Source organism: Leptidea sinapis, chromosome 28 (assembly GCF_905404315.1).
Source record: "Leptidea sinapis chromosome 28, ilLepSina1.1, whole genome shotgun sequence".
Taxonomy (NCBI): domain Eukaryota; kingdom Metazoa; phylum Arthropoda; class Insecta; order Lepidoptera; family Pieridae; genus Leptidea; species Leptidea sinapis.
The window spans coordinates 4992366-5569081 of NC_066292.1; the positions used below are offsets into that span (position 1 = coordinate 4992366).

Genomic DNA, 576716 nt, shown 5'->3' on the forward strand with positions numbered 1-576716 from the left:
TTTAGTTCTCAGTTATAATTACGTGGATATATAACAAGTTCCAAACATAAACGAAATATGATTCTTTATCTAAATAAAATTGTAATTTAGCTCTCCGACTACACAGAAGCAGGCTCATATTTCTTCTGAATGCGCCAAACGTCAGTGCTTTGTACACATAAGCCTATCTAGAAGGCAATTTTGTGCTCGGAACATAATCTGTTCTCTGCAACTATGACGTATTTAATCTTCAATGCAGTATAAAAGCGTCGTTGTATATATTTTATAAAATAACTAGCTGACTTCCACGATTTCATCTATACTGCTACTTTGTAAGATTTTTTCATCAGATATTTGCATGGAGGTCCATAATCCGTACACGCCTCTGCCTTTAATAGCAACAATAGGCCGACTTCGGACAACATTTGTAATATCTCACTAGTCACTACTAATTAATTATATAGTAATACTAGCTGATCCGACAGACGTTGTTCTGTAGATAATAAAAAAAATACTGTTTTATAGGAAATTTCCAATAATATTTCAGAACAACAAGAATTATTTCGTAACGTTGCTCCTTGTTGTTAAGTGAAATTGTTTCACAGCAGAACTGTCAAACCGTGCGTCACTAAATTTCCTCATAGAAAATATGTCAATACAAAACAAATATTGGAAATAAAAATAATTATGTGTCCCAAATCTAAATAAAAAGTATCCTATCTCTCAAGTTGGACTAAACTGCACTCCATGAAGTAGTCCCCATTAAAATCCGTTCATTAGTTTAGGAGTCCATCGCGGACAAACAACGTGTCACGTAATTTATATATATTAAGATAATGATGTGAAAACACACACGAAGGTTTTCAAATAGTGTGTGTTGCCAGTGATGACTTATGCAGTACGCAAACGTGGTCATTAACAATGGGCCTGATGAGAAAGCTCATGGTCGCTCAGAGGGCAATGGAGAGGGCTATGCTCGGAGTTTCCCTGCGAGATCGAATCAGAAATGAGGAGATCCGTATGAGAACCAAAATCATCGACATAGCCCAAATTATTGCAAAACTGAAGTAGCAGTGGGTAGGGCACATTGTTCGACGGACAGATGGCCATTGGGGCAGTAAAGTCCTCGAATGCTTACGACGTACCCGAAGACGCAGTGTTGGTAGGCCACCCACAAGATGGACCGACGATTGGTCAAGATCGCTGGAATACTTTGGATGAGGACATTTCTATTTCCAGCGCAGGACCGATCGTTGTGGAGAGCGTCGGAGCAGGCCTTTGTCGAGCAGTGGCAGTCTTCCGGCTGATGATGATGATGTTGTGTACTCACGATACATATTTTAATAATTTGAAGCCGATATTTCGATCGAATCGCATGAATCGTGGTCACGGCGAGGAACTTTTTACACATTCACACTTTCGGTCTTACCCGAGCGATGATAAAAGTTTAAATTCATTTATTAATTACAATAAAAGAATAAAGAGTTTATCAGCTTGTTGTTACAGAAATGAACCAAATTTTGGGGATTGAGGATTGAATTTTAAACATCAGTTAAACATTTCAATATGTGAAATTATAATATACTGAGTTAGCTGCCATATCTATCTATGATATCCCTATCTATCTACGATGCAGTGCCGCTCAGGATTCTTGAAAAACCTCAAAAATTCTGAGCGGCATTACAATTGCGCTCGTCACGTTGAGACATAAGATGTTAAGTCTCATTTGCCCAGTAATATCACTAGCTACGACTCCCTTCAGACCGAAACAGAATAATGTTTACACATTACTGTTTCGCGGCAGAAATCTAGCCGACATCCTGTGCAAAGGAGCCTCCCACGGGTAAAATAAATTAAATATTGATAGCTAGAAATAATGCACGATTTTTATTAATTATACTTATATTTGCAATTTTTTTATAACGTACAATGAAACATGTTTAAATCTAGAAAAAAATCCTATTAAAATTATCAGTATAAGGTCTCCTATTAAAAAGTCTTAAAGCGACAAAAATATTTAATGTTTTTCTAAGAACCATTAATGCAGTATTTGTAAACTCATATATTTTATTGAACATCAAAAAGAATATACTTGGTAATAAATTTGAAAATATAAGATAAGTGTTTTCTTTCATTAACTAGACTATGACCAGATTGACCTACTTGTGCCAAGCTGTAACGAAATAGAAACGTCAGGATACGGACTAGTAAAAAAATAAGGACTCCGTGTCAAATTACATAACAGTGTAGTAGCAAAACAAGCCGATTAACGTGTAAATACATAGCCCCACGCACACATTCACACTACTACAGGCCGATAGGCGGCCATTATGAGAATTATTGTCATCGACTGTGACAAATCAGTTTGCGTCTCAATAAAATATTTTGAAAATGCCGTCGTGCGTTGTGAAAATGTGTATAAACGATACTATATAAGTATTTATGGCCATATATGATTATTTTAAGGGAGAAAAAATTGTGTAACTAATATCCCGCATAACCGCACTAGCGTAACGGTGCTTCACTTGGTAACATCACGGCGCGGCGTCCTTAGATTTTTCCAAAATTGTGTTAGCTAAAATTAAGTTACAATTATTAATTACACGCATTTAAATTTTTAACACAATTTTGTTGTACACATTCATACCAAAAATTAATCATATTGTATACAATGTTATTAACAACCTTTAAATGTTTGTATAACACAAAAAATATTAAACAAACTCAATACATAAGGAATGTTCAACAATGGTTTTCCGTTCGCCATATTTGGTAACTTGATTGGAGGTCGTGCCTTTGCCATTGGTGACCTAATACGAGACCTAAGAATTTATTAGACGGACTGTAGGGCATTGAGTACGAGCAGAATCAGAGAAGGATAAGGTTAGTCTAGATAGGGAGTATATTAATTGTACTTCCAAATACGGAAAATAGCTTCACAATAACATAAAATTTAGTTTATAAAAGATCAAGATTTTAATTTTTCAGAAAGGGAACACGGACGAGTAAAAAAAGAAGGACTCCGCGCCGTGATATTAGCAAGTGATGCACCGTTGTGCTAGTGTGTGTGCGGTTACGGGGGATACTAGTTACACAATTTTTTCTCCCTTAAATCATCATATATGGGCAATCATATAAGTATTTACTTAAATAGTATCGTTTTTACACTTTTTCACAACATACGACGGCATTTTTAAAATATTTCATTGAGACGCAAACTGATTTGTCACAGACGATGACAATTCTCATAAGGGCCGCCTATCGGCATGTAGTAGTGTAAATGTGTGCGTGGGGCTATGTATTTACACGTTAATCGGCTTGTTTTGGTGCTACACTGTTATGTAAAGTGAAACGGAGTCCATATTTTTTACTAGTCTGTGAAAGAGAAGAGCAAACTAGTAAACATACGGGTCTCCACATGGTAAGAGTCCTTGCGACACGGGAGGAACAAGTGGGTTGCCGATCTCTTGCCAAAACTTGAATAAACATAGGTACTTAGATTAAGGATTGGTCTCCGCTGCGATCGCTGTGGCTAGCTAAGAACAATAGCTTTTTCTATTACGGCTACTATTAGATGCTTGTGTGCGTGGCATCTTGGCACTCAATGGCATCTTTCAAATTTTGTAACATACGGTTCATGTTATTTTACATTGAAATTAACTAAAAGTTTGGCAGAACATGACATTGTGACACGTCAACGTGACATATGTACGAGACCACATTGAGACTGGCTCGAGTGTACCTACAGGCTTAGTATTAGTTTCCACACTTTACGACTATGCCTGCGCTATCTAGGTGGAGTTGGACCAATCATTAATCTAAGCATAGTTACTTATGAATTTTAAAAATGGAAGACATGTTGGTACGAGTACGTGGCGGGCGAGGATTGAACTGAAGGCTCCGAGTCAAAGGTTCTACTAATGCCCGATTGACATTTATAACATCACTAGTATACCGTAGTTTTGAGATTCTAATAGACATACCAACCAGTTAACTACACATCGCCTAATCTATGTAGTTCTCATGTTGTGGTCGTTTGGGATCCGTTTAAATTTATTTATTCCCTCCTGTTAACTATCACGTGAAAAACAGTAGATAATCAGCGGAATCGAACTCGATAATCACTGCTCTATCGACACAAATTAAATATGTAAATTATTATATTCAAAATTAAAATATGTTTGGAAATTTCATTAAGTTGAAGCTGGTGTAAGCTCTTTAAATAAAAAAATCTGTGACACAAATGTTAAAAATGTTTGCTTTCGTCCAAGGTACAATTATGGCTCGCGTGTGTTTTTTATTATATAATTCTTTTAGTATCAACTATAAATTTTTATTATTTATTTTTATAGCTAATTTATAGTAGGCTTTTAATTTTTTGACTCTCGTTCCCGATTTTATTTTATTAAATTGAAGGGTATCTGTTATTCATTCACTAAGACCTCATCTCCAACGATATTAAACGCTTAATGAACGAATTTGGTTTGGGGAATGCTTTAGCATGGATAAAGAGTTAAATATACAATAGATCCGAAAAGGGTTGCAAAGTCCGTAGAGACAATTGTCCTCCTAACACAGTAATCCTTAATAAAAAATTATCAGTTGTAACACCGGACGAATAACAAGGGCGTTCACTCAACTCTTATTTTTATGCGCCCGAGGGCTGACGACAAAAGTCCATTCCATATAAAATGTGTGTACGTCTTTTAATCAGCCATAATCGGACTAAATTGATTGTCAAATTCACATAAAAATTTATACCTCGGCCCTGAGAAGCACGGGCGTAAAATACTCAGCGGGTTTCTTTTTTTAATAAAATTTCGTCACAATATAATTTGGTACATAAAATTATTATTCAGTAGCCTCAGGGCGGTCGGTCCATTACCAATCTGTGCTATCATTAAGGAAGTTATTTACGTTATAAAAACCTTTACCACATAAACATTTTTTAACAATTCTTTTAAATTTAGTAACAAATTTGTTTTGTACATTTTCTCGGATCGTGTTGTAAACGCATAATATGTCACTAAGCGCTACAAATTATACGCAGCCGATCATAATTTTCTTAAATCCCAAACGTTTAAAATAAATAATAATTCAATTGCAAAATTATTCTTCTAAATCAATTCAAACTAAAGGTACGGGAAACTAAGCCTACTATACTAATTAGCTAGTTAATCCACCGTACTCTCTATTGAGCTGAAAATATAATTGGCAAATAACAATGTTATCTTAAGGGTGATACGAAGGCCCTTCGTTCTACTACAAAAATATACGTGGAAAAACAATGTACCGCTTAATAGCTTTCATGGTACACTTTCATCTAAATTACTTTGGTATTTATGTGACAACTGGCCCATAACTTCGTCACAATCGTACAAATATGCAGGTGAAATAGTTTTTTGAAGATCCACTAATGTGGTTAAGCGGACAGAAATATATGTGGAAATATATTTATTACGTGTTTTTCACCAGTGGCTCCTTTGCACAGGATGCCGGCTAGATTATGGGTACCACAACGCCGCCTATTTCTGCCGTGAAGCAGTAATGTGTAAGCATTACTGTGTTTCGGTCTGAAGGGCGCCGTAGCTAGTGAAATTACTGGGCAAATATCTCAAGGTGATGAGCGCAATTATAGTGCCGCTCAGAATTAGTGGGTTTTTCAAGAATCCTGAGCGGCACTGCTTTGTAATGGGCAAATTGCCATCAGCTGAACGTCCTGCTCGTCTCGTCCTTTATTGACATAAGAAAATGAATATTTTGATGGAAATTGAGTCTGGCAAGCTCTAATTTATATAAAAACTATGTAATAGAGTAATTTTTTAAAAATATCAAAATAACATCAATAGCTCTCTGCCTTCAATTTGTATTTGCGATTTATCTGGTAAAATCATAATAACTAATTGACCAAGATCCCTGGGGAGAGCTTTTTTTTAACCCTTCCAGATAGCTTAAAAGTTTTATGTATATTTAATCTTTATTTATATTAGAATATCATTGTACCTGTTTGTTTCGTATGCATACTGGGTATTTTTCCTTTAATAAAACCTTATTATTATAGTAATATATTTATTATTTTCCACGTAAGTGCTGTATAAAGCATTATGCATCACTCTCAAGAAATTGTGATTTTCCTATATGGATGTATTGAAGCTCGTGTCTACAAATTGCATCTTCCAAGAAAACGCTAAGATTATCCAAATTGTATGTAATAGTATACATGCGAAACAGATACGCACCTATCCTCTTATTTTTCACTAACGGAAAAATTCACAAATATATGTTAAAGTTGAAGCGCGCATATTGGGGTGTTAACTATCGTCTATTTCAGATCTGAAAACAAAAAAAAGTAATATGTTTTTTTTAATGAAAATAAGGGTCGAGACAAGCAGGACGTTCAGCTGATGGTAATTGATACGCCCTACCCATTACAATGCAGTGCCGCTCAGGATTCTAGAAAAACCCAAAAAATTCTGAGCAACACCATTATTGCGCTCGTCACCTTGAGACATAAGATGTTAAGTCTCATTTGCCCAGTAATTTCGCTAGCTACGGCACCCTTCAGACCGAAACACAGTAATGTTTACACATTACTGCTTCACGGCAGAAATAGGCGCCGTTGTGGAACCCATAAACTAGCTGGCTTTCTGTGCAAAGAAGCCTACCACCGGTAATGTATATAATAATGTGTCGTCATATATCTAATAAGGGTGCGTTCCGAATGTGAGAGTAACGCGAATTAGATAGTAAAAAAAGTTGATTATAATTACTTAACAGTAGATATCAAAACTTTTATACAGTAAAATACAAATAGAAATAGTTTCTTTGTATCTTACTATATATAAATCCAGTGTCCTGATGTTTTTTTCCAGTGAAGTCATAAACGGATTTTAATGGGGATTACTTCATGGAGTTCAGTTTAGTCCAACATGAGAGATAGGATAGTTCTTATTTGAATTTCGGACCCACAATTATTTTTAATTATTGGACATATTTTCTATGAGACTTTATAGGAGCATATTTTACGAAATAATTCTTGATTGACAAATTCATAAAAAACAGTATTTTATTTATTACGTACAGAACAACGTCTGTCGGGTCAGCTAGTAGTAACATAAGATTAACAATGTACACATTCATATCATTCATTTCTGGGATTGAAAGTAATCTGAACGCATACCTTTTACATTGAACATTCTTCGCACACCATGTCAGTTGACATCGTCTTATTAAAAATACAACCGTTACAGTTGACATCGTGTTATTAAAAACTCGACTGTTTGAACGTTTTTTTTTATGATAATAAGGGACGAGACGAGCAGGACGTTCAACTGATGGTAATTTATACGCCCTGCCCATTACAACGCAGTGCCGCTCGGGCTGAAAAATTCTAAGCGTCACTACAATTGCGCTCATCATCTTGAGACCTAAGATGTTAAGTCTCATTTGCCCAGTAATTTCACTAGCTACGGCATCCTTTAGACCGAAACGCAATAAGGATTACACATACTGCTTCACGGCAGAAATAGGCGCCGTTGTGGTACCTATAATCTAGTCGGCATCCTGTGCAAAGGAGCCACTGGTAAATGTACTTAATTTGCTGACACCAGTAACTATAATTAAAACGAGTCGATAATAAGTGCCGCTCTAATTGATCAATTAATGGTAACACGATAGTTCGTTCCAAGAAACAAGTGGCACAAGATACGAATAGTTCCGATCAGTGCGGAATTCGCTTTTTACGCTCTATAAAATTTGCAAAATACGAAAGGAATCTAATTTGATTTGAAATTAATGTGTCTATTTTTATTTTTAAACTCAGCTCGACACGACTATTGTTTTTAATTGACTATTAATCATTTTTAATTGTGAGTTTAGCTTTTTCGTTAATTTTTTTAGCGTTTTTTTTCTTTTTTCGAAATTGTAATCAGGTCCAGTTTGGCGAGATATTAATTTTAAGCTTATTTGTGCATCTAAATTAAAAAAAAGAATCTTCTTCAGAATAGAATATTAATCCTTAATTAGCAGACGCTAAAAGGAATCTTAAACGACTTACAATTAATTGCAATCTAATGGTCTCTTTTACGATGTATAACACAAGAAAGGAATTCTTTCTTTTGGCTTCAAAAGATTTAAAGTCATCAAATAATATAATGTTTCAGTAACTCACCTTGAACTTGAACTGTTGGTAAGATTGGAACTGGCAGAGAGCTCAGGTTTTTTTTTTAATGATAATAAGGGACGAGACGAGCAGGACGTTCAGCTGATGGTAATTGATACGCCATGCCCATTACAATGCAGTGCCGCTCAGGATTCTCCAATAACCCAAAAATTCTGAGCGGCACTACAATTGCGCTCGGTACCTTGAGACATAAGATGTTAAGCCTCATTTGCCCAGTAATTTCACTAGCTACGGCGCCCTTCAGACCGAAACACAGTAATGCTTACACATTACTGCTTCACGGCAGAAATAGGCGCCGTTGTGGTATCCATAATCTAGCCAGAATCCTGTTCAAAGGAGCCTCCCACTGGTAAAATCAGTATAGGTTACTTTAACTGAATGAAGTAGATTTAATAGTTAGATCGCCTCGTGAACAAAATTTTTCACATAATTTGAAATTATTCTGAGTTAACCACTGTGCTGCAGTGCACAGTTCTATTTGGCATTTAAATTTCTTGCTGAAAGGAGAAATAAAATGCATCCGTAATGTTCTGCAATTTTGCACTTTTGAAGTACCTAAATGCAATCCTTTCCAACGGAATCGTAATCAGAAACGAATTTCTTAAAAATATTGTTACTGGACCTTAAGTCACAAAAATCGTCACCTTTTTGCTCTTAATAGTGATTTTCATTATTATAACACTAGAAATAAGGGATTGCTTGTAACTAATTCTAGTAGGCTTCATAAGATACATAATAGCTTTAAGGGTATTTACCCTTATACACTTCTATAACAAAGTCCCAGCCACTGTTCAGGCATTATCTATAAATAAATTTAAATGTTTTATAAAAAAATGGCTCTGTCGTAAATCCTATTACTCCACTGCTAAATATCTAAATGATCGGACAGCCTGGGACTAGATTGTGATCATTTTATAGCGATAGAAATGACTGTACAATATTGTATATTTTTATTGAAAAGAGCGCAAAAAAAGAATGCTGGGAGAGTTTCTTGCGCCGCTTCTTCTCTCTCAGAGCGCCATTTGTTTCCAAAGCGGTAGTAGTATCTAGTAGTTATTAGAAATGACATCGAAAATAATTCTAAAAGAATCCATTTTGAGAAAATAAATGCCTTTTATGCCTTTTATGTCCCAACAGACACTTCAAGATCACCACGGATACTGTTTGTAAGCTGATGTCATGCTGACGTTAACATGGTGAGGTTTTCTCCTTGTTCCATCCTGAAGCGATTATAAACCAAAACCGTATTATTAATTATTTAATAATTTTATTTACCTCTTGTTAGCATTCAGTACAAAAGCCTCCCACCAGTAAAGGTTTTTTTCTTAACATTTTATAATATATATTTGAACCATAAACGATTAAGTGTTTTCTATGGTTACTATTGTTTATAGCAGTTGGCTTGTGTATCCGTAATTACTTGAGAGTTGCGAAATTAAAGAAATCAACGCACGCTTTCTACTACTTCAGTACACTTTTCAAGTTAAAGTTTTTGAATGGAAATTCAATACTATAATAAGAAATTTTATATTTAAACTAGCTGAGCCAGCAAACGTTGTATTGCCGATATTAAAATCGCGATACAAAAGTAACTGTTCATCGTAGATGGGTGAAAATTTTAGTTGTATGTATTCTTTAATGCTGACTCATAATAACATAAATTTGAAAAAAAAAAATTAAATAAATTTAAAAAAAAATCGTGTTTTCCCCTTAACATTTAGGGGGATGATGTTGTCCGATTCTCAGACCTACCCAATATGCACTCAAAATTTCATGAGAATCGGTCAAGCCGTTTCGGATGAGTGCAAAGTTTAACACCATGACACGAGATGTTTTATATTAGATTAAAGAACACTTATTGAGTTTGTTATTAGTAAGTGAAGATTGAAAGAAAAAAATATGAAACATACGGTAATCAATGTATAAAATGCTCTTAACGAAAAGTTCTCTAGAATCTCAGTTCAATATTTAAATAAGAATTTAAAATTCTCAGTTCAAAAAATATAGTGTCATTATTTAACGAAGTGGCGAGGGAAACTCTCCGCACAGACAGACCGAAATAGACGCTCTCGCTCATTTCTATTAATTATAAATAACGATTCAAATGTGATCATATTTTCCTGTGTTAATTGAATTTATTTAGACTCATTCATTCTGATAGAAATGACTCTTTATTGCATTTATAAGTTAAATAGCCAGGGATTGAGTAATAAATTAAACATATACAAAATCCCGGCTTCCAGCTAAATCAAGATGTTTTCAGAAAGAGGTGGTTAAAGGCTACGCATAGCTACTCCAATATGCAACAGCAAGTGATGCGTTTCCGGTAGAGTGCTAAAGCTACCAAAACAAAGTTTGTAATGACGACTCCTCTATGGCAGCTGTACATAACCAATGAAGATACCACCGAAACTCAAAGTAGATTGAACGAAACATATCCTTTTTTTATGAAAATAAGGGACGAGATGAGCAGGACGTTCAGCTGATGTTAATTGATACGCCCAGCCCATTATGCCAGCCATAGTGCCGTTCAGGATTCTTGGAAAACTCGAAAAATTCTGATCGGCACAACAATTGCGCTCGTCACCCTGAGACGTAAGATGTCAAGTCTGGTTTGCCCAGTAATTTCACTAGCTACGGCGCCCTTCAGACCGAAACACAGAAATGCTTTCACATTACTGCTTCACGGCAGAAATAGGCGCCGTTGTTGTACCCATTATCTAGCCGGCATCCTGTGTAAAGGAGCCTTCCACTGGTTAATCTTGTTTCAATTGAAATATTTCAACTTGCTGATGTAGGTGTATGACGTTTCTAACAACATTACATGATTACATGATTTTGAAGTCTGTAGTCTGTGTGGCGTTGGTAGAGTTCGGCAGCAAGAAGCAGATCAAACAGATCTCCGGTACATTCCCCATAATAAATGTGGTAGAAAACACACAATAAAGCTATGCCCAAATGAATACAGCCATCCACAGAGCATGAAAACCCAACTATTTTAGCAGCCCTGCATTCCACACGGTCAATAGAAAATTATAGACTTTTATGGTTTTCTCATGGTTGCCATTGTCAGATCTGGACCAATTGCATGGGACCACACAGGAAGCACCAGCTTTCAAATAAAAAAAAAAGAATTATTATAATCGGTTCACCCAGTTGAAAGTTCCGAGGTAACAAACATAAAAAAACCAGATGAATTGAGAAGCTCCTCCTTTTTTGAAGTCGGTTAAAAATGGGAATCAAGCCTTTCAAATATACTGCTCCATTTTTCAGCTAAGAAAATGTGTCAGTCAAGCAGAAAACACTTTTGTATTAAAGTGTTAGTATTACCGTTCCTTGAACCTGTTACTGTGATTGCATTTTCATGCACTTTAGCTTTGACACCATGTTTCTATAAATTGAAAACATACGTTTAAGTAATTTGGTGTAAAACGCGTCGCTGAAAATTGCTAGTGATGAAATAAAATACAATAGTATGCTCGTAGCACTTAAGGCTGGTTGTACAAGTTTAGTTTTATGGATAGTAAAATTTTAAATCTATATTGTATTTTTTTATTTAAATTATTTTTTTTTATTTAAAATAGGATATAAGATCACTTATTGAAAGTGACCACCCAGAAAGACTACCACCCGTTCCAGAAAGTTTTGAATTTCGTAATACATTTGTTTTGAACATTATCTGGGATTTTGTTATTAAATCATATACATCGCTCCACAAAAGACTTACTAACTCGACTTAGCCGAGTAGTAGGCATTATAAGTTTATGTTTGTTCCTGGTTCACTTATGTGCCTATGTATATACATAACATTATCAAGAATATAATGAGAGGCAACAGTCAAGATGTTTATATTTTGCTCAAAATGATACTTTATTTAACTTGAGACAAGTTGTCGAGTCACATTTATGCATAATAACTTACAAGTTGCTTATATAATATTATTAGGATTATGCAAATTCTTACAATTTCATACGTCTATATTCTTGATATTAATTATTCATTTCTCTTCTTTCTTCACTTTTATCAGCCTTCATCTTTATAATTATTACTTTTGGAATAATTTCTTATATTATAACTAGCTGACCCGACAGACGTTGTTCTGTAAATAGTAAAAAAAATACTGTTTTATAGGAATTTGCCAATAACATTTCAAAACATCAAGAATTATTTCGTAAAAAATGCTTCCTGTTGTTATAATGAAATTGTTTCACAGCGGAACTGTCAAATCATGCGTCACTAAATTCTCTAATAGAAAATATATCCATACAAGACAAATATTGAAACTAAAAATAATTATAGGTCTCAAATCGTAATAAAAACTATCCTATCTTTCAAGTTGTACCAAACTGCACTCCATCAAGTAATCCCCATTAAAATCCGTTCATTACTTTAGGAGTCCATCGCGGACAAACAACGTGTCACGTAATTTATATGTATTAAGATTAGAATCAAATTCCATTCCATCATATTGTATTGTACGTTATATATAAATATATCAAAGAAAGAGTAAAGTAAAATAATGTTATTTTACTTTACTCTTTATAATGTTACTTTTTTAGATATTTAATACGAAACAAGTTCTAATACTTGCTTCTTCCACAACTTATGTTTAATATTCCATAAGTCTAAAAAGTAGCAACTGTATTCAGAATAATGAGCAATGAATTTCAATAAATATTAAATGGAAGTGCTGGAAATAGAGCCCCGGGAAAAGTTTCTACGCGCCATCGTTATACAGAACACAGCTTTGTTCTATTATAACGTAAAAAGCGAAATAATTATTGAATTATAATTGAGCATTGAAATACCAGCGAGATATTACGGCGTGTTGAGTTACTAGTATGAGCGGCTTGAATGAGTCTCCAATGTCAAGGGTACCTTACTCAAAGGTTGGGTCGCCTGCATTATGAATATGTTAATGCATAATGCTAAAAGTGATATAACGGTGTTGCATACTTACCATACTAGCGTAATAGACAAACACTCTACCAGTGGGAGGCTCCTTTGAACAGGATACTGGCTAGATTATGGGTAACACAACGGCAACTTTTTCTGTCGTGAAACAGTAATGTGTAAACATTACTGTGTTTCGATCTGAAGGGCGCCGTAGCTAGTAAAGCACTGGGCAAATTAGACTTAACGGAGAGATAGCGCGATTGTAGTGCCGCTCAGAATGTTTTGGGTTTTTCAAGAATCCTGAGCGGAACTGCATTTTAATGGGCGGGCGTATCAATTACCATCAGCTGAACATCCTGTTCGTCTCGTCCCTGATTGTCATAAAAAAACTCTCCTCATTATCGCGAGACTAAATTTTAATAATATGCGCGTGCGCTAGTTTTACAGATGTGTTAGTCAGTTAGTGAAGTGTGTAGTATTTTGGTTTCGGTCAATCCCTATGACAAAATATATTGATAAAAGGCGTCATATTCACGATATTTTATTATCTAACACATATTTTTTTAATTAATATTATAATCTTTAGAAAAAAGATTGCTTACTGCGTATGTCATATAAAATTTAATTCCAAATATTTTTGGGAATATGTTCTACAAAAGTAAACATCACGAAAGTGGTATTGAAGGTTCAGTATTTTCCTGCGAAATGTTTCTTTATTTGAATCGTTGCTGTATATATAACAACACCATCGAATACAGAACACGACACCATTATACACCAAAATCTGGCACGAGACAGTATTTGGCGAGACAACACGTCCTGAGGATGCCTCGTGTAGAGGCGAAACACGTGTCGAATTGTTTTAAGACAAATATAGGCGGAATTAACACTAAAGAAAACTTAAATCATTTGTATAATTATGGATTTCCGCATAGTAACGCCTAATTTAATAAATTTTCTCATTAATATCCGTCAAAACACAGTATAATTACGATATAAACACTAAATTTTAAACGTGTTCCAATTTGACTGGAGACTAATGGACAGTAAATTGTTTAAAAACGGTTTCACGGTCCATCTATTCCGTCTCTTTCTGACACCTTGGTTTTTGTGTAAGGATAGTTATCTCACTCTCATTTCTACATTATTCGTCTATTTCTCTAGTATACTAAGTTGATGGTTTGTTGTCAGTATTGCTAATAAAGGAGTTCTGACCGACCATTAAATAAATAATGATTGATGAATCTGTAACTGCAATGGTATTGTGTTTGTCAATCGATCAACGTGTTGCGGATTTTTGTATATTCCAAGTGTTAGTAACAATTTTTATTAATAAATTCTGTTGTGGCATTCAAAAATGTATTGGCCGGGAATTATCAGTGTGGATTGCAGGATTCGGACTTCATTAGTAAATATTTACAATACTCAAAAATTTAAATAAAAATCCTATGTAATGAGTGAGTTGTCACGTGGTTATAGTACAACCCAATAACATTATGTCTGGCGTTGATTTCCGCCGCTCTAGTACGGTGTAAAAAAACACCAAAAATATTAAGTTTTTGGAAATTGCATAGATAATGTAACCGCGTTATTAGTCCTATGCCAGTCCGTTGATGAATGACATAAAAACGATCGGTCATATTTAGGACACGTAAAGTGAGGATTGCATGTTTCAGGTTCAGTTTGTGAATTTCCATAAATCAGTGTTAATACAAACGGGATTGGCTGGGCATCATTAAGTTGAAGTGGTGATCACTTTCTATCTAAGTCCATACGTTGTTTAGAAATTACCATTAATTACGTGTAGTTGGACTCCTCCTCTAATGCAAACGATATACTTGGACCTAGGTGACTTACAATATCTTATGTCCTTATCCCATAAAGCCGTAAGATCTATGTCTGTCTCACAACTGAATCCACCGCCACATTATTCTAAGCACGTATAAAAAAAGGTTTCTAGTGCGGTACTTGTGTGGTACCAGTTTGACTATTTCTTTGTAATTGTTAAGTTTTCATTTAATAATTCAAATTCATTATCATTTAAATATTATTTTTGTTTACAAATTGTGTTCTAATTATCGCTTTTTAATTCCAATGTAAAGCTGGCCAGTACTCTTATGTCACTTATCACTTTTAGGCGTATCTATTTCCCAAGTAACAAAGCTATGATATTTCATCTACCTTCACTAGATGGCGCTCTTTCGACGCCATACAAATCGTAGTTAACTTTAATAATAAGAATAATTGTTTACATGTATACCATAAAGAGCTTGTTTTTGAGCCTATCATAAAATGAATCAACTTTCCTTTATGTTTGGTAAGTTTATTTTAGACGAATAAAGCACTGGATACAAAATCCAAGAGCATAATTTGGAATCACGATCGACCAACTCTCGCAGGTTAAGGAGACTACAATAAACAAGTAATAATGCAAGTGCTTCAAGTTCTATGTGAAATAAAGATAACAAGTGAATGAATGAGTGATACATTTATATTTAGTATGAAATTAGTAGTAAGGTTTTAGTTTCTTTATGATAACACTCGTATATCATGGATGTTTGTATTCAGAACTTTTGTACAAAATTTTAAAAATATAAAAATAAGTGTAAACCCGAGTTTCAAACAGAAGATGCATTAAAAAGTAAAAAATAATTATAAAAATATGGAGATTTTGTTTTATAGCGATGTAAAGTCCACTGAAATAAAATACTTCAAGCAATAATTTATGCCTTTAGTTGTACGGACCCCACGTACGAAGTTCAAATAATCTTTGCAGACACACAACATTTTATTTTCTCCATATGTAATACTCTGAAATTACTCGATATATCAATCGAATATGTTTTTCATGTGAAAGTATATGTAACTGTTACGAAAAACAAGATAAAAGTACAATCCCATGTTTCTCTGTGGGGTGTCTCTACAGAAATCAATGACTATTTATGGAAAATGTATTGGTACGAGTATATAATTCTATTACGATGATCGATTTCTATTATGTAGTGTTTCTATGCCAGCACTTTTAATGCCCAACTTATAACAACCAATGATGGATTAAAAGTAAATCTTCCATTGGAGTATTTTATTCTATAATAATATAATAATAATAATTAAGCCTTTTTATTTCCTTAACTAACATAATAATATAAAAAAATAAGAAATACATTTAAATAATATTTTCATAGTTAAGGCCTCCTCCAACAATTTCCAGCTTGTTCTTGTCTTCGCTTTCTGAGTCCAGTTTTCTCCAGTAATATTTTTGATCTCACCAATCCATCGTTCCTTAGGGCGTCCTCTGCCTCTCTTGCCCCGTCGTCCAGACCAATTGGTGACCAGCTTTGTAGATCGTCCATCTGTTGATCTGGCCACATGACAGGCCATTTCAACTTCAGTTTTTCTTTTCATATGCTGACGGGCATCTATCACTTTCGTTTTATTGCGGATGTTTCCTGATCTTTTCTTGTCCTTCAGCTTCATATTCATGATGCTTCTTTCCATTGCATGCTGCATCTTCTGTATTTTATCCCTTGTATATTTATTAAATATCTAAGTTTGTGAACCACAAGCCATGCAGGGGTGCAGACACCCATCCATAACTCTCTTCTTAAATTTCAAGGGAAGTTTTGATTTCATAATTTCTTTTAGACTCCAGAACTTACCCCATGTCATGTTTATTCTTCTGTCAATTTCATCTTTGTTTCTGGATTTGCTTAATGAAATATTTTTCCCTAGATATATATAGTTATCTATGTATTCTAAGATCTTTGAATTCCCAGCTTGAATAAGAGTTTGGATTGTGTAAGTCATTACTTTGGTTTTTGTTGTATTTAATTTTCATCCTATACTGTAGCTTATTTCTCATAGCTCTGATATCATTTCTTCTAATTCTTTAGCTGATCTTGAAAAGAGGACTATGAAGGTTATTATTATTTAAATACTAGCTGATGTCCGCATAAATTAAGGGTTTTTAAAAATTATAAGCAAGTTTGGAATTGAAGATTATCTGATGGCCTATTCCAGTTCCGGTTCCCATTTCACTCCCGTTACCAACATATTATAATATGAATCGTGTTTCGAGGAAGATTGCTGTGGTAAACTAAACCTACAATGGTTATAGTTTAGCTCATCGACGTGACTGTCAGTTTGTTGCAAATCCCGCGGGAACCATTTATTTTCCGGGATAAAATGTAGCCTATGTTTTTTCTCAAGTTCTAGTCTATCGCTGTACCAAATTTCATTAAAATCGGTTTAGTAGCTCCGGCGTAATGGCGTAACAAACAAACATTCACATTTATAACATTTAGTAGGGATAAGATCAGACACCAGGTAGACTAAAGTTGATAGATCTATAGAGAGTACTTAGATTTGCTCAGGCTTTACTTACGTAAAAGTTAATTTGTTCAATGTAAATTGCTCAATGTAAGCTTAGCATAATCTTTGATTTCGTTTTTATAGTCATTTGATAGCTGAAATAATACTGAGTTTAAGCTAAGACAGCCCAATGCAAAAGTCAAGTTCACGTTTTATCACACTGAGCTAAGTTTTACGTAAGTAAAGTCTGAGTTTACAGATCTAAGCCTAAGTGAATTGACTACAGCTGGCTAGAACCCGTATTAAAAATAATCAATACTGATATGTACCTCATCGGCACAAATGGGTATATTAAGGTATTTTGACCGATATATATTTTGTATTATATGATTTAATGATTGATAAATTATTATTATAATTTCACCTACTGAATAATTATTTCGCGAGAATTTCTTTCATGTTACTGAAACCAGATGAAAGTATAAGTGTATGTCGCTCCGTGGGGTGTCTTAAGAGATATCGACGACTATTTATAGAATGTGTTGAATACAATTATCCGTATTATGATGCTGATTAACTTGTTATGATTCTTTTACTTAAGATTCTATTTTACTCTTATTTCTATGTCAGCGGACGTGTATGAGGCATATTGAATGGACGTGTGCTCCATTAGGCTGTTAAGTATAATCATTGTGATGAATAATCAATAATGGGTATTCTTCTGTAACCTTTTATTGCCATATTAACCAAGCCTGTGGAATGACTTTCCAAGATGATTTTTTAAATTTATTTATTAAGGAAACAAACAGATACATCACTATAGTAAAAAATGAAGTAAAGTAAAATATTAAAATTACAATATTGAATATATCCTACAATAGTTTCACTGAGAACACTAAAGAATACAATTATACAGACATGACAACAGAACGATAAGATAAGTAAACAATAGAATATATTTGAGTCGAATACACAATATTATATAAATCAAGACACCGCAGATAGACATAATAGTGGATATAATAATGAATAAAGGTCTTGTACCATTTTTGTTTAAGGTAAGGACAGTAATTGTTGTTTTAACTTATTCGTAACTGATGCAGTAGAGGAGTGCGAAAACAGGTCAACATTAACGTGAGAATCCAAAGAATAAAACATTCTGCGAAGGGGCGTGCGAAACCCAATATTGGTTCTAGGAGTCGGTAGGTTGAAAGTTCAGTGCGTTTACGCAGGCGTAGACCTGACAGGAACATAGAATGGCAAAAGCTCGAGAAATTCGGGACAAGTTACTGCATACACACATGTTTTTCTTAAGGTGACACAGTCTATCAAGTGAGGTCTTTGGCTAAGTGAGAGTAAATTGTATATTTTTAAAAGTTCCAGATTGGACAGGCATATTTCAACTGGGACTGTACAAGCGTTTTATAAAGGTAAAGTATATGTGGCTTTATCTTTGAAAGGTCTAGTGACACGCGTTATGAAACCTAACATTCGGTTAGGTTTAATTTGCCCACATGCTTGTCCAGGTTAGTTTAGGGTAATGAAGGAACCGAAGATCCCTGACAGAGTGCACAGATTTAAGGGCGTGGTCTGCAAGGGTGATGTTGGACGTGATTATACTATAGGTGTTTCTAGTAAAGATGACATGCTGACAGTTCTTGTAATTTAGAACTAATTTGTTTCTTTTGCTAAAGTCGTCTAGCCTATCAAGATCTTCCTGTATCAGTGACACATAAGAAGGTATAAGTATATTTTTATATAACTTTAGATAATCTTCATAGAGTAAGTAATTGCAGTGTAGGAAGCACTTCTTGCATGTGGTTTATAAATAAGGAGAAAAGCAACGGCCCAAGGATTGAGCCCTGGTGGAAGCCGAATGTCACTAATACTTGAGATGAAGTAAACCCATTTATAATCACCGATTGAACACGATTATGTAGGTAAGCTGTAAACGATCGCAAAAGATTTTCTTTAATATCATTAAAAGACAACTTTTGTAAAAGCATTATATGATGAACTTTGTCAAATGCCTTCTGAAAATTTGTGTTGATTATGTCTATCTCATGTTTACTATCCAAACCGCTTAAAACATAATTAGTAAAAACAAGGAGATTAAATTTGCGCGTTGTAATACCAGCCATGCTGCTGGTCTATAATAACATGCTGAGCAGGATGACGAAGTGATACGACATGGGAATCATAAAAAAGCACGTACACCTGTGATTCCTGTTCGGTTCAGCAAGAGAATGTGGGCGGCGCGCGGCGGTGATCACTTAACATCAGACGATCCGCACGCTCGTTTGTGTTCAGCAGTTTCGCTTACTGCTCAAACCTGTGGCCATAGCAGTTATAGTAGACCTTAAGTTATCATTTCAACCAATTAAAAGCGTTGTAATCATATATAAAACAAAAAACATTAATAATTAAAAAACTCTTATAAGAAAGTGATATATTATGATATCTATCTCTATCTCTCAGTATCACTGTATATTATATAACAAAGTCCTCCGCCGCGTCTGTCTGTCCGCGATAAATACAAAAACTACTACACCGATTTTCATGCTGTTTTCACCAATGGATAGTGTAGTTCTCGAGAAAGGTTTTAGTATACAATTTTTAAAGTTTTTGTATACATTAAAAAATTTTGTTGGAGGTGTCGAAAGAAAATAAGACGCCTGGGAGCACTCAACGAAAACGCTGTCGTAACTCTTTGGGATATAAGAAAATAATATATGATGAATCTGTGTATCTTATATAGATCTACAGAAAAGTCTGCGATGTCATATATATATCTCTTAAGAATAAGATACTATATCCACTTTAATACTTTAACGAATTGGAAAATAAAGTGGTATTGTAAGTGCTGAATCACAAATACGATATTAAACCTTATAATTTTTTTACTACTTATTATTATAAGACCATTCAGAAATACATTTTTGTTTCATTTTTAACTTATTAAATATGATCACGCATTTCCGACGACTATATTATCCCCGAAATCTTACATCATTTTATTTTCTATAGACAGAACAGCGTCTATATGGTCAGCTAGTAATATTTAATTGAATAACGTGTTCCGTGCAACATACTGACATGCTTAAACGATTAAACGATGCTATTATAAGAATGACTAAACAAAGACGGCTAGTGATTGTCACAAGTAAATGTAAACAAACGTTACTAACTGTCAAAATACTTCCCAATTAGGACTCATTCAAGTTACACAAGTCCTTTTTCATATAAAATCATTAAATTTTTCCTTTGTTGCATTCTTCTAATTGTATCTACAAGTTCAAATGAGCGCAAAGGTTACTTTTAAAAATAATATGTATTCAATGAGGCGTTTTTGAAGTCTGTGCGAACTTCGCAATCTAGTAATGGCCGACACAAAGCGATGCGTGAATGCCTATATCAATAGAACATGAAAGAGAAACGTACACATTCAGTGTAAAGGAATATTTTCGTGAAATTCTCCTAAATCCTGAACTGAAATATTTTCACTTTATATACTTTTATTAGTTTTATTCATTTCGTTGACATGACATAATTTTGGTGTAACTAATAATAAATTAGTTATTATTATACAATAACAAAAAAACAACCGACTTCAAAAACCGAAGTCGGTTGACTTCAAAAACACTATTCCAAAACAATTTTATGCACTAAAAAGTATGAAAATAATTGCGTATTTTAAATACAATCTAATTCTAGTAACGATTATTGTTATTTTTGAATCGGTGTCCTCCCGCAGCAGGAGCAGCGCGAGAGGCGAGAGAGGGGCTCTCGCCTCCTCACGTCGCGCGTGCGACTCAAGCACATCTCACCTAACAACGTATGTAGTGTGGTAGTTACAAACCTACCTTGGCTGACACCGACTCCAAAAATAACAATGATCGTTACTAGAATTAGATTTATTAATTAGATTGTATAAAAATATTCAATTATTTTTATACAATCTACAACATTTAAACAACTCAAAAAAAGCTCTATTAAAAGAAAAAACGACCAATGCGATGACCTCTGCCACGATAACCAATCTCGCATACCGCTTACGAGCTAGTTCAAATGTTCTTTTCGTTTAACGAAACCTTTCCTAAAAGGACGGACCTTATAACGAAACTGTCAATATCACACATAAATATAGCTTCTTTTTTATCGGTCTGAGTGTAGCGTGTATCCCTGAATATGACATGAAATTACTTTCGATGATGTCTTTACAGAACTAGACACGAAAATTGTCATATATTTACTCAAGAAAATCTCTTCATAACACAAATAATTTTGTACAAAATCAGAAAAGATGGAATTAGCTGTATGTGCGTGTGTTCGTCTGGGGCAGTTCTCTGGTTATGAAGAGTGCAGTGTTATGTAATCGGGCTCATATCGTACGACTGCAATAAATGTGGTGACACCACTTTTGAAAAACATCTGAATGGCTAAGGACTTACTGTAGGAATGGACGTACGGTCGTGATGTTGATTTAGTGATCGAATTAAAGAGAAATTGGATCAGAGGCACATCAATATTGATGATTATCACCTTCTGGCTGCACCTAAAGCCATCATCAACTACAAACAAAACTCTGTTCTGCAACGTTCTGTGTCGCACCTACAATAGAGCTTATTATAATTTAGATATGTTTTACTTTTTCAAAGAGTAGGTAAAAAATACACAACATACACATGCTACCTTATTTTGTTTAGTTTGTATTCTAAGTAGCTTAGTATAGTAATTGGAAATCTGTTTCCATATTATGCTTGTTAAATCATAAATATTACTCTATTGTGTAACGACGTTTTTGTTTGACGCTGTAGATAAAAAAAAATACATATTTGAGAATAGCTCACACACTTTCCTACGCATCACATCTTTATATTCTTGCAATGGTTTAATGAAACTAAATCAGAAAGAGTACTTGTTACAAAATAATTGTTAAAAACAAATGAATCCGAATTTAATTTGCTGCCGACCTACAAAATATAAATATCTCTGCAACCACTGACCACTGACCACTAACCGCAACGCCCGCATCGAGAATTCCCATTTATCTAATCTGACAAAATTTAGTTCATGCATTCGTGGATATGAAAAGGGATAATATGCATTTATTTGTTCTTATCGGAATCAATCTGTTTAATGTATCGAAAACATGCTTAGGTTAAAGGAAAATTTTATAATATATATCTCTAATGTTATTAACAAATACGTTATGTTCTTCGACACAAAATGAGAAACTCAATTTTGCTTAAATGTTTTTCTGTATATGTGTCATCTATACCAGATAACATGACAACAACTGGACCCTATTTCAATGGAACGTGAATTAACTGGCATTTTTTTTATAAATATAAGGTACGAGACGAGCAGGACGTTCAGCGAATTATTGAAAAACCAAAAATTCTGAGCGGCACTACAACTGCGCTCGTCACCTTGAAACGTAAGATGTCAAGTCTCATTTGCTCAGTAATTTCACTAGGAACGGTGCCCTTCGGACCGAAACATAGTAATGCTTTCACATTACTGCTTCACGGCAGAAATAGGCATAGGTATCCTGTGCAAACGAGCCTCCCACTGGTAATGCATACAGCTCATCTATAATATAATAAAATATATGCAGATGCGCTGTCTATCTCATCATAGGCACACTTTATTTATTATATGCTGAGTACGGTTTATTTTTAGCTTCACCTTTATGAATCTATCCATGTATGTAACGGAATCGCTCACCTTAATTTTCATTCATTTTCGACGAGAATTTACTTTTCACATGTATCAAGGACCGTACATATACAATATCTTCATTACTTAGCCTTGTGCCATAATTAAAAGTATCAGGATGATAAAATTTATATTTGTTTGCAAGATGTTATTGTGAAACTTTGCGTGATGAAAAATCAGTGTGACTATTAAGTTGTAAGGTCCATAAGTTACTTACACAAAAGATGGATTAATCATTAACCATTATTACTTGTTAGCATATTTTTTTTCTCTTAAACTAATATTTACTTTGTGAAAATTATTAAAGCATGTGGTAGATACCTGTAATTGTTTGTTACCTTAAGTACATTATATTTAGTCTGTATTATAAGTATATAATGCATCAATGTAAACAAATGTTGGTATTTCTAAATAAATAAATAAAATAATCGACCCATACATGATAGAAAAGCTTGTTTTTTTGTTGCTGTTTTTGTTTCTAATAAAGAAGAATATAAATTATAGTTAAAATAAACTAAAAATACGCTTTAGAGAAAGTAAAAATTAATTTTAAAATATGCGAAATTCGTTACATAGTGATATAGTCATTGGGAATCTATTTAATCATTTTTAACTAGTGAAATTTATTATGCTGTAGAGCGAAATCTAGATAAGTTATAAATTATTTTGTAATTTCTTTAAAGCGTGTGTTTTCTGCTTCAGTGCATAATTATTTTAGAAAAGGAATTAACATTAACATGGTTTGCGTCCATTTTTATTAGATCAACTGTATTTTTTGGTTCTAGAAAAGGTTGCTAAATTAATATAAGAATGAGCCACTATAAATCGTGGACAAGTGTAACCAGCTTATAATAAACTGAGCAGCATATCTCCGTAGATCTACTAGGGACGTGCTTCGAATGAAGATCTGGCCCTGGCTTTAACCATAATATAATTTGATATGCCGTTTGTAACAGCATACTGCGGTACAAAGCTGTTTAAATCCGTCCAAAGTGGCTGGGCGGGGATCATCCTCTTATGTAATAGAATATTTCATTGCACGAAGCGAAAGATTTTTATTTCATGCGCCTCTAAAATCAGCTTAACTGCAATGTTACGTGAGAAAGCTTGGTAGTTTCATTTTATAATCTATTTTTCAGGGTTCCGGACCCGAAGAGAAACTTTGTCTGTCCGTCCATCTATATCAATAAAGGTTTATTATAAACACGGGTATTGGTGATAAACATCAGCTAATAAAACAAAACAATAGTAATCACTAGCAAAATAAAAGAGATCATTAATATAAATAATGAAGAGAAGAGGTACTAAAATCGAACCTTGCGGAATGCCTATTTTTATTATTATCTTTACAGATTACTTTCTTTTCACCTCTACCTATTGAACCCTACAGTTTATGTATGAAATCATTTGATCTTGTGCTGTATTTCGAATTATATATAAATATTAGTATTTTATTGAATATTTTACTTCAAAAGACTTTATTAAATTCATCCGAGCTTGAATTCACTCTGACTTTATGCAACAAGATAGCCATTTACTTCTCATCTCACAGATTCAATATGCACAAAGGACAACCTAGGAAAGATGCTGTAGAACGGTAAAATTAAAATGTCTGCAAGACTGAGAAATAGTTATAGAATACATTTTCTCCACTTTATTCAAAGAGCCTTATCTTAGAAAACCATCTCTTTGAAATATACATTTTAAACGATTTAAACACACCTTTTCGTAAAGGTAAAAAATATTTAGCCCGCTTAAAATCATACAGCGAGTGAAATAAAGCGTCTTAATTTCGTATTGATTATGTAAGTAATTTATAATGGATCTCGTACGTGGTTTTAGCTGACTACTTCTTAAATATTTTTATTTCACTGTGCAGCTAAAACTGCACATCGCAGACGCATAGTGTTTGTATGTCGCATTAGGTTCAAAACTCTCACTCGCACCATAGGTTACAAGTTGATTTATGGGGTAGGAGATACGGAGGTTGAAACACGATCTATAAAAATGTGTGATTATCATATATCTAAAATAATTTGATTTTTTCTGGAAAATTCTAGGATGATCTAGAGATTTCTAGAATTATTTAAAATGTAGCTTTTATTCTAACCAAACGAAAATGATTTAGAAAATATAATTGTAATTATAAATATAAAAAATTGTGAAGTAAGTTGTGATAAATTATGAATATTAACAAAAATAACTATTCCAACAAAAATGACCCAGCGAAGCGGGTATTCACAGCTAGTATTAAATAAAATTACAACTGCAAAAAGAGGTAACTATTAAAATAATGAATAATATACAGAATGTATCTAAGAACATAAAACTTGTACCTTGAAGATCAGAATCTAGTATAATAGAACAATAATAATACTATACTATTTTATTTTAGATTCAATGGATATTTTATCGATTTATCTATTGCTTTGCATCCGTTTTATCTATTACTCCATTGTCTTCTATATATATAAAAATGAATTGCTGTTCGTTAGTCTCGCTAAAACTCGAAAACGGCTGGACCGAATTGGCTAATTTTGGTCTTGAATTATTTGTGGAAGTCCAGGGAAGGTTTAAAAGGTGAATAAATATGAAAGTGTTCGGAATTAATTAAAAACAACAATTTTGTTTTTCCTTTGACGTGTCCCCCGTTGTCCGATATTTGTTTTGTATGGACATATTTTCTATGAGAGAATTTATTGACGCACGGTTTTACAGTTCTGCTGTAAAACAATTTTATTACAACAACAGGGAGCAAATTTTACGAAATAATTCTTGATGTTATGATATATTATAGACAAATTAATAAAAAACATTATTTTATATATTATATACAGAACGTCTCTCGGGTCAACTAGTTATAGATAAAAATTTACTTTTTGATTCTGTGCTTATTCTGGATGTACTCTGACGTACCACTTCTCTCTATTTTTGTAACTTATACTAATACTGTCTGAAACTATATAGTCTTTTATGTTCCTAAAACTTGCAATACATGAACAGCAGGAGTTCGTCCATATTATGCGGGCCAAAGCCGGAGTAGACTGTATGGCATACAATGCTTATTTAAGTACACCAGTGAACAACCCTATTTAAAGGAGTAACAGAGTTTAAAGTAAAAATACCTCTATTAGTTTCTTTTTATGAAAATAAGGGACGAGACGAGCAGGACGTTCAGCTGTTGGTAATTGAGACGCCCTGCCCATTACAATGCAGTGCCACTCAGGATTTTTGAGAAACCCCAAAAATTCTGAGAGGCACAAAAACTGCTCTCTTGATTGTTGAGTCTTATTTGTCCAGTAATTTCACTAGCTACCCCGCCCTTCGAAACACAGTAATGCTTACATATTACTGCTTCACGGCAGAAATAGGCGCCGTTGTGTAACCCATAATCTAGCCTCAGCCTATTAAATCTAAGTTTATCTTGATTTTAAAGAAAGTCACCGTTATTATATTGTCAAGTGAAAGAACTATCAAAGTAAACCTTTGTCAAGTTCATATAAGGGTAGATCAAGGCTCACTTTGTGGACCCATGTTATACTTAAAATATGTCAAAAATATAAACGGACTACGGTCGGAAAATACTTTATGTTGATTATATTATTAACTAGTCCGTTTATTTTTCTCAACAATTTAGGAATTCGTTTCTCATGCACAGAATGAACTTGATTCAATTCTTACACCACTAACAAAGAATATTTCTCAAAATAAACAGAGTAAATACGTAAGTATTGATACCTTACAAACTATAAAAACCAAGACCTGAGTTTGGATAGTGAAATGTCATGAATTATACATATTTTTTTAAATAAAAATAAGGGATGAAACGAGCAGGACGTTCAGCTAGTGGTAATTGATACGCCCTACCCATTACAATGCATTGCCGCTCAGGATTCGTGAAAAATCCAAACATTCTGAGCGGCACTACAATTGCGCTCGCCACCTTGAGACGTAAGATGTTAGATCTCATTTGCCCAATTATTTCACTAGCTGCGGCTCCCTTCAGACCGAAACACAGTAATGTTAAATGTTACACAATGTAACACATTACTGCTTCACGGCATAAATAGGCAGCGTTGTGGTACCTATAGTATAACCGTCTTCCTATGGAAAGGATCCTCCCACTGGTAATTAGAACAAAGCTTTCAATACTAATCGTTATCAATGTCCGACATATTTATGTCTTAAATTATATGAAATGAATACTTCGTACCAATGACTGTAATGTGTGTACATTACAGTCATAATACACTTCTGACAGCAAACAAAATTATTTCGAAGGGTGTACGCCAAGGAATTTTTTATGTCAAGCGTCGGTGCCGCAATAGGTTGATTAAATCTTTCAGATACTCTGCAACAAAAATATGGAATGACTTACCTCCTCCTCTAAAGAAACAAATGAGTATCGAGTCCTTTAAAAAAAATACCGTTTTGCTCTACTAAAAAAGTAACTTGATGCGTAGAAATTGAACCACTTCCACTGGAAATATCTTTCTCTAAAAGATTTTTTCTGTGTACGGACATAAACACACGCTCACACTCACGCACATGCGCAAACACACACATACATACACACACACACCATACACTTGTAAGGGTAATCAGAACACTTTTTTTTTCTAATATTACATTTTTTTTAAAAAGATAGCTTAAGTAGGTAATCGGGGAGCCACAATACATCCACTCCAACTTAACACCTTAGAGAGGAGGGGATGGCTGAAAAACAGCGCTGCATGGAAACATAAATCCATGATTCCATGTCAGGTGAAGCTGAGCCTTTTCCCTTTGCCTTTTGTTTCATCGCGTATCCTAATTGTTCATTTTATATTTGTAATTATTTGTATGGCAATAAAGAATTTATTATTATTATTATTATTATTATTATTATTATTATTATTATTATTATTATTATTATTATTATTATTATTATTATTATTATTATAATAATTATTATTATTATTATTATTATTATTATTATTATTATTATTATTATTATTATTATTATTATTATTATTATTATTATTATTATTATTATTATTATTATTATTATTATTATTATTATTATTATTATTATTATTATTATTATTATTATTATTATTATTATTATTATTATTATTATTATTATTATTATTATTATTATTATTATTATTATTATTATTATTATTATTATTATTATTATTATTATTATTATTATTATTATTATTATTATTATTATTATTATTATTATTATTATTATTATTATTATTATTATTATTATTATTATTATTATTATTATTATTATTATTATTATTATTATTATTATTATTATTATTATTATTATTATTATTATTATTATTATTATTATTATTATTATTATTATTATTATTATTATTATTATTATTATTATTATTATTATTATTATTATTATTATTATTATTATTATTATTATTATTATTATTATTATTATTATTATTATTATTATTATTATTATTATTATTATTATTATTATTATTATTATTATTATTATTATTATTATTATTATTATTATTATTATTATTATTATTATTATTAAAATAAAATAAATAATAAATAAAATAAATTAAATCTATCGAAGTACAACAATAATTGCAGAAATCTGATGAGTGAAATCAAGCGTAAACTTTAGCAAATGACGCCTGAATCCTAATATAGCTAATGATTTAACACTTCCACTACAACATGTAATGAATCGAGAATAACTAATAGGTAAATAATAATATAATATAATATGCCTTTATTCCGATCCTTACTAACATAGAGAACTAACAATACTCAAACATAAAACATTAGAAACAAAATAACTTATTCTAGTATTTGTATTTTTTTTATTTTTTGTGAATCTGTTTGCCAATCGGCAAAGGCCTCCTCCAACCGTTTCCATTCGTGTCTTTCTTGAGCCACTCTGTTCCAAGTTACTCCTGCCACTTCCCTGATATCGTCCTCCCATCTTTTCTGGGGTCTACCTCTTTTCCTTTTCCCTTCCCTGGGATACCATCTTGTCACTTTCTTACTCCATTTGTCATGTCCTCTTACCATGTGCCCAGCCCATCTCCATTTGAGTCTTCTAATTTTGGATTTGACGTCAATGACTTTTGTTTTACTTCTGATGACGCGGTTTTTTAGTCTGTCTGATCTTTTCACGTTCAGAATACTTCTCTCCATAGCATATTGGCAAGTTGCGAGTTTGGTAATCATTTCATGAGTTAAAGTAAGTAAAATAGATAAATACAAAATATTAAAATTCAGCAACAAATATTTGCTACAACAATAAATATTATTCCAAAGTGAAAGTTGTCATCAGCACAAATTCACTGTCTGCGCATGTTTTTCAAAATTGTAATTACGTAATAACGCAACGGCCTAAAATACGATAGCAACTTCACAACCTGCACCCACTAGCAGCCATAAGTAGATAGCTTGTTCGTATGTATAAAATAATAAAACATCCCCAACGAATAAAGCAAGCAAAAATAACCATTATATAGCATTTTACAATTATGATGAATATTCAACATGCTCCGCGTTGCATGAAATTGTCTCATCCATGTTAAATTTTAACAGAACTGTAATATTATGACATAATAAAGTTACGCGTTGAAGGTAAACATATTTGACAACTTATTATAAATAACTAGCTCACTCGACGCTGCAAATAGAAAATGATAAGGATTTATATCGTACTAGCTGACCCGACAGACGTTGTTCTGTAGATAATAAAAAAAAAATACTGTTTTATAGGAATTTGCCAATAATATTTCAAAACATCGAGAATTATTTCTTAAAAAATGCTCCCTGTTGTTACAATGAAATTGTTTCACAGCGGAACTGTCAAACCGTGCGTCACTATATTCTCTCATAGAAAATATGTCCATATAAAACAAATATTGGATATAAAAATAATTATGGGTCCCAAATCGAAATAAAAACTATCCTATCTCTCAAGTTGGACCAAACTGCACTCCATGAAGTAATCTCCATTAAAATCTGTTCATTAGTTTAGGAGTCCATCGAGGACAAATAATGTGTCATGTAATTTATATATATTAAGATTGTGCAAACGGCTTTCACATTAATGCTTTATAATTGCCAATTTAGAAAATATTATAATGGATATAGTATGTTATCTTTAAGAGATAGACATATGCCATCGTACTACTTTTCTGTAAATATGATACACACGTACACTACCACCATACTTTATTTGGTAATATCTCAAAGGGTTTAGACAGCGTTTTCGTTCAAAGCTCTCAGATGGCTTATTTTTTCCGAAATTTCCAACATATTTAGTTAATTATTACAAATATGTATGCAAAAACTTAACAAACCATATACTAAAACCTTCCTCAAGCACCAAGCTATCCATTGGTGAGAACAGCGTGCAGATAGGTGCAGTAGTTTTTGAGTTTATCGCGAACAGGCAGACAGACAAACGCTGCGGAGGACTTTGTTTTATAATATGTAGTGATACTTGAATGCCTATATTTGAAGGATGTGGTTTATGGTTTGCTGCGTGTGGTTCATTAATTGAAACAGATTTATCTTTCATGTTTCATCATTAAAGCTTATACAAACAAAAACGTTTACCTCAAATTAATTTCACTCAACGAGACGAGATTTTCTATCTCTTCGGTACAGACGTCAGAATTGAGTACAGAATTACATATACAATGTCATTGATATTTAACTGGTTTAAATATTCTTTAGATAAATGTAATATGTATTTACACAATAACTTAATAATAAAAAAGTGTGTGTGTACTTATGTTGCACGCAAGAAGTTATACTTCTGTGGCCTAACAAAGCAAAAATCCTTAAAATTATTTATGCTCGTCCGTTAAGTGCGTTACAAAGAACCATATAGTAAAAATCTTGCAACGATGGCTTTGACAATTAATTATTAAATAACGAATACGGCTGTACGGGTTTGAACCTTTTGCCTATCCTGATAATGAACGACGAAACCCAAAAAGTCAGAAAATTTTAGGAACCAACTTCTTCACCCTGTTACATTTGTGTTACAGTGATGCGCGCGCATCTTAAAATTTCACTCTCATAATTTTTTCATAACGTGCCTAAAGAAGTATAACTTCAAAAATAATAAAACTATTTTGGCAAGCACGTACACTTTTCAAAAAGGCATTCAACTCTCCTGTGATTTCTCTGGTCAGGAGAATGTGTGCGGTGGTGATCATTTAAAAGTAGGTGATACGATAGCTCCTTTAGTACTCTTCTAATAAAGGATTGAATTGACGATATTGTAACAAACTACTTACAAGCTAGCGTTCGGCATCTTCCACTCAAGCAATCGTTTTAAAATGCAGACAATTCAACTGCAGTGAGCTTTAAGGCGACACTAAATGCCAGCGACCTTGAGCGATATGCGTTCACGGCTGCCGGCCCGCCATCTATGTTACAAAACCAATATTTTCAAAATTCTTGCGTGGAAAACAGTTTATATGCTTACAGTCCTCGTTATTTACTACTAATCTGTATAAATGAACCGACACAAAAAAGTACAAGCTATAAGAATAACTTTTCTGAGAGAAGTACCAAAAAAATGCGTCAAACTTGTTTAACTTCAAAGAAATGTGGTAGTTCAAAAAGGCTCGGCAGTGTTAACTATAACCAACAGCAAGCATTAGCAACCTACAAATAAGACGCAAGGATATGTATAACAGGATTAAGTAGTGTTCATAGTTCGAAATGCTATACTTTCACCACAAAACTTGTCTAAAAACGCCATGTTTGCGTGTTTTCTGCTTACTCTTCGCCTTAAGTTGAAGGTCTTGCTTGATTCCATTATTTTTGTCATACGCCACATTGAACCAACTAGGTGTGATTCAAATGATGTCGATGTTGTGTTGTCTTGCATTGAACTTGTAGCGATCATTCAAGAGGCTGAAGAGTGAAGCCAATAAGATACTAGATCTTAAGCTTAATATATTCCCACAAACCTTATAAAAATGGTAATGAGTAAAATATAAATTTTTTGACAATATAACAAAATCAAAATAAACAGATACACGATGTTATTTAAAATGTTATAAATTAAATATTTTGTGTTAATTCCGCTAAGAAAGAGAGTCAAGTCAAGTCACTTTTGTTCGAGCGTTTGGCAAGTCAACAGCTCCTGAACATACCTCAATTAAAAAGGCATAAAAGGCATTTATTTTCTCAAAATTGATTCTTTAGAATTTTAGAATTCTTTTTGATGTCATTTCTAATAATTACTAGATACTACTTCCGCTTCGGAAACAAATGGCGCTCTGAGATAGAAGAAGTGGCGCAAGAAACTCTCCCAGCATTCTTTTTTTGCGCTCTTTTCAATAAAAATATACAATATTGTACAGTCATTTCTATCGCTATAAAATAATCACAATCTAGTCCCAGGCTGTCCGATCATTTAGATATTCAGCAGTAGAGACAGAGCCATTTTTTTTATAAAACATTTAAATTTATTTATAGACAATGCCTGAACAAGTGTATACATTTACCCTTAAAGCTATTATGTATCTTATGAAGCCTACTAGAATTAGTTACAAGCAATCCCTTATTCCTAGTGTTATAATAATGAAAATCACTATTAAGAGCAAAAAGGTGACGATTTTTGTGAAAGTATATTAAATTTTCATAAATATCAGTATATTTATGAAAATTGTCAGTACAATGAACAGTCATAATATTTATTTCTTTAAATTTTTCTATGAGAGACTGTTAGTTATTAGAGGTGGAGCACGAGTCGAAGTGATTTTGAGAAATTTAGTGGAAATATTAAGAAGGACCACAACTATGTAACCATAAAACGCACATTCTTAAACGATGTAATGTTATTAGGAAGCTACAATACAGTTAGTATTGTAGCATAATTATAATACTTATAAAGTGTGTAAAGAAGAAATCGTATTAAAACTTTTATAAGCTGCAACATTCTGGTACCAGTAGAAACATTAAGTTTAAACACTTTTAATGCATCTTTCTTGTTCATATTATAGATACAATATTGAAATTACAGAAAAGCTTTTAAGTAACGCCATCGGGAAACTACAGACCGTTCATTCGTGTTTGTGATAATCTGAATAACTTTAAAATTAAATTGGACGAAATTTCATGTCCTAAAAAAAATGGTTGCTTTTAGAGAAATTTAGAGAAAGTCATGGGATATTTTTGATGGTGACTGTACCCGAAGGTTAACCAACGGCACTCTATTAATAGCAATAGGTAAAATAGCCATAGGGCTATATTCTCTTCGTCTCTCCGTCGGTCAATCCGTCAGAATGTCAATTAGCGGGATAAGTGTTGTGAAATCAAATTTCTTTGAGATAAAATGAGATTAAAGGAAAGCGAATCTATTGTTACTTTTATAGACTTGGACACGTGTTCTTGAATTGTGAAGCAAATTGCCTTTTTATTGTCACTATACAGGGATGTCACCATCAGCACATTATCAGTTCCCTTTATGATAATATGGGACAAGACGAGCAGGACGTTCAGCTGATGGTAATTGATGCGCCCTGCCCATTACAATGCAGTGCCGCTCAGGATTCTTGAAAAACCCTAACATTCTGAGCGGCACTACAACTGCGCTCGTCAGCTTGAGACATAAGATGTTAAGTCTCATTTGCCCAGTAATTTCACTATCTACGACGCCCTTCAGACCGAGACACAGAAATGCTTACATAGTACTGATTCACGGCAGAAATAGGCGCCGTTGTGGTACCCTTATATCTATTATATCTAGCCGGCATCCTGTGCAAAGGATATGTTGGATATTTCATCAACCGTCATAGAATGGCATTCACTTGATGGTAAGGGCTCATAATATACGTTGTGACAATTCACAACCTGAGGTCCAAATAATTATAACTTAAAGTTCAGCGCCTCCATTAGGTGCAGATTGCCACATACAGTGTTATCAACTTAAGTAATATAATACATCATTAAATTCCAGTTTTAAATATGTCAGGTTTTGGCAATAAATATATTTTTCACAATATCTACAAAAGCTGAACTTTGTTGACAACAAGAGAAACATCTCTACACGTTTGCACCAATATTTCTGGGAGACGTCCAAATGAAATTATAATTTCTGTCTTAATATGAACGTTTTTCTAACTGCTTTAAGGTAAAGATAGCACTCCATATGGAGCGATATATGGTATTTAAATAACAGATGCTATAACAAAATCTATTAAAATATAATTAGGAATGAAAAAGGAGAAAAAAAAAGTACTGATCGGTTTTAAAGTTTTTAATCATTCCTACTCACACATAATAATATCATCAAAGGCCATATTTTTAGTATGTTAATACTTTATGAAACACACGCTACATACACGTTGCTTTCGGGGCTTCATACAAAAAGGAACTTCTGGAACTTCTATAGTTAAAAATTTGTTGTCCGTTTGTCTATCAAAGCATTTCTTCGAGAAAACTCCAGACGTAATGGAAAATTTTGTAAGAGTGTGAGCCCAAGCTGCCGACAATTACACATTATTGCTGCTTGCTTGTTCCACGAAACAAGACGTTGAACACAAATATATTATGTATGAAACAAATGTAGACAGTTTTTTTAATCAAAATACAAAGTGACGTGATTTGACGAGCAGGATGTGCAGCTGATGGTATTTGATACGCCCTGCCCATTACAATGCAGTGCCGCTCAAGATTATTGAATCTAACCAGCATTCGGTGTAAAGGAGCCTCCCACTGGTGGTTTCGCGAATTTAAAACGGTGAATGGATAGGTTTACCTATATGGTAAAACGAGGAGACCCCGTAAATCGGAATAACGGCCTAAGCGGTACTGAATTCAATATAATATGCAACAGAATATCGCATAATGGGAAATAAATAATAAACTACGTTTGTTTATTGTACGCCTTAAAAGAAACTACTCACAGGGAGTTTTATAGCCTTATAAGTGAAGTTCTTGCTTCAGCAAACTGAGTTATTGAAAAACCTTAATTTGGTGGATTAGGTTAGGTTGTTTTAAAAACTCAGACACTCAGAATCACAAAGGAAAACGACGCGTAGGCAGACCGAAAAGAAGGTGGGCTGATGAAGTAATGGAAATAGCTGGGAACGACTGGCAAATAACGGGTAAAGACAGAGACGCGTGGAAAAAGTTGGAGGAGGTCTTCACCCGAGGAGGGGTTCATATCGAAATAAATAAATGACCCATACAAATAAGTAACACGTACTAACATAGATATTAAGAAAAATATAAACTAACAATAAATAACAACATCTGAAATGTACATATATTAAGGATATGAAATAAAAAAGGCTTTATTATTATTATTATTATGTTTTACAAATCGCATTAATAATGTAGTGGATGGTCGCCTTTATATCGCTCTAAAGTGTTGCCGCATAGACTTGGTGGTTTCTGCATAATGCCTTTTGTCTTCAGTTTAATTGACATTTCGATCTATTGGCAGATTTCAAGGTTAATTTAATTTTCAGTTAAGCTGAAAAAGCCCCTTTGTTAAATCTAATGGTCTTTTTTCGGTTAGCGAAACGATAGTGGAGTGTTAAGTATAAATTTTTGAATACACTTTTACTGGATTTTAATAATAAAATTTAATTTTAATGTTCATCAATTAATGTAGCAATAATTAATTTTGATAAATAAGTAACATTCACATGAAGAACAGAAGGTTTAAATGAATTGTAGTTAAATAAAAGAATATATTGTGTAGTAGAAGTAAAACATTCAAACATTTTGGCTTCAAGATAATGAGATGAATGTAAAATTTCGCATAGAGGATAGTAGTAGGTTTAAGTAATGATCATAGTGATACAACGTTTGATATTTTATTCGTATGTATTACATAAATTTAGTCAAACTCGAACCTTACAATTTCGATAAATGATACAAGAGGATAACTAAAGTATAAAATAAATACTTTGGCCTTAATATGTTCAATATATCTTTGAAATACTGCGTCAATTATAGTTTTTGATCTTAATAATATATTTAACATATTTATTATTCAAACAAAACAAATCTTAAAACTATATTTACAATACTACGACTACATAAAATTAAAACTATCATTACGTGGAAGCTTACCAAGAATACTGGCAGCATTACCGCGTTGCAAGGCTGATCCGTTGACCGAAATAGGTGCCAGCGCTTGGGTTTCCAGTAGCCTTATTGAGTTTTTGATCTTGTTGTTGATACAGTGCGACTGCTGCATATTCATATCAAATAAAGTTTGGCGTCCAAAAACTCGATCAACAAAATCGCAGTATCCGATGCAATATTTACATTAAGCCTATAAACTGCATATGCAGTCCTGGTACATGTTGCTAGGATGACACACGATTTCAACCGCTTTGAAAGACATTACTATCACCGCTATCATTCTTATGATCTCCTGGTGTCTGATTATTAAGGTATACTCGCGTCATACATAAGACAATGTCTTCTTCAACTGTAATGGCATGGTACCAAAGCACTGAATAATGCTTCTTCTCAATCTCTCTTAAGAAAATTTATGAATATCGTCTGTCTCTTTTTACTGTCTCGCTTTTTCGTTTCATCGATTTTCAAATCACAACGATGCTAAAGAAGTTTTCACTTTAAAAATACATATTTCAGAGAGTCTAGTAAACTCAGGTGCCCCACGACAATGTAAATTGTTGTTATAAATTAATAGAAACTAAAAACTAATTAACATTTGAAAAAAAAACTACTTTATTCATGTAGGTCACGGAAATGACACTTATAAATGTCAAAAAAATATTTTTATTATTGAATCTACCACTACTTCGTAAAGGTTTGAGCTAATGAGAAGAAGTAGCAAGAAAATCATTATATATACATACATAAATTTCAACAGATGAAGATTCAAATATATTCGCTTGATGTTTGTACGTTTACGAATAAAATGAAACGAAATCCGACACAAAACATTTCAGTAATGACATGCGAATAATATCACATTGTTCTACTTTTTCGTTGTTTAGAAAAATTGTTTGCCAACAGTATTATTAATGGCGGAAACGGGAACTTACGTTTCGACGAGGGATACCTGAAATTTCAGTCCAATGTATCTTTGAAGCTACTGTTATGAAACGTTAGAATCAGACATCTAAAATGTTGAATAAGCATTGTTTTCCTTGGTTTTGAGGATAACCTCTACCTTTACAGCTTCACCACCCAGGATGTCTTTTATCGAAGTGACCACATCCCTTTGAAGTTGAGATCCCATGAAAATCATTTTGTGCTACACGGTGACTTTTCTTTATATAGAGGGTAGAATACTTGAGAGGGATTTTCATAGTTCTTGAGAAGGAACATACATCTAGGGAGGCAATGACATAAGATGTGGATTTTATCTGCATCTTCTACCGCATATATGAGTATCACAGGCAGTTTAAATAAACTTTATTCAATAAGGCTTAAATTAAGAGCTTTTTTATCGTCACTCCTTGAATTTACCATATGTTCGGAAAAAGTTGAGCTCGTGAGTAGAATATAAAAGAAACTCAACGGCCTCTTTTAAATCAAATAGAGTATTTTATAATGGCATATACATAACAAATTAGTTTAAGGTGCTGCAATACAATATATGAATCGTGTGCAAAGTTAAAAGCGTTTTAAATTAAATATTTTTTGGCAATATTAATCTTGAGCGCCTTTATAAAGCCTAGCTAATTACCATGGAACACAAAAAACAGACACAACTTCAAAATGAACCCAGATCAAAAACTGTCAATCGAAGAACGAACTTTATGTTAGAAGTGATAATTTTTTAGCATCAGAATCTTGAAAACAATATTTTTGGATCGTAAAAAAATATTTTTATCAACGTATTAATATATGTACTTTATAGTTAATAATTTACATGAAAATTAATGTTTTTATCTATAATAATAACAAACTAATTTTATTATTGTATAAAATCTAATCTGTTGGTTTTTCAACATTAATTCAATTATCATCCATAACGTTAATAATTCTCATATTTTAAATTTATATATTGCCTTAATACGTAAGAATCCATCCCTACTTTGTGCTTAAAGTAACTTTAATATGTAACTAACAATAGTGACAAAATTTTCGAGGTAACGGCCACGCAAGTGTTCATTCTCAATCTCAAAAGTGTCTAACCTGCCTTTAGAATTTTACATTTCAATAACAATTATTTATAACACTGACAGAAGATTGCGATATATTAAAAGATACCTTCTTTCTGCAATTTGATAAAATCTTATATAATCTATTTAAATATATCTATCGCTTAATATTTTTCATCTTTTAATTGAATTATTTCGGCATCCAAGCCATATAGATCTATATTCAATAAACCAAATGGTCACTTCCACCTCCGTAGATCCAAGTAATTTGCGACCAATTCCGAATTCCGCATCAATAAATCAGTCAGTGAGAGCGATCCAATCGCTTCCAATTTCCCTCGATTTGCAGGGCTCAATTTCTACAACAGTTGATAACGGGGCTTATATTACAAGGTCAAAAGTTTTGCTCTCACACAAGTTTAAATTAATTATCACGACAAGCAAACCGAGATAATTTGCAGCCTATCAATGGATACAGGCTCGGTTCACCTTTGATTCATAATATAATCTACAATTTTAATTAAAAATACTAACAACAAGACAGTATAATTTTTATTATACTTATAAATTTTATTAAATTTATTATTATTATTTAATTTATTATACTTATAAATTTTATTAACTTTTACTGTGGATTTTTTTTTTATTTTTTTTTATTTATTTTTATATTCTTAACTTGTTTTCTTTTAATTATGCTACTGCATGTCACAAAAAGATGTAAACAAATTATTCTTTCGCCCGAGTAAAAAAAGTAAATTTTAAAGAAGGTAGATTTCTAAAAAGTATTAAGTCATCTATATGATATGATTTTACAAAACATAAATGAAATATTTTGAACACTAGGTGTACATTTATCATGTATACGGGGTGTCCCAAAGTTATGGGACATGAAGAGAAAGTGCCTTAAATATCGAAGATAGGCTATTTTACTGAAAGAAGACTTTATGTTATTTTTAAAAGTTAGTAATTTTGCATTCAAAAATTTTCTAAAAATTACTTGCCTCGTCTGGGAATCGAACCGACTTAAATGTAAAAAAAAAAAAAACACCCCAACTCTTATGATGCCAATCGAAAGAATGGCCAAAAACTAATAACTCTTCTTAAGTAACATAGTATTTTAAAAGAAAGTAGTCAATTAAGTGGGTATTTTTTTGTAAATTAATTAATTAAATGCGTAAAATGTGATCCCTCTTGCCTTACGCAAATCGCCAATGTTTAATGAGTCCGCTACCTATTCATTTTCTTATCATTTTATGGTGAATACTCAATATGATATGGCACAATTCTGTTTGTAACTCGCCCACGTTCTCGTATCGCTTTTTGTATAGAATATCTTTCACGTATCCCCAAAAGAAGAAATCTGATAGTGTAAGGTCCGGGGATCTGGACGGCCATTCGTACCAATCCAAGTAGGAATACATTCATTTTACGTTGTTCCTTTCTTTTAAAATACTATGTTATTTAAGAAGAGTTATTAGTTTTTGGCCATACTTTCGATTGGCATCATAAAAGTAGGGGTGTTTTTTTTACATTTCAGTCGGTGTGATTGCCAGACGAGGCAAGTAATTTTTAGAAAATCTTTGAATGCAGAAGTACTAACTTTTAAAAATAACATAAAGATCTTCGATATTTAAGGTACTTTCCCTTCAGGTCCCATAACATTGGGACATCCTGTATATACTACATTTAACATAATGACAGCGACAGTTTTCCGTCGAGCCACTCAACTTTAACAGTCAAACTGAAATATAGCAACAATAGAAAACTTGGATACGTCAAAACTCCGCAGTCTCCAGGTAAAGAAATGCAGCTTTTGTTTTAACTTAAAGCGATTATCCACTCAACGCTCTAGAAAACTTCGTAAGCGTTATCCAATGCAGTAAATTCACATGAAGGTTTATATATTTGCTGACAGAATTTAAAATGTAGCTAAGACTTTAAGTATATTGCTAAGCCTTGGTATATTACTACTAGGTACATTAGTACTTACTACATAAATGCGGTAGTTATATTCTGTTAATTAAGTGTTAGGTATTCTTGCCTGTCTCTTGAGCAGTGAGAATTTGCATATTTTTGAGTTTATACATCTATATATATACTATAACTAACTGTATTGCCATATAAAAAAAAATCAATAATAAAAATTTTTGGGGTACATAATATAACGGTATAAGATAACGACTTATTCTTAGACCTATCAAATATATCGTATATAAAATTTATCGTACTACAATAATCATTATATTCGATCGCCATCTTGCAACTCTATTGCGTATCTGTGGATGGAATAGAATAATATTAAAATCGCGATACAAAAACAGGTGTTGATTGTAGACGGTTGAAAATTTTAAGGTGTGTGTTTTTTGAATCAAAATAAAATTAAAATAAAAAAAATAAATAAAAAAAAATATATTTAGGGGTGACCCGAATCATTTATGGGTATGAAAAATAGATGTTGGCCGATTCTCATACTTACCCGATATACACACAAATTTTCTAAGAATTTGCTTTAGCGTTTCGGAGGAGTTTGGTAGAAAACACCGCGACACGAGAATTTTATATATTAGACTAGCTAACCCGGCAGACTTCGTACCGCCTCAATCGATAAGAGACCTAAACTTTTGTATAAATATTCCTTTTTAAGTGCTATTACCCGTAAGTTAAGTTTATTTTTTATCTCCTGAGAAGGCAGGATTAATGTTGATTTCAAATTTCAACCATTATCTTTTCAACCAAAGCGTGATTTTTTTGTTTTTTAAACTACTTTTATGAAGTTTGAACTGCCATTGAGACCATTTAAAAAAAAGCGCGTTTCCTTTTTTGTGTAAAAAATAAAGAAAGGTCTGATATTAAAATTATATAGTATACTATAATAATTAATACACAAATAAAATTTGAAAAACAAAATTTTATGAACTATGAGGGATTCGAACCTCGACCTCCGGCGTTCCGTGCCGGTGCTTTAACCAACTGAGCTAACCGTTCGAGTATCGCCTCGTTATAAAATTCTGTTTGGTTTGTTCAACTCTCAGGTTGTGGCTTCATCTACAGGATCTACTTTACAGTTGATAACTTTCTCAACCCCAATATTTGCATATTAGGAAATTGACTTGAGATGTCGCTCTTGTAAATCTAAACAATATGTTATGTTTTTAAAGTGATAACCCTCAGTTCTAGGATTAATACACAAATAAAATTAGAAGAACAAAATTTTATGAACGATGCGGGATTCGAACCCACGACCTCCGGCGTTCCGTGCCGGTGCTCTAACCAACTGAGCTAACCGTTCGAGTACCGCCTCGTTATAAAATTCTGTTTCCTTTGTTCAACTCTCAGGTTGTGGCTTCACCAGGCTGTTCCGTACGAGCACTCTTCCACTGAGCCAACCGTTCGAGTGACGTAAAGTTCATAAATCTTGATAGGTATGTCGTGTTCAACTCTCAGGTGTAGATGGACTACAGTATCTACTTCACAGTTGATAGGACGGTTGGCTCAGTTGGTAAGAGATCTCGGACGAAACCCAAAAGGCGCGGGTTCGAGTCCCGCATCGTCCATAAATCCGATGACGAATGACATAAGATTCTATGTAATTGTAAAGTAGAGAAGCGAGAGAGAGAGAAAGAAAGAATTTTAGAAGCAGCCGTCAATGCATAATCGTTATTTGATTTAAATCAAACGTAATCGGACGGCCGAATTATCCCACTTGCACAGCACTTGTTCGTCAATGACATTAATCGAGGCACCCACCACCTCGCTCACTAATTGAAATGTTCGTGAATGATTGAAATGTTTCCGCGATAATATAAGTATACTAGCTGACCCAGCAAACGTTGTATTGCCGATGTAATGATAAAAGTTGTATGTATTTTTTAATGCTGACTCATAATAAAACAAATTTCAAAAAAATTTCAAAAAAATAAAAAATAAATTGGCGTGAACCACCCGTAATATTTAGGGGGATGAAAAATAGATGTTGTCCGATTCTCAGACCTACCCAATATGCACTCATTCATGAGAATCGGTCAAGTCGTTTCGAAAGAGTTTAACTACAAACACCGCGACATGAGAATTTTATATAAGTTTATAAAGTAAATCGGAGCGTTGATCAACTTTACGATTTTTTTTTATGACATGACGAGACGAGCAGGACGATAAGCTGATGGTAATTGATACGCCCTTTACAATGCAGTGCCCCTCAGGATTCTTAAAAAACCAAAAATTCTGAGGAGCACTACAATTGCGCTCGTCACCTTGAGATAAAAGATGTTAAGTCTAAGCGCTCTTTATATTACTCGTATACAGCGCATATCCCTTGTCTTTGTAGACAGTCTCTTTAATAGTATTTCCCTGTGAACTTTAATGTTCTATTTCATCCCCATGTAGGTCAGTTTTAAAAATGCTCGAACAAATGTTTATAAATTATTATTTCTTATCAAGTGCCTAAATACAAAGTTTCATGGTTATATCTTCGATACTGACAAATTTCCATACAAACTGCCATCCCCTTTTATTCCTCCATTAATTCTTTTGTTTGTGGTTTTCTCAAGCTCTAGTCTATCTCTGTACTAAATTTTATCAAAATCAGTTCAGTCGTTTTGGCGTGAAAGTTGTGATGTTGACTGTATTTATTATAAATAACCGCATATAAAAAGAATAAAATAATATAATTAGGAATTTGAGAAAAACACTAAACATTTCTGAGAAAGACAACCAAACCTAAAATGAAGGCTTTCAATGTCATTTATTTTGTTTGACTGGTAAGTATATTTCTTATTTACAGAAAACCAAATTAGTTAAAATGTCTTTGAGACATTACTATTTTAATCTTTTGGTTTTACAGAGAAATGAAACTGCGTTATACCTAACTTGAAGGTAAGAATGTAAGGTAAGGTAAGGTAAATGAAGGTAAGAATAATAAACATAATATAACATGGATTTTATTAATTATAAATATTAGTTATGCACTCTACTTTATGCAGCCATTGTAGGCGATTTTTCACAGCCTGGGAACCTTGAACAAAATTGATTTCTTTATTTTTATCAATTATATTATATACTAGCTGACCCGACACACGTTGTTCTGTACATAATAAATAAAATACTGTTTTTTTATGAATTGAATTGAATGATCACCCTTTTGTTATAATGAAATTGTTTCACAGCAGGACTGTCAAACCGTGCGTCATATGTCAATCGTGTGTATATATATATATATAAGAGATTTCCACGTATATAGTCACTCATCACGATATCTCTGGAACCATTAGAGCTAAAGACTTGAAATATGGTAGGAATATTTTAATCATCGAGTAGAGGTCAGCTAAGAACGGATTTCCCAAAATTCTATCCGCAAGAGTTTTTTTTTATTATGAACAGAACAACGCCTGTCGGGTCAGCTAGTAGAAAATAAGTCCATACAAAACAAATATTGGAAATAAAAATTGTTATGGGTCCCAAATCGAAATAAAAACTGTCCTATATCTCAAGTTCGACAAAACTGCAGTCCATGAAGTAATACCCATTAAAATCCGTTCAATAGTTTAGGAGTTCACTGGAAACAAACAACAGGACACTGCAGATATATATTTATTATTAAGATTACATTCATCTTAGTTACATAGTGAACACTTTAATTCGCTTGTATAGTTGGTATATTTAATTATCTATACCTCCGCTGTTCGTAGTCAGAATCATGTAGAAAACCATTTCCCGATATTCAGAAACGTTATCAAGTATAAAAAATCATCATTTAGTTACATTACATATTCTAAATTATAATAATAAACTTCAAGGCTCTGAATAACTAAATATAAGTAGGTATCAGTTACATCATATGCAAATATTTTTAACAAGCACGGCATCAAATATATATCATCTCCAGTATTCGCAACTCTCAATAAGCTGTATTTTGATAGAAATCGTCCTATAGTGCATTTTATTGAATGTTACATTTCTGTGAAAATCAAAATGGGAACTTGCACTGTCATATATTCTATATATAATTTTAATATTTTGTAATTATGTTTGTGCATGTTCTTATATTGAAAATATAATTTTATATTCCTGAATGATGTACACACATATCAATAAACACTAATTATTACTAGCTAAGCTAGTAATAATATTAAAATAAAATAAATAATAAATCAAATCAAATCAAAATCAGTTTATTCACGTAGGTCACCGAAATGACACTTATGAATGTCCAAAAAAAACTTATTGAATTTACCGCTACTTCGTAAAGGGTTGAGCTAATGAGATGAAGTAGCAAGAAACTCATTGCCACTGTTTTATATCAAGATTTACATTTAAGTACATCGATTTACAAATCATTTCAAATTACAATATAATATGCAAAATGATGCAACAAACACACTCAAACGTCAAATAGTCAATGTCTTACACGAGTAAGTCAAAAAAGTAAATGTAAATTAATACAAAAGTTATTGAGTACAGTAGTAGCTGCATCATCCACATACACCATAAATAAATAAAGGTATTCTGTGAGCATTTTATAAGCGATTATAAATAAATAAATATGTATATATCCATGCACTTTTAAGAATCTGGAATAAGCAAGGGCATTAACCAAAGTCACCGTCATAGCCCAAATTATTGCGAAACAGAAGTGGCAGTGGGCAGGGCACATAGTTCGACGGACAGATGGCCGATGGAGCAGAAAAGTCCTCGAATGGCGACCACGTACCGGAAGACACAGTGTTGGTAGACCCCTCACAAGATGGACCGACGATCAGGTCAAGATCGCCGGAATAAGTTGGATGAGGGCAGCGCAGGACTGGTCGTCGTGGAAATCTTTGGGGGGAGGCCTCTGTCCAGCAGTGGACGTCTTCCAGCTGATGATGATGAAGGGCGTTCCCTTAGTTTTATAAAGAAATTCCGGCGACGGAACAGACATGTGTTCATAGCCCGAAGCCGTAGCTTGTAAGGTGCGAAATATTATAGCAGAAATGTTGGTGACATTTCTAGTAGATAGTAAATAATAAAAGTTAACTTCAACTGAACTCAATATCATTGTGTGACTAATGACATTATATTATAAATTAAAATGAATAATCCTATGAAATAATAACTATTGTATGATTGGTGTTAATTTAAGTTTGCTTGGGTTGCATATCTTTTTTTAGTATAGTACAGTATATTATAATTGTTACAGAAATTAAAACGTGAACAGACTACGTATTCCACTAAAAGTTTGCATGCCTTATGGGTAAGGATAAGAGCACCTGTTAATTATAAGCCAACAACATCTTATTATTACCTTATCTTGCAAATAAAGATGATTTGATTTGATTTAAGAACGCTACAGTTATTTGTGCATCTAGAAGAAAGTTATTTGTAATACTTGTAATTAACTAGATAATTATACTCTATTTTGGGCGGGAGAGAGTTTTTTATTTTAATTATATTTTTAACATTGGAATATGTATCATTCCAATCCAGATACCGATTGTTTACTGAATGATCAATTGGAAATTGGAATGGTATTTTTTATTTACTTATTATTTGTAATTTATATAACACTGGAACGTTTTCGCCAGGTTAATTAGATTTCATTTACTTATCCTGATTTCTGTAAGTAATTATATTAATTCCACGTGCCGGCACGGCGTTTGAGTGAAATTTCTCTTTTTTAAATAATAAGAAAATGGGAGCGTAATTAAGTAACGAGAAACCTATGCAAATTCAACTTTGTTACATACAAGGTACTGTACCATTTAGCTTAAACTTGTAAATTAGTATAAGATCTGTCACAAAATATTAACCAACAGTGCTCTTATAGTATACTAGCTGACCCGACAGACGTTGTTCTGTTCATAATAAAAAAAATTGCGGATGGAATTTTGTAAAATCCGTTCTTAGCTGACCTTTACTCGGCGAAAGTAATATTCTTACAAATTCAAGTCTGTACGCCTTATGATTCCAGAGATATCGTAATGAGTCAATATATAGGTAGAAATCTCTTTAAAAAATCATAACATTATATAAAAAGGGATAGGTAAAGCAAAAATAGTAAAAATTAATGTTCTGTTCAGTAGCAAAGATATTTTAGGCAACTGAATTTGTAGATGTCCTAGATAACAGCTAATAAAGAGAAATCATTATCAGAAAATACGAGCTCCCGAAATACTTTTTCCGCGTTCGTTAGCGTAATGATAAGTAATACGTTAATACAATGTCCCACAAACAAATTGATCCTTAGTCCTCAAATTCAAATTTTGTTATTCAAAATAGGATATGAAATCACTTATTAAAAGTCAAATACTACCCATTCCAATAGGTATGCCTCAGACCTGACAAGAACAGGCGCAACAAACTCAGCCGGCTACTTAAAATCTGGATGTCTGGCATTGTTCTACAGTGCAACCAAAAAATTGCGTACGCTTTCCTAAAACCCCTGTTACACTCTTGTGATTCATTTTGCTGCAAGAGAATGTGAGTGACGGTGATCGCTTAACGTCAGAAGACTGGTACGATTGTATGTACTTCTCTTCCAAAAAAGAAACTAGATTTAATGATACAATGCACAAATAAAAGCCACAATAGGTATTTATATATAGCCTGGAAAATTTAATTATTTGAGTAGTTTTAATCATTTTGCTTATTCACATCGGGCATCAAGCAAACTGCCTGGTCATTATGAATAATTCCCTACTAATGTCTTGGTCCGTAACATAAACATGAGAGTAAGGTATCGTTCCATTAATGATAAGGTCGGCGTATCACCTTCAGTATAGATTACAGTTTGATACTCCCTTTGCATACATAGTTTTTAATTCTAGCTAGTGCTACAATTTAGTGCGCGTATCTTGCGTTTTTCATTAAAACATAAGAAAAAACAAACATCGCTTCATTGTCTGTCTTTTATAGCACTTATCTGTTTATCACGGAGAGAGTTCCGAAAAACTGTTTGACCTGATTCCTGCCGCTAAATTCCACTAGAATACACCATAAATTAGGATGTTATACCTTTGCACTACAACACACCACAAATTAGGATATCATCTAGATGTATGGCGTTTCTCCATTGTGCGATTTTCAAGGAACTTTTCTCCAAGTACAACCGAGCAGTGGAAAGAGCTTCCTTGTGCGCTGTTTCGCCTTGGGAACCTTCAAAAAAACCACGTACATATTTCTAAAGGACCAGAAATTTTCCTGTGATTCCTCTGGTGTTGTAAGTGAATGTGTGCGGGGTTGATCACTTAACATCAGGTGACCCGCACTCTCCTTTGTACTTCTGTACCATAAAAAATCATTAGATTTACAGTAACCGGTCAAGTGTCCGGTCACATCACGAGAAATAAAACCGAAAAACAAAGTTGGTGAGACGCCTTTTCTCTACTTTTTGCATACATAAGCGTATATTTGATGGATTTGTAGGTTATTCAGGCGTTTAGCTTCGGAACTAAAGCATATTTATAAAAAAAAACACCACAACGTCAAAGTACGAAAAAGGCGCTGGAAGTAATACTCACACTGAAATATTGTATGATGGACGTTTTCCTCTTGATAATCTGCTATGGAAATAATCATACTATTAATTTATATATTTAAATGTGTGCAACAGTGATTGAGTCAATACGAAAGTAAAATATAAATCTGGACAAATTTTTATTGCACATTCTTCTTTTCTTCCTTTGTCCTCATTCAGTTGGGTGAAGTCTGTCGGGCATGGCACAGTATTCACTGGTGAGTCCAATTCTTCAGTATTCTTATCATCCACGGTCTAATGAAGTTCTAGAACGGCATTAATTGCTAGTATTTTAAACTTATTTGTCGTAAGCTAGTACTTGCGTAAAATATTAACAAAATCCATTACCAGTTATGCTATTATCAAACAAGAGGATTAAAGTGATTACTTATTGTGATAAAAAAACACCACAAACTGGCTTATTTACTAGATATACCTTTCATTATTCATTTTGTAAATACTCAGGTGGATTTAACTTAATACTGTTTGCAATCACCCGATTGACAAGATTTATTTAGATTTAACAGTATTATGACATCTGAGCCTGATTGGCACGATGCCAATACAATAAAGATTGCAGTATTCCGGATTCGTTTTCATTGCACCCGATCAATTTATATATTGTGTTGGAACTGAGAAATATAAATCCATCATTAGCATATTCATTTTATTATGTTTCTCTCTCGACACAAACAGATATTGTTTTGAGTGTGTTCAGATCTTTATTATTACTTTTCTGCTTCTGCTTAACTTCATCATTTCCAAACTTATGATGTGCTCAGATTATTGTATCACCTTATGTGAAAATTTGATCTACATTAATAAATTATTGAACCTTCGTTTGTTCTACTGTTTTAAACACTTCTAGATTTCAAGCAATCTCGGTTACAACTTCTTCAGGGGCAATAAACTATTTTCTTCATACTACCGTTTACTTTCAATTTAATTTATTTTCACCATCTACTTTTTGATTTTTAAATGTTATAGCATTCGTACATTTGGCGGTACGAAATCTTCTAAACATTTTCCTCACAGCTTTGTTTCTATTCTCTTTCTTTGTTATTGTTGTAAAAAACTAAAAACCCGACTGTACTTTGCTTAGTAAGTTAACTTTGCAGCAGCTTTTATTTTTTAGTATGAGTTTTAGCCAGTTAAACTGTTACCTCCATCACTCTCTGATTCAAACTTCATACCCAGTGCCACTCTCACAGTAAATACGAATCTAACGACTCCTCTAAAGCTAAAATCCATTGAGCCTTTAAGGCCGCAGAGCGTGCCAAACATTTATACATACATACTCTCCAAAAACATAATCCTCCGTCGCAGTCGCGTAAAAAACAGGAAGTCAAATACGAAATACGGAGAAAAATAGACTAAGTGAGGATGACAAGTTCTGACTGTTGTGTAAATAAAATAATTTTATTCACTTGTCACAATCATAACATTTTATAATGTATGTTCATAGGCACATAAGTGAATTTGCGAGAAACTGTCATAACCATAATGTTAACACCAGGAACAGACATAAGCTTATAATGCCTACTACTCGGCTAAGTCAAGTTAGCAAGTCTTTTGTGGGGTGGTGTATATGCTTTTACAACAGGATCCCAGAAAATGTTCAAAACAAAAGTATTATTATTATTCAAAAGAATAGTTAAAAAACGTTTGTGTGGTAAAAATTACTATAACATAAATGACTTTCTTAATGATACCACAGATTGGGAATGGAGTGACCGCCTTCAGGCTATTAAATAATAGTTTAATTGTACAATGTTACTTTAATTTTAAAACATATTTTTGATGAAAAATAAAGAGCCCGTTGAGTTTGTTGCGCCCATTCTTCTCAGGTCTGAGGCATTCATTTTGGAATGGGTGGTAGTTTTTTTGACTTTCAATAAGTGATGTCACATCCTATTTTGAATAAAAATATTTGAATTTGAATTTGAATTTAATGAAAATAAATATTTTGCAGATGCGAAATTCTATAGACCGTTTTATTTTAGTGACTTTTTTAAAGTATTACTATTAACTATTACTGTCGGCCAATACTGCGGTTCAAAGGTAAAGTCTAAACTAGAGAGGGATATCCTCCTAAAATAATCTAGGTTCCTAAATGAGTGCAGAATCACTTCACGCCCTCACTTTTGCTCAATTAACTAGGACCTAGGTAGTATGAAAACATAATATGGGGTATTTCTTCGTAAATTACGTTTCATATTTCAGAAGTAAATTTGACAATAATAAACTTTAAATTTCTTCACAAGTTCATTAAGCTGAAGATATTCAAATCTTATTTTGGTAAAAGATATTTTACTTTGATAAGTGACTGAATTTAATTGAAATGCAGATGGTCTGAGCAACGAAACACATAAACATATAACTTTGGGCGAAGTTTAGACTTATTCAAAGCGTCTTAAAATAAAAATAAAGGAACACAAAACGAATTCTGAAGCTATAATATTTGAAGTAACCGCTCCAGGGTTGTTGAGAAATTGGAAAATAATTATTCATTGAATTCGTTTATCTCAATTATAACAACAGTTCTTGTGCGTAGTTGCTGTTCACAATTTATGGATACATTTTTTGGCGCGGAATTAATCTATTTTAATAATGTAATTCTTTCTGTAATAAAGTTGCCTTGGTTAGTCTCTATATATTACTAGCAGACCCGGCAGACGTACTGCCTCAATCGATAAATAAAACACCTAAACTTTTGTATAAAATAAACTTAAAACAAACAAAAGGAATAACTTTTATAAAAAAATGATTTTTTATTATTATTTTCGATTAATTACACACGATATTCCTTACCACAAAACAGAGTTTTCCTGAAATACTGGCTATTTATAAGGTTTCAATTTGATATCGACAGACACACACAGTTATGGTACAGTCTTTTAATCAATTTAAAGCTTTGTGATAAACTTTTTGTTTTGTTTTGTTGGTGCGGTTAGGTTCAGTAATTTTATTTTTGGACAAAACTTAATATTTATCAATCTACATAAAAATAATCTGATATATAGTTAACAACTGTTCAACTGAGAAAGTTCATTCATTCATTTTAAACTATTATATTAATTTGATTTCTGAACGACGGAGGACATATCAAAGAAAAATCAAATTTTTTGTTTAATTCCGAGCATTTTCATATTTATTCACCTTTTAAACCTTCTCTGGACTTCCACAAATAATTCACGACCAAAATAGGCCAAATCGGTCCAGCCGTTCTCGAGATTTAGTGAGACTAAAGAACAGCAATTCATTTTTATATATATACTAGCTGACCCGACAGACTTTGTTCTGTAGATAGTAAAAAAAATACTGTTTTATAGGAATTTGCCAATAATATTTCAAAACATCAAGAATTATTTCGTAAAAAATGCTCCCTGTTGTTATAATGAAATTGTTTCACAGCGGAACTGTCAAACCGTGCGTCAGTAAATTCTCTCATAGAAATATTGAAAATAAAAATAATTTTGGGACCCCCAAATCGAATAAAAAACTATCCTATCTCTCAAGTTGGACCATGAAGTCATCCCCATTAAAATCCGTTCATTAGTTTAGGAGTCCATCGAGGACAAACAACGTGTCACATAATTTATATATATATTAAGATATATATAAACTTACCAGTGAAATAACCGTCAAAATGTGGTGAACTGTCACCACTGCCTTTTTTACACAGGATGCCAGCTAGCTTTTTTCTTTTTGTTCTGACAAGCAGTATCGTGCAAAATCTATTTGAATACCTATACCTGGGGTAATGAATCTCAGTCGATCGATTCATTTTACGTTTATTGAAGATTTTATGGACTGTTCTTATAGCATCTTATTAGGCCCAGTAGGGATCTTTAGCAGTGTCTAAGATCTTACTTTAGAACGGCGTACGTTCTTCTTGCGTTGATGCGCAGAGCAATATTAAAAACGTTAAAGTAATAAAATATTATTGTGATCCTTAGATAATAGTAAATACTTGAGATACTAGAAATTTATTCTAGCGTTATATTTGTAGATGATTTTTATGATTTATGAGTAGCATAAATTATCTTGGTAAAAATTATAGAACTTATTTCCATAATTTAAGACCGTTTTGATGCTACCAATTTAGTTTATATATTAAAAGCGGTGTTATATATGTGTGGCGGTCCTCCACAGTACGGTTTTCAAGGAGCTTTCTTCCTCGTACTACAACGCTGTGGAATGCTTCCTTGTGCGGTGTTTCCGGGACGATGCGACATGGGTACCTTCAAAAAAAGCGCGTACACCTTCCTTAAAGGCCGGCAACGCTCCTGTGATTCCTCTGGTGTTACAAGAGAAGGTGATACTTGCGATCACTTAACACCAGGTGATCCATACGCTCGTTTGTCCTCCTATTCCATAAAAAACAAAAGTAATACAAAATTGTGAATATATATTAGAATATTGGATGCACCTATATAGATCATCATTTCTAACGAGTCTCACCTTCAGGTCGTTGGGCACACATTCGCATGACCGCTTTCAAGTTTCCCAATGGATGTTTACATGGTTAACTGCCTATTATGAAATGCTAATATCGCCTTAAAAGGTCAAGTCCTCGGCTTATTAATAACTCCTTATAGGTTTTTATTTGCCCTACATTTTCTAATTACCAACACCTGTGGTGTCCTTTATTTATATGACATGTAGCTTTAATCGGCAGATTTGTCTGCCTTGGTTTTCGAACATGAGAGCATAAAATAACAGTGGATTTAAAGTATCTTAATATATATAAATTACGTGACACGTTGTTTGTCCGCGATGGACTCCTGAACTAATGAATGGACTTAAATGGGGATTACTTTATGGAGTGCAGTTTGGTCCAACTTGAGAGATAGGATAGTTTTTATTTAGATTTGGAATCCATAATTATTTTTATTTTCAATATTTGTTTTACATGGACATTTTTTCTATGATAGAATTTAGTGACGCACGGTTTGACAGTTCCGCTGTGAAACAACTTCATTATAACAACAGGGAGCATTTTTTACGAAATAATTCTTAATATTTGAAATATTATTGGCAAATTCTTATAAAACAGTATTTTTTTATTATCTACAGAACAACGTCTGTCGGCTCAGCTAGTATTGTATATTTTATTATTGAGTTTTTTATTAATAATGTAAATATTGAGATTGTAAGGCTTGTATGTTTTTCTTGCTAGTAAAGTTATTTCTATTCTTCTTATTCTATTCTCTCTAAAGATATAATGATGGACCTAGTATAACTAAATATGTGATTGATATAATAGGCTAATCAAGGGGTTCAAAAATGTAAATTTTTGTTGACTTTTTAATAACTTAAAAATTTAAAATTAACAAACATTATTTAACTTTAATCGCGTGTGATATTGTTAAGTTATGTATAATGAAGGTTTACAAAGCCAAAAAAAATATAATATCATATACTTTTATGCAGTCATTTAAGATAACAGAGATAGGAGAAAGATTAGTTAGTTAAAAATAATATAACTTTTTGAAAAACTTTTTTTTTCTTGTAACGTCAATTTATTATTACAAGAATCTAGATGATACCATTTACTTTTATTTTTAAAATGGAAATACATTAATTTTTATTATTAAGAAACATTTATTTAATGCAGTACACCGTCTTGAGCGGTAGTGCGCCTATAGCGTTACGGAAACTTATTTTCAGCGTTGAATTAAAATTATAAATAATAGAGATATTATAGTTGAATTTTGTTAGTTGGAAATTTTCTCTTCTTTTAGGATCTTTTTTAAAAACTCCTTAAATATTAATAGTTTTTGACTTATTCACGACAAAGTACTGCTGCCCCCCTCTAGAAAATGCAGGAGTGCTCACAAACCGTAAAAAATATAAATTATGTGGTATTACGTAGGTAGCCTAATAAACAAAAACAAAGTTAATTCCATTGCCAGGCGAATTTTATTAGAGATATTATGAACGATTGAATATAAATTCACTATTACCTTAGATATATTATTAGACCTTATTACCTTAGATATACTCTTGGTTAGTCTACGCCCGCCCTTAACAATTATCATTATTATTATTATTATCTTTATTCTATTCTATATTCGGTCATTAATGTACGATAAGGGACTTTTAATCCAGATTTTATGTCATTCATCCAGTCAATCATAAATTTTTAATTTCCAAATCTAAAAAGGCACACTAGGCATTTATTTTCTCAAAATTGTTTCCTTTCTTCTTAACGCTTCGGAAACAAATGGCACTCCAAGAGAGAAGAAGCGGCGCGAGAAACTCTACCAGCCTTTTTTTGCGCTAATTTTAATGAAATATTCTTGGTTAGTCTACGCCCGCCCTTAACAATTATCATTATTATTAATATCTTTATTCTATTCTATATCCGGTCATTAATGTACGATAAGGGACTTCTAATCCAGATTTTATGTCATTCATCCAGTCAATCATAAATTTTTAATTTCCAAATCTAAAAAGGCACACTTGGCATTTATTTTCTCAAAATTGTTTCCTTTCTTCTTAACGCTTCGGAAACAAATGGCACTCCAAGAGAGAAGAAGCGGCGCGAGAAACTCTACCAGCCTTTTTTTGCGCTAATTTTAATGAAATATTCTTGGTTAGTCTACGCCCGCCCTTAACAATTATCATTATTATTAATATCTTTATTCTATTCTATATTCGGTCATTAATGTACGATAAGGGACTTTTAATACAGATTTTATGTCATTCATCCAGTCAATCATTAATTTTTAATTGCCAAATCTAAAAAGGCACACTAGGCATTTGTTTTCTCAAAATTGTTTCCTTTCTTCTAACGCTTCGGAAACAAATGGCACTCCAAGAGAGAAGAAGCGGCGCAAGAAACTCTACCAGCCTTTTTTTTGCGCTCATTTTAATGAAATTATACTCATATTTTAAAATCCTGATCTTTTATTTCACATTTTAACAAATACCGTTATTTTGATTAGTTTAAAAATGGGATCAAAATAACGATCCATTCCTATACAGATCGATAACCGGATAAAAACTGGTGCTGGATAACATTATCAATCTCAGACGTCAATAAATTAAGAATTGCGATTGAATATAGCGAGCGGCCGTAACTCGTTTACGCTTAAACAGCTGTTGAACATTTGGTTCATGGTGAAAATGAAAGTATACAGTAAAAGAAAATAATACAGATGGCTCTCGTCTCGACAGTTGCCTCCTTCACTCATAATTTAAAAAAAAAAACGCTCCATTTGAAACTACCATTATATAAATGACTTAACGATTTACTTATGGACAAATGTTGACTCTAATTACCAGTAATTAGTGTCTGATTCATTATTGTGGTGACACCGGGGTCATTTGTGGTAAATTGTTAGCGTTTCTCATATCATCGAAGGAGAAAACGTTTGTACTGTACAATATAATTAAAGAATTACCCCCTTATTCATAATAGTCTGCTAACTTAAAGCATTGCTAATTCTCACTCTATCTTCTTCTATTGACCTAAGTCAGAATGAGAAAAAACACTACTAAGCGACTGTTTAAAGTTAGCGGACCATTATGAATAAGCGGGTAAGTATTTTGATAACTTAGGATCTTGTTATGAATAAGTAGTTATCAAGGGTTTTGTAAAAAATACGAAGGAATCAAATGTACATTAAACTATTCATATTACCGATACGAGGTGCTGCTTTCGCGGATTTTCCCAAATGTATGCATTATTTAATAATAATTTGCAGATAATCAATTTCACAAGGGGGCATGGAGAAAAAAACCATTATAGAAAACATATTCATGTGAAGGAATGTCTGTTTGTTTGTCAGTTACTCTTTCACTGAGTAGGTAACTCACAAAACGGATGAATAACTGCTAGCAGTTACCTTAACTTTACCAGTGGGAGGCTCCATTGCACAGTACCACAACGGTGCCTATTTCTGCTGTAAGCATTACTGTGTTTCAGCCTGAAGGGCACCGTAGCTAGTGAAATTACTGGGCAGATGAGACTTATCATCTTCTATCTCAACGTGACGAGCAAGTTGTGGTGCTGCTCAGAAATTTTGGGGTTTTTCAAGAATCCTGAGCGTCACTGCATTGTAATGGGCAGGGCGTATCAATTACCACCAGCTAAACGTCCTGCTCATCTCGACCCCTATTTTCATTAAAAAATATCAGCATTTTATCCATGAATTTAGAAGATTTCCCCACGTGATATATTACTCACATAGATAATAAATAATAGAATTAGTTAAACACAATATCATGTTGATATACAATACATAAGCAAGGCACCCCGTGAAATTGCCTCCGGAATTACTGAATTATACACCTAAGGTTATTCCGAGCTTAATACGGAGGTCCTTGAACTTTGTACATTGTAAGGCCGAGGTTTTAATATATAAGGGAAATAACATTGACATTTATAGAGAAATGTTTGTACAATAAAATACCTGCTAAGCACGGTTATACAACATTCGGAATGTGTGATTGGTTTATTTTGATAATAACTTCAACATTAGCAGGAAAATACTGTTATTAATAACTATAATATCCTCCTTTAAAGGTGTTTATATATTGATTTTAAAGTCAAATATTATTTATTCAAGTTTGTAAAACAATTTTGAATCTTTTTTTATACACTACCAACTATATTTTTTTATTTTGTTTCTCCGCATAAATAACATATCGTGGTCGTATAGGTACTCATGTAAACTTTAACTTTGTTAAGATAGATGACTCTGGGACTAGATCATAGTTTGTGAACGGTGAACTGGAGGTCTACTCGCAAAATGGACAACGATATATTCGGAACGATTCGACAATTACCTGAATATATCGCACCTACCCTACTCTAACAAATGTTCGTATTCCATATCGTTTATCGTAACCATAGACTATATAGATTTTTTATATATATTTAGATTTTTTTACGATCTTAGACTGAATGAATTATGCGCAAACTATGTATAATCTGTGTTATGTCGCTGGTAAGTGTCACAAGTCAAAACATAGCTCAGGCGCTTAGGACTATCCCAGACTTTGCACCACCAATTTACATCATTTACACAGAATGTAAATATTCAAAAATTTTGTAATGAATATAATATGACCATTTAAAATTGAATAAATAACACAAAACTTGCGGATAATATGTAAAAAAAAGTAACTCAACCCTTCTCGTCGACTTCCGATTTCTCAGGCGGCCATTTGCATTACTTTCTATGCATAAACGATCAACAAAATGACTTAAATTACTTGGTAGTAAATAAATCCTGTTGAATAGTAAATCACATTTAATTATTTTAATTTATTTTATTAAGTATGTATATTGTATGGCAAATAAATCTGGAGATTATTATAGTAAAAGTGACGTTTGATTGTTTGTCGAATTCGAATATTCGTGTCTGACATTTTCAACTAAGAGTAGGGTTAGGACCGATAATATCAAAAGATGTTTCGTTCGTTCAATCATCGTTTCGACATTGAATACGATGTAACTAAGAGTAGGATTCCACACGACTAATGCCACGATATATCGAATATCGATTTTAGGAGTAGGCCCCCTGGCCTTTTGTCTTACCCGAACTCTATTTTTGTGTTCAGTTATAAAATTATTAACATTAAAAAAACACTGCTAGGCTTTCCAGGCCGAAAGGAATACTGTGATGGATTGCCACTGAAATTTTATCTGTATAATAGAGTGTAATTTAAAAAATATATGAAAATGTTAATAAACTCATAATATTGTATCGATGATAGATAATGTAAAAAATCTACAAAACTACAAACATATAGACAAAAAACACATGTTGATGATGGGCGGCGGCTGTCGAAGGCACAGAACAGAAAAAAGGCTTGGCAGTTAGTCTGCCTTTGATCATGTCTTCGGGCGCTTCAAATCATATCAATATTACTTCATTCATTTAATTCAATGAAAAGATACTTAAGAATGTCAAAAGTTATACTATTTTACCGCTTATTTCAACAACAACTTCCGGAGAGTTTTTGCACGTGTGCTAACAGTTGCTACACACATCAAATCTATCAGATTCAATTAGGTAGCAAATCCCTACCACAAGGCACAACATTCAGACTAGTCTTAACTGTTGTAGCTTGTAGCTTAGAAACTAAGCCTGTAAACACTGATGTTGCCGAAGGCTGTCTGCTTTCCTATACACTATTTCTTCTACAATATTTATGTAAGTTATACAGAAGGCAAAACGCCGTATACTCGTCTCTCGGAAAATTGTCGGCCACTGCAGGAAGAAACTCCTCTCTTGAGTCATTACTTCAAGCCGGACAAATTTCTAGCGCTCTATTAGGTACGGGTCTGTCTATTGAGTTGACTACGCACGCCTACAGTTTGTATGCTTTTTTGTTTATTTAGTGTTTGTCTTCTACAGCATTTGATATGGAAAGTGTCCAAAGAGCTGATGCCTGTGGGCCATTTCTAACATCGCACCACACACCACAATTTTAAATACCAACATGTGGATATGTAGTGTTGCCTGGCAGTACGATTTTCAAGGAACTTTGTACCACGTACTACCAAACTATTGAGTCAAATACTTCCCACGGTATGTTCAGGATGATCCGACACGAGATCTTTCCAAATACGACAAACACTCAAAACCCTGGCAACTTTCCTGTGAAATGGTATTCCGAAAGAATGTGGGGTGCGTACATCAGGTGGAAAGTTTTGTTAGTGGTGGTAGTTTTTGACGTTCAATAAGTGATTTTGAATCCTATTTTGGATAAAAATATTTGAATTTGAGTGAATATAGAATTTCAAATAGAAAGTATTCCACTGAAATTAATTGTTTAATTTCAAACGGTAGTAAATTAATTGGTATAATGTTCTAATAACCTTCACTAAAAACTGTAAGTCATCTGTTAATTGTGTTACTTGATTAAATTTATACTTTCAGTAATTAGTAGTGCTCTGCATTGGCTTCTTTGAGCAATGAGCACGTGTAGTATTGCTCAAACTTGCCAAGCAGCTCCTGCTAAATCTAAGACGTGAGAGTTGTATGTACTCTTTGGTACGATTGATCCGATAATTAATCCAAGTTTTCCTTTGAGGTAACTTAGTTTTGATCTAATAGAGTTGAAACATACCTATCTTGAATTCAAACTAAGTTTCCTACCAGATAGCACCTATCTTACTACTCAGTGAACTTGCTGCATAATGTCTACTTGCAATTAAGTTTTGACAATTAAGATACTTAATAGTTTAAACTTAGAGTAATATTGTGACATATTATAATGAAAATTTGTCAACAGAAGTGATACCTCTACTATAAGCCGTTTTGAAGCGAGAAGTTACGCGACTACCAAAACAATCAGCTAATAATTACTTTAACGAGTGACCCATTATAACGAAGTTCAGCTCATTAAATCATATTGAAAATATAAGTGGATGTGGATTCGTGGATTCTAGCTAGGGCTATTCGCGCCCTTAAGATTGCTTGAACGCTTGGCGCCGCAGTGGTATCGATGAGCTGACTTCCTGTGCAATGGTGTTTATTACCGTGGTAACAGGATTCCCTTACCTTGGAAGTCGTGACTCCCCTCTGGGCCATGGGCTAGGTATTAAATGACATCAGAAATTTTAAGCCTATTTCCTTTGATAAAAATTCAATTTGCACCAAAATTTATGAACGATGCGGGACTCGAACCCGCGCCTCTCGGGTTCTGGCCGAGCGCTCTTTCCAACTCAGCTAACCTTATTCACTTTTTTTCATGAAACAGGAGGTAAACGAGCGAACGGCTTACCTGATGAACACCAGAGGAATTACAGCAGTGTGACCGGCCTTTAAGAAAGGTGTGTTGAAAAGCAAACAGTGGAGGACCGCCACACATCCAAATAAAGGGGATGATATTAAATATTCGGCGTGCCGTGCGAACGGTAATACGGCGGCAGGAATTAGGTCAAACAGCTTGTATTTGGTTCAAATAAACTTGATGTATGCTCAAGTAATAATGTCTTTCCTTTTTTGTAAGATATTTGTTAAGATATTTATATTTTATTACCAGACATAGACTTAAAATATATTAGTACTAGCTGCCCCGACAGACGTTGTTCTGTAGATAATAAAAAAAATCTGTTTTGTAGTAATTTGCCAATAATATTTCAAATTATGGGTCCCAAATCGAAATAAAAACTATCCTATCTCTCAAATTGGACCAAACTGCAATCCATGAAGTAATCCGCATTAAAATCCGTTCATTAGTTTAGGAGTCCATCAGAGACAAACAACGTGTCACGTAATCTATATATATTAAGATATAGAAAACCTGACAGCCTGATATTGCATGACCAATTATATTTTTCAATGTGTGGGTTACCTAGTGGTGCCCTTGAGGAATCGAGCGGAGCTAGGTACAAAATCGGCATAGTTTGAATTCAGAATTAGATGCGTCTTTAATTTATTACCAACATAATACAATTTTATTTACAAAAATAACAAGTTGTCATGTTATATAGTATTGGTAAACAGTTTATAATTTTTCATGCAATATTTATCTAGAGTGAATGATTAAGATGGCTCCAACTGTAAAAGTTAGGGGTACTTTGGTGATTTTTTTTCGCAATGTCTATTAAAGATACAAATGTAAAGAAAAAAAGAATTTTCGTCTCATATTTTGGAGACATATACCAATTTTTTTTAAATAAAACGATTTTATACAAAGATATATAAAATCTTATCGTATCCCTATTTTGGCGATTTCTTGGGATAATATTCAAAATACTGAGGAGCTAATGTGATGCGTGGCTGACTGTTTACGACTTGTCAATCAAAATTGGTTACAGGATCAATAGATTCGCTCTAACATTTTCTATGTTGATGTATTTCCGTTAGAGAAATTCTTCTACCTCGTATATTTTGTTTGTCTATTGTAAGTATATGTTATTATACCGACCTGTATAGCCGAGTGGTTAGCGATCCTACCTACTAAGCCAGAGGTCCCGGGTTCGAATCCAAGCATTTATATGATGAATATGGATGTTTGTTTCCGAGTCATGGATGCCTATATGTATTTATGTATATTTATGTGTATGTTTATATGTATTTATATATGTTTAAGTAAGTATATTGTATTAAATATATCGTTGTCTTGCAACCCATAACACAGGCTATATATGCCTAATTTGGGACAAGATAATTTGTGTAAAAAGTGTGTCAATATTATTATTATTATACAGTCCCATTGGTGCTAACTCCCATTTTTCGATGAGAATCGAGTGGTGATCTGATGGTCACTTGCAATCACAGCAGCCCGCTACTCCAGGTCGTGTTTCTACTCCTTAGTGTGGTGCTACTCCGGTCTAGTCTACCAATTCTTGCTGTTTTCGTTAGACGTTGTTCATATAGGAAGATATATAAAGCAAATACACCACAAAAGGCTTAACAAATATTTGAATATAGTATACGATATTTACCAAAGTGTACACTTGAATGGAAAAATAAATAAATATATGACAGGGAGACAGACAGACTCACTGACACATTGAGATAACAGCTTAATGATAAGTAATGGATTCCTGCAGTGTAAAGGTATTTTTTTATTTAAGCCTATAGAAAAAAATAAATACTTCGGTAGTCATTTCTTTTTAATTCTAATATTTATTTATATGCTTTTATGTACCTGAATAATATTCTGTACAGTATCGAAGTTGTAAATAATATATGTAAAAGAGTCATAAGTGTAATTGTTTTGAATTAAACTGAGTTAATTAGAATTTATAAGTTCACATTTTTATAAAATCATTTACAACGGATCTGAGAGAGTAAACGCGTCAAGGAACTGTCTCAGTATTCTTTTTGGGTGCCCTTTTAAAATTATATTATGATGTACATAAGCAATGGCAATAAATTTCTTGAACTTCTCATTTAAAGCATATATTTGACTTTATTATGTATACCTATGTAGGAGAACCAAAATCACTGACATAGCCCAAATGATTGCGAAACTGAAGTGGTAGTGGGCAGGGCACAAAGTTCGACGGACAGATGGCCGGAGGGGCAGAAAAGTTCTCAAATGGCGACCACGTAACGGAAGATTCTCAGCGGATACTCCACAGAGAGTGCCGCTTGCGTCTCTCTCTCCCCAAGAGAAGGTAGTGTTCGATGAAGGCTTAGAGGGCACCTGCCCAAAGCCAACTGCAGATGGTGTTTAATGGGTAGGCACCTAGGTTTTCACGTGAGTCCCACATAACCAACGCAGACTTAGGCTGCGTTGGTATGCTCATGCATACGTGGGTAGTGGAGGGAGGTGGTGAATGCATGAGCATTCACCACCTCCCTCCCGTCTTTATCCCGGAGGGTAGCCCTTTCCCTTGTTTGGGCGCAAAAATAAAGGAAGACCCTGTGTTGGTACTTGGTAGGCCCCCACACGATGTACCGACATCCAGCAGTGGACGTCTTCCGGCTGATGACGATGATGATGCATACTTAACAAGGATGTTTGGTTTCTTTTTCCTAATAAATGATAAATGACTTCATTTAAGTTATACTGTACGCAGAATGGATCTGTCTAGTAAATAAATAATAATCGGTGATTTAGATCGCATGTTATTAAGTCAACCCTGTGTTTGTTAGTATCTGGTATAAAAAAAACCTCGGAGAGCTATTTTGATAATCTTAAATAAACGTTAATATTGATTGTTTTTATGTGGTTACAAAGAGCATAAAGAAATGAGTATTTGTTAACTTTGCTTTAATAAAATACCCATTTCTGTTCGAATAGACGTGAATCACGTCATTTCTATATCCAGATCAAGAACCGGCTTGAAAATTGCGAGGTTGTTAACTTGGCGCGGACGGTCGGAGATAAAAACTTAATTATCTTATGAAATAATCAACATAACTCAATTATTACTTAAGGGATAATGTATTAAGTTGTTGTTCAATCAAATACATTTAAATATTAAAAGTCAAAGTGAAATAAACTTTATTCAATTAGGCTTTAACTAAGTAGCAGTAACCAGTGGGAGGCTCCTTTGCACAGGAGGCCAGCTAGATTATGGGTACCACAACGGCGCCTATTTCTGCCGTCAAGCAGTAATGTGTATGCATTACTGTGTTTCGTTCTGAAGGGCGCCGTAGCTAAAAAAATTACTGGGCAAATGAAACTTAGCAACTTATGTCTCAAGGTGACGAGCGCAGTTGTAGTGCCGCTCAGAATTTTTGGGTCTTTCAAGAATCCTGAGCGGCAGTGCATTGTAATGGGCAGGGCGTATCAATGACATCAGCTGAACGTCTGGCTCGTCTCGTCCCTTATTTGACAAAAAAGCGCTTTTGAATCGTCACTACAAATATTTCTTTAAAATCACTGAATTTACCCTATGTTCGTACCTTTGCATAACCCCACCGCAATTTATTGTATATATTTTTTAATATTTTAAGCGTAAAACAACGAAATCTAATGTTTAGATGAAACAAATAATTACTTTTTTATATTTATTTATTTATAATTGGACATCCAGTTGTTGTTGCTACAATATAACATACGTATAAACTTGTTACTATTAAATGCACAACATGTTAAGAATGTGCAATAAAAAAGTAACATCCGCATTAGATAAAATGAATACTATTGATATGTACGTGCAAAATAAAATATATACAATTTGGAAAACATGCATTCAAACTTTTTCTCTTAAAAAATTTAAAATCATCTCACTCGAAATCTGGTAATGTCAAGAAGTATATCCGTCTCACAATTTAATAGCGTTGTATGATGAAGGATTGAAGTTTTTATATATAATAAAATAATTTAATCTTTATTTGTAATCATCAAATAATTCCTTTGCAGAAACTAAAACCACATAGTAGGGACGGATACTTACGTTGCGTAGAGACGTCGCTTCATTGTGTGTCTTCTACTGCACACACAGGAGAGTTCCGAAGAGCTGTTTCGCCTGATTCCTGCCGTTGAATTTCACCTTCCCACGACACGACACTAATTAGGATATGATTCCCATCATCTGGATGTGTGGCGGTCCTCCACAGTGCGGTTTTCAAGGAGCTTTCTTCCTACTACAAAGCTGTGGAATGAGCCTTCAAAAAAAACACGTACACCTTCCTTAAAGGCCAGCAACGCTCCTGTGATTTCTCTGGTGTGTAACAGAAGTTGGGCTGCGATGATCACTTAACACCAGGTGACCCGTACGATCAAGTGTCCTCCTTTTCCATAAAAATAAACACATAAATAAAATTACGTTTTTGTACTAAAACTGAAATGTTTATGCTTAAAAATAAATTATTACCATAAACACCTAAAAAAATGGCTACTATTATGAACGGATTATTTGTTATTGAAAACTAAATTATAGAATAAAAAAACGAATATATCTACAAGGCAAATAGGCTTGAGAATGTACATTAATAACTCCTCAAAACGCAGCTTGTTTGATATTTAAGGAAATAATAAAATGTATCCTTTAAACGCCTCATTACAGGACCATCGAACCTTTGCTTATTAGCGCATTAATAACATCAAGCAAACAATAACAGTGACAATTAAAACAAAAATGTAGTCACACACACATGAAAACTAACACACATCTGCACTCGTAATAAATACACGTGATAGATAATTTCTACTTATTTGAGATAACAAACGCCATTAATAACGCTCTCAATCTTGCATTGGACTCTACATAATATGAGCAACGTATTTTTAGATAGGTTTATAATTTGAAAAAAGAATCCAATTCAAAGTTTTGAAATTTAAATTCATATGTATAAAATCTGTTTGAATAATTTAACAATTATAACTCTACATTCAAATAAACATATGTGGAGTTTTTATCTGTAACAATTCTGTTTTTTTTTTTTATAATAAGGTGTGTCATAAGAATGTTGATTCGACAGGTGTAACAGACTCAGTGTAATCTTTTATTATGCTAATGTTAAAGTAAATGAAACAATTATGTCATTGTTATAACTTAATCGGATCGATGACATAATCGCTTCAAACTCTACATTATGTGCACTTAAGTGTAAACGACACTTAGTTAAACTATTAAAGCTAAAGCGATCTATTGATCAAATTACGAAAGAGGATTAAAAAGCATACTCAAGCAAATAATCGTATGAAAGTATTGACAGTTTAAAACTATTGTGTTTCAAATAGATTCCTAAACATTTTCAAGGACATTTCCCTGTAATTAAGTTAGTAAAAACGCGTAAAGTTAATTAATAAAGAACATACCGCTTCAGAAAACGCGCTTTTTGGACGTCGGGCCGGTGTTCCATTCATTCTTGACACACGAAAATTAAATCACTCGGTGCGATGACAACAAACTTTTCACGGACACTTGTAGAGTCCACTGGCAATCCGAAAAACACACTCAATAACACAGAACAAGTTTATCATGTAGGTAAATATACCTTGTTAATATCCGTATTTATAAGGCGTATGTTTCTTTGATATTAATTGTAGGTTATCGGGAGAAACTTTATGTGTACGCGAACGACAAGCCCCCACCGCAGATGGTTAGTGACTGGCTTTATATTCCAAGCAACTTGTATTTGAAACGCGTTTTAGAACTGCGCCATGCTGCATTTTTGTGTAATAGAAGGTTATGTTGCCGGCTAACCCTAAATTATATGCGCCCTTTTTTATTCACTGCTTGTCTATAGTTTTTATCGGAGATCCTGGGTTGATGTGGACATTTGCAAACTGGTAAGTTATACTAATAAAAATAAATAAAAAGCCTTTATTTTTGTTAACAAGTTTTACACAGAGCAGTTTCGTGTGCCTAAAATTAATTTACTTATGACTACTATCTAAATAAGACAAATTCAATATTAACTAGAGTTTAACTAATATACTAACAATTTAAATATCTATTGATTATCGGCAAACGGTAGTTCCGTTACAAATTGTCTTCCGACAAAGGCCTCCTCTAAAGCTCTTCAGTCTTTTCTCATTTTTGCAGTGCGAGTCCATATTGAACCCGATATTTTCTTAACGTCATCCCAAACTGGTAACTTATAGTCAAAGTTACATAAACTGTATTCAATTACGCTTAAACTAAGCGCTTTTGAATAGTCATTATAAATATTTCTTCTAAACTACTGTATGTTCGGAAAAAGTAGAGCTCGTGAGAAGACATACAAGAAACTTAACGGCCATTCTTTTCAATCAAATAGAGTATTTTACAATGGCTGTAATATAGCAAATTAGTTTGTAAGGTCCAAGGCAGCATCCAATATGGAATCGTGTTTAAATAATATCAAATATTTCATAAATAATAAAGAATAAACTGTATAAATATATATTATCGTATGCGTCGTGAACGGAATACTTGTGACATCTTATGGTGGCAGGATGATCCTGTAGCCAGAAAGTGTGCTTCATGATTTTTAAATTAAATGTTATTATATTTTTTATAATTGCTAACAATGGTCGCAAAATATATTAATTTATTTATTAACATTGTGTGTAGATTGATGCATCTACTGTACTCAGTAGCTCTTGTTTTTACGTATTAATTTACATTAAATTAATTTTGTGACTTACTCTTGTAAGGCGTTGAGTGTTTGACGTTTGAGTATTTTTGTTGCATTGCTTTAAATATATTGTAAGTGAAATGATTTATAAAAAGTTGAAGCTATGAATGATGATTTAAAAAAGTGGCAATGAGGTTCTTGCCACTTCTTCTTGTTATTAAAGCTCAAAGGTTGTGGATATAAAAAAAAAATTAACATTTATAAGTGTGATTTCCTAGACCTACATGATACAGTGATTTTGATTTGAATTGGTTACCCTAAAAGATTTGATCTTTAAATTAATGTAAACTGTAAGCATATAATCTTAATAATTATAAATTATACTAGCTGACCCGGCAAACGTTGTTTTGCCATATAAAGTATAATTCACGCGATAGTTTTATAAGTAATAAAATATTGCCTATTTTATAGCCTGTACATCATTTTGTTCAATTGTCAATAGTTTTTGCAGCGCACGCAAAAATAGGTTTTCGATTTTACACCTTGTGTTACAAAATAGCAATTTTATTACGGATCCCTAATTTTGAAAAAAAAACATAGCCTATAGCCTTCCTCGATAAATGGACTACCCAATACTGAAAGAATCATTCAAATCGGACCAGTAGTACCAGAGATTAGCGCGTTCAAACAAACAAACACTGCAGCTTTATAATATTAGTATAGATTAATTATTTGTAATATTAATATTAAGATTATTATTAATATATGAGTATTAAATAATATGTAGATTAAAATTCTTTTTTGTTGTTTGGCTGAGTTCTCGTAAAAGGCTTCATCATACTCGCTTAAATGTCAGTGCTCGTGGCTGCGACATGGGACGGATCGTCCCCTGCCCTAAAATATCGTCGACGGAGGCGATGGCTGGCCTATGCGTCATGCTCGTGAACGGGGGCTACCTTAGAATGGCAGGATGTTCTGCTTCAGATTTAAAAAAGAGATTTTTTGTTTTTTATAATTGCTTTAAATGCTTGCAAAATACCTTTATTTATTTAGGGTGTGTGTGGATGATGCAGCTACTGTACTCAATAACTTTCGTTCTGTGTTAATTAATAAATTAACATTTACTTTTTTGACTTACTCGTGTATAGCATTGACTATTCGACGTTTAAGTATGTTTGTTGGATCACTTTATATATATTCTAATTGAAATGATTTGCTAGAAGATGAAAATGTAAATCTTGATATAAAAGAGTGGCAATTAGTTTCTTGCTACTTTTTCTCATTAGCTCAACCCTTTACGATGTAGCATTCTTGTATTCAAGAAGAATTTTTTTTTTTGACATTCATAAGTGTCATTTCCGTGACCTACATGAATAAGTAATTTTGATTTGTTGTTGATATTTATATTGGATGCATCAACCTTTAGAGATTGAATTCATTGCCCGTGTAAGGATCCTTCGTGAACATGATTCTCGTGACCATGGTAATAATTAGTAATCGCATCCAACAAATACAATGATATATTTACTACAACAGGTCGACCTTGCACCACAAGGAGCACCCGTTCAAGAGTTGACGCATGGACCAGCCATCGTTCCGGTAAGGTATTTACTGATAGAAGTTTAATTTGTGTTAGATATATGTATAATGAAATCTGAACATTCATTAAGTCAAAGTCAAACGGTTGGCTCAGTTGGAAAAAGGGCTCGCATGGAACGCGAGATGTTGCGGGTTCGAGTCCCGCATTGTCATAAAATTTTGTTTTCAGTTTTATTTGTGTAAGTAATCCCAGAAGTGAGGGGACCTTAAAATATTCATTGTTTATTATCAAAGAATATTTTAATCGAGCCCCATTTTTGATTCATATCTTATTGTTTTTTTTAGCTCTTGCGCTCATTTATCCTCCTCTTCCATAAAAATATAGTAAGGGCTAAATGCTTATGTAAGTAATTATTAAGGCTCTGTCCATCCGTCATCTTACTTCGTTGTCAAAATTTTGTAGAGTGTTTATTGCTATAATAAATTAATAAATAAATCAAAAAATAAAAAATCTTTTATTTCCACACCTTATTGGTAATTGTTACCAAATTTTGAAACCTTATCTATTTATAGCTATTTACTAGTAATCTTAACTTATCCATAGCCTAATATGAAATTAATTAAATATAGAGTATCAGTTTTATGTTAGTTGTTAGCTTGGCTTTGGTTAGTAAAGGCTCTCTTTGGGTGAAGGACACCTCCATTTTCGTCCATAGTATACGATATTTGCCAAGCATAGACCAGTCTTTTCATTGTTCCATTATATCATCAGCCTATAATATATATATCATAAGATACATAATAGCTTTAAGGGTAAATGTATACACTTTTATAATAAAGTCCTAGCCACTTCTCAGGCATTATCTATAAATAATTTAAATAAACTAAATGTTTTATTAAAAAATTTCTTTGTCGTAAATCCTACTACTCCACAGCTGAATATCTAAGTGATCTGACACCCTGGGACTAGATTATGATTATTTTATAGCAATAGCAATGACAGTACAATATTGTATATTTAAATTTAAAAGAAAAAAAAAGAATGTTGCGAGAGATTTATGCGCCTCTTGTTCTCTCTCAGAGCGCCATTTGTTTCCCAAGCGGTAGTAGTATCTAGTATATTAGAAATGACACCAAAGAGAATTCTAAAGGAATCAATTTTGAGAAAATAAAGGCCTTTTATGCCTTTTTTTATATTACTTGATCTTCTGACTTTTCTAATGCCTTATAGCTGAAACAAAACTTTTATTTACGAGTATAAATTAAAAATACATTTTGTCTTATCGAAAAGGGTTCCTATCTTTGCCGTATGCTAACTTCGAATTTTTGCAGACATAGAATTTCATTATTATTAATAAAATAAAATATAAAAGCCATAATTTTTGTAGCAAAGCCATAATCGTCAGTACAGCGAAAATTCAGAAATAATTTAGTTTAAATATTCTTAGGTCGTATTATCTAGACATCTGTCTTCTTCTGATAAATTTGCATGATGATATACTGTGATGACTTACGGTACGAAGACGTGGTCGGTAACTATGGGCCTTACGAGAAAATTCATGGTCGCTCAGAAGGCAATGGAGAGGGCTATTCTCGAAGTGTCCCTGCGAGATCGAATCAGAAATGAGGAGATCCGTAGGAGACAAAGTTACTGACATAGCCCAAATGATTGCGAAACTGAAGTACAAGTGGACAGGGTACATAGTTCGACGGACAGATGGCCGTTGGGGCGGTAAAGTCTGCACAAGATGGACTGACGATCTGGTCAAGATCGCCGGAATACGTTGGATGAGGAACGCAGGATCGATCGTCGTGGAGATCTTTGGGGGAGGCTTTTGTCCAGCAGTGGACGTCTTCCGGCTGATGATGATGATGCCATTGTTGTCACAATTTTTTATTGTAGGCGGATCAACAGCCTGCCGGGTCAGATAATAATCATCTACATTCCCTGAATTGAGATCGACATACTTAGCATAATCGATTTCGATTCGATCGATTTAGCATATTTAAAATATGTTGTCAAATATGGAGGCAATGTTAAAACAGTATTTATCGAAGCTCTGACGGCTACAGTTTCGCTCAAGTTGAACTTACCACATGATTCATGTGGTTGTTTACGTTCTATATATAGATGTCGTTGCGCCCGCGCCGCTGACGTCACCGGCTATCTGACAGATAAAGTGTAGCAATTACTGGGTATCGCGAACGTAACTTTATCTCTGCCACTCGTGTTATCACGGCTCCACTTCATTTGCTGAGCTGTATCGAATGTAGAAGTACGCTACTGCATGAGAACTAGTTAATGCTATTAAAAGGCATTAAAGGCATTTATTTTCTCAAAATTGATTCCTTTAGAATTGTTTTTGATGTAATTTCTAATAATCTAGATACTTTTAATTTATGAAAATAAGGGACGGGACGTTCATCTGATGGTAATTGATACGACCTACCCATAACAATGTAGTGCCACTCAGGATTCTTAAAAAACCCAAAAATTCTGAGCGGCACTACAATTGCGCTCGTCTCTTGAGACATAGGATGTCAAGTCTCATTTGCCCAGTAATTTCATTAGCTACGGCGCCCTTCAGACCGAAACACAGTAATGTTTACACATTACTGCTTCACGGCAGAAATAGGCGCCGTTGTGGTACCCATAATCTAGCCGGCTTCCTGTGCAACGGAGCCTCCCACTGGTAAACTACTACAGCTTCGTAAAATGGCACTCTGAGAGAGAAGAAGCGGCGCAAGAAAATCTCACAGCATTCTTTTTTGTGCTCTTTTTAATAAAATATACAATATTGTACTGTTATTGCTATTGCTATAAAATAATAATAATCTAGTCCCAGGCTGTCCGATCACTTAGATATTCAGCTGTGGAGTAGTAGGATATACGAAAGAGCCATTTTCTAATAAAACATTTAAATTTATTTATAGATAATGCCTGAACAGTGGCTAGGACTTTATTATAAAAGTGTATAGATTTACCCTTAAAGCTGTTATGTATCTTATGGAGCCTACTAGAATTGGTTACAAGCAATCCCTTATTTCTAGTGTTATTATAATGAAAATCACTATTAAGAGCAAAAAGGTGACGATTATTGTGGACGTATATTAAATTTTCATAAATGTCCTGACAATGAACAATCGTAATATTTCATAGTTCACTCATTTCAGTCATATTGCAATTATACCTTTCTTCTCTGTACATCATCTATCTATCAAATGGATTGTTTCGAAGTGCTGTTTGATTCGATTCCAACCGCCGAATTCCAGTCCACACATAAACTCATATACTAAGTTATCATGGTGTGTGTGTTTTTTGTCAGAGTTAAGTAATCACCAGCGCATTCTCTTACCGGATTAATCACAGTAGCGTTACCGTCGTTTTAGGATATTGTACGGGCTTTTTTAATGTACATCCAGGGTGTGGTGTACTTGTGGTTCAGAAAAGACGTTCTTTCACAGACAACCAAACTGAAGAAGTACTTAATAGTCTTCCCATCATCATCTTCATATCAACCACCAATACATTAAGCTTCTTTGATAAAGAAGGCATACTATAGTAGATATAGCAGATTATCTAGAATAGAATTATAAAAAAAATATAGCATATACTAGCTGACCCAGCAAACGTTGTATTGCCAATTAAAGTAATAAAAAAAATTTAATAATTAAAATGTTTGGGGTATAAAAAATAGGTGACGACCGATTCCCAGACCTACCAAATATATCGTACATAAAATTCATCGAACTACACTAATGGCAATATTCGATTGCCATCTTGCAACTCTATTGTGTATCTGTGGATGAAATACAATAATATTAAAATCGCGATATAAAAATAGGTGTTTATTGTCGACGGGTGAAAATTAGAAGTTGTATGTATTTTTCAATGCTGAATCATTACAAAATTAAAATTGTCAAAAATAAAAATAAAATATATGATTGCGAAACTGAAGTAGCAGTGGACAGGGCACATAGTTTGACGGATAGATTATTTAGGGGTCGGTCACCCTTATCATTATGAAAAATAGACGTTGGCCAATTCTCAGACCTACTCGATATGCACACATAATATATTAGAGAAGGCTTTAAAGTTGCACCCATAACCGACAAAATATCAGAAACTAGGCTCAGATGGTACGGACACGTAATGCGTAGGCCCGACGATTATGTGGTGAAAAAATGCCTTTCCATGGCTGCAAGAAAGAGGGGTAAGGGAAGACCCCAAACTACCTGGATGACGAATGTCCAAAGGGACATGAAACGCCTTGGCCTCAGTGACGATAAAGCGAAGACAAAGGAAGAAAGAAAAACTCGATATGCACACATAATTTCATACAAATTGGTTCAGCCGTTTCGGAGAAGTTTGGTAACAAACACCGGGACACGAGAATTTTATATATAAGAAGATAATAAATAATGTATGTCTATATACTGGTTCAGCGCAGGCCACCTAAATTGTGCAGGTAGTATTATATAAGTAGGCTTAGCAATTTTGTTATTATATGATTTAAAAATACCTTGGGCGTCTAAATACCTCGGGAATTGATTCTTTCGACCCTCGGTTAACAATTTACTATTCTCCATATCAAAATCTTTTACGAGCTGATGTAACTTCATGACGTTGATATACGAGTAACAACACTTGGTATAAACGTCATGTTAAGCTATTGTTACTCCCTATAGTAAACGATATATATTTCTATTCTATTCACATTGCAGAGTATATCTCAATAAGTAATCCACTATCAGTTGTATTGCCGTCACTGTTTTTATAAATGTATAAAAAAGAGACAAAAATAAATTTGATCATGCATCGTCTCAATAATCCATGATCTACTTTATCGTACGATCCTTCTGCACAACGAAGCCATTTCTTGACTTGTTTCTATATGGGCGCTCTTTTTGCATGTCCCACCTGACAATTTCCGCCTAATACACAATCTACAGATAGAGATAAATTACTACTGTCAGTAATTAGCTGTCAATAATCTGAAGCTGTCCCACGATAAGTTTATTGGGACAGAAAAGTCATCGATTGTTACGATTTATATCTCAAGTAGGCCACTGGAGATAGTCTGAATATTAGGAACGGCCGTAGATCGAGTGGGTCCAACAATTATTATACTCACATGAAAGGAGAAATAAAATTGTAAATAAGAAATTTTAAAAAAATGATTCAGGATTCGACTTGCCAAGCTGAAGAAAAAAGAAGAAAATATTATATTAATATGAAGAGTTCTAGTAAAGTCCACTGAAGTTTTCTTAATCATCATAAACCTTGTCACTCCACCACTTATTCAAAATATATTTTATCCTTTTTACTTCGTGTTATTACAATATGTTATATAGTTTTCAAATACCACAGTGTCTGAAGACGAAGGTTTTCAACCAGTGTGTGTTTCCAGTGATGACTTACGGTAAGCAAAAGTGGACGCTAACTATGGGCCTTATGAGAAAGCTCATGGTCGCTCAGAGTGCAATGGAGAGGGCTATGCTCGGAGTTTCCCTGCGAGATCGAATCAGAAATAAGGAGATCCGACCATAACCAAAGTTACCGACATAGTCCAAATGATTGGAAAACTGAAGTGGCAATGGGCCGGGCACATAGTTAGATGGACAGATAGCCGTTCTGGCAGTAAAATACTCGAATAGCAACCACGTATACACAGTAGACGCAGAGTAGGCCCTCCACAAGATAGACCGACGATCTGGTCAAGATCGCCGGAATACGTTGGATGAGGGCAGCGCAGGACGATCGGTTGTCGCCATTTACATCGTCGATGGGAATCTCTGGGGGAGGCCTTTGTTCAGCAGTGGACGTCTTCCGGCTGATGATGATTATGATTTTTAGTTTGCAACAAAAATACTTCAACAAAAAGATCGCAAGCTCTTAAGCTATTTATTATTATTATAATACTGATGCACACTTTCTGGTGATCCTTGTTAGAATATTAGTTCAAGTTATGAAAATGTTGTATTATATTCGGTCCTAACCGCGTGCCTATTTTTAATTAAGTCAGACCTTTTGAAGGTGATGAAAACTATGTTAAGAAATTCCGTTAAGCTGTGTTCTTTCATGAAGAGAACGATTTTAATAAGATGGCGCACCGGTGTAAGCCTAGCTTTAAATAAATACATCGAGCTTATAAAAATATTTTTAAATCAAACAACCACCTCACTATTAGAAATATTTTTTAATAATTAGCTTCAATTGATTAATTAAGAACTGAAAATTTAATAATCCAAACCAAATACTATTGAATTTTGTTGCAACTTAATCAATGATTTCATGTTTATCTGATAAAATATTTTATCACAATGATATTATTAATAAAATGATACCTTTGTAACATTATAATTTTACAGAACATATTATATTTCTAATCCTTTTCTACTCTTTGTTATTCCATCTCTTTATAACATTTCATTACGATATATATTTTAAATATAAAGTACAATTATATTTTAGTTATTCTTTTTTGATTTTAGTAAACTTTTTCAGCTGAAAAAACATAAGTTATACTTAGGTAAGTTGATTTAGGGCTTCAAAACTACATTTATCAAAAAATAAACACATTTTTCTGACTAAAACATTAACATAAATGTACTCAATATGATAAAAACAAAAATTCCTACAGCCTCAGTTGCTGCTGCTGAGTCATCCAGTTTTGTTTGTTAGGTCTGCAGTGATCGGCAGCTGTTTTACTTTTTACTCTTTTCAGATCTCTGTTTTAAAGAGAGCACTTTCTTACATTATTTTTATAAAAGCCTTTAAGGAGTTACTAGAGTGTATTTCTCGCAAATAAAAAGCTAAAGATAGTTGATAAGTTCAAATATTTAGGTCACATCATTTCGAATGATGTAAGAGATGACATAGAGCGGGAGCGTAGAGCGCTGTCAGTGAGTAGTAATATGCTCGCCCGCAGGTTTGCTCAAAGCACAAATAATGTTAAAGCGTTATTATTCAAAGCATTCTGCCAGTCTTTTTACTCAAGCTGCTTGTGGGTGTCATATTCGCGCGGGGCTTATAGCGTTCTACGTGTCACATATAATAATGCGTTTAGGAGGCTGTTGGGGCTACCATGGCGTTATAGCGCTTCTGGCATGTTTGCTGAGGCATCTGTGGATGGTTTCCGTTCCATAATGCGCAAAAAAGCGGTTTCCATGTTGCAGCGTCTTCGTGTTAGCAGTAATAGCATCCTAAAGATGATTGCTGCCAGAGCTGACTGTTCCTTCCAGAAACACTGGATACAGTTAGCTCTAGGTTTATAAATATATTCCACTAATAACACTAACGTAGTTCATAAGAATTATTGTTACTAATAGATTTACAAATATATATGGAGATCTCTCTGAATTAAATAAATAAATAAAAATTGTGCCCTCGATCCCCTCCTCCTCTTTGTTTTTGGCTTTGTTTTTGGCTCAGTAATATAATTAACAAATGATCGACGAATCAGCCTAGCTATCCAACGCAGAAATGCTCCCATGTTGGCATTATTCCCCGCAATGATAGTTTTAATTTGTAATCATAATATTATAAATATAATTATAAGATTTGTTTTGTTTGAACAATAAGAAAACTAGAATAATTATAGTCAAAATTAGTTTTTAAGTATTAAGTGCAGTAAAGAATTACAGTTATTAAATGTTTTTAAAAAGACGTTAAAACACCAAATTTTGAAGGATTTCTCATAACTTACTTGTTGGACCGCTTCCGGCTATGACTATGAACTAGACCTTAATAAACAAATACCCTCATACCTGTCATTATAACAAATAATAAAATAGTGTAGTTATTTCATTCATTACTGTAAACATTTATTTTATACGTTACCCACCTATTTCATTATTAATGTATCTACCTAATTAGTATTTATTGTATCTTTGTGAATAGGTATTGTGTGTTGTAACTAGTGTGTATTCTTTTTGAGATAATAAATATTCTGAAATCAAAAAGTGCACACAAAATAGTAATCTAGATCATAGAAAGCCTAGCGCAGTGAACATGACTTTCTTAAAGCCGGTCGTAAGCTCAAACTTGTTCCCAGGAGAAAGTTTGCGAGCTTTCTTGGAATATCATTGAAACGTTTTAGTAATATAATATCTATTATTGTTAATGATAAGGTCCAGTTTCGATTCATTTATATTTGAATGAAATATTCGCAGTTTATTTGATACCTGAATTGGCCACTGTAACGTACAGATATTTTGGAGGGTTTACGAGCCAGATGTTTACTGATTTTGAGAAGGATATCACTTTGATCACCTTAACTTTACCGATAAATGATATTTACCTTAATTCGGCCAACTATATAACAAGCAAGAGTCTCACGCACTGATCTGTATAAATACCACTATGCCATATGTTTGACAGCAAATTTTTTGTGCCTGTTTGAAGCTCTACTCGCGAGCGTCCAGAGGGCAAATTTTTTACGCATAATACAAATGTCTGTGAAGGAACGTATAATACTCTGAGGTATTTTTGCATTTTACTTGTGCTATTTATACTTCAAGAATTATCGTAATAAGGTACACATTTTTTTTGTAATCAGTTTCCCACCATCTATCGATGTTTGCTGAGATAGTCATCACTAGTTTTAATACCGCAGACTCTCGCTATGTGCAACAGCGCCAAAATGGCGAATATTTGAAACAGGCACAAAAGCACATTGACAGTCGCCAGTCCAGTGGTATATAGTAGAGGTCAGTGGGCTCACGTCATTATCAGCCTTTAAGTTAGGAGTATGATGTATGCTTGAAGGGCTTTACGCCATATTGGTTCAGGAAAACCGCAGTAGTTGATTGATTCTACAAAGCAGCTATGCGAGGTAAGAAGGTTCTCGCTAATCGCGCGGTTGTAGAATGTACAACGTCAGCATTTGCGGGTGGAATTTCTAATTTTAGCATAATGATCGTTGGTGGGATTCGTCTGCTGATGTCAACCCTAACTACTCCTCTGAACACTTCTTACGCTTACTCTCGGTAGTAAAAGTTGTGGGGAGCAGTAGAATATTTTTAGTAAATTTAAATTCAAATATTTTTATTCAAAATAGGATGTGACGTCACTTATTGAAAGTCAAAAACTACTTATTCCGAAAAAATGCCTCAGAGCTGTAGGTCTATTCTAATTCAACGAATAACGAAGTTTCGATTGAAGTTTCGGATGTTTCCTACTACGATTCCATTCGTTTCGAAGTCTCGTCCCGAACGTCATAGCTTGACATTTCGAATTTCTAAACCTACTCTAATTCATTTACGTTCCGAACGAAAATATAAAGATGACAGTTGTTTGTTCGGAATTTTAACGTAAATTTGACGAAAACATGTTTGATTTTCGTTTGTGTGTATTTTGTTTCAAATTAGCTTGAAATTGTTTCAAGAATGCTATTAATCGAGGCTGCTCTACGTGAAGAAACTGACGCCGCTTATGCAATCAATTTAATATTATTGAAATTCCCGACTTAGAGTTTGTAAGAAATTACAGAATAAAAAAAATTATAGCATACTGTATTTTACATATATGTATCAAGGTTGGTATTACTATTCCCGAGTTCACAGAGCATCAATTGAATGAATGAAGCACAGGGCATGTGAATGAAGCAGGCGGATACCCTCTGCTGCGTCTTCATCTGAAGCTTTACAGGCAGGTCGAAGGGCATGAGCTACATTAGTACAACTGTTAGAAAGGATAAAGGTAGAACGTTATCTTACTTATTCCTTTCTAACAGTAGTGGTATTCCTATCTTTAGTCAAATTTTAAATAAGTTTAATTTCTGCTAGTAATAAAAGAACATGCTAGTAATATTATAACAAAAAACTTACTTACAGCTAACTAAGAGTATTTACTCAGCCATATACATTAATAGGTATAGCTTCATCATCGTATGTGCATGTGTATTTAAAACGATGTGCTTTGAAAAGGATGGTTATATGTACAGGCAATATTTTTAGGGAAAAATACAAATAAGAATATAACTGATATTTATTTGAAACTTTCTGATAGAACGAGTAGGTATCGCGATGCGAGGTGTGTTAAAAAGCACTTTAAAAGATCATTTACATGTTTACATTGCGTTTATAATACAGATATTTTTAGTTGTCATTAGATACTACCCATCGTTGGTATTAAATAGTACTCTTCAAATTAGTCGGATACAAATAACATTCATTTCAATCGTTCACAATTCATTCACGAATATTGTCTATAGTTCCGAAGTACGTTGATGTGTCCGAAAACAAAATAGAGTAGGGTCACTATCGAGCTTCGTTTAAATTTCGTTCGTTTACGAAGTTTCGATTCGGACAAAGAGAGTAGACCCCCTGAGAAGAATGGGAGCAACAAACTCAGCGGGATTTTTTTTCATCAAAAAATATGTTAACAAAGAAATATTGTACAGTTAAACTTATTATTTAATAGGCCGAGGGCGGTCGCTCCATTCCCAATCTGTGGTTCCCAATAGTAGAAGATGTTTTGACGACGGCTTATGCATGTTAACATGAAAGGTTAAAAAATAAAGCACTTGCTATCTCATTTAATATTGTTATTTTAATCTCGTTTCAATCCGTTTTGAATATATGCCCTTAAGCAGATTAAATAGAAATATTAGCTTGCAAACATCCTTTATTAAATACATTATGTACATATTGTTTTAAATATACATAAGTATAAATATTTTTTTGTACATACTTTTGTGAATTCTGTAGTATAAATACAATACGCAGTTATTATATTTTGTATTTTTAGAGATTCACGTTGATTTTATGTCAACAAAGTATTGGGAAGCTCCTACCAGTGGGCGGCTCCTTTGCACAGGATGCCGGCCAGATTATGGGTACCACAACGGCGCCTATTTCTGCCGTGAAGCAGTAATGTGTAAACATATGTGTTTCGGTCTGAAGGGCGTCGTAGCTAGTGAAATAACTGGGCAAATGAGAATTAACATCTTATGTCTCAAGGTGATGAGCGCCACACAGAATTTTTGAGGTTTTCAAGAATCCTGAGCGGCACTGCCTTTAAAAAAAATATATACATTTTTGGTGAATAAAAATAGAAATAGAAAAAAAGAAAAATATTTTTTTTTTTTTTGATATTCATAAGTGTCATTTTCGTGACCTACTTGACTAAACTGACTTTGATTTGATTTGATTTGATTTAAATGGGCAGGGCGTATCAATTACCATCAGCTGAACGTCTTACTCGTCTCGTCCCTTATTTTCGAAAAAAAAAACATTTTTTTCACTTTGACATTAATGTAATGAAAATATGAAATGAAGTTAAATCAAATTTAAAGCAAAGTTACCTACTTGTATAATTTGATTTGCATTTCATTTTATAACTGTAACCGTGTGCTTGTTATACAGCACGTGCATCAAGCAGTTACAGCTTACACGAGTTCCGTTAGCTTGACCGCTGATAACGCAACATAACTTGTGCACAGCTTGCAATTTGAGGGCAAAACTAATTTGCCACAGCGTAACTTCCGTGACTAACAGCTTGCTCACTATAAACTAACCTGTATTTTAACTATGGTTTGTGAGAACGACAGATGTTAAGCTTCAATTAACTGGACGTTTCATTAACGATCATTGCTTGAATGGGTTTGATCGAAAAATTCGAATATCTACTATTTAAGACGGGTTTGTAAATAAAAAGTATTTGAACAATTACATAAAGTGAATATGACATATTCACTTGGCAATTCTGCAAATGGAGTTTACTTTGAGATTTGGTGGCGTTCACAAACACAGATTTTTATGGAAGAGATTAAACGACCATACGGGTAACCTGTTGTTAAGTGATCACCGCCGCCAACTTCTTGCAACTGCTGATGAATCATAGGAGCCTTGCCGGCCTTTTTTTTAAAGGTACCCAAGTCGTACCTTCCTGAAAAATCTCACAATCTCAATCCACAGCTTGGTTGTACGTGGGAGACCGTTCCTTGAATACCGCGCTGTACAGGATCGCCACACATCGATACTTAGGTTTTCGGAACACTCCCCGTGATAAATCCGCCATATTGCGGTAGAAGGCACACCATTAATGGTGTCTTCTACTGCAATATGGCGACGTCTCTACGCAATGTCAAGTAATCACAGAGCACTGGGTTGCCGAAAATTCGAGTTTAGATTTTTGTTATTATGATTGACAAGTCCTAAACAGTCAGCGATACTGACAATTAGTTGGTTAGTATTTTGAATATTAGACCATTAGCTAACACACTCAATAGCACCAGTGGGAGGCTCCTTTGCACAGGATGCCGGCTAGATTATGTGTACCACAACGGCGCCTAATTCTGCCGTGAAGCAGTAATATGAAATATTTACTGTGTTTCTGTCTGAAGGGCGTTGTAGCTAGTGAAATTACTGGGCAAATGAGACTTAACATCTTATGTCTCAAGATGATGAGCGAAATTGTAGTAGTTTTTGGGTTTTTTAGAAATCCTGAGCGGTACTGCCTTGTAATGGGCATGGCGCATCACTTACCATCAGCTGAACGTCCTGCTCGTCTCGTCCCTTATTTTTATGAAAAAAAAAAAACAAATGAAAATTGATCGCGAGTTATTGGGCTGTCCGGTTGTCTGCACTCTAGTACATTCTAAGTCCATGATTTATACAAAATTGTACTGGCATTTTAATTACTATAAAATAATAATATTTTAATTATATTCTACTCCTCGACTGCCCGATCGCTCAGATATTGCGATGTTGAGTAGCTAGTAAGATTTACAAAAATCATTTAAATAAAACATTTAAATTTATTTAGAGATAGCGTATGAGCCATTTTCTTTAACAGCTATTTTGTATTTTATGAAGCCTACTAGAGTACGTTATAAACAGTTTCTATATTTCTAGTGTTGTAACATTGAGAATCACTATTAGAGTAAAGAACTGACCAAAGGCTAAACTTATATAAAATTAATATTGACACACTTTTACACAAATTATCTTGGCTCAAACTAGGCATAGCCTGTACTATGGGTACAAGACAACGATATATTTAATAAAATATACTTATTTAAATATACATAAATACATATAAACATAAAACAGTCTCGGAAACAAACCTCGTCACCGTCACAAACACAAAAGTCACCACCTTTTTGCTCTTAATAGTGATTTTCATTATTATAACACTAGAAATAAGGGATTGCTTGTAACTAATTCTAGTAGGCTCCATAAGATACATAATAGCCTTAAGGGTAAATGTATACACTTCTATAATAAAGTCCCAGCCACTGTTCAGGCATTATCTATAAATAAATTTAAACGTTTTATAAAAAAAAAATGGCTCTGTCGTAAATCCTATTAATCCACTGCTGAATATATAAATGATCGGACAGCCAGGGACTAGATTGTGATTATTTTATAGCGATAGAAATTAGAAATGACTGTACAATATCGTACTTATATTTTTATTGAAAAGAGCGCAAAAAAAGAATGCTGGGAGAGTTTCCTGCGCCGCTTCTTCTCTCTCAGAGCACCATTTGTTTCCGAAGCGGTAGTAGTAGTTATTAGAAATGACATCAAAAAGAATTCTAAAGGAATCAATTTTGAGAAAATAAATGCCTTTTATGCCTTTTAAACATCTATATTCAACATATAAATGATTGCACCTACCGGGATTCGAACGCGGGACCTCTAGCTTAGGACACTGCTGTATGGTCGTCGTAAATTAAAAAATAATACTGTTAGAATTTACGTGTCTGTATTTGATATATCGACTTAGTTATATGGATAACAGTTAGCATCGCGTACATAAATGTCGGTTACATAAAATGCTTTAATTTTTATAATGCGTGTAATTTTCACTCAAATTTACAGAAATTTCTTAGACTTTAACTGCATATAAAGAACCACGTTCAACAAAAGCTAGTTAAAAGTTTCCCTTCTCTTTCACTCGTCTCGCCACACACACTATTTCCATTTCATTCCTGAGCTTTCGCTGTCCTTACTGCATAAAAACATCACTGTCTCGAATCCTATCAAAATAAATTAATTACGTACATCTTTTGATATGACAAATAAATAATAATAAATAAATAAATTTCGTTTATTTCAAAGATTATATATATATTTTTTTTAGTGGTTGAGACTTTCCAATAAGTTGTCTTAAGACACTTGTATTGGGAATATCTCGCAACTTCCTTAGCGGATACATAATATTTGATAAACAATATAGAAATAAACAAAAATGATTAAAAACCAAATTTTACAATAATCATCAGCATCATCAGCCGGAAAACGTTCACTGCTGGACAAAGGCCTCCCCCAAAAATTTCCACGACGATCGGTCCTGCGCTGTCCTCATACAACGTATTCCGGCGATCTTGACCAGATCGTCGGTCCATCTTGTGGGGGGCCTGCCAACACTGCGTCTTCCGGTACGTGGTCGCCATTCGAGGACTTTACTGCCCCAACGGCCATCTGTCCGTCGAACTATGTGCCCTGCCACTTCAGTTTCGCAATCGTTTTGACTATGTCGGTAACTAATTATAACACAATGCAAAAATAATAATAAAAACTTCTATTGTCAATACAAGCGTTGTGATTTAAAAAAAAATATTTTATTTAAATCGCTCTCGCGTTAACAAAGAAAAACAAACACCGATTTGGTCGTTGCTGCCAGGTGTCAACGTTACAATCAGAATTCATGTAATTAGTATGCGAATGCACACGTGATTAACATTGCAAGACGAGTCCGACGCAGGTTTCATCGCTCGGCGCCAGATGACTAAAATATTCTCAGAATGTTACGTGACTCAAAAGTATGAGAATGTCATTTATGCAAATTTTTTGCAATGTATGTTCGGTACATAGATGTTCTGATTAATGAAGCTATTTTATTTGTTTCATTAATAATAATAAAGTACAATTCTCACTCTCTCTCTGCGGTTGTTCCCTTATGAGGATCGTGGTCATCGTCGGATGAGGATGCTTATGCTGTGATACATCTTCCGATCTGCCTCTCCATCGGTACCTCTCAAGTCTCATTGCATCTCTGACAACCGAGCAGAACTTAGTCGAGGGTGGCCTTTACACTCGATCGTTCCATCTGGTAGGGAACAGTCCACGGGCTCGTTTGCCTAAGCTAAAGATCTCTCCACCTCATTATATGATAAAAATACGTGAGAATTATCTGCTAACAGATTGTTGGGAAGCGGTTTCAAACACGAAGGTGTGAAAGAATCCATACATTGGTGCGCTTAGCTATCCCGTCACATACAACTCCAGCACCACATCTCAAATGCTTCTATCCTCTAATCCTTATGTCCATAAACACACAATATTGTTAAAAATTTGACAAAATATTGACAAAAATCTTTATAGACTTTTTTGTCATTGTGACAATGCTCATTATCTTATATATAAAATTCTTATGTCGCGGTGTTTGTAGTTAAACTCCTTCGAAACGGCTTTACCGATTCTCATGAAATTCTGAGTGCATATTGGGCAGGTCTGAGAATCGGACATCTATTTTTCATCCCCCTAAATGTTAAGGGTGGTCCACGCCAAATTTATTTTTAATTTTATGTTATGTTTAAATTTGCTTAATTATGAGTTAGCATTAAAAAATACATACAACTTCAAATCTTCACCCATCTACGATCAACAGTTACTTTTGTATCGCGATTTAAATATCGGCAATACGTTTGCTGGGTCAGCTAATAATAATATAAAAATTTCAAGCTAGGGATAGTATATGCTACATCTATGTAGTCATTTTTAAAGTTATAATTATATGTATTGTTGGGTTCAAGAAAGGATTCAAGATTCTTGAAAACTTGCCATTAAATTGAAATGCAATCGTGCCAGCACACTAATGTTTGGTACTAGCACACTGGCGTAAACCGTAACTAACTGAAGTATTGCATAGTGTAGTGTGGTCATAAAATGTGAAATGCGATGCAGTTGGAATCCAGGCTGAACCCACGTCCCACGCGGCGAGTGATGACGTGGTGACTCGGGGACGGTACAACGAACGACCTCGAACCCCGCACACATTTCACAAATACCATTCCTTATGCGCACACATTACTTTAGCACGATTATAAAGTTGTTGCTGAAAGTTTTAAAAATTGTAAATTAAATATTATATAGTTTTAAAAAATGTAATGAATTAATTAATGAAAAGGCTAAATAAACAAAAACAAACCACACATATTTATACACAAAAAACAATTACAGTGCTTAGAAAAGAAACACTTAATATTATAGAAGATATAAAATATATAATATATCGATATTTTTAATTTCAAAGTGTTCATAACAAGTTGATTTTCAGCAGCCCCTTGGTGACCCATGGAGTAATTTGAAAATAAAAAACTTTTAACCGTTCTATTAATTTTTATAATCTAAAATGATAATTTAATTTTTTGCCGACATGTAAAACATAAATATTATAATAATAGTAATAATATGTTTGTTTTATCACTTTTAAATAAATACGGAGAACATTCGTCAACAAATAACTATAACAATTCCAGTAAAAAAAAAACAAATTAAAAAACATCATAATGTGTTTATCTTAGATTAAGGATTGGTCACCGCTGCGATCCAACTAGATACCGCACAACACACGAACAATAGCTTTTTTATTACGGCAACTATTAGGTGCTTGTGTGCGTGGCATATTGACACTCTTGAATTTGAAAGATGCCATTATCTTTCAAATTTTGTAAAAGGTATAAAAGGCATTTATTTTCTCAAAATTGATTCCTTTACAATAATTTTTGATGTAATTTCTAATATACTAGATACTACTACTGCTTCGGGAACAAATGGCGCTCTGAGAGAGAAGAAGAGGCGCAAGAAACTCTCCCAGGTTTTTTTGTGCGCTCTTTTTAATCAAATATACAATATTGTACTGTCATTGCTATTGCTATAAAATAACCACAATCCAGTCCTAGGCTGTGGAGTAGTAGGATTTACGACAGAGCCATTTTTAATGAAACATTTAAATTTATTTGTAGATAATGCCTGAACAGTGTCTGGGACTTTATTATAAAAGTGTATACATTTACCCTTAAAGCTATTATGTATCTTATGAAGCCTACTAGAATTAGTTAATCAATCTTCCTTGTGCGGTGCTTCCGGGACGATACGACATGGGTACCTTCAAAATAAGCGCGTACACCTTCCTTAAAGGCCGACAACGCTCCTGTGATTCCTCTGGTGTTGCAAGAGAATGTGGGCGGCGGTGACCACTTAACACCAGGTGACCCGTACGCTCGTTTGTCCTCCTATTCCATAAAAAAAAACCCTATTTCTAGTGTTAAGTGAAGCGGAGACCAATCCTTAATCTAAGGTGATGCTGTATTTAAATAATAAAGATTGTACTTCAGTCACAAATCACAATAGACAGATTAGCACGACATACAACAGAAGATATATCAATAGACAACGAAAAACACAAAAAAGCCATTCTCACAAAACATGGCTGTTGTTAGCTTTAGAGTTGGCTATAAAGTATAAATGGAGCTATAGGAACAAAAACTGTCTCGTTTGATTGAAGTGGTTTTTTGTTTGCAGGCATTTCGGCTAGTGGTGCACGCGACTGACAAAAAAAGTACAAAATGTCGAGACGTAGGTAACATTGTTTCTAGAATTGATTGCTCTTTTATAAAAAAAGATGTCTTTTTTGTAATTAACTCATTACTGCAGCACTTTACATATTTTTTTCTTATACAAATGATTTGAGGTTTTTTTAGTGTTAATTCCGCCAATATACGAGACTGTCTAGTGCCAGATTTTGGCGAGACAACACGTCCTGAGGATGCCTCGTGTAGAGGCGAAACACGTGTCGAATTGTTTAAAGACAAATATTGGCGGAATTAACACTAAAGAAACTCAAATCATGGATTTCCCCAAAGTAACGCCTACTTCAATAAATTTTATTTTTTCCTTCTACAATTGTCAATAAATCTATTTGTTACTCATGTGGTAAAACTGTGGAACTTGTATTGTTTCCACGCTGACATGACTGCTTAGGATTATTGGTATATTTTGTTATCAGGAACTCCAATTTAGTAAGCACTAAAAAGGTTAACTTTATATAATTCTTAAATGTTTTTTCATATTTTTTCTAAGTAAAAATAACGTACCAGCTCGAATTGTCGGGGACCTATTGTTCTGTGAAAGGCTACATCAGTTGGCGTTGCGTAGAGACGTCGCTTCATTGTGTGCATTTATCACGGGGAGTGTTCCGGAGAGTTGTTTCACCCTGATTCCTGCCGCCGAATTCCATTTTCCTCTGGTGTTGTAAGAGAATGTGGGCGGCGGTTATCACTTAACACCAGGTGACCCGTACGCCCGTTTGTCCTCCCTTTTCTTAATTTCAAACTATATACGAGGCCACCCTATATTATCTTCGTCTGGTTGCAAAAAATTCACTTCATCCAATATATATTTGATGGATGGCCCGGTATATATATTTTATATAAAGCCCGGTGGTTAATGACCCTGCCAACTGTTACGTTTTCCTTTTAAGGGTAGGAAACCCAAAAAAGTCATGTTGGGAAAATGTGTTGATTAGAATAAATGCTGATTATATTCGCGAAATGTAAAATTGCTGCCAAGCCCAGCCCGTCAAACTAAATAGTAAAAACATATCGAGTTGTTTACTTCAAGCGCTGTGGTAATAAATAAACGATAATACTGTCACCTTATCAGACCTGGGGTTATTATAATTATTCTAATAAGCACTACATAATATGTGTTATATTATAGTAAATTATAAATTGATTGCTTATATAGAATATTGACAGTGTTGTATCCTACCTAGATAATAGTTTTTTGATCTTAATTATTGATGGCATTTTTAGCTACATGACAATTTTTATATTTTAATCACGGACTAGTAAAAAAAGAAGGACTCCGCGCCGTGATAGTAGCAAGTGAAGCACCTTTATGCTAGTGTGTGTGCGGTTTCGGGGTATACCAGTTACACAATTTTTTGTCCCTTAAATAAGCATATATCCACAAATATTTTTACATTATTTTTACACTTTTTCACAACGCACGACGGCATTTTTAAAATATTTTATTGCGACGCGAACTGATCTGTCACAGACGATGGCAAATCTCATAATGACGGCCGATCGGCTTGTATTAGTGTAAGTGTATGCGTGGGCATATGTATTTACTTGCTTGTTTTTGTGCCTCACTGTTATGTAAGGTGTCACGGAGTCCTTATTTTTTTTCTTGTCCGTGATTTTAAAAACAAAAATTAATTTACGAATAATGTGTATATGATAATACCCTATTTGAGAACATTCTATTCTGAATGTACTAAGCGCCATCTCTTAACGACTAGAAGAATTATGACGCGTCCAGCCGTGTAGCATATAAGTGCCGACTTATGTAGATAGTAAGTCTAGGGTCAATGTTTTTCAGTTGACTTATTGCGCTAACATTGAAGTGGCAATGGGCTGGCCACATTTCACGCTACACAGACAGAATATGGACAATAGAGACCACCAAATGGAAAGGACCACCAGGTAAAAGAAGTTCTGGTAGACCAAAGCTTCGATGGGCAGATGACATCGTGCAGGTGGTGGGGAGAAACAGGATCGATCAGGGCAAGGATAGGGAAAAATGAAAAAGTTGGAGGAGGCCTATACCCAAAATGGGGTCCGTAACCAAGAAAAAAATAACTAATTTGGTCACTTTAAATAAAACTAACATTAAATTTTAACAACTTTCAACTACTAACATTTGTTTGTAAAATAAGGGTTATGGAATAAATGGCTTATTATTATTATTCTTATGTATTGCTGCAATAAAAGAGGTTAGTAACCTGCATTGAAATAAAAATCGAGTGTGCTTTAGATAACATGACTGAAGTTAAAAAAAATATTAATTTATAAAGCTTTTCAAGACTGAAATTAAATTACTAAATAATGGAAATGTGTGCTGGGTGACCCGTCCCAGTTATAGTAGAAGTGAAACTTCAACGGACAAAGTTTAAAAACAAATATTTCGAAGAAATAAATTTTACTAAAAAGTATTTCCAAAAATAATAATTCAATAAAGTTTTGTGCGAAAACATATTTCTAATAGTCAGATTTAAAAAAAAAGTTACAAAAATTCAACTTCCCTTCGCTTCGCCTCGTAAAGAAGTTTTACTTCAAAATGTAACTAATCGTATAATATATCACATATCACACAAATAAACACAAAACGATTAAAGAAAGTATATTTAACAATAATCTCTAAGTATCAAATAACCACAAATAATAAACAACTGCAAGTGAAAGTATAAATGATTACTCTGACCGCTACTAGATGACGCTGAAAACATATAAAAATCTCTTTTTTTCTTAATTGGGTTAGTATAAATATAGGTAAAGGAAATTAAAAGTTTTATTCATATTTATACTATGTAATGCAATTAATGGGAGATATAATTTTTTTACTTACAGTGCAAACAAATTTTAGTTATGCTACTCAGTGATAGATGTCGCCGATGGTCATAGAAATACACTAACGGTTCTATGATGACCTAATTATGTATATTTGTATAATTATTATTAGTGTGTTTTTTTCAGACATTATTAATCCCCAGAGTATACTTAAAGATACAGAAAGATTTAATAAGATGCGAGAAGAATTAAGACATTCAATATAGACCGAAGGATTGCTATACTTAAGTTTTAAGTGGCAATGGGTATGGGTTTCTTAGACCGTATTGCCAAAGGGGCTGTAAAGGTTTGGAGTAGCAATGAGTAATATAAGGCGCAGGGTTGACAGGTGCCATATTTGGTGGACCTGGTAAAGGTAGCAGAAATAGGTAAGCTGGATGCGTACGGTGTATGACCGGTAGATAGTGCAAAGTGACAGTATCAGAATGTCTAAAAGTGGACATTTTTCAATTGAAAAGATATACTCGTAGATACCGCTAATAATGAACTTGTCAACCAATTTTTTTTTATTTAAGAGGGGGCAAACGGGCAGGAGGCTCACAGGATGGGAGTGGTGAGGCAACCGTCCATGGATATCCACAACAAAAGGTGTGTCAAGAGATGAGTCATGATTATATTACACTTTTTTTATGAAACTAAGGGACGAGTTGAGCAGCACGTTCAGCTGATGGTAATGGATACGCCCTGCGCATTACAATGCAATGCCGCTCAGAATTCTTGCAAAACCCAAAAATTCTGAGCAGCCCTACAATTGCGCTCGTCACCTTGAGACGTAAGATGTTTAGTCTCATTTGCCCAGTAATTTCACCAGCTACGTCACCCTTCAGACCGAAACAGTAATTACTGCTTCACGGCAGAAATAGGCGCCGTTGTGGTACCCATAATCTAGCTGGCATCCTGTGCAAAGAAGCCTCCCACTGGTTTTTACGGTTTACCGCAATACAAGTAGGTAATAGAACAGTGCCGTAACAACGCGGTCTACATTAAAAAAGATAAATGACGCGGACGCCGCGGCGCAGCTAATTTGACTCGGACAGCGACCAGTCTCGGTGGTGTACTACGTGGCACTCAATAGTTTTGTCTTCCCAAGATTGCTTAGCGACCGTTTTAGTCGTGTAACGGTGCTCTAGTATGAAACTACTGTTCTTTTACTGTATTGTGCTCTTACTGCATAAAAGCAAAACTCGTATTTGCTCACTCAGACCCTTCGTAGTGCCTGCTGCTCGGTTTCCGGAATTCCTGGAATAGAAATGTCATTAATGTATATAATATTAAACTCATGCATTTTTTATATATATTTTTGTACTTGTGTAGCTAGTGCGAATGTACGTTAATGCGTGTATCCGCATCACTACGTGATATATATTTACTGTTCAGATTTATAAATTTATTAATTATGAGCTTTGTTTGTTGGATATAGGACACGATAAATATTTAAATATTATATTTATTTTTTCACACATTACTGCCAAAATAGCCTGCACGGAAAAAAATATAGGAAGTTCATAATATCAGTGTTAGGAAAATACGTCCTAACGTTTGCTGAGAACTTTTCTTTTTGCGAATCGCGCTGCTGCCTCGTTTGTAATCATTCTAGTTATTAAATAATCTATATTTTTAATAATCTATAAATTTCGAACGCTGGGAATTAGAATTTCTAAATGTGATTGTTCCACGAAATGTTTGGATACTATAATATGTGTACTACAGTACAGAAAATCAGCCCCGGCCCCGGCTCGGCGGAACAAATTTGACCGTGGGGACTGTTACCTCCGCAGGGTTACTTAATAATACAGGATGGTGTTTTAACAGACTTCAAACAATAAAGGAGGACGTTGTCAATTCGTCAGTATGTTTTTTTTATGTTTGTTACCTTAAAACTTACGACTGGGTGAACCGATTTTGATAATTTTTTTTTTAAAGCTGGTGCTTCCCGTGTAGTCCCGTTGTAATTTGGTCCAGATCTCACAATGGCATCCATGAGAAAACCATAAAAGTCTTAAATTTGCTATACGTGGGTATGTTGACGACAAATTTACGAATAACTCAATATCGCGCCAACCGATTTCGATGATCCTTTCTTTATTGGAAAGGATATACTTCAAGGGTAGTTTGATGAGTTTGGTAAGGTTCTGATTATGGAATCCATGACAATGTAAGGAACTCTTCAGTTCTTAGGAGCAAATTAGCGATATTCGGCCGAATCTTTTTTATGCTATTAGGATATTTAAGTCATATACCGTGGCGTAGTTATGGTCATGTAAATGTCGTTGTCGAATATGATGATTGGTAATATCAATGGAACTCCTTAATAACTTACAGTTAGGGTGCCATTTGTGGCAGAATTTCTGTCTGTAATCGAATTGCAAAGCGATTACGTTCATAGTTGCATTGAAAAAGTATATAATATATATCTACACATATTTACAAAATTTGTTAGTTGTTACTTCAAATTCACAAAAAAATAAAAAAAATAAAAAAAAATCAACTGACTTCAAAAACAGTACAAAAGTATAAAAATAATTTTATATTTTTATACAATCTAATTAATTAATCTAATTAATTATTCTTCGGTGTCAGTCAAGATGGGTTTGTAGCTACATAGTTATAGGTGAGATGTGCTTGAGTCGTGAGGAGATGAGAGCGAGAGGCGAGAGGAGAGGGTTGCGGCGGGTCCTCCCGATCTCTACTATTAATTGGTTAAAATGGTTACTCGGACCAGTCCTGTAATGGTTATAGGCAAATGGTTAATGGTAACTTGGACCGGACCGATCAATGGTTACTCGCGTACTGCCTTACTAAAGGCAACACATGATTTTATTACAATTATTATTATCTACTAAGCAATATTTGTAATATAATGCAGATCGATGGATTTACTACGAACAACTTTTACACGGAAGAAAACTCACCTCCTATTCAAACTTTTTGTTAGAAATCTTACTTTTTTATTGATATTCTATCGAGGATAAATCCTGTCATGGTTTCAAATGCATAAGGTCATTAAAGAGACGCTTAAACATATGTATTGGAGTCAACGGAAACCATTTTGAGCAACTTATTACTTAGGTAAAAGTGAAATGTGAAAAGCAGTTTGTAAAATTTTTCTATTTGCTTTCATTTTTAGTAATACATATCTTTGCAAAGATTGATCCTTATCAGCAATAGAGTCTATTGGTCCAATAATACAGGATGTCACTTTTTTGAAAAATCCTGCCGGTATTCCGTCAAAAGTTCAAGAAATTAAACAAATACTAAATATGCAGTTATTGGTTGCTAATAAATCGAAGGCATGACTCCTTTCACAACTTTCCCCTAAGTCTCGTAGTTTCCAACTTGGCCAACATAGCCCTATTCAAAAAACCACTTGTATAGGATACCGTTGTAACGGTTTTAAGGTGTTTACGTAAAAGTTACATTTTTATTTTAGTTAACCCGACGTTTCAAGACCTTTCCAGATTTCGTTTTCAGGGGGACACGCGTTTTAATCCTTTAAAAGTGTTTTATTTAAATGTGTAACACTCGCGTTAATCGAAGTAAATACTAGGATACCGTTCTTAAATGCTTAGCTGCAAACTCACTGCGACCAAAAACTAGGGCGTTTTCTTGAGTTATCTCAAAGCATAATAGTTGAATATAATTACGAAACTTCACTTTAAAGTCATATTTCGACGAAAATGTCTATTATATTTATGCGCATATCGTGAGCGGATATTTAGCAAATATTGTATAAGTGAACTAGTGATACTTATATTTAGAAAACGTACCTAAGTTAAATAAAGGGATGGTTAAGTAACGAAGTGAAAAGTCGTTTTGTGTTTATTTACTTGTCTATTTAAACAAATATACATTGATATGCGCGTATTTACAACGGATCAATATATTCTTGATAATGTTATGTATGTACATGGGCACATAAGTGAATTTGCTAGAAACTGTCATAACCATAATGTTAACACCAGGAACAAACATAAACTATAACTTTAATAAGTAGGAGGCATTATAGCCTCCTACTCGGCTACGTCGAGTTTGTAAGTCTTTTGTGTGGCGTTTTATATGCTCTTACAACAAGATCTTACAGGCTGGGAATGGAGTGACCGCCCTCAGGCTATTAAATAATAAGTTTTATTGTACAATATTAATTTGTAAACATATTTTTCGATGAAAAAGACAGCCCGCGGAGTTTATTGCGCAAGTTCTTCTCAGGTCTGAGGCATATCTTTTGGAATGGGTGGTAGTTTTTCAATAAGTGATTTGATATCCTATTTTGAATAAAAATATTTGAGTTTAAATTTGAATATGATGCTGGACATAAATTTCGATCGTTCGTCATAGGTGAAAGAAGTGTAAGAAAAAAACTAATAACAGGGGTCATGTGATGCTTTGTCGGATTTTAAGATGAAAGTGAATTTCATAGTGCGCAGCCTTTTGTTACTAGAATTGCAAATCATGTATCAGGTAACTCAGAGATTGCGTATTTGAACGAAGCATATAACAATGCTTGGCTAAATATTGCAAATATTCCAGACGATTTAAAGTGTCAAAAAACATGGGACGCACTTCTTTGTAAGCCAGCCTTTGATGATCTCTTGATCACATCTACTGACAGAACAGAGCGTGCTCGTCTTTTGGCCGTGACAAAAAATGAGTCAGGCTTTTGGTTACAAGCCTTGCCTTCTGCGCCGAATTTAACGTTACTTGACCATATGACATTGTCAATATGCATATCACTCCGGCTATAAAACTGAACCACATCGATGTAGATGTGGCGTTCAGGTGCTCTTGGGCGTCACGGGCTATCCTGGCTAAAATCGTCAGACATTTATGAAGTCATCCGCAGGGCATTTGCCGCTTTTAATATACCAGCCATGTTTTAGGGCCAAATGGTTATTACCCGCCTCGATGACATCATCCAAAACTGAAAAGATTTTGGTTTATTGGTAGACTGTACTGAAGGTACAACAAAAAGAGGAGAATCATGCAAGAATCAGAAGAACAAGAAAGAAACAGATAGAGAAGACAAGAGAAACAGAAATCAATAAAAAGAACCTTTATATTCTCTGAGATTCTTAATTCTTATTCCAGTTCTCAAATCAACTAGATTCAACAATAAATTAGAATCAGCTACCATACCAGGTTGCCTTAATATATTTGCCGCATATAACTCTCTCCATTTTTCGCGATCTATCGCCGCTCTTTTCCATTATTAAGATTTCTATGTTTCCTATAATTGGGCGAATCATCCTCTCTATATTTTTACTTGTTTCCCTCTGCGCCTTTTACCATAACATTTTCCTGAGACTACCATTTACCGACTTTCAATATTTTTTTATAACAATAAGGGCGAAACAAGCAGGATGTTCAGCTAATGCTAATTAATACGCCCTTTCTATTAAAATTCAGTGCCGCTCAGGAATCTTGAATATTCTGAGGGGCGCTACAGTTGCGCTCGTCACCATGAGACATGAGATTTAATTATTATGTAATTTTACTAACTACAGCACACTTCAGACCTAAGCACAATAATGCTTACACATTACTGATTCACGGCAGAAAAACTCGCCGTTGTGGTACCCATAATCTAGCCGGCATCCTGTGCGAAAAAGCCTCTCACTGGTGATGTGTATATACGCAAATATAGTAACATGTAGCAATATACCAACACCAACTGACGCTTTGTAATGACAGAGACGCAACCAATAGTCTACTACATTTCCTCCAAGTAAAGTTGACCAATTCGTAGTATCATATAGCTTCAAAACAGTTCCAATTTTGTGGGCGGTAGACAATCTTTGATGACATCATTTTACAAATATATTGAGGCGCCAGTTTTTTTATATGCCCGTATGGTCATTGTATTCTAAAATTAATTCTTAGAAGCAGCCTTGAACTAGAGGTAATCATAAAAGTGATACAATTCTTAATTAAGTGATAAAATTCAAGTCACTAACCTCAAGTTGCCGTTGGCGAACTTGATTGTTTGGGCACTTTGGAATTTGATTTAAAAAAGAACCGCTCAAATGAAATAGAGCGTATGTCTATTTATTAAGTCTCTTTGCAATATCAATGGATTTCATATGGGGAATCATGAGGGAACAAATACAGACGTAGTACCGAAAAGAAACATTTTGTAAAAAAAAAGTTTTTAAAAAACACATTTTATCTCAGAACAAATTAATATTAATAATTTATTTTGTAGAATGAAAAAGTATATAGTTAGGTGCATTCAAAACATATTGAAACTCGATAACAGGTGAAAGCGATAAAAAAACGCGTTCTATTATTTTTAATGTAAGTACACAGCTATTTATTATTTCCATTATTTTTTTTCATTGGTTTGCCCCACAGAATGGGTAAAATACATTTAAACTGTTCTGTGGTTTGCCCAGTGATCGACGCTACATTGTTTTCCCTCAGAAAATGTCGGTGCGCGATTTCCATTTTTATACTGTTTAAATTCATGTTTAGATAGGCTTTATAAAGCAATGATATTTATTCAGCACTTGGGTATTTTTGAGGAGCCTCAATTTATCTTTAGATACCATTATGGAAATGGTGGTCAACTCCTAAATTCTTTTGGAAAACCCAAACAATTGAGGTTTTTAGAGAGGCGCTTTGGATATAGCGAAGGTCTTTAATGGGGGTCCATTGAATCCAGCTGAATAAATATCATTTCTTCATAAAGCCTATCTAAGTATGAACTTAAACAGTATAAAAATGATACAGTACAAACAACCTAAAACTTATTTGAATCAACATTAATTATAATACAATTAACACTGCTAAGGTATATTCGAAAAATGTTAAACTACCTTCAAAAATATTATTCATTTTAAGTGTCCGCAGTTGAAGCGTAACTAACAGGTACCTGGAATTCCATGTACATTCGTATAATCTGAAATTTTGAAAAAGTGGGAATTATTAAATATTCTCTTAATAATTATAGATAGAAACCAAAATTGCGAATCCACGAAATGACTGAATTTAAAAATTGAACTGTGTTATATCTCGTACGATGGTAGGGAACCATTCCCGCTGCACCTTATTTTTTTTTAATATTGACACACTTTTACACAAATTATCTTGCCCCAAACTAGGCACAGCCTGTTCTATGGGTACAAGACAACGATATATTTAATGCAATATACTACTTAAATATACATGCATACATATAAACATCCATGACTCACAATCAAACATCCATGTTCATCATATAAATGATTGCACCAAGCGGCAATTGACGACGTGCTTGCAAAGATCCCCTCCGCTGAAATCGTAGTCTTGGGTGATTTCAACGGGCACAATGCCGAATGGCTTGGATCACGTACCACAGACAACGCAGGGCGATCTGTGCATAATTTTGCATTGGCGTATGGTCTGTCCCAATTGGTTGAGTCGCCAACGCGGCTCCCGGATGTGGATAGCCACATGCCGTCCTTATTGGATCTTCTGCTGACTACATATCAATGATATGTTGGACACCTCCAACGTACATTGCTATGCAGATGACAGCACTGGTGATGCCGTATACACGGGCCATGCAGGTCTCTCTCGGGAAATCGTCGGCCAGTGCCGGGAGAAACTTGTGTCTTCTATCGAGTCCTCTCTCGAGAAGGTCACGGAATGGGGTAAATTGAACCTTGTCCAATTTAACCCCCAGAAGACTCAAGTTTGCGCGTTTACCACTAAAGAAACCCCATTTGTCGTATCACCGCTCTTCGAGAACACTTCTCTTAAAGCCGCGCCTAGTATCGGAATACTGGGTCTCGAAATCTCGAGCGATTGCCAATTCCATGGCCATCTGGAGGGCTAAGCCAAATTGGCTTCGAAGAAGCTGGGCGTTATCAAAAGAGCACGGCAATACTTCAAGCCGGCCCACATTCTAGCGCTCTACAAAGCGCAGGTCCGGCCACATATGGACTATTGCTGTCATCTCTGGTCTGGCGCACCCCAGTATCTGCTCGACCCATTTGACCGCGTGCAATGTAGAGCAGCTCGAATTGTCGGGGACTCAGTGCTTTGTGAACGGCTGGATTGTGATTGAGTGTCTTCTACCGCATTTATCACGGGGAGTGTTCTGAAGAGCTGTTTAACCTGATTCCTGCCGCCGAATTCCACCTTCGCACTGCACGCCACAAGTTAGGATATCATCCCCACCATCTGGATGTGTGGCGGTCCTCCACAGTGCGGTTTTCAAGGAGCTTTCTCCCTCGTGCTACAAAGCTGTGGAATGAGCTTCCTTGTGCGGTGTTTCCAGGACGATACGACATGGGTCCCTTCAAAAAAAGCGCGTACACCTTCCTTAAAGGCCGGCAACGCTCTTGTGATTCCTCTGGTGTTGCAAGAGAATGTGGGAGGCGGTGATCACTTAACACCAGGTGACCCGTACTCTCGTTTGTCCTCCTATTCCATAAAAAAAGGTTAAAAAAATATTAAATTAAATTTGAAACTTTTTGAAAGTGACACGCGGAGATATCAGACAGTCAGATATAAATTATGAGTTAAATCTAAATAATAATCAATTTAATAATAATATAATTTAAAAAAGATATACACTTATAATAATAAAGGTAACAGCTACTGAATAAAATAAAGAAAAAATAAGGTTTATGTCTGTTTTTTTATACCTTTTTTAAACTCTAGTAGACCAAATCACCAACTTCGAAGATTAAGTAGGTACTTATAAAATTTTCATCATCAATTAATTATGAGGAGAAGTTATTTCATGTATATAGAAAGAGATAGTATTTTTATATATTACAAGAGTTGGCTATAAAAACCAAAATCAGCTATGAATCTAAATTTATAATCTAATTTTTAAGTCGGTGACGCAGAAACGCACATCATTTTTAAAGTCGAAATATATTCCGCTAAGAAAAATAGATCTTTAAGCCTTTGATAGAGAGAGTCCACACCACATATATCAAAATATATGCTTGTATAAGTATCGATTTCAAAGTGTCCTCCAACCGTCTTAATCCAAATTCGTCGATGCTCATGCGCTAAAGTTCATCGGCAGTCGGAAATCGCGCACCGACATTTTCTGAGGGAAAACAATGTAGCGTCGATCACCGGGCACACCACAGAACAGTTTAAATGTGTTTTACCTATTCTGCGGGGCAAATGAGGCTTAACGTCTTATGTCTCAAGGTGACGAGCGCAATCGTAGTGCCACTCAGAATTTTTGGGCGGCTCTGCATTGTAATGGGCATGGCGTATCAATTACCATCAGCGTCCTCTCGTCCCTTATTATCATAAAAAAAAAATAAACAATGGAGGTTTTTAGAGAGGCGCTTTGGATATAGGGAAGGTCTTTAATGGACCCCCATTAAAGAACTTCGCTATATCCAAACTTCTTGTCTTATCTCTTGTTTTTTTTTTGATGATCCACCCGCCCATCTGTGAATTAAACAAAAAAAAAAATAAAAAAATTAAATTAAAAACTACCTATAGAGTAAGAACGAACATGAAGGAAGCCATATGAGTGACAGAATACGAGCGTTAATATAAGGAATACAAGCCTTTATTCAAATATACTTTAAATAAATTATTTGATATTATTTCTTTAAATATATCGGCAGTTGCATTTTTTTTCTAATTTGAAAAATGACTCTCCCAACTTTTTAGACCATTTATCGCTGGTTATCGCTTTTATTTCGTCTTCCCATCTATTGTTATATGTTAACGTTTAAGTACTATTCAATTTTAGGGTGCCAAAACATCGTTGAACAGTCTACTGTGCAGAGCCTGCATGGAGGCAGAAGAAACAGCCGCACATCATTCTAGAGTGTAGGTGTGTGGCCACATACCGGGCCAAAAACCTGGGGTCACCAAGGACTCTCCCCGAGGTCATAGGTGACATCAGAGGTTTGATACACTACCTTGAGAAGCTGGGCTGGCAGGATTAGCCGCTCACCTCACCACGCAAAATAGGCGCGCTGTAGTCGTCGAGTTGCGGATAGTAGCCCGTGATAACCTATTTATTACCTATTACATCGTTGAATCGCAAAATTTTGCTTTGTTTTCACGTCCTCCGCGCGTTTCTTTATACTTCATAATAATAATTTCTACATTATCGTTTCGATTTCAGTCGGTTTGGTCTGTCGGAGAAATTACTTGACCTAGGTATCTGAATTCTTAAACGTTTTTGGCTGGAGTCTTGTTTAACAAAAATGTTGATGCTAGGTTGTTTGTTTCCAGAAGATTCATTGTAAGTGCCGTTTTCTCCTTTCGCTTTCCAGTTCATTTAGCAAGCTAATTAATTCGGAAGCCGTAGATGAGACAATCACAAGATCATCTGCTTTTTTCAAGTTGATGTCTTTCCCCGTTTACGTTCAAATCATAAGCTAACCATCATAGATGTCGAAATATTCTCGCTAGCAGCAGTGACAATTATTTTGGAGAAAGTGTGTGACCTTGGCGCACTCCTCTTTTTAAATTTAGATTTCTGCTCCTTCTCTTTCTAGATTCACTTTAGGTGTATTACTGTGTGTTACTGTGCTTGCCAGATCTTTACAACTTTATCTAGTTGCAGTAAGCGTGTTACCACAAAGTACATATTCCTTTTTAATCATTAGTTTAAAAAAAATGATTTTATTGAATTCCAATTTGGAACACGTATATTTGCCGTTAAATATACGTAGGCCTACTTACGTAAATATATTTCAACTGATAATAACAGAGACACAGATTGAAAAAAATGTAGGTACCAAGAATCGAACTTGTAACCTATAACGTTGCCCTATTGTATTTGTGAGACTCTTTTACCACATGATTTTATGATGTGATTATTATCAGTAAGTTGCAAAAAAAAAAGTATAATATAGATAGTATTTAATATTTACAGTACATAATGCGAGCATTCGAAATTTTAATATCATACTTTTTTTTTAATTTGAACGTATCTCCCTAAAAACATTTACCTTGAAAGAAAATTAATGTCGGGTTAAATAATAAAAAGGTAATTTACCAAAAATCTAATACAAAAATACAGTTATTGTAAATACACAAAATTTAGGAGCCCGAAGTTGATGGACAATTATTTAATGGTTGTAAAATAATCTTATATAAAAATTTTGTATATTACAATGAAGAAATCTCGAAGGCTCTTGATTACGTCATCAATGATATAGTAACTGAAAAGCTTATCTGTTACTCACACGTTTATTCATGCTGAACGGTTACACTTTACAGTGAGCTCTGAAGCAGTCTGTACTTAGCTTCCGTAGAGAGAGCACGCGATATTTGCCACACGGCGCGAGTCTGTCTTACGATTAACTTTAAGAAAAGAAACATAAATTACTTTAACCAAAACTAATTAGTGCTGTGTGAAGTGTTTCGTGAAATTATTTCAAGGTAAATATATTTTGCCGGCGTTCTATCACGTGGTGGGTACAGTTAGTAAATCAACATACATAATTCTTGGTTTTATTGTTTTATTATTAAAATGTTTTTAGATTTAGACGAATTATGTGCGTTTTAGATTTTACACGTATCTTATTAGAAAATTATTTATATCGTTAACACATAAATTGCAGTTTATAAATATTTTCTCTATTCTAAAACATTTCTCTTCACCTCAGTGAATATAGATGTAGTTTTCTTCCAGCGACGGTAGTTTTCAATTTTCATCCCGTTATCCCCCTTAATTTTGATTTCTTTTTTTTAATTCAGCCGGTTGTGCGATTATGGGCCATCGTAGGTACCAGCCAGTCTTTATTGAAACAATATTTGCGTTCGATTTCTTTGCCGCGCACTAAGAACATTTTTTACAAAATTCCACCCGCAGAATTTTCTTTTATTATGATCAGAACAATGTCTGATAAAAATCTATTTTTTTTTAATTTAATGAAATCATTAGCTTTAGTAATATGCTTACAGTTTCTGTTTTGTAATTAAAATAATGTTAGCTTTTTTAATGCATGTCAAACGATAGCGATGTCATAACTTAACGTTATCAGTTACAACTAGATTCGCTACGTTCGATAAGAATAAATGCAGTTGTATTTAGTGTACAGTTCATAGTGTGAAATTTATGAGTTTTGGTACTTGATATAATTATTGTTATTGTTAAAGATGTTAAATTTATTACCAATGGGAGGCTCCTTTCACAGGTTGCCACAACGGGGTTCCACAACGGCGCCCATTTCTGCCGAGAAGCAGTAATGTGTAAACATTACTGTGTTTTGGTCTGAAGGGTGCCGTAGCTAGCGAAATTACTGGGGAAATGAGACCTAACATCTTATGTCTCAAGGTGATGTTTGGGTTTTTGCAGAATCCTAAGCGGCACTGCATTGTTGTGGGCACGGCGTAAAAATTTCCATCAGCTGACCGTCCTGCTCGTCTAGTCCCTTATTTTCATTGAAAAAAATGTTAAATTGAATCTTTTCCGCCGTGGCATTTGCGGGTAGCCTTATACTAACGTAAGGCAATCTTTTTGTGACTTTCTTTCCTCTTAGAGCATTTTTGCAACATTATTTAAACAAAACGTGTTTGTATTTGTGGTTCAAATCTTGGAACTGAATTTTGAGGCTAACGAGAATACATTTGGGTCATCTCCTTAGCTAGGTAACCGATGAAAACAGGCCAGGTTTATTACTTTAGTGAGCTTTACAAGCTTACACTTGCGATTTCTATGTCACGCTCAAAATAGAGGTTAACTGTCAACCCAACTTTTTTTGATGTTTCCCAGCTGTCAGAGTCTAGACTTATAAGTGAATTAAGTTCATGTGATGGTTTGTGATCACTGCGGCCCATACTCTTTTATAACACCAGAGAAATCTACCGTACTTATAAAGCTCGAAAAAATGTTCTATGAATTCGAAAACAACCGGCTAGGATCTAATCGGTGACCACCGTGGTGAGAGTCAAAATATAATCTGGGTCGACGTCCTCGATCAGCTCCACATAAAGGAACTCTTCATTGGTCAACAGTTCAGATACGAAATATCGTATGCATATTTAATTATGATAATGCATATAGATGCAATAACTCACCAATCTCCAGGATGTCTAAAATACTAAACGATAGTTGCAAACATTTGGAACTGTTTCGGGACTCTCTCAAAACATTCCGTAGTAAAATTTTATTAAGGCGCTATAGTCCTAAAAAGTAACATTTTAGAAAATCTACTTAAAATACTTCTTCAAATACTACGGTTCCAATTTTTTGATATGTTTATATTCATTTTTTTATCTAAATTATCGCAGTTTCGAAAACACGATAACGAAAAAAAATCTCGATAGATTTATTTTTTGAAAAATAGTCTTTTTTTAATTGAATTGTTTTATATTATCATAAAACTATGATAGCTATAAACACAAAACTTATTTTATTCGATAGTTTATTAGTATTTATAAATTTTCCTTGTGGGTTTTATCAAAACGCTTTGTGAATTGTTTTATATAATTTTTTCATAATTTCATTGATAAATTAAACAATTTGTAATATTAACAAAATATATTTAACTGATTTCAATATAGCGAACTACCTGGTAGTCACAACCTACAACTATTTTATTATGATTATTTTTCGGTAATAAGTTAATACGTTTTTTAAATTATGTATAAGTACTTCATTTTATTATACAATATAAATGTTTGTAAGCTTCATAATAATTGCATGCATTGCCTTAAAAGATAATGCATTTAGAATTATAATAAAATAAAATAAACCAGTGACTTCATTTTTTTCTTATAAATAAATTTTCAATTATCTTAACTAGTAATTTGTCTCTCGACAAAGGCCTCTAAGGACTTCCACTTTATTCGGTCTCTAGCTACTCTCATCGTCCTCCCACCTTCTAATCTGTCTACCTTTTCTTCGTTTCCCGTCTCTTGGATAAAGACAAATACCAATACCTTCTAAAGACAAATTTAGAATTAATTTTAGATTAAATATTGTATTGTTGCCTCAACAATTAACAGCATAACCATTTTGAATTTATCCACATTATATGGGCATCCAATGAAGGGGTTTGCTGAAAAAAAATACGTTTTGAAATAATAATATAATAAAATTTAATAAAAATGCTTATACATTCTACATATTTATAGTCCACTAGCTGACCTAGCAAACGTTGTATTGCCGATATTAAAATCGCGATACAAAAGTAACTGTTGATCTTAGATGGGTGAAAATTTGAAGTTGTATGTATTTTTAATGCTAACTCATAATCAAATTAAAAAAAAAAATGTCAAATAAAATTAAAAAAAAAATATCGTGTGGACCACCCTTAACATTTAGGGGGATGAAAAATAGATGTTGTCCGATTCTCAGACCTACCCAATATGCACTCAAAGTTTCATGAGAATCGGTCAAGCCGTTTCGGAGGAGTTCTAAGTTTAACACCATGGCACGAGAATTTTATATATTAGAAGAAGTATGAGGCATTTGAAGTTAATACATTTTATATCGTATTAGTGTCATATAATTTTTGACAAATTAGAAAAAACGGTATGTACAAAACCATACTCTTTATTGATCACATCGACGTGTTATCTTAATTACTTACAGGACTTTTAAATTTATTTTTACTTATATCATTTAATTAATTCACATTTATATTTTATTTTACAACAGAAAAATTGAGATTATAAGAACAAGAATAACAATCAAATTCATTCCAAGATATTAAATTTGATTCATATCAACTAATTGATTAATTTTAGTTATGTAAAAATTAAATAAATATTATGTTTAAATGTCGTGCAGGAATAAATTTAGTAGCCATAATGCTATTTATGGCTTCTTAATAATTCATAATTTAACGACCTGTATAGTCGAGTGGTTAGCGATCCTACCTACTAAGCTAGAGGTCCCGGGTTCGAATCCCGGTAGGTGCAAGCATTTATATGATGAATATGGATGTTTGTTTCCGAGTCATGGATGTTTGAATATATTTATATGAATTTATGTATGTTTAAGTAAATATATTGTATTAAATATATCATTGTCTTGTAACCCATAACACAGGCTATATATGCTTAACTTGGGGCAAGATAATTTGTGTAAAAAGTGTGTCAATATATATTAATACTTAACTATTAATTAATATATTAATGGTACATTGAATTAAAACAACATAATTTAAGATTTTTGAAACTGGCAGTGTCGTATTTAACACAAGGTTATTGTGGTATTGGGTTTAATTCAATTCGCACTGGAAAACACTTAACAGGAGTCGGAAATACGGGGAATAACATAATCAAATCAAATCAAAATTAGTTTATTCACGTAGGTCACGGAAATCACACTTATGAATGTCAAAAAAAAATTTTTTTTCTTATACATCTACCGCCATTTCGTAAAGGGTTGAGCTAATGAGATGAAGTAGCAAGAAACTCATTGCCACTCTTTTATATCAAGATTTACATTTACATCGATTTACAAATCATTTCAATTACAATATAATATGTAAAATGTAAAATGATGCAACAAAAACACTCAAACGTCAAATAGTCAATGTCTTACACGAGTAAGTCAAAAGAGTAAATGTAAATGAATACAAAAGTTATTGAGTACAGTAGCTGCATCATCCACAAACACCATATACTCTATATAATGTATATCCAATGTATACAGGCTTGTAAATAGGCTTTTACAGCTTGAAATATCATATAAAAACATTTTCAAGTAAAACTCTACTTTTACTAATTCTTATTTGTAAATTCAAATTCAAATTCAAAAACACTTTATTCATATAGGTCACAAAAATGACACTTATGAATGTCAAAAAATATATATAAATATTGTTTCTTATTGAATTTACCGCTACTTCGTAAAGGGTTGAGCTAATGAGAAGAAGTAGCAAGAAACTCATTGCCACTCTTTTAAGTCAAGATTTACATTTTAGTTGTTTTACAAATCATTTCAATTACAATATATGCAAAGTGACGCAGCAAAAATACTCAAAAGTCAAAAACTGAAAGGCTTACATGAGTAAGTCAAAAAAAGAAAAAAAAAGTAAATTAATACTTATAAACACAAGAGTTATTGAGTATAGTAGATGCATCAATCCACACATACCGTGAATAAATAGAGGCATTATGTGAGCATTTCATAAAATAAAATATATAATAACTTTAACTTTAAAGGAAATAATAATAATAAAAAAAACACATCAAGCAGACCTCCCGGTAACAAGATCATCCAGCCCCCACGAGTAGCACCCGTTCACGAGCATGACGCATGGACCAGCCATCGCCTCCCTCGACCATATTTTAGGGAAGGGAACGACCCGCCCCACGTCGCCACCACAAGCAGAGGCATTTAAGCGAGCATGACGATACCTGCCACGAGAAATCTACCGAATAACAAAACAATTCAAGTTCATCTATATATTATGCAATACTTACTAAATGCCTCTACTTACAATTTTGTTTCAAATTACATAACTCATGATAATGATTATTAAAATTGATTAAAAAACAGAAACAATATTAATATTTAAATTATATAACTATAATGACATTTATCAAACTAAGACAGACATGTAACAGCCCAGCAGCTCAGTCCCAAGGGTTCTTTAGATCCAGATATTCAGATATTTTATAGTACCCTTTTGTATACAACTTTTTCTTTAGCACTGATTTATTATATTATGTAAAAGCATTTATTATGTTTGTGAAGATATAATTTGCAGCGCTCTTTTGCAGCCTTAAACTTAACAATTTGAATTTGGTAAGATGATTTTTAAAGCAATGTACAAAAGTAACAACTCGATCTTCGCTGTATCAGCTAAAATATGTAAAAAAAAAAAATGCCTACTAATAAAAGAATGTTGATTTTGTTTGTTTGATCAAGTATGTGTTCTGAGAAGTTAAGTTGAGACTAAGTTATTTGAGAGCCGCCCAACAATAAAACTTGAGGCCGGTCTCGACGATCTTTGATCATATTTTATTTTATATATTATGTTTATATTTTAATAATATTTTTATGTAGGTGATTTGATAAACATATTTGTAAAAATGTATATAACTTATCCAATCAAAATAAATATTCTCCTATGAGTATGTTAAAATATACACTTATGATTAATAATTAAATTATAGGTAATATTTAACATTTACCACTTGGGAAAAGTTGAGCTTTGGTGAGAAGAAGTGGCAAGAAACCTACCTTTTTAACAAACTGCAAATAATATATCTGAAATACTCAAATGTTTCGATATACACTAAAAAACTTAAGATAAATTAAATCTCCAAAGCGGTTTGAGTACAGTAGATGCATCGATTACACGAATTACAAAAGAATAAATTTGTTATCTGTATGATATATAATATCTTTTAACAAATACATATATTATTTTTATCAACTACATAAGTAAAACCCGGATAATATTCACTATGATCGAATTCGAAAATTTTAAGTTTTCGATGTTTCGATGAAGTTTGCCAGTTAGTTAAAGACAAATACTATATTCGATATTCAAGTTCTTATAGGTAATTTTATACATTTTGTTATGTTTTTAAAGTGATAACCCTCACTTCTAGGATTAATAAACAAATAAAGGAAGGTTGGAAGAGCACTCGCACGGAACGCGGGAGGTCGGAGTCGCATCGTTCATAAAATTTTATTTTCAAATTTTATTTCTGTAGGTGTTTTTATTCAAAATTGGATGTTAAATCACATATTGTTCGTCATTTATTTATGAGAAAAACTGGCGAGACTAGCAACACGTTCACCAAATGGTAGCCAAGTACAATGGCGCCCATCACTTGGAGGCATAAGATAAGTCTCATTGGTCCTGTAATTTCATTTGCTAAGGTGCCTTCCTCCATAAATACATTTACGTATTGAAGACCCTGAACGGGGCTCATATGTTGGGCTCGGATATTCCCTATCGACTAAAAACCTCCTCTATGCTGTCAGCCTTAAAGGCTTTAACAGCGACATAGGACGTGGACCGTGAAGGCCGTAAATAACGCAACACCAGTCGCGGGGCGTCTCAAGGAGACTCGAACCTCGGACGGACTGTTGTGTGAAGGAGAGAAGATCGCTTACGGTAATATGATCTGATAGTCCGATGGACTTTTGATAAAAGAAATAACAGACTCGCCGGCGAGTTTGATGAAGTATAGTGTAATGTATGTATGTATGTGTGTGTTTGTATTTGTTTGCGAGGTATGTTTGTGATAATAAAATCATCGGTTATTAGGGTTCCTTAGCTAAATGGCAAAAAACCGAACCCTTAATATTCGTCATATCTGTCTGTCTGGCCGTCCGTATGACACAGCCATTTTTTTCCGAAACTATAAGAACTATAACTGTAGAAACTTAGTGTATTCTGTGAACCGCATTAAGATTTTCACACAAAAATAGAAAAAAAAACCAATAAATATTGGGGGTAAGTAGGGGACTTAAAACTGAAACCCAAATATTTTTTTTTAATCAAATCCATACGTTTAAACTGAATAGTTTGCGCGAAAGACACTTCCAAGGTGATAAATTGTGTGTCCGTCCTGCAACTTCTAAAATAAGAGAATGATAAAACTTTAAATAAATATATGATGTACATTATGATGCAAACTTCCACCGAAAATTGGTTTTATGAGATCTAGTAGGTAGTTTTTTTTAATACGTCATAAATCGTAAACTGCTCATTCAATCAACTCAAATATTTTATGTATTTTTATTAAAGAACTTTTATATTATTTTGCTTGCTGCTACGGAACCATTCATGGGCGAGTCCGACTCGCACTTGGCCGCTTTTACTTATTATTTTATTATTTATTATATTTATATGTCTCGAACATCTGAACAACGGACGCAACAAAGTCACTCTTTAAATAAAATTTCGTAATAAATAAATGTATTATTTAAATAGCCTGGGGGCGGCCGCTCCATTCCCAATGTGTGCTTTAAGATAGGTAATATTATGTTTTAGTTTACTTTTATCACATGAACGTTTTTTTTAAATTCTACATCAATCAAAACTACAGAGTAGACGGTAATGGCATCGATATTACTGGCTTGATTACCAATTTTAACTTACGGCCGTTCCCAATATTCAGTCTATCTCTTACTTGAGATAAAAATCGTAACTATCGTTGACTTTTCTGTCCCAATAAACTTATCGACGGTTACTCACCTTATTCGGACACGCTGTCTGTCAATGAGACGACGTATAGCTTACCAGATATAGAAATTTGTATGGAAATTTCAAATTTACGCGTCCCAATATAATGCGATAAGAATGACTATCGGGTATATTGGGACAGCTTCAGATTATTGACAGATAATTACTGACAGTAGAAGTTAGTAATTTATATCTATCTGTAGATACTATATTGGGAATGGCCGTTAATAAATCATTAATCATTGTCTATTAAACCATTTATCTGACGTTTCTGTACAACTGTATATTAAATTATGATTTGGACATTGATATGTTAGATAAATGTGATATATTGTTCAGACAATAGACTTTTATTAGGACGGTGACATCAGCAAATTTAAGATGGACTTAACTGATTTTATGGACTTAACTGATCATAAAATCGGCAATAAACCCGACCCTTTAATATTAAACTAAAAATAACTAAATATAAAACTAACATCTATGAAGATGTTGGTATATGGAAATAACATTATAAAAAAGAATAAAATAGAAAACATTACTAACAATAAAAAACACACACCTTCAATTTACAATATTAATTAAAATCTTAAAATACTAATTATAATAATCTATACTAATATCTATACTAATATTATAAAGCTGCAGTGTTTGTTTGTTTGTTTGTTTGAACGCGCTAATCTCTGGTACTACTGGTCCGATTTGAATGATTCTTTCAGTGTTGGGTAGTCCATTTATCGAGGAAGGCTATAGGCTATGTTTTTTTTTCAAAATTAGGGATCCGTAATAAAATTGCTATTTTGTAACACAAGGTGTAAAATCGAAAACCTATTTTTGCGTGCGCAAACTATGGACAATAGAACAAAATGATGTACAGGCTATAATATTTATAAAACTATCGCGTGAATTATACTTTACATGGCAAAACAACGTTTGCCGGGTCAGGTAGTTATAATATATAAGGTAACAAAAATTATTAAATGATAAAAAAATAAGAATTACCTACTGTGCGGCGCGTGATTCCCTGCTAAAAGGAGCTGACTCAGTATATTGTTGTGTCAGTGTAGAAGACACCAACACAACACTGGTTTTCAGCATTTGGAGTTGACAGTTGTTGTAATTGTAATTAATTTGTGAATCAAAGGGAATGAATGAATATTACATATATATGTCTTTGTCCAATTTCCTTAATGTATTTAGTTATTGTAATAAATATTATTAGTTATACGTCTGTATTTAACTAAGAAATATGAAAGGAAAGCGGAGACAGATAGAAGGTGGACTTGGCGGCTGAAACACCTGAAAAAGGTTTTGGCTTATCCCTGTTCCAAAGTTGCTGGAGAGGGCACGCAAAATTTAACAGACAGAAGATCTTTAAAGCATACTTAGACTTTGCTCACGTACAACTTAGTTGAGTGCAAGCTTAGCATGACCTTGGATTTCGTTTTTATAGTCATTTGACAGCTGAAATTATGCTAGCTAAGCTTATGCTAAGACAGCCCATTGCGACAGTCAAGTTCGCGGTTTTACGTTAAAGTTACTGAGCAAAGTTTATAAAACTGAGCTCGATATAATTAATATGATTTTATATCATTTTGAGATTTTGACAGACATGAGAATTTAACATAAAATAAAGATTAATAAGAGAGTCTTCGAATCCCTCAGTAAGAATATGGGCTTAAAATTAGGTATAGTTTTCAATAATACTATCGAGTACGTTATTTATTCATCGGTGTATATCAGAATAGAATAAAATATCTCGTGCGAACAATTTCGTGGTGCTTAAGATCATTATAAATTCTAATTCACGTAAAAACCTTGAAATACGTAACACATAACAGAAATGGGTTGAAAAATACTCAAACATTCATAGATAAGATTAGATAACAGTTATTGGCAGATGTATCTAATGTCGTTCAATTCTGTAGAATATATTCGCTGATAGATTGAACCTATCGAGTTTTTTTGCGAGTATCTAACACTCGAATAAGACATGCAATATGTATAATGATTATAGGAACAAACATAAACTTGTTATGACTACTACTCGGTTGGGTCGAGTTAGTAAGTCTTTTGTTGGACGATGTATATGCTTCTACAATATGCTCCCAGAAAATTTACAAAACAAATGTGTTACGAAATTTAAAAGAATTGTTAAAAAACGTTTGTGGGGGAAAGGTTATTATAGTATAAACGATTTTCTTAATGACACCACGGACTGGGAATAAAGCGAACACCCTCAGGCTCTTTAATTATAAATGTTTATTGTACGATATCACATTGTAATCCATATTTTATATAAAAAAAAGCCCGCTGAGTTTCTTGCGCCCATTCTTCTCAGGTCTGAGGCAGTCTCTTTTGAATGGGTGGTAGTTTTTGACGTTCAATAAGTGATTTTAAATCCTATTTTGAATAAAAATATTTGAATTTGAATTGAAATAGGTATTATTGTGACTTTTTTATATATTTTTATTTCAGTATTTCAATTCTAATTAGAATGTCAATGCAGTAGTCAATTTCATAAACCATTCGAAAAATCGGAGTAATTTTCAATAATTCTCGGGGACCCAATGCTCTGTGATCTCTTGGTCTTTCGTAGAGACGTCGCTTCATTGTGTGTCTTCTACCGCATTTATCAATGAGTTTCCTTGTGCGGTGTTTCCAGAACGATACGCCATTGGTACATTTAATAAAAGCGCATACACCTTTCTAAAAGGCCGTCAACGCTCCTGTGATTCCTCTGGTGTTGCAAGAGAATGTGGGCGGAGGTGATCACTTAATATCGAGTGACCCGTTCCCTCGTTTGTCCTCCTATTCTATATATATTAGCAATTTCTGCAAAAAAAATATGATTAAATTGAGACAATTTTAACATCAGACACGAGTATCAGCTTTTAATATTATTTTATACAAACCGGTGTCTTTACAGCGTAAGTCCCAAAACTTATTCAATTAATTATGGAAATATCTAAGGTACCTACGCAAATTTGCCAATGGAAACGGAATACTCGGCATATTTTCTATGTGAAAGTATTTTTTTCGCTTTTATGGAAGATGGAGTTCTCAAGTGGTAATGTGACCATATTCGTAAATCATCAGTTTTGGGAACGGAAACAGAAAAGTTTGAAAATACATAAAGTTTTGTTTACATTTCTATATGATATAATATTTTGTTTAGTTGTAAAATCTCGTACAAATTTCATATGATTAAGGGAGCCTTAACAATGGCTATAATTTCGGTAGAAATAAACATATTTGGATTTATTTGTGCCTATTTGTATTTTAACGATAGAAAGAAAACTGTCTATGATTGGCGTCAAGTGTATTTCATTATTAAGAATGATCTTATAATATCCAATAAAAACCATTCATAATGTATCGCTCATTCTTATTTTTATATATAAGTATCGGATATTCATTTTTTGCTGTGTCGAATATGTCCAAGAATGTACTATCGTTATATGAAATAACAATATTGTTGTTGGATTTGCATAATGATAAGAAGATGTCTAGACGAGGCGTTGGTATTTATATATTATTATCATAATAGCAAAAGTAACTTTGTATTTGGCGTCGACTAGCGTATTTACTCCTTTTTCAACACACTTGCTTGTAAAGTGACCCTTATTGCATCGTTATAAGGGCCATAAACTGAACTATGACACACACGTGCATAAAAATATTACACACTAGTACATAATAGAATTATCTCCACAAAGTTATGTTAGTACATAATTGCAAATTATATGAGAGTTTACAGCGTATTTTCAATTTAACCGGGTTGTGCAGTTTTTTTTTTGTAAGAACAAAAAGGTTTTATGCCGCTTAAAACCCATTGACATTTTTGCAATACATAAATGTCTCCCTAATTAAGACCAAACATTTACTATTATCAAATTATTTATAATTCACAATAATTTGTTATAAATATATATTTATGATAAAATATCACTAAAAATTATAATTTTGAAGTAGTTTGTATGGCCATTTCCTGCTTTTGTTTGAACGATTTATGCAATACATGTTCGTTATTTCCTCTCAAGTGTGTTGAAAAAGTGCGTATGACACTCGTGAGCAACTTGCTCACTAGACACTCGACCAATTTACACCCTCGCCTGCCGTATTCCACAATAGAAATCACAAGAGATTGCCGGCTTTTTGGAAAGATTTTTCTTATAATGAAATTATATATGAGCTCCGTCTAAAACAGAATACGCCACTTACTAAAAACGGTTATAAATCAGTTAACCGGCATGTCAAAATAATTGATTTACGACATTGATTTATTTAATGTCCGCCACGGTGACACTCCAGTTGACACTAAAGCGTCGGCCATCTTGTTTCGTGCGGAAAGTTTTGAAACTCTCTGCCTACACTATTGTTTTATTGTTGTATTAATTCTTGCTTTCTCAATAAAATGAAAATCTAATAGCAAAACTCAAATAAGACCATAAATGCTATAAATATATAAAATAAATTAGTACTTTATTTGCATATGTTATATAAAGCGTTTTATTGAATAACAGAAACCGGTCAAATGAATTCAAATCGCACACGACAAGATATAACACTAGTTACTGTTTCAATATTTTTGTAAAAGAGACATTTTGTTAGGTAAAATTTGCATCTTCTTATTTGATGGGTATTAAATGAAACTGAGCCGTCATGCTCCGTTAAGTAAGGTTCGTTTAGGTAAAGTTAGCTCGAGGCGACTTAGGGGAGACTTTGTTGTTTTAACTTCTGTCGTATGATCTAAGGCAGGCGCATTTTTTTTTTAATTTGTATGGAATTCAACATCTTTATTAAATATAATTTGTTACAATGGAATTCTCATACAAGCTCAATAAAAAAGTAAGTAAAACTAGCGCATAGTGAAGCTGTGAAACAATTGACTATCATCAAAAACTTCAAGTCAGTTCACCATAAGAATACGGTCTACGTAGTGGGTGTTTCATCGCTTACAATAGTGATTAATTTAACTTGGAATAATAATTTAATTAAAATAAATTTTATTAAATACTAATTTTACAAGCGTCTTAAGTATTATATATATTGACGCTAGTGAAATCTTGATTCTGAAAATTTATATCGATATTGTCATTAGTTTTATGTAAACATATTAAAACTATCATATCCCGAACAATGCAATATTATGTTACCTATTTGCAGTTCGTATCACAGCGGCTGCGCATGCGCACACGTCAACCCTCACCCCTCCCCCACACACTCGCCCGCAACTGACAGATGTTCAGTTTTTCTATCTCGTCGTAAATCACACGCCCATTCACATTGATTGTAGGCTTTTGTGAATGGATATCACGTGTCCTGAACCAGGCACGGATCTAAGCAGTCTTAATAGCATCGATGTGATCGCATTTATTTATATTAAATTGAATTCTAAATGTTTGAGGGGTGAATGGAAACTTTAAAAATTTATAAAGACCTTTGCACACTGATATGTAAATACAATAATAGCTATTATAGTCAAGAGTTTAGAATATTGTACAGGTGTCCTAAAGTTATGGGACATGAAGGGAAAGTACCTTAAATATCGAAGATGATGCAGAAGTACTAACTTTTAAAAATAACATAAAGTCTTCTTTCAATAAAATAGCCTATCTTCGATATTTAAGGTACTTTCCCTTCATGTCCCATAACTTTGGGACATCCTGTATATTTCAATGAACGTGGAGTCCGGCATCGGACTCAATCCGAAGTGATTGAGATAGAATAGCGATAATAATATTACACAAATACTAGTTAATAAATACAAAGTTTACTGTAAATAACTAACAATTAATTAACATCCAAATACCGTTCATCCATTCCTCTCACAAACGCAAGCACTCTGTTAAAATCATCTGCCTTCCATCCGCTAATAAATCACAAGCAGGGTTGGCCTCGAGAAGAGCGTTGAGAGCAGAGAGAGACTTCGGTAAAGGTGAGTTGGTGCGAGCCACAGAACGATGTGGCGGACTCGCGAACAATCTATGCCTGCGCCTCTAACAGTAATAATTGTCAGGTACAAAGATTCTACATAGCTCAACATGCAAACTCGGCGCATCTATATCACCTCTGAGAACTCTGCACATAACTGTGAGCTGCTGTCGTTTTCGCCTAATATCTATATTCGCCTATAATATCATAGCATTTTAAATTATAATTAAAGAATTTAGCTTAACTAATAAAAAGTAATATTTAAAATTATGTACGAGTATTTATCAAGACCGTTCAGCAAATTAACAAGATTTTTTAAATTTCCCTAGGGATAGTTATTTATATTGAAAAAGAGATTTTTATTTACAATTTCGCATTATTTGGAACATTTTTTGCTAGTGTAATAAATTTTTTAATCCTGTTACTAATAGCTTACATTAGCCAGCCTAACACAAATAGAAACTTCTCAGTCTGATAGTACCTACATGAAAAAGTTTGCATGCATGTATGTATGATAAAAAATATATATAGACAAATAAATAACAATAAAAAATGTAGATAGCCAACAATTAATAAATTATGAGTTGTGGACCTATAAGATAAAATATAGATTTCATATATTTTGTTTCTGAATCCGTCCCTGCTTAAAATAATATCGTATCGATACAACTTTTCAACACTGTCGTGTTTTAGCTCGTTGTTTCTTATGATGTAATTCGAGAGACATTTCGAATTTGTCAAAAGTTTATTAGTTTCACACGTGTTGCCAGAACAAAGCGTTCAAGTCATATTATGAAGAAAGTTATTAAGAATAGATCATTTTCACAAGATTATTTATATTTTATCCTTTCTCCAATTTCTTAAATTATTAATAAATTGATGATTATATTTAAAAATACATACACACACTCACGCCTTGTTCCCGTCGGGGTAGGCAGAGACAATAGAATGCCATTTTCTTCTATCCTTACTTCCTCTACATTAATTACTCTTTTCATACATGCTCGCCGGTTGAGGGTGCTTCGGACCTCTCCTTTTCTCAAAACATCCCCAATTTGGTCGACGAATGTTCTACGAGGTCTCCCGCGACCGACTTTAAAAATGTAATTATTAAATTCGATTTTGGTTAGGGAGTTAACAGCGGCTCCTTTGCACAGGATGCCGGCTAGATTATGGGTACCACAACGGCACTTATTTCTGCCGTGAAGCAGTAATGTGAAAGCATTACTGTGTTTCGGGCTGAAAGGCGCCGTAGCTAGTGAAATTACTGGGCAAATGAGACTTAACATCTTATGTTTCAAGGTGCGAGCGCAGTTCTAGTGGCCCTCAGAATTGTTGGGTTTTACAAGAATCCTGAGCGGCACTGTATCGCCTGAACGTCCTGCTCGTATCGCCCCCTAATTGTTATAAAAGAGATGAGAAGAGTGGAGTTCAGTCACAAGCATCATTATGCTTAAAAGGAGACTCTAGATATAATTAGAAACGTGGATTGTTGATAATAATAAATATTATTAAAATAATAAAAATTACTAAAATAATAAAAATTATTAAAATAATAAAAAACAAAATCTTCGTAATTTTTCTCAATACAAGAAGCTTTTACGAATCATTAAAAAATGTATTAGAATTTGACTTTGATTTTTTTCTTTGACAATTATTGATGAGCCAGCTGATGAGTACCATTATTGTCTTCTATAATTTAATTTCGAGGAGGACATACGTACATAAGGAATATAATAGATCTTGGATATCATATGTTTTGAATATTTAAAGGGTACGTACGGCTTCAAACAAGCTAGACAGTTTTATGCCCACGAATTGATAAAGAACTACAGTGCCTCACGAGGAAATAAAAGCCAGGATGTTAGCATTGTGGCCGTGCTCAAGTGATCTCGGTCAACTTAACACCGTAAATAGCAACTTGAGACCACTGAGCTAAACAAACTGTGCAGTCACGAGTCTCCATTGTTGTTTGGCAATAAAACTTCAAAGGCTCGTCTGTTTTCTTTTTGGGTCTGGCAACGTCGCCGATCATTTCAAAGCTTTCAAGGACTTCGCTGTGACTTGTGCTCAACATATCCGTCCTAACATGGTGATATCTTAAAACCACACTAAATAAATAAACGTTTTGCCAAACATGAAAGATAACTAGGAAATGATTGATTGTTTAAGATAATTTTAATTCTAACACCAAAAATAATTCTAATAATTGACACACTTTGACACAGTACAATAATAGTATAGAATTTAATGACACCTCCTCTCAATCTTAGTTTTATAATAAAAAATTTAACCTAAAGCCTCCCTAAAGTTTTCTACGATACTGTGTCCCTACCGTTTCTTTTCCAACCTGTTTAGCCATATCATAAATGTGATAAAAATAAATACGAATATCCTCGTAACGGAAAAAGGAGAATGGGAAATTTATGTTGTATCGGTTATTATTTCCCAACGGATTTTGACTATGCCATCGGCTTTCATTTATAACACTGTTCTCCAATCTAGAAGCATACTACTACAGTAATCATTGCTTCGTCCGGATTTTTTTTTTCATGATGATGATGATTATGAGTTCAATCTAAATAATATAATTAATATGATAATAATATCATTTAAAAAAAAGATGTACACTAATAATAATAGAGGTAACAGCTACTGAATAAAATAAAGAAAAAATAAGGTTGATGTCTGTTATATTATACCTTTTTTAAGCTCTAGGAGACCAAATCACTAACTTCAAATATTTAAGAGTAGGTATAAAATTTTCATCATCAATTAATTATGAGGAGAAGTTATTTAATGCATATAGAAAGAGATAGTAAGGTAAGAGATAGTATAGAAAGAGTATATTTATATATTACAAGAGTTAGTTATAAAAACCAAAATTAGCGATGAATCTAAATTTCTAATCTAATTTTTAAGTCAGTGAATTTAACGCAGAAACGCAACTAATTTTTAAAGTTTTTTTTATAGAAAAGGAGGACAATCGAGAGTACGGGTCACCTGGTGTTAAGTGATCACCGCCGTCCGCAGAGCGTTGCCGGCCTTTAAGGAAGGTGTACGCGCTTTTTTTGAAGGTACCCATGTCGTATCGTCCCGGAAACACCGCACAAGGAAGTTCATTCCACAGCGTTGTAGTACGAGGAAGAAAACTCCTTGAAAACCGCACTGTGGAGTACCGCCACACATCCAGATGGTGGGGATGTTATCCTAACTTGTGGCGTGTCGTGCGAAGGTGGAATTACTGGAATTTCGTTAAATTGCGATTTTAACTTCAGCACGCACTCAAAATTTGGAAATGAAATAATTCGTGATGATTTGTTCAGTACTTTAAGAGTGAAAGTAAAGGAAGATTAGTTCGTAGACTTATTTACTAGGTAATAGGTAATATCTATCGTATTCAATGCTACAAGCTTAACGATATATACGTCTAAATAGATTATGACAGCTGTGAAAACGTCGAAAAAAAAATAGACTTTAGAACTAATCTCCATTTTGAGCAATTAACGCACACTAACACAAAGTGTCACATAAATTGTGAGTGTAAGACGTAGCTTGTCACGCACACTAAAGTAATATTCCTGGCCTGTTTTTATCTGTTGTCTAACAGCAAGAGACTCTATCTAGACGTATAAATTATCTAAGGCTATAAGGTTATTGCAACTGACATCCTCAATTGAATGCATGGAATTCATAGTGCGGTTTTCAACTTTCTTCCACTGACCACACAAAGTATGCAATGCACTTTCTTCAGTATTGTTTAAGGTCAATACGATAGGGGAGCTTTAAAAAACCTGTAATATTCTTATTGTTTAATGTTAATAACGCAAAATAAATAAAGCATTTATATATGGAGACTTTTTTGTTATGCAGGAAACATTTAAGTAGCCATCAATAATTTTAATTATTTCATAACTTATCATCAAGCTGTAAGTTTTTCAAATAATTATAAAATAAAAATAAAAATTAACCGATAAAATTAAAGATTTTAATTTTATAAGGAAGAATATTAATTTATAAAAATTGTGATTTATTATTATACATTTAAATGCAATTAAAACCGGAAAAGTCATTAAAAATTTCCCCAGAGGACAGATACATTAAACATAAGAGTAATTTTTGAATACGAGTTAGATAGTGGAAATAACGTAGAAACGTACTCATCAACTGTTTGGAGAGAAAACCAACGGCCAATGAACACACCGTGCGTTTTTGGTTTTTATCGCTTCCATAGAGGAAAGAACAACCAACAGGAAGACCAGGCAGTAACCTAATGTCTTATATACTTTATACGTCTAGATAGAGCCGCTTGTTGTTAGGCAACGCATGAAAACAGGCCAGGCTCATTAGTTTAGTGTGCATTACAAGCTACGTCTTACACTCGCTATGTGACTTTGATTTAGTGTGCGTGCATTGCTGTAAATAGAGATTAACAGTTCGCTGCAATCTTTTTCGACGTGTCACAGCTTTAACAGTCTATCTAGACGTATAAATTATCTATGCGTTGGTAGAAGCTGATTCATATCAGAAGAGTCTACCCTAAGAGTCTATTTCAATACCCACAAAATCAAATGCTCAGCGGGCCTAAATAAGTTTTCAATTAAAAATCTAGAACTCTCAACCTAAACTGTAATGGAACACCATGTATCCAGGAATCCCGCGAATATTCTCAGTATGTTTTTAAGACATGAAAAAAATTTACCAACATGGCTTCTATTCACGGGAAGTCGACATTGAAGACCCATAATGTGAGTATAAGCATGTCGTTAAAGAAGTTATACTTCTTTAGGCGCGTTATGAAAAAATTATGAGAGTGAAATTTTAAGATGCGCGCGCATCACTGTAACACAAAAGTAAAAGGTTGAAGTTGGTTCCTATTATAAAATTTTCTGACGTTTGCATCATTCGTTTTTTTTTTTTTGTTTCTTCGTCCATTATTAGGACAGGCAAAGGCATCAAGCCCATAGAGCCGTATTCATTACTTAATAATTAATTGTCAAAGCCATCTCTGCAAGATTTTTACAAAATTGTTCGTTCTAAAAACGTAGAATAGCACGAGGAATAAATCATTTTAATGATTTTTGCTTTGTTAGGGCAAAGTATAACTTCTTGCGTGCATACATAAGTGCGTATACACACTTTTTAACTCAAAACTATGAGCATATTACGTAACATTATAATTGTGATAGACCATTATTGAATTACTGTTTATTCAGATGTGTTTACTTGATGACTACGTGCTTGGCTCTCTCACGGATTTTAATTACTGCTGATAATTCATTATTATGTCTGCAGTTTTAAATGAAAATTAATCCATACACACATACACATTATCTATATACATACAGACGTGTTTGCTCCTATAAAATTAATAAGGACGACCCTAGTAATTTATAAACAAGAACTGAATAATGTAATTTGTATGAAAATTTATGGACACGAACCCCGGAGATTACGTTTCCAACGGTTTTCTTAGATATCTCATTCTGCCGACGAATTCCACCTTCGCACGACACAAATTAGGATATCATCCCCACTGTGGGCGGCGGTGATCTCTTAACACCAGGTGACCGTACGCTCGTTTGTCCTCCTTCTCCATAAAAAATCACATTAGATAAAAAACTACACCGGGCTCAGAGATAGATTCAGTTCTACTAAATAGACCGTTTGTAAGAATAGGGAGTAATGTTGCTACGGTCAGATTACTTGTGGCATATGGTGTGGGGTCATATTGATAACATTAATATACTACTCGGCTAATTTGCGTTAGTCTTTTGTGGGGCGATTTATATGCTTTTACAAATAGATCCCAGAAAATGTTCAAAACAATTACGATAATCAAAAGAGTTGTTAAAACGTTTGTGTGGTAAAGGTTACTATAACATAAATGACTTTCTTAATGATACCACAGATTGGGAATGGAGCGACCGCCCTCAAGCTATAAAATAATACATTTAATTGTACGGTATTGTATTATATGTATGGCCTCTCTACTCTCTGGCTCCGCGTAGATTTAGAGGACCGCGTCCGCATCTATGCGTGTGTCTACAGGTCCCATAGTGGTAACGCAGAAACGGATCACCTCATGGGCTGCGTTCAAGCGGCATTTGATGACGTGCTTGCTCAGATCCCCTCCGCTGAAATCGTAGTCTTGGGTGATTTCAACGGGCACAATGCCGTATGGCTTGGATCACGTACCACAGACTACGCAGGGCGATCTGTGCATAATTTTGCATTGGCGTATGGTCTGTCCCAATTGGTTGAGTCGCCGACGCGGCTCCCGGATGTGGATAGCCACATGCCGTCCTTATTAGATCTTCTGCTGACTACACATCCCGATGGTTACCAGGTCTCTGTCGACGCCCCTCTCGGAACGTCCGACCATTGCGTGGTCAGGAGTGTAGTGCCTATCCGACGCCAACGTCGCAGACCACCAGCGACCCGCCGCGTTTGGCACTACAGGTCAGCAGATTGGGATAGGATGCGTTCCTTTTTTGCATTGGGGCAGGGTTTGTTTCCCTTCGGATGATCCTAGTGCCTGCGCCGTTGCAGTAGCCGATGTGATACTGCAGGGCATGGATATTTTTATACCAAGCTCTGTAGTACCGATCGGTGGCAGATCACAGCCCTGGTTCGATGCGTCAGTTAAAGCAGCATCTGACTGCAAAAAACAGGCGTATCGAACTTGGGTTGCGGCGCTGGGCTCAAAGGATCCGAACTGCAAAGTTCTGAAGAGAAAATATAACCGTGCCTCCAGATTTTTTAAGCGGCAAATCGCCCGTGCGAAATCGAAGCACGTCGTCAAAATTGGCGAGCAGCTTTCCAGTTACCCGACCGGAACACGCAAGTTCTGGTCGTTGTCGAAAGCTGCTCTTGGTAACTTCAACCAGCCGTCTATGCCGCCGTTGCACATGAGGAATGACACCCTGGCCCATACTGCAAAAGAGAAAGCCGATCTCCTGTGCACTCTTTTTGCCTCCAACTCGACTCTTGACGACAACGGAAAAACACCGCCGACCATCCCGCGGTGTCAGAGCTCCATGCCTGAAGTACAGTTCCGACAGAAAACTGTTAGACGAGCTCTGTTTTCGTTGGACGTCAGGAAGTCGAGCGGGCCGGATGGCATTTCTCCAATCGTGCTTAGAACGTGTGCCCCTGAGTTGACGCCGGTGCTAACGCGTTTATTCCGGCACTCTTATTCAAAAGGCGTAGTCCCTGATTCATGGAAGTCAGCCCTTGTCCATCCGATCCCAAAAATAGGAGACAGTTCGGATCCGGCAAACTACAGGCCTATTGCTATTACTTCCCTACTCTCCAAAATCATGGAGAGCATAATTAACCGCCAGCTCTTGGTATACCTTGAGGGTCACCAGTTGATCAACGACCGGCAGTACGGCTTTCGCCATGGTCGGTCGACTGGCGATCTTCTGGTATACCTAACACATAGATGGGCGGCGGCTATTGAAACCAAGGGGGAAGGCCTGGCAGTTGGTCTGGATATAGCGAAGGCCTTTGATCGTGTATGGCACAAGGCGCTCCTCGCAAAACTTCCATCATTTGGGTTTCCCGAGAGCTTATGCAAGTGGACCTCCAGCTTCCTCACTGGGCGCAGCATACAGGTCGTTATCGACGGTTATTGCTCGAATCCCAAGCCCGTGAACGCTGGAGTGCCCCAAGGCTGTGTAAGTTGAACCTTGTCCAATTTAACCCCCAGAAGACTCAAGTTTGCGCGTTTACCACTAAAAAAACCCCATTTGCCGTATCACCGCTCTTCGAGAACACTTCCCTTAAAGCCTCGCCTAGTATCGGAATATTGGGTCTCGAAATCTCGAGCAATTGCCAATTCCGTGGCCATCTGGAGGGCAAAGCCAAACTGGCTTCAAAGAAACTGGGCGTCATAAATAGAGCACGGCAATACTTCCAGCCGGCCCACATTCTAGCGCTCTACAAAGCGCAGGTCCGGCCTCACATGGAGTATTGCTGTCATCTCTGGTCTGGCGCACCCCAGTATCAGCTCGATCCATTTGACCGCGTGCAACGCAGAGCAGCTCGAATTGTCGGGGACCCAGTACTCTGTGAACGGCTGGATCACTTGGCGTTGCGTAGAGACGTCGCATCATTGTGTGTCTTCTACCGCATTTATCACGGGGAGTGTTCCGAAGAGCTGTTCAACCTGATTCCTGCCGCCGAATTTCACCTTCGCACGACACGCCACAAGTTACGATATCATCCCCACCATCTGGATGTGTGGCGGTCCTCCACAGTGCGGTTTTCAAGGAGCTTTCTTCCTCGTACCACGAAGCTGTGGAATGAGCTTCCTTGTGCGGTGTTTCCGGGACGATACGACATGGGTACCTTCAAGAAAAGCGTGTACACCTTCCTTAAAGGCCGGCAACGCTCTTGTGATTCCTCTGGTGTTGCAGGAGAGTGTGGGCGGCGGTGATCACTTAACACCAGGTGACCCGTACGCTCGTTTGTCCTCCTATTCCATAAAAAAAAAAAAAAAAAATATATATGAAAAAATATAAGCCCGCTGAGTTTGTTGCGCCGTTCTTCTCAGGTCTGAAGCATTTTTTTGGAATGGGTTTGTAGTTTTTGGCTTTCAATTAGTGATGTCACATCTACTTAATTTGAATATTTGAATTAGAATAAGGGCAAATATCACTTTTATATCAAAGCCGCTGCGACTATAGAGGCGTTATTTGAAAACAAATTGAAATGGTAACATTTAAATTAGAATTCGTTGCATTATAAATAAATAGATCGATTAGTTAGTTAAAGTTGATACTTTTTCACGGCGAAAGTCGTGATATGATCGTAAACCTAGTAAGAAAAGGTCAGAAGACAAGACATAAATTAGTGTGCAGCGACTGTTGACTTTGGAAACGGAAATGAGATAACGATAATCTCTTAAGACTTTCTTAATGATACCACAGATTGGGAATGGAGCGACCGCCCTCAAGCTATAAAATAATACATTTAATTGTACGGTATTGTATTATATGTATGGCCTCTCTACTCTCTGGCTCCGCGTAGATTTAGAGGACCGCGTCCGCATCTATGCGTGTGTCTACAGGTCCCATAGTGGTAACGCAGAAACGGATCACCTCATGGGCTGCGTTCAAGCGGCATTTGATGACGTGCTTGCTCAGATCCCCTCCGCTGAAATCGTAGTCTTGGGTGATTTCAACGGGCACAATGCCGTATGGCTTGGATCACGTACCACAGACTACGCAGGGCGATCTGTGCATAATTTTGCATTGGCGTATGGTCTGTCCCAATTGGTTGAGTCGCCGACGCGGCTCCCGGATGTGGATAGCCACATGCCGTCCTTATTAGATCTTCTGCTGACTACACATCCCGATGGTTACCAGGTCTCTGTCGACGCCCCTCTCGGAACGTCCGACCATTGCGTGGTCAGGAGTGTAGTGCCTATCCGACGCCAACGTCGCAGACCACCAGCGACCCGCCGCGTTTGGCACTACAGGTCAGCAGATTGGGATAGGATGCGTTCCTTTTTTGCATTGGGGCAGGGTTTGTTTCCCTTCGGATGATCCTAGTGCCTGCGCCGTTGCAGTAGCCGATGTGATACTGCAGGGCATGGATATTTTTATACCAAGCTCTGTAGTACCGATCGGTGGCAGATCACAGCCCTGGTTCGATGCGTCAGTTAAAGCAGCATCTGACTGCAAAAAACAGGCGTATCGAACTTGGGTTGCGGCGCTGGGCTCAAAGGATCCGAACTGCAAAGTTCTGAAGAGAAAATATAACCGTGCCTCCAGATTTTTTAAGCGGCAAATCGCCCGTGCGAAATCGAAGCACGTCGTCAAAATTGGCGAGCAGCTTTCCAGTTACCCGACCGGAACACGCAAGTTCTGGTCGTTGTCGAAAGCTGCTCTTGGTAACTTCAACCAGCCGTCTATGCCGCCGTTGCACATGAGGAATGACACCCTGGCCCATACTGCAAAAGAGAAAGCCGATCTCCTGTGCACTCTTTTTGCCTCCAACTCGACTCTTGACGACAACGGAAAAACACCGCCGACCATCCCGCGGTGTCAGAGCTCCATGCCTGAAGTACAGTTCCGACAGAAAACTGTTAGACGAGCTCTGTTTTCGTTGGACGTCAGGAAGTCGAGCGGGCCGGATGGCATTTCTCCAATCGTGCTTAGAACGTGTGCCCCTGAGTTGACGCCGGTGCTAACGCGTTTATTCCGGCACTCTTATTCAAAAGGCGTAGTCCCTGATTCATGGAAGTCAGCCCTTGTCCATCCGATCCCAAAAATAGGAGACAGTTCGGATCCGGCAAACTACAGGCCTATTGCTATTACTTCCCTACTCTCCAAAATCATGGAGAGCATAATTAACCGCCAGCTCTTGGTATACCTTGAGGGTCACCAGTTGATCAACGACCGGCAGTACGGCTTTCGCCATGGTCGGTCGACTGGCGATCTTCTGGTATACCTAACACATAGATGGGCGGCGGCTATTGAAACCAAGGGGGAAGGCCTGGCAGTTGGTCTGGATATAGCGAAGGCCTTTGATCGTGTATGGCACAAGGCGCTCCTCGCAAAACTTCCATCATTTGGGTTTCCCGAGAGCTTATGCAAGTGGACCTCCAGCTTCCTCACTGGGCGCAGCATACAGGTCGTTATCGACGGTTATTGCTCGAATCCCAAGCCCGTGAACGCTGGAGTGCCCCAAGGCTGTGTAAGTTGAACCTTGTCCAATTTAACCCCCAGAAGACTCAAGTTTGCGCGTTTACCACTAAAAAAACCCCATTTGCCGTATCACCGCTCTTCGAGAACACTTCCCTTAAAGCCTCGCCTAGTATCGGAATATTGGGTCTCGAAATCTCGAGCAATTGCCAATTCCGTGGCCATCTGGAGGGCAAAGCCAAACTGGCTTCAAAGAAACTGGGCGTCATAAATAGAGCACGGCAATACTTCCAGCCGGCCCACATTCTAGCGCTCTACAAAGCGCAGGTCCGGCCTCACATGGAGTATTGCTGTCATCTCTGGTCTGGCGCACCCCAGTATCAGCTCGATCCATTTGACCGCGTGCAACGCAGAGCAGCTCGAATTGTCGGGGACCCAGTACTCTGTGAACGGCTGGATCACTTGGCGTTGCGTAGAGACGTCGCATCATTGTGTGTCTTCTACCGCATTTATCACGGGGAGTGTTCCGAAGAGCTGTTCAACCTGATTCCTGCCGCCGAATTTCACCTTCGCACGACACGCCACAAGTTACGATATCATCCCCACCATCTGGATGTGTGGCGGTCCTCCACAGTGCGGTTTTCAAGGAGCTTTCTTCCTCGTACCACGAAGCTGTGGAATGAGCTTCCTTGTGCGGTGTTTCCGGGACGATACGACATGGGTACCTTCAAGAAAAGCGTGTACACCTTCCTTAAAGGCCGGCAACGCTCTTGTGATTCCTCTGGTGTTGCAGGAGAGTGTGGGCGGCGGTGATCACTTAACACCAGGTGACCCGTACGCTCGTTTGTCCTCCTATTCCAAAAAAAAAAAAAAAAAAAATATATATGAAAAAATATAAGCCCGCTGAGTTTGTTGCGCCGTTCTTCTCAGGTCTGAAGCATTTTTTTGGAATGGGTTTGTAGTTTTTGGCTTTCAATTAGTGATGTCACATCTACTTAATTTGAATATTTGAATTAGAATAAGGGCAAATATCACTTTTATATCAAAGCCGCTGCGACTATAGAGGCGTTATTTGAAAACAAATTGAAATGGTAACATTTAAATTAGAATTCGTTGCATTATAAATAAATAGATCGATTAGTTAGTTAAAGTTGATACTTTTTCACGGCGAAAGTCGTGATATGATCGTAAACCTAGTAAGAAAAGGTCAGAAGACAAGACATAAATTAGTGTGCAGCGACTGTTGACTTTGGAAACGGAAATGAGATAACGATAATCTCTTAATGCCCACGTTATGTCCAACCTCCTACACGGTTGAGGCAACTAGATGTTTGTATCATAATTAATATCATAGCTAATATAGATATTGCGACAAACGCACACAAACTACGGAAATTATGTGGTTGTCGTGGCTACCTTGGAATTGATCTCAAAATGTGGCCGAACATTTCATGAAATCGTTGTATTTCGTGATAATTTTGATTTATGGTAAAAGATAGACAGTCAAAAAAAAACAATTGTGTGGTTTTATGAAACCACGATGCAAGTGAAACTTCTTTCCACATAATTACTAAAATAAGCACATGTATCGAATTTATATATAATATATTATGTTTTAATCAATAAACAAACAATATAGCGTGGAGCACTGACACAAATGAGTAATAGTCTATACACTACACGGTCAGCTGCTGCGAACTATAGGCGCCGCCCGACCGTCAGGCAACATGCAACACACAGACGAAAACGTTTGAGACGATGTAATAAAAGTTTCACTTTAAAATGTCACATACATATTTTCGAACACATATATTTCACTTTGAAGTAATGTTATCAAACATGTGAAAATTATAAAAGTATTAAAATAAATAAATAAAATCGCTCATATTTTGTTGGTGCATGTCAAACTTTCGCGGAGCTTTCAGGCGTAAAGTGATGTCTTTTTGAAGCTTGATCAAGTTATTGTAGGTTATTTGGTTCATTGGTTTTTTTGAGTCCATGAGTATTTCTGAAAGAGTTGATTGCACAAGAAATTGAATATTTTAGTTTGACAGCTATGATTTTGGCAATGACATTGGTTCGACAAGTGAAACCTACTTTTACCAATTTCGAAGAGGTAGTGATAGTGTTCAATCAGCACGTAGAAAACATGCCTTCAGTTCTTTGGTCCTCCTGTTTTAAAAAATAATTCGAATGCATGAAAAAATGTTCAAAATGTAAAGGAGAGTATTTTGAAAAGCAATAAACCTAATATTTTGGTTAGTTAGTTAGGTTAGTGTTTTTTTAAGTTACTCAAAACTTTTAGTGTGACCTACATATAATTCACATTATAATAATACACACAATTAAATTTAGTAACTATTGTTATCCCTTCGTATGCTGGAGAGAAGTCAGCCAAATATTCAGATCAGACACGAGAACTAGGTATTTATCTGTGACATGTGGTGGTGGTGGATGTAAAATTCGAATGACACCCTCGCACGCGCTTGCGTATGTATTTGCTTCTATGGTACAAAAATTTGCGTGTCTGAATAATATCTGATTTCGAATGGAATTGAAACAGGTCTGAAGAGTAACTCTTCAGTCCGTCACAACTGTTGTGTTATGTTTTATATTTTACGGTGCGTGTGAATATACCGCTATTGTAACTACTAAAGCCATTCATTCATATAATTCAGAAAGCTAATTGTTCGTCTTTGTAACTAATTCCAACCAACAAATTATTTTTCAGCCATCAAAACCTTATTATAACTCTGCAATAATACTAATGTAGTTTTGCTAATTATGTGTACTTCAACTTCATATAAAAAAATCTATCAACTATTATTCGTGTACAGTAATTCACCCTTTCACAATTTAGTAAAAACTGTATATGACTTTTCCCGTGTAGATCTTAGAGACAATATTTAACCATAACCATCATAAACACGGTTTAAAAGGTAAAAACTTCTTTAGACGCACTTAGCACTTTATAAGATTTGAAAGAGACTCTACTAAAACGCTCGTTGGTAACGCTAATTCGGGTAAAATTTATAATGTCGAGGTTCTTGTAACTAAAAATTCAAAAATACGTATACTGCAAGAAAATAAGGGATTGAGAGAATAATGACTCATGTAAGTTTTAATAATTTACTCGATTACACAAACTAATCAATAATTGCGTGTAACACCAGGCCTATAATTAAAATTAAAACTGCAATGAATCCCGCTCCACTGACACGCATATCAAAATAGCACTAAACGAAAACATACGGGCAGCGTCACCTGACCGAAAAATATCCACGCAACCTAATTATAAACGAACGTTTAGCGAATTGTCGGCCTAGTCTCAATAGGCCGATTATTTAGTCCGATAATCTAACTATGACACTTTTTAGTCTCATTACGCTTAAAGCTGTGCTGATTAACGATTTCAATCGATCACCCAATGTCCCATGTGAGTTATTATAGTCTTGTATATAGTGACGAAATTTACCGTTGTATATATTATTGTAGCTATTTCTCATGAAAACACGGACAAAACTACATTTTTTATATTGAAAGCTAGATCGATTTATTGTCCCCGAAATCTCGAATAGACAGTGATCTGACTATACGAACGTCAGTGACCTAACAATAACGACGTCTGAAATTGAGTTTATCTTTTTCTATTACATAACAGTGTTTTAACTAAAAAGTCTTTAAGCACAACATAACCTGAGGTGTACTGGAATAATTAAAGGATCGGAACGCAATTTTTGACAGCTGTCATATATCTGTCATCATATAATCTAAGTCATCCTTATGAATATGGTCTATCCGTTGTACACACCTTAGACAAGCTTGGACTCTTCTTTAAATATAAGGAATGTCTAAAGAATGCTGATCGCTAAACAATAGAAAGACATAGATTTGTAATAGAACTTTTTTTTAACTAGTGTTCAACACGTGTTTATCTTTTGTGTAATAAAACAGTTAATGTGTTGTTAATAAACGCGAAGTTATTCCAAATGTATTTTTTTTATCTTACCTTTGTCACTACACAATAACATAACAGGGACAAGTAATTTTAAGCTTTGAGTAACTTTACACTGTGTTTATTAGTGAGAAAGTCAAAGTCTGGCTGTTGTCAAAAGCCTTTGATCACTTCAGCCAGCTTGCATGATTCCTTCGGTGATGCCAGATCAGAGGACGATTTGTTTTTTGTTTTATGAAAATAACGGACGAGACGAGCAGGACGTTCAGCTGATGATAATTGATACGCCCTACCCAATATAATGCAGTGCCGCTCAGGTTTCTTGAAAAATCATGTCATTTGCCCAGTAATTTCACTAGCTACCATAGCTAGCTACCCATAATCTAGCCGGCTTCCTGTGCAAAGGAGCCTCCCACTGGTGGTGGTGTTGTTCTACATGAAAAAACTACAACTTGTATGTTTATAGCTCTCTCTATTTTATTCTCAGTCAATATAACAATATCTTTGTCGTAAATCCTACTACTCCATAGCTGAATATCATATTATAATAATGATATTATAAAGCATAAGTGATCGGACAGCCTGGGACTACATTATGATTATTTTATAGCACTAACAATGACAGTACAATATTGTATATTTTACTAAAAAGAGTGCAAAGAAAATCTGGAAAAGTTTAAATGCTGGGAAAGTTTCTTGCGTCGCTTCTTTTCTCTCAGAGCGTCATTTGTTTCCGAAGCTGTAGTAGTATCTAATATAATAGAAATGACATCAAAAATAATTCTAAAGGTATCAATTTTGAGAAAATAAATGCCTTTTATGTTTTTTTATTGATACTGTTTGAAAATAATAGCATAGATTAGATAATAGTACTATGTAGGTCCTTATAATGTCTTAAGTAGCAATTTTTGTTCAAAATGAGTCGAGTTAGAAATGACTGAAAGTAGGTAAAACTACTTATCACATTACTTATTTGTGTTCGATGTTCGAAAATATCAAGAACTTTGAAAATTGTTTTCAATAAACAAGATTTATCAAATGTACTAGACTAAATACTGAGATTCAGAGACGCGTCATAATGATACTTCTGGAAAAACAATTTATCTTAAAAGCTGAATAAAATTGCATTCTTTGCGGATTAATGCTAGAAGTAAAGATAAATTGTCGGCGGCGCTTACTAATCTACGCCCGCACACTTGTCGACACACATAAAAACTTTTAATTTACGTACGTAAAGTATTTTGCAGTAGAATAATACACTAAGAAAATTTTAAAACAAAATTTTGTGAACGGTGCGGGACTCGAACCCACGACCTGTCGCGTTCCGTCCGAGTTCTCTTCCAACTGAGCTAACCGTTCGAGTGACGTATCGTCACAAAATCTTGTATGCTTTGCTCAACTTTCAGTTTGTGACTTCATCTACAGGATCTACTTTACAATTGATTACCTGCTCAACTCCAGTATTTACACATTAGGAAATTGGCTTGAGGTGTCGCTTTTGCAAATCTAAACAATTTGTTATGTTTTTAAAGTGATAACCCTCACTACTAAGATTAATACACTAATAAAATTTGAAAACTAAATTTTGTGAACGATGCGGAACTCGACCCCACGACCTCTCGCGTCCCATGCGAGTGCTCTTCCAACTGAGCTAACCGTTCGAGTGACGTACTGTTATACCTTATTACAGTAGGCAGAAACTTGCTGACCTAAACATTTATTTTATTATAAAACCCCGACATTAGCGTCGCGCGGCGAGTTGTATGTAAAATTTCATAACAACAAGTGGAAAGTGAATTCCTTCCAAATATTGTATTATAGACTCAGCGGCACAATTAACCGCCCACCTTGATTTTTTAAGATTTTGGTTAAAAAAAAAATTGTGGCCTTACTTGTGAATGTTATTTTATAACGAATATGTGTAAGTAAAATGAAAGTTAATATTGTTTTTAATTATTAAGTTTATTTATAAAAAAGTCTGTAAAACACTTTGACCGTAAATTAACAAATGTGATGAAATGGCTTAAAAATAATAATCTGCTGAATAAATGAATTCTAATAGTGCGTATTTCCACCTCTAGCCCTCATGACTTCCATCAAACGGTTTGGCATGCTGTCGGTGACATCTTTGATCTTTTGTTGTGGAATGTTCTGCCACTCCTCAATCACGGATTGTTTTAATTCATCTATGGTGGTTGGAGCTGGTATGCCGCTTCGAACACGTCTTTTTAAATTGTCCCATATGTGTTCAATAGGATTTAAATCTGGGCTCCGGGATGGCCATGTTAATTTTCGAATGCCGACGGTCTCCAGGTAACAACTCTAGCAACGTGGGGGCGAGCGTTGTCCTGCATTAATAAAAAATCTTCGCCAATAAATGGAGCAAATGGCATTACATGAGGTTCCAACACTTCTGTTACATACTTCTGAGCATTTATTCCACCTCTTTCGAAGATAACCAAGTCGGTGCGTGCTTCGTAAGTATCATGATAGAGCCACCTTGGTAACCTACTGTTTCCACAACAGTGCATGGTGCAAACCTTTCATTCTTGCGTCTGTATACACGCTGGTGACCGTCAGGACCGTGCAAGCATATTCTTGTCTCGTCAGTAAACATAACATTCTTCCATTGTTCCATATTTCATTCGGCGTGCTCTCGGGAAAAACGAAGTCTTTCTCTCTGGTGGCCTACGAGCAATTGTGGCACTCGAGATTTTCGAAAAGCTCCAAGGGCATTCTCTCCTAGTCTTCTTCTCACTGTTCTTTCACTCACTTGAACATTGCGAACCTCACGAAGTTGGTTTCGTGCCTCAACAGCTGTAGTGAACCGATTTCTTAGAACATTGGTCACAAGAAATCGGTCGTCACGAGCGGAGGTGCATCTTTTTCGGCCCTGTCCTGGTCTTCGCTCATAAGAGCCAGTTTCCCGAAACCGTTTCACTGCATCCCTTAAGGTGGTACGTGCGACACCAAGCTTCCGCGCCACGTAACGCTGACTAAACCCTTCGTCGATAAGAGCGACGGCTCTTGCCACTGAATTAGCATCAAATGGCATGTTTGTGATGCCCAAACACTAGCTTTAAGTTACGAAACCAAAACAAACTCAAATTGTTTACTTTTAATGCCACTGAAGCAATGTAAGCAGTATGGCAACGATAACGATAATGAGACGAAGTTCGATATTTATCCTATTCACAACTTATGCGTTAAAAAAACAAAGTTAAGTGGGTAGTTTGTAATTTTTTCGTCACTACATTTCTTTCACACTTGACTTATTTATGCCCAATAACATACAACTGCGATAACATCAAAATTTGCCACTTTAAAAGGGTGGACGGTTAATTGTGCCGCTGAGTGTACCTTTTGGAAAATAAAAGTGTGGAGGATTTGAACTTGAATTTGTATTAATCCTAGAAGTGAGGGTTATCACTTACAAAACATAACAACTTTTTTAGTAGAATACCTGAATTCACAACTCTCGTATAGAATTTAAAATAACTAATTCTGGTAGTACTTTAGAAGTGGTACTTTTCAATAGTGTACGTGGTAGTCAAATAGTCATAAACTGTTTATAAGATTTAATCGATTAAAGTTTAATGATCTTACTTGCTCGGCAAACATAAGGGCACGTTAACAGATTGCTTTCTTTGAATTATTATGACGTCATCAAAGCTTTGATAGAATACGCGATACAATATTTATTATAAATATAAGTTTATAGGCTTTCTTGAGTGCTTTCCATTCAACTTTGAGATCGAGTAATGCTATTTAAAGTTTAAATATTGAATTGAAGGTTCACATTATATAAATACAGCGGAGTTACCAGGGGGCAACTATAGGCCCCAACTTTTGGCTTGTATGCAAAATTTTAGTTTTATTATTTCAATATCAAGTTGTGGAGAGGTTTTGATATAAATAAGAACCTGCAATTTTCAAATAACTTGTGTTGTATATTTAATTTTAATTTTGCTTTAATCATTTTTTGTTGGCTTAATCGTTATTCTTTTGACGCACCGCTTTTCTTAAATCAGTTACCGGTTTTATATCTTTTAACGGTTTGCATGTGTACAAGTGTACGCTATTGCTATTTTGACTATGGTGTAGAAATAATTGTTACCTGCAGACATCTCTTACCGTCAGTTGCCCCAGCCTTTCTACTTTTTCAAAATATATTTTTGAAACCTCAATATCATTTCTTATTCATATCTATTTTTAACTTTCACACCCTGATTAATTAGATAAAGGTACAATATTTATTACTATAAAAATACATTTCAATATGAATAATATTTACACATACGTTTGTAAATATTTAAATGGAAAAAAGGAATCATCACGCCTCTAAATATATTATCTTAAAATATATTTAAACTTCTATTAAATTACAACTTGTTTTATTTGGTTTTTGAATTATCATTCTGATAATGTATTCATATCCAATATCGACAAGTGGTCTCAAGTCTAGATTTAATCTTCTTAAGTCAGAAATGTCATGTTATGAGTTTGAAGGGCATACAACGGCATTGTTCACGAAAATGGTGCTCTTTATTGCATTGGCAATTAACGATGCAACCCCAAGGTTGGTGAGATCATACGCCGTCCGTGTGCTGTGAAAGTTTCGGTAATGGGTCCATGGTATAGGCGGTAGCGGAGAACCAATGAGTCATATATATATCAAACATCTTGCTTATAGCAATTTTGTAATAATTTATTAATAAGTCGTGGCAGACCACGGATTATCACCCTCAAACAATGGACCACTTGAATTACTTAGAAGTCTAAGTTTAATGCCAAGTGGCATAAAACTTTGTTATTCTTTGTTGTATTTTTTTTTTAATGTAAGCACAAGTATAATTCACTCTTAATTTTTATGGGTGACGTGATTTCGAATGAATGTATTCAAAAGTTACCCTGATGCAGCCTTTGACTCGAAAAAAATATTTAACTTTAGTTTAAGAAGATTCCAATGAAAATACAGAACGCAAAAGAATTATATTTCAATTATACACTCCACTTAACGAATTTGCCCGTTTCATGAAGATTAAATCTAATAGCATTAATGAATTAGAGAAAGCTAGTCATAATATATCAATTGGATATTATTTGCAATGTGAGAGTTGGAAACTATAATATGGTTTTTTATTTTTTCTGTTATAGGTTTATGTAGGTTTTTGCAACTAATAGATTTCTGTTAGCTCCATTGCTGTGTGAGAATGCAATAGGACTTAAGAAATATTGAGAAAATAAATAGCATTACAAACAAATAAATAGCATAGCAAACCATCTCTTACATAAACAGCCGTGAAGTGTGCATTTCAAGTCCATATGCATAAATTTGATTAACACTCAATTTCTTCCCATGGCTAACAGCTAATGCATTAGGATAGGAACTGTCGGATAATTATAGATAATTTTAATCAAAATAATAATAAATAAAGATTTCAGCGATAGATCGACCTATAATCTTATGAAAAACTTACATCTAAACATAAGATTATCAAAGGATGCGGCAAATCAAAATCACTTTTTTTGTTTAGGTCAAAGAAATGACATTTATAAGATCTTTTTCTCACAATTTATTTTAATTACAATTTATGTAAAGTGATGGATGAATCCCGTTATAAATAAAATCCTTCTAATAAAGTCCAAAATGATATACTTTCAATCGTGTGATTTGGGCAATGCTGTTGGGCATGTGATACTAAATATAACTGTTATAATAGTATTATAAGATAAAACAGCGAAAAGCTCAAAACTTAGACCACACAAGTATCTATAGGGCACGTATTGAATAACGTCACCAATATTTATGATATCAAGTGGCAAATACTTCAATGAAATTAGCTTACAGAGGCCACACAATAACAATAAACCAGTTGGGGTTAAAATATATTAATTAAGATAAAACCAAATTATACCTTTGCGCGTAGTTTTACTACTAAACAAACAATTTTAGAATTTTATATTTACTTTGGTAGACTTGCTACTGGATATAACTAAGACTTTACAAGAAAATATTTTTGCTTAGGTGATAAGTTAGATTATGGGTACCACAACGGCGCCTATTATCATATAAACATCTTATGTCTCAAGGTGAAGAGCGCAATTGTAGTACAGCTCAGAAATTTTGGGTTTTTTAAGAATCCTGAGCGCCACTACATTGTTATGGGTAGGGCATCAATTATCATCACCTGAACGCCCTATAAATCATAAAAAAAGTTCATAATATCATCACAAATACATAAAATGTTATATTATGGCTCTTATGAATTGTTTTTGGACAGTTTCATACACTTGCTAGACAGAAAAATCTCGGATTTAATATCATCATTCAGTTTTCTTCTGCACAGTTACAGCAATCAACAGCATATATTAAGAATCACGTCTGTATACATTTAAAGGTTTCTTTTTCTTTTATATGAATTAATAGGAATTCACTGGATGTTTCGTTAACTACGCCCGTAATTCTATACTTATTAAGTTTTTTTTAAGCCTAATTTTGTTTTCTATACCCAAAGGGTAACCAATGGGAACCTTATTACTAAGACTTCGCTGTCCATCCATCCGTCTGTCTGTCAATGGATTGTATCTACCGAAATAGTTGGTATATTGACCGTTTATATGACCAACAAATGAATGACTATGAAAGACCAAGAGATAATAAATTTCTCTTTCAAAAATATCTATAAAGTTACCTATTAGTGCTATATCTTGTACGAGGCCGTTTGTATTTGGCTTTTGTTGTCCGACTCGAACTTGACTGGTTTTCTTTTTTATTTCATTGCCCATTAATTTCCGTTGTATTTAGTCACGTAATTTCGCTGTGCCCTATTCGTGTACTTATCCAACACTCAATGTAATTTTAGGGTCAGTCTACCCTGGCTTGTTTTAAAATTTAATAGATCCAATTCATGTTTGCCTGGTAATTTAACTTAATTATCTGGACAGAGAGGGTCCCAAGTCCAAACGTATAATCATATTTATTTAATTACTGAGGAAATCATGTCGAAATGTATATCATCATATATGAAAAATATATGACAGTGTAAACAGAAATCCAATTATATGTTATAACGTTGAAGAATTATTTAGTGTAAACTCAATCATTTACTTAAATAACAAACGGCTACATGAAAGTATGTATGTATATTTGAAAAATCATTCGATGTGTTTGTTTCTTTAACTGACAGACAACATCTAAGACTATATAAATAAATATACTTACCATATTGCCGGTAGACCAGCAGGTATCCCTTTACCTACCTTGTGTACCTTCATTACCTAGTATAAAATGCGTCATAAAATTAATAATATTTTATAAATTGCCGAAAACAATGTAGAAAATTTCTTGTAGAAAATATTGTAGACTATCTGACCTGGCAAACGTTGTTTTGCCATATAAATTATATATGTAAACCTTCCTTGGGCTTCAACGAATCTTTTACAAAAGATTTCATTGAGATCGGTCGAATAGTTTAGGAGTTATTAGGGAACATACAAACATATATTCTCTTTTATATATATACTAGCTGACCCGACATTGTTCTGTAGATAATAAAAAAACTGTTTTATAGCAATTTGCCAATAATATTTCAAAACATCAAGAATTATTTCGTAAAAAATGCTCCTTGTTGTTATAATGAAATTGTTTCACAGCGGAACAGTCAAACCGTGCGTCACTAAATTCTCACATAGAAAATATTATGTCCATACAAAACAAATATTAAAAACAAAAAATAATTATGGGTCCCAAATCGAAATAAAAACTATCCTATTTCTCAAGTTGGACCAAACTGCACTCCATGAAGTAATCCCCATTAAAATCCGTTCATTAGTTTAGGAGTCCATCGTGGACAAACAACGTGTCACGTAATTTATATGTATAAAGATAGATAATTAAGAAAAGAAAAGTCGTTTTCATTATAATCATTTCATATAATCGCTACTATACCTTCCTGATTTGTCCTTATACCATGTTTACTACACGTTGTTATATTTATTTCAAGTATGTACGGTCTATCTTATCTCGGATTAATGCTATCTTGTCTAGGATTTTGTGATACTACCGATAGAAATTCCAATCATCAAAATATCAATTTTGAGTATTATTGTAGATTTTGCCTCTGGATCTTACACAATGTGTATTAAAAATACTTAATCCTTGTGCCTAATACAGGGTGGTTTTTTAAGAAGGGCGGTGATGGCCAAGTCGGAAACTACGAGTATTAGAGAAAAGTCGTGAAAGGGGCCATTTCTTTCATTTGAAGTAATACATTTCTTTGCCAAGATTGATCATTTTCAGCAACAAAGTCCATTTGTCCAATAATAAAGATGTAATTTTTTTTTTGAAAAATCATTCCGTCAAAAATTCAAGAAATTTAAAAAAAATTAATATGCAGTTATTGTTTTCTTATAAATTGAGGGCATGACTCCTTTGACTACTTTTCTCTGAGACTCGTAGTTTCTGACTTGGCCATCACCGCCTTTCTCAAAAAACCATCCTGTATATATACATATATTTAATCTGCTAAATATCCTTTTTACTGTCTTCAATTAGCTACATGTTAGCTCAAATAAAACTTTAATTAATTTCTAAATCTAAGCTAACTAACATAAACGCAACACCAAGTATTTTGTACTTGTATAATTATACTTTTCATACAATTTATTACGGTCCATATCAGATAGCTTTTTCCACATTTTACTTCTATTGTTATAAGGAATTCGTTGTTAGGAAAGACTTAAAATATAATAAGCTATTTGAAATAATAAAGTAGTTAGAATTCCAATCGTTCAAAAACTATAAATAAGACGTTGTTGAAACCGTAACATTAGTCCAGACTTAAAAATAACACAGACAGCATGACATGCATCTATTTATACTCTGATACGATATTACCCGAAATCTGTATATAATTCAGAATGCTATTCACTTTTAATACCTAATAATTTGATTGACATTGACTCATAGTTTTTTTTATTTAAAGATTTTCAAAAGTTGCACAAAATAGGCATGAATCTACTTCAAACGGTACAACAAGGTACTAAGTAACTTCAGATCATGAGTGAACTGAAAATAATTTCGCTTACATCATTAATATTAATATTTATCAGGGTAAATTTTCATTCGTGTCTTGATGGTTAAGAAAAAAAATTGTAATTAGTAGTGACATGACAAATTTCAAAAAAACTGATCTATCATGCATCGATTGATAATCGCTATTTGTACTCTGGGTGCCGATGTCACTCGCTGAGTTATTTGACACCCTGAGATTCGATTTTTGACCACCGTATTAAATGACATCTTCAAAGAAACATACTACAGCTTTTACTTTCTGTTTCTTTAGGTCCGCGTAGAAATATGATAAATTCGACAAAAAAAACTAAATAATTTACCGTTGTTCCTTCTACGCGGACCAAGCCAAAGGACATAACGATAGTATATTCAACTCAAACCGCTGAATATACTATATTCATGCTAATAACCTACTTTGTATTACAAAATGTATTAAATATGATGGAATATGAATAAAAATGTATGATCATCTTTTAGTTATAATGCCATTCAGAAATTTTCTAGAAATACATTGTTAGCAGAAGTATTTTCAGCACAAGTTAAATTGGTACCAACGCTCGGTTTCTTTAAAAATTGTATTAATGTAATGGCATACATTATTCATTGCAAAGCCAATCATAACGAAGTCTAAATAATTAGGAAATCTACAGTTTATTCTGGTTAAAGTATTTTAATTTAAAATAATAACATTTAGAGTAAACACTTATCTTAAATTAATCTTATACTTTATTAATCACTACTATTTCTAACTAAGATACGAGCTTTCTGAAAATTTTATTATTTAAGATCTCCTAACTCATAAACACATATCTGCTCCGTCTGTTGTACGTTAGTCTACAGTTCGGTCACATCTGAGTTAACAGGAGACGTATTGAACAGTCAACGTTGTGTAGTGCATAACAAATGTGCTACTTGTCTAAATATTGTTTGGTCGGGTACGAGACTTGTTTACAATATTTAAAACAGAAGCAAAGCTAAACAGATTGAATTTCTGTGTGGATGAGAAGGACAAAAGAGCTTTATTCGGATCACCGGAGGGTAGATGAACAGCGCAGCTTGCTCTCCTGCAATACCAGATAAATCATTTTTTTTATATGAGACGCACGGGCAAGAGGCTCACGGGATGGGAAGAGGTGAGGCAACCGCCCATGGACATCCGCAACAACAGGTGTGTCAAGAAATGCGTTGCCGGCTTTTAAGGTGGGAGTATGCTTTTTTCTTGAAGGTCCCTAAGTCGTATCTGTTGGGGAAGACCGCTGCCGGTAGTTGATTCCACAAAGTGGCTGTGCGAGGCAAGAAATTTCGAACAAAACGCGCGGTTGTGGAATACCAGACGTCTACGTGATGCGGATGGTACTTTGCACTGGCATGCGGATGAGGATCTTTGACACACACACAATTTATATGTAACCAGTGGGACGCTCCTTGGCACAGGATGCCGGCTAGATTATGGGTACCACAACGGCGCCTTCTACCGTGAATCCGTAATGTGTAAACATTATCGTATTTCGGTCTGAAGGGCGCCGTAGCTAGTGTAATTACTGGGCAAACGAGATTTAACACTGATGTTTCAAGGTGACGAGCGCAATTGTAGTGCCGCATAGAATTTTTGGGTTCAAGAATCCTGAGTGGCACTGCATTGTAATGGGAATGGCGTATCAATTACCATCAACTGAACGTCCAGTTCCTCTTGTTTATATAATTCTATTATTAAAAACAAAAGCTGACAACAGCTACGGTCGTCTATTCGGTATTTACACCCACGCTTTGTTTTGTTCCCACACATAGCCTTAACTATCAGCAAATTGCGTTGACATGTCAAATATGGCTGGCACACTACAAGGTTTTTATATTATTATGAACTCTTGACACGGAGGCCGAGCTACTGTGTTAAGTGAATATTTGACCGTTTCGCTTACTATCAATAACCGGTTTCTGTCACATTTTAAATAAATATTGATGTTATATATATATTATATTTGTTAAGTTTCTATGGAAGCCTAGTCTTACGTACGTAGAGGCACGGCTCTAAAAGTAAAATAGATAAGAGTCAAGATCATTTTTCTCAGGAACGTGGTGAGGAACTAATAACATCGCGGACTTTTCTGTAGACATATACAAGTTACACAATTCCACCATACATTATTTTATTATATGTTAGACAGTGTTTTCGTTGAAAGCCCCCAGACGTCTTATTTTATTCCGGCATCTCCAACCAATATGATAATAATAAATAATAATGAAAATCGGTGCAGTAGTTTGTTTTATAATATGTAGTTAGTTACCTCTTCTCATACTAAAAAGCAAAAGACCAACTCGTTATACTAATTCCAAACGTTTACCCGCAATTTGTTGAAGTGAAACATCCTCAGAATAGACGTGATTTGAAACTCGATGAAACGAAAAAGCGAGACAAGACAGGCACCGTTGCCAGCTATTATTTAATTCTTAAATAAGATAAGAAAGGAAGGCGGGCCTATATATCAACTATCAACAAATAAGACTCATAGTTCATAAACAGCTCGCAGTTACAAATACCCACAAAGGTCAGCTTAAATAAATATTTGTGCCGTATTATTCAAATTGCAGCGGAATTAATTATTGTACGTGCTAAAAATATAAAGCCTACGCGATTGTATTGACCTGTTAAAATTGACAATTGTGTAATTTTCATTGAATATGTCATTGTTTGTGTTTTAAAGTATGACATAAGATATTTTAATATCATCGGATTAAATATAACTGTAGGAAATCAACCACAAATCAATTTAAGGAAGCTTTGAAAAGCTGATTCAGCGGGGTTTTCACTGTAAGATAATAGATTATTATGTATTTTACGTAATGTAAAGATCGAATCGAATGAATACAACAAAAAACTCTAAACAAAATACTCATTTGGGGAGACCAATAGCTGCTCGAATCAAATTGCTACTAGTTCATTCAACTTTTTCTTAAATTGCGCCAATGACGAAAATTATGGAATGTTCCGAGTGAACTCGTAAGAATAGATCCGTGTTCGAGTCCGAGTGCCCTCGGATCACGATTTTATAGTTTACACTGTGCGAGTTGCGACAGAGTAGTGAATTCTATCAGAGTGTACTCGCATAATGAAAACCCCTCTTAAGCATTGAAGATTACGATGTTATTTAAATATATGAAGGGGCAAATGGGCAGGAGGCCTACGTGATTGAAAAAGGGTGAGGCAACCGTAGGTAATGGACATCCGCAAAACCAGGGATCAAGAGATGCATTGAGAGTATACTTTAGGCTTGAAGGTTCCTATGTTGTATTGGTTCGGGGTAACTGCAGCGGTTATTCATTCCACAAAGTGGTCCTGTAAAGAGTGGAAGTTTCACTTAAAATTTTAAATGATCGCATTAGTTTGACTAGTTGGACTGTTTTCAAATATTTTATGTTGTTAAATAGACAATGACTAAGACCTATTATTTAAATAGTTCATGCTTTGAACCTCGATTAAATATGATATTTTAAAGATTTCATAGAACTATGTAATCAAAGCGTGAGTATTTATTAAGTTTATGTTTATCCTACCTACAACTATGCGTAATTGACCATGACCTATTGTAGGCTGTAATATTTTAAGCCGTATAATAATATATAAATAACATTTAAGCTCTTATGTTTAATGTCTTAATAATTATTACCATGCAGTGTAACACATGTTTATTGAATGAGATTTATCTTGATCCATCATTACGACTAAACATCTAATATATAAAATTCTCGTGTCGCGGTGTTTGTAGTTAAACTCCACGGGTTAACCGATTCTCATGAAATTTTGTGTGCATATTGGGTAGGTCTAAGAATCGAACAACATCTATTTTTCATCCCCTTAAATGTGAAGGGTATGATAGTCCACCCAAATTTTGTTTTTTATTTTTTTTTATCTTTTTTTTAATATATTTAATTATGATTCAATATAAAAATACATACAACTTCAAATTTCATCTACGATCAACACTTACTTTTGTATCGTGATTTTAATATTATTCTAATCCATCCACAGACATGCAATAGAGTTGCAATATGGCAATCGAAATTAATGATTATTGTAGCACGATAAATTTTACGGACGGTATATTTGGTAGATCTGAGAATTGATCGTCTTTTTTTTTACCCTAAAAATTTTAATTATTGAATTCTTTTTTATGACTTTATACGACGTTTGCTGGGTCAGCTAGTAGTCTATAAAAACGGGTAGGGTCGATAATTCCTGTTTTTAATATTTAATACCGATGTGTGTGTTATACACAACAATGTTGGTCAGTGAAAATCGGCATAGTCAGAATTGTATAAAATTGTAAGTGACGCAAGTGGATGCAATAGACAGAACCATTGACTCAACCCACGGAGCCCCCGGTTCGATCCTCATCCACAACGTACCAATATGTTTCGAATTCATATGTACGTTAATTCGACGATTTATAATGTTGGCAATGCTCTAATGATTATGCCACTCCATTATGAATTCTCGTGATTAAAAAAATCGAAGAAATTTTTAATTCCTGCTATGATAAAGAAAACTGGGGCTTTTTCAAAATTTTATAATGGCTAAAACGCTAATACTTCATATTCGTTACTATCTCCAATTCAATCATAAACTTGCCCGAATTATCAATTATCCAGTACCAATATGTGAATATCATGACATCGCTTCAATGTACTTCTTCCACCATAGAAGAGTTATCTGACCTGATTTCTGCTGCGATATGAAGCTGCTCACTATCCACTTTCATAGCATCCTTGCCATCAGGTTATGTGGCATTCCCCGCAGTACGGTTTACGGCAGAAGTGTCTTCCACGTACAACCTACATGGGAAACAAATTACCTCCGCGATATTTCCAGGATCATACAACTCGATCCAAAAAATGACATACAAAACAAATGGTATTCACATGGTCGATGACAATAGCAGAAGATCTCATTCAATCAATTCAGTCAATTCTTGGACCGTTCCTCTTCCTTATAAACATAACTTATCTACCTTATCTCACAGAAAAATTAAACAAAAGGTATTATTGTTTGCAGACACTTCAGTCATATTCAAAGAGAATAGAAACCAAGTTATGTAGCACGAAGTAAGCGATGTTATCCGACATCATTAACTCGATTAGCGCCCGTGATTTATCGCTTATAACCTAATGCCAAATGTCAAAAATCAACATGCGAGTATTTTGTTTAACGGAGTCGTGAATTTGCTATATTTTTTGACATTACTCTTGGAAGGACTGGCTAAAAAGACTTAGAGAATCATTAAAAAGAAAGTTTGAGGATAATCTTTTCAGGTCTGAGTCATAAATTTTCTAGTATTCTTTAATGTTCAATAAATGACTTCATATCCTCCTATTCTGAGTAAAAATATTTGAAATATTTGAGATGAACTTCTCAGCATTCCCACTGGCGAGCATCTCCAAACATTTTCGAGATTAGTGACTCGGGCTTAGGTTTATGGGATATAAATATAGGATGTAAATCAGCACTTATCTTCGCTCATCGTATTCGTCTCCTTGCCTAGCCATTTACGAAACTGTTAGAAGATGCTCGCACTATGAAATAACATACTTGAGATCTCGATAGGAGAATGTTCACTAAGAGGTTGCAAAGAGTAACTTGCTTACAACTACGTGATCATATCTTGCGAATTACGTTATAATACTAGTTTGCTTTTAGTGTATAATTCTTAATATGTATCTTGTTCTCCTATTCTATAATAAAACCTTCCAATAGTTTTAATCAAAACGAAAAATAGGTATACATGTAGGTAATTGCTATATGTATCCGTGATTTTACATAATGTTTATTTTAAACTCCTGATTTCAGATCCACACGACTTTTTGCTTGTTAATTTAACTTTACTATCGAGGCAACTTTCGTAATTTTAAACCGTTAACAATTAGTTCATAGATATCTAAATTATCACGATTATTACATTTAACAGATAAAATCAGTCGTTTTATCTCATACTAACTAGTGGTCTCAGCTGTCACGAAGTCGAGATTTATCGGTAGCAACAGACCATTAATGAAATAAGTCTCAAAACCTAACGGAATTTTATGGATAATATGTCTTATTATACGTTACCTACAAATATTACTTTATAACCCTAGAGTTAAATTATTTCATAAAATTTATTTTTTTACACAAATTATCTTGCCCCAAGTTAAGCATATATAGCCCGTCTTATGGGTTACAAGACAACGATATATTTAATACAATATACTTACTTAAACATACATAAATTCATATAAACATACATAAATACATTTAAACATCCATGACTCGGAAACAAACATCCATATACAGATATTAAACAGAATTATTAAATAAAGGCACAGCACCATATGGCAGCAATTATCGGGAAAGGGAACAACCGAAGCAGAAAAAGAAAAAAAAGATGAAGATATAGATCGTCATGAACTTCACAACAAATATTTTATGTCATTAAAAGCCAGAACAGATGGCAAATTGCCGTTAAACACAGAAGCATAGCTGGATAATCACTATAATGGCAAAAAAGAGGTGACAAATGGATCTGCCATTCACATATCCGACAAGGGGAAGATGCATTGGAATAGATCCAGAGTCCCTAACAAAGAACGCCTCATAGCAGATGACTGTTATTGTTAAGACCGCAATCTGTTGCTATAATTATCTTATGGAATTGCAAACATCTATTCAGTATCCAGTCGCAATTCATTCATATTTAAATTATAGTTATTAAGAAAGCTGCTAACAATGGTCTACTATTGTCATTATTATAATAATAACAGTAATAAAATATTTATGGTATAAACAAAACAATATGTCTTTTTGAGGCCAAGCTTAATATTGTTTATTTTGGATAATTTTTGTTGCATAATTTTTCACACATGAAAATCGATTCCGTAAACACCAAAAGTAATAAAATGAATTCGAATTACTATTACAAATAGTTGGTTTATATTAGTGAAAAACGCTTTTATTAGTCATTGATTGATCTGAACATAAGAGAGACAACAGAAGATTGTATTGAACATAAATATAATAAACTTAAAAATCGATTTAAAATAATTATCACTTTAGTGAGTTGTTTTATAAATCTAGTGCAAAATAAAGAACTGAAAGATATTCTCATAATATCGATTGTCTTATATATAAAATTCTCGTGTCACAATGTTCGTTCCCGGAGGAGTACTCCGAAACGGCTTGACCGATTTTCATGAAATTTTGTGAGCATATTGAGTAGGTCTGAGAATCGGCCAACATCTATTTTTCATACCCCTAAATGTTAAGGGTGGTCCACACGATTATTTTTTTTAATTTTTTCTGACATTTCTTTTAAATTTTTTTGATTATGAGTCAGCATTAAAAAATACATACAACTTCAAATTTTCACCCATCTACGATCAACAGTTACTTTGGTATCGCGATTTTAATAACGGCAATACAACGTTTGCTGGGTCAGCTAGTATTATATAAAAATGTATTGCATTTTAAAGAAAACGTGCCAAAATATGCATAAAAAATAAACCTTATCCAATGCTTCAACGGTTTTCGGAAAAATACCTAATGATCTCGTTAATCTCCAGCACACAAGAAATAGTAGAATATTATAATTTTTAGAAAATAATTTCAGTTATTTCCCAAAAACTTAGGAACAAGGAAAAAACGTTAACCTTGTTCTTCTCGATCAACTATCATAAATTGTTGACGACATTGAAATACTCTATACTGTCTTAATTAAAGAACAAAGCATAGATTTATCGCCATAAAGAAATATGGAGAAGAGAAGGATAGTAAATGACTCAACTTAAGGTAAAGGCATAAAGGCATTTATTTTCTCAAAATTGATTCCTTTAGAATTCTTTTTGATGTCATTTCTTATACTACTAGATACTACTACCGCTTCGGAAACAAATGGCGCTCTGCGAGAGAAGAAGCGGCGCAAGAAACTCTCCCAGCATTCTTTTTTTTGCGCTCTTTTCAATAAAAATATACAATATTGTACAGTCGCTATAAAATAATCACAATCTAGTCCCAGGCTGTCCGATCATTTAGATATTCAGCAGTGGAGTAATAGGATTTACGACAGAGCCGTTTTTTTATAAAACATTTAAATTTATTTATAGATAATGCCTGAACAGTGGCTGGGACTTTATTGTAGAAGTGTATACATTTACCATTAAAGCTATTATGTATCTTATGAAGCCTACTAGAATTAGTTACAAGCAATCCCTTATTTCTAGTGTTATAATAATGAAAATCACTATTAAGAGCAAAACGTACACTTATTAGAGAAAGCAAGGTAATGGTATGATAATCCTTTAAATATTGTGACCGAGACTTATCATAGATCCAGTGCCGGATTAACCACGAAGCAACAGTAGCAATTGCTAAAGGCCCCGCGCGAAAAGGGGCCCCGTATATTTAAGCCTTCTCAATATCTCTGCTTGACTGCAATTTTTTGAGCGAATTCTCTTAAATATAGTATCATAAATTTACTTACGGCCGTTCCCAATATTCAGTCTATCTCTTACTTGAGATAAAAATCGTAACAATCGTTGACTTTTCTGTCCCAATAAACTTATCGACGGTAACTCACCTTATCTGTACACGCTGTCTGTCAGTTATATCAGACGACGTATAGCTTACCAGCGATAGAAGTTTGTATGGAAATTTACGCGTCCCAATTTAAGGCAATAAGAATGACTTATCGTATTTATTAAGACAGCTTCAGATTACTGACAGTAGAAGGTAGTAATTTATCTCTATCTGTAGATAGTAAATTGGGAACGGCCGTTAATGTCACAAAAACGTGAAACTACAGACAATCCACGTTAGATACTTGGTAACCGACAAGTTCCAATACTGATCAAGGGCTCTTTGTAAAATTTGCTAAAGGCCCCGCGCTTGCTCAATCCGGTACTGCATAGATCTGTACACACTTCGATTCAACATGTAGAATAAACTCAAACATCATTGCAAGTTTGACATTATCTATAATATTAAAAAAAGTTAATCATCTAAAGACATAGTAACATCTTCCGTGCTACTAAGTATTTGTCTTAGATAATTTAACATATAAATTATATAAGGACTTTTATCAAGAAAAGTCACCAGAAAATAAGTCCCTTGTAGTTTCTTCTGCTATATTATCTTGCACTTAAGTTTTCAACTCCTACTAAAATAAAATATGACCAACTGCTTACATTAAAACCGAATTGGCCGATCAGATTTCTTAATCAAATCGTCGCAAAATGTCTTTTGTAAAAATACTCCTCAGCAACACGTACCAACCTTTTTATAACAATGAACATTCAATTCATGTTAATTCTGTGTTATTAAGTTTTTGTTAAACCTTTGTACTGAGTGAATACAAAATATTTTTTGTGGTAATTATAGCATACGCGCGCGCCTTATTTTACTGAAAATGGATTAAATATTAAATTGTTTCTTTTATATCTGGAATAAGAGGACGATTGACGAAATAGTAATTCTGTTGCGATGGAGTGTGCCTTATAAAACAAATGAGCGTATGTCCTTAACATAATATTATATATATACACCTAAATATTTCATCAAAACTGAAATTATGCTCATATTATTTCCAAATTTGGTGATCTATATAAGGCATTTACCAGATGCCGGCTAAATTATGGGTACCACAAGGGCGCCTATTCCTGCTGTGAAGCAATAATGAGTGAGCATTACTGTATTTCGATCTGAAGGGCTACGTCTCAACGTGACGAGCGCAATTGTAATGCCCCTCAGAATTTTTGGGGTTTTCAAGAATCCTTAGCGGCACTGCATTGTAATGGGCAGGGCACAACTATCATCAACGGAACGTCCTGCTCGTCTTGTCCCTTATTGTCATAAAAAAAGGCATGATAGGCCATCTTCCCAAAACATAAGGTCAAATTAAAACTAAATGAATTTTAACGACATAATGGGTAAACGTAAGGAAGTAGACATTAATTATTTCTAGACAGTGATATTAGAGCAAAGTTAATATATAAAAAATGTAAACTTTACTTCGTATTTTAAAAATAATAATAATATAATCATGTGTTAGTACATATTACCTCAATTTATATAGAATACAACAGAATTTGAATAGAGTTTAAAATAAATTGAATAATGTATGAACCATGTCCGCGAACTTTAGGATGAACTGTTATGATACTGGGGAAGCATAAATCTGAATGGTTTGTACGACACTCTCTGCCATTAGTTATGCGCATTGGTTATATCCTGGATAATATTTCAAGGTTTCGTCCAAGGTGTCAATCTTTTGTGTGGAAACTTACCTATATGATATTTTGTTTGTAATTTATTTGATGTTTGGAGATTTGCTCTTTTTACTCTATTGTCCTTTTATTGTACGTCATTAAGAAATCTTATTTAGCCACTATTATTAGTCATCCTAATTATGCTTGATTTTGTCATCATATATACACACATGTTATAAGTCACGCCTTCCCTTTTATTGCCACTCTAGTATAATAATCCTTGAAGGCCTCTTAATCTTGGTGCAATTGGCCTTATTTTATACATCCCCAACCGCATCATAGAGAATAAGTAGGCAACTTTCTATTTTACAGCCATTCATATTAACTCCATAAATTTCTGCAGTTGGCCTACTTTTATCCATATTCTAAATAGCTATAAATGTTTAACTCAATTCCTGCTACTTATTTCTGTACGGTGTGGTTTTCGAGAAACCTTCTTCCACGTACAACCGAACTGTGTAATAAACTTTCTTGTACAGTGTCTCCAAGTCGAATCAATATCTGACAGCACTCGTGTTATTAACCTGGTGTTTGCCGCAAGAGAGTATGGGCATAAAAGTAGACAATATTCTCAGAAACATAATCTTAGAACTTATGAAATTACATAATTAGGGCATTCCAATGTACACAACACAATGCATTCACTGCATCATTCCTCGCGATGAATCGCACAATCTGGTATGAAGAGATTTATTAATAAAACACTTCAAGCGAGCAGGAACCTGAGGTAATGGTATATTAATCTTACATTATTGATAACTTTGCGCACACAAATCACCTTTACTTGTGCTATAGTGCTTCCTATAGAGATTCAACCAAACGGCACGTGATAAGGAACCAGGTTATAAAGGCTAAATCCATTTCTCTTCGTTTGGTGTTCTGTGGGGTTAGGTATCTAAGTAGTTTAAGCCTTGGCTAATGATGTCATTATGACAACATTAGTTAATTGCTGATGCTGAATTTTTACTTTCCTACACTTTAATTTATATGTTGGATTCATCATTTCCCTTATAACTTTGCACTTTCAAAGTAGGTACATATCGACAAATAAATGTCTTTAGGTACATTTTCTATAGTGTAACTCATGACTCATCAAGCAATCAATACCAAATAAAGGATAATATGTCATTATTTGAGGTAGCGTCGTGTGCCGGGTTGTCCCCTTCCCATAATTAATGTGCTGCGGTGGTGATGGCTGCTATATGCGTTAATCTGTGAATAGGTCACTCTTGTGATGCCTGGTCGATCTGTAATCGTGAATTAATCGTTGGGTTTTCTATTAAGATACAAATTTTGTCAAATCACGAGAATCATGTTTACACAAACAGAAAACTTTAGTTGATGAAGGTTGATACAGCCAACACGTGATAAATTTATTAGCTAATATATTTATATAGTTTTTATTTTTATCTACAGATTTTATTGTTTTTGTGATATAAATAACGCTTTAAACTTTGAGTTTGATTTCTTACATTTCATGCAGCACTTTTGAAAGTAATGTGTTTATAATTATTAAAATTATACAAATACTTGACGATTTTAAACAATTGGTCTTTAGTACTCTGAATGCTTTTCTCACTGGCTCTATTTTTTCCAAACAAAAATTATACTTAGTATACGTCTACATGAACAGAGATAATTTGAATTTAAAGTTCAACAGAGTTTTGAAACTTTTGCTACACTAACGCCAAGAAACCTACGTGATTTCCTTATCCCTCGAGCTCCTCAACAAAGATCATGCTCAAATAAATATGAGGTTCTTGAAGTCATCATTCTTCTACTATACAGTTTTACCCGAGTTATTTAAAAAACAGAACAGCTAAAATTAAACGTATATTAAAATATATTCATATATGTACGTCGTTCAATGTAGGAATTACTCACATAACCCAGTTAACTTACAAATAGCCTATACAAATTTACACAATGCCGTCATTCCTTACCTCAACTATCAACGTAATCTTGGTAATATTATGTACTCAATGTGCGACGAATAACTATTACTCGTACAGCGAGAGATTTAGTTTAAATTATTTATTTATGTATTATGAAAAATAGAATTACAATATTAACAAATAACAGGCCAAATACCAGAGGTTTGTCCGGTGTGATAGAAAAATACTATTATTGCATCACGGGTGAGTCGCATGGCTTGCCACCGAAACGTATTGAATTTTTGAGTGACCGTTTGTTTAAGGCGAAGAGTAAGCAGAAAACACGCAAACAAGGTGTTTTTAGACAAATTTTGTGGTGAAAATATAGCATTTGGAGCTATAAACACTACTTTATCCTGTTACACATATCCTTAAGTCTTACTTGTAGGTTGCTAATGCTTGCTGTTAGTTAAACTTAACACTCCAGAGCTATTATGAACTACCAGCTTTGTTTGCAGTTCAACAAGTTTATTGTCGGCATGATTCATTTGTTTAGTATACTGCTCTCATAAAAGTTGCTCTTATAGCTTTTACTTTTTTGTGTTGGTACATTTATTAAGATTAGTAATCAATAATGAGGATTGTAAGCAATTAAACTGTTTGAGCCTGTTAAAATTTTAAATTTTCGACGCAAGAATTTTGAAAATATTGGCTTTGTTACATAGGAGCCGTGAACTCATATCGCTCAAGGTCGCCGGCATTTAGTGTCGCCTTAAATATATTAATTAGTATACAATATTCAACCTTATAACGAATCGTTAAGTACTCATATACATTTCACGTTGTATCGCTGGCTAAAATACTAAATTATAAATTTAAAAAGCCATAACATAAAAGGCAAGTTTTACATATCTAAAAAAAACCAAAACAGATACATGGGCACTGATTACATCGTCTGTTATTTTCCAATGTAAACAACGTTTGCCTCCTTTCAAGTTAGTGACCGCTATTATAGTCTATACATTAAAGTTCATTAAAGTTACTTTAAAACAACACTGGATTCTCATCCTGATTCTAGATAGTAAAGATTTTTTTATATGAAATAAGGGACGAGACGAGCAGGACTTTCAGCTGATGGTAATTGATATGCCCTACCCATTACAATGTAGTGCCTCTCAGGATTCTATTCTTGAAAAACCGAAAGTGGCATTACAATTGCGCTTGTCACCTTGAGACATAAGATGTTAAGTCTCATTTGCCCAGTAATTTCACTAGCTACGGCGCCCTTCAGACCGAAACACACAACACTTCACGTACCGTTGTGGTACCCATAATATAGCCTGCTTCCTGTGCAAAGGAGCCTCCCACTGGTAAGATGCTGGAAATCAGCGTCAGAAATCAGGTCAGGCAACTTCACGAAACATAACTCATTAAAATTCGTAAAGCATACCCTGAATCAACGATCGCCTTGTAATATTTTAAATAGAGAACTTTCCTTTTTATGATATCATCCAAAGCCGTGAGTCATCGAAAAGTAAGAGCTTAAAATTGGATGATTCGTTTTATAGGTATCTTTTTGTTTGGGAATGCAACTGGATTAGTAGCTCCCGGGTTACGATAGTTAAGATTCACAACTGAAACTGGAAGGTGACGCCGCGATCGAGTCTTAGAAATTTGTCTTAATTTTTTAGAATTCATATCACAAATATTACTATAATTACTTAACGGTCTTTTCTTAGTTTTCTTTAGCAACATTCAATACCGACTATCGACTGTCGCCAGTTTTATACAGTTTGACTTTGAGATTTCATTTACAATTCCTAACCTTTATAATCTAATCCACACTGCAATTTTCTATTGTGTTCTCCCCTAAATTGAACCGTTAAAGTGTAACAATAAATTATGCCTGATTGTCACATACTTATAATTCCCCCTGTAACTAATTGGACTTAGGGGAGATCACAATAGGCTTGTGGCACAGGGGTACAGTTTTAGCACATTTAGTGAGACTCCAATCACGCTTTTACATCCTAATCCATTGAAATTTAATTGTAACTTTATAGCGAATTGTTTCTTTATAGGGAGGGTGATTTCAACACATTACATTAAAGTTCAAAATTCTATTTAATTGATTATGTTTTAATCATTCCCTTCAACTCTTTGGAAGTTAGCTAGCATTACATAGGACATTACTGTTAAATTAGTAGATTTTACAAGTCTTATAATTTTTTTTTTGTTTTCTATAATATTATTTGTCTGAGTACCTAACTGGAATATGAAAACTATTCTCCACAATTTTTTTATTAAATTATGGTTCTAAGCTTAACCGAACCCTCGATTTAAATGAACTCTAAATGCTAGACTTAAAGATTTCAATGCAAACAGCTGTCAATAATGGTATTTATGATACAATGCGTCATTTAATTGGAAGTGATCACATTGTGAAACGTACAGGAATTCATACCATAGCACTCAATTATGGAGTTGTGGAACTAATCTACAAGAATGCCATTTATTTCAATCTCGCTGTATGAATTGTGTTCCTCGATAGATAGGATGTCAAGATCAAGGCAGAGTGAACAAGATGTTCTGGTAAATAGTGATAATAGTCGACTAGAACATAATGTGTTTGTTTTAGAGACAGCTTGAAAACTCTATAACTATAACTAAATTATCTTCTAAAAACTCATCTCCTTACATCTGGTATTGCCACTGTTTTATTTATTTCTTACTTTTTATGGAAGAGGACGACGTACGAACTCGTCGCATGATGATGTGATCACCGCGGCTCAAACTCCTCTTGTAACACTTCACCAACCTTTACTGTTCTGAAAACGTACGTGGTACGTTTTGGTACGACGCAAGCAGAGATGGAACCGGGGGCACTGTGGTGAGAGTCAACTTTTTTACCTATTGCTCCACTGACACTTTTTACCTGAAATATGGACAATAATAACAACACAATATCTTCGGTGTATGTATATATATATATATATATATACCAGCAAACGTTTTATTGCCATATAGAGTAATAAAAAAAATTCAATATTTAAAATTTTTGGGGTATATAAAAATAGATGACGACCGATTCTCAGACCTACCAAATATATCGTACATAAAATTTATCGTATTACAATAATCATTATATTCGATTGCCATCTTGCAACTCTATTGCGTATCTGTGGATGGAATAGAATAATATTAAAATCGCGATACAAAAATAGGGGTTGATCGTAGAGGGTTGAAAATTTAGGGTTGTATGTATGTTTTAATGTTGTATCATAAAAAAATAAATAATTTATCTAAAAATTTAAGAAAAATTTTAGGGGTGGACTGGACTACCCTTAACATTAAGGCAGATGAAAAATAGATGTTGTTCGATTCTCAGACCTACCCAATATGCACACAAAATTTCATGAGAATCGCTCAAGCCGTTCCGGAGGAGCTTAACTACAAACACCGCGACACGAGAATTTTATATATTAGATAATCACAGACATTGAAATATTGTGGTAGTTTAATCTTATATGGATGGAGTTGATTCAATGCACAAAATAAATCATAATGTGATAAAAATTACAACACGCGATCAAAATCGGGATGAACTCTAAGAATGATATGAGCTTACATGACCAGCTGGATACGATTAGAAGTAGTCAGCGATATAATGGTGATCATGCACTGCCTACCGCCATTGGAAACACTCTTGATGATATGTTTGTCTTAAGGCCGATGTCTACAGTTTTTGGACGTAATCTTTACTATATGGATTTAAAAATTAAGAGTGACATATTGAGATGTAGATTTACAATCGATTGACAGTACCTGGTGTACTTAGAATCTGGACTTTAGATAATCTTAAACTAGAGATAGGGTATTCAAATCGGCCGTTTGTCAGTTAACCCGGGCTATGCCATAATCTCTGAAAACGTTCTTGTTAAACGCGATAAATTTTTATCAACATCGACAATTATCGATGTCTTCAAAATCAGATGTGTTACATTACGACTCAATAAAGAATCGTAAATGAGTACACGGTTGATTAGGTCTCTTTTAGTAAGCTTGTATGATACCCAAATATGGAGCTTTTTGTGTAACTAGCACAAATGGGTCGAAGCTGTTTTGTGGTAAATTCCCAGACCTTCAGCTATTTCGTAACTACTGATGTACCAATTATATTCGAAACGGGGCGACCAGAGCGCGGTGCTTTTATAATATAATACTTCATAACACCAAGAATTATTTCGTAAAATATGCTGCCTGTTGTTATAATGAAATTGTTTCACAGTAAAACTGTAAAAGCGTGCGTCACTAAATTTTCTCATAGAAATTATGTCCATACAAAACAAATATTGAAAAAAAAAATATAATTATGGGTCCCAAATCGAAATAAAAACATCTTATCTCTCAAGTTGGACTAAACTGCACTCTATGAAGTAATCCCCATTAAAATCCGTTCATTCATTTAGGAGTCCATTGCGGACAAACAACGTGTCACGTAATTTATATATTAAGAAGATATGCAAAAAATGTTTTTCCCCAATCTAATATATAGATTCGATTTAATAGGTAGTCAAACGTGTAAAACATCTTCATAGACTTTAAACTCATGCAATTAGTCATAGTGAATGTAGTCTCAAGTATAATACCATTATTGTGTTCCACAGACCATCAATTTATAAAAACAAAATGATTGATCCAATACCATAACTGAAAGTATAATTGATGGCTCATAATAATATCGTTTGTAGGATCAAACACCTCACTCGACTATTAAATACCGTTAAACAATTTGCATAAATATTTCTTACACTATTATCTTTATTATAGGTATCTAAATATTTGCTAATATTTACTGTTAGGTTGCGGCTTCAAACTTTATATTTTGATTTTAGCAATTATTATAAACTCAAACAGGGATTCGACCCCTGTACCGAGCGTTGTATTCCTATTAAGGCGACACTAAATGCCAGCGACCTTGAGCGATATGAGTTCACGGCTGCCGGCCCGAAATCTATGTAACAAAGCCAATATTTTCAAAATTCTTGGGTCTAAAACAGTTTATATGCTTACAATCCTCGTTATTCACTACTAATCTGAATAAATGAACCTACACAAAAAAGTACAAGCTATAAGAATAACTTTTCTGAGAGAAGTACCAAAAAATGCGTCACGCCAAGCCAAAAAACTTGTTTTACTTCAAAGAAACGTGGTAGTTCAAAATGGCTCGCAGTGTTAACTATAAACAACAGCAAGCATTAGTAACCTACAAATAAGACTTAAGGATATGTGTAACAGGATTAAGTAGTGTTCATAGCTCGAAATGCTATGCTTTCACCACAAAACTTGTCTAAAAACACCATGTTTGCGTATTTTCTGCTTACTCTTCGCCTTAAGTTGCAATAGAAAAATGAATGGTAACCCTTGTTTATTTTTTTGTAATTCTGTATTTTCATAAGCCGTGCATCTTATTGATGGAGTCGGCTCCAGTTCAGTACTTTTAAAGAATGAAATAACAATGTGCTATAAATATATCCACACAAAATTAATTGTAACGAAAATGCAAGAGTGTATTTTATATTAGGAGATTGATGTTTATTAATTGAATCTAGCATTTATTATAAGTGAATAGAGTACTTTTTTTATTAAAAATTGCTCGTTCTAATAAGTGTGATTATATAACATTGCAAACCTTATCACCGTTCAAGAATCATTAGAATTTTTTATCACAAGTTCAAATGTCGTTAGAAAAAATAATGTAATGATAATTTTATGCCATAAAAGTGTAATTAAAGCAAATATATTCGACCTCTACCTATTTTATTAGCGTAATTATATTTTCTACACTTATTTTCATCAAGATCAGTCAAGCCATTCATAAGTTACAGATTTGTACAGTATTGTGATTGATTACAACAAGTGTTGTACGATTTTGGACTCCTGGTTAATTGCACCAACTTTTGATGGCCACTTGCCAAGGGACTCTAATTAAACATTTTTTTTTCAGGAGGCTCTGTCAAATTGGAGATAATTTCTAAATATTGAATTCAAAAATCGGCAATTGTATATTTTTATTGTGATTAAAAATTTGTTATTTAAATAACCTTAAGGTTATGGTGACGCGTATGAAATTGGCAGAAATGAAAAACTCTTACCACAATAACCAAAAAATGGTTAAAAAATGCAGGAATCTGTTTTTTTTTTTGTTTAGTGCCCATAATTTTTAAGAAACATGGAATGGATTTATTTCTGATTTATCTGATTATGTTTACTATCTATCATCATGTATCGACTTGACGTTGAATTTTAGGACATCTTGTATATTGATACATAGGCTACCGTTTACTAAATTCTACTTTGAATATTATAAATATCCGACTAGTATATAGACTAGAAGCTCCGTCTCTATATTTGGAAACAAGCGTTTTCAAACAAAGAAACAAAACTCTTTCGGCCTTACAAATAAACTTGCCATAAAGTTATACCTGATATTAATTCAAGAATACTAATTTACAAATAGACATTTTGCCAACGATTGGTTTATTCGGACGTGTAAAGTTTCCCGCGTTTATTTGCACGGCTGCCTGACATTTGGTAAACTTCAGAATATTTTTTTTTATTTATTTAGTGGCACGGAATGCAAGTACAAAGGCCAGAATTATAATTGTATTGACAGTGTTTTCAGCGTTATAGTAACATTTTGCATATTCTTGGATTATTCTCAGGTATTGCCAGTTTATTTATAAGGCCGTTTAGCTTTATAATATTGGATGTATAGCTTCATTCATTAATTATTTTATTTTTTATTGTAGGTAAACACGGCATTCTGTCTGCGTATCATTTGTTACGTAAGTATACAAATTAGCATGGACCTCCTAAACGTATCGTACTCTTGGGCTGATGTCATCGTGTGTGACATGTTTTACCGCGAGATTGTTTGTTTTCAAGGACTATGTTGGACTCAAATATCCTTTAACATTCTGCTTATAAAATATAACGGTGTTATTTAAAAAAAAGAATTAAACATGGCTTAGACACGTGTTTTGTTAGACAGTGACCTAACTATAACAACATCACTGTATATCTTCTATTACAAAACAGTGTTTAGCTTGTGTTTAACTAAAACGCCGTTAAGCACGACATAAACTGAAGTGTACAAGAACAATTATATGAGCGGAATGAAATTGTTGTCAACTGTCATCTATGTGTCATCATAATTAAATCTAAGATAATAAGAATATAATCTATCTGTTGGAAACACCTTAGACAAGCTTCGGTTCGTGTTTAAATATATATAAGCAATGTCTAAAGATTGCTAGAATTGCAATTACAAGAAACAGAAAGACACAGATTTGTAATAGAACTTTTTTTAAACAAGTGTTCAACACATGTCTAACTTTTTTGAAATAATACAGTCAATCTTTAAATGAACTTAGTTCTGGTCTCCGTCTTAGGCATAATAACTCCAGCAAATTAGACGCTGGAAGCTTAAGGTGCATAATAATATGGAGGAGGTAAACAACCAACGCCTGCATATTTAAGAGGTTATGAGTACGCAACGACTGGTTCAGCATCAATTTGTAAAACTCCCGAGTAAGTATTTCATATTGAAATATTTTTAGATCATTTATTGTACGTCAAATCTAGCACGCATTCGAAAAATAAAAAAGTTTAGTTAATCCCAATGTGCATTTCTTAAGCGCTCATATAACACATATTTTTTATAGTAGTTTAAAAAGCACTCATAAATAATCTTATTACTTTACTTCAAATTTTCTGAAAATTTTACGTCAAACATCAATAAAGTAAATGTAAACAAAATGAAATAAATTTGTATAGTATCATAGACAGCATATAGCAGGCATATAAGGCATTTATTTTCTCAAAATTGATTCCTTTAGAATTCTTTTTGATGACATTTCTAATAACTTCGATAATACTACCGCTTCGGAAACAAATGGCGCTCTGAGAGAGAAGAAGAGGCGCAAGAAACTCTCCCAGCATTCTCTAGTCTAGCTCTATTTAGAAATAAAATATAACATTGAACTGCGTAAATTTCGGCATGTCCTAGTCGAAAATAAAAATTTAAACTAAACAAACCCCAAACTATACTGTCATCTACATTCATTAATTATGTGGGCTTCCCAAGAGATTAAAAAGTAGAGTGAGTAAAAAAATCATATTTTCAGAAGTAACCGTGTTTACCCGCCATGCGGCCTCTATAAATCCACGCCTTTTTTTTATGTAAAAATAACAATTAATTGATTTTTAGAGGATAAGTTATAGGTACGATACAAGGCATCAGTACATTGTGATCTCTACTATCTAAGTACAATCATCAACGAATGATAATGATTTACTAAACTTACTTTCACCACCTCCAAATACTGGCGAAATCTAGGAAATTTTAATGTGATTCTCGTATAGCAATCACCACTACGGCTATTTTTTTATAAACCTCTGCCGATTTTAAACGCCGAAATCGTCCGTGGTCGGTCATAAACCTGTGACCGATTATGATCGCTCGTCTCCGCTTGTCAGTAATTTAAGCTATTTATACACTATGACGGGAAATCGGAAAACGTAACAATTTTTAGTCTTAAAGGGTGCTTTAAGTATAGTGCGTATTGGTAACGACTGGTGAGTCGTTACCAATACACAGTATATTAATAATATCTTATATTGAAAAATATTTCTGATTTAGATACACATATTTTATTTTACATATTTCGTAAAACTTACAGCTAGCTTAAAAAATTAAGTTACATACATAGTTATAGAAGGACAATTAAAAGTTTTCGCAAATAGGAATGGATATATGATATAAGAGTTAAGTGGACAATAAAAACGACAATTAAATAAAATGATAAAGAAAAAATAACAAATGACCAAATATTTACAATTAAACTTGATTGAAAAAGTTCTCGGTAATGAGCTGTTTTAACTAATTGGGATGGTGAACAAATCCAGGTCTAATAGCTCAGACAAGTTCTTGAAAGATTGATGCAATCGATGTGTTTGTTAAACAAGGTTGTATCTAACTGCTTCTTGACTTAAAATTGAAATATCATGTATATATTTTATGTATATTTTTTTTTCTATTTGTTTGGTGGTAATTTTGTAACATAGTATTTTAAGATCTTTTATCCTCGAATTCTATAAAAAACTACATGGTAGAATGAATATCACTAATGATATCACAGCATGGGTTAAATTATTGGTTTATTTCCTAAAAGAGTACTATCAAAATACTGCAAATTAGTGTGTATTCCCGCAAAATTGAGTACGTTAAAACCGCACCGTTTTATCCGGCTATGTGGTCGAGCCATCAGCTTGAAATCACACTAACTGCATAACTCAGTATCTTATCTCCCACCATTTGGCACATGTGATCATGTCGCTATAAATCTAATCAGGTGCGGCTTCTTTTATCAAACGGCTATTTTTAAAAAGCGTTTCCCTTTTAACTTAAGCTCTATTATTGCTTGGCAATGGTGCGTTTTATTTCAGTATTACGGAAAAGAAATTCGATAGCTATCTTGATGTGGAAAATTAAAGTAATATAAATGGTTTGATCTTGTTTTAGAAATTAAATCTGTGTAAGCTATTTAGCGCTAATGTGAACGGCGTAAAGAGCTTCAGATATATTGATTTAAGCACACAAACAATTTACAATAAATTATGCTTCAAATTATATACTTTACAATATATATAATAACTAATATCGTCCACAGCATGCTTTTTTTACATAGGTAACAAAATTTTAACATCCGAATTAATCTAATAATCAAAAGATCCGAACAGCCAAGTTCTAAAGAGGAAATATAACCGTGCCTCCAGATTTTTTAAGTTGCAAATCGCCCGTGCGAAATCGAATCACGTCGTCAAAACGGCCAGCAGCTTTCCAGTTACCCGACCGGAACATGCAAGTTATGGTCGTTGTCGAAAGCTGCTCATGGTAACTTCAACCAGCCGTCCATGGCGCTGCATATGAGGAATGACACCCTGGCCCATATGGCAAAAGAGAAAGCCGATCTCCTGTGCATTTTTTTTGCCTCCAACTGGACTCTTGACGACAACGGAAAAACACCGCCGACCATCCCATGCGGTGACAGAGGTCCATGCCTGAAGTACAGTTCAGACAGAAAACAGTTCGGTGAGCTCTGTTTTCGTTGGACGTCAGGAAGTCGAGAGGGCCGGATGGCATTTTTCCAATCGTACTTAGAACGTGTGCCTCTGAGTTGACGCTAGTGCTAACACGTTTATTCCGGCACTCTTATTCAAAAGGCGTAGTCCCTGACTCATGGAAGTCAGCTCTTGTCCATCCGATCCAAAAAAAAGGAGACAGTTCGGATCCAGCAAACTACAGGCCTATTGCTATTACCTCCCTACTCTCCAAAATCATGGAGAGCATAATTAACCGCCAGGTCTTGGGGGTCACCTGTTGATCATCGACCCGCAGTACGGCGTTCGCCATGGTCGGTCGTCAGGCGATCTTCTGGTATACCTAACACATAGATGAGCGGCGGCTGTTGAAACCAAGGGGGAAGGCCTGGCTGTGGCCTGGATATAGCGAAGGCCTTTGATCGTGTATGGCACTAGGCGCTCCTCTCAAAACTTCCATGGTTTTCAAGGAACTTTCTTCATCGTACTACAAAGCTGTGGAATGAGCTTCCTTGTGCCGTGTTTCCGGGACGATACGACACGGGTACCTTCAAAAGCGCGCACACCTTCCTTGAAGGCCGGCAACGCTCTTGTGAATCCTCTGGTGTTGCAAGAGAATGTGGGCGGCGGTGATCTCTTAACACCAGGTGACCCGTACGCTCGTTTGTCCTCCTAATCCATAAAAAATAGCTTAAACATAAAACATAAAAAAATATATAAAACCTAAGATTAAGGATTGGTCATCGCTGCGCTGCAACTAGATACCGCAGGCGTAGTGGCAAAGTGCGGCAACTAATACTACGCTAAGTGGGCGTACTCCAGCCATTCTCGAACAATGTAACGTGCCACATGTTCTGTTACACTTTGCTAATAATTGAAGCGAAATGCCGGGTTCCAAACTAAAACTTTGTAAAAATAATACAACAAGTATTAAGAAAGACACTGGGATCACATATCATCAATAAGTATTTTGTATTTTATTAATTTCAATGTAAAATAACACGAAGCGTGTTACAAAATTTGAAAGATGCCACTGAGTGTCAAGATGCCACGCACACAAGCATCTAATAGTTGCCGTAATAAAAAAGCTATTGCTGTTAGGTACCTATTATAGTGCGGTATCTTGTTGGAACGCAGCGAAATCTAACCCCTAATCTAAGTATAAAACATTTAAAATGATTACAATATGTATTATAAATTCAACTACTCTGGCGTTCAAAAGTAAGTATCACACTTTTAAAATTGGGATAACTTTTTAAGTTCACAAGATATACTTTCGAAATAAAAAGGACTCCAAAGAGAATTTAATTTTGTACATAAAAACTTTATAGTCGGTAACCTTCTTTTAAGAATTGGCTGAAAAAAAACTTCAAAAACAAAACCATTCCTTTTTCAAAGTGGACGTTTCCGAATTACAATTTTACCATTCACATTTTTGTTTCTGTTTAAAATTTTTTTTCAAGATCGATGGGTCTTGTTTTAAAAATTTATGCTAAAAAGCACATAACATTTATTTATCATGCCTCTTTCAGTTGAAGAATGTGCTAGGATAATGGCTTATCTGGAACTAGGCATCAGTATGCGTCGCATTGCAATAATGGTGGGTGTGGCGGTACGAACGGTCCAGAAGGTAAAGCGAAGGTACGAAGGTGACAGTACAGTGAGAAGAAGACTTGCTGAAGCAAATTTGAAACCCCGAAGACCAGCGAGTGGCCCAAAACACGAGAGACAGCATCGAATAGCGAGACTGCGATACGCCCTTGAACACATGCAGTGGGATGAAGAAGAATGGTCAAGAATTTTGTTTGCAGATGAGTCTCGATTCTCCCTTTACACTTCTGATGGAAGGTGAAGTGTTTACAGGCGACCTGGTGAGCGATACCTTCAAGCCTGCATCTCAGAAAGAGTCCAATACGGTGGAGGCAGTGTACATGTATGGGCTGGCATATCTTCAGAAGATCGCACAGAGCTAGTAGCCATAGAAAATGGCGCCCTCACTGGGCAAAGATATGCTCAAGAGATTCTCAATGAGTATGCATGGCCGTATTTAGCAAATATGGGTGATGGATCGATGCTGATGCATGATAATGCCCGGCCACACACGGCTCATATCGTACAAGAGTATATTCAGGAGGTCGGTATCAGCGTGATGGCTTGGCCATCAAGAAGTCCTGATCGCGATTTTGTGATGTTTTAAATAAATAAATAAATAAATCTCAACCCGATTGAACACGCCTGGGATGAGCTTAAGAGGCTAGTCAGAAATCGCAGACCACCACCTACTACCCTCAGGGCACTAAAGCAGGCCCTAGTAGAAGAATGGGAGAATATTCCCCAACATCGGCTCCGAAACCTAGTGTAAATCCATTATATATATTAAATTACAAACCAAGACCTGGAACTCTAAAGAAACGAACGACCCGCCTCACGTCGCCGCCACAAGTAGTGACATTAACCGAGCATGACGATGCCTAAAATAAAATAAATTTTCGTTGAGACTCTAATCAATCAAAAACAGTTTTTGTAACCCTATTATTATATAGAATAATCTCTAATACTCGTTATCTTCAAAACTATTACCAAATATTTGTATTTACCTAAGACCTAGATGACTAGCGGCCGTTTTCAAAAACCTTAGTTTAACTTACTAGAGGTAGACAAATCTATCCTTTTACGCTTACTTACATTTCAATAACCTATCGATATAACTATAATATGACATAACTATATAACATGACATAACTATGGATAGATCAGATCCTGTCATATATGGCCGTTTTCAATAAAGTATCACTAGTTACGGATGTATTGCTATCACCCTTTAATGACAAGATCTTTTCTATCCATAGTTATTTATGTCCATGTCCAATATAGTTAGTTATAGTCCAGTGCTATCAGTCGATAACTTATTGAAATGTAATTTTTTATGGTGCTATTATAAATCCAGAAATCAGTAAACGGTAGTTTGTTTCGTCTAAAAGATGGCAATCAATGTAATTAATTAATTTTATCGCAAGATTAAGTAGACAACAAAAAATATGCCTCATCAACATTTAGTTGATAATATGTGCTTATATCGATAAATTTTCAAGATACCTACCATCCAACACCGATAATTCACTTACAGTAACGTGAACACTGTTTCGACCTAATTATTTTGATCTTTTGATAACACGATATTAAAGAACGATAAGTTGATATTGTAAAGATAATTAATTTTCTCAAGAATTATGTCATGCGGAAAGATTAAGCACAGATATAAAATGCCAAAATTGTTTATGTTTTGTTGTGCGACATATCATTATATCATTATGATTCATAGTATTATATCCTATGGTATATTGTTATAGGACATTGCTGCAGATATTAATACCATATCTGTGCTGTAGAATAGAGCTATTTGCGCTATTTACAACGTAAGTCCTAAATAAACATTAACCCCCTTATTCATAATGGTCCGCTAACTAAAAACAGCTGCTAAGGAGTGTTTTTTCTCATTTCAATACATAGGCTGCACTAAAAGTATCGGGAATGGAATATTTCTACTGTTCCTGTCATATTAAAATATCTTTAATTGAAAACTCCTTGGTTTTAAGAATCGAATACCATTTATTTATTTAAATAACAATTCTCGGTCTTGTCACAAGGTCTTGTCAAACTTGCTTAGTCGTTGAGAAAATTCTAGAGCGATGATTTATTTTGACTTTCGAAGTGGTTTAACACAAAAACAGTGTGTTGACCGGATGATTTCTGCATTTGGTGATGAAGCCCCATCCAATACCACAATTTATCGCTGGTTGCTGAATTTCAACGTGGACGTGTCAAGGTCAGTGATGATCCCCGTCAAGGTCGTCCAAAAACTGCAGTCACTAAAGAAAACGTTGTGCGTAAACTGATTGAGGAAGATCGACTTCCGAATGGAATGGTTGCTTCAATCATTGGTTCCATCGTATCGAAAAATGTGTCAAATTTCGCGGAGAATACTTCGAAAAGCAATAAATTCATTTTTAAATAGTAATGTTGTGTCACTTCCTTGATTCCCGAAATTTTTAGTGCCGCCCTCGTAGAAGAAGACTAAGTTTAAGTAAGCAGACTATTATGAATAAGGGGGTAAGAGAAACTTGTGTATGTGTACTTATGTATGTAGGCAAGAAGTTACTTCTAACAAAGCAAAAATCTTTATTATTTATCAAAAAATATTTATTGCTCCTACTATTCTACGTTTGTAGAAAGAACAACATTGTAACAACCTTGCAAAGATGGCTTTGACAATTAATTATTAAATAACGAATAGGGCTGTATGTGCTTGAACACTTTGCCTGTTCTAATAATGGACGAAGAAACCAAAAAAGAAATACCGAATGTCGCAAACGTCAGAAAATTTTAGGAACTAACTTCAACCTGTTACTTTTGTGTTACAATGATGCGCGCGCATCTTAAAATTTCACTCTCATAATTTTTTCATAACGTGCCTAAAGAAGTATAACTAAATAAATTTTATTCTACAATATTATATTCTAACGATTTTTTATTAAAAGAATAAAGCCCGCTGAATTTCTTGAACCAGTTCTTCTCAGGTCTGAAGGCATTCATTTTTGCATGGGTGGTGGTTTGTGACCTGTAGGTGTTGATTGCAAGACAACACCGACTACACAACACCCTGTACGTTTATTTGTCGTTCTGTCCCATACATAAATGAGTTATTATTTTTGTGCGTACATCAGAAGTTATATTTCTTTGGCAAAGCAATACAAAAGTAACTGCAAAAATTTAAATTACTTGTAAACGTAAGTGTAGACGTTACCTTATCGCCAAAATGTGACCGCAGCGTAAGAAGTTGATTTTATAAATTTAAATACAAACCTCTGTAGTACTCTTGCATGTTGTGGTTACAATAGATATCTGCTGTTACATATAATATATTAAAAGTAACATTGGATAGATCATTATTTAATATCACTTCACACTATACTAGATTGAGATTTATAGACTAACTTCACGGTCGCTATCATGTCGCTGTGCCCGCACAAAAACATACAAAAGCTGCATAATACAAAAATTAAGCGTTCAGACTATTTTCATTAAAATGCAACCTTTTTATTTTGAAAGATCATCAATAATCTTTATATATATAATTCTTGTGTGCGTGTGTATGTCACTGAACTCCTCCTAGACGGCTGGACCGATTCTAATGAAACTTTCTGTGTGTATTCAGGTGGATTCGAGAATGGTTTAGATTCACAATTGAACTACCTCCTAAACGGCTGGACCGATTTTGATGATATTTTTGTGTGTTCCAGTGAATTTGAGATTGGTTTGTGTCTTTAGGTGGATTCGAAAATGGTTAAGATTCACAATTAAAGTACCTCCTAAACGGCTGGACTGATTTTGATGACTTTTTTGTTTGTTTCAGTGAATTTGAGATTGGTTTAGATTCTCAATTCCGCCCATATAATATAATTCTCCTGCTCATGTGTATTTTAGTGAACTGCTCCTAACGGCTGGACCGATTTTTCAAATTTAAAACATGTGTACAGGACAACGCCTGTTGGGTCCACTAGTATTTATATATTTATCGTTATTCTGTCCATAATAAATAAAGTTCTGTTTTTTATGAATTTGTCAATAATATTTCATAACATCAAGAATTATTTCGTAAAATATGCTTCCTGTTGTTTTAATGAAATTGTTTTACAGCAGAACTGTAAAACCGTGCGTCAATAAATTCTCTCATAGAAAATATGTCCATACAAAACAAATACTGGAACTAAAAATAATTATGGGTCCCAAATCGAAATAAAAACTATCCTATCTTTCAAATTGGACTAAACTGCACCCCATGAAGAAATTTGCATTAAAATCCGTTCATTAGCTAAGGGAGTTCACTGGAAACAAACATCAGGATACTTAATTTTTATATATTTAGAAGATAAGAAAGTTAAAACCAGTTAAATGTTTTGAATAGGGATGTAATACGCGTTTGCTAATCACTCTATAACAAAATATAGAAGTTACTAGTAGAGCTACAACTTATTATTCTAACCATTATTTGAAGTTATCGATAATTATTAAGGAATTAAGGAAATGATTATTTTCTGATCTCAAGAACAAAATAATTATAAATCGATCATTTTAATCCGCACTTCAAAGTCAGTCTCAAGTGGACTGTTTTTGACATACAGCTGTCACTCTGACAATAACAGGACTACGTTCGAACGTCGATTGGAAATTTCAAACAGATTACTGTTAATACGCAAATATAAACACGGTTACATAAAATTTTCAGGCCGAAAAACTATCTTTAGCTTCTAGCATAATAATTCTTCCAAGATATTATATCTAAGATATTTTTATTGAATTAAGATATCTAAGATATTTTTATTAGATTAAGATATTCTGAAAATAATTTAACATATCATCAATAGCGCATAATCAATATATATTTTGTAACAAATGAATATGTGTATTTGTCTTCCGGACTGATTTTGATAAAATTTTCAGACCATCTTCAGTACTAATAGATAACAGCTGATTACTAGGTTATCAATCTACAGTCTAGACCTAAGACACAGAGATTACACACCCGGATTTAGCGTACGTGTTGTGAATTTAAATACTATTTTGTGAACGTAACTGTGGTTTGTGAGTCAACCTGCTGAGCGCGTCACTTGAAGGTGATATATGGTGCTAGTAGTTTATACAACTGTCGTACAATGAGCTAATTTAAAACAGAAATGTTGTGATAGAACATGAGTGAAACATGAGTGAGTTTTAATGAAAATGAGGTACGAGACGAGCAGGACGTTCAGCTGATAGTAATTGATGCGCCCTACCCATTCCAATGCAGTACCGCTCAGGATTCTTGAAAAACCCAAAAATTCTGAGTGGCACTACAATTGCGCCCGTCACCTTGAGACATAAGATTTAGTTAAGTCTCATTTGCCCAGTAATTTCACTAGCTACGGCGCCCTTCGGACCGAAACACAATAATGCTTAAACATTACTCCAACAGGTAAGTCATGTTGCTTCGCTGAAGTCTGAAAGTTGCAACTGGGTAACCAGTTTCAAAGTCACTTTAATATATGTCAGTGGTGTTGTTTTCCTAACAACAAGCTCAGCGGTAACTAGGGCTACATGCGATACGTTATCAGCCTGATAAAAGATAACAGTACCTCTCTTACACAATTAACGCGTGTTAGCTAATATATGTAAACAAACTTTCTGTTTCTACTTCCCAATTATTCATATCTAATATATAAAAGTCTCGAGTCATGGTGTTAAACTTTGAACTCCTCCGAAACGGCTTGACCGATTCTCATGAAATTTCGAGTGCATATTGGGTAGGTCTGAGAATCGGACAACATCTTTTTTTCATCCCCCTAAACGTTAAGGGTGGTCCACACGATTTTTTTTTAATTTTTTTGACAATTGTTTTTAAATTTGTTTGATTATGAGTCGGTATTAAAAAATACATACAACTTCAAATTTTCACCCATCTACGATCAACAGTTACTTTTGTATCGCGATTTTTATATCGGCAATAAAACGTTTGCTGGGTCAGCTAGGGGTTATATATTTTTGAGCTATTTATAATTTTTAATTTATAATTTATAAATATCTGAACTTCTGGAATTTCGTTCTATCAAAATAAAGAAAGATACTGCATTGCATGGAATAAATACTATAGATTCGCGAATAAAAGTTATTCCACTTAGTAATAAAAATTTATAGGTTACCTTAAACATTAGGAGTACCTTGGCTGTTAAGAAATGTACAGTTAAATATCTTTACATAGTATAAAATGAAGTCACTTCTACTGTCTGTAGATTAGATCTTTACTATTTTCAGTAATACATAGAGTGATTCAAGACGAAGGTTTATATGTATATACACATTATGCGTGCGAAGCGTGGTCACTAGTAGTATTAGCTATCTTTTATTAATTACTAGCTGACCCAGCAAACGTTGTATTGCCGATATTAAAATCGCGATACGAAAGTAGCTGTTGATCGTAGATGGGTGACAATTTAAGTTGTGTGTATTTTTAATGCTGACTCATAATCAAACAAATTAAAAAAAAATGTCAAGAAAATTAAAAAAAAAATTGGTGTGGACCACCCTTAACATTTAGGGGGATGAAAAATAGATGTTGTCCGATTCTCAGACCTACCCAATATGCACTCAAAATTTCATGAGAATCGGTCAAGCCGTTTCGAAGGAGCACCGTGACATGAGAATTTTATATATTAGATTGATTTTGATAAGATTTATGACGTGTTTCTTCACTTCTACATTCAGTGATTGAGTAAATATTATGTGAATTATTAGAAGAAGCAATCAACGTGGCTTTCGAAACAGAGTTGTCAAAATATCTAGGCTCTATCCCTATTCGAACTGGCAGCAACAAAAAACGTTCAACTAACAGGATATACGATGTCTGTTATTGAAGTGAAACTTTTATTACATCGTCTCAAACTTTTTCGTCTGTGTGTTGTATGTCACGTGACGGTCGGGCGGCGCCTATAGTTCGCAGCAGCTGACCGTGTAGTGTATAGACTATTACTCATTTGTGCCAGTGCTCCACGCTATTTTGTTTGTTTTTGTTGTTTCACTGTTACCCTGGTTTCATAAAACCACACAATACTTTTTTTAATCTACCATACAAACTAATGGATCTGATAAAACAACTTACCCGTACTGTCTCTGCTTCTACCCTAAAATTAATCTGTTTCAACCAATTACAGAAGCTGTAATCACTTTGACATCAATAAATCAGCCAATACGAGTCAACAAATCAGCCAATTAAAATAATGTATACCATCCGTACTGTCTAATAATCTAAACGGGAGAATAACTAATAGTTATCTTGGATTTATTTACATGGTTCACAATAGTAACACAAAAAGCCTTTTTATTTTAAATTTTGGCGGGTATAACACATTTTACAATATTAATTATTGACCTGGTTGGCGCAATATTTAAATCTGGAACATGACTCAATGCAGTCGTTCATGCGTGACCAATGATATTATACGTATTATAATATCATTCTGCGTGAGAGATAAGAAATGAATTTACCTCTTGAGATTCCGTTTTACCTCTCGAAAACTTAATTTACAATTATTGAGAAATTGACGCTAAATCGAAACTAACACAACTCATTTTTAACCGACTTCCAAAAGGAGGAGGTTATCAATACGATCGGTATTTTTTTATATATGCACACCGATTACTCTGCGATTTATGATCCGATTTACGTAGTTATACTTTAGATCGATGCAGAATAGCATTTGAATAGAATGCCATTTGGTCCCATAAAAATTTTATATAGTTTGGACCAGCAGTTTTCGTTTTATGAACATATTTTATAAAAAAAATTGTTTAACTCGATGATATAATTGTTATTTTTTGTACGGCTTTTTTATTAGTTTTCATTCAAGTTGATTACATATTATTATTATTTACTGACACTTCAAAGTAAAAAATATAAATAAAAACTACGTTAAAAAAACCGACTTCAAAAACTGAAAAGTATCAAAGTAAAAAAAGTACAAAGTAAAGTAGTATACATATTGATATATTTGAATTCGGTGCCAAGCTAAACGTAATAAGTAAGTACCTACACTCGCCACGTGAGACTTTGAGCGAGATAGCTTCGTCTAGAACAAAACAACCCAAGCGGACAGACACGCGTGGCCAGACAACTTTAATAATCACAGTAAGTATGCTGTTTATAACATTAAGTTTTATTTTGTTTAGGGCTTGGCACCGTCTTAAAACCTATCAATTGGTAGCACATATAAATAATAGCATTTTATTAATATTAAAGGTAAAGGTGTAATAGATTAAATTTTTTGTTATTTGATACTTTTCAGTTTTTTAAAGTCGGTTTTTTTAAACGGTGCTTTTATTTTTTCTGATTATTATTAGATTATTATAATTGGAAAATGATTATGGTTAATGTTTTAATCGAGATATTCACAATATTTAAATCTGGAACATGACTCAACCCAGGCGTTCTTGTGAGACAGATAAGAAATGAATGATTCCCTCTTACCTATTGAAACCTAATTTACATTTATTGAGAAACACTTGTGTACTCAAAATTAATAGAATTCAGTATCCTGATTATTATTAGATTATACTAGATATTGACACATTTTTTTTTATGAAAATAAGGGACGAGACGAGCAGGACGTTCTGCTGATGGTAATTGATATGCCCTGCCCATTACAATGCAGTGCCGCTAAGGAAGACCCCAAATATTCTGAGCGGCGCTACAACTACGCTCGTCACCTTGAGACATTAGATGTTAAGTCTCATTTGCCCAGTAATTTCACTTCTCGGCGCCCTTCAGAAACACAGTAATACTTACGCATTACTGATTCACGGCAGAAATAGGCGCCGTTGTGGTACCCATAATCAAGCCGGCATTCTGTGCAAAGGAGCCTTCCACTGGTAAAACCCTCCACATATTAGTTGGACAATGATTCTGTTAAATTTTGTGAATATCTCGATGTATTCACAATATCGAGATATTCACAATATTTAATCCTGGAACATGACTCAACTTAGGCACAGAATTAGGAGTTCTTGTGTGACAGATTCTTATCTCAATGAATGATTACACTTATTTTTACCTCATGAACACTTAATTTTCATTTATTGAGAAATTCTTGGTAACTCGATGTATGTTAGATGTTATTAGACATTAGTAGATCACAGTTCAGGTAATAAAATTTCTGATAACTGCTTACATCAAGATATTTAAGTCTAACTGAATAAGATTTACTGTTGATGATTCATTGAAAAAGCAAATCATTGAGATTTGTTCCTGTTTCGTCCCGCAAAGTTTCGCTTCACACAAAAAATTCTTGTTTCGTCCCAGATTTTATTCCTGTTTCGTCCCGAAAATTAGAAAAATGAATAATTTATTATTTTATTCTTGTTTCGCCCCACTTTTTGTTCCTTATTCGCCCCGGGTAGTAATATATGTGTTTTACAACATGTTTTGTACGGACAGCATACAAAATATTTTAAAAATCATATTTTTGACGATAAATATTATTAATTAACTCAACAAGTTAGTATTCAGTACAAGACGTAGTAACACTGAAGCGAGGCAACTGCATCTCATGGAGGGAAATCCATCTTGATAATATATGCAAACCTTTAAAAGACGTGTCCATTCAAATGTCAACAGAACATTGACGGGTTACAGTTAGAGTACGCTACTGACTTGAATTGTAACAGTTTGCAATCCATGGAGTTGTTTGCAATATTATAAAAATACTTTTTTTAAGTATTAAATATTGGGAGGCTCCTTTGCACAGGATGCCGGCTAGATTATGGGTACCACAACGGCGCCTATTTCTGCCGTGAAGCAGTAATGTGTAAATATTATTGTGTATCGGTCTATAGTGCGCCATAGCTAATGAAATTACTGGGCAAATGAGACTTAACATCTTATGTCTCAAGGTGACGACGTAATTGTAGTGTCACTCAGAATTTTTGGGTTTTTCAAGAATCCTGAGCGGCACTTCTTTGTAATGGGCAGGGTGTATCAATTACCATCTGCTGAACGTCCTGCTCGTCTCGTCACTTTTTTTCATAAATAAAAAAAAATTGAGACACTATAGCACTGGAGCTTGCATTTTGAGAAACGAATGAATTCCCAACAAAAGGCGAAAGGCCGTTAAAAATCGATATAACCCCTCAAAATAAAATTTAAGTTGTTTTTCTTCTATATAATAAAATGAAAACTACTTGAAATGATGACGGACGTCATGAAAACCAGCATTACGTTTGGACAAACTTATTTAATTAACATAAAGTCAAATTCTTAGTAAGATAGACATAGCTCGAGGAATACTAATGAAATCAAAAAATCATCGTGAATACAAATGATGTCTTTCGATCTTGTGAAGTTTACTTTATTTTTATTATTTTATAATGAAACATAATTTATAATTAACCGACTTTAAAAAATAGAGGATGCTTTCAATCGTGAAACAAGATATTTTTGCTTTTAATGTCAGTTTATTTAGTCAGTTAATTTATATGGTTTTTTAATAAAATGAAATGACATCAGTGCCGTGCCAGTGCTCAGCCAACTGAGCTAACCGTTCGAGTCATAAAATCTTGTATGCATTGTTCAACTCTCGGTTGTGGCTTCATCTACAGGATCTACTTTACAGTTGATAGCCTGCTCAACCCCAATATTTGCATATTAGGAAATTGACTTGAGATGTCGCTCTTGTAAATCTCAACATTTTGTTATGTTTTTAAAGTGATAACCCTCACTTCTAGGATTAATACACAAATAAAATTTGAAAACAAAATTTTATAAACTCGAACCCACGCGACTTCTGGCGTTCCGTGCCAGTGCTCTGCCAACTGAAATAACCGTTTTGAGAGTTGAACAATGCATACAAGATTTTAGGACGATACGTCACTCCAACGGTTAGAACGAAATTGTTTAGACATCACTCACATCAACAATTAGCCGTATCATCCAGAATTTACAGGCGTTAAACTCAGGACTATAAAACAATAATAATTATTATTTGACAGCAAATTTATTCGTCCACCGCTTTATTGCATGCAATAATTTATTCTCATCTAGATGACCCATTAAATTCAAGGATGTCTTAACTCATAAGCAAGACATCTGTACAAATTGTTTAATATTCATAAAATAACGTACGTCATAGCAAACGAAGTTGAAGGGTGAAGTAATTTTAAATCGTAGATCGTTCATACGTCTAGATAGACTATGACAACTGTGAAAACGTCGAAAAAAATTAAGTTTAAAACTAAACTCTATTTTGAGCAATTCACGCACACTAACACAAAGTATCAATCGTGAGTGTAAGACGTAGTTACGCACACTAAACTAATATTCCTCGCCTGTTTCTATCAGTTGTGTAAATGCAAGTGACTTTATCTAGACGTATAAATTATATAAGTTTTAAATATGACAACTCTATTTTTGGGAACCGTTATTAAATCCGGAAGGCAAAGTTCTGGTTCCTTGGGAAAAATTACTTTGACACAATTTTGTACTAGATTGAGTTTTAAAGTTGGCATTTGAGCTAGAAGTTTGATGTTTACGTCATATGTTTTATATTTGTGCTAGACCAAGGACGTTCTATACATATGGACATATCATTCGCAGTCTGATAACGGAACGGCAAAAGTGTGCTTAAAGACAATATAAGCACACTTTTCTCCTCAGTCGTGTGTCAACTGTGTGTCAATCAACAAGCCTAAATGTCTATAAAAAGTGCTTCTATAACACATTAACGACTCAAAAAAAAAGGTGGTGTGACTTATCGACGGTAAGGTTATTTTATTTATATAACATTGATATGCAAAAAGCGGAAATAATTTAATAAAACGAATATTTTTTCATTAAATATGGTACAATATTATTGACAACTCCGAGACAAGACCCGCTTGTCAGAATGGGACAGATGAAAGGACACAGTCAGAAATGAAAACAATAGAGTCGCTCTTTTTAACCGACTTCAAAAAACGAGGAGGTTCTCAATTCGTTACCTCAGTACTTTCGACTGGGTGAACCGATTTTGATAATTCTTTGAAAATTTTATTTGAAAGTTGGTGCTTCCCGTGTGGTCCCATAGCAATCTGGTCCAGATCTGATACTGGCAACCACGAGAAAACCACCAATCAAAAGTCTTAAATTTGCTATAAGTATGTGCTCAACAAATTTACGTATAACTAAATATCGCGCCTGCCAATATCGATAATTCTTTTTTTATGGGAAATGATATACTTAAAATACAGTTCGATGATAGTTTTATAATTTTTTATAAATAATAAAAGTATTTAAATAGTAATTGACATAGTTGAATATGACGATGATCAATGGAACTCCTTAACGACTTACAGTAAGGGTGCGATCTGTGGCAGATTTCATTGATGCATTGCAAAATTTAGTAGATCTACACAAATTTAGACAAATTATTAGTTAGTGTACTACAGACTCACTAAATATCTAAAAATTAATAAAAAACAACCGACTTCAAAAATACTATTCCAGAGCAATAGATATAATATGCACTAAAAATTATAAAAATAATTACGTATTTTTATACAATCTAATTAATTAATCGAATTCTAGTAAAGATTATTGTTATTTTTGGATTTGGTTGTTTTTTTGTTAAATTTTTTTAAAGGCCTAGTGAACAATGATTAGCGATATTGTATTTTGTGTAATGTGAACGGCTTACAATACGTGAACAATTACATACTAGTGCTATTCACACGTTATAATGGATGTATTGTTACCTAGTGATAATTGATAGGTGTACGGTGGTTTGGTTCCGTACAGAGTAAAACACAAGTTAGGCTCAAATGGTATATTGAAACCTTAACTTATGCTATATGGTAAAATGGTAAAATCCGGCTCGAAGGACCACAATGTACGGTGGTTTGGTTCCGTACAGAGTAAAACACAAGTTAGGCTCAAATGGTATATTGAAACCTTAACTTATGCTATATGGTAAAATGGTAAAATGTTGGTATGGTAATGAGCACGCGAATCGATCGGCGGCTTGTCGCGAACTGGTTACAATATTACTTAGGAAATAACGCGAGGCGACGTAAACGCTGATACGCGAAACGTGATGTACAGTCGACATGCTGTTGACCGTACATGCTGCCACCGCGAGAGAAGAAAGAGTGGTGGTGAAGATGGTACAAAAAAGAAATGGTTATGGTTAGCGAGTGACGTGAGACAAGGTGATAAACAAATTTGCATTATCTAATGGTAACCTTAATGTCTCTAGCCACAGTAATCACTAAAATTATGCCTATGCACTACAGGAGAAGTGGATTGGTCTTTCACTTCATCACTACACTTATCACTATTTTTACTAGCACTAGATTGCCCGTGGTTAACTACACTTACACACTGGTCACTAACACTATACACAAACGCTGCGTTCGTCAGACCCCGCGGCTCAGGGCGCGGCGGGTGCGACGCGGCTGGCCCTGCGCCAGCGGCTGCCGGCGCGGGCGGCGCGCTGGAGTCCTGGCGTCGGCTGCGGCGCGGGCACCACCGCCGCACGGCGTACGCGGCGGCCCCGGCCACCAGCACACCCGCCACCACGTATATCGCGACGTAGTGGTGAACGTCGTGATAAGATATACCACCCTTTAGACCACTCTCTGAATTCATTTGTTTTATTTTTGCGCCTATATCATCTAGCTCCTGATCGTAACCACCCATCACTGATGCTGGCTCCGAAATCAGCGACACGAACGTCTTATTCTGGTTAAAGATGTGGTTGATGGGGTGAATGTCTATAGCTGGTATATCCGTCTGTATGGTTAATGTATTGTTCTGAAGCCTCCGAGCATAAATGGTAATGTCTTGTCCTTTCAGAACACAATCTGGACCCAACCTAATAATGCCGCTATTATTAAGATGATTGGAAAACATTTGCTCTCCACAGATGATACGTACTGGATACGAGTCGCAGCAAAAGAAAAAGTATGTATTGACCTCGCTTAGCTGAGACCACCAATCTAGACATTTGGCAGTTTTGGTTCTGCACTGCTTCGTCTCCTGGTCTTTGGAGCACATGACGTCATCATGACTCATATGAGAAATTGGTTTTTCCAAAGGACAAAGTTGTGTCTCAGTATCTAAATGAAGACAATTATTTAATTCTAAGTGTGATATGGTCATAAATGAGTCTCTTCGTAAGTTGATCGCAATGTAATCCGAAACTGGAACTAGGGTGACCATGGTTTTGCCGTTCCGTCTTGGTACAGGATAAATTTTATATACTTGGTAATGGTCTCTACTCACTAATGGTATTCTAATTTCAAAAATAAAATAGTCATTTAGCATTTTCGCTCTGACCTTGAGTAAATGGTACATTTTGGTTAATTCTGTATGCGTGTTCTCTATTGGTAAACTTAAATCGTTGGACAATCTTCCGGAAATAATATTTAATTCTTCTAGAAGCTGGTCGGGTTTCAAAAGATGTATGTTGAACTTCCCAAAGTACACCTCCGAAACAGTATCTAAAAGAACATCCTGCACATTCTTCAAATTCGACTCCAAGCTGTTAGCTGCCATAGCGCATAATAAAAATTCATTATTGTTTTCCACGTCTTTCAATTGACTCTTGACATCATTGGTAGCGTTCTTTAACTGGTTAAGGTAATGAGTAAATATTTTATATTGTTTGTCAATTGAGCCTTGCATCCTCTTCAATACATTATATTCTGCTTCTATTACGGAAGTCTGGTTTTTCCATAGAGCAGCAAGATGGTTTTGGTTTTCCCTAATTAAATCGATGTCCTGAATATACTGCTTAGCGAATTGGTCATCGAGTACACCGAACAGCGCGTGTGCAACATTACCCACAGCGTTGATAAGGCCGCGCCTGCGCCGCGCGTGCCCGCGTGGGAACTGCTGCGTCGACAGAATGTTATTGTAATGCGATAACTCTGTATAACTGTGCTGTAATTGTATTAAAATAGATTCACAATGGATTCTGACTGACGATTCCTTGCAAATATATTCCATATGATCAATATATTTGGATAACAATTTACTGCCTTGCCAATATGGTTTTAAATCGTAGTATACAACTAGTTTCCATTCGTCCTGAACTAGTCGCATGGTTGATATTTTATCTAAATATAAACTTTGACTGTCGTTGAAGTTTATAGCGTTGTATGCACACGTGGCTGGTGAAAATAAAAAGGTAAACAACATAAGTGCCATGGTAAATAAATTAACAATTCCTCTTCTAGCTCGTCGCTTTGGTTTTGGTAAATCGTCGTTCGACTGGTGTTTCGGCTGGTTATGGTCAGTGGTTTCATGAATTTGGTTACTGTCTTCGTCGTTGGAGTGGTTAATAGGTAAAAGAGATAGTTTGACTACTGGTCGCTTCATAATGCCATTTTTGGTTTTAACAGAGACTACTCGAACTAGCCCATCTTGCCCCGGATGTAGCTGCACGATTCGACCGAGAGCCCATTTACCCGGTGGCAGGTTAGCATCGTGTATAATTACAATGCCGCCAACATTTAAATTTGGTTGTGAACGTCGCCACTTGGACCTAGCGTTCAACTGTGTGAGGTACTCCGCTCTCCATCTCTTCCACACATCTTGGTAAATCTTCTGCACTAACTGCCATCTGGTTCGTAAGTCGTGTTCTGACTCAACAATGGTCAATGTTGGTCCACTGGACAGAAAATGAGAAGGGGTCAAACAATCTAAGTCTTCGACGTCTTCACTCAGCGGGCACAGAGGTCTGGAGTTAAGGCATCCTTCTAGCTGAGCTAGAAGAGTAGAGAACTCCTCGTAGGTGAGTTTTTGTTCTCCTATTACTCGCTTCAGGTGGTATTTCAAGCTCTTCACTGCAGCCTCCCAGAGACCGCCTGCGCTTGGCCAAGATGGTGCGTTGAAGTGCCATTCTATCGACATTTCAGCTATTTCTGCATAAAACTGGGCATTCAATATGGTTTTCAAGTTAACAATCTCCTCTTGCAAAACTCTATTTGCTTTTATAAAGTTCGTCCCGTTGTCACTGTAAATGTGACCGGGCGATCCTCTCCTGGCCGCAAGTCTTCTGAGGGCTGCCAAAAATGCTGAGGCGGTGAGATCAGAGACCAACTCCAAATGTACAGCCTTGGTCGCCATACACACGAAGACGGCGACATATCCTTTGGTACATCTCACTGATCTACCCTTCGCAGACTTGACGTCAACAAAACCAGTAAAATCAACCCCCAAATGGTAAAAGGGGCGGGTCCTGTTGATTCTTGCAGGTGGTAAGTCTCCCATCAACTGGTCGTGTTTCAGGGGGTCGTGCCTTCTACATAGCACACATCTCCGTAGCCTCTTCTTTACAGCATTGTTTCCTCCCAGGATCCAATATTCTTGACGCAGCCAAGCAAGGGTTAACCGGGGACCCCCATGAAAGGTCATCTTATGCGCGTGGTCAATAATCATGTCAGTAAGCAAATGGTTATGTGGTAAAATACACGGATGTTTCATACTATCTTCTATTTTGGCGTTGGTCAATCGCCCCCCAACCCTCAAGAGCCCCTGGTTATCAATAAATGGTTTCAATTTTAATAATTTACTCTTAGGGTTAGGTTGGTTATGGTTTTTAATATATTGTATATCTTCTAAAAATTCTACTTGTTGTATATGCCTTATAATTAAGTTTTTAGCTTTTCTTATTTCTAATATAGTTAAGTAGTTTGTTTTATTAGTATTAAATGACTTAGGTGTAAAACGTAACACCCACGCAAGCACTCTTGAAGCTCGCGTAAAATCGCTGTATCTGCTAATTATACTATCTATAACCTTGTTTTGATATTTAATTGTGTTTACATTTATATTTAATAATGGTTTTTTAAGCTCTTCGCAGGTTGTATATAATTTATTGGTTAATTTGGACTCTTCAAACGATCTTAGCCAGTGGGGACCTATCCACCACATGGAATGGTTAATCAGCTGTTCTGTGGTAATGCCTCTACTTGCGCAGTCAGCTGGGTTGTCCTTTGTTGACACATAATGCCAGCTACTCGATGGTATAATGTCAATGACCTGCTTCACCCTATTCGCGACGAATGGTTTCCATTTACATGGGTCGCCGTTGAGCCAGCCTAACACAGCTGTCGAATCAGACCAACCGTAGATTTTGATGTTGTAATCTGATAGGCATTTACAGGTGATCTTCATGACCTTGGTAAGTAGAACCGCTGCACATAACTCTAATCTAGGTAACGATACATTTTTCTTTACAGGTACGAGACGAGACTTCGAAGCTACTAATACTACAGAAGACTGGTTGCTGGTAATATTGTTGACTCTGCAGTATACAACACAAGCGTAGGCATTTTGTGATGAATCACAAAACCCATGTAATTCAATGGTGTCGTTCTTAGAAGACTGCAACCACCTTGGTATGGTAATATGGCTAATTTTCGTGATGTCAGCCTCTATGGTTTTCCATTTTGTGTTGATGTCAGCTGGTAATTCGTCGTCCCACAGAAGATTTAAGAGCCATACTTCCTGGAAGAGTAGTTTCAACTTGGTGGTAACTGGTGAAAGCCATCCAAGCGGATCAAATATCTTCGATATATTCGAGAGTAAACTTCTTTTGGTGAGTTTACTGACTGGTTCGGAATTCAATTGAAAAGTGAAATAATCTTCGTCGGGATGCCACTTAAGTCCTAATGCCTTGGTTGATTCCTGGTATTTAAAAACATATGCTTGGTCTTCGCATGGTAACTGGTTATCTGGTAGTACATCTGGTTGATTTGACGACCACTTCCTTAGATTGAATCCACCTAACTTAAGGAGATTTATGAGGTCGGAAATCAGCCTCCTTGCAGACTGGAGGTCATGATGTCCATGGAGGAGGTCATCCATGTAGAGCCTGGTAGCCAGAACTTCTGCTGCTTCTGGGTAACGGTGACCTTCATCCTTAGCCAGACGTTTCAATGTCATCATGGCTAGGAATGGTGCGGCCTTGGTGCCGTATGTGACAGTGGTAAGTTGGTATTCTTCTAATGGTTGCTTTTCAGAGTCCCTCCACACGATCTTCTGGAGCGGCTGGTCATCATCATGGACATCTATAAATCTGAACATCTTCTCTATATCGGCTGTGAAGGCTATTTGGTACTGCCTCCACTTTAATATGAGAGTAAACAAATCCTCTTGTAAATTTGGTCCAGAGTACATAAGGTCATTCAACGAAAGTCCAGTCGAAGTTTTCGCTGAGGCATTAAAAACAACTCGCGTGGCAGTCGTCGTGGAATCCGTTCTGATTACACAATGGTGAGGTAAATAGCACTGAAGTATCGGATTACTATTACATTTCTTCATATGGTTTAAATTAATATATTCATGGATAAATTGTTTGTAGTTCTGTTCGATAATTTTATTTTTACAAAATCTGCGTTCTAATTGCCGAAATTGGGCTACGGCTTTGGTTTTAGACTCACCCAATTTTTCGGTAATCTCTGGTTTTAATGGTAACCGTACAACATAACGTCCGTCTGGTTTGCGCGTAGTATGCTGTTGATAATGATGAAGGCAATGGTTATCTTCATCCGTAATATTTACAGAGTTGTCTGAGATATCTTCAATCTCCCAGAACCGCTGTATATCCTGCAAGTCGACCATGACGACGTTGCAATATGTTTGGTTTGGTTTTATGGTACCACTAAGAATCCAACCGAGCTTGGTATTTTGCGCGATTGGTAGTGATGTGCCATTACGAATTAAACCTGGTAAAATAATTAATTCGTAAACTTCAACGCTTAAAATTAAATCTATTGGTCTACTTTTATAAAACTCTGGATCTGCGAGTGGTAACTTTTGTAAATACGGCCAAGCTGGTTTTTCTAATGTTTCGTGTGGTAAATTCCCGACGACATGCTTCATCACATAGGCTTCCGTTTTAAATGTGAAATTATTATGAAGAGATGACACTGAAAGCTGTGCGACTCCCTTACTATTGTTGGCTTTTGCGCCTACTCCGACCACCACACAGTGGCGCTTAATCCTGGGTAGGCCTAAAAGTTGAGCGGCATTCTCTGTAATGAGAGATGACTCCGCGCACGGGTCTATGAGGGCTCGCATGGTATGGTGACAGCCATCCATAGACATAATATTAACTTTAGCTGTTGCTAATAATTTGGGCATGGTTTCTTGTGGGGCATTGGTAACGCATATATTGGATCTTCTAGGAGAATTTTCGATCTCGGTATTTCTAGAAGTAGATGGTGCAAAAGTGACAAGAGCATTATGCAGAAGAGTATTATGCTGCTGGTTACAAAAACGGCAAGTTTTTTCCGAAGAACATTCCTTGTCATAATGGTTAATTAAACAGTTTTTACATAATTTGTTGGATTCAATGACCTTAAGTCGATTCAGCGGTGCGGATTCTAGAAATTGTTTGCATTTAAACAATTCATGGCAACACGTTTTACAGAGTATGCATTTCCGTTGTGGCGCAATATGTACTGGTTTCGTATTGACGTGGTTTATTACAGCTGGTCTTGGTTTAAAATTTCTGTTCATAAAATTATGTAAATGGTTATTGGTATGCTTTTCAGCCCATGGTTTTTGGTATTGGTTTTGGTGTACCTGGGATGAATTTGATTTGTTGAAGTCCTGCTTACGACGAGAGCTTTCTAACGAAGTAAATTTAATTTCTAAAAATTTCAAAAAATCTAACAAAGTAGGCAATTCTTTTGGATTCTTAAGCGACACAATGTAATCATTATGGGTTTCAGTATCTAACTTTTGGCACAAAATATAGACGATCAATGGGTCCCAGTTGGAAATGTCGATGCCCATTGCTTTTATAGAGTTAAGACACTCGTTGGTGGTGTCATGTAACCTTTTGATGACCGCTGCAGATTGATGTTGAATCGTAGGCATGGTTAGTAACAATTGTATGTGAGAATTAAATATTAACCTAGTATTATGGTAACGTTGGTTTAATATGTCCCAGCATACTTCGTAGTTTTCAGAATTGATGCGTAAATGGTGAACTAATTTTTCAGCCTCGCCACGGAGCTTACTTTTCAAGAATTGCATTTTCTGCGCATTTGGTAAAGATTTATTATGGTGAATTGTTTCGGAGAATAAATCTTTAAAACATATCCAATCTTGGTAGTTTCCGCTGAAGGTGGGAATGTCCATTTGTGGGGTTGAACGTTCCCTGTAAGATGACGACCACATCTGTCTGTTCACTGCCTTCTTCATGGTGTTGTATTTCTTCTCCATCTCAGCGAATGCTGTCTCATACTCTTCGTTGTCGAGCAGCCCTTCGCTGTCGATGTCCCAGTGAAGAGAATCGATGACCGACCATCTTGATTGGATAGTTCGTAAAATATCTTCGAACTCCCAGCGGTCGGAGCAGCTTTCAAGGTCGACAGCCTCTATGGTACGGGATAGCGCCTTGAAGTTGCTCTTCTGCTTTCGCAGCATTTCTTCGACCCTACTGGAGTTGCCCTGGTTCGATAGCTTTGGTGCAGGGAAGCTAAAAGAGGGACCCTCCTGAGCGGGAGAGAAAATATCGCGCCTATCTGAGCCCTGCGATAATGGTGTAGCAGGTCTCAGTAATGGTTTGCTGGGATCGCTGGTTACGTAATTAGAAATCATATTCCTAACTTCCTGGTAAAAATCTTTCGTCCGCTGGTAATGGTTTTCCGCGAAGTAGCGATGGTTAGGGTCTTCAAACTCAGCACAAAGCCTAGTATGGTTGGTCTGGAATTCACTCCAGTACGAGTCTAAAGCGTTGAGACGTTTTTCAATATAGGCGGGTGTCTTTCGTTCTGGCCCGTCCTTCTTGAAATTAACACACTGCGTGTTAATCGCGGACATAATCTGGTTTTGGGTGGTTAATAGAGCCTCCATGGTTACGGGTCAAAAGAGAGTGGTAAAGAGTGGTGAGTGATAAAAAGGAAAGATCTTACTTGAAGACTGGTACGTGGTGACCTGGTGTGTCCTCAGCAGTCTCCCCGTTGGTAGTCGCTGGTAGTATCGCCGATCTGGTGAACTGGTTACACTCCACACACAAGCACTTTGGTCAACACTAATTTGGTTCACTACACACGCGACGAATTTTGGTTAAAATGGTTAACTAATGGTACTGGTTAATAGAACGATGGATCACAATGTTTTTGTGTCCTCGAAATGGTTAAAAAAATTCTGGTCACTGGTTAACAAAAGGCCGAAGGACCACAATGTCCTTGGAATGGTTAAAAAAAATTCTGGTCACTGGTTAACAAAAGGCCGAAGGACCACAATGTCCTTGGAATGGTTAAAAAAAAAAATTTGTCACTGGTTAACAAAAGGCCGAAGGACCACAATGTCCTTGGAATGGTTAAAAAAAAAAATTTGTCACTGGTTAACAAAAGGCCGAAGGACCACAATGTCCTTGGAATGGTTAAAAAAAAAAAAAATTTGTCACTGGTTAACAAAAGGCCGAAGGACCACAATGTACGGTGGTTTGGTTCCGTACAGAGTAAAACACAAGTTAGGCTCAAATGGTATATTGAAACCTTAACTTATGCTATATGGTAAAATGGTAAAATCCGGCTCGAAGGACCACAATGTACGGTGGTTTGGTTCCGTACAGAGTAAAACACAAGTTAGGCTCAAATGGTATATTGAAACCTTAACTTATGCTATATGGTAAAATGGTAAAATGTTGGTATGGTAATGAGCACGCGAATCGATCGGCGGCTTGTCGCGAACTGGTTACAATATTACTTAGGAAATAACGCGAGGCGACGTAAACGCTGATACGCGAAACGTGATGTACAGTCGACATGCTGTTGACCGTACAATAGGTACTTATTTACATCGCAAATATGTAAAAGCTGCTATTTTTCAGCTTTTCCGTACACAAGATAATGAAAGAGAATTGGCGCCAGTTGGTAGCAAGAGAGAGATGTGAAGAAATTTACAAACCAAATAAGCATATTTATATTTCACATTTATAATTTGACAAAAGCTGTCATACAAATATATGTTAATGTCCGCTTACACTACATAATATACCAAAAAGATACCCAGGAAAAGATATCTAAGTCGAAAAGACAAATTTAATTTAATTCAAGGAACTAAACATTTAAATAACCAGTTTAACTAATTATTTTATGTAAATAAAAATATTATATTTGAGTATCACTTTCTCTCATTAAAGGTTACCTTAACTTATTAAATCCAAATCCCTTTAGAACATAAAGAAGTATCAAATATAAACACGAACCAATAAATAAACATACAAACGGGAAAAGGGGAAACCCTTTATAGTATGAGTGATTGATTATAAACGTAAAAAACCTCCGACTAAACAGATCTTGATCGGAAAATAGGGACAGACTGACGATCGTAACAGTTAGCAACCCTCTTTTTCGTCTGGGCTTAAAAACTGCTTGCTACTCCACTGATGTCACTGTCCAAATCGGATTCTAAATTCAAAATACGCAGCTGAAACTGAAATAGTGTTTACATTGCTGCCTATTGACCAATAAAGTTTTTAAAACTCGAGTAAACGCAGAAATGTATAGACATAGCAGTTGATGCTTATTATGGTGTCATATGTAGCATGTGCCATATTTCGGCTTTGATTTTGTATGAGGTGCATTGTCTATATGTATAGAACGTCATTGTGCTAGACGCACAAGAATGCACCTGAAATTTAAAGTTAGATATAATGTATAATATTTATTATATTAGCTTATTATTTTATCAGTGGGAGGCTCCTTTGCACAGGATGGCACCGGCTAGATTACCACAACGGCGCCTATTTCTGCCGTGAAGCAGTATTGTGTAAGCATTATTGTGTTTTGGTCTGAAGGCGCCATAGCTAGTGAAATTACTGGGCAAATGAGACTTAACATCTTATGTCTCAAGGTGACGAGCACAGTTGTAGTGCTGCTCAGAATTTTTGGGTATTTCAAGAATCCTGAGCGGCACTGCATTGTAATGAGCAATTACCATCAGCTGAACGTCCTGCTCGTCTCATCTCTTATTGTCATAAAAAAAATCTTAAGCAGTGTTGGTTCAATTAATAAAACAAAACAGCGTCACTTATCCCAAGACACCATTACCACGATATTCATAACTAGTGGTTATTGAGAAATATCTGGAATAGATTACGATCCATAGTTCTGCACGTTGACCATATGCTGATATAAATGGGGTGTATATACCGCGCAATGAATGCACCGTTCAGGATTGCACTTGCAGTGAAAGGGCGACCGATTTATGTTGTAAGTGAAGCAGATTGTTGAGATAATACAACGGAGCTTTTGTTCTGTAGCAGGTTACCCACTTTCTTGTGTTACATATAACGTAACGGGACTGTCACTGTACTTGAGACAAATAATGAATACTATTAGCAAGGATCGAAATTTAAAATAATTATCAAGAGTATAAGGTGGACTCTTCCGTCAAGATTCTGAAGGATTGGCACAGACTTCGTTCTGTAGCGGTTAAAATGATTAGACAATTAACTGACTACTATAGTTATTTTCATAGTATTATGTCATAGTTCGACGGACAGATGGCCGTTGGGGCAGTAAAGTCCTCGAATGGCGACCACGTACCGGAAGACGCAATGTTGGTAGACCCCTCAAAAGATGGACCAACGATCTGGACAAGATCGCCGGAATACGTTGGATGAGGGCAGCTCAGGACCGATCGTCATGGAAATAATGGAAATGGAGACTTGACATCTTATGTCTCAAGGTGTCGAGCGCAGTTGTAGTGCCACTCAGAAGTTTGGGTTTTTCAATAATCTTGAGAGGTACTGCATTGTAATGGGTAGGACATATCAATTATCATCAGCTGAACGTCCTGCTCGTCTCGTCCTTTATTTTTATTATAAAAAATTTTGGGGAAGGCCTTCGTCGATAATGATGTCCTATGTTATATTGCTATGGAGATATGCAGCTGATATTAATACCATATCTGTGCTGCAGAAAACGCCTTTCGCTTTACTTATAACCTAGGTCTTAACGAATCATTAAGTGGAAAATTTAAATAAGAAACTATTTAACTGTTGCCTCTCAATATATTCTTGATAATATTATATATGTACATTGGCACATAAGCGAACATTCTAGAAACTGTGATAATTAAAGTGTACTACTACTCAGCTACGGCGGGTTAGTAAGTCTTTTGTGGAATAAATGTTTATGCTTTTACAACACGATCCCAGAAAATATATTAAAAAATTCAAAATAACTGTGGTATATGTGGTAAGGATTACTAAAACATAAATGTTTTCCACAGATTGGGAAGGGAGCGACCGCTGGCAGACTGTATAAATTTGACTGTAACGAATTTTATAAAAAAAAAGCAGAGGCCGATTTAGTTTCTTACCCCCGTTCTTCTCAGGACAGCGGCAAATTGTCGAATGATTGGTAGTTTTTAAATTTCATAAGTGATTTCATATACTATTTTGAAAAATTTAATTGAATTTATCATTTCAACATACCGAGCTACTAGATTAAGACATTTAAAATATTATTTTCGTGATGGTAGGTGCCAACTACATTACAGCTACAAGTAGTAAAATATTAACTTTAATTTCTTAAAACTTTTCATAAATACATAGGCATCAACCATTTAAGACATTTCCAGTCTTTTCTTTTCTTCTAGGATCGTTCACTTATAAATTTATTTCGACTATAAACTTGTATGATTTTGCAAAATTTAATAAAAATAACTAGGTCATTGGAGATTGTTATTCAAGAACGAGTCATTCATATGGATTAATAGTATATTTACAAGTCGTGGCGAGTAATTAATCGTACCGTTACACCCTCAAATATTTCTTTAATGTCACTTAAAGGTCAATAATACATTAAGTTAAGCAAACTGGTTCAGTGGAAGAGAGATTTTGTAAAATGCTCTGCCAGCTGATGAACAACGTAATAAATAAGATAATATTTAATTATTGCATCCTACTTTCTCTCAACATTGTCGGTCTGTTTATTCCTGTGAGAGTTATATAATTTTACTAGTGGACCCGACAGACGTTGTCCTGTACACACGTCTTAAATTTGAAAAATCGGTCCAGCTGTTAGGAAGAGTTCACTAACATACACATGAGCAAGAGAATTATATTATATGGACGGAATTGAGAATCTAAAACAATCTCAAATTCACTGGAACACACAAAAAATCATCAGAATCGGTCCAGCTGTTTAGGAGATAGTTCAATTGTGAATCTAATCTAATCCATTTTCGAATCCACCTAAAGACACACACCAATCTCAAATTCACTGGAGCACACAAAAAAATCATCAAAATTGGTCCAATCGTTTAGGAGATATTTCAATTGTGAATCTAAACCATTCTCGAATCCACCTGAAGACACACTGAAAGTTTCATTAAAATCGGTCCAGCCATTTAGGAGGAGTTCAGTTACAATAGACGCACAAAATCTAATATATAAAGTTCTCATGTCGCGGTGTTTGTAGATAAACTCCTTCGAAACGGCTTGACCGATTCTCATGAAATTTTGAGTGCATATTGGGTAGGTCTGAGAATCGGACAACATCTATTTTTCATCCCCCTAAATGTTAAGGGTGGTCACGCCAAATTTTTTTTTTAATTTTTTTTAAATTTGTTTGAGTCAGCATTTAAAAAATACATATAACGTCAAAATTTCACCCATCTATCCATCGACAATACAACGTTTGCTGGGACAGCTAGTTATTATATATATTAAGATATATGAGACATTTTCGTGGATTTACCCGCGTATACTAATAATAAGTCAATTGATATATTTAATCTTTAAAGAAAACAACTTTTCTCAATTATGTAAGGTATTTACTATTTATGGTATAATCATAAAAAATAGGCATATATAGTGTCGGGTTCGGTGTATGGTGTTTCTCTAAATTTTTTATACATGAACATAATCTTTGTACATTTAATTTATCTAATGTTTACTTATCAGTCAGCTCACGAGGTAAAGAAAAGGGCCATATTTACGATTTATACTAAATCACTACTTATTCGCTGATGCTGGTCTGTATCTTGTGGGGTGACATGTTTATTTTTTTATGAAAATAAGAAACGAGATGAGCAGGACGTTCTGAAGTTGATGTCAAACTCAAATACTAATACATTTTTTCTATTATTACCACTAATTCGTAAAAGCTTCTTGTATTGAGAAAAATCAGCAAGATTTTGTTTTTTATTTTAATAATTTTTATTATTATCAACATTCCACGTTTTAACTATATTTAGAGTCTCCTTTTAAGCACAATGATGCTTGTGATTGAAGGAAGAAAATTCTCTTCCCATTTTTTTTGTGACAATAAAGGACGAGACGAGCAGGACGTTCAGCTGATGGTAATTGATACGCCCTACCCCATTACACTGCAATGTCGCTCAGGATACTTGAAAAACCCAAAAATTCTTAGCGGCACTCAAATGCGCTCGTCACCTTGAGACATAAGATGTTAAGTCTCACTTTCCCAGTAATTTCACTAGCTACAGCGCACTTCAAACCGAAACAAATTTTTACATGTTAGTGGTACCCATAATCTAGCCGGCTTCCTGCGCAAAGGAGCCTCCCACTGGTAAATTATATTACATATTATTTGCGGCAATGCCACTTCTAATACCTTTTTATTTAGAATTCTATGGGGTGCCGGGTCCATGGTGTCCATGGTGTGTCAGGGCAAGAAACTTCACACTATGCCCGTTATTACAGTATTATAAATTATTGCAGTGCGATTACCGTTTAGAACTTTGAAAACGTTATTGTTGTAAATTCCAATAATTTACAGTTCAAAGAAGTATAAATAAATTTCCACAAATTATTTAATAAAGGTTATTTCAGGAACCGCCATAGATATTAGTAAAAATATCTGGCACGATTTCAACAGTGATAATAAACACAGAAGAAACACATGGAATAGATATTACAACGAATAACATCCGGATAATCAATTAACGCAATATAATCGATTTGCGATCGAGTTACGTCCTCGATTAAAATAATCGAAACTATAGTACTTTTTATCAAAATAATAGCTTTTAGCGGATGGCATACGATTCGCTTGACATGCGATCGGTAAAAACATGTTGTTGCGATAAAAAAATGTTTATATTCCTGAAAGTTAAATCACCGTCTAAAAATTCTGGTATTTTTCCCAATTTCTTAATTATTTATTGTCAGTAGACAGATAGACAGTAGACAGATAGTTCTTGATTAATATTTTTGTAGAATATTATTGACAATACGTATGGAGCCGTAAGCCGTAACACGTTTAAAATTAATTAATTTCAAACTTATTTTTTTACCGTTTTACTAGAAAATAGCGCAATACATATTGATATTAAAATTAAGTTTGTTTAGGCTTTTACTAAACCCTTACTAAAATATTTTTACATTTTTTTTATGGAATAGGAGGACACGAACGTACGGGTCACCTGGTGTTAAGTGATCACCGCCGCCCACATTCTCTTGCAACACCAGAGGAATCACAAGAGCGTTGCCGGCCTTTAAGGAAGGTGTACGCGCTTTTTTTGAAGGTACCCATGTCGTATCGTCCCGGAAACACCGCACAAGGAAGCCACAGCGTTGTAGTACGAGGAAGAAAGCTCTTTAAAGTTGATTATTAGAAGAAAAATAATTAATAAACCTTACAATATTGTGCTTATGTGAATAGCTTTTGGATAGTTTTGCGAACGTTCTATCTCTTTTTAAGTGGTTAATCAATCCAATTTTCACACAGTTTTCTCTAGATCAATATCATCATGTCTAAGCCACTGTGCAAAGAATCGTTGAATTTTGGGACACATTATAAATACTTTATATTATACACAGGTATAGATACCCAACTAATCTAAGTAAATCAAAAAACAAAGGAAGAAAAAGCATGCAGCCTTCTAAAACATATGAAATGACAATCACACAAACGAAAATATAACCTATCCTCGAAGTGTTCCAATTTCAAATGCAGTAATTCGAATTATCTGGTACTGGTGTCTGTCAGATGTATTGGCAATGCAAGCTTAATATAAGAAGTCATGAATTATTACTTAATTCTTTTAAATTGGGCAATATATGTTCAGGGTAGCTGTATAATACGAAAATAATTACCGCAAAATATTTTAACATGACACCGGCTTTCTAAGAAACTGGTACAAACAAGACGGATTTAAATTGGTTCAGATATAAAATTTCAATAACGTAAAGTTTTGGCAGAGCCTAAAGAGAATCGGTGCACAATTTTAAGACTTATTACGTTTCTTTCAAGGTTGTACACAAATATATTTTCGCGAGTGTAATTTATTTTAAAGTATCGGCTCTTTAAATAGTTTTATAGCTGTGCTAATAGTGTTGTTATTTAAATGATTGTGCTCTTGAAATATATCTCCAAAGTACTTGAAAATATAATTTTGTCGGCAAAAATAGGTATAATCTTTGCAATAACATTTAAGATATAGAAAGCCACACCAGGATAAACTGATCAAGAGTGTAGTGCCTATCCGACGCCCATGTGACAGGACACCAGCGACCCGCCGCGATGGAACACACTACAAGTCAGCAGATTGGGATAGGATGCGATATTTTTACGTCATATCCTTGGAGTTTGTTTCCCTTTGGATGGTCCCTGTGCCTATGCCATTGCAGTGTCCGATATGATGCTACAAGGCATGGATATTTTCATACCAAGCTCTGTAGTATCGATCCGTGGCAGAACACAGCCACAGACATGCATCAGTTAAAGTAGCACTGCAAAAAACAGGCGTACTGAACCTGGGTTACGGCTCTGGGTACAAAATATTCAAATTGTAAGGTCTAAAGAGAAAATTCAACCGTGCCTCCACGTCATCAAAATCGGTGGACTGCTTTCAAGTTATACGACTGAAACACGCAAGTCTTGGGCACTGTTGAATGCTGCTCTTGGTATCATCAACCAGCCATCTCTGCCGTCGCTACACATGGGGAATGAAACCCTGGCCAATACATCAAAACAGCCTCAACTATTAACGCCAATGGCTTTGGTTCTCCTACGCATCTACTCATTTCTAATTCGATCTTGCAGGGAAACTCTAAGCATAGCCATCTCTATTGCTCTCTACGCGACCAGGAACTTTCTCGTCAAGCCCATAGTTAGCGGCCACATCATCGTGCTGTAAGTCATCACTAGCAACACATCTCAACTCATTGTTAAAAAAAACATTGTCTTCAGACACTGTTATTTGGAGAGTGAGTGGAGTGAGACTGCGAGAAGATATTACGGAGCTTCCCGGACGCTGCCCATCCAAATTGTGTTCGATGAATGACCTCTTTCGCGATATTGGACCTGCCTAATTGGATTATTTGTCGAATATTAACTTACTAGTCAACAATTTCGAGAGTACAGTTCCCAACTGTTACGGGATTAGATGCAAAATGGACATTAGACATGATCTTCGTAGTGTCCATGTTCACTTGTGAACTACTCCTTGGGAAGCTATATTAAGGCCATCGAGCATATGGCTTATGTCTTCCATGGTCTCAGCCATGATTACGATATTGTCTGCGAATCGAAGGTGAGTTATATATTCCCCGTTGATTTAATGCCCAGCCCGTTCCAGTCCAGAAGCTTAAAAACATCTTCCAATGCTGTAGTGAACAGCTTTTATCGACTACAAGATTAATTAAAATTCCCAGAAATGTTAACAACATTTATGTAAGAAGGACACTTTCTGAATAGACTGTAATGGTGATATAAATGCTTTAAACCACTCACACTTTCGCCGAACACGTAAAGTTTCTACGTATGTGCAATAAATTAGAGTTCCATGAAATATAAACTTCGGCCTTACATTGCGTTAATTACTTTTATTGTACTCTGTTGTGAATTTCGCTAAAAGATCTGTCGGCGGGGCTTAAATGAATTTACGAGCGAGCATCCGGACGAGGTTAGTAGGTTTTATGTTCTAGCTACAAGGTTATGTTCTGTCGCGAAACGCGTTAGATAATATTATAATTGTTTTTCGATGAGCATTTACGTACATGAGGCCATGTATAAATAGTGTTCTTTTTAATATTGACTCACTTTTTACAGAAATTATCTTGCCCCAAGTTAGGCATATATAGCCTGTGTTATGGGATGCAATCCAACGATATATTTAATACAATATACTTACTTAAACATGCATAAATACATATAAACATCCATGACTCGGAAACAAACATCCATATTCATCATATAAATGCTTGCACCTACCGGGATTCAAACCCGGGACCTCTAGCTTAGTAGGTAGGATCGCTAACCACTCGGCTATACAGGTCGTCAAATCAGTTTATTTAGACGACCTTTATAGCCATTAATCCAAGTTTATTTCTAACCTCAGTTTTCCTCATGACAAAAGCCTCTAACAACTTTATACAAATTATTTAAGTTTTCTTTAGTTTATAATCTGGCACGAGACTCAAGAGTCTCGTGCCAGATTTTGGCGAGACAACACGTCCTGAGGATGCCTCGTGTAGAGGCGAAACACGTGTCGAATTGTTTTAGAGACAGATATTGGCGGAATTAACACTAAAGAAAACTTAAATAATTTGTATAATTATGGATTTCCGCAAAGTAACGCCTTATTCAATAAATTTTCTAACAACTTTCATTTGGGCCTCTCCCTTGTTACTCATCGCACGTAACTTCCCGGCCGGCTTTATTTTGTCTACCCACATACAAGATTGTTTCTTCTGCACCTCCTAATTACACCTTCGCATAATACGCCTCAAAAAGTTATCACCCCTACCATCTAGATGTCTGGCGTTCCTCTACTATGAACAACGAAATGATTTTTCTTATGGGGTGTTTCTAGGACGATAAATCAGATAGTAGGAACTTTAATCCAGTTTTCTTCCTTAGTTCGCATAGAGTGTGTTGTTCGGCTTAAAAATTGCAATTCACACGAAAGCTCATAAATATCTTAGTATTTACTGGAATGTCAAGGTCCAAGCTCAGACTGGTTTGTGTCAAATTATTAAAAAAAACACGTGCGCGTGCTGTTTGCTGAGAACTAAATTATTAGAGCTATCGAGCAACAATTTGAAGGTCGCTTATTTGTGTTCTAATTGAAAGAAATGGACGAGTGCTTCCACGTTGCTTTGTGGTGACCAGGTGTTGAGTTTTTACTGGATTAAAGTGTATAACGATGCGTATTAAACATTATCAGAATATTTTTCAGATTAGGCACTTAGGTTACGTAATACGTTATTTATGCTAATACATATTGTTGTCTCTTTTACGCACAGTTATGAAGAATGTGACAACAGACACTTTGGTCCCGGATAACATATTAAGGTGCCTTTTGGAATACTAAACCTAAGATAATTTATACGTCTAGATAGAGTCTCTTGATGTTAGATAACCGATAGAAACAGGCCAGGATATAAGCTTAATGTGCGGGACTAGCTACGTCTTACACTCGCGATTTGTATTTAACACTTTATGTTAGTGTGCGTGAATTACTCAAAATAGAGGTTACATATATACTCACGTTATTTTCGACGTTTTCACAGCTGTTATAGTCTATCTAGACGTATAAATGATCTAAGTGCGTGATTTACATCCAACGAAAGAAAAATGTTTTGACGAGCTCGTTGTTGAAGTGGTAACTACACGTATATGCCTATCGAGTTGGGGGTAACGAGTTCGAAGCTCACTGTGACCTTTCTTTGTCAATATCTGTAACACCAATAGTTAAATGAAAAATACCCATTGGTTGCGAATTATTAATTTAATCATTGACATCATTAATGTCACCTAAGCCCTATTGCTCTTAAGATGATAACTCATAAAAAAATGGTGTGTACTGAAGATCATAAATAGAATCACGCTAATAATAGGAAAGACTGTCTTTGTTGTATATTCTTAAATAATAACATTTTCTATGGATTTTATTATAGTATTTGTGTATAAAATACTGTGTTAAATTTTGCTCTGACTGATCGCGCTGCTTAGTCGACTCAATCTGACTTTACTCGAACCAGAATTAGTTGTTAGTTCAGTCTCCAATACCCGGACAAATTACAAAATAACGTATTCAGCGTCTAAAGAAGGTTTCACTTCAAAAACCCAAATATGTTGAGAAAACTAAACTTATTCTTTTATTTCAACATCCCTATTATTATAAACATCTAACAATATGCCTCTGTACTTTTAATCACAATAAATTGATTTCTAAAATATGATTATTACGTGATTCTATTAAATCTAAACCGAAATATTGAAAATGCCGTTGCTACGCATTGCACGCAACCATTCTTGAGCTGAAACCGTTTAATACGTTCAATTTTGACTACACTGCCCGTAAAAATAACGGTTATGTTATATTAAAATATTTATTTAAAAAAATCTATTAAATCGAGAAATTATGGTAACCCTACTGAATTACTATAGACGTCACTGTGTTGTAGCGGTTGCCGGCGCCAGTACGCTTTATCAATTTACTTCTATTGTAGCATCACGCTCGATTCTTATTTGTGTTTCTTACGTCATTAGTCATTACGCTACGTTCGAAATTATGTCACAACTCACAACGGTTTCGATTTCTGTCTATAGTTCTTACAAATATTTTTTGTAAAGATTTCGATGAAAAGGTCGACCTATTTTCTATCACTAGACATAGTTTAACAAAAGTTACTCTTAGATCTTCTTCTTCTTCTTCGTGATACTCTTGGCAGAGTTATCGTGGTCATATCGAAGTGACATCTTTTGGGGAAGATGTGATTCACCTCACGAGAATTTGCCACTTTTCCCTGCTGGCCGACAGCCTCGTATACTCTTTCAATCGACCGCCCACAGCAGACTTAATTTGGTCGGTCCATCGATGGGCCTTCCTCACCCTCTGCCCTCCACTTTGCCCTGCACGACAAGGCGCTCAATGGACTCACTCTTGCGGCAGGAATGTGTCCGAATAACTTCAGTATGCGACTCTGTACTAACACCGAAAGGCGTTGTTTTATGCCCAGTTCTTGGAGAATGGAGACGTTGGTGCGAAACTCGGTGCACGAAACTCCCAGCTTTCTCCTCTCTAAAGCATCTATTTTCTTTTTCTCGACTTCTCCCAAAGTCCACGTCTCTGCAGCATACAAAAAAATGGGAAAAGCAATTGTTTGGACGAGCCGGATTTTCGTAGCTTTTGTTATGTTTCTGTTCATCCATATTTTCTTCAATCTGTCCATCGCAGTTCTTGCCATCGCCATACGGCGCTTCACTTCATCTACGCAACCACGACTGTTTGAGATTGAAGCACCAAGATATCCATAAGATTGCACGACCACGTAGTTCGCAATCTGCGTAAGGTCGGGTGAGTTATTTTACTTTAACTACGAGTACTACTGATCTCTACTCTTACTACGGATTGCTCTTAGATCACATCAAATTAAATTTAAGCATTTTTTTATTTCAGAAACAGGACTAATAACTATGTACAAACAGAACTTTAACGATTATTGCGTGATCGTTTTCCTATTAATAAACTCTACCTCAAACAATGTTCTAAAATTCCGATTGAATAGAGAAATAATATTTAGTTCATAAACACCTAACATCCACATATAAAGTTACGCCGTTAATAGATTTGTGGTAGGTGGTCTGCTCTGTTGATCGAATAAAATTGTTAATCGATGTATCGATTTTACGATCGCTTCGAGTATGGGTTTACAAACTTAACGAGGAACCGCAAATACCATTACCTCGGAATCGATAATAGGTCTGGCGTGAGAGAGATAGGTCAGTGAATTTCGCCATATTTAAACACGTAATGTAGTAAAGGTAAAATATCGTCTTGTATATTTTTATGTTTTATTGAATAGAGTTCGGAAATGTATGAAAATGATACCTTTTGCAACTTTTTTCTTCATATCATTATCTATATCATCTCTATACATTTCTGGATTACCGTTTAAAATGGAGTACATGTCATGTATGTACATAAAATTGCACTTGAATATACAGAAATAAAGCAATTTTGGGGCAAATAGTGACGTGTAACGAAAGGATTATTGCAGTGACTGACTCCAGGTCAAACACCGCAATAATGCCAGCATGCGAAGCTTACTCATTGAAAAATGATGGTGACTATTTGGTGGTCACTACAGTTTCTTCAGATTCCAGCAATAACAGATGTCTATTGCACTGAACTTCAAATAAGCGATACGACTGACCGGACTTGTAAGACTTAACACGGCTCGAGAAATAATTTTAATTCTATAGGACCTACATTTAGAAACCGTCCAATATCTGCTTCTGCAATACAAAATACCTTGACAGACTTTATTGAGTCCGGATCCCCAGAATTCCACCGCAAAGGCATAAATGATCTTGCCGTGTAAATGTATAGCCAACGTATTTTTTTTATTTACAAAAAAGATTCAATCTTTCGGTACGAAACGAAAACATCACAAATACCAAAAGGAGGCTCCTTTGCACAGGAAGCCTAGATTACAGGTACCACAACGGCATCTATTTCTGCCGCGAAGCAGTAATGTGTAAACATTGCTGTGTTTCGGTCTGAAGGGCGCCGCACCTAGTGAAATTACTGGGCAAATGAGGCTTAACATCTTATGTCTCAAGGTGACAAGCGCAATTGTAGTGCCGCTCAGAATTTTTGGGTTTTTCAAGAATCCGCACTGCAATGGATAGGGATAATGCTAATTGATAAATTACCATCAGCTGAACGCCCTGCTCGTCTCGTCCCTTATTTTCGTAAAAAAAAGATATAATTGCGTATTTCCGACACACTTCTAAGGATTTACATTAAATTCACTAGAATATCAATTTTATATTTAAATGTCCAACATGCCTCATTTTCAACATAAAATCGCGAAGAAAAAGAAAAATTTATTCGGTTAAAAAAAATATTGCGTGCGCATAAATCAGAGTAGTATTAATGAATGCACACCCACACTTTACCATATTAAACTGCAGGCGAAATGCTGAAACGTTTACGTATTGTAATATAAATAAGGTACATTGTTGCATGTCTTTTTAATTTTATAAGAAACTTTACTGTAACAGGGTTATGCAAGAATGCAAATTCAAGGTATTGATTTCATCTGCTCTTTATTTAGTGGGGATCCAATCATGTTACCGGGCTGTGAATATGTGACTTAACGTTGTTAACTTAACTGTGTCTGGTTCAGACGGGTTAAGTTCCTGTTGTAGTATGAATCTTTCATCTTTGGATTAATTGCGTAATTAACAAATTGTTAATGTCTCCTATCCGTTTGTTATCAGCTTTATTGCTTTTGAAGTGGAAACTTCTTTAGGCACGTTAAGCACTGTTGAGATTTAGAAATAATACTGGTGCCAAGCTAAATGAGTATATGTACTAGACGCTAGAATCTAGACTCTAGAGTATTGTCACAAACGGGAAAAAATTTTGTGTGTGACATTAAACCATTAAAATATTTAACATAGACAAATAAGTTTTATTGGAACGAAGTTCCTTACGGCAGGCTTGGAGGTGATAGGGATTTTGCTGCGCGACCGAACTGAAAAAAATGTGATAGTAAAACCGTAAGAAGAAATCCGTGGAAAAAAGTGCGTGGAATAAAACCGTTAAATGAGACGTGCGCAGGCGCGACAGTCACATACACAAGCGAGTTGTGTATATATTATCAATATTATTATATTAATATATGATAACGATTATAGCAATATTAGAACGATTTTTTTTGCAATTTGTGTCGATTCTACATTAGCCGAAGGAACTTCGTTCCCACCTGGTGTCCCACGACACCACATAATTTTTTTTCTAAGTATCTTTCTCTTGGTAAGTAATTAATTTTGAGTAAATAATGATGATTTATTAACCTTCCGTAATCGGCAAGTGCCCCCGCGCCGCGGTATTCCATAGATCGACGCGCGCGCAGCGACCTGTCAATGCGTATTAGTTTACGTGTATTAATAGACAGCTCAAAATTAGGATGATAACAGAAAATTTATAAGAAAGCTATTGAAACAAACTATAAGACCATGCAAAATAAACTATCCTATTAACAAAATGAGGGTCAGAACTTGGTCAGTACGTAGTGTGCCGTACGGCAATTTCGATCTGCAATGTTTGAGTGAGTAGTAACTATGAGATCCACTATGGATAACTTATAGGAGACTTAAAACGTCGTTAATAAACGCCTGTCAAAAATCGTATTCATAATCTCATATTAGTGATAAAACACTCCATATACCCTCCGATATAGTAGATGTGACTTTAAAAGCCAGTTTCTATAAACCAATTTTTGGCCCTCAATAGCAAAAAAAATGGCTGACGGCGATCAGCTGTTTCGTATTTAATATATATTCTATAGAAAAATTTTAATAAGGCTTAGGGCGCACTACAGTTTTTTCGCGAGAGCGGTTAACAGCTATAGACGCGAAACCGCTCGAGACGCACACACCACTATTATAAACCGCGAAATAACCCATGATTTTCACAGTTTGAAGATGGATTTCAAAAGAGCAATGTATTGTTGCTTTAATACTAAGAATCAGAAAAAAGACGTCAGCGTATTTTTGCAAATATTGGGTCCATTCACTAACTAGGTAGGTGTTTATTAGAAGTTTCTTTCAGAAGAAAAATAAAATTTTAAGAGAACGCCCACATAAATTATTCTATTACTATCCGAATGTCAGTAGCCAGCTTTGATAAAATTCTGCATAGAGTGCGACCTTAAATCCATCGCCTTCATGAATACAAAATTGGGATTCTGAACTTTACTATTCTGCGTTTGAAACAGACTCCGATTTGGTTGACGACATAATTTCAATGGCGTGACAACACGACAATTTTTCGTGACGGTCGGTCAATTAATTATTTTTTTTCGTGGCGGGTTTTTTCGCGACAATTTTGCAACATTTCAATGTTTTAAAATAAGTTTCCGGAAAAAACCGCAGGTGCGGCTACTTGTATTCGTTTTCTTTTTCATAAACTCACTAAACGGTTAAAAACCGCTGCGATTTAACCGTAGTGCGGCCTAGGTCTAAGGCGTTAAATCTCGTATTCGTCAAATTTTGTTTATTCCAACTCCACAAGATTCTCAATGATAAACGGTTTGTCGTTTATCGTGAATTTAATTAATTGCTTATTATTACTTATCTACTATAAAAATCCTTAGAAGATCATATTATAATTTTCGTTAGATTAAATTTATCGTCCGTGAATTCAAATAGCATTTATTTAAATGCAAAATTTATCTACGAAATATCGTGTCGGGTTTCTTAACTAATCCCGTATATGGCTCGATGCATCTGACTAGAATATTCACGCTACAAGACAACCGTTACTATAATTCAAAGTTCATTAGGTCTCTTGGTGCATGCTGTTTGCCTAGTACCTGTCTAGTTGGCGCAGGCTTCCCGTTGCTTTAACTTATCGTTGGGACAATGACCGCTTTATTCAGGGATAGCTTTTGAAATGCAATTTATCTGAGTTCTGATACGAACGAACAATTTGTTTCCAAGAAAGTCTTATTCATTTGTATATGGGCTCTCTATATTCTAATTTGCTTGTTACATAGTTTTAGTCTATTTTGAAACGCAAAAACATTGTACCCTTCCCGGAAATACTTTAACCGTTTCAACGATACATTATTCTAGATAGTTCATATATTTCATTATTGTTTTTTGTTTATTTTATGTCAATACTAGCCAAGTTGTGTTTCTAGAACATCTCAAAACCAAGTATTTACTTATGACACCATCAGGGTCGCTTCTACTGTTAATTCAACAAAATATGCAGCCATTTTTTTTATATGTTGATCTTTAGTTAATGTTAAATGTTAATTTCGCTTAGTTTCACAAAATCACTTCGACACGAGTTGCGCCTTCACAGGCCGTATTCTCGCCAAAAGCTGGAACGAGAATGTTTATTTACATAATTAATTCAATTAATTGAACGCCTGATTAACATAATATGGATCTATTTGTTGTTCATCAGTTCTATTTAATTGTGTGTAGAATTTAAATGATTGTCGTGGGCAACGAACTGGTGTCGTTAATTCAAATATTTTCTTATTGATTTTGCTTTATTTCGTGAATTTTAGTTCGAGGCTAATAGAATTTGTAATTGATGGATGTTAACTTAGATACTTAATACGTCTAGATAGACTCTCTTGCTGTTTGACAACCGATAAAAACAGGCCATGTTAGTAACTTTAGTGTGCGTGACAAGCTACGTCTTACACTCGCGATTTGTATGACACTTTGTGTCAGTATGCGTACATTGCTAAAAATAGAGGCTAACTGTAAACTCATTGTAACTCTCTAGACGTATAAATGATGTAAGGATGTTAATTAATCAAATCAAATCATTTTTTAAAGCCAAACAACCAGATGAAGGTCACTTGGTGTTTTGCTGTCCGTCGAAACTCTTTTACTGAGGAACGCATGGTGTTGTCGCTAAAAATTCTATCATCTTATATCCTAGAAGCTTAAAATTGACGCAATCAAAAGGTACGTCAGTCCTAAAATAATACTTTAACAATTTTCACGATATACGATACCTAATTTACTTCCAGCTGATCTAAAATGCTAAGCGCTTGTGTATGATGCCACTTCATTGCATATTGACCAACGTACTAAATAAATATCACCTACTTAATAATCTCCCTATTTTTAGTTGTTTAAAATATTAATGAAAATTGGTCAAGTGCAAGGCCTTGTCGCACACGGAGGGGTCCGGACCATCATACTATTTATTATAACACTATGTAGGTACTTTGATATACCTGTGTAAATGAAACATTTTATAAAATAAGCGTGGCGGTTTTTTTTCTTCAAATTATCATCCTAATTTTGAAGTTTTAAATAAATAAATAAATTAACGGTACCCGTTAGTTACATTTTGGAACGTAAAAACAAAGTATTTATATTTATTTATGGGTACCTTCAAAAACAGTTTTTGGTTATACAAACATAAATGATATGCATATTTTTACGTATGTATCTGGTAATTTTTTCTCTTGACTTAAACATTAAGATTAAGTCAAGTAAGTACTAAGTTAGTATCAATTAGTACCCACATTATAAACTGTAAAAAAAAAACGAATGTCTATTTTCGTACTTTCATTTCGTACGTACGTGCAAGTTTTGAGACTTATTTTCGACATATTTAATACATTTTAATATTCATCTAATATATAAAATTCTCATATCGCGGTGTTTGTAGTTAAACTCCTTCGAAACGGCTTGACTGATTCTAATGAAATTTTGAGTGCATATTGGATAGGTCTGAGAATCGGACAACATCTATTTTTCATCCCCCTAAATGTTAAGGGTGGTCCACGCCAAATGATTTTTTTAATTTTTTTGTTTATTTTTTTATAATTTGTTTGATTATGAGTCAGCATTAAAAAATACATACAACTTCAAATTTTCACCCATCTACGATCAACAGTTACTTTTGTATCGCGATTTTAATATCGGGAATACAACGTTTGCTGGGTCAGCTAGTATTATCTATATATATTGAAAAGACCTTCACAATAAGACTAATATTTCATCCTCTAATTGAATAATAACCTGTCTATTTCTAATCAATAAATTGCACAGGCAAAGAGTATTACATCTATAATTGTTATATTATTCAAACATTCAGCTCGGCAACTGAATCACAAGATAATTTTTTATTCAATAAAAGTTCACACTCTAACAAACTCTACAATGCAAAGTGTTGAGCCATAGACCATGCTAAATTAGTCACGAATCGGCTACAAATTTCTTTTCCAACCAAATGCCAATTGCATTTCCGAATGAAGTTAAACAAACCAAAAAGTCTTATCGCATTTCGCCTGACGTTTAATTAAAGAGAAACGCGCTTGGGGTTCCGTTCTTAATTTAAAATTCAAATATAAATAACGAACCTATTATAATTAAGCACCTCAGTGAGGTCGGAATAAAAAACGAAAGAACTTGCAGATTTTGCCTTGAGGCCGATGAAACGCCTCTTCATCTCCTCTGCAATTGCTGCCCACTAATGCATAAACGTAACACCATCCTTGGCGACTATGCCCCACTCCCAGATGCTTTTGTAATACTCGCGTCAAGAAAATACTGCGGGACATAAACGCGGCAGGGCTTGACGACGAGCTATAAGTATGAGTGGCCAATACAGTAGTTCAATTCTGGACGCGGTGTTACTAGCACCCAATCAAGACTAGCCATATACACACACTCACGCCTTGTTCCCGTCGGGGTAGGCAGAGACAATAGAATGCCATTTGCTTCTATCCTTACAAACCTCACGCGCTTCCTCTACATTCATTTCTCTTTTCATACATGCTCGCCGGTTGCGCGTGCTTCGGACCTCTCCTTTTCTCAAAACGTCGACGAATGTTCTACGAGGTCTCTCGCGACCGACTTGCCCACACACACTTGCCTTATATATATATTTGATACGTCATTCTTTCTTCACTCATTCGCTCCACGTGTCCAAACATTTCAGCATTCCTTTTTCAGTCCTCGTCACCACATCCTCTTTCAAACCACAGCGCGCTAGTATTACCGCATTCGGAATTCTATCAGTCAGTATTACCCCACACATACTTCGCAGTGATCGCATCTCAATATGCTTCTTCTGCCATACCTAACTCTCACTTCCATACATTAACGTGGCGATAATAATAATAACAACTATATAATTATGCGATAAAACAAAAAATCATGCTGTCATTGTGTGGTGTTCGTCATTGGGGTGACTTTTTCTTATTTGCATAGTAGTTTCTTATTTTCTTAGTAACGTACACTTACGATGTGCACTTTACAGCATTTTAATTTGTATGTCGTGATCCGCTGTCCTGACAGAGTTTTTTCTACACATACACTACATAATGCTTGCGATGTCAAGGAGAAAAAAATTAAAGAAAAACGAAAACAATATAAATGTATCGAGGTAATGCTCAGGGACACATAATAATAATATAATATTGACACACTTTTACACAAATTATCTTGCCCCAAACTAGGCATAGCCTGTACTATGTGTACAAGACAATTAATCAAATTTAAATTATAACAATCAAATCATGTCTTCTAGGAATAGTTTTATGAAACCTACAAATTAATTAGCAGCACTGCATTGTGATGGGTAGTGCGTATCAATTCAATCAATCAACTCGTCCCTTATTTTCATTAAAAAAAAAATTAAGTAAACTATGAAAATCATATTCCGGAGAATTTCATTCACAATTCGTAAAATAACTAAATTTAAATATATTTACGAGAGAACCCACTCATGAAATCTCTTGCAACTTTAGGACATTACAAAATGTAAACTGTACGGACAAATGAACCGACGAATTTATCGCTTGTACAATCCAACAAGCACGTGTACTAAGTGTTTGATATGTATCAGAAGCATGCGGGCATATCCGGTTGTTCAGGTTTTAACAAAAATACTATTGAAATTATAAAAAATAACTTAAATTAAAAACTCCGGAAGAATTTTCGCTTGTTTGAAAAGTATCTCCAACCATGAATATATTTACGAGCTTTTATTTGTTTTGTCTTGTTTGTTATGTTGGCGAGACGCCGAAATCCAAACTAATGATTTAGTGATGATTTAATAAATACTTATTGACAACTCTTTACACAAGACATTTTTTGGGGCAAGATAACCCCAAGTTAAGCATATATAGCCTGTGTTATGGGTTACAAGACAATGATATATTTAATACAATATACTTACTTAAACATACATAAATTCATATAAACATACATAAATACATTTAAACATCCACGACTCGGAAACAAACATCCATATTCATCATATAAATGCTTGCACCTACCGGGATTCGAACCCGGGAAAATAATACTTCAATACGTCAGAACGTCAGAATTGCATCCAATTAACGGTCAAACAGAACCTTCCAGCAGTTTTCCTCTACTGATTGACTTAAAATTTTGATTCACAAATGTGATTCACAAACATTATTACTCCTAACGGAAAAAAAATCTTAATAATGTCATTTTAATTACACTATAGCAGACTCCAAAAGACGAGGAACCAGTTAATATGAACCGTTTATATTTCAAATTTTCCAGTAATATTAAATAACTCCTCACAACACCTCAGAAAAATACAAAAAATATTTCAATGTATCACGTTATAAGTATCGCATGGCAACAAACGTCACGAAAGGAAGATTTCTGTGTTATGACGAAAAAGAACATTTATTTGTTAGTAGCCATAGCATTCAATTTCAAATTAAAATATGTTTGATTCAAAAAATGATTTAAAATCACTAATTGAACATTAAAAACCGCCCATTTTAAAATGTATGCCTCACACCTGAGAAGAACGGGTGCAAGAAACTCAGCGTGCTTCTTTATAAAATTTCGTAACAACAGTAAAATTTATAATTTAATAATCTGAGGGCGGTCGCTCCATTCCCAATCTGTGGTATTATTAAGAAAGCCATTTATGTTATAGTTACCGTTACCACACAAACGGTTTTTAAGAATTCTTTTGAATTTCGTATAACATTTGTTTTGTAAATTTTCTAGGATAATATTGTAAAAGCATACATCGCCCAATAAAATACTTACAAACTCGAACCAACCGAGTTGTAAACATAACAAGTTTATGTTTGTGGTGGTGTTAACATTATGCTTATTACAGTGTCTAGCAAATTCGCCTATGACGACAAGCATAACATAAGAAAATATTGACATGCAATAGCTAATTTGTTCATTTCTTTAAGTTTTTCTCCTAATGATGTAACATGAATGGTTTTCAATAGCTCCTACTTTGACTACATAACAACACTTTATATTGTGATTTGAGCAACGACGCTCGAGATCAGCTTCAAAAGGTTTCTGTGCTAAACCGCTCGTCAGAAAATTAGATAAACACGGCGTCGTAAAGCCCTTCTACGAGAGGGACTTGAATCCTTTTGAAACATGTTTCGCCGAAGTATGTTTGAATAGAATCATTATGATTTACAAAGACACCCGCCGTCGCTCGAACAAATCACTCGTAGTCATGAAAGTCAAGAATAACCTGAGGTGCATGAACTCATGAAATCAATACTACTCGTCGATCATCTAAGAATAATTCTACATCTTATGTAATACAACATAACCTCCTGCTATTGATTATAGTCGAAGAGATGATTAACTTATTTTAGGGCATATCTTCAAAATAATACCGTTCATTTCTTCTCGTTACGTAGTGAGTGTACTGACAGGTCTGGTTAGATATATATCATTTTTCTATATATTAATGTTACAAGAAAAAACATGACTAAAATAAATTTCTCGATCTAATAAAACACATTTTTACCGTTTTACTACTAAACAATATTTGAAGTTATGCTTTTGGCACACTTGTACACCTTTACAAGAACATATTATTAAGGATATCTTTATATATATAATTGTTCTGTACGTGTGTTGACACTGAACTCCTCCTAAACGGCTGGACCGATTTGAATGAATTTTTTGTGTGTTTCAGTGAATTTCAGATTGATTATGATTCTAAACCATATATAATTCTCCTGCTCATGTGTATGTTAGTGAACACGTACTAACGGCTTGGCTGATTTTTAGAATTTAAAACGTGTGTACAGGACAATGTTTGTAGGGTCTCCAGTATAATATAAAACTGTGTACTCTTTGGAGCAATAACAAAATGATTTCTCAAAATCGTTCATTATTTATTGCTTCAAATTTCTAAACTAAAATATAGCAAAGCCACTATGGAACAAACAGTATGACTGGTGACAATAACGTAACTCAAGGAAAGTACTCATTACGCGATTCTCTTTAAATATGTAATAAGATTTGGTGCTTAATTTTTGAACAAATTTCCCAATAAATAAAGTTTGGATACAGCACCGCAATCCATCACTGTGTCGTTTATTGAGCGCAAGCACCGACAGGTCCTTATGTTCGGCCTCATGCTTCCGAGCCCTGCAATAAGCGTATATATTATTGGCAAAAATAACATTCTCCAGTATCCTTAGCTAGCGTCTTAACAATCATGCTGTATAACACTTCAAAATAAAAATGGCTACTCGTTTAAATCTTTTTATTGTAACAGAGTCTTTTTTACTAAGGGACATTTATATTACATAAGAGGCTCAAGTTATATAATATTATAATCCTCAAAGTAAACCATTATTAAAGTAGAACAGAATTATATTTTTATTTCTTTGCTATTTGGTGCAAATATTTAATAAATGTATCATGTAAAGGAGTAGCTTATGAGATAGTAGGTAATAATTTTATATATTAAATAATTAATTATATTATCATCATCTCTTGGTCTAAACTCGTTGCAAGGACGAGACAAGAACCGTGATCGTTCAAGTGTTCGCTATCTTGAAAGTTCTTTGAGATGTAATTCAAGTGCATCGTATCTTTGAAATATTTACAGAAAAATGTTCTTTAGTTCATTATACAAATAAAACATATTTTGCTGTAATAATAAAAAGATTTAAATTGCGTACGTTTGTACAGAACTATAAAGGTAATTTCGAAGACCATAAGAGCGAAATTTGTGAAATATCAAGCTTATCTGTGAGCAGGTCTGTTTTTACAGCATTGTGCATCTTGATTGCGTTTTTTTATCCTAAGATGTTGTTTTCGCTCAAAACAGTGTTGTCTACAAATAACACAGGCAAATATCGTTTGAACGAGTCTTTTATTAATATTAATATTACAAGTAGTTGTCAGTCCGTAAATTTAATTCCACAGACAAAGGACAAAATATTTATACTAAAACTAGTGGACCCAACAGACGTACACTCTCGTCTACGAATCTGAACCATCCTCGAATCCCCTTGACTTCACACAAAAAATTTAATCAAAATCGGTCCAGCCGTCAGTTCGTAGGAGGAGTTCAGTGACATACACACGCACACAAGAAATATATATATATATATATATATATATATATATATATATATATATATATATGTATATATATATATATATATAAAGATGTAAATAACATATTGTTAGATGCAATTGAAAAACTATATAAGTGTTTTATCAAATTTCTGTTACATCTGAAACTCGTAAAAACCAATTTTGATACCAACGTGAAACCAACTTCGGTTTTCTTTAGTCTGTCACCCTGACTATTGGCGCATTTCTGAAAAGGATACCTGCAATCCACATAGAAACAGTTAGGGCTATAGAATATGACTGAAGGTACAGTTGGAACTGCTAAATATTCGCATATATTATTAATAAATCAGTATTTAGAACGTAGTATAGTAGTGCATAGTTATACAATCGACATTCCAAACAATTATTACATGAGAAACTGTCTCGAGACCAGTAAAACATTCACCTGATGGATAATGATACGCCCAGTCTATTATTACAAAGGAGTACAGAAATTCTGTGCATCACAATTGCGCTCGTCATCTTGAGACATAAGATGTTCTCTTTAGCCCAGCTATTTTACTAGCTACGGCGTCCTTCAAACAGAATCACACTAATGCTAGCACATTACTACCTCACAGCACCAGCCTCCGCTGTACTGGTCAAAAATATTAAAGGGATTGTACACGTACACGCTGCCGATATTAATACAATATTTGTGCCGATATTAATACAATATTTGTGCCGATATTAATACAATATTTGTGCCGATATTAATACAATATTTGTGCCGATATTAATACAATATTTGTGCCGATATTAATACAATATTTGTGCCGATATTAATACAATATTTGTGCCGATATTAATACAATATTTGTGCCGATATTAATACAATATTTGTGCCGATATTAATACAATATTTGTGCCGATATTAATACAATATTTGTGCCGATATTAATACAATATTTGTGCCGATATTAATACAATATTTGTGCCGATATTAATACAATATTTGTGCCGATATTAATACAATATTTGTGCCGATATTAATACAATATTTGTGCCGATATTAATACAATATTTGTGCCGATATTAATACAATATTTGTGCCGATATTAATACAATATTTGTGCCGATATTAATACAATATTTGTGCCGATATTAATACAATATTTGTGCCGATATTAATACAATATTTGTGCCGATATTAATACAATATTTGTGCCGATATTAATACAATATTTGTGCCGATATTAATACAATATTTGTGCCGATATTAATACAATATTTGTGCCGATATTAATACAATATTTGTGCCGATATTAATACAATATTTGCGCTGCAGAAGAGGGCTATTCGCGCTATTTATAACCTAGGACCTAAAGAATCATTGAGAGCAAAATTCAAAGAAATTAACATTTTGACTGTTGCATCTCAATATATTCTTGATAATGTAATGTATGTTCATAGGCACATAAGTGAATTTGCGAGAAACTGTCATAACCATAATGTTAACACCAGGAACAGACATAAACTTATGATGCCTACTACTCGGCTAAGTCGAGTTAGTAAGTCTTTTCTGGGGCGATGTATATGCATTTACAACAAGATCCCAGAAAACGTTCAAAACAAAAGTATTACGTTATTCAAAAGAATTGTTAAAAAACGTTTGTGTGGTAAAGGTTACTATAACATAAATGACTTTCTTAATGATGCCACAGATTGGGAATGGAGTGACCGCATTCAGGCTATTAAAGAATAAGTTTAATTGTACAATATTACTTTGTAAACATATTTATTCGATGAAAAAAAAATCACGCTGAGTTTGTTGCGACCATTCTTCTCAGCTCTGAGGCATTCATTTTGGAATGGGTGGTAGTTTTTTGACTTTCAATAAGTGATGTCACATCCTAGTTTGAATAAAAATATTTGAATTTGAATATTTCAACAAAACGATTTATTAGTTTATTATCGTTTCACTACATTTACTTCAATATTTTTGTATTTATTATAGTAAATTATATAAAAAATTGTATATGCACATGATTGAATAAATACAACACATAAGAACCTAAATTAAAAATATTTATATCATGCGGTCATAGTACTATGTATAATGTATCGATAATCACAGCTCCAACCGCAAGGATAGTTCAAGTGACCACAACACACCACATCACTAAACAAGTGAACGTGTCCTGTCAACAATATTATATAAGAACTTGTCGTACGTGATAACATACGATGATGACTGTAAAAAGTATCGCCTTTGAGGCATCGAACTTACGTACTTGCACGCCTCGTTGTCTGTGGTTAGCATTCCACGATATAAAACTCTATAGGCTAAGGAGTCTCTATAATATAGAGGCATCCACAAATTGCTTCTACTTGGCCTTTAAAGAAAGTTTTATCTGTTTTGAGGTTACAATATATTAATTTGATTTTCAAGAGAATGATGCGTAACCTTTTCATGGGAGTGTGGGGGAGTGAGCCAGGGGACATCTACCTCCCCTCTTATCCCCCCTCCACCTGCGACACGATACTAAATTCTTACCAAATTATGTATATTTCTAAACAAATAAACCTTTTAAATAAAAAAGAAAACACTTTTTGTCAATTTACGGAAGCAACGCTGGCATTTGGTCAAATCATTAGATTTGTTTCGAGAAATGATAGAATTGTGTTGTTATTTTAATATCCTCTGAGAAATTACCAAATTAACTGTTTTTATCATATCCCTGCGACATATTCATAATATTAGCTGTGACCCGCGATATCAGAAATAGCCACATGGTAATATATGACTTTCTAAATATAATCTTAATATATCTTGGAAATGGAGCGACAGCCCCGAGGCTATTTACTGATTTTTTTTCTATAACAAAATATTTTCTATATAAAAAATGTTCACTTCAAAAAACTTGCTTAATATTATGCCGGTCTCCCAGAGCTACTGGCTTTCTGGTACCTTCATATCCTGATCTGGTCTTCATCCACTCGTATTCCAAGTCTTTCAATTAAAATTGATATATATTTGGTACTCAGCGTGGCCCTTTTCATTATATTCTCAAACATATCGCGGAGAATACGTCTAGACTCTAGATCGACATTTCCCAACTACATAGGTTAAAATAAAAATATCAAAAATCGTATCCTTTATTACATCATCGTACATAATTCAAATTATTATTATTATAATTTATATTTTTTTAATATGAAAATAAGGTATGAGACAAGTAGGACGTTCAGCTGATGGTAATTGATACGCCCTGCCCATAACAATGTGCCGATCAGGATTATTGAAAAACGCAAAAATTCTGAGCGGTACTACAACTGCGCTCGTCACCTTGAGACATAAGTTGTCAAGTCTCATTTGCCCAGTAATTTCACTAGCTACGGCGCCCTTCAGACCGAAACGCAGTAATGCTTACACATTACTGCTTCACGGCAGAAATAGACGCCGTTGTGGTACCCATAATCTAGCCGGCATCCGGTGCAAAAGAGCCTGCCACTGGTATTATTTTAATTTTATTTAATTTAATTAATAAACATTATAGAACACTTTAGCTAAAACACACGAAAACAGCTACTGATTTTATAAAACCTAATTAACACTACTTATAACTATCACCACACTAAGAATAATTATTTATTTATAACTTAAACTACAGACTGTCTTTCTGTCGTGCACACATCTTGCCTTAACCATTTATCTCTCACTCTCTCTAAGGAACTCTCTCGTTTTTCAATCTGTCCTTCATAGCTTCTCACTCCAGGAATCCGGGTGTTTGTTAACTAATCGGTAAAATTCTAAATAAAACATTACTGGCTAAGGTCAGGATTATTTTGCCATTTAAATCTTTTACAGATATACTCATACTATTTCAAAGTACCCACTTGTTGCCATGTTGTCACATGATATATACGACAATTTACAATTTGAAAGTTCTTATAAGTTACAACAATATATACAGCGTGTATTTAGGTTAGCTTAGAAAGTCTCGCTTTAAAGAGAAATCTAGATTTAAGCACATTTATTTCTGTAAGTACAATAAATGTTTCCTTTTTCGCGATAAGCAAAAGAAATTATTATCGCCAGCCTCTTCGATTTCTATTCTAAACAAATATAATATATATTTTGTGTATATTCTACAATGTTTTTTGTGGAATTACCTGCCATCTGGTAGTAAATCTCGTGGTGATAACCTCCATCATATCCTCTATAGATAATTATGGGAGAGGCAATCAAGTTTATTAGACTTCGAGGGAGTTTTACAGAGACTCCATACTTCAAAGACATGCATTTGTTCCAACGATTGTTCCTTGTCTAGTAGTTAGTGGAAAATTATATGTTTCTAGCGGAGATCGAACTTCAAACTGTCGTATATATATGCTTGTAGACTCTCGAAAACAAAAAAAATAATTAAAAGGTATTTTTATAAAAAAGTGTTACGAAACATATACATTGACACACTTTAACACAAATTATCTTGCCCTAAACTAGGGTACTAGGGTAGGGTATGGTAGGATCGGGATAGCCTACAGGCTACAGTACACTATGGGAACAAGATAACGATATATTTCATACAATATTCTTTAACATACTTAAATACATATAAACGTAAAGGACTCGGAAACAAACATCCATATTCATCATATAAATGTTTGCACCAATTGGGATTCGAATTCGGGAATTTGTTACTATTTATTACTATACTGTGATGACTATCGTAAGGATAACAACTTCTGGCAGATGTCAGACTGGTTCTACGCAATGAACGACATACTGCAACTACTTCTACAATGAATACTTAGCGTTCATTGTGTGCTTATTAATTTTATTTTCAACCGACTACAAAAACAGGAAGTTCTTAATTCCACTGTGTATATTTTTTGCATGTTATCCATATCTCGTATCTCCGCGTTTATGGTCTGATTTGAATTTGAACTGGTTCCAGAATTGGTTCCTGATTTGAATTTTTCAAGACATAAGTTCCATTGTAAGAATAATCTGAAGGTGAAATCTTTTAGAAAATGAAGAAACTCATTAATATTTCTGGGCCTAAAGAATCATTGAGAGCAAAATTTTAAGAAATTGACATATTGCTTTTCAATTTATTATTGCTAATGTATGTAGTATGTACATAGGCACATAAGTGAATTTGGTAGAAACTGTCATAACCATAATGCTAACACCAGGAACAGACATAAACTCATGCCTACTACTCGGCTAAGTCGAGTTAGTAAGTCTTTTGCAGGGGGCTGTATATGCATTTACAACAAGATCCCAGAAAATGTTCAAAGCAAATGTATAACGAAATTCAAAAGAATTGTTATTAAACATTTTTATGGTAATAACATAATGACTCTTGATGATACCACAGATTTGGAAGTGAGCGACCGCTAGCAAGTTTAATTGTACGATGTTACTTTGTAACCATATTTTTTATGAAATAAAGAAGCCCCCTGAGTTTGTTGCGCCCGTTCTTCTCAGGTCTAAGGCATACTTTTTGAAATGAGTAGTTTTGAATTTCAATAAGTGATATCATATCCTATTTTAAATAAAAATATTGGATTCTGAATTTGAGTTTGATTCTTTTATTTATATAAAAACTAGCTGACCCAGCAAACGTTGTATTGCCGATATTAAAATCGGGTAACTGTTGATCGTAGATGGTCGTAAGATCGTAGTTTGAAGTTGTGTTAATTTTTTAATGCTGACTCATAATTAAACAAATTTAAAAAAAATGTCAAAAAAATAAAAAATAAAATTTGTGTGGACCACCCTTAAAATTTAGGGGGATGAAAAATAGATGTTGTCCGATTCTCATACCTACCCAATATGCACTCAAAATTTCATGAGAATCGGTCAAGCCGTTTCGGAGAAGTTCGGTCCCGCACACCGTGACACGAGAATTTTATATATTAGATAAAAAATACCATAAAGTTAAAGAGGGCTAGAGTAACAAATAAACATAAACTTATGGTTGGTTTAAAATTGACAAAGCTTTTCAAATATACGTAAAATCGTTAGACCTAGATATGTAGATTTGTATTTTTTTTATGAAATTAAGGGACGAGACGAGCTGGGCCTTCAGCTGATGTCAATTGATACGCCCTGCCCATTACAATGCAGTGCCGCTCAGGATTCTTGAAAAACCCAAAAATTCTGAGCGGCACTACAGTTGCGCTCGTCACCTTGAGACTTAAATGTTAAGCCTCATTCAAATTCAAATGTTTTTATTCAAAAAAGGATGTGACATCACTTATTGAAAGTCAACCATTCCAAAATGAATGCCTCAGACCTGAGAAGAACGGCCGCAACAAACTCAGCGGTCTTTTATTTTTATCGAAAAAATATGTTTCCAAAGTAATATTGTACAATGAAACATTTGCCCAGTAATAAGATGGTAAAAATATATTATAATTGATTTAAATTTTATTTTTGTTTCAGGTTTCCGAAACCATTCTTCAAGTATGACGTCATGACAATAATACATCACCAATAGTGCGTGTCAAACATAACCATTAAGTGCTGAGTGAGATAAAAAGAGAAAATAATGGAAGCCTTAGAAAGGAGAGGGAAGTTGGTAGCTGTTGCAGCAATTGTATTCATCATCTTTTGGTCACAATGTAAGTATATTTTAATATTATTTTCCTCTCACTTATCATCGTAACTTAGATCTTATTTATAACCATATTGGCAACTGAAAAAAAGAAATACTGACGTACGACAAAATATATTTATGTCGCAGGGAAATGATAATAACAGAGTATTGGTAAATTCCCTAAGCGATTTGATCAAATCACGGAATAACACGATTTCATAATTTCTCTAAACCAATCTAGTGATTTGATCAAATGCCAGGGTTGGTTCCGTGAAATGACAATGAATGACGCGACTAGAAGAACTTAGGATGTAGTTAAAAGCGAGCGAAGCGAGCATCAGACTTGTGTCATACCCGGATGCGGATAGGTAAGGTGGAATGTTTTTTTTCTTTCAAATAATATGGGACCCACGAAGCGGGGCTTCTATTTGGCCTTTAGAGAAACTTTTATCTGTTTTGAGGTTAGGTTACAGAATCTCTCACCCCCCCCCCCCTCCATCTGACACGATACTAAATTCTTACCAAATAAACCTTATAAATACCAAAGAAAATACTTTTATCATTTCACGCAACCATCTCTGGCATTTGCTCAAATCACTAGATTTGTTTCGAGAAATGATAAAACCGTGTTGTTACTTTAACATCTTCCGAGATTTGACCAAATCCCTGTTTTTTTTATAACCCTGCGACATTTATACTATCAAGCAAAGTAACAAAAAATATGCATTCTCTTTAATCTTTGAAGTTGGTAATTACAACAAATGCTCGATATATTCCATATTGGCATTATGTAAAAAATAGAAATCAATTTCGTAATTTATGAAACTAACATAAGTTCGCAGCGATATTAAAAAATGGTTGTAGAAAATATATTTTGTTTCTTAATTTTTAGTAACCTTAAGGTATCTACTTGATTGGTTGGGTATTTTAAAAAAAATGTACCCATTGCTTGTACGTACAATATATATATATACTATCGTACACTGATAGTGATAATCTTCATCTATATAATTTACCTTAGAGCGACGGGGAGAACAGGCGGTGAGCATATATAAGAAAAGAAGTACTAGGTTTGTAAATTACATGAAAAGATAAAAAATCTGCAACTTACGTACGTGGTAAGCCTAAATAGGAGTAACACAACACAGCGAACCAGTACGGAGTTCAAAATTATTCAAATCCAATTTTTTTATTCAAATTTTTGTTCTAATGAAAATAAGGGACGGGCGTTCAGCTGATAATTATTGATACGCCCTGCCCATTACAAAGCAGTGCCGCTCAGGATTCTTGAAAACCCAAAACTTCTGAGCGGCACTAAAATTGCGCTCGTCACCTTGAGACATAAGATGTTAAGTCTCATTCGCCCACTAATTTCACTAGCTGCGGCGCCCTTCAGAGCGAAACACAGCATTGTTTACACATTACTGCTCCACGGCAGAAATAGGCGCCGTCGTGGTACCCATAATCTAGCCGGCATCCTGTGCAAGGGAGCCTCCCACTGCTATTAAGTTGAGCTATTTAAATAAAAAATATAATTAAGAAAAAAACATTTAAATCCTAAATGACATTTCAACAGTAACACCGATTCGTAACTTCTTATTAAGCCACCTTGTGTTGAGAGGAATCCACATATTATGTATCCACTAAAAATTGTTCTTTTAAAAATCATATTTATACCATACAAGTAATCATTAATATTACCAATTATTGTAAGTTCTATCAACTAAGATTATATTATTTATATAAAGGGATGGTAAACAATTAAAAACTAATTAATTATTCAAATTAACAATTTGTAAATATTTATGGAAAAAGAGTTTATAATTATGCAATTAACAGGCAGTAATCTATTTTCAACTCAATTTATTATTTTTAAATGAGTCAAATTTCCACAATTCGATTTGGAAGATCATTGTAAAACCTCACTCACACACTCACCTTGACTTTGTGACTTTAGTATTTATTGAGTCGAAAGAATGACATTTAGTATATATAAATACTAAGATTATGGATTGGTCTCCGCTGCGCTCCAACTGGATACCGCAGACGTAGTCGCAAAGCACGGCAACTAATTCTACGCCCAAGTGGGCGTACTCGAACTCAAAGAATATGTGTCGTTGACGTGCCACATGTTCTGTTAAGCTTTGCTAATAAATTAAAACTTAATGTCAGGTTGGGAAGTAAAACTGTAAAAATAATACTACAAGAAATAAGAAAGACACTGGGATCACATATCATCTGTAAAGTATTTTATATTTTATTAATTTTAATAATAATAATAAATATCTATTTATTTTGTCCTCACAAAAATCTTAAAGCTAAAACAGTACAGTAGTGTTACATTTTTTAACACATAGTATTTTGTGAGGAGCTGGTCGCATTTAAATAAATGTCAAAGCTTTTTTAAATAATTTTCCGTCACTACCACACATATTCGCTAATTATTTTTTAGGAGTGTTGCTGTGTTACGAGTACTTTCATTCGTTCCCTACATTTCTTTCTAAATTTACCCTATTTAAATTAAATTAAATTTAAATTTACAAACACAAGAACTCTATAAATCAGGAAGGAAGCTCTTGATAAGAACTGCCGGCATTTCTCGTAGCATATAAAATTTTCTTGTTTTTGTGGCGCCGGTAACCGGTTAGATGATTCAATTATCGAGCGAAGTCAAGGCCATTTTTAAATTAGGTTCGCGCTTGACATTTGCCTACTTAGAACTGGCAACATTATGTCAGCGGTTACTAAGGAATGTCGTCCAGCGGGCTGCGTGCTATAAATAAAGATTTAATGTCTTGTTTTTCTTAGATGAGATAGTTTTATTCTTAGTTTTGCTATGTAGCTGTAGAAGCGTGAGAAGAAAATCGTGTACACAAAATGAGCTATTAAATAGACTTGAAGAACGGGAAAGTCAAAATAAAGCTTTTCTTTTCCACAGGACTACCATTTTTCCATGATATGACGCTTTATAAGCAAAATAACTTGGATTTAGTTGGTAAGCTATACCAACTATAGTCAACTTCAATGTTCTTCTTATTATTCTTATAGCAACTGTTAGAATATACAGACATACTTCAAATTCATCTTTACAATTTATGTTATTTAACATAAAAATAGTCATTTTTAACGTTGGTGTCCACGAGTTGTTTCGAAGGTCTCCATGTCGTATCAATATGGTGAAACCGAGCATGGAAATTCATTTGAAGGTTTGGTTGTACATAGAAAAAAGCACCATAGCCACACTGTAGGATAATATATGGCGATTGGTAGAAATCGGGTCAACAAATTTTCAGAAACTGAACTCGCCGTGATGTTAGCGGTAAAAATCACACACTGCAGCGACGTACCCAACATTGTCTACTACGCCCGCGACGAGCGCTATTGTAGTGCCATTTAGAATTTTTGGAGTTTTCAAGAATCCTGAGAGGCACCGCATTGTAATGGGCAGGGCGTATCAATTACCATCAGATAAATGTCCTGCTCGTCTCATCCCTTATTTAAAAAAAAAACTCAGCAACACCGAGCAACCTTTACTGAGTAATATATACTGCATCCCTTATAATCCAATCAGTTTTCCTTTGCATGTGGTCAAATGGTTTCAACTGAAGGACACCTTTCCAGAGGTGAGTGCATTACTTACTTCGTATGTGGCTGGACCTGCCTCTTGTCGAAGTATTGTTTCCTTCTTGTAATGACGCCTAGATTCCTTATGGTCATATATATAGGCTTTGACTTAATGATCACTGAGGTATTCGCAATTACTCGAAATTTTAAAGCTCATTTTTCTGATACTCTGCATGCTTTAATATCCATAGCCAAATCATATGTGGATGTTTACCCTAAAACATAATAAAACAAAGCTGTGTAAGGAATATTTACTGTCTCAGATAAAGCTACAATTTATATTCAATACAATTGACAGTCCATTAACTCCTGAACGCTTAAGTTTTTGTACCATTTAGCAGATAATAATAGAGTGATAAATTATTGTTTATGGTTTGCTAGTGGCGAATGGCAAGTCCTGTAATCTTTGCTTATTCGCACGTGGGCGAAATTCTACTTTATGGAATCTAGAACATTCACAAATTATTGCAAAATTTACAAAATAGCATGTTTCCAAACATGTCGTTTAAAGTTGTACTCGTAATACGAGTATATTATGATTATTCTATCTTAATGATTTTTTGTCAATGTGTAAATTTGATCGAATGATTAAGGTGTCTACACCTAACTATATAACTATTTTTGTTTTATGAATTTGCAAAAGTATTGGTAAATCAAATTTAGTTCTCTTTTCAATGATTTACTATCGGAGATCATCTTAGATGCGTACTTATAAGAGCTTCTTTTCGGCTTCCGAAGGCTTATTTTAGTAACTTCATGGTTTTGGGTTCTAATGTGAAATACAGTTAATATTACACTCATTTTAATACTTTAAAATATTTTTAACCGACTTCAAAAAAGGATGAGTATCTTAATTCGTCGTTATGTTTTTTTTTTCTATGTTTGTTACCTCAAAACGTTCGACTGGGTAAACCAAATTTGATAATTCTTATTTTATTTGAAAGCTGGTAGCTTTGCTTCCTGGGTAGTCCCATTGTAATTGGTCCAGATCTGATAATGGCATCCATGAGAAAGCCATAAAAGTCTTAAATTTGCTATACATACGTATAGCAAAGTGGATGATAAATTTACGAATAACCCAATATCGCGCCAACCGATTTCGAAAATCTTTTTTATTGGAAAGGATATACTTCATAGATAGTTTGGTGAGAGTTTGGTTCGGTTCTAATTACGGAATCCATTACAAAGTAACGGACTCTTCAATTCTTAGGAGTAAATTAACGATACTCGGACGAATCTTTTTTATGGTATTCGGATATTTAAGTCATCTACCATAACATAGTTATGGTCAAGTTATTGTCGTAGTCGAATATGATGATCAATTCAATCAAAGGACTCCTTAACAATTTACAGTTAGGGTGCGATCTGTGGCAGAATTTCTTACTGTCTGTAATCAAATTGCGAAGCGCTTATGTTCATTGCTGCATTGCTAAATTTAGTATATCTACACATATTAAGCCAAATTATTAGTTAGTGAACTTCAAATTCACTAAAAATCATAAAATAAAAAAAAATAACAAAAAAACAACCGACTTCAAAACCACTATTTCAAAACAATAGATATAATATGCACTAAAAAGTATAAAAATAATAGCAATTCCAAAAATGAAAAAAAATTAAAAAATAATTTTAATAATTTTTTTTATACAATATAATTAATTAATCTAATTCTAGTTACGATTATTGTCATTTTTGTAATTGCTATTATTTTTATACTTTTTAGTGCATATTATATCTATTGTTTTGAAATAGTGGTTTTGAAGTCGGTTGTTTTTAATGATTATAATTAATTAATGTAATGTCAAATCTATATCCACATGTTTTAATAACCCACACTTACGTAAACTTACTCTCTAAGTATTACCACTATTATGTATTCTTTGGTATTAATTACTTCGTTCTTCAACGCTTGAAAATTTAAGTATGTAATGTTGCTAATTCTTCAAATAAAATATTAGACCCATATTATATCGTTATAAAATACTGTTAAAACACTTATTAAGACATATTTCTTATTTCGTCGGTTTAAATTATTTTTTAATAATTTAATATAAAATAAATCTGTACATAAGTTACAGAGCATTAATATTTTTAAACGAATTTGTGCCAAAGAAAGATAAGAGACCGTTGCACGTTATAATATAGAATAATAGTACTTTCACACGACATCATGTCATTATTCTCAACACGAGACCACACGTGTACCTATAGTTTACCTTTTAATATTGTAATATTTTAATCTTTCCTCTTCTCCCTCTCCTTCTTTTCTAGTCCAATATGAAAAAAAAATAGAAAAAGTTATATATATACAAGATTTTCGTTTACTATTTATATTCGTTTGAATGGAACAGCAGCTGAAAACCCTGCTCAGATTTAACTGGGATTGATTGCCTCAGGAGGTCATAAAACACTTTATTGATTCCATGCAGAATTGATGTATGCATGTTTTAAATAACCGACGAGGAAATACGCTGTATTTGATTTTATCCAACTGCTTTTATTTTTCTTATTTGTACTTACTTGTTTTGTACCGAGAGTCAAAAGTAGCATAATCCTGCGTTTTGTTGTAAATAAATATTTCATCATCATCATCATTTCAGCCGGAAAACGCCCAATGCTGGACAAAGGCCTCTAAAAGATCTATTTGACGATCGGTCCTGCCATAGTCCAACCTATTCCGGCGATCTTGACCAGATCGTCGATCCATCTTGTGGGAGGCCTACCAACACTACGTCTTCCTGTACGTGGTCGCTATTTGAGGACTTTACTGCCCTAAAGGCCATCTGTCCATCGAGCTATGTGCCCTGCCCGCCACCACTTCAGTTTCGCAACCATATGGGTGATATCGGATGTCCTAGGGATCTCCTCATTTCTGATTCGATGTCGCAGGAAAGCTCCGAACATAGACCTCTCCATTGCCCTCTGAGCGACAACGAGTTACCGACTACGTCTGCGCTCCTTAAGTCAACACTGGCACCAAACACTTGTTAAAAAGCCTTCTTATTCAGACACTGCGGTATTTTGGACGAGAAGATTTTACGGAGGTTCTCGAACGCTGCCTCATCCGAGTTCGATTTGTGGACTGACGAGTGACTTGGACCTGCCCAACTGGATTATTTGTTGAAGGTAGACGTACTCGTCGTCAACAGTTTCGAGGGTACAGTTCGCAACTATTACGGGAGTAGGTGCAACATGGGCATCAGACATGATCTTCGTTTTTTCCATATTTATTTTGAGATCTACTCCTTGGGAAGATTGAGACCATCGAGCGAAGTCGAAGTCTTCCATGGTCTCTGCAATGATAATGATATCATCTGCGCATCGAATGTGTATTCGCTGTTTATATTGATGCCCAGCCCGTTCAAGTCCAGAAGCTTAAAGACATCTTCTAATGCAGCGGTGAACAGCTTTGGCGATATGACATCGCCTTGTCTAACTCCCCACTGCAGTCGGATAGGCTTCGAGAACTGATCCTGGAGACGGACTGACTTGGTGGCGTTTCCATACACACACTTTAACGCTTCGATATATCGATAATCAATGTGGCACCTCTGAAGAGACTGAAGCACCGCCCAGATCTCTATCGAATCGAAGGCTTTCTCATAGTCCACGCCAACGCACGCCAAGCATAGTTGCTGGTTATACTCCTCCGTTTTCTGTATAACCTGCAGCAGCGTACATATTTGGTCCATGGTGCTAAAGCCTTTTTGGAATGCGGCTTGTTCGGGAGGCTGGAAGTCGTCAAACCTGCGCACAAGACGTTTTGTGATAACCCTCAAAACAGCTTATATATATGGCTCAGAAGTGATATAGGTCTAAAGTTCTTAAACGCATTTTATCGCCCTTTTTGAAGAACCGCACCACTATACTTCTGTGCCATGCTTGCGGCGATTTGCTCTCGAGGATGACGGAATTGAGTAGCTTCTGGAGGATCTTAAGCACAGGAGTACCACCAGTTCTCAGAAGCTCGGCTGTAATTCCATCAGTAGCATCCCCGCGCCTTGTTGTTTTTAAGCTCTTTTAGGGCCGAACTATGCTGGCGTCTGGGATATCTTTCGTATATTGTCTTGATAGTTTGGCTCTTGGTGTCTTCCCTCAAAAGTTCGAGTTTTATTATATACAAATTTTAGAAGAAAGGTAGTTTATACAGTTTATATTATATTATATAATATATACGAGTAGGTAAACACTTCGTCAGCATATGGAAAATAACTTTTCAAAATAAATATTTCAAAATTTTAAGCATTGAAACCTAACTCTTCTTACTATTATATTTCCACAGTTAAATTCTTTTTATAATTATATCATGAGATTAATGACACAGAACAAAAAATATACAAAATAAATTCAAACAATAGTACATTAATAACGGTTATATAGCGTCTAGCCTTATGACGAACAATTATGCTAAAATTAGATAAAATTTTACTAATATTCGCATTGATGATGAAGAAAGAATAGCTAATAAAATAAATAAAGACACATTAATTACGTTCAAGTTATTAAAGATTCCTCCAAAAATATACTAGTTACTAAGCTACTGTGACTCATAATTGGCGACAGTTCTCTTACTGTGGGCGAATATAAAATGAATATTTCAAGATATATAATATATATTTTGATAATGCTATGCAGTGATTATCTTATTAATTTATAATATATTGCAGTAGCAGCCAATTTAATTCTTGCTAAAATTTTATTAGATATATAGTAAACGGGCGATTGGAGAACTGTGATGACTTTGACCTTGCGCTCTTCTGCAGATCATATCACTATGGGTTTGATCAGTATTCTCCTGAGGTGAACTCCAATTCTGCATTTTAATATGAACTAATATATAATTCTACTTTTATACTAGGTTTAAGCTGCAGAATAAATGTTTTTTCTTTCTTTCAACACCCAATGAACCTGTACGCTATCACATCTGCCATGTCCATTTGTCAATGGACTATCAATAATGTAAGTTTGGCCTAAATAAAAATGAAAACTTGCATAGCAGCATCGCCTATATACTACTACCATAATATATAAACATTTCTTAAGCACTTTATTTTCACTTCAATAAACACTTTACAAGGAAATTTTTAGGACGGTTTGATGAATGTGATAGGAGAAAGAGGGCGGTCGACGGTTATCACTTAACACGAGGTGACCCGAACGCTCGTTTGTCGTCCTATGCCATAGAAAAGGACATGGATTAATTATAAACGCATAAATGGATAATCTATTAGTCTTATTGTTTTACTTTCAATTACCAGAGATCATAAAGGGGATTTGCCAGCCCAATGTTAAAAAAAAAACAAAAAGAAAACACTTAAATGAAGTATAAAACATTACCAGTCGGCAAAATTCGTTCAATTAAAGCAAATTCTCCTTGTTTTGTTTACAGGCAAAGGTGTCGATGGACACAAGAACTACACGAGGATGTCTTACGTATGTCCCCCAGACTTCATCAGGCTGGGGCACAGCTGCTACTTCTTCAGTGACAACAAGGCCACGTGGCAGACTGCGCTCTTCGCTTGTAAGGTAAGGCTTATATCATCTTCTTTGTTTCGTTTATCAACTAAGTTTTCCATTTCGGCCAACTTTTGTTTTTGCATTTTTTCATAAAACTAACGTACTCATGTTGCTGGATCTTCCGATTCCGATATAAGTTTCTTCGTCTTTTTGAACCGTTTGCTTGGCAGAATTTAGGCTTATTGGTTCGATATATTTCGTTTAATCAATTTTTTTATTTAATACATCACAAAACCCACAGAACTTGAGTTAGGTTATAATAATACTATTGTAGAAATTACTTCTAATAACGGATTTACAATAATTATGAGAAGACGTAGTATTTGTGTGTGTGTGTGTGAATTACTTTTAATTTATATCTTCCTTTAGATTTTATTAACAGTCCTTATAAAGCAGTATTTACTGTTATTAAAAAGTTCAGTAGTGTTAAATTGTTTATTAAAGTTGCATAGAGTGCGACAGGTTACTGAATTTTCCATATATTCAATTTAACCGCAATAAGATATTTATTCAAATAAATAAATTAAAACCCCACCACCCTTGAGCAATTAAGCTAGCGCTGCCCAAAGGTCCCATAATTTTTGAGTATTTCATTCCATTTAATATAGTTTTTTTTGTAATATTGTGTTCGTACTTTACGACAATTAATATTTAGGAGTTTGTTAGAACTACATTTATTATTTTCGTTAACATTTTGCTTATCTTAATATATATAAATTCCGTGACACGTTGTTTGTCCGCGATTGATTCATAAACTAATGAACGCATTTAAATGGGGATTACTTCATGGAGTGCAGTTTAGTCCAACTTGAGAGATAGGATACTTTTTATTTCGATTTGGGACCAATAATTATATTTTTCCAATATTTGTTTTGTTTGGACATATTTTCTATGAGAGAATTTATTGACGCAAGGTTTGACAGTTCTGCTGTGAAACAATTTCATTATAAACAACAACGAGCATATGTTACAAAATATTTCTTGATATTATGAAAAATTATTGACAAATACATAAAAAACAGTATTTTATTTATTATATACAGTACAACGTCTACGGGTCAGCTAGTTATTTATTAATGTCAGCTGAAAAACATCTCAATTACATGAGATGTTTTCGTCCATTTTCTTTAACTAGAAGAACCTCGCACATTCTTGATTTATTGAAATCCAGGAATACACAGTAGTTGCATTGAAAGCTGGTGATATACCAAGTAGATTTCTTCCTGGGATCAAAATTAATTTATTGCATTTTTTTATGAAAATAATGTACGAGAAGAGAAGGACGTTCAGCTAATGGTAATTGATACGCCTTTCCCATTACAATGCAGTGCCGCTCAGGATTCTTGAAAAACCCAAAAATTCAAAAATTCTGAGTGGCACTACAGTTGCGCTCGTCACCCTAAAACATAAGATGTTTAAGTCTCATTTGCCTAGTAATTTCACTAGCTACGGCGCCCTTCAGACCGAAAAACAGTAATGTTTACACATTCCTGCTTCACAGCAGAAATAGGCGCCGTTGTGGTATCCATAAACTAGCTGGCATCCAGTGCGAAGGAGCCTCCCACTGCATGGCGCACTTTTGATTTTCTTTTGTGAAGTCGGGGCGTTTCACTAGTTCTATTAATTTTTAGAGGCACAAATGCTTTAAATATTTTATTGCAATAGTTTCATGACGCCGTTGAAACATATTTGAAATTAACATACTCACAGCGACGTGCCGAAACACAAAACAACGCATATTGAGAACAAAACACAATAAATAATTTAGCGCAATTACTCAAATATTAGGTGCCAACTTTTACGTAATTTAAGGCAGAGCAATAAGTGGAATACAGTGTTTTGTAATAAATATGTATTTCAATAGAATTCTCTACAGCTGATTCGATTATTTTTTTATTACCAGCGAGTGTATTGACAACTACTATCCTCAGGAGTACGTACTAACTTGCAAGACCCCTAATATTTGGACAGGCTATAAGCACTGTCTATTAGCACCTATTACAATTCAATTATTTACTAAGCTTCGATTCATTTTTTAACTGTACTCGTACCTATAACAATAAACCGCCATTTTAAGTTATCACAAGTTTTTTCTGTGAATCGAAGTTGTTGATAATTTATGTTGGGACCAGCATCGCAGTCAGAATCATTTGAACATTTGATCCAGTTACCCAAAACATTCGTCTAAAATAAACTCTACATTCCCAACCACAGAAGGCAGCTTATGAGCGTGAAGCGACAGATTTGCATTGCATTAGTGAATGGCCAACAAACCAAGTCTATATGTGGCATTGTTATGCAAATAGAAGTACGGTGCTGGGACGAAAATAATTAACGTGTTTCTACTTACAAAAGATAAGTAGATATGTTAAGACGCTGCGCATGTGGAAAACTAGGCGACATTTTTAGATTTAAAGAAATTTATTTTCATAGAGGCAAGAAACAGCCAATTACCTACATGAGACCAAGATTTTAAGAAAAAGAAACATAATAATAATATTGACACACTTTTATATTATAGGAACTTGTCTTTTAATTATGTTTACATTATAAGAATTACGCTTTTAGGAGATTTTAGAATGATATTTGAATATGGTTCAACTTAATCTAACACATGGCTTCTGCTTTCAATTAGTTCCATCATTTGGATAACGACACATGGGTGGGTTTCTGGTCTTTATTATGGAATGTTGTCTTCCTACAAACGAGCTTTAGGGTCATCTGGTGGTTTGTAATCACCGCAGCCCCACTCTTGTAACACCAGAGGGATTACAAGAGCGATGTCGACCTTATAAGGTCGGCAGTTTATAAAAACCGTACGTATGAATTCAAAAACAGAAAATACAATGATACGTTGCGAGCGAGAATCGATCGGGGGTTCCGTGGTGAGAGTCAACGGTTTAACCTATTGCAGCAAAAAGAGTTTTTTTTTATCTATAAGAAGCTATTGAATAGTTCAAATTAAATTTTTTTTTTCACAATAATATATGAAATCACTTATTGAAACTACCAACCATTCCAAATTCTCAGACCTGAGAAGAACGTGCGCAGCAAACTCAGGAGACCTCGAAAACATCGTTACAATTTAACATCGTACAATAAAATTTATTATTTAATACCATGAGGGCGGTCGCTTAATTCAAAATCTGTAGTATTTTACTCTACTTTCAGGTAATATTTATCTTCACACATTCGCGGGTATCTAGATGAAAAGGGAAATAAAAGAACATTCCGAGTTCGATTAGGTAAAAATGAACACATACCAAAGCTTCTAATATAAATCGCGACATTCGGAATTGGTAGCATTTTTTCCCATTTTTCTGAAGGTACCAAAGCTATATCGACTGTAGAAGGTATTTGCAAATTTCCTCGATTATCCGCTGTATGTGAACGCTTCGGATAAAAACTCCGCAAACTTTATTTTCATTGCAATGTAACATTACGTGCGCATATCGATCGTATAGGATACACAAGCCCAATAATCAATTCAATCAATGTAAATGACTTTTGACATAATTAGATGGTCGAGCAACATTGCATGAATGCGAGATCAGTACTTGATATGTGGATATCTTTCTCAGATGTGCCGGCTGTTGTGTAACATATGAACAATGATTTATCATCAAACGTATTATGTGTTGATTTGAGAGATAGATTAAGAAACTGTGACATAACAGAGCGATGAGGAGTAAAATAAGAGGTATTGAATGCTATTTATAAGTAAATGTAAATGGGTGCCACTATGGCGTCTATTTCTGCCGTGAATGTAGCAGTAATGTGTAAACATTACTGTATTTTGGTGTAAAGGGCGTTGTAGCTAGTGAAATAACTTAATTAAATGTCTCAAGGTGACGACCGCAACTATAGTGCCGCTCAGAATTTTTGGGTTTTACAATGCAGTATGTAATGGGCATGGCGTATCAATTACCATCAGCTGAACGTCCGGCTCGTCTCATCCCTTATTTTATAAAAAAAAAAATCATAGCACAAGTTTGTAAGGTAAGTGTTGGGTAAGGTCGACTGAGGTGTACAATCCTGGATCAGGTCGGGGTTGTATAAGAAGGAGCCACGTCAAGAAGACCAAGTAGAAGAGAGCATTTATTAAAGGTTTGCTAGAAGTGGACGAACCCATATGATCATTAAAGCGACGAAGTCCAAGGTATACGCGCTTTTTTTCAAAGTACCCATGTCAAGGTCCCAGCTGTAACCAGGGTGCGACTCGTGTGTCTAATGTTCTTTAGCTTAACCCTAATTAGTACCTATGTTCGGTACCATTGATTTGAGCTGAACCCACATTAATATAAGTATATTATATATATATATATATATAATATAAGTTTATTTTAAATATGTTTTCAATCAGCACCGTTTAACAGACTTATAGCAAGGTAATAGATAACCAAAGATACAAAGCCGTTTTCACACTCATTTTGAACGAATGTTATAAAGTGTTAAATAATAATAAATCAATTTTATAAACACCTTTATTTTGTACTATTGATATATAATTAAAGTGTTATTATTTTCTGTCCAACGCTTTCTGAGTTGTCTCCGAAGAGGTGGATAATCAGCAGTCAAAAGTTCCTTAGGCTATTTTTTCATCAGATCAAAATATTAACTAAATCTACTACTACTAGGTACTGCAGGCGAACACATCATTAGTTTTACTGCTATAAAATACACGTTGTTTGTCCGCGATGGACTCCTAAAATAATGAACGGATTTAAATGGGGATTACTTCATGGAGTGCATGCAGTTTAGTCCAACTTGAGAGATAGGATACTTTTTATTTCGATTTGGGACCCATAATTATTTTTATTTCCAATATTTGTTTTGTATGGCCATATTATTTTCTGTGAGAGAATTTATTGACGCCCGGTTTGACAGTTCTGCTGTGAAACAATTTCATTATGTCAACAGTATACTCCATATTTACGAAATAATTCCTGATGTTATGAAGAATTATTGACAAATCCATAAAGTACAGTATTTTATTTATTATGTGCAGAACAACGTCTGTTGAGTCAACTAGTTATTATATAAAATTGATACATTATCATCTTTTATTGCGAGGATTACTTTATAGGAATCATATATCATTATTACGACCATTTTTATAATGTAGTTATTATTATAAAAATCAATTACTTGTTGGCTTATTTATTTTTATTTTATTTATTAATGCTTTATATCGCTAAGATGAAAAACAAAGAAATATCCGTTCGCTTCCTTATTAATTATTTATGTGTGTTTCAATGAGTGTAATACCTGTTTATAGTTTTATCTTGCTATATCTTAACGAATGGTCAAGTGGAAGTTGTTTTTTTTTCCACATAGAATACTGAGAGTAAACTTAAAGATTTTTTAATATCCTACGACTTAGTGAATTGAATTCAGCGTTTCCTCCAGTCCCATAAAAGTCGTCAATTACCTCATCTTGAGGTTGTGCCGTCGGCGCGTATATTTGTATAATATTCAGAACACACGGTTTGGTGTTCAGCTTCATTGTCAGGATTCTATCCGACCCCGGGTTATAAACGAGGACATACTTATTCATGTGTGGCGGCAATATGATTCCGACCCCGTTCCTACTCGAATCTTCACAGCCCGAGAAGTACATGGCGTTCCCCGCCGTAGTGTTGTAGTGGCCATTACCACGCATGTGAGTTTCAGCAACGCCCAGTATGGAGATGTTAAGTGATTCCATTTCCTTTTCCACGATGGCCAGTTTGCCCGCCATTAGCAGACCTCGGACGTTCCAAGTGCCAATGCGACGATGGGTTCGAATTGAGGTCTTCTCGATATTATATGTTTTGACACCGACAGTAGCATTTCCCTCCTCTGAAGCCTGTCGACTCACCCCAGGGGAAGCTTCGGTCGTCAATTTCACACCATCCAGCCCGGGTACTGGGTGGCGCCGATGGTTAGTCGGGTCGCCAAACATACTCACTTTTTCTGTTTCTGATTCCATAAGGGGGGTTTTCATGGGAAAATAAGCGCGGTGGGCTCTCACATCCTTCCACGTCAGTCTTTTAGCGGGTATTTATAACCACACGGTCACTGGTTACCGCCCCATGGGCTCAATGTCCACACAGGGATGTCGGGTTAGTTACCACCGCCCGATACTCGGTGTGACTGTTTTACAGGATGGGTAGGTCTCCTCCACACCAACCCTCCTCCTTTCTCATTCGGGCTTGGGACCGACAACGGCGGCAATTCAATGACCTATAAGCTCTTTAACGACTAAACGGATTTGTACAGTTCTTTATCGCAGGACCAGTACCCATTTTTAATTATTTAACCTAAATTATTTTTTGTAGTATAGTTGTACCCTTAAGGATATATATATTGCTGTTGCTGAGATAAAAAAAAATGCATATAAATTAAAAATCACACATTTTCGTAATAAAACTATAATATCAGATTCCGATAAATCGAACTCAAGGAAGGCAACTAGTATATTGAAGTGAATTAGAGTAACTGCAGTGATTATTGATTAAAAGAAAATATTAAAAAATCTGTTAAATTTACAACAAATACTTCTTAAATGATAAAATAAAATATACAGCATTTGTTTCGAAGAAGATATATTAGATCTGTGCGGATATTAATCCTAATTAAAGCTTTAATAGCCGTGAGCTGGTCGTGCCATAATATATATATTTTAAAACACATAACTAAATATTCGACCACCGCGGTCGAGCGCTTATAAAGACACAGTGCAGAGATATTAGTCTATCATTATATTAATTTATTTTAATTTTGCTTACTTTGAGCAAATGCATGCGCCCGTTTGTTGAATTGTAATCGTTAAATGAATCGTTTCAACTAGAAAACCCACAATGAAGATTATTGGATTAAAAAAACTGTTGTTCGGCTATCTATTACGGTCATCAGGGTTATAAGTGAGTGAAAGACCAAACAATATATAATTCAACGAAATAAGTACCTTACCTTCTCTTTCCGTTTTAGGCAATCAAAGATCTTATTTACTATGTTAAAATAAACATAAGTAAGATGTCCTGATGCTACAGTATTATTCAATGTCGAAGTCAAAAATAATTTATTCACCTAGTTCCAAAATTCTCACTTATTTCAATCAATGTTCAAAAGTTTCCAATACTTCTGTAAAATTGTGCCTAAATTGAGAAATGAAAAAATTTACTGTCACTCTTTCAAATTATATGTACATATATTTAGGTGCTGATTAACACAAAACAGCTAAACTAAACTAGCTATACCTAAAAAAAATATTCAAGGGACGCAACCAACACACGTTAAAGGCTTTCTTTTATTACTTTGGGAAGTAATAAAAAAAAAGTTCTAATTAGGAGAATACTAAGCATAAACCAGACATTAATTAATATAAGTTAAATTGAAGTGATTCTTTTTAATGTCAAAATAACAACTTATATACTAGAAAACCAATTTTTCTGATAACCTTTTAAATGGACGTACCTATTGTTACAGGACTTTCAATGGCTCTTGCTGTAAGAGGTAACTCAAAGGCTACTTTAAAATAAAAATTAATTAATTAATTAAACCTTATTAAATTTTCTCGAGATCTGATTGGTTATAAATAACAGGAATATTCTGAAAAACTTACGATACAATAATGAGGAGACGGCTATAACAGTATCCATCACTTTACCAGTGGGAGGCTCCTTTGAACAGGATGCAAGTTATGCTAGTTTATGGGTACCATAGAAGTGTCTATTTCTGCCGTGACGCAGTAATGTGTAAGCATTATTGTGTTACCGTCTGATGGGCGTCGTAGCTAGTTAAATTACTGGGCAAACGAGACTTAACATCTTATGTTATGTTTATGTTATGTTTATTATGTTCAAGGTGACGAGCGCAATTTTAGTGCTGCTAAGAATTTTTGGGTTTTTCAAGAATCCTGAGCGGCACTTCATTGTAACGGGCAGGGTGTCTCAATAACCATCAGCTGAACGGCCTGCTCGTCTCGTCCCTTATTGTCATAAAAAAGAATCCATCAGTTACTATAGCAGCATCTGTTGACAAGTATGATTCATAGTATTCTACCCTTCAGCGTACCTTAAGTAAGGAACGACCCGCCACACGTGGCTGCCAAAAACAACGGTTTCGAAATGGATTATATAAGATTTAATAGCCCTACCACTTTGTAAACACAAATTGGTCGCACTTGACAGGAATAGTACTTATTATTTGCGAAAGAGTTTGAAATATCTCATCAAAAATGTTTATAATAATCATATTAAAGTATAGCTAAACATCTTACTGTTACATCTCAACTGTAACAATGACAGACATAATAGACTGTTTACGTTAGACGTTCCTAAGTTGTTATTGCTATTATACACATGGCTGAGAGAAATTCATATCGATCAGTCTGGCAGATACAATGGACCATGTGTTCGCTATTATAGAGATGTAAATTTTGACCTACATTTTATTTAATGCGCTTACAATAAAGATATTATAGGATTTGTATTTCTATTTCTCATCAGATAAATACCAATTGATTTAATTAACGGGAAAATAAGTATCATTCTCGTAATGTGTTATTGTAATACAGAATGTAGAATACATTTCTATTTGATGTACGCCGTAGCTAGTGGAATTGTCATCCTAGCCACTGTTCAGGCATTCTCTATAAATAAATTTAAATGTCTTATTAAAAAATGGCTCTGTCGTAAATCCTACTACTCCACAGCTGAATATCTAAGTGATCGGAGAGCCTGGGACTAGATTATGATTATTTTATAGCAATAGCAATGACAGTTCAATATTGTATATTTTTATTAAAAAGAGCGCAAAAATGAATGCTGGTAGAGCTTCTTGCGCCACTTCTTTTCTCTCAGAGCGCCATTTGTTTCCGAAGCGGTAGTAGTATCTAGTATATTAGAAAAAGTATCAAAAAGAATTCTAAAGGAATCAATTTTGAGAAAATAAATTCCTTTTATGCCTATTATTAAGTGGGCTAATGAGACTTAATATCTTATGTCTCAAAGTGAGCGAGCAATAATTGTGATGCCGACAGAATTTTGGGTTGATAGTAAAAATTTAAGCGGCACTACCTTGTAATGGGTCGAGTGTATCATTTATCAGGTGTCAACATTTTTTATACGCTTTATATTAGCTTCACTTGTATGTTTGTATGTATGTTTGTAACTGATTCCTTTAGACGCAATTTTGACCCACTTTAAACGGCCAGATTTCATTCAAACTTTGTAGATTTATCGAGGACCGGTGATAATATACTAATTTGATAAGCTTATTCCAACATTCAATTTGCAAACTAAGATTTTTGTCAATTTAAATCATTTTTATCTATAGTCGATAAGGCAGGAATTTAGGTTAAAGTACTTAATAGTTTTAAAAATACGCTTTTATAGAAAATTTAACTAAAAAATGAAAAATAAATAATAGTTATAAATACTACAAAGCACGCTTTATATAAAATTCAACTAAACAATAGAAAATAAATTTAAATTGAAAACATTGTATATATTTAATGGTAGAAAAAATCGTGGGGTGTTTCTTATGATATTATTAAAATAATAATTCTTCTACACCCCACACTTTTTTTACACTGTTTTCAATTTAAACTTATTAAAATTTATTTTCTATTTTTTAGTTGAATTTTATACAAAGCGTGCTTTTTAGTTTTTTTAAGCTATTATTAATTTATTTAAGAGGGGGCAAGAGGCTCACTTCTTCGTCTTCTCACTATTTCTCACATAATTATCAATGCATGCCTATATAATTTGATGCCACTTTTAGAGATCAGTTCAGTAATAACCATAATAACACATGACACACTTTTACACAATTATCTTGCCCCAAACTAGGCATAGCCTGTACTATGGGTACAAGACAACGATATATTTAATACAATATACTTACTTAAACATACATAAATACTTATAAACATCCATGACTCGGAAACAAACATTCATATTCATCATATAGATGATTGCACCTACCGGGATTCGAACCCGGAACCTCTAGTTTAGTCAGGGTCACTGACCATTCTGCTATATGGGTCGTCTGTCATTCAGTCAAGCTTTCTCCCTCGTACTACAAAGCTGTGGAATGAGGTTCCTTGTGCGGTGTTTCCGGGACGATACGACATGGGTACCTTCAAAAAAAGCGCGTACACCTTCCTTAAAGGCCGGCAACGCTCTTGTGATTCCTCTGGTGTTGCAAGAGAATGTGGGCGGCGGCGATCACTTAACACCAGGTGACCCGTACGCTCGTTTGTCCTCCTATTCCATAAAAAAAAAAAATTTTTACGAATGTTCAATCAAATCGTAAATATAAAGCAATAGGGGACATAAATTATAATATATTAAAATATTATAAATGTGAAAGTTTGTATGTCTGCATGTATGTTTGAACTTCTTTAACGCAAAAACTACTGAATGGATTTTGATGAAACTTTACAATAATATAGCTTACACACCAGAATAACACATAGGCATTATTATTTTATTTATTATTTATAAAACTATCGCGTGTCGATAATTATACTTTATATGGCAAAACAACGTTTGCCGGGTCAGCTAGTTAGTTATAAGTCTTCAATCAAAAACCAACAACTTAACGGCACATAGCACTGTAATGAACAGTTATTTTTTTACTTCTTCTTAATTTTAAATTCATTAAATATACCATTTTAAATTAAATTAAGTTTAAATATATAACTGCACGAATATACCATTACTTATTTACAGTGTATGCGAATTGATATAACTAGTGCACTCTTCACTATTTTGAGTTTTTTTTTAGATTAATCACTTCTTTTTCTTTCTTTTTCACACTTTTTTGTTAGCTCCACCCTTATGTATGTTTGTTTGTAACCGTCTCATTTAGGTGCGATTTGGACCCACTTTTAACGGCCAGGTTTTGTCCGAACTTCGTAAATTTATCGAGGACCGATGAAAATACATTAATTTGATAAAATTATATCCATTTTTCAATTTCCAAAATAAGATTTTTGTTAATTTATATCATTTTCATCTATCGTCTATAAGGCAGGAATTGATGTTAATTTTAAATTTCAAAATAAATTTTCTCTTTTTTAGTTCGGTTAACTAGAAAAAGAGTGTTTTTTAGGTTTTTTTTACTACTATTCAATAACTTACAGAAGTAAGTCAAAACTTGTTTGTAATTTTACCTACATTGAATATATAATGTAAAATGCTGAATCTGTAAATATAGATTAAAAAGAGTAGCAATCAGTTTATTACCGCTTGTTCTCATTATGAGCAGTAAAACTTTTAACATTATTCATAAGTATCATTATGAACAATTTGTATGAATGATTTTTCTTTCTTTCTTTCAAATTCAAATATTTTTATTCAAAATAGGATGTGACATCACTTATTGAAAGTCAAAAAAAACTACCACTCATTCCAAAATGAATGCCTCAGGCCTGAGAATAATGGGCGCAACAAACTCAGCGGGCTTTTTTTTCATCAAAAATATTTTTTACAATTAAAGTAACATTTACAAAGTAACAAAGTAACTTTGAACAATTAAACTTATTATTTAATAGCCTGAGGGCGGTCGCTCCGTTCCCGAAAGTCATTTATGTTATAGTAACCTTTACCACATAAACACTTTCTTAACAATTCTTTTGAATAACGTGATACTTTTGTTATGAACATTTTCTGGGATCCTGTTGTAAAAGCATATACATCGGCCCACAAAAGACTTGCTAACTCGACTTATCCGAGTAGTAGGCATTATAAGCTTATGTCTGTTCCTGGTGCTAACATTATGGTTATGACAGTTTCTCGCAAATTCACTTATGTGCCTATGAACATACATTACATTATCAAGAATATATTGAGAAGCAACAGTCAAGATGTTAATTTCTTTGAAATTGCTCTCAATTATTCTCTAGGACCTAGTTTATAAATAGCGCGAATAGCCCTCTTCTGCAGCACAAATATTGTATTAATATCGATGTACATGCCAGGCTACAGTCATACCGCATGGAATAAGTAATTGTAACATTTTTATAACCTTTATTTTGATTTCCATGGTGCAGTGTAATTAAAATTCGACATGCGGATCGTTAACCAAATTGCGAATATTAAACCAGACATCTTACCTCTCGCTTGAACCAGTTTAAGATTCCAGGAGTCCATTTATCAGACCCTTGTCGCTTCTAATCTGTTGAATATAGAATATTTAATTGGTTAAAATCTGTTTTTACATAAATCTACTAAATAATCATAAATTCATGAATACATAATGAATTTTGAAATATTTTTGTGTCCATGTTACAGGGAATTACAGTGAAAATATGAAACTAGATTGCCTTAAAATTACTTATGTACAACATTAGGTTTATAAATGATGTTACTTTTCATAGAGTACAAAATACCGAAGGCCGTAGTGTAACGCCTTGTAATGATCACACCGTTCTGCACCACTAATGTTTGATATTATAATAAAGTAATCTATATATATAAAAATGAATTGCTGTTCGTTAGTCTCGCTAAAACTCGAGAACGACTGGACCGATTTGGCTAATTTTGGTCTTGAATTATTTATGGAAGTCCAGGGAAGGTTTAGAAGGTGAATAAATATGAAAGTGTTCAGAATTAAATAAAAACAACAATTTTGTTTTTCGTTTGATGTGTCCCCCGTCGTCCGACATTTGTTTTGTATGGACATATTTTCTATGAGAGAATTTATTGATGCACGGTTTGACAGTTCTGCTGTGAAACAATCTCATTACAACAACAGGGAGCATATTTTACGAAATAATTTTTGATGTTATGATTGACAAATTTATAAAAAACATTATTTTATTTATTATATACAGAACAACGTCTGTAGGGTCAACGAGTAAAATATAAGTTTATTTGACTTCAATAAAATGGAACGATGAAGGAAGAAGAAGGAAGGAAGAAGTATGTATATATGTAAGCGATGATGTAGTGCTATATGAATAAGTTTTGAACCCGCGACCTATCGCGTTACGTGCGAGCGCTCTTCCAACTGAGCCAAACGTTAGAGTCACGTATGGTTGATAAATCTTGTTCAACTCTTAGGTTGTCTTAGTTGTAAGAGCGCTCGCAAGGAACGCGAGAGGCCGCGGGTTCGAGTCCCGCATCGTTCATAAATTTTGTTTTCAAATTTAATTTGTGTAATTAATCCCAGGAGTGAAGTTATCACTTTAAAAAATAACAAATTGTCTTTAAATAAGACAAAAAATCCAGTAATCTGACACAGCTATGAATAAAATATGTATTTATAATAGAAGATACTGCGAACATTAATGGCAAGAGTTACTTAACTGAATTATTTATAATATCACCTTTATTTATGTTATCATACTTCGAATACTATTTAATATTCAGTCAATTAAAGGAAAGATTAAATGCAAAATGTAACGACATCGTGAAGCATTAATTCAACGAACTATTCCGACCTCAATAAAACCCTTTTTACGACCCTGTTCTAATTATTCAGTACACCAACTAGCATACTGTTTCGCTGGACAGGAAGCGTCGTAAATCTATATTGCCATTTTCAAAATAGTGCCGAATGTATAGCTGGTTGCTAAAACATGAGAAAGCTCTGGAATTGTAATAACTGAATCGTAAACGAATATTTAGCCATTCCAAATTTTGCCGCGGTTTGGTGAAAAATCGTTTTTGTTTTCTCATGGAGGTGATAAATAATTTACCATCCGTGCAATATAAATATCACGCATTTTTTTAATGACGTGAGGGTATTTTGAGAATTTTTCGACTTCCCTTCCCCCCTTGGTGAGATACCGTAAGATTGTCCTTAACTCCCTCCCCTTTCCCCTAATCTAACGCGAGATCCTTCAAACTTTATCTCTGGGCTGTAAATGTGTGTGGATTATTGAGAAAGAAAAAAAACAAAACCTTGTTGTGTTACTTTTATTGAAGAGAAGAAAATACTAGTATTTGTGAATATTTCCGTGATATAAAATTAAATAATGAATATGAAATAAAAGTTAAGAAAAATGTTAATTTAATTTTACTCCTTGTTCTGCTAGAAAAATAATTACGTTATATTTGCCAAGATCCCGTAAGTGGGATTTAGGATGATTCACCTTGAAAGAACACCTTACGTAATTAATGGATGCCCCCCACTGACTCAATAACGAAACGTAAATTGACTCTCACCACAGAGCCCCCGGTTCGATCCTCGCCCGCCACGTAACAACGAGTTTTCAGACAACTAACAATGTATTTATTACAAATCGTTGAATCCACTTTTAACACAATTTTATAATAAACAAGAATTGCTAAATTATAGAAGAGGATATATCAGAAGTTATATCACTGTAATTCTTGATTTGCGCCTTTATTTCTTATTTGTCTCAATCACACTTTCTGATCTCTACATTTTTCTAATATTGGGAGAATCACATTTCATAATATACGTAGGCGGCAACGAAAAATCATACAACCGCTCTGAAGTAATGATTTATCATCATCAAAGAAATCCCAAAAGACCTTCGCGTAATTAAATGAACGTGGGCATCCACATAAAGTTATTCAGGGCTCGATACGACGTCAAACCCTGACATCAACACTATTTCTGTTTGTGATCCGATCTACGCGGCGAGTCAACAATATTGTTAATAGAGGATTATAATTATTTGGCCATTAGTCATCTGCTTCATGTTTCTGGGCCAAGGATCTTTATTTTGAGACTTACTGTCACATATGACGTAGGCAAGTAAAAATAAACTATTAGAACCTCCAACTTTGAGCTCATCATTGTTGTTAGCTTTGTAAGTCAAATTCATAGCGACTTGATCGCGCGTGGATCGCGTTCACCGCCTCTTCATGGCTTGTAACGGCCATTCCCAATATTCAGTCTATCTCCGGTTGTGGCATACTTGAGATAAAAATCATTGACTTTACTTTCCCAATAAACTTATCGACGGTAACTGACCGTACCGTTATCCGTACACATTGTCTGTCAATGGTAGGACGTACCTATAGCTTACCAGCGATAGAAGTTTGTATGGAAATTGCAATACACGCGTCCCAATATAACGCGATAAGAATGACTTATCTGGTATATTGGGATAGCTTCAGATTATTGACAGCTAATTACTGACAGTAGAAGGTAGTAATTTATCTCTATCTGTTGACAGTATATTGGGAACGGCCGTAGATCGTATACCGTCTTACCTTATCTTTAACTTTCGGAAATAAAGGAAATCACAAAGTGCAAGGTTTGGTCTATATATATATGATGGATGCTTTATTACTTCTTTATATTTTGAGGCCTTCCAAAACGCATTCGTTACATTATGTTTACGTTAGCCCTTTCTTTATATATTATACATAATATAACCGTTAAGTGTGACCAGGTGATTATTCCGTCACTTTTACAGATATTAAAAACATTTAAACTGATATTGAAAGTACGTTACCTAATCAGTAAAATTCAATCATAACTTTTTAAAAATCGAACGAGAAGTAAGCCAAAAATTTATATTAAACATTCGCATACATCCACGTCTCAGTATAGCTTCAAATAAATACACCATGACTCCTTACATATTTATTTCAAAATATAATCATTCGATTTGTTGAAATACAATTTTAATAGCTATATTGAAATATAATTTAAATGTCTGTACGTAATGTCAAAATAACAGTTTTTATTTATAGCCTCTAAATGAATATTCCAGAAAGAATATTATATAATTTTTTATCTGTCTGTCTCTCTGTTAATTGAGACTTGTCTCCAAAATGACTGAACTGACAATCACAGACAGACTCTGGTGTTGCAAGAGAATGCGGTAATCACTTAACATCAGGTAACCCGTACGCTCGCTAGTCCTCCTGTTCCATAAAAAGAAATTGAATTAGAAATACGTGCGAAAATTCAAATGTATTAAGTTGTGAATAGTACTATTAATGATCCTCTTGGTAAACAAGATTAAGATGGCGGCCGCTTGTGTTAATAAGAATGAAAATGTGATCACTATAATACACTTAAATCTTCTATATTAAGTTCTTACTAAGCCGAGTATTTCAGACCACAACAGGAACAATGAGGAACGAAAGTGCAATTATAAACAGCTGAACCGACATGTCCACTTCGGGGATTAACTTGTCACCAACTTATTTGATCTCGCCACAGACGAACTCGTATAAATCAGTTTGTGAACGGTGATTAAGTTTCTCTTCCTCGAACTGACAAATCACTTTCTACGACGTTTTCAAACATATTAACACTTAGTTGATACCTGTATGTTTTACAACATTGTTGCAATGATGTATTAACCGTACGCGGTCTAAGCGACCGTGACCGCAAACTTAACCATCCCATGATGTAGTATATATCTTTTTTTTTTTTGGTGGTAATTGATACGCCCTGACCATTACAACACAGTGCCTTTCAGGATTCTTGAAAAACCCTAAAACTCTGAGCAGCACTACAATTGCGCTCGTTACCCTGAGACATAAGATGTTAAGTCTCATTTGCCCAGTAATTATACTAGCTACGGCGCCCTTCAGACCGAAACACAGTAATGCTTACACATTACTACTTCAACTATTCTACCTCAACCGTTGTATTACCCATAATCTAGCCGGCAACCTGTTCAAAAGAGCCTCCCACTGGTATATTATGGTATAATAGTAGTATTAATAAAACTTCGTTTTCTTGTTAAATTTTCCAGTGGTGTCTCCTGATGTGTGTTTCATGATGAAAGGGAAATAATCTAAAAATATCAAATTGTTTACTAAAAGATCCATTGACTTTTATGATAACAAACAGTAAGAAAAAACGGTTAGCTCAGTTGGCAGAGCACTCGCATGGAACGCGAGAGGTCGTGGGTTCGAGTCTCGCATTGTTCATAAAATTTTGTTTTCAAATTTTATTTGAGTAAGAAAAAACACCTCCCTGTGTACTCGTATATTCAACTTTATAACATAGTGTAAATGAAGTCGATCTCGGCTGTCTCTCTGTATATTTGCTAACTCCTCCTAAACCACGCAATGGATTTTGAAGCGGTTTTCACTTTTAATTAGATAAATTTCACGAAAGGTTGTTATGTGTAAATCTAATAAAATTGTTATGTAAGTACATAACTTAATTAACTTTGTATGTTAGTAGAAAACTCAATATTAAACAACCAAGTCCTGAAAAAAAAATGGCTCTCGTAGGCTTAACATTAAGAGATATATCAAAATAATATGCTATAGAATTGTAATTCTTTTAAAAAGGCATATATCTATCTGTTATTGTTGACACACAGTAACCATTTAATTAAACCTTCGATAATTTATACATCCAGATAGAGCGTCTTGCTGTATTAGTGTGCGTGCATTGCTCAAAATAGAAGCTAACAGTCAACCTCAATTATTCTTCGTTGTTTTCACAGCTGTCACACTCAGACTTAAAAATAATCAAAGCTTTGAACTTTTAATAAAAAAATTGCATATATGCTGTTTATACTACAATCCTGTATTGATGCTTATCCAAATAAATTATACTCTTGTATTTAAATGTAGATTACAACAATTATCACTGACAATTACAAATACTTTTCATGCTATTAAATATTAAAACAAGCTGGACTTTCAACGTTGTGAAGTTCTGCGTCGATTGCTTTTACCGTGAATATTAGATAGATGGTAACCCCCCCCCCCCCCCCCCCCCAATCCCTCATTCAGTCTAAGGATGGATTCAACAACAAAAAACATTTTTCAACTCCATTTTTTCTAACTCCAGTGCGAAGCTGAGGTTTCTGCAGGTATTTCATATGAAATATTTGAACCAGTAAAACTCAGTTACTCATACACTGGGCCTTGAACAAATTATATTCTTGAAATAGTAACCGCTACCAAGTGTAACTAATTCAATTTGTTATGAGTACAGACCAATATTAATAAATACGTTTGTAGGTGATGTATTGTCGAATATATTCGCACGTTGTTATACTATTTTCATCTCATTTGTGTTATCCATTCTGAACAAGCTGTTGTACCTCCGAATTCTATCTATAAATCTATTATTATGATTAAAATTTGGCATTACGGTTTGTTTTATAAGTAATGGATGATGGCTGTAAAACTATAAAATTTTACTTCCTTCATTTATTTGACATATTCATAGATATACAAATGATTTGTTTTATCTTTTGTGTTAATTCCGCCAATATTTGTCTTTAAACAATTCGACACGTGTTTCGCCTCTACACGAGGCATCCTCAGGACGTGTTGTCTCGCCAAAATCTGGCACGAGACTCGAGACAAATATTGGCGGAATTAACACTAAAGAAAACTCAAATCATTTGTATAATCATGGATTTCCGCAAAGTAACGCCTACATCAATAAATATTCATAGATTTAAGATTGGTCTCCGCTGCGCTTCAACTAGATACCGCACTACCTAAGAGCAATAGCTTTTTTATTACGTCAACTATTAGATGCTTGTGTGCGTGGCATATTGACACTCAATGGCATCACATCGATAATACTTACTGATGATATGTGATCCCAGTGTCTTTCTTATTTCTTGAGGTGTTATTTTTACAAAATTATTAAGAAAGTTATGAAGAATCGATCAAAATAAAACAAACACTAAATATTACCTCAAGCTTGATAACAGATGAGTAAAAACCACATACAAATTAGTTAAGCTATTTCGGATATTTGCAAGAATATGGCTGTTTGATTTGCACGAACTCGTTGCATTCTAAGCCTATGTACTTCATTGTCACTCTCAAACTTATGACTTATCAGTCTACATAAAAATAATCTGATAGATAGTAAACAACTGTTGTTAATCTACCAATTATAGTTAGCTAAAATTAATTTTATTTTTTACCTCCTGAGAAAGTTAGAAAGATATAAAAAGTCTTATTAGTTATTCATTTGAAACTATTATTATAATTTGATTTCTGAACAACGGGGGACACATCAAAAGAAAATCAAAATCAATGTTTTTATTTAATTTTGAGCATTTTCATATTTATTCACTTTTATACCTTCCCTGAACTTCCTCAAATAATTCAAGACCAAAATTAGGCAAATCGGTCCAGCCGTTCTCGAGTTTTAGCGAGACTAACGAACAGCAATTCATTTTTATATATATAGATAGAAGATAGATTACATTCCAAGACAATACCATTCTCAACGCCACTGGGGCTTACTACATTACGATTTCCAATTATAACAATTAAAATACTTTATTTATTGTTTACAAACGAGTACCTAACAATTCCGCCGAGCATTTACACTACATATATATTATTAGCATGTATAATAGATTTAGGGCAGAATCGACCAAACACGATGTTACATGAGGGGATAACTATTCGGGTAAAATGTTACTCCTTGAATTTATCCCTTGATTATTTTCGTTTCCGTTTTTCCAACATACTTGTTAATATTGTTTAAAAGTGAGTGATGAACGAAGAGTGAACGAATGTATAAACCGACGAAAATCCATGTTCTTTTGTTTCTTCTAACGTGACTTGAAATGCAATAACAGTTCGATTTTGTAGGAAAGTAGAGTGAAATGTCAAATATTGACAGCTTGTTTATTTTTAATTGTCTTCTAGGAGATAACTGACATCACTCGTCATTGGCGAATTCTAAAAGGATGCGCCATCAAACCGAACAATAATAATAAGTGACATCTCTGCTCTGACAAATATTATTCTCATTTTAAACTTTTAAACCGCCAAAATCATCCGTGTAAATATTTACTCGCGGTTCGTTATATTATTCTTAGGTTTAGTGTTTGGTAAAATCCAAAATTAGCTTTTTATCCTAGAATAGCAGTAGTTACCACGCGAATGAAAACTTACTCCAGTTTCGTCGAGTCCGCCCTCAATATTCAAATAAACAATGCATGAGACCCGTAATTAACCATCAAACACATGTCGTTCACTGTAGTTATACAGGCCACGAGAATATTTACACACCCTTTGTGTCAACTAGATTGGGTTCAAGTGATGAAGGGTGATGTCATCAGGCCCTTGTGCCACCTCCAATTAAAACTGTTTTCTTGTAATGATGTCATGCGGTGATGAATATTTTATTACTTTAAGAATAATATGTTAATAGGTGCGTCATGTTCTGGGATAGGTCAGAATCATTGAGAACAATTTAGAATTGTAATGATTTTATTGCGGATTTGAAGTACGTCTATGATAGTATTATTGTGTCGACAATTTGTTATTTTAAAGTGATATCTCTCAATTATTCCGGGCTTAATTGGACGTAGTTGCTGAAAAACGTTCCAAGCCACAAACATCCATTACCAGTGGGAGGCTCCTTTGCACAGGAAGCCGGCTAGATTATAGGGTACCACAACGGCGCCTATTTCTGCCATGAAGCCGTAATGTGTAAACATTACTGTGTTTCGGTCTGAAGGGCGCCGTAGCTAGTGAAATTACTGGGCAAATGAGACTTAACATCTTGTGTATCAAGGTGACGAGCGCAATTGTAGTGCCGCTCAGAATTTTTGTGTTTTTCAAGAATCCTGAGCGGCACTGCATTTTAATGGGTAGGGCGTATCAATTACCATCAGCTGAACGTCCTGCTCGACTGGTCCCTTATTTTCATTAAAAAAAAATAATGATGGATTTCAAGGAATTTGTGTTTAAAGTTTAATAAATATCAGTGTATTCCTTACATGTGGGTTGGGCTACTAAGTCATGATGTCATTTAAAGACTAACAGTAAGGCTGCTATTTTTTTCTGTCTGTTAATATGATTCACATGACCAGTTTTGTGTTCTTAACTCAATTTTGACATGATTGTGGCTTGGAACGTTTTTCTGGAATTACGTCCAATTATACAAATTAAATTTGTTCGTTCAAACATCGTTCGAAACGAATTGTTTGCTCAGTTGGTTAGAGCGCTCGGACGGAACCCAAGAGGCGCGGGTTCGAATCCCGCATCGTTCATAATTTCTGGTTTCAGATTTAAATTGTATTATTATGTTGGTGATTTGTTTTTAATAATTGATACATTTTTACCCAAAATTATCCAGCCTGTATGATAATTATAATAGAAATATCCTGTTCTAAGAGTGCTATCCAATGCGATCCGCGCCCACCACGTATCAATGTGTTTTTCAGTTTTCGCAAAGAAATGTATATCTATTCAAAGCTTTATAAGGTCCGAAAAAAGAGTATGTTGAGGCCGTTGTGATGACATACCATCATGTGACCTGTAGTTATGTATGTATTCTCAAAGTATTTAAAAAGAAAGACGAAAGCAGTATATTATGTACTCGTAGTACGGCAGACTCTAAATTACTCTTACCAAGATTTTCAAATATTTATGGTAAGCACAGGCTCAAGTATTTGGTTCCTAAACTTATAAATGAACTGCCCAAAGTCGTAAAGCAGGACCTGACAGTAAAAAACCGGAAATATAAATTAAATCAATATTTTCTCTCAAAACTCAACTAAGCAGTGTTCTATTGTTTGTAAATAAAATAATCACTCTGTAGATAAAGCAAAAATACTTGTAGTGTTAATATTGAGGGTATTTGTAAGTTATTTAGTTTGTAATGTTGTTCATAAAATTTCTTACCACCTAAATGTTTATGCCTTTGTTTTGTTTTTTCTGTATAATTAATATTTGGGTGTAGTTTTAAGTTGTTTCATTTTTCTTTAAACATAAGTAATTTAATTTAAGTAGTTAATTTTAATTTTAAATAATATTATATGCCTTCCGACGACCTTATTGTACACGGTAAAACTCAAATGGGTTTATGTATGTACAATAATTGTGTTACCTATAATATGTAATTTGTTAATAAGAAATAAATAAATAAAATAAAAAAAATCGTTTGTCATCCTCCTGTATGAAAAAATTGGAAATGTTTAATACATACAGAAACAAACAATCATATTCATCATACAAATGGTCCCACCTACTTAAATAGCACCCGGGACCCAAAACTCATTAAGACAGGGTCGATAACCACAGAGCCAATTATGAGTCATCATAATTTATTTAAATTCAACATCAAATTTTTATTCAAAACAAGGTACCTAATTAAAATCCCTTAACAAATCGCGAAGGTATTGAGAATCATATGAAATTTCTTTCCCGATTATCCCCCAAGTGCTTTGTATGCTTACAAAAAATTTATCAGTTAATTACAATAAAAAAATCATTTAAATATATTTCCGGATAAATCAAGTAACATGTACTTAAGAAAAGAAAACAGAACATGTAGGCAGAAAACCTTATTTTTTTTGAAATCGAGGCACTCATAATTTAGACACTCAAATATCTTGTCAATTAATTATAATTAGCTGTAGATACGTATACGATTTTTTTCCCACCTGGATGCAGACTGGCCTTTAGACCCTGGTACGAGGGACAAAAGTCATCTTGCCGGGAGAGAATCGGCCACTCTTCTCCCTCGTACCAGGGACTAAAAGTGAGCTTTTCATCGAGGTGGGAAAAAAATGTCTTTTGTTCTGAGAATCTTCTAGATCGTTTTTAACAATTCAGTTCAGCGTTTCAAGTAGGATAAATTATTAATAAAGGCTACCGAAGGAAACACGATTAAATCAACCTGATGATTTCTTTTCAATTGACTTAAATTAAATAACTCAGGCACTTTGGGTGCTTCAAAAACTATGCAGATCTACTCGTATTTTCAAACGATAACCTTTTAAAAATGGTTAACAATATCCAGGTATTTCCAAATGAAACCAATTGTCAATTTCATAACTCGCATAATTTATTGGTGATTATTCTCGTGCGCGAGGTCAAGTGTCCCAATATCTGTTGACTTGTGTTTGATAATTGATTGAACATCATTGGATTGCCCTTCGACGGTATAAATTTTTGTCTTTCTGATGTTCGCATAGCCCTATAAGCCGGCGCTATATTCGCCGCGCAAAACAAGCTGTGAGTTTAAATCGTTTTACGGCTTCACGTTCGCGCTTCACAGCGTTTCCCTATTAATGTCAGTGTTTTGTCCACGCCGAAGGATTTGTGATTGATGGATGTGAGTGATGAATGGTAAGTGATATACTTTACGCGTTTAGTTTACGTGTGAATCGCTCACGAAAATCGTACCCCGCGATTCACGGGCAAGTGTAAAGCCGGCATAACATGTTTGTTTGTTCAAGTACTTTCCAATTGTAAGAATAACTTTTTATACTTCTTTGTGTTGAACACTTGTAACAGGATCAATCGGGACTTCTGAAAAAAAATTGTGAAGTTGTTAGTTTTAGAAAGATATCGATCTATCTTCGTTCTCCGCCTTTCCTTCTTCTCCCTCCAGTATCTCATCAGTGATATAGGTAATCTGTCAAATTTTTAATTCGCGCCTATCAGAATAGTTGCTCGTAGCCATAATTTCCATCTTCGCATAGTCTTTGACTGTTACTCGTCACTTTCTGACCTACGATGTTAAGTTTCATTAGCTAGGTATCAAAAGTGTGTGGGAATTATTTGATAAAACCATTGAATAGTATCATAATCTCGTCAACAATTCATCTTCAAATAATTATAGGACAAGTGCCAACGAACGCGAGTTTGAATTATAGCTTTGGCACGCGCTACACGAGATATTAGAATTCCTAGTAATCGTGAATCGTCTCGTAACTGAACGACATACCCACTGTTCGATCTGTGCAGTGTTTTCATCGATCTCGCCTAGCTAAATCTGTAATTTGTACAGTGAGTGGTTCACAGTAACATTCTTCAGCGCTTGGCACTCGTGACATGTCTTAAAATTTAATACTTTAGGTCAAGTGTACTTGTGCATTTTTAGCGTTGCATCATACGTTACAATCTTGAATATATTATTAGAGTTCCTAGAGAATGACCACAAATATACGACAAATAAACTTTATTTTAGAAGGCTTGATAAATCTTTGTGCCATCCTGGATGACTTGATTGGCCTATACAGAGGAACTCGGGGAAATGTGGGATTCCAATACTCAATGAGAGGCCCTCGATTTTACCCTGTACCTACAAATTGTAGCCTCTTTAGGAATCTCTATTTTATTGGTGAATAATGTACTATTGTGTTTAACAACACCGTCGAAGATTACTATATGATGTTGGCTAATTTGTGGTTACCCATCCACAGAAGCTATAAAAGAATTAATAAATAGAAGAAATAGCTTTCAGAATATATAGACCGTATCTCCTCAATACCTGAAATACAAATTAATACTTAATTAAATAAAATACGTCTGCTGCACATTATCCTTGATATATTAAATTTACTGAGCTGATACAGCGGAAGAAAAATTCAAACAAAATAATCTCGCAAAGAAAAAATCACTTTGTACCCATGCTAACGGTTTCGTACATTAGAAAACAAAATAAATAAATAATTTAAACGTAAATATCAAATTATAAACGTAATGGTGAGAAAGCTCATGGTCGATCAGAGGGCAATGGAGAGGGCTTGCTCGGAGTTTCTCTGCGAGATCCGTAGGAGAACAATACCACCGACATAGCCCAATGACAAAGATCTTTGGCCTCCCTTTGTCCAGCAGTGGACGTCTTCCAGTTGATAATGACGATATAAACGTAAACATTAACCCCCTTATTCATAATAGTCTACTAACTTAAAGCATTGCTAATTCTCACTCTGTCTTCTTCTATTGACCTAAGTCAGAATGAGAAAAACACTCCTTAGCGGCTGTTTAAAGTTAGCGGACCATTATGAATAAGGGGGTTAATGGCTTGAACTGTAAACTAATTTGTTTATAAAATGACAATTATCTATATTATATTACCATTGTATGATTTAATATTGGTACATCGACTAAACGCTCGCTAATAATTCAAGCGCCATAAAAATTACTGGATATGACAACCGTCATAAATTAATAAAAGTGTAAATTGGTCTCGCATTCGTGTTTCATAATTGGAAGCATTTCTTATCTGTCAGTCGGCTGTCATTTTTTAACGAACATGTTGATTGTTGCCGAGAGACGCGCCGGCTTGAAGTGTTAATTGATAACAAGCTTGCGAGTTGAGAGCTTCCCTTGTATCGGTGGTAACGAGACTCTAATTGATTTTTATTAGCAATATTAAAACTATTTTTCAATAACTGTTCAAGATATTGTTAAAATTAAGCGGCCTTACAAATAAAATTGGCATAAAGTTATAACTAAGCATAAACCAAGAATATGTAAAATGTTTACAAATAGACATTTTGCTTACGACTTTTTCGGACGTATAACGTTTCCCGCGTTTATTTGCAAGGCATTTTGTCATTAGGTAAACTTCAGAATTATCATTGTATTGACAGTGTTGTCAAAGATATTGTAAACATTTTGCATTTTCTTTGTTTATCATCAGTTATAACTTTATACCAAGTTTAATTGTAAGGCCGAAAATGTTTAACAAGTGAAAAACTGTATAGAAATTTACAAAAGAAATATAAATATAATGTAAAAAGCAACTTAACATTAATAATAGCTCAGTTTCAATTATAATTACTCCTTAAACCATTTCCATAACATTTTGTTAAAATGGAAGGAAATGTCGGATAAAATTTCGTAGGTATATAAACTTGAAAAAATATTTCAAAGCAAAACACGTATTGAAAGAATCTTGATAAATATTAATCTATACGTAAAGATTAATCAGATATAGTCTCGTATTCCAAAAATACAAGTTCAGGATGTAATTTCTTAAAAAAAAATCCACCCAACAGTACAGACAGTTTTCCCACAGACAAACCATGAAGATGGTTTTGTGGGACCATTATTTTTTTTAGTCATTGTAATGTCAAATGTAATGTAGATTTTCATACATTTTCGATCCGCTTAACCCGTTAGTAATGGATTTTCATACAATTTTTCTTATCGCATATTACATAGATATCAAATAAATGACACAGCTACAGCCCAGTTGTCACATCCTAATGCCAATGTCAGCAAAAAAAATAAGAATTTGAGATAAAAACCTTTTCGAGAATTTAAAAAATATACATTTAGTAATTCAGAAACAGTGCCATTGTTTTCGGTCAATCACTTTCAGGGTTACATTTGACTGTAAAAAACCGGCATTAATAAACATGAAAATTTGAAAAAATTGTAATTTAAACGACATTAAGTCTGAAATGACCTCAAATTCTGTGAAAAACACATGTTATGAAATTCAAGTACCGTGGATGATTTTTATGTTAATAATGTAGTCTCATGAATAAAATATAAGTATTCAAATTTAACAGAAATCACTTAGATTAAACATTGGTCTCCGCTACGCTCCAACTAGATACCGCAGGCGTAATCGAAAAGTGCGGCAATAAATACGCCCAAGCGGGCGTACTCTCAGTCAGCCAGTCTCAAACAATGTGTGACGTTGACGTTCCACATGTCCTGTTAAACTTTGCTAATAATTGAAACTAATATGCCAGTTGCGTACTAAAACTTTGTAAATATAAATACTCCAAGAAATAAGAATGGCACTGGGATCACACATCATCAGTACCTATATTGTATTTTATTAATTTCAATGTAAAATAACACGAAACGTATATAAGTTACAAAATTTGAAAGATTGAGTGTCAAGATGCCACGCACATAAGCATCTTTACAAATAGCCAATACTCAGCACAATATAAAGTTGCCGTAATAAAAAAGCTATTGTTCTTAGATAGTACGGCAACTAGTTGGAGCGCAGCGAAGACCAATCCTTAATCTAAGAGAAATCAGCAATAGATAGTCAATAGGCCATCACAGCAGTTGTAGAAGAGTACGTACTCATTACATAATAGAAAAACTCGCATGAAAACTGATCGTTACACATAGTCAAGCCTCATTATAATTTATATATAATACTAGCTGATGCCCGCGACTTCGTCCGCGTAGATAAAGGTTTTTAGAAATAAGTATATTCCAGTTCCTTATTATATGAATCTTATTTAGAGGAAGATTGCTATGGTAAACTAAACCTATTACTGGTATAGTTATAGATCGTCGCGTGAATTTTAGTTTTTTTACAAATCCCGTGGAAATCATGAATATTAGCGGGATAAAATGTAGCCTATGTCCTTTCCCAAACTCTAGTCTATTACTGCACCAAATTTCATCAAAATCGGTTCCCGCGTAAAAGCGTAATAATCAAACTTACATTCAGATTTATATTATTAGTAGGGATTTATAATATTGTATACTCATGAAACAAATCGAATAGAGTACGCACAAAACTGACATTTAAAATTATATAATAAGGATGTATTTGTTATTGTTAAATTTTGAGTAACCAACAATTTATAATTATGTGGCCTTTATTGCAATGAATAAAATAAACAGTCAAAATAGTATCAAAACTTATCACTCATCTATGCCCCTTAATATACATATTAGAAGACACACCATCATGTAACATCTGTGTTACTACAGATATAAACCGTAAATAGAGCACTGCATCCCTACAGTTCGGGTATCTATGTTTTGGTAACTGAAATTCGAAGCAGAAGTCGGTAAAAGCTTGAAAGAAAAAAAAGGATTGTGTGGTTTTATGAAACCACGGTATAAGTGAAACTTTTTTTCACATTATAGACATTTAACTAAAATTTTTTGGAATAATATTCCATTAAGGGTATAAAAATCGCTTTATCAATCATGATTTTATACTTGAAAAATTGGAATGATAATGGGAAATAATTAAAGTAGACTAAGCAAATAAGCTTCACTTTAATAAATAACAACATTTACATTAAACACTGACAAAAACAAACAAAATAGCGTGGAGCACTGGCACAAATGAGTAATAATAGTCTATACACTACACGGTCAGCTGCTGCGAACTATAGGCCCCGCTCGACCGTCACGCGACATACAACACACAGACGAAAAGTTTAAGACGATGTAATAAAAGTTTCACTCATGATGACATGACTTTAAATAACTGCATTAACTCAAGGGCGATATGTTAATTAGCCAAATAATACTGACAGGAGCAAAAATCACATAAATATTTAATAAAACGTTCAATAAATCGAAACACTCACAACCGTTTAAGGTTAACGTGGAAACCTCATTGATACGTGCGGTTAATCATGTTTCACGGCCGTGAGAATTTATAATGTTACTTAATAGAAAGCGTAACGTCTGTGATAACGTTTATAAATGATAATTTTCATTTAGGACCTGACAGGAAAAGAAATAATGAATACTGTGAAATTTAAAAAACAAGCAATTTTTTTTTAGAAACATGGCATCGGGTTCGGCGAATAATTCTTTATTTTTTAATTTAACGCAAAGGTAATCAATTCTAATATTATAAATGCGAGTATTTGGATGGGTTTTTGTTATTCAATTACATATGAACGGCTCAAAGAAGCTAGCTCAAATTAGGCATAGAGATAGATTATAGTTTGCAATAGAACATCAGCTTTTTATCCGGTAAAAATGCAGTTCATGAAGGATAGATTTTTTCAGATTAGTTTCCACAGAGCAAGCCGAACAAGATTTTTTGACTTAAAAATTCTATGCAAACGAAGAGCGGAAAAAGTTGTGCAAATATGTTTCTAATTTTTATTACCGTAATAGAATTGACAAAACCGTGGAAACCTAGCCTTGATTTCCCTCGTTATCTAGTCTATGTCGAGTTATACAATTTGCGTAAACTGCGATGAGGGTAAAATTTCGTATACAGGAGCGACGTCCAGTGGTGAAATTCAGCTGCTGGTATTGGGTTGAACAATCCCTTCAGGCACTCCCATGAAGAAGCAGACACAAATGAATTACTGAAGAGGCCGTATTTTAAAACGCGTTACATCTTAAAATTGTGAACCTTAAAGTTCAATTAGAGAATAAATGTAACTTAAGTATGGTGCATAAAATCAAATGTAAGGAAAAACTAAATTGGTGATTTATTTTTCTCTAATAATTTAAGTCGTTTTAAGGTAGAATGACGTCAGATCTCACGTTACTTGTACACTTCGCGTACACAATTGCTGGTTATTGAGTAACAACTCACGCTACATGCTACAACCATTCCATGTATTCTCGGTAAGAGCAATGTCAAGGGGCTGGTGTAAGGTATGAGTGAGCGCGAGTTATGTAACAATATAATTTTAATGCCTCATAGTGGTTAATAACATGGAATTATTCGGTATTGCTGTATATTTCTAGATCATAGATTTAATTTTATTAGAGATTTCCTAGACGTTTCATTAAAATCAGCGGATTCAATAGATTCAATATAGACACAAAAATTTTTGAGGCCAAACGTGATCGAGCGAATAGATTGCCCGTATGATGCTAAGCGCTATTACATATATACATTTTATGTAGCACAATGCTGTGTATGCTTAAAATGAATGAGAAGTTTTTTTTGTATGTCTGCCCCTCTGCTATTCATTGCTATTTCCTACGAGGTACATGTGATTAGTACTTAAATAAATTTAGTACTTAAATGATTTGTTTAGTTACTAAGTCGCATAAAACGAAATGTATGAATAAATAAATTAATGAAAAATATCGTAAAAAGCTAAAATGAGAGAGTGTCTGTTCGGTTCCTTGAAAGAGAGTGATAAAGAGATTTATTTTTTTGTGCTGGTTGCCTTTTGTCAATGTTCTTTGGATGTAAAAAGGTCTACCATGATGTGGCCCTGAAAACTTTTATTAAGTCATTTCACCGGTCCCCATGACCTTTAAACCAGAATTCAACAGTACAGGTATATTGATTTTGTATTGTGGTATCGGATACTAAGCCTTACTACCCTAATACCTTCTTCTGCTACTAAAAACGACGAGTGAAATAGTGTTATAAAAAACGTGACACGCTTGACACTTGGACCACACAACGTTAATATAAAGCGACGGGCGGGCGCCAAAGTTGACGCCAAAATAGGGCCCGTCTTGTGAGGTGCCTATTTGCATATTCAGAAGGGCAAGGTTAATCGGTGACCCAATTGAATGCGTGGAGACTCCAGCCTTAATTCGATGTGGCAGTGGCTACGACAAACTAAGCAATTAGAGATCGTGTTAGCCAATTGGGTGCCAATTGACATTGTTCAGCAATTATGATACTTAGCATCATTGTATTGTAGGTTTTTTCTTTATACGGTTCCTAACTGAATAAAAAACGAATAGGATACGTTAATTGAAAATTTGTCCTTTTCTATCTGTTAAAACCTTTTATCTACACACATACTTTAAATCCTCTATTAAAGATTCTGAAACAGTTAGCTTATTGCCAACATTAAAACACCCAATGTTCTAATAACCATTACATCATCCAAAAGAGAGTTGTAATGTTGTACTGATTTTCATAACAACACTCCTATTTTTTTTTTCATCCCCTTCATGCTCAAAGAGTTTTAACAGACAGCCACATTCTTATTGCTCGATGCGTGACATCTGTATGAATTTCAAAAAAAGAACATTTTTGTTTACGCGCGTTCCACACTACCAGAACGTCGCGCGCCGTAAAGAAAAGTAGGTTATTCGAATCCCCGCCATTTTTCTTCTATATTTTTATTGTTTTGTTTACAAAAAATGAGCGATTAATTTCCAAAAGAACATAATATTCAAGTGAATTTTAATTATTGCACTATACAAAATGTAAATTACTAGTAAAATAAATAATTATTTCATTAACACTTAGTTTATTTGTATATCCATCAGCAATGGATGATATAAGGTTAATACTAGGACAGGCTGTTTTAATGTTAGCAGTAAGCTGTTTCAGAATATTTTAGAGGATTCATATATTGGGTGTAGATAAAGTCTTGTATGCAACTGTTGATAATTAGGTATTAAAACACTCATGTGATACTATTATCACACTCGGCTTCACCTCGTGAGATAAATCCACATTCGTGTTTTAATACCGCTTATTACACAACAGTTGCATAAATAACTATAATAGGACGTATGTGTTATTACCTATGTACATATACTTACATATATGCCTCAAGGGTAGTTCCCCCTCATTGAAGCTGGAGATGAAGCTTTTAAATCAAAAATGTTTCTACATTTCGATAAAAATTAATTATCATTCCCATAGGATCACAACAAGTAAAGGGAAACAGGAAACCCGTATTTTTTGTTATATTACTAGTTTGTTCGCTTATTTTGGTCTTTTCCACGGTTAAAAGTATGTTTATTGAACTGTTTCCGTTTATAGTTTGCGAACAAGATCAAATTCGTCCGTCATCGCTTGCAACACAAAGACAAACAGAGGAAACACAAGAGCCCTTAAAACGCCAAGTAAATATAGAATTTGTGAATGAAAACAAAGAAATATCCAACTGCTCCTTCTGATGATAAGTGAGCATCGCTTTCTACGTTTAACACTGAAATAATTTATTAGACTCTTTTGCTCAGAACCAGTGGGAGGCTCCCTTGCACAGTATCCCGGCTAGATTATGGGTACCACAATGGCACCTGTTTTTGCCATGAACCAATATTGCTTCACGCCATAAACTATAACATCAACATAACTTATGTCTCAAGGTAACGAGCGATAACGAGAATTTTTGGGGTTTCTAAAGAATCCTGAACGGCACTGCATTGTAATGGCTAGGGCGTATCAATTACAATCAACTGAACGTGCTCGTCTCGGCCCTTATTTTCATAAAAAAAAATACAATGCTGGGCAGACGGATACCACGATGCTTCTTGCACACACTGCAGTAGAAGCGGTGACAGTAGCAATTCTCGTGATGTCGCTCAGAATTTGTGCCTTCAAGTATCCTGAGCAGCAATAAGAACATTGTGGTTGGCAGTACATATCATTTCATCATCATCAGCCGGAAGACGTCCAATGCTGGACGAAGGCCTCCCCCAAAGATTTCCACGACAATCGCTCCTGCGCTGCCCTCATCTAACGTACTTACGTACATATCATTTATCATTCAGCTATAATCTTGCTCGTCTTAGTCTGAGAAGTAGACTTTGGTCAGCGTTTACTTACGTTAAACTTATCCGAATGTAAGCTTTTATTATTATCTTATATTATCTTTGATTTCGGTTTTTATAGTTATTTGACAGCTGAAATTTTGCTGAGCTTAAGCTAAGACAGCCCAAAGCAAAAGTCAAGTTGGCGTTTTGTCACACTCAGTTAAGTTTTGCGTATGCGTAATGCGTAATGCGTAAACTCTGAGTAAAGTCTAAGTACGTTTTATAGATATCAGCTAAACAGGCAAAAACTTCTAAAATCTGTCATCTTCTGTAACTCTGCAACTACTTCTATAATAATTTATTGAATTAGGCGTTATTTTGCGGAAATCCATAATTAATCAAATGTCGTGAGCCTTCTTCAATCACTTTTGACACTACACGTGGCATCCTCAGGAGATGTTGACTCGCCAAACTCTGGCATGAGCCTCACAACACGTGTCGAGTTGATTGAAGATGAATCTTGGCGGAATTCACACTCAAAAAGGCTCACGACATTTGAATACTTCTATAATCTTAATATGTTACAAAATAAAATTTCGTGTCACGTTGTATGTCCGCGATGAACTCCTGAACTATTTCTTTATTTTATTTTTATTTATTTATTTAAAATGAAGCCCACTTGCATGTTGCCTTATGATAAATTTAAATTAATAACTTATATTATCTAACATCGTATGCCCCATGTAGGGCTACAGACTAACTCGACATGCAATTAATTAAATTACAAGTACTTAATAACAATATTAAATTATGACAATTTCCTTGTTTACTTACTATCTAAATTACTTTATAAAGTACCTTAACAAAAATATAAATACTTATAAATATTATGAAACTTCTTGATAAATTCAGAAGAATATATATTTAATACTTTTATTCTAATCACAACTAAGTGCACACTAATACATTAATGATATATTTCACTAAGGCAGTCAGGCGACCACCACCTTTGACTGCTCCCAGAGAACTCCTCACTCACCATCTACTACCAACTTACTATACTTACCAGTAAAATCTTATACTACCAACTTAATGACACAAATTCATAAAAAGGTGGCGACACACTTCCACACATGATTACATGGTAAGAGAATTACTAAAAATATACTAAATAAAATAACAAATATAATATAATATTAAACGGCTGCTAATTATTCTATTTATAATGTCATAAGTGAAAGTTGGTATTAATTACAATGTCGAATAACCACAACATAAAACTAAAGAAATTATGAAATTACAGCAACTATTATCAAAAACAAAAACGAATGATATTATTTAAATAAATGATTTTATTAATATTCTTGTTTTCTACTGCTACTTGATTTAGAAATGGATTGGGACAGCCCAGGTCCAGGCCGCTACTGTTGTAAAACTATTGTCTTTTTGACTATAGTGCCTACTACTCGGCTATTGGTATTGGTATTGGTAAAGGGCTCCTGTTTCCGCAATTAGACCGCTTAATTGGGTCCAGCCCTTCCAGAAGTTCAGAACACTCCTGGGGTGTTCGCAGACTTCCTGGAGCGACCTTGTATTTACTAAGGTTTGTGCCCGTTGGTTGGCCACCCCAGCACATTCCAGGATTACGTGAGTGACCGTTTCATCTTCGGTTAGACAGTCCCTGCACTTAGGACTGTCCGTAACGCCGATTGTAAATAGGTGTTTGTTCAGTGATGTGTGACCCGTTAGGGTGCCGACCATAATTCGGATGTCATGTCTGTTTAGGCTAATAAGTCGACGTGTCAGTTTGGGCGATAGTGCAGGAATCGCCTCTTTCGACTGTCTGCAGCCTGAGACATTTGTCCATCGGGTTCCATGTAGGTTGTTGGTGAGAGAGCGTAATCATGACCGCATTTGGCTGAAGGGTAGCGGCAGGACTGGCCCTGGGCCAGCCACTTACTACTCGGCTAAGTCGAGTTAGTAAGTCTTTTGTGGGGCGATATATATGCTTTTACAACAAGATCCCAGAAAATGTTCAAAACAAAAGTATTACGTTATTCAAAATAATTGTTAAAAAATGTTTGTGTGGTAAAGGTTACTATAATATAAATGACTTTCTTAATGATACCACAGATTTGCAATGGAGTGATCGCCCTCAAGCTGTTAAATAATAAGTTTAATTGTAGTATATTACTTTATAAACATATTTTTTCGATGAAAAAAAAAGCCCGCTGAGTTTGTTGCGCCCGTTCTTCTCAGGTCTGAGGCATTCATTTTGGAATGGGTGGTAGTTTTTGACTTTCAATAAGTGATGTCACATCCTATTTTTGATTTGAATTTGACTGCATGATACTGGCGTGGTTGTGCGGTATCTGTATAAAAAAATTATATCAAGCATCAATCTAGTTCTAGTCGACAATCAAATCAAAATGTAACAGCATTCTTAATTAAACGCTGTTTTTATAATCTCTGTGATATTTTAATTATTGATGTTCTAAAATAAACTGACTCTAACTAGCCGAGCCACAATGCAAATCTAATGAACCGGTCTTTAAACAGAACAATAATTATGTTCTTAATTACTTTAGGGTTCACTGACTTAATGGAAATTGGGATCATTAGTAATTCGATAGTTCGATTACTGCAGTTAATGTAGCCATAAGTATTCTCACCAGTGGTATGCTCCTTTGCACATGATGCCGGCTACATTATGGGTACCGCAACGGCGCCTATTTCTACCGTGCCGCAGTAATGTGTAAGCATTTTTGTGTTTCGGTCTGAAGGGTGCCATAGCTAGTGCCTGTGCAAATGAGACTTAACATCTTATATCTCAAGGTGACGAGTACAATTTTAGAGCAGTTGAGAATTTTTGGGTTTTTCAAGTATCCTGAGCGATACTGCATTAAAATGGATAGGACGTACCAATTACCATTAGCCGAACAAAATTCTAATGATGGTATTGCTTTAACCAATATAGTTTATAATATCATAATTTGTTATTAGTTAGGATTGACATAGATATTATCATGGTTTTGTCCATAGAGTTGCTTACGACTTTTCAATCAAAATCTGTTACACGTTGGCTTACTTTTTTCTATGTTGCTAGTCTAATCTCCGTTAGAGATATTCTTTTCTCTTGCACCATTAGTTTGTCTATACCGTAGTATATTGTTTTTTATGAAATAGGATGACAAACGAGCATATGGGTCCACCTGGTGTTAAGTGATCACCACCGTCCACATTCTCTTGCAACTCCAGAGGAATCACAAGAGCGTACGTCTACGCGCTTATTTTGAAAGTACCCATCTCGTATCGTCCCGGAAACACCGCACGAGGAAGCTCATTCCATAGCTTTGTAGTACGAGGAAGAAAGCTCCTTGGAAACCGATCTGTTGAGGACCGCACACATCCAGATGGTGGGGATGATATCCTAACTTGTGGCGTGTCGTGCGAAGGTGGAATTCGGCGGCAGGAATCAGGTTAAACAGCTCTTCGGAACACTCGCCGATAAATGCGGTAGAAGACACACAATGAAGCGACGTCTCTAAGCAACTTATTGTATGTCTATTGTTGTATGTATCTACGAGTACACCTATATAATTTACACTTAAACATACACTTCCCAGACTTCTTAACTAATTTCTATTCTCTAACTCATTATCAAAAAGCTCACATCATCACATTATGTATGTTAATAATACGCCAGTTATTTTTTTAATTGAATTTGAATTCTGGGGAGGATACTGAAACGAGCCTGTACTATGATGGGTGCTAGACAACTATATTATATTTACATAATAATTATAATCTCAAACGTACATAATATAAACATTTATAACTCGGATACCATATTCATATTTATCATACCTATTAACGTTTGCATCTACAGACTGGGGTTTAAAATGGGGACCGTTAGCTATAAGGGACTAGGACTTAATTTAGCGGGAAGTTTTTTGTCCGACATTATTAAGCTTATCGTCTGTGTCATTATAAAATTTAATTAAATATATAAGGACATATTATTCGCAATCTGATAGCGGATCAGCGAGTGTACTTAAAGTTAATGTAAGTACATTTTTCTCCTTACTAGAGTGTCAACTGACACTGTCCGAATCAAACTGGAACTAAAGAAATGTTTTACATTGCTGCTTATCGACCAAGAATATTTTAAACAACTGAAGCAAATACTGCAATGTATAGATATAACAGTCGAAGCTTATTATGGTGTCATTGGTGACATGTTTCATATTTCGGCTTTGTTTTTATATGACGTGATTTGTCTATATATATAGAACGTCATTTGTTACAACGTATTGTATACGAGACTCAAGGTCATGTTTTTTGTCACTTGATTGAAATATTGTACAATCTATTGGCGCCAAAATGAGAAAACTCAATGAACAATCATATAAAAATGACAGGTTCCAAATTCAAATGTAACATTTAATTTATTTTTTATTGTAACAGTATTTATGGCCAGACTAAGCATATAGATTAATATCATCATAATATTGTTTTTAAAAAGAGGTTCTTCATTTATCAAAAACCGATTTATGAATTCATTTGAGCGCTGTATTCAGAATCTCAATGAGACTATTAGTAGCACACGTCATGACTGTGACAGAGACATCTCGCCCATCTAACCTACTTGGCAACTGAATTGTTTCTGTGAAAAAATATGATCGTCTAATTTACGAATTCCCACGCAACGCATTCACTGACGTTAATCAAAACATAACGTTTGGTTATAATCGGTTACTTTAAAATCCGTTGATATTTTTAAACCGGTCAAGTGGGGGTCGGCTTTGTAAACGAGTGGTTCTCACGCTTCGTAAAGTAACTACATTTGTAAACCAAATGCCGCTATAATGGAATTCACTATTTTACTTATAATTTGTTGTATTTATAGTATAAATGTAACGCTGTGACAAAGTTTCAGCCGACTAATTATTGTAGTTTATGAGAAGCAGCCCGTTGACAGACGTACGGTCGGACAGTGTGAGAATATTATACCTAAACTAGGATTCTCGATCCCTTGTACGAAATCAATTGAGGAGGACACTAAGACTACAAAGCAATGTCTAAATACAATCAATGTAAGGAATGTTCTAAAATATCTGAACAAAGAGGCAGGTGGATCTCATCATACTGTTTCTATTTCTACATTGGTTACTTACAGCCAACACTGGCGCATAGATCAACAGTAAATTGGCAGATACTCTTTGAGATATGAGACTACAACGTGTAACAATCTTATCAAATAGCCTTATTAATTTTTACAGTAAGTAATAAAATGTTGACCGTGCTCTTTCTGGACATTAAATATTTAAATAGAATCTTTTTTTTAACTTTTTTTACTGTCATTTAACAAGGTAAGGAAATAGTTTTCAGTAAGTCTAATTTATTTGATTGTGTTTTTTACCGGTGTATACATATAACTCTCGTTACATAAAATTTTTTGTGCCATGTCAATTGGTTCATAAACAAAAAAGTTATTTTTATTGAAATAATACTCCAAAATGGAGATGGGCAAGGTCTGCAAAGTTCTGTAATATCACTGACAGTTCAGTTAAAGTTCAAGTCATTAAAAAATAATAGTTCGAAATGTAAACACACAACATAATAAATATTAATTACTGCTAAGTTTTGTCCTTGGCTGATTGATTTTTAGACGACTAGCAGTTGTTTAATTACAAAACATTATTATGATTTTTATTCATCAGTAGGATCAGTAGCTGACCCGACAGACGTTGTTCTGTTCATAATAAAAAAAACGCTAGGAATAAGTATAGTACGTATGTTATTCTTCTACTGTATTGTGTGTAAGTATGTAAATAAATAAATACCTTGAATGTCGGATTAAATCCTCGTTCTTAGATGTCTGCCCCAAATGTGGTCATTTGGAAACAAACATTGTATTTTTCAGTGTTTTCTAGAACATGGCAGCACAATTCTTGCGTTTCTCCGCAGAATACTCGCAAACAACGTCCATCGGCCCAATGCGAAAGCTAGTATGCAAGCAGTACTACAGTACAGTATAAGTACTGCAATCGTATCGAAACGCTGCTCGATTCAAATCAGTACTTCATAAATTTCTTCTTGTGCGTCGAAAATTATCTATAAGTTGTTGATCTCTGAGGTTTTACTGGACGATTTCGTATTGCCAGCCGATCCGTTTTACGCTTTGCTCTTGTGATTCATAGCACGACGTCGATCCATACTAACGCGGTTCTTTTCTTCAGTCCTTCCATTCGCAATGTTTCGAATCCTAGTTGCATTACGTCTTTGTCAGGAATAATTTGATCGTCTTAGTCGTGACATTGTTAATGATAATATCGGTACAATAAGGCATAAAGGCATAAAGGCATTTATTTTCTCAAAATTGATTCCTTTAGAATTCTTTTTGATGTCATTTCTTATACTACTAGATACTACTACCGCTTCGGAAACAAATGGCGCTCTGAGAGAGAAGAAGCGGCGCAAGAAACTCTCCCAGCATTCTTTTTTCTGCGCTCTTTTCAATAAAAATATACAATATTGTACAGTCGCTATAAAATAATCACAATCTAGTCCCAGGCTGTCCGATCATTTAGATATTCAGCAGTGGAGTAATAGGATTTACGACAGAGCCATTTCTTTATAAAACATTTAAATTTATTTATAGATAATGCCTGAACAGTGGCTGGGACTTTATTGTAGAAGTGTATACATTTACCCTTAAAGCTATTATGTATCTTATGAAGCCTACTAGAATTAGTTTCAAGCAATCCCTTATTTCTAGTGTTATAATAATGAAAATCACTATTAAGAGCAAAAAGGTGACGATTTTTGTGAACATATATTAAATTTTCATAAATGTACTGACAATAAACAGTCATAATATTTATTTCTTTAAATTTTTCTTTGAGAGACTGTCTATAACCAAGCTGATATATAGCACGAACAGCTCTCTTTTGCAGTGCAAACACTATATCAATGTCAGCAGCATGACCCCATAGTAATATACCGTACGTCATGATGCTGTGAAAATAACTAAAGTACACTAATCTAGCGGTCGCAACATTCGTGTACTCTCTAATCTTTCTAACTGCATATGCCGCAGAGCTGAGTCTATCTGCTAGATGGGTAATATGTGGACCCCACTGAAGCTTTTTATCTAACGTGATACCCAAGAAGACCGTAGTGTCCACAAGTTCCAATCTCTGGTCATTTATAAGTACGTTGGTTTGTACCTCCGCTGTGTTTGGTGTAATGAACCGTAAACACTTTGTTTTTTTACTGTTTAAGTGCAGATTATTCGTCTCAAACCAACGTACTATCTTTGAGAGTGCATTGCTTACCTCGTCATCAATATCCGCACGTCGCTTCACTTTAAAAATAAGTGAAGTATCATCAGCAAACAATACAATCTCATGGCTATCATCTACCACAAACGGTAGATCGTTAATATATATAAAAACAAGAAAGGATCGAGAATAGAACCCTGTGGAACACCTATTCCCACAGGTTTACCCGAAGCCCGTTTGCCATTTACATCGACTATCTGAAGCTAAGACTAAGACTGAGACTAAGCTAATAGTCACTCGCACACTCGAAGCAAACACACCAACCAGTCAACTTGAATAACATGACGTGCACTGTCAGATGTATTTTATTACTCATGTAGCGTGAAACTAACAAAAAACTTCATTGAATTCTTTCTATTCTCGAGATATCATTCATACAAAATGTATCAGAAAATAATTCTTTTTTATAATAATATTTTTTCGTGATTTTTTCGATATTTTATTACTTATTATCCTATTCCCTATACCGGAATAAGAGAAATCCAAAAAAACAAACAACAGAAAAATTGGTCTAGCCGTTCTTGAGTTATAAATGGTGTAACTAACACGAGTTTGTTTTATATATATAGATAGATTCTGTTTCTCTTTTTCGCTAGGCTCGACGCTCGCGAATTGTCGAGATAAATTTAATTTATGATAGTTAATATTTAATTTCATACGGATTAATCGTTAAAGAACTATCTTTCAAATGTTCGATGCTTTCACTACTAATAGACGATTGATTATACAACGATTTTATTATATCGATTCATGGATTCATTCCGCCGTATCTGTTATGTTATTATTGCTCTATGCGTTGCTATGGCACGCGCTGCCTAAGGAATGTAATAAGTGGTTATCGCATCTCGAGCTATTATACTTGACTTTGAAGATGATTTCTTTGCGCAGCCTGTGAAATAACATGTTGCTGTACGAATAAAAAGTACACTCTTGCACTTTCGTTACAATTAATTTTGTGTGGATATATTTATAGCACATTGTTATTTCATTCTTTAAACGTACTGAACTGGAGCCGACTTCATCAAAAAGATGCACGGCTTATGAAAATACAGAATTAAAAAAAAACCTAAACAAGGCTTACCATTCATTTTTCTATTAACGTCAACCTTAATAAAACACATAAAGAACATTTTTTATCTAGCTTTTTTAACCTTAATTTTTTTATTTGGGTTTTCTCTTAAGACGAACTTAAGTTTTCCACCCAAGAATATTGAAAATATTGGCATTGTTACATATATGGCGGGCCGGCAGCCGTGAACTCATATCGCTCAAAGTCGCTGGCATTTAGTGTCGCCTTAAGTAAGGAATTCTTGAGGTGTGTCCAATGAACGGACAATAATATACACATTGAAGTGTCTCATATATGTCAAAATATATGGAATTAGTAAGTGTCATTAAAAATAATGGAATTGGAGTGACTGCACAAAAAAAAGAGGATTGGTACCTCATAAAAAATTAAGGATTCAAAACTATTTTTTTAGCACATAATTGTTTTACTTTTGCACTTGTCTGCAGTCCACTCCTGCAATGCCTCGTTCTATATCGTTCATCCTCAAAAACCTGTGGTATATTTAATTGAACCAATTAAAATTTGTCATATATAATTTCCAAATATAGGATTATCTCCAGCTCTAAAAATTTTATCCAATTAATGATATATAACCCAAAATGTTATATATTATTCTCGTATCTTATAAAGTACCTCCAATATTATGCACTTTTTATAATATGGGGTTATATCAGCCGTTCACCATAGCTAAAACCCCTACCTTATATTTCTTCCTCCACAAGTACCAAAATTCTTTTTTTGTCAATAAGGGACGAGATGAGCAGAACGTTCATCTGATTGCAATTGATACGCCCTGCCCATTACAATGTAGTGCCGATCGGGATTCTTGAAAATTCCAAAAGTTCTGATCGGCACCACAATTACGCTCGTCACCCTGAGAGATAAGATGTTAAGTCTCGTTTGCCCAGTAATTTCACTAGCTACGGCGCCCTTCAGACCGAAACATAATAATGCTTACACATTACTGCTTCACGGCAGAAATAGGCGCCGTTGTGGTACCCATAATCTAGCCGGCAACCTGTGCAAAGGATCCTCCCACTGGTAAATACTCCTTACTCTCCCATAAAAAATTTAGATCACGAGATAAAAGTATAAATCTAAGACGGTGACGAAGACAGCCTTGTACTGCACGTTATCAAATATCGTAAAACTTCGCATAACATGATAAGGGATATTCTCAGAAACATCTTTACGAGCTGACTGAATATTTATAGCAACGTAAAGGACTTTCCATTGGTTATTTTATTAAAGAACGATTTATTACCCTTCTTTAAAAGATTGTGAATGACGCTGTAAAATATAAAGAACTCTTATTGAACAAGATGAGTTCGTTAAAGTTTATGATGTAAGGGTAATATGGTGCTGTATCCAATAAATTATTAACTATTCGCATATAAACTAGTGTCAGTTCATAAGCATTTATATTATTTTTTCTTGTCATGATTTGTTCGAAGTCTTCAGTTACGCTTTCACGCCATAACTACTAACGGCCGTTTTCAATAACGTATCTATCCTTAGTTTAACTTACTAGAGGTAGACATATCTATCCTTTTACGCTTTTATATTTCAATAACCTATCTACAAATAGCATTGGACTATAACTAATACTATAGCTATATTGGACTATGGATAGATAAGATCTTATCATTAAACGGTGATGGCAATATATCCTTAACTAGAGAGAGATACGTTATTGAAAACAGCCGTAAATAGATCATCATGATTTTTTCCACACACGTTATCAGGGATACAAAAGGGGATATAACTATAGGGTACATTGTATCCCGTTTTTAAGATCCCGTTCTTAGATCAGATCTACATGTAGCGATTATGAAATAATATGTGTTTGTGGGCTATTCATGAGTGATTCACTCATCGTCGTTGTTTGTATGTGCACAAGGCCGTGAACGAAGTCTAAGAAGCTCTCTAGTTTTTTTGTAAGACCTGCTTTAAAAATTTGTGATTTCTTGAATCAAGCGAGTATTACACATAAAACACACATTTTGCTGGGTCGGTATGTGTTCCGGTATTTTTGTTTTTATATTGATAACTAATTGTCCGAACAGACTCTGAGATTTGTATTTAGAAAACTTTTTAAACAATTCAAAGAAAAAATCTGCAGTACTAATTTGGCATGTTTACATTGCATTTATAATACAGATATTTTTGGTTGTCATTAGTTACTAACCATCGTTGGTATTAAATAGTACTCTTCAAATTAGTCGGATACAAATAACATTCATTTCAATCGTTCACCATTCGTTCACGAACATTATTACACACACACACACACACACACACACACATTGTGGTTGGTCGGTCCTGTCTTCCGGTATTTTTTTATTTTTATATTGATAACTAACTGACCCTACAGACGCTGTTCTCTCAATAGAAAAAATCATGTGCTTAAGTAAGTATTCGGGAACGAGGTAGTCTAAACCCATTGGAAATTAATAATTTTATAATTTGTAGTATTAAAATAATAAGGATTAATATAGTGTTTGTGTAAACTGCTTTTGCATTATGCTTTTTTATAATTGTTAATTTTTAAAGTATTAAAATGGAAATAGTATGTTATCATTAAGAGTAGACATATGACATCGCGGACTTTTCTGAAGAACTATATAAAATACATAACTGACGATACATTATTTACTCTAAGACGGCTTATTTTTTTCCAACACCTCCAACAAATACTGTAAATGTATACAAAAATATGTAAAAAAAAAAATTAAATATTAAAAGCTTTCTCAAGAATCACGCTATCCATTGATGAAAACAGCATGAAAATCGGTGCAGCAGTTTTAAAGTTTATCGCGAACAGACAGACAGACGTGGTTGAGAACTTTGTTTTATAATATGTAGTGATAAACGTTTATAATTCCTTTACTTATTTATAGTCCAACGTGATATAACTACTGAACTAGTTATTTTTTTTTTATTTTATGATTAAGCACATCTTTTTTTTTAACTTACACGAGTAACTCAAAACGTTTGAGTAATTTTTGTTCATCTGTTTGCATTTGCGTTCTCATTTTAGACAATATAATGTAAAATGCTGAAATATATAAAATTCTCGTGTCGTGTTAAACATTGAACTCCTCCGAAACGGCTAGACCGATTCTCATGAAATTTTGAGTGCATATTGGGTAGGTCAGAGAATCGGACAACATCTATTTTTCATCCCCCTAAATGTTAAGGGGTCCACACGATTTTTTTTTGTAATTTTTTTGACATTTTTTTTGATTTGTTTGATTTTGAGTCAGCATTAAAAAATACATACAACTTCAAATTTTCACCCATCTACGATCAACAGTTACTTTTGTATCGCGATTTTAATATCAGCAATACAACGTTGGCTGGGTCAGCTAATTTATTTATTAAAACAGCGGCAATGAGTTTGAAAATTTCTGACATTCATAAGTGTAAGTTTGACTTAATTTAATAAATGAGTTTTTTTCTAACTGAAGTGTGTAACTAGGAGTGAATATAATACAAAATATACGATTTGATATATAAGGCGAAAAAAGTACACAAAAATACAAATTATACAAAAATTATTAAATTTATTGGTTGGACATATTTTAAGGATGTTTCAGATATTATTTAGATATAGTTTCTATATTATATTATTTTCTGTTTTCCTATTATGAAGAATGGTCCACTTTTCTTCCGATGAGACAGATTTTACAACGACGATTAGCTTTGTCACAGACAGGTTGTCCAATCATTGGCAGATTTTCTTAACAGGTTTTCAGTTGTATTATTATTGTGGCCGGCCCCGATCCATTTTAATACACGCCTTCAAAACTACATTGTAAATAAAAATTTGGAATGTAGGTCGAAGTAGCAATCCAATAATATTAATTAAGCAATTATATGGTGTTTATAAATACACCACTAGTGGAGTTTTATGGAAAAGGAGGACAAACGAGCGTACGGGTCACCTGGTGTTAAGTGATCACCGCCGCCCACATTCTCTTGCAACACCAGAGGAATAACAGGAGCGTTGCCGGCCTTTAAGGAAGGTTTACGCGTTCAGCTTTGTAACTCACTAACGTTACTTGGTTATGTTATTGTGACAGGCTTCGTCATCATTCCTATACTCATCATCTGTTGTGGTTTTCTTAAATATAACCATATTTTTTTTACTTTTAACTTGTTCGTGTAATTCAATACTTTGAATAGTCTATTTTGTTGCCCTGTCCTCTTGTTAATATTTGATTTAAATCTATATTTAAGCACTTTTGCGTTTTGTCCGGACATATATACAGACAAACGGAAAACATACAATAATTCTATAAAGATCTTTTCTAGATTTTGTATTGTTTGTAGAAGACATAGCAAGTATTCTTTAAAAATGTTCAACGTACAGTTTTGACTCTGGTACGATTTATTATATGTATAGATTTCACTAATTAAACAATAAAAAGAAAGTGTCACAATCAGAATAAAACTGGATTATTTTGTGGATTGTGTTTCCTGCAAAACTATCATGAATAATTAAAGTTACAACTAATTATTTGTCATCCCAAAAAAAACACGATTGATGAAATACCGGAAGATGTTACTGAAGTAGAAAATTCTGTTGCCATTTTTGTTAGTTTTTGATATTTCATTTCACCGGCGAAGCTACTTTAAAGCAACATGTTCATAATATTCGACTCATCATATTCACGTCGCTTTTCATTTTTTTTTAAATTACGATACAAACACATCTAGGCCGCGGCCCAACATCATTCACTGTGATCAAACACCGCGACATCTCAAGGCGACGATGTCTCATATTCAATGAAAAATTATACACTTTTTAAATAGAGATAGTGAAGTCATGTGTCTATGAATTTTATTTTATTCATTAATGACTGGGAATTGAGATGTTGCGATACGGCGTGCGTTCACTATTCTACTGCATCCTAAATTCACTTGATTTTTGTGTTTGCACCGATATATCTATAAAATACTTTCATCTATGTGCCCGCCACGCGGACGTCGTCGGAATTGAAGCTATAAAGCTGCAAAAATTCTATTCCTACATCTTGCTGGCTGTTAATATGTGTTTTGCCGGTACGCCCGAGACATACATTCGGTCCGGGATTATCATTTGTCGGGCATTCATTGCCGTCAAAGTGCCGGCTACTCAATAAAGAGATTTTATGGTGCGAAGTTGATTGGAGACCGATAGCGTGGGACACGAAGTCATATTCAGTTTTAATCATTGGAACATTAAACATAATATTACATACATGCCAAAATAACTGTATTAGAACGGGGAATAAGAGGCATCAGCAAATATATTGAAAAATTTGGTGTACATAAGAACACATGTTTTAGAAAATGTCTTATTTAATTTTAAAAAAACTTGTCATAAATATGTGTATTATGTCTTTTTTATTTCATAGTGTTTATATAGTACGGACAATCTTATCTCAAGTATTGAAAATATATAATGAACATGATAACTTTATTTCCAGGATCGTTCCAGCAATCTCTCCGTACCAGCACGATGGGAGGACAGGAATCTGAGGAACTATCTCAACAGTCCCAAAGTTGGTAAGTCATAGTACCTTCTCAGACTTCAGACAAGCAAAGGACTAATCTTTCAAATAATTCGGTATCATACTAGCTGACAATAACAGTAGATTAAAATATTTTTATTAATTTTGCGTGCTGCTTGGTTTCATTTAAATTTAGTCAAGAAGACCAAAAATTTGAATGTAAGCCGAACCAGTGGGAGGCTCCTTTGCACAGGATGCCGGCTAGTTTATGGGTACCATAACGGCTCCTATTTCTGCCGTGAAGTAGTAATGTGTAAACATTACTGTGTTTCGGTCTGAAGGGCGCCATAGCTAGTGAAATTACTGGGCAATTGAGACTTAACATCTTATGTCTCAAGGTGACGAGCGCAATTGTAGAGCCGCTTAGAATTTTTGAGTTTCTCATTAATCCTGAGCGGCACAGCATTGTAACAGGCAGAGCGTATCAATTACCATCAGCTGAACGTCCTGCTCGTCTCGTCCCTTATTTTCATAAAAAAAAACAGAGAAACAGTAGTATAGTAATCAAATAATCTCTTATTTCATAATATAAATAACAAAAATCAGAAGTGGGATCGTAATATTGAACATGTTTATAATGCTAGTAATAAAAGGCAATAAAACCTCACAAGCATCACTTCAAACCTGAGCTGCATATTACAAATATATTATTTTAATATACATATACACAGTTCTCCTTGATAAATTATGATTATTTTATAGCAATAACAATGAGAGTAGAATATTGTATATTTTATTAAACAGAGCGCAAAAAAATAATGCTGGGAGAGTTTCGTAAGCGTAGTAGTATCTAGTATATTAGAAATGACATCAAAAAGAATTCTTGAGGAATCACATATTAGAAAATAAATGCATTTTATGCCTTTTAAATAATAATTTATTGTTTCGTCTACATTGTCGCATGTTTTATTATAATTGAGTTGTTCAATTTTCCAGAGAAAGCGAGTCGATGGATTGGCGGTATATATGACTACGGAGCTAAGTCGTGGAAATGGGGAGGTGAGCTTCGCCTGATGCGGTACCAGTCCTTCTCCAAGATGAAGAAACTCACGCCAGAGGAGCTGCAGTGGCACTGTATAGCCATGTCTCCCGAACTTCTGTACAGGTAAACCGATACACTTTCTCTCAAGTTAAAAGTATTTTTGAAGTTATACTTCTTTAGGCGCGTTATGAAAAAATGATGAGAGTGAAATTTTAACATTCGCGCGCATCACTGTAACACAAAAGTAGCATGTTAAGGTTTATTCGTCCATTATTAGGACAGGCAAAGGGTTCAAACTCATACAGCCGTATTCATTATATATTAATTAATTGTCAAAGCCATATATAACTTATATAAAATGATCTCGCTTTCCTGGCAGAGACTGAACTCATATTTCTTTATAGTGAACAATAACCTTTGGTCTATTTATACATTAAATTTGTAACATATGTCTATGTTTATATTTAAAAGTAGAGAAAAATAACCCAATTGGGAAGAATAGAATAAAAATATATTTATGTGCCATAGAGATACAGATGCTTAAGTTGTTGTTGTAAATTTTAAAATGTTTTAAATTTGCTCAGCCTACTTAAGGCTGCTATCCCAAGAAATCGCCAAAATAGCGCATAATCGAAACCTTTTCTTGATGCATTTTATAAAGCTTATATTTTTACAAAAAATAATTATATATCTACAGAAACTGAAAAGGAAATTCATTTTTTTTTAACATTTAAATTTATTATAGACATTGCGAAAAAATCACCATCATACCCCTAACATTTACAGTTGGAGCCATGCTAATCATTCAATCCAGATTAAAATTGTACGAAAATTCATTAATTGTACACCAATACTATTTAACGTGACCTAGTTTTGTTAGTTTTGTAAAGAAAATTGTGAGTGCTTCAATTTCAATTCACTTCAATACTAATAAATTAAAAGTGCTTCTAATTCTGAATTAAAACTGTGGTGATCTTGTGCGAATGGTAACCTAGCTCCGCTCATTTCCTCAAGGCCATTGGTTCGGTCCCCAGCCTTAACATCTTCATATATATAAATTACGTGACACGTTGTTTGTCCGCGATGAACTCCTAAACTAATGAACGGATTTTAATGTGGATTACTTCATGGAGTTCAATTTAGTCCAACTTGAGAGATAGGATAGTTTTTGTTTCGATTTGTGGCCCATAATTACTTTTATTTTCAATATTTGCTTTGTATAGACATATTTTGTATGAGAAAATTTATTGACGCACGGTTTGACAGATCCGCTGTGAAACAATTTCATCATAACAACAGGGAGCATATTTCACGAAACAACTCTTGATGTTCAAAAACGTTCTATTGATTTTAAATGAAAATATATGAGAAATTCATAAAAATCTGTATTTTATTGATTATGTACAGAACAACGTCTGTCGGGTCAGCCAGTAATACTATATAATTTTAGTTGGCCTGCGCAGAACCAGACAAGAACCATGCATCATTATCCTCTATTATAATCTACTATGCTAAAGTAAACCTTCTTTGTCAAAGAAACTTAATATATTTCTTTAATTTGTGCTTAGTTAGTCCTAGTACAGTGTCTGGTATTTTATTATATTTATTGAAGGAGCCATTTACCCTAGCTAACTTCTGTAATCCTTAATACTGACTACCCATTGATTTTGACGACCCATATAGCAGAATGGTTAGTGACCCTGACTACTAAGCTAGAGGTCCCGGGTTCGAATACCGGTAGGTGCAATCATTTATATGATGAATATGGATGTTTGTTTTCGAGTCATGGATGTTTATATGTATGTTTAAGTAAGTATATTGTATTAAATATATCGTTGTATTGTACCCATAGTACAGGCTATGCCTAGTTTGGGGCAAGATAATTTGTATAAAAGTGTCTCAATATTATTATAAATATCATTATGTATTACTGGATTTCGTGATATGCCACTTATCTGATTCTTGTTTACTTACATGGATAAAATGAACATAAAAAATGATTTAATTTAATTTGCTAATTTATAATTCGCAGTATTCTTAAAAAAGGGTCCAATGTTTTTACATGCCGTATTTATAAATATATATAATATCTCATTGCCTCCTCTTTGCAACCTTTAAAATTTTTACATTTAAAAATCTGATTTAAATACAGATTAAACAAACCATTGGATGACCAATATTACCGGAAATAATGTCGTTAAAAAATTAATAGTTGTCGTAATGAGAGTTTGATGAAGGTTGTTGGAGTGCGGCCAAACGATCACGGTACTGGAATGTTTTCAATTAAAACATTACGTACAATAGTGATACACATATTTTAATATTATTTGATATCACCGGATATAAATACCCAATAGAATTTTATATTTACTACCGAACTGAAATCAAAGTACAGGTAGACCAGTTCACCGAATCAAATAGATCATAGGAATTAAATTTCGTGCATAAAATATACGGTTTTTGAAAGTTTTAGTACTTGTATTATTGTAGTATCACGCTTTAACGAAACAAGACAGGCTCTGGATCAAATAGGTACCTACCTACAAATTGTCAAATTTGACATGAACGCTTGATTCGCCTGATCTTCAGCAAACTGTTACGGTTGACAAGTATCTCTGCAATTGTAGTCATGTAGAAGGGGTTGGTAATTTAAATAAAAATTGTTATATCTGTATTTTAAAGTTTCCACTTAGAATTACAATAATCTCAGACAATCACAATTAGAGCAGAGTTTCTCCTTACAATTCACAATAAGTAATGCAAAATCGAACTTAGTGATCTAGCTTATATAGAGCACGACCTTCTACCGTGATGATGCTACCAACTGCTGTAGTGCCAACTAACTTAGACGTATCAAGTTAACTAAAGATCTGAATATTATATGCTTTTATAGTTCTAATCATAGTGATAATTATATAATATAACATTAATAACACAGTAATGAGTAACAGTAGTTAAATAAATTTAATTATTAATGAGGATATCAGCTTATGGCAGTTCATGACGTTGGTAGCGCTTGTAGCATAAGTCGTCAACTATAATCAATGTAATAATATTGCTGACAATTATGAACCAAATATAGTTCTCTTGTTTTGCGAACTAAGTCGCTAATACCACGACATCTTTTCCATGTTCAATGCATTTCTGGTTATCAATCTGCGATTTCTTCGAAGATCGTACTAAATTAGATAATTTTTATTTTCTAAATTATTTTAAAAAAAATATATAATACTAGCTGACCTGACAGACGTCGTTCTGTTCATAATAAATAAAATATTGTCTTTTCTGAATTTGTAACTAATATTGCATAATATCAAGAATTATTTCGTAAAATATGCTCCCTGTTGTTTTAATGCAATTGTTTAACAGTAGAACTATCAAACCGTGCGTCAATAAATTCTCTTATAGAAAATATGTCCATAAAAAACAAATATTTGAAATAATAATAATGGGTCCCAAATCGATATAAAAACTTGTCTTGTCTCTCAAGTTGGACTAAACTGCCCCATTACAATCCGTTCATTAGTTTAGGAGTTCACTAAAAACAAACATCAAGACACTGCATTTATATATTAAGATGAATGAATGACAAACAAAAGATTTTTAATATTCACGTGTCTATTATCCAAAAGCAGACATTATCTCTTATATATAAGAGATTTCCACTTATATATTCTTATATATAAGTCACTCATCACGATATCTCTGCAACCATTAGAGCTAAAGACTTGAAATTTGGTAGGAATATTCTTTTCACCGAGTAGAGGTCAGCTAAGCGATTTTACGAAATTCCAAGTTTTTTTTTATTATGAACAGAATAACGTCTGTCGGGTCAGCTAGTACTATTGAATTATTTGGTAAACATCCTAGTAGGGCTAGAAGCAAGTGAGATAAATGTTCGGTTGGGCTTGCAGTTGTGAGTCATACGAACAATGTTCAATCTAGGACGATATTTGATGAATGTACGTGGAAGTGTCGGGTCAATCAAATGTCAGGCTTTCGTGTCAGCCCTCAATTGTGTTAATGTATAACAGATGTGCTTGCTATTGTCATACAGCTTCAATTATGAATGACATACTCTTATTGCGAATATTATGACCAGACTTATGCGTATAGGCAAACATAGCGTACGAGAGAGAGAACAAGTGAGAAAAGTTTAGCTAATATATTGTTACTGTAACCGATTTTGATTGAGAAGTCGTAAACAGTCCAGCGTAATGCTGGACTGGATTATTATTTATTACTTGTAAAGATTTTTACAAAAGTGATGACACTGAAATGGAAATTTGTTTTCCGACTTGTTTTCAATTTAAGTCAAAATAAATGACGTCAAAGTAATCTTGCATATTAAATTCACCATATAAATAAACTATTCATCAAATAATCTAGTGGATCTGTCCCACATCATTAAATCTCTACATGTCCAAATTTCGCAGTCGTGTTAAATTAGCATACTCAATACCTCTGTGTAATGTTAATGGAGTCGGTACTTTGAGTGCCACTCGTGTGGTCCTTGCAATGTGACGCGTACCTTTCTAATGACCGTTCAGTAGACGTGACAGACATCACAATTAATTGATAATGTATTTCTCGCAATTAATTGGAGACATGCCGACACATTCCATCATGGATGTCTCCAGATTTTTTATGATTTAGTGATATGGATAAGGGGACTTGACTGTCGAGCCCTGGAATTTATAGACCAATCAATGGTAGATATTAATTGTCGCATGAACTCTAAAAACAATCAAAATAAGAAGGTAATAGAAATATAAACAATTTCTGGAATTAATTATTATGCAAATTAAATTTGTAACCAAAATCTGTGAACTATGATGCGGGGCTCGAACCTCTCGGGTTTAATCCGAGCGTTCTTACCTAATTGCAAATTTCGGTATACATTGTTTAACTTATAGATGGTGCCACAACCTAAGAGTTGAAGTTTTATTTGTATAGGTAATAGACATGTTATAAATTAAAATTACTTGCGGGACGACTGTCGCCTACGTGACTATATAATTACATACATAACATTGCTGCGTAGTCTTGCAACTTCCAAGATATTGAGGGACTTGTGTAGCAATGGTGCGCAAAATTATGGCAATACGAATAAATTAAGAATAGCATTGTGTAAAATAATTGCCATATATTTTAGTTAAAAAAGGCAAGTTTGTCAAAAAAATTACTATAATTTTTATTGTTATGCTTGCAGAATATGGAAAAGTTTTCGCTTTAGTTAGATATACTTAAATTTACCATACCTACCATACATACCACACCACACCTATTCTTCCACTTTGGCCGTTGTGATTACACTACTAGGTGGCTGTCTTAAGTGTTATAAGTAGTTATAATTACTAAAGGAATTTTAATTTCTAACATTTCTTTTACGATATCCCATTGAATTATTTGTTGCAGATGGACGCCTCGGAGTTGTTTCGAACCACGCCAATATATATGTCAAACGAAATTAGAGAAAGTTCCAAAGTCCAAGTTGAAAGAAGTCCGTCTTCGATATCAGACAATGGGCAAAATTAACGAGATAACAGCGCCATCTGTGAGCACAGAAGTAGACGACCCGAGGAATAACGAAGTGACCAGCAACCCGGTAGCCAATCCGAAGTCGTACGACCTCCGTCCCAGCCCTCTGCGTAGAGTCAAGCGTCCTCATCGCAATGAGACAAGATCCTATGGCGTGAAACCTAGCGAGTTGAGGAGAAGATCGCGTCCAACCGTAGAAAGAAGATTGAAGAAGCCATTCCCAGGGTTTGTATGCTTGTGTTCTTAATCAAATAATTTTATATTGTCCGTTCCCTAGCAGGTTGTCTATATTTAAGACCAAAATATAATAAATACCGTCGGTAATACACAGGATAGTTCCGTTGCCTTTCATCCGTGAAGTGCGAGTTCATTCATCCGCCTCTACCTGCCAATCTTACAGTGAAGGAAAACTTCGTGAGATAACCTTACACACCTGCGAAGAAATTCATAATGTATGAAGTTGACGAACTGCTTGTACTAGGGTTTTGTCACACAAAATGGACACATAGTTCTACGTCGAATTGTGGAAAATAGCCCTAAAATACAAGTCAAATGCCACTAGCATTTTTCAAGGCTTGTATTTGGACTGGAAACTCCAGTAAAATTGTGATACTTTTCAATTTGAATGCTGAAGTTAGCATGATGATAACTGATCACTTGCTCGCCTGTAAATCAACGCCAGAGGCCATGCAGTGCGAGTGGTTTTTGAGTTGGTAAAAAACTTTTAGTCTACGTTTTTTCTTTCCTAATGTAAAATATAACGTTTTGACTTGATAACACAACAATGCTTATAACAATATTTTAATAAATATACGCATTTTCGCGTTGGATAGATAGGCTGATCCGTTGACAGAAATAGCTGCCAGCGCTTGGGTTTCCCCATATACAGTACTTTTTACGTACTCCGCGCCTCTCGGTCTCACAGGCCAAGTGTCTGAACACCAAAAGTTACACAGGTGTAAGAGTCACTGAGACCGACATATTTGAAACGTCTGCTGTCTTAGGCAGTCGAAGCAACGGGCCCAACACCCACTGAAGACCTGCATTTTTTTATAACAGTAAGGGATGAGACGAGCAGGACGTTCAGCTGATACGCCCTGTCCATTTCAATGCAGTGCCGCTCAGGATTTTTGAGAAACCCTTTGAAAAAATTCTGAGTGGCACTACAATTGCACTCGTCACCTTGAGACTTTAGATGTTAAGTCTCATTTGCCAAGTAATTTCAATATCTACGGCGCCCTTCAGACCGAAACACAGTAATGCCAACACTGATGTGTTAGCAGCAGCAGTGATCTGCTTCACGGCAGAAATAGGTGCCGTATTGGTATCCATAACCTAGCCGGCATCCTGTGCAAAGGAGCCTACCACTGGTAGGATATGAGAAGGAGCCAGAGTGTCAACGCCAGCGCACTTATTATTTATATTTGCTTGGGCTTTCAATGTTTAAAATGTTCACTTTATCATTTCTAGGTATCGTTGGAATAGGCGCGATCCTGAAGGCTCCTACAGATACAACGTTGAATTACTCAACTCGGGCCGGACAGGTCTGAGCCCTCAACAGGTCAAATACCATCTCTCCCGAGTGAAGCGTATTCGTAACAAACAGTTGGCGAGACGTCGCCGGCTCCGGGAGAACGAGGACTGGCTGGTGAACGACCCACCGGCTATTGTCCAGACCCACGTCAGGACCTACACTGTAGACAATAACATCAGTGCCCTCCATCCAAAGACGATAGTCGAAGAGTTCGATATGATGGCACCGCCGGCTCCTATGGTATTGCCGAGACCGGCGCGAAATATCTGGTAGCGACAGATCTTTTCTAGAAGCTTCCTGATCGTTCCGCACTCACTTCGCGGCTCCAGTGTTTTATATACTCGCTAATTTCTTCTTGTAATTTGTTAGTCGTAGGATTTTGAATATTATAAATTAGATGGCCCAGAGAACTTATTGAAGATAAATACAAAGAATTAAATATTTTAAATTCAAGTACGGGATATTTGACAAACACGTACCATACATATATTTTAGTCAATAATTAAAGTCTTAAATGTTTAATAGCCAATTCAAAGCAGTGCAGTCCATGTGAATGATTCCATTCAAACTTTCTAACTTATAATATTAGTTTTAAGTCTTTTGCTAAGTCTCACAAGACTTCTTTATGCTTAATTACTTCCAATATTTAAGTAAGTGTAAGTACCTGAAATACACTATAATATTACAGTTACCGTTGTGTCAACATTGCTTAATGGATAATATTGTGATGGTATTAAAACGAAGTATTGTGGGTTCCTTAGTTCTTCTTCTCTCTCTATGCTAGAGTAGATAGAACAACGACTGTTGAATGTGTGCTAATACTACTCGTATAAATATTACTTGCAAGTTTATTATAAGTACATCGATTATTGTTTAAAACGACTCTTCTCGACGTTCTCCGACATTGTATTCAACTTAGATTAAAGATTGGTCTCCACTGCGCTCCAACTAGAAACCACAGGCGTAGTCGCAAAGTGCGGCAACTAATACTTCGCCTAAGTGGGCGTACTCGAGCCAGTCTCGAACAATGTATCCCGTTGACGTGCCACATGTTCTGTTAGACTTTGCTAATAATTGATACTAAAATGCCAGGTTGCGTAGTAAAACTTTTTAAAAAGAAATAAGAAAGACACTAGAATCACACATCATCAGTAAGTATCTTGTATTTTATTAATTTCAATTTAAAATAACACGAAACGTACGTTACAAAATTTGAAAGATGCCATTGAGTGTCAAGATGCCACGCACACAAGCATCTAATAGTTGCCGTAATAAAAAGCTATGTGTTCTTAGGTAGTGTGGTATCTAGATTTAGCGCAGCATAGACCAATCCTTAATCAACGTATTCTAATTATAAAATAATTAAATTGTGTGAACTAAGTCTTAGGATGGAATGACGATAGTTTATTGTAACGTAATAAATATTTGCCACCTAGTTAATGTATCCATATTTGTGTTAAGTATAATATATCCTGTTGCGCATTTCTTCGTTGGCAACACTATGTAGTGTAACAACCTAGTCAATAAGATAACTGCTAATGAAAAGTAATACATCGCTGCTTACTAACAATAATAAGTATTGCAGTTAAGCTAAAAGGAGCATTGCACTGCATTACTATTTTTATTTGTATATTTCCATGCAATTGATTTCGGTTTGATTAACTTATGAAAGACAATGGTTGCATAATATAGATATTGCGGGCAATACTCCTTGATATAACTTTATAGGGTCGATTTTCGAAAGACTAAAATACTCTTTGTAATATTCTTCGTTGTCTAATATTATTCAATAATTGTTAGTTTATTCCAACTACACAAATAAAGAGATGGAAGTTTATTGAAACCCTGTTGTTACAGAAGGTACAAGGAAACTTTGAATAATTTTTGTCATTAATTGAAGGCATTGTAAATTAACGGGAAAACGAAAGGTTTTTATGATTGTATTTAGTCTGAATACGAAGATCAGGATTCTCAACGAGATACGACCCTATATTATGTAAAGTATGACGTTAAAATATTATTTTTGAACTAACTTTCCCTTAGCTTAGTATAAGGCTTTTTTTTTTAGTTTTAGCATGAAATTGAGTCGTACATTATATTGGCATTTCTAAAATATAGTTATTACTTAGCATTGTATCCTTAATACTAAACGTTCCAATTTATCTACTTATAAATAATTGTAATATAGTGCCAATATAGTTCTTGCATTTATATTTATCATTACGAATATTCGATTACCTAATGCACTTTAGGCTTAAATGTACGGAGCACGCGAAACAATTGAGTGAAGCCATTTTAAGAATTTTTTGAACGAGAATGATTTGTAGAATTCTCTCAGTTTATCAATAATGTTAAAGTGATTGATATCATTATTATGAATGACCAATAGAACACATTAAAATCAGCAATATGTCAAAACATTCACCCGCAAGATTCTTCCTTCTTGGTTTTTAACCGTAGATCAATACTTTGTTAATTAAGATATAAATCTCAGTTTACTGTTTTCTATATTTTTATTTTTGTTACTGCTTTACCACGCAAAATAGGCGCTCTGAAGTTGTCGAGTTGCGGATAGTAGCCCGTGATAACTTATTACTTACTGCTATGACCACAGTTTCCAAATTTTTTTACGATTGGTTACGTTGATGTAGCCTATATACCAAGATTTACGAAAGATACTTCATTGTTGGCTCAGTGAAAGAACGCTCGGAGGGAACCCGAAAGGTCGTGGGTTCGAGTCCCGCATCGTTCGTAAATTTTGGTTATAAATTTAATTTGATTGGTTGAGTCAAAACAAAGAGCAGGAAATAGTCGAGAATGAAACCCTGATTATTGAGATTTTTACTTTTAATTTTTAGTTGGAGCCGCAGTTGTCCTTATAGCATTAGCGCGACATAAATATTAATTTATAATTGTTAAATCTGACTCGTAGTTTATTTTTTTTTCCCTCATACATTTGCCACAATTGAATTCTTCAGGTTTAATAGTTTTTCACACTGACCTCTATAAATACCACTGGGCAGGCTGTTACATATGTTTAACAGCCAATTCCATGCGCCTATTTGAAGCGCCACTCGCGAGCGTCCAGAGAACTAATTTTGACGTATAATAGAAATGGCTGCGTTCGTGCGACGTTCCTTACGTACAATACTCTGAAGTATTTTTGCATTTTGAATTAATTTCGTTCGTTTTCCATGTTATGTATACTTCAAGAATCAACGTTTTAAAGTATACATTTTTTTTCGTAAATACTTTCCCACCATGTAATATCGATGTTTGCTGAGGTTGTCATCACTAGTTTTAGTACTGCAGACTCTCACTACATGGCCAACTGCGCCAAAATGGCGAATATCACACAGGCACAAAAGCACTTTGACAGCCGCCAGTCCAGTGGTATATAGTAGAGGCCAGTGGTTATTTATATATAATGGCTTTACTGGTTGTTTTCACGTGGCATCTATCACAATATTCTAATAATAAGTGTACCTTTACACTGGCTTATAAGAATTTCATGGTTCTGATCTGAATTAACATATTTTATTCTTCGTGTAATTCTTTCATAATTTTTAAGTTAAATATAAAAATGCTGTTTGTGCTGTAAGATACTCTCATTAACGTTTTGTAAATTAAACTAAAAATAAACTAAATATGAAGAATGTGCCTTGAACATAAAATATATGTTTGATAGAATTTGTTCGAGAATTATTTTCTGAATGATGAGCCTAGTCTTCAGTTTCAGAGTATTATTAAATAATATTCCCATCGTTATTATTTATAATAATATAACCCTCTAATTTATTTTCAGTATCTACATGATTATGTGACGAACGTGTGACACTTAACAGAGTGTGAACTATGATTTGATTTGTATTACAATATTTCATAATTATAGTTTATTTCTATTGAATAAATGTATTCTTCTTAATTTTTATTTTCATTGATCTTTTGGTCTAAGTTGGTGTGTGAGTTTCTTAACATAATATATTAATCAAAAAGGCGACCCCAGGTTTTAATCTAGATTAAATCTAGCTTAAATCTAGATCTAGAATAAAACTCCCCAGGTTTGTGCTAGCACAAACCTGGGGAGTTTTGACTCCGTATTTCAGGCAGAAATAATTCTTGAATGCGAGGAATTTAATATCCAAAAAGGCTACTTCAACCAAGAAAATAACTTACACTGACAATCAGGCAGCATTGTTGGCTTTAGACGAAGACTTGACGGCGTCAAAAATTGCAAGTCAAAGACTTCCTTACCTACAAACATACCTTAAATAAACCCCAAGGTCAAATGGATAAATAGATAAATAAATAAAAAAAAATATCTCTTTATATTAACCACGGCGTGTGTTTATCTACGACGGAAGAATTGAATGATTCTCATATGGATCCTAGGGCATGCCGGAATCATAGGCATTGAAATGGCCGATGAGCTCGCGACAGCTGGAGCAAAAGCTTTCCAATACAGTCCGGAACCTATTTATGGACTGCTCAAGAACGCCATTCGTCACAACCTGAGGAACCAATACAAGAAGAATCTCCATATACTCTGTGATCGCTCACTAATGCATAATGCATAACACCATCCTTGGTAACTACACCCTGCTCTAAGGTGCTGTTTGTAATACTCGCGTTAAAAAGATGCTGTGGTTCATAAATGCGGCTGGGTTTGACGAAAAGCTATAAGTATGAATGGCGAACACAATAGTTCAAATCTGGACGCGGTGTTATCAGGACTCATTAGTACTTAATAAATAGCCAACCTCTCAAAAAAAAATCAAAACGGCAACTTCTATTAATCTTTGATGAAATGAATGAAATGCAATCCTAATCTAAATCTCAATAACGACGAGAGGGAGGTTGTGAATGCTCATGCATTTCAACGCAGCCTAAGTCTGCGTTGGTTATGTGGGACTCACGTAAAACCTGAGTGCCTACCCACTAAACACCACGTGAGGATGGCTTTGGGCAAGTGCCCTCTAAGCCTTCATCGAAGGCGACCTTCTCTTGGGGAGAGGGAGGCACAAGCAGCACTCCCTATGGAGTATCTGCTGGGATACAATGCAATCCTTTTATGTTTTTAAGAAGATAAATAGGATAATATTATAACATCGTCAGCAAATGTATGAGTATTATGATTGCTTTTCCGTATAACGCCACCTAGCGTCGAGTAGCAGAAATAGAGTTAACAGGCGATTCATTCATTTTAAATGTTCCCTACTAATAATATTAATGTGAATATAAGTTTGTTTGGTATGCTTTCACGCCTAAACCACTGAAGCGATTTTGATGAAATTTATTACAGACATAGAAAATAGCTTGGGAAAGGTAATATGCTACCTTTTATCCCGAATCAAAGGCTTGGTGGGGTTGAAATAGGTGGTGGAATTTTGGCATTTTCGAAGATAATGACACTTTTAAATATTTTTTCTAGCGTTTTTACAATTAAGTTTATACACTCGTTTAGTTGTTATATATTTGTATCAATTATTAGCATGTAGTGTTAATCTTATGACATTATTCAGCTTCAAAAGAGCTTAGGTTACCTTATACGAAATACACTACTACACTCACGCTGGCATTTTGTTCTATAACTGCACTACTTAAATTAGAACTAGTGTTGACCTATAGAACCAAGTAAAAAACTATTTCATAACAATCCATATATTATATTTCAGAAGATTTCGTTACCTACTTAACATAACTTTAATTAGTACTTTTTATTTATAAATTATGATAAAAAAATTGTTTGATATTCGGAACAGCTTGAGATTTAATGAGAAGAAGAGGCAAGACACACATTGCCACTTTTGTAAATCAATATCAATAAATTAACGACTTTAGTGTGCATTTGCATGTGGCATCTTATATCCAAAGTATTGGACCGATTGTAATGCAGTTTCTATATTTGAAAGTTGATATGACTTAGTTCGATCAATGATTCATAATTTGGTTTTTTTATTCTTTATTTTTTTTGGGGGCTTAGTCAATAATGACTATGTCACCCTTAATTACCTCACACAATATATAAAAAAACAGAGAGCCACATATAACCAAAAAATTACAAACACATTATTAACACATCTTAACGAGCGATCACGCGGTCCTTGATAGTGGAGTGGCTAATAAGCTATAACACATACCCACATTGTAATTATTTTTAAGGAGCCCGGGCCGCTCTGAAACGTTCCGTTCACATTCCATCATCGCTACAGTCTGTTCAATTTTGTGTTAGCGATCTTTTCATTAAAAATTTAAATTTATTTGATGGAATGTGCCCGGAACGAAGTCTTAACATTGTTACGATATCCGTCCTTTTAACTTTGGATTCTGTAAACCATGGACATCGAGGGAGCTGACTGACTGGAGCTTTCTGTAAAGAAATAATAAAGTAATGTAACAACTATTAAATGTAAAATGTAAGGACGTTGAAAGCATTGAAGAGTATGCGTCGCGAATTTGTTTGTGGCTAGAGTTATGTGAAAATAGCATAGACCGTCTCATCTAGTTTGTATTGTAATATTGTGATTACATTTTTTATGAAAATAAGGTACGAGACGAGCAGGACGTTCAGCTGATGGTAATTGATACGCCCTAGCCATTACAATGCAGTGCCGCTCAGGATTCTTGAAAAACCCAAAAATTCTGAGTGGCACTACAATTGCGCTCGTCACCTTGAGACATAAGATGTTAAGTCTCATTTGCCCAGTAATTTCACTAGCTACGGCGCACTTCAGACCGAAACACAGTAATGTTTATACATTACTGTTTCACGGCAGAAATAGGCGCCGTTGTGGTACCCATAATCTAACCGGCATTCTGTGCAAACGAGCCTCCCACATTAAATACCACAAGAGTATTAAGTACCACAAGAGATTACATTAAATATAAAATCAGAAATATAATAATGTTATCTGCAAATTTCAATAGAGCCTGGTTTATGGTAGGAGTTCGTTGAACCGCGATCAAGAGCGAACACGCAAAATAAGATTCTTCGATACCGTTGCCATGGTAACGGCGTGTAAACAGAACCCACTTACCTTACATTATACGGTGACGGGTGATCGAACACAAAGCTCACTTGATGATTGGTGATCGCCATAGAATAAAACTAACGCCATGCAACTTAAATGAGCAATTAGCAATTTTGTTTGAACAAGCTACTAATAGACCAGTGTCAAAAATTTTTAAAAAATGAAAGTAAAAATAAATTACAGGCGTCGATCTGAGGTCAGGAAGTGGAAAAGGGAGGGTGTTAAAGGGAACAAAACGGTCCATCTCGATTTCTGCTTGAAAAAAACTGATTTTTTGACGGGTGAATTCTCGATTGAAGATAAGGGTTATTTTTCAATATTTGAGTCAAAATAAGGTGGAAAAATAAATATTTCAATTCAAACAAATTGCAGTGTATTTGGGACATAAAAAGGAAACTTTTCACTAGATTTCGTGAAAATATTTTTTTTTAAAAGATTAAAATTAAAAGCCAAAAGCTACTTGGATTTTGAAATTTTTCACATAAAGTTAGAGGTTTCACATAAATAATGAGGCTTAAAATGAAGAATGTAAAAAAACATAATTTTGACTTTTTTCCATAGAACTTGCAGTTTTGTCGGAAATCGAGGTAGACCGTTTTTTATCTTAAAACAGCCCTCCCTTTTCCACTTCTTACTTTATTTATTTTTCCTTTCACATTTCTCTTCCTTTTCCTATGGGCTTCATCCTACTATTATTTTTTTCACTTTTTATCATTTTCATCAAAGGCACTGTATAAAGTACCAATCGAGTAATGTTTATTTCTTTTTGTACACATTATGTGATAGCCTGTGTGACTATACTAAGATCAAACCTTACCATTTATTCGTTGGTTGTTCGATACGAACAATTGAAAGGCATCCACCATCGCATTCAATTCGTCACTTTCTGCCGTGTTACTGTTCATTGTCAGGGTTCATTCTTCAAGTTCCTTTTTCCTCTTCGGAATCAGTTAAACCAAAACCCACGGTGTATTCATTAGCTGCATCTTCTCCAAACACGGTATTGATATTAGTTCCACGTCAAAATTTGTTTTCAAATATTACTTCTATTTTTATTTATCCATATTTACCGCATCAAAAAACAATTGAAAGTCAAACAATCCAATTTTCTGCATTTGAAATCTCGATTGTTTCAGACTAATTTTCAAAAACTTTCAGACTAAAATCCCGCATCACAGCGGTTTATTTTAATAATAGCAACTATAAACTGAAGCCCCTATTATTTCTGATATATTACACACAATAGGTATTTTATGGATGAAGTTTATTAAAGACCGGATGATACCACGGAATACAGCTAGTGACACCAATGAAAGTTAATAATAATTAAAATAAAATATTATATAGCGCGATGCTCCATTAATCCAGTGTGTTAAATAACAAATACGCTAGAGTAATATAGTCTACACAAACAAGGCAATTACTGGTAATTAGTCTGACAAACTGTAGCAAGGTGAACACTTCAGCTACATGGAGTGCATTCTATGACGTGCTACATTTATTTAAAGAGCAGTTTTATTTATATATTGTTGCCCATTTTATTATACCCAGGTCCATCCTATCTTAGATAGTGCACGTGGATGATGGCGTAACTCCTTTTGTGCTTTCTTGTATATGTCGCAGGTATATTAACATAGCCGTGCGATATTATAGCCTGACGACCTGTATAGCCGAGAGGTTAGCGATCCTACCTACTAAGCTAGAGGTTCCGGGTTCGAATCCCGGTAGGTGCAAGCGTTTCTATGATGAATATGGATGTTTGTTTCCGAGTCATGGATGTTTAAATGTATTTATGTATGTTTATAAGAATTTATGTATGTTTAAGTAAGTATATTGTATTAAATATATCATTGTCTTGTAACCCATAACACAGGCTATATATGCTTAACTTGGGGCAAGATAATTTGTGTAAAAAGTGTGTCAAAGTGTGTCAATATATATTACAATTTCACTGGTGATATATTTTTTTTTTAAAAAGAGTACAATAAAAACTAAAGCCTAAGATGCACCACAGAAACCTGTGTAGGTTTATGCGTGGTGCATCACTTCGCTCACAACTACTGTACTTAAGAAGTATTTATATCAATATTTTATTTTTATGCATAAGAAGGTATACTGTTAAATAAAAAAACATAAAAAAATACCTAATACACATAAATATTGAGAACAGTTAACACCAGCCATTACAACCCCTTTTTTTCTTAGTGTACTTACTTTTCTTACTTACTTTATTGGTTTTAGTGACATTTTAATGTCACGGGTACACTATAGTGATATTATAATAAATATATAAAATCAAAATCACTTTATTCATGTCGGTCACGGATATGACACTTGTGAACGTTAAAAGTTTTCTTTTCTTTTTATATCCACCGCCTTTGAGGGTTGAGCTTTAATAAGAAGAAGAAGTGGCAAGAAACTCATTGCCACTCTTTTAAATCAACATTTACAGCTTCATCTTTTTATAAATCATTTCAGTTACAATATATGTAAAGTGAAGCAACAAAAATACTCAAACGTCATATATTCAACGCCTTACACGAGTTAGTCAAAAAAATAAATAAATGTAAATTAATACTTAAAAACAAGAGCTATTGAGTAAAGTAGATGCATCAATCCACACACACCGTAAATAAATAAATAAAGGTATTTTACGACCGTTTTATTTGCAAAATTAATAATAATAACGTTTAATTTTAAAACAAATTATAATCCACGCGATAGTGTCATGCATAAACAGATCAAATTCAGTACATTCGGTTTAGATATCAGTTATAATCTCGCGTGCAGATAGCTAACTAGTGATTGTAACGCAATAGAAAACACTTTTTGTATGAACTTATCGATCCACGGGCATTTATTACAGTCACCATTATCAATATTTCCATCCAAACACGACCCCTCGACCATGACTCTCATGATCACATGACATGATCAAAATCAGTTATGTTCACAGTGCGGTTTTCAAGGAGCTTTCTTCCACGTACTACAAAGCTGTGGAATGAGCTTTCCTAAAATGGCTCTGTCGTAAATCCTATTACTCCACTGCTGAATATCTAAATGATCGGACAGCCTGGGACTAGATTGTGATTATTTTATAGCAACTGTACAATATTGTATACTTTTATTGAAAAGAGCGCAAAAAAAAAGAATGCTGGAGAGTTTCTTGCGCCGCTTCTTCTCTCTCAGAGCGCCATTTGTTTCCGAAGCGGTAGTAGTATCTAGTAGTATAAGAAATGACATCAAAAAGAATTCTAAAGGAATCAATTTTGAGAAAATAAATGCCTTTTATGCCTTTTATGCCTTGTGCGGTGTTTCCGGGACGATACGACATGGGTACCTTCAAAAAAAGCGCGTACACCTTCCTTAAAGGCCGGCAACGCTCCTGTGATTCCTCTGGTGTTGCAAGAGATTGTGGGCGGCGGTGATCACTTAACAACAGGTGACCCGTACGCTCGTTTGTCCTCCTATTCCATAAAAAAAATGTTCAGATTAAATAATGAGAGATCTTACTCTAGTAAGAATGTTTATGATTATTTTAATTTTTGGACCTACATAAATAACAGAATAAAGATTAAATAAAAATAACATAAATATTAATAATTACACTTCTAATTATTAATATCTTATCCTTATATTTATTGATAAAGATTTAAGTTATTCACTTTCACAATTTGACTCTCAATCGAGTTAGAATTTCATTTGTTTCAAGATCAAATCCTGTTCATAGTGACTACCTAGCCTGTACTTTTTTTGCGTAAATAATGTTTTACTTTTCTTATGTTATAACGTTAACGCGGATTAAATACTTTTTTATAGATCTACGAGTATATTGGATGGATAAAGGTTCATTGCCATTACGAATCACGAAAGCATTAAGAAATGTTTAGAGGTCACCGCGAGCTTTGTCGAAGGTTAAATGGAAAATCGTGCGAGTAGTAGGTGTTCAGTTCATAGCACTGAATATAATATTAAATACTGCTGATAATGTCTGAAATTCTCTTCTAAGAGGTCTATATTATTGCTTTAGTATTTTTCAAATCAAATTTATACATATACCTACTACACAAATAAAATTTGAAAAACAAAATTTTATGAACGATGCGGGATTCGAACCCACGATCTCCGGCGTTCCGTGCCGGTGCTCTAACCAACTGAGCTAACCGTTCGAGTACCGCCTCGTTATAAAATTCTGTTTGCTTTGTTCAACTGTTAGGTTGCACGGAACGCCGGAGATCGTGGGTTCGAATACCGCAGAATCCCGCATCGTTCATACAATTTTGTTTTTCAAATTTTATTTGTGTATTAATCCTAAAAGTGAGGGTTATCACTTTAAAAACATAACATATTATATACCTACTATTTAAATAAAATTGGAGTCTCTGTTTGTAATATTGAAATAACCGTTTTTTACTACATGTATTTAAATATGTATAATGTATACGGCACATACACCAAAATAACATATTTAAAATTTATGTCTGTCTGTCTGTCCTTTTGTTCCGGCTAATCTCTGAAATGGCTGGACCGATTTTGACGGGAGTTTTATTGGCAGGTAGCTGATGTAATAAGGAGTAACTTAGGCTACGCTTGTTTTAGGAAAACTCTTTTATTTTAGAAAAATAAAGTAATGTTGCAATGTCCAACAAACGTTTAAACTCTAAAAATAATTTATATGGCAAAACAACGTTTGCCGGGTAATCATTAATAAATTTCGTTAAGAATATTAGGTCATAAGATGTTACTAATGAATGGCAAAGTTGGAAAAGTCAAGCTTTTAAAAAACAAAGTGGGTAAACTCATTGCATTGATAAGGGTAATTAATTAGTAAGGTTATTTTAAAGATTCTCATCTCCCAAGACTTATATCTATGTCGTTTCTATGGCTTCGCTTTGTCATCGATATTTTGACTGGATCTTCTAAACGGGACTGCTCAAAACATACCTGGTACTATGAAGCAAAAGCTATTTCAACGCAACAAACTCAGCGGGCTTTTTTTTTTCATCGAAAAATATGTTTTCAAAGTAATATTGTACAATTAAACTTATTATAGCGTGAGGGCGGTCGCTCCATTCCCAATCTGTGGTATAATTAAGAAAGTCATTTATGTTATAGCAATATTTACCACACAAACGTTTTTTAGCAATTCTTTTGAATATCGTAATAATTTTGTTTTTAACATTTTCTGGGATCTTGTTGTAAAAGCATATACATCGCCCACAAAAGAAACACTAACTCGACTTAGCCGAGTAGTAGGCATTATAAATTTAAGTCTGTTCCTGGTGTTAACATTATGGTTATGACAGTATCTAGCATATTCACTTATGTGCCTATGAACATACATTGCATTATCAAGAATATATTGAGAAGCAACAGTCAAGATGTAAATTTCTTTGAATCTTGCTCTCAATGATTCTCTAGGACCTAGGTTATATATAGCGCGAATAGCCGTCTTCTGCAGCACAAATATTGTATTAGTATCGGCAGCTTTGCCCCATAGCAATATACCATAGAACATAATACTATAGATTATCGCGATAGTCGCGCCGTATCTATGTCAGTTAATTGTCTAATCTTTTTAACCGCGTATGCTGCAGAACTAAGTCTGTTCGCCAATCCTTGAATATGGGGGCCCCATTGTAATTTGGAATCTAGAGTAATGCCAAGAAATATATCGGATTCCACCGGTTTTATCTCCTCTCCGTTTAACAAAACGCTTGCATCTACATTTTTGAGATTTGGTACGATAAATTTTATATATTTCGCTTTCTGGCTACTTATCATACATCATTATAAAAATATTAATTTCTGTCGAGTATCGGAGGAGGAGAGGATTTTCTGAGATACAAGTGTGACCCTTTTCTCTTTCGCAGAGAAGAAAGGTATAAATTTTTTTTTGTTAATACAACCAGTGTTTTTTAAAAAGTATGAAAATTGTTCTTTAGAGGATAAATTATCATTCTCAGCTCAAAAATATTTTGACTTAAAAACATTATAAAAACCTACGCATTGATCACTGCCATAACCACAACTATGTATTATGCAAAATTAGACATAATAAATGTCTATTAATAAATCACCCGTCTTTTATTATAACTTCGTTCTTTACCCTCGACAGACGTAGAAATATGAGATGAAAAATAAAATCAAAACATTTTTGTTATGAATAAGTTTTTCAAGAAACACATAAGCCGTTGAAGCGCTTGCAAATCAGGCATATTGTGACAAGGCCAGTTTTCATGACGTCATATGTCATGTTACTAGATTCGCTAAATAAAAATCGTTAAGAATATTAATGCGCTTTTAATGACTTACCGCCTTATTCATAATGGTCCGCTAACTTTAAACAGCCGCTTAGGAGTGTTTTTTCTCATTCTGACTTAGGTCAATAGAAGAAGACAGTGAGAATTAGCAATGCTTTAAGTTAGCAGACTATTATGAATAAGGGGGTTAGTTTCAGTTTATAGGCTTGCTTATTTTTTTCGACTTAGTTTAAGAACTCTTTTGCCTCTCCTTTTTCTCGTTGATATTGTCTCATTTGTACATGTGTACAAGTAAATAAATAAATAAGGGTCAATCGACATCTACCGTAATTTGGAAAAACACGGCGTCAATCTTGGAATTTGCATGTTTGAAGTACCACCAAGTAAATAGAGTGGCAATGAGTTTCTTGCTACTTCTTCTCATTAGCTCAACCCTTTACAAAGTAGCGGTAGATTCAATAAGAAAAAATATTTCTTGACATTCATAAGTATCATTTCCGTGACCTACATGAATAAAGTGATTTTGATTTGATTTGATTTGAATATTATTGTGGTCGCGCATCCGTCAAATACTGTAAAAATCCCATAGAGGATTTAAATACTATGTGTGCGACACTAACAATAAAATAAATGGAATATTTAAGACAGCCATTGGACCCTATTTTAGATATTTTATCAATACATGGCCTGTTCGAGATTCTTTCTGTAGAAGGTGTACATGAACGTGTACAGTTCAGAAATCAGGGTGCAAACCAAAAAGATGACTTTTCGCAGATGTGATTTCGAAAGAAAAATCCTCTGAATCTTTTGAACAATACAATATATTACAAGGCAGTTGGAGATAATTAAAAAGTAGCACATTGGTTTCAAGATCATAACTTTTAACTTAAATTGAAAAAAAATTAAGTTTATTAAATTCACTTAACTACTAATGTTAAGAAAGTGACAAACAATGTATAGCTTGATAACGACAATCTAGATAGTTGTCACCGCTGTTTGTTTGGAATAACTTTAGATGTCAAACTCTAATAGAGCAAGAGCCCGTCGACCCCAGACCTACGTCATTTTATAAAAGCTGAAAGTTTGTCAGCGCATGCTCCCAACGATGGTCCGTTATGGAGTTTGGGTTGCAGTGGCTTTGGCAGGTAAATGGTACTAAAGGTGTGTAAAATACCGATCTAAATACATCAAAGAATATAGTGCAATTTTCCGGTATTACCTTCACAATATTATTAAAAATCACGTTATTCATTGGCAGACACTTACCATCGTGGCAACCCCTTGCCACATGTGGCTTTGGCAGGTAAACGGTACGTATAATTTAATAAGCATTAAGGGTGTCTGGCAAGGGATTGCCACGATATTGTCTGTCAATGAATAACGTGATTTGTAATAGTATTCTGAAGGTAATACCGAAAAATCGCACTTTATTCTTTCATGTATTTAGATCGGTAATTTACATACACAAAGCCACGTCTGGCAAGGGGTTGGAACTATCAAAAGTGTCTGGCTAATGGGGAAACATCATCTACATATTCCCTCAGTGTTATATATAAAGATCGGCTTTTATACTATGACGCAAGTAACATTATAATTTCGTGAACTTTAAGGGTGTCTGGTAAGGGGTTACCACGATGGTAAGTGTCTGGCAATGAATAACGTGATTTTTAATAATATTCTGAATTCTGTCACTGTATTGAATTGGGCAGAGCGTATAAATTACAATGAACTGAACGTCCCGCTCGTCTCGTCCCTTATTGAAACTACTAACTAATCTACACAACCGACTATCGGATAACAAAAACGCAAGCACATTTAAATTATTTAAGTTTCGCTTAATCAAATGTATAGCAGATGACATGATGACATCTTTTCTCAGGTACTTATATTTATCAAGTCAAAGGGATGGTTGTTTGTTGACAAAAAGTTCTCATGTGCAATTTATAATCCACTCATTCAATCATTTGTTCAAATGAGAATAAATATTCTTTTAACATTAATACCATTAAAGATAAGGGAGTGTTGTCAAAGATAGGTGAATAAATGTTAAAAATTCGAATTCAAGTTAGAAAACGACATCAAAAAACAAAATAAATAAAATATTTTCGTTTGCGTTCATTTCGTTTCACTAAGAAGTGATTGTCTCGCACAGCCACTTTGTGGAATCAACATCCAGGTGCTAAATTCCCGAACCTTCAAATCTAGAACATACTTTTTTTACTTCCCCTTAGGTGAGGGCACATTTACTGTACTCCATAACCATTCTGCTCTATTCCATCGTACGCAGTCCCCACTACCAAAAATTACGCGTCCAAATTATCCGCATTGGCGATAATCACAGAGGTCAACCCCACCGCTATGCAATGGAAGGATCTTGCTCTGGGGAACCGGCTGCTTGATACCCTACGACAGGTAAGTATAGTGGGAGGCGTTTGTCCAGCAGTGAACATCTTCCGACTAATATTGATTATGAAGATGTTGACCCTTGACCGTTTGCCATCTCATATTTAAAAAAAACATTTATTAACTTTTTTTCAGCATTCATCGCAAGAATTTTTGCATTCGTGCAAGTTACTAATTAACCTACCTGCATCGTCGTCGTAAAAATGATTTTCGCCATCTTTCACAACGCATCATAATTTGAACTATAAAGACAGCAACAAGCAATAAAAGAATATTTCACGATTTAATGGACTGTGTTATGGCAGTCTGTAACCAATGTAATTAGATCCTCGAAAGTCATAAATAATATCGTAATACGAGAACTAAACTGAATATTAATTTCAAGGGGCAGGTCACGTGTCACTGGTTGGCTTGAGTGCGATATTAAGGGAATGTGTTTTGAGAATCAAAGAATAATAATTCAAGAAGGTATTCATGACTAGCACTGGTCATAAGCTGCTAGAACACCGGATGATTTCCAAGATTTCCTCGCTGCAAGAAAAGTGTAGCAATTTTTTTAAAATAAATCACATCAAAGGGGAAAACTTTTTTTCGTCCAAACGCTTAGAATGGCCGAAGGCTCTCTTTCTCAGGTTGTCAGCTAGATAAGTACCGTCAAGTAGTTGTGGGCCAGCACTATATATAATTGTTCTGAAAGACGTCGCAGCTTATCAATCTGCAGTGCCGATAAATTCTGAACTCGAGAACTTTCAAGAATCCTGAGCGGTATCTTCTGTATGTGTAAAATTGACTAATAGTGGGATCAACTCATTTGTTTTGCCGCTGATATCTACAATGCTGTCTCAACTCTAGTTGGTAATAATATGCGAGAGTTTTCATTAAAACATTTTTAAGAAATGGACACACAGCCATTTACAGCAGTGGTGGGAGGCATATATAAAGCAAAAAAGAACGAATGGAATAAAAAATACTAAGTTACCTAAAATCGTGTTTTTGAAATAGACCAAACGCGTGAACGTGACATGCCTAAGTACAAAATTACCGCAGATATCGCGAGCAGAAAGGATCTCCTTCAAAGAACGCCCCATTTTTGGTCCGTCTTGTGACCCAGTTGACCCCCTATTAATGTTTATTACACATATGGAAGTACTACATTGAACTAGGTTGGGCTTATCAATTATCATTAGGTAACCAAAATACGATCTAAATAACATAATATAATAGGACAGTGAACACGCTATAAAAAAAACACTACACTCCCATGATAGAAAAGGGTTCTAATTTGTTTTGGACTAAAAATGGTTTAAAATTAATTTTTCTCCATTTCAAGTACAGCATGGCCATAGAGTTGCAAATGCTGCGTACCAAATAAACTTCATTATAAAACTTACTGTATGTTACAGTTACAGTGACAGTTTTTCGTTCATAGATCATATTTTACTTAAGTATTAATTAACAATTTGTTCTTTTCATATGGCCGTTCCATTTTCTGTATGGGTAGGTTTTAGCGTGGTGGTTAGTGGTGAATGTTGAGGGTGGAAGTAGCCAGCGGTCAGTAGTCAGTGTTCGACCCGCGGCCGCACCGAGCCAGTCGATCCGTGATGCCAACATTATAAGTAAAACATTAACGCCATGATTGACGACATTCCAGGTACATTCTATTTTTGAAATTGACTTTTTCTGTTTATTAGGATTTGATTCGTAGAATCCACGCTAATAACGTTTGATATCCATTAAAACAATATTGTATGTACGTACATATTATATTACAATAAGTATGTAATGAATAATCGATATTAACAAAACCTAATAATTGCTTATAGATAATCACAGAACAGAGACAAAAAATGTAGACTTAAGTAAAAAATTAACAGCATTAGTTAAATGAAATACCTGCAGTTTATTGTACATGAAAACAAAAAGGGTTTTTTATAAGTTTGTGAGTATTTATTATTCTTGGGACTGGTAATTTATTATTATACCTACCTAGCTTTAAAATAATACACGATTTGAGTTCAACTTAATGAATAAACTTCTTACGAAAACTGTCGAATTCTACGCGATTTTGCTGAACAAAAAATATTCGAACAGGACATTTCTTGTAAGAATTAGTGGCGTTTTCAGGTTGATAAGTTATCAATTGTATAATGGAGGGCTGAGTGTTCATTCTGAAAAATGAAGGTTACAGTTGTTTTATACAAATGGGGTCGCTTCATAGTGGCAGTGGGCAGGGCACATAGTTCAACGGACAGATAGCCGTTGGGACAGTAAAGTCTTCGAATGGCGACCACGTACCGGAAGACGCAGTGTTGGTGGGCCCCCCAGAAGATGGACCGATGATCTGGTCAAGATCGCCGAAATACGTTGGATGAGGGCAGCGCAGGACCGATCGTCGTGGAAATCTTTGGGGGAGGCCTTTGTCCAGCAGTGGACGTTTTCCGGCTGATGATGATGATGGTCGCTTGATCATACAGGCGGCTAATTATTGTTGTGATGTTGAAAGCTTAAGAAAATTCAACATTTTCAACTTTCTCTACGGCATGTAGGCAATTAATAGCTGTAAACCTTGATTGAAGCTAAGGCTTTTAATTGCTAGTAAACAAAGGCTACACCGTCGCTAATCTCCAGACATCTAAAAGGGTGAAAGGCAAGGTCAGTCGGAAGTTACGTGTGCTATGTTCATAGTGCCTTGGTACTTATGTACCGGGTTCATTGTGTTCCTGCTATGTCTCCCAGTTGGAGGCTTCTTTGCACAGGATCACAGCTTTTCCGTCGTGAACCAGAAATGTTTATGCATTATTCAGTAAAAATCGTAACTATCGTTGACTTTTCTGTCCCAATAAACAATAAATCAATCCAAACAATCCCAATAAATCGACGATAACTCACATTATCTGTACCAATGGGATAGCTTACCAGCGATAGAAGTTTGTATGGAAATTGCAATTCACGCGTTCCAATATAAGGCGAAAAGAATAACTTATCGGGTATATTGGGACAACTTCAGATTATTGCCAGCTAATTACTGACAGTAGAAGGTAGTAATTTATCTCTATCTGTAGATAGTATATTGGGAACGGCCGTTATACTCGATAGATACCTGTGAAAACGTCTACGAAAAAGAATGACAGTTTACGTCTATTTTGAACAATGCACGCACACTAACACAAAGTGACTAGCAAATTGGAAGTGTAGATGAAGCCACAACCTGAGAGTTGAACAAATCAAACAGAATTTTATAACGAGGCGGTACTCGAACGGTTAGCTCAGTTGGTTAGAGCACCGGCACGAAACGCCGGGGGTCGTGGGTTCGAATCCCGCATCGTTCATATAATTTTGTTTTTCAAATTTTATTTGTGTATTAATCCTAGAAGCGAGGTTTATAGTGTAGTCCCTCCGGGTCTGAAGTAGCTGATGCTGGACTTCAACTGCATTTTGGTGGCGATTTCTTAACACAGTGGAAATAATATAACGATCTTCTCGGTACACTGGTACACCTGGGTCTGCCATTACAAGGTCTCCTCAGATGGTGTCCAGTCTCTTCGTACCTTCGCTTTACCTTCTGGACCGTTCGTACCGTCACACCTACCATTCTTGCAGTGTGACGCATACTGATGCCTAGTTCCAGAAAAGCCATGATCCTAGCACATTCTTCAACTGAAAGAGGTATGATAAATAAATGTTATGTGCTTTTTAGCATAAATTTTTAAAACAAGACCCATCGATCTTGAAAAAAATTTAAAACAGAAAGAAAGATGTGAATGGTAAAATTGTAATACGGAAACTAATAATCGGAATTAATAAAATAAAATAATCGGAAACGTCCACTTTGAAAAAGGAATGGTTTTGTTTTTGAAGTTTTTTTTCAGCCAATTCTTAAAAGAAGGTTACCGACTATAAAGTTTTTATGTACAAAATTAAATTCTCTTGGGAGTCCTTTTTATTTCGAAAGTATATCTTGTGAACTTAAAACGTTATCCCAATTTTAAAAGTGTGATACTTACTTTTGAAGGCCAGTGTATTGAAAACCTAACGTGGGCCTTTCACACGTGATTACAATATGGCCTTAAATATATACCTCAAAAAATGGCGTTAACTCTCATCTAAGGGCCAGTAACGTTCACTTGATTACTCTGGAATTGCTCATGTTTTCTTAAGAGTTCTTAAAACCGAATTTACGTCAAACTAATAAAACACTCTCGTCATCACATTTTCCAGAAGGTTATTACCATAAATTTTCTTGGTAGCCTTTGTAAAAATAATATTAGCCGTTGTATTATCAAGATTTTCGGTGGCTTACGTAGAGAGGAAACGCTTTAAGTGCTATGACGTCATTGAGGGTTCGAAACAGAATAATTGTGCTGCCGAATATTGTACACGGTTTAAAATGCTACTTAATTGATGTTATAAAGATTACTATTTAATAAAGAATATACAGACAATGTTACAATATTTAAAACGGCAAATTTAAGGACAAATTTCCAGTTTAGTAAAATTATTCAAGAACTTACTCGTATTTTTTTTGTTTTTATACATTAATTCAAATATATACCACAATGAATAAAAATAACACACACAAAGTCACAGTACAAAGTATGTTAGGAGCCCCAATACCTACGTACCAGTTTCTGTTTATAAGATCCCCGTGCTGCCCAGATAACAAACAACAGCAGCAAGCGATAAGTCTCTAGTATCTTTCAATCGTACATCTCGTAGATATTCTTGTTTAATAATAATTCTTGTTTAATCGTACATACCATAGATACTAGACTGAATATACTAGCGTTTAGACGACCTGACAGACGGATTGTCAATGTGTGCATTAACTAGTGCCAAGTGTAGCTGACAGTGTACGACTTGTCAAACCAAATCGGTTACATAACAATAGATTCGCTTTTCTAGAGACTTAGAAATGTTCTTCTCTCGCACGCTTTTTTTATCTATACTCTAGTATATGGTAAGACTATCTTACATACACACTCTTTCGTTCGCCCTCGTTTGTGGAGTAATAGTATGTGGAGCCGGCTTGACTGGATGACTGCAAACCATCTTAGTATCACTTAATCTTTTGTTAATGTTGGCATGCATATGCGTTGCGATCTAAATATCGTGCATATCGTATTCTACTTTTTTGTTTTGTGAAGAAGGAACCAAAAGTTAGCCGCATGAATCTATAATCTAGGAAATATGAAGTGTTAATGAATTTTTAAGTTCTTATCGTGTTCACAGATGCCTGTGAAAGCTAAATGTTAATGACAAGTATTTTTGTTTTCAGAGACCGGCGCGGTGTTTACTTTCGGCAAGTCACACTTTGCTGACAACGAGCCGAGCCACTTCTTCATCAAGAACGATCCCATCGTCGCCATCTCGTGCGGAGATGAGCACAGCGCTGTCATATGCCGTAAACTATTATTAGTATTAATCTAACATAAAAAAATAGGAAAACAGTTGACCCTAAAGGTCATCCCTGCAACTTCTAGCTAATTCCTTTAAGTTGTGCTTAAGAAGATTTTGGGTTCTTCGAGCTCACAGAGTTGTTCTATGTTTTTGAGCTCATAAGTCTGGTAAAAGTTTAATAAAACACTTTGAATTTTCAAACGGCAATAACTTTTGAATGAATTTTTTTTTCTTGATTGGTGGCATTCGACTCAATTTTTGAAGAATCTTTGAGTTACAATTGATCAAACGAACAAAAAAAACTTTCGGTTTTCTTTCGTCAACGATAACTCTCGAACGAATCAAGCGATTTTGACCGGATTGGTCACAGATCGACGTGGTATTTTGACGTTTAGAGCTGATTAGTTTTTGGAATTGATCGGTAAATCAGTTTAAAAGTTATTACAAAAAAAAACACCCATAAATAAACTTGGTTTACGAAAACCTTAGTTTTTATGGAGATTTCTTAAAGTCTACCGGTTCAAATTGTAGTCAAAATCCAAGTTTGGTCAAGCCCTTTCGAATGGCGCCATTGGCAACGAAATCGGTCGAGCCGTTCAAAACTTATAGGAGGTTTACATACATACATATACATCCATACTTACTCACACACACAAACACGCGCACGTGATGCGATAATCGCACAACTAATTAATTTTATTCGTCTACTTCTACGACAACTAGACACTTCGTTCTATATTAAGGGCCTTCAAAAACTCATTCGTTTGAGGACTTTTTCGAGCTTTGGTTTGCAAACGTTATTGTTCGTAATATTCCAGTTTGATGCAAAAGATGCAACCATTTTTGTATCAATTCTTTGAATTTTTTTCGCTTTCGTAGGAAAATATTCACAGGGAAAGAGTTTACATTCCACCGATTGGTTTTTTCTTTCATATTCAAAACAATATACTCAGGGTTTGTCACTGATGACAATTTTTTTTAAAGCATGAATGATTTTTCTCTGTTAAATATATTTTTTTTCCATTTACGGCACGACTAGGCGGTCATTATATCACGCAGAATATATAGCGTGCAAGAGGTACATTTACGTGGCTCATACCAAATACATTATGTTTTGTAGAAAGGCAAAAACAACGTTTATGGCAACTTTAGTAATATGGTAACACAGACTATAATTACAGAAGTGTCTGGAACTGTTTTTATTATTTCAGAGAACGGTCGAGTGTTTGTGTTTGGAGCAAACGCGTGGGGTCAACTCGGGCTGGGCCACAAAGATGAAGTAATTCGACCGAGTTGTGTGAAATGGCTGAAGCCTCATCGCACATTGTTCGTCGCCTGTGGACGCGCACACACTGTGTTCGTAACAGGTAACTATCTCTAGACGAATACATCGAAGATAAGCTTAAGAGGAGATGAGTTGAAGGCAAAGGATACATCAATTATTCGGCGGTGAGTGGTGACTCATTCAGTATTGAATAGTCGGAACAACATTGTATGTAGAGGGCGGCAGTTATCGACTACCGGGAAACGGAGTGTAAACTTCAATTTGCTGTGGCATCGTTGCGTTGTGGCTTTTTATAAAGTGACAGGACCATTTACATTTTCCTTCGACATATTTTATAACTGCGAGCGTTTATAAACGGACGACGCCGTTTGTAAACAGCGGAATCATACAATCTGTTTAGGCATTATCTACCTATAAATAAATTTAAATGTTTTATAAAAAAATAGCTCTGTCGTAAATCTTATTACTCCACTGCTGAATATCTAAATGATCGGACAGCCTGGGTCTAGATTATTTTATAGCGATAGAAATGACTGTACAATATTGTATATTTTTATTGAAAAGAGCGCAAAATGCTGGGAGAGTTTCTTGCGCCGCTTCTTCTCTCTCAGAGCGCCATTTGTTTCCGAAGCGGTAGTAGTATCTAGTAGTTATTAGAAATGACATCAAAAAGAATTCTAAAGGAATAAATTTTGAGAAAATAAATGCCTTTTATGCCAATCTGCCTGCGAAATATGTCGCATGCAAATGGTATGCACAATCGCATAATTTGGTGTGCGCTATGCTCACTGTTAACACAAATTAAATTTTTAATCATGATTGTAACTCTAAGGTTGTAACCCTCGAGAGTTGAAATGGGACAGGCTGTCATCTTAGTGTCGTCAGATCCAGACAGACACTTCAAAATCACCATCACAAGAACCATCTGTAAAATTACAACTGCATTCAATCACGCGGATGGCAAATATGACAATGTTCCATCCCCGTTCGAAAGCGGGGGAATTTTAAAAATTTATTAAAGTTTAATAAACGTTCACACCTTTGCTGTCAACACATCATTGTTTATGGTCAAATAACTGAAAATTTACTATCAATTGCTACATGCATACACACTTGAGTTTCGCAATCATCAATGAGATAATTGTTATTGAAAATAATGGTGTGCAAGACGATGTTAATAATAGGTATGAAATACAACAAATGTTTTGTCCTATAGATTCACGAAGTAATACCCTTTTTTTTCGAGAAGAGGAAAATTCATTTACGTATTAACGCCCGCGTAATATGTCGGACTCGAGTGTCCGCGTAAGCGGACACCCCGTACCGACTAAAAACCTCCTGTTTGCTGTTGGCCCTGAAGGCTTTTACAGCGACATAGTACGTGGGCCGTGGAGGCCGCAAAGACTACGCAACAACAGTCGCGGGGCGTCTCCTAAGGAGACTCAAACTTCTAATAACATAAAAATAATACAAATGACAAAAAAAAACAAGTATATGTATAATATTATAGGAATTATCTTAATTTAAAAGTACTGTGTAGCAGTTATTGTTATTAAAAGGAGCTGACTCAGCGTCATGCTACGTTGGTATAATACCAACACAGCGCTGATTTTCAGCAGCCCCTTGGTGACCCATTGAGTAACTACTATTCTTAAATATTTTTTGTTTTATTAAAGGTTCCATTAACTTATTTATTTTTAAAAGATGAAATTTGGTACTACTGTTCAGAAATTAGGTACATAAATATTAAAATAATTGCAGTTTTAGAAATATTGGCAACAATACAAACTAAATGTTCGATCCCATTATGTATTATTAATAGACATATCTAATAATGTCAGACTTATGCACACAATTTATGAGCATATACGTTATTAATTAAACAAATTGAAGTCGTCTACGAGCATCCATATTTAAAATATTTGCTTCTTTGAGGTATGGAGAAATGTGTTGTCGGGCCGGTATATCCCAGCAAAAGCGAGCACATGCATTTTGTACTCTTTGTATTGAATTTCTTGTTCTACCAAGCAACCTCGGACCATACACTGTATCGGTATAGTTAAATTTGGATAAAACAAGAGCCTCACAAAGACGTATGCGTAGTTCTATAAATGGTCTAATTTGGTACAAAACTTTTCATCTATAAAAACTGTTGGAAATCACTTTATTTACATGCTTCTCAAATGTCAGGGATTCATCCATTATCAACCCAAGATTACGAGCTTCGTGTACTCGTTCGATATGCTTATCATTGATGACTAGTCTTACATTGTATTCATTAATTAATTCTAAGCCTATTTAACAGAGTTAATTTAACAAACAGCTAGTGTGAATTTGACTACAGATATGCAATTTTAACAATAAATGCTTATTATCAACAGACACAAACGCGATCTACGCCGTAGGATGCAACGACGAAGGGCAGCTTGGAACGGGAGACACAGAGCAGCAGACGGTGCCACAGTACGTCGAGCTGGACGTAGACCAGCCAATACGACAGGTGGCGGCCGGCAGTAACCACACGGCCATTCTTACTGGTTAGTTTAGATCATGGCAGTCACAACCTAAGTTAGAAAGATAAAGGCGTGATGAAGCCGCATCAGCCGGGTAGTGTCACGAAGAGCTGTTTGAGTTGATACCTGTCGGTCAATACGACAATAAATTTTTAATTTACATTTATATTTAAAATATACTAAATATAAATATAATTTATATTGAACTTTCTTCTAAAGGAATTTCTTCTCGTCCGCTCCCCATGCGGGTTGCCTCATATTAATACGGGTTGTCAGCTAAAAAGCCACAGCAGGGTCTTTTTATGCCGCCAAGGAGTAGTGTGTGTGTGTGTGTGTTTGTATGTGTAGGACGCTGTAGCTGGTAGTATTGCTGGGCTTATGAGACATCTCATTTAATGTTCCCAGAGGACCTACCATCAACTTTTAATAAGCGATACGAATCCGATACAGTTCAGTTTAGGTACCTAAACTGAATCACTAAAATTCGTACCATGTGTGCCTTTTACTGAATAGCGTTTGGATCGATGAAGAATGAACGAAATAAAATTGCGTTTCGAAACATAAAGTGATATGATTTTAGCGGTTTTTTTGTGTAGAAAATACTAAAAATACATTTTAAAATAGCGCAATTGCGTCAAAACATAAACCATTAAGCCCTTTTTTATACTTATTAAATAATAGTAATATAAATTAATATAGTTCTTTGAAATTAAATGTTTGCTTATGCGTTTTCGTAAAAATAACAAGTTATGAACGCACCTCCATTGATGTTTGATTTGACAGGACCACAGAGTACATGTTTTTTAATTCGTTCCTGCGAACAGGCTATAGCCCCGGCCCTTACTGCCTCGTCTTTAGTATTTTCATTTTTGGTATTTATTTTCAGTATTTTGTTTTACAAAAAACGGTCCAATAAAGTATTCTCATCTCATCTTGAATCAATAAAATATTTCTTTTCTTTGTTTTCACTATTTTTTTAAAGTTATTAACAACACGATTCACTTTCCTCTAAGGAAGTAGCAACTTTTTTTGAATCGGTCACTTTGACAAATAAGCTATGCAGTTTGGGTTGAAATAACACCTCATGGTACGAATGAATGAACGAACTAAATCAGTTTGCGATTCGGTTGATATCATTTTTGACATTCAATTGACATCATTGCGATTTAATCAGTTGATTTGACGTCAACCTAAATTAGATAGCTCTAATCACGTCGTGATACGAAATAGCAGTTCGTTTTAGATTGTCAATTGAATCGCAATAAGAGTTCATGGTAGGCCCGCAGGTAAGCGCAATACCAGTGCCGCCTCGAATTTTTGCTTTACAAGAACCCGGAGCGGACTGCATTGAAATTCTAATGATTTTTTGTCATTAGAAGTGTATATGGAAGTACCCGAGAAATTATGGCAAACAGTCTAGAAATTAATAGGAAACCGATGATAACATACACATACGGGTCAAAGACATAATCCTCCTTTTTGCTTCGCCGTAGACGGGTAAAAAAAACTTGTAACCAAACTGTGGAACAAAATTCCTGTCGCCATCTCAATCTAAAAAAAGGCAGCCTTCATAGATACACCTCCTCTGTGTTGGTAGCGCAATAGGTAGCACCTTCCTCTCAACACGGAACCGGTTCGATTCTCGCCCTCCACGTACCAATGTGTTTTCATTTCTCGAATTGATATTATGTACGTTTGTTCGACGCTTTATAAGTTTGCTCCTCTGGAGTCACTAGAGATCACATGTCATCTAGTGACCCTAACTCGTTTGCCCCCCTCTTCCGTAAAAAGCTGTACTAAAGCACTTACCATACGTGGGTAACACTGAAAATATTTAGAACTGGCCAGTTAGAAACATTGCTTATGAAAACTTTTTTGAATTTCAATTTTAGAACTCTTTGGTAACCTAATGTAGTATATTGCATTCATTTGTCATTTGTTTTTGTGAATTGGCGGTATATCTAAAAGCCTTGTTACACGTGAAAATGAACCTAACGCGAGAAAAATTTCGATCAATGATTTATTATGACTTTCGTTGTGGGCTTACTCAACAACAAAGCTGCTATGATAGGCTGCGATTAGCATTTCTTAATGAAGCCCCATCTCGTACCACTATTTACAATTATTGGTTTAAAGAGTTTAAGCGTCGACGTAGCAATCTCAATGATGATCCCCGTGAGGGACAGAAATCTCAGAGTAATCGGTGTACATACATAAAAAAAATACCGATCGAACTGATAACCTCCTCCTTTTTGAAGTCGGTTAAAAATAGGATTCAAAATCACTTATTGAACGTCAAAAACAAATATATTCAGTTTTATATTATAAGTATAGATTCAATAAATTTATATCGGTGACAGACGAGGGCCGCGTTTTCGTGTGTGGCTCCAACAGCGAGGGGCAACTGGGGTTGGGCGAGGACACACGCTCGTCACTGCGCTTCGTCGAGCTCAAGTTCATGGAGAAGATTGCCTTCGTTGAGTGTGGATACTATCACACGGTCTTCATCACAGGTACTCACTGCTTTTGGTATGTTTATAAAAGCTGTAAAATCGAAAGCCCGTTGGTAAAGCGGCAGGAGTCGAGCGAGCAAGGAGTCTCGGGTCTGTCACGGAGAAAATGCAGTAAACGGATTCTGGCAGCTATTCTGAACCATTGATAACAAACTTCAAGGATGAGGTAATGAAACCACGCAGACATATTTCCAGTACTACAAGTAGAAGACTTTTCAAAGATAGATATTAGAAATATGCAAGTTTCTTATTATACTTTGAATACAAATTATGAAAATTTCATGTCATCGATCGATCGGTATGGAGATAGATCGGTATCTGTAATGGAGATTTAGACCTGAGACTGCGTAGGTTTGAAACATAGCGATTGGCCCTAGACATAAAAAAATTAAGGTGATGGTTTATTTGGATTTTTCCTTTTTTTTCAGCAAAAGGAGCAGTCTTTGTCACCGGTGAGAACGAAAATCAGAAGCTTGGTATCATCAACACAAACAACATAATTTACGTCCCGCAAGTCCTTCCACTCGATGTGCCGATCAAGAGCGCCTGCTGCGGCGCCAATCACACCTTCTTGCTGTCACTGGACGAGACCAAAATTCTAGCTTTTGGATCCAATGAACAAGGACAACTTGGCATGCCGAAAAATATTGAAAAGGTCACTGAACCGACTGAAATCAATATGGATAAGATGTTCGATGGCTTCCAACTAAAACTGGTTGCTTGTGGGGCAATGCATACCGCATTTGTAACAGGTAATTTTGTAGTAGGTTTTTGATTCCAAAGATTTTATCAAAGATGCACGAGATATATTATTATAGAGCTTGTGATTAATATTGTAACTTGACCTTGATCAGGTGATATCATAAAAATACGAAAATCGACGCGTTACTAGAATAACCATATCAAATAAATGGTTGATTGAAAATAAACTTATGAAAAGCCGCTCAGTTATAAATCGTATTTATACCCTTCATGCAATCAAAGATAATTAATCATTCACCTCGGTGGCCCACATTATACATACTAACAGGTATTTTATAATTTCAGATAATGGATTACTTTACACATGCGGCGAGTCGAGGAATAATAAACTTTGTTTGGAGGAAATAGACGACGCCAATGCGAGTGAGGGTGACCCTAATCAATACTCGCCAAAGCGGGTCACTGCTATGAATGGCTTTGTTGTCGACAACGTGGCTTGCGGCGGCTGCCACACTCTGCTCACAGCAACTAAAGGCTCCAACGCAGACTTCACCAACAACGATTTCAGTATAATAAATCAAGAAAATAGACAAATTTCCATCACAGAACTTCCTCCTCTTCAGAAGATACCAAATATGAAAACCGATGATAGCCCTAAAAGTGTAAATGGTTCAAGAAGTCACGAAACTGAAGATACCAATAAAAATGTTAATGAAGATGAAAGTTCGATTAATTCACTAGAAGCTAATGTGAGCGGCTCGCACATCGTTAATATAAACGATCTTGAACCTGAGAACACAAGCCCCCACGACGTAACGGATAATGCCAACGCCAATAATTCCAATTTATTAAAAATATCATCATCGATAGAGAAAGGTATGTTAGACATAGCTGAAAAAACGGATAAAATGGCTGACAGCGCAATTGAAACAATAGAACACCTAAAAAATACTGCTAAAGAAGAAGCAATTGAAAACATTGAAGAATTCACAGCAAAAACTAGTGACAAAATAGAGGAAACTTCTAAAAGCGTCAATGAAACCGTAACTACAAAAGTTGAAGCCATAGAGGCACTTGTACAGAAAACAGTCGCAAATGTAAGTCCTGGTACTTGCTGTGATAAAAGAAAGGTTTTGGAAGTTCCAAATAAAAGTGCAGAAATATCTCATTCACCTCCACCCAAATCACCATTAATTCAAGATCTTTTACAACTTCCTGATATATCTCATATGAGTCCAAATATAAGTAGACATAGCGACGATGGTCAAAAGAGTGAGGCGGGACAATCTGAGAACGAAACTATCCCTTGTGGTTCAGACAAATCCAGTCCTCAAGCTAAAACGAAGACCCAAGCCGTGATGCCAATTTTAAGAAATGAAGATAGCATTGATTCTCACGAAGGCACCGCCAATCCAGACGCAGATGTTGTGGTCAATAAGAATGATGAGAAAGGACGTTTTGCTCGAATGTTTCAGTCAATTAGAGACAAAGAAAATTCTTGTATGAGCAAAGGAAAAGTTATCGAGGAATCTGTTGTAGGTGAGATTTTTTATATTTACTTACGTTGATTAGTATAGTTTTGGTATCTTATAGAAGAGCATGCAATTTTGCAGGTGTTTTTATATCAGTTCTAGAATAGGCCATAAATTGAATATGTATACTTATAATAAGCTTCTAATATTTTGTCTACTTTATAGTATGTATATAAAATTAAAAAGCCGTTATCAGCAAGTTAAATATTATGAAGTAGGTAGGTTACTATACCTACCTTCCTAGCTTGAATTAAACTTAGTTCTATTTTGAAATGTGTCATCGTAAATATGTGGTTTTCGTGATCTTTTTATTGGTGAAAGTTTAATATAACATTCCAAACTAAAAGCGTCAAGTCATTCTTACACTAAGAATATAGAGATGATTTTAGGTCACACAGTAGTCGTAGGTACTCAACAAACTTTTGGTAACCGGCAGGTCATCATGTCAAGATCTAAGAAAAAAATGTAAATAAATTGCAATTTCAATTTTAGAAAATACCTTAAACATATTGTCAACAGAGAACGTGAACAGCGGAATGGACAGCGCGGAGAAAACCATTCACAAAATAGAGGAGACCGTTCAAACAGAAATCAGGAACCAAACCAACTCAAGAACCTGCAACATTTTGTGATTAATTTCATTTGCCCTTTAAAAGTTTTTAATTATAATAAATTTTATCGTTTTTCGTTGTATCTTATTTTCATACTATTTCATGATAACCAGAGGAAGTAATGTAACGAAATTTTAAGTAGACCGCTAACCTTCTTGTGTCCGTTCCTACCTCCATTTCGAAATGGAGGTAGTATTGTAAAATTGCAATGGCTGTTTATATTGTTATTTTTTTTATAGAATAGGAGGACAAACGAGCGTACAGGTCACCTGTTGTTAAGTGATCACCGCCGCCCACACTCTCTTGCAACACCAGAGGAGTCACAGGAGCGTTGCCGGCCTTTAAGGAAGGTGAACGCGCTTTTTTTGAAGGTACCCATGTCGTATCGTCCCGGAAACACCGCACAAGGAAGTTCATTCCACAGCTTTGTAGCACGTGGAAGAAAGCTCCTTGTAAACCGCACTGTGGAGGACCGCCACACATCCAGATGGTGAGGATGATATCCTAACTTGTGACGTGTCGTGCGAAGGTGGAATTCGGCGGCAGGAATACGGTAAAACAGCTCTTCGGAACACTCCCCGTGATAAATGCGGTAGAAGACACACAATGAAGCGACGTCTCCACGCAACGCCAAGTGATCCAGCCGTTCACAGAATACTGGGTCCCCGACAATTCAAGCTGCTCTGCGTTGCACGCGGTCAAATGGATCGAGCTGATACTGGGATGCGCCAGACCAGAGATGACAGCAATACTCCATGTGTGGCCGGACCTGCGCTTTGTGCAGCGCTAGAATGTGGGCCGGCTTGAAATATTGCCGTGCTCTATTAATGACGCCCAGTTTCTTTGAAGCCAATTTGGCTTTGCCCTCCAGGTAGCCACGGAATTGGCAATCGCTCGAGATTTCGAGACCCAGTATTCCGATATTAGGCGAGGCTTTTACGGAAGTGTTGTCGAAGAGCGGTGATGCGACAAATGGGGTTTTTTAGTGGTAAGCGCGCAAACTTGAGTCTTCTGGGGGTTAAATTGGACAAGCTTCAATTTACCCGATTCCGCGACCATCTCAAGAGAGGACTCGATAGAAGACACAAGTTTCTCTCGGCACTGGTCGACGATTTCCCGAGAGAGACGTGCATGGCCCGTGTATACGGCATCACCAGTGCTGTCATCTGAGGTGTCCAACATATGCATAGCAATGAATGTTTGAGGTGTCCAGAAGAAACAGCGTAGCAGATAGCACACAGCCTAGGGGCACTCCAGCATTCACGGGCTTCGGGTTCGAGCAATGTCCGTCGACAACGACCTGTATGCTGCGCCCAGTGAGGAAGCTGGAGGTCCACTTGCACAAGCTCTCGAGAAGCCCAAATGATGGAAGTTTAGAGAGGAGCGCCTTGTGCCATACACGATCAAAGGCCTTCGCTATATCCAGGCTAACTGCCAGGCCTTCCCCCTTGCTTTCCATAGCCGCAGCTCATCTATATGTTAGGTATACCAGAAGATCACCTGCCGACCGACCATGGCTAAACCCGTATTGTCGGTCGTTGATCAACTGGTGACCCTCTAGGTATACCAAGAGCTGACGGCTAATTATGCTCTCCATGATTTTGGAGAGTAGGGAGGTAATAACAATAGGCCTATAGTTTGCCGGATCTGAACTGATTTCCATCCGATCCAAAAAAAAAGGAGACTTTTTTTTGGATCGGATGGACAAGGGCTGACTTCCATGAGTCAGGGACTACGCCTTTGGAATAAGAGTGCCGGAATAAACGCGTTAGCACCGGCGTCAACTCAGGGGCACACGTTCTAAGCACTATTGGAGAAATGCCATCCGGCCCGCTCGACTTCCTGACGTCCAACGAAAACAGAGCTCGCCGAACAGTTTTCTGTCTGAACTGTACTTCAGGCATAGAGCTCTGACACCGCGGGATGGTCGGCGGTGTTTTTCCGTTGTCGTCAAGAGTCGAGTTGGAGGCGAAAAGAGCGCACAGGAGATCGGCTTTCTCTTTTGCCGTATGGGCCAGGATGTCATTCCTCATGTGCAACGGCGGCATGGACGGCTGGCTGAAGTTACCAAGAGCAGCTTTCGACAACGACCAGAACTTGCGTGTTTCGGTCGGGTAACTGGAAAGCTGCTCGCCGATTTTGACGACGTGTTTTGACTTTGCACGGGCGATTTGCCGCTTAAAAAACTATGCAGTTCGGATCCTTTGTGCCCAGCGCCGCAACCCAAGTTCAATACGCCTGTTTTTTGCAGGCAGATGCTGCTTTAACTGACGCATCGAACCAGGGCTGTGATCTGCCACCGATCGGTACTTCAGAGCTTGGTATAAAAATATCCATGCCCTGTAGTATCACATCGGCTACTGCAACGGCGCAGGCACTAGGATCATCCGAAGGGAAACAAACCCTGCTCCAAGGGTAGGATGCAAAAAAGGAACGCATCCTATCCCAATCTGCTGACTTGTAGTGCCAAACGCGGCGGGTCGCTGGTGGTCTGCGACGTGGGCGTCGGATAGGCACTACACTCCTGACCAGGCAATGGTCGGACGTTCCGAGAGGGGCGTCGACAATGACCTGGTAACCATCGGGATGTGTAGTCAGCAGAAGATATAATAAGGACGGCATGTGGCTATCCACATCCGGGAGCCGCGTTGGCGACTCAACCAATTGGGACAGATCGTACGCCAATGCAAAATCATGCACAGATCGCCCTGAGTAGTCTGTGGTACGTGATCCAAGCCATTCGGCATTGTGCCCGTTGAAATCACCCAAGACTACGATTTCAGCGGAGGGGATCTGTGCAAGCACGACGTCAATTGCCGCTTGAACGCAGCCCATGAGAAATGGCCTCCGGTCCTCGACACTAACCTGTGCGAAACATAGCGGCACTAGGCCGCTACTTCACGCCGATATTCTGTGCGAGTGTGGTAATTAACCCGGACGAGTCTGGCCCGATTGTGCTGACGTCAAAAGACGGCTGCGTGACTCTCCCACTTCTAAAAAGCCCTTAATCGCCTCTTACGACACCCATGGGCCTGGGACTCCCCTATTCTTTTTATGCCCCGGGGAAAATACAGGGCAAAACACAAAACTACAGGTTATTGTAGATAAAATATACTTATGGTCATTTAGTCTCTACATATACTTACATTCTGTGGCGACAAGGACCCTCTTTTTCGTCTGGGTTTAAAAAAATACCTAACTGCTACTCCACTGATGTCACTGTCCAAATCGGGTTCAAAATTCAAAATACGCAGCTGAAACTGAAATAGTGTTTACATTGCTGCCTATTGACTAATAAAAATTTTAAAACTGGAGTACACGCAGAAATATATAGACATAGCTGTCGAAGGTTATTATGGTGTCATTTGTGGCATGTGCCATATTTCATTGCGTGCATTATAGAGGTACATTGTCTATGTATATAGAACCTCATTGCCTATATTGGATTGATTCGAGGTTCACACAGTTGGTCACAAAACAGTATTACTCTAACGAAGTAAGGAGCAGTTGGTCCAGTTGGTCTTGTTACGACGAATTGAACGACGTGTTTTTTTTTCTTTAAAATAAATTAACAAGAATCAAGAATATCTTTGCTTTATTTCTGAGCTAGAGGTGTAATACTACAGTATATAACGTTCAATACGTGAAACATGATACTATTTTGAGTAATATATAAAAGCTAACTGTAAAATTACACATGGAAATAAAACACTCAAGTTTAAATATTTTTTATTTATGAAAGACACATTACTCTCATAAAAGTTAAGCACGACTTAAGACTTTAGTAATTCTTAACTTTTAATAAGTATTCCGTGTCTAAGCCAATACATTTAAAGTAGAAACAAAACAGTATTCGGAAAAAAACAATTATTCAATAATTGTAGTTTTATTATTTATTACAACATACTCTTCGATCAGATATTTGTAACGTGGTAATGGTAGTCGCTGGTAGTTATTCTTAAGTATTAAACAATGTACAGGAATTTGCTTGTTGAACCTTGCTTAGACATCGTATCTCGGTGGACCTCGAATCCAAACTTTGTCTGAATGCCGAGCACCTCTTTCAATGTCTTTCCTATTTCAACGACGGGTTTCGTGTATGTATGTCCTGTCCAAACACCTAGAAAATTTTAACGAACATTAATGATACAATTTTTTCAGTACATTAATTATGTGAGATCAAAATCAACAGAATGTTGTTAATAAATTCAAACTCAAATGTTTTTATTTAAACGTGTCACATAACGTTTATTTATAGTCAACTATCACTTATTGATAGTCAAAAACTGCCCACCACTTCCAAAAAGAATGCGGGCTTTTTTGCCATTAAAAATATGTTTACAAAGTAATATCGTACCATTAAACTTATTATTTAATAGCCTGGGGGCGGTCATTACATTCCCAATTTGTGTTAAGTGAAGGTTATTTATGTTATAGTAACCTTTACCACACAAACGTTTTTTAACAATTCTTTTGAATATCGTAATACTTTTGTTTTAAATATTTTCTGGGATCATGTTATAAAAGCATATACATCGCCCCACAAAAGACTTACTAACTCGACTTAGCCGAGCAGTAGGCATTATAAGTTTATGTCTGTCCCTGGTGTTGGCGTTATGGTTATGACAGTGTCTAGCAAATTCACTTATGTGCCTATGAACATACATTACATTATCAAGAATATATTGAGAATCAACAGTCAAGATGTTAATTTCTTTAAATTTGGCTCTCAATGATTCTTTAAGACCTAGGTTATAAATGGGGCGAATAGCCCTCTTCTTTAATAAGTTACCTTAAATATTGTATTAATATCGGCAGCGTTGCCCCACAGCAATATATCATAGGACATAATACTATGGAAATAACTAAATTCCGCCAGTTTTATCACCTCTCCGTTTAACAAAACACTTGCATCTAATATACTATATGGTAGATTACTTTATTACTACGATAATTAATTCCATAAAAACCCGCCAGAAACTTTAGCCAATACAGATTATATCAGGCTTTCGGGTACAGTGGTGAAAACGGTGGCGCGAAAACTGGCATAACGCGAGTCGGACTTAGTAGAAGTATACGTTCTTGTAATCGGTTGAAGCCTTTTTAAATTACAAACTATTTAATATTTGTATCACGACATCTATAATAAAATTTTATCAGGATTTTTAAAAGTTGAATATATATGTTTAATACCAATGAGTGGCTTCTTTGCACATGCGTACTATATGGGTACCACACAGCAGCCTTATTCTACCGCCAAGTGGCCAATCTTCGGCAAGCTTCGAATCGAAACAAATAGAGCTTGCACACAGTAAAATTACTGGGGTAGTGACACTTAAAATCGTATGTCACAGAGTGACGAGCCCAATGGCAGTACGGCTCAGAATTTTGTGGAATCCTGAGAGACACTGCTTTGTGATAAAGCAGGGCGCATCACTTACCATCAGATTGGCATCTATCTCGTCTCATCAGTTTTTCTAAAAAATATATATAAAAATGAACATTTTCTCACCAATTTTATCAAATTTCCCTCTGATATTAACAACAGCGCCACATATTGCTTCAGAGTTTTCGAAGTTTTCACCAATCATGAGAAGAATCTAAAATCATCATTATTTTAAACATATCTAACTGCTAACTCTTAAACTAAACAAACACCATTCAAATAAAATCAAGGACGCGATTTTTAACTTTCTAACTCAAAATAAGACACAATTGGCCTAGATTATTTTTGAATTATAGTCGATAATTTATTACTTATATATTTTTTTTCAGATGAAACTTTCAATAATAATAGTCCCATTATTTCATATTTTATAGATCCCATTATTTTATAGATGGTTCAGTTGTAAAAACTAGTGATTATAACGCAAAAATAATCGTGTCGCAACTAAAAAGACGCTCTCGTAGTTGGTGTATGTTTGTGTCTCCGTACGGAGTCATTCTCACAGCATATACGAGGGGTGGCTGATATAAAATCTACTTTGTTAAAGAAAGTTTTGAAAATCGAACTGGCCACTGCAAAATCATATTCTATATTTATTCCTTTTTCAAAATTATGACGCTTATTTTTTTCGCTTGCTTTTGTTTTTTTGGCGCGGCTTTGATTTCACCATGTCGAAAGAAAATTGTAAAATGATGAAATTTGAGCATCGAGCAGTGATTAAATTACTAAGTAAAGAAGGAAATACGCCTACGCAGATCAGAGAGCGCATGTTAAAGGTGTTTGGTGATTCAAGTCCTTCTGAATTCGTCATAAAGTTTTGGTCGAAGCAATTTAAACATGGCCGTGAGAGCCTGGAAGACGACCCACGTAGTGGAAGGCCAATTTCTGCTGTTACCGCAGATAATGTTGAAAAGGTGAAGAACCTGATTCTTGCAGATCGGCGAATCAAGCAGTGGGAGATAGCCAGAGATGTGGGCATTAGCAAGGAACGAGTTCATGAAATTATTCACGAACATTTGGGCATGTCCAAGGTGAGCGCGCGTTGGGTCCCTAGAATGTTGACCCCCTTTGACAAACAAAGGCGAGTAGAATGTTGTCAGGCATTTCTAGACCTGGTCAAAGGTAAAGAAGAAGAGACTATCTCTCGAATTGTGACCTGTGATGAAACTTGGATTCGCCAGTGGGATCCGGAAAGCAAACAAGAGTCAATGCAATGGAAATTTAAAGGAGAAAAGCCGCCAAGGAAGTTCAAGGTTCGGCCGTCGGCTGGAAAACTAATGGCCACCGTATTTTGGGATGTCGAAGGGATTTTGATGAAAGATTATTTGCCTAAAAATACAACAATGAATGCTGAATATTATGCAAACTTGCTTGACCAGCTTCGTGAACAAATCAAAGAAAAGCGGAGAGGCAAACTCAGCAAAGGTGTTCTGATTTTACAAGACAATGCTCCTGTACACACAGCCTTAACGGCGAGGTCAGCCCTGAGCAAAAACGGCTTCACAGAAATTAACCATCCACCTTATAGTCCAGATCTGGCTCCCTGTGACTATTTCTTATTCAAAGATTTAAAGAAAAAATTGAGGGGTCGCAGATTTTCGACGGACGAAGAAATGAAGGAGGCTGTGACTGACCATTTTGACGAGCAAAATAAAAATTACTATTATAACGGCATGATGTCACTTATTTGCAAATGTCATAAGTGTATTTCACTTGCAGGAGACTATATAGAAAAATAAAAAAAAACTAGCCATCAAAGTCTTTTCTTTCATAGTTAGGTAGATTACTTATGAGCCTCCCCTCGTACATTACAATACAACAAATTAAGTTATGTGTTCCTAAAACAACTTCGTTATCCCATCCCCTTTCATATCCCAATTTATAAAACTTTCTATCGCCGTAATTACTCCTTATTCCGTACAAGTACCAAATTTAACGAACTTATTTAAATGCTTACCCCAAAATTGACACATTTATAACTAAATTCAAATTCAAATATTTTTATTCAAAAGAGGATTTAAAATCACTTATTGTACGTCAAAAACTACCACCCATTCAAAACAGACTGCCTCAGACCTGAGAAGAATGGGCGCAAGAAACTCAGCAGGCTTTTTTTTATATAAAATATGGATTACAATGTGATATCGTACAATTAACATTTATAATTAAAGAGCCTGAGGGTGTTCGCTTTATTCCTAGTCCGTGGTGTCATTAAGAAAATCGTTTATGCTATAATAACCTTTCCCACACAAACGTTTTTTAACAATTCTTTTAAATTTCGTAACACATTTGTTTTGTACATTTTCTGGGATCATATTGTAGAAGCATATACATTGCCCAACAAAAGACTTACTAACTCGAACCAACCGAGTAGTAGGCATAACAAGTTTATGTTTGTTCCTCGTTTACATTGTGAATGTCACAGTTTCTAGAAAATTCCTCAATGTGCTTATGAACATACAGAACATTATCAAAAATGTATTCAGAAGCAACAGACAAAATGTTTATTTCTTTAAATTTTTCTCTTAATGATTCTTTAGGACCTAGGTTATATCGCGCGAATAGCCCTCTTCTGCAGCACAAAGATGGTATTAATATCGGCCGAACTGTCCTATAACAATATACCATAGGACAAAATACTATGAAAATAACTAAAGTATACTAATCTCGCCGTATCTAGTTATGTCAGTTAACCGTCTAATTTTCTTAACCGCATATGCTGCAGAACTAGGCCTATTCGCCAATCCTTCAATTCGGCATAAACCTGGAGCAATTCGGCATCTGATAAACTTTAATTATATTATTATTAAGTGTAATTATGTTTTATAAATGTAAACTTCTTGCTGGTATCTGTAAAATGTAGTTATTATAATATAGTAGGTACCAATTCTACACTTAGAAATAATGTAATAGATTATAAGATAGTGTAACTCTCTAATAATTTTTTTTAAAGTATTTAGAATCATATATGTGAAAACTAGTTTATGGCTTTTTGCTTGTACTTATACAAATAGATGTCAACATAGTCATAAATATCTGTAAGTTTTCTTAATAAATAAATCTCGCTCTGGTATATAGTGTGGTATATCTATGGCCGCTATTTAGCGCGTGTATGTAATTCTAACCAAGGTTTATCAACCATTATGTTCAACCATATCGATTTGAGTTTAGCTTACATTGATAGTCAATAATTGACACTTTAATTATTATTGCAGGCACCTATCCATGTGTATATGTAGGTACTTAGATTAAGGAGTGCGCTCCAACTAGATACCGCAGGCGTAGTCGCAAAGTGTGGCAACTAATACAACGCCCAACTAGGCATACTCGAGCCAGTCTCGAACAATGTGTGACTTTGACGTTCCACATGTTCTGTTAAACTTTGCTAATAATTGAAACTAAAATGCCGGGTTGCGTAGTAAAACTTTGTAAAAATAATATTACAAAAAATAAGAAAGACACTGGGATCACTTATCTCATCATTTCAAATATTTTATTAATTTTATATTTTAATAAATTTTAAAGATGCCATTGAGTTTCAATATTTCACGCACACAAGCATCTAATACTTGCCGTAATAAAAAACCTATTGTTCTTAGGTAGTGTGGTAACAAAAAAAAACTTACAATATCCAACCAATATTTATTCAGATTGGCACTCCGTTGTTTTCTGTCAATATTGATCAACCAGCGTCCACCCATCTTGTTGGCATCGTCTTCCCACATGGGCCGCACGCCCTTCTTGAAGACCGCATAGTCGTTACCCTGCCGCAGCTCGGTCGGTAGTTTTATATGGTGGTAAAGACTGCAATTTGTTAAATAAGTATAAGAACATATAGACTATTTATGGATCGTAGGTAGTTCCTAACATGTCACCTGATGGTAAGTAATCACCATCGTGTTGTCCCGAGTCCTCCTCACTCCAGCACACGTATTTTAAGATTACCACGAGCTTTTAATATGGAACCTTACAATAGTTCTAAACGTCTCAATCTGTAGCTGGTAGTCCACAATCAATTGTAGATATTATGAAGATAGCGACAACAATAGATCATGGATTGGGTACGCACTGAGAGTTGAGACGCCTTCTGGGATTTATGACCTTAGAATTAATTGTCTTATTACTTATTATTGCGTAATTAGTTAGGTATTTTACATCTATATACCTTAGATAATTTATACGTCTAGTTAAAATCTCTTGCTGTTAGACCGATAAAAACAAACATGCCAGGATTATTAGTTTAGTGTGCGTGACAAGCTACGTCTTACACTTTATGTTTTGCGATTGTATGACATTTTGTGTTAGTGTGCGTGAATTAAAAAGTTAGTTCTAAACTCAATTTTTTTTCGACGTTTTCACAGCTGTATTCTTCTATCTTGACGTATAAACGATTTAAGAAAAAGTTTTTCAAATACATAATTAAGAAAAAAATATTTTCTAATAATAAAATGTAATGTACCTACCTACAGTATATTATTTGTAAAAATAGAGATATATATTTATTTATTTATTCATGTATAGGAAACAAACAGAATTATGATACTTAAATATTAACAAATCTTAAAACTTACACTTTCACCAGTGAAGTTTCCAACTATAAGAAGTATATTATAGGTATAGGTACGTAGACACGTTATATACCTAGTCATATATAGCTACTATTATTACACTTATCTATAGGTTAACATAGCGATAGGTATGGAGATAGGTACCTAGATAATAGAATGTAACTTACCTTACTTATTACCTCGATGTTTGAAAGCCTTTAAATTATAACCTAAAAACTGTGTGTCATGTCTCTGTGTCCAGAGAGCAGAACGGAGTTAAAATCAAATCTTGTCAAAGTAATAATATTTTTTCACTTACCACCAGAAGTCTTCAACTGTGTCGAATGTTGTAAGTTCAATCAAATTTTCTTCCCATGTTTTGGATTTATCATTTACGTAAATCCAAAGACTCCAGGAATATTGTAGCGGATGTTTTATCACACTTACAGGCTCTGGCAGAATTTTGACTTTACTTTGCGTGTTGTTTTTTATCTTCTCCTCAATCTTTGCAGGCTCTAAGCAACAAGCCATTATTATCTAAAGCTCAGTCTTAACCTATAAATTTTATATAACAATTAAGTAGTAGTATAGTTATAATATTCAAAGGAAATATTTTCTTAAATAAATACTTTATTTTTGAGTAATAACAAGCAGGAGCATTGAAAGTTATTGCAACGTAACACGAATTCGAATGAATATCAAAGAGCACAAAGTGCAGGTATTTTATTACGAGGGTATTTTAAAAAATTTATAACCTATATTATATACTTTTAAGATAAACAGCTAGTATTATTGATGAAGATAGAAAGCGTCACAAAAAAGAGGACTTTATGGTGTACGTATGCGCATAGGTTCAGTTCACAGTCACGTTCAAAAAATAATTATGATTATAGTTTATAGAAAAAATTAACATTGTGTGATGGTGAAACGGAACGTTTTTCAACATTTTGTCATTCAGACTATTATAATATTTTATGCACCAGTTGTATAAGAAGTGTCAAAAAAGCGAATGTCGTGGGTACTTACTAATACAACATGTCGCATACAATAATTTTTCTACCACTTTGTAATTTTATTTATTTATAAACAACAAATACCACAAGTTCTCTAATTGCGGCTAAATGGGCGGGAAATGTATTGTACATAGGTAGGTACTGTCTCTACCCTCCTTGTGTGTTCTTATCTCTGGTGAGTTAGATGGACGAACAGAACCAAAAAAAAATATATCTCTGGTGAGTAGTTTTATTTCTACTTCAAGGAATGGCAAAGGTGACACACCAGTACAGCCAACGCGGAAAATGTGAAAATTACAGAATACCTTGCAGTATCTTGGCAAATTATACTATACAATATTGTTTTTTCTACAAACTTAAAATACATAGATACATTTTAGATTTTGGTTTATTAAGCCAAAGAAGAAAAACTTCTTGCGTGCGTACGTAAGGACACACAATATCCTTTTTTAGGCCATCGAGTATAAACTTTTTCAAAGATTTAATAAAGTGTGCTCTGTGCATTAAAGTATGTACATAATAGTGATCGTGGTTGTTCGAGAGATAAAAGTAGGGTAGAACAAAATATTTATACAATAAATATTTGTTTTATTTATAAGTTATTACAATTATCATTTTTTACTCAATACCTACGCTATGTCCTACGACTTCCAACCGGTATTTGTCTGCCCTACCCCTAGATGTTTTATTAAAGCCGGAAGCGCGGAGGGTGGATGGAAGCTGCGTAGGCGACGTAAAATAGACGAAGATATATAAAAATAAACTCCATTTCACGCTTTGGGGGTTGAAGGGAGGCTGTATATCTCTTGTGTGCTTCTTCCCCTTCCATCAAAATAAGGATGCGAATTTCAGGTGCAGACCCCTAATTCCTTGTACACGTATAGCGCACAACGGCGGAAGAAACCTAACAAACGAAAGCTAAATAGTGTGTGTACTGTTCACTAAATGTTCATTAATTATTGTAGGAAACTGTAAGTACCTACCTACTTATACGATTTTACAATACTCTGCCAAATGATATTCAAAATTAGTCAGGCATAAGTCAGTTTTAACATTAGGTATATTAAAGGAAATTGAGTTATAAGTCCAATCACAGTTTAAAAGCCTTCAATGATGGTAAGGCTGTTTGACAGGTAAATAGATTGCTCTTATTTAATTATATTGATTCTTACCTACTGTTAATCATTTATATTGAGTCTCTGAATCTATTATATTATGTTATCAAAAAAAATTTCGCCGTGTTTCTTTCAGTTTCTTCTCAGTTGAGTAACGATGTTGAAGCCAAGTAATAAAGCATCTAAGCCGATTCAAAGTGACTAAATAAAAAAATAATAATTAAAAAGTATTAATGTTGAACGGCAGTGAATAAGGTGAGATAGGAGTTTTACGAACATACGAACATTTATAACTTATGCATCATGATTCATGGGGAAGTAAATTTGGGTATACATTAATTTTGTATATTTAACCCATTAAAAAAGCGACATCTCAAGTAAATTTCCTAATAACAAATGTAACATAAATCTTATAGATGGCGCCACATGCCGAGAGACAAAATATACCAAAAAAGGACGATGTAATCATAATTTAGACAGCTGCTTTGTGAACATTTTGGAACAAAAAGTATAACTTATTTTAATTTTATTATTACAACTATTATCAATTCTGATATTTATTTAGAACATCGAAATAAAAATAAATCTGCATGACATTCACCTAGGTTAAAATTTAATTATTAGAACTAAACTATCACTTAATGTCGGCTAAAATAGAAGAATTTCTTGTATTTTGGTGGTGGATACTCAAATAATTGACCTTTCAAAATATGCAAAAATGGTTTGAGTACCTACAGTTCGTAAAATAATAAAAAAAGGATATCTAAAAAACTGTCCTAAATACAACAGGTTCCCCTACATTTAGTTTAAATTGTTTGGAAAAAGTGTAAATATTTCTTTTAATTTTAAGCAAACATATTTTTTCTTTTGTGAGAAACCTTCACCCTTCATAAGGGCCTTCAAGCAAATTTTTATATTGGGCCCCGCCAAGGCACGCTACGCCACTGCCTGTCACTCTGCCTATAATCAGGTACCCACCTACTCCAAGTTGTTATTTATTTTGATATTTGCAGTTTGATTAGTGTGAAACATTGGTAATACACACAACACTATTGGTTTTTATTTTTTGTTTTAGTTTTTGTTTATCCAGATAATAGTGAACTTCATTGGGTCACAGCCAGTCACAGCTTGGAACCTCTATATCCTCTTACATCATCCCCACCATCTGCATGTGTGGCGTTCCTCCAGTGCGGTTTTTAAGGAACTTTGTCGCACGTAAGTATACAACTAGGCTGTGAAATGACCTTCCTTATGTGGTGTGTCCGGGACGATACGGGTGAAATGGGTACCTCCAAAAAAAACGCATACGTTTTTTGCCTTTTAGAAACGTGTACGTTTCTAAAAGGCCGGCAACGCTCCTGTGATTCCTCTAGTGCTGCAAGTGAATTTGGCAATGGTGATCACTTAACATGAGGTGAACCGTACGCTCGTTTGTCCACTTCCATAAAAATAAACCATCTAAACCAGTGGTTCCCTAACCTTTTCTAAGCCAGGGACCACTTCGAATTCTTTATTGTCTCAAAGCCACGCACAAATCATAGCCTACTTTTTTCGATTCGATTCCTTGCTTTGTTTTAATTGCCAACAAAGTAGAAAACCCTTGCTCTCAGAAATAGGTAGTAGAAAAAAACATTAGATAGCGCAGGGCGAATTCACGAATTTTGGTGTAAGAAATTTCTTTTTTTTTTTCCACCAAAACTTCTCAAGTGAATTGCATTCAATGCATCCTTACAGTTCCTATCGTTATATGCTGAGTTTTTCTTGGATTACTTCTGTTACTTCACCAGCATCCATACTAAATGGGTTGCGAATCAGTTTTCGATCAACTTTAGATTCTGTATTGGAATGTGGAAGTACCTAACGATTGAATTCTTAATGACTCTTCAATAATTGTTGTCCCCAATTTTGCCCAACCATAACAGAAGTTTGCAAATAAAGGCAATTAAACTTCAAATAAAAATACATTTGCAACATCTGACTGTTTGTTTCCGGAACCTTGTATTTGTAAGTTTAATTTATTCAAGTGTGAAAATATCAACAAGATAAGCCAAATTCATCTGAAATGTTCAATCAGAAAACTGGTTTAGCAACTCATTCATTGAAGGGGTTGCTTTTGATAACATTTGCCACATTTATGGCGATTTGCATTGTATTCTTAAGGCATCCAGGAAAAACCTTCGAAGCTAGCGCCACCCGCACTCCCGCCATTCACAACATGCAGTCACGGACAAGTAAAATAATAAGGACTCCGTGTCGCCTTACATAACAGTGAGGCACCAAAACAAGCCGGTAAATGTGTAAATTCAAAGCCCCACGCATACACCTACACTAATATAAGACGATCGGCCCCCATTATGAGATTAGCCATCGTCTGTGATAGATCTGTTTGCGTCGCAATAAAATATTTTAAAAATGCCATTGTGTAAACACAATACTATAAAAGTATTTGTGGATTATGATTAAACTCATTAACAATTCATAACAACCAATTAAAATATGAATCAGATATAAATAAATTAAATAATGAAATTCTAAATCTACAGAAATCATTGCAAACAATGAATAACAGATACAATGTTACAAACAAACAAGTGAAGGATCAAGTACTGGCTTTAGATGAACTTCTTTTAAACAAGGAGTCCTTGACAAAACACCACAAATGTGTTTCCTATAACTTAGAGAAGAAATCTGAGCCCATTTGTGAGCCTCTTTTTAATCAGCAATTACCTTCACACAAATATATACAAAACACAAGCTCATCTAATACTAAGTCTATCAGTTCCTTTAAAACAAATAATGTGAATAGCAATTGTAATGTTTAGTGATAACTTAGGTAAAGGTATAGGCCGGCTTATTTCAAGTGAGCTGGGACAGACAGTAACAAATTATTGTTTACCAGGACTTCTTCACCCCTGACACTACCTTAATGTTATTAATTGGAGACAGAGGAAATACAAACAGAACACAGCTAATCAAGCAGTTTGAGTGTTTAGATTCTCTAAACATAAAGAATGTTGTTTTGTTTACTTTCCCCTACGGTCACAGATTGCCACAATCTGAAAATGATATCAGATATAAATTGAATTTATAACTTGACATGTTAATATGCAATAATAGAAATAAATTTCATTTGATTGATATAAATAATTATATTAAATCTAATTTCTCTATGAGAAATATTATTCCAATATATTTAAAATAAGGATTAGCTATATTGCTATCATATTATTTTATACAATCAGCCAAAAACTTGGTGTATCACACTGCTTCTATTGAGCAGTCTAAATTTGACATTGATAATAAAAATAAGACCTTGGAAATTATTCCAATTAATTTATAAGACAATAGAGAATACCTCTTGCAATGAACCATGTTATAGTATAGTATCAAACAAATCAAAATTTAATTGTTGTCATAATGTTGTTAATCTGGTACACCAAAATATTCAGGGTATGTTAAATAAGGAACTTGAAATTGAAATATACATGAATTGCAATAACATACATATACTCTGTATTACTGAACACTGGCTTAAATCACATCACATCATGTTTAACTTCACTAATCACCAAGTTGGTAGTTCATTTAGCCGAGTTAACTCAATACATGGTGGCTCATTAATATTATACAGCTTAGCTTGTATAAAATCTACCAATAGACCTCCATCAGCACCATATGAGGATTTTGAAAATGTGAAGGATGCAGTCTTGTCTAGAGTTTGTAAGGGCAACAAAAGGATTCTGATTTGTGATCTATTAGAGCATTCCTCCATGACGTACTAAGTTTAAAAGTCTGTTCATGTCATATAATCTCAGTAACTTGTTTATGGAGCGAAAAAAAAGCGCGGGAACTCTTGAACGCTTAGGGCGGTCTTTTTAAATATAAAATTAAATATTTCTATTATATTGTATATTATCCTCATATTTTTGATAAGTATCTAAGTGTTTGTATATGTTTATCATTTAATTTATTTAGTATAAGTAAAAGTCTATATATTTAGTGATTTAGGTTTGTGCTAAGAGATGTCGAAAAGGCGGAAAAAAACCAAGCCGGAACGAGATAAAGGTGAGTCAATTCTAGATTCCACCTCTGAAAGTAGCGAATACTCAGATTCGCGTACAGTATTGGAAGACCACGAGGACTTTTATTTGCCATATAGGGTGGCCGACTATTGTCGCCGATATCCGGAAGACGCAGGTGCCTGTCATGAATTTATAAGTCTTCATAGAGAGTGTCACTGAACAGCCACTTGGTAGTCGTGACATGCTAACTCTTAGTAGCTACTTATCGCGCTTCATTAAAGGCATTAAATATCTTAAGAAACTGAACAAATAGAAGATAGGAGTAGTGTTTGAACGACCCCAATTTGGCTAATACATTCCTAGACAATACGACATTTTTAAGGGAACAAAATATTAAGGCGTCCATCCCAGCTGGTGCCACTGAATTGTCTGGAGTGATTTCCTCCGTACCAATTGATATGTCCAACAAAAAAAATTTCAAATCTTTGTCAAGTACAAAAAAAAATATTTCTGTTCGGCGTATAATGAAAAAAAAACAAATCCGATAGTGGTTTTATATTACAACTTACACAGGCAGTCATTATTACCTTTGCGTCATCTACTTCACTCCCAGATTACGTTCACTTAAAGATGTGGCGTCTACCAGTGCGACCTTATGTGCCGCCAGTTAAGCAGTGTTTCCGATGCCTTAGGTTTGACCACTTGGCTAAATTCTATAAGAATGCTCAGCGTTGCTCAATCTGCACTGAAAATCATTCATATAAAGAATGTACTATACCTATTGACAAAGCAGTATGTGTACACTGTAAAGGTAACCATCTTGCAAGATCAGGTCAATGCCCTATAAAACAAAAAAAGATATTGGACAGTAAAAATAAAATTAAAACACTATTATCAGATTTATTTAAACATCCAACAAACTTTCCAACACTCACTAAGACAGAGAACACACAAGACATCATTAATTTAATTTTGTCCAATCCAGCAGCAATAATCAAAGTCATTACAATAAATAAAACACAGAATCAAAGTATTAGCTCACACGCAATTAGTTCAGCTATCAAAGATACCATACAAATTAAAAATAAAACGTCACATTCAACTGTCACAAACTTAACATAGTACAGAGGAATGCTCAAAGTCTGTTAAGTAACAGACTTGAGCTTCAAAACCTACTTTATGAGCAGGACATACACATAGCACTTATATCAGAAACTTGGCTTAAACCAAATATACAGTTTTCTATCAGAGGTTATACAATAATAAGAAATTTTTCAGTTTTTGTTAGAAATGGCATTTATTTTCAAAACTTAGAGACATATAAAATGTAGCAATCAAAATTAAATACAAACAAAAAGACATCTCAATTGTTAGCTTTTATAGTCCTGGCAACAGTGTACCTAACTTTGACAAATCTAAATTTAATAGACTGTTGCATAGTATTCCAAAACCACTAATAATTGCTGGTGATTTTAATGCTCACCATACCATTTGGGGTTGTAATAGAACCAATTCTAGAGGTAGAGACATCATGGATGTAATGGACGATAATGACTTAATGCTCTTAAATAATGATCAACCAACTACAGTGGGTACTAATTCTTGGAGACCAAATGGACTAGATCTAACAATAGTATCATCTTCATTATTCCTGTGCTGTGAGTGGCAAGTTCATCAGGATCCTTTGGGCAGCTATCACTTGCCTACAATCACAAAATTTTCCATGGTAGTGTCGGAAACTGAATCTTCTTCAATTCCATCCAACATTCCTCCACACAGTAATCTGAAAATAGTAAATTGGGACCAATATGAGAACTTAGTAAATGACTTGTTAAAACAATTTGATATAAATAATTGTAATCTACAGAAGTCTTACAATAACTTCTGTTCCATAATTCCTAGAGCGGAAGAAAATTCAGTACCTAAAACCAACTATCACTGTAACAATATTACTCATCTACCTAAAAGAAAGCGACAACTTCCCTGGTGGAATGGGCAATGTACTAAAGTGGTAGAAGATTGCAAGCAGGCTTATCTGTTATTCAAATCAAATTGCAATATCCAAAACTACATTCATTTTAAGCAAGCTCAAGCAAAGAAAAAATGTATATTAAGACTTGAACGTCGTAAATCCTGGACAGATTTTTGCTCCACCATAAATAGGATAACGCCAATGAAACAGATTTGGACAAAAATGAGGAAATTTAAGAACTTATATTCTAATAATAATTGTTTCTCTAGCAATAATTGGATATCCAACTTTTTACACAAATATACTCCAGATACAGTACCAAATTTGACAAATATTCACAATAATCATCCTTTAAATAGCACCAACTCTTTTATGATTGCGCCTTTTACTATTGAAGAATTAAAAGCTGGTCTATATCATCAAAAAAGGACTCTGTGTGCGGTTTGGATTGGCTCTCCTTTAAAATGTTTAAACTTCTAAACTCGTCTAACTTAAATAAGTTTCTAAAAATATTAAATCTCCTATGGAACAACTCCACTATTCCAGAAGAATGGAAAACAGACTGTCTAATTCCAATTTTAAAGCATGGGAAAGATTCTAGTTCAGCTGATTCATATCGTCCTATCACACTAACCTCGTGTGTTGGTAAAATTTTTGAACAATTAATAAAACAGAGATTAATATTTTATATTGAAAGTAACAACCTCTTACCTAATAATCAATTTGGATTTCGATGCGGTCGTTCTGCTTGTGAGAGTCTACGGCATTTATGTCTTGACATCCTTAGTGCCCAGATTGACAATAAGATATTGGCTGGTGTTTTTTTGGATGTTCTTGGAGCATTTAATAATGTTGATTTAGAACAATTATCATCCATTCTTCTATCTTTAAATGTCCCTGAAAAAATAGTTAGTTGGATATTCAATTTCTTGCATGGTCGTAAACTTTATGTTAGAGTCAATAACCAATTAATAGGTCCTCGATATTCATATAGAGGCGTATCGCAGGGCGGAATTTTGAGTCCATTGCTCTTGATAATCTACATAAATCAAATATTGTCTTGGGTAATAGACTTTCTAACCTCCAATTTGCTGATGATCTAGTAGTGTATAGTTCAGCACTTAATTTATTAAATGTTGTGTTAGATCTTAATGTAGCGCTCAAAATATTGGAGCTTTATTTTCAATATCTTAGTCTTGAGGTCAGTATTGACAAAAGCAAAGTAGTAATATTTTCAAAGCATTCTATAAGAATAAGAGATGCAAAAATATATTATAGTACTCAGGAAATTTCAATAGATAATTCAATAAAGTTTTTATGAGTTACCTTTTTAAGTAATTTTAGATGGCACAAATATGTCGAAATATTAGAAAATCGAGCATTAAAGGCCTGCAATATTCTGAAATCATTAGCTGGTACATATTGGGGTGCAAATCCACGCATCTTGCTAACACTATATAAGTCATTAGTCCGTAGCCATTTTGAGTATGCCTTCTTTTGTTATGGTGGACTAAATACATTAGTGAATAAATTAGAAAAAATACAAAATAAATGCTTAAGGATCATAACAGGCGCTTTTAGGTCTACTCCTATTATATCATTACATGTAGAATGTAATATTCCCCCACTAGCTCTTAGATTCAAATATCTACAAACAAAATTCTTTCTCAAATTAACTTCCATTAATAATCATCCACTTAGACCACAAAGATACAGGACTATATTAACCGAACTGACAATAATTCCTACTATCAAGTAGAAGGCATCTCTGATTTGTTACATTTTTCTTGTGATCATAATCTATTTTCTAGTATTCTTTGGCCATGTTATTTAAATTCTTATAATTCAAAATATATACCTATTAAAATAATTATTAATGAATCATTAAAATATAAGGAAGATGTATATAGTATGCTGTCAGAGTGGCAAAATTATAACCAACTTTATACTGATGGATCTAAAAGTAAGTAAGTCTCTATGGCAGTCTATGACATACAACTGCGGAGTGGGTTTGGTCATAGGTTAAATACCTTGGCTAGTATATACACAGCAGAATGTGCTGCCATATATGCTGCTCTAGAATATATTGGAGAACAGTCATATAATAATTGGATCGTTATAACAGATAGCATGAGTGTTTTAAAAGCTTTACAATATCCTAAATGAAATGTTACAACTAATTTCATCATTTACAATATTAGAGACAAATATCAATGCTTATCCCTAACAAAAGATATTGTTTTATTCTGGACTCATTCACACATAGGCGTGGAAGGAAATGAACAAGCTGATTATCTTGCTAAATCTATTGTGAATAGTAATCAGATACATACAGCTTTGAACATTCCCATACCACACACAGATGCACTGTCTCATTTTAAAGGTACATTCTTGCAAGACTTTCAGAATTATTGGCAACAAGTCGTTCAAACACAGGGCAAATGGTTAGCCGACATCTAAAACGAAATCTCTTCTCCCTGGTTTGTTAAAAAGAAAAAATACTTACACAGAAAATTTTACACCACAATTTGTCGGTTACGTCTGGGACATTCTCGTAGTGGTACTCATTTATTTAGGATCGGTGTTTTAGATTCTCCAACTTGTCAATTCTATAATTTATCCATCCAAAATCTTGATCACATTTTCTTTGACTGTCCCCAATATAATCTTCAAAGATTTACATTGATAGACTGCCTCTTGGATATTTATAAGAATGCTGAAGACATCCCGCGCTCACTTCAGCAGTTATTGAAAACTTATGACTGCTTCGTGCCGCTTTACAAATTTATAGTTTCAACGGTAGGCGAAATTTGAATATACGGCTTGCCTTTTGACACAATCCCTTACACATACTTAAAACATATTCGTCCATAAATTATTATTGGACTTGTGTTTATAATGTAAATTTTAATGTATAAATGTAAATATTATATTTGTAGTTATACCTTAAATTAGTTTCATATTATCTTATAATTATATTCAACTAATATTCATCATTATTACTTATAATTCGTGTTAAGTATATATTTCTTATAACGTATATGAGATTTATATTTTAGTATTATATCATAAAAGTTTATTATTAAAAATAAGGGGCTAAGCTTGATCTTCATTGAAACAAGAATATTATCAATAAAAGACTTGGCTTCGGTCTTTCATGCGAACCTATATGTATATGAAGAAAATGAAACATGAAGAACACGAAATACTACTTTTATGGGAAATTGTACTATTTATGTTTGAAGATGAAGATTATATAAATACTTAGCTTGACTTTGAACAAGCTGTGTAACGTGAAGAATAGAAAAATAAAAATGAAGACTTGGCTTTATGGGCTTTTGACCCCTTTGCCTGTCCAGATGGACGAACAGAACCAAAAAAAAAATGTTTATGGAGCCAACTAGAATAACACTGACCACAGCTACTTGTCTAGATAACATTTTTACAAATATAAAGCCTAACAGCAAAAGTATAATAAATCAACTAGAATCAGATCACTGTGGACAACTAATTAGTTTTGATTGGCAGACAAAGAAAACTATAACTAAAGACATCACTGTTGTACCAATTACACAGGGCCGTCTGAATTTGTTTAAATCTCACCTATTTAATAAATTACAAGTAATGCCTTTAGAGGAAAATAACCCCAATGTTTTAATAATAATTTTTTTAATTTATTTAATACAGAATTTAAAAAATATTTACATCGAAGACCATTACAATTAATACTAATACCAAATTTAGTGAAAAGTGAAAGGCTACAACTGGAATTCATAAGAGTAGAATGAGGCTCTATAGCCTCTGATGAAAAAACTTTCAACCATAATCCGATAATAATAATAATAATTTCTGGAATATGTAAGAAAATATTCAAAAATAATTTAACATGTTTGTCAAGCAGCAAAATCTTTATACTTAAGAAATAAAATAAGAAATTCTAACGATAAAATCAAAACTACTTGGAAAATTATTAATAATGAAACTGGTAAAACAAAAGATCTAAACTCTGAGTTTAATCTAAATATTAATAATGTAATTGTAAAATCAAACTCAGATGTTGCTAGAGCTTTTGAAAATTTCTTTACTAATGTTCCCATATCTACCACTAAATATTTAAACTTATGTCCAATCAGGGCAATATCATTAGTTTCTGCAAATGTTACTAAATGTTCAAATAATTTCCAATTTGAGTATGTTAATATCTCGGATTTTATAAAGTCATTTATAGAGATTAATGTTAAAAAGACAGCTGATCTCTGGGGTATATCTGTTAAAGTAATAGGCTCTCTGATTGATATAATAGCGCCTGATCTAGCCCTAATATTTAACAAATGTATAGACTGTGGCACATCTCCAGACCTCATGAAGCATAGCAAAATAATACCTTTATTTAAGTCGGGTTGCTCATTAGATCCCTCTAATTATAGGCCTATTAAAATTTTGCCTACCCTGAGTAAAATATTTGAAAAACTAATACTGTGTCAACTACGCGCTCATTTTAACATAAATAAAATTATACATGATAAACAATTTGGATTCACTCGGGGACGTTCAACTATTGACGCAGGTGTCGCATTAATGGAACATATTTTTAGTGCTTGGGAGGATTCACAAGATTCTTTAGGAATCTTTTGCGACCTTTCCAAAGCATTTGATTGCGTCCAACATGAAATTCTAATCAGGAAATTACAACACTATGGCATAAGAGGAAGCGCTTTAAATTTATTAACCTCATATTTGAATAACAGGATACAGTATGTTGAATAGTGTAAGTTCTTCAGGCTCCGTGTTAGGGTGTAATGGGTGTCCCGCAGGGTTCAATTCTCGGACCATTTCTATTTTTAGTTTATATTAAGCCATTTATTCGCCAGTTGCGCGCGCGATTCGGGTCGCGTCGGACGTTTCCGATTGAGCGTGAGACGTATGCGATTTCGGATAGAATGAGTACGTTAAAGTGTAATAATTGTCATCTCGTTGTGGATGAGCTTTTAGCTTACATCCAAAATAAAGTTTCAATAGCCGATGAAGTGAGTTTGGTGCAAATATGTGCGTCTGCTTTCTCACTTACTTCTGGAAGCATTACCAGGGGATCTACGCACAAAAACTTTACGCAAAGGAAAAGGCAAGGAAAACCGCCTTTTGCACGACATCATAAGTGTATTTAAGGTAACTGATCCTGATGTACTACCTGTGTTTGTGGCCAGGGATTTGGAAAAATTACCACCTATAACTTTCGACCATCTGGACGTCTCCAAACTGCTCAAGGATTTGATGCTAGTACAGGCGGAGATCAAAAGCATTAAATCCTCATATGCAACTGTTGAGCAGCTAGAAAATTTCAAAAAGGAATGCTTGAGTGGAAAATTACCTTCGCCGCCACTTTCGATTATGAAAGTAAATATGAAAAGAGGAGGTTACTTTGATAGCGGACCGATAGGTTTGTCCCAATTAGACGACACTATCGTTACAACGCCGTTGGAACAATCTAACTATGAGACATCTCCGAGGGAATATAATTCAAATTATAGAAGTATTGATTTGAGTAAAGCGGAGGGTAGTTAGTCAGTGCAGTTTCAAAGCACTGTATCTAAACATTCGACCGACGATTGCGTCACACGCGCCGACCGCGGCATTATGCGAGTTGGCACTGAGTCATCAGGCACGTCAAGCGAACCGAATGGTCAGCTGGGTGCGACAGCGCAAATTCGATCATATGCAGGGGTCGCTAAGGTACATAATCCAAATGAAGGCTGGACAGTGGTGCAAAAGAAGTCACAAAAATCCAAAAATCGCCTTATTGGCAAAATGGGAAATTTTGTGGTAGAATCAGACGAAAAATTCAGGGCGGCCGATAGAAAGATACCCTTATTTATAACAAACGTACATAAAGACACAGCAGAATCGGATATAATTAAATATATTGAGATTAAAACTCAGGAAAGTATTGTGAGTCTAGAGAAAATTTCAATTAAACGGCAATGTGAACACGACGCTTATAAGATTTTTGTTTCACAAAGCAAGCTACCTTTGTACTTTGATGAGAATCTATGGCCACAGGGAATTATTTTTCGACGATTTGTGCACTTTAAGCTTAAACCCAAATTAAAATCAAATGAAACACCTATCACACAGGTGGTGCTGAGAAACTTGCCTATTGTTAATGGATAAAAACATAAATGTAAATTTGTTTCATTTAATTGTAAGAATGTAAAGCGTTCTACACAATGTATTCGTGAGCTATGTAAATCCTCACATTTAATCGCTTTACAAGAATGCTGGTTGCTCAAGGAGGAGCTTTGTTTCCTTGACACAATAAACGAGGACTTCAGCTCCACAGGAGTATCTGCGATAGACACGTCTACTGGTATTCTACGTGGGAGACCATACGGAGGCATTGCGCTGTTGTGGAAGCGTAGTGTTTTTCAAAATGTGTCCATTATTCAGTGTAATAACCCGCGTATTTGCGCTATCAAAGTAGTGTTACAAGAGAAATCGTTCGTAGTGATGAGTGTATATATGCCTACGGATTCACTTGCAAACCTAATGGATTTTACGGACGTACTAAGTTCGGTAAGTGCTATTATTGACAGTTATGGGGAAAACTACGTATACATACTTGGGGACTATAATGCACACCCTTTTGAGCGGTTTTACCATGAACTTACTCAGTTCTGCTTAGAACAAGAGTGGACTTGTGTTGATACTGAGATATTAGGTTTACGGTCCGAGACATATACATTTATAAGTGAAGCTCACGGATCCAAGCGGTGGCTCGATCATTGTTTAACTACTAAAGCCGCTCTTGACTCTGTGAGTAACGTTTATGTATTATATGATGTATTATGGTCTGACCACTTTCCTCTGGTCGTAGAATGTAATTTAAACATGTTATTACCAAAGAAAGTTTGTAAAAATACCTCTCTAAATGAGGTTTATTGGGGAGAGAGAAGCCAAGTGCAAATAAATACATTCCAGAGGGAATGTCATTAAAGGCTAAGACTAATTGACTTCCCACATGGGCTTCAGTATTGCTGTGACCATACTTGTAACGACTCTGAGCATAGAAATGCCATAACTAAGTTGTACAGTGACATCGTTAAAGCTTTAGTTGAGGCTTCCGGGGCGGGTCGAAAGAGTATGTACCGTGTAGCCAAAAAGAGAGTGATAGGCTGGAATAAGCATGTAGCCGAAACGCACGGGGAGGCAAGGCAAAAGTTTCGGTGGTGGCTGTGGTATGGGAAGCCAACCTCAGGATATGTTTATAGGGAAATGTGCGAGGCTAGAAGAATTTTCAAATCTCGTTTAAAATGGTGTCAAAACCGTCAGGATCAAATTAAAATGGATATTCTAGCTTCGCACCATTCGAAAAATGATTTTCGCGGGTTTTGGAAGAATACCAATAGAATGAACAGTAAGCCGTCCCTCCCTGTGAGCGTTGGTGGCATGTGTGAGCCTGAAACTATATCTAATATGTTTATGGACCACTTTCGTGTTAAGCCGCTACGGGGGACTTCTGAATCGGTGCTCAATGTTCAGTCCAACATGGAAATTGGTATCAATTTCAAGTGTAAAGAAATAGCACATACCATCAAACATATGACCAGAGGTAAATCTCCAGGCCATGACGGACTGAGCATTGAGCATCTTCAATACGCTAGGCCACATCTTCCCAGGGTTTTGTCAATGCTGTACAGCTTTTGTGTGAGTCATAGTTTTATGCCGGACGAGATGATACGTACAATAGTTGTGCCTATTGTAAAAAACAAAACCAGCGACCTGGCTGATAAAAACAACTATAGACCAATTTCATTGGCTACGGTCATCTCAAAGGTGTTTGACAGCATGCTTAATATGCAGTTAAATAAGTTTATAAAGCCTCATGACAACCAGTTTGGATTTCGACCTGGATTGTCTACAGAGAGTGCTATACTGTGTGTTAAGAGTGCTGTCACATACTATACTAAGCGCAAGACTCCAGTTTATGCCTGTTTTCTTGACTTGTCGAAGGCGTTTGATCTGGTTCCATACGATATCTTATGGCAAAAAATGGGAGAGGTTGGAATACCTTCTGAGATCATCAATATTTTCAAATTTTGGTATGAAAACCAGGTCAGCAATGTCAGATGGGCGGGAGTCTTGTCACGTCCATGTGGGTTGGAGTGCGGGGTGAGGCAGGGACGATTGAGCTCACCAACGCTCTTCAACCTATATGTAAATGATTTGATTGACGAGCTCAGTGGCACCAGGGTCGGCTGCTTCATAGACGGAACTTGTGTCAACAATATAATCTACGCAGACGACATGGTGCTGCTCAGTGCGTCTATTTGTGGTCTCAGACAACTGATGGCCATATGTGAGGCTTATGTGGGAGGACATGGTCTTGCCTATAACGCTAGAAAAAGTAAAGTGATGGTCTTTGAGGCCGGTGGTAAAACACCAAATAAAGTACCACCTGTAATGCTCAATGGTACAGCGTTGGAGAGAGTATCTACGTTGAAATATCTTGGTCATATGTTAAAAAAAAAAAGGCATAAAAAGGCATTTATTTTCTCAAAATTGATTCCTTTAGAATTCTTTTTGATGTCATTTCTTATACTACTAGATACTACTACCGCTTCGGAAACAAATGGCGCTCTGAGAGAGAAGAAGCGGCGCAAGAAACTCTCCAGCATTCTTTTTTTTTGCGCTCTTTTCAATAAAAGTATACAATATTGTACAGTTGCTATAAAATAATCACAATCTAGTCCCAGGCTGTCCGATCATTTAGATATTCATCAGTGGAGTAATAGGATTTACGACAGAGCTATTTTTTTATAAAACATTTAAATTTATTTATAGACAATGCCTGAACAGTGGCTGGGACTTTATTGTAGAAGTGTATACATTTCCGACTTTGTTGACTTCCGACCTCAGGGACGACACGGAAATCGAGAGAGAACGGAGGGCGTTGTCGGTGAGAGCGAATATGCTGGCTCGCAGATTCGTGCGTTGCTCAAACAGCGTCAAGATTACGCTGTTCAGAGCATTTTGTACAACTTTCTACACGTGCAACCTGTGGGCCATGTACACTCAAAAATCCTACAACGCGCTTCGTGTTCAATATAACAATGCTTTCAGTGTGCTGATGGGGCTGCCCCGATTTTGTAGCGCATAAGGGATGTTCGCGGAAGCACGGGTCGACTGTTTTTATGCGACTGTACGCAAAAGATGCGGATCCCTGGTGAGCAGAGTGCGGGGCAGTACCAACAGCATTCTAAAGATGATTGCGAGCAGGTTGGATTGCAGATATGTGGGTCATTGCTGCAGTATTTCTAACGGAAAGGTGCAGCGGTGACACACATCTGTAACTTAATAAGTAATAGGTTTAGGATAAGTACTAACATAGAAAATAAGTTTGCTGTATTACTAACAATTAATATGAGTCATGATACTCGAAATAAAGATTTATTATTATTATTAATGACCTACCCTATCGTATAAAGAACACACATGATATAGTATTGTTTGCGGATGATACATCACTATTATTTAAAATTAATCGACATGCAACTACTATTGAAGATGTAAATAATGCTATTTCTAAGGTAGAACAATGGTACAAAGTAAACAATCTTATTTTGAATGGTAAGAAAACGAAATGCTTAAAATTCATATTACCAAATGTAAAAAAGATTAACACACATATTAAATTAAATGGAGAAATGTTGGATCTTGTAAATAAGACAGTGTTCTTGGGTTTAACTCTAGATGAGAAGCTTCAGTGGGGTGACCATATATCTGCCTTAGCAAACAGATTAAGCTCTGCAGCATATGCCGTTAAGAAGATAACAGAACTGACTGACATAGATAGGGCCAGAATAGTATATTTTAGTTACTTCCACAGCATTATGAGCTATGGTATCCTTTTATGGGGTATATTGCTGCTGAGATCAATACGATATTTGTGCTGCAGAAGAGAGCCGTTAGAGCCATTTATAACATGGGATCTAGAATTTCGTTAAAGAATAAGTTTAAGGAAATAGGTATTATGACGATTCGTCGGTGAAATAGGTATTATGATGGTATTATACATTTACGAGAATTTGATGTTTGTACAAAAGAATAAAAATAAGTTCACAAAACTAAGTGACTTACATAATATTAATACTAGAAATAAGGATAGACTTGACATGCCTGCCACAAGACTCCATAAAGTCAGCAATTCTTTTAGGTGTCAGTCCGTTCGCTTCTATAATAAACTCCCCGAACATATAGCAAATATGTCTATAAACAAATTCAAAGCCTTCACAAAAAGTAAATTAAGCAGCAAAGGCTATTACAATATCCAAGATTATTTAAATGATAAAGCAGCCTGGAATTGAATTGCTCTACTTAAGTCTGATTTGTTTTGTGTGATTTTAATTGTTTGATGTTATTTATATTACGTATTTGATTTGTTTGGAATTAAGTGTATGACTGAACTTAAGCCATTGTAAATCAATGTTATGAGTTCAATAAACGTTTTGATTTTGATTTAAGGGAGAAAAAATTGTGTATCTGGTATACCCCGTAACCACACACACTAGCATAAAGGTGCTTCACTTGCAAATATCACGGCGCGGAGTCCTTCTTTTTTTACTAGTCCGTGCATGCAGCGTGCACGATGGTATCGCTCGCAAAATTGTTAATCGGTTCGCGATCCACGCACCATATTCTGAGTCCTGCGGACCACTGGTTAGGAACCACTGATCTAAACGCTTCATATTCAGTATGTATCTAATGAATTTTTTTCCATAATATATCGATATTTTTTAGATATATACTTCGGCAACACGCTCTTTCGCTGGAATGCCGAATCCCGGATACCTTGTCGTTTCCTCGCTATCGTTGTGCTTCGATTGTTTGGTCTGTAGGTACGAAAAAATGTGTCACTTTTAAAGTGAAACTTTTATTACATCATCTCAAACTTTTTCGTCTGTGTGTTGCATGTCGCGTGACGGTCGGGCGGCGCCTATATATATATATGTGTTCGCAGCAGCTGACCGTGTAGTGTATAGACTATTAATTATTTGTGCCAGTGCTCCACGCTATTTTGTTTCTTTTTGTCAGTGTTTAATGAAAAAAATTAAATTCAAAACAATATAATTAAATCTACATCACATTGGAGCAATTAGGACAAATAAACTGTTCTTTATCATCTTTGGAGACTTGGAGTCTCCATAGACATATTTGCCACAAAAAGCACTAATTCTCATGTCCATAACTTTCTCTTCTCCAAACACTTGAATCAAATCCAATCATCAATCACATCTGGCACTTCATCCAATTCAGTATCAAAGCTTAAAGCTCTGATATCATACTTGGGTCTGTCACTTGACTGCAAAGCTTATCTTTTTCTTTGTTTACCCTTCTGTTTTTTAGTTATAGTTTTTTTCGGAATGTCTACCAGGACGAAGATTTTTTCTAGTTGCAGCTTTTGGAAAAGGACGAATCATTTGTAGTAAAACTACTAACATTTGTCGTGCCTAGGAATCTACCTTTGTCATTTGACTATTCTGGACATCCAGATCTTGAGATTGTAGAAGCTACCTCTGCTGACTGCCTGAATGTTGCAATTGCTTGCTCCTCAGTCAAAACTGATGGTAAATTGGCTCTAGGCACCTCAGTTTCATTTATAAATACTGATGCTGATGTTGAAGACTCTATTTGAAATAGACTATTTTTTTTTCTATGAAACCTGGTTGATCTAGATAAGTTGGTTGCTTCTGGGGTTTTTAAACTTATTTCAGAGTTTCTTGTCTTAAATCCTCTGAACTAATCATTCCGTGAGCAGTTATGGAAAGTCCAAGAATAATTGAAAAAAAATATTGCGGGAGAACGGGAGAGAGTACCCTGGATAAAGTCTCCTCGCGACGGCAGGGTATGGTCTCCCATCCCATGCCAAGCTGTCCTTTAGTACATTTTTATAAAAAACTATCACACTTAAGTAAAAGCTGTCTGCCGTAAATGTTACTAGGATAACTACACTTACGGTGTATATAAATGACATGCTGGAGTCTATTCACAGTAAGCAGCAGAAATCTAACATCGAAAATTGAAAAAAATTACAAACCGAGCACGAAATTGTGTCATTACTACTCACTCCTAAATCAAACTGCCGATAACAACGGGGTCGCGTTAGAGAGATGGGAGGCGTTTAAGAAGTGTGGTAATGTCGCAATATCCAGTTCCACAAAGATTCTATGAGCAGTGGCTATTGTCTCCCACCTTTTGCCCTATACTTTCCCCGGGGCATAAAAAGAATAGGGGAGTCCCAGGCCCATGGGTGTCGTAAGAGGCGACTAAGGGCTTTTTAGAAGTGGGAGAGTCACGCTGCCGTCTTTTGACGTCAGCACAATCGGGCCAGGCTCGTCCGGGTTAATACCACACTCGCACAGAATACCGGCGTGAAGTAGCGGCATAGTGCCGCTATGTTTCGTATAGATTAGTGTCGAGGACCGGAGGCCATTTCTGCATAATTTTGCATTGGCGTATGGTCTGTCCCAATTGGTTGAGTCGCCAACGCGGCTCCCGGATGTGGATAGCCACATGCCGTCCTTATACTACAGAGCATGGTTATTTTTATACCAAGCTCTGTAGTAGATCACAGCCCTGGTTCGATGCGTCAGTTAAAGCAGCATCTGACTGCAAAAAAACAGGCGTATCGAACTTGGGTTGCGGCGCTGGGCACAAAGGATCCGAACTGTATGCAGTGCATAGTTCTTAAGAGGAAATACAACCGTGCTTCTAGATTTTTTAAGCGGAAAATCGCCCGTGCAAAGTCAAAACACGTCGTCAAAATCGGCGAGCAGCTTTCCAGTTACCCGACCGGAACACGCAAGTTCTGGTCGTTGTCGAAAGCTGCTCTTGGTAACTTCAGCCAACCGTCCATGCCGCCGTTGCACATGAGGAATGATACCCTGGCCCATACGGCAAAAGAGAAAGCCGATCTCCTGTGCGCTCTTTTCGCCTCCAACTCAACTCTTGACGACAACGGAAAAACACCGCCGACGATCCCGCGGTGTCAGACCTCTATGCCTGAAGTACAGTTCAGACAGAAAACTGTTAGGCGAGCTCTGTTTTCGTTGGACGTCAGGAAGTCGAGCGGGCCGGATGGCATTTCTCCAATCGTGCTTAGAACGTGTGCCCCTGAGTTGACGCCGGTGCTAACGCGTTTATTCCGGCACTCTTATTCCAAGGGCGTAGTCCCTGACTCATGGAAGTCAGCCCTTGTCCATCCGATCCAAAAAAAGGAGACAGTTCGGATCCGGCAAACTACAGGCCTATTGCTATTACCTCCCTGCTCTCCAAAATCATGGAGAGCATAATTAGCCGTCAGCTCTTGGTATACCTAGAGGGTCACCAGTTGATCAACGACCGACAATACGGCTTTCGCCATGGTCGGTCGGCAGGTGATCTTCTGGTATACCTATCACATAGATGAGCTGCGGCTATTGAAAGCAAGGGGGAAGGCCTGGCAGTTAGCCTGGATATAGCGAATGCCTTTGATCGTGTATGGCACAAGGCGCTCCTCTCTAAACTTCCATCATTTGGGCTTTCCGAGAGCTTGTGCAAGTGGACCTCCAGCTTCCTCACTGGGCGCAGCATACAGGTCGTTGTCGACGGACATTGCTCGAAACCGAAGCCCGTGAATGCTGGAGTGCCCCAAGGCTGTGCGCTATCTCCTACGCTGTTTCTTCTGCATATCAATGATATGTTGGACACCTCCAACATTCATTGCTATGCGGACGACAGCACTGGTGATGCCGTATACACAGGCCATGCAGGTCTCTCTCGGGAAATCGTCGACCAGTGCCGGGAGAAACTTGGGTCTTCTATCGAGTCCTCTCTTGAGAAGTTTGCGGAATGGGGTAAATTGAACCTTGTCCAATTTAACCCCCAGAAGACTCAAGTTTGTGCGTTTACCACTAAAAAAACCCAACTTGTCGTATCACCGCTCTTCGACAACATTTCCCTAAAAGCCTCGCCTAGTAACGGAATACTGGGTCTCGAAATCTCGAGCGATTGCCAATTCCATGTCCATCTGGAGGGCAAAGCCAAATTGGCTTCAAAGAAACTGGGCGTCATTAATAGAGCACGGCAATATTTCAAGCCGGCCCACATTCTAGCGCTGTACAAAGCGCAGGTTCGGCCACACATGGAGTATTGCTGTCATCTCTGGTCTGGCGCACCCCAGTATCAGCTCGATCCATTTGACCGCGTGCAACGCAGAGCAGCTCAAATTGTCGGGGACCCAGTACTCTGTGAACGGCTGGATCACTTGGCGTTGCGTAGAGACGTCGCTTCATTGTGTGTCTTCTACCGCATTTATCACGGGGAGTGTTCCGAAGAGCTGTTTTACCTAATTCCTGCCGCCGAATTCCACCTTCACACGACACGCCACTAGTTAGGATATCATCCCCATTATCTGGATGGATAGCGGTCCTACACAGTGCGGTTTACAAGGAGCTTTCTTCCACGTACTACAAAGCTGTGGAATGAACTTCCTTGTGCGGTGTTTCCGGGACGATACGACATGGGTACCTTCAAAAAAGCGCGTACACCTTCCTTAAGGGCCGGCCGCAAATGCAAGAGCGTGTGGGCGGCGGTGATCACTTAACAACAGGTAAATTAAAAAAAAAACTGCTAAACTCTCCCGGTCTCCTAATCCTTTTCAATCAATGTTTTTAACCAGGGCTAAGACACAGAGTTCAATAAAAATATTAGTTGGAGACTTAGTCTACTTTTATTATTTCCAATTATCATTCCAATTTTCCAAGTATAAAATTGAGATTGATAAAGCGATTTTTATACCCTTAATGGAATGTTCTGTTCTTTTGATTAATTCCGCTAGGTGTATTGGAACAATTGGAAATAATAAGTCACTAAAGAACATACTTTTGAATGAACAAACAAATTAAGATGACACAAATATGGATTTCAGCGAACACCTAATTCAATATTTTTAAATATACAATAAATACACTTTTCAGTTTTACTATATTTTTATTAAAAAACCACACTTTACCATTACAAAGGTAAAGCTATATACTATAGTTCTTACTTAGTTGTAAATATTACTTATTGGTGTATTAGTGACAAGCTCATGAAGGTTATGTTAAAATATGTTTCAGAATCAACATACAATTTTGCATTCACAATTACATGTATACAAACTTATACCTAAATGTGACATGATCACACTAGATGTTGTGTTCCAAACAATCCTAGAATAGCCATAGTAACAATATAGTATTAATGAGAAACAAAAACACAACACCACTTCTTTAAAATAAAACATAATTATCTTGCAACATAGCGTTTGTATTGTCACTCTATTCTTTTATAAAAAGGCCACATCGCTGTAATTATTATTGTAAACACAAGTGATCCAACAAAGGCATATTATGCTGGAAATTACTTCAGGAGCTAGACAGTATACAGATATTTAGTAACTGAGCTATGCTTAGCCATAGTATCTCTGTGCACCTGGAATCCCAATTTTCCATGAATGCCCAGCTGTTCCTTTAGCTTCCTTCCAATTTCAATGACTGCATGTTGCTTCGAAGTGTCTCCGGTCCAAATACCTGCATATTATAATTACTTAAATTTTGAACATAATAATTATATATGTACTTACATATTAAATTGATGTTTAAATCTGAGATTTAAATTTACCACGCTCTCTCTGTCCCATAGATGATAATATTAGATTCAGCAGACATAATTTATACTAATTTTTATACCTTTATGAATGATTTACTGAGCAGTATTGGAGGTAATTTTATAAGTAAAAAATAAATCATATATTTTTTTTATGGAATAAGAGGACAAACGTGCGTACGGGTCACCTGTTGTTAAGTGATCACCGCCACCCACAATCTCTTGCAACACCAAAGGAATCACAGGAATTTATTACAATGAAATATTAAATAGAAATACCAGTAAGTTTATTACAATATTCAATACAGTGTTTTATTCTTGCTGAATGTTCAAACATTAAAATATTCTATTGAAGTAATATCAGGGTGACTCTGAAAGTTATTAAAATTGGCCACTTAAAAAAAATGTTATAAAAAATAAGCTTAAATTTTGAAAATGGAACTCTGCGAATATTATTGAGTAGGTATGTATTTTATTCACTTGTTTTGTATGCAAATGGAAAATTGTCTGTGTCACGTCAGCATGAATTTACGCAAGAAACAATGTGCAATGATTTTTATGACTTTCTATTTAGTTGATTTAAACCAACAAGAATGTTATGATAGACAACGATTGGCCTTTAACGATGAATCCCATCTTGTACCACAGTTTACAACTAGCAAGCGTTTCTATGGTCCTTGACGGCCGTCAAAAAGAGTTGAACCGTGGTCGCACTAATTTTACCGATGATCAGCGTGAATGTCGCCTTCTACGGCGGCAACTGAAGATAACACCGGTCTTATGCGGCGAATAATAGAGACTGATCAAAGTGACAGCAAATTCGTACAATCTTAGGCTTCGGTACACAAAATCTTCCTTAAATATTTAACGGACAGGAATGGACATGATGGATGATAATAATATGACTGAGGCCCAAAAAAGCCAGTGTTAGATGCCGTGCGATGATTGAAATATTTAACGGAGTAGACTCAAATGCTATGTTCGACATACTTAGATATGTGTGACAAAAATTTACAATAATGATCCCGAAACCAAAAGACGGTCTGCTCAGTGGATAGTTGGCAATGCCTACTAAAGGAAGAGAGGTCTAATCGTGAGAAGAAAGAATCGACAATTGTTTTAGACGTTTGGTAATCTACCTTGAGGATTACGGGTGGCAAGATTAGCCGTCAACCCCACCATGCAAAATAGGCGCATTGTAGTCGTTGAGTTGCGGAAAGTAGCCCGTAATTACCTACTGACCCAATCTGGTCGCCCCGTCACGAAAAAAATGTACGCCATTTTTGAAAAATTGGAACTCGGCATATTTATAGCTGAAGAACTGGGAATTCCTCACAGGACCGCCAAACAGTGTTGACCCATTGGAAAAAAGCTTGATACACAAAAAGAACTCAATATTTGAAATGATTAGTGAACATAATGTAATGTAAGCAAGCAGTTTTTGAAGAGATTTGAGTAGCCCGAGAAAGGTCGGTCAGGCTTAAATGTATACTGAAAGAAAGAAACTGAAGATACTGGAAGGGGATTGTTCGTTATATACTTTTACCACCGAGCAGAAGCTACAAGTTGGATCCTAAGAAGTTGAGAGAAAGCAGCCGGAATTGATCAATACTAAGACCACACCCTTTCCCTTCATCACGATATTGCTAGACAACACACATAAAGATGTGTTAATTTTTTTATTATTTTTTTTTATTAATATTAGTGGCACTTAAGCCACTCAGCAAAAATTAACATTTTGGCTGGGATGTGATAGTGTTTCCAACATGTACCCTGACCTTCAACCTTCAGATTTCCACCTGTCTCGGTCCCCCTCAGAATTCTTTAGGCAGTGTCAGGTTAACATCAAGCATTTTTATGATCAGAAGTCCCAGAATTTCTACAGCATCGGGATTATGTCACTACCTACAAAATGGCAAAAAGCCATCAAACAAAATTGCATATTTATACTGTAATGTAAAAAATGTGTTGAGTTTTCATACAAAATGTGAAGAAAGTTATAATAAATCATAACTATATTTGCTCACCGATTTTGTCAACTTTCCCCCTCACATTAACAACAGCTCCACAAATCTCGTCTGTGTTCTCGAAATTCTCACCAATCAGTAGCAGAACCTAAAAAATTGTTTGAAAATACATATATTTATAACCAAAAAAATTTGTGCTATCATTTTATCCAGTAATTATAGAACCCCGGCATACTTATTTTGTGTTGTAGCAAGTATGTAACAAGTTTCTCAAATGCATCATTAGATGACTCTAAAAGATTTTTTTTTATATAAGAGGGGGCAAACGGGCAAGAGGCTCACGGGATGGGGAGAGATGAAGCAACCGCCCATGGACATCCGCAACATCAGGTGTCAAGAGATGTGTTGCCGACCTTTTAGGTTGGAGTATGCTCATACTTTGGTCCATATGGGGAGTGACAATAAAATAAAATATTGCATCAACACTTGGTATGATGTTTACCAACCATTTTACAAATCGTAAATAAAGTGTGAAAATTATTTAATAAATTTACAGTCAAATGGTAACTTACAACATCCAGCCAAAATCTATCTAAATCAGAGTTCCTTTGTTTCCTCTCAAGATTGATTAACCAACGTCCACCCATCTTGTTGGCATCATCCTCCCACATGGGACGAATTCCTTTCTTGAAAACAGCATAGTCATGACCTTGCCGTAACTCAGAGGGTAATTTTATATGATGGTAAAGTCTGTAAAATGTAGTAAAGATATTTATTGACTTTTAGTTCAAATGAGAAATAATGAAAGGTATTATGATATCTGGCATTGCTGAATGATGAGCACAGGTTGTCATGCATTGGTTGCCTCAGGACAGGCAAAGACATTGAGGCAGGCCCTGAAAATGATGGTGTGACAATCTGGATGGCTATAATAAGACCTGGTCGGAACTGGCACAGGACCACAATAAATGAAGTAAAGCATTGCCAACCTCTGAGAACCAATGGCCTAGTAAAAAAATTATATTATTTAATTACTTGTAAGAAATATTATCTTTCTAAAAACAATCAAAGATGCCATAAATCACCTAGTAGCAATATTATTGAACAATAATACATGCCAACATCCCCCATCAAGTTATAAACTTGTTTTGACAGAGTGGATGTTATACTCATTCACAAGACATGTTCTAGAAGAGTTCCTAGAATCTTAAAGAGTGGCATATGAGACTGTTTACCATTTAATATAAAATTAAAATGAACATGAACATGAACATGAAATGTTCTGGTATGGGGCAGATGAAAACCTAAAAATTTTACTGAAAATTAATTAGTCTTTTAAAAGTTAAGTACTGTAAAAAATTAAGCAGATTTGTACTAATGATTTAACAATTATCAATATAAAGTTATAACAGATTTATAAGCAAAAAAGGTAAGAAGTTTTTTAAATATGCTCAAAGTTTCACTGTTATGAATAATTACTCGGAAACCATTATGTGTACCATAAATAATTTATTAATGATAAGTATAGTGGGCTACATTTAGGAATATACTGATGGCATATTCAACTTACCACAATACTAACATTATTTTACATATAAATATAATATTAAATCAGATTAATAATGTTACCCATGTTAATTAAATATGAATGAATCAAATTGTTTAAATCCACCTAATTTAGGGTTTATTAAAATATACTTTTGGATGTGTTACAACAATATTTATGTTTCTTTAAAAATCTTTTGTATAACATATATTAACAGATAATATATAAGGGCTCTTGAAATATGAATTATTTTTAAATATAACATAGATTATTTAAATATACCTCCAGAAATCTTCAACTGTATCAAAAGTTGTAAGTTCAATCAAATTTTCTTCCCATGTCTTGCTTTTATCATTATCGTAAAACCAAAGGCTCCACGTGTTTTGCAATGGGTGCTTAATCAAGAACTCTGGCGGAATATCGGCATCCGTTGTGGTCTTGGTCTCGGTGCCCGTTGAACCCTTAAAAATACAGGTCATATTTACCAATATTATAACCTCTTTCGCAGTTGTGTACTGTTATTATATTTAGCAAAGAGGTAATGCTGTAATATAATTTATTTAATATGAAACTTAATTATAAAACAATATTCCTTTTAATTAAAGTTAAAAGAAATATATGCAGCAGTGAAAGTGCCGCAGCCACATCACCCGGATTGTGAACTGAATAGCAAAAATAAATTCATTAGATATTTTCTTATATGGGGGTATTCCGAAAATGTTAGTTATTTTCATGTATGTACCTCAACTTCTTCTGTAATATTTCCGGCCATTATAGAATATATATATTATTTACTTCTCCACCTCGAATTTTCCAATAAAGACAGATCACAGATCGAGCTAAAAGACAAATGACATTATTATTTTTTGTTATGGCATCTCCAAAATCTCAATATTTAGAATAAAAAGTTTTCATGGTACGCCTAATAACGCATTATAACGATCTTATAAAAACATATAAAAAGTAAAATAATTATGAAAGCAAAAGGTGGTCTAAAAATATAAATAAATATAACTTTGATCAAATATGTACTAAATTACATGAAAAAACGGCAAGAGAAATACGGCAAAAATTAAAAGCACGCTCTAAAGTCTAATTGTATTTAATCTCACAGTATTATGTTATTATATAGGTTTATATTTTCGAGTATGAATAAGGTTGATAATATTTTCGTCCAGCAAATCTTGACTGACCATTTATACCATTAAAATGATGGTATAGTAGTTTCAAAAATAATAGTTTTGTAAATGTTTGAATGGTACGCCATGCTATATTCGATTTCCTTTTACCATAAATTAACTAATTTTACTCTTAAACAGAACGTAGATGTAATAAGAAAGAATATTTTTACCTGACGATTAAATGACGATGGGTATGCTAAAGTCCTTTTTTCATCTGTAATTTTTTTTTTTTACTTTTTCAAAAAAATGTCGTGTGTGTGTAAATATACCTATCTTGTTATTTGACACTTGACGGTATTTGTCATTTACCTTCTCATTATTCATTAGATTTACCTACTCATTTATGCAGTTATCATTTATCACAAATGTCAAAATCTCAATAATTGTGATAGCTGTGTTCTAAGTTCTAACTAGAATTTAACATTTAACTAGGTACTTTTTATGCAACTGTCTACTGGAACTTGGAAGTTCGAAGTCGACTGTTTAGTGTTTATGTCACAGTCTCCAATTGCCGGTGTTTTCCGTCCATTTAAAAATAATTCAATTTATTAATAGAAATTCCAAAAAATGTCCGTTCAGACAGTTTTAGTGGATTTCTCCATAGATCCGGCAAGATTGGCTGATGAAAATGGGCAGAAAACTGTTTTTGACCAATTAGAAACAGTTCTTAAAGAGAATTTTTCTACTCTCATAATCGCCGCCGACATCAAAGTAGGAGACGGTTCTCTTAAAATTCTTACTGGAAAAAACGGTTTGACTGTATCTGTTAGACTATTTGATCGGGGTCTCGTCACTGTTAATGTAGAATATTATAAAGAGGACAATGAGGACCCAATAATCACATACAAGGTTAGTTCAATTCAATTTTAATTTTCTCACCATCATTCAATTGATTGATGCTGTTACAGAAATATATGTCTTATGAAATTTGAGTGAGTAAATAATGTGAAGCCATTTTTCCATCCCATGGATTACAATCCAAATTAGTGATATTTGATCACATTTAAATATACAGAATGTTTATTTTATTCTTATATCACAACTGTATTTATTAATAAAGTTGAAAAGTAATGAAACAGTTTTCAAAAATTAGGAAACCACAAAAACTGACATGAACACAGATTTCAATGATAAAAAATGCATTTATTTATACAGAAAAAAAATAAATATCTACTAGAACAATAAACCTAAGACTAAAAACCTTAAAAAAAATAATATAATAAGTAAAATTTATTATTAAAAGGTGTCCCTCTAGGCAAGGTACTGTAGATACTGACAGTGTATTTTGAATAGCAAGACTAATTCTTTGAGGTAGCTGCGAGCTCTTCGGTAATAATATTAATATATATTTTTCATTTCGAATATAAATGTAAATACCACAGATATAAAATATTTCCATATATCAATGTGGCTATATGTGTGATATTTACTTTAGTTCCTCAGTAAGTTATCTTAGTAAAAGAATAGGTGCTCAGTATAAGTCACCTTCATATCCAGAAAAAAAGCCCAATAAGAAAGTTTAATACAGTAAGTGAGTTCAGATTTATTTCAATAGATGTATTCATTCCAATACTATTAAACATTTAATAAGTAATTAAAGTATCCATAGCTTTTAATTTCCATATATTTTTTTTTAAATCAAAAGAAGGAACTGAAACACTGTTCCTGATGGCTGATAATCCCTAAAGGAGTGGTCCTATCTGTTCTCTGGCTGCATGTGAACTGCAACAAATTTACGCATGTCTCTTTTATAGGACTCACAGAGTCTAACCGGCTCTTAGAGCACATCCTAATGACTACAGATTCCTTGTTGTAGCAGATCCCCACTCTGAAATCTGTTCATGGCTAGGCTTTACCATAATATGGTCTGACACAACTGCTAATTATGCTGATGCCAATCACAGACTTTTAACTCTTCTGTTGACCTCAGATCCCAATGGCTATTTTATTTTCATTGTCCTTCTTTCGGGATTGTCAGAACACTACCTGATGTGGAGCATAATGCCGATCACGCGCCGAAAAAGGCTTACTTTGTTGCCCCCACCAGTTGCTCTATAGGTGGGCAGACTAGGCTGAAGTGTGGTATTTTGTGCATCCTACACATAGAGGCAGATTTAGTATTCACTGTACAATCCAGATGCCGCTGCTGACACTGTTGCTGATATGGAATAGCCAGGTTTTGTGTTCTTCATACTGGTCTCCTCGGTACCTATTGGTCTTATCTTATCAGGCATCTTAAAATACATTACAATCATGCCTTCAGGTCCCGGAAAAGAGTAAGGTTGCCGAGGTGAAGTCGGAGCATATATTATACAGAATTGTACCTCTTGTGAACTCGTGCATTTTGGACATTCGCCATGGTTGTTCAAGGAAACTTCTGCCATTACGCGGCTGGTCCATGATACGAAAGAGAAAGCTGATCTCCTCGGCTCTCTTTTCACATGTAACTCGAATCTGGTTGACGATGGTGCTACACTACCACCGTTTATTCCGTCATGTCATCGTAATTAAGGAGGTTTTCACCTTGGACTGTCATAAATCGAGTAGGACCGATAGCATATTCCCCCAATAGTGCTGCGGAGATGTTCTCCGTGATTGGGTACTGGTCCCGAGAGAACCCGATCCCTAAAAAAAGGTATACTCGAATCCATCCAACTACCGCTCAATCGCCATTACTTCCATTTTTGATACTTTGAGATACCTAGAGGAGCACTAACTGATCAGGACTATGCCAGTACTCTTTCCGTCAAGTTTGCTCAGATTTTCTATTTACATCATGCTCATTTAGTATTCTAAACAAAACTTTATATCATAATGATCTGAGCTCAATCTCACAAAGGTGTGGAAAAGCGATCATAGCATAAATGCCATCCTATGGGCTTTCCGAGAAGTTGTGCAAAAAGCTTGTATTGGTGTACTCAGTAAGGCGAAACAGTACTTCACTACAAGCCATCGCCTGCAACTATATAAGGTCTATATTGGGTCTCTCATGGAGAACTGTTCTCACCTCGGCCCGCAGCACCAGCTTCTTCTATTTAACCGCAGACAATGAAGAACGGCTAGAGTTTTCGAGGATCAAGTCATCTCCGATCGATTTGACTTTTGGCGATACGTAGACTTGTGGTTTTGCTCAGCGCCTTCTACCCCATGCTCACAGGAATTGTTCGGGTTGATACCAGCAGTGGAATTCCACCCGCTTTATGATGACGTCTGGTATTCTAAAACTGCGTGTTTTGCGAGAAACTTTTTGTATCCCACAGCCCCATTGTGGCATCAATTCGGCTGCTCTTTACCCTAATCGATACGACTCGGAACACCATGCATCTCTCCACGGGCGGTTTCCCCCTCTTATATAAAACAAAATGGTATAAAACACATTCTCCGATCTTCGGCTATATTGTAACTACTGAAATGCCGAACTTGCTTTTTTTATTTTCATAGTATCAGCTCGATCCATTTGACCGCCTTAAACGCAGAATAGCTCGAATTGTGCTCCCAGTGCTCTGTGAAGGGCTGGATCACTTGACGCTTCATCGTGTGTCCTCCACCACATTTATCACGGGGAGTGTTCCAAAGAGCTGTCTGACCTGATTCCTGCCAACGAATTCCACCTTCGCACGACACGCCACAAATTAGGATACCATCCCCTGCATCTGGATGTGTGGCGGTCCTCCACAGAGCGGTTTTCAAAGCTGTGGAATGAGCGTCCTTGTTCAGTGTTTCCGGGATGATACAACATAGGTACCTTCAAAAAACGCGCGTACATAGGGTTTAAAATTATCCTTTTTTGTAATAAAATTATAAATGCATTGAATATCTTCTGCAGATTGCTTAATTTTGACAGAAATAAATTTTTAATGCTACCTTATGCGAACTTATGTCTAGACAGGGTTTTGTTCATATATTATGTTATAAGACAATCATGCAATATTAGTAAATTCAAATATTTTTATTCGAAATAGGATTTAAAATCACCTATTGAATGTCTATAACTACCACCCATTCGAAATTGTATGCCTCAGACCTGAGAAGAACGGGTGCAAGAAACTCAGCTGGCTTTCTTTTTATTAAAATTTATAAATAGACTGAGGGTGGTTACTCCATTCCCAATTTTTATTAAGCTTTCATGATTATTTACAGACATTCCAGTTTCATTTAATAATGTCGCTCAAACTTATTTAATAATATTGGTCACAATGCATGCATTCAACATTTCATAATATCATTTTTCTTTTTTGTTCATATCCTGTAGTCAGCAAAAGAATTGGGATGCCAAATGAGTAAACATGTGACAGCTACAAGGTCACAAGCTTTGCCTCCATTAAAAAGGTGCCTCTTTAGTCGATACTTTCCATCTTCAGGTATGTTTTTCATCATTTATCAATTTATTTTTTTGTTACATTAATTGAAATGACTTTTTGATAGCTTGTTTGTTAATTTTGGAACCATTAATAATAAATGAGTTAGTATGTTTTTAATGTAGTCTAAAACAAATAGTTTTTTTTTACCTTTGAAGTGTCCTTGCCGGGCGATTAAACAGAAGTCATAATATGAATATATTTTGTTATAAATAAAATAGAATATATATATGTTACAATTTTTAATATAATTACTACGTAAAAATTATAGATTTCAAATGGTATCCCTACATTCAATTAAAAGCTGAATCCAGGGTATTATTTTTTCAACAACCAGCATCTTTGCACAGGATGCCTGCTAGATTATTGGTACCACAATGGCAATGTGTAAACATTACAGTGTTTGGGTCTGAAGGGCACCATAGCTAGTGAAATTACTGGTCAAATGAGACTTAACATCTTATGTCTCAAGGTGACGAGCGCAATTGTAGTGCCACTCAGAATTTATGGGGACTGGATTGTAACGGGCAGGTATGTATCTATTACCATCAGCTGAACATCCTGCTCGACTCATCCCCTATTTTCATAGAAAAGAGGGTCATCACTATTTACAATCTGGTTCTAGCTTATCAGTGATTTTTGGAGAGAATTCTTTAAAAGAATTCTAGTTTTATTTTGTTCATCAATAATGGTACATTTATCAAAAGAGGGTTGCTTTCTCTGATATCATATCATGTATGTTTTGACATTTTCTGTCTGTTTTTTGCTTTAGGTATTATAATCTTAATTATTAGGTTACCTTTTTGCTGAATTGAAGCCATAGGCCTTTAAATGCATCGTGCACTGTGTTTTTCCAGCATAATAATATACCTAATTACAAAACTTCCGGCAGAACTTGCAAATGTATCCTCGAATGTTGTAGATGGAAGGCTACTCGAGTATGACATTGACGGAGTGCTATTCGACGAGCAGAGTGACTTCCAGAGGGTGCAGATTGTGCACTCTAAGACCCTCGGGAACATGTTGGTGCTTGATGAACTACAAAGTAAGATAATGGGTTCAACACGTGTAAATCAATGAAATAGAAATTTTATACAATTTTTTTTATGGAAGAGGAAGGCATTTTTTTTTTTTTTTTATTTAATAATCGAGGCACTTGTATCTGTCTGTATACGCGACGGCCGCCTTCCTGAAGGTACTGAAAATCTGTGTTGGGTGATACCCAACTAATAAGCTAAGTAGCAAACCTTTTTGGGACAAAACACTGCAAACACGACCTTATTATGTTGATATAGAATAAGCCTTACTTTAGTTTTCTCTTTGGTTTTAATGTATGTTAGTTTTAAGTAGATAAGGTATGTACATTATATTCGTAATTATTTCGATAAGTTTTTCTTATTATATTTTGTAAACCTGTATTTGTAGTGTTTGTTCCAAATAAAGATATACTTACTTACAAACGAACATAGGTAAGTACATAAAAGTCACCTGATGGTATGAGATCATCGTGGGACATACTATTATTAACACCAGGGGAATCATAAAAGCGTTATCGATCTTATATACTATGGAATATAGGTGCATTTATGGTAATACCGCAAACACACTGCCGAGATTAAACCGGGGTCCTTGTAAATCAATTTATTTGCTGAAATCATAGAATGAACATGACCTGAAAGATTTTACGTGATCAATTTTGATTTGTATGGGTTAGGTTAGTGGTTTAATATTCATAATATGGAGCCAATGTCAAGAGTGGCTGACTGTTTACGATTTGTCAATCAAAATCGTTTACAGTTACAATACATTCGCTTTCCTTTCGTAACTATATCTCCATTATAGATGTTCGTCTCTCTCTCGGACGCTTTTAAGTAATAAATAATTCATATTTAATAAAAAGTTCTGCAATAGTGAGACATCATATTTTGGAAATCTGCACATTCAATGACACAACTCAAGATGCGTGGCGCAACCTTTAAACAACCTCGTTTAAATAAATATCTGAAAGACCGAGGTTTTTTCGGTATCGATTCTCCCGTGGCAAGCGATGAAGAGATTTAATAATAACTTATATTATACTAGCTGACCCGGCAAACGTTGTTTTGCCATGTAAATTATTTTAAGTGGTCAACCGTTTTTTCTCCGACTTACTTAACAAATCCGACTACTATGAAAAAGTCTATTCATTCTTCGGGTTAATATATTTATATAAATACAAATTCAAATATTGTTATTCAAAATAGGATTTAATATCATTTATTGAATGTCAAAGACTACCTACTATGATACTCAAAAAATTGTAGTTTTCTATTGGTAACAGAATTTTCAATCTTGACTTCAAGACTTGATCTATCCTTTCAAATCTGTGTAAAATATCTTCTGATAATGCACTTTTATACTTATTCCATAGTTGAAAAGGATTGGATAAGCCGCTAGTGCATATCAATATTGCAAATAGCTCCCTTATTTGCGAAGGAGAGCGACACAGTACGGCCTCTTCCATTGTGGCATCCCAGTGGTTGTCATCTTCCAACAATCCCAACTTCTCACACGCTTGAAGGATTGGCGAACAGACTTAGTTCTGCAGCATACGCGGTTAAAAAAATTAGACAATTAACTGACATAGATACGGCGCGACTAGTATACTTTAGTTATTTCCATAGTATTATGTCCTATGGTATATTGCTATGGGGCAACGCTGCTGATATTAATACAATATTTGTGCTGCAGAAGAGGGCTATTCGCGCTATTTATAACCTAGGTCCTAGAGAATAATTGAGAGCAATTTCAAAGAAATTAACATCTTGACTGTTGCTTCTCAATATATTCTTGATAATGTAATGTATGTTCATAGGCACATAAGTGAATTTGCCAGAAACTGTCATAACCATAATGTTAACACCAGGAACAGACATAAACTGATGATGCCTACTACTCGGCTTAGTCGAGTTAGTAAGTCTTTTGTGGGGCGATGTATATGCTTTTACAACAAGATCCCAGAAAATGTTCAAAACAAAGGTGTTACGTTATTCAAAAGAATTGTTAAAAAACGCTTGTGTGGTAAAGGTTACTAAAACATAAATGACTTTCTTAATGATACCACAGATTGGGAATGGAGCGACCGCCCTCAGGCTATTAAATAATAAGTTTAATTGTACAATGTTACTTTGTAAATGTTACTTTAATTGTAAAACATACAGTTGATGAAAAAAAAAAATCGCTGAGTTTGTTGCGCCCATTCTTCTCAGGCCTGAGGCATTCAATTTGGAATGGGTGGTAGTTTTTTTTTGACTTTCAATAAGTGATTTCACATCCTATTTTGAATAAAAATATTTGAATTTGAAACTTGTCGCAAAGTTTCAAGTTTTTGGCCGTCAAATGTTTTTAGATCCGAGAAGTTAGTGGGGCCCTGTATTACATTGAGCAGCATTCGCAAACACTAACATTCGAACAGAAGTTACTAACGTGCACTGTGTAAATGCGCCCAAGAGCATCTCCTGCCTTCACGCCTGGCCAGCCGTCTACAGGTGTTCCTTGTAAACGACGTTTCCATTCCTTCAACGACACGTATAGTACCGGGGAATGTCAACATAGAGTAATGTTTTTGCAAATGCGTCATTTTGCAAAGCAGGAAGAATGCAGTTAGTGTCGTCTTAGGTGGTATGGCCATTCTCTCTCTAAAATTGGTTTTAGTGAAATAAATCCGCTGACCATTGTGCAGATGTACCGCCAGATGAGTGACTGTTGGTTGTCTCTCATGCAGAGGCAGACCCAAAATCCGCCACGCTGCTTCGTTACTACTAACATATCGACCGGCTCTAAATGTTTGCACCTCATCTCTCGGGTCAATATGAACATTCCCTTGCTGTCGGATGTTAAAAATAGCCTAATCTCTACCTTTATTAATATATTTACAAATGTATTTTATCACCTGTACCGTATTGCAGAACTCCACATTTATATGGCAATTTAAAATTTTGATGAGAAGAGGAGAATATGGGACAACACAGCTATTGTCAAGCAATACTTTCACCTCGGATTTTTTGAGTTATCGTGCGGCCATCTTCTGGTGATCTACGCCTGTACAGAGGATAGCATTTGTCGTTGGTTTGAGTATCTTTTAAAAGCACTCTTGGATACTTTTTGGTACATTTGCCTTCCTTCATGCATGGTGATGATGGATTTAGTGCCCCACAGGGACCGTTAATAAAAATTTTGGTCACAGTATCATAGAGGTTTGAATCAGTTTCTGGGTTTGGTATCTCTGCATTTATGACTTCATCGATTTGGTGAGGGCGTAATTTTACCATCAACCATAGGAGTAAGTGCACATAAGGCAAGCCTCTTTCCTGCCACTCAATCGAATACATGAAGCACTTCATATCACTTAATATTTTGCTTTTTGCAAGTAGAGCAACTAATTTTTGAACTATTATTTTAAATACTCTGGCAGTTAAGTCATGTCTATCCGTTGAATTTTGACCTGGAAATCAAATACCAACCTAAGTAATTAATTAATTCGCATTCGGGACACAACCTTCAACGCGGGCAGTGTTCGACAATATTTACATGCTCTAGCATCATGCGTTGATGCAGCTATGAGCGACCCCTTCCCGCAGTCGTCCGACCGCCTGCGTGCCCGTGCCATTAGAATAGACATAAACTACAACATAATATTATCATCATCTTCATAACTTTTATTAGTAGGATTTATTATATTAGTAGGAGTTTAGAGTAAAATTATTAATCTTATTTTATTAAGCTATATTATTGTAATATTTCATTAAAATCCATTCAGTAGTTTGTGCGTGAAGACGTAACAAACATACACACACTCACAAACTTTCGCATTCTCATTGAACTATTCACCACAAAGAAATTTATTATATAAAAATCAAAAGAAAATCAAATACTAACCTATGTAATAAAAATAAAAACGAAGTAATAACTATTCAACACAATATGTTCAGATAAGTTAAGTTTTCATTTGTCTAATAATCTTTTGCTTGCTATAATTGCTATGCTCGATAAGAGATGGCGCTAGTTGTATCCATTAGTAACAATCACATTTCTTTTATATTTTGTTTAATTCACACTATAGTTTTATAAATTATAGCCTATTTGTTATTCTGGTGTGTAAGCTATATTATTGTAAAGTTTCATCAAAATCTATTCAGTAGTTTTTGCGTTAAAGAAGTTCAAACATACATCCAGACATACAAACTTTCACATTTATAATATTAGTAGGATAATATCATCCCTTAAATAGGATTGTAATCCACCACGTATATTTCAAATAAAAGCTGAGTTTAACATTCAATAACAGCAAGATGTATGTATGTAAACATGCGGTGTCGTTAAATAAACTTTTATTTTTACCTTTGGTTTGTGATACAAATAATAAAATCCTTTAGCGAGATACTTCAAAACAAATTTATGTAAACATGAATTGTTCGTTTAGTATTAGAAGTTTGAATAGCGTAATGATATTTTTTCCATTTCACCAAAACCTATATATTCCTTATAAATTCATTACAGATATATCCGAAGCTGATCTAATTTACACAGAGACCCTGATGCAGAGAGGCCGAGAGAGTTACGAAGGAAAAGAAATTGTCATTCTTGGTGAGTACAAAATTATAAATATACCTACATATAAAACGAAAATTAACTTTTATACACTGATGCACACGAAGGAAGGAGACAATCGAATTTCTCCAAAAACGTCCCCTTTTTTGTAATAAATCAAACATCAGATATAAATTTAAATTTTGAGCAGTCTAAAATTTCTTAACTCTATTATTTTTTCTATAAAAGAGCTTTTAAAAGAAAGGAGAAATTCTAGAAATATATATATTTGGGCACCTATTATCGTCCCGAGGATGTTATTGAGATCACAATAATCAGTATGTAAACAGTATCTTTAACAAAATTGTGTTTTGAAATTATTTTAAATCTATACTAATATATAAAGCTGCAGTGTTTGTTTGTTTGTTTGTTTGAACGCGCTAATCTCTGGTACTACTGGTCCGATTTGAATGATTCTTTCAGTGTTGGGTAGTCCATTTATCGAGGAAGGCTTATAGGCTATGTTTTTGTTTTTCAAAATTAGGGATCCGTAATAAAATTGCTATTTTGTAACACAAGGTGTAAAATCGAAAACCTATTTTTGCGTGCGCTGCAAAATCTATTGACAATAGAACAAAATGATGTACAGGCTATAATATAGGCAATATTTTATTACATATAAAACTATCGCGTGAATTATACTTTATATGGCAAAACAACGTTTGCCGGGTCAGCTAGTAATTAATAAGAAATGAAATGCTTATCGTTTTGTTATTGAGTATTAGTATCTTTAACATAACCAAATAATAAAAATTACGTATTTTTCATTGCTTTTCATTTAAACGTTGTTATAAAATGTTCATCCTACTAATATCTTCCCTTTCTTCGCGTGCGTCCGTGCAGAATGGGATGTCGCTATGCCAACTTAATGGCTGACAGGCTTGCCCTGCATGTTCCAGTATTACAACTCGATGATAATTGAATTAGCAGACGCCTCTGTAAATGACATGATTATTCTCATATAAAAACATTTTATTGAGATAAAACCTTTAGTTGCGAATGCAACGGGCAACTACTATGGTAATTAAAAATTACATAAATGACTTAATAGAGGAATGGAAAGACCGACCGTCAGGCTATTTCTAATTAATGAATTACATTATAGAGAGATTTAATTTAAAAAGCCTGCTTTGTTTCTTGTTCCGGTTCTTATCGTCTGATAAATAATCGAATGGGTGGTAGTTTTTTTATGTTCAATAACTGATTTAAAATACTAATATGTCTGAAAAAATTCCTATCCTGAAAAAAATATATACGAATTTGATTTGGAACGGAATTCGTCAAAGGTGGTGGTGACGGCGCATTGCTCTACGAACTATTGAAGGAGAAGCCGAAGTACGTGTGGATGTTGGAGATTGACGACCTGGTGATGAAGGCGTGTAACAAACACCTCACCGCCATCTGCGGGGACGTGCTGGAGAGACGGACCGGACCCAACTACGAGGTGAGCCCCGCCAAGTACACTAGCTGACTATCCCGTAGCTGTTGAGTTTTTGCGAGTAAGACAAATTTATTTTCTCTAGCCAACTTAAAAATTTGATTCATAAAAATTTCGTGATCAATAGTCATCATAGTTAATTCACCTTAATGATAAGATTTTGGATTCAAAAATGAACAAGCTTTCGTATACAAAAATAATTATAACGAGAAGAATGTGTCAGATTACTTCATAGAGTGCAGTTTAGTCCTACAGGGATAGGATAGTTTTAATTTCTATTTCGGACCCATACTTATTTTTATTTCCAATATTTGTTTTGTCTTACAGGACATATTTTCTGTGAGAGAATTTATTGACGTACGGTTTGAAATCATTCTTGATGAAATATTATTGACAAATTCACAAAAAAACAGTATTTTATTTATTATGTACAGAACGTCTGTCAGGTCAGCTGGTTTTTTTTTTTTATATAAAAGATGGGGTGGACTAGCAAGTGACATACCTGATGAAAAGCGATCACCACCATGCAGAACAAGCACCATGAAAAAGCAAACCAGAAAATACGCTTTATCTTAAGGGCTAAGTATGGTGAAAGAGTTTTAAATTTTCAGTACGGTCAGGTAGATGTTTATTTCCTTTTGTATCACACGGACAAGTGGAAAAATATGGACTCCGAGTCACCTACATTACAGTGAAGCAACAAAACAAGCCAATTAACGTGTAAACATATAGCCCCACACTAATATAAGCCGATCAGCCGCCAATATGACATCTGCCATCGTCTGTGACGGACAATGACATCTAGTGTGGCCGGTGAATACTATACCGGTCATTACTATAATCACTTGTAAAATCGTTTACACCGATCAAATGACACACTCTTAGCTTGTTGGTCTACTGAAACGTGACATTGGCGAGTTGTGGTGCCCCTTCCACAGAAGCCACTAGAAAGAATAGAATAGAATCCGATAAATTGGGTAATCCATGTAATGGTGTTCTAAGTAGATAAATAATTTTCTGTTTTAAGATGCAGTGATTTATGATAACAGGTATGTCTTAACCAATATTTTTTTTAAGTAGTGTGGAACACTATTTCAATACGAGTATCGTTCTCATCTTTGATCTGGTGCGTCCCATTATCAGTTCTAAACATTAAATCGCGTGCAACGCAGAGCTACCCGAATTGTCGGGGATCCAGTTCTCTGTCAAAATTTCCATCACTTGTGTATTTACCTAGCAACCAAATCACTATAAAGCACATAGTTATTTAGTCTCTAAAAATGTAATTATTTGATACCACACTGAATGAATGAATTTTGTGTAGGTATTCTTAAAAATAAGAAATGTTAGTACGTCATTTATATTATATCAGTTAGAACAAAGATATCTGCATGTTTGCAGTATCTTTGTTGTAACTGATAAAAAAATGTAGACATGGAGACAGAAATAAAACCCGCAATCCTTACTTTCAAGGTGTACCTGTTTTTTTTATGTAATTTATTTATTTACTCACTCTATACCTATAATAGTATGACTAATAACGGGACATAATTTGTGTTAGCTGGTATCCCCCGTAACTGTACACACACTAGCTTAAATGTGCTTCACTTGTTAATATCACGGCGCGGAGTCCTCCTTCTTTTACACATCCGTGTTGTATCATAAATATTTCCCACTTCAGAAAAGTAAAAAAACCGGGCATAATAATCTTGAGCTGATTTTGATCTCTGATCGCCACTACTCAAAGTTGTCGTTAGTATTTTGACAGGTTAAATTGCTGAGCTGCCTGAACCAATAATCAGCTTGGCCAGAGTCTAGTTCGCCAATTTGGAGCCAACCGAACTCTAAACATCTATTTGTGTACCCAATATAGATACCTAAATGATAAAAGTAGAACGACAGACCTATCTCACTCCCCGTGCAGGTATCGAAAACAAACCCAGCATGCACGATTTTCCCCGCTACTTTTCTTGTGGACAACTCCACTTATGCGGATTAGTGGCTTCTATATAACATATGGCTTTTAAGCCAAGCTCTGCCACATGATCGGTCCATCTTTATGGATGTTCCTGCCATTTTTCTGGTGACAACGAGCTTCTCTGGGTAGTCCCCTAGTTTCTGTGCGATATGTCCGAAGTACTGGAATACTGTCTTCAGACATACAGCAACCATCCTAGCTCAATATTTATATTATTCGATCTGTCTCTGTCTCTTCAAGGTTCACGACTCTACGCCATGCAGACTAATGGGAAAGACTAGTGTCTGTAGTCTCCGGTACCTGAACAATTGTGATAAATTTCAGATAATCGTGGAAGACTGCATGTTGACAGTCAAGAAGTTCATAAAGGAGAACAAGAAGTTGGACTACATATTCGGCGACCTCACCGACATCCCGATATCGGACGAGCCCTGCGGAGAGCTCTGGGAGTTCATGATCAATATCCTCAACTCGGCCTTCAAGATACTGAAACCGAGCGGCAAGTTTATGACGCATGTACGTACCATAAAGTACCATGTAGCTTTTAACACATGCTGCTGTCCAAAAAGTTAGAATAGAATAGCCCCCTTATTCATAATAGTCTGCTAACTTAAGCATTGCTAATTCTCACTCTGTCATCTTCTATTGACCTAAGTCAGAATGAGAAAAAAGACTCCTTAGCGGCTGTTTAAAGTTAGCGGACCATTATGAATAAGGGTATTATATGATAGTAAGGGGGTAGATATATAGCTTCAATTACTCGTATATCATTTAAGTTTATACCTTGTTGTAAATTAGCGATGAATGCCAGTTTAATTTTAATCCATTCCAAGGCCCAAAATTTTTAGTTTGACAGTTAACTATTTTGCAATGCAGAAAGTCCTAAACATTTCTTATATACTTGGTAGGTAGGTGACAATAATGCCTGTATGATTTTAGTCCTGGACCCTTATTAAATGGAAGTTAGGTACCTATTACTAAATCGACTTAATCTGTTTAATTTGCCACGGGATTATAGTTATGCCACTGGACAACTATCTAAGTAATATCTGTGGATCAATAACGCTCATATTTTATACGCTTTATATTAGCTTCACCTGTATGTTTGTAACCGACTTTTTTGGGCGCGATTTTGACCCACTTTAAACGGCTAGATTTCGTTCAAACTTTGTAGATTTATCGAGGACCGATGACATTACACTAATTTGACTAAAAAATAAAAACAAATTATTTATTTAAGGTGCCTTTATCGTATCGTCCTGGAAACACTTCAAAAGGAAGCTCATTTCATAGTCTGATAGTACGTGGTAACGTTTGTTGAAAATCACTCTGTGCTGGAACTCAATACATCCAAATGATATTTTCGTTTGTGGCGTGTGGTGCGATGGTGGATTACGGCGTCTATATGCATTGCTACTTCGGTTAATTGTTTAACATGGTGTATTTGGGACTTATACGCGTCAGTGGTTTCGCTATAGCCGACCAAGAAATCAATGCCATGAAACGTGATAGACAATTTATTATCTGCAGGGTAACGGCGCAACATCGGCAGACTCACTCGAGATGTACGAACAGGTGCTGATGAAGATGAAACCCGCGGTCACGTTCAGCAAGACCAAGGCGTTCGTGCCCTCGTTTTTCGAGGAGTGGATCTTCTATCAGATCGCGTTCAAGCACCAAGAATAAAGTTCCTGCAGTAACTAGTGCTAAGTCATATATAGTGTCGTAAGCAAAATGTCTGCTTCAAGTTTTCTACGTCTCCATTAAAAGTACATTTATTTCGGCAAGATTATCAAGTATATCAGTATTCACCAATGGGAGGCTCCCTTCAACAGGATGCCGGCTAGATTATGGGTACAACAAAGGCGTCATTTTCTGCCGTGAAGCAATATGTGTAAACATTATTGTGTTTCGGTCTGAAGGGCGCCGTAGCTTGGGAAAATGACACTTAACATCTTATGCCTCTAGGTGACGAGCGCAATTGTAGTGCCGCTCAGATTTTTTTAGGTTTTTCAAAAATCCTGAGCGGTACCTACTGCAGTACAATGGGCAGGGCATGTCAATTGCCATCAGCTGAACGTCCGGATCGTCTCGTCCCTTATTTTCATTAAAAAAAAAGTATTATTCAATAATATACTAGGTACAGGACAAAGTTCTGGGCTATAATGGATATATTAGGCAATATAAAATACTTAACTATGTTGAAGTGATGTGTAAAAATTGTTTCATATGAGAATTTCCTCAGAAAAATCTAAGGCAAATAAATAGGCCTAAGGAGCCATTTTTGATGTGTTAAAGAAGTTCATAAAAAATGTAGATATTAATAAAATCTGTTTGAGTTTGTCACTTTCACTGTCCAACTATTGAACTCAATTTAAGTAATGAAATATTTAAACTGTAAACATTTCTTTTTATGCAGCTAGTTATGTACCTATGCCATTCATAATTATATGTAGCACCATTGTAAAAAAAGCGTAAATTTGCGAAGCAATTAGTTTTAGTGCAATTCCAATTAATTTTTTTTTTAATCCTTCGATGCTATACGAAATTGCGTCGCTCGAATTCAAAAAGTTCAATGCCCGAAATTATCTCTGCTACGAAACCTTGGGATAGCATTTATACTATTTTATGTTAAAAAACTTGAAGCAGTCAGGTGCTTGTACCATAGTGAACAGTGTCTAGTGTTAGATGTACCAATTGTTTATTATTTTAAGTGTTTTCCCTTTGCTACGTTCATTAGATGTAAGTATAACTATCTACTATCGTCAGTATTCATCAATAACTTTGAAATCCATGCAACTACTTGAAACATTACCAACGCAAAGTAAATTTTCTTAAAGAAGAAATTGTGCATGAATGATAGTTGAAAAAAACATTACATGGAACAGTAACTTACTCTTTTTTCTCCCTGACGCAATCTTGCATGAAGCTTTCGATTGCCTTCGACGCTGTTTTGAAATAGAACATATATTTTCTTTTCCATTCTGATCTGTAACAATAGTTACATATAACTTTATAAATAAATTAATTTAAAACCACTGATGAAAAACATGACTTTTCTATTGCATGATTTCAGCGGTTACATTTATTTTTGATTATTGTAAGTTGGACTATCTTGTAAAACATTTAATTAACAGCCTTTAATTTACAAGTATGTTTTTGTTATCATATCAATTTACTCTCATCGGCCTTACCATCCGGCCGGATACCGGATGGTAAAATTTAAAAAACTACTAATATCTCTAATTGAAAAAGCTACTGCCATGTTCTGAAAGATAAATTCTAGCAAAATTTGACAACTGCGGACAGGGGCGGATCTTGAATTTGTGGGGCCCTGGGCTAATACTGCTTAGGGGCCCTACCTAATTACTTAACCAATTGCCATTTTGTCGTATATTATATGATGTTAAGTACAGGAAGAAAATAGGAAAACCAAATATTTCATTTATTTATTAAAACATTATTTATTGCAAAATAAATTGACAGGTTATGAATGGTTATGTTATATAAATTAGTCTATTGCTTTCAGTTCGGTTGGGGGCCCTCTGTATCCACGAGGCCCTGGGCTGCAGCCCAAAAAGCCTTTAAGTAGGTCCGCCCCTGACTGCGGATACTGACTCAAATTAACTGACAACTAACGGCCGTTCCCAATATTCAGTCTATCTCTTACTTGAGATAAAAATCATAACTATGGTTGACTTTTCTGTCCCAATAAACTTATCGACGGTTACTCACCTTATCCGTACACGCTGTCCGTCATTGTGACGACGTATAGCTTACCGATAGACGTTTGTATGGAAATTGCAATTCACGCGTCCTAATATAAGGCGATAAGAATGACTTATCGGGTACATTGGGCCAGCTTCAGATTGTTGACAGCTAATTACTGACAGTATAAGGTAGTAATTTATCTGTAGATAGTATATTGGGAACGGCCGTAAATGGGTCGTGATTGCGATCGATTGTATATCTATTAAAGAAAAAGTCAATCTCCTTATCAATTGTATTTTGTTTTTCTTGATCGTGAAGATCCCTACTACTTTTATACTTTGCCACTTCATTGAAACAGTCCCTAAAAGTTTCATGAGCTTCACTTTAGAAGTTGGATTTAGTTTTATCTTCCTTCAGTCGCTTGTTGAAGTAGTTTCTGATCGCGTTGTGTAACGCGATAAAGGGCCGATATCCGGCCAAACCACTATCTGTTTCACCTCTACTTGTCACAATATTGACAGATACCCGAAATATTTTAAATAGTTCTTTCATACGCATGCGTAGTAACGGACTTACTCATATAAGATCAGTAAGGTTTGATACTCCACCTCGGGAAGTGCCTTCGTTTCGACGTGACAACTGGGAGGTCTATTACCAAAATCGTCAACCGAAGTTTCGGTCCAAAACGAAAGAACGAAGAACTCCAAATTAAATCCTATTACGAAAGTACCTCGGATCCGAATCGTGCGCACGGATATAGTTTCGAAACCATAGACATAAGTGAATTTGGGAATAAGGTAAACGAAAGACAAAATGTTTAATCACGAACTTCGTTTCGATCTTCGGATCCGAAACACTTTCGTAATTGGAAAATATACGATCCGTCAACCGAAACTTCCTATTTTGATTTTCGTAATAGGGCTTCTGGGCCGAAAGTGTGTCATTTATTTTGTATACATATGCAAACAGAAAAGTTGCATGAGAGTCTGTTTTTTTTCGATTGGCTATTGAATATTTGACCGAGATTGACATTGGCGTTTAGAATATTTTAGATTTTTTGATTTGATTTTTACAATTTATTTGCTAAAATGATTTTATTATATGTATGTATGTTGGGGAAGTGCGATTTTACTTCTCGCGTGTATCGAGATCCTTCACTTCGTCTCTTGCCTATAAATTGTACCCGCGTTAGGAATCTCTAACTTTCTCCCCTCGAGTGTCAGTGTACTATATTAAAATGTTGTGCTAATGTTAAATTAAAAAATACGTGGCCAGTACCCACAATGACAACAACGAGAAAAATCAAGCCTTTTTCTTGCGTTTCGCAAAATTTGTCCATGAGTGTATAATAACCTAAGCAATTTCTTGTTGAGACAAATTATTCCATTGATGTATTTCTAATAGACCAATAAGAGACTTAGCTACACCCAGTCAAAATATAACGTTTCCCTACATAATATTTCACTTGGTTTCAAGATAATAATTTTAAAAATAAATTGTGCTCGATCTTTGGTGTGTCCATATAACCAGAGATAGAAAAATGTTCGGCTTGCGTGTGATTTTAAAATTTATTTTTGTTTATAGTATTCAGGAGTATTATTTCGTTATTGTTAATTCGATTTTTATTAAAATATTAATCAATATGAAAAATTACAAAAACCATATTAAAAATTTACCTTACATTATGTACCATAAAAACTTTAACTTCTACACTGATTTTAATACATATTGCGGTATACCAGCTTATTATTAAAACATTGTGCACTCGCGCGTATTTTATTTACATTTATATTCATGCTTATTTCATATATAAGCAAAAACATAATTTGTGAAATAAAATATTTGTAAATTATATTTACACGGGTCAAAAGATAAGAGAGAGGGGTGAAGAAATAAAAAACACTAACCCCCTTATTCATAATGGTCCGCTAACTTTCAACAGCCGCTAAGGAGTGTTTTCTCTCATTCTGACTTAGGTCAATAGAAGAAGACAGAGTGCGAATTAGCAATGCTTTAAGTTAGCAGACTATTATGAATAAGGGGGTAAGTCAGAACATATTGTGCGAATAATACTTCGATAATCGGAGTTTTTAGTATTAACTATATTAAACAGTCCAGTATTATTAAAATGTTACCTACTTCGTGTTTGCGTCTAACCAGAACTAGCAATATATTAAAGGTTTAGTGATTTTTAAGATGTATGTTGATAAGTTGTGTCTGTTTTTGTTTATTAATTAAAATATTTGAAAACGCATTATTTATTTATTGGGTACCGTCTATCATAGACTTTATCTAAGACTTATCCAAAGATTTTTAAGGTTAATTCTATATTATGTATCCTATAAGTATAATTTTAGTGGAGGCTTATTTTTCAGATAGTACTTCATCATCATCAGCCGGAAGACGTCCACTGTTGGATAAAGGCCTCCCCCAAAGATTTCCACAACGATCCGTCCTGCGCTGCCCTCATCCAACGTATTCCGGCGATCTTGACCAGATCGTCGGTCCATCCAGTGGGGGCCTACCAACACTGCGTCTTCCGGTACGTGGTCGCCATTCGAGGACTTTACTGCCCCAACGGCCATCTGTCCGTCGATAGTACTTAAGTTCATGAAATTCATGTGTGTACTTAGGTATATCAAATAATTTGTAAAAATAGTAAATTAATAGCTAATATCTCTAGTACCTACCTATTTGGACTATTATATATTCTTTTGTATTACTCTTACTATGAAATGTTTAAGTGAATTTGCCAGAATCTGTCATAACCATAATGTTAACACCAGGAACAGACATAAACTGATGAAGCCTACTACTCGGCTAAGTCGAGTTAGTAAGTCTTTTGTGGGGCGATGTATATGCTTTTACAACAAGATCCCAGAAAATGTTCAAAACAAAAGTATTACGTTATTCAAAATAATTGTTAAAAAACGTTTGTGTGGTAAAGGTTACTATAACATAAATGACTTTCTTAATGATACCACACATTGGGAATGGAGCGACCGCCCTCAGGCTATTAAATAATAAGTTTAATTGTACAATGTTACTTTTATTGTAAAACATATTTCTGATGAAAAAAAAAGCCCGCTGAGTTTGTTGCGCCCAATCTTCCTGAGGCATTCATTTTGGAATGAGTGGTAGTTTTTTGACTTTCAATAAGTGATTTCACATCCTATTTTGAATAAAAATATTTGAATTTGAATTTAGTTCCATTTTTAATCAATCTAATCCAACAACCGAGTATCTCGTTGACATCTCAGCTGATGATTTCTTTACTTCGCCCCTTATAGTATTTGGTGGTGTGAATAAAAGACAATTCATATTCTATCACTGAGCATTGATGTGCAACGTACCAACTATGTTATAGTCAAAAACATACCTAATATTAGTAGACATAGTTAAAATGATGTAAAATTCAAATATTAAAAACAGGCTAACACTTGTTAGTTGCTTCTTTTGCACCGAGTTCTAGCTTGGTGGGTAAATTAAAATTCAAGATAGTATTTTAAACCATTATTAAACGTAAAAATCTACCAAACATTCGAAAAAGTATGCCTCAGACGTGAGTAGAATAGTATAATAATATCAAACAATAAATTAATGTATTATTTAAGAGTCTGTCTGTAGTCGCCCTTACGTTACAGTAAACTTTACCACACAAACGCTTTTTTACAATTCTTTAGAATTTCGTAACACATTTGTTTTGTACGTTTTCTGGGATCATGTAAAAGCAAAAGACTTAGGGTGCGTACAAATTATACGTGGCAGCGGCACGATCCTATGCTCGACTCGAGTTGACGTTCATTTGCCGCGCGAGTTAATATGTTGATATAAATTTATATTTCCGATCCAGTTTGACACAGCTCCTGATGGCTAGTTCAGACCAGTTCATTCGGATAAAGTGCGATAGGCTGCTGCTTTCATTGTGATCCATCATCTCGTTTGTAAAAAAAATAGACGAAAAACTTTGGTGGATTAAGAAATTACAATGTGGCGTGACACTACTAGAAGACATTAGATATGAACCCGTTATCTAAGTACAGATACAACAAAATTTAACGTATTCGTCGCGCGAGCCAATTAATTAAAACTACAACCGTCCAAACTACGCGCGAGCAAACGACTGACGCTCGTTTGGGCTTTCACAATTTCTATCAAATTAACGAACATACCTGCATGACATTATCAAGAATATATTTAAATTTTGAGTCTGACTCGGTCATTTTTTTAAAGATTTCACGACTAATTCAAATAGTTCATTTAAGCTTCGCGTCATTTCGTATACAGCTCCAGCGGTTCTGACATACCCATGATTTCGTTTAAGAAAATATTGCCCTTCGGTGGTGCAATATATCTTAGATGTTCACTGACGCGTATAGGTACGGGCGACTTTCATACGGTCATAAAAGCAGCTTCATTAGTTGCGTTCACGGAACAATTAAAATTATTGTTATTTAAGTACTTAATATAAGTATTTATTAAATGGCTATGTGTTAAAGTATATAATATATTAAAGTTATATACATAAGACAATAATTAAATTTTCGATAATAATGTATATCTTACTCAACAGTGGTGGAGGTGGAGCGTCTTACGTGACGATATCTGCCAATTCACTTTACTAGACTGACCTGCTTTACTAGGCTGCTAGCTTAGAGAACTTCATTCCAATAATTTTTAGTGAAAATAAAATAAATATTTCCGAAATGAGCATGATTACTGCAGATTCTCGTTAAACTAGGTATTACATGCATCCAGGCTTAGACCGCATAGGTACTAACATTGATGACCAATAACTGGCGACTGTGACAGGAGTTGCGCAGACCTGTTTCACTCGCCTCACTACATGTTCATTTGTTATAGGTAATATGTTATCTTGGATCCCAGCCAAACACAAGATGCTTTTTCTGTACGTCGAGAAAGTTTGTACGCCAGTCGTGTTGGGTAATTAAAGAATTTAAAAAAACAAGCTATATATCGCAGTCATTTGACACCAACTTTGCCTTCCAAGCTTTATTTACTTCTATGGAAAGTGGGAACTGCCCAATAGGTTTGTAGGTAACTTACCTGTATGTTAAAAGTATTAGGCTTAAATGGTTTGCTTTAGAAGCTTGATTTTTGTAACACCTTCAAGGACACTGGACATTAGTGTTTGATGTATCACCTTGAGACATCCACGCGTGTTAGTGGAAAGGATCTAACATTTTTTCTAGGGTTAACACAACAGTAAAAAGAAACTCTTGATGAAGCAAATCACATGAAAATGTGAAACAAAAAGTCACTTTGATAACATATAATATAATTAATATACAAAACACAAGTGTGTTACTTATGACATTATATTATACACATTATAATGAACATTTAAATTACCGATTTGAAATAGGTACATATTTATAGTATTTTACAACTTTCTAACAAAAATAGCATAAGATATATAGGTGTATGCATGCAATTAGTTTTATGACAGTTACACCAATTTATTGTACTTCAATGGTTTTTTTTTTAGTAGGATAGTAGTTGGTAATCCTTACCAGTGGGAGGCTCTATTGCACAGGAAGACGGCTAGATTATGAGTATCACAACGGCGCCTATTTCTGCCGTGAAGCAGTAATATGTAAACATTACTGCGAATCCGTCTGTAGGGCGCCGTAGCTAGTGAAATTACTGGGCAAATGAGACTTAACATCTTATGTCACAAAGGGACGAGTGCAATTGTAGTGCCGCTCAGAATTTTTGTGTTTTTCAACAATCCTGAGCAGCACTGCATTATTATGGGTAGGGCGTATCAATTACCATCAGCTGAACGTCCTGACGTTGACTGAGTGGTGAGGCAGCCATCCATGGACATCCGCAACAATAGGTGTCAAGAGATGTGTTGCCGGCCTTTAAGGTGGGAGGGTGCTTCCTTTCTTGAAGGTGCCTAAGCCGTATTGGTTAGGGAAAATAGCAACCGAGCCATTGATTCCACAACATATGTAGCTGTGCAAGAAATTGCTTGCAAAACCTGAGTTGTGGAATGCCAGACGCAACATGATGCGGGTGGTGTTTAGCATTTTGATGGAATGTCTGGTGGTGGAACTTGGCCTGGATCTGAATCTGGAATCAACCCAAACAGCTTCTCTCAGTACTCTCCGTGATAAATGCGGTAAAAGAGCATTTCATTGTATAGTAAGAAAAAAATGGGATGGAAGAAGTTAGTCAGATTTAATAAAATGTTTATTCATGCTATAAGAAAATATGCTTCAATTAAATTAATTTTATGCATATTGGATACCGCCATGCTGAACCACAAACTTTTCATAAGCTTAATATAGTATACATTATTATATATTAAATATCTGTGAAGTTTTGGATTTATGAAGACCAATCTGTAATTTTATTTAACCATAATAGGGTAAGACGGAAAATAACATAATAACGAATATATTCAAAGGAGGACCAGCACTTTAAACTATATAGCAAATGTATTGTATATTTGTTATATTTAAAACATGTTATTAAAATATAAATAGTAAAATATTTGACATTCATAACTGTCATTTTGACCTTAGTGAATAAATAATATTTCTTTCTTTCTACCTTTATATTAGCCAATGTTAAAAAGTAAAATATGATGTTCTGCACTCTTAGCTATATACAGTTCATATACACACAATTGTAAACTGATTCCTTAATAAATATAAAAAATTATCACATTGTTACAGAGCTTAGAATGCAATGGATTGAGTACACTCAAAATATTATATTAACAACTGGACTTTAAGATGGAAATTAAAATAATTATTTTAAATATATATACCACACTTTTATTTTGGAATACTAGCTGACCCAGCAAATGTTGTATTGCCATACAAATTAACAAAAAAAGTTTTTGGGCTATAAAAAATAGTTGTTGGCCAATTCTCAGACCTACCCGATATGCATACAAATCGGTTCAGCTGTTTCGGAGCAGTTTGGTAACAAACATCGTGTTACAAGAATTTTATATTATATTTGATAAGAAGTAATTTTACTGCTTTTGCAAGTAATATTAAATCATTTTTTAATTATACCGGTTCTGATCCATCATCTGAAAATAAATGATTCATTGATTCAATAACAAGTATTAGGTTATATTACTCAATCCATTGCAAAATAATACTGTAATGTGTGTTATACACTTAAATAATCCTAACCTAAGACCTATCCATCTGTTAGGTTATTCAGCTTGTCGTAATCTGGCCAGCCTTTGTGTGAGTTCATCTTGTTCTTGAGACACTACTGTGGCTGTACCAATTGAAGTGCTTGGTACTCCTGAAGGAAGTTCCATATTCAATTCCAATCTGAAATTAAATAATTGGCACTAAGTATAACTTAAATATATTTTTCATAATATTTCATAGACAAATATTAATTTCAGAACATATTTCTATACAACTAATTACTCATTATTATTATTAATATATATATGTATATAAAAACTGGTATCAGACCAGTGGGAGGCTCCTTTGGACAGGATGCCGGCTAGATTATGGGCACCACAATGGCGCCTATTTCTGCCGTGAAGATAATGTGTAAGCATTATTGTGTTTCGGTCTAAAGGGTGCCATTATTTCACTAATGAGATGTAAAATCTTATGTCTCAAGGTGATGAGTGCAATTGTAGTGCTGCACTGCATTGTAATGGGCAGGAAGTATCAATTACCATCAGCTGAATGTCTTGCTTGTCTCATCCCTTATTGTCGTACAAAATATAAAGCTCATGAGTAATATCAGAACAGTAACAAATTTCTTAGTTTCTGATAATCTTGTTTATTCACTAAGCCATATATAGCAGAGTTGATCAAGATACACTGATTAGCGAAATCTAAAAGGATATGCCATCAAGCCAAACAATAATAATAATAATGAGTAAAACATTTAAATAGAAGTAGAACTTGTAGCCTGTATACTTGCAAAATCAGTATATTATTATTTTAAATAGAAAAGTAAAACATTTCTGTAATAAATATTGTTATTAAGTAATTACATTTCTTTATAGTAAACTGATTAATTTAGTTAATGATTTCATTTCTGTTTTTATGATAAATTAATATTTTAAATTGAAAATAAATCTGGCACTTAATATACAGGAATAGTACATACCCTGCTTCATCAGCTACTTGTTGCAACAACTGATCAACATCACCCTGGGGCACAGTGGTAGTGGTCGTCTGGGACATAGCATTCTCCATGTATGATGACTGGACATCCAAGTCCTCAAATTGGCTCTCAAACTTATCCATTAAAGTAGAAATCTTCTCTAAGTTCATTGACTTCATTGCAGCATCCATTGCTTTTACAACACCAGCCATGGAGTTAGTGACCTATTTAGATAAGATTTTAATAAAACTATATCTTATTTGGGACCAGGCTAAGGCAGGCACCTGCAATTCTTATCCCAAGTACCTCATTTTTGTTGGAGTTTTACCAATGGGAGGCACAGGATGTTGGCTAGGTAGAGGTACCATAGCAGCACATTTTTCTATCATGAAGCAGAAATGTACAACCATTATTGTGTAGTAATTACTGAACTAATTAGACTTAACATCTTATCTATCAGTACCCAGCGCAAATGTGGTGTGTTACAATAAAGAATAGAAAAGGACACAGCATTGTAATATGGTGGAGGGATCCCTTACCATCAGGGGAATATGCTGCTCATCTTGTCAAAAAAGTTAGATTTGCTTGACATGACATGGCAACAGCCATCGTGCTGTTGTAACAACAACAGTAAACTTGTAATGCTCCTCTCAGGGTGTTTGTTCAAGCATTGCCAATGAGCTGAAAAGCTTCCACATGACATCATCCTGTATAATTTTCTGCATCTACCTATTCTTCTTATATTTCCTACGGTTAGTTTGTATGCAAACTATCTGCAACAGTTTCGGTAACTGATATTATGTGAAAACCATTCACAATGCTTTATACTACTAAGTTACTTGATTGTTGTTGATAATTGTGTCTCTAATGTTTATCATAATCACACTGCTAAATAAGTAAATAGTGAGTAGTGATGAAACTCTTATTATGTGAATAACTTATGTATTTGTGTAATACAATAACATCCCTATAGGATGCAGTGAATTAAAATTATCCCAACAAAAGTATACTATGTATAATATATGTATAACATTGAAGTTATATATACAATACTAATATTTCCTCAGTTTATATTTACTCAAAGTACAAAGATCATTCGTACCTTTCTAGTAGTGAGAGCAGTTTGCACTCTACTTGATACAGCATCAACTCTTGCAGACATTCGCAAATAATTTAAGGCCTGATTTTTTTGTCTTATTGCATTTTCAGCATGAATTCTAGCACCTTCCATGTTACCTTTTTGTATTGCTTTCTTGGCTTTTTCTTTTTCTAATTTTTCTTCTTTCTCGCATTTTTTTGAATTTCGCTCTAGCTCTTTTACAGCAAATTTTAAATTAAAAAGATGCTCTGAATACAGCTAAGGATATAAGTACATAATTGAAAATATTTTATTGTAAATTTGAAACACTACTGTAAATGTTCAAGCAAAAATATTTACTGCAAAGGTACCATGATTCATATTATTCTAATAACTTAGGTATAAAGATTAAATTATATTATATGAAAAGGATACTCTCCATAGCAGATGACGACATTTCGTTCCCCAGTTTGACGGTTTCAACAAAACTTTAAGAAAATAAATGTAAACCAGGTGTTCCTGGAAACACTGAAAATAAGATTAATTAACTGAAAGGTATATAACTTTATATGATATTATAGAATTGTGGATCTTAATTATGGGTGAGTCAGAAGTTCAAAAGATAAATCAAAACTAACGCAATTCACAAACAAATTACAATTTTTTTTTTTTTTAGAATTTATGACAATTCACAATTTACAAACTTCAAAGTGGTCCAAAGAGGATGTAAATACTACGTAGAAGTAAGGATTTAACCTTTCCGCATCGGCGCGCTCCGGATCTCGCTGTACACTGTAGATCGGCAAGCTTCCGGCATTTTCGCGGCATTTTCCCCGTGTGTATTATTTTACGTGTAGTTATAAAATGCTTATAACTAGGGTGATTTGAGTGACTGTCACTGAAAGCTATTGAAACAAGCTATAAGACCATGTATAAATTATTCATATTGTCTTTCTTTTTTATTTCACAAAGACTTTTCATTCGAAAAAAAGTGTAAAAATAGGTATATTTTAAAATAAATATTGTAATTATTGTTAATTACTTGTTTTATTTATTTCCTTTTATGTTTTTGTAATGAATAGTATATGTTAATTATAAAATTAAGCTTAAATCTCCACAAAGAACGATCTTCGTGTAAAGTCTTGATAACGACCGCTCGCTGCGCCGGCCGGGAACAAGTGGACACATAAGTGCTTTGTCCGTAAAGCTATGACGTCGAATATTGGTGGCCTTGAATCGTAACGGATCGAAATGTGTTTGGGAATTCACTCGTTCATAACTGCGTAGGCAAATAAACCATCTTGTACACCTAATAAGGGTGAAAACTGGATGAGGTAAAAGAGTGCCCCGCGGCACAGCCGCTCTCATTGTTTTTTGAATTACCAGTGCCCGCGGGCACGGCTGATGCGGAAAGGTTAAGGAGGGTTCGTTAGAGTAATAGTGTTCTGTGAGCGGGACTGCATAAGTACAAATTGAAATTTAGTTCAGTATGAAACGTGCAGTAATTTTAGTTTGAAATAGTAGTAATTATAGTATCGCGATTGGTAGCTGCTTAAAACATGTTTCCTATAGACTTTCGCTGGTGTTGGAGTTCTCGATACGTCAGTCGTATTTTTTTCCCATTATACGCAGGCTATCCGCTTAGTCTTTTGAACTACTAAAAGTTCTCTGTGCCTCACAAAAAACCTCTTGCCTAAAATTAAAAGTATCATTGAATTTTGATTAACTTTCACATGCCTATTTATAATTTTTTTATGTTAATTTGCGGGATTGTGATCCAGCTGTGGTTAAGCGCGTTAATTCAATTAATGAACGCTAGACGTTAAGCCTTACGTAAGGATAACACGAAAATGTTTGTTACAGTTTCTGAGTTATAGTGTTTTAATATGAAGAAGTCGGATAACTTACATATATTTGGCATCTAAATTGGCTAAATGTGTAATGCTAGTTTTTTTTTTTTGGTTTATTCGACCAATATTAGAACAGGCAAAGGGTTGCAGTGCTAGAAGGGAAAAAATCTACCAAGTGACAGTGATAATAACTGTGACAAGTTGTCAGTTGTCACAAGTAGTGTCAATTTCAGACGTCATTTGAAATTTTAAACATTCACCTTTGTTGAAAATTGGAATAGAAGGAAATAGATTTACAATAGTGTTGTTGTTAATTTTTGAAGCTATTGGTATTATCTAGATGAAAATTTAAAGCGGTCTACCTTTGAACATTTATAGTTGCAATATGAGTTTTGATTCCAGCGTTAGTAATGGAAGTGACAAACCCGAACGAAAATACTATGACCGTACAAAATCTGATGATTTACAAATATCGAGGACAGACATGAACATGTTAATAATGAATTATTTAGTTACAGGTATGAAGTACTACCTATTGTTAGCTCCTAACTCACAAGTAATCAAAGGACAAATTTTAATTGTTTTTCTTTATATCTAGAGGGATTTAAAGAAGCAGCATTAAAATTCCAACAAGAAGCTGGTTTGCAAGAACCTGCACTATGTAGTTCACTTGACGAAAGAATAATGATCAGAGAAGCTGTGCAAGGAGGACGAATCTCGGAAGCAATTGCTATGGTTAATGCATTACACCCAGAGTTGCTTGATAATGACAGATATCTTTATTTCCATTTACAGGTTTGCTATATATTATTATTTTCTTTTCATGGTATTTTAAAATAGAAATAGGCAATTTTATTTTCATTAAACACATCCAAGCTTGGTTGTGAGTGATTACTGCCCACCCGGCACCCATGTTCATTTGCATTTTTATATAAACTTTTCATTTAAATTATCAAACAGAATTTTTTTTAATGGACACTTATGTTTCTTAATCACTTTAGTTTTGTTAACATAATATTTCTTAGTTCACTGTGCCTTTAGCAATCCTCCTACAGTTGGGACTAACTAGTTTGGGTGAGAACACCCTGGGTATTATTGCTCATTAGGACAGTTCAAGTTAGACAGCAACACAAAGATTTCATATTATATGTACACAGATTTGTTTAGGTTTCTTTAAAGTGCTTTTTTTAACCACTTTATTAACAATAAAAACGCACAATTCAATTGAACCTTCAATTTACAGTATAAATCTTAAAGTAATAAATTAAATGTAACAAAAATTATTAAAATACAAACAAAAAATTTAATGAACTGTGTGGCATGTTCCCCATGATTCCCTGCTAAAAGGAGCTGACTCAGTATATTGTTGATCAGTGCAGAAGACACCAACACAACACTGGTTTTCAGCAGCCCCTCGTGACATTTGGAGTAAACAGCTGTTGTAGTCTTCCCATTGTATTTTTTTTTCATGAACATGTTGAAAATGTATAGAGTTATAAAATAAAATTACAAGTATACATAATACTTATATTATAGATGGCACAAGTACATTAGTATAAAAAATAAGATATAGATAATATATTGGTAAACATTAAATATACATAATAAAGATACAGAATTGTGTTAGTCTATAAGATACATTGCAATGTAAAATAGTTTTTTTATATTTCAATCTAAAATTTGGAATATTTTTCAATTGTCTAATTGGTGGCAGTAAATTATTCCAAACTTAGTAGCACTGTATCGAAAACTACCCCTGAATGCTGTTGAATGATGTCGAGGCACTGCTAATATCTGCGAGGCAGATCTAGTTTTTATATTACTTGCACTGCATTGCCCTAACCATTCAAGTTTATTAATCAGGTGTATTATTATGGATGATACCGAAAACTAATGTTGCTAAATGAAGATGCCTCCGACCTTCCATATTGAGTATATTAGCTTCTTTCAAATATGGAGTAATGTGCTGCCTGCGGAATATTCCAACAGAATTGAGGCACACATTTTGCACTCGTTGGATGGAACATTTTGTTTAGTTATCTTGGCCCATACACCATGTCACAGTAATTGAGCTTTGATAGTACAAGTGTTTCACATAATTTGACTCGAAGTTCTGTACTTAGATATTTTCGAATATTGAAAATAACTTTGAGTCTATAAAAACAATTTGATATTACTCGGCTTATATATTTTTCGAAACACATGTTTTCATCAATTATTAAACCTAAGTTTTGCGCCTCGTGGACCCGCTCAATGTCCGTGTTGTTGATTATCACCTTCGAATTGTACTGCTCAGTCGTTTTCACAGACATAGGGGTGCCAAGAATTATAAATTTTGTTTTTGAGGGATTTAAAATTAAAGAGTTATGATCTGACCAACTCTAAATCTCATTTAGATTAGTATTTAACAGATTAGTTGCATGTAATGTATCCTTGGGATTAAAAGAGACATACAATTGAATATCATCAGCATACATATGATAGTTTGTATTTTTATATTGTAGATTATATCTGCACTATACAATTATAATTAATTATTATTAATTTATATAAATTAAGGAGCAGAGGTCCTAAAATTGATCCCTGGGGAATTCCTCTGTTAATAAGAGCACAACTAGATAATTTATAACTGCCAACGTCATCTTTGACTGCAACTGTTTGGGTTTAATTATTTAAAAAGCTACTGAACGATTGTACAGCCTTGGGGCTCAACCCATAGTACCCAAATTTTGAAATTAATAATGATGTATCAACAGTATCATATGCCCGGGAATAATCAAGGAGTACTAGAATTGTGGCCTTACCTTCCTCCTGAGCATCCAAGATATTGTCAACTACATACAGTAAACCTCTTTTTTTCCAGAAATGCCTTTTAATATCTTTTGTTAATAAATGTGCATATTAACTTGAAAGTCAAAAATACATTGAAATGAATCAGCACCTCCACATTGAGAGTCAGCAACCTTAGTCTCAGAGCCATCAATATTCTTCTAACATTGTGTTAAGATATTAACATAAGAATATACATGTTTGGGTATCTTGTTTGCTAACCCACATTACTTATCTGTTTTGTATAGCAACTTCAACTGCTGGAACTAATTCGAGCTGGCAGAGCAGAAGAAGCATTGGCATTTGCTAGTGCAACACTTGCAGAAGCTGGAGCAAATGACCGCAATGCTCTGACAGAGCTAGAGAGGTCACTTGCTCTGTTGGCATTTCCTGATCCCCATGCATCCCCTTTTGCTGACCTGTTGTTACCTTCACATAGCCAGAAAGTAAGTAGAATGTATACCAACAATAAATATTTTTATTATCGAAATATGATCTTTAAATAGCACTATTTTTGTATACCTCTTTACTAAATTTTACACTCTTGATCTGAAGAGAGATAATACAGCTGTGTAGGATAATGCACAGTTCGTTTTTTTAGCTTTAAAAACACAATTTGGACATAAAAACATAAGTTTCATTTAACTATGTATGACTGATATGAAGTTACTAATATTGGATGCTTTTTTAGATTGCTAGTGAATTAAATGCAGCTATACTGAAAATGGAAAACCAAGAATACACAAATCCTAAACTGTGCAGTCTATTAAGAATGATTCTATGGTCACAGAGTGAATTGGACAAGCATAATGTAAAATATCCTAAGATGACAGACTTAGCAAATGCCACTATAGAACAGCCAAAATGAATGACATGTGCATAATTTTATGAGATAGCATAAGAAATTAATGTGGGGAATATACAGAGATTTTCCAAATCTGAACACAATTAAATCCAATTTCAAAACCCTATGTTGGTAACAGATATGAGTTTAATTTATATTAATTATAGAGGTAACAAAGTAAGTAATAAACACCTTTCAAAAGTAAGAATGTGAATTTTATTAAATAAGTGCAGTTTACATAAAGTTAATGAAAATTAAAAATAGATTAAACATACAATGTCCCTGCGTTCCCACTCAAAAGTGAGTATAGTCACCATTTTATAATTGTGTCTGATTATTTCATAAATTTTCTCATATTGCAGCAAGAGAAAACTCAATGGTCAGTGTGATAATTTGAAAAACAAAGACATTAAAAAATTCTGAAAATTTTATCCTAGCATCCACTTGTTTATCTAACCTAACTATACTAACACTGTTAATGTAGTAATCATGAACACTGTGCCTAAAACAAAATTATTAGTTTTTTTTTTATGTCTACTACCAACAAAAAAAATGTTTTCTATTTTTACTACTATGATGATACAGAAACTCAATCATGTCTATTTTAATATGAACAAGTCATACTCTATAATTTAGAGGATCAATCATGTATTATCCCATTTTAGACAAAAGCTACACCCTTATACACCTGTCCTGGTGTCAATTAATTATAGTAAATAATGTGAATAATACATGGCTTGGTTTTAAAAGCTGACAATGTATTCAATTATAGAAATTAACATTAGTGAACGCATATAAAACATGGAAGCATTCCTGACAAAATAGCGCAACTAAAACTATCCTGTAGTGTGTAGGGCTTAAAAACTGTACCATCATGCGGATCAGTTCAGTTAGGCGAATTAGTATGATTGGATTCTAGTGAGATGGGATTTTAAAAACAGATGTAACAAGGATTTAAAATACTAAATAAAAACAGGAGTTGTAAATATTTATGGATAAAAGCTGTTAAATTAGAGACAGCAAAATGATTTGATATGTCTAGTATGTGTTCACTTATCCAGTATTTTTTTGGCTCAAGTTATTTTCAGTGTGGTAACAATAAGGTTCTCTACATTTTTCTATTTAATGCATTTTTTCATATGATTTTTAATAAATATCCTGGAGACAATTCATTAATAATAAAACTTAATATAATAAAACTGATCTACTTTTTCTTTACACATTTTACTAACAAGCACTAGTATAAGAAATAAGACAAGTGATGGAGATTCAATGACAGTCTGTAAAGGAGCGGTTTGTAGTCGTTTGTAAATGTTAATCAAGGAAATACTATATCTAAAATGATTTAGGTGCATTATTTTTTAACGGAAGAGAACGATAAACATGCTTGACACAGTGACCTGATGATGTGATTACCGCCGCCCACATTTCCTTGGCACCAGAGGAATCGCGAAAGCGTTGCCGGCTTTTAGAAAAAGTATAATATGCTCTATTTTTAACTGACCCAATTACCATAATCATGTCATGCTGAGAACCAATCATGTTCGGCACATGACAAAGAAAATGTTATTATAGACCTAGAATAAATAATAAATGACACTTTTTTTATGCAATGAGTTTACTGTATTATGATTTTTTTGCGCTAATAATCAACGTTAGATAATATGCTTCCATGTTTTATATGCAATCACTGATTGAAATGTTAAACATTTGTTGAATTCTTATTCTAATACACCATTGTACAAATTAAATCATAATTGCAATAAAGAACATAATTATATACAGATTTCATTATTATTATAAAATGTAGTGTATGTCACCAGCTTAACACATAGTCTAATGCTTTTGAAATGAGTCCATTTGATTTTTGTGGTAATGGTGCCTGGGGTACTGGAGTTGGACAAAGTGATCTTGCTGTACCTTGCCTGTGAACAGTGAATAAAATAAACTTTTAATTAAAAGTTTTACAAGAATTGATTGCTTAGCAAAGTATAAAAACCTTCATGTTGTTATTTAGCATTGAATGTGTATTGCAAATAAACCTGTGCTCGTCAGATTCACCTGCATTTAAATATTGTATTTAGTTATGTACCACTTTAAAGCCAGTGCAATATCCTGCAGATAAGGAGTATGATTGTTCGCAATCAACTTCATAAAAATAAATATTTAAGGATAGCAGAGAAGTTACACTCATGCTAGATGAATTTGGCTATCATAAAGGTACATATAAAAATTATTCAAAACAGACTGGTAGATCCAGAGATTAGCAGGCAAAGGCCGGCAATTCTCCTGTGATTCCTCTGGTGTTGCAAGAAATTGTGGGTGGCGGTGATCACTTAACAACAGGTGACCCGTACACTTGTTTGTCCTATTCCATAAAAAAAATAGCAGATGTGTAACCTGTAAAAAAAAAGGGACATACTAGGCTTGTATTCATCTCGGGTCCAATGCAGCATTTACACACACAGTAACCATTTGATCATAATATGCAACAGAGATCTGCACATACTGTGGAATGAATCTAACCTATCTAGGTCGGCAACACTACTGTTCTTTTCAATATCTCTGCTATTGCAGTAGGATAATCACTTAACATGAGATGACCAGTATGCTAATTTGTCCCCCTGTACTATAAAAAATGCACCACTGCAGAAATGAAAGCTGAAAAGCAGTCAGAACATAGATCGTGAGTACTACGTCCACATGCTCTTAGGATCGTCTCTACAAGTACCTAAGGTAATGTTTATTGGTAAATAAACAAAAACAAAATAATAAGACATATAATCTTATTGACTGCTTTCACTTTGCAGTGCATGTGCCTCCAGAGCTGTTGAGTATTGGGTACTCACTGAACAAGGCGTAGTGTGTGATGCAGAACAGCTCAATAGTCGATGATCCAGTTCAAAGTGAACTTATGGATCACTCTGTGTTGCATAGAGATAGAGCCATCACTTCATTTCTGTTGATTGTATGTCTACTGAACTTTTTAAAGACTTGTTTAACCAAATTCCACAAACTTAAAAAATTTACCTTTCAGGCAATGTCCGAAGGCTAGTGTTAGCTATCCGTGGAGGGTCTTTGCACTCAACAACACCCACCATCACACCTGGCAACACTTGTCTTCCATTTAAAGCTAGTGCTCTTTCTTTTTCAGCTCTTGTTGCATATCTTATATGGGCCCAGTTTCCTTGGGTTGGATATTGCTTATCTATGAAGTTAAATTGTTTTGGTATATTTTATTTTTATAGATATGATGTGACACATATTTACTGACTTCCAAGTAGTATTGCAAGCTTAATTAAGGTTCACTCTTATACTAGAAGCTGTATATAAGCTGCTAAGTGCCTACACAGCTCAACTTATACAGGTTTTTTAAAAGAAACAAAAAAAATAAAATATAGCTTTCTGTTTCAATTTTGTAATACATATAAAATATTCAGAATAACATTATAAGCGTATAGAGTTTACATCTTGTACTTTGATTTTATCTGATGGTGTGGGTTAACTCAATGTGCAGTGTAAATTTATTGTGAGTATGTTTGATTAAATATGCAAAAAAAAATTGTGGTGGCACTCGAGGACTGCCGCGGTAAAGCTATTGCATAGCATTTTTTATCAATTATATGCAATTATAATAATTTATTTATTTTATGTATGCAGTATTTTTTTTCCTTTGTTTTTTTCTTTGATATTAATTCAAGTTACACTTTTTGAGCATGGTGACCGATAAGAAAACTGTTTTCTGTTATTAAATAAATGAGAAGTTAATACTGTTCAAAATATTTTTAATATCTTACAATACATGTAGGTTCTTCAGGAATATTTATCACTAGCTGACCTGGCAAACGTTGTTTTGCCATGTAAAGTATAATTCACGCGATAGTTTTTTAAATAATAGCCTAATAATAATGTGTTATTCTGGTGTGTAAGCTATATTATTGTAAAGTTTCATCAAAATCCATTCAGTAGTTTTTGCGTTAAAGAAGTTCAAACATACATCCAGACATACAAACTTTCACATTTATAATATTAATAGGATTGAAACTATAGGTTTATGGTAACTGAAATAAGAAACAGAAGTTTCAGACTTGATGATTCTTGTGGATCATTATTCATTTTCAATATTTTCGAAAGAAAAGTTGTCAACCACTCTGATTTTTTATCAGCCAAAATAAGTGGAAACTTATTACCATTTGTACCAAGTATTTTCGACCCTTCTTCAGTGTACTTTAGTTGCTCGGATTATTTTTTGGATACACTAAGTGATCCAAAAAAGTGAAAAGAAACTGATTTTAAATGCGAATTTATTTATCGTAGTTTTATATTTTAACACAATATGGCACTTGTTTCCCATTTAATGGACCACAACTATCGAATGACACATTTTCATATTATTAATATTTCAAAAACAATAATGAAAATAAAAAAGTAATAATATTGAGGTTATTTTTGATAAAATTAATTTTAAAAAAAGCAAGCGGGTAGTGAGTAAAATTTAACTTGCAAGATTTGATTACAGACAGACAACAGGACAGGTGAAACTAAATAAAAATGCTTGTCATACTAATAAAAATTAAAAAAACGTGATAAAAAAAAATAAAGAAATTAAAAGAAGGCTCGAACCTGGGACCTTCTGCACAAAAAGCATACGTGATAACTGCTGTTCCATGGCAACTGTAACGACCGTGGCGAAATATTTATATACATCTAGTGGGGAGTGTTAGGTTATTTTCGTTACGGAATTTCTGGATTCGGTCCCCACGCTCAAGGCCCGCGATAGAAGCTATGCAATAGCTTAAAAAAAGTATGAATAAATAAGCACAGATATTAGTGTATTAGATGTACAACATTATATATATATATATATATATATATATATATATATATATTAATATAAGATTAAAAAATGGACTAGGAGTTTCTAATCAGTTCTTCTAACCCATGACGAAGCCCTGATATGATACACCCTTTACATTCTGATATGGTAGCTTCATGACATTTCCAAGTGTTGTTACAACATGTTATGTTATTATCACTACCAGTGGAAAATAAATATATTTCTATTCTATTGAAAATCCCTGTGCCCAATCGACCTGTTAGCCAATAAATACTTCAGAATTTTCTATAAAGATCATGAAGCAGTTTAAGCATCTGAAATTTTATACCACAATAGGTACAGACCCCCTATAATATATGGAACTGAAAAGAAAGTGTGAGAAAAATGAGTGTGTGTGGATTTGGGTTTCCTGGAGGTCGCAATCAAAATCTATTCAGGTTCAAACATTTCCCAGAGATACATTGAAATTGACATTTGTTAACTAGAAATTGACAAAAATGGCCATTTTGAACTGATTTGTGTATTTCTTTGAGTTTTAACAACCATTTTATATGCTTAACAAGGCATGCATACATGGGCAAGAGACACACAAAAGACAAGTGGGTAGTAATAATATAACTAATATACTTATAAAAATCTTCAACTTTTACATACCCAGAATTGCTCCACAATTGCTGAATCTTGTAAGCACTGTATTAGCTGCATTTGTAGGAAATCCAAACACAGTCAGCCAATACTCATCTTGTTCTTGACAACCATCTTGCCAATGATTTACCATTGAATGATTATTGCCGGAAACATTGTTCATATAAGAGTTTTGCATCATTGAGTTATTGTTCCCATAACCCAGAAAACTATTATCATTGAATAAAGATTTATTAAAAGATGGCTCATTGCTTTTAATAGTATCAAATAAGTCTTCAATAGGAGGACCACTAGGTTTTGATGAATAGGAAGCATTTGGTGATGTAGGTATACCATTAAAAACATTTTGTTGATTATAAACAGCATGTTGGTGTAAGGATATGCTCTGTCGGTACTGTTTCTGTTCAGGTGTAGAAGTTTGACCAGGGCTTGTCGGTGATCCTGGAAAAAATTAAAACAATAGTTAATTAATTCATTTATTTTAGAACCCATAAAACGCAATCTTATGATTGAATTGGATTTAGATTCTACATACCAAATGCTAAACTTCGTCCTTTAGTGGGTGACAAGCTATTGGTGCGTGGTGTCGTAGGAGGATTTATTTCTCCCAAAAGAAAAGGCGGCAAATATCCTACATTAGGACTTCCTGGAGGAGACTGCGTTGGACTGCCTAGAGTCATCGGCTCCATTTCTATAGAAAATCGTTGCTTACACTTTACAGTCGTCTTTAAAAAAATCCGAATTTGCACAACTTTAAAATCTTAATTTGGCTAAAACTAGGAACTCAATAATGTAACTGACAAATGCCAACTGAATAAAACTATCAGGATTTAGGATTAAATTCGTATTCTTGTATATTTATTATTGTATTCCTACTGTATTATTAACACAAGCACAAAATTAGAAGAATAAAGTAATAAATATATTTAATATTAAGAAAAATGAGAATAGGGGCACATTTTTAAAATTTTTAAATACTTGACAGTTACTTCTGACATTCGTCATCACAGAACACTTTTACTCTGAGACCCTGAGTGAGTTAGAGTTACGACTTACGAGTCGAGTTCGTCAATTCGTCATTGTAGAACACAGAACACTTAACCCCTTATTCATAATGGTCCGCTAACTTTAAACAGCCGCTTAGGAGTGTTTTTTCTCATTCTGACTTAGGTCAATAGAAGAAGACAGAGTGAGAAGTAGCATTGCTTTAAGTTAGCAAACTATTATGAATAAGGGGGTATCAGTTACTCTTATTGTAGACTTAGCACACTATATTACTCTATTGTAGACCAATAACCAAACTATTTTGTATGAAAATAAGGGACCAGACGTTCTGTTGATGGTAACTGATACGCCCTGTCCATTCCAATGCAGTGGCGCTCAAGATAAAAAGAGTAGTACAACCGAACATATCATGGCCCGCGCAATCCTGAAACAAGTAACAAGAGGACTCACATAATGATAGATAGTGGCCTTTCCCTAAGTAGGTATTAAATTACTCTTTGGTGCTCACTGCTTTTTAGAAAGGTAAGCTTTTAGCCTTTAGGTCGTATTGTCCTGGAAACACCGCATGAGTACAGATTTGTTTCCAGACCTGCAATTTGTAGAGCACTAGGCTTTCCAAATTGAAGGCCTGCTTGAAGTTTTACTGTGCGCTATTTATGACCTCCAGTTTCATTGTGGCCTATTTGGCTTTGTCTTCCAGATGACTGCAGAATTGGTAAAAGCTTCAGATTAAGAAACCAACAATATTATTGGGATTGTTGTCGAGGAGTGGTTATTTGATAAATAGAAAGATCGTGCACCATTCCAAAATTATGCACGGATCGCCCTGCACAACCACAAGCATCGTCTCGTTCTATCGGTTATACTCACGTGATCAGTCGTATGTTTCCGCTTTTAACGACCTCACAGAATGAATGCCTGCGCGCGTCTTCTAAGCCCTGCTTCTGTAATTTAGTTTTAATAAATGAGGCAAGCCATTGATTCGCGCCGTAAGTCGATACTCGAGGTTGTGCATTGCGGCATGAACGATTCATTGCGATAGCTACATTGTAAGAATGAGATAGCGTACATTGTATTAGTCTTAATTCTAATTAATTAAATGAAATATTTAACTTTTGGACAAAATCTAAGCTTTGGTATTGGTGTATAATTTCTTTGTTTGTCAATATTTTTTATAATAAGGATTGAATTGGCTAATTAGTTTTAGGAATATTGCATAAATATAGTGTATATAAATATATATTCCTCCTGTAGCTGTACCTACAACCATTATTATCAATTAATACAAATGTCTAATATCTAACTTGTAACGTATCATTTGAGATCGTAGAAATAGTAATCGTGCATAATAACTGTAATAAGCGTATGCCGAAAGATGCGTTCTGAAAAGAACATTTTGTTTTGTATAACGTAATATTAGCTCTGATAAGAACCATTTCATAATGCTGTACATCAACTCATAAAATCATACAGATCACCAGTAATAATCTCATCAATGTACGAGCATCGTCACGTTCTCTCGACGATCGCAGATATACTCACGTGATCAGTCATATGCTCCGCGTTACACAACCGCACAGCAAGGCCGAGCGGACTCGACTGACGAGTGAAGCGTCGGGACTCGATCGCTATTCATGCAATTCTAATCAATGAGCAACAGCGTAGGTGCTGAATGCTCATTGACATCGTATGAACGAGGTTCAAGGCGAGTTTAGTCATACTGCGACAGCCTTAGTTTTAGAGCGAGATAGAACACATAATATTATTCTCAATTCTTATTGAATGAAACGTTTTACTATTGGTTAAAATGTAAGCTTTAGTATTGGTGTGTATTTTCTGAACTTGTAAATATTTTTTTAAGTAACAACTGTTATTGGGTAACTAGTTTTAAGGATTTTGTATATATATCATGTAACTTTTTAATAAATCATATCTTCCACATATTCCTCACAGTCAAGCAGTTGTTTTATTTAATCGCCAAACGCTCAGTCTCTAAACTCATATTAGTCAAGAATTGTCAGCAGTTGTTTTATTTAACCAGCAAACGCTCAGTTTATAAAGTAGTTTACAATTAGTTCGACTTGTTTTTTCCTTGAAGCTGAAACCTGTTTGCATGCGGAAATGCGAATAGGTATGTACAGATTAATCAAAAAAATTTGGCCCTGCTATCTGGTTTAGCACTGCAATCGCTTGTTTGTTGTATCTTTGACTATATTTTTAAAAACATTATTTGTTCAGCTACTTCTAACTTTGGAACCAAGTGATTGTAAACTTTATAAAGAAAGTACATCATACCATAATAATTCATAATTTTATATCGAGGTATCACTTTTCATTTTCTGGCAGTAATAATATTATAATAATAATTATTATTATTTATTCTGTAAAGAAACACAAAATTATTCTAAAGTTAATACCAGCTGTCTAATGAGAGTTACAATCTATTTGATGTGGGATACTGGTGCCTGTAATACAAGTTATCAGGGTCTCACCCCTCGAAAGTACAAAGATCACGTACACATAAGTTATTATGAAATTATTAATTTTGATAATACAGATATTGTTGACTTTTTTTAGAAGCACGAAGGCAAATTTTATGTTTGAAACTTGACTTATAGTATTAAAAGAAAGTTGTGTCTAGTGCGTGCATGTGTGTGCGTGTGCGAGTGTCCTACCTAGCCCTGCGACAAAATTGTCTTGGGATCGGAGATTAACTAAATTTGTAAGGCCTCTATGCAAGGAGTTTAAAAAGATGGAAATAGTGCAAATACCTTTACGTCAAAACCAAAGTGTAATATGATATTAATTTACATTCATTAAGTAAATTATAATAGGTTTATATATTAATGATTATAAATATAGTCTATAGTAGAGATTGCAACTAATGAAATTGATTTTAAATTTTTATTATTATACGCTTACAAAAAATAATAGGTTACCAGTGCATGAAGCAGTGGATTGAAGATAAGTTGGTGTGAAATAACAGCTACGTAATTGGACAAGTACGAAATAACGCAACACAAATATTCCTGTGATCGCACCGCAAATTATTATTTTAAAATATGGCAACATAGATTTCGTTCCAACGTTATTATGTTGGTATTTCGGTTGGTAGTGGTACACAACAAAAAAATGTCAAAATCACCAGTGGGCAGTGGCCAATCCGCTTTGGATATGCAATAGTTAAAGAAAGAAAAGACAGAGAAGTTGTTACAGATTTGGGAGATCCTTTATTTTATATCTATAATAATTATTTAAATCGTTCGATATTATTTAACGAAGTTTTAGTTTTTAATACTTTTGTGTTTTGGTTTATCTTTGTGTGTTCATATTTTGCTGCTGATTCATAAAACCTATCAAACAAATAGTTCGGTAGTTTTATCGGATCTCATAAGCCTGTCCCTGGGCCTCTAAAGAAAATGGCGTGTGCTACTCTCAAAAGAAACTTAGATTGGGAGACCATGTCTCAGATGCCCGCTAAGAAGCGTAGATGTGCTTCTTTTGCGACAAGTCCAAGTACCAGTCCTGGTTTAAAAGTTACTGAACCCAAAAATTCCGTATTCGCCGATATCGTCAGTACACCCATAAAACTGACTCCAGGTTTGTTTATGTTTTATTTTTCTCGATTAAAGCTCATATTAATAATGTCTAATGGTTTAAAAAATAATCCTTACGTCATTCAGTATCAGCTGTTAAAGAAAAACAAAGGAAATAATGCAGTATCTAATAATACTAATTGTATTGTATTGCGATAGAGTGAGAATCCAAATTTAACCGTTGGAGTTGAAGAGTTGGAATATTTTAAGCTCCGAGTTTTGTTTCGAGCTTATTAAAAATAAATTTCTGAATAACATTGGCTATTCAGAATTTATGCATTTCGTATACGTAATGCATTGCGTTATTCTAGATATTTGATGTGATTAAAAATTTATAATATTATTGATAGTTTTCAATTGAGTTTACAAATTGTTGCCAATCCCATTGTTTAGTTATTGTTTTATTGTTGTGTATATGATTGCTCACTAATTATTTAGTGTTACAAAACTATGCAAATTCTTGATTTATGATGATTAAGCAAAAACAACACACAATGGCTCAAATGTAGGTTCAGTCAGAAGTTTTTTTTAACACAGTCCATATACTTATTTTTTTGCATGTATCTACAGGTAGGAGTTTGCATTTTCCAAGTGGGAATTGTCCATCTTCATTAATTTTTTTTTTTTATATAAAAATGTATTGGTCTTCAGACATAGTATAATCCTAGTTTTATTTATTGTTGTACAGAGACTTGAGACTATTTAACTATATTATTGTGTTTAAAATTTTCAAAAAGTACTTGTATTTGAAAATTTATTGAGGCATTTCTTGTAAACACAAGCTTTTGCTAAGATTAAGATTATATTAGTTTGAATTGAATTAAGAAATTGTTTTCTATTTTTATACAAAAACATTTAACATAATGAAACAGGTTATATATATTCATAGGATATCTAAACATAGATTATGAAATAAACATAGCACCAAAGCTCTGTTACTGAGCTGGATTCTAGAAAGTTGGAAAACAAATTTTAAGTTTCATTGTAAATCATGCATTTTAGGCAGGTATGATAGAATAACACAAAGTAAAACCCATTTTTGATGCGGATTTATGGTTTTTTTCTAACAGCAACACAATATTCCTGTACCACAAATTGTTAATATTGGTAATCTAATATTGATTTATTGGGATCTGCGAATAACAGAACCCTTATAGGATCACTATGTTTTCTATCTATCTGTCAAGACCCTTAATCTTGGGAACACATGGAGTTATCAAGTTGAAATTAAAACAATATTCTTTTCTCAAGTCTGCATGTGTTTGAAGCTTTGAAAAAATCAAACTTTAAAGTTGAAATAACTAATATATGGCTGTTTATGTTGCTACAATGTCTATTTCTACACTCTAAAGCAAATCAAAAGTTAAAATCGAAAGTTAGAGTTATTATCTGTTAACCTATAACTTATGGCAGATAATATCAACATATAGTCAAAGTCAAAAAATCTTTATTCACTGTAAAACTTTATAAGCTATTGCAATAGTGCAAGTCAGGATGAAGTACAAAAGTTACAATAGCATTCAAATGAGTATAACAATATTCATTAACAAAATTTAGAACATTAATTCCAACTATCTTTATCATTCAAATAATCTTTCATGCTATAATAGGCCTTAGATGTTAATTTATTTTTTACGATACACTTATATACGATATACTTATAGTGCAAGTATAGGGAAATCTAAAATAATATGAATCTCAAATGATACATTTGTCATCAAATCATTATGGAACAAAAATCGATAAAATTATGGATCCCTATCATAGTCATAATATTGGTAAACAGGGTGCTTTGGAGTCCATAATAATAATAATTATGATATCAATAGTTAGTCTCAGTTATGAAATGTGGCATTTCTTTTTTTGCCTACACTTTCAGCCGAATCTTACAAGTAAGATGTCATAGTCTTGTCACGCTACACATACTAATACTTAGACTATAAAGGCAGTCAATTTACTGACTTCTAATATTCAAAACTTTTGCCCTAGTTGGTAGTTGACTTGTGTATTATTAATTATTCAATATCTACTCAAAATTTGTAATGTCATGTAACCCTTACAGTAGTGGCACACCATTACTCAATTTGGCACAAAGAGGTCACTTGGTATGCTATGCCTATCTAGCTTATTTTAAACTTAGATTGTTTTGAGATGAAGATAATATTATTATATTACTTAGATTAATATCATTGAAAATTGGTTTTTATGTTGTAGTGAACACATTCTTAGGAAATAGTGAAATGCTGTTAATAAGTATGTTATTTTGGTATTGTCTATTGGTAAGTTTTATGACACAACATAAATACCTCATTTGGGAATTGCATTTTTAAAATTTTTCAGTATAGACTAGAATTTAAAACAAAAACTAGATCAGCAGTGCATTATTAACTATGAAATTGAAATGAAATGATTTTAAAATCCTATTTAAAAGTATTTAAAAAAATATTAATTTAGCATATGACTATGGAGTAATTTTTCTTGCAAAACTTTTTACTATTAATTCTCTTGCACAGTGGATACTGACAGTTTACTCATGCTATTCTTACTTATTACACATATAAGCTGTAGTAAGTAAATAAAAAATAAATATCACTGATATAAATCACAGGATCTAGTGTTTGTTCTGATATACAGTCTGGCATAACAATGATTACATTAAATGAACCCATGTGTTCACAACAACTTAACCACAGTCAGAAAAAATAAGGTTAAAAATAGAAATTTTCAAACAAACATTATATATTTAAAAAAAAAACAATATTTTACCTTTTATGTTGGCACTACTCACCTACGAGTCCTGAACGGCTATGCCACAATATGGGACAAGTAGGTGTCGGTGCCTACGCGCGGCTACTAGATTGTTTACGAATTGTTCAGAAATGATATCATGGATAATTGCTTAAGTTTTCAATAATTTACTAGAGATATTCGATGAGATGAGGAGGCTGCATCGACGCCGGCAGCTGCGGCTCGCGTCCGGCGTCGCTTCGAGCTCCTCATCCAGCGGCAGCGAGGGAGACGCATCCCCTCCCCACCACTCGCACACCTTACACACACAGAAAGTCCACAACAAGGCCCTCTTCACATTCAAACAGGTGAAAAATCATTTTAATTCATTTTTACATCAGGAATCAAGTGCTAGCTTCTGAAACAAAAAAGTTTGGAAAAAGCAATATACTTAAAGGAATCATACCTTTAAAGATTGTTTGAATCATAATTGTATTTTAATTTTGAAATGCAGAAATTAAAATTACAAGTTTATTAGGATATATTTCATATTATCTTTCTGTTAAATTATTTAAAAAAATATTGAATTAGGAAAAATACTAATGATAATATAATTTTATCCATCTACTTTGTCCAGGTTAAATTAAATTTTTAGTTTGTTAACGGATCGAAATAAAACTTACACTTAATATATAGGCAGTTTGCCATATTACATCAGTGAAATAAGCCTGAGATTAGCATGTACCAAAAAAAAAATATACCTTTATTGTTTTTTATTCAGGTGCGAATGATTTGCGAACGCATGCTGCGGGAGCAAGAAGCCGCACTGCGTGCTGAATATGAGACAGCCTTGAGCAACAAACTGGCAGAGCAGTACGAGGCCTTTGTTCGCTTCAATACCGACCAGGTGAACCACAGTGTATTGTATGAATGTGGAATTCTAAGCTGCAATTTTAATTTATTTCATTGCAGTCCCATCGCAATGTCATATTATGATTCATTAACACTAACAGTTGATCACGAGCTGAAAATGTCAAGTGTTTTTCATTAAGTACGCCAAGCATTGTAAAGCACACCCAACTGGGAAGCCGATTTATTTGTTATTTTTTATAAGAGTTATGGCATTATAATGCTTATAATAATAAAGCGTAGGTCAGTGTTTCCCAAGGCCTGGTAATTTTCACACTGCCCCTTCGTGACCTACCTTACTTTAAAACCCAAGCCAAAATAAAATACATTTATAAATATGTAGTACTTTTTTATCGCCTAGTAGCCTTTATTAAGAAAATTTTAGTGCGAAGTACGTAGCTGCTGCTTATTTTTACTTATGAATCTAATCAAAGTTTAATCCTATGGACTTTTTTTTAAAACAAGGCGGGAATGTTGCGACCCCGTATTTTATTTTGATGGCCCGGTAAATTGGAAACCTTGTTGTAGATAATTCTTACATTTATAGGGTTATTTAAGTCTTGTATTTAAAGGATTTAAATAAAAATACGTATATTATTTGTCCAATAGAGAATCTTAGTGTCATATTATTTTTTTTCTTTTTTTTATGTAGCGTATGTGTGAGACAACATAGACACGTGATATCAAATTAAAGCAGTTTCCTGTCTGCAGTGTTTTCGATACCTCGTTATTTTAGCAACTGACTCATAAATTGAACCTTGGATTTTTAAATAATTTTAGCATAATGGTCTGGTGTATCTGCAATCAGTAACTTTTACATGAAGAAGGTGATGCTGAAACCTTTTCGTTCTAGGATGCTCAAAAACTCGTGATCATTTACGATCTGTAAACATAATGCTGATCTTTTGGGGTCTTATGTAATTCTCAGAAAATGTGTAATAAGACAAATTGTACACGGCACGCGTAAAAAGTTATTGTTTTTTTTTAATGAAAATAGGGACGAGACGAGCTGGACAATCAGCTGATGGTAATCGATACGGCCTGCCCATTATAATGCAGTGCCACTCAGGATTCTTGAAAGACCCAAAAATTCTGAGTGGCACTACAATTGCGCTCGCCGCTTTGGGACATAAGATTTTAAGTCTCACTTGCCCAGTAATTTCACTACAGCGCCCTTCAGACCGAAACTCAGTAATGCTTACACATTAGTGCTTCACGGCAGACATTGCTGCCGTTTTAATACCCATAATCTAGCCGGCATCCTGTTCAAAGGAGCCTCCCACTGGTAAATGTACATATAATATCTAGATTTAATGTAAAATAGAAGTGGTTTTTACGATTAATATAACTGAATGGTTTGGTATGATTCTTAATTACTTTTACACATTAACGTATAAAAACAACTGGGCCCACAATCACGCTCAAAAATTGTCGTCTGAAGCAAAAGTCTGCCTACGCAAGTATTAGGCAGAGTTTCGTTTTCGATCAAATACTTCTTGTTGAAGTATGTAAATGTAAGTTGTAAATGTTTTTTCAATGGTTAATGTCTCTTTATAGCAACAGAACGGTATCAACGCAACTTCTTATTGTAATGTGTAGTTGTAGCTTTTGTCCATTGTTAAGTTTTTGTTATATTTTCTCTTCAGGTGCAGCGCCGACCTCCTGCAGCGACTTGCATGCCTCTAGGAATGGACTCTGAACACCACATGCATCAAGATCTCGTGCCGAGCTGTAAGTGATGTGCATTTATTTCTTAATTATTTAATATTTCATTTTTACTTTAATAAATAACGTGGTAAAATGAGAACACACTCATAAATGAACAACATCTCTATATTATTAATTGTACATCACTTTTTGTTGCAGTATAAATAAAGTAAATATACAGGGTGAGATTTTTGAGAAGGGCGGTGATGGGCTAGTCGGAAATTACGAGACTTAGAGAAAAGTCGTGAAAGGAGTCATGCCCTCGATTTATAAAAAACCAATAACTCTGTTGTTGATAAGGATCAATCTTTGCAAAGATATGTTATATTAAATTGAAAGGAAATAGAAAAATTTTACAATGTTTTTTTCATATCTCACTTTTACCTAACTAATAAGTTGCTCAAAATGGTTTCCTTTGATTCTCCAATGCATGCAATGCAAGTTTATACGTCTCTCTAATGAACTTAGTTTGAATAGGAGGTGAGTTTTCTTCCGTGTAAAAATAATAAAACAAAAATATTTCGTACTTCTTTTCATTTTAGTAATACATTTCATTGCAAATATTGATCCTTATCAGCAACAGAGTCCATTGGTCCAATAATACAGGTGTATTTTTTTTAAATCATTCGGGTCGATTTCCGTTAAAAGTTTAAGAAATTTTAAATAACTAAATATGCAGTCATTGTTTTTTTTTTTATAAATTGATGGCATGACTGCTTTCACGACTTTTCTCTAAGTCTCGTAATTTCCAACTTGGCCATTACCGCCCTTCTCATACCATCCTGTATAGTTTCCGAAATATTTAAGTAGCTTTAGCCATTATGATGTCACTACAATGTCTTTTATGGGACCGCTCGCCTCTGAGCAGCGCGCGATGTTATTGCATCTCACAAACATTTCGCACCGAATGTAATATCGTGCTCTAATGCCCGGTTTACACTTTGTTAAGTTAACACTGCAGGTAAAATGGTGGCAGGTGCTGCTGAAAATGAAGTGGACGGAACAACATACTTTAAAATTCGTACAAGAATTCATAAAGTATGAATGTCTATACAATGTTAAGTGCGCAGAATTTAAAAACAAACAGTTGAGAGATGCGGCCCTATTGAAACTGAGTGAAGCGATGGAAATTCCGACTTTCAAAATTGAGTTCATTTTCTATATCAGATACCACAACAGATACAATCTCCTTAATTATTTGTCTCAATATTAAGCGCTGTTCATCTTCCATTTCTAGAGAAACTATGCACAACGGACAGTACCACTACTTTGAGCTTCTTCCTAAACACTGTGTTAACGGAGATGGAAAAGACTACTTAACACTTGAGACTTATCGCGTAAAGTTAAGGACGCGTTTACGAATCCGACAGAAATATGATATTTTTCGGTAGAGTTTGTGATGAAATTAAACTAAGTCTAACAAAACTAAAAAATGCCACAAATAGATTACTTCTTTATCTCCAATTAGCGGGAAATGTTTGCTTTGAAATTTTGATATTTTATGTCGTAAAAACGATTATCCGTTACCTCTTCACACAAAATTGACGAAATGGGGCTTCATTCAGGATCAGTTTTCTGATACCACTTACACAATTTTGGCTCTTAAAAATTATGTAAGGAAAGCAGATATAATATTTTCAAAAACACGGGAAATGAATTAATGAATATCTAATAAATAATCTCAGAAAAAAATAAAAATGAATCGTCTAAAATTCATATATATTTCTGATAAGCATGAGCTTTAAAGTGTGGTATTGAGGGTTATTTTATTTTGTCACTCCGTACGCATTGCACAGAAAGATCTATCGAAATAACCTCAGTCCGCGCTCGGCCGCCGTCGTGGGTAGACCCTGTGTCGGTTGTAAGCAGCAGCTCGTACTCGGAAAGATCGCTGTACGAACACAAATATTTTTTATAAGCTATACAATACTGTCTTTGATACTTTACATATTTTGTACGCAGTCAGATTTTCAATAAATTATGTTTGTGTATTTTTTTGAAGAATTAGTGATTTATAAGTTCATCTCTAAATATAAGGTCTAATCGAAATCCAAGATGGCGCCTATGAATTTTACCAACTTCTCTTCATGGGTGTTATTTTCATGATTATCGGGGTTAACAATAACGAATATCGGGTCTAAGTCGAAATCCAAGATGGAGCCTATGAAATTTACCAACTTCTCTTCATGGGTGTCATTTTCATGGTTTTCGGGGTCAACAATAAGGGCCTACGCAGACCGGGACGGCAAGGCAAGGGATTTTAATTTTTACTAATGGACATTCAACCGTACTGGTACAGAAATACGACATAAATTGCTATGCTTTAAAATGATGCCGTGGCATTGAAAGGGATTTTATCGCAACACGCGCCACAGGCTCCCGTGGCGGGATGCCGTGGCATACTGCGGTAGGCAACGGCATGCCACGGACTCCGGCGCTCGTAGTGATATACTGCGGGGTGCGGCGGCGGGAGTAGAGAAGCGGGGAATGCACACCAATATTGACCATCCATTTGCGCCCGCGTCTTTGACGACTGTGCTACGTGATTTTTTCGGAGACCAGTTTTTTACGTTTTTTATTCCAACATGGAGGAAAAATTAATAACTTTAGTTCAAGACTATGATTATTTATATAATATGTCATCAAAACATTATATGAACACTCAAATGAAGAACAATGCGTGGAAAAGAATTGGAATAGAAATGAATAAAACAGGTAAGTAAATATTTTTGCACTATAATTATATTTTAAGATTTAACACAGTATTAATGTCTATTTACAATATCGTTTTGCCATGGAATAGAGCCCTCATCAGACCTAAAGTAATCTTTAAACATCTCCCGTACTGTCATACCATCTAATGCATTGTTCATATTATTATCGTTTTCTAAATTAATGCTTACACTTGCTATATTTTGGCTTTCTGTGCTTGTACCACCTATGATGAAATTGTGTAAGCAAGTACATGCTAAAATGATATTATCAACATATTTTGGTTGAACCTGAATTCCTTTTTGACATAATTCGAAACGTTCTTGAAGTATACCAAATGCATTTTCGACGATACGCCTGGCTCTACTCAAACGATAATTGTATATTTTCATTGCTTCATCTGTCAATCGATCGCCACTAAATGGTCTCATAATGTTTGTGGTTAACGGAAAAGCCTCGTCTGCTACAAAAACATACGGCAACTCAAGATCTGTCCTCGGTAAACGTTTTTTTGGGGGAATATCGAGGGCATTAGAAGTCAATTTTTTTCCAAATATTGAGTTTTGCATTATACCTCCATCACTATTTCGTCCATATGATCCTACATCTGCAATCACAAATTTATAATTTGCATCCACAACCGCTAGTAGTACGATACTGAAAAACTTTTTATAGTTTATGTAGAGACTTCCACTATTGCGAGGTGCTTTTATCTTGAAATGTTTACCATCTATTGCACCGATGCAGTTCGGGAAATTCCATTTTTCATCAAATTCCATCGCGATTCGCGTCCATTTTTCCCTTGTTGGTTTTGGCATAACACTAGGTCTTAGGGCATTCCAAATGACTCGGCAAGTTTCATGTACGATAGAGCGCACTGTACTAAACCCCATGCGATAGCTGTAACCTAGAGACTTGAAGCTACTTCCCGTGATCAAAAATCTGAAAGATAATATAATTAGGGGTAAGTGAGGCAGAGTGAAAGACAGGGCACAGTTAAACAAAGTCAATTAAATAATACAGTTTACGTATTTATATATAATTATGAATTCCTCATGATATTTTTCCGTCACCGTAATGCCAGTGGTAATTTCTACTTAGAAAAAGATTAGCTCAATATAATCCCATAAACACAGCTGGTGCTAACCTAGTCACTATCTAAGGCCTTTTCCCATTACCTACTTATTCTGTTTCTATACCATTTTACCTGCTTATGTTTTGTTTTAGGTGAAGAATGCCAGAAAATATGGGGTAATATACGTAATAATTTTAGGAAAGCTCTGAATAACAGAAAAACAAAGAGTGGTGACCCGTACACAAAGCGACGCCCTATCAAGTTTGAAAAAGAGCTGGAGTTTTTGAAAAAATTCATTCAGCACAGAAAACAAACCTCGAATCTGGACTCCTCTTCAGAGGATACGCAGACTTCTTTCGCAGAATCCGCTGTCAATGATAATGATGAACGTTCAGTTTCGCGAATGACCAATGATTCACACCATTCCTTAATAAGACCAGAACCTACAACAACTGCTGAAATACTAAATAAATACATTGAATCGAAAAAGGAGGTGGACCCCATTGATTCGTTCTTTCAAACAATGGCTGCCACAGTAAAAAAACTACCAGAAAGAGTGCAGGTCCAAATAAAGAGACAAATATTTAATGTGGTAACTGACGCCGAATTAAAATACATAGAGGGAACTCCAGCTCCAACATCTGAAGATGTCTCTAGCTATGAAACCACCTCAGGCTCTGGTTATGAAGCTGCTTCGGGGTCTGGCTATGGAACCGCCTCAGGCTCTGGTTATGAAGCTGCTTCGGGGTCTGGCTATGGAACTGCCTCAGGCTCTGGTTATGAAGCTGTTTCACGGTCTGTTTATGGTACCGCCTCTGGCCCTGGCTATGAAGCTGCTTCAGGGTCTGGCTACAAAACTGCAGTTTGTGAATACGAAACTAATCTAAACTAGTAGGTACTCTAAATTAAGTAAAAACAAATAAAGATCCAGGGATTATCAGTGAGAAGGTTTATCAGTGCAAAAACTTGAAAATCGTTATTATGTGTCTACAATACATGATTGTACTTGGCAAAAAATATTGTTTTTTTTTTTTAATTTAATAAAAGAAGAAAAAATAAAACTTATACAATCATTTAACTACCCACCTCAAACACAAGGATAATCTCTGATCGGCTTCAATGGGGTTGCGAAAATTGGTCCTCTGTTTTTCGATATATGGTCGACATATATTCAACAGTGCTTGAAATTTCTCATAATCCATTCTATGATAGTCATAAAATTTTTGCACGTCGTATTTTAAATCATTAAATAAATTATTGAATTCACCCTTTGATTCCCTTTCTTTCCATAAATTATCAACCCAAAATCTTCTTCTATCCCTATTATTAGCCTGTGCACCTTCTTCTTCATCTGCAATAATCGATATCAACACCAAATCCCAATCTACCATTTTAAAACTGAGGCACACCAACACTCGATCAAACGCAACTGAAGACTAAAAGTGTATCAGGCAGCAGGAGTCGCTGAGGCGTGCTTTGTCGTGCCGCGGCACGCCGTGGCATGCCGTGGCAAAGTGCTGGAATGCCGCGGTATCTAAGCGGCCAGTGTGCGCTGACTCACGGCAAAATCCCTTGCCTTGCCGTCCCGGTCTGCGTAGGCCTTAACGAATATCGGGTCATAATCGAAATCCAAGATGGCGCCTTTTTTTTACCAACTTCTCTTCATGGGTGTTATTTTCATGATTATCGGGGTTAACAATAACGAATATCGGGTCTAAATCGAAATGCAAGATGGCGCCTATGCAAATTACTAACTTCTCTTCATGGGTGTTATTTTCATGGTTTTCGGGGTCAACAATAACGAATATCGGGTCAAAATAGAAATCCAAGATGGCGCCGATGAAATTTACCAACATCTCTTCATGGGTGTCATTTTCATGGTTTTCGGGGTCAACAATAACGAATATCGGGTCAAAATCGAAATCCAAGATGGCGCCTGTGAAATTTACCAACTTCTCTTCATGGGTGTCATTTTCATGTTTTTTTAATAATATTAATTAGTAATTAAATACTTTATTTGGTTCAAAATTACAGAAATCTTATTACTAATAACAATATTATGGACATCACAGAAGCAAAATGGTGTCTAGTCAGCATTATGTTGGGAATTTTACTTCTCAACGCTGGTATTCTCTAGACACCGAGACACAGACTTTGAGAATTAAATATTTATATATTTATAATCCCCCAAGTCTACTGCGACCATAAACATTGGCAATAAATTTATATAAGTATATAAATATATATATACAAAAAATAAAATTAAATCTGTTAGTAACAAATACACTTCTCAATTTAAGGAAAATATTAATAGCATAACATTAAATCATAATATCATAACATTGGTAAGTAATCGGAAATTTTTTTCTTATAAGTAAACAATAGGTTTGAATAAATACTAGATAAGTCATAACTTTGACCTTTTAAACAAAATAAAATATATCCATAAGACATCAATAAATCAGCTATAAAACCCAATGATGTTCTATACACATATAAATAAATAAATTTAAATGTTTTATAAAAAAAATGGCTCTGTCGTAAATCCTATTACTCCACTGCTGAATATCTAAATGATCGGACAGCCTGGGACTAGATTGTGATTATTTTATAGTGATAGAAATGACTGTACAATATTCTATATTTTTATTGAAAAGAGCGCAAAAAAAGAATGCTGGGAGAGTTTCTTGCGCCGCTTCTTCTCTTTCAGAGCGCCATTTGTTTCCGAAGCGGTAGTAGTATCTAGTAGTTATTAGAAATGACATCAAAAAGAATTCTAAATGAATCAATTTTGAGAAAATAATTAATGCCTTTTACATAAAAGCCTATGAAACTTACCAAATTCTTTACATGGGTGTCATTTTCATTGTTTTTGGGGTCAACAATATCGAATATCGGGTCAAAATCGAAATTCAAGAGTGCGGCTATGAAATTTACCAACTTCTTATCATGGGTGTCATTTTCATGGATTTTGGGGTCAACAATAACGTATAGCGGGCCTAAATCGAAATCCATGATGGCGCCTATGAAATTTACAAAATTTTCTTCATGGGTGTCATTTACATCGTCAAAATTAGAATTCATTCATAAAATTAAATTATCTTATAAAAGGCCTGTCTAACAATATCCCACATGCTAAATTAATTCTTCATTCCCTAAATATATAAATATTTACGTTTCGACTTTTCACTCACAATATGTACAAAACACATTCCGTTACCAATCTAATTAAAAAATCTCAAAATTTGATTTTGAAAGACCTATTTAATTGTTCTCTGCACCCTCGATAACCTCGGATACGATACCCATATTGTTGAAATCATAATTTTTCGCGGCGGCCATCTTGGATTTAAAAAAACTGCGTTTACTACACACGACGTTATGCGACAGAATTGCCATCTAAAATTCTAATATTTAACTACTAAACGAATACATCAACCAATTATCAAAAATACATAGGTATTAAAAAAATAAAATCCAAACTTGCTAAAGTATCAAATTCATTTGATTCCCGCAATTAACTTTAAGTACGTGTATGTGTTTGAGCGGTGTCAGTGTAGTAGTGCGATTCGATACCTCTCTGTTTTGAGAACGCGTCCTTAACGCTTAACACTTATCACTTCACACTTCGCAAAGTGTAAACCGGCCTTAACTAGTTGCTTGGTGCTCGAATTGGATTGTTAGATGAAATAAATATTTATTGACTTTGTCATATAAAATAATAGCCTACATTCATGAGTAAGACTTAATTTGAACAAGACTAAAAAGTTTTTGGCCAAAATCGCACTCAATTTGTAGCCAATTATAATATAATTGTTTCGTGTGTATATTGCATATAAATTAATTTAATTTGCAAATGTGCGAGTTATGGCGACATTGGATTTTCCATACAAAGGAAGTTTTAGGGACTTTTTTTGGTATTCTGTGATTCCACATAGAGCCGCTGCCACACTGCAGCGCACGGAGAGTTACGCACGTGTGTTAAACATTCACTTTACAAGAAAATGTATGTGATAGTGTCCATTGCAGCCCACAGACACGAATATTAACTATTAATAACAAAGGAATATTTCGAAATTGCATGACTTCAATAAATTCATGCATGACCTGTTTGTGGATTGCTGTGGCAATTGGCATGTGTGTAGCCTATTCGTGCGCTGCGGTGGTGAGCTATGCTATAGTTGTACATAGTCGTGGGTTCATATTCCTGTATAATGTGTGCTGCAGTGTAAACGTAGGCCTACGTTGTCCAATAAATGAATCCACGCAGCTAAAATGCGCTGCGTGCTCGCGTCCGGCAATCGCAGCGGTGGGACAGTGGCTTTACTCCTGCCACTTGCATTTTTTTATCTTCTGTTACTGAAATAACAATAATTGACTGTACTGTAATAACAATTACTGTAATTGAAATAAGAAATTGGAATTGGTAACTTAATATGAAATATTTGTTTTCAGATCTGTCCTAATAAGAATAGTAATTCGTAGCAGACTTGGGGGAGATGTATCGAGACATACATATTTTGTAATATGTGAATATACTATGCAGAAAGTATTGTGATTGCTCGCGGAACTTAACTGTTCTCAAACCTACAATGCAAGGCAGTATTACAGTTGTACTAATCATATATTTAATGGTACTTTCTATTTAATAAAAAAAATGATGCTTTGTGGCATTCCACAAAGACCCACTATTAGATTCAAAGGATTTTATTTATAAGTGTGTGTGCTAATATGAACAACACATTATTGAATGCTAATAAATAAGGTCTTTGATTTCAACTATAATTATAACAACATCAAATATGTAATATAAGACATTGGTGTGCTAATTTTACTTATGTGAATGATGAGCCAACTCAATTGTAAACATGTGTGTGAAACTAGCCACTAAATTGTCAAAGTGCATAAAAATAGTTGTAAGCTTTGGGGCCACATCTTAGTGGAATGCCAAAACTGCTGCAGTATTGTACAGAACACAGCTAAGTCCCGCAGCTCATTTCATGCCACTTAACATAAATTAGATTGTAATGCTTTAGGTAAGGTTCGCAGCATGATTGTGTTCATAGACTGACTCTGACAAAGTTATGGTTTGGACTGTTATGCAATGTGTGGATATTTTGCTTGACACAGGGGTATAATAATATTATTTCCTATGACAAAAGGATAATTGATATATTAAATATTAGATAACACAAAATCACAGAGTGCCTAATATGATTCATCATTGTTCCCTCAAAATTCATTAGTTAGCCATGATTTTTGTATAATTATTTTTAGTTTAATTTTTAGTGTTGTCGAAATATAGCTGTACTTTTATAAATTATATTTGTTTTTCTCTTAATCAAGCTTGTAATTGTAGGCTCGAGTTGTTGCCTGGCTTACTGCCCAATGGTTTAAAGTTTTGTCTTTTTGAGAAAGGCGTTTAGATTATTTAAATTTAGCTTTATTTAAGTTATTCTCAATAATGTAATATTATAATGGTGTTGCTGATTTGAAACGCGCTGCAAAACATTATTGGGTTTTCTTTTTATACATTGTTTTAGTTAGCAAATGTTTTATTGAATACAACAGGATTTAATTTGTTACCAAGCATATTCAATAAAAATATTAGGATAGGTCTTTTTTAAATTGTATTATCAGCTCATTATTTGTAGGTATTGGCGTTTAAGAACTGAGAAATAAATTAGCTAAACACCAATAAATTGAGTTTTATTTATTTTATGATGTCAGTTTGAATTATTTATTGAATAGAAGGAGCAATGGAAGGGCAAGTGGTCACCTATTACTAAGTAGAAAGAAAGTTTTTTAAATATTACAATCAATTATTAAATTGAAAAATACAAAGTATCAGTAGGGTTTTTATTAGTGGTAAACGCGCAAACTCGAGTCTTCTGGGTGTCAAATTGGACAAGGTTCAATTGACCCCATTCCACGACCTTCTCAAGAGAGGACTCGATAGAACACAAGTTTCTCCCGGCACTGGTCGACGATTTCCTGAGAGAGACCTGCATGGTCCGTGTACACGGCATTACTAGTGCTGTCGTCTGCATAGCAATAGAGGTGGTCGTTAAATCAATAAACTGTTTTTATTAACAGTTTTATATTCGTTAACGAATTAACTGTTTATCTTCAACGAAAAAACCTGTTGAACATAATAAGCTAATAAATTCAACCAACGTCTTCGCCCGTCGCAATAAAAGAAGAAATTGAATGCCTCACTAAAACAGCCCAATTCAAAACAGTTGACGAATTTGCCAACGAAAACGTTGACTTGATATTATATTGACGAAATAGGTACTACGTATAAATTAAATTTAGCAATGTTATTAATATAATATGAAGTATGAACCTAATAAAAACCTAAATTATTAATAAATGCATTAACCGATTTTTCAAAACCCGTTGACGATTTAACAGTTTTTTCAACCTGTTGACCATTGACAACAAACAGTTACACAGCCTTGGGCTACTTCAGCGTTCACGGGCTTCGGGTTCGAGCATAAACCGTCGACAACGACCTATATGCTTTTTGAGAAACAACAGTTTTCGAAGTGAAACATCCTTAGGCGCATGAGGGTAATTTTTTACGAATGAAACTCAATAGAGCGTCACGAAAATTTGAGACGTTTTTGTTCAAGAAGAGGAGGAGGTTTTTTTTTTCAAGGGAGAGAGTGATTGAGGAAGAGTATTTCTAATTCACGGGCCTCCCTACTAGCCTTGTATCGTGCAAGTTTAGCACGCGGCTGCTAGTAAATAGAACATCTTCTCTGCTAGCCTTGTATCTTGCCGGTTTGTTTTTTTTTAATCCAAGATGGCCGCCGCGCAAAATTATAATTTCAACATTATAGATATCGTATCCGAGGTTCTCGAGGTTGCAAAGAACGAATTTAGGATAATTTTTGAAATCCAGTGTCTATAGAGTGTGTAATATCTGCCAATAAAGTGTCACGGAAATGATGGATGTTTTTATCCAAGAAGTGGGAGATTGAGATAGAGTGAGAAAGGCCGAACGTAGAATGAAGTACATGGCACCGCTAGTAAGTAGAAACACTTCGCTTCAAGCGTTGTATCATGCAGGCTTAGCGCGCGGCCGCAAGTAAGTAGAACATCGTCCTTACTAGAGCTATATCGTACAAAGTTCAACGCGCGGCCGCGAAAACGTAGAACATCTTCCCCACTACCTTTGTATCGTGCAGGTATAGCGCGCGGATGCGAAAAACGTGAACATTTTTCCTACTAGCGTTGAATCGTGCAGGTGTAGCGCACGGCTGCGAGTATGTAAAACATCTTCCCTCCTAGCGTTGTATTGTGCAGGTTAAGCACGAGGCCGCGAAAAAGTAGAACATCTTCCCTACTAGCGTTGTATCGTGCAAGTTTAGGGCGTGGCCGCGAGTAAGTAGAACATCTAATAATTTCTAATATTGACAAAAAACATTTCATTAAGGAAAAGATTATATAATTATGCTAAAATTTTATTCTTTCTATAAAATAACAAATTTTACCATCTCTCTTATCGTCCCGTTTCGTCTTGACGTTGAATTTTGGGACATTCTATATAAAAAATTATCTTCTGTTTTTTTTAACATAAAAGAAGGCTGCGATCTGAGCTCAGGTCACTTGCCAATAGTGTTGATTTTTAATTGTACCATACTAGACAAATAAAACAGGTCCAAGTTGAAAATAGATATGCTGAGCTTCAAGATAGATCTTAATGGTATTATTGACCTACAAGTTTCACTAAAAACTTTCACCAAAGTTATAACAAAAATACGAACGATACGAAAAGAAAATCAGGCAAAGATGACAAACTGGATTTCCACACGACAAATTATGATGATGCTAAAACAAATGTAAAAGAATTTCAACGCCTATTTAAGCACTTCACAACGAAACTTTAAACACTTATTTAACCCTGCTAACGAACGATCGTTCAACAGATTATTCTCTGTGGAAATCTTCTAAAAATCTTAATAAGCCAACTGTATACCTCCGTCTGTACCGTCCTCCTATCTAGGAAAGTAATGGGTGATGGGCCATGACTAATTACTAAAAAGTAACTAGATTTGCAGATTCCCTACCTACACTACACCACATATTTCAACCTAAGCTTATGTTAGTAGAAAATGGTGTAGCTGTACCTACAACCAATAATATCAATTAATACAAATGTCTAATACCTAACTTGTAACGTAGCATTATAGATCGTAGAAATTGTAATCGTGCATAATAACTATAATAAGCGTATGCCGAAAGATTCGTTCTGACAAGAACATTTTATTTTATATAACGTAATATTAGCTCTGATAAGAACCATTTCATAATGCTGTACAACAACTCATAGAATCATACAGATCACCAGTAGTCATCTCAGTGAAGTTTCAAGCATCGTACTTTCTCTCGACGATCGCAGACATACTCAAGTGATCAGTCATATGCTCCGCGTTACACAACCGCACAGCAAGGCCGATCGTCCTCGAATGACGCGTCGGGACTCGGGCGTCGATCGCTATTCATGCAATTTTAATCAATGAGCAATAGGGTAGGTGCGGAATGCTCATTGACATCGTATGATCGAGGTTCGACGCGAGTTTACACAAACTGCGATAGCACTAGTTTTAGAGCGTGATAGAACACATAATATTATTCTCAAATCTTATTGAATGAAACGTTTTACTATTGGTTAAAATGTAAGCTCTAGTATTGGTGTGTATTTTCTGAACTTGTAAATATTTTTTAAGTAACGATTGTAATTGGGTAACTAGTTTTAAGGATTTTGTATATATATCGTGTAACTTTTTAATAAATCATACAGTTCGATTCAGGCAGGCAACGCGAGCACACGTGCCGCGTTATCTGTCCTCCTTCGAATATTTTTATTACCTGCGTTATCGCACTATCTGCTCAGGCCACCTGGGCTAGCTATTGTTATCGCGCGCTATTGTTCGGGACTCTTTGAGTCTCGCACCTGTTACGTTCCTTCGCGGAACGTAGCTTAGTGATTATAAGTGTTAATTACCCGGTTTTACGATCGTGTTAGTTAGCACCTGAGCTGTGTTTCGCGATTCTGCACGCTAATCGTGTGTGTTGTGAGTGTTGCAGATCGTGCCGTGTGTGTCTTCTCCGTGGGGGCCTGCACAGCGTACATCGGGGTTCCGGCCCAGCCAGTCTACATCCAGCAAAGCTAAGTCTTAGGCTTAATTATTATTATTAATTTCTTTTAATTTTGCATACTTTATTAATATTAATAGTATTTTATTAATGTCCAAGTGCACAACTAAACTATAGTTGTCCACTTTATTATTACATTCCCCCTCTGCCTGACTCGGGCAGCGGGGGTTGTCACCCGATTAACTTATTAATAACAACCATGGCTTCACCAATGGTTGCCGACGAGGGCCTTCTAAGCGCCCTGCTAGATAAATTATTTACGGAGAAGATCGCTCCGTTAATCAAGGAATCTATAGATGAGTCAGTGGATGCCGCTATTAAAGCGAAATCCAAAAAATATAAATCATCATCCGATGTTTCGAGTTCCGACGGGGAATCCGATATGGATATAGGTAATGCGTCCGACGCAAGTTCCGTGGCCTCGGTCAAACCGAGGAAAGTGATCACCCGATCAGCCCGTCCGCCTGTCCTTCAGGCGTACTTTGACGCGCAGGCGACCCCTAAGGTCCCCGCGGTCAGTCCTGACCGCACGGTAGCCCCTCAGGCTTCACCGGCCCGGCCGGTATCCGCTCTACCGTCGAGAGCGGAGAGTGTCGCGTCGGATGCTGACGGCTTCATCACCGTCAGTCGCAAGAAGAAGCGCGGTCGTGAATCGCCTTCTCTGGATAGCACACCCACGAAGAAAGCCGCGGCCACGACTGGCTCCGCTCCCGCGTCCGCGCCCGCGCCCGCTAAAGCCCGCGTACCGCCTCCCACCAAGCGCCCGCCTCCTATTTTTATAGGGGACCGAGGCCGATGGTTAGCCATCAAAAACAGGATCCCGAAGACGCTCTCCTTCCAGGCGAGGGCGTATCAATCTCTAATCAAACTAGAGACCAGAGAGGTAGCGGACCACCGCGCCCTGACATCTCTTCTTAGAGAGCTGAGTGTGGGTTTCCACACGTACGCCCTGCCTGAGGAGAAGCGTCTGAGGGTCGTTATTAGTAACGTCCCCAAAGAGTTAGACGAGGCCGACATTCTGTCGGACCTCAAAGAGCAGGGTTACCCTGCACACGAGGTGTACCGTATGCGCGGAACCAACAATAAACAACCATTTAACATGGTTCTCGACCTCACGCAAGAGGGAAAGGAAATCTTCAATATAAAATCGGTTTGTTCCCTTCAGGGCATCCGTACCGAAGCTCGTCGCAACCGCGGGGGGCCCGGTCAGTGCCACAGATGCCAATTATACGGGCACTCAGCACGAAATTGCGAACACACCCCGAGGTGTGTGAAGTGCCTCGGGAAACACGGCACGCCAGAGTGCCCTCGACCAGCGCAATGCGCGGAGCCCCCGGCCTGCGTCTTGTGCGGGGAGAAGGGGCACCCCGCGAGCTATCGCGGGTGTCCCAAGGCACCCAAACACAAGCGTCACCCAGGGCGCCGCCAGCCGCAAGGCAGAGCAGAGAAGGTGGAGTTCACTCCAACCTTCAAACCTGCGCCGCCTCCGAAGGTAAACGCCTGGGCGAGGTCTCCTCCGGCTGCCACAGAGGCCACTCTCGCGGCCCCCGCGCCCCTCCGGCCTCCGCTAGCGTCCCGCCCGGCGGCGTCGGTCCCGCGACCGAGGCCACCGGCGCCCGCGTCCGCGGCAACAGGTAGCAAAGGCGGCAGCACCTTTGCGTTCATGTTCGAACTGTCAGAGATGTTCGACATTGATGAAATAACAGCCCTGGCCAGCAGGCTCGATGCTGTCCGTGAAGACCCGCCGTCGCTCCTGCAAGTTATGGCAGACAACGGCAAAATATTCCGTGCCCTCACCGATATAGGGCTAAAGTATAAAAAGAACATTCGCGATGCCTAATTACGTAAGCGGACGGGTTAAACCACATACGCTCCGTATAGCGTATTTTAACGCTCAAGGCCTTAAGCCTCAACTAGACTTGGTGAAGGAGTTCGCTCACGAACATCAATTAGACCTATTCTTAGTGCAAGAGACATTTCTAAAACCACGTATACGCGATCCGCGTATCGCTAATTATAACTTAGTAAGGAATGATCGCACCACCCGTATGGGCGGCACCCTCATTTATTTTAAAAGGTCTCTACACTGTATACCTATAGATCCTCCGGTCCTCACTAACATCGAGGCCTCTGCCATCCGGGTCAGTATGGCGAATCACCAGCCGATCACTGTTATTTCAGCTTATCTTCCGCCGAATAAACAAATATTAGACACAGATATAGAAGCATTACTCGGCCACGGGGCCGCAGTCATAGTGGGCGGCGATCTTAACGCCAAACACTCCAGCTGGAACAGTAGAGCCACAAATAGAAACGGAATTTTATTAGACTCTCTCACAGACACGCGGAACTTTTCAGTAATAGCACCCGACGAACCAACACGTTATCCGGATAACGTCGCGCACCGACCCAACATTCTAGACGTTGCGTTACTTAAAAACGTAACGCTCAATGTAAATTCAATCGAGGTTTTTCACGAATTAGAGTCAGACCACCGGCCCGTCGTCCTAAATCTAGGCCCACCGGTTAACTTTCAACCACCGACGAAAACAGTGATCGACTGGCAACGGCTGGAAAAGGATCTCGAGTCTATCAAGTCCGACGACCTTGACCGTATACCGGACGTCATCGACTCGGTCGACACGGCTCACAGTGCTATCTCTCATGTGACGTCACACATACAGAGTAGGATCAAGGCCTGCTCCAGGCAGGTTCCGACGATGCAACCGCATCGCCTAAACCTGCCTCCAGAGGTCAGGAACTTACTCACACAGAAGCACAGAGCCACTAGACTTTACGACAGGTATCCGTCGGTCGAGAATAGGCGCCACCTCCGCTACCTACAGCGGGTGGTACGGGAACGTATCGCGGAACTCCGCGGCGAACGTTGGGACCGCTTGCTCGGCAACCTTAAGCCATCACATGTGGCTTTCTGGAAGCTGCCTCGCGCGTTCAAACAGGAGCCGCCCACTGTCATGCCTCCTTTGGACAGACCGGGACTGCAGCCGGCGCTCGATGACGATGAGAAGGCTGAATGCCTCGCCGATAGTCTCGAGAGTCAGTGCTCTCCAAATGCAGCAGCCGACCCGACACACGTTGACGAAGTTGATCGTGAAGTTGAACGTCGCTCCGCTCTGAGCCCTTCAGGCGACGTAATAAAACCCACCTCTTACGAAGAGGTGAAACTAATCATTAAGGAGCTTCACTCCAAGAAGGCCCCGGGGCCCGACACTATAAACAATAGGGTTCTTAAAATCCTACCCTCGACCCTTATTACTTTATTGGTTACCATTTTTAATATTCTATTGTCTAATAGCGCGTTCCCCGAACAATGGAAGGATTCCATTGTTATCGGTATCCCAAAACCCAATAAACCTAAAGCTAATCCGAGTAGCTATAGGCCTATTAGTTTAATTAACTCGATCGGGAAACTTTACGAAAGATTAATTCTCGCGCGTCTTAATCATTACATCGCGGAGCTTAACCTGATACCCGACATACAGTTTGGATTCAGAACCGCTCACTCGTGTCCCCAGCAGGCTCACCGACTCACCGAGTACATTCTCATACGGCGTCAATTTCACGCTACCACGGCAGCCGTGTTTTTCGATGTCGCGAAGGCCTTCGACAAGGTATGGCACAACGGCTTAGTATTCAAGCTGTATCAACTGGGAGTGCCAGACAGGCTCGTGCGCATCATTCGAGCCTACCTTACCGATCGCTCCTTCCGATATCGAGTAGAGGGCACCCTATCCTCACCCAGACCCATCAGGTCTGGCGTGCCACAGGGTTCGGTCCTCTCTCCCACTCTTTTCTCGCTCTTCACGAGCGACATTCCCAAGTTTCCGAGTGTCCAGCTCGCTCAGTACGCTGACGACACGGCACTCTACTTCGGCTCCAACCGCTCAACCTTGAGCAAGAACATTAAAGTGCTTCAAGCTGCCGTCGATGAACTAGGCAACTGGTTCAGAAAATGGCGGATTGAAGTGAACCCCACCAAGAGTGCAGCGGTACTCTTCGGTAACGCGAATAGCATCCGCGCTAAAAAACAACCGACTGACGTTATTAAACTGTATGAAACACCCATACCGTGGGTGAAGGATTACAAATACTTAGGAGTCACGTTCAACAGCAATATGAACTTCAAGAAACATATTGATACGGTATGCAATAGAGCCCGATTTGTCCTCAGTCGCCTTTATCCACTTGTGTGTGGGCGAAGCAAACTTCCGCTCAAACACAAAGTGACACTGTACAAAACCATCGTACGGCCCATACTGTCATACGCAAGCGTCGTTTTCGCGCACACCCGACCGAGCTACTTACGTCGTTTGCAAGTAGTTCAAAATAAATTCACGCGCATGGCAACCGGAGCCCCGTGGTTCATCCGAAACGTTGACCTTCACCGCGACCTAGAGCTTCCGACAATAGCTCAACACTTTAAAGAGATCTCGCGACGCTTCTTTGACAAGGCGCCTAACCACCCCAACATCTTGGTTAGGAAGGCATGCGGGTACACCCCCCTTCACCATAGTCTCAACCCAATAAGACGTCCCAGACACGTAACGGTAGACCCGGATGACGACATCACCATCGCGAACGCGACACCCACACAAACACCGACACAGACACGCACACACCGCCTTCGCAGGCGTAGGCGCGGTCAACCACCGCAAACCACTGGCACTCGTCACTCTGACGATGGCCAGCGGCCCGCACCCTAGATACACCACACATTCTTTTGATACCCGACGAGACGTTAGTCCTCGTCCTGTAATCGCTTCACTACACACACTCACACACGGACTGACTGACGGACTGACATACACCACTTACACAATCACAAACACACTCCACAAACAGACACAAACACAAACATACATGCACACAAACATTTACACTACGTACATACATACAAACACACATACATGCAATCATAAACACATACATACACACTTACATACATTACACAAAACATCACCACACTCGCCTAGCGAGTGTGCTCTTATCACCTTTTCATCTTTCATCTTCATTTCATCTTCATTTTCATTCTCTCTCCTTCCCACAAGCACACAGCCGGTCTGAGGTTCGAGTCTCCTTAGGAGACGCCCCGCGACTGTTGTTGCGTAGTCTTTGCGGCCTCCACGGCCCACGTCCTACTTCGCTGTGAAAGCCAGGGCTGCTAACAGCACAGAGGAGGTTTTAGTCGGTATGGGGTGTCCGCTTACGCGGACACTCGAGTCCGACATATTACGCCCCGTTCCGGGGCGTAAATACGTAACAGTATTTCCTCCTCTCAAAAAAAAAAAAAAAATAAATAAATCAAATCTTCCACATATTCCTCACAGCCAAGCAGTTGTTTTATTTAATCACCAAACGCTCAGTCTCAAAAGTCAAAAGCTCAGTCGCTAAAGTGGTGACCCCGACGGAAGGAAGCCCGAACAAGAACACCGACGGAAGGAACCCGAACAAGAACGCCGACGGAAGGAAGCCAGAACAGAATACACCGAACCTCTGCCCGGCTACACATCGAAGAACAGCTTCACCAGCTCGCCGAAACGACGAATTCCTGTTCGACAAATCTCTGCTCGAGGAATATCAACCCGACGAAGAAATGGAAGACACAAACCAGGCTCAGCGACTCCCAGCGCCAACCGCGACCGAAATCTCCAGCATTTCACTGTCGATGCGCATACCACCATTTTGGCGGGAAAATCCGCGATTGTGGTATCACAACTTTGAAGCCGCCACCGGTGATCTCAAGAGCAGTCAAGCCCAGCTGACACAGATGGTGCTTGTCCAATTAGAATAGGCTGACATCGAACAAATCTCCGACATCCTATTTACATACCGAGAGATAAACAATATTCAGCAATCAAGGAACGTCTCATATCGGTATATGAAGAATCCGACAGCCGCAAGTTCCAGAAGCTACGTACGTAACCTTGCAAGGGACAAGGTTACCGACTCCACCCTCCGCATGATGTGAAGTAAGCTGCTGCCAGCCCACGTCCGCTCCGTGCTCGCCGTCAGCGAGTCATTCAGCGCGAAGTCCACGCTGGAAGAACTAGCGTTACTTGCTGACACGATGATGAAGCAAATCCAAGAGGTAGCAGCCGTCTCCAGCCAGCCACCAGCATCAGGTCCAGAATCATCGAGGTCAAATCAGGTAGACCACACACAATTCCTTATTAACGAGATACGAAAACTATCACTAGAAGTCGCTGAACTCAAGTCAAGGCCATCTCAACACTATCATCGCCACCGATTTCACTCGTCATCTCGAAATAGAACTTCGTCACAACACCGTTCCTGCACACTCAATAGCTCACCAACACTTTACTGTTATTACCATCGCCGATTTGGTAGTGAAGCACGACGTTGTACTACGCCCTGCAGCTTCAAGAAAGAGCCATCGGGAAACTAGAACGGACGTTAGCTGCGGCAGAACCCGGCGTCCTTCACACTTCATACCGCCTTTTTGTCACAGACAAGAAAACAAAGATGTCATTCTTAGTAGATACCGGTGCTAATATATCCGTCCTACCAAGGAAACTAGGCCTGAAAGCAACGCCCCTACCATTTAAATTGTACGCTGCAAACAACACAAACAATTTCAACTTATGGTGAAAAAACATTAGAACTCTATCTCAACCTCCGTCGACCATACAAGTGGAAGTTTATTGTAGCTGACGTCACGAAACCAATATTAGGTGCCGATTTTCTCAAACACCATCAACTTATCGTAGACTTAAAAAATCGAAGATTACTTGATGCCGTCACAAGTCTTAAAATCAACGCGCCAATAATGTCAACGACCTCACCCACAATACGAAGTATCGATATACAGGCCCCGTACCACGCGATACTCTCCGAATTCCCCGGTACCACGAGATTAACATCGATGCAATTATCGCCAAAAATTAACGTGGAACATTATATTGAAACACAAGGAACTCCATTACATTGCCGTGCTCGTCCCATTCCACCTCATCGTTATGAAATAGTGAAGAAAGAATTCGAAAACATGATGCAACAAGGACTCTGCAGACCGAGTAAAAGTCCATGGTCTTCACCACTCCATATAGTACCTAAGAAGAATGGAGATATACGGGTATGCGGTGATTATAGACGATTGAACAGCATAACCAAACCCGATCGTTATCCAGTGCCGAGAGTCAAGGACTTCACCCATCATCTGTCTGGCAAAACAATATTCTCCACAATCGACCTCAACCGCGCTTACCAACAATTGAAGACCAGGGAACAGGACTTAGAGAAGACAGCTATCATCACACCAATGGGTTTATTCGAATTTCCTCGCATGTGTCCTGGTCTGAAGAAGGCGGGACAAACATTTCAGCGATTTATTCACGAAGTGCTCCGTGGATTAGACTACGTTTTCCCATTCATCGACGATTTGCTCATAGCCTCAGCAAACGAGACAGAGCATCGTGATCACCTAAGAACAGTTCTTAGAAGATTGGAAGAAAACGGTATCACTATCAACCCCGCGAAGTGTAACTTAGGCAAAACGGAAGTCAAATTTCTTGGATACATAGTATCACAAAACGGTATACAGCCACCAGAAGAGAAGATTAAAGCCATTACCGAATATTCAAAACCGAAAACTATAGAAGGTATAAGACGATTTCTTGGCATGTTAAATTTCTATCGTGACCACATACCGAATGCTGCATCAATACAAGCTCGGCTAAACGCTTACCTACACCAAGTCAAGAAACGTGATAAAACAATAATTGAATGGACCGACGAAGCATCACAATCATTCGAAGAGTGCAAGAATAGTATATCCAAAGCTACCTTACTCGCTCACCCATCACATGATGGGTGATATATATATATATATATATATATCACCCTATCGCAATATTCTGCGATGCGTCTGACAATGCAGTAGGTGCAGTCCTACAACAATACATCGAAAATAATTGGTAACCTCGGTTACTTCTCAAAGCAATTCTCAGAGGCGGAGAAGAAATACTCAGCGTATGACAGAGAACTCTCAGCCGTCTATAAGTCAGTGAAACATTTCCGTTAGATATTTGAAGGACGTGAATTAATTATATTCACAGACCACAAACCCCTCACATTCGCTATGAATAAAACACATACTGCAAACGAAACGCCACGACGAACGCGCCAATTATTATTCATCACTGAATTCACAACCGATATTCGACACATCAGTGGAAAAAACAATATTATTGCCGACGCATTAAGTCGAATAGAAACAATAACAGTGTCACCTACGATCGACTACAGCGAATTATCAATCGCACAAGAGAGAGACAGCAGCATAACACAACTCATTCAACAACCAAACTTAACCTTCAAGAAAATAAATGTACCTACCTAACACGAACCTAGAATTATATTGCGAAACATCAACAAGTCATATACGTCCTTACATACCTACAGAATTCCGCAAACAAATTTTTAATAGTGTACATAATATTACTCACCCAGGAATACGAACATCACGTAAATTAATATCTCAAAAATTCTTTTGGCCATCAATGAATATCGACATCGGGAAGTGGAGTAAAACTTGTATAAATTGTCAGAAAAGTAAAATACAACGCCACACAGTCAGCAAAATTCAATGTTTTGACGCAAGCGATCGTTTTCAGCATATACACATAGATATTGTTGGACCTCTACCTACCTCTGCTCAAGGACATCGTTATCTGATAACAATGATCGACAGACATACTGGTTGGCCTGAGGCAATCCCTAGCAACAATATTACAGCCGAGACAATTGCAGATATCATATACAATCGCTGGATCTCAAGATTTGGATGCCCAGCTACACTAACAAGCGATCAAGGTCGACACTTCGAAAGCTCTCTGTTTACCAACCTCATGAAAACTATGGGAGTTAATCGGAAAGGTAGAACGCTTTCATCGTTGCTTGAAGACAGTCCTTCGTTCAAGGTTAACGAACACCTGTGCATGGGTCAATGAACTACCAACCGTATTGTCAGGCCTGCGCGCAGTTCTACGATCGGACAGTGGCGTTAGCGCCGCCGAACTAACATACGGCTATAACCTTCGTCTACCAAGTGATTTTTTCGGTATAAACACACAAACATCATCTACCTCATTGGATCATACCTACGTTTAATAACAAACACATATTTGTTCATCAAGACTTACATACATGCAGTCATGTGTTTATTAGAATAGATTCAGTAAAACCACCATTACAAACACCATATGAAGGACCGTACCGTGTTATCAAACGAAGCGGTAAAGTTTATACCATTCATTTACCAGGTCGACAAACAAACATATCGATCGACCGTTTAAAACCTGCATATTTATTAAATGAAACTGAAGAAAACAATACATTATATTCATTACCTTTACCTGTACAAGTTACCCAAAACCTTACCGATACCATACCTAACAAACATACCACCAATACCCAAAATACCACGTTAGCAGACTCTACGAACAACTTGACGTCCCAGCCTATCAAAATGTCAAGGTCAGGCCGACTCATCAAGTTGCCGGTGCGTTTCACTTGAAGGGGACTCCTGCAGCTCTACCTAGAACCAATAATATCAAAAATGTCTAATACCTAACTTGTAACGTAGCATTATAGATCGTAGAAATAGTAATCGTGCATAATAACTGTTATAAGCGTATGCAGAAAGATTCGTTCTGACAAGAACATTTTATTTTATATAACGTAATATTAGCTCTGATAAGAACCATTTCATAATGCTGTACAACATCTCATAGAATCATACAGATCACCAGTAGTCATCTCAGTGAAGTTTCAAGCATCGTACTTTCTCTCGACGATCGCAGACATACTCACGTGATCAGTCATATGCTCCGCGTTACACAACCGCACAGCAAGGCCGAGCGTCCTCGAATGACGCGTCGGGACTCGGGCGTCGATCGCTATTCATGCAATTTTAATCAATGAGCAATAGCGTAGGTGCGGAATGCTCATTGACATCGTATGATCGAGGTTCGACGCGAGTTTACACAAACTGCGATAGCATTAGTTTTAGAGCGTGATAGAACACATAACATTATTCTCAAATCTTATTGAATGAAACGTTTTACTATTGGTTAAAATGTAAGCTCTAGTATTGGTGTGTATTTTCTGAACTTGTAAATATTTTTTAAGTAACGATTGTAATTGGGTAACTAGTTTTAAGGATTTTGTATATATATCGTGTAACTTTTTAATAAATCATATCTTCCACATATTCCTCACAGTCAAGCAGTTGTTTTATTTAATCGCCAAACGCTCAGTCTCCAAAATGGTAATAATGTTTTAGTAGAAATCGCTGATGAGTTTAAAATAAAACTTGTTACAGCAACACATATCTACAACATGATAAGTTTTTGCGTTTCAAATCAGCTACACCACTATAATATTACATTATTGAGAATAACTTGAATAAAGCTAAATTTAAATTATCTAAACGCCTTTCTCAAAAACTCAAAACTTATATTATATATATAATATAATATAAGTATAATATAATATAAGTTTTATAATATAAAGTTTTATAATATATATATAATACCTTATAAAATGCTCACCTTTATTCATTTACGGTGTGTGTGGTTGATGCAGCTACTGTACTCTAATAACTTTTGATTTGTATTAATTTACATTTATTCTTTTGACTTTGCACAAGCGATTAACATCTTTTTTAACTAAACATAATATCATTTTGGAGGAACAAAATGGTTTCCAAAAAGGAAAATCAACAACTTTAGCGTGTTTTTCGCTAATAAAAGAAATATCGGAATGCATGGATACAAAAATTCCAGTAACATCAGTATTTTTTGATATGAGCAAAGCTTTTGACAATGTTTGTCATGAAAAACTATTAGATAAATGCGCTCAATATGGTATTCGAGGTCTAGCAAATGACTGGCTTAAAAGTTATCTTTCAAACCATACTCAATACGTTGAAATTGCTAAATTAAATAATAAACAAGAAGTAATACCTTATCGATCAGAACTTAGACTTAAAACAAAAGGTGTACCACAAGGAAGTATATTGGGTCCACTTCTATTCATAATCTACATAAACGACTTACCTAGCATTACTACTAATAACTGTACTCTTTTTGCTGATGACATCTCTATTGTAATTAAATGTAACAATGAATTGTCAATTTTCTTGGTATTTCTTTAGACAGCAACTTGTCCTTCAAGTCACATGTTGACAAAATTAGCAAAAAAATTAACCAACATGTATTTGTCCTCAAACGCGTATCAAAAACAATAGGTGAAAAAACAGCGCTAATGGCATATCATGCATTCGTGGTTTCAGCTTTAAGATATGGATTGGTCATATGGGGCAACTCGGTGAGCATAGGGCATTTATTTATTGGACAGAAGAAGTGTATCAGGGCGGTTTGTGGAGCCGGCCCCCTAGATTCTTGTCGACCGCTATTTAAAAAATTGAAAATTCTATCGCTGCCATGCCTATACATTTATGAAATAAGCCTATTTGTTCAAAAACATATGTGTGATTTCTATACAAAAAAAAGCCAGAAGGTTTTAAATACAAGGTATCCAAATAAACTCATAATGCCCTTCTGTAGAACTGCATCTTTTAGTAGAAATTGTTTCAGCATGTCTGTGAAAATATATAATAAATTGCCCAATGAATTGAAAGATTTACCGTTCAAAGTTTTTAAAAGAAGACTGCATCAGTGGTTAACAAATAAGTGCTTCTATAGTTTAAATGAATTTTTCAATACAAAATGAATTAGTCTATTTGATAATAATATATGTAAATTAATATACTTTTATGACATTGAATTTGTTAATATTATACATAGGTACAAAATGAATTATTAAGTTATTTACGTCTCATATTATAATATTATATAAGTATTAAAATTTCATTTTATAAATATTATTGATATCATTGTGAAATCCGACATGTTTTAATATAACAGTACGATTAGTGTATAGACAATTTTGTAACATATTTTGCATGTCAATTGACGAAACATATTGGATTATCCATTATATTGTTAACACCTTAAGTACAATGTTTCCTGCAAATAAATTTCATTTCATTTCATTTCATTTCTTACTCGTGTAAGGCATTAATTATTTTGACGTTTGAGTATGTGTGTTGCATTACTTTACATATTATATTATAATTGAAATCAATTGTAAAGCGATGAAAATGTAAATATTGATTTAAAAGTGAGTTTCTTGCTACTTCTTCTCAATAGCTCAACCCTTTACGAAGTAGCGGTAGATTCAATTAAAAAAAAAATTGACGTTTATAAGTGTCATTTCCTTGACCTACATGATAGTTCTATTATTTAGACTAGGTAGGTAGTTATTTTTATTTTGAATATTTTATATTCTCTGTGTATGCTTCTACAAGGGTCAAGGAGTATTATTGTTAGAGAATTTAAATATTGTTCTCAGTTCTGTAATCTGTGCTATAGCCAGAAAAAAATAAAGAAGAGCTTTTAAAGTTTTAACAAAAATAAAGCTAGCGAAATGGATTTATCTGAAGAATCTGATTCTGAGGATCGTCAATCTTATAGTGATAATGAAATCAGAAAAATGAATTCGAATACTCCAACAAGCATCACAAATAATAATATAATTCTTAGGTTATTTAATAGAGAAGTAAGTGATTGATGAAAAAATCAGTTTAATATTTTTACTAATTTAAACGTTGAAGATATGTGACTGATATTAAACTTATTTTTCTATTTATTATGATTATACGTATTATGACGATACAAAGCCTAAGTTACATTTAGTGTGCAGCTCTCAAATTATTATCCGTGTTCATGTTTTTAAAATAATCGACAATTATATTGACTTCTCAAATTCTAGATTTATGGCAATACGTCAAGAAGATTTAATGAAAATACCCAAAAAGTGTTTGACAAAATTCCACCGAGATTGCGGTTTTGTCTCATGGATATAGTTCCTATGCAGTATTTTGGGAATCATGTTTTCATGGGTTTTTCCCAGTGTGGTCAGTTCCTTTTAAGTTTCACATCCAGGATTTATTCACAAATATACTTTCGGGAGCATTCTAAATATATGTAAGTAGAAAAATAACATGTATTTTTTATTTCAATCATTAAATAGTTAAACATGTACCATAAAAGATTAAATGAAATGAGGTAGAACAAATATTTGTTATGTAAAATTTATACACACATCTCACTTGTTTCCTGTCCGGGTATGCAGAAACAACAGAATGCTACTTGCTTCTATCCTTACAGACCTCATGTGCTTCATCTACATTCCTTACTCTTACATGCCTGCCAGTTTCAGCCTGTACCTTTTTTCAAGATGTCCCCAATTTGGTTGATCAATGTCCTATGAGGTCTCCGGCGAAGGTCTTGCCCACACATACTTGACTTATATAGTTGATTTGTCATTCTTTCTTCACTCATATGCTCAATGCGTCTAAACCATTTCAGTAACCGTTTTTCAGTCCTTGTCATGACATCTTATTTCAGACTACATCAAGTTCTCATTACCACATTTGGAATTCTATCAATCATTCTCACCCCACTTCTCACATAATATGCAGTGATTGCATCTCAACTGTATTAATTCTGATTTTATTCCTCTGCTGCCGCAGAGAGTGGGGTTCTCACTTCAATGATCATAAAATTTGAACATTTGTTAACGAAAAGGATGTAACATAACATGTTGTTTTTGGGATTTTTATTTCTCCTTTAAACAACAAGTATGTGATATATATTGTGAGTACCTGTCATAATAATTGCAATGTTAAAGTATGTGACATGTCAGGTTAATAGACCTGGATACCATAGGGGTTACAATTCCCAGACTTTAGTCACTTGTTATTCTTCTGTAATTAATAAAATATAGACACAGTAGTTTCAGAAAAGTGTATTTTTATTTGAGTTTGGGTATAATATTTATTTTTGTTATAGGCTACATTTTATGTCATGGGTGCCTGGCCGAAAGGTGACCCCTGTGCACAATGTTCCCCTGTTTGGAGATGAATATGTAGATAGTAAAATGTCAATATCAATAGCTCAATGGAGACACAATCCACATGTCTTGGTTGTGTATGGTATTGCGTAAGTATAATTTTCCCCTTCTTTTTATTTGATCCTTACTTGATTGGTGTTGCACTTACATTTTCCCAATCTTAGGTAATATTGATGGATTTACTAATAGACTTAATTCTGCATTATATGCAGTTAAAAAATTTACTGACATAAGTACAGAGCGATTAATTTACTATAGTTATTTTCACAGTATTAAGTCATACCATCATTGTGCTGCAGAAGATTACTATTCACACTATTTATAACCTAGGTCCTTAAGAATCATTCATTAACTGTTGCTTCTAAATATATTCTTGATAATGTTCATAAGCACTAACAAATTTGCTAGAAACTGTGACAACCATAATGTTAACTTGAGAAACAAATAAACTTGTTTTGCTTACTGCTTGGTTAAGTCAAGTTAGTGAGTCTAATTTTGGTCAATTTATATACTTTTACAACATGATCCTAGAAAATGCACAAAATAAATGTGTTACCAAATATAAACGATCGGGAACACACACAAAAAACAAGGGAGACACTCCCCAACATTGATGCCAGTATGGCTAATCGCCTTATTTAGCTCTATATAATCCAACTTAAACAGATAATGGCGGCCCTAACCGGGTACGGGTCTCTATAATGATCATCTTTTTAATTTGGGCATAACTGACAGCCAGACAGTGCAGTGCATTAGAATCTGCACATGGAATGCCAACGGCTTGTCTGAAAGAAGACAAGAACTAAAAACATACCTAAACTCTAACCACATAGATGTAATGTTGATTTCTGAAACAAGATATTCTAATAGAAATTACTTACATATACCCAACTATCAAGTTTATCTAACAAATCATCCATCAGGAAGAACTCATGGGGGAACTGCATTAATTCTCAAAAATTATATTAAGCACTGTGAAGTGGAAAAACATGTAAAGGACTTCCTCCAAGCTACAACCGTTGTAATAAACATAGATAACGACCCATTAACGATATCTGCTGTATACTGTCCTCCAAGACACAACGTAAAACATGAGGACTACATGGCTTATTTTAGAACTCGTGGTGAGAGATTCCTGACGAGAGGTGATTGGAACGCTAAGCACACAATTTGGGGATCGCGTCTAATAAATCCAAGGGGCAGGCAACAACATCGCTCAATGATGGACAATGCCTTACAATGCCATGCGCCACCACACCCGACATACTGGCCAACCGACACGCAGAAAATTCCCTGATATATTGGACTTATTCTTCTCAAAGGGCATAAGTGAAAACTACATCCTCAGAGAGAATGACGCCGATCTATCATCTGACCATTCCCTGTCATATTAACAGCGACCGCATTCTCATAGAATTCCCCTAACTTTGTCAAATCAAAACACCGATTGGGAAAAGTACAGGGAACACGCGGATAACACAACGAATCTGAAAATATTAATAACTGTGGAAAGTATTAATAACATCATCCAGCAAGCAGCTTGGAATTCAACACCTCATCGGTGTGAAAGGGAAAGATGACAAAGCACTGTGATAAACAATACCCCATGGAAATAATAGAAAAATAAAAACAAGAAGGCATCTAAGAAAGAAATGGCAAATCTCACGGGATCCGGCAGATAAACTCAACTTTAATCGTTGCTCAATACAGTTTACCGGTATGATAAAAGAAAGAGACAACGAGACTTTCCAGCAGTATTTAGAAGGCCTTTCACCAGACTGCAAAACAGATTACTCATTGTGGAAAGCCACTCGAAAATTTAAAAAACCGCAACGGCAAACATCTCTGAAAAATAACGTCCGCGTCGGTAATAAAGTTTTTCAGCCAAATCCCAGAACTGAAAATTCAGTAATGAGGACATTCAGGCTTTCTTGGACTTCTGTTACCAACTGTCGCCACCCATCAAAAGTGTCTCGCCGGGGGAAATTAGATACTTCATAGATTGTCTAAAGCCAAACAAATCGCCTGGATACGACTTTATGACTTGTAGACTCTTGTAAGAGCTGCCCCGCAGACCTATTGTGTTGATTACCGGGCTAATGGAAAATCGCCCAAAATATTATGATAGCTGAGCCAGGAAAACCCCTAAATGAGCCAACATCTTACAGGCCTATTGGCCTTGACTTATTAGTGTAATGCCAATTCTGTCGAGCTATTCGAAAAAGTGCTAATGGCAAGGCTAAAACCCAACCTTACACAAATAATCCCTAATCACCAGTTTGGATTCCGAGAGGACCATGCCTCAATCGAACAAGCTCATAGAACTGTAAATACAATTTTTCGAGTATTAGAAAATAAATGTTATTGCACAGCGGCGTTTCTGGATATCAGTCAGGCGTTCGACAAGGTTTGGCACGATGGACTCCTGTTTAAGCTCAAAAAATACCTGCCTCACAATTTTTATGCATTATTGAAATCCTACCTAACAGACAGATTCTTTGAAGTAAAAGTCCATGATGCTGTTTCTGCACTGTGCAAGATACAATCCGGAATACTACAAGGATCAGTGCTTGGCCCTGTGCTATACCTCATATTCACGGCCGACTTATCAACAACTGAAAACACAGTAATTTGCGGACGACACAGCTACATTAGCAACGAAGTCATTGCCAGTCGTCATCTACAAGAAAGTCTTGACCATTTGTCAAAATGGTACAAAAAATGGAGAGTTAAAGCTAATGCAGAAAAATCAATACAGGTTACCTTCACACTTAGAAGTTCAAACTGTCCGCCTGTAACCCTGAACGGCAAGATCGTCCCACAGTCAGAAGAAGCGAAATACCTGGGCCTACACTTAGACCGCAGATTGACGTGGCGGAAGCATATTTGGACGAAGAGAATGCAGCTTGACTCTCAAGTCAGACAGATGAACTGGCTCCTGGGCAAACAGTCAAGACTTTCCAAGTCCAGCAAATTCTGTGTTTATAAAAGTATAGTCAAACCGGTCTGGACGTATGGAGTACAGATCTGGGGCACAGCGGCTGAAACAAACATAAATATAATGGAGCGTTTTGAATCCAAAGTTATCAGAATGATATATAAGATACCTTGGTATATCAGGAATAGACATATGTATCTAGATCTAGGATTCCCTACAGTAAAAGAAGAAATAAAAAATCATCTCCAAAGATATATCGAAAGGATTTCGAATCATCCCAACATATTGGCCTCGGCTCTGATCAACAGTTCACCCTACTAAGGAGACATAGTGTGACTAGCTTGATAACACGTTTTGAATAGAACAACCAATAATTGAGGCACGTGGCCAATGGGTCACTCTCAACTAAAAAAGAAAATCCCAGCGCAAGCAGACAGAAGTGTTGCTCATTGTTGGAAATTACCAACAGATCGCGACAAGTGCAAGAAGAGAGAAAAAAATAAACATCAAGATTTTTTTTAAGTCTATTAATTAATAAAGATAATAAAAATATTTTTTATGACAGTAAGGGAAGAGGCGAGCAGGACGTTCAGCTGATGGTAGGATATGCAGAGCTGCTTAGGATTCTTGAAAAACCCAAAAATTCTGAGCAACATTACAAAGTTGCGCTCGTCAAGTTGTAACATAAGATGTTAAGTCTCATGTCCCCCGTATTTTCATTAACTACGGCGCCCTTCGGACCGAAACACAATAATGCTTACACTTTACTGATTCATGGCAGAAAAAGGCGCCGATGTGGTACCCATAATCTAGCCGGCATCCTGTGCAAAGGAGCCTCCCATTGGTAAATGCGCTTAGTTGCCTCTTACGACACCCTTGGGGCTCTAGGACTTATTATATTTTATGCCCAAGGGAAGCACAGGGCAAATTAATGATATGAGCCATGATCACTCTGGATTAAACATTATTATTATACATATTATTTACTAAAATTTTCTATATTTAATTGGGCTTCAAATTTTTATTCCACTGCTTTAATTAAACATTTGTTTCAGTGACTGTACATTGGACAAATCATCCCACCTCAGTGTTGTTGGTGTTCCGCAATTAGGATGCAAAAAATGTGCTGCAATGTCAAAAGAAGAAGGTTAACTCTAATGTTTATTTATGTTTAATGAAAAAAAAAGAAAATGTATTTTATTTGATGTGTGATTCATCAAAGAATTTAACAAAGCATAGTTTGAACATATGAAGTAAGAGTATAGGATGTTTGTTACAATGAATAAGTAGTAGTATATTCAGATATTTCATCAGCTTTTAGTGTACTATTATCAGAATTGGTGGAGGTAATGTGTGTTCATAATACTCTTTGTAACTCTTCATAATTCGTTACACACATGCCATAAAACATAATAGAGCTATGATTTCACGCAAATTACCAATATGGTGGTATAATCTGCCTCACATCCCAATACGAAATAAGGCGTAGCATATAGGTACGATATGCGAGTTATAATATGGAACATTTCACTTATTTGTAATTGCAGTTCGTCACATTACCGCTCTTCGAAAATATTCCTCTTAATGCCTTGTCAATAGTTAGCAAACTATGATACAAATTAGGGCTTTTCAAGAAAAGAGCATAGCCCCATCTTAAAGGCCGGCAACGCATCTCTTGACACCTGGTTTTGTTGATGTAAATATCTTATCCGTTTGCCCCCTCTTATAAATAATATGTATATGTGTGCAACCCACGTGGTAGAAGTGAAACTTCTGAAAAGTTCCTGATTAAAAATACTCATTGAAAAGTATTGAATAAATAAACAGTGGCTTCATGTTAACTATATTTATTAATAAAAAAAAAAGTTAGGATTTTTGAAAACAATTTAAATTTCATCATTTTCAATAGTTTTCAATGAGTATTTTTAATCAGGGGTAGGCTATGAGAGATTGAGATGGATATAGAGTAACAGGATAAATGTAACCTTACTATTTTTCACCAAGCTTAAAAAATATTTAATATTTTAATGTAAACTATCATATTACATTTAATTACAATTCTGCAGCTTTCCAAACCTCATATACGTCGCTTGAGGCATATATTATTCTACCTCTATCTCGTGAGTTTACTTATTTGTGGTACTCAAACTTACTATTCACAATTAACAAGTCGATGCAACCCATGCATTTTAAATGGTGGCATAGAGATGGCACCACGAAACCAGCTATATATCAAACTATTTGATATATTCACAAGCTTGGTTATGATCTATTTCACGAGATATTATGCCTACATTTTCTTCTACATTATCTATAATAATAACCGTCACTCATTCTCATATCATCATATGCATCATCAGTCGGTGTAGATCCCCATGTATCAGTTGTATTAATATTATGCATTGAAGAAGAACACATCAAAATATTGACGCTTTCTAGTGTTTTCTGTTCATTTTCGTTAGCACACAGTTTCCTGATTTCAACCAATTTCAACCACCTCGCATAGCTATAGCCCGAATAATAATTTTGCGCGGCGGCCAAATTCGTTCTCTGCACCTTGGAGAGCCTCGGATACGATATCCATATTGTTGTAATCATAATTTTGCACGACGGCCTTCTTGGATTTCAAAAATGATCCCAAATTCGTTCTCTGCACCCTCGAGAACTTCGGATACGATATCCATATTGTTGTTATCATAATTTCGCGTGGCGGCCAAAATAATAGCTGGCAACGGCGCTTTTATCGTCTCGCTTTTTCGTTTCATTGAGTTTCAAAAGTAATAGGTTCAATTTAAAAGTAATAGGTTTCTTGGAACTATTTCTAGGCTTCATAGGATACATAGTAGCTTTAAGGGTAAATGTATACACTTTTATAATAAAGTCCCAGCCACTGTTCAGGCATTATCTATAAATAAATTAAAATGTTTTATAAAAAAATGGCTCTGTCGTAAATCCTATTACTCCACAGCTGAATATCTAAGTGATCGGACAACCCTGGGACTAGATAATGATTATTTTTTAGCGATAGAAATGACTGTACAATATTGTATATTTTTATTCAAAACAGCCCAAAAAAAGAATGCTGGGAGAGTTTCTTGCGCCGCGTCTTCTCTCTCAGACCGCCATTTGTTTCCGAAGCGGTAGTAGTATCAAGTATATTAGAAATCACATCAAAAATAATTCTAAATGTGAACAAAAAGATTTTGAGAAAATAAATGCCTTTTAATGGAAATAAAAAATGGATAATGATGAACCTGTTTATAAAAATATGTGCAGGCTTTAATTGTTTTATATCTCTTTTACAGATAGTTTAGATTGGGGTAAACGCTGCTTAGAGCACAACTTTGCAATACATACAAAGTTTTTCTGCACATTTGACAGTAAAATGTCTGAGCCTGTTGTACAGTTAGCATATTCAAATCAAATTATAATATATGGTGACTTCATACATATACTCGAAATAGATTTAGTAAAACCAGATGATAACAAAAATGAAATAATAGAAGATAGTAAGTACGCAATAGATAGAGAAGAAACTGGTTCTATAGATATAAGTCCAAGTACACCTGCCTCAGATTTTTCCGCTCCAAAATATCAAAATAATGTGATCCAGAATATTCTAGCAGATTTTTCTGACTTAGAAGTGGATTTAAATCAAATATACCGTCCAGTACACTTGCCCGATATGATGGGGCAGGAGTTATGTATTCAAGCTTCATCAATATCTCACAACCTCATTGAAGAGTGGGAAGGTCCATCACCTTCCATCAGAACACTTATCAGCCCTCCACTACGGTCGCCGAGGCGGCGGCCCGCAGAGAGCATGTCGGGTTTCAACGAGTCTCACAGAGTTATGGCAGAAAAGGCATACGAATTTGTAGAGGAAACGGACACAAAATGCGAAAAATTGAGTATGTTCCGAAAGCGAAGACTGGCTGATAAGAAATACGAGTTCTCAGAGGACAACAACGAAAATATTATACCTTTTAGAGTTTTAAGAAGCAATAGAAAATATTTTACAGGGACAACGAGTAAAACTCAGAGTAGAAGAGCTAAATCTCCGTCCGTTGAGAGTGTTGTTCTTCGGGCTCACAATCAAATAAGGCCCACATCCCCGACGAGCAGTAGTGGCTCAAAGAGTCCCGGACTTGCCCTGGAATCAGACTGCTGTAGTGAATCTGAGTACAGAGTCATGGAAATGTTGGACGACGGCTCTCTGAAGACTGTCTCGGTCCACGACAACACCTCAAAGACATTATCAGATTGTCCTGTTAGCCCACAGGACCCATACTTAGTCCATTCTGGAAATTCGAAATGTACCAAATTCTTCACTCGATATTTTGTTGAAAGTGATGACGAAATAACATCAATAATTACTGATTCTGAAGGTAAAGTCACTCAATTATATATTTTAAATTTAATTATCTTAATCCTTCATATAAATCTATTCTTATTTATAATAATTTTTTATTTGCGTCGTTTGGGGTCGAGACACTTGGCCCGTGGAGCCCAGTGGCGCGGAGAATGTATAATTACTATATACGCACCTCAATAGGGGTACTGGAAACCCAAGCGCTGGCAGCTATTTCGGTCGACGGATCAGTGTAGCTATCTAACACGAAAATGCTGCCAGTATTCTTGGTACACTTCCCCGAATCTGTAATAGTATTGTAAATATAGCTATTATATTTGTTTTGTTTGTATAAATTTGGTTTTTAACAATAAAATATTTTGCATGGCATGGTTGCTTGCATGATAATCTTAAAATAAACTGAAGACAAAGAAAGAATAATAAGACATAACTAGATAGCTTCAATATTACACATATAAAGTTTTAGAGTCATAATTCACGGCAAATTTTAATTATTATAAGTCTTAGGCGGCCTATGATATGTGGTATATGTTAGGTTGATTATACACGAGTGCAATGATGTTGCGCCGTTGATTTGAATTCGATCTCCAATGCGGACTCATTAAATGAAGCCGAAACGTGCGAGTTGTATGTGTGTGATAGTGTTTTTGTGAAATGAACAATTTTGAGGAAGTCTGGAACAAGGTAAATGGAGGTTTCTAATCTCTCTCTACGTCCGTCCCTGGGAGCCAAATGAGCTGAGGTAGACATAAGATTGATCAACATACTAATATTTGTACTGTGTTTTAGATGACTGCATATCGGGGTATCACGTGGCACTGTCGTTGACGGGTCACGGGGCTGGCTACGCGCCTCTGCAAGCGGTCGGCTCCTGCGCGTGGGAACGCCTGAGATGTAGCTCGGCGTCTGCCCTCCCGCCTCTCACCATCCGGTCTCAGCAGAGATCTCTGGACACGGAGCTGCTGTGCAACGAGGTCTGCGGGCGACTGTGCAAGATTAATAATATGAAGTTCATATATTGCTTCGATTGGGGCTGCCATGTCATCGAAGTGTGCCAGTCTAGTGGATGTTTGTCTGGGGTTAGTACCTATTAAATAAATTACAGAAGCAATACGCACTTTTCTTCACTATTACCTGGTGCTACAAATTGAAATAAAATATTACGACATTCATTGCTAATATTTTTATGCTGATGCGAATGCTACTGGGCTACTTATCCCCACCAAATTTTGGATATGACCATTTAAATACCATCAGAAATATATTTACTTAATAATTATAATGTTTCTTTGAATGGACCACTTGAATCTTGATTAGAACACTAGTGTCTCCATCATTGTAACATAGTCATATAACACTTATGGTCCGAAGTAATTAATTTAAAGAAGATTTGGGAAAAAAATTATGACCGGTAATTACCATTACGATGAACAAAATGATAGATCTTAATCATTGAGATCTAGACTTTTTATTAGATTGAGTTAAAATGAGATCAAATCAAATTACAAACTAAATCACTATCGAACATAAAACAAAACTTCTTTTAGTTTATTTCTTTCATAATAAAAAGCGAAACAAAACAAAATTGTCGCCATTTCTTATGGTGACATTTCAGCTTCAACTTCTAGGCGAAGGTCCGTCCGAACCTCTTATTTGTACACTACCTTTGGCTTTTCGGTTAATATCTAATATCCTATAATGTAAGTCGCCTTACGGGGTTCCCGTAGGTCCGTGCAGTGACATTAATGCCAATACTTATGCATCTCACTCTGGTCTCATTTCTCGTAATATTTTCCTCTATTCTTCGATTGGGATCATTAGTTTTGTAGTATACCATCCTGTTGAAGAAAAAGCTATTATGATTTTGCTTATTTTTAGACCATCATACGACTAGTCCAATTGAAGAGAACAAAGGTAGTCCAATGACAGCAACTGTGTACCAAGTAAATCCACAAAATTTTACAAATTATAGACGTTATATCTATTATTCAAATTAAAATTTAAAACAACTATGAATGAATATTATGTTAGTTAATATTAATGAATATAATACCAAAACCATAGCGATAAATAAATAAAATACTGCCAATTTTGTAACGCGACGAAATAATTTTTGAGTTCGCCAAAACACACTTGAATACGGACACTCTTAACGGCAGCCACTCGAGCGCTGGTTACCAAGTATGCGAGTTGCTTCACGGGGCAATGTTTTTTCTATTTCGTTCCCTTCTAAACGCTGTTATTTTCGAGAAACTTCGTTGGTCCAATCAAAGCGTCGGTTCAATGGTTGCCAACTTTACCCTACATGAATCGTGTATGAATAATATAAATTATTTCATAAAATCTAATAAAGAATAAACTGAATATAAATTATCGTATATTGGATGCATCGAAATAATATTTGCTTGAATTCATTGTCTGTGTAAGGATGCTTCGTGAACATGATGGTCGTGATTACTGTCATAATTATTAGTAATTGCATCCAACAAATACAATGATTTATTAACTTTAAGGTCGACCTGGTACTACAACCATTTTTAATTTGATTTTGAGCATTAATCCTTCTGTACTTGTACTATTATTTTATACTAGCTGACCCGGCAAACGTTGTTTTGCCATATAAAGTATAATTCACGCGATAGTTTTATAAGTAATAAAATATTGCCTATATATATTGTACATCATTTTGTTCTATTGTCAATAGTTTTTGCAGCGCACGCAATAATAGGTTTTCGATTTTGCACCTTGTGTTACAAAATAGCAATTTTATTACGGATCCCTAATTTTGAAAAAAAAACATAGCTTATAGCCTTCCTCGATAAATGGACTACCCAACACTGAAAGAATCATTCAAATCGGACCAGTAGTACCAGAGATTAGCGCGTTCAAACAAACAAACAAACACTGCAGCTTTATAATATTAATAATAATTAGTATAGATGCTTTGCCTGAAACGTAAATTATGCTATCTATTATTACTCTTGATGGCTCTTTTTAATAATTAGCCCGTTTCTGTTTCAGTTGTGTGCTATGTGGTTGTGGGCTTGCGACGAGAGTGTGTCTGCCGAGTGCAGCGAATGTGAGGATGTGCCCGCGAAGTGTCAGCAGCACAGGCAACAGTACGCGGCCGAGGTGAGTGATGTGTGTGTGACTGGTGACGGACAGACAGCAGGTGCGGTGACGTGACAATATCGTCTGTGCCGCGATAGGGGCAAACTGTTGATTCCCACCACGGAGCACTTGATCTTCATGTCGTATCAAACGTAAATTTTAGCTTATTGGTCCAAATCTACTTTTTAAGTTAAGCACAAATTAAATGTGTATATATTCTCAGAAATTAGAGAAATTACCTATAAATAAAAACTAATGCTAATCAAGTAAATAATTTTACAATTCGTTAGTGCCTGTTTGTTTGGGACCTGGTAAGCGGCGTGTACAGAACAGAGAAAGTCACGATGAGAGAAGATCAATCTCCAGAGGGTACTAGAGGTATGTTCCTATGTCTTGTAAGTAAGTTTATTAATTAAAAATGGGATATATTTAAGTCCACTAATTACTGTGGACTTATGTTAATGTATCTTTAAGGGTAATATAATAATTTTATATTATATGATTCTTATTTCTACAATAAGTGAATTGAAGTGAAGTGAAGAAGACGCAACCTGAGAGTAAGCAAGCCCAAGGGTGGCCTAAGAGGAGAATAGAGGATTTTACTGTGGGAGGTTCATGCGGCTTTACTACCAACATAGGATGAATATCGTCGACGAGTGCGGGAAGAATCTGGTATTTTTATTATCTGGACAATACGTCCACAGTGAGCAATTCAAGAATCTTCCTTCCCCGTACAATAAAACGTGTAGTGGACTTCCTCGTGCGGTGTATCCGGTGTATGCGGTTGAGCACAATTTTAAAGTGATAACCCTCACTTCTGGGTCTAAGGATTAGTTGCACAAAGCATACAAGATTTTATAAACGATACGTCACTCGAACGTTTGGCTCAGTTGGAAAGAGCGCTCGCACGGAACGCGAGAGGTCGCTGGTTCAAATCCCGCATCGTTCATAAAATGTTGTTTTCAGTTTTATTTATGATTTATTTAATTTGACAGTGCCAGGGGTGCAGCGAGCTAGAGAGTTGGCGAAGAAGCTCGGCGCCGGTGACATGCCGCGCGGCACAGAGAACAGGCTGCTCACAACACTCGGTAAGATAACTGACACCTACCGCCACCATCTCTTATACTAATTTTATTTATAAGTATACCATAATTTGTTAGCGATACGGCCCAGCGCTTTAACCACTAAGGGTGAGAGGAAGTTGAGTCGAAGTCCTTATTTACAGTTAGTCCGAGTTATGCAAAAAGCATGTACACCTTTATTAAACGCCGGCAACGCTGCTGTGATTCCTCTGGTGGTGCAAGAGAATGTGGGCGGCGGTAATCATTTAACACCAGTAGGTCTACTCGCAAAATCGACAACGATATATTCGGAACGATACGATAATAACACGAATATATCGCACCTACCCTACTCTAACAAATGTTCGTATTCCATATCGTTTATCGTAACAACATCGTAACCATAGACTAATATTAGACTAGTCGCTGTTAAGTGTCAAAAGTCAAAACATAGCTTAGGCTCTCAGAACCATGCCAGACTCTGCACCACCTATTTGCATCATTTACACAAAATGTAAATATTCAAAAATTATGTAATGAATATAATATGACCATTTAAAATTGAAAAATATTACAAAACTTGCGGATAATAAAATAAAAAAAAAAGTAACTTAACCCTTCTGGTCGACTTCCTATTTATCAGGCAGCCATTTGAATTACTTTCTACGCATAAACGATCAACAAAATGACTTAAATTACTTGGTAGTAAATAAATCCTGTTGAATAGTAAATCACATATAATTATTTTAATTTTATTTATTAAGTATGTATATTATATAGCAAATATATCTATACAACTTAAAACGATGATATCAACGACAGCCTAGAAGGTGTCGTTGAGATTATCGTAAAAGTGACGTTTGATTGTTTGTCGAATTCGAATATTCGTCTCTAACATTTTCAACTAAGAGTAGAGCTAGACCGATAATATCGAAAATGTTTCGTTCGTTCAATCATCGAATACGATGTTACTAAGAGTAGGATTCGACACGACTAATGCCACGATATATCGAATATCGATTTTAGGAGTAGGCCCCCTGATGACTCGTAGGCTCGTTTGCGTTCGTTTTCCATAAAAAAATTTAAAGTGATGCACCAAAAATACACAAACGTCAAACTCAATGTCTTAGGGTACCTAAGTTAAAAAAATAATAAATACTCGGTAACCCATGTATTTTTGTTTTGTTGGATGCGGCAAATACCTTGGTGCTATTTCTATACTAGTATCTTTAATTTTAATGTAATAAAATATATTCATTATTAGGTAAGTATGTGTAAAGACTAATGTAAAATTGCCATTGAACGTTAACTTGGAAGCTTAAATCATTTATATGTCTAGATAGAGTTTCTTGCTGTTAGGAAACCGATAAAAACAGGCCAGGAATATTAGTTTAGTATGCGTGACAAGCTACATCGTACACTCGCGATTTGTATGACACTTTGTGTTAGTGTGCGTTAATTAAAATAGAGATTAGTTCTAAAGTCTATTTTTTTCGACGTTTTCACAGCTGTCATAGTTTATCCAGACGTATAAATAATCTAAGCTTGGAAGTTTTGTAGTCGTTCATAATACACAATAATAAATTAATGAATTTCATTTCATTTATTATTAATTATAATTAAATACATTGTTCTTTATGCCTATTATAAATTTACAGTCTCAGTCTCAAAAACAGAAACAAAGAGGTACCTTTAAATTAAATTCCTCTGGACTAGGAAACCCTGTGCAGAGCCAACCAGTGGTTACCTTCTGCTATGTAATTTCATTTAATGTTAATAATTAATGAAATAGAACTAAGACTGACACTTAAACAATATTTATCTAACTTTAAAGCATACCTATCTTATAATAAGAACTGTATAAAATTAAATAATAATAGATAAAGCAAAGTTATAAATAAATATTCATAATTAAATATATAAAGTTATATAAATTTTGAGTAAGTACACAGTATTTAATAACACAGTTATTATTAGCAGGCTCTGGAAAATCATTAAAAAGACTGGTGGACCTCGACAACTGCATCGAGATCACGAAACATCGCCCCGACAGCTCCGAGTCTGAGTCAACCACCGACGACGACACCGATTACGACTGATTGTATGTGTTGTAATTCCTGTTTGTATCTCACTTTGTAAATGTTGGAGGTGCTCTCAGTTCTGTGTCGATACTGAGTGTACATCTTGCGGGTATCAAGGAGTAGGGCACATATTGTAATGACGCTAATATTATTTAAATTCAGTTGAAATATTGCATCGAACCGACAGCGAAATTATAAATGTATCTTGTTAATATGATCTTGTCTTGTTAAAGTCTGTGTCCGCCATATTGGTGACGTCAATCACCAATATGGCGGCCTGTTCCCAAGCCAAAGCGCGGGGAACTCTCAAGTGCTTGAGTCAGTCATGTGAAATGGGTACATGCAAAAACCATTAAATGTAGATAATATAACGTGGTACAGGAGTACCATGTTATATGGGTTTTTAATACATAAATTTAATAAAATATTTAAGAAAAAATATTTAAGAATTAAAGAAGACTTTATGTTATTTTTAAAAGTTAGTAATTCTGCATTCAAAGATTTTCTAAAAATTACTTGCCTCGTCTGGGAATCGAACCGACTTAAATGTAAAAAACAATCACCCCTGCTCTTATGATGCCAATCGAAAGAATGGCCAAAAACTAATAACTCTTCTTAAGTAACATAGTATTTTAAAAGAAAGTAGTCAATTAAGTGGGTATTTTTTTGTAAATTAATTAATTATATGCTCAAAATGTGATCCCTCTTGTCTTACGCAAATCGCCAAGTTTTTAATGAGTCCGCTGCCTGTTGATTTTCTTATCATTTTATGGTGAATACTCGATATGATATGACACAATTCTGTTTGTAACTCGCCCACTCGTATCGTTTTTTGTATAGCATATCTTTCACGTATTTCCAAAAGAAGAAATCTATTGGTGTGGTGTAAGGTCCGGGGATCTGGCCGGCCATCTAATCGGTCCATTCGTACCAATCCAAGTATAAAAACATTCATTTTACGTTGTTCCTTTCTTTTAAAATACTATGTTACTTAAGAAGAGTAATTAGTTTTTGGCCATTCTTTCGATTGGCATTATAAACGTAGGGGTGTTTTTTTTACATTTCAGTCGGTTCCATTCCCAGACTAGGCAAGTAATTTTTGGAAAATCTTTGAATGCAGAATTACTAACTTTTAAAAATAACAAAGTCTTCTTTCAGTAAAATAGCCTATCTTCGATATTTAAGGTACTTTCCCTTCATGTCCCATAACTTTGGGACACCCTGTATAAGTATACAGGGTGTGTAAACTGGACTCGAGTCGACTTTACCATAGCGAGCGTGACCCAATCAATAAAGTGCTCAGCTATAGAAGTTTTCACATTTCAAAATAAAATTCGTAATCTTGTATAGAAAACACGAATTTGTTTAAATTTAAATTTTATTTTAAATTATTTTGTAATCCAATGATTTAATTCAAATGACAACATTATTTTATAAATGTATGACGAATAAAGTATTATCTGTATGTTAAAATATTAGTACCAGATATTGTGACTATGTGTGATACGTTAATCAATATGTTCTTGTGATATTATATTTGTTACTAGCTAGTGCCACGTGGCGCAGGCCGCTGTACAATGAAACAAAATGGCAGCAACTCTAGTCACTATTGTAAATGTTCTCTTTTTATCTCCGTGCGTTACGTTCGACCGAGAGAGGCGCCATCTTGAATAATTTTTTATATGACGATAGGGGACGCGACGAGCGGGACTTTCAGTTGATGGTTATTGATACGCCCTGCCCATTAAAATTCAGTGCTGCTCAGGATTCTTGAAAAACTCAAAAATTCTGAGCTGAACTACAATTGCGCTCGTCACCTTGAGAAATAAGATATTGTTAAGTCTCATTTAAATGCCTACTAATTTCACTAGCTATGGCGCCCTTCAGACCGAAACACAGTAATGCTTACACATTACTGCTTCACGGAAAAAATAGGCGCCGTTGTGGTACCCGTAAACAAGCCGGCATCCTGTGCAAAGGAGCCTCCCACTGATAAAATCATATCATACTATTGAATTATTTTTTGTGGGCTTTTTGGCACTAGCGATTCATTAGATTAGTGTTAGGTAGAGTTATGATCCAAGTTGTGAGTAAAGCAATATTTTGTGTGCGGTATTAAAGTAGCAAGTAAGTAGGTACTTATCTAATAATATTTGTACTGTATTGAGTTTGAATAGATCAATGAGTAGCGTTGATTAATTGAAGCTAATTCGACCCAATGACAGAAAATTATTTGAATGTGACATTATTACTATAAGGGGCTGTTTCACAGTGTCCAAGAAAAGTAGTAGATTGTCATAGGCTAATAATAAATTAATGGCTACATAAAAGTTCCAGATTTAACTGACAGTTCTGTTTGACGAAATGAAAATATTAAAAAGTGATGGTTTTTAGTGAAAATTTTATTTGATATTTTTTACATTTTTCTATTTTTATATATTTTTAAATAGCACTTCTACTATTATTTTCACAATAAAATGAATCATCACATAATTGTATTCCGTTAACGTAACGAAATTTGCGAACGTCAAGTAATCAATTATCATTAGCCTTTCTTAATTGTCAATAAGTTTAACATAAACAAACCATGTGCCAAACATTATAGTAGAGGAGCCCGAGCGGGGATTTTGGGATTTATTCGAGTGCGTATAACATAAGAGGGACAAACCAGCACCTTGTGAAGTACTCCCAACATACCGGAGTCCTGTATATAGGGTCGAACATCTAGAGCAGCTGATCTAGTAAAAAAATCGATCCTTGGAACAACTTGAGCGCGTCAAATTGAGGTAAGGTAAGTTAATTATATGCAGTAAAGTGTGTATTTCAATAACCTAACAATTTGAGTGTTACATAAGCAAATCAGTAAGTCAAAAAGTTGCAAACCATCAAGTTAAGGTCCACACAATTGTCATATTATGTGTCAGAATGACAATTACTGATGACACTGATGACATGATGAACCGTCTGTATGAATAATCTGACGCGCTTGAGTATATTTTCATGGTCACGATTTTTTTCGCATTTTCATAAATTGGTCACGTCCAAACCGTCAGCCTTTTAGCCAGGAGCGGTGTAAAAGTAGATTGTTAACCGAGGGTCGGAAGAATCAATCCCCGAGGTATTTAGACGCCCGAGCGCAGCAAGGGCGGTTGTAGTCCGAGTAGGAATTGATTCTTTTACCCGTGTTATTTCATTTCGAGTATGAGGAAAATAAAAGTAGTTGTTTATCTAAACTATTTATTGATAATATATAATATTATTAGTAGTACCTATTTAAAATGATTGTCAAATTAGGACAATTTATGTCGAATTTTAAATATGGAACTCACCGCGTAATTGTTGCGGCTTATTCCGCTCAAAGAAGTTTGCGCTAAGTTCACACTGGCTGTTTAGAAAGTCACATGGCCGCAGCATTTTTTAATTAGTTTTTTTTTACATAAAACTCTTCACAGCTGACAGACAGTTCTATTTGTAAAGTTCATTCTGACCCTTAGGTGGGAAGTAATTTGTATAAGTTTTTCCCTCTATATGGAGGGAAGCAGCATTTTCCACCCAATAGCCAGATCAAAACAACATTACTTTCCGAGTAGGTATGCGAAATGAAAATGTTTTTTTTTTTCCTATTTTCTACCCCTTCGTTCAGCAGATTAATATTTTCCCGTTATTAGTGGGGCGCATACCCTATTAATATCTGAAGCGCTTGAGTATTTATTTGTGACTCCTTTTTTACATTGTTGGACACGCTCCACCCTTTATATCATCTAACCTACACAATCCAAAAGGTGCCTCGACGTAAATCCCTATTTAGTCTCTTGGGCTCCCCTACCATTATATAAATTGACATTATTTTGTCAAATACTTGTCACACTGTCAGGCGATCCATCAGATAACTAATATATGTGGTACTACACCCATCCTTTAATTTAAATGGCACTTACCTGCTATATTTACATTGTAAAACGCAACAACCTAACAATCTTAACAACTAACGCAAATGATGTCTTTATTCGATAGAAGTAGCAAGTAGCCTATCAGGAACTTTAGTTAGACATTGTGAAACAGCCCCTTAACCCTTGACTTAAATTTTCCGATACAACATTTGTGATGAAACACAACGGCAGTCGTGGGGAGATCAATGAACAATAAAGATCTTTTCATTCTGAGATTTTCTTGTAGGTGAGAGGGACAGGCGTTACTCTCGATTAATCCAACACATTGAGGCCCTTTTTATACGCTTCATATTAGCTTCACCTGTATGATTGTAACCGACTTCTTTGGGCGCGATTTTGACCCATTTTATACGGTTAGATTTCGTTCAAACTTTGTAGCTTTATCGAGGACCGATGACATTACACTAATTTGACTAAAAAATGAAAAATAAATAATAGTTAAAAAAAAACTAAAAAGCACGCTTTATATAAAATTCAACAAAAAAATTGAAAATAAATTTAAATTTAAAATAGTGTAAAAAAAATATATTTTATTGTAAAAAAAAGCGTGGGGTGCTTTTTAAGATATTATTAAAATAATAATTCTTCTACACCCCTTCTTGTAGGTGAGAGGGACAGGCGTTACTCTCGATTAATCCAACTCATTGAGGGCTTTTTTTTTTCAATAAATGTTTAAGAAATTACCTCATACCTCATCAAGTACAGCAGTAATCTACATGCGAAATAAGTTTTGACGTCCTCCAGTTCAGCGGCCTGCGCTATCTCGAGCCAATGCCATATTGTTAATGTACTCATAGGTGCCAACTATAAATGGTGCGCTGTGATCTAGGTACTCCGCACTTCTAGGGTACTCCGTCTTTTCCACATCAAACTAAGTGTTCATCACGTGTAACATACCTAACTATATATATTTACTAGAAATTCTTAATTACGGGGTTTCGCAATATTTTTTTTTATAAAAACCATGACTGAGACAAAAATGGTTGTGCGACTTTTGATAATATTGTATAGTTTGAAGAATATGTATAATTAATGTAGTAACTACTTCGTTCTTTTAACAGCTCATTGAATTGAACTGTTTTGAATAATGGTTAGAGTCAAATTACGCTTTAAAGCTGGCATTCAAATCATCTGCGTTTTATTAAGCGCATATTTTTTACAACTTAACAGTGTAAAATGAAAATATTTGGTATATTTCATATTTTCAATTGTGTGTAGCACTAAAAAATAAAAGCGTTGTGTTGTTGACCCACCGCCAGCGAGAAAGCGGCTAACTTCTCGTTCATTGCACGCAGTGGAAGAAGCACCTTAACAATCACCCGAGCTGATACAATCATAACATTGCTATTGAATCCTAATAAAAAAAATATGCTAGAGGCCGTATTCTACTAGTGGTTCTAGTTGTATTTACATACCTACCTAATGCTTGATGCATACTATGTTGAGATTAATTATACCTAAAATGCAGGGTTTAATTGTTTGGATTTTAATCATACTTCACAACCATATTGTGTCATAAACTTTTTTTTTTAATGAAAATAAGGGACGAGACGAGCAGGACGTTCAGCTACTGGTAATTGATACGCCCTACCCATTACAATGCAGTGCCGCTCAGGATTCTTGAAAAACCCAAAAATTCTGAGCGGCACAACAATTGTGCTCGTCACCTTGAGACATAAGATGTTAATTCTCATTTGCCCAGTAATTTCACTAGCCTCGACGCCCTGCAGACCAAAACAGTTATACCATTACCATTAGGTGATCCGCATGTTAATTTCTATTCCATAAATAAAAATTGGTTGATATTGTTGCACACGAAATTTACTCGAAATAAAACTCATTTCAAGGAATATTTGCATTTAATATTAACATTTAAGTCATTACTAGTATGTAGTCGTCTTGCCATTGAACTGTATAAATAGAATATAAATTGTAATAAAAAACTAAACATATGTATCTTGTTTTATTTAGATTTAGAGAGAGAAAACGGAAAAACTCTCAGTGACAACATATTTTTGATTTATACTATGATATTGAAGAATTTTTGGATGTAGGTCGGAGAAGGTAAGACTGGTGTTGGAGGTACCTACTGGTTAAAAGTTTTAAAATATTCTATTGAGTTTCTTACTTATATCAGGCCTGTGTCACTCCTCGTGTAGGTATCCCAAACTTACGTGCCATGTACACGGCATCACCAGTGCTGTTGTCTGCATAGCAGTGTATGTTGGAGTCCAACATATCATTGAAAAAGTGAATTACATAGTATTAATACTAGAAATAAGGGTAAACTTGCTATACCTGTAACAAGAATCCATAAAGTCATTAATTCTTTTAAGTGTCAGTGTATTCGTTTCTATAATAAACTCCCAGAACAGTACCAAATATGTCTATAAACAAATTATTTAAACAAAAATTACATCTAAACAAAAGCCTTCATAATAAGTAAATTAAGCAGCAAAGGCTATTACAATATCCAAGATTATTTAAATGATAAAGCAGCCTCGAATTGAATTGAATTGCTCTACTTAGTGTGACTTGTTTTTATGTGATTTTAATTGGTTGATGTTTTTTATTCTATTCCCGATCCTCAACACTAATATATGAGAAACATAGCGGCACTAGGCCGCTACTTCACGCCGGTATTCTGTGCGAGTGTGGTAATTAACCCGGACGAGTCTGGCCCGATTGTGCTGACGTCATAGTATGGCTGCGTGACTCTCCCACTTCTAAAAAGCCGTTAGTCGTCTCTTACTAGTTACGACACCCTTGGTACAGTAAACATATGTATCAGTATGGAAACTAAGCCTAGTTGATAAAATACTTACCTACATGTGCGTACACTCCATTGAAGCAATAGGGTTGTCAGGTTATTTTTGTAACCGACTTTAAAAAAGGAGAGTTTTGGAACGAAGTTCGTTTAGGGCGTTGCGGAGAGTAAAAAAGGGAAAAAGCGTAAGATTTTTATGTATAGTGTAGGTATGTATGATAGCTATATAGTGTATAATATTATAATCAACATGATGACTGTTATGTAATATTTTTAAACAACATTTTATTGAATGTTTTTCTTGGAAATATTTTTTGGATTTTTTTTTATTATCGTTGAAATATTTTATTTGAAATATTGACGGTAACTTTGAAATATGTCTTTTTGAACTTTGTCCGTTGAAGTTTCTCTTCTACCACAGTCTTAAGAAACTCTTCCCTGCAGTCATCCCACGAACTTGACTAGAATCATTGTTTTCGTGAGTGTCAATAAAGTACAACTAACATCTATTTCGAGATACAAGATGGTGGATGGATATGACTTTTTTAATACAATCAATATAGGAATCATTTTCGAGCATTTCGGGAGTGTCAATAACGAATATGACATCTACTTTGAGATCCAAGATGACAGATGTGACTTTTACAATAAAAACAATTGGGTATCATTTTCGAGATTTTCGGGAGTATCAATTACAAATATGATACCCATTTCAAGATCCGCGATGGTGGATGTGATATTTTCAATAAAATCAATTTGGGTATAATTTTTGAGATTTTCGGGAGTATCGGTGAACACACAATTTTATTTCAAAAGTCGAGCATTATCGGCTTCAACACCCTGGAGAATCATGAAAACAATACCCAGTATAAAAAAGTTGATAATTTCATGCAGCCAGCATCTTGGATTTACATTCTGACAGCACTATCTATTTCAGCACCCTCAATAACCATGAAAAGACACGCGTGATGAAAAAGTTGATATTTTTTTGCAGGACAGGCCTATCTCGATTTAGTAATAGATGGAGTGATGACATAGTAGAAACAGCAGGAAATATTAGCGCCATTCTAATGTCACTTGCTCCCTTTTCTTATCACGCGACACTCGTGTGACATCCACTGATTTTCGGTTTGTGCGTTTTTGTTGAGTATCCTTTTAGGATATCATACGTTGGGTTGAGTATTTATATTTATTCGTACCGATACGTCAATTATTCAGTTGAGTACACTGTTTTCTGTGATAGAGGAATTTCGTAATGGTGCACCGCTACTACTAATTTCGCAGGTTGGAAACCGCGTTGCTGTTAGGAATCAACGTTCCAATAGTTACAAAAATTGCCAAAAAAGCCTACATAACAGTGGCATGGAGTAAATAAAGGTGTCTACACCAAAAGGGTTAAAGTTTCATGCATTGACGATTTTGAACCGATGCAATTCGGCGTCATATTATATACGAGTACTAACAACGGAAATTCCGACATTAAGAAGAATGGTAATTTCCACAGATACCTAATCTAAACTAAAGTTAGACACACTAGATCTCTATGGTAGTTTCACTGAGGAATACTGGTTTGTTCCGTGGCCATAAATGTCGCTAGGTAACGTGTTACGACCAATTGGATTTTATTTCAAAAAGTCTGATAGGAGCAAAATTTTATTGGAATGACACGACATAGCACTGGGTTGATGTGACTAAGGAAATCTAAACTAATCGACGAATGTTCAAATGCGAGACTTGGCTGAATGCTAATCATACTATATCAAAATTGTGGATTGACGACACTGCAGTATCCACTTCGCCTGTGCCTATAGGCAAGGGCTGACGCTTTATATTTTGCCACGCGGGCACTGCAAATGGATTTGTAGCAGATGCTGTAATGGCTGACAGGCACTCAAAAAAAAAAATTAAAAGAAATAAATATTATGACTGTTTATTGTCAGTACATTCATGTAAATTTAATATACGTTCACAAAAATCGCCACCTTTTTGCTCTAAATAGAGACTTTCATTATTTTAACACTAAACAGTTATTTTTTTTAAGTAATAACCCTCACTTCTGGGATAAATTACACAAATTAAATTTGAAAACAAAATTTATGATCGATGCGGGACCCGAACCCGCACCTTTCGCGTTCCGTGAGGGCGCTCTGCCTTATTATAACACTAGAAATAAGGGATTGCTTGTAACTTAGTAGGCTTCATAAGATACATAATAACTTTAGGGGTGAATCTATACACTTTTTTCACGCATTATCTATAAATATATTTAAATGTTTTATCAAAAAATGGCTATGTCGTAAATCCTACTACTCAACATCTGAATATCTAAGTGATCGGACAGACTGGGACTAGATTATAATTATTTTATAGCAATAACAACGACAGTACAGTAGTGTATATTTTATTTAAAAGTAGTGCAAATAATTAATGCTAAGAGAGTTTCTTGCGCTGACTCTTACTTCTCAGAGCGCCATTTGTTTGGTAGTGATAGAAATGACATCAAAAATGCAAAGAGAAAAAATTTTGAGAAATTAAATGCCTTTGATTACTTTTGCCTTTTAATTGTCACTACAAAGTTAAGATGGTACCTAACTGCTAAATAAGACGATAAACATTTATTATTATCTTATTTATTACATGTACTATAAAATTATTCATAATTCACAAAGATTTGTAATAAAATATATGGATTTTATCACTAACATTTTTATTTTGATTTAGGCTGAATGTAATATTTATTATTAACCCATTGATGTATTTTTTTAATGAAAATAGGGGCCGAGACAAGCAGTACGTTCAGCTGATGGTAATTGTTACGCCCTACCCATTACAATATAATGCTGCTCAGGATTCATGAAAAATCCAAAAATTCTGAGCGGCACTACAATTGCACTCGACACCTTGAGACATAAGATGTTAAGTCTCATTTGCCCAGTAATTTCACAAGCTACGACGCCCTTCAGACTGAAAGACAGTAAAGTTTACACATTACTGCTTCACGGCAGAAATGTTGAGATACCCATAATCTAGCCGGCTTTTTGTGCAAAGTAGCCTCCCACTTGTATACAATTAAATTGTAGTTTTGAATATTTTCTTTATTTTATTTCAAACTATTTTGTGTAAGGTTGCAGTTTCTACTTTATAAACTCAATATTCCCTAACCAAACATATTTAATATGAGGTTGGTAAGTAGAGTATTCAAATCACATTTATATGTGCAAATTTTAATTAAACTGATTTTAAGAAAATTTATTGAATTAGGCGTTACTTTGCGGAAATCCATAATTATACAAATGATTTAAGTTTTAGTCTCGTGCCAGACTTTGGCGAGACAACACGTCCTGAGGATGCCTCGTGTGGAGGCGAAACACGTGTCGAATTGTTTTAAAAACAAATATTGGCGGAATTAACACTAAAGAAAACTTAATCATTTGTATGATTTTAAGAATATAGTAGGGTATGATTGTCAACTTTGTGTTATTTAACAAAGCTGATTTACGGCCGTTTCAGTAACGTATCTTTAGTTACGGATACATTGCTGTAAATTGCTGAAACGGTGACCGTTTAATGACAATATCTTATCTATCCACAGTTATGTCGAATATAGTTATAGTCTAATGCTTTATGTCGATAGGTTATTGAAATGTAAGTAAGCGGAAAAGGATATATTTGTCTACCTCTAGTAAGTTAAACTAAGGATAGATAGGTTATTAAAAACGGCCGTTAAAGATCGAGCTCAGATTTAATTTCGTGAAAGCAGATTTGATTTGAATTTGGAAATTATGATCACAACAATAGTTATGGATATCGTATCCGAGGTTCTCGAGGGTGCAGAGACCGAATTTGGGATTAGTTTGAAAACTTCAAGATGGCCGCCGCGCAATATTATTTTTGGGGCTGTTGGTATGTATACATGCTGGTCATAATGATAACCCTAATGCCAAACAACAATAATGGCATATTTCGGAAATTGTTGTGCCACAAGGAACTAAAATAGTTGAAATCAGGAAACTGTGGCTAACGAAGACGAACACGAAACATTAGTAAACTTCAGTATCTTCTTCACTGCATAGGTACCTACTTCGTCTGGTTACGGAAATTTAAATACAATGTGTAACAGGAAGGTGTGACATTACAGGTGTATTACACATACTAGATTTCATTTATATTAAACTTTCTACTATCAACTCATAACAATATAATATACTATTTACCTACCTACCTACTTAGAACGTCTTTTCAGTCTAATATTGCATGTTAATTAAAAAATAATATGAGTTGCACTCCGGGAGTGCCGCTACAAGTGAAAACTTGAACATTAACGTTGTGCATTTTTTAAACTTTTGGAATGGTTTGTTATTAATTTCGCACGATTTGTTTTATTTATCGGCATAAAAGTACTACTTGCATTTATGTGGTTAAATACAAGATTCATTTATTGCGTTATCGTATACAAAAATAACATAATAATATTATATATTATATAAATAACATAATAATATTAAAATAACAATATTATTGTTATTTTTGTATACGGTAACGCAATAAATGAATCTTGTATTTAACCAATAATAATAATATATACTTAATATTATTATATATTATATAAAAATTGGCACTTCAGAATTATTACAATTATATTACACTAAAAAGTTTATCTCTCAGAAAAATTAACCTTCATCCATAATATTAAACTGTAATAATAATATAAATCAATATCTATCCATAAATCTCTCATCCATAATTTCAGCGACTACCTTATGAATTTTCGATCAGCCCACTTGTCCTGACGCGAGTTTAATATTTTATACCCATCCTAAGAAAAGTGCTCAACGCCGCTAAAGAAGTAGACGAGAAGCTAGAAGACGCACTTAAAAAAACATATTAATGACACGATGATAACGTCCACCTCTTTAAGAGGTGGGACGTTATCGCGAACCCACCACACTCACCCCTGATGAAGGATCTCAGAATGGTCCGAAACTAGTCGGTACCGACACCGAAAAAAACGTTAGTATTAATTAATAATCAACGCACAACAACGAACCCACCACACCTATCAACGACAACGTGTTATAACCCGTCTAATTGAATTCGCTTTTCACATTATTACTTCATTACGAAATAAAACTAAAAATATTGTGCGATAACTTCATGGATATTTTAGCCACTTTTTACAATGTAGTTCTTGGGGTCGCCGCGATCAAAAACTGTGACTCCACTGTGATAGAAAAATGATTACTATTAGGTACTTATTTCGCAAAATAGAAATTCTGATCTTTCTTTATAATATCCTAAGTGTAAAACCATATTTAAAGGAGCGCTAGCGCATTCGCTTATTGCGCGTGAGTGTGGTTCGATAATGCTAATAATTAAACGTAAACCTTTACGTAAACGTAAAAATGTGACCCTTTTATTTTGAAATTATTCGACCGCAGATTTTAACCACGGACGGGTTTTTACCAAGGGCCAGCGTATAAATTTGACCTGTGGTTTTATTAAACCACAGCTTATTAGCTATAATAACACTATTATTGTGAAGAAAACTTGTTTCTTTCAATATCTGCACTCGATACACAAATTGATTGGCCAAATAGATTTTATACGATTTTTAATGAAAATGTCATTGCAAAAATGACAGAATACAGTCGTATGTCTGAATGATGTGATAACTTGTTTTGCATAAATAAAATTAATTACCTAGGAGATATTTAAAATTCCTTCCATCTTAATATGGAACAGTTATCTTTTCCTACGTCTACAAATCATATAAGCGAAGTAAAAACTGAATCACAAAAAAGTAATGGTAGCGATTCTGAATCTCTGTATTGTGTCGAAATTGATGCCCTTGAAGGTAAATACTAATAATCAATACTTATCATAGTATTTATGTAATAGTATGTAAAAGTGTTGATTGATTACCTAAACTTGGATAGTATTGCTTTTAATCAGTAGGGACATGCAATTAGGGACAAACCTAATGATTTAATTTATACACGTAATAGAAAAACATTCTCACCAACATTAAAATTTGTTATAATTAATACGCCGCGTCAGGTATTGATAATAATACTCATCTTCTATTTTATGTGACATAATTTCTCAGAAAATGCTTATTAAGTAGATATTGATTAGATTGCAACTCTATTGAGTGGACTGTTTGTAGTTATGTATCGTTCTTGCTCGGGTCCACAATCCACATTATTATTTTGAACGATGGCGAATGCAATCAAAGAAATGAAAGAGAAAGTTTATGCGTAACGAAGCAAATGACAGAGAAGGGAGATCTTTATCTAGTTTTCGTACATTGCCGTTTTTGAGGAGAGCGTAAAGGTCGGACCGCATTAGAGCAGCGCTGCGCTGCGCGTCGCTCCACATAGCTCGACGGTACCTATCGAATTTCAACTGCAGTAAGTGGCAGCTGGCGACCTTTCTATACCAGTTCGCGTGCGAACAACCTTACAAGATGAGCGATAGTGACGAGAATATGGTCATTATTTCTTATTGTGTGCAGAAAAGAGCGAATTATGGAATAGATTTTAAATTTCCTAACAAGCAAAAACAGTAACAACAATACAAACACCCAAGAAAACAACAGGAAGGCAACAAGCAACGAGCACTCCAGGCCCTTCCAAACAACCATAATAAACAATAGAAGAAAAACGTATAAAAACACAAGAAACATATCTTCCAGGTTGATCACGGCGGAAAATTATGACCAAAACCCACAAAGGACATCATCATACCACACAAAAAGCAACGAAGAAAAATAATCATCTTTATGTAGGTATCAAGAAAAAGTATATTGTATCAAGACACAATTTACTAAAATATAAATTTAAGTAATAATTAAAGTAATAACTATAAATTAAACTAATTAAAATAAACAGAAACTAAATACTATTATAGAATACCTAGATATAATTATGATAGGTTTAAATATAAAAAAATATTTAGAAATTAAGTATACAAATGATTTAAGTTTTATTTAGTGTTAATTCCGCCAATATTTGTTTTTAAAACAATTCGACACGTGTTTCGCCTCTACATGAGGCATCCTCAGGACGTGTTGTCTCGCCAAAATCTGGCACGAGACTATTACTACCAGCAACGCACCGCTTGCTGTGTCGCACTGACCGTCGCTGCACTTTGGGTCGCGGCGCTGCACTTCATAATATTCTCTCATGCACATACGTATTATGAAATAATTTTAATGAAATTTCGACGGTTTGTGTTGTTGCTGTGCAGTGCTGCACAGCGCTGTAATGCGATCCAGCCTTAAAGTGAAAACTTATAGCTGTCCGGTAAATGGAGCGTACACTTTTGGAGGGGTCACAGCAGTGAAAAATGCGGTCCATGTTTATTTGCAAAATTCAGTTTCATAAAATACAATTATTATTGTAGAAGTTTGCAAAAAATTAAGTACCTATATTGGATGGCTGGTCCTTCAACACCATCTTTTATCAAGAACCTAGGACGTTGTTCGATAATTTTCTTGACGGCAGACCACAGACACAGAGCAGTGTCTTATGTCAACTTCAGTTTCCGTCAGAATTCAGACTGTCCACCAGGCCACAGCCGTAGCCTAGGAAACGGGTGTAGCTACAACAACAGAAGATTACCTAGTTACATAAAGTTTATTATTATAATATTATCTATCTTACTTAATATCCGTTAGTCATTATTATATTGGCGTTAAGAGTTCTGTGAAGTTTTAAATTCAACATCACATTTCATTCGTTGGCAGTGGCGAAATTATTGACTAATTATTGGTATGACTGGCAGGTTGGTTTTTATTTTAATATTTAAAAATAGAATTCGTAAATGTTTCTATTTTCTAGCAACAAACACTTCACAAGTTCACTTGTTTATCGTTCACCGACTACACCGATAGCTGTTTTCATTATGAGTGACAACGATTACGTATCAATTTTATCATAAGTATTGGTAGAGGGGTCGATTGATACACCTAGGTAGCGCCTGGTACGGCCCTTGCTTATCACGCACACAAGTAAATTTTTTAAATAACAGTGATTATACCTCTTAACAGTCCGACTACAATTTTTTCACAGAATGACATAGCTTCTATAACATTTTTCTTTTCATTTCACACAAACATAGAACTTATGTTTATATTGTAAAAAGAGACACTAATACATATTTGTGACTGTTATTAAGCTAACGGTGCATGAAACACAAGGGCAGGTGGTGTCAACAGAGCGTAACACACCTACACCTGCCCTCCCCTGCTGTTACACCACACAACCACTGAGACAAGGCACGCTCAATCTGCACTAGCATAGAAACAGTTGTTAGATCAATAGTATGCATTATAATATCTCCATGTCACAATATGGACCTGTTGGGTTAAAATTAGTGAAATAATTTTGTGTGACAAACAAGTGCAAAATGTCTGAGATGGGGTTTGAAAATGTGTTTTACCTTGAAAGTGAGTGTTTTATATTTGTGTGGAGGTAGGAAGGAGGTGGTGAGGGATGGTGTTGCCTGGAAACACTCCTCGGATACTCCGAGCTGAGACAGATCAATAACATCTCCACCTGTTTGGATGATGTTATGCCACTGATATTATTCATTGCAAATATTTGATTATTTGGAATGTTTTAAATTTGGGCTGTTTAAAATTTATGTTAAGTTATAAAACAACTATACCTTTTTTAACTTATTTTATAAATGAGATAATAAGAATTTTAGTCAGTAAAAGAATTGTATTAATAATAATTAAGAAGGGAATCATTTACATAATATAAAATTAGTTTATAATTACTAATTGCAGTAGTAGGATTTTAGGGGGGGGGGTTGTAAACTCATGCAATTTACTAATTGAAATCTTCCTGTTCTTTTATAAAGCAGTTTGTAGTTGTAGCTTTAATTATTTGATATTCAAGAATATAATTATTAACAGATTGAAGATTTAACAATTTTAATTGAAATATATTTTTTTAAATATTTTTGCTGACAGTTCATATAATATTAATTAATTAATTCCTGATTTACAATTTTATAGAGCTTGATGATAGTACTTAACAATTTTAATTGAAATATATTTTTTTAAATATTTTTGCTGACAGTTCATATAATATTAATTAATTAATTCCTGATTTACAATTTTATAGAGCTTGATGATAGTACCTACAGGATGAACTATGTTATTATCATCACCGTGTTATAGTGCAAATTATTAACACAATATATATATTTATGTAAACTAATATTTTAGTGTTTTTTATAAATATGTATATATAATTGTTAACTTAGATTAAGGATTACGCTGTGCTCCAACTAGATACCACACAACCTAAAAACAATGGCTTTTTTATTACGGCAACTATTAGATACTTGTGTGTGTGGCACCTTGACACTCAATGGCATCTTTCAAATTTTGTAACATATGCTTTGTGTTATTTTACATTGACATTAATAAAATACAAAATACTTACTGATGATAACATGTGATACCAGTGTCTTTCTTATTTCTTGTAGTATTATTTTTAGAATGTATTACTATGCAACCCAGCATTTTAGTTTTTTAGTTTTAACATGTGGCACATTAATGTCACACATTGTTCGAGACTGGCTCAAGTACAACCACTTGGGCATAGGATTTGTTGCTGGTTAGTAGTAGGTTGGTTGTTGCTTTTGCTACATGTTATAATTTTCTTGCTATCTCAACAAAATTGAAATAAATACTTACATGGATCTAGAAAACCAATTCTGAATATTTTGTTACAACTCTATGTCTGTCTATTTTGTCCTGCTTATATCCAAAACATAGTTTTATTTAATTTTAATTTCGATTTTACATAAAGAAATCTGCATAAATCTGTGTCAACACAGTCATCTTTTTACCTATATTTGAGTGCATTTAGTTTTATGGTAGTAGATATTAGTTTTATTCAGGAAGAGATTTTTCCCTTAGTAATTAAGTCCATAAAAAGGAACAGAATACCTTTATATATACACAAATTCCCAACGAAAAATTCTCAAACCTTCGTAGATGTACCACCATCGTTCAAGTGCGGTATGATCCCATCACTGCTTCACCCAATCATGTGGTGTTTGTTATATGGGTTTCACTATATTACTTTTGAGAAGCTCTTTCTGTATTCAACCTGTATTTTTTTATTTAGCTATTTGACACAAGGGCTGACGATTGAAACATTTTAACGAGCTTCGCAGCTTCTTGAATTCAATAAATATTCTAATCGGAAATTATGTATTGCAGTGAAATTATCACAAAATGCTTCCCCCACCGGGTGCAATAATTTACAGATCTCATTCCATTAAAAGATCTTTTGGTTCTTTAGTTAGTAAGAGACATTCGTCCGTAGTTTCCTTTCGCCGTTATTGGATAAATGTGGAAACAGCAAAGTAGAAGATTATTTATTATTATATTATATACTCAACTTATTTGTTTGCAGACTTTGAGTGCGCGGGCGACGAAGTTCTTGTGGAGTGTTCGCCGCCCGCCTCGCCCAACATGGCGGCCCAGCTCGCTGCTCCGGCGCAGGTTCTAATTTTGTATTTCATTTCATTGATGCCTGGTTTTATTAAATTTATAGATAACTTTCAAAGAGGTGAAGTACCATATCTATCTATATCCATATATAATGAAAATGGTCTGTGTTTGCGGCTCAATCACGCCTAAATCACTGATCGTATCGACTTGAGACTACCTTCATTCGATGCGAAATTTATCCTAGATGGTATTATGACTACTTTTTTTTTCGAATTCCAACGTTCCTTTATTAATTTATTTCCTTTTAAAATTCGCACAGCGATGCGGGCAACGGCTAGTTTATTATATAGAATGATTGTCTAGACTCGATTGGCGGCGCATTAAGAATCATGTAGCGGGCGCTCTCATCTACCAAGTGAACCCGGTGCTCAAAGTCAAAGTCAAAAAAACTTTATTGATATAAAATCAACAGATTGCTGGTGAACATCAATCACCAGAAGTACAGTCCAAATACATGGTAATTTCACAAAAGTATATATAAAATGTATTTAAAAAAATATGCAATCTAGTAAAATAACACACGGTTAGACCATAAAATTTATGAAAAGTAAAAACAAGACTAGATTGTCTCTAGTCTATTAGACAAGAATTAAATATAATTCCATAACGATAAAACGATATAATCGTTTACGTAATCATTAATATTGTGATAAGCCTTCGACATGAGTTTGCGTTTAATATATGGTTTACATCTATTTATTGATAATTTGGTTACACTTTTGGGTAATTTATTGTAAAATTTAATACCATTGCATGCAAAAGAATTGTTTATTATACTGAGCTTAGTAGGGGGCACAATAAGCTTGTAGTTATTTCTAGTGTTTAAATTATGGTTGTCGCTTATCTTACTGTATAAATTATAATGTTTATGCACGTGCAGGAGATTGTTATAAATACTTATTCTGGCCATAAATACTGTTACAATTAAAAATAAACAAAATATTATATTTGAGTTGCTTGAAACGTAGTACATTGCGGCTATCTCCGATTTCTACTAGATTATAGCCGTCATCTGTCTATCAATGACTGCACATTTCATACAATCAAGTTATCGCTTTTTTCTTAGAGAGTTTCGCTAGGCTGGTTTGTGGACAAGGCTAATGAAGAAATGAACCGTAACACTTCATTAATACACTATCTTTAATAAGTGTTTTGTCCATAATTTTACGTAGTGTTTTTGAAAAGTTTAATAAGTAATAATTGTATTATTATCTAAATGGGCTATTTAGTCCCTTTCTTCGTTTCCCCACGAGTATGACGAGGTTACACCATTGCAGGGAGCCGGCGCTGGCAGTGGGTCTCCCAGTGGTCGGGATCTCATTGTTATACCTGAGATTACCAGTACTTTGCACCTGCAACATGCTATACAGGTGGGTAATATTGCAATGACTAAAATATCATTAGTCCAACATGACACCACGGTCCCCAAACTTCAGCCAACATCTGGAAGGGTCGCGTTCCTCCACGGTGCGATAATCAAGGAATTTTACTACAACGTACAACCAAATTGTGGGAAGAGGTTCCTTGCGCCGTTTTTCCTGGACGATACGACATACAAGGCTTACAACGTCTCTAACGGAGATAAATCAACATAGATAAGCAAAGCGAATCTATTGTTACTGTAACCGATTTTGATTGGCAAGTCATAAACAGTAAGCCACAATTGGAAGTAGCTCGTTAGTATTTTGAATATTAAACCACCATGAAGCTAATTACACCACGTACACCACACTAAAAGGCCGCTAACGTTCTTGTGATTTTTCTGGGCGGCGGTGATCACCTTTGATCATACATACGATTCACCTGATAGTGTGTGATCACCGCGGCCCATACTAATCACAAATCACAAGAGCGTTGCCGACCTTATAGAGCTTCAAATAAACGTACATATGAAATCGAAAAACCGAAAGTACGTTGGTACGCGGCGGGTGATCGAACCCGGGCACCATTGTAAGAGAGTCAATGCTTCTACCTATTGCACCTCTAACACTTTATTACCATCTCTATGGCATAAAATGCGGGATTTACGGTCATATAGAAGTCATTTTCAAAGTAAGATGCTTAAATAATTAATATGTCTAGATAGAGTCTCTTGCTGTTAGACAACCGATAAAAAAGTCTATTTTTTCGACGTTTTCACAGCTGTCGTAGTCTATCTAGATGTATAAATGATGCATATAATATGACATACTCTCTTGAAAATTAAAACTCCTACATGTATAGAGGTGTTTTACAAAATTTTGCCCCTAAGATCAAAAGTAAGACGTTAAAATTTCATTTGAGAAGTTCGTTGGAAGGAATAAGCCACAGTGAAGTGAGGCCGAGCTTAGCTAGTAAAAAGACACTTTGGGGATTTGGCGATCGCCACCAGGCAATGAATAAATTGAATAATAATGCAATTATTAATCAATTTATAAGAATGCTGACTTTCTCGCGCCTGTTATTCTGAGCTGTGAGGCATAGCTTTTAGGAACAGTGGTTGGAAATTGAATAAAATATGTTATTCAGGTGACAACATCCGTGGTGGGAGTGAACGGCGACAGCTCGGGACATTCCAGCCCTACTCCTGACACTCAGCACACCTATATAGTCGCCAGTAAGTAGTTATACGTCTGCAGCATGTTGTGTTTTATATTTTTGCCAGAATATCTCAGGATTAGAGAAACGTAACCACACCAATTATTATTTAAAATGACTTAATTCGCAATTGCCAAGCTGGATAAGTTATCAGAAGTAACGATTTTACCCACTGGACCAGTGTGATATCCAATCATGTAAATTAATCAGAGAAATCATGTCTTTTCTTATAAGAAAATATTTAAAAAAAACTTAGTCTATTTCAAAAGTGAACATTGCGCCTTTATTAATTATTTTAATCAGAATAGTGTGTTTCAATTTAAAATGGCGAACCTTACGATAAACATTAGTAACAACCATTGACATTAGTATCCTTGGCTCCTTTGGCCCTGAATTTGATGATGAACTGACAAAACCATCTATACTTAGCATACTCAAAACATAACGTTTATAACGAGGTATCAATAATTGATATTAATATTCAAATCAACGCATTCACTCCCAGGTTTGGAGTATTTTAATTTTATTAGCAGATTGAAGAGACTTACAATTTGGTTTGTCAGGATTGTTTAGAAATAGTTTCCTGCCTTTTCATATTACACACAGATTGCCCAACATTGCTTAATGTCGTAAATGTTTGCACCCCTCCAGATTGTGTGTCTCATAGTGGAACATCCACAGGAGCATGTTTTTCTTGCTTTTCGCACCGATGTTATTTATTTGCACTTATTATGTCGTGTGAAGGATTGAGGAACGACGGCGACGAGGAGTTTCAGCTCAAGAGCGAGGGCAGCACTGATGAAGAATGCAAGTTCTTTTTTATTTTATTGCAAACGCCTTGTGTACGTAGCTTTCGCTTTGGTTAATGGACTTATTGAACTTTACAACCAACCACTAACAGAAAATCGTATGAACGCAATATATAGATATTATTATTAGTTGGTGGAAGATAACAAGCTTCTTACGTTCATATTCCAAATGCTGTCTTAAAATTGGCTTTGCAAGGCTTACACTCTTGCTGATCTAAACAATTTGTTATGTTTTAAAAGTAATAAATAACCCTCACTTCACACACTTGTGGGATTAATTACACAAATAAAATTTGAAAACAAAATTTCTCTCTATGAATCGAGCCCGCGACTTCTCTTGTTCCGTGCGAGTGCTCTTCCAACAACTACTCTTCCGAAAAACTTAATTTATAAACTTACTCTACTAAAAGTTTTATTGATTTTTTTATGACTAGAAGTTAATAAGCCGAGCGAGACGTCCACCTGATAGTGATACATCCTGTTCAATTGAAACCCCAATTCTGAAAGCCACCGTGATTGCAATTTTTCCATAAAAAGAAAATCGTCATCTTAGGATATGCACAAGATCTTAGCTGTCAGTAGCCTAGTAATTTCGTTACCCCTACAGTAACCGTGCCCTTCAGATTGAATATAGATAGTCATATGACTATATTAATCTATATAGATTATCATATAATACCGACTCCACACTGTCGTCCAAAAGTATAAAACATAATTATTGATCAAAACAGATTAACCACACAAAAAAAAAAATTTGGTAATAAGAAGAAGAGGCAAAAAACTCATTTCTACTCGTTCAAATCAAAATATACAGCTTTAGTTAAGAGTTGGTAAAAAATAAAGGTATAATGCGAGCTCTGTGTCAACATTGCGAAGATATACAAAACTATAATAATTAAGATAACTTTAAATATAACAATATGCGTTGGATTCTATCCTCATTGACCGTAAACCTAACATGATGTACCCTACATTAAAGTTTTCGGTGCTTTTGCGTTATACCTTATAAAAGCAAAATATTTTATTTTTTCTAAGCATGTTTACAACTTGACGTCATTTTAAACACTTATTTTCTGCTTCATTGATCCACTGGTTTTAATTTCAAGACGCTGATTATTTTAACCAACTATCGTGTAGCTAATGCTATTTGACCCTTAAGTTGACGATGCCTTGAATTCTCAAAACGAAAACAAGAGTATAGTTACTCCACTTTGTCAAATTTAAATGTTATTGGTGCAATATAATTAGAAACAGAGGCGCGGCGTGTCACACTACCGTCTGCTTCGACTAAGTGAATGGACATCATTGATGTATCATGTATGTTCATGTGAGTTGGCCAAATCCATTGATTTGAATACGACTTAGCAACATCAGAGCGATAGTGTGCCAATACAATCCAACACCGTCATTTATTATGGTGGCTTTAGGCGAAACTTCAGGTTTTTGACGATAGCCGACATAATATGAATGACATGGATCACACTTGTTTGTGCAAAAGTATATTTTCTTTTTGACAGCCCACGCCTATAAATTACCGTTTCTTTTCCTGAATAAAGTAACTACAGTAATGAGTAATGCCGTACTTTATTGACGGGTAAGTGCAGCTTAGTGCAGTGCCCTGTGCATAACAAACAACCCCATAAAACAGTTCTTGAAATACGACAAATCGTTCATTTGATATAACTAGACTGGTGAGTTGAGTCCTCGGTTACATGAATTATTAATTCTTGTTCATTTAAGTATATTGTCATCGTAACGTTCCGATCGCAATCAGACATTATTTAGCTGTAAGCGACGTCATCATGTTGTTTTTTGCTACCTTCCCTTTCATTTTTGTCCATATCAATTTGATGACATTGTTGTATTGACAGTTATGAGGTGGGATTCTAATGACAGTATGTCCGTATTCCGATATCCTCGACTTCGTATCTTTTAGGTCGACGTTTTGAATTTAAAATTCTAATTCTGCTTTAAAGAATGAATTGTTCACATTCTCATCATTTTCACGAAGCCAGTTAATAGTTTCGTGTTTGGTATTAGATTGCGTTGGCATATTATTTATTTTGAAAGTTCTTCCTAAATAAAATCGATTATTATTTCAAATCGAATTATTGGTAACGTGTGAGGGCGTCACTAATTTCGAACCTTATAGCAAACTTTCTATCAAACGAATGGACAGAGTATAGTAGATATTTGTAATTATTCATAATATGATATACGGAAACCATTTTATACTCGCTTTAGTAAATGTGGAAAGTTGCGATGTGTCACACTCACGTCATTTACGAAATTTTATTAAGTAAGTACTTTACTTACTTACGGTATTTGTAATTAGCTATCATAATAATATGATATTCGGAGTCCGTTTCTTATCCTCCGAAATACAGCCACGAACGGATCTTTTTGTCATATTTGACTGATTAGGCATTTGTGACAGGTCTTCTTTCACAGGTAGTGCCTAGATTGTACAGTTGAAGTTTTCCCCAAGATCAATTTCGAGGTTCTTTCACTGAAGCGCACGTTTTACATTTACTACACTGTTCCCCAATACCTTCTTCCACAGTCCACCCAGCTAACGGTTCGCATCTTTACAATTTGTCTTCTTTTTATTTTTTTCGTTAGCAACGTCGTGCACCAGTTTTAGCAACGAGGCTGCCTTGTTTTTGTAGATTTTATTTTTGTTCCTTTCCGTGTACCTTTTCCTAAACTACACGCCATCTACCAGAAGATGACTCTACTACTGGACCCAGCATATCTGGATAATCAGGTTTGTGCTGAGCATGACACGCATGCACGGCGTACTAGAAGTGCGAACCGTTGTGGGCTACGGTGCTAGGGTTCTCCTACTTGCAGGTTGCTTCATTACTTCTGTATCGGATCTTTTAGTTCAGCCCTGAACACATGCTCCACATGGTGCTTGTCCCCGAACAATATCATTAATTCGAAAATCATAAATATATTTGTACGTGATAGGGACCGATCTTGATAAAATGGCCCTAGCCTTCGCGCTGTTGACATTCTTTTAAATTGTAGTACTTTATAAAAAAATTACAAAGTTATCCAATACTGTCTTTCCAATAATGCAAGGGTAAATAGAATTCATTCTAAAGGCAAAATATTGAGTTGTAGCTTCCACGTTACTCGCACGCGTTTTGTGTATATTATATATTAAACAATTCTATGTATAGCAACTTTGCTAGACTGCTATCCGCATCACTTAAAACAGATTAAATTAATTATCCTAAGTTCGTATATATAGTATCATAAGTATTTACCGCTATTTTCACGAACATGAGGACTCGTTCGGACAATGCGCTCACTCATAAGTAGATTATAAATTGCCAGATGAGAGCTTGTGTAGTTTCCACTGGTAGGTACTTATAGTATTATGGATCGATGAGAAAACTAAAATTGAAAACAACATCAAAGCGACGCCGGCACAAAAGATCGAAGACTTACATCAACTCCAAACAAACCTTACCCCCTGACATTTAATATCAGATGTACCTGCAAAACTGATACCGTATTAAAAGTAGGGTAGTCAACAATTAGTTTTACCATAGAGCACCAAAACACACTCTCGAGCTTGTGCATAGAGTACCAAATGTACTTTCGTCACAATTAGGGTTGTTTGAAGATTTAATAATAGTGGATAATTGTGTGCCCCTGAGGATTATCTACCTGAACGATCATTATGAATGGCGCATCAGGAATATTGGGTATTGTTAATTTGTGCACCTGCTTGATCTACTTTGATATGAAGCTGTCCACGCGCCGTAACCTTATAGCGGGATATTGCGAAGGGAAACGGCATGTGGATAATTCGGATATTTATTGCGATATTTTCCTTTTATCAAGATTTAATATTATATTATTTGTGTAAGTATTTTTTTTCTTCACATCAGAGGGAAGCTCTAATATGATTGTATGACTTATAATCCCATTGATAGAACTTTTAAAATCTTGGAGGTTTTAAACAAGTATATGAGGATAATTTTCGTAAAGTATGTTGGTTGATAAAAAATATAATTGGTCAAAATATTTAATGATGGCCGACGGTAGTGACTTAACATGAGCATGCGGATCACCTAATAGTAAGCTATCTCTTGATAACGCTAGAAGAATCACATTAGCTAAGCCGTCGTTTTTTTAAGAAACCTGTTCATTTTATATCGATATGTAAACAGAGAAAAGTATGGAAGGAAGTTCCTTATAAACTACATTCAGGGCATGTCTCCGACGCGACACATTTAGGTGGTTGGTGGGTATTGGAATATGTAGTGCTATGCCGGAATTTGGTGGCAGTAGAAATCGAATAGCCCTTCAGAACAGTCCCTCTTTGCTTTGTATTGCACAAACACTATGAAAAGTCTCGAAATAATATTTATTTTTCTAAAATTCTTATCCTTAAAAATCTTTTACATATCAATTAATTCAACTGCTATCGCTTGGGAAACAAATAGTCTCTCAGTGTTCTGTTTTCCGATATTTAAAAATAAGTTTATTCATATAATGTTTGTATTTTACCGAAAACATTCTAGTCCCGTGGCTGTCCTTTCGCTTGGTGATCTATGACGTGACGTTTATCTGATAATCGATAAGTGATATAACGTGCTCATTACATTGCAGTCTCGCTCAGTATTCTTGATTGAACCCAAAATTTGAGAGACATCGCAATTGCGCTTGACTTTGAGACAAAACATGCTTAGTCTCCTTAGGCCAGTAATTTCACTAGTTTCTAATGCAGTATGTGTTGGTAAATTCGTTATCAATCCAGGAATTTAGATGTCAAAGACTTAGATACAACTAGACAAACTTTGACAGCTGTGAAAACGTCGAAAAAAATTGTCTATTTTGAGTAATGCACGCACATGTCATACAAATCGCGAGTGTAAGACGTAGCTTGTCACGCATACTAAACTAATATTCCTGGCCAGTTTTTTCCGTTGTCTAAGAGCAAGAAGACTCTATCTAGACATATAAATTATCTACGGTCATAGATGCCTTTCTCTCTGGGCACCCTATTATGAATACAATGTACGCCATTTTTGAAGAAGTGATGCATAATCAATATTTACAACATAGCTGAAAAACTGTGGACCCATTTGATTTGAGTAGGACCTATCGTATGTGTCCACTAAAAGAAATCTTACGAACCGTGAAGCTCATTTGCGATTTTTATTGAGATGTAATGAAACCAAACTGTTTTTGAAGTTCCCAGGTCTGAGGCATTCATTTTGGATTTCAATAAGTGATGTCACATTCTATTTTGAATAAAAATATTTGAATTCGATTGTTGAAAACTGGATCACGTACGACAAGAACGTCCAAGGCTCCACAGCTTGTAAGAAGACCCGGTTTAACTCGCAATCAAGTGATGCGGTGTGTATGGTTGGATTGGAAGGGCGTGGTCCATTATGAGCTCATACAGCCGGGCAGAACAATCGATTCGGATCTTTACTCCAATTTTTGACGTTTTTGCTCAAATTAATGGATTAAAGCAAGAATTTAGAGAAAGCGGCCGAAATTGATAAATAGAAAGGTGTGGTCTTTCATCACGGTAACGCTAGACCACCCACATCTTTAGCCACTTAGCAAAAATTAAAAGTGTTTGGTCTGGGGATATTAATGCATACGATATAATAAAGCCCTGAATTTGCACCTTCAGATTTTCATTTGTTATCTCTTCGTTATTATTTAGGCTTGGGTATCACAAGTTAACCTCGAGAGGTCCTATTTTTTCTCTCGTCTGCCAGAAATACTTGTCTCGGTTTTTTGATCAGAAATCCTGTGATTTCTGCAGCAACGGAATTGTGTTAGTAACTACAAGATGGCAAAAAGTTATCGAATAAAATGGCACATTGAAAAAAAAAATGTTTTGAGTTTCCGTACAAACTGCGAGGAAACTTTCCCCTCCACCCAACATACTTAATCGCATTATCACAGCAAAAACTGTCTTCTTTTGAATTGAAACATTACTTTTTTTTAATAATGATGATTTTAGCCGACATTTTATTATTTCCTTATACTATATATTATACTTAGACTAGCTGCCCCGACAGACGTTGTTCTGTAAATAATAAAAAAAATACTGTGTTATAGGAATTTGCCAATAATAATATATCAAAACATCAAGAATTATTTCGTAAAAAATGCACCCTGTTGTTATAATGAAATTGTTTCACAGCGGAACTGTCAAACCGTGCGTCACTAAATTCTCTCATAGAAAATATGTCCATACAAAACAAATATTGAAAATAAAAATAATTATGGGTCCCAAATCGAAATAAAAACTATCCTATCTCTCAAGTTGGACCAAACTGCACTCCATGAAGTAATCCCCACTAAAATCCGTTCATTAGTTTAGGAGTCCATCCCGGACAAACAACGTTTCACGTAATTTATATATATTAAGATAATATTATTTTTGTGTAGCTATAATCCATACAAAATTGACGTATCAAAACTATTACAATATGGTATATAAAGAGTGAGATAATAAATGTGTCTGTTTTTCCAAAAGAAAATCAAGAACATTTATTTATATGAATCGCAGAAATTACTTAAGTTCAACAAAGAAAATGATAATACGAAGATATCGGGTAGGCGTTTCAATATACAGCAATATATTGTCACAGAGGGGTTCCTTGCGGAATGAGGATAGGGAGATGGGGTGGAGCTTACGTGAGGGGTGATCCGTGGCGGGTGTGCGAGAGAGAGAGAGGTAGACTTGATTCACTTACTAATTAACAGGTATATTTGTTCTCGGTCAATACTAAAGTTTCAATTTCTGCAAAGTTTCAAGAGCTCACATAATATTTCATGGTCGTTCGTATTTTTCTTTATTAGCAATCTATTAAGTTAAGTTATTACAAATGTTCACTTGCAAAATATCATCTGCAACTATTAAATCTGTGTAAAATTACTTATACAAGCATTACTCAATAAAATGTTTCTATAATATATGTAGTGGAAAATGCTTGTATACGCTTTACTTAATTTGCAAACGTATCAAGGGCAGAAATCTAAATAATATTTTCATAAATCAATATCACTAATCCTCGAGATCCATAAAATCGAGTCAGTGCCTACTCTTTACTATGCTTAAGTTATTTTTAAATATTATTAATATGCCTTATTACTTTCAATAAAAAAAATCTCAGTGAAAGTTATATATATATAGATATATATTATATAAGAAAATTTATTGAATTAGGCGTTACTTTGCGGAAATCCATAATTATACAAATAATTTAAGTTTTCTTTAGTGTTAATTCCGCCAATATTTGTTTTTTAAAACAATTCGACACGTGTTTCGCCTCTACACGAGGCATCCTCAGGACGTGTTGTCGTTAGTAATAGGATAGTTTTTATTTCGATTTGGGACCCATAATTATTTTTATTTCCAATATTTGTTTTGTATGGACATATTTTCTGTGAGAGAATTTCTTGACGCACGGTTTGACAGTTCTGCTGTGAAACAATTTCAATACAGTTAACAACAGGGAGCAATGACGTCTATACATAATATAGAACGTTATTGACAGGGAGCATATTTTACAAAATAATTCTTGGTGATATGAAATATTATTGACAAATTCATAAAATATAGTATTTTATTTATTATGCATAGAACAACGTCTGTCGGGTCAGCTAGTCTTAATATGTATAAATTACGTGACACGTTGTTTGTCCGCGATGGACTCCTATCCTAAAGTAATGAACGGATTTAAATGGGGATTATTTCATGGAGTACAGTTTAATCCAACTTGAGAGATAGGACAGTTTTTATTTCGATTTGGGACTCATAATTATTTTTATTTTCAATATTTGTTTTCTAATGACATATTTTCTTTGAGATAATTTAATTTACGCACGGTTTGGCAGTTCTCCCGTGAAACAATTTCACTAAAACAACACGGAGCATATGTTACGAAATAATTCTTGATGTTTTCAAATATTATTGACAATTCATATAAAATAGTTATTTATCTATTATGTACAGAACAACGTCTGTCGAGTAGCTAGCAGCTAGTATAACTATAAAATAATAAAGAAATCGCGCTCGAATTATAAGAGACAAGTTATAATTTTGTAACATATTAATATATTATGCTTCGCGTTTGTAGCATAAAATTAGTATTCAAAAGGCTGTTACTTTATTTAACAATGATCTTTGTTATAATTAACTTCAAATTCAATTGAATCTATCAAACCTCTTCGTATTTATTCCAATATGATTGCTTGAGAGTTTGTTGGGTCTAAATATCGTATTGTATATTTTCTACCATTCGAAACTTTACATGGATATAATTTTAGGTGCGGTAATATAAATAATCAAATGGGGTTACATATTGTTGCAGCATCAAATGAGATGTTTTTACTTATTACAAAACTGCCACTGAATAGATCAATAATCGACTGAAACAAACGCAGCCTAAAAATGGCCGTATCGAATAATACCTACTCGATTTATATTTGAGATAGAGTTGGACAAATTACGCAGACACGTGTAAATCCGGGAGGGTACATAGGATGTAGAGATACGCTACCTGAGTCGTACATATTGTACGTACATAGAGCAGGGAGGTTTCCCTCTCGTCGGGAGTAGCGGCGCTGCGGCCGAATCTAAGTTGCCTGGGAGACCTCTGGCAGTATGGAGGTGCCTCGTTACCGCGCTTTCTATCCCTGTGAGTGTCGTTGTTAGGGACTCTGGTTACCGTTCATCACTCAACCGTTCCCGCCATTTTAATTGTTCCTTATTTAAAATATTAAGTGTCGGTTAAAATACATAGAGCAGCGAATCTGTTTCGGTGTGAAAAATATGAATATCGATTTTTATTAAGTTTTTAATGTATTAAAAATTTGATGTTTTGAACATTTTGTTGACTACTTTTGAAATTACATAGAATCTTAATATTCTCACTATAAAATATTTTTGAAAATGTGAATATTAGTTACTTTAAATATTTGTTATAGAAATAAACTGATACTTAATATATAACGAGAGTGGGTATCACATATTTAACCAATCGTCAGTCAATTATTTGCCGTTAGTGTGAATGACGTGTGACCATATCTGTCCAACTTACACGTGACTGATGGCCAATAAATTCTGTTAATTTTACTAAATAATTAATGTGAAAATTAAATGCGCTTAAGTCCTGTGAATGAAGTATTTCAACTTATGCTTTTTTATTATTAATAATGCTACTAAGCAGGTACTAACCTATATAAATAAATATGCAAACTAGCTAAGCAAATATGGAACGATGGATATAAAAACCTTTATATAAAATATTTTAATTGCTTTAATAAAGTTCTTTTGTCTTATCAACAGCGAAGTGACTAACAAGTTAATGTTTCAAGCACGTTAATCTTTTTTTTTAAATATAACTGTTTGAATACAAGATACTAAAAACACTAATACATAATATATTGATAGTATTTTCCGATATAATATATGGAGAAATGATATTTTTTTTTATGCAGGCGAGGGAGGCAACGGTGTTAACTACCACGTTCAGTATGTGGAGCCCCAGGAGATGTACACCCAGGCGCCGCAAACGACTATGTAAGGATGTTGTTTTTTTTTTAACTAAGCTTTTTAAAATACGTAGTGCGTGATAAAGGCATTTATTTTCTCAAAATTGATTCCTTTAGAATTATGTTTTATGAAATTTCTAACAATACTACCGTTTCGGAAACAAATGGCGCTCTGATAGAGAAGAAGCGGCGTAAGAAACTCTTCCAGCATTCTTTTTTTGCGCACTTTTTAATAAAATATACTATAGTGTACTGTCATTGTTATTGCTATAAAATAATAATAATCTAGTGCCAGGCTGTCCGATCACTTAGATATTCAGCTGTGGAGTAGTAGGATTTCCGACAGAGCCATTTTTTAATAAAATTTTAAATTTATCTATAGATAATACCTGAACAGTAGCTAGGACTTTATTAAAAAAGTATACATTTACCCTTAAAGCTATTATGTATTTTATGAAGCCTACAAAACTAAACTAGAATTAGTTACAAGCAATCCCTTATTTCTAGTGTTATTTAGAGCAAGATCGAAGCGTATTTTGTCACTTTTATACACAGTTATAAAGAACAATAGTTAGTGATGATTATGAGAGATACCTTCTACTGCCAGTAATTAGCTGTCAATAATCTGAAGATGTCCCAATATACCCGATAAGTCATTCTTATCGCCAGTTCACTGTTGCAGTTTCCATACAAACTTCTATCCCTCGTAAGCTATACGTCGTCCCATTGACAGACAGTGTGTACGGATAAGATGAGTTACCATCGATAAGTTTATTATATAATAGTAACTATACATACAATTTTTTATCTCAAGTAGGCCACAACCGGAGATAGACTGAATATTGGGTGTGGAAATTAGTCACAGTGGCGTAGCGTGCCTTGGCGTCCCGTATAAAAATTTGTTTGACCTTATGAAGGGTAAGAAATTCTCACACAAAAAAAAAAATATTTGCATGAAACTGAAAGAAATATTTCTTCATCATAATTATCTGTCACTTTTTCCAAAATTTTTACACACAATTCAAATTAAATAGACATTCTCCTTGCCTTTTTTTCCGCAAGCAGCAAAAGTTTTTATTCATTTTTACTTACATACATACATATAATGACGCCTCTTTCCCGCGTAGGGGTAGGCAGAGACCACTTCTTTCCACTTGCTACGATCCTTACATAGGTACGTTGTTTCGCTTCGTTTCGTTCGCACTTTCATTATTCCTTTCGTAGATGCTCTTCGGTTTAGGGTACTCTTGACCTGGCCTTTTTTCAAGACGTCCCTGATTTGATCTCGAAAAGTCCGCCTAGGTCCTTCCCCTTCCAACACTTTCATTCACACTGACCTTATAGACTTTCTTCGTCAATCGTTCTTCATTCATTCTCTCGACAATGCCAAACCATCTAAGCATACCTTTCTCAACTTTTGTCACATCTTCTTTCAGACCACAACGTTTCCTTATCTCACTATTTCTTATCCTGTCACTCAGTTTAACTCCTATCATACTTCTCAACGCTCTCATCTCAACTGCATTTATTCTGCTTTCATGTTTCTTCTGCCATACCCAACTTTCACTTCCATTCATGAGTGTTGGAACCAACACCCCCTCATGCACAGACAAACGAGCGTTATTAGACACCTTCTGCCTATTCATAAAGGAGTGCAAAGCTCCATCCACCATGTTTCCTGCATTCACTCTTCTTTCAATATCACTCTCATACTTTCCATCTCATGTAAATTTAGAACTAGATACAAAAACTCATTCACCTGCTCAATTTTTTCATCTCCAATCACGATATTGCAGTCTGTCACTACCTCATCTCTTTCAAACACCATCACTTTCGTCTTCTTTACATTCATCTTCATTCCCTTTCTAACAAAAGCTCCTTTCATAGTAGTTACCATCTCCTGCAACTCCTCGGACGAAGACGTAAGTAATACTTTTTGCTTACGCGCGTCGTATAATTGATACGGCAGATACGGCAGTAGCTACGCCCCTGCAGTTAGTCACAGATAGGTTGTGGAAAAAAAGGGAGAAGTCTTTAAGATTAGTCTAGATTAAAGTGAAAGGTCACAGCAGCGCAGAGCAATTGGCATTGCATAGAAGCTTCCTTGTGTGTCCGTGTGCCTTGATAAAGGATTAAATTAAAAAAAGATATATAAAAAAACTGTTTTAGTTTATTTACGGCTTGTAACTAACAAAATCATCTAAATAAACCAGGTAGGTAGATACAACTTCCTTGCGTCAAATAAACCTAACATCAGATGACCTCACATACTTCACTCGTTGGTTTGTCCTCGTGTAATATAAAAAAAAAGTACCGGCTTATCCAAGTCACTAACCTTTTTCTCTTATTACCTCTAACATACTATGTAAAGAACAATTATTAATTCTTTACGAGTATAACTAAAGAACTTATGATTATGTGGATCCAATTTTTTTGAGTCTTGAGTATAAATTCCGCTTATATTTGTCTTCATTGTATTCGACACGTGTTTCGCCCCTACACGAGGCATCTTCAGGAGATATTGACTCGCCAAACTCTTGCCCGAGTTTCGTTTACTATATGGGGCACACTAAGCACTTCTAGCTAATCGGAACTATTTGAATTTCGAATGTTATATTTTTTGAAACGTTGCAAACTTCTTAGTAATAAAAAAAAACAATTGGCGGGAAATCATTTGTCAATTTTTTTTATCACACATCAAAGTTCTCCGCAAGACTGTGGCGCTCGTCTTCAAAATGCTTTTGGGAGCGAAGCACCTTGCTTGAGAACCGTGAGGCGATGGTTTGCTGAATTTGAGAGAGGTCGGGTTTCTTTACATGACGAAATTCGTGAAGGGCGGCTTTCAACGAAATACTTTCCATAATTTCCATCAACGAAAATAATGGGGCTACTATTAAGCGGCTATTAAAGAAAACCCGCGGATTACCTATGAGACAATTCGAGGACTATTGGGGATTGGTATGAGCCAAATTCAGAAAATTATACACGAAGAATTGAAACTTCGGAAATTTGTTATCGTTGGATCCCTAAAGATTTGATGAGAGGTTTCACTTTAACCAATTCCGAAGAGGCAGTGATAGCGTTCAATCAGCACGTAGAAAACATGCCCTAAGATCTGTGGTCCTTTTGTTATTAAATGGTTCGATCGCATGGTGAGACACGTGTCGAATAGATTGAAGACAAATATTAGCGGAGTTTACACTCAAGATAACTTAAAAATGGATTATTATTGATTTCCACAAAATAACGCCCAATTCAATAAATGTTTGATTGTGTGATGTTGGTAACAGGGAAACGCTCCGCGCCTACCCGATGTTCGAGGTGACCAGCGTGGAGACGGTGAGCACCGAGGGCGCCGACGAAGCGTGGGGCGGACAGTACGCCTTCGCGGAGAGCGCGCCGGTGGAGGGGGGCGCGGGGGCGGGGGCGGCGGGGGCGGCGGGGGCCGGGGCGGCGGGGGCCGGGCCCACGTCCCCCAGCGGCCCCGCGCGCATGCCGCCCGCCACCGTGCAGTGGCTGCTCGAACACTACGAGACCGCTGAAGGTAAGCGCGTCCTTTGTGTTCCAGCTCCGAGCGTGGTAGACCAAGAGCCCGTGAACCTCACACCTACGTTATTTTATAAAAGCTGAAAGTTTGTCAGCGCACGCTCCCAACACAGGTAAGAACGATGGACCATTATGGAGTTTGGGTTACAGTGGCTTTCGCATGAAAACGGTACTAAAAGTGTGTAAAATACCGATCTAAATACATCATGAATACTGCCAAGTTCTGACAGTCAGGCAACTCTTCATATTGGCGATTGTTATCAAACAGCACCCTTTAACAGAGTTTAGGCCAGAGTCTACTCGCCGCAATCATCTTGTGGCAGTATCTACGAAGGTAAGGACATCATTTAGCTGCAGATTCTTTCTGTTTCTGGGACCGTACCTTTATAATAAGCTACACAAGGTATTATGTTTGTATAGTCTAAACATGTACAAATGTCGGTCAACTGCACACGAATGGCTCCTTTTGCAAGACTACTGTCACACAGAGAGACTTCTGGAGGTCTTGGATAGTTAGCACACCTATAAACCGAGAACACCCTATCGTACGCATGTTTGCACATACACCCTCTCTCTCTCTCTCTCTCTCTCTCTCTCACACACACACACACACACACACACACACACACATACTCACACAAACACACACACACACACATTTACCTCTATTCTTTGGAATTTCAAGATTTTTAGTCACTGTGTAAAAGTGGAATCCTGGTGACCAGTAATACAGGTATTTTATTACCTACCACAGGCACCAGCGATCCACGACCAAAACTTATGTATCCCCTGTATTTTTAAGTTTTCGCTATATTTTAACTTTGGTTGTTGGTGAGAGATAAAAGTTATTATTATTATTATTATTATTTGATAATAATAAAGTGCGATGTTTCGGTATTACCTTCAGAATATAAATAAAATTAGCTTTTATACTATGACGTAAGTAAAATTATAATTTCATGAACATTAAGGGTGTCTGGCAAGGGGTTGCCACGATGTTAAGTGTCTGGTAATGAATAACGTGATTTTTAATTCTTATTACTTATTACCTGTGGTGGGAGCATGCGCTGACAAACTTTCAGCTTTTATAAAATAACGTAGGTCTGTGGTTCACGGGCTCTTAGACTATGGGTGCCGGTGTAATTACCGGTGTTTGATACATTCCATCTGAAGTCTGGAGATGAGGGATGCAATGAGGGATGTGTCGGAGTCGTATGGCGGTACCTACGTGTGTGTGTTAATTGTTTTGTTTTGCGTTTCGACACGAATCAAATTAACGTCACCAGCACGGCTATCTGCTCGGAAGTTATTCCCGTAAAAAATGTAATGACAATTTGTTGATAGTGCCGATATTGTTACGTTTAAATAATTAGGTAGTCTATATGTAACTTCACATAGGAATAAACAAATAAAATAAGAAAATAAACTTTTATTGCTGTATTAAATTTACATAATAAAAATATTATTTTTCTGTTATAAAAAATATAACTGTGCATGTAAATAAATGTCGGCAAACGGTTGATTATCGAATGCTAGGACAAGCCCCCGACAACTGTCTCTATATGCGAGTCCTGAAATTGATCTGCTACTTTCTGATCTTGTCCTTCCCTCTCGTAGTCTGTATGGGTACAGGAGGTAGTAACAGATACAGATGTATGGTCAATTCCAACCATCGAGAAAGTTTGCTCCTGGAATATATTTATTGAAAGGACAAGCGATTTCTTTACGTGAAACTGTAGCCTTTTAAAAGATGTACTTAGACAAATCCCGCGGAGTATGAGCGAGCTATCCGGCTGCGGGTCTGGTGGTTTTTGTTTCAGTTAAAACCCGAGAGGTCGCGGGTTTGAGTCCCGCCGCGTACATAAATTTTGGTAAGAAATTTAATGTAATTAATCCCAGAAGGGAGGGAGGGATATCACTTAAACAATAAAAAAATTGTTTCTAAGTTCAATAGCAGTCACTTCTTTTAATTTCAGTTTGTGCAAGCCGGCAGAATTTAGGGGCCTTAAAAATTCTCGGGGCAATGTTGCACACGGAATCAAATGATTTGTAACATTTTGAATAACCAGATACCCATTCCACAATCCTTTTGTTATCTCACGTACCTACTAAGTCGCTTCTCGGTGACACTTTCGCCGTCGGACAGAGCAATTCAAATTTCTTTATGTAAGATTATTTAGTGTGGGATAGATTATGTCAACAAAAATTTCTAGACTGTAAACAGTTTGAGCCAATTGACTATCCAACGATACATGAGGGCTCTTTGAAAATTTTGAAATTTAATAAGCACACTTTTTACATTTTAATATAATATATAAATTACGTGTCACGTTGTTTGTCCGCGATGGACTCCCTAAACTAATAAACGAATTTTAATGGGGATTACTTCAGGGAGTGCAGTTTAGTCTAACTTGAGAGATAGGATAGTTTTCATTTCGATTTGGGACCCATGATTATTTTTATTTTCAATACTTATTTGTTTTGTACGGACATATTTTGTTTGAGAGAATTTAATGATGCGCGGCTTGACAGTTCCACTGTGAAACAATTTCATTATAACAACAGGGAGCATTATTTACGAAATAATTCTTGATGTTTTAAAATATTATTGGCAAATTCCTATAAAACAGTATTTTTTTTATTATCTACAGAACCACGTCTGTTGGGTTAGCTAGTAATGTATATAGCTGTAATTTTTTTTTATGGAATAGGAGGACAAACGAGCGTACGGGTCACCTGTTGTTAAGTGATCACCGCCGCCCACACTCTCTTGCAACACCAGAGGAATCACAGGAGCGTTGCCGGCCTTTAAGGAAGGTGTACGCGCTTTTTTTGAAGGTACCCATGTCGTATCGTCCCGGAAACACCGCACAAGGAAGTTCATTCCACAGCTTTGTAGTACGTGGAAGAAAGCTCCTTGTAAACCGCACTGTATAGAACCGCCACACATCCAGATGGTGAGGATAATATCCTAACTTGTGGCGTGTCGTGCGAAGGTGGAATTTGGCGGCAGGAATTAGGTTAAACAACTCTTCGGAACACTCCCCGTGATAAATGCGGTAGAAGACACACAATGAAGCGACGTCTCTACGCAACGCCAAGTGATCCAGCCGTTCACAGAGTACTCGAGATTTCGAGATCCAGTATTCCGATACTAGGCGAGGCTTTTAGGGAAGTGTTGTCGAAGAGCGGTGATACGACAAATGGTTTTTTTTTAGTGGTAAACGCGCAAACTTAAGTCTTCTGGGGGTTAAATTGGACAAGGTTCAATTTACCCCATTCCGCGACCTTCTCAAGAGAGGACTCGATAGAAGACACAAGTTTCTCCCGGCACTGGTCGACGATTTCCCGAGAGAGACCTGCATGGCCCGTGTATACGGCATCACCATATCACCATAGCAATGAATTTTGGAGGTGTCCAACATATCATTGATATGCAGAAGAAACAGCGTAGGAGATAGCACACAGCCTTGGGGCACTCCAGCATTCACGGGCTTCGGGTTCGAGCAATGTCCGTCGACAACGACCTGTATGTTGCGCCCAGTGAGGAAGCTGGAGGTCCACTTGCACAAGCTCTCGGGAAGCCCAAATGATGGAAGTTTAGAAAGGAGCGCCTTGTGCCATACTCGATCAAAGGCCTTCGCTATATCCAGGCTAACTGCCAGGCCTTCCCCCTTGCTTTCAATAGCCGCAGCCCATCTATGTGTTAGGTATACCAGAAGATTACCTGCCGACAGACTATGGCGAAAGCCATATTGTCGGTCGTTGATCAACTGGTGACCCTCTAGGTATACCAAGAGCTGACGGCTAATTATGCTCTCCATGATTTTGGAGAGCCGGGAGGTAATAGCAATAGGCCTGTAGTTTGCAGGATCCGAACTGTCTCCTTTTTTTTGGATCGGATGGACAATGGCTGACTTCCATGAGTCAGGGACTACGCCTTTGGAATAAGAGTGCCGGAATAAACGCGTTAGCACCGGCGTCAACTCAGGGGCACACGTTCTAAGCACGATTGGAGAAATGCCATCCGGACCGCTCGACTTCCTCACGTCCCACGAAAACAGAGCTCGCCTAACAGTTTTCTGTGTGAACTGTACTTCAGGCATAGAGCTCTGACACCGCGGGATGGTCGGCGGTGTTTTTCCGTTGTCGTCAAGAGTCGAGTCGGAGGCGAAAAGAGCGCACAGGAGATCGGCTTTCTCTTTTGCCGTATGGGCCAGGGTGTCATTCCTCATGTGCAACGACGGCATGGACGGCTGGCTGTAGTTACCAAGAGCAGCTTTCGACAACGACCAGAACTTGCGTGTTCCGGTCTGGTAACTGGAAAGCTGCTCGCCGATATTGACGACGTGTTTTGACTTTGCACGGGCGATTTGCCGCTTAAAAAATCTGGAAGCACGGTTGTATTTCCTCTTAAGAACTATGCAGTTCGGATCCTTTGTGCCCAGCGCCGCAACCCAAGTTCGATACGCCTGTTTTTTGCAGTCAGATGCTGCTTTAACTGACGCATCGAACCAGGGCTGTGATCTGCCACCGATCGGTACTACAGAGCTTGGTATAAAACTATCCATGCCCTGTAGTATCACATCGGCTACTGCAACGGCGCAGGCACTAGGATCATCCGAAGGGAAACAAACCCTGCTCCAAGGGTAGGATGCAAAAAAGGAACGCATCCTATCCCGATCTGTTGACTTGTAGTGCCAAACGCGGCGGGTCCTTTATGCCCAGCGCCGCAACCCAAGTTCGATACGCCTATTTTTTGCAGTCAGATGCTGCTTTAACTGACGCATCGAACCAGGGCTGTGATCTGCCACCGATCGGTACTACAGAGCTTGGTATAAAAATATCCATGCCCTGTAGTATCCAATCGGCTACTGCAACGGCGCAGGCACTAGGATCATCCGAAGGGAAACAAACCCTGCTCCAAGAGTATGATGCAAAAAAGGAACGCATCCTATCCCAATCTGCTGACTTGTAGTGCCAAACGCGGCGGGTCGCTGGTGGTCTGCGACGTGGGCGTCGGATAGGCACTACACTCCTGACCAGGCCTCCGGTCCTCGACACTAACCTATACTAAACATAGCGGCACTAGGCCGCTACTTCACGCCGGTATTCTGTGCGAGTGTGGTAATTAACCCGGACGAGTCTGGCCCGATTGTGCTGACGTCAAAAGACGGCAGCGTGACTCTTCCACTTCTAAAAAGCCCTTAGTCGTAAGAGTTACGACTGTCTATCAGTATTCTGTCTCCGAGTTTTCTACTTTATGTTAAAAATTGCTATCGTTGATGTCATTTGAATTAGCTTTTATATTCGTACGAAAAAAAAAAATCATAGTAGGATTTTAAATCACTTATTGTATTATATTCAAAATCTAGTCGAAATTATATGCCTCAGGCATGAGAAGAACATACACAAAAATATCCTTTTGTTATTTTTATGCGTTCGAGGCTGTGTAATGGCATATTTATGTGTGGACAATACTCAAGGTTAGTTCTTACTGAACTGTCTTAAAGAGTATTTTTTGTTTTAACATTCCCAAATAATCTGGTATACCTTAACACAAACCTAACATTTTTCAAAACTATACTTGGTAAGACTATCAGCACAAGACTCCTGACATTATTTTTTACATTTATTTACAGTTTATACCTGTACCTATTTGTTAAATGACTTTTTGCGATTTTTTAAGTAGTGACATGTCCCGCTCCTATAGAAATTTTGGTACTTCTGATAAAAAAAACGCAACAAAAAGTTTTGGAAGTCTTCTGTTACTGCTACCAAAGTCTCTTCATTTTTGCTGAGTTACTAAAAAAAAGAAATGTGTGGTTTGGCGTTATCATAATATAAAAACACATGCCCTTTCTTTTGATCAATTCCGGCTTCTTTCTCTCAAGCCAAAAAGGCTTTTATCTGTACATTTATTGGCAGTAGAGATGCTTACGTTCTGCCTGGCGGTAAGAGCTCATAATACCCTTCCAATCCCACCATACGTACACCATCACCTTATTCCGAGTTAACCCGGGCAATGTCTCGTTCTGTGAAGCCTGACCGACCTTTGACCACCATCTCTTTCTGACATTCTTGTCGTACGTGAACCAATTTTCATTGCCAGCTATGAATCTCTTCAAAACAGTTCGGTTTCATTATGTTTCTTTTAATCAGCTCGTGTGGCACCCAAATATTGATAAAAGATTTTATGTGTACAAGTGTGTGTTTCAAATGGGACAAAACTGTTTTGTGGTCAGTTATTCAGCTCCACCTTTAAAAAATGATATCCATATTTTTCTTGATAGGGTGACCAGGCGAGATGCATCTTTGACTACAACTTCCAGGATTGCTACTCTTGCTGAAACTGCATAAACGTCACAAATATACTCGCGGCTTGCGTTCCATTTCTCCGAATTTCTTCATTAGATTGACTCGTTTTGACAGAAAGGAAAACAAATTAAAAATTGCTGCAAACAACATTTTACTTATTTCTTTCTTTTTCAAATGTCATCTAAACCAAGATGATTTTATTACAATTTTAAACATGTTCTATGCGAAAAGACTTTTTCCCCCGTCCTATTATTTTTACTCAAAATTGGATTTCAATCCAATCTCCACTCATTTTAGATGCTATAAAGTTGAGAAGAACGATCCAGTGACCTGGCCAGAAAATAATGAACATCAAGTCGTTTGTGGTTTTTGCTTTATTATATATTTTAGTTCTGTTCTCATGTTCCAGATTATCTAAATATTACTTTAAATATTGTCTTGGGTTGGAATTCCCTCACCTCCTTTATAAGATTTTTTTTCCGCTGTAGGTTCCGAGTTCCTAAGAGCAATATTCTCTGTATACATGATTTGGACATCTAATTTATTTTTATATACCTAACTTCAGCTCCGTGTTATTTAATGTGTCAAATGATTTGTTAAACTGATGTGATCTAGGTTGAAAATTTTGTTATATTTCCTCAAATTGCAATGACTGATGTTTTTGTAGACCTGCCACTACTACCATCTGTTCATTAGTCGAGACAAATCTGCTCAAATTTCATTATTCTATATTATTATTAAACATGCTTCTTTCTTGGCTTCGCTTGGTTTCGCTGCCGTGATCTCGATTCTATCGTCGATTGTATTCGGCCTCGGAGTCGGCCTTTGTATTGAAAAGGTAAGGGTACCAAAGTTTAAGTTCACTTACATCTTGAAAATGTTGTAGGCTTTCATTCGTACATTTCCATTGTTGAGTTCTGTTATTTGTTTTTGTTTTTCCTGAAATTCATCGTTTACGCATTAAATCATACGATGGTTTACTTTACGTAAACACGTAATAAGTTGTCGATTTTATTTCCTTGCGTTGGTTCACTAGCAAGTGATGAAATGTATATACTTAGTCTGCCATTAATACTATCACAATTAATAATAAAATTATATTACATTTGAATTTGGAATCTGTGATTTTTATTTGATTGTTCATTGAGTTTTCTCATTTTGGCGCTAATTTGCCATATTAAAATGGAGTGGGGTGATAAAGAGAACCGAATCGTTGGTATTGTATTACACAAATTAGATATGGAGCCAAATGCAATTTTTAAAACTCTCTATACGCTTAGTATAAGTAAAATGTTTGCGTACCGGGCTATTAAAACGTACATGAGACTTCCTCTGTTTGTGACAGAAAAAGATCTGGCCGTCCACGTAGTGTACATATGAAAAAGGTGGTCAAAGCTTCAGGAAAAGAATTCGAAGAAATCCTGCCCGAAAACAAAAGATTTTATCTCGGGTGATGAAGATAACACCTAGAACTATGTCGCGTATTTTAAAAGAGGACTTAGAACTTGCAGCCTATAAGAGACGTACTGGTCATTTCTTAACTGATAATTTAAAAAATAATAGGGTGGTAAAATCTAAACAACTACTAAAGCGGTACGCAAAGGGAGGTCATAGAAAATTTTTGTTTACGAATGAGAAAATTTTAGAATGGAGCCACATTTTACTAAACAAATGACCGTATTTATGCTCAAATTTCTTAGAAAGCTTCCCAATTAGTCGACAGTGTGCAACGTGGGCACTATCCGACTTCAGTGATGGTTTGGTGGGGTATTAGGTAGCTATGAAGGAGTGACTGAACCATAGTTTTGTGAAAAAGGTATCAAAACATCGGCACAAGTGTATGAAGATACCATTCTTGAGAAGGTAGTTAAGCCCCTCAACAACACCATGTTCAGTAACCAAGAATGGTCCATCCAGCAAGACTCGGCGCTGGGTCATAAAGCTTGGTCTACACGCAGTCGTGGTTGAAAACGAACGTTTTGGACTTCATCAGAGCTGAAGACTTGCCGTCGTCTAGTCCCGATCTTAATCCGCTGGATTATGATTTACGATCAGTTTTAGAGAGTACGGCTTGCTCTAAACGCCATGATAATTTGGAGTCCCTAAACAATCCGTACGATGGGCAGTGAAGAATTTTCCCACGGATAGAGTGTGTGCTTCTATTAATACCTATTAATGCCCTCGACGCTTAAAGGACTGTTTTGGAGCCAATGGAGACCACTTCGATATAGCTTTTTATATCTTAAATTGTTTTATATTTAGCTATAAAACTAACACACTGTAAAAGTAATTAATGTTATTTGCAATATATATTTTTTTTTCTTTGTATCAGTATTTGTGGAAGGCTAGGTATAGGCTATACGTATATTGTCACTACCATTACGTTTATTTCGGTCTGTAGTTAGGAAGGTATTATGAAATAGTTATTATTATTAAAGAAGATGAGCATTTATTGTTAAAAAATCATTCATTATATTGCGAAGAGCATCTCTTCTTCAAGTTGTTTCTGATTCAGAACACAATGTACGTACGTATTACGAGTATGTGTGTTGACTGCAAATTGTGTGTGGCTGACGTCACAACAGCCGTCGTCGTCTTTATTTTTTATTTCCGTGAATAATAATAATATATAAATAATAAAATTAGGTGGTAGTTTTAGTATGGCTTAACTACACCCAACGCGGTCGTTAGCGCTTCTTTTAATATGAAAAATAAATCTCTTCTAGTATACAAAAAGGTTTTACTTCCTGATTATTATCGTAAAACATTTTTTGTATAAATTTGTAATGACGCTTAAACGTCTTCCGTGAATATGTCTCATTTAATTCGCGTTCCTATGCATTAAAAGAAGTTGTTTGTTATGTTAATGCGAACAATTTTAATTATTATTTGTTGATATTACATATCGCTTGTGTTACATAACCAATGCTCGTAGGCGTGTCTCTACCGCGGTCCACTCTGTACGCCCACTACCTACGTCACTGCACGTCCCACCGCCTGGACCCCGTGAACGCGGCGTCGTTCGGCAAGCTCATCCGCTCCGTGTTCGTGGGCCTGCGCACACGCCGCCTCGGCACGCGAGGCAACTCCAAGTACCACTACTACGGTATACGGGCCAAGCCCAGCGCTCATAAGGACTCTGCTCATCACAAGCTGGATTTGGATGATAATCAGGTATTTTACCAATGGGAAGCTCCTTTGCACAGGATGCCGGCTAGATTATGGGTACAACAACGGGGCCTATTTTTGCCGTAAAGCAGTAATGTGTAAGAGAGCAAATGGGCAAATGAGACTAACATTTTATGTCTCAAGGTAGCGCTATAACTGTAGTGCCTCTCAGAATTTTTGGGTTTTTCAAAAATCTTGATCGGCACTGCATTGTAATGGGCATGGCGTATCAATTACCATCAGCTGAACGTCCTGCTCGTCTCGTCCCTTATTTTCATAAAAAAAGGTATTTATATCATAATGACCCGTGCGCTCGTTTGGCTTCCTGTTCTATAAAAAACATGCAGAATATAGATATATTTTCATTACCCGCTTAAGATTAAACTTGGCTGGTAATGAAAATTTACGGTTCATGATCATAATCTATAGATTATACCACTAACGTTAGTATGTTTATGATGCAAGCCGATTCGGTAACGCGGTAGGTCTACGAATAATTAGAAATACTAAAGAAAATTTTTCACTACAATGTGGGGGTGTGGTCTCGAACTGACTTTATCCGAACTTGACGGCTCAGTGTCAATCATAATTCAATACTCACAAAATAAAGCCCTCAGCATGCCTAAGACTCGCTGTGATGAATATGAAGTAAGGCGTGCTCATTGCCCAGTACCATTGCCGTGGAAAACGATGTGCGTAAGCGTGGCATCATCATGATGAATGGAATATGTTTAGAAAGAGTTGAAAATCTTAATAAATATGCACGTTGATATACAACGGAACGTGCCTTAAAATAATACGTACTTAGGTGAATACCCCTTTTACTGGTATTGTAATTTAACGTTCGATCAATGGGCAGGACAGACAGGAAAATGTCGCGTTGAAAAGGTATTTCTTTAGGAATAGGCCATATAATAACACATTTTTATTGTTTAACGAGTAGGATGGCCGAGATCGGTCGCCGGACCGTAATCAGATTGAAGCAGAGGGTAGTCTGGGAGCCAATCATCGGCAGTATCTCGGCGGCGTGATGGCTCCCGACCCGCCCGAACTGTTCATGGAAGACATACCAGACGACGTGCCGCCCGACGCGATACGAACCTTAGTGGAGCATCACAGGTATAGTAATCTTATCTAATTGCCACTAATGAAATCCTCTTAGGAGATGATCCTCTAGGGATGTATTGCCAGCTTTTAGCATATTATAAAGTTAATTGTTTGGACCGGTAATCAGGCAAAACGGAGTCGAGTTCCTGGAGGCGGTGGCCGCGCTAGATACGTGCGGCGTGGAGCGAGCGCGTCGCAACTTCTGGAAGTGCGAGTCCACAGCCCTGTGTCGGCGGACCCTGGCGCGACTGGCCGCGCGCCGCCACCTGGCGCTGTGGCTGCGGCGCGCCGACCTGCGCCTGTACCAGCGCGCCGCGGACCTGCTGCTGCCCGACGTGCTCAGCCCTATCCCCTCTCACCTCACGCAGGTAACCGTGGCTAGGTCTAGGGCTTCCAATCCCGCGGCCTGTATTCAATCTCGGCATTTGCGGGACTACGAATTTTCAATCTCGCGGGATCTCTATATTTGCGGGTTCCCGCATAATGAAAATATGCACATTTAGAACAATGAATTTATCAACTCCACAGTTATTTACGTACTTATTACTATTAAAATGTGATCAATCAAATTATACTGTTTTTTTCACAAAAAGGGCTTGTACGTGAATGAATCTTTCATTCACGTACACACCCTTAAATTTTTATTCTATTCTAAAAGGACGTATCAATAAACATCACGAAAATACGAAACAGTTAATAACTTGACTTATTAAGAATAATAATTCACACAGATTATCCTATTTTGCATCGCATGCACGCTTTTTTCAGTCCCGCAAATCCCGCGAATCTCGCGCCCGTAATCCCGCGGTATAGGAAAATGGTGCGGGATCCCGCAATACCGAGATGTCGGTATTGCGGGATCCCTACTTAGGTCGGTTGCATTTTATCTGACGTCTATTGAGAGCTTTCCGACGAAGGAAAACATCCACACAAAACCTGCCCTCACCTACGAAGAAAATCAAAGGTTTTGTGAACTTCACACATCACCCTCAATTGGCATATGTACAATAATCATCGAGTTGCGGAATTATAACCCTTTTATCTATATAAATTTTGTTTTAAATTTTAGGGAGAGTTAAGGTTCTTCACGTCAAGGTAATTTCAAGGTCAATTGATATATTATTATAGTAAGCATTATTACATAATATGTTTGCAGGCCATACGCAATTTCGCGAAAACTCTGGAGTCTGCACTGTCAGCGGGGTCGGCCGGTGCTCCCACTATTTCTGCTCGTGCTCAGAATGTAGCCGCGGCCTGTCTGTCGGCCGCACTGCGGCGCTACACTTCGCTCAACCACCTGGCGCAGGCCGCCCGAGCCGTGCTCGCTAACCACCACCAGATACACCAGGTGCGTGTGACTAACAACCGCATCAGTTACATGTGCGGCTCGAAGGACCAGTGCACTAATAATTAATTGTTGGAGCTTCTGAACCTTACAGTCACAGACTAAAGATGACTAAGACAATGCAATCAAAATTTGTAATATGTACAATGTTTGGAGTTATGTTTCGAAAAGCGGTTTTTTTTTGCATTATCTCTACCTACATCTGATCTTCATGATATTTATAAAACAATTCCTATGAAATTAGGCCGTCTGAAACGCCGTTTTCGACTAAAAGAACTTCCTTGGTGCGTGATTCCAGATTATAACATTTTTCAGATGACAGCTAGATCATTCTAGATTTAAAAAATGTACAAAATTGTATTGAAAAGTGAAGTAAACACGGAAAATAGAGTTATTTTTTAATACGACTCCGGGCGTGGAACTAACACAACAGAAACAGATTGCTGGATCAATGCTGTCTTGGAAGAAGAGATGTTTAAGGTAAATAATGATGAATTGAATGCGATGGTAGAAGCCGAGTATCAAACTACTAAGGAAATAGCGCCATGTTTTAGTGTTAACGATGAAATAAAAAATGTATTTTACCTTACAATTTTTAACCTCCCGCTAAGAAAATTGAAAGTTTTCAAAAATCGTGAAGTTATGTACCCCGTTTTGCAAAAATCGAATTCTCATCAGATCTCGACGGTTTGAGGTCCTAAGTAGCTTTGTATGTGTGTGTGTCTGTAAGTCTGTCATCATCCTATAACTTGAACGGTGTGACCGATTTCATCGCTGTTGGCGCGATTGCGAAAGGGCTTGGCCAAACTTTCATTTTTAATACAATTTGGACCGATTCGGACCGTTAGATTTTGAGAAATCTCAAAAACCTACACAATGTAAATGTGTTTTTTTGGAATAAATTTTAAACGGCTGTAACGATAAAAAACTAATCAGCTTTTAACATAAAAAAAACCACGTCGATCGCCACCAAGCCGGTCAATATCAGTTGATCGGTTCGAGAGATTTTTAACAAAAGAAAACCGAAGTGTTTTTTCGGAATTACTCCGAAATTCTTAGCTCGATTAATTCAAACTCAAAGATTCTGTATGAGGCTTAAAAAACTGCGTCGTATGCCGCCAATGTTACCGTGAATTACGAAGACCTCTAAAACATCATAAATGCAATTCTAAGCGCCTAAGTATGGAATTAGCGGGAAGTTGCAGTAGCGGATAGCCTTCAGGGTCAAACGTTTGCCTAATTTTTTCGGCGATTCCTTACTTTAACCTCTAATTATGATGTTGCGACAGTTATTTTTTCTGTTCACGATACAGTTTTAGTGTCACTTGCAGATGGTGTCAGATTTGAGCCGCGTTGATTTCCGCGTTGTTCGCGAGCAAGCAGGCTGGGCGTGTGCGGCGCCAGGAGAGACACACCGCAGCGCACATGACTTCGATGCTGATTTTAAGGTACTTTATTAACGTTGAATTCCTTATCAACGTGATACGGATATAATATTATTTTTGACACACTGCAATATTAAAGCTTCACTGCCTTATTCATAATAAAACTCTTTTCGAAGGTATAAAGCTATATTAGTTAAAACGTGTTTTAAGCCGACGAACGTTCGATAAAATTCCTTATTCATATCTGTAGATAAATCTCCCAAAACTAATACGTCTCTATAGTACGCAATGTTGCCATATCGACCAAAAAAAACTTGATTTTAACTAATTTAATGAGGAAATGTCAATGGTTTGTCAGTTGTCAAAAGTCGATATCAAAATAAGTCGAACTTCAAAAATCATAGTTTTGAAGTCTGTCGGTTTTCAATCTATGACGGATATCCAACAACTTTGAGCGGGAAGCTAGGTATATAACACAACAGCTGATCGATGTCGGCCATGTTTTTTTGCGTTCGAATGCTGAAAATAGGTTTATAGAAGGATCTTAGGTACTATGAGTCACGTCAGCTTTATCGAATAGATTATGAGCGTTTTAGCTCTAATATGCGATTATGAATACAATTTTTTAACAAGCGTATATTAGCGATGTTTTAAATCTCCGCTAAGTCATTATGAATAAGACAGTAAATATTGACAAGGAATTAGAGATGAGATTATCATATTTTTAGGATGAGTAACATAATTAAATATTAGCTATTAGTGGGTGTACATACTCTATTATTACAAATAAAAAGGGATATCTACTATAAATAAAATCATTTTATTTTTGTTTTTCACGATTATGTCTACGTTTCTTAAAATGTCATAATCAACGGATGGCTAAAGTCTTCAAATCATGATGAATACTTACTAGTGAGAGTATAATTTTTGCTACAGAATATTATTATTGATACACTTTTACACAAATTATCTTGGCCCAAACTAGGCATAGCTTGTTGTATGGGTATAAGACAACGATATATTTAATACAATATACTTACTTAAACATACATAAATACATATTATAAACATCCATGACTCGGAAACAAACATCCATATTCATCATTTAAATGTTTGCACCTACCGGGGATTCAAACCCGGGACCTCTAGCTCAGTAGGCAGGGTTACTACTGGGCTAAATGGGTAGATATCGAATAGATTACGTCATGTTGGATTCTGAGCACAGATAATGACTTTAGAATCATTTATTTATCTATTTGGGTTAACAAACAATGAACACAGGGTGATTTAGAATAAAGTATACAATAATTTAATATTGATTGTAGTATCCATACTGAATTTACTACAAAGTACACTACAAGGTTATATTTACAAGCTGATTGAGAGCTGAATATAATACCTATAATTATAACGACTACATATCATTTTAAGCTAAATTATTATCTTGTAACATTCGTGAATGATATTCAAGAAGTGTGGGACGTGAATGCTATTTTTTAAGTTGTCAGAATATAAACACTAATGGAGCTTGTAAGTAATTATCTTTTGATATTCAGTAAATTATTAATAACCAATTTTGTATCAGTGTGATCAACGTGACAATATTTTTAAAGTGTTAAAATAACAATCTTTTATGGAATAGCAACATTTTTTTTTGTGTTTTTGCGGTCAAATCGTTGTTTAACGCTAGGTCGATAAAAAAGTTCATTTTTGGAATAAAATTTCATTACAAATAACCCTTAGCAAGTTAATTCCAAATTCTAACATCTCTGCAATATATATTATTTATTTATATATTTGGGCAACTAACAAATTACACTCTTAACATGCTTAAACTTAAAATATAATAATAAAATGGATAAGAGTTAATTCACTTGTAAGCTACCACAGCATTCATAATTTTGACTACGCTAATAGGACAGTAATTTTAACAATTTATAAACTAAAATCTAAAAATATTGTAATATATAATTTAAAATAAAAATGAAAATATGAAAACAAGGTTTCTAAGTCACATGTGTAAATTAAGTATTATCTTTTTATATTGAGCAAGCGGAATGAATAAATCAATGTTCTGCGATTTGGCCAGTGAGTTGACCTACAGAGCCTAGAAGTAGTTGCGTTTTGACCCAGATTAGTCCTAGATTGTGGTACTACAAACAACGAATAGACATTTTTTCTTATTAATTTTGGTGGAACGTTTATTTTGAATTTGGATAGCAAGTATGGAGAATCTATTTTACAGCTAAAAATATTGTGTAAAAACAAAAGATCTATACTATCCTTCTATCCGCCAGTGGGATCACACTGTAATGTTTTAGCCTTTTTTGGTAGCTTGAGTGCTTTTTCGCTAAGAAGTCATTATAAGATATGTTATGATACATAAAGCGTCTTTGCACACTCTCAATACGCTTAATAAATATATCATACTATGGACTCCAAACTACGCTGCAGTATTCTAAGATGGACCGTACAAAAGAGTTATTTTGGTTGAATGAGATTTAAATTCTTTGGTATTCCTAATTATAAAACCGAGTATTCTGAATGCTGTATTGGCTATGTTCTCTATATGTTTGTGAAATTTTAATTCTTTATCAAAACAAATTCCGATGTCCTTAAATTCAGTAACATTCGATAGGCCTTGAGCATTTAGAGCATACGTATTAACTGTTGTATCTTTATTACGATTACATTGCATTGTAAAGCATTTGGATGTATTTAAAGAAATATCGTTCAATTTGCATCAATCAGTCAATCTGTGTAGATCTTGTTGAAGTAATTTGGTATCTTCAAAAGATATTATTGGCCTTAATATTTTAAGATCATCAGTATGTAGAAAATATTTAGAAAATTTAAAACAGCATGGTATGTCATTTATAAATATATTAAATAATATTGGACCTAGATGAGACCCTTGAGGGACGCCTGATATATTTTTGTAAGAATTAGATACGAAACCATTGATTACAACTGTAGAGTGTCTATCTTGAAGATAATAGGAAAACCATTTCAAAATAGAACAGGAAAGTCCTACTTTCTTCAATTTTTCAATCAGTATTATATGATTAACGTGATCAAACGCTTTGCTGATATCTGTGTAGATCACGTCCACGGGAATCCGATTGTCTAGTGATTCAACTAAAATATTTGAGAATGATACTAAATTAGAGACAGTGTAACGCGACTTTACAAACCCATGTTGTTCATTAGTTATGATTTGTTTTAGATACCATGTTAATTTAGAAGTTATAAGTTTTTCAAGGACCGTACCAAAGTTAACTAAGATTGATATAGGCCGATAGTTAGAGATTTGGCATTTATCTCCGGATTTATACACAGGTACAATTAAAGCGTTTTTCCATTTTTTCGGGAATTCGCCTGTACTTAGAGATTTATTAAATATAAGTCTAAGAGGTGAAGCTAAGACATTACTGCATCTTTTAATAAATACTGCTGGAATGCCATCACTACCTGCACCCTTTTTTTCATCTACATTCTGGAGTCTAATACTTTACGGACCTCCGATTCGGTAAACAATAAAGAGCACTTTATTTCACATTTTATTACACATCTTATTTACTATAACTTGCTTTACTTTGACATATTGACGTGACGTTCGTTTGGACATTGTCGAGCAAGACGTTGTAAAAGATTGTTTTTATTTAATATCATATGTGTTGTGTAGATAATTAATTAAATATAAAATATCGACCTATAAACGTAAACATAAACATAAGGACTTTTCAAGGAATTTTCTTCAACTCATTTACATATTATTTAACCCTTCGCAAACTGATTGATCCCTCTAAGATTCAATTGCGTTGATCACCAAGCGATTTTGGCGCGCGCAAGTGTATCTATGCGTATTATTTTACGTGAAGCAATATAATGGTTATAATTAGGATAATTTCAGTGAATGTATTTGAAAGCTATAAGACCATGCATTAAATTATTCAAAACCCAAAATTGTTTTATTGTTTCTTAGCCGTGTTGTTAATTCGTAGATATTGATATTTATTTTGAATGATCGTTCGTTGTCCCGCAGACCTCGTTCCAGGCGACCCTGGGGCGCGGCATGTCGCTGGAGCAGTGGGCGGGTTGGCTCGAGCGCGGTGTGCGAGCCGCACTGGCGCCGCACAGCGGCCGCTCCGACTACACGCCGCGCGCGCGCCGCTTGCTGCTCGACTGCTCCTTCTACTCCTCGCTCGTCATCCGCGAGCTCACGCTCAGGTACCTCCGACCAGTCAATGCATCAAATAGATCATGCAATAGCATTCATTGTTATTTTAACATTTAATTTTATAATATTGTTATCGCTCGCGTAATGCAAGGCGCTTCGTATTACTTATAACCGCGCCAGTACCAATTATCATTTATTTATGCATGACATGAGACATATGAGTATGTATTGACATTATGTACTTATCACTATTTATCGTATAGTACCAAGTATAGTTTACATTTAATTTGCCAGTATTTTTATGCTCCTTAAACGCGATATATTGTTTGTAACATGTTTGTACTGTGGGGTACTTGTAGGTCAGCTGCGTCGTTCGGCTCGTTCCACCTCATCCGCCTGCTGTACGACGAGTACGTGGCCTACTTGGTGGAGCGACGCATCGCAGACCATCGCCGGGAGCCGCCTGTCGCCGTCATGCAGCGAGCACACGTGAGCATTGTTTTGTTAAGATAAAATTCAAAGTCTATAGTAACTTAATCTACTGTTAATTCACAATACTCTCGTCTTCGTACCGTATGCTTCTTTTCTCAAATCAAATCAAATCAAGTCATTTAATTGCATAGATTGATTGATTACATTATAATCAAAGGTGCTAACAATCTGCCGGGTAGGCATGCAAAAATAAGTTACTTACTCTAAGTTTACCGTGAAAAACATACAACATAAAAACCAAATTATTCATAAAAGTCTATCCACCATAATATAATAAAAATGTGAAAAATTAAAATTGCTTACTAAAAATGTTAATTTGAAATATCTGAATTAACTTATTCTAATGACTATAGATTCATGTCTGTTAAATTCTCTTTAATTGAATAATATTTCTTCGCCATTAAAAATTCCTTAATTTTATTTTTAAAAGAGTTATATATGCTGCTGGTAGTTTATTATATAGCTGAGGAGCCATATTAAATATACTATTACCAGAAAGTGCCGTTGTATGCTGCGTGAAACATATTTAATTTTTTCTGCGTTTACTATCTATTTGTTCTAATGAATACTAGCACTTCATATATATATAGGCACGGGAAAGTAAGCATTTTAAATTTATCAAAATATGGTTTACAGGAATCAGTAGGGCTTAAATGAAATATAGTTCTTATACATTTTTTCTGACATTTAAAGACTCTATTCTTATTTTTCTATGTCAAAGTTGACAGTGATAGCTGTCAAACTACGTATATTACACAATAACAAGCACCTTGGCGGTTTTTGGTAGCTAACACGCGTGAGTCGAGTGTTATTACAGTTTATAATTACATTTTCTCACAGTGCCTATTAATAACTTGTGATAGCAGTTTTTATTATCTTATTGGTGGTGGAGTATTTTTACTAGTAAGTATTTATTAACAATTTAACATAGATATCTAATTGCGTGCATACTAACTTAGACTTACTACCAACTTATCCATTATGGACATAACCCCCCCAGAACCTCCGGATCCTCCGGATATTCCATTACCTGGATCGAAACGTCGTTTACAGGACAGCGCAACACATAACGCAAATGCAGTCTCTAAAAAGACAATTATTGATACCGATATGGCTTCTGCATCCATACAGAATATATATAATCACCCAACTTTAGTTGTGGGGATTAAAGAATACACCTCATTAGATAAAGGTCCATTTATTATTCATGTTTCCCGCACTGAAGAAGATCCCTCTTCGGGTTTAACAATAAGACCTATAAAATTTGGCCAACTTTTACACAGACATAAAGTTGCCAATATATGCCCGGATGGTATTCAAAAAGTTGGTAGGAATAAAATAGCAGTAATCTTCAAATCAGCTTCAGATGCCAACAAATTTTTAGATAACCCACTTTTAACTGCAAACAAATATGAAGCAAAAATACCTAATTATAATATTACAAAGATGGGTATTGTCCGCCAGGTTCCGGTGGACTTATCCATGAATGAGTTTGTCGAGTCAGTGGATCTTCCCACAGGTTGTGGAAAGATTTTAAAAGCTCGCAGACTCAATAGAAAAGTTATTGAGGATAATAAAGTTTCTTGGATCCCAACCCAAACTATAGTTATTACTTTCCAAGGACAATCACTCCCTACCAGAATATTCCTATTTCATAACTCCCTTCCAGTAGAAACTTACCTTTTCCCCACCATTCAATGTCAGAACTGCAGCAGATTTGGACACATTAAAACTACATGCAGATCCAACTCAAGGTGTTATAAATGTGCCCAATCCCACTCTGGTGACTCATGTAATATACTAGAAAAAGATGCAAATTGTATTAATTGTTCTGGACAACATTTTTCCACCAATAAAGGTTGTCCTGAACATGGTAGGCAAAGAACAATTAAAATAATAATGTCACAAGAGAACATCTCTTATGTAGAGGCAGCAAAGCGTTGCCCAAAATCTACAAGGCCATTCACAGAAATTCTAAGTAATCCTTCCTCATCCCATAATGCCCCTACAACCCACACGAGCCAGACTAGTATTCCTTCTGCTCCAACTACCTCATATAGGAAAACTGTTACTTCTCTTCCACACTCTAGAGCCCCATTAGGCAAGTCCTATGATAAAGCTGCTCATCAGGCCATTATTGCTGAGGTACCTTCAGTGTTCCCCAATGGCTCAGCATTAATGCATCAGTCTATTCCCTCCTCTACAGTACAGAATGAAAACCTCCTGGAGGTTCTCCTTTCACTCATTCTAAGTCTCATATCAAGTAACACTCTTAACATACCGTCCAACGTTGCCCATAAACTATCTCACATCTTATCCTTTTGTAACAATCATGGCCCCAGTGACCATCCTTCAATGGAACACCAGAAGCCCTACGTCCTAGGAAACCAAGCCTTATTCATCTTATAAATAAATACCTTCCCTCTGCCATCGCCATATCTGAGACATGGCTGGCCCCTGGATCACACTTCAGGGTCCCGGGCTATGCATGCCTCAGGGATGATCGAGCAGATGGTATTGGTGCAGGCTGTGCCTTATTTATAAGACGCACCCTTCCCTTTTCCCCAATAATCCTTCCAAACCAACATCCTGGTATAAATATTGTTGCTGCAAAAGTTTTGAACATCTCCATGGTCTATATACATCCCTCAACCTCATTCAACTATGATTGCAGACATCCTCCATTTAATCTCGTCTATTCCCTCTCCTATGATTCTAATGGGAGATTTTAATGCACATCACATGTCTTGGGGCTCTAGCACTACTGATTATTTTTCTCTTTCCCTTCTTGATATTTTTGATGAATGTAATCTCTGCATAATAAATGATGGCTCTCCAACCCGCAGGGTTGCTCCTTCTCAAAATCCAAAAAGTGCAGTTGACCTGACCCTATGTTCTCCTTGTCTTGCTTCTCTTATTTCTTGGAACATCCTTCAAAATTCCAATGGCAGTGATCACTATCCTATTATCATTTCATTACCTGATAAAGTAATCCCTGCTCAAAATTTTTCCCCTTCTCTCAAATACAGATTAACAAATGCTAATTGGCAGCAATTTTCCATTTGCCTTGATGAAAAAATTTTAAGCTTTCCCAATCCTAACCATTCAAATGCTGTTGAAAATTATAATAAATTAGCAGAGGCCATGATATTTAGTGCTGACCAAAATTTTCCCATTAAAAAACCATCCAATACTAAAATTTCAACTCCTTGGTGGGATTCAGATTGCACCAAGGCTGCTAAGGAAAGAAAATTAGCCGAAAAAACATATAATAGGAGCATGACTCTGACCAACTTCATTAATTATAAAAAAGCTGCTGCAAAGGCCACTAATTTATTTGCCAAAAAGAAAAAACAAGGTTGGATCAATTTTTGCCAGAGCTTATCTCCCTGTACTCCATCTACAATTGTATGGAAACAAGTTAAAAAATTTAGGGGTTCTTACAATCCTTCGGAGCATGACTCAAGTGTAGATCCATCTGTATGGCTTGAATCCTTTGCAGATAGGTTGTCACCCCCTTCAGTTCCTAATGAAGACTATCTCCCTTCACCTCCAATCCCTCTCTCATCAACTCATAGTTTAGACTCCCCTTTCTCTTTTTCAGAACTCCTTCTGGCATTGGATGGCTTAGTTGACACTTCTCCCGGGGCCGATGGCATCCCCTATTCTTTCCTTAAACAATCTTCAATCAGATCCCAAGAATATTATCTCAAAATTATCAATAACTTATTTGATGTTGGTGCCATACCTCCATCTTGGAAAAATCAAGTGATCATTCCTATACTCAAACCAGGTCAGAGTCCATCTAAAGCCACCAGTTATAGACCTATTGCCCTATCATCTGCTCTTGCAAAAATATGTGAACATATGATCAAACATCGACTTGAGTGGTTTGTTGAATACAATAACCTCATTTCCGATTCCCAGTTTGGATTCAGAAAGGGGAAGAGCTCATTAGATAGCTTGGGTATCCTTACCACTGATATAAGATTAGCCCTTTTCCAAAAAGAACCTCTTTGGGAGTTTTTCTAGATATAGAATCCGCATATGATAACGTGTCTCTTCCTCTGCTCAGGAGCAAACTCATTCAGCTGAGTATTCCAGCGAAGTTAACTCGATTCATATGCAATATGCTAATGGAGCGAACAATTACCATTAAAGGCCCATCCTCATACCTACCTCCTAAAACAGTTTGGAAAGGTTTACCTCAAGGTTCTGTTCTCAGTCCTTTACTATACAACCTGTATACCTCTGATATTTCTAGCACAGTTACCCCCTTTTGCCAAATCTTGCAATATGCAGATGATATTGTTCTATATACTTCTGATAAGTCTATACAGGCTTCTTCTAATCGTTTGAGTAATGCTCTAGAATATCTCTCATCATACCTCTTGAAACATGGGTTAACACTATCACCTTCCAAAAGTAGGGTAGTTTTATTCACCAACAAAAGACGTCTCCCTGTAATCAAAGTCAAAATTTACAATATTGAAGTTCCTTTTGTCGATAATGTTAAGTTCTTGGATGTATGGTTGGATCAAAAATTGACAGGTGTAAAGCACTTTAACTACATCTCCCAAAAGTGTGAAAAAAATATTAATATCCTTCGCTCATTATCTGGCGTTTGGTGGGGGGCTCACCCCTTCACCCAAAGATTGCTATACAATGCCATAATTCGTAGCCACATGGATTATGGCACGTTACTTTTGATTCCAGGCAATAAGGCAGGTTTAGATAAGTTAGACAAATTACAGGCAAAATGTTTGCGCATTATATTAGGAGCTATGAAATCTAGTCCTATTAATGCTATGCAGGTCGAGTGTGTAGAACCTCCCCTCTCGCTTCGTCGACAGTTCCTCGCTAATAAACTGTTTTTTAAATTTGCGGAATTCCGGGATCACCCTTTGCTGCATAAATTAGAACAATTAGTTGGCCTATACAACAATAACCAAATTTCTCAAGATAAGAGATCATGTCTTGCCCATAGTTACCTATTGTACTCTCAACTCCCTAACCCCTTTTTTCAACTTTCGAAATTACCGCTATTCTCAATGCCTTTTAATGCACTCACCTTCCAACCCTTAATAATTTTAGATCTGGGCATTAATAAGTTCACCATAGAAGCTAACAAAACTTTTTCTCATGTTATGCATTCAGATTTCCAAAATTGGCATAAGATTTTCACTGATGCTTCTAAAATACACATGAGCCCAGTTGGTGTTGCAGTATGGATCCCCTCCACAAGAATTGTATTAAGTTATAGCTGCCCAACTGTCACTTCGGTATTCACAGGGGAAGCAATTGCTATACTTGAAGCTATTTTATTTATTAAGTCCCATGGCCTAAACAATTCTATTATATTATCAGACTCCAAAAGCTGCCTTCAATCCATCCTCTCAAATCCATTTCGCTCAAAAAGTAGGTTTCCAATTATACTTAAGATAAGTGAAAACTTGAAAGAGTGCTATGATCTCAACATCAACATAGTTCTAGCATGGATACCAGGCCATGCAGGTATAATCGGCAATGAAAATGCTGATGCTTGTGCCAGGTCAGCTGCTCATACAGGTTCCCAACAACATTCTCAAATCTTCTCTCATGACTTGTGCTCCACTTTGAAAATAAATATGTTTGAGAGGTGGTCATACATCTGGCAGGTTTCCAAAACTGCTAAAGGCGTCTTTTATGGTGATATTCAACCTGTAATCCCATTAAAACCGTGGTTCTCGAAATTTAGATTCCCCAATAAATCAATAATATCAACAGTTTGCCGGTTACGCTTAAACCACTCTTGCACTCCAGTATTCCTAGCCAAATTAAGAATTAGAGACCATTCTCTATGTGAATGTGGACTTGATGAGGGAAATGTAGACCATTTATTCTTTAATTGCCCTTTAATGAAGTCTTCCTTGTACAACTTTATACCTCCTGAAATCCCCCGCCCCACCTCCATGAAATGCCTCCTCACCTTTGTTTTCACTCCTTTTGTAAATACTTTATGTAAATATATTAAACAGAATAATATTAAGTTATAACTAACACAATAAATGTTTTATATAAGTAATATTATCAGTGTTTGTCCATTATAATCTAACAGCATGTATATTTGTTTCAGGTATAATAAGAAAATAAATCTGTTTTGATTCTGGGCACCGGTCATTACTATAATCACTTATAAAATCGTTTACACCGATCAAATGACACACTCTAAGCTTGTTGGTCTACTGAAACGTGACATTGGCGAGTTGTGGTGCCGCTTCCACAGAAGCCACTAAAAAGAATAGAATAGAATAGAACAAGCACCTTCTTATACTTCTAGATTTGACGGTCAGTACAACGAAACGTGATTACACGCGAGGTGTTTTAGAAAAAGATACGAGGCAGGAGAGCGGGTAAACACCGCACGTGTTATTGTGGGTTATGTCTAAAAGATAGACATACACCACTGTGGAATTTTTTGTAGACCTTTTTAAGGTGCACAATACTGTAGTACATTATTTTGATCTATCTCGCAGGTTTCAGTCAGCATTTGCAATGTAAGCGCAAAAAAAAATTGTTAGTTGACGACATCACATTTGAAACCTGTAAAAGTGTCAGTGTTTCTCTACTACATTATGTATGTATTATACATACAAAACTCCCTCTTTAATCACACTATCTATGAAAAAAATCGCATCAAAATACATTCAGTAGTTTAAAAGATCTAATAGAAAGATTTAGACAGCGGGAAACGAATTTGTTTTATATCACGTAGTATAGTTACAAATATGTAGTCTTCTTCTAGATCGTAAGACTGTTGGCGGTGTTATACTAGCAGTAGTTGATTAGAAAAAATCTATATATATAAAAATGAATTGCTATATATATAAAAATGAATTGCTATATATATAAAAATGAATTGCTATATATATAAAAATGTTAGTCTCGCTAAAACTCGAGAACGGCTGGACTGATTTGTCTAATTTTGGTTTTGAATTATTTGTGGAAGTCTAGAGAAGGTTTAAAAGGTGAATAAATATGAAAATGTTCGGAATTAAATAAAAACAACAATTTTGTTTTTCCTTTGATGTTTCCCCCGTCGTTCAGAAATCAAATCGAAAGAATGGTTCAAACGAATAACCAATTAGAATCTTTATATCTTTCGAACTTTCTCCGGAGGTAAACAAAAAACTTAATTTTAGCTACCTATAGTTGGCAGATATTATGTACGATTTAATATTTGGTAGATCTGAGAATCGGTCGTCATCTATTTTTTATACCCTCAAAAATTTTAATATTTTTTTCTTATTTCTTTATATGGCAATACAACGTTTGCTGGGTCAGTTAGTAAAAAACAAATAATTGTTCAAAAATCCTGTGCTACAATGGCAGCACTACATTATTAGCTCATGTGAATTCCGCTACAACTGTATCATAACGCGGTCGTGAACGGTACACTGCTAGCTTAATTAAAAGTTTTTGATTCTCCATCACAGCACTAAATGAGCACTAAATTTTGATCTAAAAACGAGTGATTCTGCCGGCTTGACTTTCTAGCTTTACAGACGATTTTATATCATATAATTCAAATTCAAAATTTTTTATTCGCAATAGGATGTGACATAACTTATATAAAGTATTCTAAAGTAAAGACTTTCGTACTTATTGAACTACCACCCATTCCGAAACGAATGTCTCAGACCTGAGAAGAATGGGCGCAACATTTTTTCACCAAAAAAATATGTTTACAAAGTAATATCGTACAATTAAAATTATTATTTAATAATTAATAGCCTGAGGGCGGTCGCTCCATTTCAAATTCAAATATTTTTATTCAAAATAGGATTTAAAATCACTTATTGAACGTCAAAAACTACCACCCTTTAAAAAGAGACTGCCTCAGACCTGGGAAGAATGGGCGCCATAAGCTCAGCGGGCTTTTTTTTATATAAAATATGGATTACAATGTGATATCGTACAATAATTTTTTTTATAATTTATAATTAAAGAGCTTGAGGGTGTTCGCTTTATTCCCAGTCCGTGGTGTCATTAAGAAAATCATTTATGCTATAATAACCTTTCCCACACAAACGTTTTTTAACAATTCTTTTAAATTTCGTAACACATTTGTTTTGTACATTTTCTGGTATCATATTGTAGAAGCATATACATCGCTCGACAAAAGACTTACTAACTAACAATCTGTGGTATCATTAAGAAAGTCATTATGTAATGTTAGTCACGATGTGATACTCGTTCAGGACGACGACGATGAGATACCAGAGCGGAGCAACATGGAGGAGGCGCGGGCGAGAGAGGGAGAGAGAGAGAGCGCGGCCGACGACGACGGAGACGAGTGGGAGTGGGCCGAGGACGACGACGACGACGACGACGAAGACGGCAAGAAGCCGAGGATGGCCGAGTGAGCGGACAACGAACACTACTGAGTAACGTTCAGTTATATTTGTAACTACAACTTACGAACGATGCGGGGACTCGAACTCTCGGCCTCTCGGTTTCTGTCTGAGCGCTCTTTTTTTTATGAAAATAAGATACGCCCTGCCCATTACAATGCAGTGCTGTTCTGGATTCTTGAAAAACCCCACAATTGCGCTCGTCACCTTGAGACATAAGATGTTAAGTCTCATTTGCCCAGTAATTACACTAGCTACGGCGCCCTTCGGACCGAAACACAGTAATGCATACACGTTACAGCTTCACAGCAGAAATAGTGGTACCCATAATCTAGCCGGCATCCTGTGCAAAGGAGCCTCCCACTGGCATGACATTCAAAGCCGTTTTTAAACTTTGCCTCTTCCCCTGAGCCAACCGTTCGAGTGACGTGTTGTTCACACAATTTGTTATTTTTAATGTGATATAATATAATTGTTCAGATTTGAAAGAGGGATATCTTAAGTCAATTTCCTATATATGTGAATATTGGGGTTGAGCAGGTTATCAGGCACATCCTGAGAGTTGAACATGACGCACCAAGATTTACGAAACATACGTCACTCGAACGGTTGGCGCAGTGGAAGAGCGCTCGGACGGAGGAATTCCACTTTCACACACTGTACAAATTAGAATATCATATGGATGTCCGGCATTCCTCTGCAATAGTACCTATACTGCGGTTTTCTATGAACTTTCATGTACAATCAAACTATATTGTTATATTATATTTGGAATAACTTGAATTCATCTCATTTTCTTGTTTGCAATATTATTATATTAACCATTTCCAAACTTTATATTACAGAATTTTCAATTTGGATTCTCGAAGTCAAGGAGTTACCAGCTAAGCATATGTCACATTATAGACGGCCGCAGCATAACCACCATAATGACAGTTTTTTTTTTATAAAAAAACGGCCTCTCACACGAAGGGTTCCGTACTAAAATATAACACTACGTAAATGTTAAATACATTTTGTAAATAATTATTTTTATGTATATGGCGGCCATTTTGAATTCGATGTCTTGGCTGCGATAGCGGAGTGTAACAGAATCTCTTGGCCACGATCACGTATCCTTATTACGGAACCCTAAAAATTAATCAATCTTACTGTTAGCATTCAAAATTCAGTCAAAAAATTAATGAACGGAGACAAGTTTGTGATTTTTTCTCAGTATACAATTAAGTCTTACTTTAAAGGCCTAACAAATAAAATTGATATAAAGCTCAAACAAAACAAATGTATGTAAAATGTTTACAAATAGACATTTTGCTTACGATTGGTTTATTTGAACGTATAACATTTCCCGCGTTTATTTGCAAGGCTGCTTGACATTCGGAGAACTTAAGAATTATTATTGTACTGACAGTGTTGCCAGGGATATAGTTAACAGTTTGCATAGTCTTTGTTTATTCTCAGTTATAACTTTATTTGTAAGGCCAAAAATGTTTACCGCATTCTATTATTTTATATATGTGTTTTCTATCACACGTGCTACGCGCACGCGGAACGTGTGATCGATTGCAGATGGGACATTGTCTTGCGTGTGACTAGCTCCGCACAGTGACAGGAAAACCGCCCTAAGTCTTAATATTATGCCGAACCAAAGAAAAATATTTTCATGTACCCTTTAACAATTAAAGCTTGTAGACTAGACACATCAAACTGAATGAGACGAGTGTAAAGGAACATATAATGACTAATGTAATTTGCAAAATAGAGTGACCCACACATGTCGTGTTTGTGTGATAATTGACATAATTCAATGTTATTTTAAGGTCATTGTTGACACGATGTGTCATATTTGTCATCGTTGTCATTTGTGTGTCAATGTGTAGGATGTATAAGAAAATGGCGGATAAGAGTAACATACTTTCTGTAATGCTAGGCCCGGAACGTGAATAAAGCAAGCGACACATGTGGCGTTCTATTCTACGTGTCGAAGTGACGGGTCGGGTTCGGTGTGATCTCGGTCACACCGCGGTATGCTACGCATTAGGTCCTTTTGTCAATCGGAATATATTATCCCGCTTAACTTAAACAAGTGTACCCATAAAATGCTTTCAATTTGATATACCCGGAATCAGGACTAATTAAAAGTATATACATACACTTTATAGTGATGTATATAAAGTGCAATATATGAAGTAGCTAGCTCAATACTATTCTAGTCAATAAAGACAAGCTACCAGCGTATGAACACAGTCATTTGTATTGTTTAAAGTTCTATATTGTATGTAACAGACGTTGTATTTATTAGTATTAAGATGTGTGTGAGCTTATTAAGTACTGATGGCTTGTAACGTCCATCACTTTTAAATTCAAAATGGCGGATATTAGTTTACGACAGCAGCATTAGTAATATCTAGTTAGTGTACTAAAATATTTGATTTGAATAATGCATCTTTATGTATAATAATATGTTGGGCTTGCGTCATTCATTGTCAATAAATGACATATAGTTTTTACAGTTATGTATATCGATGTATTTTTTTTTATTTAATGTCAAGAGAAAATATATTGCTTAAGGTTGGCGTGGTTACTATGGTTATCGTTTTAGACATTATAAAGGAGTCTGCTCACTACGTATACATGAAGGTTCCAGAAACATGTCAGCTTAAAAATTGTCACCGTCCAATATCACTGCGTACCATGTAGGTATGCCTAGTTGGCAAGGTCCTATGTCATACACGAAGGTGGTGCCGAGTAAGGCTTAGGCCGCACTACTGTTTTTTTCACGGGAGCGGTTGACGGCTCTAACCGCGAAACCGCTCGAGACGCACATACGACGATTTTAAACAGCGAAACCATCCGCGATTTTCACAGTTAGCAGATGGATTTCTAAAAAGTAAGGTATTGTTGCTTTGATCCTAATAATCAGAAAAAAAGACGTCAATGTAGATAAGAGGTTTCTTTTATAAGAAATATAAAATTTTAAGAGAACACCCGGATAAATTTTTCAATTACATACTATCGGATGTCAGTAGCCAACTTCCATTAAGTTTTGCACAAATTTGCGACCTTCATTGCATACAAAATTGGGATTCTGGGATAAACTTTCGAACTTTGCGTTTGAAACAGACTCCAACTCGATTGACGACATAATTTCAATAGCGCGACCACAGACGTTCTATGAATAACGAATTAAGCGGCGGGTTTTTTTTCGCGAAAATTTTGTAACATTTCACGGTTTTAAAATTATTCGAGGGTAAAAACCGTAAGTACGGCAGCTTGTATTCGTTTTCTGTTTCATAAACAGTAAAAAACCGCTGCGGTTTAACCGTAGTGCGGCCTAGGTCTAATGGGCGGACTCCTTAAAGTGATCGGACGCTCTTCGATAACAGCCGGTGACCATTTAAACTCAGCCTTAATATTAACAAATAGGGCGCGTGGCGCCTGTTGTGAATAGCTTAGTTTGCCCTTATCACGTGGCATCCATCTTGTCTGTACATATTTCAACAGTGACTGACATTCGGTATCCTTCGCTAGTTTATTGTCCGTGGCACAGCCTATTATGATAAGAAACCATAAAACGGATTTCTTTAGAAGTTTCCAAATGGACCGTTGCGCTTTCGAGGGCCGGCCTCCTCTAATAAGAGACATTTATTTGTAAGACCGGCATCCATGCTTTATGTATCTCGTACTTCAAAATCTTTATCCTTGCTTTACAGCATATAAATCTTAAAATAGTATGTCAGTCACTTTACCGTATTGAGGGCCTGTTCCAAACATAGAAATGGTTCTGTTCATTAATAATTTAAACTATGTGGAACATGGCCCTGTAGATGTATACTAAGTAAATGTAAAGAAATATTAATTATTGTACATACCTAGTGTGTTGAGATAGATCTATGAGAGAGTATTTTTAGAACGGGGAATTAAAGTTTCTATTTATTTACCAAAGAGAAGTGAGGAATTGCTTAGATAATAAATTGACTAAATTTATCTTTATTCAGACAGTCATAATATTATTACGACTTTATTTCTCATAATGAAACTAGTAAGTTGAGTAAAAGTACATTTTTTTTTATCACCATCATCATTAATCTAACTTTTTTCTTTAAAATCAATATAATAATAAATAATTAAAGAAAGATAAACTTACTTTTTACTGCGTCATAGTTCTAACTCTTAACTTATCTCTGGCCAAAATATGATTGGAATATCTACTTATATACTCTAATCTATCCAAAATCGGTTTCATAACTTACCGTCCTGGTATATCTTCAATGATGTTCAGAGAATATGTTTTAATAAAACCTAAGTAATATTATGATAATCGAGCCTTTTCGATTCGAAGAATGTTTAATGTGATCTCAATAATTGTCTGTAATTAATTAAGTTTTCAGACGACGATAACATAAAATATAACAATAATTTATTCAGAGAGTAACTATATCTATTGGAGTATTATATTTTATATTGTGTAGCTAAGATAAATGTTGTCAGTTGAACAAATTAGAAAATCAACTTGGTGTTTATTTGTAGTCAAAGCGTATTTGGTTCTATCGAGAAAGTTTACATTTAAAATAAAACAGGCTATTCTAATATTTTTATGATAGAGTTGGTAATATTTTGTTATTTGTATAATTTCTCGGTTTTAGTTCAATTTACTGTGAACAATTTATCTATATTTTGGCTTCCCCTTGCGTAATTAAGAAATTTCAAAAATAATAGCCTCATTACTAACATTATTATAACATGAGAAATAATTAGTGTTTTTTATCAGGAACAGTATGGGAATACAAAACTATAGGATACTATAAGTGCATGGAAACAGTAAAAATCATTTCACTGAACTCGACAATTTCTTTCAATATATACAATTATTCAAAATATCCGAATAATCAATGTCTGTCATTAATTTTTTTTAAAGGACATCAAGGTTTAAAATTAGAGTTTTCACAAAAAATACTTAATACATTGTACTTTTATATAATGGTTTCAGGTCTCCCCACACTGTCCCAGTTAAAAATGTCATAAAAAATCTATTTACATAATTATTAGGGCAGAATCGGTAATATGTTGCATAAGAGTAGCGCTTGTTACTGTACACAGTAGTTGTATGTTGTGATGGTTACTTGTTGCTTCGTGTTTCATGTGCAGTTGCTGTATTATAACAAAATATTTACGGCCCTACAAATAAAATTGGTATACAGTTATACCTGCGAATAGGCCAAGAATAAGCAAAATGTCCGTCTACCAATGGGAGCTCCTTTGTACAGGATGCCAGCTAGATTAAGGGTACCACAATGGCGCCTATTTCTGCCGTGAAGCAGTAATGTGTAAACTTTACTGTGTTTCGGTCTGAAGGGCGTCGTAGCTAGTGAAATTATGCGCAAATGAGACTTAACATCTTATGTCTCAAGTTGAAGAGCGCAATTGTAGTGTCGCTCGGAATTTTTGGGCTTTTCGAGAATCCTGAACGGCACTGCATTGAAATGGGGCAGTGCGAATCAATTACCATCAGCTGAGCGTCCTGCTCGTCTCGTCCCGTATTTTCATTAAAAAAATACAAATAGACATTTTGCTTATAGACATTAATTAGGACGTATAACGTTTCCCGCGTTTATTTGCATTACGCGTATTGATATTCGGAAAACTTCAGAATTATTATTGTGCTAACAGTGTTGTCGGAAATACAGTCCACATTTTGCATATTCTTAGTTTATTCTCAGGTATAAGTTTATGGCAAGTTTATTTGTAAAGCCGTTATTGTAAAGTGAGCTATCGGTCGCTTTACTATAATTTCTAGCGTTACTTAATTATTACCTATATTTTTGTACGTCACAGTATTGCCTTACGATCACTACGGTTTACCTCAAATGTAATGATAATTTATCAGTCAATGGTTGTGTTTCGAAGCAAATAAGTATTAACATGTGAGGTTGCCATTTAGTTATTATTAATGTAGATATGTCGACGTGTAGGAGCTAGATATATATGTCTGTTTATTGATTGCTTCACGTGGAATCAGCTTTATTTGTAACGACACTTGAGTCTATTATCGAGGACAATATTGGAAGGTTACCGACCACACTACACCCGTGCCTACATAGAGGAAATAAATTTATTATTCAATAATATAAGCCTTATTCGGATATTATTTTTATCGATTTATCAGAATGTTTATTCAATATTTTTGCATCTATGTTTTAATTGCACTAGATTTAAGTGGATGTTGTATCGACGTGAACTTTACTTTATTTAAAAAAAAAAACATCATCTAATATCCTTGTATTCATTTTATCAAATTAATTGAATTCCCTTATCTTTATATCTAGGGAAAGATATTTTTATTTCACGTATTATATAAAGTCTTAGAGTGACTGCGGGAAACTGTGTGAACACGTTGATGAACGGAAGTGAGAGTTGCGTATGGCAGAAGAAGCATAAAAGCAGACCTAATGCAGTTGAGATGCGATCACTGCGTGGTGTGTGTGGGGTGAGACTGATTGATAGAATTATGAATGCGTTAATACGAGCGCGCTGTGGTCTGAAAGAAGATGTTGGGACAAGGATAGAAAGGAATGCTGAAATGGTTTGGACACTTGGAGCGAATGAGTGAAGAAAGAATGATGAATCAAATATTTGAGGCAAGTATGTGGGCAAGTCTATCGCGGGACACCTCGTAGAACATTCGTCGAGCAAATTGGGAACGTCTTGAAAAAAGGAGAGGTCCGAAGTACCCGCAACCGGCGAGCATGTATGAACAGAGTAATGAATGTAGAGGAAGCGCGTGAGGTTTGTAAGGATAGACGCATATGGCGTTCTGATGTCTCTGCCTACCCCGGCGGGAAACAGGCGTGTGTTTGTATTAAACCTATACTTTACGAAAGAAAAGGGAATTATTATATATAAATACTTTTTTTTAATCAAAACCTTAACCTAACCTAACGTTAAAAAAAAACGAAATTCCTATTACATTAGTTTCCTACAAAATCATACAAAGTATAATGATTTATAAAGATCAAGTAAAGTTCACAGACTAAATGTTACACATATTATATGGGTTGTGTGTAATTAACAGTAAGTAGGGTATGAGTACGGAGTGTGTTGAACCACCGCGCGACCTGTAGCTTCAAGCTTCTAGACTGGGTTTTACTTGGAATGTTTACAACGGCCGTGAACTTAATGAGTACACTATTGAAGTGATCACTTCTTTAGGCAGAAGGAGAGCATAGTTGTGTCGTATTACTAACCTCGTACTCATGAAGTTTTCACTACTGTCGTACATCAGATCGTGGCATCTACGCCTAGGTCGACCTTTTCAAAAACCACTTCGACATCTCCACTACCAAATGACACTGCAGCAGTCATTCTCTACATCTCGAGCGAGAGACAGACACAGCGCCGGTCTTAGCGATGGCTGACAGCTGCGCTTTACCTAAACGGCTCGGGAAGTCCGTGTGCGAGATAGTGAGTACAATGTCGCACCTCTGGAAACTGCTTGCACCATTTCAAGTTTCAAAATGTGATTGTCTCGTTTCAATGTGTGACAAGTCGCGTTACATTTCACACTATATTGAGTTTTTGCGGTCAATTGTCTTGAAGCTACAACGTCGTGCGACAACGAGCTTATATTTTATACGAAGCCAGCGATCGACGATATTCAATAGTCGTTGTATAATAATTAATATTATGGCGTTCCTTCACGTTTGTTTATGTGATCGTTTACAGCTCGTCTAGTACACATTGTGACGGTGTTGCTGTCTTATTCAGTATTACCAACACATACGGATCATATATTTTATAATAACAAAATGGCGTCATCCAAGGGGAAATAACTAATAAGGAGTTTGAATATTGCTTTCATTAGATGGGTCTATATCTGCTTTCTGTATTTTTGGTGGTACTTTGTCGATCTGATGCTTAAATTATCCGCCATGTAACTCTCTCTCAACAATATTTTAATTTATTTCATCACTTATTTGTGATAGGTCTCTTAATCTATTGGCGGGTCAATTATTTTTTCTTCCTTTTTGATCTTTTCATGGATGCATACTTCATCATCATTCGCAGTCATTTTGATTACGCACGCACAGGGAATGAGGCGAATGCGACTGACATCTAATGAGTGTTAACCAAAATCCGGGTGTACTTTCGAACTATCTAGAATCACGTCCATCACCCTCGTTTACGAAATCACTTAATCCGAAAGTTTTCGAATAGTTAAAACCCCGCTTTAACAAAAAAATACATAATTTTCAAATAGACACAAACCAGTAAGTAGTACTAAAGTTTTTCTTTATGATTGATAACTCTGTAAAGTGTTACTTCATATATAATACTCCATGGTATGGCGCCATTTTATAAAAGCACGAATTATTTTTAGCCATGTTAACACAGAATCTTGTCTGCTTATTACCGAGTAGATTTTTTCATTTTATCGATGGACAAAATTGTATTAGTGTATATGTTCACATGTTATTTTATTTATAATTTAACCTGATCAGAATACATATGGTTATTTTTTATTGATAGGTTTCACATGCAGCATGTTTTTTAAATAGAATCGTCGCGGATATTTTAAATTAATTAAAATATATGTTTTACCGTTTGTGTAACATTGCACATATTTTATTAAATGTGAAGGAACGCGTTGTTTGTTTAGTAGAGGATCGGGACAATGAGCCGTCAACACAAAAGCGAAATGTATTGTTAATTACTGTTTGTGATGTACCGTAACTGTCGGAAATAAACCTAGTCATGTGTTAATTGTTGTTTTATTTGATTGAAGACCTAAACTGGTAAAGGAACCTGTGGTGAGGCTCCTGTTGTTTTATCAGGCTTCTTTGTACGGGATGCCGGCCATTGTGAAATTACTGGGCTAAATGACACATATCTCAAATGTAGAGTGCAAGTCATATAATTTACCATCAGATGAACATACTGCTCATCTCGTCACTGTTTATAAAAGTAGTAACACAATAATCTTATATATAAAATTCTCGTGTCACAATGTTAGTTACCTTACTCTGAAACGGCTTTACTGATTTCTACCAAATTTTATATGCATATTCAGTAAGTCTGAGAATCGGCTACTAGGTATCTATTTTTCATCACCCTAAATGTTAAGGGTGTTCCACCCCTATTTTTTTTATTATAATTTTTGTTTTTTTTTTATGACAAAAATTATAAAATACATACAACCCTAAATTTTCAACCCTCTACGATCAACCCCTATTTTTGTATCCCGATTTTTATATTATTCTGTTCCATCCACATATCCGCAATAGATTTGCAAGATGGCAATGGATCAACACTTACAATAATAATTGTTGTATGATAAATTTGGTAGGTCTGAGAATCGGTTGCATCTACTTTTTACACCCGAAAAATTTTTTTATTACTTTTTATGGCATTACAACGTTTGCTGGGTCAGCTAGTTATTATATAATATTCATTGCACATGATAATAACTATGTAATAATATCCTTCTCAGCAAGTGTGAAATAAAACAACATATTCCCGCTATAAATATTATTTCAAAACCTCGTGCAAGGCTACATTGTGTAGCGCCTTAATTAATTCAAATAATATTTACAGAGAACTTATCTACAGTTTGAGCTGCATTTACGAAATTTATCGAGATGACATATATACATAATATAGCCAGTTTTTTAATGGTAAAAAATGTTACCTTAAAAAATATTTTTTAGAGAAGTCAGTTTTATACCATAAAAGAAATGAATAAGGTTATTAAGGGCATTTCGTAAACGCAGCGCAACGGAATAAAATCCGAACTTTATTTTATATGAAATAAAATCACGAATAGAACCAAATCAACTAGCGATTCTATGAACAATAAGAGTGCGTCAATAACAAACTAATATTTAATTTACTACAGCAGTATTAGCAGTTACAGATTGTCTATAAACATAGTAACTAAAATAAGTATAACTATTACAGGAAAAATCAGATACAATACACAAAACATTTAAATCAAAATAACAAATTTGAGAAAACATTTGTATGTAGCACTAGCTCAGAATAATACACATACATTTTGGCTCTTGTTTTAAATATACATTGATGTGATTGTTTTCAAAAGCGAATACTGAATTGGTTTTACTTTCAGTAATGTAGGTATTCTACTGCCCACGCAGATAACAAAATAAACATGTTGCTTATCCGAGGTTTTTAGCAAATTAACAAGCGAAACCCATCTGCATTTATGATACACAGTAGCTTTGTGTTGAATTCTGATACCGATGTACTGCAGATGGACTTTTACTATGTTTAACAGGAGAATAACAAAAATTCCTTTATTATTATTTAGGTTGGATGTGATTAAACTCAAAGATATTAAAATGTTACCAGAATCATGGATATTTTAATTGTAACAATAGTAATTGAGGATGTCTAACAGTACACATTGATATAACGATTATAAATTAACACAATATCCTGTTCCAGCACGCTCAGAATAATTAACAACCAACATTATTTAAAAGTAACAACTAAGAGAACTGTTCTAAAGTATAGTAAGATAATAAACATCACACATGCCTACAGCGGGTGCGATGTCTTGTTAGAAGTGGCCGCGATCAGTTCAAAAGAGCCCAAACAACTTGAACTATCAAGTTACCTACACCTCTTATTCAAAGGCAACATTACATTTTCACAAATTTTGGGTGGCCAGGCTTTCCGAATGATAGCTACTTTTCCTGATGAAATAAATAGCCACCATTAGCTTACAGTTAACCTATTCTGGTATGATAATATTATACAATATTCCTTCTAAGTACATGTCACAACTGCTTACATCGCCAAGATGGCGAATGTCATAGCGAATCAGTTCTCTACAAGGAATAAACATGCAAAAAATACTAATCGACAAATGACTTGTTTTAATTACAATTAAAAAGCTAGAATTATGTATTTCAAGCATTTATTAACTTTTTGTTGTGGCGTGAATTATACAATAAGACGTGTCAAACGATTGAACTAAATAAAATACAACAAAATATATTTTTCTAACTAGCTCTTACCGGCGGTGCATTTCAATACAAAACCTAAATCTACTTACAATAATTTTTTATACAACAACTAACTGCCACAACTCACTATCCCTTTATGTCTCGCAAGTATAAGTTGATACTAACTTTCCAATATTTACTAAATACAGTCACTCAATTTATAAAATTGATTCAATATTTTCAAACAAATATCTTAAATCTGTATTAAACCAAGAATATCGAAAGTTCACTCTAATTAAAATATTTTTGGTATTTATTTTTTATTTTTCGTGATTTACAAAAAAAAATATAAGTAATTTAAACGTAAGCAATTTTAATTTTAATATCTACTTCATTACTTCAAATCAATTTGTTTGAAACATTGACAACAATATCATCAGAACATTTTGTATTGGAAATGTAGAAAAAAAAATCATACAATCTATTATAAATTTGATAACTTGTAGTCGTACAACCACGTGACCAATATGTTTGTTTATTGTAGGTATGTATGACTGCAATTTGTGATTGGTGCAATGAGAAAAAATGGCGGACTGTGCAATACAGCGTGTGTACGCTAATCTGAAGTAAACCTTTTAAATTCAGGCTGTCATTTATTTTCTGAGAAGTATACAAAAACCTTTAATAATATTATTATACCTTCACAATGTGGCTATTTATTTATTTATTTGGCATAAAGCTTTCAAAGCATCAAGAATACTAATTTCAGTTCCTGATAACCACATCATATTTGTATGTTTGTGTACTTTGTGCACTGTAGTCACCAGGAAACTTGCCTTGGAAAATAAGTTTTAAAACAAATATCAGAGCCAGTTGGGGGTTTGGGTGAATATCGATCCCTATTGATGAAGCGTTAAATCAAAACGATAGTAAACAGTGTAATGGTTCAGGTTCATTGTAATAAGCCGGGAAAGGTGTTTCAAATGTGAATAATGAATACATTTTCTCTTCTCCAGTACCAATTAAATATATGACTGCAATCCGTGCTATCGGAATGATATATTCCTCCACGAAAAAGTTTACAACAAAATGATTTTACCAAAGAAGATACGCGGATTATATTAATTAAAAGTGGGTTATTGTGGGTTTGCACTAGCCGGATTCGTTTCTACACCTCAGTGAAACGTGGAGAGGTGTGTCGTGGTTAGTGATAGCGGTGTGGGTGCGTGTGAGTGCGTGTGGATGCGTTTGTGTGCGTGTTAGAGCGCCAGAGCGGCCGAGCGTTTATCTCTGTTCTTGTTCCGAGCGACGGTGCGTGCCTTGCACGCAGCATTGTTTTGCAGGTGCTGAAAAATAATGATTTTCATAAGTATTACTGTCACTTAATATTATTACAATAAAAAATTATTTTATTTATTTAGAGCATTGCTAACGAAGCATACATCAACGCTGCATCGATATGTCACTTCATTGTGGGTTTTACACCACATTCACCAGGCTGTCTTTGACAGTGGGGTTTTCAAGGAAAAATACGACAATACGAATATGTTATACCTTATATACCTTGCGTAGTTAAGATTGCTGATCGGGCGAAGAGCTAATCGACCTAAATTACAATATTAAAATAAATATTTGTTCGATAGTCGAACAAGCGGGTAATAATCAACTCTGCTATGAATCCTCTTGTGTTCTCTGTTGCCGGAGAGTACGCTACGTGTGTGTGTGTACGAGTACGCTACGTGTGTGTGTGTACGAGTACGCTACGTGTGTGTGTGTACGAGTACGCACTAATATGCTACGGTGATTATTTAGCATTACATACCCTGTATCGTCGTTTATTCTTCTATATAATATAAATTACATTAATTTGGTAAAAAAATGTGGTAAAAGTAATACAGACTGTTAAAAATTCAAGAGTCTAATTTAAAAAAATGCGGATAGACGGTAAGGGAAGTATAAGTAATAAGGTTCCGGAAGTTTTGTCGGGTTCATCCGAAAGAGGTGTCGATAGACACGGATTATAAACACCCATTAGCGAAATTCTCTAAGAAAAAAGCCATTGTATGAAACGTGCAGTGATTGATAGATGACGGCTATAATCTAGTAAAAAACGGAGATAACCGAAATCCACTACGTTTTAAGCATCTGTTCGCTTATAAATTTAGCCGGATTATTACTTCGTCGCCACATTGTAATAACTATTTCAAACTTATGTCAAATCTAAGTTTTAATCTAATTATTTAGTTTTCGTTTTGAATACTGTACAATTTTTACTTCTTTTTTATTATTTTTTGGAAAATGTACTCCTGTAATAAGTGTACATCTAATAATGTGTGTTTGTATAGATTTAAGTATTATTCTTTTGTATGTAATAAACTTTTAGTAGTCTTAATTAAATATTTATTATTTATTTATTATATACAGACACTTTATCACATAATATTACATCATATTTGGTCCCTACACTAGACGTAGCCTGTGCTGTAGGCAACTAATTTACAATCTATGGTTAGCAATATGATCCGATAGGTAAAAAATTCCCACTCTGTATATGTGTGTGTGTGTGCGTTTTTTTGGGTGGGTGCATGTGAGAGAGTGTGAGGATCTGATTAATCATGTTACGAAGTATTAACATTATATTAATCCTAAGCTATCAGTTTAAGAATAGCTTTGTATTATCTCTGTATTTTAAATTGGACATGATGGACCGAGCAATTTTAATATATCATTTTAAATTTACCTTGTTGTATAAAAGGAATTTTATTTCTCAAAATTGATTCCTTTAGAATTCTTTTTGATGTCATTTCTAATATACTAGATACTACTACCGCTTCGGAAACAAATGGCGCTCTGAGAGAGAAGAAGCACCGCAAGAAACTCTCCCAGCATTCTTTTTTTTTTCGCTCTTTTTAATAAAAATATACAATATTGTTCTTTCATTGCTATTGCTATAAAATAGTCATAATCTAGTCCCAGGCTCTCCGATCACTTAGATATTCAGCTGTGAAGTAATAGGATTTACGACAGAGGCATTTTTTTTATAAAATATTTAAATTTATTTATAGATAATGCCTGAGCAGTGGCTGGGATTTTATTATAAAAGTGTATACATTTACCCTTGAAGCTATTATGTATCTTATGAAGTCTACTAGAATTAGTGACAAGCAATCCCTTATTTCTAGTGTTATAATAATGAAAATCACTATTAAGAGCAAAAAGGTGACGATTTTTGTGAACGTATATTAAGTTTTCATAAATGTACTGACAATGAACAGTCATAATATTTATTTATTTAAATTTTTCTTTGAGAGACTGTCTATAACCAAGCTGATATATAAGCACGAACAGCTCTCTTTTGCAGAGCAAACACTATGTCAATTGTCAGCAGCATGACCCCATAGTAAAATACCGTACGTCATGATGCTGTGAAAATAACTGAAGTACACCAATCTAGCGGTCGCAACATTAGTGTACTCTCTAATCTTTCTAACAGCATATGCCGCAGAACTAAGTCTATCTGCTAGTTGGGCAATATGTGGACCCCACTGAAGCTTTTTATCTAACGTGATACCCAAAAAGACCGTAGTGTCCACAAGTTACAATTTCTCGTCATTTATAAGTACGTTGGTTTGTACCTCCGCTGTGTTTGGTGTAATGAACCGTAAACACTTGGTTTTTTTAAGTGCAGATTATTCGTCTCAAACCAACGCACTATCTTTGAGAGGGCATTGTTTACCTCGTCATCAATATCTGCACTTCGTTTCACTTTAAAAATAAGTGAAGTATCATCAGCAAATAATACAATCTCATGGTTATCATCTACCACAAAAAGTAGATCGTTAATATATATAAGAAACAAGAAAGGACCGAGAATAGAACCCTGCGGAACACCATTCCCACAGCTTTATCGACCATCTGAACTCTTTCGCTTAAATAGGATTTTAACAGATTAAGGGCTCTATTATGTAGTCCATAATGCTTTAGTTTTAGGAGTAAAGTTTCATGGTGGACGCAGTCAAATGCTTTGGACAAATCACAAAAAATGCCCAATGCATCCTGTGACTCTTCCCAGGCGTCAAAGATGTGCTTGTAGCCGCGATCAATGAGTCTAGTACCCGCATTAATTGTTGATAAGCCCCTAATGAAACCAAATTGATTTTTGTTCAATAATTTCCAAAAATGCATTTGTAGTTGCTGAAGCAGTTTTTCAAAAATTTTACAAAAAAATATATTAGTATGTAAGAATGGGCTGAATCTACTGTTGTATTTATTGTTGGTATTGGAATCTTGTACGGACGGCTATCTAGTAGGTTTTTATAATTAGGCAAATTCAAGACCTCTTTATGCATGCTTGTCATAACACGCAAGATAAATAAATATACCTCGACCAGAAAGAAGTTCTAAGTGTATATATAGTTTATGTGTTGAGTATCTAATAGGTTTTTTAAAAATCACTTTAAGGACAGTTCTGTGTGCTCTTTTAAGAGTATCATGTGTGAAGTAGCCGCCCCTCCCCATAAGGTGATACAGTAAGAAAACACAGATTGACCGATTGCAAAAATCCTCATTCCTTGCTCCACTGTGTGAAGTGCAGTAGTTTTTCCCGTAAAATAAAAGAGCTGTATCATAAGCATAACAAATGACGTCAGAGCTAGATAATTTAGTTTTGATGTCATTTATATACAAAAGGATTAACGTGGGGTCCAATATACTTCCTTGGGGGACGCCAAATACATTGTATTTGGATTGCTTTACTTATGATCAACTATAACACACTGAGTTCGGCACATTAAATAGCTTTTGAACCAGTTCAGGCAATTACGTCGAATACCTAGAAGCTCAGGTTTTCATAAAAGTATAGGAATAGAGACTGCATCAAAAGCCTTCGCGAAGTCTAAAAATACACCGATACATGCTTGCTGCTTATCTAGTTTGGAAGAAACAATTTTAGTTACTAAGTCTACAGCTATTTCTGTTGATTTTTTAGTGCGGAATCCGAATTGTATGTCAGATTTTATTTTTTGTGCATCAAGAAAACTTGTCAATCGCTTGTGTACTAGATTTTCCAAAATGTTTGAGAATGATCCAAATAAAGAAATCGGTCTATATTTCGTAGGATTCGATTTGTTACCCGACTAATGAATAGAAACCATTGCAGCCGTTTTCCAGGCAGTAGGAAAAATGCCTTGAGATAAATTTAGATTACATAATATGCTCGTCAGGGGGGGAGTAATATATTTTTTGCTAATATTCAAAAGGCGGTTTGATATTCCATCCAGTCCAGGGGCACTGTCAAGATTAGAGTTACTTATCAAGGATTCAATTTCTCAATCATCAGTGGGTCCTAAGAAAAATTATTGCTCTGGAATATTTTCGAGTATTATTAGCGAGTGAATCTTCTGTTTCATTGCATGCTGTGAGTATCTTGTTTGCAAGAGTTTTACCTATGCCTGCATAATATTCAAAGCAATGGTCCAGAGATTCCGTTACAGTATCTTTAATATTGGTGAGTTCGAGTGGTACTTGATTTATTTTCTTGGTGTGGGAAATTGTTCCTATACTCTTCCAGAGCTTTTTAGGGTCGTGTTTGTTTTTTTCCAATTCAAATGACTCAATTTGGTGTTTTAGTTGTCGCAAAAGATCGTAGTAAAACGAAAAGTATGAGTTTGTTTGATATCTTTAGTTACTATTCCCGCAATTACAATATCATGATCTTTAATATCTGATTTGTAAATGACTGACTCCGAGTGGTACTTAGAAGTCACGTGAATATGATCTAGGCGCGAATTAATTCTTGTAGGCTTATTTACGATAGGCTGAAGGTTTAGCTCTGCTAACAAACAAACATATTTCGCCAGCCATTTGACTATTAATATCTCCAGCCATAATTACACAACGAGCATCTTTAATATTTTGGATTACTGTAGCTAGAGAATCTAGAAAAGGCGATATATTTATATATGACGGCGATTCATATAGGGCTAGTACGACAAGTTGATTTTTTAAAGTAATTTTTAAGCATTTTACATCTTCAAAAACAGGCTCATCAACTTGCGCTGACTAATGTTCATGTACATAAGCAACTACGCCTCTAGCTCTATTTATGTATTTATTAGTTCTAAAAAAAATTTATCCCTCTATGTGGGGTATGGCAGAGTCCTCAAGTATCCAGCATTCGGTCAATACTATAACGTCAAAAAGCATTCTAAATCTATATAGGGTCACTTAAAAGCTGTCGAAATTACGTTGGATACTTCTGATATTAAAGGTCAGCATTTTAATATCAAATTAAGTGTTAACAAGAGTTCTACAACAGTCAGGACTATGTGCATTATGGCAAAAGTCATCGGGCGTATCGAGTTCATATTATATAAATAAAATAAATAAATCTCACTGCACGTTTCATAGTAAACAAAATTCGTTTTTTACTTCGGCAGTTCCGCCTCTTATTACGTCGTACATCCTCTTATAATAATGCTCGTACCCGCTGCGTCTTGGTGAGGTGTTGCTGCGGCACGAGGCGCGTGGCCGCGGGCGGCAGCGACAGCGCGGCTCTCAGCAGCGCCACGTGCGGCAACAGCGCCGTCAGGCCGGCGCCCAGGCTGGCGGCCAGCGCTCCATACAGCGCGCGCGACGACCACGAGCCGCACGACACGCTCTCGCCGCCCACGCGGACACGCAGCCCGGGCACCTCCCCCTCCTGACACACGCACGTTATGCAACACGCCCGTAGATAATACTTCACAGTCACTGTGCCAAACGGCACTTCCGATTTTAATGTATATGAAAGATCTCCTACCAAATGACACTGATCGATTTTGACAGTTGATTGGACATTAAGTTGATAATAGTATCACACAAGCCGTTCCCGCCCGCTTCGCAAGGCGAATTTTAAAAGAAAATAATTTAATGAAGGAGCATTGGAATTCGAAAAATAAGTAGCCATAAACCATCTAGGATAAATTTCGCATCGTATGGTGGTAACTCAATGTCGATACGATCAGTGGTTTGGGCGCAATTAAACCTCAAACAAAGATTTTCATTTATATATCCATATATATCCGAGGGCTGCACTAAAAGTATCGGGAATGGAATATTACCACTGTTCCTGTCATATTAAAATCTTTTTAATTAAAAACTTCTTGGTTTTAAAAATCGAATACCATTTATATATTTAAAAAAAAACTCGGTCTTGGCACAAAGTGTTTTCAAACTTATTTAGTCGTTGAGAAAATGGAATTGGCTCAAGAAAATTCTAGAGCGATGATTTATTATGGCTTTCGAAGTGGTTTAACACAAAAACAGTGTGTTTGCCGGATGATTTCTGCATTTGGTGATGAAGCCCCATCCAAAACCCCAATTTATCGCTGGTTTGCTGAATCTCAGCGTGGACGTATCAAGCTCAGTGATGATTCCCGTCAAGGTCGTCGAAAAGAAAACGTTGATGCTGTGCGTAAGCTGATTGAGGAAGATCGACAATTGACCGCGAAATTCAGGCAACTTTAGACATTGGCATGAGTCAAATACAAATAATCTTGCATGAACAATTAGGTGTAAAAAGTTGTTTTCCCGATGGATACCGCATTTGCTCTATGAAGAGTAAAAAGCGGCTCGCGTTACTTGGTGCGTCAGAACTCTCGAAAGATTCCACGCAGGATCCTCAAATGCTGTATACAACATCGTATCAGGTGACGAATCCTGGATATACGCGTACGAACCCGAAACAAAAAACCAGTCACGAGTTTGGGTGTTCGAAAATGAATTAAAGCCAACAAAAATTGTTCGTTCACGGAATGTTGCAAAAAAAATGGTGGCCCCGTTTGTCACCAAAACCGACCATGTTGCGACTATTCCTCTTGAGGGACAAAGAACGGTTAATGCAGAATGGTATGCTAGCATTTGTTTGCCACAGGTAGTATCTGAACAACGTAAAGAGAACTGCCACCGCTGCATCATCCTCCATCACGAGTTCGATGCGAGTTCTCACACCACGCACAGAAGAAAATAGTTTTTAGAGCAAGAAACCATAGAATTATTAGACCATCGCCGTACAGCCCCGACCTAAGCTCTAATGATTTCTATACTTTCCCTAAAATAAAGAATATTATAAGAATTGCGTGGTCAGACATTTTCATCACCTGAAGAAGCTGTGGACTTATACAAAACGGCCATTTTGGAGACCCCAACTTCCGAATGGAATGATTGGTTCCATCGTATGGAAAAATGTGTCAAAAATCGCGGAGAATACTTCGAAAAGCAATAAATACATTTTTAAATAGTAATGTTGTGTCACTTCCTTGATTCCCGAAATATATATATATATATAGATTAGTGTTTTAATACCTAATTATCAACAGTTGCATACATGACTTTATCTGCACCCATAATATGAATCATGTATAAAAGATTATGAAACAGCTTATTGCCAACATTAAAACACCCAATGTCCTAATAACCATAACATCATCCAAACGAGTGTTGTAATGTTGTACTGAATTTCATTACAACACTCGTTTGGATGATGTAATGGTTATTAGGACATTGGGTGTTTCAATGTTGGCAATAAGCTGAGTCTTAATAGAGTATTTAAAGCATGAGTCTAGATAAAAATATATTTACTACATTAAAGCATCAGATAATTTATACGTCTAAATATTCTCTTGCATATTAGACAACCGATAAAAACAGGCCAGGTTAAATACTTTAGTGTGCTTGAGAAGCTATGTCTCACACTCATGATTTGACACTTTGTGTTTGTGTGCCTGCATTGTTCAAAATAAAATTTACTGTCAACCTCTCTTTTTCAAATGACGTTTTCACCATGTTTAAGAACCAAAATAAAATGTGTGCTCCAATTTAAATTTGGTCCAGTATAATGACTGCAAATATAACCATGGTAACAGGAATATTTCAGAAATGTCTTTGTTAACGTTAGTTATTGTTTTAAAGTACTTAAAAATCATCTATATTATGTATATTTACTACATACTAGGCGAGACTGAATCTTAACAGACAGCAATAAGGTTGAATTAAATTTAAAATAGTTTTTTAACATTTCAATGTTGTATTCATGTACTCATTATAACTTGGGGGACAGTAATAGATAGGAAATTATATTAGTTGACTTTTATCATATCATATATTATAATCACCGATCAAAAATACTGTTTGCATAGTAATAGCAGCTAAAGTGAAAGAGACTTGAATATGACGAGGTTCCGTCAGAGTGACACCGGTTATACAATCTAATTTCAATTTCAAATAGTAATCACCTCAAAGTATTTAATGATATCTCTGAACGTTGCCCGCTGCACTTTCCTGTCCCGTTTAGCATGGTACTTGTGAGAGTCTCTGGCTAGCTCCTCGAGCCTGGGCACCACCAACTCCTCAGCCGTGACACTCCAGCTGCTTACTTCTTCATCGGGCTCGGTGATGAGCTCGTGGGCGATAGCTATAGCACCTCCCGCCGCCATGCGCACCTGAACACAAAACACTCTTAATATAAGAGCTTGTATTGAGATTATTAGTATATATCACATATCCCCGCACACCGCGGAACAGTTAAGACACATACTCGTAATCTTTTCGAATTAAATTCGCAAAAAGTGGGATTAAGCGTATTCTTTCTCAGAAATACTACACAGTTTGTCAGTTAAGAAATACACCAACACCTAAAAAGCAAATCTATAACGAAAAGTGAAGTGCTGTGATTAATTAAACGTAATTTGTAAGGTTCAATGTGCAAAAAGAATCCAAGTGATTAGCAGTGTCGGCGTCACAGTGTACAAACCGGTCCAGCCAAGAGACAGAAAAATAGGTATAACAGAGACATCCATCACTACTATCATTTACTATTTTCAATTTGGATAGAAAAGCATAAGTGGCGTTGTAGGTATATTTGAGGTTCTACTCAAACGCGACGGACTGAGTTCGCATCCCAGTAATCTAAGATATTTTTTTTTTTCTATCGTTTTTCTTATAATAGAGATTTGTAACACATTGGCGTATTTCAGCCCTATTGAGCATCTCACGTAAATTTGCTACACATATAGTTGTTCAAAGACTGTCATCAATATGTTTGCATGTGCTAGCTGTGGAGCACAACACTCTGACGGAACGGTATGCAGCGTCTGTAAGCAGCGATATGACTACCAATGCTCAGGTGTTTCCGAGGTGGGCTACCGCAAACTGGGTGACAGGAAGAACTCCTGGAAGTGTCCCAAATGCAAAACCAGCCAATCGGCAACCCCAGCCACCACATCACCGCAACCCCTTCAGCTAGAAAAAATTCATGAACAACTTAATAAAGTTATGTTCCAATTGACTCCGCTGACTTCCCTAGCGGAAGACATAAAAACAATAAAGAACGAGGTAACTAGTATGAAGGAATCGCTGGAGATGGCCTTCCACCTCATTGGCGTTCAATCAGAAAAGGTCAAAGACCTAGAATCTCGACTGATAACGGCAGAAAAAATAACGCTGGAGGTACCTGCTCTTAAATCGGAAATCGCCCGAATCAATCGAGAGCTACAAGATCGAGACCAATGGGCAAGAGCAAATAATGTGGAGATAAGAGGGATTCCCCAGAAGAAAAACGAGAACCTATATGAGATTGCAGAGAAAATAGGTCAAATTTGTGATGTTTATATAAAAAAGGAAGAAATAAATTATATTGCACGCATACCAACACGAGCACCTAACACAGAAAAACCTATAGTAATCGCATTCAACTGCCGTTACTCTAAGGAAGAACTTGTAGCAGCTTCTCGTAAGAACAAGAAACTAAATCTTACCAGCCTCGGCTTCAGTACTGCAGGCAGCTTCTATATTAACGACCATTTGACGCAGCGCAATAAAAATCTTTTGAGTAAAGCGAGAGCTCTAGCTAGGGAGAAGAATTTCCAGTATATATGGGTCAAGCATTGCAAAATAATGGCTAGACGATCGGACACCTCGCCAATATTTTTTATAAAATGCGAAAGCGATCTAACAAAAATAACATAGTTATTAGGCCAATTAAAACTAAAATACCTTTTCAACTGTATAAATTTAAACTTGACAGTTTGGGAAACATTACTAAAACTAGCTCTTATCATATAAATTACAAAATTAAAATACATTTATTCTCCCAACTATTACTGGTAAACAAAAACAGACTAAGATGTTGTATTAATTCACCTACAATCACAATTAATTTAAATGGGTCAATATTTTATCGTTCCTTACGAGATGCTAACTACACAAATTGTTGTAATTTAAAATACTATTTTTATATAAAGATTTGCTTGAGACTTTTGTTATCATCTGATAATAATGGCGCCTAATAATCTTAATATCTACTATCAAAATACTCGAGGGCTACGAACAAAAACACACTTATTTAAAAGAAACATACAACTAAATTCATATGATGTTATCTCATTGACGGAAACCTGGTTGCTTAGCAGTATTAATGATTCTGAATTATTCGATGACCGATACATTATTTGGCGAAGGGACAGAAATTATTTAGCTACACGTGAAAGGTATGGCGGGGGAGTACTTTTGGCCATAAAACGCGAACTTATCGCAGAAGAACGCTTGGAGTGGCGCACCTCTGCCGAGGATATATGGGTTACGGTCAGCTACAAAAATAATAGAACAACGCCTAAAATACATTTTTGTTGTATTTATTTATGTAGTGAAAGACTTGGTCATTCCTTTAACTCACAATTAAATAATTTTACAACAAACCTATCTCTCATAATCAATTCTTGTCCAAATGATATATTTATTATAATGGGAGACTTTAATTTGAGTAACATACAATGGTCACCTGGCTCTCATGATCATCCGGAACACTCAGGTGCCTCAGGTGAAGCACAGATATTATTTGTTGATACCATGTCTGAATGTAACCTCACACAATATAACTTATGCCATAATATTAATAACAGAGTCCTAGATTTAGTACTAAGTAATGCTTACCTTGCAGTTTCTTCTTGTGATGACCCCTTAATACCAGAGGACTCCCACCATAAATCTTTAAGAATAATCTTAAATTTAGAAAATCGTAATCACCTAAAGACAAACAAAAGACAGAAATACATGTATGAACAAGGTGATTACGATAATATCAAATTAATATTAGGTAAAATGGCTTGGGACGACTATCTACTAATCAATTCCATAGAAGAAGCAATAGAAGTATTCTACAAAAATCTATATGATACTATAAACAAATATATTCCTCACAAATTTTACTCGCCCAATAACTTTCCACCATGGTACACCGCACCACTAAAAAAGGTCCTCAAAGAAAAATTCAAATTTCTTCAGAAATACAATACTTACGGCAATACATCTGATTACAATACATTTTCTATACTGCGCAAAAGAGCGAAGGTTCTAGAGGACCAATGCTATAAAACCTATATAGAAAGATGCGAGGAATCAATAACAAAAAATCCCAAATTATTCTGGTCATTCACAAAATCTATAAAAAACAATTCTAACATTCCTCCCTCCCGTCTCTTTTATGAATATCAATCGGCAGACACAGGAGAAGAAGTTTGTCGTCTCTTCTCAGATTATTTTCAATCGACGTTTCTTTCACCCACTACTAACCAAAGCGATCAGAACAGGACTCAGCCAGACTCTAGTTTCTCAATAAGTGAAATAGAAATAATACCAGATGAGCTTAATAAACAACTCAAATCTGTAGACCTTACTAAGGGAGCAGGACCTGATCGAATTCCCCCATTATTTATACAAAAATGCGCAGATGTACTAACGGAACCTCTTACTATATTATTCAAACGTTCATTACGGGAAGGAGTAGTTCCGAAAATCTGGAAGTCTGCATTTATCACCCCCATACACAAAAATGGCAGCAGAAATGACATTAAAAATTACAGGCCAATTTCAAAGTTATGCATTTTCGCAAAAGTTTTTGAAAAATTAGTCTACACCCAAGTCTATAATAGTGTATCAACCTTATTTATCCCCGAACAGCATGGATTTATTAGAAATCGCTCAACTACGTCTAATCTACTATCATTCCTAAATTACACAACATTTAACATGGATTCTGGGGGTCAAGTAGACTCTATATTCACAGATTTTCGCAAGGCATTCGATCGAATTGACCATAAAATACTACTCCAGAAAATTCTTTCGGCAGGAATTCATGGTAATTTATATAGGTGGTTTACCTCGTACATTGAGAACAGATCACAGGCTGTGGTTCTCAACGGATACTCATCAGAATGGAACTTCGTGCCCTCTGGGGTCCCTCAAGGATCCTTGTTGGCTCCATTGTTGTTTAATATCTTCATTAACGATATCGCTGCTTGTTTTCAACATTCCAAATTCCTACTATACGCAGATGATATGAAAATATTTAAACAAATTCGTGACGTAGATGACTGTCTTTTATTACAACAAGACATGCACAGGTTTGAAAAATACTGTAGCATCAACAAACTAGACCTGAACGTTCCGAAATGTTACGCTATAACATTTACCCGTAAGCCTAATTTTATTAAATTTCAATATTCACTTAATGGTCATCCACTCAAAATTGTAAATGAGATACGTGATTTAGGCGTAATTCACGACTCTAAGCTTTCATATGATAAACACATTGAAAACATCGCTAATAGGGCCAACCAGTGTATAGGATTTATCAAGAGATCCTGTTCCCAATTCTCAAGTATCAAGGTTATAAAAACGTTGTATTGTACATATGTTCGTAGCATACTCGAGTATTGCACACAAATTTGGAACCCTCAGTATGATATATATATTAACAGATTAGAATCAATCCAACGCAGATTTGTTAAATACCTTGAATATAAGTGCAAGACAAACGACAATGATTATGATTCAAGATGCAGGAGATATCATATATTACCACTCCACGAGAGACGCAAAATAGCTGATATTCTATTCTTAACAAAAATAGCACAATGTCACATTGACGCTTCCCATCTTCTCTCGAATATAAATTTGAATATTCCCAGAATCTCTGCAAGACATCCTAAATATTTACATATACCCCACTGTGCGTCAAATTACAAACAAAACTCATTCTTCTCAAGAGCATCTCACTGCATAAATAATCTTAAAGGCTTTCCTGATTTTGACCTGTTTAATTCATCCACAAATTCTATCAGATCAAAAATTACTAAAAACTGGTTTAATGTGTTTCCCTAACTGTTACTATAAACATAATTGAACGTAGTGTTTAAATTCTCTCTGAACATAATAAATGTAATACCTATGTAAATTATTAACATATTATATATAATACTTGTATAAGAAAAAATAAATAAAAAAGATGTACCTATATTACACTATGTGTTATTAGAAACAAAATGCGAAAACTATTAAATGGTGTAAAATGTTCACACTATTATTTAGTAATTAAGTTATTGTAACACTGTAAGTTTTCCAAATAAAATAAAATAAATAAAATATAGAATATTAGTATTAGTAGGATTATTTTAGTCTCGTGTCAGAATTTGGCGAGTCAACATCTCCGGAGGATGCCTCGTGTAGAGACGAAACACGTGTCGAACTGATTGAATACAAATCTTTAGCGGAGTTTACACTCAAGAAGGGTCACAATATTTTAATAATTATTGATTTCCGCAAAATAACACCTCATTCAAAAAAAAATTTGAATTAATCAACTGTATAATGATAAAATTAGCAGTTCAGATACCAAGTGACGACTCCGTCATGCCGTATCCGAGGCAAATAAGAGCTATATATATTATATAGAGATATGTTTTCTACTTGACAAGCTAGAGAGACTAGGAAAAAAACCATAACAAAATATATTGTGATTTATATATTGAGTGTCTTTTGAAACAGAGGACTGAGTGATAAGTTATTTGGAACAATATAAAATACTGCGTTTGTATACTAACACGGTTACAGTGAGCGGAGCTAGACTCAGAATATGCTATGACTAATTAAAGAGAAACTATATATAAGTTGCAGATATTATAAAGTATATTTTCTTGCTTGATGTTTCAAATGTATGAGCCTTTAACCTTTTCTATAAATCTATGTAGTACAGATTTTATGAAATTGAATTGATCAATATTTGCCCATCAGCTAGGTCCAAGCTCAACTGTTACTCCACTTTACTGAGCTAAGCAAGACAGAGCAGAGTTCCACAAGAGCCACAGTGGGAGACGTCCATGCGATATTGTTTTGATGAGATGACGTCATGCTGAAGCAGTGTTGGTAGGCCCTCCACAAGATGGACGTCAATATCAACGGAATACGTTGGATGAGGGCAGCGTCGAGGAAATCTTTGGGGGAGGCCTTTGTCCAACAGTGGACGTGATGATGTGTTGACACGCACCTCTATCGCGTGCGCGTGCAGCAGGTCGGCCAGGCGAGCCAGCGAGGGCTCCTGCTGCTGCAGCAGCTGGCGGGCCCTCTCCGGAGTACAGGCGGCTAGCAGCAGCGCCCAGCCGTCCACGGCGGCCGCGTGGAAGGCGCCCTCCTCCACTGCGGCTCCAGACACCTTCACGCTGCCGTCCCCCTGCAGAAGACACACAATTCTGTTACATAACAGTACAAGACTTCTTAAGATGTGACGAGATGAACAAGACACTCATTTGAGCACGGCTATTTATAAAAAGTAGATGGTATCAATGTGTAGACTGGAAACCTGTTTCGGTCTGAAGGGCGACGTAGCTACTGACATTACTGGGCAAATGAGACTTAACATCTTATGTCTCAAGGTGACGAGCGTAATTTTTGTGCCGCTCAAAATTTTTGGGTTTTTCAATAATCCTGCGCGGCACTGCATTGTAATGGATAGGTCGTATCAATTACCATCAGCTGAACGTCCTGCTCGTCTCGTCCCTTATTTTCATTTTAAAAAAAATCTGTTACATAACGCTACACGAGTTCTTACGATGTGACGAGATGAACAAGACACTTATTTCACGGCTATATATAAAAAATAGCTAGCACTACACCAATGTGTAGACTGGAAACCCTGAACAGAACGCAATCGAAAATTCAGATTTTTGAAGCCTAAAAAGAAATAAACTATATATCATCTATAGGATCGTTCGTTTTAAGTACCTTTTTTTTGTCTAAGAATGAACCAATGAAAAATAGGAAAAAAATTTGGTTGGCTTTACGTAGTTACATCTTATATATAAAATTCTCGTGTCACAATGTTCGTTCCCGTACACCACCGAAACGGCTTGAACGAATCTCATGAAATTTTGTGAGCATATTGAGTAGGTCTGAGAATCGGCCAATATCTATTTTTCATCCACCTAAATGTTAAGGGTGGTCCACACGACATTTTTTTTTTTATTTTTTTTGACATTTTTTTTTAAATTTGTTTGATTATGAGTCAGCATTAAAAAATACATACAACTTCAAATTTTCACCCATCTACGATCAACAGTTAGTTTTGTATCGCGATTTTAATATCGGCAATACAACGTTTGCTGGGTCACCTAGTAATACATATAAAGAAACTGTAACGTGCGTATATTTTTGACTTTATACGGAAATAATACGAAGCGATTATTACTTTACTCTTATACGAATACGAAAATGAAATTCCTGGAGTGAAAAGATTTTAAAAAAGAAGAAAATAATAACTTTATTATTCTCATTTTGCAACATGAAACATTGCTAGACCACTTTTGGTCAGTGAAAAGATTTTAAAAAAGAAGAAAATAATAACTTTATTATTCTCATTTTGCACCATGAAACATTGCTAGACCACTTTTGGTCATTCTCCTATGTCCATGAGTGTACAGTCCGTCACACACAGCGATGACTCACAGCAGTCATGACACACGGCAGATCGACGCACTATCACGTCGTTGACCTTGGCTTTGATCTTCACCTCCGAATTTACACATGCCATATGCAGGCCAATGGAAAATTATCCAAACACGTAACAATTATTACATACACCGATGAAACATGAACTAAGCTGATTGAAATAAATATGATATACGCGACTTACAATGTTTTAAATGCATTATTATTTTATTATAATACTAGCTTTTACCCGCGACAACGTCCGCGTGGAATAGTTACTTTGGGCAGCATTTTTTTTATTTTTTAGAATATCTTGCAAATACTACACATACAAACTCGGTTACCTACCTATAAATTTATTATTTTAAACATATTTATAAACTACTTTATTTCGTTTTCCCACACTTTATCAAAACATAATAATTTTGCGGGTTTGATATTCGTGATAATAATATAGTTTCTTATGGGAAAAACATTTTTTCTTAAAGTATTCCTGTAAATTTTATGTGTTTTATCTTTGTACCAAATATAATATAATACAATATTAAGAAATCTGACGACAGGTCAAATATAACGTTACTAACCTTGAGATAGCTGCCACTGAAGATGGACTCAAATGTCTTCATAACTTCTATTACTTCTGTCAGATCTTCTTCCAGCAGGTAGCACAATATGGCGAGCGCTGAGCAACACTAAAAACAATAGCTTGGATTAATATATTACTTTGGAGTATAATTATAAAAATAAATCAGTGATACCCTCCATATTTATATATGGCAATGGTTTAACTACTTCGTCCCAACAATGAGTAATGGAATATCAAACGAATTTTGAATAGAAATTGTTTCCAAAAGTTCTTTATTGAAAATTATTTATAATATGCCATATTTATTTTGTATTAATCAATTATAAAAGAATCAATGAACGATTGGTTTGATTAGAGATGAAAATTCGTAGTTAGCAAGTTGGGGTAGCGATGAAGCTTGGTTGGCATACCTCAGTCCGGGACTCAAGGGAGGCTGTCTTATCCATGGCAGCTGCAAGCAGTGCGGGCCTCACCACGCTCATAAACTCCTCGGTGCCCTCCTCACCAATCTGACAATACAGAAAAAATATTCAATATCCCCTCAAAATAAATTTTCAATATCGCCACAAGTTAGGATATCATCCTCACCATCTGGATGTGTGGCGGTCCTCCACAGTGCGGTTTACAAGGAGCTTTCTTCCACGTACTACAAAGCTGTGGAATGAACTTCCTTGTGCGGTGTTTCCGGGACGATACGACATGGGTACCTTCAAAAAAAGCGCGTACACCTTCCTTAAAGGCCGGCAACGCTCCTGTGATTCCTCTGGTGTTGCAAGAGAGTGTGGGCGGCGGCGATCACTTAACAACAGGTGACCCGTACGCTCGTTTGTCCTCCTATTCCATAAAAAAAAAAAAGTATAGAATTATTGGTGTTAAATGAGAAGCGAGCTAACTATCATAATTATTAAGTTGTAAAATAAAATTCTGAGTTGTGAACAACTGACAACAGTTCACAGATAAAATAAAAGTGAAGATAAGACTAAGTCAGCTAAGGCACATTAAGTAAACATTGCTAATATGCTCTCAACAGAATTACAAAAAATTTGCCAGCAGAATTACCAACATGATTTTTGGATGATTATAGCGTATACATAAACTGGTAATGTGCTATTACAATTACAATAGAAACTTGATTTTAATGTAGCTTCAAAGAAAATTCGGCTAAGAACATACATTTTGTAATCTTGCAAGCTATAGGAAAAATATTGAGTTTCAATGCAAATGAGCCAGCCTCACCTAACACAATGCAGGTCATCAATTTACTTCATTTATTTTTTTAATAAGTTTTATTTTATTTTGCTTAATACTGACCACCTTTATTATATTCTAAGAAGATATTCATAGCAGTGCTTAAGTTTTACAAAAATAAGGAAAGCAATTAATGAGTTATTCCAGATTATTCAGAATGTTGAATTCCAATAATCATCTCATTAGCTGAAAATTTTTAAAGAAATTCTGTAGAGAAATTCTCAATATTGTAATATTTATTTTACAAAATATATACCATGGGCCCAAAAGCCCTTGAAGAAATTAATATTAGAAGTAATAATATCTATATGATGCAGCTACTGTACTCAATAACTTTTGTATTAATTTACAATTACTTTTTTGACTTACTCATGTAAGGCATTAACTATTTGACGTTTGAGTATGTTTGATGCATTACTTGACATATTATGTTGTAACTGAAATGATTTTTAAATCGAAGAAAATGTAAATCTAATATATAAAATTCTCGTGTCACGGTGTGCGGGACCGAACTCCTCCGAAACGGCTTGAACGATTCTCATGAAATTTTGATTGCATATTGGGTAGGTCTGAAAATCGGACAACATCTATTTTTCATCCCCCTAAATGTTAAGGGTTTCCACGAATTTTTTTTTATTTTTATTATATTTTGTTTGATTATGTATGAGTCAGCATTAAAAAATACATACAACTTCAAATTTTCACCCACCTACGATCAACAGTTACTTTTGTATCGCGATTTTAATATAGGCAATACAATGTTTGCTGGGTCAGCTAGTCATGATATAAAAGAGTGGCAATGAGTTTCTTGCTACTTCTTTTAATTAGTTCAAACCTTTATTGAGGTAGCGGTAGATTCAATAAGAAATAATATTTTTTTGACATTCATAAGTGTCATTGCCGTGACCTACATCAATAAAGTGACTTTGATTTGATATATAAATACAGTTTTGTCTTTAACAGAAGGAACACCGATTTAATTGACCAATTGACAGATACCTGTAGTGCGAGTATGGGCGCGAGAGACGCGGCTGCTCTCCTCTCGCCATCCTTGCCGCGGCGCAGAGCCCGGGTCACGTGGTCGGCCAGGGTCAGCCGCTGCCCCGTGAGCATGGGCGTGAGGTACCGCCGCTGGAACGCACTGCGAAGCGCCACCAGGGCTGCCGCGCGCGCTGCATTCGATCTAGCACTCAATGCATCTATGGTCTCCAATACTTTTTCTTCGAATTTCTCTTGAAGTTCGCTCTCTGAAAGCGAATATATTTGTTTTCCGAATGAATTAGCATTAATTTATCATATTATAAATAATATTTTAAAGTTATACTTTCTTAAAAAAAAAAATTTTACGGATGCAACGCAATAAAGCGTCACGAAAATGTGGCACGTTCTTGTCCAAGAAGAGGGAGATTGAAACCGATTAACACAGAGTGAGAAAGGGCAAACATAGCATGAAGCACATAGCGCCACGAGTAAGTAGAACATCTTCTCTACTAGCGTTGTATCGTGTAGGTGCGCGCGACCACTAGTAAGTAGAACATCTTCCCTACTAGCGTTGTATCCTACATACTAAAACTAGTTTGGCAAGTTTCACTTCTGACATGTGTACTTTGTACACATGCGTATTTTTTTTTAATTTTATTCCATAGACCAGAAATATAGTCTTTGAGGTAAATAACAATATAACTTAATACATTAATTAATTTATGTAGTCAAAAACTAGAGTAGGTTCAAATATTCATTATATTGTTGTCAGAGAATATAGGACATTAAAGCAGTTGATATTTACCACTTGGATGATTCTTTGAACAGGATGAGTGCTAGGTACCACAAGCAAGCATAAGTGTGTTTTGGTTTGAAGAGTGCCGTAGCTAGTGAAATTACTACTGCTACTGCCGGGCTAATGAGACTTAACATTTCAGTGATGAGTGCAATAGCGATGCAACATTTATGTAAAGGAGAAAGATTATTGGGTTCAATCAATAATTGTGAGCAGCACTGCATTCTAATGCTATTATTATTACTAATCATCAGGTGAATATCTTGCATATATCACCACTTATTCTTAATCAAAATGTTGTTTTATATTTAAATCTGTATCAATACCTGTATCATCATTATTACTCTTGAGATCCGACTGGCATGATGTCTCCGAAAAATTGTCATTTGTCAAATCTATTCCTGCATCTTCATCTGAAGAATAAGGCAGCTCCGTTCTTCTGTGCTCTGCAAGTGATACAAATCCTTGTTTACAGGACATACATAATGTACACTAAATGAAGCCAAATTCTCACTAAGCTGAGAACAATTAATCACTAAATATTTCAAAGAAATGTAAGTGAAATAAGTATATTATATAGTAAGTGTAAGACTCACTAGCATTCAGATGACCAACAAAACTCATTTGTCCTCTAACTCTTGTCTATACTAGTTACTAAAATGTACATAAAGTAAATTGTCTTATCTTGAAAAAGGAACACATACAATAATTGACATAATTATGAAGTTTATAGACTGTGATCTGTACAAGTCACTCTGTGGACATGCTACAACTTCAATAAAAATTATGGATGATTAAATGGCAATTCTGAACAAATATAAAATAAATCCTATTAATATTATAAATGTGAAAGTTTGTATGTCTGGATGTATGTTTGTACTTCTTTAACGCAAAAACTACTGAATGGATTGTGATGAAACTACAATAATATAGCTCACACAATAACACATAGGCTATTATTTATAAAACTATCGCGTGAATTATACTTTATATGGCAAAACAATGTCTTCCGGGTCAGCTAGTATTATACTAAAGTTAGAGCAAACATTTTAGTAAAACTCATGTATATTCACAAAATATACTATTTTATAGATAGGATTAATTAGAGCTAAGATCACAGCATTCTAACTTTAAACTTTGGTATGCCAGAATGTTGATCATGTTAAACAGAAACCAGTGGGAGGCTATTTTGCACAGGGTGCCATCTATATTGAGGCTATCACAACGGCACCTATTTCTGCAGTGAAGCAGTAATATATCTATTGTGTTTCGGTATGAAAGGCCCCGTAGCTAGTGAAATTATTGAGCAAATGAGACTTAACATCTTATGTCTGAAGGTGACAAGTGTAATTCTAGTGTCACTCAGAATTTTTGGGTTTTTCAAGTATACTGAGTGGCATTGTATTGTAATCGGCAGGGCTTATAACCATCAGCTGAACCTCCTACTAGTCTCATCCCTTTTTATAAAAAAAGGAAGTATTTCAGCCATTTTTGAATATCACATGTCTATTGGTGATTCATTAAAATCAAAATTAATAATTGCAAACATATATATAAAAGACAAAACATATAATAAATACTATGTTAATACTATACTACAATCTGGATGTATTGACGAAAGTATATATTTCAGGTTTTACTGGAGTGTATTATAAAATTATTTTTACATAATTATGTGATTATTCGATACTTTTTAGAAGTCTAGAAATGCTGTACAATGGCTCAATAAGGAAGCTCATGTGGTCTTAAATTTTCTGAGAAGACATTCATAATAGTGCTAGTTTTACAAACACTTAATGAGTTATTCCAGAAAAATATTCAGAATGTTGAATTGGAATAATCATCTCATTAGCTGAAAATTCACAATATAACACTAGGATTTATTGTAGAAAAAATTCTCAAAATTGTAATATTTCTTTAACATAATATATAACCTTACTATACTCTTGAAGCAGTAATAATATCTTTATAAATACTGCATACTAATATAACTTGTCTTTACATTCAAATATTACTCTAAATGATATTGAAGTGTTGATTATTTCGAACATTAATCAGAAAAAGGTCATTATTAAATATGAAAAAATAAATCAGCTATTTGAGTGGATATGACCATATGTCAGCAAAAAGATTATTACATAAATTTGTTTGTTATCTAAGAACATCAAGGTCAAAATACCATACGAAAAATAACAACTACGAATTGTCATTCTAGTAAGGTTACGTGCATGTGGCCTATGTTATGACATCAAAGAGATTGTAGCATTACGAGAAACTTGCGAAACACGGAACTGTTAGATCTTTATGACCTTTTGTAAGCATATGTTGCAGACTTCCTATTGCATATTGCATTTCTTTGTAAGTACGTTCATTATGTACGAGAGAATTCTCGATCACAAGGTCGACGACGACGCGTGATCACAGATTTGGCGAATTCCAGTCCACTGCACTGTCTCGATGTAGCAAAACTCATTAACACCAGAACAATAGAAAAACTCACCGTATTTTCCTTTTTTCTTTCCTTTAGGCATGATGATGAATCCTGGGATAGTGCTGACTAACAATAAAACTAAATATTCACTAGTATTTATCTAAATTTCTCACTTTTAATCAAGACGGAGAACAGTTCAATATATCAGTTCTTATAGAGCAATTTAGATAACGAATATAACATAAAACAAAAATTTCAGAAAAACTCTTTAACATGTTTAACCGTGTATCATTCACACGCGACTCCGCCGATTTGCGCAAGCAAATTGAAATTATTTTATTTATAAAATTAAAATGGTGTTACGCCGTCAGCCCGTACCTGACGTTGTCAAAATGAGACTGTCACAAAGAGTATATATAAGCTACAAATATATGATCGGATTTCGTATGGTCAAATCAAGGCCAAGCCATCGGATGCGGTACGGTGGGGGACCGCGTCCCGTAGTATGTCGCATCGTCTATCGCACAAAATAATAATAATTAACAGATTTTGTGCGATGGCAAATGTGAAATACCAGCGAATATGATCCGGTACGGAACGCGTCCGATGGTTCAGACTTCAGTCGGTACAAAACCGACCATGTGTGTAGCTATTACTCTAATAACCTAAGCACATCATTGGACTTTGGTCTTACGGTCAAACCGTTGGACGTGGTCTGGTAGCGGAGCATATTCAATGGTATCTTACATTGTCCTTCCCACAAAATTATTATTATTACCATCCGGACGGTAACGAGCACGACGCTGGAACAATTGGTGCGAGGTGCCCACCGGATCGTCCGATGGTCCGGCCGTACCAAATCTGACCATGTGTTTAGGCTTTAAGTAACTATGACTTGATAAATTGTTAGTACGTAATAGTTGTTAGGTACTTATAGTTATAGTTTTATCCACATGAAGTTATTAAACTATAACAGTAGACTTACAACATATATATATATACACGCTAGTACGATCTGACAGTCCCATAATGCATGACCAATAATTTTAATTAGCCAATAGAGTGTCATTGTCTATCTAGACGTATAAATGATTGAAGGGGTTTATTTAAAATTAAAATATTACCGAAAAGGCCTTCAGCCACCCTAGTGAAACTCTCTTAGAAAAAAGCGATTCGCTCGAATGTATGAAATGTGCAGTCATTAAAAGATTGACAGATGGTGGCTTTAATCTTGTAAAAAATGGAGATAGCCACTGCGTTTCATGCAACTGTTCGCTTACAAACTTAGCTGGATTGTATTTCGTCCCAATCGGAATAATAGAAAGTGGAATTACCTACCATTCAAACTTATTATGACAAATGACTGCACGTTTCATATTAAACTAAATTTCAATTTTTACGCAGTTCCGCCCCTTATCATGTAGTATTTACATCCTCTTTGCGTTCAGCTGTCATCCATAGCTAACCGCACATCAATTAGACATTATTCTATTTTTATAACACTACATAATTATAATGTACCTACCTATTGTCCTATACCAAATCTCTTTGTATTCAACAAGTATTTCAAAAAACTTAAGGCTTTCCCCGGTGAGGCATATTACTCAATATTTCAAGTGCTTTCACAACATTTACCTACATATTGAACGAAATATGCGGTGCGTCAAGGAACGCCCGATGAATCATACATGTTTGATGCTGCGAAACATTTGTAATAATATTACACAATATTAATACCCTTTCATTGTTTTCATAAAATTATTATTGCAGCTATTTACTCTACACCTACTTTAGCGGTGCTTCGGCTATTTAAAGTAACCCAAACTTCTATAAATTTTGACCTCATATTCTGCGTCGGACACTGTACCTATAATATTATATTGCAACATCTATAAGAAATTGAAGATGTTGAATTCAATATTAAGGCCTTAAACTATTTGTGCACACTGTAAATATATTATTTTATTACTTAAATATATATTTATTATTTATATACTTAGTCTGGCCATAAATACTGTTATAATTAAAAATAAACAAAATATTAAGTACATTTGAATTTGGATAAAATATATGATTGTTCATTGAGTTTTTTCATTTTGGCGTCACTTCATTGCACAATATTTTGCGATATTAAAATCGAGTGGGGTGATAAAGAGAACCGAATTGCTGTGATTGCATTACACAAAGTAGGTATGGTGCCAAACGCAATTCTTAAACCTCTCCATACGCTTGGTAAAGTAAAATGTTTTTGTAACGGGCTATTAATAGGTACAATGAGACCTCCTCTGTTTGTGACAGAAAAAGATCTGGCCGTCCACGTAGTGTTCGTACGAAAAAGGTGGTCAAGGCAGTAAGGGAAATTATTCGAAGAAATCCTGTCTTGTCTTAACTGATTCTTTTATAAAGAATAGAGTGGTAAAATCGATACAAGTACTGAAGCGGTTTCGGATGAGAATTTTTTACGATTGAGCAATATTTTAAAAAACAAAATGACATACATATATAGTCATTTAGTCAAAATCTCCTGAGGATGCCTCGTGTAGAGGTGAAACACGTGTTGACGAATTGTCACGAATTGTTTAAAGACAAATTAACTTATTTATTGACTATTGGCGGAATTAACACTAAAGAAAACTCAAAGCATTTGAATAGTTATGGATTTCCGCAAAGTAACGCCTACTTCAATAAAATAAACAGTAAGAGGTCGTCTGTGTCTCCCGTTACCATGGGCGTTCTAATAGGTTCTATTCTTGGGCCTTTCCTATTGCTTGTATACGTAAATAATTTACCAAACTTAGAACAAAATAAGCATGAGATAGTATTGTTTGCAGCTGATACTTCTTTACTTTTGAAAATACATAGACAGCATACTACTTTTGATGACGTGAGCAATGCTATCTCTAAGGTAGTGGAATGGTTCACAACGAATAATCTACTTCTTAATGAAAAAAAAAACCAAATGTATTAAATTTTCCTTGCCTAATATTAGACAGATTGACACAAATATTGTAGTAAAAGATGATGAGATGAAACCTGTGGACACAACCGTATTTTTGGGCATTACCTTACATAGAAAACTTCAATTGGGTCCCCATATTCTTAATTTGGCGAAAAAGCTCAGTTCTGCAGCATACGCTGTTAAACAAATTCGGCAAAATACCGCGAGGCTAGTCTACTTCAGCTATTTCCATAGTCTGATGACATAATATGGCATTTTACTTTGGGGACATGCTGCTCATGTTAACACTGTTTTCACACTGCAGAAACAAGCTATTCGTGCCATCTATAAATTAGGACCAAGAGTGTCATTAAGAAATAAATTTAAGGAAATAAATTGTTTGACTATGACATCGCAATACATAATATAATATAATAACCTTGTTTATGTAAAAAAAAATATAAATTTGATTAAGAAAAATAGGGACACTCATAATGTAAATACTAGAAATAGGGATAAGCTTGCTGGTCACGTAAGTCGACTTCATAATTGTTTGTTTGTTTCCGAGTCATGGATGTTTATACGTATTTATGTATGTTTAAATGTATCTTTATATGTATTTATGTATGTTTAAGTAAGTATATTGTATTAAATATATCGTTGTCTTGCAACCCATAACACAGGCTATATATACCTAATTTGGGGCAATATAAGTTGTGTAAAAAGTGTGTCAATATTATTATTATTATTATAATGCCACAAATTCATTCATAGGTCTGTCTAAGATTGATGAATGTAATTGTAGTTAAATAATTCAAATATGTTATTAGAAAGCCTAAAGGGTTTGAGCTTTTAACTTTAATTTAAACAAAATGATCAAATTGTAAGTACCCTTACTTTACACACTACTACATTTTAGCGCTATAAAATGTAGATGAACATTATCTTTTATTATTTGGTAGAGTTTTCGTGACTTACTCATGCTTGCTTAATGCCACTGCTTGTGGTGGCGCGTGGGGCGGGTCGTTCCCTTCCCTAAAATATGGTCGAGGGAGGCGGTGGCTGGTCCATGCGTCATGCTCGTTAACGGGCACTGCTTGTGGTGGCTGGATGATCCTCGCAATGAGAAATCTGATTTATGTTTCTTTATAAAAGAAATTTTATTTTCTTAAATTAAAGTTATTAGATATTTTTTAATATGATTGCCAATAAAATGCTCGCATAATGCCTTTATTTTATTATTTTATTTTCGGTATGTGTGGATTGATGCATCTACTGTACTGAATAACTCTTGTGTTTATAAGCATTAATTTACTATTATTCTTTTTTGACTTACTCGTAAGCCTTTCAGTTTTTGACATTTGAGTATTTTTGTTGCGTCACTTTGCATATATTGTAATTGAAATGATTTGTAAAACAATTAAAAAATGTAAATCTTGACTTAAAAGATTCGCAATGAGTTTCTTGCTACTTCTCATTAGCTCTCTCATTATGAAGTAGCGGTAAATTCAATAAGAAAAAATATTTTTATATTTTTTTTCACATTCATAAGTGTCATTTCCGTGACCTACATGAATAAAGTGTTTTTGAATTTGAATGTACTCAATGACTATAACTAAGTTTTTACTTATTAATTTTTATATTTATTTGGCTTACTCTACACTGTAAGGCATTTAGATTTTAGTTATTGACGTTTGTGTATTTTGTTGCATCACTTTGCATATAATATTGTAATTAAAATGATTTGTAAATTTAATTGATAATAAAAGCCTGTAATACCATTCTGTTTTGAAAAGAGCAACCTTAGAGTATCTTGCACGTTGTTCTCTAAGGAAATCTGCCTTCCGAAACGAGCTGTATGAAAAAATGAAATATTTCAAGTCTAATGCAATTTACCTACGAAATAAAATATTTTTGATTTGAATTGATTACCATACCATAACTTATTTGTTATTCGATCTTCATGTTGTTCCATCGCGTTTTCCATAATATATAACAAAAACAAAATAAATTTATTTAAATCCATTATTACTATCTGCAAATACTATTAATGTCATTTGATTACCTAAAGTTTGTTTTTACATACCAAATTACCTATATTATGTACTTTGGTTTGAAGGTGAACTGCCACACCAGTCGGAGAATTGTAATGTGAAATTAGATGAAGCTTTGATTTCAAATAAACTATTTAAATTGGCAGTGCTATGGATAGATTTATACACCTGTCTCACACTGTCGGAGAATTGTACCGTGGGATAAGATAAAACTTTGTTTACCAATAAACCATTTAACTTGGTAGTGTTATGGATACCTTTAATTTTATGAATAGTATCTAATATAATTATAATTTACTCTGTGGTCCTCTACGTTCTATATATCTCACCTTATTATATATATATCTTAGAAAAAAAACGCAAGGTGGTATTGTTTGCGGATGACACTTCACTTATAATCAAAGTGAAACGAAGCCAAGTTTTATATGACGAAGTAAACAATGCTCTATCTGACATCGTGTACTGGTTTAGCGCCAATAACTTATTGTTAAATTATCATAAAACCAAATATATTAAATTCACCGCGCCAAATGTCAAAAATGTAGATGCGAATATTTTATTGAATGGAGAGGTGGTAAAACCAGTGGAATCTGCTATATTTCTTGGCATTACTCTTGATTCCAAATTGCAGTGGGGCCCCCATATTGAAGGATTGGCGAATAGGCTTAGTTCTGCAGCATATGCGGTTAAGAAAATCAGAAGCTTAACTGATATAGATACGGCGAGATTAGTATACTTTAGTTATTTTCATAGTATTATGTCCTATGGTATATTGTTATGGGGCAGTGCAGCCGATATTAATACTATCTTTGTGCTGCAGAAGAGGGCTATTCGCGCGATTTATAACCTAGGTCCTAAAGAATCATTAAGAGAAAAATTTAAAGAAATAAACATTTTGACTGTTGCTTCTCAATACATTTTTGATAATGTTTTGTATGTTTATAAGCACATTGAGGAATTTTGTAGAAACTGTGACATTCATAATGTTAACACGAGGAACAAACATAAACTTGTTATGCCTACTACTCGGTTGGGTCGAGTTAGTAAGTCTTTTGTTGGGCGATGTATATGCTTCTACAATATGATCCCAGAAAATGTATAAAACAAATGTGTTATGAAATTTAAAAGAATTGTTAAAAAACGTTTGTGTGGGAAAGGTTATTATAGCATAAACGATTTTCTTAATGACACCACGGACTGGGATAAAAGCGAACACCCTCAGGCTCTTTAATTAATAATGTTTATTGTACGATATTACATTGTAATCCATATTTTATATATAAAAAAAAAGCCCGCTGAGTTTCTTGCGCCCATTCTTCTCAGGTCTGAGGCAGTCTCTTTTGAATGGGTGCTAGATTTTGACGTTCAATAAGTGATTATAAATCCTATTTTGAATAAAAATATTTGAATTTGAATTTATAAATATGCTATGTTAAATCACAATTCTATCGACGCCGTATTATTTATTAATGACTAGCTGATACCCGCGACTTCGTCCGAGTACATACATGACTAAGCACGTAGTGCTTATAAAAATCGTTGTTTCTTAAAACTTTACTGTATTTAAAATGAAGATATTGCAATAATGATTTATACTCTATCATATTATTTATATAGATGTATATATTTATACAGGGTGGTAGTCATCTCCAACAACAACTAATTGGGACTATACAGCAGATTTCCGCAGCTGTAATAAATTTATCATGTTTTAAGTTTAGTATTTTTGAATTATGTTGTCATTTTCTCATGTTAAATTACCAAACGACTCCAAAAATTAAATTAAATCCTATTGATTAAAAAAAACACTTTTTCCTCTAACGAACAAGTGAACTAAAAGCAATTATTATCACCAATTGACTTAGAACCATTAGATTCTACCACTAGGAGGCTCCTTTGCACAGTATGTCGGCTAGATTATGGGTACTACAACGGCGGATATTTCTGCCGTGAAGCAGTAATGTGTAAGCATTATTGTGTTTCGGTTTGAAGGGCACCGTAGCTAGTGAAATTACTGGGCAAATGAGACTTAACATCTTATGTCTCAAGGTGACGAGCGCAATTGTAGTGCATTGTAATGGGCAGGGCGTATCAATTAACATGAACTCAACGTCCTGCTCGTCTCGTCCCATATTTTCTTAAAAAAACCATTAGATCATGTGAGTATCAAGCAAAGGAAAAAAATCCGAATATAGTTAATGTTGTATAGTACACAATTAGAGTGTGAAATTTTAATCTTGATGATGGTACGGAACCCCTCATGCGAGGGTTGACTCGTTCCTGGCCGGTTCTTTTTATACTATCATTAATTGAAAATTTACAGATTTTTCTAAATTAAATTAATAAAAGAGCCTAATTTGGCTTGTCCAACTGGATGTGGTATGTGGTGTTCTACCATTTTTTTTAAATTTGAACGATTTACATACAGTTTTTAAGAGTTTTTCATCTAATCACCAAAAACTTCAGTAAATATTTTATTTTGTGTACTATTATCAATTAAAAATCATAAAATATCAACATAAAACATAAATAATATTTATATCCATTGTGAAACGTAGAAAAGGAACACGAAACTGATACGGCCTACATCTTCAAGAAAAACTCAATTTTAAACACTATTACATTGCAACATATACACACAACACTAGATACACTAAATATGTTCCGTAACTTAATGTAATGCCATGTGCTGTATTTCTTTGTTCTTCAGGTTGCTGGACATCATTTGTCATTTCCTTCCAACGAGCCTTCTCCTGGTTAGAGCCTGACAACTTCCCGTACCTGTACTCAGCACACTGAACTGTAACAGTCGGCGGTATCCCAACGAATATAAGCCTCGAACTCTTTCTCTTGAGAGTCGGAGAACCTCTTGCATCATCAACCTCTCGACCATTTATGTACCAACGTATTTCCGCATCTTGAGCACCCCGGCAATACGCTTTCATATCGTCTTCTTCACCAAAAACATCAGCTAATCCTTCAAGTGACGGTCGCCTATGTTTGTGTCCATGAACTTCTAGTAATCCTGTCCGCGATTCAAACTGATAAGGGGGCACATCCCTTTCTATATCACACCTATACAATCCTGTTGCTTCTTCTGTCAGAGCACCAAGCTTTAGTCTGCAGGCTGTCGGTCCACACGCGATGAGCTCAATCCTGCCAACACCGAGTATCGGAAAAGATCTGGTGCTCGGGGCCGCTCCAGGCTTGTACCTAAAGAACTCGATAGGTCCTTTGAACCAGCTCAAGAGCGTGAAGTTGGCATCGTAGCGGCATTCAATCTCAATTTCTTCTTGACCGGGCGGAACCACTTGAGGTATGATAAAGTCTGTTATGTTAAATTGTCGCGCAGAAACCAAGCCCGCCATTAACAGTATCCCGACGAGCATGGTGTCGGAATGCGCAGGCGCACGACACTACTCACTCCCGATCCGACGCCGTCTTAATTAAACAGTTTATTAAACTCAAACACTTAACCGTTCAACGGATCCCGGTGGATTTTTTGTGGAGAGTAATTGATAGAAAAATGTATAATTGCATTGTTACAAGGGTGGCTGTTAATTTGGCTTCCCCAACCACCATTGATTAGTAACGCATAGTGTGACCGTAGATAATCATCTCAAATAAAAACGATGTTATCTTTAAATAAAGCACATTGGTACAAGCATTTTTTAAATATTTAAAAAAAAAATATTTTTGGTTCAGCTTGAAAAACAGAAGAAACTAGTCCAAACAAAAATATTTGTCAATCTAATTGATCTTCTAAATATTGGCATTATTGATAAATATATAGTTGTTGATACTAATTATTCCGCTTAAATATTTTTTGTGAAAAACACAAGTCTTTATTTATTATTTAACTAATTATCTAATATTTCAAATTAATTAATTGAATAATTAAAAACTTTATATGATACTACTTTTTGTGCAACACATTATTTAAAAAAAATAACAAACTCATACGGAAGAGTTTGTTAATTTTTTTAGACCTTGTCTACATGTTTATCTTACAATAAATTTTTAATCAATTTATTCTTCACTGAAAAACATCAAATATTTTATTTATGGCTGGTTTTGGGTATATTATTATCGCTGAATATAACATATATTTATAACATAAGCGTCTGGGACAAGACGGGCATGGCCTACAGTGAAAGGGTTAGAGGTAGAGACTCATTGCCCGAATTACGTTAATATGTGTCATCAATTTTGCAAGTTTAGGAGCTACTTACTATTGAGACATTGAAGAAGATATCCGCCCTGAGATTTGGAACAAAGGTGATCGGTTCAGATAGGTTTAGACTCAGCAGTGCGTGGAATTAATTTACACAGTATCTGGGCAAGATTATAGAGTTATTAAGTCAATAGTATGTGTCTCTTTGTTGAAATACTTAGATAAATAATTATATACAAGGACGAGTTTGACCCCCTTATTCATATTGGTCCGCTAACTTTAAACAGCCGCTAAGGAGTGTTTTTTCTCATTCTGACTTAGGTCAATAGAAGAAGACAGAGTGAGAATTAGCAATGCTTTAAGTTAGCAGACTATTATGAATAAGGGGGTGAGAGTTTACGGACAGAGGTACATGTTTATACGAAACGAGCGAATAGTAAGAGGGCCGAGTCAACTGATAGGTAAATAGGTTGACAACAGATAGTTTCAAACCTACTCCGCTTCGATACGAATACATAGACAAAATAAGTCGGATTCTGAAAGCTTCGCTACGCAGGGTCAAACCAATGATTATGTACAAAATTATGTTGAAATAATCTGTGCCAATGAACAACACTACTGCGGACAATATGGATGGGAAGTATCACATTGTATACTGCGCTGTAGTAAACTAAAAAGTGTTAAATGGATATTGACTAGTTGGTTACATCGCTTCGTACAAGAGTCAAAGGCAAAAGTCGAAAATTACGTCACACTTTGCAATTTTTTTTTTATGAAATAAAGGGATGAGACGAGCAGGATGAGCGTTCGGCTGATGGTAATTGATACGCCCTACCCATTACAATGCAGTGCCGCTTAGGATTCTAGAAAAACCCTAAAATTCTGAGCGGCACTACAATTGCGCACGTCACCTTGAGACATAAGATTTTAAGTCTCATTTGGGCATAAAAATTTATATAAAATAATTCACAAAGCGTATTGATAAAACCCACAGTGAAAACTTATAAACTATCGAATAAAATAAGTTTTGTGTTTATAGCTATCATAGTTTTATGATAATATAAACAATTCAAATAAAAAAGACTATTTTTCAAAAAATAAAAGTATCGAGATTTTTTTTCGTAATCGTGTTTTCGAAACAGCGATAATTTAGATAAAGAAATGAAGATAAACATGTCAAAAAATTGGAAGCGTAGTATTTGTAGAAGTATTTTAAGTAGATTTTCAAAAATGTTACTTTTTAGGACTATAGCGCCTTAAGTCTCATTTGCCCAGTAATTTCACTAGCTACGGCATCCTTCAGACCGAAACACAGTAATGTTTACACATTAGTGCTTCACGGTAGAAATAGGCGCCGTTGTGGTACCCATAGACGCTGCGTTTAGCAATTATGGATAGAGTCACATCGACAGCGCTATGCATCTTGTGGGATTTTCTGTGGGACACCTTTTATTGAGATTTATAAGATTATTAAGTTAATATGACACTTTGGGTGCATTATTTTATGGTTTGGATGGACGTTGTTATGGGTCATGTTGGTGTGACGATAAGTTATAACAGCCTCCCATACTTTCTCGCAACAACAGAGGAATCGCATCCGCTTTTTTTAAAACTAAGAGTACCTATCTGGAAGCGTGCAAGTTAATTCCAGTTTCGTTTTGTAAGTTTCGTTGTGCGTGGAGGCGTCACTCACAAAATCACTAGATGTTGAGGAATAATATTTGAGTTTCTGGCGGGTTGTGTGATGATAACTAGGTTCAAACAACCCTTGGAAAGCTAGTTAATAATCATTAAATGAACAACATCGGCGCACAAATTGGTGCAGGGATGCTTTTTAAATTCTTATATTCGTATGGCACAGAGTCTTACGGCCACTCCCAATATACTATCTACAGATAGAGATCAATTACTTCCTTCTACTGTCAGTAATTAGCTGTCAATAATATGAATCTGTCCCAATATACACGATAAGTCATTCTTATCGCCAGTTCACTGTTGCAATATCCATACAAACTTATATCCCTGGTAAGCTATACGTCGTCCCATTGACAGACAGCTTGTATGGATAAGATGAGTTAGCGTCGATAAGTTTATTGGGACAAAAAAGTCAACGATAGTTACGTTTTTTTATCTCAAGTAGGCCACAACCGGAGACTGAATATTGGGAATCGCCGTTAATGTCTTAATTAATGCTGTGAGATAGATATCGACCTATATACTTAATGCAAATATCTAAAAAGCTTGGTTGACAGTCGATCAATCTTTAAATTCATCTTTTTAGTTTCCATTTCTAAAATGAATGAGAGATCACAGGCAGTAGCCACCCAAAGGTTGGGGTCCGTAGCGGTCGGTAGCGGAGCCCACGCGTCTCGGAAGCAAGACATTACAATTTTATTAGTGGTAATCATCTTAAGTGTTATCAGCTTAATTGAATAATGCATCGTCATATCTGCCAATGTTTTAACGTTTCTATACAAGTCTTCACGCCTGGATGCGGCTCTGGAGAATTTGCTAATGAAATTTGCAAATTCTCCAAGGATCACTATCGTTAGTTGAGCGCAAATTTAGCATTTTGGCATTTATTTTTGCTTAGACGATTTGGACAAACTGATTATTAGCCTAACAGCCGAGCAGGTGAAAATATGACCTTTTCAATTATTGCCACCGAGTGAAATAAACTTCTCTCAAAAGATAACGAAATTTATTAATCTCAACGAACATGTAATAGTACCAAAAAGTACAAACAGGTGTACATTTTATACCCTTTTATGATATTTTTTGCGGGTTATGTACAGTGTGAGAACATAACAACAGTGTTATCAGATCCACCTTAGAATAGCACGCCATCAATTTATCACTAACACCTAGTACCAAGTAATTATCGTTGTCTCCGGATAATTTACATCTACATAGACTGGTAAGTACATCGTACATCACAAAGACAATCATCATTATCAATCAAGAAAGTTTGGGTTAGGAAGTAGACATACGTGTAAAAATGTATAACTTTGCCTTATTTGAATTTGATGATATTGTTCATATGACACAGGAAAGAAAAAGAATAGTGGGCTAAAAATAAATCACCGAGTTGCACTGCGTTGAAGCTATTTTGTGTTGTATTTTTGTATCTTTCAATTTCATATTAATCTTCGTATTCATCTAATCGTGATAAGATATCCTTCACTTCTAGGATAATTATACAAGGTAGAGTGAGGGGACGTAAGCCAAAAGACCCGCTTCGTCCAAAAATTTGGGTATAGGTAACAAATTTAATTTGTATACTTTATTTACACAATTTACCTTACAGCGACAAAACTTTCGGAATCTTTTCAAGCAGGTTCGTATCGCGGGTACAAGATAATGTAAAGATTATAAAAATGGATTATTATTACTAATTAAAATTATGTAAATATAAAAGTAATGATGAACAAACATTACCAACCGAAAATATTAGTGTATCTAATATAAGATAGAGTAACTATAGTAAAGAACAGGATGCAGTGAAGATCACAATTGCTGCATGGATACACTTTCATAGACAACAACACTCATGATAAGTCTTCTATCAATTATTGGTAGATATGCTAGCGTCGTGTTGTCTTCTAAAATAATACAACTTAAATACGTAAAGTTATGATAGATAATAAATTTTATATATTAATTAAGAGCTTAATTGTAACAATGCGGGATATGGCCCCTAATTTACAATTAGTGGCTTTACTAATTCATTTTAAGGATGTGATTTGCTACGCATTCATTATTTATTTTACCCCTAGTAGACCCGACAGTTTGTTCATTACACATAAGTTTTTTTTTATTTTTATGCATAACGGAGCGTACGGGTCACCTAGTGTTAAGTGATCACCGCCACCCACATTATCCTAATTTGGGGGGTGTTGTGTGAAGGTGAAACAGCTCTTCGGAACACTACCCGTGATAAATACGGTAGAAGACACACAATGAAGCGCCGTCTCTACGCAACGCCAAGTGATCCAGCCGTTCACAGAGCACTGGGTCCCCGACAATTCGAGCTGGTCTGCGTTAATAGGTATAATATACTCGTAGTTATTTATGATTTTATGAATTTGTCATTGATAAGTTCAGTGAGTCAGTTAGTACTGAGGACAGGTAATTTATATATTAGTTATGCTGATAATATCGTGTTTCTCAGCCCATCCATCAAGTGGTTGAGGAAGCTGGTGTCTGTTAGCATTAGGCTAATACTCATAACATCACTTAAAAATAACGTTTCCAAAACCGAAATGATGGTTCTCGCATTGGGTAGAGGTCCGGAAAAGGCACCTAAGGTATAATATCTAAACTGATGTGTTACAACTACGGAGTTGCGTGGAGATAGGTGGAGTGTTCCGAAGCGCCGTTTCACCTGATTCCTGCCGCCGAATTGCACCTACGCACGACCCGCTACAACTTAGGATATCATCCCCACCATCTGAATGTGTGGCGGTACTCCACAGTGTGGTTTTCAAGGAGCTTTGTTCCACGTACTTCAAAGCTGTGGAATGAACTTCCTTGTGCGGTGTTTCCGGGATGATGTGACATCGGTACCTTCAAAAAAAGCGCGTACACCTTCCTTAAAGGCTGGCAACGCTCATGTGATTCCTCTGGTGTTGCAAGAGAATGTGGGCGGCGGTGATCACTTAACACAAGGGGACTAGAACGCTCGTTTGTCCTCCTTTTCCATAAAAAAAATACTTAGGGCACGTGCTTACCTCCGTAATCGACTGCAAGCTGAAAGAAGGGCTCTCGCCGTCTCAGAGGACACATAATTGCGCGCCAATTTGCTAAGTGTAGTCGACATGTAAAGACCACACTTCTCAAAGCAGGATTTGATTCCAGAATACGTACGTCTTATAAGACAACCGCAGTAATGCAGTGCATATGGTAGTGCATCTGCAGGCATGCTCGTTGAGAGGGTTCCTGACTTCTTCGCTGTAAATCCGCTAAATCAGCATTTTTTTTTATTTAACAGTTATTTGACAAAGTTGATTAAAACTATCCATAGTGGCATCTATTTATTGATCGTTTTAATTTTGCAAAATCGGGAAAGAAAAAAATCTATATGGTCATCTGTTTAAATGATTGATCCTCTTTCTTTGAAATATAAAATAAATTTAATCGATCGATATATTTATCTGTTCTTAAACATACACTTTTAATGTTTGGTACCTACTTATACAATAATAATATTTGATCCCCTTTTTTTAGTAATTGCTACATTGGCTTGTAATATGAAAGAAAAAACCTGATGAATAAAAAAATCGAATTTTTTTTTGGGACCTACTACTGTGAACAATTTCCAGTTACGGATTAAGAAAACTTGATGCCCTAAGCAATCCATGCCTGTAGGGTCCCCCTATCCGTATGTCAACTAGAATTGGTCTTTAAACCTTTACCGCCTAAAAACATTAGTTTTTTGTAAAGTGATGATTTTAGGTGTTAGGTATTATTTAGAAATGAATGATGACTTTAGGTCAAAATCAAATCAAATCAAAATCAGTTTATTCACGTAGGTCACGGAAATGACACTTATGAATATCAAAATTAAAAAAGAAATCTTATTGAATCTACCGCTACTTCGTAAAGGGTTGAGCTTCTGAGAAGAAGTAGCAAGAAACTCGTTGCCACTCTTTTATATCAAGATTTACATTTACATCGATTTACAAATCATTTCAATTACAATATAATATGTAAAATGTAAAATGATGCAACAAACACACTCAAACGTCAAATAGTCAATGTCTTACACGAGTAGGTAAGTCAAAAAAGTAAATGTAAATTAATACAAAAGTTATTACAGTAGCTGCATCATCCAGATACACCATAAATAAGTAAAGGTATTCTGTGAGCATTTTATAAGCGATTATAAATAAATAAATATGTATATATCTATACATATATATACACACAATAACTTTTAAGAATCTGAAACCGAGTCCCCGGCAACAGGATCATCCTGCCACCGCAAGTAACGCCCGTTCAAGAGCTCCGCCTCCCTCAAGCATATTTTAGGGAAGGAACGACCCGTCCCACGTCGCCGCCACAAGCAGTGACATTTAAGCGAGCATGATGAAAACTGCCACAAGAACTCAACCAAATAACAAAAAAAAGAATGTTCATCTAAAATATATTCAACAACACTCACTAAACACCTCTACTTATAATTTGACCATTTTGCTTTAGTATAAATTATTCATTTTTCAAAAATTATTCATAATTATAAATACTTTAATATTTAATTAAGGGTAATAAAAGCTCAAATCTTTTAGAGCAATTCATACCCATGCTTTCTTATCACCTAAATAATCCTTTAAATTATAATACGATTTTTCCATAAGTTTATGTTTAATAAAGGCTTTGCACTTGTTGAGGGACATTTCCATTATGTTCTCAGGAAGCTTATTATAAAATCTAACGCAATTACCGATGAATGACTTGTCGAGTTTACTAGGCCTAGAAGTGGGCATTAACAGTTTATTTTTGTTTCTAGTATTACTATTGTGGTTTTCATATACCTTTTGAAATTTATTGCCATTTTTATGAACATACACTAAATTTTCATATATGTATTGGTTAGAAACAGTCATAATTTTAAACTCTTTAAATTTAGATCTAAGCGACTCTCATACCATAAATTGCCCGAACAGCTCTTTTCTGCAGCACGAAAATAGAATCATTATCAACATTATTAGTATTAACCCATAATAATATACCATATGACATAATGCTGTGAAAGTAACAAAAATAAACCAATCTTGCAGTTTCAATGTCTGTTAAGGAACGAACCTTTTTTACTGCGTATGCAGCAGAACTTAGTCTACTTGATAAATTTTCTATATGAGTTTGGAGTTTGGCATCTAGCGTCCAAGAAAAACAGCGGTATCAACTATATTTAATTTCTCGTTTTTAAGCTGTATATCGATAGGCACTTGCTTAACATTAGGTAAAGTAAATTTAATGCATTTCGTTTTTAAGTTATTAGCTTCAAACCAATGTACAACTTTAGTTTAAGCATTGTTAACAACATCAAAATTTGGTAAACAACGGTATATTTTAAACATGAGTGATGTATCATCAGCAAACAACACAATTTGATATTTATCCTTTGCAATATAAGGGAGATCATTTATATAAATAAGGAATAGAAAAGGTCCTAAAATTGAGCCCTGTGGAACCCCCATTTTAACTATATGTCAACTTACAACGCGCGAATTTTCAAACTAGTCCTAGAAACACATTTTGGTGACGAGAGAATGAGAAGTGATGCCCTAGGACGAATTTTTTATGTGCGTCTTCTGGTGCCCCCACAGACGTGATGCCCTAGGCAATTGCTTAATTTGATTAAGGGTTAATCCGTCACTGAGAATTACCGATTCAGTTCTGGCACTCACCTGCTGCCGCGGCACTTAACTAAATAAGAAAAGGATCACATATTATTTATGTATACCATCTAATTATTAAAGAGTATGTTAAAACATAATTATTATGTAACTTTAAATGCAGTTCATTTATAACATTACGATCAACTAATAAAGACGCAATCATAATATCACAGAGTAGGGTTCGATAGGTACTTAGATGCTTACTTAGATGTATGTACGTATTAATTGTTAATATATAACTAGATTAAATAAAAATAAATACATCATTTATTTTTCAATGTAATGTACAATAGATAAATAAGTTTTAAGAGGATCACATAATATTGTACCAAATATGTCTCGGGATGAAGTTAAAATAAATAAATTAATAATTGTCATTGCATAAAATTGTACTTATCAGCGCCATCTACTAGAAGCTCTACAATTTATGTGAAAGCCGTAAATAACTAGAAACTATGGTTAAGAAGTATGCTTATAAGTTTAGTAGATAAAATATAGATGGGGCTATTTAATAGAGTATTTTTCCGAATTTATTTCTTATGTTTCTTTTTATGTCAAACCTATGATTAAGGCGCGGACTGACTAGGATTGTAAACGCTACACCCAACCCTACAATATTTGTGTTGATCATGTGGCTGAGCTGCAAAAGGGCATTTATTTTACTGATTGTCTTTTTTTTATTAAAAATTTACGTATTAAATTGAAAAATTGTGGGTTTAAGTGTTAGAAAATTACTAATTCTATTAAATTCTTCAAAAAAGAATATTATTATAGCTGAAAATTCGGAAATTTTTGACTCAATTTTTTTTTTGGGAAGCAACTTCCAAATTTTTTATTGGATATTTCAAATTATACATAAATATTCTATTCGGTTCAAAATTTTCTTTAAGTCTTTCTTTGTGCACTGTATTTTATACGTCGGAATATTTTCATTGCGTTATGTTGTAATCGACTCTCTCTTAATTTTCAAATGTTATAAATATCTGATTCCGAAGTTTCGGTAACATTTCAGAAATCATGTTGAAATTCAGTCATTTTCGTTATAAATTAAAGAAGAAGATAATAAAAAAATATATATTGAGCAAGGGAAAAAAAAATAATTATAATAAATATTCACACACTTTTACACAAATTATCTTGCCCCAAACTAGGCATAGCCTGTACTATGGGTACAAGATAACGATTCAATACAATATAATTACTTAGACATACATAAATACTTATATACATCCATGGCTCGGAAACAAACATTCATATTCATCGTATAAAATGTTTGCACTGTGTTCATAATATTGTGTCCTATTCAGTACCAAATTCAATTTTATTAATATCATTGATGGAAGTATTTTCTTGTTACCATTTCGTTAAGTGCATGCGTGGAGTGTGGGGGCCCACATTACAATGTCGGAGTGTCAATTTGTTGGGATTTATGTCACGAACTACGCCCAGTGCAGCTCAGCTAAACATTCTAAGAGATTTATGTACAAGTTTGCTAACTTTTGAGCTCTGGTCCATGTGTATAAGGGACATATTAGTAATTATTTGTACCAAAATGTTTCTTGTCAAAAAAAATTGACAAAATAACAACCGATTTTTTCTGTATTGTTGATAGATGTAAAAGTGTTGTGTTGTGATACTGATAATTATTTTTTTTAATGATGAAAATTCAATGCAAGAATCTGGGTTATGTACCTACATTTTTTTTAATTAAATAATTAATGAAATAAAAAAAAAATAATTAAATTTTCATAACGGCATAGAACAACAGAAACTACAGAAGTATTATCAACAAAAGTCAAAACGTAACAATGAAAACATCAAAAACAAAGCGGTTATAGCACGAAAATATTACGACATGAAACGCTGATGAACTTGCAAGCCGTACTGACGCAACAGGACAAGCGTGAGTGGTCAAAGGGGTACGGGAGGGGACTTCACGTTCCAGAGGGGACTTCAGGGATAATGTGGCCGTGAAGTATAGTACTTCACAAGGTTATGTAGCATCACTAATGGCGTTAATGCATGGTTTTCATGTAAAGCTAATACGTTAAAATTAAAGAAAATTGAAAGCCCCGGGACTTGCTAGTAAAAAGATAAACAAAAATTTCAGAAAGTCCATGTCATGTCTGTTTATATTAAGTAAAATGCATTAAATATTTGAAACTAATTCTCAACGAAGTATAAAAAGGGGGGAAGTACAATGGAAGATTCCAATGTGCTCAGCGGAACGGACAGTCGGGTCCGCCAGACGTAAGTTCCTCTAAAATTCTAGCCTTCATGTAGGAATGTTTCCCAACTCCCGAGTCCAGAGACGGATTCACTCATACATGCATTTTACTATACTATACTACCACTACTTCGAAAAGAAATGACGCTCTGAGAAAAAAGGAAATCAATCAAAAATAAAACTTTTTAAAAATAACTGATCAGTGGGATCACGGATCAGTTACTAGCCGGCATCCTTTGCACAGGATGCCGGCTAGTTTATTAGTACCACAACTGCGCCTATTTCTACCGTGAAACAGTAATGTGTTAACATTACTGCTAGATAAATGAGACTTAACATCTTATGTCTCAAGGTGACGAGCGCAATTGTAGTGCCGCTTAGAATTTTTGGGTTTTTTAAGAATCCTGAGTGGCACTGAATTGTAATGGGCAAGGCGTATCAATTTCCATGAGCTGAACGTCCTGCTCCTCTCGTCCCTTATTTATATAAAATGTTATCATATTATGACCCTCAGCTTGGTGTGCCGTTTGTACGCCTATAGACCTCCTCCAACTGCCTCCATTGAGTTCTGTTCTTAGCAAACCTTGTCAAATACAGCCCTATAGTCAAGCGTGTCGTCCGCCCATTTCATTTTTGGTGGTGCCTGTCTTCTGGTGCCATTTATAGGATACTAAATCGTCTCTCTCTCGCTCCGTTTGTCTATTGTGCTACGGAAGCATGTGCCCAGAGAATAAAGACGAGAGTTAATCTTAATATCGTATTTTATTCTGTTGTATTGAAATATGTTTATTCACTAACCTGCTCTTTACTACGTAAACCATGTAGCTAACATCAATTGCAATAAATTTATAATTCATCAAAGTTATTGGGCGCAATTATAAATTGGCGATTTAGGAATCGCATTTGAATCCGTTTCCTGCTTTTGGAATTTCAATAACCAATCTATGAAATGTCTTGGTGTTCTCTTTCTTCAATCAATATATTATTATGGGATGATGTATTTGTATTTTGAAATTGGTATTATTTAATAATAGTTTAAGTAGTATAACTTAGTAATTGAAAAGTGCAGCAAAGGTCACACACAGTACGTCTCTGTACATTTCTAAGTGATTGGGGATGCCAGCCGTCAAACTTCCCCATTCCATTATTGCTGTTGGTATGAACTATGAAGTCGGACGAAGCAATTGTAAATAGTTTAGTTACGACTGACGTCTTCGGTGTTCAGTCTTGATCATTTCAGTTTCGATGCTGTTTCCCTTCTTGATATTATAAATATACAAATCATGATTTCCTGCATCTGCTTTTATTGAAACACTAGCTTAATTGCAACGTCCAGCACCTATGTGTGTGGCGGTCATCCATAAACTTTCACCACGCCAAAATTTGTGTAATCAAAATCCATTCTTATTGTTTCCAGATGGATATGCTGTGGGTACTATCAAAACTAGCACGTACCTGATGCCCTAGCAGTGCTCATGTGTTTCCTCTGGTGTTACAACTGAGGTAACAAGCAAAAAATATGACCTAAATATGTTAATAAAGTCCATGCTCCTGTTCGTAGAAAGAAAAAACAGGTCACATTGAGGCTCGTGTCACTAGTAGACACTTACTATTTCGAATCATAGTAAAAGCACTATTTCGAGTTGAAAAGCTGTCTTAGAATGAATCAGGAAATTAAGTGAAAATCGATGTGACACATTGAATTAGTTGAAGTTTTCGAGTTGTGCTCGGCAGACCATAAATGGCGTCCGGCGTCTTATACGAGTGAGTGTTAGGTATAACATATAAACATATAACTGGTGTGTAGTGTATTGATATATATATTTAAGTTAGTTCTTACCTTTTTCAGTAGGCAACTGCTTCCATATTAAACTATTTCAAATTGTTTTAACTTGGCTATATTGGCCAAGGGTTCCGAAAGCCCAATGGAGGCAGTTGGGGAAGCCTATGCAAAAGGGCACAACGAGCTGAGGGACATTTAACAAAAGGAGAAGTAACTTTTGATAATTTCTTTCTAATTTAGTTAACTTTTATTTATATTTAATATTAACTAGTCCTCGTCTCGGAAATAAAAGGCTGTATTGTTATGTTTTCATTTAAAAATATTATTTTTTAAATTAAAATTTAACATGAGACAAGAAAGTCTAATAAGTCGATTCCAGGAATGTAGGTGTGACCGGTGATGCAGTATTTGACCTTTAAGCAACATACTTTTACGTGTGAGGACTACAGGACTAAAAGTTAATGACAAGTGTGGGAGTGAGTAGTCCGTAATATACTGTTTACTAGGACCAATACTACACTATGTTGAAAATTGTTTTATGAATGTTCACTTTATTGAACTCCGTATTAGCGTAGCAATGCTATGAATCTAAGTGCCAATTGCCACGTTTTCATGACTCTCAAAAGTCTTTTTCATAGAATATCCGGTCAAATGAGCGAAGGTGTCACCTGAATGTAAGTGATCACCGCCATCTATTTTCTTTTGCCTTTCTAGGAAGGTCTTTTTTAAATGCATGGATATTACACAATATCCTCATGTTCAGTGTCCAGGGTGTAGGATGAAACTAGATAATCTATCTAGGTAATAAAAAGTACCACGTACGTAGGCGCCGGGCACATAGTTATAGAAGGAATCTTTTTCTTTTTCTTATGAGTCGATTCCACACTGCTGAGGATCATGACTCGCATTCAATTGATCATCGAGCTGTCTCCATCGGTATCATTCCTTCGCCTGGTGGAGTGCGGCGCTTATTGGGATCATCAGATTTTTGGAAATTTGATCCGACCACTAGAGCCACTAGAAGTAATCTAGAAAGCTGGAAATCAAAAGAACCTTATGATCGTTAGATGTCAGACTTCGTTAACCACAAAATTTACTGTTCCTTGGAGCCATATTATCTTTAAACATGAGCAGAAGATATCTGGGAATCTCCACGGGTCCTAAGCCTTGTTAAGACTGAGTGAATCCGTTCTGTGCAAATTCTACTTAGAGAACATCTACCCTAAGCACATCCTGCTTGAGTGGTAAATGCTACCTTTATTGAGAGCCCCTGCTCTAGGGCTTCCAATCTCCAATCTCGGTATTTGCGGGAGTGAAAATGGTCGATCCCGCGGGATCTCGGAATTCTCGGGATCCCATACTAAGAAATCAATATAATCTAAGACATTTTTAGGTGAACGAAGAGGTCTCTGCCTAACCCCTACCACGTAATGATTATGTACGTATACGAACGTAAATAAAACCAAAAATAATTAAGTAATAAAATACTTTTATTTTTATTGTAAAGTTATTATGAAATCAAGTTACTTACGGCCGTCCCCAATATTCAGTCTATCTCTTACTTCAGATAAAAATCGTAACTATCGTTGACTCTTCTGTCCCAATAAACTTATCGACGGTAACTCACCTAATCCTTACACGCTGTCTGTCAATGGGACGACGGCTTACCAGCGATAGAGTTTGTATGGAAATTGCAATTCACGTCTCCCAATATAAGGCGATAAGAATGACTTATTGGGTATATTGGGACAGCTTCAGATTATTGACAGCTAATTACTGACAGTAGAAGGTAGTAATTTATCTCTATCCGTAGATAGTATATTGGGAACGGCCGTTAGAGATCAAATGAACTTAAAGTAAGATAACAAAAGAGTTATATTAATAAACATAGTTTCATCACCAACATGTGACAATGTTTACGTAGAAAAGATAATACGTCCATGGTGTCATCCGGCAAACTACTCTAGTCCTGTTGGACGCCACATTACTGGTGGTATACCTAGTAAAGCATTACATGCAAATATAAGATATTTTCCCCATTGAACCCCAAAATCATAAAGGGTCTGTTCTTTTTTTATCAATGGATCAAGTGAATTCGCTTTCGATGGAGATGGGCAAACTACGAGTATGTTAGATGCTGACGATATAGTTAACTCCAACTCCTGCTGCAATGTAAGATCTGATATCAAAACGACTTCACTACCTTGCCTCTTCCAATTCCAGCATCTTCTCCAGCAATAACAGCAAGACTACCTCTTGCGTCGTCGTATCTATGTCATCTTGTCTTGAAATACTGTACTGCATTCTCATGACAAAATGTTTGATTTCTTTACGGACCACACTTTGCCGGTAAAAAATGTTTCACCATCACATGACGCTTGGTAACTGCAGGAATTTTGAAGATAGATGAACAGTGCAGTTATTGCAGAGCTCGCACACAGACATTACCAATGTGCGAAATGCGAGCAAGTCCCGCACTCGTAATAGCGCATTACGCTGGACTTGAAATTGACGCGAGATCTCGAAATACTGAGAGTTGAGAGAAGCTTTCGATTTCCACACTTTAAAAAAGACGAAATCAAAGGACGTGCATTGGACACACAGTTAGGGCACAATAGAGTTCAAGTTCAAGTTTAGATCCGAAGACCTCAATGACAACAGCAATAAATGTGTTAATGTTAAGATCATGTACTTAGTTATCCTGTCATAAAACGAAATGAATCATAATGGCTATGCCTACCAAAATATTGTGATTATTACGTCCTGGAATGACAAGTAACCAGTCAACACTTGAACTAATTAATCCAAAGAATGTGACAAAGGCATTGTATCATAGGAATAGGGTTGTTTTGTTTTTGTTGTTCTATCACAGATAGTAACACCGCCGCACGCTAGATGGCGTGCAACACGCAACGTTCTACAACAACTGATATAGTGCAGAAGCTAAGAATGCCTATTTCAAAAGCTTATGATAAATGTTTTGTTCTACCGAAGTACGGATGCTGTTTATAGTGAATTGTAGGTATTTTATCGGTTTGGTCATTGTAAGCGTCATTCTTTGATAGACTTGTGTTAGAATATGTAGGTACGTCGGTTTTATTAGTCATTATAATTGTCCGTTTTGCTTGCAACTACCAAGAGTAGGTCATTTCCCCATTAAATTTCATTTCAATAAGAAAGTTATAGGAATGATATTAGTGATAATTTCTTGTGGAACGACTTTCGCTTATTATATGATAATTATATATACTTACATTTTTTACTTGCTACGTACCTACGCTTTCAAAGCATCAGTTATTGACGGACCTCTGCAGCAATGGTGTCCAAAATGACGGTTAGCACAGAGTAAACGGTAGCATAGACTAATCTATCGAGAGAGTAGGGATGGATGCTTGCGTATGTATAACGATTAACATAAATTATTAATCGTCATTTATCTTATCAAAAAAGAAGAGTTTTTTATTTATTTATTATAAACATATTACATATTATAGATATCAAAATTCTTGTACTTAAATACATAAACTCATTTGAGTTTTACCGTGTACAAAAGGTTGTCGGAATACATAACATTATTTAAATTTGAAGTGTCGTAGTTAATTAATTATAAAAGAAAAAGGAAATCACTTAAAACTAACTACATACAATTTAAGTAAATTAGCTAAGTCATATTTTAGTTGGTATAGTTGCAGGTTGTGGAATAGTATCCGCAGTTAGGACGGAAATATACCAATACGTACTTTACGAGTTTACGTATATACCTACGTAATTCTTTATCACTATTTGCTCGGTGTTGGTAAATAATTCACCTTCTTATTTAGATTTTTATGCAGACACTTAAATAGTGCGCGGAAAATACTTAAGTACCCTACTACAAAATCTGATAAGTAAAAACCTCACATAAATTGACTTTGCAGTTAATATCTACAGTAGCTGAAATGAGCAAATAAATCCTCACACAAAGAAAATGATTGAATTTTTTATATTAAATGAAAAGCCTATGAAAAAATCAGGTATTGTGGAAAAATCATTGGATATCATAGTTCTTAATTTGATGATTTTCATATTACCGAAATATTATCTTTCTTATTCTAGCGATAAGATACAGAAAGATTCTAGTAATTGAACATTTGTCTAACGAACTATAACTACCTACGTCTTTGCCGGTCGCTATGTTTATTTATTTATTGGGTCTATCAGCGATTTTGCATCCCTAATGTGAATGTAAATTTCTTTGGAACGCTTTCAAGCCTAAACCACCGAACTGATTCTGATGAAATTTAGTACAGAGATAGACTAGAGCTTGGAAAAGGACATATGATTTCCTTTAATTGTGAAAAAAAAAAAAATGGAAGGGTTGAAAGAGGGTATGTAAGATTGTATGAAAGTTCGTATGTAGAATTCATCATAGACTGTTAGGCACTTGATAAGAAATAAATAGATATTTATTTCAACGTTTTTTAAAATTTTGACCTGTGTAGGATTGAATTGAATTTTTGATGATGAATGAAATTTTGAATGAAGTCCAAACAACGGCACGCTTTCATGCCTAACTCCAAATTCGTTTTTGATTATATTGGGTACAAAAATAGACTAGACCTAAGCTACCATTTATACTTTGGGCATGAACGGGTTGAAAATATAAGGGATGAAAATTTGCATGGGAATTCTTCATTTTCGGAGATAAAACCATGAAACTTTGTATTTAAGCACTCGATAAGCAGTAATTTATAAGCATTTGTTCGATTTTTGATATCCGCTTTATCATAGAAAAGCAACGCCAGCAGCGAAAAAAAGAACAGTTTGTATAAATGTATTATTTGAAAAGTATCCTAAAAATATTAATAAATGCTGCCCAAAGTAAGTATTCCACGCAGACGAAGTCGCGTGTAGAAGCTAGTAATTAATATTTCTTAATCTATGTACAATTTATTGTTTCGTTTAGAAAAGACTTTTTTTTTTAGGAAGGACGGCAATATTTTATGTTATAGCTAGTTTGAATTTCCTTTTAATAGAAAAAGCAACAGGCTTTACCTGTTCGTATTTTATTAAAGAATTTGAACAACATTATAACACAATTTCTCTCAGAAACTCGTTATAGTAGCCAAGTGAACAATTGTAAACTTTTTAATTCTGTATAAAGGGCCCCGAAATATGCGAATCAATTTAGCCGGAAGACATCCACTGCTGGCCAAAGGCCTAAAAAAACCCGAAATTGTATGTATTTGGTTTTTATGTTCACAGAAAACAACAGAGGTGATTAAAATACAGATTAGTAAGCTGATTATCGTTGATCTAATGTTTTGAAAATGTGTGTAAAATGGAAGGTGTTTGTGAGTTCTGGTGGCAAAGAGCCATTTATTTTCTCTAGTCAACTAAGTATTTGTGTTGGAAGCTTCTAATTGATTGATTGAGTGGTAGGTATTATACAGTGTGTTGAAACTAAAAGTTTGTTCACTTCTTTCGACCTAAGTGGAGGTATGTTCACTCATTAAAAATTAAAATTTTAATTTTAATGAAAACTCTTAAAATTATAAGTCATAATTTATGCTTATATTGCTATTATTATTGCAAGATGTTTAAAATTCGTGCGACTTGGGTTAACCATAATTCTAAACGTCTGAAATAGTACAGATTGTAATGTATGTTAATCTGGTATTTTAAATGTCACTTGTATACTTCAAAATTACTTAATACTTGATGATCAAATCGCTGTGTTCCTAGCCCCACAACAATCTATGCATTACAAGTTTGTGTACGGGATCGTCGGACCAACTTACTCCATATAAATGATAATGGCCCTCTCCTGTTTTTATATAATGTTTTTCAATTTGCCACGCCCTGTTTGAATGCTAGGAAATTGAAAATACTACAATTGTGTTGCTTGGCTCGTCCAACAAGATAACTCTTTGGCTATTAACTTGAGGTCCAGTAACTTTTGAGCTTTTTATTTTTTTAACTCTACGTCTGGGTGCCTTTTCCCTGTGAGGCGAGATATGGATCAATCCAGGGAACTTTCTATGAATAAACTTGTTGGGACATGCTCAACATTTAAAAAACACATAGACTATCAATTTGACACTTTGCAGTAACTAAACTTAAATAATCTTACACAGATTTTTCTTTTTCAAATTACGATAAAGTAAAAAGAAATATATATTCGCATTGTTGATAAATCATTCAAAAATATTTTTTTGTTTCACTTCATAATCCTTTCATTGGTTTTAATTATGGACAGAACAACGTCTGTCAGATTTAACTATACGAGTAAATAGCCAGTCACCACAAGTACCGCCCGTTCATGACGCATGGAATAGCCATCGTCTCTAAGGACTCGTTTCATTGCTTCATAGGTATAAAAATGCTTCTATAATATATTTATAATACTATGATTATATTCAATTAAAACTATCATTACGGGGAAGTGCACCAAGAATATCAGCAGCATTTCCGCGTTGGATAGCTAGGTTTTTTTATTTTGGCGCGAAACTATGACTAATTCTTTGTTTTATTGTAGTACATAAGGTATCTGCCATAGTACCTAGGTTTATGTGTTTATAGCCATAGTTATAGGTTTATGTCAGATGAATACAAACAAGCGTTCAGGTCACCTAACAGTAAGTGATCACCTCCAACCGTACTCTCTTGCACAGCAGCAATGCCAGAGTAATCACAAGAGCATTGCTGGCCTTTTATGTGTCTATACGCTCTTTTGAAGGTACCATTGTTATGTTTTTTATGATAATAAGGGACGAGACGAGCAGGACGTTCAGCTGATGATAATTGAGACGCCCTGCCCATTTCAATGCAGTGCCGCTCAGGATTCATCAGTTACCTGGAGATATAAGATGTTAAGTCTCATTTGCACAGTAATTTCACAAGCTACGACGCCCTTCAGACCGAAACACAATAATTCCTACACATTACTGCTTCTCGGCAAAAAGCGCCGTTGTGGTACCCATAATCTAGCCGGCATCCTGAGCAAAGTAGGCTCCCACTGATATATGGTATATATTTACCGAATAGCTATGGAATCTTTATTCATAGTTTGGTGTCTGTTATTCTTGATCTTAAAAACAGACATTTTACTAAATTATAAAAATATAATTAGCATTCTCAAGTTTCAAATGAAATTCTTATTCCACGAATTTGATTGAATCCATTGAATTTACTAACTACAAAGCAATCTATCATCGAAATATGTCGCCTTATTTGCGCTTTTCAAATGTTTCGACTAGATTAACCGCCAGTTGCACACAGCATCCTTAAAGTTAATGTTTCGTTAAATATAATACCGTCATTTTCTTTTTCATTTTGACAGTCAAGGATAGCATGTGATATAACGAAACAATAAATATTATGTTTTCTGCAACTGGCGGTAAAACGGTTAAATGCTAGCACGAACGAACTTAGATGTGGTAATAATATTGATAATTAAATAATGATTTGTGTATTTTAATGCAAGTTTACCACGAATAGAGTGAATGTCTCAGAATTAAACAATTTCTATAAATATATCCATGAATAAAATAATAAAGCAATCAATATTTCTGTAACCCACCAAGAAAGAAAAAAGACAGTCTCAATAACTAGATAAAGCTAGAGAGCTCTAGTAAATAAGGAACGACGTCTCGTTTCTTGCAAGTGCAGTTTCAAGACTCCGTACTTTCTTACTTCACAATCTCAGTAAGAGCATTGTGTAGTCTCGCTAACAGAAGACGTATCATAAAGGAGTACTTTCCACTGTTCATACAAGTTCATCTTTCATTGCGCGGTAACTCATACGGGTTCCTAAATTATCTCGGATATAAAAGTGCTGGATATCACGTGATATATTGCTTATTAATCGATATATAATTGCAGTGGTAAGACTATAGCAACCGTCAACTCTAAATGTCACGAGGGTCTGCTGAAAACCAGTGTTGTGTTGGTGTCTTCTGCACTAACACAACAATGTAATGTTGAGTTAGTATTTTAAGATTTAGGTTAATATTTTAAATTGTAGTGTTGTGTGTTCTTTTCTTGCTGATAAAGTGTTTTCTATTATATTCTATTCTAAATATTAGATATATTTTAATTACTCATCTAACCTTTACATAATTAACTTCCATTTGCTTAACTAACGTAACAATTTTTTTAGGACAATTTTTGAGAAATTTATTGTAGAACAAACCAGTCCTAACTTCAGATATGGCCAGTAAAACATAATGTGTAAACTGTACACTGTTTATTATTATTTTATTTATTAATGTTGTGACTTTATAGAGTAATTATTGTTAGATCTTAGACGATTTATCAGAGCATTCAGAATATGTGGTTATATTATAAACTTCTGTAGGCCATTAAAAAATTTATAAGCTTTATAAGTAAGCTACAATGAATTTAATACTGAGAGCGTTAGCAACTCCATTTATCGAGATTAAAACATTGTTCGACTTGTTTTTTGAACGTTATGTTTTTACCGTCTCATACGAAAAGTATTGACGGATAACGTACGTATCCAGTGTCTATACGTCCGAGTAGACTGTACATACGTAATGTATCGGTTGCAAAACTTGCCGACTGTTTCTAATTTTCAAGTTATAATATAAGTATAACTTTTGTGAGTTTTGTTAGCTTTTGTCTGCGGTACGAGTTAATTACGCGTTGCAATGATCTAATTGTATCGTTCATTTATGTTTTTTACTGTTTTGTGCCACAGTGGACCGTACTTCTTTGAGTGGTTTAAAAATGTTATTGTAGTGTAAGACGAAAATTCAGGTAGCTGAATATTTATAACTTTTGCCCTCATGCATCACCAGAGGAATTACGTGCAGTGGGGTGATGCCCTTTTTTCATTTTTCTTTTTTTTTGTATATATATATGCTTAGCGGGTTTGGACTTTTTCTAGGGTTACCACGAATCGTCTTGTGCACAGGTTGGACGACTTCCACCTTACTTCCGAACCAGCCTGATTCCAAAAAGGCTTTAGCACCATAGACTACATACATAAGCTGGGCAGGTTATACAGAAGACGGAGGAGTATAACCAGCCACTATTCTTGGCGTTTGTGGACTGTGAGAAAGCCTTTGATTTGATCGAGATATGAACGGTTTCAGTCTCTCCAGAGGTATCACATCGATTCTCGATATATCGAAGCATTGAAGTGGAAACGTCACCATGGCGAGCAGCTTTCCAGTTACCCGACTGGAACACGCAAGTTCTGGTCGTTGTCGAAAGCTGCTCTTGGTAACTTCAACCAGCCGTCCATGCCGCCGTTGCACATGAGGAATGACACCCTGGCCCATACGGCAAAAGAGAAAGCCGAGCTCCTGTGCGCTCTTTTCGCCTCCAACTCGACTCTTGACGACAACGGAAATACACCGCTGACCATCCCGCGGTGTCAGAGCTCTATGCCTGAAGTACAGTTCTGACAGAAAACTGTTAGGCGAGCTCTGTTTTCGTTGGACGTCAGGAAGTCGAGCGGGCCGGATGGCATTTCTCCAATCGTGCTTAGAACGTGTGCCCCTGAGTTGACGCCGGTGCTAACGCGTTTATTCCGGCACTCTTATTCCAAAGGCGTAGTCCTTGACTCATGGAAGTCAGCCCTTGTCCATCCGATCCAAAAAAAAGGAGACAGTTCGGATCCGGCGAACTACAGGCCTATTGCTATCACCTCCCTGCTCTCTAAAATTATGGAGAGCATAATTAGCCGCCAGCTTTTAGTATACCTAGAGGGTCACCAGTTGATCAACGAGCGACAGTACGGCTTTCGCCATGGACGGTCAGCAGGTGATCTTCTGGTATACCTAACACATAGATGGGCGGCGGTATTGAAAGCAAGGGGGAAGGCCTGGCAGTTAGCCTGGATATAGCGAAGGCCTTTGATCGTGTATGGCACAAGGCGCTCCTCTCTAAACTTCCATCATTTGGGCTTCCCGAGAGCTTGTGCAAGTGGACCTCCAGCTTCCTCACTGGGCGTAGCATACAGGTCGTTGTCGACGGATATTGCTCGAACCCGAAGCCCGTGAATGCTGGAGTGCCCCAAGGCTGTGTGCTATCTCCTACGCTGTTTCTTCTGCATATCAATGATATGTTGGACACCTCCAACATACATTGCTATGCGGACGACAGCAGTGGTGATGCCGTATACACGGGCCATGCAGGTCTCTCTCGGGAAATCGTCGACCAGTGCCGGGAGAAATTTGTGTCTTCTATCGAGTCCTCTCTCGAGAAGGTCGCGGAATGGGGTAAATTGAACCTTGTCTAATTTAACCCCCAGAAGACTCAAGTTTGCGCGATTACCACTAAAAAAACCCCATTTGTCGTATCACCGCTCTTCGAGAACACTTCTCTTAAAGCCGCGCCTAGTATCGGCATACTGGGTCTCGAAATCTCGAGCGATTGCCAATTCCGTGGCCATCTGGAGGGCAAAGCCAAATTGGCTTCGAAGAAGCTGGGCGTCATCAATAGAGCACGGCAATACTTCAAGCCGGCCCACATTCTAGCGCTCTACAAACCGCAGATCCGGCCACACATGGAGTATTGCTATCATCTCTGGTCTGGCGCACCCAGTATCTGCTCGATCCATTTGACCGCGTGCATCGTAGAGCAGCTCGAATTGTCGGGGACTCAGTGCTCTGTGAACGGCTTGATCTCTTGGCGTTGCTTAGAGACGTCGCTTCATTGTGTGTCTTCTACCTCATTTATCACGGGGAGTGCTTCGAAGTGCTGTTTAACCTGATTCCTGCCGCCGAATTCCACCTTCGCACGACACGCCACAAGTTAGGACTTCGTCCCCACCATCTGGATGTGTGGCAGACCTCCACAGTGCGGTTTTCAAGGAGCTTTCTACCTCGTACTACAAAGCTATGGAATGAGCTTCCGTGTGCGGTGTTTCCGGGACACTACGACATTGGTACCTTCAAAAAAAGCGCGTACACCTTCCTTAAAGGCCGGCAACGCTCTTGTGATTCCTCTGGTGTTGCAAGAGAATGTGGGCGGCGGTGATCACTTAACACCAGGTGACCCGTACGCTCGTTTGTCCTCCTATTCCATAAAAAGAAATAAAAAAAAATACGTTAGATGAGGGCATCACAGGACCGAGCATCGTGGAGATCTTTGGGGAAGGCCTTTGACCAGCAGTGATCGTCTTCCAGCTGATGATGTATGGATTTGCACCTCTTAGCAAAAAAACTGTTTCTGCTTCAGACCACACGAGAATAACATATTATAATAACATATCCGAATTTAACGATTTGCCTTTAATTAAAAATCACTGAGTAATCTGTGTTTCGGTCAGTGAAGACAGAAAATATTTAACGTCAGCGTATCCTTGAACTTGCGAAATAGAAGCTTCTAGATCACCCTTTAAAAACGGCTCTAAAGTTCCATATTTTAAAACTACATTTACCAAAATCCATTGTTCTGGAATCAAGAAATTTGTCTAGTAAACCTAGATATGAAGAGGTCAATTAATATTTATTGTCTTATTAGATGTTTGTTCCCGTGTGAACACTAATTTAGGCGCCTGCTATAGTAGGTACTGTCGTCAATACATCGCACTGTTTAATTTCTTTTTCTGTTATAAATTATTCAATTAAAGGCTATTTCTTTCTTCAGTATGGCACCCTCGTTACCCTAAGCAGTATCGCTTTTTAAGGGGATAGATTTATAACGTTTCTACACCAACAACGAGTAACATACACTGTTATTACTTAAATGTCAGATGAAATTTAGCTTGGAAAGGAAAGCTTGCTTACTTTGTAGACTTACGATTAATTTATAATGATTATCTTCATCCTCGGAGGTCAAGCGGGCGGAACCGGGAGGAGAGTACAATAGTCTCCCTCTACGAGCACCACACGCCGGATATCCGCTGCAGAACCCTGTATTTGCACTTGAGTGACGTCACCATTAATCTCAGATTCTTTGTTACAAATAGATTGATACGCTAGAATAGGGACTACTTCTTCAACAATTTTGAAAGTAATGCGAGACATTCGATAGAAATTTCAACAATTTTATCAACCTCTGATATGAATGTGTCCTATCTATAAAATAGTTATTTTCTAGAGATTACCTAGAAAAAAAGTAAAAGATATTTACTACCTAACCACACTTTGCTATGATTTTTCGGTTCAAAATTGACGAACTGCTCTTAATAATATGAACTCTTTCCCCCTTATTCATAATAGTCCGCTTACTTTAAACAGCCGCTAAGGAGTGTTTTTTCTCATTCTAACTTAGGTCAATAGAAGAAGACAGAGTGAGAATTAGCAATGCTTTAAGTTAGCAGACTATTATGAATAAGGGGGTTTATCCCTAATTCATTCAATAAAAAGTACACGTCATGAAAAATGATACACCCTGCTCACTACAATGAAGTGCTGGTCACCATTCTTTTTCTTTAAATTCTTAGTCTCACATCACAATTGCGCTTGTTGTTGTAAGTTTCTTTAGTTCAGTAATTACACTATCTATGCGCCACTACTGCGTGAGGGTAAGACGAGGAGCCGCTGAAGTATCTACCTAGTTGGCACCTTTTACAAAAAGCCTGATGAAAAAATCCAAGTTTGTGGAATCATCTTTCGGCTACAGTATTCTCGAAACGATATGACTTAGGAACCTTCAAGCTTAGAGTATAGTCCCACATTAAAGGCCGGTCACATATACCTAAAGTCTTTTGAGTAGCATATTTCCATAGCCAGCGGTTCTGTGATTCATTCCAATTGCTCGCTTGAAAAATGTATAACAAATGTATATAATTATTCGATCGTTTTTCCCAAAAATAATCAAAAAGTGTTGAAGTTGTTTGAGTAATAATAAAAAATTTAACAGAAAAACGACCGACTTCAAAATATTACTATTCCAAAACAATAGATATAATATGCACTTAAAAGTATTAAAATAATTGCATATTTTTATACAATCTAATTAATCATTCTTATTCTAGTTACAATTATTGCTATTATTGAAGTCGGTTCTTTTTTTTTTGAAGTCGGTTAAAAATCCTAAAGGCCTAATTACAAAAGTTATAATGCATGAAAATAATATTATTGATGACCCCTCAATTAAGAGATGGTAGCAATTCAAATGGTTCTCTGTTCTTAGTTCCGCTATTTATTCGGGAAACATTTTCGTACATAACAGATTGCGTCCAATCAGTTCGCGTGATGGACGTTGATAGCGGACCCGACGGACACGAGACGTATTTATTATTATTATTATCGATAAATCATCTCAGTATAATCTTTCATCGTTCTTTTCCTTTGTTCTATAAGAATTATATTAATAAAATAGCAGCCATTGGGTTGGCGCAGCCGGTTTGGTATAAGGAACATGCCACATGAAGCGGACAGGTAAGGAATGTTGATGTTTCCGATTTTAGGTATATTCAATTATGTAATACATATATATGCCCCCGACCTAGGTACACAATATGTTTAGATAGTGGTAGATAATATAAATAGTTAGCGAGTTAATAGGTTCTGAAATTATGACCAACTTACAAGTATACGCTTCTTCGAACCCAAGTACCAAGTGTTATAATATATATACAAATAAACAAAACCGTGGAAAGTATACTTAACTTTATAAGCTTCATAACTGTATTTTTGAAATTAAAAAATACTTTTTTTATATATCGTAGGCCGCGACCACCCTCCGCTAGCGACAGTTTACAGGAATATTCAATTAAAGAAAGTAATAACTTTAATTTTATTGTTAATAATAATTGTAGATAATTTTTAATATATTATTATAAAACGATTTTTTTATGTATCGTATTTGAGTACCTACATAATAGTTTCAGTATAAAAATTCTTACCAACAACCATTTCTTTTTATTTTTACCAAATTACAACAGATTTAGTTAAAATAACCTAATTAATAAACCCGTTAACTCGCTTATGATTTATTGTCCCGCAAAAATATTATGTATCTCGGTCGGAGACATATATATGTATTACATAATCTAATATAATTTTTATCGGAAACATTAACATATTTTACCTGTCCGCTTCACAAACAGAACAGATGTCTTTAACTTGTTCTGTGGCTTCACGTATCTGTCGGTACGAATCGGTTGTTAAGTGCTAGTAGCTAAGTACCTACATGTTTTTCTAGAGCGGAACTATAATTTATTTTCTAAAAATTTTTCTTGACAGGACTAAAATTCAGTGTAGATAGTGAATTGGTCATCTAGATTTCGAAGACGTTAATTAAACGCAAGAAATTCACCAAAAGAACAGCCATGCATAAAATTACTGAAATTATAAAATACTGACCTAGCATAATCCACACAACTTTATTGTGGAAATAAATAGAAATAGAATTTTAAGCAATATCTCATCCTGAAAGAGGATCTTTTTGAAATGGTACCAAATATTAAATAGGCAAAAAAGAATTTATTGAAATATCATTTTTATGGCACAAGACCCAAATAGGATTCATGGCTGATATGTGTTGAAAAGCTTGGTCAAAAAACCCAAAGTAATTTTTTTCGGATTTTGAACTACTGGCAGTGCGAGGCGTCGTCACTGTGTTGAGTTAGCATCACATGAGACACGGACTTTGGTCTAGGGACTCACAGAGGTATTAAGGCGATACTGAATGCCGGCGACCTTGAGCGATATGAGTTCACGGCTCCTATGTAACAAAGCCAATATTTTAAAAATTCTTGCGTCTAAAATGTAACATTTTAACAGGCGCAAACAGCTTAATTGCTTACAAGTTACAATCCTCATTATTGATTACTAATCTGAATAAATGTACCTACATAAAAAAAGTAAAAGTTATAAGAACTACTTTTATGACAGTAGTATACTAAACAAATGCATCATTTCGAGAAAAAACTTGTTTAACTACAAAGAAAACTGGTATTTCATAATAGCTTTGGAGTATTAACTTTAACCAACAGCAAGCATTAGCAACCTACAAGTAAGACTTAAGGGCATGTGTAACAGGATAAAGTAGTGTTCATAGCTCCAAATGCTATATTTTCACCACCAAACTTGTCTAAAAACACCTTGTTTGCATGTTTTCTGTTTACCCTTCGCCTTAAGTCGTCATTCGCATTCAAAATGACGCCTGGCCATCGTCTATGGCATCTATACATGAGTGCGACAGAACAGGGGGGCAAATATACTACGCATAATACATTGATAAAGTGCATTTACTAATGATTTTAATTGACAATTACCTTAATTATATTTTCTTTAATAAACACGAGTGTTACATATCTAAATAAAACACTTTTAAAGGATTAAAACGCGTGTAATTGTAACTGTTTTTACATTAGATTTCTTTGCAGGGGGACTGAAAACGAGATCTGGAAAGGTCTTGATACGTCGGGTTAACTAAAATAAAAATGTAACTTTAACGCAAAAATCGAACGCAAGAAAACTTACAATTATACGCGTTTTGATCCTTTAAAAGTGTTTTATTTTAATAACTTTGATTCTTTTAACAATAATTTTTAAATCTTCACTCATTTCGAATCTGTAAAAGCATTATGTATATAGATACCATAAAAATGGGTTAGAATTGAGAAATTTTGTTCAGTTAAACTTTTTATGTGAAAAAGATCTTTTAACAAAGGTAGCATAAAATGTTATGTTTTCAATTTGAGTTGCAGTACTCCAGGAGCGCTAGTTGTCCGACAATTTACGAGATCGCCTCGCTGTTAGCCTTCTCTTTATGAACACGTTGCGCTAAACGCATTTCTATCGGACCGACCACTTTCAAAATATTGCCGATTCCAGGATATAAGTCACTTATAATTGAGAAATTCCTTGAAAATTGCTAGAATTTTGGAAAACTGCTTTCCAAATGTTATTTTTATAATTTTGTCTAAATTTATCGTATGCAGTTTCGGATGATTATATTGAACCAGTATCGAACATTTTAATATGAATTATTTAATTTATGAACTATGTATTGATTGGATGTTTTGGAAATAAATTTAACAGTTAACTATATATTTTTTATGGAAAAGGAGGACGAACGAGCGTACGGGTCACCTGGCGTTAAGTAATCAACTCCGCCCACATTCTCTTACAACGTGAAGGTGTGCGCGCTTTTTTTGAAGCTACCCATGTTGTATCGTCCCGGAAACACCGCTTAAGTAAGTTCATTCCATAGCTTTGTAGTACGTAGAAGAAAGCTCCTTGAAAACCGCACTGTGGAGGACCGCCATACATTCAGAATTCGGCGGCAGGAATCAGTTGAAATAGCTATTCGGAACACTCCCCATGATAAATGCGGTAAGAGACACACAATGAAGCGGCGTCCCCGACAATTAGAGCTGCTCTGCGTTGCACGTGGTCAAATGAATCGAGCTGATACTGGGGTGCGCCAGACCAGAGATGACAGCAATACTCCATGTGTGGCCGGACCTGCGCTTTGTAGAGCGCTAGAATGTGGGGCCGGCTTGAAGTATTGCCGTGCTCTACTAATGACGCCTAGTTTCTTCGAAGCCAATTTAACTTTGCCCTCCAGCTGGCCACGGAATTGGCAATCGCTCGAGATGTCGAGACCCAGTATTCCGATACTAGGCGAGGCTTTAAGGGAAGTGTTGTCGAAGAGTGGTGATACGACAAATGGGGTTTTTTTAGTGGTAAACGCGCAAACTTGAGTCTTCTGGGGGTTAAATTGTTACATATTACATTTTGTACGAGATAATTATTATAATCTATGACATTTAAATATTTGGCACCAATTATAGCTCTAAAATAGTTCTTAACACGTTCATATATTTTAAGACTTATAAAGATTGGATTATTAAAATATTTATGAACACTGTGTTGAAATAAACACTTTATTTCTAGTAGAATAATTAACATAAAGTAGTTAAAGTTATTTAAAATTTGGTCAGAGAGAAAAAAACGAAAACAAACAGAATCGGCGAGAGATGCTCAGTCTATAAATTCAAGTAAGGTCTTGATTGTAAAATGCAGTTAAATGGAACTGCAGATAAGTTAAGTTTGAAGTTAGTTAGTCGTTTCCGCAACTTCTTATCAACGGTCGTAACTAGCGTCTAATTTATGTGAGAACTTGAGCGGTCCACTATATAATGTATGTATGTATGTTAGGTACATTTGTATTTACGAATAGTTTGGTGGAGGCTGGTCTTTGCAGTTCTTGTTATACACCTGACAAGCTCGCTAGTAGGGATATCTACTAATATTAATACTGATTTATATAAATTTTTATAATAAAAAAATATTTATATACTCGTAATTTGTAATAAGTATCATAACATCTCATGTCCGGAGGGTCCTTTGCACAGGATGCCGGCTAGATCATGGGAACTAAAACGGCGCCTATTTCGGCGGCGAAGCAGTAATGTGTTAACATTACTGTGTTTCGGTTTAAAAGGCGCTGTAGCTGGGCAAATGAGACTTCACATCTTATGTCTCAAGGTGACGAGCGTAATTGTAGTGCCGCTCAGAATTTTTGGGAAATTTCTAAAATCTTGAGCGGCACTGCATTGAAATGGGCAGGGCGTATCAATTACCATCAGCCGTACGTCCTGCTCGTCTCATTCCATCGGCGTCAATGTTTTGAGAGCGTAATGAACAAGGTGCTTCTCTCTAAAATTTCTACGAGCTCCTTTTTGGAAGAGGATCACTAGAGATGCTGTATAGACAGGCAATCCAAAGCCTTCTTAAGAATTGTCGAAGAATATTGGATATATCTTGTTCTTTCTTAGAAGACCCAGGTTTTCGTATTAGGCCCAAAACGGCGAAACATTTTGGCGAAACAAAGTTGTGGAATGAGCTTCCTTGTGCGGTGTTTCCAGGACGATACGAAATGGGCACCTTCAAAAAAGCGCGTACACCGAGTGGCGGTGATCACTTAACGGTCGGTTGCCCTTCTTTTCCAAATAAAAAAATTATCACTGCATTCGAAATTACTCCTGTGTCTCTCTGTACTGGTTTGGCGATACATGTAATATTATTCTCCTCTCTAGCTTGGTGTACTGTATAATCAGTTCAAAATATTTCACCGCGTGCAACGCAATCTGTAAGCAGCTTTATCTGTCAATATCGAGATATTCTAGATAGATATTATGGAGTAGTCGAAATCAATCACGGTTTACTCCATTCAATCCATCAAATGGTTTAGTACTTAGTTGATCGGAAGGTATCAACCGCATTTGGAAGTCATGTTGAAGATGAAATAAGAAGAAAATATTTTAATTTTCTTATTTGTGCTATCGTTCAAATTGTAGGTACAATTTTAGTTTACTTCAACTGTTATATAAGTCGTTAGCCACATCCAGTCCTTATTCCGTATGAATATAAAATATTATAGTGATGTTGTTAAGTTGAGCAATTTTATGTAATTTATTTTTGTAATTGTTCTGTTTTGTAATTGTGCACTTTGTTTGTTTTGCATGCTTAGTCATAGTTACCTAAAGTAATATTATATTGTATATTAATGTAAAATTCTGATGTAAGTGATTTTATATTAAATCTTATGAGAATAAATGTCTTTAAACCGAAATATAGGGAATATTTATATCGATTGTACCAATATCGTAGCGATTTTCACCGAAATAAATTCTGATACTGTTGTACGTGACCGCACAAGCCGCGGGACCGTGGCTACGTGTTTGGCACTTGTTCACGTCACGCTAAATCACCAGCGCACACTCCTACTTGCAGTTTGTTGAAGCCACTCTCAACCCTATTTCCTGGTAATAAGGTTATATAAAGCGATGAGTTGAAGCTACAAATCGAAATCTTCGCTTTGGAAAATTTAGATTTATAAAACGATACTGCTATCGTTTTGTTTTTGGGGTTTGAAGATATTCTTGTGATACTATTACAGAGATTTATTTTCAGTAGATCTTTTAGTCTTTCTTTCTGATCTTGTAGTCTAGTAGTCTTGTATCTACTTTCCCTTCTCTCTTTGGTAAGAAGAGTAACAGTCGTCTGTGAAAAAAAACGGACTGGCAGTAATATTATTATCATGTGTTATATTATGCAAACCATTTTGAGTTACTTTTCTTTTTTATGATAATAAGGGGCGAGGCGAGCAGGACGTTCAACTGATGGTAATTGATACACCCTGCCCATTACAATGCAGTCCCGCTCAGGATTCTAGAAAAACCCAAAAATTCTGAGCGGCACTATAATTGCGTTCGTCACCTTGAGACATGAGATGTTAAGTCTCATTTGCCCAGTAATTTCACTAGCTACGGTGCCCTACAGACCCCCAAACACGGTAATGTTTACACATTAATGTTGTGGTACCCATAATCTAGCCGGCATCCTATGCAAAGGAGCCTTCCACTGGTTCCTCCCAATTTGCAACCGATCCAAAATGTTATAGTTAATTTTATGATCACTAAACGCCTTTTCGGATTATTTAGCATACACAAAGGGAAAGAATCAGAAAACAAGGAATAACAGCGAAATTATGTATTTTTCCATGCACCAGTTTAATTTCCGACGCCTACTAGATTTTAAATGCAATATCGCAAGAGGCAGCAGTTGGTGAAGTGGATAACTTAATTTGTAAGTCGTTGCTTTATGATCTGTCCCAAATAAAAAAGTATCACCAACATTACACCATAGCACAATTATTTTGATCCAATATTGACAAGATTAAAGAAATGGCATCGAAACGGAAAGATAAGGACTATTAAACTTATGGCTCTCGTTGTGTTTAGTATTGTGGAATACGGTAAACGTGTAGATACGCTAGCACTCATTTACCTAAATATGTTAAAAATCACACTTATAGGGCATAAAAGAATGGCATTTCTTAAAAATACATTATCATTGTGAATATTTAGTCTAGAAGTTATGGTGTCATACTTATTTGGTGTTAATTTGTAATCAAAGACACGATTTCAATCTAGGTAACACGAGTTGATTAAACACTGCTCGTAGCATTTTTAGGAGTAGCTTGTTCTTACCACGTTTTCATAATACGAACGTTCTCACCACGTGATGTAACGTAGTTCTCATATTATGATTGAATTTAATTGCCCAATTTCACTTTTTTTCTAAACTGGTAATGATTATTGACAGTAGGTAAATTTGGCTAAGCCTGCCCGTATTACTTCCGAAAGAGGCCTAAAAAAAGCAAGTATCCAAATCTTTAGTGAAAAATATATGCCCGTTTTAAAATAGGTTAGAGAACTATAAGATATAAACTATATATATATATATATATATAATATATATAACGGCGGAAGAGGGTCACCGTCATTAGCAGGGTCCATAGTCTTAGACTTCTAGCAGTGGGCGTCGATGGGTAATATCAGTGCAACGAAACAAACTTATTCACACTATCAAATTATAATGTAGAATCGTTCCGTGATACGACACCGACAGATGGCGCTGGCGTTCCGTGTTACGACATATAAATATATATATGACGCGCCACGGTCGGTCAGATGGTCAGGATCTTCGTGGTTTTCCATCGTTGTGAATGTTTGAAAATGACAGCAAGTAAAATACAGTGTTACAAATGCGCGTGCGACACAACCATCTCGCTCGATAGTTTCCCTGACTGCTGCTTGGCGTTCGCACTCGCACCGCACATCACCACCGATTATACCAGAGCCAAGACGAATACCGAAACATCTTGTACTCGCTCGTCGCTCCACGTTCTTGACTACAACATATTATTATACATATTTCATTTTACACAATACAACATATTTTATTTTCAAGAAGTGTGTAGATTGCGGTATATTTCCAAACCAAATGAAACAGAGCAAGATCACTCCTCTATTTAAGTCGGAAGATAAAGCTGACCCCACCAATTTTAGACCCATATCAGTACTACCAACCTTTAGCAAGATTTTCGAAAAAATTATGTTAACGCAATTAATTAACCATTTTTACAATAATAATCTCGTGCATAATAAACAATATGGTTTTACTCAAGGTCTTTCAACCACAGATGCTAGTATCGAGTTAATAAGAAATATTTTGGATGCTTGGGAGGATTCATTTGATGCGTTAGGAGTGTTTTGTGATTTATCCAAGGCATTCGACTGCGTTTATCATGAAAGCTTACTTCAAAAATTTCACCACTATGGTGTTAGGGATGTTTCACTAGATTTAATAAAATCATACTTGTGTAATAGGATTCAAAGAGTAGACGTTAATGGAAAAAGATCAACTGGCTCTATCATATCGATGGGTGTACCGCAGGGCTCAATCTTGGGTCCTTTTTTGGTCCTAGTTTACGTCAATGATTTACCATACCTTATTCAAAATAAACATGATATTATACTGTTTGCTGACGATACATCTTTGTTATTTAAAATAAAACGCCAGCAAAAAACTTTCTGTCAAGTTGACGATGACATTGCTGAAGTAGTAAATTGGTTTAATGTTAATAACTTACTTTTAAACGAAACGAAAACAAAATGTGTAAGGTTTACACTTCCAAATATAAAGCACCAACACCTATAAAAATTAATAATGAAAAACTTGATGTAGTAGAAACGACAACATTCCTAGGCATTACATTAGACTTTAAGCTACAATGGGGTACCCACATAAAAAACTTATGTAATCGACTTAGCTCTGCAGTATTTGCGATGAAAAAAATTAGGCAGCTGACAGATGTTGAAACGGCTAGACTTGTATATTTCAGCTACTTTCATAGTGTCATGTCTCACGGAATTATATTGTGGGGTAGGGCTGCAGATATTGAAAACATATTTGTGCTGCAGAAAAGAGCAATTCGAGCAGTCTATAAAATGCGTTCAAGGGATTCATTGAGAGAAAAGTTTAGTGAAATAAATATTATGACAGTACACTGCCAGTACATATACGAGAACCTCCTATACGCCCATAAAAATATTAGGCAATTTAAAAAGAATAGTGATGTACACAGTGTCAATACTCGAAACAAACATAAACTCGCAATTCCATCTACTAGGCTCCGTAAAATTGCTACATCTTTTAAAGTGGATTGTGTTGTATTTTATAATTAACTCCCAAATGAAATTAAAATGTTACCTATTAAAAAATTTAAATGTATCGTAAAAAATAAATTAACATCTAAGGCCTAAGGCGTGAAAGATTATTTGAATGATAAAGATAGTTGGAATTCTAAATTTTGTTAATGAATATTGTTATACTCATTTGAATGCTATTGTAACTTTTGTACTTCATCCTGACTTGCACTAAATAACTTATAAAGTTTTACAGTGAATAAAAATTTTTTGACTTTGACTTTGACTATATAAACTGAACTTTTAGCTCAACAACCTTTTCGCAAATAGAATTTTATACAAGATCTTGAAACACTAATAATAACGAGCAATCCTTGTTTATCGAGGGCAAGGTATAATAAGCGCGATATAGGCGACTCAATAACAGAAGCAATACGTTATGAGCGTCACGCGAGCCCTAGGGCTCTGTCTTCGTGATATATTTTCGGAAAGGAGTGACACGCGAGCCCGCGGCTCACTCCACTATCACCAGCCTCAATAAACACTTCATTAACATAACTAGTTGTTTCCAGTCCTTGTCTTAAAGTAAAGTAAGAAGTATGAAATATAAAAGATAGGCTGAGGGATATTGAATCTCTCATTGAAAATCTTTGTACCTCAAATTAATAAAATTGGAAAACCCAAAAGTACACGCCTCGAACGCTCATGCGTTTTAAAAAAAATCGAGAAGGCCTAAAGTAGTGATTTTCGAAAGGAACCTACTCTGCTTAATTCTGAAAATTTTGAAAAGAAAAATTAAGTCGTTTCGTCAAGTCGTTCTCGAGATATCCGTACCACGCCGTTTTTTTGAACCACAGACTAATTAATGGACGTCCAAGATAATTTTTTTATGAACTTTTTTTTATATTAATACGTATTCGACAACTTAAAAAAGTATCAGGGTTATTAATTACTGTCTCAGCTTTATATTGACGTGCTTTTTATAATGTGTAAGAGTAATAGAAAAAAAAAATATGCAGTTTAAAGAGTGGAAATCGCGTGACCTTGACAGGTCGGTTATAAAGCCGGTAATATTTGCAAGAAACATTCACACGAGAAAGAGAGAGAGAGAGAGGAGGTCGGTTATTGCTGATTATTATATTGTATATAAACCTGATTTTTAAAAGAAAAACCCAATCGGCGGAATGGGTCTTTCCGTTTGAAGATTTGCCTACTAAAGTTAAAAAAAGTTTGAGCTTGGCATATTTTATAATTAAGCCTTTATTGCTGCTATTTACAAAAAAATCCTATATTTTAATTTAACAGCCTTTCTTGTGACACACAGGCCTCCCCAGTTCTTTTCATATTTTCCTGTCGTTTACTGTTTAAGTCCAAATAGGACTAATTTTCTTTATATCATCTTCCCATCTCATTTGTTGCCCTGTTTCTTTTTCCATCCGTGGTTGTCATTTTGTTAAAATTTTTGTCCATTATTTACGGATACTGCAGATTGTTATGAAGATTACGCAAACGTATTCGCAGTAACGAATGAGTTTCTGAAGGCCTTACTGATGTCGCATGCTCCTATAGTCCGGACATTACACATTATGATTAATTTTATTTCCAAAAATAAGTGAATTCGTATATATTTCGTCCCGACAAACATGCATGACGTAGCCGATGATTTTATTCATAATTTCAATGGTTTTATTTTTATCAAAGAAGCTAAACGAATGTTACATAATAGCATGTGCCATCTGCTAATCAGTTACTTGAATAATAATTTCATAGCAACATTTGTTATGCAATATGCAGCTCATCTATACCAACATATTGACCAGTGGGAGGCTTCTTTGCACAGGATACCGGCGAGATTATGGGTACCGCAACGGTGCCTATTTCTGCATATTGTGTTTCGGTCTGAAGGGCTCCGTAGCTAGTGAAATTACTGGGCAAATGAGGCTTAACATCTTATGTCTCGAGGTGACCAGCGCTATTGTATTGCCGCTAAATTTTTTTGTGTTTTTCAAGAATCCTGAGCGGCACTGCATTGTAATGAGTAGGGCGTATCAAATACCATCAACCGAACGTGCTGCTCGTCTCATCCCTTAATTTCATTAAAAAAAAATTGACAGCTTGACGCCTCGTAGTTGTGCTGGATTGTCAAATGAATACGAGTTTTCTATAGTTTTATAACATAGAGTCGTATTCTGATATCTGGGAACAGATTTTTCAGGTTGAAGTTTTATCGGGAATAAACAATTGGTTATTCACAAAATATTTAAATAACATAAAAATACATAACTAATCGACTTATAACGTACAAATTTATAACGTCTTTGCGAAAGTTATGAGTTGTTTGTCTTGCAGAAGTTTCCAATCTTCTTTGAAGGAGTTCGAGTTTCATAAATCTGTAAACATTTCAAATGCTGAACGTCTCTATGTTTGCTCACTCAACACTCAATATACGAGTTTCGTAAACTTTTATGAACAATATTTCTTTACTTGTGTATATATTAACAATATTTTGCCTTTTAAGTCATATCCTCATCTTAGACCAAAAATATCTCGATTACTTTATTTGACTAGGTTATTTTATTTATTTCAATTTAATTGTTAAAGTGATATTCATTAAAAAATAGATTCAATGGTGTAACCTGAAATCCGAAGAGGTTAAATTATACAAAATGGCTAAATATTTTTATTATTTCATTTAATGTTTAAATTATTTTTTCATAACTTTCTATTTACCTAGTCTTGCCTATTCTATTAGAAGCACATAATTTTATTTATTAAATAATATAATTTCACGGCCAATTTTTAAAAAGAATTATTGCTAAAAGGTTTCACAACACGATCTAAGACAGTCTCTTGATACTCTTTGTCTGAAATCTCCACTCCTTTTCTACTAAACTAGAGCTTTGTGACTCCTTGAAAAGACTCTCCACCAAACCATAACTGACGCACGCTGATGATCACTTTTAATTACCATCCACTTGCGAAGCTTTCTTGGAGCTATGAGTGTACATCATGTCATTTATCTTGTTGTAGCGCTCTTCCATTCTGATTTTTTATTCATGCTAAAAGAATATTTCTGATCTTTTCACACCAACCATTCATTAAAACACTTTGTTACTTAGCACTGTATGACTTTTATACAGTGTTATTAAAATATGTACAAATAATTAAGTGAAGTAAATTGGAAGTAAAATTAAATGAAAATTCCTGAACGAGTTGTTATCGTGTTTGAATGAAAAGTCAGAATTCAGTCGTGTTTCGAAATGTGTGTTAAATTTTGATAGCGTTTCAAATATTTGTGAATGTATCCCAAACTCTTAGACAAGATTCTTCATTTGTAAACTTCGAACATTCCGGAATGTTCGACAAGCTTCACATTTTCAACTTTACTGATTTATCGCTGACGTACCATAGATTATAGAATTAAACAGACGGGAAATTATGATATATACTTGATCGTTAAATTTAATAGATTTCGCTTTTTTCAAAAGGTTTCAATTCTATTTACTAGCTATCATCTTGTTTTTTTGTACATATTATTTGGAAAATGTTATTTACATTATATTAAGACGTGTCTTATCATTTCAACATGTTATTACAATACTAATCAAATCTAAACAATACGTTATGTTTGTAAAGTGATAACCCTCACTTCTAGGATTAATACACAAATAAAATTTGAAACACAAAACTTTATAAACGATGCGGGATTCGAACCCACGACCTCCGGCGTTCCGTGCCGGTGCCCTAACCAACTGAAGCCACAACCTGAGAGTTGAACAAATCAAACAGAATTTTATAACGAGGCGGTACTCGAACGGTTAGCCGCAGGTCGTGGGTTCGAATCCCGCATCGTTCATAAAGTTTTGTTTTTCAAATTTTATTTGTGTACGAATCAAATCATGAACCATTCTATCAATGAGTTCGTTAAATTATTTAAATAAACACCAACTAGGAAGGAAGGTTTGTACGTGTTGGTCTCAGTTTATGAATCAATTGCTTGAAGTTAATTAATCACCACTATTGAGCTTAGATATCAAGTAACTGGATATTTTAGTAGCAGATGTGCTAAGACTGTATGGAGCTTGAAATGTAATTCAGTTTTAATTTTTGACGCCCATCTGTCTATATAAGTCTACGTCAAAGACCCTTCGAGAAGTTTTCTTAGCTCCGGGACAAGTGTGCCAGAATTTCCCATAACGTTGATGATTTGCAAGTCATATTTCTTCGAGATGTTATTGATTGAAGGACGATTACAATATTTATGTTTTCTTTTGGATGAAGGGGAGATATTTTGAAATATAGTTATATTATTAGGGTCTCTTTTCACACCAGCCATTTCGTATAACAAATAGAGAGTTATTATATTTAATATATTTGCTAATATAAGAGAAATATTTGCACGCCTTTTGCTGTATTTTTTTAAAATGAAAATAATGTTCGAGACGAGCAGTACGTACAGTTGATGGTAACTGATACGCCTTGCCCATTACAATGCAGTGCCGCTCAGGCTTCTTGAAACATGTCAAGTCTCATTTGCCTAATAATGTCAATAGCTACGGCGCCCTTCGGACCGAAACACAGTAATGCTTACACCGTTGCACCGTTGTGGTACCCATAATCTAGCCGGCATCCTGTGTAAGAGAGCCCCCACTGGTTATACTCTAGACTGTCACCTGTAGAGGAAGGTTACCAAGTACATACATATACCATCAAGACATCAACTCCATGTCTTCGTGAACCAGTCTTCATGATGTCTTACTGAGACGAGAAATTACTGGCCTTATAAAACTTCCAGGCACCTTCCGCAATGAGCTAGTGACCACAGTTCAAATGCTGCAAATCATGCTAGATGCCGCACAAACAGAAAGGTCACACACTTCTCAGGATTTCCAACAAAAACAAACATGACAAAATTTATTGAAGTAATTTTGCGGAAATCCATAATTATCCAAATGTTTTGAGTTTTCTTTAGTGTTAATTCCGCCAATATTTGTCTTTTAAACAATTCGACACGCGTTGATGTGTGTGTGTGTGTTCGACACTGGCAAGAGTCAGTCTCGTACATTAAATTAAAACTATCACTACGGGGCAGCGTACCATGAATACTGGCAGCATTTCCACGTTGGATAGCTAGGCTGATCCGTTGACCGAAATAGCTGCCAGCGCTTGGGATTCCAGTAGACCTATTGAGGCGAGAAGATAGTACTTTACACATTCTGCACGCCTCCGGGCCCCACGGGCCATAATGGTTCACATACGAAATTTCTGTCATTCATTTCATTTGGTAATTTAACTTTGAACAACCAAAACTGAAAGATTTGGCAGCCGGATGAATATTTAAATATCACCTCAATTTACGATCTTTTATGCACATCAAAAGACGCAAAAAATATGGGTTCGTTATGTACGTATTCCGAATGATTAGGAATGCGGAGACGGATCATTGCTCAATAAGTTTATTTCCTCCTCGAGAGTGAGCTAAAAGTGAAAATTTTTAGTATCTTATCGTAAAGAGCAAAAATAAAAAGCGGACGAAAAGAAAATACTAATTTGCAGCGTATAAAGGTCATTTATTTATTTTTCGGACGAAGATGATCTTAATTTCACATTACTCAAATAAAAAATTGATGCGATACAAGACGAAACACCATTCGACACGCGAACAAGTGAGAGTCCAAAAACTTAATTGAATTTAAAGGAAGAACTTAAAATAAATGAACTGTTGTCGAATAATTCAAGTGTATTTAGAATATAGTAAACTATTAATGAGTGAACGAATTCTCCCCAGAACCAGCTTCTTCCATTTGACCGCATACAACGAATGAATCGATGTTATGAACTCCTCGCTCATAACATCCACGATCAAGTCACTTCCGATCGGTTTGATCCTTTGGCGTAGCGTAGAGATGTGGATTCTCTCCGGATCTAGCATTTATCAAGGGAGTGGTCAGGGGAGTTATCCAGTGATTTTTTCATTAAGTCAGTTGGAACTTCTTGCCTCGCACAGCCATTTTGTGGAATTAATTACCGGCTGAAGCTTTCCCGAACTGACACGTCTAAGTGACATACTTCCAACTTAAAGACCAAAAAGCATCTCTTGACACCCGGTTTTGTGAAGATGCAGCATCTTATATAAAAATATAGAAACACTAAATCTAAAATATAATACTATATTTACATGTATCGAACAGCTGCGTATGAGAGGATCGAAGATGCACCAAAATTCTTCATCAATAGTCAGGTTCCATAATCCAAGAACCTCCCCAATGTCTATATGTTATTTCAGGCACTCTATCGATCCAACTGGTTTACCCTTGGTTGTATGACGTGGTCTTTCTTATACTTGATAAAGATATTTCTGCAATATCTACGAATTTATTCGCTTATACTGTCTTAACACTGTCTACAATTGTAAGTACTCTATAGTCTATGAATATACGACATAATCCACGTTTAAAACCAGTAGCCGAGAGTAAACAAAATTTGAGGACAATAAAGGGACGAACAAAAAGCCCCCTTGTTTGCTCTGCTAATTGAATTCATTGTAACTGCTTAAACGACGCTTAGAGTGCTCGTGTGTGCATCTATTATGATGACGTTCTCAACTAATATGTTTTATGTCAGGCATGTATATGTCACAGGGAAATTTTAACAACAGAGATTTGGTCAATTCCCTGAGTGATTTGATCAAATCACGGAGTATGTTTAAAGAACAACACGATTTTATCATTTCTCTAAACAAATCTAGTATTTTTCAAATGCCAGGGTTGGTTCCATAAAATGGACATGATCCATGAAACGACATATGTATGGATGTAATAATTTCAGGATCACCGAATGGTATGTGAATACTTCCGCTCACTACTTAAGTTTTATGACTGATGGCGCAAACTGCAATACACTCTACGACTTTGGTTTTTAAGTTTCCGTAGCCCAATGGCAAAAAGCGGTACCCTTATATATTCTTCATGTCTGTCTGTCTGTCTGTCCGTGTCACAGCCACTTTTTTCAAAACTATAAGAACTACACTGAACCGTGGTAAGTAGTATTGTATGTATTCTGTGAACCGCATTAACATTTTCACACAAAAACAGAAAAACAACTATAAATTTTGGGGGCCCCCTTATACTTAGAACTGAAACTCAAAAAATTTTTTTCATCAAACCAATACGTCAAGGTATCTATCATATATCAAGGTATGGATAGATCTTCACAAATGATATTGAGATTTCTAATATCATTTTTTTCTAAACTGAATAGTTTGCGCGAGAGACACTTCTAAAGTGGTAAAAGTAACCCCTGTAACTTCTAAGATAAGAGAATGATAAAACTAAAAAATATATATAATGTACATTACCATGCAAACTTCCCCTGTAAATTGGTTTGAATGAGATCTACTAAGAAGTTTTTTTACGTATAAATGATAGGAACTCATTTGCACTGTATAATTTGGAAGTTTTGTTCCTCTGTGATAACTTGCATGATATTCTCTTGGGAAAGTTAGTTGCAGTGGTTTCTCTGAATTGAACTAGACTCTTCCGGGGATATTTTAGCCCCAAGGTTGCTGTAGCCTTTTAGGTATATGGTTATACCACATTCCGGTCGCCAGAGCTCTTTCCTTCAGGGCTACCGTGGTCCTCTTGATAGATATAGCTACCGTCCCAGCTTGTGATGATGATGATATGGGCTGAAATAGTTATCGTTCTTCCTCTTACCACCCAACATTTCTATCATCTTTCAAATACTCAATTACAATATGTATTATTTAAACAAAAAAATCTCATAACTATATTTACAATACTAAGACTACATAAAATTAAAACTATCATTAGGTGGAAGTGTATCAAGAATACTGGCAGCATTTCGGTGTTATATAATATATATCTAGGCTGATCCGTTGACCGAAATAGCTGCCAGCGCTTGGGTTTCCAGTAGCCTTATTGAGGCGCGAAGATAGTATTTTGAACATTCTCCGCGCCTCTGGGCACCACAGGGCAAGTGTCTCGACACCAAACGGCACAAAAATGCATGAAATTATTGCAACTAATGCATGAGTGGTGTTAAAGCAAAATCGAAGTGGCTTGATGTAGTCTCAAGTCTTGGTTTGAGCATTAATAATCTGCTTTTCTTTATATTCGTTTTATAATGTACGATAATGCGTCATAACAGTAAGGACTTGGTTATAAAATACCCAACATTTTTATACGAGTATGAACAAATAAAACTTGAAAAGTTTTATCACAAATTTTCATTTCTTTTCCCTCCAAGTTTCGAGTGTAAAATATCGCCCGCGTGGCCCAGTTCTGTTTGAGTTCGGGCGAGTTTTTATTTAACTGTTGCTAGAGTTTCATAAAACTCATTGACGATTTGAAAGTTCTGAGTTTCTGTTGTGAATATTATCCTCGCGGAATATTGTGATATGGATTGTTTGTTCCCATTGACCTTCTTTATAGCTGTCTTATTATTCCGGTTCATTGATCTGGAATTGCAAACACAATTTTGTTAGCTCCATCAGTTTCTTTCATTGATGAGTGTTCAGTTTGATAAATATGTTCAAAGCTGGGCTTACCATTTTATCTCGAATAATAACGTTTAAGGAAAATGTTTAAAAATTATCAGTGGGAGGCTCCTTTGCACACGATCCCGGCTAGATTATGCAT

General features: G+C 35.3%; 14 protein-coding genes, 1 long non-coding RNA gene and 1 other non-coding gene across 24 annotated transcripts; 8 read left to right on the forward strand and 8 right to left on the reverse strand.

The window, feature by feature from the left end:
* The first annotated feature begins 99280 nt into the window (after positions 1-99280).
* LOC126972993 (uncharacterized) lies at positions 99281-279034 on the forward strand. 3 transcript variants are annotated; one of them, XM_050820115.1, is made up of 8 exons: positions 99292-99443; positions 155767-155802; positions 211968-212146; positions 221135-221271; positions 266969-267047; positions 267989-268157; positions 273453-273800; positions 275046-279034. In XM_050820115.1, exons 3-8 carry the CDS (start codon positions 212074-212076, stop codon positions 275380-275382), a joined length of 1143 nt encoding a protein of 380 aa, XP_050676072.1. In that variant the 5' UTR covers positions 99292-99443; positions 155767-155802; positions 211968-212073; the 3' UTR covers positions 275383-279034. The 3 variants fall into 3 exon arrangements, with proteins under 3 accessions (XP_050676070.1, XP_050676072.1, XP_050676071.1); XM_050820114.1 differs by having other exon boundaries at positions 99297-99475; XM_050820113.1 differs by lacking the exon at positions 155767-155802 and having other exon boundaries at positions 99281-99443.
* Positions 279035-292370: 13336 nt separating this feature from the next.
* LOC126972955 (X-linked retinitis pigmentosa GTPase regulator-like) lies at positions 292371-305435 on the forward strand. Of its 2 annotated transcripts, none has more exons than XM_050820051.1 (8): positions 292371-292457; positions 296082-296207; positions 297415-297570; positions 299870-300025; positions 302362-302514; positions 302943-303266; positions 303562-304755; positions 305268-305435. In XM_050820051.1, the coding sequence occupies exons 1-8, from the start codon at positions 292439-292441 to the stop codon at positions 305378-305380; spliced, it is 2241 nt and encodes a 746-aa protein (XP_050676008.1). In that variant the 5' UTR covers positions 292371-292438; the 3' UTR covers positions 305381-305435. The 2 variants fall into 2 exon arrangements, with proteins under 2 accessions (XP_050676008.1, XP_050676009.1); XM_050820052.1 differs by having other exon boundaries at positions 303562-304751.
* Positions 294062-294135, forward strand: Trnaf-gaa (transfer RNA phenylalanine (anticodon GAA)). The gene has a single exon. It is a non-coding gene; the product is annotated as a tRNA-Phe (tRNA).
* LOC126973044 (uncharacterized) lies at positions 302500-308658 on the reverse strand. Its single transcript, XR_007731257.1, has 3 exons — positions 308506-308658; positions 305248-305364; positions 302500-302545 (listed from the first exon to the last, which is right to left on the reverse strand). It is a non-coding gene; the product is annotated as an uncharacterized LOC126973044 (long non-coding RNA).
* A 418-nt stretch (positions 308659-309076) lies between these two features.
* On the reverse strand, positions 309077-321266 carry LOC126973021 (eukaryotic translation initiation factor 4E-1A-like). Of its 2 annotated transcripts, none has more exons than XM_050820148.1 (5): positions 320985-321266; positions 315672-315907; positions 314432-314609; positions 310872-310959; positions 309077-309479 (listed from the first exon to the last, which is right to left on the reverse strand). In XM_050820148.1, the coding sequence occupies exons 2-5, from the start codon at positions 315881-315883 to the stop codon at positions 309325-309327; spliced, it is 633 nt and encodes a 210-aa protein (XP_050676105.1). In that variant the 5' UTR covers positions 315884-315907; positions 320985-321266; the 3' UTR covers positions 309077-309324. The 2 variants fall into 2 exon arrangements, with proteins under 2 accessions (XP_050676105.1, XP_050676106.1); XM_050820149.1 differs by lacking the exon at positions 320985-321266 and adding an exon at positions 320836-320936.
* A 17212-nt stretch (positions 321267-338478) lies between these two features.
* LOC126973020 (eukaryotic translation initiation factor 4E1-like) lies at positions 338479-343571 on the reverse strand. Its single transcript, XM_050820147.1, has 5 exons — positions 343411-343571; positions 342951-343129; positions 341695-341872; positions 341183-341270; positions 338479-339079 (listed from the first exon to the last, which is right to left on the reverse strand). Exons 1-5 carry the CDS (start codon positions 343438-343440, stop codon positions 338922-338924), a joined length of 633 nt encoding a protein of 210 aa, XP_050676104.1. The 5' UTR covers positions 343441-343571; the 3' UTR covers positions 338479-338921.
* A 629-nt stretch (positions 343572-344200) lies between these two features.
* On the forward strand, positions 344201-363216 carry LOC126972998 (spermine synthase). Its single transcript, XM_050820123.1, has 7 exons — positions 344201-344698; positions 348102-348210; positions 349130-349252; positions 353746-353832; positions 355122-355279; positions 357576-357767; positions 358782-363216. Exons 1-7 carry the CDS (start codon positions 344417-344419, stop codon positions 358935-358937), a joined length of 1107 nt encoding a protein of 368 aa, XP_050676080.1. The 5' UTR covers positions 344201-344416; the 3' UTR covers positions 358938-363216.
* Positions 363217-366244: 3028 nt separating this feature from the next.
* On the reverse strand, positions 366245-370825 carry LOC126973023 (charged multivesicular body protein 1b). Of its 3 annotated transcripts, none has more exons than XM_050820153.1 (5): positions 370600-370825; positions 370189-370433; positions 369090-369310; positions 368141-368287; positions 366245-367061 (listed from the first exon to the last, which is right to left on the reverse strand). In XM_050820153.1, the coding sequence occupies exons 1-4, from the start codon at positions 370619-370621 to the stop codon at positions 368164-368166; spliced, it is 612 nt and encodes a 203-aa protein (XP_050676110.1). In that variant the 5' UTR covers positions 370622-370825; the 3' UTR covers positions 366245-367061; positions 368141-368163. The 3 variants fall into 3 exon arrangements, with proteins under 3 accessions (XP_050676110.1, XP_050676109.1, XP_050676108.1); XM_050820152.1 differs by having other exon boundaries at positions 366245-368034; XM_050820151.1 differs by having other exon boundaries at positions 366245-368287; positions 370600-370824.
* Positions 370826-372265: 1440 nt separating this feature from the next.
* LOC126973016 (glucose-induced degradation protein 8-B homolog) lies at positions 372266-375895 on the forward strand. Its single transcript, XM_050820141.1, has 4 exons — positions 372266-372532; positions 372613-372809; positions 375092-375289; positions 375535-375895. The coding sequence occupies exons 1-4, from the start codon at positions 372400-372402 to the stop codon at positions 375709-375711; spliced, it is 705 nt and encodes a 234-aa protein (XP_050676098.1). The 5' UTR covers positions 372266-372399; the 3' UTR covers positions 375712-375895.
* Positions 375896-376313: 418 nt separating this feature from the next.
* Positions 376314-382166, reverse strand: LOC126973011 (nucleoporin Nup35). The gene is made up of 4 exons (XM_050820136.1): positions 381705-382166; positions 381179-381610; positions 378718-378895; positions 376314-377612 (listed from the first exon to the last, which is right to left on the reverse strand). The coding sequence occupies exons 1-4, from the start codon at positions 381856-381858 to the stop codon at positions 377504-377506; spliced, it is 873 nt and encodes a 290-aa protein (XP_050676093.1). The 5' UTR covers positions 381859-382166; the 3' UTR covers positions 376314-377503.
* Positions 382167-385313: 3147 nt separating this feature from the next.
* LOC126973027 (akirin-like) lies at positions 385314-400602 on the forward strand. Its single transcript, XM_050820157.1, has 5 exons — positions 385314-385774; positions 388693-388865; positions 389279-389404; positions 391053-391137; positions 399356-400602. The coding sequence occupies exons 1-5, from the start codon at positions 385594-385596 to the stop codon at positions 399364-399366; spliced, it is 576 nt and encodes a 191-aa protein (XP_050676114.1). The 5' UTR covers positions 385314-385593; the 3' UTR covers positions 399367-400602.
* On the reverse strand, positions 393834-396505 carry LOC126972990 (uncharacterized). Of its 2 annotated transcripts, XM_050820110.1 has the most exons (3): positions 395987-396505; positions 394553-394767; positions 393834-394432 (listed from the first exon to the last, which is right to left on the reverse strand). In XM_050820110.1, the coding sequence occupies exons 1-3, from the start codon at positions 396289-396291 to the stop codon at positions 393879-393881; spliced, it is 1074 nt and encodes a 357-aa protein (XP_050676067.1). In that variant the 5' UTR covers positions 396292-396505; the 3' UTR covers positions 393834-393878. The 2 variants fall into 2 exon arrangements, with proteins under 2 accessions (XP_050676067.1, XP_050676065.1); XM_050820108.1 differs by having other exon boundaries at positions 393834-394767.
* A 15923-nt stretch (positions 400603-416525) lies between the features above and the next one.
* Positions 416526-437552, forward strand: LOC126972951 (uncharacterized). 2 transcript variants are annotated; one of them, XM_050820046.1, is made up of 10 exons: positions 416526-416731; positions 416945-417159; positions 418027-418176; positions 422081-422172; positions 424331-425413; positions 426187-426476; positions 428419-428529; positions 428799-428886; positions 429504-429596; positions 431547-437552. In XM_050820046.1, the coding sequence occupies exons 1-10, from the start codon at positions 416600-416602 to the stop codon at positions 431666-431668; spliced, it is 2376 nt and encodes a 791-aa protein (XP_050676003.1). In that variant the 5' UTR covers positions 416526-416599; the 3' UTR covers positions 431669-437552. The 2 variants fall into 2 exon arrangements, with proteins under 2 accessions (XP_050676003.1, XP_050676004.1); XM_050820047.1 differs by having other exon boundaries at positions 431550-437552.
* An 8372-nt stretch (positions 437553-445924) lies between these two features.
* LOC126972959 (transcription factor RFX3) lies at positions 445925-495377 on the forward strand. The gene is made up of 16 exons (XM_050820060.1): positions 445925-446152; positions 448807-448895; positions 450182-450274; positions 451413-451500; positions 452226-452288; positions 461783-461864; positions 465127-465380; positions 474636-474874; positions 475812-475987; positions 476103-476343; positions 477132-477323; positions 478652-478768; positions 482751-482935; positions 483245-483374; positions 491618-491803; positions 492616-495377. Exons 2-15 carry the CDS (start codon positions 448866-448868, stop codon positions 491780-491782), a joined length of 2055 nt encoding a protein of 684 aa, XP_050676017.1. The 5' UTR covers positions 445925-446152; positions 448807-448865; the 3' UTR covers positions 491783-491803; positions 492616-495377.
* Positions 495378-501280: 5903 nt separating this feature from the next.
* LOC126972983 (interferon-related developmental regulator 2) lies at positions 501281-525947 on the reverse strand. Its single transcript, XM_050820097.1, has 9 exons — positions 525640-525947; positions 523466-523585; positions 522362-522609; positions 520525-520623; positions 520113-520220; positions 518093-518275; positions 512007-512213; positions 509219-509434; positions 501281-504080 (listed from the first exon to the last, which is right to left on the reverse strand). The coding sequence occupies exons 1-9, from the start codon at positions 525668-525670 to the stop codon at positions 503994-503996; spliced, it is 1299 nt and encodes a 432-aa protein (XP_050676054.1). The 5' UTR covers positions 525671-525947; the 3' UTR covers positions 501281-503993.
* A 7073-nt stretch (positions 525948-533020) lies between these two features.
* LOC126973013 (uncharacterized) lies at positions 533021-534000 on the reverse strand. The gene has a single exon (XM_050820139.1). The coding sequence runs from the start codon at positions 533949-533951 to the stop codon at positions 533181-533183; it is 771 nt and encodes a 256-aa protein (XP_050676096.1). The 5' UTR covers positions 533952-534000; the 3' UTR covers positions 533021-533180.
* Between the last annotated feature and the right edge of the window lie 42716 nt (positions 534001-576716).

What these genes read in the sequence shown, in the direction of transcription:
- LOC126972993 (XM_050820113.1), top strand. Translation starts at nt 212,074, where the DNA reads ATGGAAGCCTTAGAAAGGAGAGGGAAGTTGGTAGCTGTTGCAGCAATT. An exon ending in CTGCGCTCTTCGCTTGTAAG is followed by an intron (nt 221,272 to 266,968) that starts GTAAGGCTTATA and finishes CTTTATTTCCAG; the next exon opens with GATCGTTCCAGCAATCTCTC. An exon ending in TCTCCCGAACTTCTGTACAG is followed by an intron (nt 268,158 to 273,452) that starts GTAAACCGATAC and finishes TATTTGTTGCAG; the next exon opens with ATGGACGCCTCGGAGTTGTT.
- LOC126972955 (XM_050820051.1), top strand. An exon ending in TCACACGGTCTTCATCACAG is followed by an intron (nt 302,515 to 302,942) that starts GTACTCACTGCT and finishes CTTTTTTTTCAG; the next exon opens with CAAAAGGAGCAGTCTTTGTC. An exon ending in TATCGAGGAATCTGTTGTAG is followed by an intron (nt 304,756 to 305,267) that starts GTGAGATTTTTT and finishes TATTGTCAACAG; the next exon opens with AGAACGTGAACAGCGGAATG.
- LOC126973021 (XM_050820148.1), bottom strand. Translation starts at nt 315,883, where the DNA reads ATGGCTTGTTGCTTAGAGCCTGCAAAGATTGAGGAGAAGATAAAAAAC. An exon ending in ATAAATATTGGTTGGATATT is followed by an intron (nt 310,960 to 314,431) that starts GTAAGTTTTTTT and finishes TGATGATTTTAG; the next exon opens with ATTCTTCTCATGATTGGTGA. An exon ending in AGGGAAATTTGATAAAATTG is followed by an intron (nt 309,480 to 310,871) that starts GTGAGAAAATGT and finishes AAAATTTTCTAG; the next exon opens with GTGTTTGGACAGGACATACA.
- LOC126973020 (XM_050820147.1), bottom strand. Translation starts at nt 343,440, where the DNA reads ATGGCCGGAAATATTACAGAAGAAGTTGAG. An exon ending in ATATTACAGAAGAAGTTGAG is followed by an intron (nt 343,130 to 343,410) that starts GTACATACATGA and finishes TGTATTTTTAAG; the next exon opens with GGTTCAACGGGCACCGAGAC. An exon ending in GGGGAAAGTTGACAAAATCG is followed by an intron (nt 339,080 to 341,182) that starts GTGAGCAAATAT and finishes TATAATATGCAG; the next exon opens with GTATTTGGACCGGAGACACT.
- LOC126972998 (XM_050820123.1), top strand. Translation starts at nt 344,417, where the DNA reads ATGTCCGTTCAGACAGTTTTAGTGGATTTCTCCATAGATCCGGCAAGA. An exon ending in ACCCAATAATCACATACAAG is followed by an intron (nt 344,699 to 348,101) that starts GTTAGTTCAATT and finishes CATATCCTGTAG; the next exon opens with TCAGCAAAAGAATTGGGATG. An exon ending in GGTGCTTGATGAACTACAAA is followed by an intron (nt 349,253 to 353,745) that starts GTAAGATAATGG and finishes AATTCATTACAG; the next exon opens with ATATATCCGAAGCTGATCTA.
- LOC126973023 (XM_050820153.1), bottom strand. Translation starts at nt 370,621, where the DNA reads ATGTCGTCATCTGCTATGGAGA. An exon ending in GTCGTCATCTGCTATGGAGA is followed by an intron (nt 370,434 to 370,599) that starts GTATCCTTTTCA and finishes AGCTGTATTCAG; the next exon opens with AGCATCTTTTTAATTTAAAA. An exon ending in CTGCTCTCACTACTAGAAAG is followed by an intron (nt 369,311 to 370,188) that starts GTACGAATGATC and finishes TTATCTAAATAG; the next exon opens with GTCACTAACTCCATGGCTGG.
- LOC126973016 (XM_050820141.1), top strand. Translation starts at nt 372,400, where the DNA reads ATGAGTTTTGATTCCAGCGTTAGTAATGGAAGTGACAAACCCGAACGA. An exon ending in AATGAATTATTTAGTTACAG is followed by an intron (nt 372,533 to 372,612) that starts GTATGAAGTACT and finishes CTTTATATCTAG; the next exon opens with AGGGATTTAAAGAAGCAGCA. An exon ending in ATCTTTATTTCCATTTACAG is followed by an intron (nt 372,810 to 375,091) that starts GTTTGCTATATA and finishes TGTTTTGTATAG; the next exon opens with CAACTTCAACTGCTGGAACT.
- LOC126973011 (XM_050820136.1), bottom strand. Translation starts at nt 381,858, where the DNA reads ATGGAGCCGATGACTCTAGGCAGTCCAACGCAGTCTCCTCCAGGAAGT. An exon ending in AGGACGAAGTTTAGCATTTG is followed by an intron (nt 381,611 to 381,704) that starts GTATGTAGAATC and finishes AATTTTTTCCAG; the next exon opens with GATCACCGACAAGCCCTGGT. An exon ending in CAATTGTGGAGCAATTCTGG is followed by an intron (nt 378,896 to 381,178) that starts GTATGTAAAAGT and finishes TTAACTTCATAG; the next exon opens with ATAAGCAATATCCAACCCAA.
- LOC126973027 (XM_050820157.1), top strand. Translation starts at nt 385,594, where the DNA reads ATGGCGTGTGCTACTCTCAAAAGAAACTTAGATTGGGAGACCATGTCT. An exon ending in ACCCATAAAACTGACTCCAG is followed by an intron (nt 385,775 to 388,692) that starts GTTTGTTTATGT and finishes ATAATTTACTAG; the next exon opens with AGATATTCGATGAGATGAGG. An exon ending in TTCGCTTCAATACCGACCAG is followed by an intron (nt 389,405 to 391,052) that starts GTGAACCACAGT and finishes TTTTCTCTTCAG; the next exon opens with GTGCAGCGCCGACCTCCTGC.
- LOC126972990 (XM_050820108.1), bottom strand. Translation starts at nt 396,291, where the DNA reads ATGGTAGATTGGGATTTGGTGTTGATATCGATTATTGCAGATGAAGAA. An exon ending in AGATTATCCTTGTGTTTGAG is followed by an intron (nt 394,768 to 395,986) that starts GTGGGTAGTTAA and finishes ATTATCTTTCAG; the next exon opens with ATTTTTGATCACGGGAAGTA.
- LOC126972951 (XM_050820046.1), top strand. Translation starts at nt 416,600, where the DNA reads ATGGATTTATCTGAAGAATCTGATTCTGAGGATCGTCAATCTTATAGT. An exon ending in TTAGGTTATTTAATAGAGAA is followed by an intron (nt 416,732 to 416,944) that starts GTAAGTGATTGA and finishes CTCAAATTCTAG; the next exon opens with ATTTATGGCAATACGTCAAG. An exon ending in CAGGCTGCTCACAACACTCG is followed by an intron (nt 429,597 to 431,546) that starts GTAAGATAACTG and finishes AGTTATTATTAG; the next exon opens with CAGGCTCTGGAAAATCATTA.
- LOC126972959 (XM_050820060.1), top strand. Translation starts at nt 448,866, where the DNA reads ATGGCGGCCCAGCTCGCTGCTCCGGCGCAG. An exon ending in AGCTCGCTGCTCCGGCGCAG is followed by an intron (nt 448,896 to 450,181) that starts GTTCTAATTTTG and finishes ACACCATTGCAG; the next exon opens with GGAGCCGGCGCTGGCAGTGG. An exon ending in CAGGCGCCGCAAACGACTAT is followed by an intron (nt 461,865 to 465,126) that starts GTAAGGATGTTG and finishes TGTTGGTAACAG; the next exon opens with GGAAACGCTCCGCGCCTACC.
- LOC126972983 (XM_050820097.1), bottom strand. Translation starts at nt 525,670, where the DNA reads ATGCCTAAAGGAAAGAAAAAAGGAAAATACG. An exon ending in CCCTTGAGTCCCGGACTGAG is followed by an intron (nt 520,221 to 520,524) that starts GTATGCCAACCA and finishes TATTGTTTTTAG; the next exon opens with TGTTGCTCAGCGCTCGCCAT. An exon ending in TGCACGCGCACGCGATAGAG is followed by an intron (nt 512,214 to 518,092) that starts GTGCGTGTCAAC and finishes TTTTGTGTTCAG; the next exon opens with GTGCGCATGGCGGCGGGAGG.
- LOC126973013 (XM_050820139.1), bottom strand. Translation starts at nt 533,951, where the DNA reads ATGCTCGTCGGGATACTGTTAATGGCGGGCTTGGTTTCTGCGCGACAA.